Source organism: Taudactylus pleione, unplaced genomic scaffold, assembly GCF_031769625.1.
Source record: "Taudactylus pleione unplaced genomic scaffold, aTauple2 ptg000199l, whole genome shotgun sequence".
Lineage (NCBI taxonomy): Eukaryota > Metazoa > Chordata > Amphibia > Anura > Myobatrachidae > Taudactylus > Taudactylus pleione.
In genome coordinates this window covers 10469014-11045729 of record NW_028284601.1, presented here as the reverse complement: position 1 = coordinate 11045729, position 576716 = coordinate 10469014, and the positions used below count along the sequence as shown (strand labels likewise).

Genomic DNA, 576716 nt, shown 5'->3' with positions numbered 1-576716 from the left:
GTTAAAGGGTGCTGTAACCCCCAAAGTACACTCCAAACCAAATAAAAAAATTTTCTGTGTTTGTGAATTGTGTGCGCAGTAGCCGCACGTGCATCAACAAAGTAGTGCCAAGCGTGCGCCTGTGTAATAAGTAAAGGGCCGCCTGGCATGACCGTTAAAGGGTACTGTAAACCCCAAAGTACACTCCAGTCCAAACCAAATAAAAAAATATTTTCTGTATTTGTGAATTGTGTGCGCAGTAGCCGCACGTGCATCAACAAAGTAGTGCCAAGCGTGCGCCTGTGTCCCATAAGTAAAGGGCTGGCTGGCTCATTTCTTAAAGTGTGGTGTAACCCACAAAGTGCACTAGTCTCCAACAAAATAAAAAAATTTCTGTGTTTGTGTGCGCCTTAGCCGCACGTATATATCAATATAACATAAATGGAGGACCAAACTTTCTCCGATAAAAATAAAATAGGGAAAGATCAAGAACCACTTCCTCCTAGTGCTGAAGCTGCTGCCACTAGTCATGACATAGACGATAACATGCCATCAATGTCGTCTGCCAAGGCCGATGCCCAATGTCATAGTAGAGGGCACATACAATCCCAAATGACAAAGTTCAGGAAAATGACCTTGAAAAAAACATTTAAATCATCTGAAGAGAAACGTAAACTTGCCAATAAGCCATTTACGACACGGAGTGGCAAGGAACGGCTAAGGTCTTTCCCTATGTTCATGACTAGTGGTTCAGCTTCACATGATGATGGAAACCCTCCTTCCGCTAAAAAAATCAAACGAGTTAAGCTGGCAAAAGCACAGCGAAGAACTGTGTGTTCTAAGAAGATATCACAAATCCCCATGGAGAGTCCAAGTGTGGTGGCGGTTGCGATGCCTGACCTTCCCAGCACTGGACGGGAAGAGGTGGCTCTTTCCACCATTTGCACGCCCCCTGCAAGTGCTGAAAGGAGCACCCACAGTCCACTTGCTGATATGCAAATTGAAGATGTCACTGTTGAAGTACAACAGGATGAGGATACTGGTGTAGCTGGCACTGAGGAGGAAGTTGGCGAGGAGGATTCTGATGGTGATGTGGTTTGTTTAAATCAGGCTCCGGGGGAGACAGTTGTTGTCCGTGGGATGAAAAAGCCCATCACGGTCATGCCTGGGCAGAAGACCAAACATTCCACCTCTTTGGTCTGGCAATATTTCTATCCAAATCCGGACAACAACTGTCTTGCCATATGTAACATATGTAAAGGTGAAATAAGTAGGGGTAGGGACGTTAACCACCTAGGAACATCCTCCCTTATACGGCACCTGCAGCACGTTCATAAAAAGTTACTGTCAAGTTCAGAAACTTTGGCTCAGACCGTAAGCAGTCCAGGGTCACCTAAATCCCTTTTTCCTGTTTTATCCAAGGAATCGGTGGATGAGGAGGATGAGGACGACATCTTGCCTCCGTAGAACCAGTTTGTGCAGGGACACATTAATTGCCAGCTTGTTTTGTGGGGGCCCAAACGAACCAATCATTTCAGCCACAGTCATGTGGCAGACCCTGGCGCTGAAATGATTGGTTTGTTAAGTGTGCATGTCCTATTTATACAACATAAGGGTGGGTGGGACGGTGGGTGGGAGGGCCCAAGGACAATTCCATCTTGCACCTCTTTTTTTTCTTTGCAGTATGTACTGTTTGGGGCCTAGTTTTTCAAACTGCCATCCTGTCTGCCACTGCAGTGTCACTCCTAGATGGGCCACGTGTTTGTGCCGCCCACTCGTGTCGCTTAGCATAGTCATCCAGCTACCTCGGTGCAAACTTTAGGCCATAAAAACAATATTGTGAGGTGTGAGGTGTTCAGAATAGACTGGAAATGAGTGGAAATGAAGGTTATTGAGGTTAATAATAGCATAGGAGTAGAAAAACCCACAAATTCTGTGATTTTAGCTGTTTTTATGCTTTTTTAAAAAAAAATACAGATCCAAAACACAAAACCCAGAACCCAAAACACGGAAGGGTGGTTTTGGCAAAACCAATCCAGATCCAAAACACGAAGAAAGATCTAGGTCCAAAACCAAAACACAAAAAGTGGCCGGTGCACACCCCTAGTGGACATACAACTTTTTATATGGTAAATATACTGTACCTTGTTGGTTTGGTACACAAAATAAATCAGCCATGTTGGTTTGGAATTATTTACCCACAAACATTATAAATATATATACAGCCATGTCAGTTGTTTTACTAAACCCCATTGTGTTTAAATAAAAAAAAATATTTCACAAGAAACAAATGTGTAATGTTTTACTTTCTTTGAAGTAATGGAACTTCAAGACATTGACAATGGCATCACAGGTCTACAGGATGATGTGCCCCAATGCCTGGGGGGAAATTAGGGTCGAAAACTTCTGGTCTTCAAATGACTTCCCTGTAGCCATGTACCTCAGCGTTACAATCAGCCTTTCCTCAGCCAGAATGGTCCTCCTCCTTTTGGTGTCCTGCTTCTGGATATAGGGGGTCACCAGATGCAGCAACTCCTGGAATGTGGCGTCATCCATCTGCAGATAGTTGCGATAATTGTCCGGGTTGTTCTCCCTAATTTCCATCAATAGGGGCATAGTGGAATGGCTCTCCCTCCTCCACTCCTTGGTTCAGCAAGAGCACATCCTCATCCTCTCCGCAGGCCATACACCTTTCATCCTCAAATAGCCATAGGCTAGCAGAAGCTTATGGCAATAGGAATCCATCAGAAAGTAGAGAAATAATACACTTTGTAAAAAGGCAAGCCTTAACAAAGCAAAACACACTAGCAAAGTAAAGCATTCAGGAGGGTATAAAACCAAGCTTCACTAGTCACTGAGCAGAGTGTGCACAGATCTAAAATGGATGCTGCCTTTATACCCCCTAGATAAGTCCTCTCCTTTTGACATTCCAACAGATGCATGGTGTGTGTATTTGCTACATACAATTGATTGTAAACGATTTACGATCATTTAAGATACATTGGATAGTATGATCATTTGTAGAATTGTACCATTCCTCAATACAAATGTACAGAATATCAAGGGAAGAATTTTCTACGGAATTGTATGGGAGATTGGATCGGATACAAATCACCTCGTGTATGGGGGCCTTTACAGTCTTATTTCTTATTAGTTATGATGTAGTTCATTGAGTACATCCTCAACAAGGACAGCAAACATTTTAAAGGTCCGAGTTCAAGAACCATTGTTCTTGGGTTCTGGTGTGATGTCTAGGTCATTCTGGTCAATGTGAGCTTCAAAGGAAATGTTTGTAGCATAGTGGTGAAGATTAGGAATATCTCCATATGAGCCAAACCCTCCCCCACACACATGAGTTTCCCCTGGGAAATAGAAGAAAATAATATATAATCCCATACATTTTAATGAATTGCAATAAATGCATTATGTTGAAAATTTGCAAAGCATCTACATTTTGATGTATTTTCTCATGTCTTTATCAAAATTGCTTCTTCAAATGTCTTATTGTTATATTCACCCATAAGCTGATGATTATGTACAGTAATTCTGTGTAATAATGTTATTGCATGCTGTCACAACGGTATGCAGTCACAATGGAGTCACTCCAATTGTGCGTGATGTACTCGCTGGTGCGAGTTATCGCAACAATGGCAGTCTTGACAGCATCACGAATTTGCCTAAAAGTGCTCGAAGCCCCATAGGGCTCCAAGTGAAATTTAGCGAACTCAAGCTCGGAGTGAGCCGCAAAGGGTGCAAGGTGTGGTGACGTTGCCGGTGTTTTAACATCATTGCAATGATAACTTGCACCATTGCATGGAATAAGATTGACCCCTATGTCTCCAGTCAAATTGTCAACATCCGTTATGTCGAAATGGTTAAAATGTTGACACCTGCAAAATGTCAACATTGAAAGAATGTTGACTTAGAAAATTACAACATTGTCATAATGTCAACATTTTGATTAAAGGTCAGCATTAGTGTTAGGGCTAAAGATAAAACTGGACAAAAAAGACATTGCTGACATTTCTAGATGACATCACTGTCGACATACTGAATGTCTACATGGTAAATGTCTATACTATAAATGTGTCATCATGTTCTGTGTTAATTTTACAATCATGTTGACATTTTCATGTTGAGCTAAAAAATGTCGATATAATATACCACACCCGTCACAACATGGTTGCTGTCAATTCAGATATTATTCTTAATGATTTCAGTTTGTACATATCAAAGGGTCTCAACAGTGTTTTGAGTATCATTTAATTTTATTTAAAAAAATCATATAATAAATAAAATGTTCCTTTCCTTTAATAATTAAACAAATGTCAAGAAATCGCATTGATTTTTTAAGAGGGTAACAGTTAGATAGTTATGGATATGATCTTGCAAAAATGTTTTCAAATAAATAATCACTGTCACTTATTTTGTATAACAAATTTCAGGAAAGCACATGATTCCACAGCTATTGAATGGAGAAAAAAACTGCAAAAATTATGATTTTTTTAAAGATGTTGAAATGAAAAAATTACAAGAAACAAAGTTGTCATCTTACTAAAGAGCAACCAAAGAATAAATATTTTGCTTTAATAATCTCACAATTTTTTTCCTCCCCAGTTTAGGAATTAGTGTTGTTAACAGATTACATCACAATGGTATGCTATTAAAACCTTGTTTACTTAATATCAGTTACCAACAAATACTATATCTAAAGAACACTATGGGAACTTTACTTGTAAATATCATAGAACTAAAGCTTTATTATTACCGTGAGAGTAGGGTCTCTCATGAATTACGATTGTGGAACTAGCACTGTGAACACAAAATATATTAATCCTACCCACACTACATAGCAATCGGTATACAATCATAAGAAGGATTTTCCTTCTATACCTTCTTGCCTTATTTCAAAGCAAATTGCCTAGTAAATGTATCCGTTATCCCACATGCCCTTGAAAAAAATTTAGAAGTAGTTTTACCTGAGCACCTTCTATCTAAACCAGGGGTCTTCAAACTTGGCCCTCCAGCTGCTGTGGAACTACACATCCCAGCATGCACTGCCACCTTTTTGATATAACAGCATGCTAAAACTATCTGCAGTGCATGCTGGGATGTGTAGTTCCACAGCATCTGGAGGGCCAAGTTTGAAGACCCCTGATCTAAACTATGATGTATAAGCAAGAAAATGTCACTTATCTTTCACAGTCAGGTGAATAAGGAATCTTCTTTAAAGAACATCCATCAAATTGATACCAGAGGTATATTCCACACACATGTATAAAAAGAAGAGGACAATCTAGTGCAGACACTTTTAAAAAGATGACCTCAATCCAAGAAGAAAAACTTGAATCATAAATTTTCAGAAAATCATTTCAAGTTTAATACATATAATTTGGGCTAAAAGAAGATTAAAACACATACAAATATCACACCAACATTAGTGAAGTTGGCCTCATACCAGAATCAGGTCACAACAAAGCCTGTAATAAGCTGATGCAAAGATGTAAAACCTGGGATTCACCAACAGTCTTGTTCCAGGAGTGTTTTCCACACTGATATCGGGCACAGTGCCAAACAGGATCCCCCTCTATCCTCCAATGCGTTTCTACATCTCCGGAGGTCTCTGTCAAGGCAATGAGGGTCCTACTACAATGAGCCTCCTTATATCCCCCTATCAATTAGGACCTGATAGCTGGGAGGAGCCATCTCCATAAAAGTATATAATCCAAAAATTACAAATCTCAGGATGTAGAATTGTTTCACCTATCCTAACTATACATCAAGTGGCCTATCTATCTAAAAAGTATAAAAACGTAAGAATAAACCAATTGATTAAATCACTGTAAAAAATGAAAACCGGAAGTTGCCAGACGCATTTCTTCCAGTTTGCGTCCATCCCAAGATCCACACACAAAGATCCCCAAGAAGTCCTCTACCAACACCTGTCCGGCCAGGAACTCCTTCCTCCCTCTCTCCGCACATGGCAAAGGGAGTGCAGTAATTAATGCACCTCAACCGGAAGTGACATATCGGAGCAAGCGGACCGGAAATAATCTTATAAAAGTCGCAATGCATTATGGGAATGGCAGTTTCCTTCTCTCACTGCACCATCTACAGTGGATGAACAATTCTCTTATTTATTACTCCGCATCCTATGTTTGAAGGAGCACAATGGTTGATGCGCCATAACCGGAAATAACATATCTGGACAAGCGTACCGGAAGTTGTCTTGTGGAAATCGCAGGGCATTGTGGGAATCATAGTTTACTTCTTTCCATGATCCATCCACAATAGATATATGATTCTCCTATTTATTGCTCAGCAGCCATATGTCCCTTTAGTTTAATTGTGGTAATAATAGAATGTGGATCTTCCTAGACTAATCTTAGAGTGAAAGATATATAAATATAAAGGGATAAATAAAAAATTTAAGAAATAAATAAAAAATGTGCAATGAGACACAAATCACCATTTTGAGCACTGGAAGCGAGAGAATAAGTAAAAGGTCATATATAAAACATAGAGTGATATATAAAAGGTATATCTAAAACAACCATAAAACCATGTTTAATCTAAAAACCATTTTACCTCAAAATCTTTATTTAATCCTCTTGGATGTAAAGTTTTAAGTGTATATATAGAGTGCATTTCTGCCTTGGCTAATTCTTTTGCAAGATTATTATTCCTCCAACTTCCCTTAATTTGTTTTAAAATTTATGAGTTAAATTAATTATTTGACTTTATTCAGGCCATTTACATTTCAAAAGAGATAAAACAAACATAAATATTATATAAAACATATATATATATATATATATATATATAGTTCAATTGTAGACAGGCAGCACACACCTACAACTACGCGGGAAGGGGAGTGTAGTACGGCATGTGGGAGGGAGGAGAAAGGGAACACAGTATGGGATGTGGATAGGGGAAGGGGATCGCAGTATGGGATGTGGCTAGGGGAACGGGAGCGCATTATGGCATGTGGGAGGGAGAAGGGGAACGCAGTATGGGATGTTGATAGGGGAAAGGGAGCGCAGTACGGGATGTGGAAGTGAGAAGGGGAGCACAGTATGGGATGTGGATAGGGAAAGGGGAGTGCAGTATAGGATGTGGATAGGGTAAGCGCAGTATGGGATGTGGATAGGGGAAGTGGAGCGCAGTATGTGGGATGTGGATAATGGGAGGGGAACGCAGTACAGGATGTGGATATGGGAAGGGGAACGCAGTATGGGATGTGGATAGGGGAAGGGGAACGTATTATGGGCTGTGCATAGGGGAAGAGGAGCACAGTACGGGATGTGGGTGGGAGAAGGGGAGTGCAGTGCGGGATGTGGGTGGGAGAAGGGGAATGCAGTACGGGATGTGGATAGGGGAGTGCAGTGATTTCTGTTGCAGGCCCTGATCAACAGTAGATATATCAAATTCAGATACTATGGGATCAGTTTCAGACCTCTGACTACTGTATATTATGCAAAAGGAATTATTATGCTTTATGCCAAAGATATCATTTCAGAAAGTACACCCAGTGTTTTCCTATGGAACATCAAGCAGAAAACACTTTTAAATACAAAGGACAGGGGGATGCACACATATAATAAACTAGAGTAAAAGAAAAGAAAATATTTTTACAGAAAGGCCATGTTGTCATAAATGTATTCAGTATAATGCCTTAGAAAACAAAACACCACCACAGTAATTTAATTCTGTAATATATCTTAAATTTATCAAGTTAATCTGTTTTTGAAGTAATATGTGCTCATGAAATTTGAAACAGAAAATACATTTTATAATTAAATTGTTAAGAACATCATTAGAGAGGGGTAGCAAGGTAGTACAAAGTATATAAGTATTGCTATTTGGTTCTGGCGTCATGCCTATGGATGTATAACATAAGTACTTGCTCAGCGAGGGACAGCAAACATTTCATAGGCCACAGGACGAGAACCATTGGTCTTTGGTTCTGGTGCTATATTTAAGTTATTCTTGTCCACTATGGGCTTCAATGTAAACTTTTGTAGTATAGTGGTGAGGAAGAGGAAGAGCTCCATCCGAGCCAGACCCTCCCCCATACACATGCGTTTCCCTGGGGAGACAAAATGAAATATAAGGTGAACAGATTCAGATTAGGGAAATGGTGCTTACCTGTAACTATTTAAAAGTAGACTTTTAGTATTATTTTTATAAAACTTAATTAAAAATGACTGTTCTGTACAAATGTCTATATTTTTAGCATATCACTTCCTTTTCTAAGGTAAACAGTAAACAATACATAACACTAAAATAGTGTCCTACTATACACTAATCATACAATAAGTAAAGTTTATATTTTGTAACATTGAGCATTAAATCTTGAAAAGCATTTATGATACCTAAAGGGTAAGGGGTTGTGCAGACCACTCAAGCCTGCAAAGGAAAATCAGCCACACCCACAAGATGGCACAACTAAGCCACCTTCAGATATGTGGACCACTTTGCATTTGTGCAAAATATACAGATGAGTCCCTCTATTTAAATAAGGATGTGGCCACTTCCCTTCATTCTTTGGTTCACCCCATAAGTGACAACACCTGAAATGTCTACTGGTGGCTCTTTATGAGCTCTGAGGAAATGGTTACAATATAGCAACCGAGAAACGTGTTAAGGATCTGAGGACTTTCATGCATGCTGATCTGCCAGTATTGTGATCTCTCAGCGCCAAGTGTTTAAACCACGGGGACTTTTTCTTTGATATCCATCTACTACCTTTGGCTGCCGTCTAGCAGCTGCTATTTTCGTATCCACTGGCCGTTGATGTGTTGCTCCAACTGACCTGGCTCCACACTACTATCAGGTGACCGCATTTCACATCTATAAGGGGAGCGTGATTCACTGACAACCTGCACCTCTCTGCTACTGCTGTTCCGGGAATGTCACTGTTAATTAAGATCTACAGCGTAGGTGAGGTGCTTCCACGGCATTGAGGCAAAATATATTAATAGCAATTTAGCTAACAAAGTCATCCAACATCTTTGTCCCTTTTAAATAGATCTATAATTATACTGGATTTGAAGAGACTCTGGTGGACTGCTCGTTCATATAATCTATTCTCTACTAAGAAAAATATACATATATATATATTTATCTATTTATATATTTTATGTCATATTTCTCCCATTTTTTATTTATCTCAAGCACTCACTTTTTCTTGTTTGCTTGGGGTATTTTTATGATCTAAATTGTGGATTATGCTTAACTATATGCTTTAATCATTATCTTATATTAAATAATTTATTTAATCCACTTTTGTGCTCCCTATCGTCTATCTTTATGAGTTAAATGAATTATTTTACTTTATTCAGGACATTTACAAATATAATTTCAGAAATGCTTGTAAACATATACAGTATGTGTACTTGCCTATAATGCTAAGAAATGTTCTGGGTCATAATATCCAAACCTGACCTAATCATTTGTATGAGTGTAACTGAATTGCTCTAAAAAGCATACCTACATTATCGCCTGATAACTCCATGCCATACTGTATGTACACCCAGGGCTGCCATCAGAAAGTTAGAGTCGGTACTAATGTATGGAGCAGACTGACATGTGGACCTGTCACCGCTGATGATCCAAGCCACAAACTGCTTCTTATTCTCAGGAAGCACTGTGCATGTAATTTAAAAGCAGTTCACATATAGGATCAGTGATGCAGGATGCCCCCTGATAGATTATAATCAGCATTACCAGCAAATCCGGACTAATATGGGAACATGGGGTCTGCATGTCCTGGAACCTCCATCTTTCAGGGGCTTTACCTACCTCTTCTCTCTCTGTTCCCACTCCCCAGCTCTCCCATCCACTTTTGCTCCTCCCCTTGCTTCCATTTGGTTGTAACATTTACATATTAATAGAGACACTCAAAAGTACCCCAGCTGTGCTTCTATCATACCCTCCTCAGGTGTACCTAGCCTCGTTGCCAGTTGTACCTGTGCCCCCTTCCCCATCTGGTCTATTTCCCTCTTCCTTCCTCATCTGCCACTCTACCCTCTTTACAATTCTCATGCATAGTAAAAAAAATATATTTTTTTAATTAATTGTGGCATTATATGTTATAATTTTTAATAAAATATATTTGAACTGTCAAATTCAGCATTGTCATAATGCACTCACATTTTCACTAGATAACTAGTTATAACTCAAATAGTTTTAATTATAACATGATTGTACCTGCAGAAAATGGCATGAATGCATCATTCTTCTTAAAGCCACCATTCTCATCAAGAAAGTGTCCAGGAACAAAATTGTCTGGGGTCTTGAACTGTTTGGGGTCTTTCAGGACCGAGGTCAAGACTGGAAAAACCAAGGTTCCCTGAAATATTTTCTTATTTATTAATTTTTTTCACCATGATCATAGACAAAGCATATGAAAAATTTAGACATGCCAGCGCTTAGAGGGTGCAAGGGTTTGGTGGTGAAGGAGGAAAGTTTTCAAAGGAAACTATGGAAAATTTTAGAATTTCACAAAAAATAAAGTGAGGATAATAATTCATAATTATTATTATTATTATTATTATTATTATTATTATTATTATTATTATTATTATTATTATTATTATTATGCTTTTCTCCAGTACTCAAGGCACTTAACAGATAGTATGAACATAATATGGAGGTTTAGATATAAAAAAATAGAACCCATGAATATAATTCAGAGGTTTCTATTTTAAGGAATTTTAGAAACCATAAACATAATACATAGGTGTAGCTACCATTTTGGGTCATTAGATGCAAGATGATTCAGCCTACCCATGAAGAATCCAGGTTAGCCAGCCATTGTTACCTACAGTAGAATTACAGTGGGCAATATAGGCAGTGTCTGACATAGATAACACCCAATTGGGGAGACACAAATACTAGTCAAAATCCTTGAAATCCCATCAGACCAAATCATTGTTTATTTCAAACAATAGATTACCAGGTGAGGCAGCCATGTTGGGCGCACTACCTACAATGTGTGATGAGCAAAACATGGAAATAAGACATACAAGGATAAAATTAACACTGACTATCAAGACACAATACACGTTGTTCATCCTGCCCCTGAAAGTACTAGTAGAGGGTGCACTACATAGGTTACAGTGGGCAGGATTAGCAATTATTAGACATGTATCATGCAGTGGAAAATTAAAGAGAATATAAAAATAACAGTACGTTGAAGTATGTGGAGATACTGGGTAAGTGGGAAAGGGAAGAAAGGGGCAGGGGAGAGATGGGGTGGAAGACCATGATACTGCAGTAAGGAGAGACATGCAGAGCAGTCAGTATACTGCACATAGAAGTACAAGTTAGAATGGATATATGACAGAGACACCATTTAATTATCCAACCATTTCTTGACATTGTCTCTGGCAAAATTACCTTTGGAATATGATATCCCCTGAAGGTTGTGTCTTTGCTGGCCGCATGAGCTAGTCCCGCAGGGACAATATCGGCAAATCTCTGTGTCTCATGAATAACGGCATCTGTGTATGGCATCTTACTCCTGTCCTCCACTGATGGGCAGCGATCTCTGCCTATTACATTATCTATTTCCTCATGGATCTTCTCTGAAACATACATTCACATTTATGGAACAGTGATAAATAAGACTTTTATTACTATTTACTTTTTGTCATTTTTGTAAATACTTTAATCATTATTAAAGTGCAACTATTACATACTTATACTGTCAGTAGGTTACAGAGGGTCGTATTTACCCTTTTGTATTTAAATAAAATTCACAAACAAAATAAAACACACTTCCTGAAATGTCATCCCCTGGAGAGTGAAAAAATTTGGAAATTCAAAATAAGTTATAGAACGTTGAATGCTACTTTACACATAATTGTATACCATATGTAGAGAAAGAAAGAGTTACCCTGGGCATGTACATACAATTTGTATTCAAATAAAAAAAATTATAGACACTAGTAGTTCAGTTATTTAATTTGGAATATTGGAAAGATGCAGCCCAATTTGTCAAATAAAGTATGTTTCATTTAAAATAGTAGAAAACATTTTGACAAAACTAATCCATATAAACATCAACACACAGCAAAAATGCCACAAATAGTGCACAGTTGCATAAAAAATGGTTCAATTCTAAGTGTCACTGCACATTAATGCCCACAGGCTAACAGTAGTAATATAACATAAATTTAGATCTGCAAAACAGCTAATATAAAGTGTAAAAGTATTAAACATTCATGTAGACCAATTACAGCAAAGTTTAGCACAATTACCACTACAGAGATACTTTTGATGCATTAGGCTTTTAGAAAATTAGAAGATTGGAAATTCTTTCAAAGAATATTCTTCATTCCAATGGACAACTACAACATCATGTTCACTAGACTAATAGATAAAGCACTCTGATGGCACATGGAACATGAATATCTTAGGGCTTAAAATCCTAAAACACCAACATTCTTCCTACAGTATGACTCAAGGTTAACAAGAACACTACAAAACCCCCAAGAATACCAAAAGTCTCAAGGATAGGAGGCTTACTAGCACAAGTAGAACTTTCCTGGACCTACATCTACATCATCACACCCTAAGCCTACCGTCCTACCTAACAGAAACATCAGATATTATACGTAAATTTCATGATATAATATTACAGGCAAACCATCTCCTTGTTTCGCTCAATGTAGAGTTACTCTACATTGATCACAGAATGGGCATTGAGGCAACCAAATCTTTCTTAAATATGGAAGGAAGTAGTGACTTTCACAAATTCCTTATTGAGTTACTGGAATCTGTTCTAGGTTAGAACTATTTTAACTTCTGTGAACATTTTTACCTGCAAACAGGAGGTTCAGCTTGTGTGCCCACATATGCAAACCTCTTCTTAGGCTGGTGGGAATGGGGAAGAGATTTCAGTTAAAAGATTGAAAGATTCACAGAACATATAGTAGGGGATACGTTTAGTAAGCCGGCGGCTGCAATCCCGACCGCTGGCTTCCCGAATCCACTATCCCGCCTAGGTACAAATGACCGGCATCTAAAATCTAGATGCATGTCATTTTCCTGGTGCCAGGAGACAGGTGCCCGGCGTCCCAATCGAAGGGATGCCTGGCACCGTGAGAGGACAGCCACGGGGGGGTTAGGTTTAGGGCACCCGGGGGGGATTTAGGGTTAGGCACCCCCGGGAGGGTTAGGGTTAGGCTAGGGGGAGGGAGGGTTAGGGTTAGGCACCCCCAGGGGGGGACTTAGGGTTAGGCACCCCCCGGGGGACTTAGGTTTAGGCAGCGGGAAGGGGGGGTTAGGGTTAAGCACTTAGAGGGGGGAAGTCAGCGTTAGGCACTTGGGGGGAGGTTAGGGTTAGGCACCCCTAAGGAGGGTTAGGGTTAGGGAGGTTGGTTAGGTTAGTAAGTACTTACCTTAGGGATGATCAGGATTTCCAGCGCTGTCGGGCTTCTGCTGCTGGACTCTGCTGTTTTGTCGGGCTGCCGCAGCCGGGAATCGAACCGCCGGTCATGCAGCAGCCGGCTATTCATACCGAATGCATATGGTAGCATGGTTAATATATATAGATGATATAATCATCATCTGAGAAGGAGGTATGGATCTCCTCATTTCATTTATTTATGAACTGAATATCACTAAAGTTGAACTAAAGCTTATGCATATCAGTAACAACTCTATACCTTTCCTGTACTTTAACAATGATAAGAGCACTGATAGTATGTTACCACTGAATTACATAGAAAGGAGACAGTCCATTACACCAAACCAGCTCAGATTTCCACTTAACAATTAAAAATATTCCAAAAGGTTAATTTTTAGGATTGAATAGAAATTGCTTGTATGATGCATTCTATGAGCTGGCATTAAGACTTGAAGAGCAAGGTTAGGGCTGTGGTGAGAATCGAACCTGAGACCTCAGACACACATCATAATTATTATTTCCATTTGTAAAAAAATATTCTCATTGTTCTTATTTCATTGCAATCAAATGTTTTTTTAGCACATATCCCAGTGGTTTTTACAAGTTCACTAATTAATGTATCATAAAAAAATACTGCATTGTTTTGTGAGACTCACTCATTCTGCATGGTGTATTAAGGTTAAGGGGTAAAATTACTAAAGTCAGAGATTTTAGAAGTGAATTTTAGAAGTGATGTTGCCAATGCAACCAATCCGATTCTAGCTATTATCTTCTAAAAGGTGCTCGTTAAATGTTAAGTAAAATCTGATTAGTTGCTATGTGCAAACTCACATCTAAAAATTCTCACTTTAGTAACTTTACCCCTAAGTGTATGCGGACACATTACACAGGAATTAGTAAATGATTTGAAAAAGGTTATGTGGTCATGCAAATAATGTTTTCAATTAGACCCTGCAAATGGTAGGCAGAGTATATGGAGACAGCGGAATGAAATTATGGATCCTTCTTGCATCATCACAACTTTTTAGGCTGGCAGAGGCAAAGTTGTGGAGATGCAGTTCATCTTATTTGGACAAGTATTCCCCAAAAAACATACTGACAATTTGTAGAATTCATGCCCAGAAGAATTCAAGCGGTATTGAGGGCAAAAGGTGACCCAACAAACTTCTAATCTTATGGTCATAATAAATAGATTAGTGCAGTTAATTTTTCCCTTCTGCTCCACAGGAGGATTCTGTCCTCCCAGAGCTCACAATAGGACACCTGCATTACAGTTTGACAGGTGTACCACCCCTAAGTCACACTCCCCACCTGACACTCTCTCCGGAGCGGGTTTCCTAAAAACTTAACACACCCGAACTTAGGGCTTTAGAGTTGAGTCATTAGGGTTTGCTGTAAAATCAGACCTCAGATTTAGAAACTGAATCTCGTGTTTCGGATTGCATGTAAACAGGTCCAAATAACTGAATTTTAGCTGTTTTTAATGTTATAAGCTTTAAAGCAATCTAAAACCAAAAAAGAAAAGGACCAAAACACTTGAAGGTGGTATTGCCAAAACCATAACATTAGAGGGTGGTTTTGTCAAAACCAAAACTTGTGGGTCTGCGCACAGCTCTAAAAATATATTGGCCACTCAGTGTAGAATGAACATGAGAGCCTATCTGACTTCTTATGGTTTTCTGCACTGCTGTACAATGTTATCTTGCTGACAAAAACTCTCTTTCACAGTTGTCAATTTTTGCACTTCTAACTTATTACTATTTGCAAGAGAACTATTTAGTTTGATCTGTTACTGATCTATTTGTAATTTGTTTGTCTCATAGTTTACATCTAGTAATTATGGGGATTTTGACTACATTATACACTATAGTAACAACTCTAAATCAATAAACAAATACATAAATATTATTTACATGTTTTCAGGCTCTGTTTCTTTGCTCCAACCCAAAATATTGACAAAGACTACGATTAGGAGACATTCAACAATAAAAGCTAGTACAAATATTTTTTTAATATGTGGCAAGAACATTTATAGTAGATTATTACCCACATTGGCAAATGTAATTGCTTTTTTCTCCTTTTTTACCCATAACCAGTCAACATTTCCAGAGAATATTTCACTGTTTCTGGAATCAAGAAACAATGTTACCTTGTATCTCAGGGAATTTGAGCAGAATCAGGAAGCCATATCTCAATGTCAAACTTGTAGTTTCTGTCCCAGCAAAAAACAGGTCAATTACTGCAGACTCTAAGTTCTCATCATGAAATTCTGTGTTTGGGGTATTTTTTTCCTAGAATATAATTTGATTATTATTTAAACACAACATAAAGCCTTTCCTCTATTTGTGGAAGCAGTATGTTATTATACTTTATCCATTTCTATTCCGAAAACTTTCCCTAAACTCACCTCTTCCATCCTCATGAGGAAACAGTCTATGTAGTCTCGTGGGCAGTTCGTATCTATTGTGTTTCGGTGAGACCTCACAACGTCCATCACAAAATCCTTCAATTTTTGAAAAGTTGGAAAAAGTTTCTGGTGAGGGCCAGGGACATAGTTCATTAATTTTGGGAAGATATTAAAAAGCTGGAAAAAAAAACAGTGAGCAAATAAAATCTGAAATCTTAAACATTGAAAAAATAAAATGTAAAATATCAAATGTATATTTTTCTAAGGTACCCACTTTAAAGATTCCCTTACTAAAGGTTCCCAAAAGCTCACTTGTTTGCCAATTATGTATAAATGATTTTTAACTCAACATAATTTTTTCTAGTTTTTTATGACAGCATTGGATAGATTGAGCTTATTTTTTTATTAGAATTTGAATAAATTTAGGGCCTGATAGTGCATTAAAAAAAGAAAAACACATGTAAATAAATCATTTGTTTTTTGCCCATAAGCTTATAATATACACATTTTGGCTTGTGCAGCTGATAGTAGCGCAGGTGATCCAAAGCAGTGTCTACAGACACTGCACTCAGATCGCAGATACTTGCAGGAGGTGTCTATTTCATACAGACACCTCCTACTGCATTTAAATTGGACCATATTGTACAGTCACTTCCTTGCAGCTTTGTAATACCGTGCTCATCGGAATCACGACCATATGCTTCATTAGGTTTCTCAATTGTTATTAATATTTACCTGACCCGAGGCAGAGTTTATTAGCTGGACAACATCTGTAATGTATGACAGAAGGGTAAGGAATTTCTTGTTCTCATAGTCAAATCTCTCACCAAATACAATTGAGCAAATTACATTGGAAACAGCCAATCTCAGTAGATATGATGGGTCAAATGGAGTGCCTATTATTTTGTAAAGAAGAACAGTCTTTAATTTCACTATACAAATTAATAGCAAAAGTAGTAACAGCATAAAGAAATACAAACTCATAAAAATATATTCAATAAAGTGCTATATTCAGACAACCACCACTTATTAGCAACTGTAAGCCCAGTTAGTTACTTATTGTAGATTATATATATTTACTCAATTTTCACTGTATGTAATTTTTCTTTTACTTCTTTACAGACAAGAAATACATAGAATTAAAATGAAAAAACTAATTCTTGCAATAGTGTATTACCCTTAAAATTCTATAGGTATATTTATTAAAATATGTTGTGTGCCCCAGAATATTAAGAATATTTCTCCACTTGAATGTATTCATTCTAACAGCTTGGATATGGGTTCCAAAAAGTTCCATTCCAGATAATTAGGAAGCAGTTTGTGATTACTTTACATCTATCTATCGACCCCCTTATGACTTCTGCGCAAGTGCAGCTATCCAGCTGCGCAAGTGACAAAAGCTTCTACCATTGCTGAACATCCTGCAGCCCACTAGAGAGGGATTGCAGGGTAATCCATGATACTGACCAGTGCCTATAAAAAATCCCTATTACAGTATGTCACCTTAGTAATGCAGCTAGGGCGGTGATTCCTATTCATTGGAAATCCTCAACCCCAAACTCTTAATGAGTGGTACTCTCAGATTGATTATTATATGACTATGGAAGATCTAATTTTTTCAAGTGTAGACAAATTTATAGAATTTTGTGCAACATGGTTGGGATGGTTGGAGTTTAAGGAGTCAGATTGCTACAAAAACTCTTCTGCAAGTGTTGATTGTTCTTAATTGAAGGTATTTATTTGTATAAGCCTAGAGTTCCTTGCCAACCTTCCTCAACATTCCTATATACAGTATGACTCTTTTACATCTCTCATACCCTGCCATTTATTCTATTCCATGTCCTCCCCCTCCCTTCCCCCCTATCTGTTATTTCCCTGGTTTCCATTCATCCCAATGTTATAAACTTTAATTTGGAATACATTTGCTGGATATTTTTTGTCCTTCATTTAATTGGTCTTGTTCCTCTAATTCTGATGTTCTCGTGACCTGTTATTGTTGATGACGATGTACAGTATATTTCTACATTCATGTATTGCATGTACTTTTCAATAAAAACAGTTAACATAAAAATAAACAAGCCCCATATTGAAAAACACACTCTTGTGTAAGACAAAAATGAGGAATAAATTGTGAAGACCTTTCTTTCCAGAGATAAACAGTATATCCAAGAAACAGGTGCTCATATATGGATGAATACTCTTACTACAGGTTATAAAATTAGGAGCCCTTCAACATGTTTTTTCGTTCTTAATATATTTTCCCACATCATGTGTTCACTTTTTAAAGGCATTTAATACAATAGTATCGAAATGCATCTTTAGTGGGAGTGAATTTGCTGATAACACCAGGGATGGAGGAATTAACACCGTATTGTGCTTAGGGAATCCTGGGACTGAACCACCTTTTATTTTTGATTTGCCTTCTTTTTCCTTACTCTGGTAGGCAATCGAAATATGGGGATGTTTCTAATAAACAAATAATAAAAAATAATAATGTTTAACGTTTTTCAAAAAAATGTTTCAATAAAAATAATTTGCTAACACTGTATTTACCAGAAACATGTGTGCTGAACCATATCAACTAATCAGGCATTAACTTTCATCTGTCTCCTACACATTGGTCAATAAAAGCAAAATCTAATTGGTTGCTTTAGTTTAGTGCACATTCAGCCCTTAATTTCATCCTTATTAAATAAAACCTAATCACTACTGCAGTTTGATAGACTGGAATTTAAGACATTATTGCAATTACCATAAGTCACCCATACATGTTTCACCAGGTGGAACTTACTCCATCAGGGGTTTCTACTCTTACAGTATATTAATAGTGAGAACCAAATTATCATAGTCCCTTTTTTCATAATATTCACTTATATGCCTTTTACATTAAAGTCTCGGGTCTGACCCTGGATTTGGGACAACCCTTTTCACACTATGGCACCGACCTGGGTTATTCCCTAGTCTGAGTAGGTTCACACTGCACTCGTGTGCAATGGAACTCTTCAGGTGGTGCTTGGAGATGACCATCAGTGCTTGGAGATGATCATCTCCAAGCACTTATCTCCATAGCCTGATAATGGGACCCAGATCGGATAACTCAGGATACCCATTTCAACTGAGCCCTACCTGGGTCATTTCTGGGTAAAACCCTGCTAGCTACTGGGGTTGGATTCCCAGAACACTGGACCTGGTTGACCCTTTTCCAGTGACAAAAATCCTCAGGATTTTGAGGTCAGTGGAAAAGAGGTATAAGTGGTTGGGTAAATGCAATGTGTTTTTCCAAGTCTGCAAAAATGTGAATATAGCATTTCACATGCTGATACTCTTTTTTTATTATCTGTTCCAATTATGTAAGGATAAGGCTGAGGATAAGGCTTTGGACTCTTCCAACAATTACTAGATGTAGTTTCTGCCTACTTCTCCAGTTATTAAACAATTCCTACTAACCTGGTCATGTTTGCTGACTCTCTCACTATTCTCTGACTTTTCTAATTAACCCTGAATTGACTGACTATTGTCTCTAAACTGCTAAACTAAACATCAGGTACATTTTTATAGTTAAGACAATAATATATTTAATCATGCCCTTAGATAATTTGCCACATTGCCTTTCAAAGTAATTCCACTCAAGTGTTGCTTGGGGGATGTATGAGAATTTATGAAACATCTATGGATTAAATATTCTTCATGAATCATTTTGTTTTTTAATTCATTATCTATAACCACCTTTTTTCTTCATAAGTGTCTCCCCTAGACACAGAGCCTCCTCCTGGATCCTCTCCTCAATGCTTCTCTTTCCCATTCCAAAATTCCTCATAGTCATGAGAGAGAAGCGACGCATTGTCTTCCACCTTTCCCCATTGCTCATGATGACCCCTAAAAATCAACCATTATGTTCTGTTAGTTCCAATGTAAGTTTTGCCCTGATTAATTGCATAACATAAGATAATCAAAAACAGTTCAAGTCATTCCTAGATGTACAAGGAAAGCAAGGCTGGGAGTCGGTTAATCTTTATATATACTAATATCTATTTTATTGTAACAATGCTTTTTTTATAATGTCATGCCCCAATGACTAAACACATCAGATGACTACCACTTTCTGCCAGGATCACAGCAATAGTGAAAGCTCCATTTATACCATGGTAAAGGAATACTTTTATGATGGCTAGCACACCGCTGTACAGCTTTGACTATCATTGCAGGAACCATCCTTAATCAAAGACTCTTCAATACACATCAAGTGGTAACTACAGTATATTCAAGCCGGGTTATATTGTTTAGATAAACTTCAAATTAGTAGTGGATACATTTGGACTCTGGACTTTAGCCATGATAATCCAGTGTATTCACTTGTTAGAACGTATGTCCCCAGTTAGCTTGAATCCTTTGTGCTACTTATGATAATTGGAGCCTAGTGAGCCTAAACTAACTAATACCATGAGATCATGTAAGGATCATTTTTTACTTTCTGTTGATGTTTTATTAAAATGTTACACTATAAAGCTATTGTGATATCTTTTTTTTTACCTTAACATAGATATATTTAAAGACATACAGGCAACCAGTGCTGATTTTATATACATCTTTGGTACTTTATTGTTTTGGTTGAAGACTGATAACCCCTTTAGCAGCTGCAGAGTGCATACAGTATATATAGCATGCAGCTCTTTCTGTTCTATAAAGGTTTGATGAATTAATTAGTAGACTACTCATCTTACTTTGTTCATAGAGCACTCACCATTTCCTTATATTTTTCTTTCTTTTATTTGCCTTTTGTGTTTGTGTAGTCTCATATTGCCCTTATGAAATCTACGAGACATGATTTATTTCACTAGTATTATCTGATTAGTGATCTCACCTTAAAGTCTCGCAAACATACAGGGGGAGCTTAACAGGCTTTTGTATCTAACAGGATTAGTCCAGTATGAAAGCAAAGTTATTACAATGATCTAAACATGAGGAAATATGAAAACAAAAACGAGAACAACTTTAAATGTAATCTGGACCTAAAGGCTGGACTTCGACTGGGATTTGATACCCAAATCCTAGTACTAAGTTTCAATACCTTCTACTGCAGAAAAATCTTACTTCCTAACCTTCCTGAATGTCCAGGAGACTCCTGAATTGTCGCGAATATTTCCAGACATCATGGAGAGTATACCACCCTCCTGGATCTTATCCATTTGTCCATATCAAACCTTTTACATATAGGCCTAGTTCCTAGTCGGACAAAGCCACGTCCTTGTCTGCATTTTTTGCTGGTCACACATCTGTGATTTATTACAATTGCCACTGCACAGCCCTTCCCTGGTGTACATCCATGCCCCTGTGTGTGCATGGACTGAGACACCTGCATTCAGTGTCCGTATGTGGTGAGATGCAGCTTAGTGCACCATCCAAACTTGATCAACCCTATGGCAGGTGCAGATCATCCATCTGAATATGGCCTCCTATGTGAAGGATTCTACAACACTCTTATAACATGCTCATACAATGGGCCATCTCCATGTGTCTGAATAGCCATATCCCTGCCACCAGCCAGGAATGCCGAATACATTTTCAAGCCATTTCTGAGACCATGCATCTTGATCGCATCTCCACCTTTGTGTGCCCACTATTTGGATACATGTGCAGAAGAAAAAAATCACTCCATTGTATCCAAATTCATAACCGCATCAAACTCAGCTTCAGGCACTCATCAGCGGTACCTTGCTTGCTCCTACTATAGACAATTTTCTAAAGCATTAAAATTTTAACCTTTTTACTTATTTTCGTCTGCTTAGGTGGTAGCTCAGCTTTAAGTACTTTTATGATCTTTTTAAGTATCATACCATAATCTTTAAAGAACAGGTCTATGAATTCCAATTCCGCTCTGGCACTAAACACATCACTGCGGTCAACAAGCGCCTCCTTCACAGCATCGTAGCCAATTAGCATGACTGCAGGGTTATTGGCGATGTAGATGGTGTACACAGGTCCATACTTCTCACTCAGCTTTAGAGAGACATATACATTGCATTACAGCGGTTGTACTGTACGTTGCTTAGATACCGTTTTATAGCTAAACATTTGGAATTAATGTCTACACTATGCGCCATACATTTTATTCAGTGTAACTTCAATTCTAGTTTTAGTTTTACTAAATACTGTATGATGTAATCAGTTAATATATTTCTTAATGAGCAGCAATAGTGAATATCTTCAGATGAAGTATGTTTGTTTTAGATAAATAGCACACTCCAGCACAAGTCTAATTGGTAGAAATCTGCTGCATCAACCATTTCTCTCTGTTTATCATTGTCTTTAAATCACATTGCACATACTTATAGTACATACAGGGGGGAATACAACTAGCTACAGTAATTACAAAGGTTAGCCATTTCAATAAGCAGGGTTTACCCCGCGTTGTAAACCACAGAGGAAGATTTCCTTGCAGCTCCAGGAGCTGCATGCTAAAGCACTCTCTGGGTTTAAGGCACAGGAAAAACACATTGATTCTGCACCTTATGCAGAATCAGTGGGTTAGCATGCATAAACCCCTATTTTTCCATGTAGGGAAAATTATGTTTAATTGAATAACATTTTCCCCTCGCAGCATGATCAATTAGCAGTGGGGCATATCTTGTGGCTAATTGAATTCCCCCAACAGTACTAGAGTTCTGAGAGATATAACCACTTACAACATTCCAGTTATCTGTTGTATTATAATAATGTAGTTATTAATGACTCAGCTTACCTTAACCAAAGATTGTGGAAATTCTGTGGTGCTAATCTGCATGATATTCCCCAGCAGGGGCAGAGGTGTGGGACCCGGGGGCAGGTTCTTTTGAGTTATCTTATTCCACCATTTAAGAAGGTAAATCAGAAGAGTGACACCTGTAACCAGGAGAAGGGTCCCTGCTATACTTAGTGCCATTCTGAGCACAGCTCGATTACAGCAACATCCAGAGCTATGTTGTCCCTCTGTGTTTATGATAAGAAAAAACCTTGACACTGAGTTACATTCCAAACAGCAAGTGATCATTAATGACAGGTTGGGCGTGTTTGAGACTAGTGCAGAGTTACATTCATATTGCATAAGGAATTGTAAATGCTGAGCAATCATAATAAGGTTGTTAAATACCTTATGAGGTTCACAGTTTATTCTTAGTTTTACAAAATAAACAAGTACAAGAAGAAATGATCTATAGAATTTGCTTTGAAAGCAATATGGGAGAAATGACAGGAATGTTATTGTGCAAGGCTCAGGACAGTCTTCAATGTTTCCCTATGGGGCACAATAAATCCCTGCTATGACTGAGTGACAGACACAGACAGGTAACTCTAAACCATACTCAACCATTGTCTTACTCTGTTTTAGGCCAGATACTGTAGTTAACAAAGAATATTATAGTAGCTCAAAGTATTGTTATTTATTATTATATCTAAATTAGAGCAGCAGATAATACATTGTGCTCTTTGGAAACACAGATTATATGAGTGAAATTGAAAACCAGTTGAAAGATGTTGACTGCTACCTTACTCTCACTTATGATCCCACATGAAGTTACAAAGGGGAAAATGACACTATTATACAATTAGGCATTGGTAATTGATATATCAACATGGAAACAGGTGCATTACTTAAACAAGAATTACAAAAATACCCATCATGTTCACTTTGCCCAAAATACAAAAATATCTTCTACACCCAGCAGGCAGACAAATAACCCTAGCCATAGGTCCAAGTTGTAAACGCTTATACCAATATGTGGATGCGTACCTACAACTAATGGTACATACTGTATAAGTGATAGTTACATCAGAGATACCAATGATCTTCTTACTAAACTCCATTTCTTTGAGAAATTAACTGTAAATTTCAAACTGTTCAATCTTGTAAACAAGAATACCTAACACACTAGTAAGAGACGCCTGTAAGAAAGCCATTCTAGAGAATACAGCATACGGTGGTCCAACATAACAATTTCTACTGCTGGTTGATGTAATTGTACATGCAAATTAATTTACGTTTAACAGCGATTTTTATCTACAAAACAAGGGATGGTGATGGCTTCTGACATGGTCCATTAATGTACTCAATAAGAGGGGGATAAATAGGGAGAAGGGGAGAAAATTATCATGCAGGAATTCATATAGTTATGTTCCATTCCTATTTTGAGTAATAAACTGTCAATAGGGAGCATTAGGAACTGTAAATAAACAATCAATGTGAACAGAGAATGGAATATGCTTACAACAACAAAAAAGGACAGAATACTCTAGCAAATTGGCACACTCTCAGTTAATATATTTAACACATAACTTTTAATAGTTTGATTAATATAACAGTTTCAGTGGTAGGTCACTGTGTTGATCAACCAATACAAATATCTATATTATTGGACAGCATTTATCAATATATTCACTGTCTAAAATTCAATAATTGTGATTGCTACAGCCATCAAAAAACACAATAAACATGCACTAGACTCCTCTAGGTCTTGATGGTGACAATTTAATTCAATATAATGAATCAAGTACAGTATATATTCTAAATGATAGTGGAAAAACTGACGGCAGCCGTCAAAGTGGAGGAACTAGACCCTCCAAATTAAACTCAACCAGAAAACATACACAATGACAGGTGCTAAAACAGTTTGATAATCATTCTTTTGCTTATTAGATATCAGACTAAAAATAGTTAAAGGCACATGAAAACATCACAGAAAATACATACAACAGAGTGAAATCATAAAAACAAAAAAATGGCAGCATATATAAATGACTAAGGATAATAAAGCAATTAATGCCACCTATGTACCTTTCTCAGCTTAACTCTACAAGTATACAGTCATGAGATATAGACATAATATGTTCAGCATTTATCAATCTTTCTGTATAGTGGCTGTATTTTGTATGTTGTATGCCACTCTTAATTTGAGTGATCCGTATATAATGTGGTAATAGGTATCAATTTCTTTTAGTTCCAAAGCAACAATGTTGCTAGAACACGGATACTTAATTTCCTCAGTGTAGGATTAGTACAACACACTTCTGGTAAAGATTTGGTTAAAGTTCTTAACTCCGATACCGTTCAAGAAGGAACATATAATAATCCCCTCTATAACGGGGTAACTTCTCAGACATTCCCAGATGAGGTGGCTAATCTTTGGATCAACTATTCCTCATTTATTATAGACTGCAAAGCTGTTGAGTTTGTGCAGGATATTGTGCCCAAAGGCAAATAACGTGTGTGCCACTTATGCATGCATGCTCTTTTTTTTTAAATAAATAACTCATTGTCCTGCTGGGATCCACTTGGCTTACTTGGACTTTTCTTTTGGCTCTCTGCTGACGAGGTGTGTATATGCACCAATGCGCAAGATTTATCCAATATGATCACCCGTCTGTGGTCTTCAGTTTCAGATATATTTAGCCAGTCCTCAGTTAAGACTGCCAGTGGTCTGGTCACTCGGCTAACAGTAACGCACTTCTCTCTGCGCGTTTCTCCGCCTTTAGTATGTCGGCGGCTTCCTCAGGAGACATAGGTGGCATTAATTGCTTTATTATCCATATTCATTTATATATGCTGCCATTTTTTATGATTTCATTCTATTTTATGTATTTTCTGTTGTTTTCATGTGCTTTTAACTATTTTTAGTCTAATAATCATTCTTTTGCTTATTAAATATCAAACTGTTTTAGTGCCTGTCAATGTGTGTGTTTTCTGATTGCTACAGCAGTCTGAATACCAATCAATACACCGATAAATGCACGCATCCCTGAAGGTCAGCGCTCATTGGCATGTATGAGCTCTAGAACTACCACAGTTATCAAAGTAACGGGGTTGAGTGATCAAAGGAACCATACCTGATTTAATGAGCCATTTGCAGTTTCACTGTACTAGCTGTGTGTACATATACATGCATGGCTTAATGTTTGAGATATGCTACTGGCAGGATCAACCAGGTCCCCTAATATGCAAATCTCTATTTGACTGTGAATGAGGCTGAGCATATTCAAAATGACAGTAGATTTGCACCTGATATAAAATTTTACATCAGATTTATAGACAATCTTTTTCTCATTTGGCCTGGTGAAAACAGAAACTTTTGGATTTTTATCACTTATCACAACAATATTGCCAGTACTATCAGATTTAGCTTATCATGGCTGCCGACACTTGAGACTCCTGGAGGGAGGCAGGCCAACTAGGCACAATAAACAGGGGTGGTCTTAGGAATGACCTTTCCATGAAACTCAGTAGCACAGGATAAAAGTAAAATAGAATTTATTCACAAAAGAAGATTCATATATGCAATAATAAGTATAGGAGAGAATCCCCAAATATATATATCTTAACATATAAGAACTAACGTTGTAGGGAACCCAGAGTCCAGAATGAGGTTAATACCTCAGGATGGAATTGAAGACCTTGGCCAGGGTAGAACCCTGTAGTAATGGAAATCCAGAGGTGTGTGGTGAAGAATTGTAGCTTTTAGTAATGTGTGGCCAAACCATTTTGTATAGTTTAGTTGCATTCATGATCATATTAGAAACATTGTGTTCCATAGAGCCTGGTTGTGGCTCTGGTCCCCGATACACAGGGCAATTGGGGTAATATCATTGCACTTTTTAATAAGCCCTGTTCAGGGTTTTTAAGATGTATGTCACAAGAGGGTCAAGCACTTATATATGTTTACACTTCTTATTTTTTTAATGTATAATTTTTATTATTTGATGTTTTCACTTTTGCACAGATTAATGTTTTTTATACACTATTTTGTATAGGTTATTAGTCACCAGTTGTAGGTTACACATGTTATCACTTTATCAATTTTTTTTTTGGTCTCACATTAATCAGTTCCCTAGATCAGGGTCTTATATATTTTTACACATCATATCTATGGAATATAAATTAATTAGCACATAATATTTATACTAGTTGTTGATGTGCTCATGATTGCTCCGGTTTTCCTGTGCAGCAAGTGTTATGACATATACATGCATGGCTTAATCTTTGAGATATGCAAGTGTTATAACATGACCTGATCGTAATTTGAGCCATGACTTTTAAGATATTGTTAATACAGAGTTGTTTGTTAATAATATGTCACATTTTTTGTATGTTTGTTTACAGGGTGTCATGGCAACACGTGATGTGTCATTCCCTTGTTCTGTCATCCTGTGCACCTGATGCTCCCGCCACGTGGGAGATGTCTCACGTGGTGCTTGGAGGATTTCCGGGACTCGGACCGGCGCGGAAGATGTGAGAAGATGTCCGGTGGGGTAAGGTATTTAAACTTGTTTTTCCTTTCTGTATGCTTATTCGTGTCATCCTGATGAAGGGGTGAAAGGCCCCGAAACGTCAATGAAACCAGCATGTATGATTGATTAAATCTACTTTCTCCACGTATCTTTAAGACTCTGAGTGCCGCCTCATGAGTATATATATATATATATATATATATATATAGCTTAGGAGCCTTGAGAAAAACTACACTAAAGAGATTGAAACATCGGCAATTAGATGACTCGAAGGTCTATTATTTTCCTAACCATTCAAAGTCCTACGAGTGTCACCAGTACTTGATGTATTGCTTTGGGATCTCCCGGGGAAGGCACTAAGGCATGGTAATACTGTGGTTATGTGGAGTGCCGGTATCTTGGAAATTATATATATATATATAATTATATTTATATATATATATATATAATATATGAACAACAGCAAGTCAGTGCGCTATATACCATGCTTTATTAGATGTTCTTGTCGAACAACAAGTCCCAAAGTGAATAGCTAAACTGATGAACCAGTCTCCCAAGTTCAATTAAATAGCACCACTGGTCCACTTGCACAGAAACCAGAATTAGGTTGGCGTCTTCCCCATCACAATTACCCGAATCCAAAATGGAAAAAGTATTTGTTCTAAAAGCAGAGCAGGACAAGGGGTTGCCACATAGTGCATAAACTGTTTGCTTAATAATTATTCCATCAAAATAAAAACAAAAATGGCATGTGTACTAAGAGTGGCAGTCATAAAGCACTGCAAGTATATAGGTTTATACAGGTTCTTCAGGAGGATCAAGACGAAATGCAGAAGGTCGTGACTTGACATCAACTACAATTGTGCGAGAAGCCTGCTGATATTTGTATAACACCTGTACACTTGCGGGGGTTTATGACCACCATGCCATACACATGGTACACATGCCATTTTCTGTTTCTATTTTGATTACTTAATAATTATTCAGGCAGTATTTGCCCCCCCTTTTTCTGCTCTGTTTTTAAAACATATATACAGTATGTATATACAGTATATATATATATATATATATATATATATTTATATATATGTATATATATATTTATATATTTATAAGTTTGCTTGATTAATCTCAATAATCAGACTTCTCTTAACCAAATAATTTTACTAAGACAAATATATTGCATGCAACTCTTACAAAATATAAAAAGCATCACATTTTTTTTTACAAATAAATAGATTGGGCCAAATGTAATAGGGTTAGAGTTTAGAAAATGGGTGAGTTTAGCAGTAAACTCTCACATTGGTCGAGTTTTTTCTTCAAAATGGGAAAACATCTGGAGGAGAGTTTAAATCATGAGAGTTTTTTTAGTCTAAGAAACATGAGAGTTTGCTTGTTCTCGGACTCTATTACATTGGGGGGGAGTATAAAAAGTGTGAGATATTACTGCTAATCTGCCACATTTTCTAAACCCCTACCTGATTACATTTGTCCCAATGTATCTGGCCAACTGCTACTCTCAATTGTGGATTGAGCCAATAAAAATATATGTATATTTCAACAGATTTCCCTATAATCTGTTGTTGGAAAATTAAACAGTTCCACCAGATATACAATCTTTATTAGGGACAAGCAGGGATAATAAATTATAATGAACTTGAAGTAGTGATATGTCCCAGTATTGGCCTCAATGTGTTGGAAGGCCTTTATAAATTCAATTAATTCTCCGGTAATATAGACAAATAGCTCCTCCAACTCTACAGAATATTGCCGTGTGCAGCTGCAGTGGGGAGCCTTGCAGTTTAGTGGCAGTACAGCACTTGATATGTTTTGGTTCCCTCTTGTGAATGGGGGATCATATCATGGTACTTCCAGTAACTGCCCGCTTTACTTGTGGTATATATGCTGTTGGTGTGGTGTCGAGATTGTTAAAGTTCTGGGACCAAAGCAAAATGCATCAACATGGTTAATACTAGCTGCTGCTACCTTTGTATGGACTTTCCTAGTGCTCATACGGCTCCCCTTTGTCACTATCCACAGACAGGTCTCTGGTCAAATGATTGCTGTCTGTGAAAGGGGAGCCCACACCAACAGGACTTACCATGAGTAAAGTGTGTCAATATTGGAAGTACCACGCTGTGATCCCCAGTTCACAAGAGGAGACCAAAACATATCAAGTGGTGTACTGCTGATAAACCCTAAATTTAGCTAGCTGTAGACCAAAGAGGTGTTTTTTGTAAATCATTTCTGTTATGTTTTCTTATTTTGTATAATAATCAGTTTTAAATACTATATTGTAAGTATATAATACATTTTGCCATAGTCCCAGTTTGGGCTAAACTATTTCCATGTATTTTTTTATTTTTGTGTGGATTATGAGCCACTATATATAACACATTGTTAGCACTGCACTCGAGATGTAGTCAGGAAGCTGACCTGACTAAATGCCGACCGCCAGCTTCCTGACTCTCTAATCCCGGCAAAGTACTAATGACAGGTGTCGAAAACTCAACGCCTGTCATTATTCATACGTCGGGAGCCAGACGCCCGGCATACTGGAAAAAGGTAAGCCAGGCACCGGGCGCGGAGAGCCACGGGGGGGGGTTAGGTTTTTGGGCTAGGCACCCATTCCCGAGAGTGTTAGGTTTAGGCTACGAGAAGGTGGGGGTTAGGCACCCTGTGAACGGTTAGGGTTAGGCACCCCCTGCGAGAATTAGGTTTAGGCTGAGGGGAAGTGGGGGGTTAGGTTTAGGCACTTTGGGGGGGCTAGGGTTAGGCACTTGAGAGGGAGGTTACGGTTAGGCACCCCTAAGGGAGGGTTAGGGTTAGGGGGTAGAATTAGGTTAGTGAATACTTACCTTTTGACGATCGGGAATTTCATCCCTGCTTGGCTGCCACTGTCGGGATTTGAACCGCTGGCCATGCGATGCAATACCTACTAAACCCCTGCACTCCTAGCACTCTTGCATGCAAATATAGGTTATTAAATCTATAAGTAATATATTTTGTTCATAATAACATTGTATGACATATCCAAATAATTATTAAAATTGTAATGTGTATCAAAGCCATCTTGCCTTTGAAAACAATGGAGCAAAACCTCAGGGAAATTGTAACATTACTGGGTACAATGTTACTGTTGTAATATATCAAAATCCTATTGTAACTTTGTTTCACTTATTTACATGGATAGTCAAACTCTGGGAGCATTTCACTAAGCAAACATAGCTGGAAATGTAGAAACTGCATGTCTTGTGTACTCAGCCAGACAGCATGATAGATTCTGAGTTGTTATCAGCACTAATCGCTAGGTTCAGTGTTCAAAATCACAATCCAGAGGTCAAAATCACAATCCTCAGAGTGAGTCATTATATGGTGAAAACAGCTGATGATTCAGGATGGCTTTTGTTATGTTGTAGACATTTTTTGATTGTTTTCTTTATAGATTAGAAAGACACTATCAGTGCAGTAAAAATTTAGTATGAGTGTTTAGCTATAAAAGGCCTGGTGAAATTTACATTTACAAAGTAAATGTTTATTTTTTTCTCTTGAGAATATTCAAGGTAGGAAAGAGTGAAAAAGAGTATAGAGCAGATAATATAAGTAAAGAAAGGATAAGCACAAGAAGAAAGAGAGCCCTGCTCGTGAGAGCTTACATTCTAGAGGGGATGGGCAAACAGACAGGGGTGACACGGATGGGGTAGACAGTGAGCATGGGACAGAGGGTTAGGATGACAGATGGCTGGATTCCTATTTTACAGTATGTGTGGAAGTCATTTGAATTAAGATTTATGCCACTGACATTCTACTTTAAGAGGCAGTTTGTGTAGGTGTCTGTGGAAAGCTGTTATATCAGTTTACGTGAAGTCTGATGGGTAGCTGAAGCCACTTCATGAAGGACTATTTAGAGAGTTTGGTTAACGTATAAACCAGCAGTCTCAGGTAAATGTAGAAATTGGTAAAAATAGTTATTGTAAAGAGATGTTCAGATGTAAAATAATAAGTTGTGATCAAGTGTGAATTCTATAAGGCACATTTATTGATTTGGAGGGTGATGGGAGACGTGAGGTTTGCAGGATATTTATTCCATAGTAAATCCGCTGTCCGTGTGTGGGGCCTGGATTTGGTGATATGTCACCAGATAATAAAAGCAGAAGAATGGAGAAGTAGATATAGTTGTAGGTGTGTAAAAATTTTTTATAGTGACACAATGAGGCTGTAATAGTCAATTTTTGATGAAAAGAAATCTCATTAGTTTTTAGAGGAGGTGAGTGACTCAATTGGGCTGCAGTGTGCCCAGAGAGGTGAGATGCAGGGAGATTTAGGGATGTTATATCCTTAGAGAAAATATAAAGGAGGGAGTTGAAAAAAAGAAATGTGTAGTACATGGTTAGTTTTAGGTTTGTTTTTTTTAGACAAATTTTAAAGTAATCAGTATCTTAATCTGAAATTACCTTAGATGTTGGTCAATGTTTGTTCAACTGTTTGATTAACTGCTATGTAATCACACTTTGTGCATTTAACACTTGGTGCTTTTAACCCCATCTGCAAAAAGCCCCAGCTGCCCCTAGACTGAATATAAGGAGTGGTATCCCTTGATTAGGACAGGCTACAGCTGAATCAATTGGCCTGCTGATCAAAGGAGATAACTTGCTCTGAGTTGGAGCAAAAACCAGGCCAGATATATACCATAAACTATGCTTCTCTGACCAATACAGACTATACATGAAGAGAAAAAAAAAATCTATGCGAGAGATACAGTCACATACATTTGAATCCACACACGATTGCAAGCATGAGGTTCTATGCAGAATATCGGTGCAATAAGCAGGATGAGACACACATACATTTGAATCCACAAACGATTGCAAGCATGAGGTTCTATGCAGAATATCGTTGCAATAAGCAGGATGAGACAGTCACATACATTTGAATCCACACACGATTGCAAGCATGAGGTTCTATGCAGAATATCGGAGCAATAAGCAGGATGAGACAGTCACATACATTTGAATCCACACACGATTGCAAGCATGAGGTTCTATGCAGAATATCGGTGCAATAAGCAGGATGAGACAGTCACATACATTTGAATCCACACACGATTGCAAGCATGAGGTTCTATGCAGAATATCGGTGCAATAAGCAGGATGAGACAGTCACATACATTTGAATCCACACACGATTGCAAGCATGAGGTTCTATGCAGTATATCGGTGCAATAAGCAGGATGAGAAAGTCACATACATTTGAATCCACACACTATTGCAAGCATGAGGTTCTATGCAGAATATCGGTGCAATAAGCAGGATGAGACAGTCACATACATTTGAATCCACACACGATTGCAAGCATGAGGTTCTATGCAGAATATCGGTGCAATAAGCAGGATGAGACAGTCACATACATTTGAATCCACACAAGATTGCAAGCATGAGGTTCTATGCAGAATATCGGTGCAATAAGCAGGATGAGACAGTCACATACCTGAGGGATGAAATGAAATAAACAGATGATTAGTCCATATTCATGCAGGATAAATGTTTGATTAACTGTTATGTAATCACACTTTGTGCATTTAACACTTGGTGTTTTTAACCCCTGCTGCAAACAGCCCCAGCTGCCCCTAGACTTCACTTTCTACTCTGTTTAGAGCCTGTTTGTGCTGTTCTCTGAAGGGAGTAGTACACACCATTGAAATGTTCAGTTTCATGGCAATTTCTTACATGGAATAGCCTTCATTTCTAAGAACAAGAATAGACTGTTGAGTTTCACATGATAGTTCTATTTTATTGGCCATTTGGAGAATATAATCAAACTCACAAATGTGATGCTCCAGATACTCAACTAGCTCAAAGGAAGGCCAGTTTTATAGCTTCTCTAACAAGCAACCCCATTCTCAGCTGTGCTAACATAATTGCACAAGGGTTTTCAAGGGTTTTCTAATCATCCATTAGTCTTCTAATGTGCTTAACAAGCACAATGTACCATTAGAACACTGGAGTGCTGGTTGCTGGAAATGGGCCTCTATACACCTATTAGATATCCCTTTAAAAACCAGCAGTTTGGAGCTAGTATAGTCATTTACCGCATTAACAATGAATAGAGTGTATTTCTGATTAATGTTAACTTCATTGAAAAAAAAAATGCTTTTCTTTCGAAAATAAGGACATTTCTAAGTGATCCCAAACTTTTGAATGGTAGTGTAAGTTTTTAAGCTTGAAACACAGACTCATATTTTAAAAAAAAATTCCCCCTCTAACCTAGGAATCATTTATTATTGGTATTTATAATCTATGGTATACTTTTAACAACTCCTTTATACTTTGAAACATTTAAGGCTATATCTTGTTGGAAAAATGCCTCTGCATTCTCCTACCGCTTTCCCCAACCTCTCTATTATTGTAGTAAAAAAAATATCCAGAAATGTAGAGTTCGCGTATAACTGTTCAACTATACAATGGGATGTAGTGAGTATGCTGGCCATCGAAATCTAGTCATCGGAAGCCCACCCCGGGACTAAAAATAGATGTCGAAATACCGTTGCCTATCTAAATTCTGATGCCAGAATCTGGACAGATGCCTTCCCGATCAAAGGTACACCGGGATGATTTAGCTGTTAGCTGTATGAGTGGGGGCTATGTTTAGGCACCACAGTGGGTTAGGGTTAGGCTTTGGGGAGGGAGGTTAGGGTAAGACCCCACTGAGGTGGTTGGAATTAGACACCACTGGGGGAGTTAGGGTTAGGCACTAAGGGGGCCAGTTATGTTCAGGGGAGCTGAGAGGGGAAGAGCAGGTACTATTTTCCCTGGCATAGACTTGCTAGAGGGGCTTGGCGAGGGCCCGTGTCTGGCACTACCCCCCTCCCTTACAGCAGCCCAGCAGTACGAGAATGCTCACGGCTTCTAAGCAGCAGCCACAGAAGTCTGCTATGCCTGTGGGGGGGAGCAATCACACTGATTGTGCCCCCTCATGGCTTTGCACTGGTCTGAGGATCTCACAGCACATCCCTATGTGGCACTGCAAAACTGTTTGGTTTTCTTTTAGCCCTAGGGGGCATGACCACACCTACCATGATTAGGCCATGCCCTCCTTCACCCTTGCCTGACTAGGCTCTCTATGCCCCTGGTTATGTTTAGTCACCAAGGGGGTCGGTCAAGTTTTGGCTCTAATTGGAATGGTTAGTGAGTGGGTGGGAAAGGTTAGGGTGCAAGAAAGGAGGGTTAGGGTTTGGAGAAGAAGGGGGAGGGTTAGTAAACTTACCCAACCCCTGTGGAGATTCTGAGCAGGCTTCCCTACTGCCGGTATTTCATACCCAATCCCTGTAGTATATGTATACAAGTTTACAGATTTAATTTATTAAAACATAAATTGGTTGTTAAAGTTTTTTATATATTCTGTCTTGTTTACAAATCTACTGTACCAAATATTATTAATTGCTTTATTAGAAAGAGCTGCTATCACAAGATTTCATTTTAGATGTAAAGTATGTTTTAGCAATTTTTTACTGCATCTTATGTTTATATAAATGACATTACAATACTAGGATTAATTCTATTAGGTGTCACAATATTTGTTAATCTCCACCATGCCAACAACTAAATTTACATAAGAGGTAAGCACTATAAGCCAGTGTTGAGATTGTTCTGTGTAGTTTACACTCTGCAAGTAATAGTCTGATACATCCTGCATCAGCCATGAGAAGATACAAAATGCTGCCACCTCAAAGATATTTTACCATGATTTTCTGCTATGAAAAATCCTTGTGTTGCTTCAATCAGGTCCATTTGAAAAACAAAAAAACTAATAAAATAAATAAATATATATATATATATATTATAACAGCAAAGAGTCCAAGGCGCAAATCAGTTCCTTTGTGTACTGAAAAAAGTATCTCTCCCGACCAGCTCTAAATCTGTATATTTAATTGGGATATATTGCAGCTCTCCTCCTTATCTCTCCTCCAGAGCCGTATTAGATCTATGGCACAAAGAAAAGGGAGCACACCATCTTTAAATAAATTACAAACAGTTTATTGCATTCTAAATAGGAACACTCACATTTTGTCTAAAATGAGCAAGCATATCACAAAGAGTCCAGGTGAATACCGCACGGCGGATATCCTCTAATCCGTCTGACCGCTAATGGTAGATGCGGGTAACCAGCTCTTTCTCCTTCGCGCTGGTGGGACCAATACCAAGCATCACTCCAGTGCCCACTGGAGTGACGCTTGGTATTGGTCCCGCCAGCGCGAAGGAGAAAAAGATGGTTACCCGCATTTACCATTAGCGGTCAGACGGATTAGAGGATATCCGCCTTGCGGTATTCACCTGGACTCTTTGTGATATGCTTGCTCATTTTAGACAAAATGTGAGTGTTCCTATTTAGAATGCAATAACGATGGTGTGCTCCCTTTTCTTTGTGCCATATATATATATATATATATATATACAATCCAAGTAGATCAGCACATGATATTTAGAGTCTCTATACCAATATACCCCACAAACATAGGTTGATGGCTACACAAAAGTTGTTACTCAATAATCCTGAATATACTGGTCCGATCATGGCTTTTTTTCTCCAATTACTGGAACTAACCCTAACACAGAATTTCTTTTACATTATTGGGGGTTTCTATTTCAAGCTTATAGGGTGTGCGATGGGGTTGTCCGTCGCACCCTCATACGCTAATTCATACAGTATACATTGATATATTGTCACTTTGTTTCTGATATGACACATTGTAATTTTACATTAGTCCTTCTTAACTGTTATGACTCAGACATGAAGACATGCTTTCACATTCAAACACCAAGGGTATAGTCATAGATCAGATTTATAATGTTCTAAGTCCACTTAGAAATAGACTAAAATAGCAATGCCTTATCTTTTGTTGTACTTATCTAGCAATTACTGTATGTAATTTATTAGAACACACAGTTCAGTGTTTTTTATTTGGATAAAGTACTACTGCCATCTACTGCCCAAAGTTGTTACTGTATTCATTGTGAGGCTTAACACAGAACAATTAGCAATTTCAGTAGAAGTTATGTAGGATAAAAAGTGAGAAATTCATTTGGAAATTTGTTTAGAGAAAGTTGGAAATATATATTATTATTCCAGTAAGTTATTAGCAATATATTTTTCTATGTACAAACAAAAAATTATGTACACTGTCTGTATGTCTTACATTCTTATTTGTTATTAGTTATGATGTAGTTTGTTGAGTACTTCCTCAACAAGTATGTTCACCTTTTAATTACCCTGTGCAGCAGGATAATAAAGAAGACTCCTTTGCGGGGGCACTCATATGGAAATAATCAAACTTAACTTTTATTAATATATTACATATTGCAAAGCCACTTACAAAACATACACACAAAAAACATATAATATGTATATATATATATATATATATATATATATATATATATATATTATATATATTTGAGTATTTCTTACTCCTGGGGTGCACCACTAAGTTCATTTATAGTAGGGTCATTTACCCATTAATTGTGTTTATTTTTATTTTTTCTCATAAATCTAATAATTATTTTCCTGTGCGGAATTTCCTTCTTTTTCTATATGAGGTATTTCCTCAACAAGGACAGCAAACAATTTAAAGGTCCGAGTTTTAAGAACCATTGTACTTGGGTTCTGGTGTGATGTCTAGGTCATTCTTGTTCAATGTGGGCTTCAAAGGAAATATTTGTAGTATAGTGGTGTGGATTAGGAAGATCTTCATGTGAGCCAACCCTCCCCCATACACATGAGTTTCCATGGGAAATAGAAGACAATAATAAACAATCCCATACATTTGGGTGAACTGCAATAAATGCATTATGTTGGAAATTTGCAAAGCATCTACATTTTGATGTATTTTCTCATGTCTTTATCAAAATTGCTTTTTCAAATGTCATATTGTTATTTTGACCCATAAGCTGATGATCTATTAACAGTAAATCTGTGTTATAATGTTATTGCATGCTGTCACAACGGTATGCAGTCACAATGGGGTCAATTCAATTGTGCGTGATGTACTTGCACGTGCAAGTTATTGCAACAATGGCAGCCTTGATAGCATCACAGATTCACCTAAAATGGCTCTAAGCCCCATAGGGCTCCAAGTGAAATTTTAGCCAACTCAAGCTTGGAGTGGGCCGCAAAGGGTACAAGGTGTGGTGCCATTGCCGGTGTTGTAACATCCATGAAATGATAACTCGCACCCTTTGCATGGAATAAGATTGACCCCTATTTCTCCAGCCAAATTGTCAACATTCATTATGTCGAAATGGTTTAAATGTTGACACCTGCAAAATGTTAACATTGAAAGAATGTTGACATAGAAATTTACAACATTGTCATAATGTCAACATTTTGATTAAAGGTCAGCATTAGTGTTAGGGCTAGAGATAAAACTGGACAAAATATACATTGATGATATTTCAGCAATGTCTACATTACATCACTGTCGACATACTGAAATTCTACATGGTAAATGTCTATATTTTAAATATGTCAACATGTTCTGTGTTAATATTACAATCATGTTGACATTTTCATGTTGACCTAAAAATGTCAAGATAGTATACCACACCCGTCACAACTAGGTTGCTGTCAATTCAAATATTATTCTTAATGATTTCAGTTTGTACATATCAAAGGATCTCAACAGTGTTTAGAGTATCATTTAATTTTATTTAAAAAAATCATATAATAAATAAAATGTTGCTTTCCTTTAATAATTAAACAAATGCCAAGAATCGCATTGATTTTTTAAGAGGGTAACAATTAGATAGCTATGGATTTGATTTTGCAAAAATGTTATCAAAGAAATAATCAATGTCACTTATTTCAGCACGGGAATTCACAGCTATTAATTGTAGAAAAAAACTGCAAAAATTAGGATATTTTAAACATGTTGAAATGAAAATAATTACAAAAAACAAAGGTATGACTATTACTAAAGAGCAAACAAAGAATAAATATTTTGCTTTAATGATCTCACAATTTTTTTCCTCCCCAGTTTAGGAATTAGTGTTGCCAACACATTACATGAAAATTGTATGCTATTCAAAGCTTGTTAACTTATACCCCTTTTCCACCTAAATTCCGGGTCTGACCCGGAGTTGGAACAAAGTTCCTATCCGGATCAGACCTGGAATTTTGCCGGCGCTGACTCGGGATATTCCCGAGTCAGCGCCGCTCACACCGCAGTCGGGTCTGCATAGACCCGGCTTTTGCGGAGTGAAAGTGGACGCTTGGAGATGATGTCATCTCCAAGCGCCACTGAAGCCGGACCAATCGGCCGGCTAGCAGCGCACTCTAGGTCTTCGTGACCCGGAGTGCGCTGTTCCCATAGCAGGGTTTAAACCCTGCTAGTTACCTGGGTTGGATCGCCGGGTCACTCGACCCGGCGATCCAACCCCCTGCCCTTTTACACCAGGGAGAAGCCCGGGTTAACCCTTAAAAAACCCGGGTTTTAGCTCCGGTGTAAAAGGGGTATTAGCTTCAGTTACCAACATATACTATATCTAAAGAACATTGTGGGAACTTTACTTGCAAATATCATAGAATTAAAGCTTAATTTTTACAGTAATAGTAGGGTCTTTAACCCTGCGTCGGGCACAGCTGGCCTGATACGTGCCACAAAGCTGTTCACGCTCACCTCTCCGCTGCAAGGGTTGCAGGGGCCTGCTCCTCCTAGTACCTTGCTATCTCTAGGTGCTGTTTGAAACCCCCCTAGTCAGTTTTCCCACTGCCTGCATGGAGTGCAGTAGTGACCTCCCTTGCCTCTCGGGCTCATTGCGCCAGAACTCATCCGACTTTTGAAGGTACATATTTATTTTTATTTTCTCTCAATTATGTTTATTTTGCTAATTTTTTTAATGAAAATTACAAAGGTTGTGAGTATTTTGCGGAAATATGTACGCTTGTCCAGGGTGGCCTCTTATGCACACTACGCAACTTAAAATTTTGTATTTTTCATTTTCCTTGCTTTAAGGTTAATAAATGTGGTTTTGTGAATCAGATTTTCCATATATTCTCTCTGTACATCCTAATGAAGGTCACTGATCACTTTAAGAGCATTAGAATTGAGTTAATTAGGTGCTAATGACGATTTTATAACAGGCGCCTGTCAGGCGCTCTGCGCCCGAACCTGGGAGTCCAAGAGGTGCACATGATGCAGGGTTAATGAATTATGATTGTGGAACTAGCACTGTGAACACAAAATATATTAATCTTACGCCGCCACTACATAGCATGCGTATACAATCATCAGAAGGATTTTCCTTCTATGCCTTATTTCAAAGTAAATTGCCTAATAAATGTATCAGTTATCCCACATGCCCTGCTTTGAGTAGTTATGAGGACCTGCATTATGAAGTGTCAGGCCTCTTACCTATGTAAAACATTAGTCTGACTAGTCAGTTTGAGTACAGTGGGGATCATTCAGACCCGCTCGCGAGCGGCAGGACGCTTGCAAGTGGGTCGATGTTCCCCACTGCGCATGGGCAAGATGGCGGGCTCACCATCACTCCGGGTCTCGCACCAAAGGGGGCGCGCTGTCGATGTTGATTGACAGCACGCCCCCTTTGGTGGGCATGCCTGCCAGACGGAGGCGTTCCCTACTGCAGGGTCTCCATCACAAGCCCGATGGTCGCGATGGTTAAGACCATCGGGACCATCATCATGGACGCTCACTATAGCTGTGGGTGGTAACCCACAGCTATGCGAGCGTCCATGAGGACGCTCCAAAAAAAGGTAGGAGGGCCCTGATTCAGAGCGAGCAGGGTGTGCAGGGAACACGGGCCCCTGGGTCCAGGGGGGCCCTGCTCTGCACACCTTGCACCCATAATGTTACTTACCTCTACGGAGTCCCATGTCGGCGCGGGGGTCTGGCCCTGTTAAACGACTGGAAAATGTCCACGGCAGCCATTTTCACGTCATTTGCGCATGCGCAGTAAAGGGAAAATGGCTGCTGCAGCCATTCTCCTGTTGACCTGTGCATACACTATAGACTCTGGGCACACTCTAGTGCCCAGAGTCTATAACTCCGGCACTGGCCGCGCACAGCTCAGTGGGCTGCAGGCCGGCGGGAGGAGAGGAGGGGGCCCGTGTTGGAGACTGCACACAGGCCCCTCCTCTCTAGAAATGCCCCTGCTGTGGCCCTAGTTAACATTAGCACCCAGTCCCAGCTGATATCCAAGAAGTACTATCTAATCCTTGTGGAGGTAAATTAATGCAGCAAGACTTGCAGATTATTCTTGAAATAACTTTGAAATGTGGAATATTAATAGGAGTGTGACAGAATGGTTTTGCTCTGCCATCCTGCCATGCTGCCTCCAAATTTTCGCCGATTTACCTCAAGATTCCTCTCGTCATTAATAACATTTAATTTGTGAGCAATAATAACTGTGTTACTATGAGATAATTTGCAATTTGCAGGATCTTATAGGGCAAACAAAGTAAAAATGTAAAATTTGAAATAGGCTAAGTTTAAAAATATCACGGTTTTCCACCACATTTTGAATAGCAAGTCACAATTTTTATGTATTTTTGCAAAAGCATAGCTCAGCATAGAGAACGATTTATGACTAAGGTTTTGTTTTTTTAGATTGCACTTGTTTCAGCTTAAGGCATTTTAGGGTTAATATTTTTGAGAAAGTTACGTTTTTTAAGTAGATAATACTGTATATGCCCCATGTTAAACATAGGTTTTTTTCATAATGTTATTTGTTAAGTGGAAATCTGTACTGGGTGTAGTATAAATTGCTTCACTTGGGAGGAGCAATATGGCCAATGTCTCTCAACTTACTATTGTCTTTGGAGAGCTGCAGGTGAATTACTCATATGTGTATCATACAAGGGTATTCTAGAGTTCTTTTGGGGCTGAGGGGTTCTTACTATCAGTGCAGGGCCACAGGTGGTCAAGAGGGAATCACTTTAATTGCTCCCAGATCAATGACTTCACTAATGTATTCATTGATAAGTTAGCTAAGAGCAAGGAATTCAAAAGTGCTTTGTAGTTATCCTGGCCTCATGTCTACTTCTCTCATGCACCTACCAAGCTGACAACTCGCTGTCTATAAGTCTTGTGCTGGAGACTGACACTGCCAAAAATATAACACTCCTGCCCCAATCAAGACCCACCTGCAGCTGCCCTCATAATTTCTCCCAAGTGTTGCTCTGATCACCTTATTCCCTGTATCATATCTGATTATCTTTCTTCCCACAGCAGCCCTGATCAGTTTCCCCAATATCTGCCCTTATTAATTCTCCAATGTGTTTCCTGATCAACTCCCCTAGATGCTGCCCCAATCAAGTTACCACACTTCTGCCCTGTACAGCTTCCCCACACTGCTGTCCCAATCAGTTCTTCCTGCAGCTGCCGAATAATATCATACAGGTTCTTCCATGAACACCTCCCCCTGTAACTGCCTTGATCACCTCCATTTTAGCTGCCCTGATCAATCCTGCAATATGCTGCCCCTTTTGGCAGTGGAATTGCTCATGGGATCCACTAACCCATGGGATCTACATGTTGCTAGCCAAAATATTAAAAGCTGCAAAAAAAAAAACACATTCATCCTAATGGAGTTCCACTGATACACTTACCTTACACTTACATTATCTTTATTATTATTTGGGGTTTCACATTTGTTCCCTATGGACTGTTCAGAAATATGTATAATCAGTAAGGGGTAAATTTACTAAAGTGAGAGTTTTTAGATGTGAGTTTTAGAAAGATGTTGCCCATAGCAACCAATCAGATTCTATTATCTTCTAGAAGGTGCTGGTTAAATGTTAAGTAGAATCTGACTGGTCGCTAAGAGTAGGGCTGAAAAATAATTTTTTTCCTGGCTTCCACACTTATACCCCTTTTACACCAGAGCAAAAACCTGGGTTTTTGCTGGGTCTACCCGGGTCGCAGCTCAGTGTAAAAGGGTTCCTGAAAAATAACCCAGGTCAAGTGACCCAGCAATCCAACCCAGGTAGCTACCAGTGTTGGACCCAGGATGGACCTGGGTAATGGTGCAGTGTAAACGGTTCAACCCGGGTTATCTGACCTGGGTCATGTCTAAAATGAGCTGATTGGTGGTTGTGGGGCATTCACCTCCCACTTTTTATGACCTCACAGGTTTAGCAGGGCAGTCCTGAGTTCAGTGTGAACAGGGCTGACCTGGGAGTAACCCAGATCGAAGCTGCAGTGTAAATGGGTCTGACCTGGGTCTGACCAGGGTTGGAACCATGTCCAAAAACCCAGGTCGGACCTGGGTTTTTGGTGGAAAAGAGGTATTACATACCTTGTACTCTCTGGTAAAGACCTCTCTTTGATCAGCCATCCAATTAACATCCTGATATAAGAGTGAAGTGTTAATTACTGGACAGCCTCCCTTATGTTTAGTGACAATTCCTCCTCAGTGTGGTATACTATTGAATTGATATTGGACAAACTCCCTTCTGTTACATGCCACAAGCTCTGCAGTTGCTGTGTGTGTGTGTGTGGTTGCCATTTCTGTGTTTATACCTGACAATGTTTTTGTGTGTGTAACATTATTGGCTTGCTAGCTCTGTAATTGTCATTATTGTTCAGATTACTACTTTTTTTGCAGCCACTCCTGTTATTTCCTGCAAGTCTATAATAAAATACTCTTAAACAAAATCAACATTTAAAATTTCTGCAAGAGTCTGGAATTACAAATTAAGTTTTTTTTACATCTACATTTCAGAAGAGATAAAATATAAACATATACATATATATATATATATAAATATATATATATATATATATATATATATATATACACAAAATAACAGCAGCACTCTCAGGACTTGAAAAATATAAGACTCACGACTCCAAAAGGTCTGTTTTCAACGTTTCAGTCGATTGGACTTTTATCAAGAACAGCAATAATGTGATAAAAACATACCTTTATACCCCCATACATCCCATAATGTAAACATGCATCCTGCCTTGCCGCCCGCCTGGTGAATGACGTCACTCAGGAGGGACCGGCGCATACATGGTGAAGTGGCCACTAAGAACTGAGGATGCCACTGGAGGTTACTGTGGCAACCCGGTTCTGAGTAGCGGTCGCTGGCAACTGAATAATAAATCAGAAAATATCCAAACTCTATACATAGGGCACATGATACCAACATGTGGTCCATATAATCATGGTAAATGCGTCAGTGTAAAATATAGTACAATACAATGGAGTGTTACCCAACAAACAGTGTGCAAAATAAAAAATATGGATGAAAAAGATATGCAAATAGCATTGCATATAGAAAAGAAATTCCATAAGTACAAGCTACAGGGAAAGGGAGTACACATACCATAAAGTTATATATGTGAAAAGACAGAGGTCATGGGTACATAATATAAAGACCCTGTACAGGTGGCCCTTGATAAATGTTAATATAACCAACAAATGGTATATACAGGTCTGCCCAGCTATTTTGTTGCTCATGGCGTGGTGTGAGTCGCGCCATGGACTTGTGGCGTGGCGTGCAGGCCTCTGAATTATGCCATGGACTTGTGGCATACCGTGGTATTCTTCAACGAAGGATATGCTACGGCATGTAATACAGTGCTTAACCGCTGGGTGTCGAGTGCTCCACTTTTGTAATTGCATGTAATACAGTGCTTAACCGCTGGGTGGCGAGTGTTCCACTGTTGTAATTTGTACTGAATGCCTTGTACTGAATGCCATACTGTTAAACTTACAGTAAATTGGATGGGTATCACATTCACAGCATTTGCATACCAACACTGTATTTTTAATGTCACATAATGTACATACAGTACAGTACTGTACCGTACAGTAAGATCTAATAACAGGATGCAAATCACTGCACATACTTACGGTACGGTACAGTAACTGAACAGTAGAGAAGTTGCCCGAGTTGTTGTCATGGTATAACCGATACTGTAGATTAATGAGATGCACGCAATGGATCTGTAGCACCTAAGAGAGGGCACTGTATTTCAAACTGTGCACCTAAAACGCAAAACAAAAACATGCGACAATGTAGATGCGGTCTCAGCCTTACACACTATAGCGACGTCTCTTGGACTGTGTCTGAGAGTGGCTTCTGTCTGTGAGAGAGCTCTGTGTGTTCAAAGCTGACTGTGTGTTTGAAGCGCAAAATAGTGTTGCATCGCAAACTTATGACAATGGTGATGCTCTTCCAACCTTGCACACTAAGTACGGTAGTAGTGGGATCTGTATGAGAGAGAGCTCTCTCTATTACATGGTTGGCGCTATGGTGGCTGTCAGCCATCTGTGATGGATTAAAAATGGAGGGGGTACCTGTACAATGGGATCTGTGGCGCCAAGCCATACGCCATGTAGCGCTATGCCATGGCGTATGGAAAATCATCACTGAGCATGCGCAGTTGGTTGGCTGTGTTACTGCAGTCGGTATGCTGTTGAATTTCCATCTCTGGTGGGTGCATGCCCAGTAGGAGGGTTGCGATGGGATTTCTGGCGCATGCCCAGTGGGCCGAGAGTCATTCACAGTGCATCAGGTCCCTTCCCCCAAAGCAAGCAAGAGCCTCTCATTACTATAATAAAGGATGCTTTGTTAATCCATTTACTGTAAGCAGTCAGCTCTGCCCTAGTGTCCGGAAAAATGCTACGAATAGTGACCATTGCCAAGGACACCATCCCCCGTCTGCTAGGACAACTATGATGCAACTGGTGTACTCTCCCACTGTGGCAGGCTGCATGATGGCACTGGTGTCATGTGCAAGTGCTCTGATGCCACTTTTTTGTCCATATCTAGCAAGTGGAAGTATGGATCAGTCTCCAAGTTGAAATCGTCGTCGTTATCCTCAGGCTCAAATTCATCCGGTGTGACCATTTCATACTGGATTGCCTGGTCATGTCTCTTCCTGGTACTCTGGGCAGCGGCCTCTTGCCATTCTTCTTTACTTTGCCGGATTGCTTCTTTCATTGCTTCTGCAATGGTGTCCATCAGCCCTTCCTTCAGCTCTTCTTTCAAGTTGTCAATTTTCACTTCCAGATGACCAACTTTTCCCAAGAGGTCTCTCACCATCCTAGCACAGCTACATGTGCATGCATTATCTTCTTCGAATGACAGTTTTCGGCGAGTTGGTGAGCATGATACATCTTCAACAAGAGGCTCAAAGGTGTCCAATTCTTCGGGTCCATAAATCACTGGTGTTTGCTCCTGGTTCTGGATGTTCATGGGTTGCTTCACGTTGCCTGGTCCATTTTCTCTGATGTCCAATTGCAAAGAGTTGTTCTTGGGCTTTGCATTCCTCCTTGCCTTGACTAGAAGAGGTACCTGTAAAGGTTTGCTTGTAGACAGTTGAGGGACTAGTGCACTCAGCCTTTTGGTCATTGGAAGTGGGCAAGATTTGTTTCTGGTGTTGTAAAACCTTTGCTCTTCACCATTTTGACAGTTCGGTGCACTCTGAAATACACAAGTATAAAGACACTAAATAAAATGTGAAGTAAAATAGTGGAAATACATGTACTGTATACAGTAAATGTTTCACATTACAACACTGTAAACAATTACAGTACTCATACTGCACTTTCAAGAATGTGCTGCTACTGTACTCTATACAACTCCAGTAATAACCCTATCACACAGAAAAGCTAATTACAGTACTGTAGCATTTACAGTAAAGCACTTTACTGTACTTAGTGCAGTAATGTGCTGATATCATTTTTACTGTGTGAAAGGGTCACTTTGACCTTACATTTAACCTGGTCATTTTGAACTGCAATGATACAGTACTGTAGGTATATGTGCAAATAAGCGACTACGGGGACGGGGCATACCGAGGCGGGATATTAAACACAGAATATTGCAACTGAAACTAAAATGGCCATCGAGCAAAACAAGATGGCGGCGGCGACAGGACGGTCACTCACGGGAGACTATGAGGGGCAGCGGGTGGCTAGGAAATGATCGGTGTGTGGTAGTTACTCGATACACAAATAAGTGTCTACGGGGAAGGGTGAAGGACGGGGCATACCGAGGCAGCGAGACGTTAAACACAGCAATATTGCGACTGAAACTAAAATGACCACCGAGCAAAACAAGATGGCGGCGGGGACAGGACGGTCACTCATGGGAGACTATGAGGGGCAGCGGGAGGCTAGGTAACGATGTGTGTGTGATAGTTACTCGATACACAAATAAGTGTCTACGGGGATGGGTGAAGGATGGGGCATACCGAGGCAGCAGGACGTTAAACACAGCAATATTGCAACTGAAACTAAAATGGCCACCGAGCAAAACAAGATGGCGGCGGGGACAGGACGGTCACTCATGGGAGATTATGAGGGGCAGCGGGAGGCTAGGAAATGATCAGTGTGTGTGATAGTTACTCGATACACAAATAAGCATCTACGGGGATGGGTGAAGGACGGGGCATACCGAGGCAGCGAGACGTTAAACACAGCAATATTGCGACTGAAACTAAGATGGCCGCCGAGCAAAACAAAACGGTACCGTATGCATTGAATCCTCGCTACGCAAATCAGCGTCTAACACAGCAAACTGCAAAATGACCGTGAACCATAACATAGCAAGCTACCGTACTTACAGTACCAGCGGGTTGATACTGTAGGAAACAGCTGTAGAAGCTCAGGGTACAGCAACAAAGGTGACTCGGAAGTCAGGCAGAGTTGCAGAGGTAGATCACGGTAATGAGCAGCAACAACAGCGACTTAAAAGTCAGGCAGCGTTGCAGATAGTAGTAGTATCTCAAGGGTTCGTACTGTTGATACGTGCCGATGAGACAATCCGAGCAGCAACTTCATACAGTTAAGTAGCAGATTCACAGTGTGGATAGCTAAGCCTGTCTGAGACGCTCTTTTATGCTACCAGAGACAAAGAAAACCTTGCCGCCGAAACTCTGCCATGCCATTGGACCACAAGGAAGTGCATTTTTCAAATACAACAATCAGCGGCCAGATTTTCAGCGGGAAGGAATTCTTTTGTCTCTGGTAGTATAATATACCGTCTCAGCCCGGCCTCCCGATCCATACCGTGAATCTGTTACTTAACTGTACGGACTTGCTGCTCGTATCATCAGTACGAACACTTGAGATACTACTGTCTACAACGCGGCCTGACTTCGGAGTCGCTGTTGTTGCTGCTCATTACCGTGATCTACTGTAACTCTGCCTGACTACCGAGTCACCTTTGTTGCTGTACCCTGAACTTCTACAGCTGTTTCATACAGTGTATCAACCCGCTGGTACTGTAAGTACGGTAGCTTACTACTGTACGGTACTGTATGTATGGTTCACAGTCATTTTGCTGTGTTTTGTCTCCTGTGAGTGACCGTCCAGTCCCCGCCGCCATCTTGTTTTGCTCAGCGCCCATTTTAGTTTCAGTCGCAAAACTGCTGTTTAATATCCCGCTGCTTCGGCATGCTCCATCTCCGTAGTAGCTTATTTGCGTATCGAGCTTCAATTAAACACACTGTATACCATTGATCGATTCCTAGTCGCCCAATGTCCCATATAGTCTCCTGTGAGTGATCGTCCTGTCCCCGCCGCCATCTTGTTTTGCTCAGCGGCCATTTTAGTTTCAGTCGCAAAACTGCTGTGTTTATTGTCCTGTTTGTCTCCTTCATACGGTAGATGCATATTTGCGTATTAAGGGGCATACTGTATGTACTGTATGAAAGCTTGATGTGAGATTAAATGGGGAAATATATATCACTAATTAGCTCAAAACTATCATTTATTAAACACAGCCTGCAAAATGAAATTTACTAGCTGGTTATACTGTATATACCGGTGTACACGTTACGGCTGATGTACAGTAAGAATGTAATACCCCCCTGTGTTCTAAAAGACTGTACAGTACTGTGTTATACAGTATATATTTTTTAAGATACTGAACATTAAATTATGTACTGTATACTGTACTCAGTCTGTATACTCAGCAACAGTACTGTACCGTATTTCTCTTGTTCTCTCCACAGATTTTGTCATCAAACATGGCAAAAATCAGCAAAGCCATCAGCAAGATAATTGCAAGCATGAAAAAAGAACACAAAACAACATGACAGATCCAGGCCTGGCTGAAAGAGTGTGGTGTTCTTGTTAGTTTACAGACTGTGTGCTATCATGCATTTGAGAGAACGCGGACCAGATATAGATTTCCTTCTAAATACACATGGTAAGTACTTTACAGCAACCTTTTTTTTATTAAACTGTATGTTGCTAGATTGCTACTGTATTGTGTTCCAATTTCAACACTAACTGTCCAATAATTGCTACAGTATATGCTCTGTATGTGTTCTACCATAGGAGCGTCAAAAAGATTGTACACAAATTGACTTGTGAGGATGATGAGCGTACAGCTTTACAAATCCAACATATTCTAAAAAGCAGAATGTGACCTGGACATCTCCTGTTCCAGCATCAAATGGATGCATAAGGAACTGGGATGGACTTTTTGCCCTACAAGGTACTGTACATAAAATAATTATATGTATATATATATATATATATATATATATATTAATAATGCACTGATTTTATATGACAGTAAACTAAAACTTGTTTTTATACCACAGGATAAATCCCATGATAAGGGATGTTAATAAAGTAAAGAGAGTTGAACAAGCATGACGGTGGATAGAGAGTGGAGAGAATTTTAATGACGTAATTTTCACAGATGAAACTTTGGTTTCTCTCGATAGGTTCTCAAGACTGTCCTTCCGACACCATGCACATCTCTCACTTAAACCACGTCTGAAGCATTCGTTAAAGGTCCATGTATGGGGAGGTATATCTCGTTGGGGTGCAGGACCCATCTATATTTTTGAAGGTGCAGTACAGTAATGTTTGTTGTAAAAATTATTTACAGTCCTGTACAGTGTATGCTTGTTACTGACAATAATTTCTCATCTCTTTAGGCTTCATGGATAAGACATTCTTCCAAGTAAAAATAGTAGATTGCTGTATGGTGCCATTTGTGAGAAAATGCTTTCCATCAGGACATATATTATTCCAGAATAATGATCCAAAACATTCGGCTTCAGCGAAATTCATGGAAGAGAGAGGGATAAATTGGGAACGCACACCACCAGAGTGAGTATTGTCCTATAGTACTGTATTAACTGTTTATTATACAAAAAAGTACTGTATGTACAGTACCGAGCAGTAATTATTCTAGTACACTTTTTACTAAAGTACAGTTCTGTGACTGAATATTTGATTTTTTTTACTTTCCTGTAGGTCACCGGACATGAATCCAATTTAATTGGTCTGGGTCCAGTTGAAGAGGTTCATCAGGTCTGATGTGAAACCAAGAAATAAACAGGAACTTTTGGATGGGATAATGAAGTTTTGGAGAACAGTATTGACACGTGCCCAGTGTTACAATTATATTGATCATCTCCATAGAGTCTTACCAGTTGTCATCGAAAGAAATGGTCAAGCAACTGCAATGTAGCTTATACTGTACTGTATATAATTAGTAATGTGGAGGAGGGGTTTAACTTCCTCTTTTCAGTTTGTGATCCGGACTACTAAGTACTGAACACTGTCCATACTGTATGTACAGTATTGTGGTTGTGCTTTCTGTCCCTACATTATACAGTATACAGTATTCTCCTAATTTATTTTATAAGCTCTTTATTTACAATACCTTTCCCTTACTGTACCTTATGTACTGTACTTCATACTTTTCCTCTTTTCCTTTCATTCTTTAATTTCATTAATTTCTCTCTTCCCCTCCCCTGTCCTTGCATTTCTGCTGTCGCACACCTCTGTTCATACAGTATTTAACACTATTCCCCAGCCATGCCCCGTCACCACCGCACTGCTCCCCCTCCCGGCCACCTGGTCAAAGCCGCGAGACCTCTAACGGTCATTGCAACCACAATTAGTGGGGATTAATCAGCAGTTTTGCACCCCCTCCTTTCCTCATGGCCCAGTACAAATCTCACAGCATTATGTCACTGCCCCTACACTGTTTAACCCTTATGCACAGCAGGTTCAATACTGTACAGTACAGTATGTGCCTAGTCAGTGTGCAAGCCCGCAGCTAATGGTTCAACCACCCCTTCCACTGGCTCCTACAGTACACCTACTTTTACTGTACATTGCCCCCTGTTCCAAGGCACACATTGGCATCATCACAGATTGTGCTGCAGCTTCCAGTTTCTGCTACTGTGCTTGATGTTACTATTTGTAATGCAGATGTCTCAAGTTTTCAGGTTCCTTTGATTCATATACAGTACAGTAGTAGTGGCAGCTTCAACATCCACATCCATAGTTGCAGACATACAGTACTGTACAGTAGTGTGTGCACCGTGCATTGAGAGACAGGCTTCTACTGTACATCTACTGTATGTTTGGAGTGGTGGTCCCTTCGACATCAGGATCAGGTGAGAAAAGCATTTTTCCTAATGTTAGTGCTCTGTTATCGCATTCAGATGAATCTTCTGATACTTCTAGATCCCTGCCAGTTTGTTCTTTGGGAAACCCTGGGACACCTGCTGCTACAGTAGGAGGGGGGGGTGGGTGGGGGGGTTGGAGTTATTTTCACTTTTGACCTCAAAATGACAGCTGGTGTTCACCTCCATCTGGGACACCCAAATAATGTCTTGTTTCATGTATTTTTTTTTTATTGTTATATGGGCTGTGGGCCTATGGTCACAGCTTACAGTATTTCACCACCAGGCTTAATTATAATACAAATTCATTATTAATAAATTTGTTAGGCTGGTTAGTTAGGGCATACAGTATATTTATGTGGAGAAGTGGATTAGTGTGACACTGTTAGAGCAGGAAAGGGCCCTGCACAGCGGATTCTCTCTCCTACAGTACAGGGTGTGTGGGATCGAGCAGGATGAAGAACAAGAGCATCTCCGGTGAGAACCTGTGTGTCTGTCTTTTACTGTCTGTTAGTCTCTGCCTATCCTCCTTTCTTTAGGGCATACAGTGGACCTTGCACTCCGATGCAAGTTAGAGTCTGCACCTGGTATAAGTGAAACTCTGGATATGAGGCCAAAAGTGCCAGTGATGATTTTAACTTAAAAGCCTAATCTTTTTGTGTAGTCCTCGGTCCAGTAGGACGTATCGGTCAGCATTGAGGAAGGACAGTTCTCACATCATCTCCTTCCTCCTAGGTACTGTACAGTAGTCATGTCCGTGTCCAGCTTGGAATTCCAGGACATGCCAGTGGCAGAAGAAAAGTGGGGGACAGTAGAGGACTACGAGGGTGGAAAGCTAAAGAAGTTCCCCCCTCTGTAAAGCATGTTACTGTGCTTTAGGATAAATAAAAGTTGTCATTAATTTATAAAATTGGTGTTTGTACTGTATGTAATTCAGTCTTTAAGTGCGCCTGAGACCCAACACATGCATCTGTCATTAAAAAGGTACAAAAAGTCAATAACACACAGATGCAGGGGTGTATCGTCCTATTGGCCAGGATTTCACTCACCAGGGTCGCGCCGGCCGATGGGGGTTGCCGCCCACAGTCGTATACTGTACAGTATCCCTGTTGCCCATCCCAGTGATTTCACAGCTGCCTGGCACTTACAGTAGTATACAGTACAGTAGACATACAGTACTGTACACACTGAGGGCCGTTTTCAATTTAGGGGTCTATTTACTTTTTTAGCCGGTCGGCTAAAAAAAGTTTAGCCGATTACGTCATTTTGCCAGGCGTAAAATTATCGCTGTATTCAATTTGAAAGCTTTTTCCGCCTTCCGTAGGCGGGAAGTCAATGCAATGTACAGTAAGACAGAATGTGAAAAAGTTTTGCCTACTGTATGAATAGCAGGCGGAAAAAATTGGTGAACTGGGGTGCAACATTGCGGGAAGCCTTCAACGTGCAGCCTTAAGACAGTCCCCTAAAGGTACTGTAAACTGCGTAACTTTAAAAAAAAAAAAAAAAACAGTCAGAACACACCAAAAATTCCCTTTCATTTTGGGGGCGGAAGAAAAAAAATTGGGGGGAAAAAGTTAAACATGTAGGGGTAAATTTACTAAGATGGGAGTTCTATTTAAGAAGTTACTGTACTGTATGTTGCCCATAGCAACCAATCAGATTCTACTTCTCAGTTATCTACAGTAGCACCTTCTAGAAGATAATACCTGGAATCTGATTGGTTGCTATGGGCAACATCACTTCTTAATAGAACTCCCATCTTAGTAAATTTACCCCCTAATATATAAAATGTACTGAGTTTAGTAAGAGTTGGATAACAATACTGAACAAAAGTAGCGAAGACAAAAAAAAATGCACTACATGGGTATACCATAGATCTGGGCATGCGTCTGAGATACGATGACGTACAGTATTGTAGGACACACACAAGCCAGGTGCAACCTTGGTATTGCAGGCGGCTGTAGTGTAATAGTAAATAATCAAACCAATACATTACGTCGCTTGTACAACCCTTTTGCGGGTTTGAAACTTGAAAGGTTACACTTTTTATTTTTTATTATTATTACACAGTCAAGGTTACACTTTTTTGTCATAAAGTACTTTGGCATAGAAATACCAGAATTTCTGGATAATGTATTAGTGAAGATTTAAAACAAAATAAAATTACCGTATACAGTATATATTTTAAAGGTCTCGAACCAGCGGCACAAGAAAATGGTAGATGCAGTAGGGCTAGGCATTAGCCCCCTAGACTACTGCATCTACTGTACTGTAGTTCCTAGAGTCATGGAATCACTACAATGTCTACCGTAAGTCCGGGACAGGGTCGACAGTATTGTACTTACTATAATACAGACAACTGGGCATGTGCAGTGCTATGAGACTCAATACACCACAGTGTAGCGCTCAACTAGCAATGTGGTATATGGTGCACCATATGGAGCAACAAACTACAGTACTGTAGCTGGACATATCTACAGTACATACAGTATAATATATTGAGTTTTGTAAGGGTTGGATAACAATACTCAACTACAGTACTATAGTGAAAATTAAAAATTAAATACATTATCAAGGTCTCGAACATAAGGAGAGAAGTGTAAGCAAGACGGATCACCTAACCCCTTGCTCACAAGTCTCTCCTAGTAAGAATTGCTTCTGTCCTCTACAGTACTTTATGTGACATCTATTGTACCATACGATGAAGTACTCAGGCGTCTGTAGCGTAGAGGTAAGAAATCGAACTTCTACATTGCAGACGTCTGTACAACCCGGTTCCGGGTTCGAAACCTGGAAGGTTAAACTTTTTTTTAATTTTTTTTATTATTATTAGACAGTCAAGGTTACACTTTTATTTTTAATATTATAATTACACAGTCAGTGTGTAATACGGAGATCCCACTTTCACGGTGTGTGAATCATGACCCACTACTGTATGATCTTCCATACTGTACGCCATGGCATAGTGCTACAAGGGTATGGCTATGGCACAGCACCACTGGCAATGCATTGCAACTCCGCCACTGGCCACGCGCCAGAGATCCTATTTGTACCGTAACCCCTCAGAACTGGCTATAAGTCACCACAGCGCCAACTGTGCTGACATTGATGCAATTTTACGGTTTAACTGCATAGTCAGTTTGTAGCGCAGGGACCTCTCTCTCAAACAGAGTCAACTATCAGTTACTGAACACTTTAAATCACTAAAGTTTCCAAGTCTGGGACAGCATTGCCATTGACACAAGTTTGCGCTCTAGAGCACAGTTAGTTTGTAATACAGAGACTTCCCTCCAAACAAAGTCCACTACTTTCTGAAGTCATTAATTTATTATTGTGTATACTGTAAGTCTCGGACAGTGCAGAATGGCACAAGTGTGAAAATTCAACAGTACTGTAGCAATACAGGCAACTGCGCCATGGCATAGTGCTGCTTGGTTTATGGCTTGCCTCCACTGGACATGCAGCACACATTCCATTGTCATTGCAACCCGTCCACTGAGCATGCGCTGACATTGACGCAATTTTGCAGTTTAAACGCACAATCAGTTTGTTATACAGAGACCACTCTCTTTAACAAAGCCCATTACCACTTGATGGTCATAAAACATCACTATAATGTCCACGTCTGGGTCAGCGCCGGCACTGACGCAAGTTTGCGTTCTAAGGTACAGTACTGTATGTACAATAATAAAAATCCTATTTTCGCTGTTTGACTCCCGAAGCACTGGGCATGTGCTCCACATGTACTGTATTGAATACTGAATATTTTAAGTGAAGATTTTAAAAATAATTAAAAAAAACTTATTTTTAAGGTCTCGAACCCACGGAAGAAGAAGAGGGGAGAAGCAGTGAGACTAGGCATTAGACCGCTAGGCTACACGCTTCACCCATTACTAGAGTTCTGTAGTTTGTAAAGTAATGAAACCTCTACAATGTCTAAGTCTGGGACAGTGCCAACAGTATTTACATTTGCGCAAACACAGTATGATTTCAACCGCACAGCCAGTGGGTAATACAGAGCTTAATGATTTCAAACTGTATTAGACTTTCTTCTACCGCTTTATTATACCGTACATTCCTGATTCCATGTGGAAAACGCTGTAATACTGTATAGTGTACCGAATCACCGCTTCTGTCAAACAATCATCAGGCGGTGATACAGAACATACCGTACGGTACATTGGAAATCACACGCATGCGCTATGTAGTTTAGTAAAAGTGACACCTGGTGGGCAAAATGTTGTATTACATGTAATGAAATCAGACGCATGCACTATGTAGTTTAGGAACACTGGGTGCACTACCTGTGGATACTTGGAAACTGGACCAGATGTTGTACATCCACACTCTGGGAAATGCATACCCTTTAAACATGTGTTGTCTTGCACCACCAAGTATATCATCTACATGATTTGCTGCCCTTGTGGACTTGTCTACATAGGGAAAACTACCTGTACAGCCCGGATCCGAATGGCCCAACATCGGACTGCAATCAGACAGTCCCTAGAGGGGAAGGAAGTTGATCAACCCGTGGCACGTCACTTCAAGAATCTACGGCACTCCTTATCTACTTTGGTCTACAAGATAATTGATCACATCCCCCCTTCTAAATGAGGGGGTGACAGAGAGAAGAAACTTCTCCAACTCAAGACTTTTTGGATTTTTAAGATGAACACAGTTTTCCCATTTGGACTGAAAGAACAATTATCTTTTTCATGTTATTATTGAAAAAGATTTTCTTGTTATTAGAGCTAACTAACTCTCTAGCACATACTGGGTACTTCTTACCCTCTGTGGTCCAGCTAGGCATTTTACATCCCATGTACTGTGGCGACAGTATTTCTGCCATTGTTCTCCCTTGTTTTTCCCTGTTTTTGCCCTTTCCCATCTTTCCCACCTCCCCTTGGACGTGTTTGGCACAGTGGGCCTATCGGCCGTGCATATATTCTGGATTATTAATGGGATGATTAAAGCCATTCTACACTGGACACGCCTTATACTGTCTGATCTTTGAAGCTAAGCAGTGTAGGTCGGGTCAGTACTTGGATGGGAGACCACCTTGGAATACCTGGTGCTGTAACAACTTGACACTATCCTTATTTGCACTTCAGCCAACACTTCCGGTCTCCTTGTCTTCCATGTTTTCCTCATGTTTTGTGCCCCCCTTATCCACTATTTTAACCATGATATAGATGCATTTTTTCTGTGTCTATGACGTACCGCAGCATTTGAGATCAACAACAGCTCTAGGTTGCCTTAATCCTTAGTGAGTGTCCAATTGTGTTACTGTGGACATATTTATATAAACTTATATTATGGTCCCAGTTTTGTTATGGCTATATACCATTTGTTGATAATATTAACATTTATCCAGGGCCACCTGTTCAGGGTCTTTATATTATGTACCCATGACCTCTGTTTTTTCACATATATAACTTTATGGTATGTGTACTCCCTTTCCCTGTGGCTTGTACTTATGGAATTTCTTTGCTATATGCAATGCTATTTGCATATCTTTTTCATCCACATTTTTTATTTTGCACACTGTTTGTTGGGTCACACTCCATTGTATTGTACTATATTTTATTGACTTACCTGTCCGGGCATTCATGTTTACATATATTGATTACTTCAATATTTTTGACACTGACGCATTTACCATGATTACATGGACCACATGTTGATATCATGTGCCCTATGTATTGCGTTTGGATATTTTCTGCTTTATTATTCAGTTGCCAGCGACCACTACTCAGAACCGGGTTGCCACGGTAACCTCCAGTGGCGTCCTCAGTTCTTAGCGGCCGCATCACCATGTATGCACCGGTCCCTCCTGAGTGGCGTCATTCACCAGGCGGGCGGCAAGGCAGGATGCATGATCACATTATGGGATGTATGGGGGTATAAAGGTATGTTTGTTATCACGTTGTTGCTGTTCTTGATAAAAGTCCAATTGACTGAAACGTTGAACGCAGACCTTGTGGAGTCATGAGTCTTATTTTTTTCAAGTCCTGAGAGTGCCGCTGTTATTTTTTGTATATGCCTGGTTTTCTAACCAATTTGAGGGCACCCAGGCCAGTATTATATTTAGTGTGGAGTGCCAGCATTACCAGCAAAGCCAGATTAATTTGGGAGCATGGGGTCTGCATGTCCTGGAACATCCATCTCTCTGGGACTTTAAAGTCTAACACACCTCTCCTACCTCTTCTCTCTATCTGTTCCCACTCCCCAGCTTTCCTACCCACTTTTGCTCCTCCCCTTGCTTCCAATTGGCTGTAACATTTATATATTAATACAGATACTCAAAAGTAACCCAACTGTTCTTCTGTCATACCCTCCTCAGGTGTACCTTTGCCTTATTGATAGTTGTACCTCTGTCCCCTTCCCCATCTGGTCTATTTCCCACTTCCTTCCTCATCTGCCACTCTACCCTGTTTACATTTCTCATGAATGGTAAGCCAATTCATTTGTTCTTTCATTAATTGCGGCATTATATATTATAATATTTAATAAAATATATTTGAACTGTCAAATTCAGCATTGTCATAATGCACTCACATTTTCATTAGATAACTAGTTATAACTCAAATAGTTTTAATTATAACATGTTTGTACCTGCAGAAAATGGCATGAATGCATCATTCTTCTTAAAGCCACCATTCTCATCAAGAAAGTGTCCAGGAACAAAATTGTCTGGGGTCTTGAACTGTTTGGGATCTTTCAGGACAGAGATCAGGACTGGAAAAACCAAGGTTCCCTAAAATAATTTTTTATTAATTCATTTTTCACCATGATCATAGACAAAGCATGTGAAAAATGTAGACATGCCAGCGCTTAGAGGGTGCAAGGGTTTGGTGGTGAAGGAGGAAAGTTTTCAAAGGAAACTATGGAAAATGTTAGAATTTCTCAAAGAAGAATAAAGTGAGGATAATAATTTATTATTATTATTATTATTATTATTATTATTATTATTATTATTATTATGCTTTCCACTAGTACTCAAGGCACTTAACAGATAGTATGAACATAATATGGAAGTTTAGATATGAAAAAATAGAACCCATGAATATAATACAGAGGTTTATATTTTAATGAATTTCAGAAACCATAAATATAATACATAGGTGTAGCTGCCATTTTGGGTCATTAGATGCAAAATGATTCAGCCTACCCAAGAAGGATCCAGGTTAGCCAGCCATTATTACCTACAGTAGGATTACAGTGGGCAAAATAGGCAGTGTCTGAACTAGATAATACACAATTGGGGAGATACAAATACTAGGCAAGATCCTTAAAATCTCTTCAGACAGATTCATTGTTTATTCCACACAATAGATTACCAGGTGAGGCAGCCATGTTGGGTGCACTACCTTGCTTACAATGTGTGATGAGCAAAACATGGAAATAAGACATACAAGGATAAAATTAACACTGACTATCCATACACTATACACATTATTCATCCTGCTCCTGAAAGTACTGGTAGAGGGTGCACTACATAAGTTACAGTGAGCAGGATGAGCAATTTTTAGAAGTGTATCATGCAGTGGGATATTAAAGAGAATATAAAAATAACAGTAGGTTGAAGTGTGTGGAGATACTGTGTAAGTGGGAAAGGGAAGAAAGGGGCAGGGGAGGGATGGGGAAGGAGACCATATGCTGCAATAAGGAGAGACAAGCAGAGCAGTCAGTATACTGCACATAGAAGTAGAAGGTAAAATGGATATATAACAGAGATGACATTTAATTATCTAACCATTTCTTCATATTGTCTCTGGCAAAATTACCTTTGGAATATGATATCCCCTGAAGGTTGTGTCAATGCTGGCTGCGTGAGCCAGTCCCGCAGGGGCAATATCGGCAAATCTCTGTATCTCATGAATAACAGCGTCTGTGTATGGCATCTTACTCCCGTCTTCCACTGATGGGCAGCGATCACTACCTATTACATTGTCTATTTCCTCATGGATCTTCTCTGAAACATACATTATGGAACAGTGATCAGTAAGACTTTTATTACTATTTACTTTTTTTCAAACTTATACTGTCAGTAGGTTACAGAGGGCAGTGTTTACCCTTTTATATTTAAATTAAATTCACAAACAAAATAAAACACACTTCCTGAAATGTCATCTTTGGAGAGTGAAAAAATGTGGAAATTCAAAATAAGGTATAGAACGTTAAATTATATTTTACAAATAATAATTTTACACCATATGTAGAGAAAGAAATATAGTTACCCTGGGCATGTACACACAATCTATATTCAAAGAGAAAAAAATTGTATAGACACTAGTAGTTCAGTTATTTAATTTTGAATATTACAAAGAAGCAGCCCAATTTGTCAAATAAAGTATGTTTCAATTAATCAAAATAGCAGAAAAAAATTAAATAAAACTAATCCATATATAAACATAAATACACAACAAAAATATCACAAATAGTGCACAGTAGCATATAAAAAATGCTAAAATTCTAAGTGTCGCTGCTCATTAAAGACCACAGGCTAACAGTAATGTAACCTACAGTAACTTTAGAACTGAATAACTGCTAATATAGACTGTATAAAGTATTAAACATTCGTGCAGACAATTACAGCAAAGTCATGCACAATTACCGCTACAGAGATCTGTTTGATGTATTAGGCTTTTAGAAAATTAGAACATGGGAAATTCTATAAAATAATAATCTTCAATCCAATGGACAACTACAGCATCATTTTCGCCAGACTTATAGAAAAATCACTCATTGATGGCACATGGAAAATTAATATTTAGGATTTAGGATTTCAAATCCCAAAACACCAACATTCTTCGAGCGGTATGACTCAAGGTTAACAAGAACACTACAAAACCCACAAGAAAAACAATGGTCTCAAGCACAGGAGGATTACTAGCACAAGTAGAACTTTCCTGGACCTACATCTACTTCAACACATCCTAAGCCTACCGTCCTACTGTACCTAACAGAAACCTCAATTATTATACGTAAATTTCATGATATTAAATTACAGGCAAACCATTTTCTTGTTGCACTCCATGTAGAGTTACAGAACGGGCATTTAAGCAACCAAATATTTTTAAAATATGGAAGGAAGCAGTGACTTCCACAAAATTCCTTATTGAGCTAGTAGAATTCATTCTAGGTTAGAACTATTTTACCTTCTGTGACCATTTCTATCTGCAAACAAGAGGATCAGCTTGTGTGCCCACATATGCAAACCTTTTCTTTGGCTGGTGGGAATGGGGAAGAGTTTTTAGTGAGAAGATTGAAAGATTCACAGAACATATAGTAGTATTGGTAATATATATAGATGATATAATCATCATCTGGGAAGGAGGTATGGATCACCTCCTAACATTTATTTAAGCATTGAACATCAATTTATTTAAGATAAAGCTTACGCATGTCAGTAACAACTCCATACCTTTTCTGGACTTTAACATTAATAAGGCCACTGATGGGATTATACCACTGAATTACATAGCAAGGAGACAGCCACAAATAGACCATTACACTAAACGAGCTAATATTTTCCCCCTAACAATTACAAATATTCAAAAAGGTGATTTTTTAGGATTGAAGAGAAATTGCTTGGATGATGCATTCTATGAAATGTTATGAACTGGCATTAATACTTGAAGATAAAATGAGCCTAAATAAGCTACACTGCAGATAAAAAGTGAATCCCTCATCTTTTCAAACAAACCTAAAAGGAATGAACAGAATAAGATCAGATTTGTATGCAAATTTAAATTGCTATATTAAGAGAACTGTATTAAAAGAACTCAAAAATACTTTAAAAATGTTGGATAATTCTCTTACTTGATAAGGATTATCCCAAGAACCTGGACCAAAATGTATCCATCAGTTGTGGAAGAACCAAACACTTATTGTTAATTCTCACAAAGAAAAGAGAAAAATAATGGCTTTATATGGGGGAACACTTATAGGGAGATTGATAGGTTAAAACTTAACTTTTATTATATATTTAAAGATTTATGTGGATTCGGCACCAGTAAAAGTTCTCATTTTGTAAAACGTGACTGTTCCTAAAAATTGTTGGTAAATAAAAAATAATAAATGGTAAATAAAAGATGTGTTTAAGCTCAAAAATCATGCTCTTAGTGGACGTCAGCTCCGTGTAAATAGTGTGTAGTATTGGTGATATACTACCTCGCAATTTAGAAAAATGGGGGAAAATGACTTTGGGCGACTATTCCACTAGTTATATAGAGTATTAATTTATAGGGTATATTACAAATATACAGAAAGTTATATCAAACAATGTGCTAAGTGCAAAGTGCTATTGTGTAATGTGCATACTTATACAATAAGGTCTATTTGTAAATAACTTGACAAAATAAGATCCGAGCAAAGAAACAGTGTTAATACCAATAAATAAAGTAAAAAAATGTGTACAATTTATTTTCAAGAATTAAGACAATAAAAAGAAAAAATGTGTGTATATATATATATATATATATATATATATCAGGTATTTCCTTGAGCAGCGTGTGAGGCCCCCTTGGAAAGAATGAAGCGGCACTCCACTTGCTGAAAAAATGGCAAAGTGTATTAAAACATCATGTGATACACCATATAAGTTGACGTTTCAAGGCCTCCTCGGACCTTGTCTTCAGACTAGTGTAATGAAAGTGAACAAAGATAAAATCTTACCTAAATAGTGTCTGTGATGAACGAGTGTGTGTGTGCACGCTGGACTCACCCGACCAGGAGATGACGCTTCCGTCTAGGGAAACCCAGGCCCGTCACTTCTCAATGAGGTCATGTGTCTCCCATGCGTCTCCATGGTAACCCTGATCAACAGCGCCATCCGACTGGGTAGGGGAGAGCAGCTGAAATGAAAGGAAGAATAAGAAATGTAGAGATAAGTGAGCGGTGAACGTAAAATAATGTGATTTAGTGAAAAAACATATGTGACAAATAAAATGAATGTAAGATACATGTAAAAAAATAACATATAAAGGATGTGAATAAAATATGTGAGTAAAGCATATGTGTGTATTGTTATGTGTGCGGTGGCTAGAAAAAAATCACAAAATGATATACAATATATATCTAGAAAGACAAAAACTATTAATCAAAATAGATACTCAAAAATATATATAAAATTAATATCAAAAGGATGACAAAAAATTCAAAAATGGAAGAACATATCAAAAAGAACTGAAAAATAACTGAAAAAGAAACTTTAAAGCATATTAGAAAAAAACCTGCTAAAATGTGACTAATTTCGGGTGAATAAATCACTGTATAATAATCTCCTAACATTAGGATTATAAAAACACATTCCAAGCAATTTTTTTGTTAAGTCCACGAGGCGCCAATGCATCCAGTTTGAAAATCCACTTAGATTCACATTGAGAGAGAAGTTTATTTCTGTCACCTCCGCGAATGGGTGCGGGTATGTGATCAATAATTTTATATTTTAGACTTGACAAAGTATGGTTATATATATATATAGAGAGAGAGTGGAACCTCTATAATCACGAGAGTTCCTTCAATAAAACATAGCCAAAAAAGTATGTAACTAGCCTAAACAATGAAATAGATACACTTGGATAAAATATACATTTTAAAAGGAGAATAAAATAATAGCTTATCTGAGTCTAGATATAAAGGAATATGCATTTTCCTAGGACAAGAGGTACAGTTTCCAACGTGTTTCTCCATGAAGTCTGCTGACCCCAGGTAGACAGGGCTGTCAACGTCACTTACCTGCCCAGTGTTATTAACCCGAGTAGGAGAAAGAAGATCAAAGCCTGCTTGTAGCCTTTCCCTGGAGAGTGGAGAGCCGGCCGGCTTGCTGGTCACATGTGCGCACCACGTGACCACTAGGCTGTAAGCTGCACTGTTTAAAAGCACAGCGAAACGCACGTCAGTTTACAACCTAGCTGTCACGTGGTCCACACACGTGACCAGCAAGCCAGCTGGCTCTCCGCTCTCCAGAGAAATGCTACAAGCAGGCTTTGATCTTCTTTTTACTCGGGTTAGTAAATCTGGGCAGGTAAGTGGCATTGACACCCCATTTCCGCTGATATTACAGGAATACAACTTAACCCCATCCTTACTGGTATTACAAGCACTAGGCTACAATACTGGAACAGCCTGCATTCAGTTGGTACAGATTATGTTGAAATCTGTGAGCAGGATGTTATCTGCTATATGACAACTGTTCCTTAACCATTTATTCTCAATGGTGCACCCTGAACATCTTGTACCATATTTACAAACTTGGGTCATTGAAAGTTTTTGGATTGGTTTGATACTTGCTGTCTAAGGTGGATCCATAGGATGTCATGTCACATAGTGGCAGTTTCTTCTTAAATTGCCTGATAATATAATACTTGTGAAACGTAAGTGAATACCCATAAATACCTGTTTAATTTACTACAGGTACTAGGCTCCAATACTGGAATTAGCCTGCATCTCAATTGGTACATATTATGTTGAAATCTGTGAGCAGGGTGTTATCTGCTAATTAAGTGGAATCACTCCATTATTATGTAATTGATACCTTTATTGGTAGTATTGCAGCACATCATCTGGAGGTATATAACATAGAGCAATTACATCCATTTAAATTAATAATATCCATTAGAGCTCAAGGGATAATCGGTGGATGGATTACAGTATGATATTGTTTGATTAAATGACTTGTACAAACTAATATTTTGCATTTTGCAGCAGTTTTTTTCTGTTGAATTTGTACATTTTATAGATTTATTATTTAACTCCTTTAATTTTAGTTAGGTTAAAACTTAACTTTTATTATATATACTATCAATCTCCCTATAAATGTGTCCCCATATAAAGCCAATTTTTTTCTCTTTTCTTTGTATGAATAACAATAACTATGTAAGGCTTAGGGGAGCACCACTGAGTAACCAGTATTACTGCCTATGTATTTACATACTGTATGGTAGTCTGGGAGAATCTATAAGATTTGTTTTTTCAGTAACTATTATAGGTCAGTTTTGGGAGATTTGATTTACATTCATATCCAATATTGCAGTAACCCCTTATTTTCCCCGGTGCGGATTTGCCACAAAAAACTATTTTCTTGTACAAAGAACCAAAAACCCAAGAGTCCACTTAGTCAAAAGTCACTTCATGAGAACCTATATAGAACAACTAAACACCTGTTCACCTGTAAAACCTATTCTGTCATGACAGAAACTAGTACAGTAAAGAACAAATTTGGACAGGAGACTAAACTAAACAATTTCATTAACTATAATGCAGTGGGAGTAATAAACTGCATTATCTGCAGATGCATCATACAATATGTTGGGGTGACATCAAGAATCTTTAAACACAAATATTGGAATATGTTGGAACAAAATAAATGCAGTGTCTGACCAAACCAAACTGAAACAATAGTGGCACCCCATTTTTGTTATAATCATAAAAATATCTTCAATGACATGAAGGTACAGGTATTTGTTTTAGAAAAGTTAGAAGTTGCATCAGAGGAGGGAACCTTACAAAAGAACTACCAATAATTTTTGGATTGCGGAAGAAAATCCACACAAGCACAAAGAGAATATACAAACTCAGTTAGGGCCATGGTGAGAATCGTACCTAAGACCTCAGTGCTGTGACACACACATCATACATATTATTTCTATTTGTAAAAAGATATTCTCATTACTCATATTTCATTGCATTTTAATTTTTTTAGCACATATCCCAGTGGTTTTTACAACTTCACCAATTCATGTATCATGTTTAGCTTAGTTTATTCTTTCACACAGATATTCCAATATTATATTTTTTTACATATTGTGACAATTATATTGGACTAAGGGCATGATTCAGAGATGGACAAAATTGAAGAGCCACACACAAGTGGCTGTGCAATACCATGTCAAAGGAAAAGAGATGCCTTCTGTCAGCATCTTATGGTCTTATGACTTATGGTCGTGATGTTCCCCAGCATCGGCCAGCTGAGTAATTCTCAGCTTACGCAGGTGGGCTGGCTCTGGGCTGCTTGTGAGGCCTGGAAATCTGCATCCACGGACGCAGACCCTGGCCTTAGCACTCCCAGAAAACATGGGTGAAACGCCCCTATTTCTGGGAATGCAGGCTGTCCCCGTCCCTGCACTGCTCCCCAAATGCTTCTGCCTGTCAATCTGGCAGAGGCTTGGGGGAACTCTGTGTGGTTTTGAGGAACCCATTCTGCACATGTGCAGAATGGGTCCTGCTTATGTTCAGACCACATACCATCGGAGATGTGCCCTAACCATCAGGTTAGCGTACATCTCTGAATCAGGCTCTAGATTAGCACAGACTGGTCCGGACTCAGGTTATAAAGACATCTATTAGAAACATCACATGAATCAACCACCTAGAGAAATTTGCATCTACACCAGTGGTTAGGTCTGTGAACCACTGTTGCTGTGGTCGTGATAAACAGCCCTTCTCGGCACAGCAGGTCCAGTGCGACTTAGCTTGCCCTGAACATCTTTTTTGCATCTTTGCACCTGAAATTACTTCTTCATCACAATACAATGCAACAAAACATCCTCTTGAGATTGCACTGATCAATTTAATATGCAACACTTGTATGTCTGTGTGTGACTGTGTTTTGTCGTATCACATTGTGACAAAGATGCATTTTTGGGTGAAAAAGTTGTGAAAAAAAATGCTACATTGTTTGGCACGGCTCACTCGTTCTGCATGGTGTATTGAGCCTAAGTGTATGAGGAGACATTACACAAATAATTAGTCAATGATTTGAAAAAAGTAATGTGGTCTGGCATATCATGTTTTCAATTACACCATGTAGATGGTAAGGAGAGGATATGGAGACAGCGAAATGAAAGTATGGATCTTTCTTGCATCATCACAACTCTTCAAGCTGGCAGAGGCAAAGTTGTGGAGATGCAGTTCATATTATTTGGACTAGTATTCCCCACAAAACATATCGTCAATTTCATTAATTCATGCCCAGAAGAATTCAAGCTCTGTTAAGGGCAAAAGGTGACCCAACAAACTTCTAACCTTATGGTCATCATAAATAGAGAAGTGCAGTTTGTTTTCCATTCTGCTCCACAGGAGGATTCTGTCCTCCCTGAGATCGCCATAGGGCACCTGCCTTTTGGTTTCACAGGTGTACCTGCCACTCTCCGCGGAGCAGGTTTCCTGAAAACTTAACACACTCAAACTCAGAGTTCAGAGTTGAATTATTAGGGTTTGCTGTAAGTTCTGAACTCGGATTTAAAAACTGAATCTTGTGTTTTGGACTGCATGTAAACAGATCCAAATTACATGAACTGTAGCTGTTTTTACAAATTTTAAAGCAATCCAAAACCAACATAGAAAACATTTGATGGTGGTTTTGACAAAACCATAACATTAGAGGATTATAGGATTAGGAGACGTTCAACAATAAAAGCCAGTACAGATATTTTTTTTAAAATAGTAGCAAGAACATTAATAGTAGAGTATTACTCACATTGGCAAATTTAATTGATTGTTTCTCCTTTTTTGCCCATAGCCAGTCAACATTTCCAGAGAATATATCATTGTTTCATGATACAAGAAGCAATGTTACATTGTTACCTTGTATCTCAGGGTATTTGAGCAGAATCAGGAAGCCATATCTCAATGTCAAACTTGTAGTTTCTGTCCCAGCAAAAAACAGGTCAATTACTATGGAATCTAAGGGGGTCATTCAGACCAACTCGCAAGTGGCAGTACACTCACAAGTGGGTCGATGGTCCCCACTGCGCATGCAAACGACGGAGGGAGCTCCATCGTGCGCATGAGCGAGACCCGGACTGCGACAGCCAAGCTGTCGCTCCGGGTCTCGCACCAAAGGGGGCGTGCTGTTGATGGTGACTGACAGCACGCCCCCTTTGGTGGGCGTGCCGGGGGCGTGGTGGACAGACGGAGGCGTTCCCATGGGAATGCCTACCGTCTGAAGCCAGCCCCACTGACATCACTAGTGATGTCAGTGGGAGTGATTTCGGCTCCGATAGAGCCAAAATCACTCCAGGACTTGTGGCTGGGAAACCCTACTGCAGGGTTTCCATCACAAGTCCAATGGTCGTGATGGTCAAGACCATCGCGACCATCTTTTTTGGACGCTCGTATATGCTGTGGGTGGTCACCCACAGCTATACGAGCATCCAGGAGGACGCTCCATTTTAATGGAGGAGGGCCCTGATTCAGAGCGAGCGCTCCGGTCAGAGCGAGCGGCTCTGAATCATGGCCTAAGTTCTCATCATCAAATTCTGTGTTTAGAGTATTTTTTTTCCTAGAAGATAATTTCATTATTTTTTTAATGGTCAAACAAAACATAAAGCCTTTCATCTATTTGTGGAAGCAGTGTCTTATTATACTTTATCCATATCTATTTCGAAGACTTTCCCTAAACTCACCTCTTCTATCTTCATGAGGAAACAGTCTATGTAGTCTCGTGGGCAGTTCTTATCAATTGTGTTTCTGTGAAACCTGACCATGTCCGTCACAAAATCCTTCAGTTTTTGAAAAGTTGGTATTAGTTTCTGGTGAGGGCCAGGGACATAGCTCATCAATTTTGGGAAGATATTAAAAAGCTGAAAAAAAGTAACATTGATAAAATATAACCTGAAATCTGAAACATTGAGAAAATAACATTTTAAATCTGAAATGTATATTTTTCTAAGGTACCCACTTTATAAATTCCCTTACTAATGGTTCCCAAAATCTCACTAGTTTGCCAATTATTTATGAATGATTTTTAACTCAACATCACTTTTTCTAGCTTTATATGACATCATTGGACAGATTGAGCTTCTTTTTATACAATATTAGATAATTTTATTATAGGGATAATTTTAATAAATTAAATTAAATAAATTAAAAAAGAAAAACAAATGTAAAAAAAAGCATATATTTATGCCCATAAGCTTTATAAGAGGTGCTGGGGATAATAGAAGAAAAAGCTACAAGTGAGAATGATAATGAACAGGAATATTGACAGGCCCAAACAGCACCCCCTGTCCTGTGGTGCCCTGTGCCATGGCACTGGTCGCACTACCCTAGTTACGGCCTGGCATCTACAGACACTGCACTCAGATAGCAGATACATGCAGTAGGCGTCTATTTCCCACAGACACCTCATGCTGCATTTGCATTTAATTTGGATGGTATTATACAGTGACTTCCTTGCAGCCCTGAATCAGGAACGGTATGCTTCCATTAGGTTCTCAATTGTTTCTTCATATTTGCCTGACCCGAAGCAGAGTTTATTAGGTGGAAAACATCTGTAAGGTATGACAAGAGGGTCAGGAATTTCTTGTCCTCATAGTCAAATCTGTCGCCAAATACAATGGAGCAAATGACATTGGAAACAGCCAATCTCAGTAGATATGATGGGTCAAATGGAGTGCCTGTTATTTTGCAAAGAAGACCAGTCTTTAATTTGACTATACAAATTAATAGCAACATAGAAATAGCATAAAGAGATACAAACTCATAAAAATATCTTCCACAAAGTGGTATATTCAACCACCTTATTAGCTAAGCCCATTGGTTTAGTTAGTTACTTAGTGTAGATTATATATATTTACTCCATTTGCACTGTATGTAATTCTTTTACTTCTTCACAGACAAGAAATACATAAAACTAAATAGAAAAAAAAAACTTACAATACTGTATTACCCTTAAACTTCTAAAGGTATATTTTTTAAAATATGTTGTATGCCCCAGAATATTAAGATTCCTGTTCCTCTTTAATGTATTTTTTTAATAGCTCAGATAAGGGTTCCAAAATGAGCCATTCCCAACGATCAGGAAGAAGTTTGTGATCAATTTACATCTATCTATGGTCCCCCTTTCAACTTCTGCGCAAGTGCGGATTCCCAGCTGAGCAAGTGACAAAAGCTTCAAGAACTTCTGGACATCCTGCATCCCACCAGAGAGGGTGCACGGGGTAATTCAAGATACTGACCAGTGCCTATAAAACTCCCTATTACAGTATGTCACCTTAGTAATGCAGCTAGGGCGGTGATTCCTATTCATTGGCTTAAAAGGTGGTACTCCCAAATTGATTATTATATGACTATGGAAGATCTCATTCTTAAAAGTACAGACAAATTTACAGAATATTGTGCAACCTGGTTGGGATGGTTGGAGTTTAAGGAGTCAGATTGCTACAAAAACTCTTCCCCAAATACTGATTGTTCTTAATTGATGGTATTTCTTCATATGAGCCTAGAGTTCCTTGCCGATCTCCTCAAAATTCATAAATTTGACCCTTTTAGATCTCTCTCATACCCTGCCATGTATTCCACTCCCTGTCCCCCCTACCCTTCCCCCCTATCTGTTATTTCTCTGGTTTCTTTTCTACCCAATGTTATAAACTTTATTTTGCAATATGTTTGTTGAATATTTTTTGTCTTGTTCCTCTAATGTTGATGTTCTCGTGACCTATTGTTATTGAAGATGACATACAGTATATTTCTACATTTATGTATTGCATGTACTTTTCAGTAAAAACAGTTAACATAAAAATTAAATAAGCCCCATATTGAAAAAACACTCTTGTGTAAGACCTAAAAGAGCAATAAATTGTGAAGACCCCTCTTTCCAGAGATATACAGTATAGCCAAGAAACAGGTGCTCATATATGGATGAAAACCCTTACTACAGGTTATAGAATTAGGAACCCTTAAACATGTCGATTTTCTCTCTTCATATATTTTCCCACATCATATGTTTATTTTTAAAAGGCTTTTAATAAAGGTACAAGAGTATCGAAATTCGTCTGTAGTAGGATTGAATTAACAGACAGGTCTGGTAAACACTGGAACCACCCTTTATTTATGATTTGCCTTCTTTTTCCTTTCTCTAGTCGGCAATCAAACTATGGGAATGTTTTTTAGCTGTGATGTGCTGTTCTTTGTTTTTAATATGTCAGTACAATTCTGTGAATATTAATATTACTGGATATGCAGTGGTGCACCAGATATTTTTTTATTTCTCCTGCCATATACATTAAAAATCAACAAATTATGTTCAAATATAATAAGAAAGACATATTGTATGGCTCCTAATTTTATAGCTGTAATAGGGGTGTTTAAACAATATATGAGAGCATCTGTGGTATGGTTTTTCTTGGACTCTGCAAATAAGATTCTGCACAATGTTTTACCTCTTTAATGTTTTACACAAGGGTTTTGTTTTTCAATATAAGTTTAATATTAATACACTATTGCAAGTATTTTTTTTCATTTTAGTCTAACAGTAGGTATTCCTTTCTGAAAAAAGAGTACAAGAAGAATTACACAGCGCTGAAGGAGTAAATATATAAAATATGTATTTTCATTTTTAAGTGTTTGCGTGTAACCTGTTTTACTTTATACGTCTGCCTAAGTCAGGTAGTGTAAATGTTCAAATAGAGATTTGGCATAGATGGTCATCCAGGAATCTCTGCTCCTCGACACTTTCATTCACTCCTGAAATTTGTGCAGATACACAAATTTTTTTTATCTCTTACTTTTTGTAAGGGGGCGTGGTCACACCCCATGATTAGGCCACACCCCCTTTACCCAGGCTGGCTTTCTACAGCCTTCAAGATACAGACTTTGCTTTTGGTGCATCACCCATGAGGAATTATCTATGCACTTCTATTGGGAATATCCCTCTGCACAGGTATTGATATTCTGGAACATGAAGCCAGAGATAATATGCTCAAGAACGGTTATACCACTCTGTACTTTATGCATTTCCTTGCACCCTTACTTATGAGGCAATCCAGAAACCCTGGCACATTATGAACAGTTGGGGAAACTTTGTACCTTGCAAGGAATGAAGAGGGAAAAGATGTCAAACCAGGACGGTCACAGGCTGGTCCTCAGCCAGCTAAGAAACTATTCCCCAATTTTCAATTCTGAAGGAAAGAATGACTCATCCCCTCTCCCTATTTGTGTCTGTACTTCCAGAAAGCTTTAGGCATGTACTGTAAGTCACTTTTCATTATTCTCTTCCCCTTCCACATCACACCAGTTGGTCTTATTTTATATGTTTATGTTGATATGTTGCCCTATTTCAGCTATTCACCCTCCATCATGTTATTTTCTTTTCCCCCATCAAACCCATTGACCTTTATTGGAAAGTTCTAATGTTGAAGTAATGAATGAATATGCAGTACATAAGATACAGTGTAAGATGTCACATCATATACTGTGCATACCTTGTATTTTACTATAATATATGGTTGGTTTGGTTTATGATTTACAGTGTATTGTGCGACTCAGTACAGATGAATGCAATGTCCTATGTCTGTTTTATTGTATACCTTGTGAAACAAATAATAAAAAAATAATAATGCTTAATTTTATTTTTTTAATTTCAATCAAAATAATTTGCTAACACTGTATTCAACAGAAAAATGTGTGCTGAACCATATCAACTAATCAGGCATTAACTTTCAACTGTCTAATACAAGTTGGTCAATACAGGCAATAATCTAATTGGCTGCTTTTGTTTAGTGCACATTCAGCCCTTAATTTCATTCTTAGTAAATAATACCTATTGGGTACTACATTTTGATAAACTGGAATTTAAGACATTGTTGCAATGGGTGTTATAATTATTACCGCCAGCCGCATGGCCAATGGTTCAATTCCAGACAGCGGCAGCCAAGCAGGGGTGAAGATCCTGCGTAAAAAAGGTAAGTATCACTAACCTAATTTTACCCCCTAACTCTAACCCTCCTTTAGGGGTGCCTAACCCTATCCTCCCTCTAAGTGCCTAAACCCAACCACCCCTTCCCCACAGCCTAAACCTAAGTCTCCCGGGGGGGTGCCTAACCCTAACCTCCCTCCGGCAGTCCCTAACTCTAACCCGCCCTTCCACTATCCTAACCCTAGCCCTCCCAGGGGGGTGCCTAACCCTAAGCCCCCCCCGGGAGCCCATAACCTAACCCTCCTCCCCCATGGCTGTCCGTGCCCAGCACCTGACTTACCTTCGATCGGTATGCCGGGGGCATTGAGCTCCCGGTGTATGGATAATGACAGGCATCAATTTTTTGATGCCCATCATTAGTACCCTGCCAGGATTAGAGATTTGGGAAGCTGGCAGTCGGCATTTAGACCGTCGGCTCCCTGACTACATCCTGTTGCAATTACCATAAGTCTCCCATATATGTTTCACCAGACAGAGCTTACTCCATCAGGGGTTTCTACTCTTACAGTATATTAATAGTGAGGACCAAATTATCATAGTCCCTTTTTCCATAATATTCAATTATATGCCTTTACATTAATGTCTCGTGTCTGACCCTGGATTTGGAACTTGGTTCCAAACTTGGTCAGACCTGAGGCAACCCCTTTCACACTGTAGCACCAACCCGGGTCATTCCTGTGTATGCTCCATTCACACTGCAGTGGAATGTCTCAGGTGGTGCTTGGGGATGACTGGGGGCAAGTTCTTCTGCGTTAACTTATGCCACCATTTAAGAAGGTAAACCAGGAGAGTGACACCGATAATCAGGAGAAGGGTCCCTGCTATATTTAATGCCATTCTAAACACAGCCCAATTACAGCAACATCCATTAGGGAGCTATGTCCCTCTGTGTTTGTGATAAGAAAAAACTTTGACACTGGATTACATTCCAAACAGCAAGTGATCATTAATGACAGGTTGGGCAAGTTTGAGACTGGTGCAGAGTTACATTCATATTGCATAATCACAGTGCATTTTCAGTTTGATAAAATAAACAAGTACAAGAAGAAATGCTCTATAGAATTTGCTTTGAAAGTAATATGGGAGAAATTACAGGAATGTTATTGTGCAAGACTCAGGACAGTCTTCAATGTTTCCCTATGGGGCACAATAAATTCCTGCTATGACTGAGTGACAGACACAGACAGGTAACTCTAAACCATTATCAACCATTGTCTTACTCTGTTTTAGGCCAGATACTGATATATGAGTGAAATTGAAAATCAATTGAAAGATGTTGACTGCTAACTTACTCTCACTTATGATCCCATATGGAGTTACAAAGGGGAAAGTGACAGTATTATTTAATTAAGCATTGATAATCGATATATCAGCATGGAACCAGATGCATCTTTTAAACAAGAATTACAAAATTACCCATCATGTACACTTTGCCCAAAATATGAAAATATCTTCTACACCCAGCAGGCAGACCAATAACCCTAGTCATAGGCTCACCGTATCATCCCTTAACCCAATATGTGGATTTTTACATGCAACTAATGGTACAAATAAGTGATAGTTACATCAGAGATAGCAATGATCTTCTTAATAAAAAAAATGTTTCTTGGAGAATAGTACTGAAAATGTAAAATTGGTCAAGCCCGATGTGTCACATTTGTAAACAGTCATACAAAGCAGGAATGGATGCCTGTAAGAAAGCCATTGTGGAGAATGCAGCATACGGTGGTCCGCCATTAGAATTTCTACTCCTGGTTGATGTAATTGTAAATGCAAATTAAGTTATGATTAACAATGGTTTTTATTTACAAAAAAATGGGATGGTGATGGGTTCTTAAATGAACCTCTAAAATGCATAATAAGTGGGGAGAAGTAGGGGAGAAAATTCTCACATAGGAACTCATGTTCTCATTCCTATGTTGAGTAATAAACTGTGGCGTGGGGGTGCCGGTGGCCATTGCTACACCACTGCAACTCTGAATGCTGGCCTCTGAAGTGATCAGAAGCTACAGAGGCCTCTGATCACTTCAGAGGCCAGCGTTCCCAGAGATGTGTAGTTTGCGGGTGATGTCATGACTATATATATATATATATATATATATATATATATAAATATATATATATATATATATATATATATATGAAGTATAGTTTGAGAACACTTAGTTCAATATGAATAAAAATCAATTACATAGGATAATTCATCAAAGCAAGTTAATACAGTACTTCTCAGACAATAACCGTGCAAACTTGTCACACCTGCGTACACATCATGCTTTCATGACTTGCTGTCATATGATGCAAGCCTCTTTGTGCACATTACAACTCCAATTCCGCTGTTTGCTAGCAGTAATAATGAGGTGGTGATTCATGGTGCTTTTAAGCAGATTTTTAAAGAATGATCACTAAGACATATAGTAGCAGAAAGATACAATGTACTCACTTATAAACTGACCAACTCATACCAAAGTCTTTCCCTTCTAGCAAGTTTTACACTGAACTTAAATACAAATCAAATCTGAATGTTAGCATGACCATTTGTATAGTTTTTAACTGGCTTGAGTCGTATTCACACAGAGGTTTTAAAAGCAAAGCAACTATTAGACACCTAGATAATCACCCAAGTAGTATAGAGAGAGGAGTTACAATAATGGTTGAATTTATTTCATGAATGAATAATATATACAATGAAGTGCCAAAAGTCATGTGATAGATGCCAAGGGGTAAATTTACTAAGAATCGAGTCTGGTCAAGTTAGCAATCTCTGGAGAGTTTGGGCATTTTTTTCCACTCTCAAATTTACTAATGTAAATTATGGGAGAAAAATCTCCATTGGTACGGGAAAATACTGGAGAGTTAGCAAACGCTCTTCATTTCACCATTGACTAAACTCAAGAACCTTTTCACTAGTGAAAATGGGATTCAGGAATTTACCAAGATGAGAGTTTCTAAACTCTCATGAGAATGGACAACACTCCTGTAAAAATTTGAGATATCTATTCACCTGCCTGTGATCTGCGAGTTTGGTAGAAAGTAAACATACACAGATCAGTGTGATTCATGTATGTTTTTGCCTGTAAACAAAAAAAGGGGTTATTTTTATAAAAAAATTACATGAGGTCCCCCCCTAAAGCTTAACCAGCCCCGGACTTGTCAGCCTGTCCTGGTACCTAAAATTACAGGGGACAAAATGAGTAGGGTTCCACCACTATTTAGGTACCAGCTGCAGGGCCAGTCCTGGTTTTAAATATAGGGGGAAAATGCATAGGGTCCCCCTATATTTAAAACCATCAATGGACTCAAAATGAGGTGCAATGCCACAGGCTGAAGACCCTATTACCGGGTCTCCAGAGCCAAAGCATTATCACCCAAAGCTGCTCAGGGGAGGTGGGGGCCCCCCTAAAAAAGGGGTCCCACCATCTCAAAACCCCAGGCTTGGACTGAAGTCCAGGGCTCTTCCCCGCACCCCTGGGCTGTGGGTACGAGGGTAATATTGTGTAAAATCAAAGAAAACTATTGTATTTTACAGCAGAACTACAGGTGCCAGCATGTCTGCCCTGTGGCATCTTTGGAACTACAAGTGCCAGCAGGTGGCTGGCAACTGTACCTCCACTGTAAAACAAATAGTTAAATAAAGACATAACACACACACCTTACACGTTTATTACACACATACATCAATCACACATACTTACCTGTAACAGCCGGTCTGTCCTCTTCTCCAATGTAGGTATCCGTGTGGAATGACCTGCAAAAAAAGATCGTATACTCACCTCCATCCTCGCTTTGGTCTCCGTAGCATCCAGGGGGGTCTTTGCAAAAAAACAAACCGAGTACCCGATCCATATACTTACCATTAGCGGTGTATGTGTGTGACCACATACACCACTAACCGGCTCCCGACTGAACAGTGAGAACATTCAGGAGCCAGCAACCAATCAGCAGCTGCTCTACAGTTAGCAGCTGCTGATTGGCTCAGGCTCCTGAAAGTTCCCACGTGGGCTGTTCAGTGAGTCAGGAGCCGGAGCCAATCAGTGGTCGCTCTACAGTTAGCTAACTGTAGAGTGGCCGCTAATTGGCTCCGGCTCCTGTCTCACTGAACAGCCCACGTGGGAAATGTCAGGAGCCGGAGCCAATTAGCGGCCACACTACAGTTAGTGTCCGCTGATTGGCTGGCGGCTCCTGACAGTTCTCACTGAACAGTTTGGAGCTGGTTAGCGGTGTATGTGGTCACACACGTACACCGCTAATGGCAAGTATATGGATCAGGTGGCATTTTGTTATTTGCAATGACCCCTCTGGATTCTATGGAGACTTTTTTGCATGTCATTCCATATGGATTTCTACATGGGAACATTTGGCAGCAGGTAAATATGTGTGAGCAAGATATGTGTGTATTCAACTTTTACTGTATATGGGGTATGTGTCATGTCTGTATCTAACTACTTATTTTACAGTGGAGGTACAGGTGCCGGCCACTTGCTGGCACTTGTAGGTGCCAAAGGGCAGGCATGCTGGCACCTGTAGTTCCAATGTAAAATACTATAGTTTTATTTCAATTTAACACTTTATTATCCCCGTACCCACAGCCCAGGAGTGCGTGGAAGAGCCCAGGGTTTTAGACCAGGACTGGGGATTTGGGAGATGGGGGACCTTTTTTGGGGTGGTTCCCCACCTACCCTGAGATTACTGGCTTGGCCTGAGTGACTTGTGGTGATAATGCTTTGGCTCTGGAGACCCGGTAATAGTTTCTTCGGGCTGTGGCATTACACCCCAGTCATTTTGGATCCAGTGCTGGTTTTAATTATAGGGAGACCCCTATGCATTTTTCCCCTTATAATTTGCTGGTACCTAAATTATGGTGGAACCCTACTCATTTTGTTCCCCGTAATTTTAGGTACCAGGACTGACTGGCAAGTTTGGGGCTGGTTAAGCTTTTGGGGGATGACCCTAGTCATTTTTTTTTAACAATTAACCCATTTTTTACAAGTAGAAAACACAAGCAGCTTACACATATCTCACTGATATGTGCAGGTTACTTGCTCGGAAGAGTTTTGCAGAGAGACAACACTGCAACAACGGGTGAGTAATCTCCTTCTAAATTTGCTACTCGGGGGAGAAATCTTGATCTGCTTCACCATCAGCCATCTCATTCTCAGCTAAACTCACTTCTAAGTAAATTTAACTTTAATCTGCTTTTCAGTAAATAAATAATCCTTTTTTGGACACGAACCTACTATTAATTTAATTGTCAATTGTATTCACCCCCTGATTCACTAGCTGCTTTTTTACACATCTTAGTAAATTTGTGAGTTTCAGGAGCCTCAAATCACCCAAGTTTCAGCGATGCTAATCGAGTTGAAAAAAACAAAAATGACCAGACTTGATTCTTAATAAATTTACCCCCTAGTGTCATGTAGGACCCCCTCTACCCTGGGATGTGCAGCAGGTTAACATGGCATCGATTTCACAAGTGAATGGAATACCTCTGGAGAGATGTTGATCCATGCCTTATGGATAGCTTTCCACAGCTCCCTGATATTTATTTGTGCAGGATATTGGGTGCCAAAGGACATTTCCACCAGGTCCCATAAATGCTTGATTGGGTTCAAATCAGACAAACATGATAGCCACTCCGTTAATAAGAAGAATGCTCCTCAAATTCTGGACAACTTAGGGCTGATGATACAGTGCATTATCATTGTGGGGGTACATGAAGTCCATGAAGGGCTGCAAATGGTCATCAAGCAATGCAATGTAGTAGTTACTGGTCAATGACATATTCAGGCAAACCAGCAGACATAACCAATGCCTTGTGAACACACCCCACACCATTATGAAACCACCACCAGCCTGCATGGTGCCTTGTTGATCACTGAGGACTGGTGTCTGCACCGCACCTGAACTCTATCATCAGCTGGTAACAACTGGAAGCCTTGACTAATTGGACCACACATCATGTTGCCAATCCTGCAGTGTCTAATTAGCAATGTCACAAGCCCAGATGAGGCGCTATGTCCAGTGTCATAGTGTTAACAGGGGTACTCTTTTGCTCCCATTTCCCAAGGAAGCTAAAGAATGCTGCACTGGCCTGCTGGATATATGTCTGGTACCTCCAGCACTGAATGTGGATAAGATTTGAGCCAGTGATGCTTGTCTGTTACCATGGACAATTCTGACCAGATGCCACTGGTCACGATCATCAAGGGCCCATGGTCAGCCACTGCGCTGTCCATGGTCAATGGTATTGGCTTCCATGAGGTAATCCTGGTACACACATGACACCATAGATCGAGGAATGTTGAAAATCCACACAACTTTGGAAATGGAACGTCCCATCCATCGGGCACCAACTACCATGCCACATTCAAACACCATTAATTCACATCACCTTGCCATGAGCAGCCTAGACGGCATCCAAACTGATTAATGATTACAAATGATGCAGGTCTTGGAATTTCCAAGATGTCACAGTATGGTGATGCATCCTACCATTATCTTAACAATCTGCTATCCATATATTTAGTTACTTGCATTTTATTAACATAAAGAAGAAATCAATCTCTACTATATGTGATAAATGTACTTTTTTAATAAGTTTTTTACGACTTGATAATGTTTAGTATTATGTTGTAAAAGAGTAATCACCTTCTGTTCTATTTATTGTCTTCTATAACCATTTGGTATAGTTTGCTGACACCCATTTTCGAAATTTCTGCCTCCCTTATATTGTAAAACTGCAGCAAACAGATTGGCAACAATCACACTGGTTCTTATTTTGTTATTGAAGCAATGCAATGGCCAACATTAGGTTATCCATTGATGGCTCCATTCATGCTGCATCTATAGCATGAAACTATTAGAGAGAAATCATTGCACCCATCAATGGACATCCCTGATGTGGGGAATGGCAGGTGGCTGGTCTATGTGGGAATGGAGCAGGGCTTAGTGGCACCTTGGTGGTTGGGGCTTAGCTCTGTGCCCGGGAAAGTAAAAAATATTACTGCATTTCACCTAATAATGGTGGACAACCATTGGATCTCTACTATTGATGGAAAAAACATTGTCCATCAGTAGCAATTACTAGATTATATCTTGCAGTACAGCATGTCCACTGTCAACTTTACTAGTTTTATGTCACAACTGTCTCTTTCTTATATCTCTTTATATTGCTTTATATAGTGCTCCCACACATCTCCTGAATACTCAGTGCTGCTTCATAAATATATAAATATTAAATATAGGACAAGCAAGGGTTGCAGGGTGATAATAACAATGTGCTCAAACCCTAGTGAAAACGGTCCTTAAAAAATTATTAACAACTGTACTTACTGTACTTGGAAATGTTAGTGTCCAGACCCATAAAACATATTAGTGTATATACCAGACTCAAACTAAGCTTAAAGTAACTGCTTGTCTACCCAAGGCTGGTTAACCATAAGACCCTAAGGCTAGATAGCTATAGACCACAGAGGTGCTGGTGCTGCACTTTGAAAATCATTGCTTTTATGTTTTTCTTAGTATTATATGTTTACAATACTATATTGTAAACATATAATACATTTTGCTATAGTTGCAGTTTGGGCTGAACTGTTTCCATTTATTTTGTGATTTTGTCTGGCTTATGATCCACCATATATAACTCGTTGTTAGCATTGTACTCTTAGCACCCTTGCATGAGCATTTAGGTGATTAAGGGCCTGATTCAGACCCACTCGCGAGCGGCTGTCCGCTCGCAAGTGGGTCGATGTTATGGACTGAGCATGCGCACGACGGAGGGAGCTCCGTCGTGCGCATGCGCCAGACGCGACGAGCGAAGGAAAGTCCTTCGCTCGTTGTGTCCGATCAAAGGGGGCGTGCTGTCAATGTTGATTGACAGCACGCCCCCTTTGGTGGGCGTGCCGGGGGCGTGCCTCCCTGACGGGGGCGTTCCTAAGGGAACGCCTCCCGTCAGAAGCCGGCCCACTGACATCACTAGTGATGTCAGTGGGAGTGATTTTGGCTCTGATAGAGCCAAAATCACTCCGGAGCTTGCGGTTGAAAACCTCAACCGCAGGCTCCGGCTCGCAAATTCGATGGTCGCGATGGTCTCGACCATCGCGACCATCACAATGCACGCTCGTATAGCCTGTGGGTGGTGACCCACAGCTATACGAGCGTCCAGGAGGACGCTCCATGAAAATGGAGCCCGGCCCTTATTCAGAGCGTGCGCTCTGCTCAGAGCGTACGGCTCTGAATGAGGGCCTAAATCTCTAAATAATATATTCTTGTTATAATACATTGTTTGAAATATCCCAAATAATTCTGACAATTATAGTGTGTATCAAAGACAGCTTGCCTTTGAAAACAATATAGCAAAACCTCTGGGAAATATTTTCATTACTGGGTACAATATGTTACTGTTGTAAAATATCAGAATCCAATTGGAACTTTGCTTCATACTCTGGTGAGTATTTCAGTCAACAAACATAACAGTAGCTGGAAATGTAGAAACTGCATGTCCTGTGTACTCAGCCAGACAGCATGATAGATTCTTGTTATCAGCACTAATCTCTAGGTCCAGTGGTCGAAAACACAATCAGAGGTCAAACTTCCAATCCTCAGAGTGAGTCATTATATGGTGAAAACAGCTGATTATTCAGGATGGCCGCTGTTTTTTTGTAGAACTTTATTGATTTTTTTTCTTTATAGATAAGAAAGACACTAGGATGTAAATTTACTAAAGTGAGAGTTTTAGAAGCTAGTTTTAGAAGAGGTGTTGCACATAGCAACCAATCAGATTCTAGCTATAATCTTCTAGAAGGTGCTAGTTAAATGTTAAGTAGAATCTGATTGGTTGCTATGGGCAACATCTGTTCTAAAAACTCTCACTTTAGTAAATGCACCCCTAGTAGTGCAGTAACAGCTTAGTATGAGTGTTTAGCTATATAAGGCATGATAACATAACTGGGGAAAAAACATTATGTACACAAAGCTATTGTTTATATTTTTTTTCTCTTGAGAACATTCAATATAGGAAGAGTTACAGAGAATAAATATGTGTACACACAGCAGATTTGTCAATGTCATTTCTGTTGCCGAATTTGTATTTAAAAAGGCTGTGATGTTACATGGGGTCAGAAACTTAATGGGCCACTACAACTACTGGGCAATCCGCCGATTCCTTGATTGGTCAAGAAACATTGATCCACCGATAGGAAATGCTGACCAGCAGCCATCAATGGTTGCTGATCTATCGGGGAATCAGTGACATGCTACATGTTAAAAAAAAAAAAATTTGTTAACAACGATCATATTTTGATCATGATCAGCAAATCAGTGAAATTCAACATGTTGGACTTCACCGATGCCCCGACCCTGACATCTGGGGTGCCTAATCCTAACCCCCTCTCCCTGTAACCTAACCCTTACCCTCCCCGGGGAATGCCTAACCTTAATCTTTCCCCGCAGGTACCTAAACATAACCCCCCCTATCACCAGGGAATCGCGATACTTACAGGGGTCTGGACATTGGGGATTCCGGCATTCGGGATGCAGACACCGGTATCTTGATCTCCTTCGGGATATCGGTGTCAGCATTTTGCCGGGCGTCAGGACTCCGGCATTAGGATTTTGGTGGCCGGCATTCCATATTTCTATGGTAAAGTGGATAAACTTTACCAGGGGACCATCAATGCAGCATTCACACAAGTATTCAAATTCATTCATCTATTTCATTTGTGCAATTGTACGGTCTATCTGTATTTCCCCTCTTTACACTTATATAAATGTGTATGCTTTTTAAAACATGAAATGCGATAGCACTATGTAATTTGCTATATACCTTTTAAATGGTTGTTTTATATCAATAAAAAGTGCAATTTAAAAATACATGCAATATCATCCATAAATAGGTTTTTAAGCTTGAAACACAAACTCATAATTAATAAAAAAAAACTCCCCCACTAATCTAGCAATCTTTGATTATTGGTACATCTCATCTATGGAATACATCTAACAACGCCTCTATACCTGAAAACATTTAAGGCTATACCTTCTTGGAAAAGTGACCCTGTATTATCCTTCCCCTTTCCCCAGCCTCTCTATTATTGTAGTAAATAAAAAATATCCTGAAGCGCAGGGTTCACATATAACTGTTCAACTTTACTATATGTATACATGTTTACATATTTCATTTACTAAAACATAAATTAGTTGTTTAAGCTTTTATTTTCATGTTTTGTTTACAAATTTAATATACTAATTAATAGTTATTGTTTAATTAGTAAGAGCTGCTGTTAGAAGATTTAATTTGGGGGGTAAAGTATGTTTTAGCAATGTTTTACTGCTGCATATATTCATATATATAAATTACTTTACAATACTGGGATTCATTCCATTAGGTGTACTAATATTTGCTACTCTCCATCATGCTATAAACACAAAAAGAAATCTTAGGCTACACCTCCTGGATGAATTGGATAGAAACAAATACTCTAACTGCTGCCCAATGAACAAAGGTGGCAAATAAAGACTCACCGGCCAAGATTCACAAAAGAGAAGAAAATAGTACAGAAAGTGCTGTCAGATCACTGATAACAACATAAAACATAGGTAAAAATCACATATCACTTATAACCAATAATCCATCATGATTGGTATCCACATGCAATATATAGTAATAAAAAAGGAAAAACCATTGGATATTCTGTTGTTCAGTGATTGTATCTTGTTGGTGGTAAAACAGTTATTTTTCTGTATCCACTTATATAAACAGATTGTATCCACAATGTTTCTTTTAATTGTCACGTTTGAAAGTGATTCATATAGAAGAATATCCAACAGGCTGAAAAGTACTGAAAGTCTCCAGTTAATTATTTAGGCTCTGGAAGAACAGTATGTGGGAGATCATGATTGTTTGTATTATTTCCAATATATATTCTCTTGTATCAAGATGATCATATTCCTAATTTACATAACTAGTAATGCAAAAGGTTGCCAGACATAAATGCAGCCTGCCGATTTTTGCCAAAGTCCTGTATCTCCCACAATATTGCACTCAAACTACAGGGCTTGTAGGTAGTGAAAACATTGATAATCTCTGCTGCCACTTAGCGTTCACAACATACGTGGTGAGCAACCGCAGGCTGTTGGGAGGCAGTGGTAGGTATTAAAACATATGTTTTTCTCACTGCTGTTGATTTCTCTGTGGTGATCCTCAGTCACAGTCGGCACAGGATGCAGACAGAAGTGTTTATCCACCGCCACTCTCCGTCAGTGGCTCAGACTGTGAGAAGCCCTGAGGAGTGTTAGCGGTGTTGACCGGTCAGCACTTTCAAGCTAGAGAACAAACAGGAAACAAGTCTCTATGCGTTTCTCCATCTCAAATGACTTTAGCAGCTTTCTCAGGAGACAGTCATCTCCATCATGCTAACAATTAATTTTATGTAAGAGAGTTGCTTTCAAACAGGTCCATTTGCAAAAAATATATGAAAACAAAATGTTGCTGAGAGGAGGTGCACTTTGTTGTGCATGTTTATTAATGACCCAATGTCACATCCCCTCCTGTTGTTTCTCTCATAGTTGATAATGTCATCCTTTCCCCATGCTCACTGGCTAGGGGTCATAATTGACTGTACTTCCCACACCTCAAATCTGTAGAAGTCAGTCAAGAATCTACAGCTTCAACTTTGCCTAAACTAACAGACATTATATCTCTTCAGTCTACCGAATTGCAATCTGAATGCTAGAATGGATGACCTAGGGCCTGATTCCGCAAAGACCAAAATTGCAAAGCTTGTACTGTATACACAGCATTTCTAATATTGTTTCATATGGGCTTGCCGGTGATTTTAAGTGACAAGCTTAGGTTTTGCACTCTGCTAGTTAAGTCTACTCTGTTCTGTGCAGATCTGTTTGACAATGCCCAGCTGTCTTTTACCATGTGACAGGTCAAAGGGTTGAATCCTCCATATTATCTTACTGCAGTATTATGTGTATGAGATGCTGACACAAGCTGTGTAGGTCTCCTGTACTCCACAAGGCTTATAACTTCTTACCTTGCATTGTTTATTTTCTTAGTTTATTTTGTTACCACAAGTACAGTGATCAACTCTGAAGAACCACACCTGTATTATATAGACAATCACTCCAGTCTATATTAATAAAAGTTGAAAGTTCCAGAAATCTCATTGTCTGTGGATTAACAGATGGACTTGGTTTAGCTACAGTATCTGAATAGTTATACACTGCTTATGTGAAATGAGGGTTAGAATAGTAAGAAGATATCCTTTCTGTGGGTCAAGCTTTACAGACTTATAGCCAGGCTGGTGTAATCTCTCACCCATTACAGATCCATGATCCGGTGATTATGTCCATACAGCTGGAACTTCCCACAAGTTTGCTCCTGGCTCATTGTCACGTGCAGTTGATCTCAGATCTAAGATTTGTTGTTACAGTCAGTATCACCACATAGAATTCAAGTAAGTGTGTGCAGCACAGAACATATCCTGATAATCACAGTCATACACCTGCAAACACCACATCATGGAAGACTGTAATTCTAATGTAGAAGCTGCAGAAAATGCAGATGATGAAACACCATTACAGCCCCAGCAGGCCCAAGATGGCACTAGAGCTATTCATACAGTTCAGCTATCTCAAAAGGCCAGGGATAAATACATCAGTGAGAGAGATGAATACCAAGAAAGACTAGAAAAAGCATGGGATAGAACTGAAACCGATATGCTTAAAGTGTCAAATGCAAGGAGTGTTCAGGAACAACTTCAAAATACTTTGGACCTATAGATTGCAGTCAGAGAAATATTCCACCTTTTTAACCAAAACAAATGTGGAAGAAAGCTTGAAGGAACGTGACATACAGAGAGACATTGATCAGGGACGTGACAGTCTTATATGTAATGCAATCACAGACGCTGAAACTAGATTAGACCGCTTGAGGAGAATTCAGCTCCAATGCTCTAGTTCATCCAGCCAATATTCAAAGAAATCAAGATCATTGCATTCCAACATGTCCATAATGAGCGCTGCTCCATCAAAGTGCATGCAGACACTTATGCTGCAAAAGCACGAGCCTCTAATTTAATAATGGAGATCGCATTAAAATTAGAAAAAGTGCATCTGGAAGCCAGTTTAGATGCTCTATGTCAGGAGAAAGAAGCAGCTGCTGCTGTGGCACAGGCTGAGGCCCTTGAAGCAGCCATAATCTGAGATAGCAGAGAGGATCTAAGTAGCCAAATTATGTCAGAAGACCCTGATAAACGCACCAGAGAATATGTACTAAGTCATACCAGTAAGCATAGCAGCTCACCCTGCTCTGACAATGAGGAACCAGTTGTAAATGCTGTACCTTTAAATATATAATCCGACAGGCACATTGGCAGTCTCTGTAGTCATTTACAAACCTTCTCACATGCAAATTTCCTTCATCTGGGTCAAATACCAAGTGTAGATCAGCCAAAGGATACACTATTTTGCTTTCAAGAACAAAAACCTTCTTAAGGGGCTTATCCATTAGCAGATGTATTTCTGATAGATGAAAGACAAACAATATCCCTTGAAAATTTCAGTGGCTATGCTGAACGATATCTGTCATGTACATGACAAATTTTGGCAAAAGACGAAAGATGAACGATATCGCATGACATCATTCAGGGAGTGGATTTGTTTTAATGATTATTTGAATATTCATTAAAGAAGGAATTTCCATTACAATTTTTTTAAGGGATGGGTAGTGCTCTCTGCAGCCCTCTAAATACCTGATTACCTATAATGTGACCATGTAATGTGCAAACTGACACTTGTTCCCAAAAGTAAAAATTTAAGTTTTGAAAATAAGTTCTTTAATAAAAAAATTTGATTTTTACACTGCTATTTTGTCTATTTTTATGTGGATCTTTAAAATAATGTTTTATTAATGGCAGGAATGATGACAAACCAAAACATATTTATTGTGGTAAACAATGTAATCATATATTTCTATCCTGACCAACCTGTGTATTATAAACCCAAGGTTCACCCCAACCCCCTCCCATAGGGGAGAAAAAAGAAAAGTGTTCTATAATTTCCCAATCCTAAACCTACCCTCCCAAAGGGTGGTGTGTACCCATAACTAAATATACCACATGTATACTATAACCAAAAACCCAAGACAATTGCTAAAATTTAACTGAACCCCTTCCATTAGTGGCTAAAAAGCAATACCCCTTTTCGACCTAAATGCCGGGTCTGATCCGGGTGGTCAAAAACTGTTCCGGCCAGATCAGACCCGGCGCTGATCCAGCATATTCCTGAGTCGGCACCGTTTACACCAGAGCCGGGTCTCTACAGACTGCTCTTCTGACATGAAAGTGGATGCTTGGAGATGACATCATCTCAAAGCGCAACTTAAGCAAGCCAATTGTCCAGCCTGTGGCACTATGCAGGTTTATTAGACCCTCATTGCGCCATTTACACTGCATGGTGGCACGGGAACAACCCGTGGCCAACCCTGCAGTTTACCCTTGATGGATCACCGGGTCCATGGACCTGGCTGGATCCATTACACCGCCACAAATCCTGGGTTGGTGAGCATCAACCCTGGATTTTTGATACAGTGTAAAAGGGTTATAAGTACTTACCTTGTTGCTAATCATGTCCATCGTAGTTCTGCCATTGTAGTTAACATAGGGGTCCAAGTACAGACACCTATGTTAATTCAACGATGCCCTTCTCAAGTTGTGATCCAGATAGCCAAATCTTGTAGAATTGCCTCTAAAAACCAACTTGATTAGCACAACACAATTTTCCAATACTAAACATATTAACAATAACAAAAAAATTAACCAATATATAAAAAAACGCAACTACTGTTTATTTGATTTAAATGTTTTTTACTTCTGATGAAGTATGGATGGGATTCATCCCTTGTTTCCAGGCCAATGAGTGCCGGACTACTCAAACAGAAAAAAAATCAGGCACATAACAATGTTGTGAAATACAGTCAAATCCTTTGAAAAAAATACTGACGTCAACAGGGTAAAGGGAATAAAAAAACTCCAAAACAGAGTACTTTGAGCACAATAAGTAACTAGATGACACATCATTTGGGCAGCAAGTTTGATGAAGTCCATTTGCCCAAGTCATGGCAACATGAACAAACTCACGGTCGTTCTTGAAAAAACCCAAAGACAAAAGGACTGACCAATTAAAAAAACACTTTAAAAACTAATATAAAAAAAATACTAATTACAAAATTAATCGTCAGCCTGGAGGGTAGCTTGTGCACTCATCGATGATGAGTGCACACTACTCATCGATATACTGGGATAGGGAGATGGTGGCGCTGGGCTATGCGAAGCAGCATATGTGAGGGGATGTGACGGAGGAGGAATTGGATGTGTTGGATATGCCAGTCTATAAGATGGGATGGGGAGATTGCCAGAGGCCGATGGGGTAGGCAGAGGTCTAATGTATGACCCTACATCCGTATGCTATTTCAATATTTCTTGGTGCGCAAGGATAATAGTGTGATAAATTATCCTCTTGAAATGGATTTGCTGACTCGGATTCATCTTATCCATTTTGTGGCTGATATTGTTACCAAAAGATTGATTTGCACTCGGGGGATTCATCAAAACCTCCTCTGCATGTTTTATAAATTGGGCAGTCCTTGACAGTCCAGAGGATGGAGTCTTTATAGCTGGCCTTCGTCTCTACCTCCCGGGAGGATTTGCAGAGGAAGATGCTGACTCGGCCGGCCTTTCCACATCCGACTCCAAAACCTCTGTGGGCTCGCTGGAGGAAGGTTCAGGATGAACGTCGATAATTTCAACCTTGAAAAAAAAAATTATAATAATTAATATACATTTACTAAAACAATAATACTTACCATTAAGTGATCTGGAAACAAAGGAAGCCCTGGGAAAGGTAAAAATTCTGACACACAATCAATTAACAATTTTTTTAAGGTAAGCAATAGACTTTACCTAATCCAAATAGTATAACATTTAAATAGCTTACCTCATCCTAAGTCTCCAACTCTTCTTTGAGGTACTCCTCCTCCTCCTCATCGCTTGGCTCCAGTGAGCACCGCGACTGTGTCTTTGGGTCTTGATCAAGAACAAATAGGAGCAGGTCATAATACCACAGCTTGGGCTTCTGGACTTCATCAGCACCTACTCCCGAACATTGTGCTTCTTTGTACTTATTGTGCGGCTTTAAGAACACGGTTCTGAAGTTCTGAATTTTCGCCTTTACCCAGTCAATGTCAGCATCTTTTTCTCGGCCTCAGCTGTAGATTACAAGCTTATTAAATGTCTAATTCTTTTTATCTCTATTTGAGTAGTCCTTGCTGGATAACTTCCACAGGCACTCATTGGCCTGGTACAATTCGATGAATCCCATCCAAAATCGGCATGCATTGGATCTTGACATCTGCAAAATATTATATATAAAAAAAATAATAATAGACATTTGCAAATAGTAGCGCCCCCTTTGCTGTGCTCCCATTTGTGCCCCTTTTCATACCTTTATTCCTCCTTCACATCCCCTTTAGTGCCCCTTCAGTTCCCCTTGTATGCCCCTTCACATCCCCTTAAGTGCCCCTTCAGTTCCTCTTATATGCCCCTTCACATCCCCCTTTAATGCCCCTGTAGTGCCCTCCTGGTAGAGCCCCTGTAGAGACCCCATATTACCCCCTTTAAAGCCCCTGTAGTGTCCCCTTTATTTCCTCTGTAGTGCCCCTTTAGAGGCCCCATAGTGCCCCCATAGTGCCCCCTGGTATAGCCCCTATAGTGCCCCCTTTAGAGCTCTAATAGTGCCTCCTGGTAGAGCCCCTGCAGTGCCCCCTTTAGAGCCCCCATTGTGCCCGCTGGTAGAGCCCCTGTAGTGCCCCCTTTATAGACCCTGTAGTGCCCCTTTAGAGCCCCCATAGTGCCCCCATTGTGCCCCCTGGTAGAGCCCCTTTAGAGCCCCAATTGTGCTCCCTGGTAGAGCCCCTGTAATGCCCCCTTTATAGCCCCTGTAGTACCCCCTTTAGAACCCCCATAGTGCTCCATTTTTAGCCCCAGTAGTGCCCCTTTAGAGCCCCCATAGTGCCCCCATAGTATCCCCATAGTGCCCCCTGGTAGAGCTCCTTTAGAGCCCCCAAAGTGCCCCCTTTAGAGCCCCCATAGTGCCCCCTTTAGAGCCCCCATAGTGCCCCTTGGTAGAGCCCCTGTAGTGCCCCCTTTATAGCCCCTGTAGTGGCCCCTTTATAGCCCTCATAGTACCACCTTTAGAGCCCCCATAGTGCCCCCATAGTGTCCCTGGTAGAGCCACCACAGTGCCCCCTGGCAGAGCCCCATTACTCACTACATACATCTAAAAACTAAAATACATAAAAAAAACCCCACACACCTCCTTTGACTGCCGCACTAGTTACTCCACCCACCACACTACAAACAAGCCTGCTACTCCCCCTAGAAGCAAGCCTGCTGCCCCCCCCCACACTATAAACAAGCCCAATGCCCCCCCTACCCACTGTAAACAAGCCCGCTACCTCCCCCTAGAAGCAAGCCCGCTGCCCCCCCACACTATAAACAAGCCCACTGCCCCCCACCCACTATAAGAAAATCAAGTGTAATTTCCTCCATTCTCTTTTCAAAGTTCATTATTTTCAAAGTTCATTTGGAACTTAGCAAAAACAAGAAATAATCCAAGTTTTGCCGTTAACTCCCAAACTACTGCCAGTCCAGGTTATCCAAAAGTGAAAGAACTATGAAAAGGAACTACAACTCCAAAATACCTATTTGAGTAAGACAGAAGTGAAAACACTTGCGACTTTTATGACGGGTAAAAAAGTAGAGGTTCCAGATAGACAATGCCCTCTGCACAAGAAACCACACATTCTTAAGAAATGTCATACCGGTACTTTCAGATAGAACCCTTTTAAAAGAGAAAAAGAATTTACTCAAAAACTTTGGAATCTGTGTCCGATGTTGTACTTCTACAAATCACCTCCCTAGAGACTGTAAATCTGCAATTAAATGTTTGGAATGTGACAATGAGAAGCATGTAACTGCTTTACACCCAGACACCTTTAACCCAAATTCTGCCAATGGCATTGGCCTGTGTCAAAGGATGGTGGGGAGAAGGAGGGTGAAAAGATGGAAACTTTAGTAACATCTACATGTACTGAGGTCTGCAAAGAAGGTGATAGCAGTCGATCCTGTTCAAGAATATACCTGGTCAAGGTTTATCTCAAAGGACATTCAGAAACTTCCATCAGAATATATGCCATTTTGGATAATCAAAGTAATAGATATTTAGCTGAGTCAGAGTTCTTTGACCTATTTAACATAGAGGAGACCCCCACTCCATACACACTAAACATGTGTTCCAGGATGAAAGATACATTAGGAAGAAGTGCAAGTGGATACATAATAGAGACTGTGGATGGAAGCCTAAAACTTCCTCTTCCTACACTTATAGAGTTTGATCCATTGTAAAACAACAGGAGTGAGATCCCTACCACTTACATTGCACGTAACCACCCCTACTTGAGAGGTATTTCTGACTACATTCCACCATTGGATAATGCTGCAAAAATTTGTATTCTGCTTGGCAGAAATATACTGAGGGTACACAATGTTTGTGAACAATGCAAGGGCCCTCACAAAGCATGCTATGCCCAAAGACTCGACTTAGGATGGTTAATAGTGCGTGAAGTTTGCATTAACAAGATGCACAAACCAGACAATGTCAATGGCTTCAAAACAAACGTGTTGAAAAATGTTTGTGTATCCCTATTTGAACCATGTCCTAATCACTTCTTTATAAAAAAGAGTCTCACCAAAACAGTTCAACAAGGACAAGTGAATCATACTGACAGAGAACTTACTACATGTGAGAAAGGTGGTCAAGCTCTTGGTGATGCTGTATTTCAGACAACGAAGGATGACAATAATATTGCACCCCCACAAGGAATTTCTAAAAATTATGGATAAAGAATTCTTTAAAGATGAATCAAATAGTTGGGTTGGTTTTTCAATTAGCCGTATGACATTCTAGCATATTTTTTTAAGATTATATTATTATATATATTTATACTTGAAACATCAGCACAGAGGCTTAGATTATTAATTATATGTGAGCCTGATAAATAGTAATTATTTCTGCCATACGCAGGACATACTCATCGATTAACAGTATGAAGTATCTTCTCACATCATTATTATATTTTATTCTTAAATTAACTATTTTAATAATATCATATTAAAAGTGAAGTTTTAACTACAGCCATATATACTGTTTAAGCCTTCCATAAACAGAACATCAGGTGTGCTTCTCCAATGAGTAATCGATCCGAAACAGGTATTCTTAAGAATGAGTATATTTTATTAATTAATTAAATAATCTTACTGAGAGAATAAGTGCATCTCTCAGGGTCAGTGCACAAGAAACCAAGATGGACACAAGTCCCAAATCTTTTATACACTTGTCTTTCATTAGCAGAATCATTGCACATTATCACGCCCCACTTACAAAGTTCTTTCCTTCTAAGGCATACAAGCATTGGATGACTTTTGGCATAAATTGATAAGACATTCATAAAAGATTGAGACAGTAGTTTATTCTTGCTCTAATTTAATGAAATACTCCCCATCCTTGAATTACAATAGCCATGGCCTACGTGCAATTTACAACATCCTCGTCTGAGGGGCGAACTTCTATATTTGGTAAATAAGTCAGACAGTGCGCAAAAGGAAGGTCTTAATGTGTTCCTTTTACTCCCTAACTTTGCAGAAAAACAAGTTAGGTAATGTCTTTCTTAAAGTAACCATGATATTCAAGTCGTGCTTCAGCATCATGGCTGACAAATGGTTCTAGCATTAAATGATATATATGTGAGTTCTTATATGAATATGATATAAGATTATATGAATATATGTGTATATGAGTATACGAACACATATGGCGTGTACATATAAGTCAATATAAGTAATAAACCAGTATATTTTGAATTATATGATCTTTTCCTGTACTAGATGTTGTCCTACTAAATTGTACTTCTACAATACATTTTGCTAGTGATCGGAATTAATACAATGAGGAGCATCATTTGGACCTAATTATTATGATATGCAAATATGAATGGCATGTTTGTTTCCTGTTAAAGTGTGCCCACTATAAGAGTCTTTTTTTTCCCTCTTTCTTTGGATTGTTTTGCATTCCCAAAAATAAGGAGCAAGGTCTTGCAAGATTCAAGGGTCATGCAGATCAAGCTCCTCCACTTGAAAAGAGTGAAGAATGTTGGTATCTCCCAATCTTCAGAGTGTACCATCCATGAAAGCCAGGTCAGATAAGGGTGGTATTTGACTCAAATGCTACATTTCAAGGTTCTTCATTGAAAAATGTACTCCTCGCTGGATCAGATCTTACAAACAACCTCCTGGGAGTGTTAATTTGCTTTAGGAAAGAATAGGTCACTATACCAGCAGATATCAAACAGATGTTTTACTACTTTGTTCTTAGAGAAGACAATAGAAACTATTTAAGGTTCCTGTGGTATCATAACAATGATGTGCATGATGAAATCATTGTATACAGAATGAAAGTGCATGTGTTTGGTAATAGTCCTTCACCTGCAGTGGCTACCTACAGACATAGAAGAACAGCTCAAGAAGGAGAAATGGAATATGGAACTGATACAAAGCAATTCATTGAAAGTGACTGTTATGTGGATGATGGACTTAAATATCTGCCTACTGAAGATGAAGCTATACATCTACTCAAAAGAGCTCAAGCGATGTTAAATGTTGCTAATTTGAGACTTCACAAGATACTGTAGTTTTCGAACAGTACCTGAGTTATGAAGGCATTCAACTCTGAAGATTATGCAAAGGATTTAAAGAATTTAGTTCTAGGCATTGATGCTCCTCTAATTCAGTGCAGTCTAGGAATAAGTTTAGATATAAAGACAGACACCTTCACATTCAAAGTTTAAATGGAAGAAAGACCATACACCTGAAGAGGTATCCTGTCAACAGTCTCTATGACCCACCTGGCTTTGTAGCTCCAGTAATAATACAAGAGAAGTCTTTGCTAAGGGAGCTTTCAGCAAATTCACAAGACTTGGACGCACCACTACATTTAGGAAGGAAACAAGAGTGGGAGATTTTGAGAGATTCCTTATTTTCCCTAGACCAAATCCAAGTTCCACATTGCTACACCTCTATGTAACTTATTGTAGCAAAACACAAGGAGATTTGTATTTCCTCAGATGCTTTAATGAAGGCCATAGCTGCAGTCACTTATCTAACGGTGACAGATCCTAACGGAGCTTGCCAGGTTGTATTCATTCTAGGCAAAGCTAAGTTGGCACCACAACCTCAACACATTATTCCGAGACTCATACTGTGTGGGGCTGTACTAGCAGCAATGCTTATATTAGCAGAATTAGACTTCAAGCCGGGTGCAGTTAAATTCTACACTGATTGTAAGATAGTTTTAGGTTACATATATATATAGCAAGCAGAATCAGTGTCACTCTCTGGTTTTCATAAATGAAAAGGAATAGCCAGAAGCCAATCACTGGGTCAAAGTTTCAAGTTTAATGGAAAACTCGTCATCACGACATACAAAAAAGTGTAATGAAACATACCTTATATACCCTTAATGTCTCACCCGGTGTGCCTGATTGCCCGCAGCTCTGCTTCCGGCTCCCGCTCTGTCCACGTCACATGACGATGACGTCATCAGGGCCATCGCAGCATCACCCGGGCAACCATACCATGCTACTCACAACAATACAACATGAAAACTTTACACTGACAAACAACATACAAATTTAAAAACATGGTTGAGACACAATAGAGCAGAATTTCTGCATAACGGTATATCAGAGAGAGAATTTTTAGGCTGAGATGCATGTTCCCCAATTGTAACATAGTATTGAGCAATACGTACAGGCAAATGCAAATATCTACATGTGATTATTTCAATATAAAGCACTGCAGTATTACAGCAACATCATTGAAAAAGTTATCAATAAATAAACCTAAAGCGTGCTGCAAAATATATGATACCTGACATATAGAGTAGTTGAAGACCTACAACATATCGAGAACCTATAGGCTAACCGCCTCGCCACGACAGGCACACAATAAAGAAAATAATTAGAAGAAAGCTGAAAAGGACAATGTTTTTTTATCGTTAAATTAATCTCATTACTGGCTACATTATAGGTATTAACAAAAATCGTATTATTTTGTGTTTTCTGCTTAAGTGATCTTCGGAGACTCTCATCTCTAGTAATGGTCTGTTAACACATACGATAAAAAAACATTGGCCCATTATAATGACCAATCATAGTTTAAAATGTCTGAAAGAGTCCAAGGTTATGCAAAGTTACCGCAGAGGTCCTAATTTGAGAGACCGTTTGGTAAAAAATTATGTCACAGGATTTACCACCCCTATCATGGAGAATTTCCCTTCTAAAAACCTGGAAGTTATAAATGTCTAAGTTGCATAACCTGCCATTATATGGAAATCGGGAATTACATATCGCATCCCTATTCAGGACGCAAGATTCAGATTAAACATGTATTTACCTGCACTAGCTCTTTTGTAATTTACGTCATCAAGTGCCAATGTGGCTTAGACTATATTGGCGAGCCCATATGCCAATTTCATGAGAGAATTGCCCATAATCGATCTGCCATCCAATTGGCCCTTAATGGAAGAGAATCAGACCAACCTGTGGCATGCCACTTCAAAGAATTTAAACACTCTTGCCACTTTGTCCTACAAAGTGGAGGACGACATTCCAGCATCACCTAGAGGAGGCGATAGAGAGACAACACTCCTCAAATTAGAAGCAAGATGGATACATAAATTGAACAGTGTGGCCCCATATTGCCTTAATAAAAATGTATATTTGTCGTGCTTTTTGTAGCACATTTATAATATACCATATATACTCGAGTATAAGTCGATCTGAATATAAGCCGATGTACCTACTTTTACCACAAAAAATTGGGAAAACTTATTGACTCGAGTATAAGCCTAGGGTGGGAAATGGCAGCAGCTGGTAGTGCCCCCAGTAGTAATTCTCCCTGGTTGTGCCCCCAGTAGTAATCCCTCCTGGTAGTGCCCCCTGTAGTAATCCCCCCTGGTAGTTCCCCCTGTAGTAATCCCCCCTGGTAGTTCCCCCAGTGGTAATAACCCCTTTTAGTGCCCCCTGTAGTAATCCCCCCTGGTAGTACACCCAGTGGTAATCCCCCCTTTTGGTGCCCCCTGTAGTAATTCCCCCTGGTAGTTCCCCCTGTAGTAATCCCCCCCTGGTAGTGCCCCCTGTAGTAATCACCCCCTTTTAGTGCCCCCTGTAGTAATCCCCCCTGGTAGTTCCCCCAGTGGTAATCCCCCCCTTTTGGTGCCCCCTGCAGTAATCCCCCCCTGGTAGTTCTCCCAGTGGTAATAACCCGTTTTAGTACCCCCTGTAGTAATCGCCCCCTGGTAGTGCCCCCTGTAGTAATCCCCCCTGGTAGTGCTCCCTGCAGTCCCCCCCCCTTTAGAGAGAGACGTAATAAGAATAATAAAAAAAATCACTTACCTGAAACTCCCGCTCCTGGTCCCGCCGCTAACAGCTCCTCCGGCCGCTTTGTATGGGAGAGACGTCATTACTCATGACATCTCTCCCATTACCCACTGCAGGAGCCGGAAGATGGCTCCCGCAGTGGGAGCAGCAGCAGCCGCTGAGAGTCTGACAGACTCTCAGCGGCTGCTGATTACAGCAAACACGCAGCTGCCGACTCCGGTGTTTGTGCTGTGTAGCGCTGACCAAACTCCGTCCAGTCAGCGCTACACTTCACTCGAGTATAAGCCGACGGGGTACTTTTTCAGCACAAAAAATGTGCTGAAAAAGTCGGCTTATACTCGAGTATATACGGTAGTGTTTGGTTGTCCCTCTATGAGCAAGGGCACATTTTGAGTGCCAGAGTGGGTTCTTTGTTCCAGTTTACATTCAGTTATTTCCATATATTTGTACTTTTTCAGCTTCTTTATCATTATTTTAGATATTTGTACTTTTTTCAGTTTCTCATTCTCATTTATTCATTTACATTTCTATATATATTTACATTTCTATATATCTTTATTTATTCATTTAAATTTCTTTGTTCATTCATTTATAGTTCAAATATTTCTTTGTCATTTATTTTCTTTTATTTGTATTTCATGAGTCTTCTCATCTCTCCATTCTTGTATTTCATGAGTCTTCTCATCTCTCCATTCTTATTCTTACAGCTTAACTTCTCCCCTGTTCTTTCCTCAATTAGATGGGATTACAATCAGTGGAATCTGAGTTTCTTGGCTAGGAAGGATCAACCTGGTAAAGATGAACACTAATCCCAAATTACTCTATCTCCTTCAGGCTTTACCGATACTTATACCTGAAGCTAGATTTAGGTCCCTTAACCTATTTATCCATCAATTCATGTGGTCCAGGAAAAACCTAGAATCCGACGTGATTTATTATCATGCCCAAAACAGATGGGAGGTCTCCAACTTCCAGATTTTAAATCTTATTATGCTATACATCTATAAAGAATTCTCGAGTGGACTAGAAATAGAGACATTAAACAATGGGTTGTTCTTAAAGGATGCTTCAAGAATCACCCACTGAGATAGCACCATGGCTACCTTCCCTTTCAAAATTCACTCCTCCCCACCCAACAATATCTCCCATGCTATCCATTTGTTAACTTCTCCAAAAGTTTTCAAGTATTTCTTGCCTAATATTAATCTATCCCAATTCCCTGTTTGGGTTGCTTAGGACCTTTTTAGGGTCGGCTAACTGGTGAACTCTTCAGGTATTAAACAATTTGCAGAAATCTGCAAAAAGTGGGCTATCCCCCAATCTGACTTTTGGTAATTCCTACAAGTCCGTCATTTTTTAACCTAAAAAAACAGTGTGATTTTAGTCAAAAGAGACCTCACTCTATTTGAGAAGCTTTGCATCTCTCCTGTAACTACCTCTCACACAGTATCCGCCCTCTATCAAGTACTATTAACCAACCAAGAATCCCCTATACCTTCTAGGGCTCAAGCCTGAGAAAAGGACTTAGGCCCTTCCCTATCTGACTCGGAATGGCAAACTATCTTTCTAATGGCTCACTTGGGGTCTCTTTGCACCACAATTAAAGAAACGCAATATAAGATTTTAATGTGATGGTATAGACATCCTTCTTTACTCCATACTATGTTCCCATCAATTTCTAACTGTTGTTGGACATGCTCTCTGCCCCAGGGATTTTGAGATATATGCGATTACCCCAATTTATCAAATTATTGGTCAGAGATTATTACTGTCAACAAAGTTTGGGTGTCCCCATCCCTATCGATCCCGCATTTTGGTTACTCAACCACTCTCACACCCAATTTGCTGATTACAAGAAATCTCTTCTTGATCATCTCAGTAATGCAGCAAGCTCTGTTATTTCAGTTCCATGGAACTCCAATAAATCTTCCAAAGATTGGTTCCATAAGATTTATTTTTTTGTATATGGAAGAAATTTTAATCTCATAAATACAGTAGACAAACCATCTACTTTCGCTCGTTGGAGTATAAATCCTCAGGTGATTTCAAAATCTATATGTCTAGTTAGACATTTAGGATTATATGTAATCCTGCCTGATGATTCCCCCCTCTACCCAGTTTTTCTCCCCCTTTGTTTTTCCTGTTTTCTCTTTTTGGCACCCGTAGTGCCCGGTTTTATTTTATTTTTTTTATTATTCTCATATCCGATTGCTCGATTTATGTTATAGATATTATTGATTCGCTTTTTGAAAATTTTTGCACTTTGCTGTAAGGGTAATTTGTTTTTCATTGCTTGTATTTCTTCATAAACTTTAATACAAATAGAACATACAAAAAAAACAAAATTTTTGACCAACCATAACGGTGTTACTAGCAGATAATATGCAGTTGCAAGATCTTATATCATGAAAAAACAAAATGAAATAGGCTAAATTTAAAATTGCCACTGTTTTCCTCCACATTTTTTTATTATAAATATGACCATTTTATGTATTTTTGGGAAGGCATAAATCAGTGTAGAGAATTATTTAAGACTAGGGTTTTGATTTGTTGGATTTTAGGGTTAAGATTTTTGATAAAGTTACTTTATTTAATAAGGTAAAATATGCTCCATGCTAAACATAGTTTTTATTGATAATGTTATGTATGTCAAGTAGCAATCTGTACTGTACTGGGCATAGTGTAAATGGCTTCACTTGGGAGGAGCAATATGGCAAATGTCTCTCAACTTACTATATTCTTTGAAGAGCTGCAGGTGAATTACTCATATGTGTATCTTACATAGGGATTTGGGAGTTGATTTGAAGCTTAGTGGGTTACACTACCAGTGCAAGGCTACAGGTGGCCAATAAGGAATCACTTTAATTGCTCCCAGGTCAGTGACTTCACTAATTTATTCACTGAAAAGTCAGCTGGGAGCAAGAAATTAAAAAGTGCTATGAAGATATCTTTACCTGGTGTCTACTTCTCTCGTGCCAGATATGTGCACCTACCAGGCTGACAGCTCACTGTCTATGAGTCTTTTGCTGGAGACTAACTGACACTACCAAGTATCCAACACCGCTGCCCCAATCACCTCCCCCTGCAGCTGCCCTGGTCACTTCTCCCAAGTATTGCTCTGTTCACCTTCCCCCTATAGCAGCTCTGATCTTCCCTCCCACAGCAGTCCTGATTAACTCCCCATTGTAGCTGCCCTTATTACTTCCCCAAGGTTTTCCCTGATTACCACCACAGATGCTGCTCCAAGCAAGTTACCCCCACTACTGCCATGTCCAGCTTCCCCACACTACTGTCCTAATAACCTCCCAAAGGTGCTTCCATGATCACCTTCCCCATAGCTGCCATGAGCACCTTCCCTTTAGCTGCCTAGCTCACTTCTCCAGGTACTCCATGATCAACCCCCCAAGTGCTGCCCTGATCTTTGGCAGGGTTTTACCCACTAATCAATGTAATCCAATTGTTGCTAGCCAAAACAGCAGGATTTTTTTTTATCCCAATGGATTTCCACTAACAAACTTACCTTATATTAATTATTTCCTAGGTTTTCACATTTGTTTCATATGGACTGGGTAGAAATGTCTGTAATCATTGAGAGCAGACCTGAATTTTTTTTCTTTATCTGGATTCCACACTTACATACATTGTCCTCTTTGGAAAAGACCTCCCTTCGAGCAGCCATCCAATTACCATAATGGTATAATATTGAATTGTTAACTTCTGGACATCCTCCCTTTTTTAGTGACTATTTCTCCTCAGAGAGGAGTACATTATACTATTGAATTAATATTGGACAGTTTCCCTTCTGTTATGTGCCACTTCTTCTGCAGTTTCTTGGTGTGTGTGTTTGCCATCTCGCTATTCTGTGTTTATATGTAATTTGTTGTTTGTGTAACACTATTGTCTTGCTAGATCTGTGATTGTCATTATTATTCAGCTGTGATAGCACACCCATGAAACCACATGAACTCCTAGAATCGGGCTAGAGAGGTCTTCACATATAACAGCCAGCATTTCCCATAGTGATTAATATTCTCACCAATACTTGGATGCCGCAAGGTTTTATACTCTAGATAGTATGAGCTTATGTTAGAAACTGGATGGCTATGGAGAGCTAAGCTGGAGTACTGTAGGTAACAGGCAACAGGGTACCTGAGTCAGGAGGCAGGAGCAGAGACCAGGGTCGGTGAGTAGACTAAGTGAGGGTAAGTCAGGTAGAAAGCAGGCATATCGGAAGCCATATTGATAATTGTGGTAATCCTGGTAGATACTGAGGTAACTGAACAGTGCTGTCAGAATCCCAGTGGAAAGGTAGAGGTTTATGCAGATATTGCTGGCAGGCACAACACAGGCTGGAACCAGGAGATTATAAAAATCAGCAGTCAAAGAGGAGCAGGGCAGCTCAGCTCCAATGCACAGTAGGATGCTATAACCTGCAGCAAGACAAAGTCCTCACTGCCTTTTATCCAAGCAAGGACCAATCCTTCCAGGAACAAGCTTCCTAATCATGCAGACATGCTACAGCTGTCCAGTAGAGAATGGTCCCAGCATCTAGGCAATGGTCAGGACCAGCAGCCTGTGTGGCTGACATAGCCTAGCACAGCCCAGGACAAGGCAGGCATTGTTAACCACTGCAGCTAGTGCAGCAGCTCCTAACATCAGCTTACTACATTTTTGTAGTTACTTCTGTTATTACCTGCAGGTCTACAATAAATTACATAAAAAAACACTTCTGCAAGAGTGTGCAATGACTAATGTAGGTTTTTACATTCACATTTAAATAAAATAATACTTAAACAGAAAGAAATAAAACTTCTAGTGAAATTTGCTCACTCTCCTGAGTTGGTAATGTATTAATATGTTACGATAAAACACTACACATTTATGTTGTTCAAATTACTTTTGACACAATAGTCTCTTTTATTTAACATTAATCATGCACAATATTACCAGTAGATATAGACTTTACCTACTTTCCATTGTATTTTAAAACCAATGTTATCACAAGTTACAGGGCACCTTCAGGGGCTCCAGCACTGCCCTTTTCTTTGCTTAACTGTAGGGTCAGTGCCACTGTATCTTTGTAACAGTTTTAATAACAAACCTTCCTCTTTTAAACTAAAAAAAAATCCAATAAAAATTCCTCAAAATGCCACAAATATTCTAATTCACCTTACTGCAGTTTGCTGATTCTCATTGTGTGTTTTACCCCGTGTCCATTATTATACAGATATTTAATAGGTAATGTGTGTGTAAAGTGGTTAACTGATTATTATTATTATTATTATTATTATTATTATTATTATCTGATTATTTTGTAGAAAGGGTCCTGCAACCCCTTGAAACCAATAAAATCCTAATAATTTGCAATATACCTAAGCACCACTTTTCCTAAAAGTCCCAATCAAAGACTAGTGATTGGAGGACAGGTGGATGCAGGGAATAATCTGATTTCATTGTAAATTTTCTATTTTTCAAGTAACTCAGCGTTTGAAGTAATATGTGCTGGAACTTTGGAACAGGAAATAAATTTTGTCATTAAATGCTTAAAACATCATCAGAAAGGAATAGCTAGGTAGTACAAAGTATGTAAGCATTGCTCTTTTGTTGTGATGTGACGTTTATATCCTTTGTGTTAGTGGATGTAATATAAGTACTTTGTCAGCGGGGGACAACAAACATCTCATAGGGCCATGGTCGAGAACCATTGGTCTTTGGTTCTGGTGTTATGTTTAAATCATTCTTGTCCACTGTGGGCTTCAATGTAAAATGTTGCAGTATAGTGGTGAGGAAGAGGAAGAGCTCCATCCGAGCCAGGCTCTCCCCCAAACACATGCGTTTTCCTGGGGAGACAGAATGAAATATATATGTTGTAGTACAGACTTAGATTAGGTAAATTGTGAATACCTGCAACATTTTAAAAGTAGTATTATCTTTATGACACTTAATAAAAATGGTCTGTTCTGTACAAATGTCTATATTTTTTCATATAATTTGCTTTTCTATAATAGAGTAAATTAATTAAGCATTAAACCTTTATTAACCATTAAACCTTTACTAACCATTAAACCTTTTAAAAACACATGACCAAGATCACCAACAGGGAATCGGGCTGTGCAAACTACTCAAGCCTGCCAGGGATATTCAGTCAAAATCCACTAGATGACACCCACAAGCTGGTGTGACTAAGTCCCCCTCAGATACTGTATGTGCACCTCTTTGCAGCTGCTGGAATGTATAGAGGCCTCCTATATTCAAAAAAGTATGTGGCCACCCCCACATTCTTTGGCACAGTGCCAACACCTGAAATGTCTTCTGGAGGCTCTGTATGAGATATAGGAATGATTTAACTTTATTCAGGCCTTTTCAAGATAGTGTAATAAATGCTTGAAACATACAATATCTATGTACCTTTATATAATGATCGTAAATGTCCTGGGTCAAATATACCATTTGTGATCAGTTTATTTCTAACCTAACCATTTGCATGGGTGTAAACTACATTGCTCTTAAAGGAATATCTATCATCTGATACCTTCATGTCATTTGCATACTCAGGGATGCCATCAAAAGGTTACATTCAGTACTAAAGTACTGGGATCAGACTGACATTTGGACCTGTCATCACTTATGATCCCAGCCACAAACTGCTTCTTATTCTCAGGAAGCCATGTGTATGTGATTAAGAAGAAGGTTTCATATATTGGAGAATTGTTGCAGGCTGCCCACTATTAGATTATAATCATTGTCACCAACAGAGCATATTGATATGGGGGTATGTAGTTTGCATTTCCTGGACCACCCTCTCCAATGGGTTAAGTCTAGCCTCATATACTTCCTCTTCTCTCTCTAGCCCCACCCCCACCTCTCCTCATCACATTTGCTCCTCCCCTGCTTCCATTTGGCTGGACTATTCACATAGTAAAAGAGGTACTCAGAAGTTCCTCAGCTGTACTTCTACCACAGGTGTGCCTTTGCCTCCTTGTAAATTGTATCTATGACCCCTTTCCCATACGTGCTTCTCCCCCCTTTCCCTGTCTATTCCTCTACCCTCTTTACATGTGTCAACCATGTTGATCTGATTAATTTGTCTTTTTTATATTTTTTCATTCTTGATTGTGGCATAATACATAAAAACATTTACTATAATATATTTGAACTGACATGAGATATTAAAATTGGTATTGCCATAATATACTAACATTTTCAGTAGTTAGCTAGTTATGACTGAAATACTCTACTATAAGCTATAATATGTTTGTACCTGCAGAAAATGGCATGAATGCATCATTCTTCTTAAAGCCACCATTGCTATCAAGAAAGTGTCCAGGAACAAATTTGTCTGGGGTCTTGAACTGTTTAGGGTCTTTCAGGACAGAGGTCAGGACTGGAAATACCAAGGTTCCCTGAAATATTTTTTTTTTTATTTACTATTTTCAACTTGATTTTGTACAAAGCATATGAACAATATGGGCATGTCCAGGCTTAGAAGGTGCAATAGTTTGGGTGTGACCAGACAAAATATCAAAAGAGATTATAGAAAACATTAGATTTCCGCAAATAAGAATAAAGAGAGGATATTAATATATAATAGATATAGCCTTAATAACTACAATTATTATTATTATAAGTAGTAATAATAATAAGAATAATATTTTGATTTTTATGACATACAGAAAGATAGTACAAGGGCATGGCTATCATTTTGGGTCAACAGATGCAAGGATTATTTATCCTGCCCACAAAGGATCCAAGTGAGGCAGCCATTTTAGGCACACTATATAAAGTTACACTAGGCAGAATAGGCAATGCCTGGAAAAGATTACACATAGTGGGGGAGATAAAAAATACTAGGTGAAATCATTGCAAAACCATCAGAACCACGCATTGTTTATTCTACACAATAGACTACAAGGTTCGGCAGCCATGTAGAGTGCACTAAATTGCTTAGAATGTGCAATAAGCAATAGAGTGACTAACACAATACCTAATGCATAAATAGTTCAGCAGATTGTTCATCCTGCATTTGAAAGTACAAGGAGAGGTTCAAACTACATAGTTTACAGTGGCCAGGAAGAGCAATTCATACAAGTGTAGCTTGCAGTGGGAAACTATAGAGAAAAGAAAAAGAACTGTACGTTGAAGCATGTAGAGATACAGTACTGGATAAGTGGGATTTGGAAGAAGGGGGACAGGGGAAACATGGTAGAGTAGGGAGTCCATGATGTGGCAGTAAGGAGAGACATGCAGAGCAGTCAGTATACTGCACATAGAAATACAAGGTAAAATGGATATATAACAGAGTTGCCATTTAATTATCTAACCATTTCTTCACATTGTCTCTGGCAAAATTACCTTTGGAATATGATATCCTCTGAACGTTGTGTCTTTACTGGCCGCATGAACCACTCCTGCAGGGACAATATCGGAAAATCTCTGTATCTCATGAATAACAGCGTCGGTGTATGGCATCTTACTCCTGTCCTCCACTGAGGGGCAGCGATCTCTGCCTATTACATTGTCTATTTCCTCATGGATCTTCTCTGAAACATACATTCACATTTATGGAAGAGTAATAAGTAAGAATTTGATTTATGTTTACTTTTTTATAATTTTTTAATACTGCATCAAGAACTAAACAAATCATAATTAAAGTGCAAATATTCCAACGTAATCTGTAAATTGGTAACAGACGGCCACATTTACACTTTTAAATTTCAATAAAATTGCCAAAAAAAATTAAACACATTTTCCTGAAATGTATTTTACTTTGTAGAGTGAAAAAATTTATAACAATATTATTCAGAAAAAGGTAGAGTGTTGGATTCTACTTTACACATATTTGAACAGCACATGTAGATAAATAGATAGCACTTTCCTGGAACTGCATCTACACCATCACATCCTAGGATTACCATCCTACCTAAGAGACACTTTATATAATCTACTGTATGAAAGTTCATGACATTAAATTAGAGGCATGAACATTGATTATAGAATGGGCATTTAGGCAACCAAATACTTTTTTTAATTTTGAAGGAAGCAGTGACTTCCACAAATTACTTATTGATCTACTGGAATTTGTACTCAGTAAGAACTATTCTACCTTCTGTGACCATTTCTACCTGCAAACAAGAGGAGCAGCTTGTGCCCCCACATACGTGAACCTCTTCTTAGGCTGGTGAGAATGGGAATGAATTTTCAGTGGAAAAATGAAAGATTCACGGAACATATTGCAACATGATTATGATATAGTTATCATCTGGAAGGAGATATTAAGCTAAAGCTTATGCATCATATCACTAACAACTCCATATGTTTTCCAGAATTGAACATCTAAAGTATAAGGACCCTAATAGTATGTTACCATTGAATTATATAGCAAGGTAACAGCCATGAATAGTCTTTTATACCAAACCAGCTCAAATTTCCCTGTAGCACTTGAAAATATTCCAAATGGTGATTTTTTTTAAGACTGATGAGAAATTGCTTGGATGATGCATTCTATGAAATGTTACGAACTGGCATTAAGAGTTGAAGAGCAAGGTTATAAATGGTCAATTAAAAGGGTCAAACCTGCCACACTGCAGATAAAAAGGGGACCCCTTATCTTTTCCAACAAATCTAAATGAGCAGAATAACATTAGATTTGTAGTTAATTGCTACAAAATGTGATGAGAACTATAAAAATACCTTACAAAAATGTTAGATTTTCCTACTTGATGAGGATCACCCCAAGAACCTGGATCAAAATGTATGAATAAATTAGGGAAGGACCAGATACCTAAGAGACCACTTACTCAGAAGTCACTTCATGAAGAATCAACCTAGGACAACTAAACTCCCCGGCTCCTTCCCATATTTTATATACCATGCCTATTCCTTCATGACAAAGACCAATACAGTAAAGAACAGATTTGGGCAAGAGATTAAATTAAAAAAATCCAAAAACTGTAATGCAGTGGGAGTAATGTGCTGCATTACCTGCAGTTGAAACATGAAATATGTTGGGGTGACATCAAGAATCTTTAAACATGAATACTGGAACATGTCGGATCAATAAGGACCTAACCAAACCATTTTCATTATAATCATAAAAAGATCATCACTGACATGAATGTATTTGTGTTATAAAAGCTAGAATTGACATCATGGGAGTGGACCTAACAAAATAACTACTTAGGTTGGAAAGTGAATGGACCATCAATCTAGGAACCGTGAGACCATACAATTTAAAATAATTAGTCAGCTACAGTGTATTTATTTAGCCAAGCATGCCTACTTCCCCCAATATATTAACTTTCCTTCCCCTTTTCCTGGCATCTTTGCTGTAGCCTTGTTACTTCTCCTTTAAATCATAAGTATCCCATTTATTGAGATAATTACAGATTTTGCTCAACATTATATCACATTATAAATACTATTACTGTAGCTTTCAATCACACTTCCCCACATTAAGTGCTGTTTCACACATTATAATTGCTTAAAACTCACCTCTTTTCAAAAATCATTCATCTTATTCCCTTTGTATAGATGTATTCTCATTTCTCATATTTCACTGTAATTTATTTTTCAGCACAAATCCATGTGCTTTTCCCAACTTCACTAATTCATGTGTCATGTTTAGTTTAGTTTATCCTTTCACACAGATATTCTGAAATTTGTATCTATTTATTAGAGATATTGTGACATTTATTTTGTATTGGACTAAGGGTCTGATTCAGAGATGGATGGTATTGCAGAGCCGCAGGGAAGCAGCTGTGCAATACTGTCCAACTAATAAGCTGATGTAGCAGGAGGCATCAGTAGGAAAAAAATACACATCCTGTCAGCATCTGCGATCCGAGTGCTACATCCAAAAATGCAGCATCGAATCACCATCGTGATCATTGCTACCATCAGTAGAGGATCGCAAACATGGTTCTCAATGGTCCAGGTTTTAATGGTCCAAGTTTTAATGATATCCATTGTTGAGCACAGACAGTTAAATCAAAAGATTGAGGTCACCTGTGCCCAAGCAAGTTTAACCCTAAAACTTGGACCATTGGGGTGCCTTGTGATAACTCTGCACTAAGGGGCATATCTATAATGGGTGCAGGGTGTGCGGTGCCCCCAGGTTCAGGGGGGCCCACACTGCACACCCTGCACCCATATTATCTAAAACTTACCTCTCCGAGGTCCCGCGTTGGGTGTCTCAGCGCTGCTCAAAATGCCAGAAAATGGCCACCACTGCCATTTTTCTGGCATTCTCCGCATGCGCAGTGAAGGAATCACCAGGAAAATGGCGGCTGGGCAATTTCCTGGTGATCTGCATATACACAATAAAGTCTGGGCACACTCTAGTGCCCAGAGTCTACTGATACTGTGGTGGCTGGCCAGCCACGTCAGTCAGCTTCCAGCCACTGAGGAGAGTGGAGGGGGCCATGGATGGGGGAATGTATACGGGCCCCCTCCTCTCTTAAGATACCCCTGTCTACTCCACAGTAATAAACTTAAAAAATAAATTAATATTATTTAAATGTTTTTGTCTATACATCTCTGCTCCAGCCCAAGATACTGAAAAAAGCAAGGATTAGAAGGCCTCCCAGACTATGGGCTATTGCTAAGAGTATTACCCACATTGGACAAATGAATTGGTTGTTTATCCTTTTTTTTGCACATGACCTTGTCAATATTTCTAGAGAATATTTCACTATTTCTAGAAACAAAAAGCAATGTTACATTCTTACCTTGTATCTCAGGGTATTTGAGCAGAATCAGGAAGCCATATCTCAATGTCAGACTTGTAGTTTCTGTCCCAGCAAAAAAAAGGTCAATTACTGCTGACTGTAAGTTATCATAATGAAATTCAGTGTTTTGAGTATGTTTTTCCTAGAAGATAATGGAAGTATTTTGGTTAGGTGTTAAACAAAACATACAGCCTTTCCACTCTTTGAAGATGCAGTGGGTTATTATACATAATCCATTTTTATTCCAAAGACTTTCCCCAAGTTACCTCTTCCACCTTCATGAGGAAACAGTCTATGTAGTCTCGTGGACAGTTCTTATCCAGTGTGTTTTGGTGAGACTTCATCATGTCCATCACAAAGTCCTTCAGTTTTTTAAAAATTGGGAAAAGGTTCTGGTGAGGGCCAGGAACGTATTTCATCAAGGTTGGGAATATATTAAGAAGCTGAAAAAAAAAGTATAATTGAGAAAATAAAATCTAAAATGTAAATATTTCTAAGGTCCTAATATTATAAAGTTCCTTACTAAATGTTTCCAAAACCTCTTAGTTTGCTAATTATTTATGAATGATTTTAACTTTAAATCATGTTTGGCTAGTTTTATATGACACAATTGGATAGATTGAGCTTATTTTGTGACAATAATAGATATGTTTATTATAATGATAATTTTTATATATTTAGGGCCTGACACTGCATTACAAAAAGAAAAACAAATTGATTGGGGGGAAAGGGAAAGGGAATATCAGTTGGTGCTATCAGAAAGCAGCTAGTTCAAATGGAGGTGTCAACTCCTAACAGTGTATTGAAAAAGAAAAATAGATATGAACAGCGCTATAGTATCTAGTTATAGATCATAAATCAATTAAATTTATCAGTATTGTAGCAAACAAATATAGATCTATCTAAAAAGTATGCAATGTCAAATAAAGACTGATAAAAAATATGCATAATATACATAAAATCAATACATAATGCAAATAATTATAAGTATCTATACGGCTTGATTGAAAATATTAATTTATTATGGGTATAAAAATATAATAAGCATACATTTCATGAATATTGAATTTCAAGGTGTGAAAAATAAAAGATAAAAAATTGATGGTAACAATAATAATAACAGTCATAAATAAAAATAATAATAATATGATAATAATCCAAGGAAATCCAAAGAAAAATGTCCATAAAAACTTGATTAATGGAGTGATAAAAATATAAGTTAAAAGCAATTGAACATGAAAGAGGATAGCACCCCACTACCACCAACATAGCACTTGGATTCCTATGTGGACTTGCCTCCAGACCAGCATCGTTCATTTGTCTTCCAGCCTATTACTTTTAAACATCAGCACGCCAGTGCAGGTACTTCTGCATCGTTCTCAGGTCACGGACATCATAACCAAGTCTGGTAATTACTATTAGCTGGATAATATTCCAGATCCACACTTGTAGGCCAGTGACTGTTGCAACATTATTATCACCAACTGTTATTTGAATCGAGATTGTTCTGTGAGATTCCTCTATCATGTTCAATTGCTTTTAACATATATTTTTTTCACTCCATTCATCAATTTTTTATTTACATTTTTCTTTGGATTTCCTTGGATTATTATCATATTATTATTATTTTTATTTATGACTGTTATTATTATTATTACCATCAATTTTTTTATCTTTTATTTTTCACACTTTGATGTTCAATATTCATGAAATTTATGCTTATTATATTTTTATACCCATAATAAATTAATATTTTCAATCAAGCCATATAGATACTTATAATTATTTGCATATGTATTGATTTTATGTATATTATGCATATTTTTTTATCAGTCTTTATTTGACAATGCAGACTTTTTAGATATATCTATATTTCTTTACTACAATACTGATAAATTTAATTGATTTATGATCTACAAAAAGAAAAACAAATGAAAAATAGCATATTTGTCCCTGTAAACTTTTGAGCACGGCCTTCTTGCTTCTTTGTCTGTCTGTATATACCCAGTCATGTTATAGTATTCTTTTGTTCCCAATTGTAAAGTGCAATAGAATATGCTGGAGGTATATAAGTAAGTAATTATAAATAACAAATACGTACATAAATAATAACTTACAGTACTTTCAACTAATTCACATACACAAGAAAAAAATAACATTGGTTTTTAAGGAGATTAGGATTTACTAAAAAATAAAAACTCTCTTTACTATTGGCAAAATCTTCTTTCTCATGTATGATTCAAAGTAGCAAAGATATATTTTTTAAACTTTCCCACAAAAATGATGTAATGTAATCTGTATAGTGTAAGCAAAGAAGAAAGCCCTACCTGCTTTAGGTGGTGACTCTGCAGTCAGCCAACCAGAAATGCCTTATAGTCTGATAACTGAATATGTATTTGTGCTAGCCTTCTGGTACCCAATCGTGATACAGCTACCAACAGACATCATCTGGATATCTATGGAAATCTACCTCTGTCTAAACAAATATGCCCTTTCTGTATTTGGTCTCTGTTTTATCCCCTTTCTCCCCTAGTCAGATACTTAAAGCAAAAAGTGTCTCAAGTGGCAGATCTGTATATACATGTAGGTGTGCATATTTCTTATGGGCATGCATGGTACAAATTTAGATAAACTTTACACCAAACTCAGTATCAGCCCTGTGATGTTTATATATTTGATTTAGTTATATTAATTCTTAGTAAGGCATTTGTTGTGAGATGATACTAACATAAATAAAATTAATATCTGGTTCATTATCTAAATTATTTACACATTGGGACTATTTATGTTTGTGAATTAAATATATTTTATGTGAATAATTATTTGGGGTTAGTAGGTAATGTAGCTTCAAAAACTGGATGGCAGCATTACTATAAATTCTCTCTTGACTAGCATAATGGTGATGTTTTTCCATTTTAGCCTACTTTTTAAATTCATTATACCCTAAAGTTTGTTTGTTCTCTTTGCACTACAATTCAAAGTGTATTTATATTCATTTTAGCTCATGGTGGCACCTGATTAGTCAGGTCCTGCAGCTTTGGCTCCATATCGGTAACCAAAAGTTTCACTTCTCAATTCTCCAGGACATGACACCTGGCAGGAGATGTACTAAGTCTTAGAGAGTGATAAAGTGGAGAGAGAGAAAGTACCAGACAATCAGCTCCTAACTGTCACTTTACAGGATGTGTTTGAAAAATGTCAGTTAGGAGCTGATTGGCTGTACTTTATCTCCGTCCACTTTAATCTCTCTCCAAGGCTTAGTACATCTGGCCCTTGGATTTAGATTGGCTGCATATAAAAATGTTGGATTGATTTCAGGAAGTCAATAAAGAAGACAAAATATTTTATGCAATTGGAGCTTTTTGTGTTTTCTTGTGCATATGTTTTGATAGATTTTAACTTTGTTTGATGTAGAATTTGTTGACATGATCAAAAATACAGAAATGGAAATTTTGAATATTCTTGTTTCATACCTGACCTGAGGCAGAGTTTATTAACTGGACAACATCTGCAAGGTATGACAGTAGGGTTATGAATTTCTTGTCCTCATAATCAAATCTCTCACCAAATACAATGGAGCAAATTACATTGGAAACAGCCAATCTCAGTAGATATGATGGGTCAAATGGAGTGCCTGTTATTTTGTGAAGAAGACAGCCTTTAAATTCACTATACAATATGATAGCAACATTAGAAATAGCATAAAGAAATACGTTCACATAAAAATATTTTCCGCATAGTGGTATATTCAGACTACCACCAATAGGCAAATGCAGGGGGGGGGGTGTTCTGGTTGCCTGAAAATCCCCTTCCCCTCCCCACACCATGACCACAATATAAATAAATAGTATATAATACAATTTTACTAGTGCTGCAGGTTTTCCTCAGTATCACAAACGTATAACTAGCACCACCAGTGGATCTTTTAACATGTGTCAGCCAGTAATGAATACACCTGTGCACTGACTAGGAGATATGGAAAACATACTCTGTTAGGTTGTGTGCACACAGATATATCTGTCCAATCTGTCTGGTGAGAAGGAAAATCTGGTCCGATTCTATTGTTATTTGGTCCCATACTTTACCAGACTGTCCTTCTAACCAGAGGGACTGAACAGATATATCTATAGGTGTGTACTGAGCCTTAGGGTTGCTCTGCTATAGATCATTTGTAGGGTTAATTATTGATACAGTTATCCAGTGCATAATAAGACCAATATGTACATATATGTCCAGGGCAGTGCTATGTTCTTCTGCTGCCCCCCAAATTCTGGATAAGTGATAATTATGCCCTCTTCATGGACAGACCACACTCCTTCTAAAATCATGCATTTGGAAACCCCCCTCTAGAAATCCTGCATTTGCCACTGCCACCAATCACAGGCCTGCAAAATAGGGGTCATTTAAAATTGTCTGGAATTTAATGACAGATTCTTATGATTTTTGGCATGCTAATTTTAAATATAATCACCAAATTTCTCTATCATACAAGGTTTTTTACAGAGTGAATGCGAAAATATGGAGAAGTAAAATAATAATAGGTGTCCTGGTTGAAACATTTATTTGTAAAAAAAACATTAAAAATAGTTCTCACAAAATTTTTGATAGAAATATATTCCGTTGTCAAAAATAGTTTTGTGCATGTTTACAAGTTCTACAAGTACTGCCTATTTCTTTTTCCCTCAAAGCTCCTTTTAGTAGCTAAATATATATATGTAATATTTAGTGTGTGCTCAATATGATAAGTGTTTGTACTAAATATAAATTTCTTTAAATATATACATATTGAGTCATATATTATCAATGCACCCCCTTTGGTGATTATATACCTTTCCCACAGGCTGGTAAGTGCTTAAGGAATCCTAGGACTGGACCATATTTTATTTTATGTGCCTTCTCTAGTAGGCGATCAAACTATGGGAAAGTTTTTATCTGTGATATGCTCTACATTCTGTGATTATTAATTTTATTAGATGTACAGTGGTGCACCAGATATCTTTTCACTTCTTCTGCCATATACATGACAAATAAACATATAATGTTATAAAATATATAAAGAAAAAATACATGTTGTAAGGCTCCTCATTTTATAGGCTAACAGAAGTGTTTTCATATATGAGGTTCTGTGGTATGGGATTCCATAGATATATAATTCTGTTTTATCTCAAAAGTTTTATACAAGGTTGTTTTTATATGGTAAAACACTATTGTAAGTTTTTTTCTGATAAATGTTAAGCATACTTTGTCTAAAAAAAGAGTACAAGAAGAATTACACACATGCTTTCCTGAAATTTGTGCCTTTGGTGCATCACCCATGAAAAATTATCTCTACATCTCTAGTGGGACTATCCCAATGCACAGATATTGATATACTGGAACATTAAGCCAGAGATAATATGCTCGGGAATAGCCTTTTGTACCACTCTGTGCTTTTTTGCATTTCCTGGCACCCATACTTATCAGGCAATCCAGAAGCTCTGGTACATTATTAACTGTTAAGGACACTTTGTGGCTTGCCAGGAATTGTGTCATACTGAAAAAGGAGAGGTCAATCCAGGACAGTCACAGGCTGGTTCACAGCCAGCTAAGAAACTATTCCATAATTTACAATCCTGAAGGAAAGAATGACTCATCCCCTTTCCCTATTTGTGTCTGTACTTCCATAAAGCTTTAGGTATGTACTTAAGTCCCTTTCCCTTACCCTCTTCCGTCATCACACCATTATCATCATACCTAGTTAAAGCACCCACCCCATATATTTGTCTGTCTTTCAATTAAACTTTTGGCTGTGATGTGCCCTCCATCATGATCTCTTCTTTTCCTCCATCACACACACTGACCGTTGTTGGAAAGTTGGAATGTTAAGTTATGAATGAATATTCCAGTAAATAATGTATAATGTAGGATGTCACATCATATACTATGTATACCCTGTATTTTACTACAACATAAGGTTGGTTTATGTTCCACACTGTATTGTGTTTCTGTGTGACTCAGTACACTTGAATGCAATGGCGTGTGTCGTGCGTGTGTCTGTTTTTTTTTATACCTTATGGAAAAATTCTATGTTTTTATGAATAATTTTGAATCCTCATTCATTATCTCTACCCACCTTGGCTCTTCATAAATGTCTCCCCAAGGAATCGAGCCTCCTCCTGGATCCTCTCCTCAATGCTTCTCTTTCCCATTCCAAAATTCCTCATAGTCATGAGAGAGAAGCGACGCATTGTCTTCCATCTTTCCCCATTGCTTGAGATGATCCCTACAAATTGTGTTCTGTTATTTCCAATTAAATTTGCAAATATTAATTGCAGATAATCAAGAAGTCAAGTCATTCCTATAGATGTACATGCAAAGCAGTGGTGGGTGTCTGTATGTATTTACATACTAATATCTATTTTAGGATAAAGATGCCTTTTATACTGTCATACCCCAATAATGAATCGCATCAGATGACTACAACTCTCTGCCATGATCACAACTTCAAGAAAGCTGCAAGTTTTACAATCATGGCTGAGCAATAGTGAAAACTCAGATCATAACCTTATAACCTTCACACTGTCCTCCATTACATCAACCTCAATGTCAATCAAATCAACCAAGCCTCCTCAAACCCACAGAGATATTAATGCTATTAATTTTCAACAACTAGCCATCTCTCTGCAACAATTAATCTTTCTAAGTTCACTTCTCCTGAAACTGCTGTATCACACCGGAACCAGACCCTAGAACTAGCCCTTGATGAAGTAGCTCCAGCTACCTATCACACTCCACGTAGACTTAGAAGTCAATCGTGGCATCCCAAATTGACAAGACACCTACAAAAACTCTCACGTAAAGTAGAACGTCAGTGGCGTAAATCTCAAGACTTCCTCAAATATAAGACTACCAGTCTTATTTGTAATGCACTGGATACTGCCAAACAAACATATTTCCAATCTGTCATCTCTGCCCAAGCCTCTAACCTCAAGCAACTTTTTAATACATTTAAATAACTTCTTACCCCTCCGTCACCCAACCCTCCTGCTGCTATCAGTATACAAGATCTTGCTTCCTATTTCAAGGACAAGATTGATAATATCCTAAATGACATGGTAGGCTCTTCCTCAGCCAGGGACCTGCTCAATTTCCTACCAAAACCCGGTAGTACATTCTCATCATTTAACCCCACTAATGAAGATGAGGTATCTCATCCTCCTACTCTACTACCTCTCCTATTGATCATATACCCTCACAAATTAGTAAAGCTCTGTCTCCTGTGATCAACCCATATGCAACTAAAATCTGTAATCTCTCTTTCTCTACTGGTATCTTTACATCACTGTTCAAGCATGCAGTGATCATTCCCATTTTGAAAAAACAAAATCATGACCCTAACTCTCTCTCAAATTACTGTCCTATCTCCCAACTCCCTTGTCCCTCCAAGCTACTGAAGAGACTTGCCTACACTCGTGTCACACACTTTCATAACACCCACAATTTACTGGACTTACTTCAGTCAGGCTTTAGTTCCCAACATTCCACAGAGACAGCACTAACTAAGGTAGTAAATAATCTTGTCACTGCGAAGGCAAAAGGTCAATACTCACTTCTAATTCTTCTAGATCTCTCTGCTGCCTTTGACACTGTTGACCACTCTCATCTCACACAAACACTATAATCCCTAGGTCTTCAAGAAACAACCCTTTCTTGGTTCTCATCCTACCTATCTAATCGTTCTTTCACTGTTCACTTTTCTGATTCTACTTCCACTTTGCTACCTTTATCAGTTGTAGTACCGCAAGGCTCAGTCTTGGGTCCAATGCTTTTCTCAATGTATGCCACCTCTCTTAACAAACTAATCAGCTCTTTTGGTTTTCACTATCATCTGTATGCGGACGATACTCAAATCTACCTATCCTCCCCAAATTTGTCACCATCTGTGCTCGTCTGTGTCACTGAATGCCTCTCTGCCATGTAATTTTGGATGGCATCTTGCCACCTCAAACTTAACATATCCAAAACAGAATTAATTATATTTCCACCAGCCAATAGTAGTTAACAACCTGATATCTCTATTACTGTTGACAACTCGACAATCAACCCCACCCCACAAGCTTGCTGCTTAGGTGTCCTCCTTGACTCTGAACTGTCTTTGGTTCCCCACATTCATCTGTCTCTAAATCCTGTTACATACATCTAAGAAACATAGCCAAAATTCAACTATATCTTACACAAGATACTCCAAGAACTCTAATACATGCACTCATTATTTCCCGCATTGACTATTGCAATAGTCTCCTTATTGGTCTTCCCAAAAACAGACTCTTGCTGCTCCAATCCATTTTGAATGCAGCTGCAAGGCTGATCTTCCTTGCCAAATGTTCAGTGTCTGCTGATCCACTCTGTCAGTCCCTCCGTTGGCTGCTGTTCTTCTACCGTATTCAATATAAAATACTTACACTCACATATAAAGCTATTAACCAAATCACACCAAAATAAATGATTTCTGTTATCTCACAATATCTTCTGATTCGACATCTCTGCTCTGCACAAGATCTTCATATCTCATCCACACGCATTACTTGTTCCCATGCACGATTACAGGACTTTTTTCGGGCTGCACACTTCCTGTGGAATGCCTTCACACTCACAATAAGATTTTCCGCTAATCTCCAAACATTCAACCATTCTCTGAAAACTCACCTCTTCAGACAAGCTTATCAGATTCCAGAATCACATACATAAACTTTATTATCCCTATCTAAATCCCTTCTTATAGTATACACATATCACATTTTCTCTCTTCCATTTCACATCCTCCTAACCCTAGGCCAACTTTCCAGTGTGACTGGATCATACAGCTCACCAAGAACATCTGCAATTGGGTTGGACCAATTTGCAATATATAGCACCAATCCTTGTGTATCAACACTTATTTCCCTATAGATTGTAAGCTTGCGAGCAGGGCCCTCTTACCTTTATGTCTGTCTTTTACAACCCAGTCTTGTTCTATTAATGTTGAATCAAATTGTAAAGCGCAACGGACTATGCTGCGCTATATAAGAAACTGTTAATAAATAAACTCCATTTATACCATGATAAAGCAACACATGTTTGCCAGCCAGCACACCACTGGAGAGCTTGGACTATCATTGCAATAACCCTGTTTAATCAGAACTATTTAATCTGCATCATGTGGTAACTATATTCAAGTTGGCTTATATTGTTTGGATAAACTCCAATTATGTAGTGAATATACTCGTACTCTTGACTTTGACAAGACTAATCCAGTGTGTTCACCTAGTGGGTATATATCCATTTATCTTGAATCATGTATGCTATATCTGATAATTGTGACCTAATCAGCCTGAACTAACTAACTGTACTCTTAGATCTGAGTAGGGCTATTTTTACTGTCTGTTCATGTTTAATTTTAAACATGTTTTTTTATTAAAGTTTTAATGTATTCAGAGGGTACCATTTTATCTTAAAATATACAAAATTTTAGTATATTTAAAGACTTACAAGCTACCAGTGCTGATTTATATATATATATATATATATATATATATATATATATATATATTTGGTACTTTATTGTTTTATTGTTTTTTGTGGGACTGACACCCCAGTTAGCCGCTGTAGAGTGCATATATACCTTATACAGCTCTTTTTGTTCTATAAAGGTTTCCTGACTAATTTGGTACACTACTCACCTTACCTTGTTGAAATAGTGGTCACCCGTTCCTTATATTTGTCTTTACTTTATTTGCCTTTTGTGTTTTTTTAATCTCTTTTCATTTTGCCCTTAGGCAACTGTGAGACATGATTTATTTCAAGAGTAATCTCCAATGAGTGATCTCAGCTTTCGGAATAGCGACCTTTACAGGGGGACAGGCCTTTGTGGCTCACAGGAGCAATCAGACATGAAATCAAAGTTGCTATGATAAGCAAACATGAAACAACATCAACTATCATCAACTATCATTTCTACATAAAGGCTGGACTTCAACTTTCTTCTACTGCAGAAAAATCATACTTTCTTAATCCAGAATGTCCAGGAGACCCCTGAGTTTTGGGTATCCCATCTGTGATTTACCACACATTCTTTACAAAGCCCTTCCCTGGTTTAGATCCATGCGTCAGAATGTACAAGGAGTGAGATACCTGCGTTCAGTGTTGGTAAATACTGAAATACTGCTTGGTGCATCTTTAGACGCACCATCAGTTGCACCATTAAAACTTGCACCAGCCCTACAGCATGTGTAGAATATATATATCTGAATATGGCTTCCCATGTGAACGAGTGTGTGTGTCAACACCCATAAGACAGACCATCTCCATGCATCCGCATTGCCACCTATCTGTCACCGACCAGGAATGCCCCATACCTATTTATTAGAGATCTCAGAGATCCAAACCCACACGAATTTCTGGGATCTGAAGCAATCCAAGTGCAGCTCAGATCTCCCTGCGTGCCCCGGATCCCTCAACCGAGGCAAAACCTTGTGACTCTGCTGTTGGGTCGTGAGGATTTGTTTTGAGTGGGCTTAATGCTGATTGGCTGAGAGAGCCATCTCTCACGGCTCTCAGCCAATCAGCATTAAGCCCATTGAAAATGCAAAAGAAAAAGAAGCTGGCGCCCGCCATCCCCCGCCGCCTGCCTACACCACCGCTGCCAGCACCCCTGTACTGAGGACACCATCAGCAACCCCCACACTGCCAACACTGCCAACACTCCCACACTGAGGACACTACCAGCACCCCTTCACTGCCAACACTGTCAGCACACATGCACTGAGGACACCGCTGGCACCCCCGCTCTGCCGACACCACCAGCACCCTGCATTGAGAACACCCCCGCACTGCTGTCATAGTCAGGAAACCTGCACTGAGGACACCGCTGGCACCGCCGGTACCCTTCACTGAGAACATTTCCAGAACCACAGCACATCCATTTCATGTACTGAGGACACCACCAGCAACCCCCAAATTGCTGACACAGCCAGCTAACCTGCACTAAAGACACGACTGGCACCCCCGCACTGCCAACACAGCCAGCAAACCTGGACTAAAGATACCACTGGCACCCCACACTGCCAACACAGCCAGCAAACCTGCACTAAATACACCACGGGCACACCCGCACTGCTGACATCACCGGTACCCTTCATTGAGGACACTGCCAGCACCGCAGCACTGCCATTCCGTGTACTGAGGACACCGTCAGCAACCCCGCTCTGCCGACACTGCTGTCACAGTAAGTGCACTATTGGTGTATCCAAGCCACACTGTATAACACACTGTATCCATGTTGGAAGTTATAAGCTGAACTGCCACATGTTAGTGCCACCCACTGTGTCTCTTAGCTTAGTCAGCCAGCTAGCTGGATGCAACCTTTTGGCCTTAACTAGATGAAGCAAATAATATTGTGAGGTGGGCAAAATTGATTGGAAATTACTGAAAATAAATGTTATTGAGGTTAATTATACTGTAGGAACAAAAACAGGCACAAATTATGTGATTTTAGCTGTTTTTATGATTTGTTAATAAAAAAATCCAGATCCAAAAATAAAACACGAAAACAAAACACGGAGGTGAGGTTTTGGAAAAACCAATCCAGATCCAAAACCAGGGGGATCCATATCCAAAACCAAAACCAAAACACAAGGGTCGGCGCACATCTCTAATTTTTTCTGAGACTGTGCGTCCTCCGTGCACCTCAATCGCATCTCCAACTCTGTGTGCACAGTGCAAATTAGATGCATGCGCAGAAGAAAAAAATCGCTCTACTGCATCCAATATCACCACTGCATCTGACCATGCATCAGATCCTAGGTATTTTGGGGTTGCTGAGTACTCTAATAATGCAAATTTAAATGTGGTCTAGAATAAACAATAGGGAGAGTCAATGATTTAAGAGATATATATTATCAAACAAGGGACAGTTGTTATTACATGGCAGACCATATTATTACATCATGAGGATTTATATTATTAGAATTTTATTGATTTCTATATATTGATTTCAAACAGCACAGGTCATGACATGTTATTAATTTATACCTTCATATGAATAAAACATAACCTGAAAACTGTATTACTCATTTTTAATCACTTGACCTTCGCAAGAGCTCATGGTGACCCTCTGTGCAATATCCAATCAGAGCCGCAATTGTAGCTTCTGAGTGGTCCTACCATTCACACTCTTCTCTGTATCATTTTACATCTTTTTGACTTAATGCTATTCAGCTTTAAGTACTATTTTCATTTCTTTTAATATCATACCATAATCCTTAAAGAACAGGTCTGCGAATTCCAATTCCCCTCTGGCACTAAACACATCACTGCGGTCAACAAGCGCTTCCTTCACAGCATCGTAGCCAATTAGCATGACTGCAGGATTATTAGCGATGTAGATGGTGTACACAGGTCCATACTTCTCACTCAGCTTTAGAGAGACATATATATATTGCATTACAGCAGTTGTACTGTATGTTACTTAGATACCATTTGGAATTTATGTCTATAGTATGCACCATACACAGTTTTTATTTAGTATTACTACAATTCTTTTTTTTTGTGTTACAAAATATGATGTAATTAGTCAGTAAATTTTCATATGAGCAGCAATAGTGAATATCTATCTACAGGTGAAATATGTTTGTTTTAGATAAACGGCACACTCTAGCACTTGTGTAATTGGTAGAAATGTGCTGAAGCATAAATCATTTATCTCTGTCTATCATTGTCCTTAAATTACATTGCACATACCTATACAATATATAAGGTGAAATCCAATTAGCCGACCGATTCAGTTAGCATGGTTTACGTGATGTGTTAAATCATAGAGGTGGACTTTTCCATGCAGCTTCAGTAGGTGGAAGGAAAAGACCATGAAAAAATGCATCCACAGGGGGTTAACTCACATGATACACTGATCCACACTTTACGAGGAACCACTGGGTTAGTGTGCATTAAGCCTTGGTTTACTGTGCGGGGATGCTATTTCATTGAACAGCATTTCCACATGCTGCACAGTTAATTAGCTGTGGGGTATATCTCACGGCTAATTAAATTCCCCCAACAAAATTAAAATGTTAATAGAGATAACCACTAACAACACTGCAGTTTTCTGTTGTATTATAAATTTATAATCATTTGGTTATTAATGACCCAGCTTACCTTAACCAAAGATTGTGGAAATTCTGTGGTGCTGATCTGCATGATATTCCCCAGCAGGGGCAGAGGTGTGGGCCCCGGGGGCAAGTTCTTCTGCATAATCTTATTCCACCATTTAAGAAGGTAAACCAGGAGAGTGACACCGGTAACCAGGAGAAGGGTCCCTGCTATATTTACTGCCATTTTGAGCACAGCTCAATTACAGCAACGTCCAGAGCTTTGTCTCACTATGTTTATGTTAACAAAAAACTTTGACACTGAATTACATTCCAAACAGAACAGCAAGTGATCATTAACGACAGGTTGGGCGTGTTTGAGACTGGTGCAGAGTTACATTCATATTGCATAACGAATTGTAAATGCTGAGCAATCATAATAAGCTTGTTAAATGCCTTATGAGTATTCTTAGTTTTACAAAATAAACAAGTACAAGAAGAAATGCTCTATAGAATTAGCGTTGAAAGAAATATGGGAGAAATGACAGGAATGTTATTGTGCAGGGCTCAGGACAGTCATCAATATTTTCCTATGGGGCAAAATAAATTCCTGTTGTGACCCTGAGTGGCAGACTCATACACGTAACCCTAAACCATGCTCAACCATTGTCTTACTCTGTTTTAGGCCAGATAGTTTACAAAGCAGTAGGTCAAAGTGTTGTTTTGTTATTGTAAAATCTCTATTAGAGCAGCAGATAATACATTGTGCTCCATAGACACATACAGTAGATTATATGATGAAATTAAAAATCTTTTGAAAGAATTTTATTGATGCCTTACCCTTACTTATGATCCCACATGAAGTTACAATGGGGAAATTGATACTATTATACAATTAGGCATTGGTAATTGATATACTGTATCAACATGGAAATGGGTGCATTTCTTAAACACAAATTACCAAAATACCCATCATGTACACTTTGCCCAAAATAAAAAATATCTTCTACACCCAACAGGCAGACCAATACCCCTAGCAATAGGCTCACCTTGTCATCCATTATCACTATATGTGGAGGTTTAACTACAACTCATGGTGCAGATAAGTGATAGTTACATCAGAGATACCAATGATCTTCTTAATATACTAAATTTCTTGGAGAATATTGCTGAACATTTCATACTGGTCAAGCTTGATGTGTCTAGTTTGTAAACAAGCATACCTAACAAACTAAGAATGGATGCCTATAAGAAAGCCATTCTGGAGAAAACAGCATATGGTGGTCCACCATCAGAATTTCTGCTCCTGGTTGATGTAATTGTATATACAAATTAATTTATGTTTAACAATGTTTTTTACCTACAAAAACGAGAGATGGTGATGGGTTTTGACATGTTCCTCTGATATACTCAATAAGATGAAGAGAAGTAGGGGAAGGGGAGAATATTTATTGAAACTTGAATCACTATTTTCACCGACCACTGAAACTGATGTGAAAGATTTGGATAAATATAACCTCTGCAGTACCTTCACAGTGGCCATGAAGGTTATAAAAGAGACAGTTATCTGCCACTGGCATCTTATCACTATGGAATCTGCTCTTTCTAGAGTTGTAAAATACATACCCTACATTGCATATAGATGAGATCCTAATCTTAGTAATGTCATGGTCAAAACTGACTGTTCTAGTCAAGTCAAAAGCACCATGCCAAATTGGTTTACTTGTGGACTGGGTGTCTACGGTTTGTCCTGGCTATACCACATGCCCTTTCTTGTTGATGGATTCATTGTTCAGGAATCTTCTTCATAACAAGGAATACAAACCCAAATATACAGTAGACTTGACTGCAACTTAAATTTGTGTTTTATGTTATAATGTGCCCATGTAGGCTACTCTATTAAGGGAAGACCTCAAGGATGCTCAAGGAGCAACTTGCACAACTTACAGTATGTCTTCTATCAAAAAAGCATTGTCACCACTTCAAATGACCCTTATTTGGCCACACTTTACCTGTGGCCAAACACTTTGCAGAAGTGAAAAACACAATACATTTAAATTGCTTCAATATTGATCGCATCCCATGTCCTCAGGAGTGGAGTCAATAGAGATTGTATACTCCTACAGAAGGAACTTGAATCCATAGACCTAATTCACTGGCACTAGTGTATGTACAGTAGTCTGACTGAAGACTTCAAGTTGAAATGCTTCTTCTAATATTAGGCGCACATTTTTAACTAAACTATAACTTTTAATTAATATTTAAAATATTCAGTATACATAAATAGCAAAATATAAATGTAGTGATAGCAAAGTGCAGAAAATATAAATAAGTGTATATAAAAACTGTAATATCCCACTGTGTGTTTATGCCTGTTTTGAATTGAGTTAATTGGCCTGTACCATATATTTCTAATATTCCCTAAAATTATAATTGTGTTGAGGAAATAACGAGGCAATATACTGGATAGTGTTATTAATATATATATATATATATATATATATATATATATACATATATATATTTATATATATGTGTCACAATTGTTGTTCAGTTACTGATATATTGTGAATACAGAGGTTATTAATCTCAATTGTTATTACCCTGCATAAAGGTACAATATTTTCATTTAGATGCAGGTTAATAAATAGCATAGAACTTGTTAGTATTAACTTGTTTTATAGATAGCATGCTTGCAATCTGCAACAGTAGTTTCCCATAACCACAGATATAGTGTTGAAGTGTGTTGTGAGGGATTATCACTTTTACAATGTATCACATTCGTATTCTTTCGCAACTACCATGCTTGCAGACTGCCACTGCTGATTCAGTGTTACAACAGCCCGGCTTCTCTGCCCTTGTCAGCGGTACATTTTATAGCAAGGCAGTCGGCCATTAACATATTAGGCTTACTGAGTTTATCACTGTAATGTCTATGTGCACCAAGGGCTCTCTGTCCGACAATTAAAAACTGCAAACATATATCATACAACATGATCGGTAGAATAATGGTACATTTGAGGCTTAATATTTTATATAGTATAGGACTGAACAAACAGCTGTCTTCCCCGCCGACGTGCGTTTAGCTAATGGAGCTTTAACAAGGCAACTCGATCTGAGGAGATTGGCATACTTTTAAAAGAGCAGCATCCAATCACACCTGCTGCATCATAGAAATTGTGTTCATTTGGTAATCTATTCAGTAATTCCTCAATGGGGGTGTGTATACCATGTCACTGCCAATGCTGCATACCAAGACAGGAAAATAAATTAAGCATAATACAATGAGTTTGTATAAAATTCTTACTGATTATATATAGATTTGATGAATGTATTTATTATATAAATCCTCTATCAAATGGATACTGCTTTTATTATCCCTATGTAAATAAAAATATTATTTATTGAAATGAGATATAAATTCCTCTATATGTAATAATGTATTAAACAAATCCAATACATTTTATTATATACATAAATAGATTGAATATAATATTAGATTTTAAGTATAATTGGTGAATAAAAAATTATATTATTAGTGTCAAAAATTGTAATATAGAAACTAAATAAAATAAAATAAGTGTGTGATCGTGTAATCCTTAGTGTTCATTAGATTACCAATATGAACCTATTTTTCTGTGCGATAGAATCCTCTTTCTTTATTAATTCTTCTAATATTATAGGATTGTTCCGAAATATAGCTTTTTGCAGGAATTTCTTGTGCTTCCTCTTTGTTTATTTTTTGAATACTTTGTGACTGTTCCTTTTGCCTTGTTTTGATACACCTATGTGTATTGCAGCTTTAATTTATTTCTCACATTGTAGGTATACCCAGGGCCGCCATCAGGGGGGGACCTTGTGGCTTTGAGTTCCGAGTCCAGAGGGAGGTGAGAGAGGAGGCCTTGGTAGCAGCAGTGGCGCAGCAGCAGCCAGGGATGCCAGGGAAAAAGATACAAGCAATGCAGCCACAAGCCAGCCAGAGATGGTGGAATGGCAGCCAATCAGGAACAGTCATAGCGGCCGTTCCAGATTGGCTACCGGACTGCTAGCTGTGATTGGCTCGTGGCCCAGTGCAATAAGTGGCTCTATATGAAATGCCATCAGGCTCAGCAAAGTCAGCATTTTATATCAATTGTCTCCCCATCTCTCTCCATTTCAAAAGCAGCCAGAGCGGATTCTACGTGGCTGGCTGCACCAGCGCTGCCAGCTGAACACACCACTAAACAGGTACTCCCTTACCATGACATGTGCTACCCCCTTTAGTTTAGACAGCCTTCCATGTCCACCCCCCTGTTCCTTCCAGCCAGTCTTCACTGCCCTATGCCTCCCCCCCTTGTCCAGTCAGCCTTCTCTGCCCTGTCCCCCCCTGTTACAGCCTTCCCTGCCCTGTCCCTCCCCAGTCCAGCAAGCCTTCCCTGACCCTACCCTGTCTCTCCCCCCTTTCCTTGTGCAGTCAGCCTTTCCCTGCCCTCTGTCCACTTTGTATATGGATTGGTCTTTTTTCAGTGTATTTTTATGTGGGTCTGATATATATATATATATATATATATATATGAATCAATGTTGGTTTCCCTATATATATATATATATATATATATATATATATATATATATATATATATAGATAGATAGATAGATAGCTTTTGGATTTATGTGTGTGTGAATTATATGGGGGGATGCCTATTTTGCCATTACTGGACCCTACAATTTCTGATGGCAGCCCTGGGTGTACCCATCACCAAGATCACTTATTTGTAGCACTGACACTAACAGATTGATCAGTGTTATGGCCATTGTTGCAGATAGATTGATGTTTTAATATTATATTGTGGTCTATTCATGTAGCAGTGAAAAGCCATTTATCAGTGATAACAGGGCTTTTCATTGCTTCACCATATTCAGAGAAGGGGTATCAGTAGTTCCCATGACTTGTGAAGCTATTGCTGCCCCATACAGTATGTTGAGAGCAATTCATAGAAACATGCAAAGCTCTGCTTTCCATTTCACTTCGCAAAATCCATTCTCCATCTCAGGATGGTCTGAAGAGCCTTGTTAGGAGAGAAGAGCAGTAAATACTTCTATCTTACTGCTTTCTCTGTGTTCTCTCTGCCCCCTTTACCAAAAGCACTGCTCACTCTGCCCCTATTCCTGTCATAGCTATAGTAAGGTGACCTGACATATACATATGCTCGGTCACTTCCTCCTTATTGCTCACTGCCCCAGTGCCCCCTCACTCTGCTCCTACCCTTGATGCTATTTATGTGTAAGCAGGGCTAGCAACCGAAATCATGGGGCCCTGTATGCAGTTTTTTTTAGGGGTCCCCTATCTCTAGTTCCTTGGCACAGGTAAAGGGGTGGTCTAGCAGGAACAAGTTGATTTTAAGTCTTATACCAACTGTTCTTCTAGAGAAAATTGAATTACTGCCTGTAATATGTGCCAAATAAAAATGTGTGTAGTTCTCTGTGTATTATTTGGGGAGTAGCAGAGAGAGAGAGAAAAGAGGAGAGAGAGAGAAACAAAATATATATATATATATATATATATAGAGAGAGAGAGAGAGAGAACACAACTGACCTTTCACCTACTTCTGCGATGGTATCTACAGTAGGGAACTACTCCTGGCCGATGTAGCATGGCAAAGCCGGACCCTGCATCCATGGCTACATCGAGGAAGTGTGACATCAGGCCCCCGGCAACAGCACAGCAGTGTGAGAAGTAAGACAATGGGAGGGGAAAAGAGGGGAGGAGACTCAAGGGTAGGAGTGCGGTCAGACCGCCTTCTCATTCTGTGCTACGGCCCCAGCAGTGTGCTATGAGTCAGTCTGCCTCATTTTTAGAACTACTGTCAGTGGCACAGTACCGCTGCGGGCACCCTCATTACCGCCGGCCCGGCCTGCACCGCCAGACATTCCATGACTGATGCAGTGTGCGTTGCAGGCATGTTCAGGCCCCATCTGCCTGTGATGGACCATGTAGTGGCGGGGCCTGAACATGCCTGTAGTGCACTCTGAATCACTGCAGCAGTAGAGAGCATGTTTGTGTGTGGGCCCCTAGAATCTTGGGGCCCGGTATGGCTGTGCCCCTAGTCCCCCCCTGTCGCCGGGCCTGTGTGTAAGATGACTCAACATATGCATATGCTGGGTCACCTTCTCACAGGGCTGTTGTTAGGATTGCCAGGCCCCATTTTTATTTTTTGGGGTGTGGCCTAATGGCAGTTGACATGTTTCCTTAAAAATTCCATAAAAAAAATAGTTATTGGGATCAGTGCTCTTCACAGGGGGGGGAGTGTATTACCCTCTGCCAGGGGTAAATATGAAAATATGATGGGGTGGGTGCAATGGCAGGCTCAGATACACTTGATGAAAACTACATGTAAGTCTTGTGCATACGCTTGTGTTGATGGTGGAGGCAGTAGGCCCAACTATTTCTTTAGAGAGGGAACCCCTTGTTTAGTTAGCGCCCAGACGGGCTAGCATTTACTTTTATGTTTTGTTTTCCTTTTACATTGCACAATGAAGAATGGTACCGGCCAGCTAGTACGAGACCCCAGACTGGTGTACTATTTTTCCGGCTGCTGTGCGTGTGAAAAGGGAGTCCATCTACCCCTGGAGAGGGACCCCTAATCCGGTCTTGTTACAATTGGTGGAGAATGTGAGCACGCACACACTGAAAAGTGCAGTAAGGAAAAATTGTCCTTTAAAATTTAAAGGGTAGACACGTGATTACTGAAACCCTGAAGGTGGCATCAGCCAATACTCAGAGAGGCATGGTTCAGTTTCCAACCAGCACCTGGAGGTAAAATTGAGGACGTTGTAAAAGCCCTGCTCCAGGCTACGGCAGCTCAGCAGGAGCCTAATAAAATACAGCAGGAAGCTATCCGGGCTCAGCAGGAAGCTACCAATGTACAATTGATGGCCTTGGAGGCAGCTCAGAGGCAGCAACAAGTCACCCTCGAGGAAACCCGCAAGGCTATTAAGGAAGTGGTACAGCACCTGGTTGCCCGGCCTGGAGATGCTACTTCTGGTCCTCCCACAACCACCCACTCCATATGAGCCAGTCACTTCCTAGAAATGATGACTTCAGGCGATGATGTGGAGGCATATCTCACTGCATTTGAGAGAACAGCCGAAAGGGAGGGTTGGCCCAAGGAGCAATGGGCAAGTCTGGTGGCACCTTTCCTGTCTGGGGAGCCACAAAAGGCCTATTACAATTTATGCCTGGCTGATGCTAAGGACTATGTGAAATTAAAACGGGAGATCCTAGCTCGCTTGGGAGTTACCACCTTTGTTTGTGCCCAACGAATCCACTGCTGGGAGTTCCAAATGGACAGACCTCCATGCTCACAGATGCAAGACCTTTGTCCATCTATCCACCAAGTGGCTACAGCCCGAGATGTTGACAGGACCACAAATCGTTGAATGAGTCGTGATGGACCGGTATCTGCGATCCCTATCTGCATCCTTGTGCAAGTGGGTGAGCCTAAGTATGTGGCAGCTGAGGAGCTGATGAGTCTGCCCCACTGAGCCCCGAAGATGCATCGGCAAACTCCCATCAACAATGGTAAGACTGTTCCTGGGGAGAAGGATGCTGGGCAGTGGAATGTGCCTAAGACTGAGGGTGGGGAACCTGAAGACAGGACTGCCAGGCCAGGAAGGTTCATACCCCGCAAAAGACTAGACATTAATGTGACTCAATGTTTCCGATGTGGTGGCTTCGGCCATATAGCAGCTAATTGTTCACTTACCTCTGAGCCCATGCAATATGGTACTGCTTCTGTCAACCACAGGGCATAGGCAAACGCAGGGGGGGTTTCTGGTTACCTGGAAACCCCCCTCCCCAGCCCACACCATGACCACAATAAAAATAGTAATTTAATAGAATATTACTAATGATGAATGTTCTTCTAAGTATTACAAATGAAATAAATTAGCACCACCTGTGGATCTTTTAACATGTGTCAGCCAGTAATAAATACACCTGTGCATCAACTAGGAGATCTAGAAAACATGAGCTTTTAGGGGTGCACTGCTATAGACCATCCATAGGGTTAATTATTAATACCATATAATAATACACTATCCAGTGTGTTTATGTCCAGGGCAGTGCTAGGTTCTTCTGGTGCTCTCCCAGACTCCAGGACTTGCTCCCATACTCTGGAATGGTGCCCACATCTGAAACAAAAACATTCAGCTCAGACAGGATGGCCCTACTGATGCATTTAATGGCTTGGTGTGATCACTGATCCTGTATATGCTGGAATTATGACACTCAAAAGTTCAAAGCACTTTGTATGGTGCATATTAAAGCTGGATAAGTGCTGATTATGCCGTCTTCATGGACTGGCCACACTCATAAAAACATGCATTTGGAAACCCCCCTTTAAAAATCCTGCGTTTGCCACTGGCAGGGGATCTTTCTGTGCACAGCCATCCTGTACTGCTGACCGGCAGGCTGAGACAGATAAGCACATGTGTGTACTCACTGTGGAAGGCAACCGAGTAGAGGCTCTGTTAGACTCTGGTAGCCTGGTTAAACTTTTGAGAACTGAGCTGGTGAACATTTTGAAGCATAAGTGAAAAACTGTTGTTGTGACATGCATACATGGGGATACTCAGTATTATATTACTGCCAAAGTGAACATCGAGATGCCAGGTGGTTCCGCGGTAGTCTCTGTGGGTTTGGTACCGGGCTTAATGTATGATGCGATATTGGGAAGAGACTATTCTCACTTCTGGAAATTGTGGGAAAGCCAGATTTGCACAGTGGTAAATCACCCTGCCTCATCTGAAAGAGTTACTGATGTAGTGACAGAGTCAGAGATGTTCCCATTTTCTAGTATGATTGGCGAACTAGAGAATGCAGAGTGTGATGGTGGCTCACCAAGTGTTGAAGAGCCCATTGATCGTCTGCCTGATTTAGAGGTTAGAAGAGAGGTCTTTGCCTTAGAGCAGTTAAATGACCCTTCTATGGTGAAAGCCAGGGAGAATGTCAAGGTGGTTAATGGTAAACCCATAGATCCCGATAGTCCATTGATGTATCCTCACATGGTAATAAGTCAGGATCTGTTGTATCAGATGACTAAGAAAGGGGAGGAGATTGTGGAACAATTAATAGTCCCCAAAGCTTACAGGAGAACAGTGTTAGATCTGGCCCATGGTCATATAATGGCAGGCCACCTAGGGGTAAAGAAAACCACTGAGTGAATTGTGCAGAGGTTTCATAAAGAGGTGTCCATAAAGAGGTATCTGACTTTTGCGTCTCCTGCCCTGAATGCCAGTATCATGCTTCCAGACCACATTTCAAAAGTCCTCTAGTTTCACTACCAATTATAGAGGTACCATTTGAAAGAATAGCTATAGACTTGTTTGGGCCCTTGTTGAAGTCTGCCGGGGACATTAATATATTCTGGTAATTCTGGACTACGCTACCAGATACCTGGAAGTGATACCGCTGCGCAATACATCAACCAAGTCCATTGCTAGAGAGCTGGTCCATGTTTTTAGCAGGTTGGGAATACCTAAAGAGATACTAACTGACCAGGGTAACCCGTTCATGTCAAAAGTTATGAAGGAGTTGTGCCGCCTGTTTTTAGATTAACCAGTTAAGGACCTCGGTTTATCACCCCCAAACCGATGGTTTGGTTGAGAGGTTTAACAAGACCTTAAAACATATTTTAAGGAAAGTAGTCGACAAGGATGGTAAAGATTGGGATTATTTGTTGCCTTATCTGCTGTTGGCCACAAGAGAGGTTCCCCAATCCTCCACCGGGTTTTCACCTTTTGACTTGTTATATGGGAGACATTATAACAAGAAAAGAAGAAGAGGAAATGTCTTCGAATGGTGCACTGAGCTAGTGTATATCTTAAAACTTAACTTTTATTGGTAGATAATAATAAAGTTCTAATATCTTATCAAGACAAAATAGCGAAAATAAATATAAAATACAGATAGAAAATGTGAACATATGGGAGACATCCAAGAGGGTTACTAGACATTGCCAAGGAGACATTGGAAGGGCTGTCCAGTTCTTATAAAACAGTGATTGAACATGTTTCCCAGATGCAAGAGAGAATTGCCACTGTAGTGCCGATAGTTAAGGAGCACTTGGAACAGGCCCAACTAGCACAGCAGAGGGTATATAAACGCAATGCATGGTTAAGAAACTTTGCTCCCGGGGACAGAGTGTTGGTGCTGGTTCCCATGGTAGAAAGTAAACTGTTGACTAAGTGGCAAGGGCCCTTAGAGATCTTCGAAAAAGTGAGAAATGTCAACTATAAAGTTTACCAGCTGGGGAAAAGAAAACCAGAACAGATATATCATGGGAACCTGATAAAACCCTGGAAGGATAGAGCAGCACTGTCAACCGTCAAAGCCCCTCCAGTAAACCCAGGTCCCGTGGTACCCGAAGTGACAGTGGCAAAAACCCTGTCAACCAGTCAACAGCAGGAGGTCAAGGAATTTTTGATCAGAAATAGGGTACTGTTTTCTGACCTACCTGGAAAAACCACGGCCATCAAACATGACATAGTCACTGACCCGGGGGTTACAGTTAACCTAAAGCCCTATAGGTTGCCTGAAGCCCAAAGAGTCTGTGTCAAAGGAATTAAAAAAATGTTAGAATTGGGGGTAATTGAAGAATCACATAGTGAGTGGTCAAGTCACATTGTGCTGATTCCAAAGCCTGATGGGAGTGTGCGTTTTTGTAATGACTTCCGAAAGCTGAACAGTGTTTCAAAATTCGGTGCCTACCCGATGCCAAGGGTGGATGAACAAATTGAAAGGTTGGGGACAGCAAGATATTTGACCACTCTGGACCTAACCAAAGGGTATTGGCAAGTGCCATTAACCAAAAACGCCAAAGAAAAAACACCTTTTTCTACACCAGAAGGGTTGTTTCATTACAAGATGTTATCCTTTGGGCTACCTGGGGTGCCTGCTACCTTTCAAAGAATGATGGATAGGATTCTAAAACCCCATAGACGATATGCTGCAGCTTATCTGGATGATGTGCTCATACATAGTCCTGATTGGCAGTCTCACTTACCCAGAGTACAAGTGGTGTTAGACTCCATCTTTAAGGCAGGTTTGACAGCCAACCCAAAAAAGTGTTGTCTAGGGATGGAGAAAGTAAAATATCTGGGATACACCATTGGCAGAGGTTTGATAAAACCACAGCTCAAAAAGATTGAGGGAATACAGAACTGGCCACGACCCCTCAATAAAAAGCAGGTGAGAGCCTTCTTAGGGATCACTGGATACTATAGGAGGTTCATACCCAGTTTTGCCACCATTGCAGTCCCACTTACTGTCCTTACCTAGGGAAACAAAAAATCATGGTGAAATGGGGTCCTGAAGCGGAGAAAGCTTTCCAAGAATTAATAATAGCCTTATGTACCCAACCTGTACTGGTGACCCCTGATTTTGACAAAGAGTTTGTGGTACAAACCGATGTGTCTGGTGTAGGCATCGGAGTGGTCCTGTCCCAAAGTAAAGAGGGTGAGGAACACCCTATTTTTTACCTAAGCAGGAAATTGAATATACATGAGAGAAACTATGCCACAGTGGAAAAGGAAGCTTTGGCCATAAAATGGGCATTAGAAACTCTCAGGTACTATTTGGTGGGAAGAAAGTTCAAACTGATTACTGACCATGCCCCTCTGAAGTGGATGTCAGAAAACAAGGACAGTAATGCAGAATAATGAGATGGTTCTTGGAGCTACAAACCTTAAAATTTTCGGTAGAACACAGGCCAGGAAGCCAGCTGGCTAATGCAGACATGTTGTCACGCATTCATTGCTTGGGGGCTTCAGTTGTTCTGCCCCACATGTCGAAACAATGGGGGGATATGTGATAAGGACACTGGTAAAGTGGTCAGTGGTAGATACATTTGTCCTAGGTTTTTGACCTATGTGTTCTAAAAACCCTCAGGAGAAAGTCTGTAGTAAAGCAGATTTGAGTGTCGGCTTTTTGAAAAGCTGGTTTGGGACCTGGGGTTGTGGATGTGAGGAGAGGGAGGGCTCCATCCACAGGCCACTCCAGGTTTTGGTCTTTTTGGTCTGTTAGCAGGCACATTAGGGTCTGCACCTGGAACTGGCTGATATAGGCTGTGTGTGATTGTAAGCTAGTGTCTCATACCTGGGAGAGCAAGCAGACTGGCTGGCTCAGAGACACTTGATGAAAACTACATGTAAGTCTTGTGCATACATTTGTGTTGATGGTGGAGGCAGTAGGCCTCACTATTTTTTAGAGAGGGAACCCCTTGTCTAGATAGTGCCCAGATGGGCTAGCGTTTACTTTTATGTTTTGTTTTCCTTTTACATTGCACAATAAAGACTGGTATCAACCAGCTAGTACGAGCCCCCAGGCTGGCGTACTATTTTTCCAGCTGCTGTGTGTGTGAAGAGGGAGTCCATCTACCCCAGGAGATGGACCCCTAATCCGGTCCTGTTACTATATATATATATATATATATATATATATATATAAAAACATACAGTAGGATAATTAATCAAATCCAGTTAATGTCCTCATGAATTGTTGTTGATATGATCCCAAACCTCTTTTTGCACACTGCTACTCCAACTGTGCTATTTACTAGTTGTAATAAAGAGGTGGTTGTTCATGGTGCATTGACCTGTTATTTGGCAGCTTATTATGGAATGATTGCTTAGACATATATTAGCAGAATGATACAATGTACTAATTTACCAACTCATACCAAAGTCTTTCCCTTCTAGTCAGTTCTTCACTGAACTTAAGTACATATTAAATCTTAATGTTAACATGACCATTTCTATACTTTTTAGCTGGGTTGAGTCTTGCACACACATAGGTTTTAAAAGCATGTATTCCCAAAATAAAAGCAACTATTAGACATCAGGGTAATCATCTGACACAAGAAGTATAGAGAGAGTAGTTACAATAATGGTTGCATTTTGTGACTGAGTTATATAAACAAGTACCAAAAGTCATGGGATAGTTGTCTAGTATTGTGTAGGAATCTCCTCTAGCTCAGTGAAGTGCAGCAGCTAGATGTGGCATGAAATCCACAAGTGGATGGAAAACCTCTGGAGAGATGTTGATCCATGACATCTGGATAGCTTCCCACAGCTCACTGATATTTGTAGGTTCAGAATCTTGGGTATGATTGCACCTTTCCACCACATCCCATAAATGCTCAATTGGGTTCATGTCAGGCAAATGTGGTGGTAACACCATTTGTTAGAACTCTCAAGAATGTTCCTCGATTCAATTCTTGTCAACTTGAGACTGATGACATGATGTATTATCCTGCTGGAATATTCAGTCATTGTGGGGGTGCATGAAGTCCATGAAAAACTGCAAATTGTCTTCAAGCAATGAAACCTAGTATTTACTGGTCAATGACATGGTCAGGTGGACCAGTAGACCCAACCGGTGCAACGAGAACATATCCCATAAGCTTGTGTCCATGGCCTTATGGGGTCTGCGCCACAGGAGAAACCTACCATCAGCCCAAAATAACTGGAAACCTTGATTAATTGTACCACAACACATGTTGCAAGTTCTCCAGGGTACACACATAGCAATGTCATGAGCCCAGATGAGGAGCTGTGTCCAGTATCATAGTGTTAACAGGGGCACTCTGGTTGGTCTTCTGCTCTCATAACCCCTGAAATCAAAATGCTGCACTGACCTGCAGCATAATCATCTGCTACCTCCTGCATTTAATGTGAATGTGATGTGAGCCAGTGTCACTTGTATGCTACCACAGACAATTCTGGCCAGACACATCTGGTCATGATCATTAAGCACTCATGGTCGGCCACTGCACTTTCCACTGTAGGTGGCAATGCCTTCCTTGAGGTTCTCCCAGTACACACATGACACCGTAGATCGAAGAATGTTGAATGTTTGCACAACTTTGGTAATGGAATGTCCCATCCATTGGGCATCCACTATCATGTCCCATTCACATTGCTTTGTCATGAGCAGCCTAGTCGGTGTTGAAACTGACTCATGAGATATCAGATTTCAACTGATGTAAGTCTGGGAATTTCCAAGATGTCACAGTATGGTGATACCAACTACCATTAGTATTACATACTACTATCCATACATTTAGTTATATGCATTTTTTAACATTAAAAGAAAGCAATCTGTACTGTATGTGATAAATACCTTTTTATAAAGGTTTTATGCCTCGATAATGTTTAATATTATGGTAGTAAAACAACCACCTACTGTTCTTTTTATTGTTATTGATCTATAACAATTTGTCATTTTTTGCTGACACACATTTTCCCAAGGTCTGCCTCTTTTGTATTGTAAGACTACAGCAAACAGAGGACCTCATTCAGACCTGCTCGCAAGCGCTTGAGCGCTCGCAAGCTGGTCGATGATTGGCTGCACGCACTGTGGCTGCACAGCGCATATGCAAGCCCCGGAGCGAGAGAGAAATTCTCTTACTCCGAGGCTCACTACAAAAGGGGTGGCTGTCGATGCTGATCAACAGCTTGCCCCGTTATGTAGGCGTGGCAGGGGGGTGGTTTCACAAACAGAGGCGTTCCCAAGTGAACGCTTGCCATTTCTGGGCGGCCCCACTGACATCACCAGTGATGTCAGTGGGAGAGCTTCCGGCTCTATTAGAGCCAAAAGCTCTCTGGGGCTTGTGGTAGATGAGACCCTACCTCAAGGCTCTCGTCGCAAGCCCAGATGGTCGCGATGTTCAAGACCATCGCGACCATCATCCTGGTCGCTCGTTTAAGCTGTGGGTCATAACCCACAGCCTAGCAAGCGGCCAGGAGGCTGGCTCAGAAAATGGAAGTGGCCGCCCTCATTCAGAGCAAGAGCTCGCATTTTGCGCGTGGCTCTGAATGAGGTCCAGAATCTCCATTAGTGGTCCCCATAGATGGCTCCATTCATTATTAACATTGATGTCATGAAACTATTGGTAAGAAGCTATAGATGGTTTGAACCCATCATTGTGCATCCCTGCTGTGGGGAATGGCAGATGATGGGCCAAACAGGGAAGGGAGCAGGGCTTAGTGGCACCTTGAGGATTGGGGCTAAGGTCTGTACCTCTTGCATGGAGGGACAGAGAAAAAAATATTTCTGCATTTCAACAACCACTGGATCTCTGCCATTGGTGGCAAAACCATCAACCATTGGAAGGCAAAACTAGATTATATCTTGCAGTACAGCATGTCCACTGGCAACCTTACTAGTCTTACGGTATGTCACAACTGGCTGTTCCTTATATATCTTTATATTACTTTGTACAGAGGTCCCGATTCAGACCCGCAAGCTAAGTGCGTATGGTTGCATCCAGCGTATGCAAACTCAGAACACACCCAGCAAGGCAGGCGATCGCACGGCAAGGCATAAGCACGTCTACTATATCTTGATATGCGATCGCTTTGTGTATGCAGATGCCCACCAGCTGTCTTAAGATGCCCACTTGCACATGTCATCTCCAGGAACTGTATGCAACCATCGCTACATCGAGGACCAATGGAAGCGAACGCAGTGCTTGTGGTTGACTATACCCTACCGCAAGCACTGCGAGCACTTCAGTGTAAAAATCAGCCAGGTACGTGTCCTATGATGTTGCCTCTTAATTATGCACACCTCTGAAATGGCATTAAGACACTCAGGCATGCCTGCGTTCGCACCTCCACTCGCCCGTTTCTAGTGGCCTGACCCTGTTAGCACCCACAAACAGCTTGTCCTGTCACTCATTCAACTGGGCTGTTTATGCTGGGTGAGCGTATGCTTCTCGATTGCTCGTACTAGTTCATGCACATGCACTGCGATGTATGCGCACATTACCAAACATTGCCAGCTATGAGCGAGTGGGTCTGAATTGGACCCAGTGCTCCCACACATCTACTGAAACAATTAGTACTGCTTCAAATATTCAGATGAACAAATAGGCTTGATGATATGTTGTCCATGTGTTAACTATTCAGAAATATACAAATATTGAATATTGGACAAACAAGAATTGCAGAGTCATAAAAACAATGTGCTGAAACCCTAGTGAAAACTGTCGTTAAAACATGGTTAATCACTGCACTTACTTGGAAATGTTAGTGTCCAGACCCATAAAACATGTTAGTCTATACTCACTCTAAGCTTATAGTAACTGCTTGTCTACCAGTGGCTGGTGAACCTTAAGGCCCCAAAGATAGCTAGATGTAGCCAGGGCCATAGAGAGACTTGCCAGGCCCGGGTGTAAAGGAGGGGGCATGGCCTAATTGCGGGAGGCGTGGCCACACTCACTTGAAAAAAAAATAGAAAAAACAACACTTCTGCAGCGCCGCTGCGTGCCGGGGAGGGGGGCGCTGTAAGCTCCCCAGCCCGGCATTAAGCAGAGGGGGGGACACGATCAGTGTGATCGCTCCCCCCCCACAGCCATAGGAGACTGCTCTGGCTGCTGCAGCAGCCACGAGCAGTCTCACACATTAGCCCAGCACAAGTTGTGTGCTGAGCTGCTGTGAGGGAGGGGGAGGCGATGCCGGACCTGGGCCCCGCCGGGCCCCATTGGCAAGCCCAGGCCCCGATAAACTGTACCCACCCCTCTTGGCACCCATGACTGTAGCTATAGACCACAGAGGTGTTGGACCGGCACTTTGTAAAAATTGTTTTCATGTTTTTCTTATTGATTTGTATAGCAATAATCAATTTTCAATACTTTCGGACGTATTCAATTAGGTGCGAAATGTCAGTTTCTGCGGAAAAATATCGAGAATGACGTAATTTCGCCTTGTGAAAAGTTTTCTCCTTATTCAATTCGGAAAACTTTTCGGCGATGCGGAAACTCAATGCAATGGGACCTGCGAAAAAGTTTCGCCTATGAATAGGTGTTGAAACAATTGGGGTTTTGGGGTGCAAAGCTGCAGGAACCCCCTGCACCCTTGGGACAGTCACTGCATCTCTTGGGGGGTGTCAGGCTGTTTTCCCCAAATCTGACAGTACTTTTCGCATGTTAGAGTTTTGCCAGGTCCCATTTTCTCCGATTTCTAATTGAATATGGGGAAAAATGGGCACGCGCACAATACTTTTTCGCATTGAAAACCAGTGATATCGGCAAAAAGTCCTGCATGCAAAATGTACGGGACTTTTCGCATGGAATTTAATATGCCTCTTTATTGTAAACATACTCTATTATACATTTTGCCATGGGTTTAGTTTGGGCTGGACTTTTTCCATGTATTAATTATCTTTGTGTGGGTTATAATCCACCATATATAACTCATTATTAGCACTGCATTCCTAGCACCCTTGCATGAGAATATAGAGTATTACATTTATTAATAAAATGTCCTTGTTCATTTTAATTTAAAAGCATTGTTTGACAGATCCCAAATAATATTGACAATCATAATTAAAACTGGCTTTGAAAACAGTGGAGCAAAACCTGTTGGAAATTGTATCATTATTAGGTACAAAATGTCACTGCAAAATATCAACATCCAAGCAGAATATTGTTTTGCATGTTTATATGGATTATCAGACTCTGGTAAGCTATTCAGTCAACAAACATAGAAGCTGCAAGTACTGTGTACTCAGCCAGACTGCATGATAGCTTGATAGCTTCCAAACTGTTATCAGAACTAATCTGTAGGTCCAGTGGTCAAAATCACAATCCTCAGAGTGAGTCATTACATTATATTCTGAAAACAGCTGATAATTCAGGAAGGCTGCTGTTAATTTGTAGACAATTATTGATTATTTTTTCTTCATAGATATGAAAGAGACTAGTAGTGCAGTAAAAGTTTAGTACAGTACGAAGTTTTAGCTATATAAGGCATGGTAAAATGAATTGGGAAAACAACCTTATGTACACAAAGCAAATGTTTTTTTTTCTCTTGAGAACATTCGATGTAGGAAATATTTACAGAGAATAAATATGTGTACACACAGCTGATTTGTCATTTCAGTTACTGAATTTTAATTTAAAAAGTCTGTGATGTTACATGGGATCAGAAACTTAAGGGCCCAATACATCTACTGGGCAATCCGCTGATTCCCGACTCGTATTGGTACTACCAATCCATCGGTTGAAAATGATAACCTGTGGCTATCGATAGTCGATGATCCATTGGATAATTGGTGAAATTCTACATGTTGATAATACCCTGAATTTCTGATCACGATCATATTTTGATCGTGATCAGCAAATCAGTGAAATCCCACATGTTGAATTTCACCGATGCCCCAACCCCAATGTCTGGGGATCAGGGAATTGCGGTAATTTGTCATTAGTGTATGGGGACCTTTACACATCTTTAAATTTGTAAAAGCAATCATTCCTTTACTCATACGCAGATTACATTATAGTGTAATTTTGCTTCTATTGAATAGTGAGCAGTACTGTAGCAAAATGTATATCAGAGTTTTAATTTTTATTAATATACAAATTAAATGCTATTTTTAGAAGAATACTGAATATGTTATTTGATGATCCAAAAACACTCATAAACTATACAATAAATGTGAAGTTAGCACTAGCTCTCCACAATACCTAAAAATGTATTTCTATAGTAACAGTGAGTTGAAAATCTTTAACGAGGGACTATCAAGGCAGCGTTCACACAAGCATTCAAATCCATTTGTCTATTTAATTTGTGCAGGAGTACTATCTATCTATAATTCCTCTATTTATACTAAAATATATATAAAAGTGTGTATGGTCTTTCAAATATGAAATGCAATAGCACTATGTAAATTGCTTTATACCTTTAAATGGTTATTTTGTATTAATAAAAAGTATCATTTAAAAACAAATGTAATATCGTCCACAGAATGCATGAATAGCAGTCTCATATTAAAAAAAAAAAAAATTAATTAATTAAAAAGAAACTCCCTAATTTCTAGGAATTCCTTAATCAATTATTATTGGTATATCTCATTTATGGAATATATTTCAAATCTCCTCTTTACCTGGAAACATTTAAGGCTGTAATTTGTAGAAAAAAATGCCCCTGCACTCTCTTACCACTTTTCCCAGCCTCTCTATTATTGTTGTAAAAAAAAATATCCTGCAACGTAGGGTTCACACATAACTAATGAACTTTACTATATGTATATATGTTTGCATATTTTATTCATTATTGTAATATGATTAAAAAATATAAGTTGTGTTAAAGTTTTTTTTTTTCATATTCTGTCTTGTTTACAAATTTACTATACCAAATAATATTCTTCCTGATTAAATCCACTCTACAGAGTTTTAAAAACATTTGCGTGTGTTATTTTTATATTACTGTTTGACTGAATCATTCAGACCACTAAGCACTTTTTATATGTGGCCATTAATCTATCATTTTTACTCCAAAACTTAATTACATTTTGAAATTACAAGTAATGAATTGTTCGATATTATATTGCTAACTTCCTGAAACTTAACAAACAGAAAAAGTAAAAAATTTGTCCCAAGGCACCCACTAACTTATGCCACCACTTGTAAAATAAAGACCACTACAAATTCCTTTCAACACAAGAAAGTTAAAATCCTCCAGAACAGACAGAAGTTTTCTTCTTTCAAAATTGCTGTCAAGTTCTTAATTCAGTCCAGCTGTGACCATCTAGTATGTCCAATTCGGATAAAATCACTCCTCTGTGCCGGGTGCTCCATGTATGGTACTAGCAACATTTTCACACTGCAGCAGTCCATATACAGTATGTATACTGTACATTGATATATTGTCACTTTATTTCTGACATGACGCATTGTAATTTTATGTTTTTCTTTGTTAACTTTTAAGACTCTGAGATGAAGACATGCTTTTACATTCCAACACCAAGGGTCTAGTCATAGATCAGATTTAAAATGTTCTAAGACCACTTAGATATACAGATATGCCCAGCTATCACGTGGCATCACAGCATTATCTCTCACGCCACACATGGCGCGCCACACACCACACCATGAGTCGCGCCACAAAGAAAGTTTAGTAATGAAAAAAGTCTTTACGTGTAATACAACTTTTTGCCCACCAGATGTCACTTTTCCTAAACTACATAGCGCATGCGTCTGATTTCATTACGTGTAATACAACATTTTCCCCACCAGGTGTCACTTTTCCTAAACTACATAGCGTATGTGTGTTATTTCCAATGTACTGTACGGTATGTTCTGTATCACCGCCCGATGATTGGTTGACAGAAGCGGTGATTCGGTACACTATACAGTATTACAGTGTTTTCCACATGGAATCAGGAATGTACGGTATAATAAAGCGGTAGAAGAATGTCTGATAAAGTTTGAAATCATTAAGCTCTTTATTACCCACTGACTGTGCGGTTGAAATCATACTTGCGCAAATGTAAATACTGTCGGCACTGTCCCAGACTTAGACATTGTAGTGGTTTCATTACTTTACAAACTACAGAACTCTAGTAATGGGTGAAGCGTGTGGCCTAGCGGTCTAATGCCTTGTCTCACTGTTTCTCCCCTCTTCTTGTGCCGTGGGTTCGAGACCTTGAAAATATGTTTTTTTTTATTATTTTTAAAATCTTCACTTAAAATAATCAGTATTCAATACAGTACATGTGGAGCGCATGCCCAGTGCTTCGGGAGTCAAACAGTGAAATTTGGATTTTTATTACTGTACATACAGTAATGTACCTTAGAACGCAAACTTGCATCAATGCCGGCGCTGACCCTGACTTGGACATTATAGTGATTTTTTATTACCATCAACTGGTAGTGGGCTCTGTTAAAGAGAGTGGGCTCTGTATTACAAACTGACTCTGCGTTTAAACCGCAAAATTGCGTCAATGTCAGCACATGCCCAGTGGAGGGGTTACAATGACAATGGAATGTGTGCCGCATGCCCAGTGGAGCCAAGCCATAAACAAAGTAGCGCTATGCCGTGGCGCATGCCCAGTTGTCTGTATGGCTACAGTACTGTTGAATTTTCACACTTGTGCCATTCTGCACTGTCCGAGACTTACAGTATACACAATACTCATTTCATGACTTCAGAAAGTGCTACAGTAGTGGGCTTTGTTTGGGAGGGAAGTCTCTGTATTAAAAACTGACTGTGCTCTAGAGCGCAAACTTGTGTCAATGTCGATGCTGTCCCAGGCTTGGAAATTTTAATGATTTAATGAGTTCAGTAACTGATAGTTGACTCTGTTTGAGAGTGAGGTCTCTGCATTACAAACTGACTCTGCATTTAAACCGCAAAATTGCGTCAATGTCTGCACAGTTGGCACTGTGGTGACTTATAGCCAGTTCTGAGGGTCTGAGGGGTTACGGTACAAATAGGATCTCTGGCGCGTGGCCAGTGGCGGGGTTGCAATGCATTGCCAGTGGTGCTGTGCCATAGCCATACCCTTGTAGCGCTATGCCATGGCGTACAGTATGGAAGATCATACAGTAGCAGGTCATGATTCACACACAGTGAATGTGGGATCTCCGTATTACACACTGCCTGTGTAAAAATAATATTAAAAATAAAAAGTGTAACCTTGACTGTCTAATAATAATAATATTAATAAAAAAAAGGAAAAGTTTAACCTTCCAGGTTTCGAACCCGGAACTGGGTTGTACAGACATCTGCAATGTAGAAGTTCGATTTCTTACCTCTACGCTTCAGACGCCTGAGTACTTCATCGTACGGTACTGTAGATGTCACATAAAGTACTGTAGAGGATAGATGCAATTCTTAATAGAAGAGACTTGTGAGCAAGGGGTTAAGTGATCCATCCTGCTTACACTTCTCTCCTTTTGTTCGAGACCTTGATAATTTATTTATTTTTTTAAATGTTCACTATTGTACTGTAGTGCAGTATTGTTATCCAACCCTTACAAAAATCAATATATTATACTGTATGTACTGTAGATGTGCCCAGCTACAGTACTGTAGTTTGTTGCTCCATACAGTACGCCATATACCGCTTCGCTAGTTGCTCACTACACTGTGGTGTATTGAGTCTCATAGCACTGCGCATGCCCAGTTGTCTGTATTATAGTAAGTAAGTACAACACTGTCGACCCTTTCCCGGACTTACGGTAGATATTGTAGAGATTCCATGACTCTAGGAACTACCGTACAGTACAGTAGATGCAGTAGTCTAGGGGGCTAATGCCTAGCCCTACTGCATCTACCATTTTCTTGTCCCGCTGGTTCGAGACCTTTAAAATATATACTGTATACGGTAATTTTATTTTGTTTTAAATCTTCACTAATACATTATCCAGAAATTCTGGTATTTCTATGCCACAGTACTTTATGACAAAAAAGTGTAACCTTGACTGTGTAATAATAATAAAAAATAAAAAGTGTAACCTTTCAAGTTTCGAACCTGCAAAAGGGTTGTACAAGCGACGTAATGTATTGGTTTGATTATTTACCATTACACTACAGCCACCTGCAATACCAAGGTTGCACCTGGCTTGAGTGTGTCCTACAATACTGTACGTCATCGTATCTCAGGCGCATGCCCAGATCTATGGTATACCCATGTAGCGTTTTTTTTTTTTAATTCTTCACTACTTTTGTTCATTATTGTTATCCAACCCTTACTAAACTCAGTACATTTTATATATTAGGGGGTAAATTTACTAAGATGGGAGTTCTATAAAGAAGTGATGTTGCCCATAGCAACCAATCAGATTCCAGGTATTATCTTCTAGAAGGTGCTACTGTAGATAAATGAGAAGTAGAATCTGATTGGTTGCTATGGGCAACATATAGTACAGTAACTTCTACCCCTACATGTTTAACTTTTTCCCCCAAATTTTTTTCTTCCGCCCCCAAAATGAAAGTGAATTTTTGGGGTGTTCTGACTGGTTTTTTTTTTAAATTACGCAGTTTACAGTACCTTTAGGGGACTGTCTTAAGGCTGCACGTTGAGGGCTTCCCGCAACGTTGCACCACAATTCACCAATTTTTTCCGCCTGCTATTCAGACAGTAGGCGAAACTTTTTTACATACTGTCTTACTGTACATTGCATTGACTTCCCGCCCACGGTAGGCGGGAAAAGCTTCAAATTGAATACAGTGAAAATTTTATGCCTGGCAAAATGACGTAATCGACAAAACTTTTTTTAGCCGATCACGTCTTTTCGCTCTAATGGGTGAAAAAGTGCCAACCAATCTGCTCCCAACTGTCATCTCACAGGCTGTGTTTGAAAAATGACAGTTGGGAGCTGATTGACTGACACCTTATCACTTTTTTATCACTTTTCACTCTGTCTCCTAACACTGCTTAGTACAGTAAATAGACCCCTTGGAGTGAAAAGATGAGAGTGGCTAAAAAAAGTAAATAGACCCCTAAATTGAAAACGGCCCTCAGTGTGTACAGTACTGTATGTCTACTGTACTGTATACTACTGTAAGTGCTGGGCAGCTGTGAAATCACTGGGATGGGCAACAGGGATACTGTACAGTATATGACTGTGGGCGGCAACCCCCATTGGCCGGCGCGCCCCTGGTGAGTGAAATCCTGGCCAATAAGAAGATACGCCCCTGCATCTGTGTGTTATTGACTTTTTGTACCTTTTTAATGACTGATGCACGTGTTAGGTCTCAGGCGCACTTAAAGACTGAATTACATACAGTACAAACACCAATTTTATAAATTAAAGACAAGTTTTATTTAAACTACAGTAACATGCTGTACAGAGGGGGGAACTTCTTTAGCTTTCCACCCCCGTAGTCCTCTACTGTCCCCCACTTCTTTCTTCTGCCATTGGCCTGTCCTGGAGTTCCAAGCTGGACATGAACATGACTACTGTACAGTACCTAGGAGGAAGGAGATGACGTGAGAACAGTCTTTCCTCAATGCTGACCGATATGCCCTACTGGACTGAGGACTACACAAAAAGATTAGGCTTTTAAGTTAAAATCATCAGTGGCACTTTTGGCCTCAGATCCATAGTTTCACCTATACCAGGTGCAGACTCTACCTTGCATTGGAGTGCAAGGTCCACTGTACGCCCTGAAGAAAGGAGGATAGGCAGAGATGAACAGACAGTAAAAGACAGACACACAGGTACGGTACATACAGTACTCACCGGAGATACTCTTTTTCTTTGTCCCGCTCAATCCCACACAGAGGTCCCTGTAGGAGAGAGAATATGCCATGCAAGGCCCTTTCCTGCTCTAATAGTGTGTCACACTAATCTACTGTAACATTAATATCAGCCCTACTGTATCTCACCAGCTTAACAAACTACAGTATTAATGTACAGTACAGTTGGCCTCACAGAGGGCCTACCGGTACCTGTTATGGTGGAAGAGGCTTTGAGGGGGGGAACTTCTTTAGCTCTTTTGCTTTCCACCCCTGTAGTCCTCTCCTGTCCTCTGCTTCTCTCTTCACATGGGTCTTCCTCTCTTCAGACCTGTTGGTCTACTGTAGGTTGGGTTTAATGTTCCGTTGGCCTCACATAGGGCCTATCTGTTATGGTGGAAGAGGCTTTTGGGGGCAACTTCTTTAGCTCTTTTGCTTTCCACCCCTTTAGTCCTCTCCTGTCCTCAGCTTCTTTCTTCTGCTGCTGCCACATCCTGGCCAGCGGCGGCGCCGGGCCTTCCTGTCTTCTGACAAGTCCCTTCAAGTCGTGTTTGTTGATTGAAGATCTGTACTTGTATGCGTGACTGTCCTCCATGCATGTTTCCTTGGCATGCGCAGCACCCCATTCAACGTGTCCTTTATCCGGGTAAGTTCTTCTTTTCCAATCCTGAATCTTGTCCGGCATCTTGAGAGGATATCTTCTCTTAAATTGTTGGGGATTGGCACTTTCTTCCGTCTTCCATCAAAGTTCACCCGCTTGGTCCAATTGCAATACAGGTCGTAGGGCACGTGTTCTTGAAATATTGCTTGCGCATATTGATGCATCTCACAATTGACAGCTCTGTAAATTTCATTGTCCTTGTCAATGTTGATTACAGCCAGTGGAATATCCGGTAAGGGTGTTCCAAATACAGTCAGTGGTGCTGGGGTGCTCGACATGACAGGCATTCCTGGTGAAAGTACAGGCATGCTTGCATTGTTGATCTTCAACTGACAGTTCAGGCAAGCGATATGATGCCACTGGTGTACTCTCCCACTGAGACAGGCTGCATGATGGCACTGGTGTCATGTCCAAGTGCTCTGATGCCACTGTATTGTCCATATCTAGCAAGTGGAAGGATGGGTCAGTCTCCAAGTTGAAATCATCGTCGTTATCCTCAGGCTCAAATTCATCCGGTGTGACCATTTCATACTGGATTGCCTGGTCATGTCTCTTCCTGGTACTCTGGGCAGCAGCCTCTTGCCATTCTTCTTTACTTTGCCAGATTGCTTCTTTCATTGCTTCTGCATTGGTGTCCTTCAGCTCTTCCTTCAGCTCTTCTTTGAAGTTGTTAATTTTCGCTTTCAGGTGACCAACTTTTCCCACGAGGTCTCTCACCATCCTAGCGCAGCTACATGTGCATGCATTATCTTCTTGAAATGACAGTTTTCGATGAGTTGGTGAGTGGGATACATCTTCAACAAGAGGCTCAAAGGTGTCCAATTCTTCAGGTCCATAAATCACTGGTGTTTCCTCCTGGTTCTGGACGTTCATGGGTTGCTCCACGTTCCCTGGTCCATTTTCTCCAATGTCCACTTGCAAAGAGTTGTTCTTGGGCTTTGCATTCTTCCTTGCCTTGACTAGAAGAGGTACCTGTAAATTTTCTTTACCTGTCTTCTTCTTGGAAGGTTTGCTTGAAGACCGTTGTGGGACTAGTGCACTCAGCCTTTTGGTCATTGAGAGTGGGCAAGATTTGTTTCCGGTGTTGTAAAAACCTTTGCTCTTCACCATTTTGACAGTTCGGTGCACTCTGAAATACACAAGTATAAAGACACTAAATAAAATTTTAAGTAAAATAGTGGAAATACATGTACTGTATACAGTAAATGTTTCACATTTCAACACTGTAAACAATTACAGTACTCCTACTGCACTTTCAAGAATGTGCTGCTACTGTACTCTATACAACTCCAGTAATAACACTATCACACAGAAAAGCAAATTACAGTACTGTAGCATTTACAGTAAAGCACTTTACTGTACTTAGTGCAGTAATTTGCTGATCAGATTTTTACTGTGTGAAAGTGTCACTTTGACCTTACATTTAACCTGGGTCAGAGACCTGGCCATTTTGAAGTACAGTACTGTACAGTACCGGTATGTTGACCCTTTCATACAGAATAAATGCTCATGTCCATCTGCAAATCAATGGCTAAAAGTGCTACTGTACTGTATGCCCAGTAATTTGTTTGTCTATGCCAAAAAGGGTACAAAGCGGGAGCATCAAAAAAACCTGTGCTTCAAATGCCGGATAAAGACAGTACTGTACTTTAGTTTCAGTTTTAGTTTAAAAGTTGTTTTCAGTGTTTTTTTTCAACAGTAAATATACCGTATATTCAATCAAGTATAGTACATACTGTACGGTACAGTACTGTACACAGTACTTAGCAGTGTTAGGAGACAGTGAAAAGAGATACAGTACTGTAAAGGTACCGTACAGTACTGCACCAACCAATCAGTTCCCAACTGTAATTTTTCAACGTTGCATTTAAATAATTACATTTGGGAGCTGATTGGTTGGTAAAGTACCTTACAGTATCTCTTTTCACTGTCTCCTAACACTGTGCGTGTGTTATACAGTATATACAGATAAATATAGGAGATTACAATGCCAACTGTTAAAACACTAACCAATATTGTGAGATTGTATAGAGGCACAAGATAATAAATATGATAAATAATACAGGTGTCTAAAAAACACTCCCTAATTATATACTGTACAGTACTGTATTGTACGGTAGGTGTTAGCTCATCAGTAATAAAATGTGTGAATATCTGAACTGATATACAGTACAGTACTGTAAAGTAGAGCACCAAATGTGCTAATTTTATAACATAAATCAAAACTTTTTGTGTACAGTACCATTAGAACCATTAGTGTAAAAGTTAAATGTGCAAAGTGGTGCAATAATGCAATGATACAGTACTGTAGGTATAATATGTGCAAATAAGCGACTATGGGGACGGGGAATACTGAGGCAGCGGGATATTAAACACAGTAATTTTGCAACTGAAACTAAGATGGCCACTGAGCAAAACAAGATGGCGGTGGGGACAGGACAGTCGCTCATGGCAGACTATGAGGGGCAGCGGGAGGCTAGGAAATGATCAGCGGTATACGGTGTGTGATAGTTCCTCGATACACAAATAAGCGTCTACGGGGATGGGTGAAGGACGGGGCATGCTGAGGCAGTGGGATATTAAACACAGCAATTTTGCGACTGAAACTAAGATGGCCGCTGAGCAAAACAAGAAGGCGGCGGGGACAGGACGGTCACTCACGGGAGACTATGAGGGGCAGCAGGAGGCTAGGAAATGATCGGTGTGTGTGATAGTTCTCGATACACAAATAAGCGTCTACGGGGATGGGTGAAGGACGGGGCATACCGAGGCAGCTGGATATTAAACATAGCAATTTTGTTACTGAAACTAAGATGGCCGCCGAGCAAAACAAGATGGTGGTGGGGAGAGGACACAGCAATATTGCGACTGAAACTAAGATGGGCGCTAAGCAAAACAGAACGGTACCGTAAGCATTGAAACACGCTACGCAAATCAGCATCTAACATAGCAAACAGCAAAATGACCGTGAACAATAACACAGCAAGCAACCGTACTTACAGCACCAGTGGGTTGATACTGTAGGAAACTGCTGTAGAAGCTCAGAGTACAGCAACAAAGGTGACTCGGAAGTCAGGCAGAGTTGCAGAGGTAGATCACGGTAATGAGCAGCAACAACAGCGACTTAGAAGTCAGGCAGCGTTGCAGATAGTAGTAGTATCTCAAGGGTTCGTACTGTTGATATGTGCCGATGAGACAATCCGAGCAGCAATTCCGTACAGTTAAGTAAAAGATTCACAGTGTGGATAGCTAGTCCGGTCTGAGACGCTCTTTTATGCTACCAGAGACAAAGAAAACCTTGCCGCCGAAACTCTGCCATGCCATTGGACCACAAGGAAGTGCATTTTTCAAATACACCAATCAGCGGCCAGATTTTCAGCAGGATGGAATTCTTTTGTCTCTGGTAGTATAATATAGCATCTCAGACCGGCCTACCGATCCACACCGTGAATATGTTACTTAACCGTACTGACTTGCTGCTCATATCATCCGTACGAACCTTTGAGACCTATCTGCAACACGGCCTGACTTCCGAGTCACTGTTGTTGCTGCTCATTACCGTGATCTACTGTAATTCTGCCTGACTACCCAGTCACCTTTGTTGCTATACCCTGAACTTCTACAGCTGTTTCATACAGTGTATCAACCCGCTGGTACGGTAAGTAGCTTACTACAGTACGGTACTGTATGTATGGTTCACGGTCATTTTGCTGTGTTTTTGTTCTCCCGTGAGTGACCGTCCTGTCCCCGCCGCCATCTTGTTTTGCTCAGCTGCCATCTTAGTTTCAGTCGCAATATTGCTGTGTTTAATATCCCGCTGCCTCGGTATGCCCCGTCCTTCACCCATCCCCGTAGACGCTTATTTTTGTATCGAGTAACTATCACACACACCGATCGTTTCCTAGCCGCCCGTTGTCCCGTATAGTCTCCCGTGAGAGACCGTCCTGTCCCCGCCGCCATCTTGTTTTTCTCAGCGGCCGTCTTATTTTGAGTCGCAAAATTGCTGTGTTTAATATCCCGCTGCCTCGGTATCCCCCGTCCTTCACCCATCCCCGTAGATGCTTATTTGTGTATCGAGTAACTCACACACACTGATCATTTGGTAGCCACACGTTGTCCAGTATAGTCTCCTGTGAGTGACCGTCCAGTCCCCGCCGCCATCTTGTTTTGCTCAGTGGCAATTTTATTTTCAGTCGCAATATTGCTGTTTAATATCCCACTGCCTCGGCATGCCCCGTCCCCGTAGTCGTTTATTTGCATATCGAGCTTCAATCAAACACACCGTATACCATTGATCGATTCCTAGCCGCCCATTGTCCCTTATAGTCTCCCGTGAGTGGCCGTCCTGTCCCCACCGCCATCTTGTTTTGCTCAGCGGCTATCTTTGTTTCAGTTGCAATATTGCTGTGTTTATTGTCCTGTTTGTCTCCTTCAAATGGTAGATGTTTCTTTGCGTATTACGGGGCATACTGTATGTACTGTATGAAAGCTTGATGTGAGATTAAATTGGGAAATATATATCACTAATTAGCTAAAAATATCATTTATTAAACACAGCCTGCAAAATGAAATTTACTAGCTGGTTATACTGTATATACCGGTACTGTATCTCACTATTTTATCTCACATCAAGCTTTGATACCGTACATGCCCCTTAATTTCCATTGAGCAGGCCACATTTCACATATATTTATATACTGTGTGTGTGTATACTGTGTGTGTGTATATATATATATACGGTTATATATATATATATATATGTGTGTGTATTTATGTATGTGTATACGATATATCTATATTATATATGGTATACACACTGTTCACTAAGCAGTGTTCAGAGACAGTGAAGTGAGAAGGTACCGTACCGTACTGTACAAAATAATCACCTTCCAACTGTAATTTTTCAAGGTTGTGTTTGAAAAATTACAGTTGGGAGCTGATTGGTTGGCACCTTATCACTTTTCAATGTCTCCTAACACTGCTTAGTAAATAGACCCCTGAGTTTCTATCTACAGTAGCAGGCCACATTTCACATACCCTGTATACCGATGAACACTCCATACCACCCCACTGCCTCGCAACCATCTTGTGTATGGTTGGCGCCCATCTTGTGAGTCACAATATTGCTGTTTCATACTGACCCAATAACTCATTAACACAGTATGTGCTGGTACAATGTCCCCAGCCCTAGATGCATATTTGTGTATCCAGTTTACTGTACACTGTACAGTACATTGTACAGGTACGGTACTTCTCAATATACAGTACAATACTGTACAGTACTACTATATACAGTATACCATATTTGTTTAAAAAAAGTACAGTACAGTATGTTACGGCTGATGTACAGTAAGAATGTAATACCCCCCTGTGTTCTAAAAGACTTTACAGTACTGTTATACAGTATATATTTTTTAAGATACTGAACATTAAATTATATACTGTATACTGTACTTAGTCTGTATACTCAGCAACAGTACTGTACCGTATTTCTCTTGTTCTCTCCACAGATTTTGGTGCCAAACATGGCAAAAATCAGCAAAGCCATCAGCAAGATAATTGCAAACTTGAAAAAAGAACACAAAACAACATGACAGATCCAGGCCTGGCTGAAAGAGTGTGGTGTTCTTGTTAGTTTACAGTGTGGTGTTCTTGTTAGTTAGTTCTTGTTAGTTTGCATTTGAGAGAACGCGGACCAGATATAGATTTCCTTCTAAATGCACATGGTAGGTACTTTACAGCAACCTTTTTTATTATACTGTATGTTGCTAGATTGCTACTGTATTGTGTTCCAATTTCAACACTAACTGTCCAATAATTGCTATATGCTCTGTATGTGTTCTACCGTAGGAGCGTCAAAAAGATTGTGCACAAATTGTCTGGTGAGGATGAAGAGCGTACAACTTTACAAATAAAATGTATTCTAAAAGCAGAATGTGACCTGGACATCTCCTGTTCCAGCATCAAATGGATGCATAAGGAACTGGGATGGACTTTTGGCCCTACAAGGTACTGTACATAAGATACTATATATATATATATATATATATATATATACATATACATATATTAATAATGCACTGATTTTACATGACAGTAAACTAAAACTTGTTTTTATTCCCCAGGATAAATCCCATGATAAGGGATGTTAATAAAGTAAAGAGAGTTGAACAAGCACGACGGTGGATAGAGAGAGGAGAGAATTTTAATGAAGTAATTTTTACAGATTAAACTTCGGTTTCTCTCGAGAGGTTCTCAAGACTGTCCTTCCGGAAACCGTGCACATCTCTCATTTAAACCATGTCCGAAGCATCCATTAACGGTCCATGTATGGGGAGGTATATCTTGTTGGGGTGCAAGACCGATCTATATTTTTGAAGGTGCAGTACAGTAATTTTTGTTGTAAAAATTATTTACAGTCCTGTACAGTGTACGCTTGTTACTGACAATAATTTCTCATCTCTTTAGGCATCATGAATAAGACATTCTTCCAAGAAAAAATAGTAGATTGCTGTATATTGTCATTTGTGAGAAAATGCTTTCCATCAGGACATCGATTATTCCAGGATAATGATCCAAAACATTCGGCTTCAGCGAAATTCATGGAAGAGAGAGGGATAAATTGGGAACGCATACCACCAGAGTGAGTATTGTCCTATAGTACTGTATTAACTGTTTTTTGTACAATAAAGTACCGGTATGTACTGTACCGAGCAGTAATTATTCTAGTACACTTTTTATTAAAGTATAGTACAGTACTATGACTGAATATTTGATTTTTTTTACTTTCCTGTAGGTCACTGGACATGAATCCCATTGAATTAGTCTGGGCCCAGTTGAAGAGGTTCATCAGGTCTGATGTGAAACCAACAACTAAACAGTAACTTTTGGATGGGATAATGAAGTCTTGGAGAACAGTATTGACACGTGCCCAGTGTAACAATTATATTGATCATCTCCATAGAGTCTTATCAGTTGTCATCGAAAGAAACGGTCAAGCAACTGCTATGTAGCTTATACTGTACTGTATATAATTAGTAATGTGGAGGAGGGGTTTAACTTCCTCTTTTCCGTTTGTGATCTGGACTGCTAAGTACTGTACACTGTGTCCATACTGTATCATACGGTATGTACAGTATTGTGGTTGTGCTTTCTGTCCCTACATTATACAGTATACAGTATTCATCTAATTCTTTTATAAGCTATTTATTTACAATACCTTTCCCTTACTGTACCTTATTTACTGTACTTCATACTTTTCCTCTTTTCCTTTCATTCTTTAATTTCATTAATTTCTGTCTTCCCCTCCCCGTCCTTGCGTTTCTGCTGTCACACACCTATATTCATTGTCACTGCCCCTACACTGTTTAACCCTTATGCAGAGCAGGTTCAATACTGTACAGTATGTGCCTAGTCAGTGTGCAAGCCCGCAGCTAATGGTTCAACCACCCCGACCACTGGCTCCTACAGTACACCTACTTTACTGTACATTGCCCCCTGTTCCAAGGCACGCATTGGCATCATCACAGATTGTGCTGCAGCTGCCAGTTTCTGCTACTGCACTTCATGTTGCTGTTTGTATTGCAGATGTTTCAAGTTTTCAGGTTCCTTTGGTTCATATACAGTACAGTAGTAGTGGCTGCTTCAACATCCACATCCATAGTTGCAGACATACAGTACTGTATATTAGTGGTTGCACCTTGCATTGAGAGACAGGCTTCTACTGTACTTCTATGGTTGGAGCGGCGGTCCCTTCGACATCAGGATCAGGTGAGAAAAGCATTTTTGCTAATGTTAGTGCTCTGTTATCGCATTCAGATGAATCTTCTGATTCTTCTAGCTCCCTGCCAGTTTGTTCTTTGGGAAACCCAGGGCCACCCGCTGCTACAGTAGGGGTGTCTGAGTTATTTTCACTTTTGACTTCAAAATGTCAGGTGGTGTTTACCTCCATCTGGGGCACCCAAATCCCGTCTTGTTTCATGTATTTTTTTTATCGTTATATGGGCTGTGGGCTAGGGGCATTGCTTAGAGTATTTCACCACCAGGCTTAATTATAATACAAATTCATTATTAATAAATTTGTTAGGCTGGTTAGTTAGGGCATATATTAATGTGGAGAAGTGGATTAGTGTGACACTGTTAAAGCAGGAAAGGGCCCTGCACAGCGTATTCTCTCTCCTACAGTACAGGGTGTGTGGGATCGAGCAGGATGAAGAACAAGAGCATCTCCGGTGAGAATCTGTATCTGTCTTTTACTGTCTCTTCGTCTCTGCCTATCCTCGTTTCTTCAGGGCGTACAGTACACCTTTCACTCTGATGTGAGGTAGAGTCTGCACCTGGTATAGGTGAAACTGTGGATCTGAGCCCAAAAGTGCCAGTGATGATTTTAACTTAAAAGCCTAATCTTTTTGTGTAGTCCTCGGTCCAGTAGGGCGTATCAATCGACATTGAGGAAGGACTATTCTCACGTCATCTCCTTTGTCCTAGGTACTGTACAGTAGTCATGTCTGTGTCCAACTTGGAATTGCAGGGCCATATGAGCAACATATGGGCTGATGGTGAGACGCATGCTATGGAAGTACACCTGCACAGCAGCAGGCACCACACCCCTCTTAGAAATGCACTAATAATGTCATAGTGTAATACAGTTGTTGAATAAAGACTTTGTAAAAAAAAAAAGTAAAAAAGTAGCAGGGCCGAAACTAGGTTATCTGTCACCTGGTGCAAGGTACTGTATTACCCTTCCTGTACCTGGATTTTGTTCTTGCTCCTCCATAAGGCAGTGCACTAGTCAAACGTCCCTTGTATAGTGACTTTCATTATTCCACACACAATAATGTCCATTACACATTATGCCACACACTGTAATGCCTATTACCAAAGTGCCACTTACTGTACATATTTGCCTGACAACATTTTATGCCCCACAGTAAGGCTTCTAATTACTTTATAATTGAAACCCCCTGCTTGTTGCCAGGGGGTTTCATGGGAGAAGATCCAGCTTTCAGCATCTTCCCTTGGCACTTGCGCTGGCTTAACAGACACTAGAGGTCCAGTAAGGACCTCTAGCATCTGTCTCCTCCTTGGCAGTGGCCATTTTTGGATGGCTGTTTTCTGACTCTCCAGCCCCCAAGCCACTGTGAGTCATCCCTTTTTCACCCCCTGCATTCCGGAACCCGGTGCACATGCACCTCTAACCACACCCCCCCTAGTTGCAGCCCTGAGTAATGTATGCACAGTACTGCACGGATTCCCAACCGCAGTCCTCAAGGCACACCAACAGTCCTGTTATTAGTGATATCCATGCTTAAGCACAGATGATTCAATTAAAGTAAGTGAGGTACTAATTAAGTCACCTGGGCTCAAGTATGGATTTTCTTAAAACATGGACTGTTAGTGTGCCTTGAGGACTGTGGTTGGGAAACCCTGCAGTAATGTATAATTTACTGCACAGTATAAATCTTTATTAATAAATTTGCCTATGGCCTCTTTTCCTATTTTTACTGTTGTCGTGTATTTATTTAGTTAAAGCTTAAGGGGGTTATTTAATAAAGCTTAGACAGAGATAAAATTGTAGATAAATACCACCAACCAATCAGATCCTAACTGTCACTTTACAAGCTGTGTTTTAAAAATAACAGTTACTGTAGTAGCTAATTGGTTGGTGCTACTGTATTGACTTTCTCCAATTTTATCTCTCTCCAAGCTTTATGAAATCACCCCTTAAGAGTGTTGTGCAATTAATAAAAGTACTGTATGGGTGACTTACTATACTTTAATTTATTACCGTATTGTTGCTACAGTATCAAATTTAAGACAGACAACGTTGTACTGTAAAAATAATTTTAATAAAAATCATAACTAAACAAAAATAATGTAACCAAGAATGTAATAATGTAACCAAGAAATTAAAAAATAAATCTAACAGAAAGTGGTCCATCTGCCTATACAGGCCCATAAAAAATAGTATTTGTTCTGCAGGGAGAAAAAAAGGGTACAGTATTACATTACAACACTAATATAAAATATTGTACAATCTTGACACTACTGTAATTACTGTACTCTACTGTACCTCGAGTCAGGCGTGGTCCCTGGCTCCCTTCAGAGTCTCCCTGATGGAAGACAGTATTGGGAAAAAATATATATTCACATTAACAGTGCCGTATTTACCTTTATACGGTATAGTGCTACTGTACATGGTTTGGCTAGCTCCTAACAAAATACTGTACAGTACATAAATGAACAAAACAATGGCTACAGTACAGTACACTAAAATACAGTACAATGCAGGAAAAGTACTGTACAGTCTAAACATTGCTACATTACACTGACTGAAGCTTCAGGCTGGCAGACAGAGGGATACTTTAGGTGTGGAGTAGATACAGTAGAGTAACCTCCCACAATTTAATGACTTTTACTGTATGTGCAAAGCATGTTTGCAGATTATTGATGACTCTGCACTGAACAACTGTTTGTTCACAGTAGGCTCATCACATACTGACAAATGACTGCATGATTACAATGTCGTAATTGTGCAGTGGTTTTCATATCTTTAAGTGGATGGGCACCTTTACAGTGATGTCCTTTCTAAAAAATAAAAACACAAAGTGTGTAAGGAGAAGAGGTTGGAGATGCATCTTTGTAGTACAAAAGAGAAAGAGACACTGTGAAAATGAAAAAAAAATTAGAGATATACGGTACAGTACAGTAGAAAACAATGTACAGTTGTGTATGGTACAGTACTTACATGGCCTGTGAGGCCTGCTTGGCCCGGGATCAGGCTCCTGGGCGGTGGTGGGCCGTGACCGGGGCCTTCCATGTCCCCTCACTGTGGGGGGAAATAATAACAATATTCCAGTTACACAAGTACAGAAATAATTAGTGTGTAAGGAGAAAAGGTTGGAGATGGGTCTTTTGAGTACAGGAGGAAGAGAGAGACACTGTAAAAAGGAGAGCAATACAGTAGAACACAATGTACAGTACAGTAGTGCATGGTACTTACTCAGGGCGGCAAGCCACCTTTTAAAGGATTGAAAGGGCTGGGGCCCTTCAGTTGGTGATGCTGTTGAAAAAAAATTATGTTACTTACTGTTACACAAGTAAGAGAGAGAAAAAGAGAGAGACTGACAAGTGAAAAAAAGGATAGAGATACGGTACAGTGCTGTAAAAAACAATGTGGTGTACTGTACTTACGCGGCATGGAGACGCCACTGGGGCCAGGTGGCGGAGTGGGTGATGGTGGTGGTGGTGGTAGGACTGTGGAAAAAGAACAGTTTCCATCAAAACCATTTGGAAACAAGTAAATTGTATAAATCTTGAACAGAACCTCCATAACAACAAAAACAAACACAGAAAGAGGGAGAAAAAGAAAGAGAGAGGGGGAGGGGGAGGGAGAGAAAGAAAGAGGGAGAGGGAGAGAAAGATAGAGAGGGAAAGAGAAAGAGAGAGAGAAAAATAGAGAGAGAAAGAGAGAGAGAGAGAGGGGGAGAGGAAGGGAGAGAAAGAAAGAGAGAGAGGGGGAGAGAGAAAGAGATAGGGAGAGAGAAAGAGAGAGAGAGAGACTGACAAGGGAAAAAAAGGAGAGAGATACAGTGCTGTAGAAAACAATGTGGTGTACTGTACTTAGGCAGCATGAAGAAGCCTCTGGGGCCAGGTGGTGGACTGGATGATGGTGGTGGTGGTGGTAGGACTGTGGAAAAAGAACCATGTCCATCTAAACCATTTGGAAACAAATAAACTGTATAAATCTTGAACAGAGCCTCCATAACAACAAAAACAAACACAGAAAGAGGGAGAAAAAGAAAGAGAGAGAGGGGGAGAGGAAGAGAGAGAGAGGGGGAGAGGGAGGGAGAGAGAGGGGGAGAGGGAGGGAGAGAGAGAGGGGGATAGGGAGAGAGAAAGAGAGAGGGAGAGAGAAAAGAGAGAGAGTAAAAGAGAGGGAGGGAGAGAGAGGGGGAGAGGGAGAAAGAGGGGGGAGAGGGAGAAAGAGAGAGAAAGAGAGAGAGCGAGGGGGAGAGGGAGGGAGAGAAAGAAAGAGTGTGTGGGAGAGGGAGGGAGAGAAAGACAGAGAGGGAGAGAGAAAGAGAGAGGGAGAGAGAAAGAGAGAGAGAGACTGACAATGGAAAAAAAGGAGAGAGATACAGTGCTGTAGAAAACAATGTGGTGTACTGTACTTACGCAGCATGGAGAAGCCACTGGGGCCAGGTGGTGGATAGGATGATGGTGGTGGTGGTGGTGGTGGTGGTAGGACTGTGGAAAAAGAACAGTTTCCATCAAAACCATTTGGAAACAAATAAACTGTATAAATCATGAACAGAGCCTCCATAACAACAAAAACAAACACAGACAGAGGGAGAAAAAGAAAGAGAGAGAGGGGGAGAGGGAGGGAGAGAGGGAGAGGGGGAGAGGGAGGGAGGGAGAGGGAGGGATAGAAAGAAAGAGAGTGAGAGGGGGAGAGGGAGGGAGAGAAAGACAGAGAGGGAGAGAGAAAGAGAGAGAGAGAGAGAGACTGACAAGGGAAAAAAAGGAGAGATATATAGTGCTGTAGAAAACAATATGGTATACTGTACTGACGCAGCATGGAGAAGCCAATGGGGCCAGGTGGTGGAGTGGACGATGGTGGTGGTGGTGGTGGTGGTAGGACTGTGGAAAAAGAAAAGTTTCCATCAAAACCATTTGGAAACAAATAAATTGTATAAATCTTGAACGGAGCCTCCATAACAACAAAAACAAACACAGACAGAGGGAGAAAAAGAAAGATAGAGAGGGGGAGATGGAGGGAGAGAGAGAGGGGGGGAGAGAGAGAGAGAGAGAGAGGGGAGAGGGAGACAGAAAGAGAGAGGGAGATAGGGCGAGAGGGAGGGAGGGAAAGACAGAGAGGGAGAGAGAAAGAGAGAGAGAAAAAGAGAGAGAGGGGGGGAGAGGGAGGGAGAGAAAGACAGAGGCAGAAAGAAAGAGAAAGAGAGAGAGAAAAAGAGAGAGAGAGCAAGGGGAGGGGGAGGGCGAGAAAGTAAGAGAAAGAGGGGGGGAGAGGGAGGGAGAGAAAGACAGAGAGGGAGAGAGAAAGAGAGAGGGAAAGAGAAAGAGAGAGAGAGACTTACAAGGAAAAAAAGGAGAGAGATACAGTGCTGTAGAAAACTATGTGGTGTACTGTACTTACGTGGCATGGGGCTTATACCTGCAGCCTCCGCCTAATCATCAATGACGAGTCTGTCTGTGTGTACAGTATAAGTAAAAAAATATTATACAAAAAATAAAAAAGGCAGTAGCATGACACTATTGTGTCCATACTGTAACTGTTTTAATCATTACCACTCTCATTTGAGGAGGAGGCTGCAGAAGGTGGTGGTGGTGGTGATGGAGGTAGGACTGTGGAAAAAGAACACTGTACTGTCAGTTTCCCTGAAAACCATTTTGAAACAAATAAACTGTACAAATCTTGACCAGATACTCCATAACACCAAAAACAAAAACACAAATGAGAGAGAGAGAGAGAGAACAGTGAACAGTAGTGTGTACTGTACTTACTCCTACAATTCAGCCTACTGGGCCTGGCTGCTGGCGGTGGTAGTGGTGATGGCGGCGGCGTTGGTTGTGGCACTGCCGGGGCAGGGGGGGCTTCTCACCCTATGGGGAAAAAAACATGTTAACATTAAAGAGAATTTGAAAACAAGAGTTCAGACCCCTATTCCAAATTGGAGAGGGATTACGGTACAGTACTGTAGATGGCCTTAGGGAATTAGCTATACAGTATACTGTAGTACAAAAACTACTGTAGTCTGTGAAGCTGGCATTGGGCCCAACATAAAACAGTATGGTACTGTAATGTATATAAAAAAAAATACAGTACAGTAAAGTACTGTATGACCAAGTGGTGCAACGTCACACAGAGGCTCTGTGGGTGGCACTGTCAACACCCCACAAGCTGTACAAGATGGCACAAAAGAAGGCGAGAGCGATGTGGGCCCCATTGCCGGCAATGGAAAACCGGCAGTGCCTTTCTAGCTTCAACGAAGCATTCGAGGCACTTCCGCGTCTCCCTGTCATGCACATGCGCATGACACTGGAGCCCGTCGCTGGTAGCGTTAGGCTGCCAGCAACCCAGCAGAGGACCTCGCTGAGGACTTTGCAGGACCTCGCCGGAGGGGTAAGTACGGTATTACTAAATACCAGTGGAATTTTCGTTTGTATCACAGTGATACTAAACGAAAATTCCCGCTGGTATTTCCCTTCGTTTGTAAATGGGGCAAAGAGTGAGATGTGATATGATACCAGCCAATCAGCTCCCAAATTTCATTTTTCAAACACAGCCTGTGAGATGACAGTTGGGAGCTGATTGGAGACCCCTGAATCTGTCCGTGACGTACAGTAATGTCATACTTAAAGGGGGCAGGTCCAGCACAGATAAATAGTGTGTACAATACGATAGGTTAACATAGATTTGGTCGACAGGCATTAGAATGGTGGATCAATCAACTTCCCTTTTGTTAGTGTAGGTTTATTATACAAACAAGCCATGTCGACCAATAGTGTGTCACCCTTTAGTCCATGTAAAGTACAGTACTGTAGATTTAATCAGCCTATCAATCAAATGTCTGCCAGTCATGTCAGTGTGTGGTAACAACTGTCAGTCATCGTCAGATACTGTAGTATCCAACACCCTGCAGTGCAGTGTACAGTAATGTAGAGTGTGTCAGAGTCGTGCATTGTACTGTATTTGTTATTGTACAGTATACTGTAATTCATGTGATTATACAGCAATACTGTACTAACTGCACCTTATACGCATCCTGATTCGCTCTAGGCGAGGCCTGTCCCTCCTCAACAGGCCCGACCACCTGCGCTGGAGTGACTTCACATTGCGGCGCAGGCCGTAGCGCCTGTATATTTCCCTGCTTGCACTTTGATAGGCATGCTATTTGTCTTAGTTTGTGGTGAAGGCTACGTCTCGCCACTTCACCAAGACAAAGAGCTCGCCGGACGAAAATCTTCTCGCCCTATTCGCAGCCATTTTCAATAGTCAGTGACGCACATTGTACATTGCACGACGCATAACATATGGCGCATGGCGCACGACGACACTAATTCACACGGCAGGTGTCTGTGGTGCACTGTAAAGTAGTCATAACCGTAGTGGCAAAGTAGTGTGTGCATCACGGGATTGAAAAGTTTCTGGAGTCATGAAATCACTATTGTGTAATACAGAGTACTTACTGGATATGAGAAATCACTATAGTGTGCAAAGTTAAGACAGCATCACCATTGTCATAAGTTTGTGATGAAATGATATTTTTCCCTTCAAATGCACAGTCAGCTTTGAACACAGAGAGCTCTCTCCCAGACAGAAACCACTCTCAGACACAGTCCAAGAGATGTTGCTATAGTGTGTAAGGCTGAGACCGCATCTACGTTGTTGCATGTTTGCATTTTGCGCATTGGGTGCAGTTTGTAATACAGAGCCCTCTCACTCATTCTATACAGTCCATTCACTACCAGTTTCTGCAGTTATGAAATCACTTGTGTGGTGCAAATTTCAACGGCACCGTCAGTTTTTAATATACAGTACAGACTAGGGGTGTGCACCGGCCACTTTTCGTGTTTTGTGTTTTGGTTTTGGATCTGGATCTTTCTTCGTGTTTTGGATCTGGATTGGTTTTGCCAAAACCACCCTTCCGTGTTTTGGGTTCTGGGTTTTGTGTTTTGGATCTGTATTTTTTTTAAAAAAAGCATAAAAACAGCTAAAATCACAGAATTTGTTGGTTTCTCTGCTCCTATGCTATTATTAACCTCAATAACCTTAATTTCCACTCATTTCCAGTCTATTCTGAACACCTCACACCTCACAATAGTGTTTTCATGTCCAAAAGGTTGCACCGAGGTAGCTGGATGACTATGCTAAGCGACACGAGTGGGCGGCACAAACACGTGACCCATCTAGGAGTGACACTGCAGTGGCAGACAGGATGGCAGTTAGAAAAACTAGGCCCCAAACTGTACATAATGCAAAGAAAAAAAAGAAGTGCAAGATGGAATTGTCCTTGGGCCCTCCCACCCACCCTTATGTTGTATAAACAGGACATGCACACTTTAACAAATCAATCATTTCAGCGCCAGGGTCTGCCACACAACTGTGGCTGAAATGATTGGTTCGTTTGGGCCCCCACAAAACAAGCTGGCAATTAATGTGTCCCTGCACAAACTGGCTCTACGGAGGCAAGATGTCATCCTCATCCTCCTCATCCACCGATTCCTCACCCTCTTCAGTGTGTACATCCTCATCCTCACAAAGTATTAACTCGTCCCCACTTGAATCCACCACCACAGGTCCCTCTGTACCTTCTGGAGGCTGGTCTCCCTGGAAGAGCTGATAATTCATTTTGATGAACATCATCTTCTCCACATTCTGTGGAAGCAACCTCCTACGCCTTTCGCTGACAAGGTTCCCGGCTGCACTAAACACTCTTTCGGAATACACACTGGAGGGGGGGCAACTCAGGTAAAATAGAGCCAGCTTGTACAGGGGCCTCCAAATTGCCTCTTTTTCCTGCCAGTACAGGTATGGACTGTCTGACATGCCTACTTGGATGCTGTCACCGATGTAATCCTCCACCATTCTGTCAATGGTGACAGTATCATATGCAGTGACAGTAGACATGTCAGAAATTGTTGCCAGGTCCTTCAGTCTGGACCAGATGTCCAAACTTGGTCCTGCCTCCCCTGCATCACCGCCAGCGGGTTGCTTAGGATACCTAAGTTTTTTCCTGGCAGCCCCAGTTGCGGGAGAAAATGAAGAAGGAGCCGTTGACGTGTCACGTTCCGCTTCAGCTGACAGTGTGTTCACCAGCAGGTCTTTGCACCTCTGCAGGCTTGTGTCGGCCGGAAAGAGAGACACCACATAGGCTTTAAACCTAGGATCAAGCACGGTGGCCAAAATGTAGTGGTCTGATTTCAACAGATTGACCACCCTGGAATCCTGGCAAAGCGAATGAAGGGCTTCATCCACAAGTCCCACATGCCGAGCGGAATCGCTCCGTCTTAGCTCCTCCTTCACTTTCTCCAGCTGCTTCTGCAAAAGCCTGATGAGGGGAATGACCTGACTCAAGCTGGCTGTGTCTGAACTGACTTCACGTGTGGCAAGTTCGAAGGGCTGGAGAACCTTGCACAACACGGAAATCATTCTCCACTGTGCTTGAGTCAGGTGCATACCCCCTCCTTTGCCTATGTCATAGGTGGATGTATAGGCTTGTATGGCCTTTTGCTGCTCCTCCATCCTCTGAAGCATATAGAGGGTTGAGTTCCACCGCGTCACAACCTCTTGCTTCAGGTGATGGCGGGGTAGGTTCAAGAGTGTTTGCTGGCGCTCCAGTCTTCGGCACGCAGTCGCTGAATGGCGAAAGTGGCCAGAAATTTTTCGGGCCACCCAAAGCGTCTCCTGCACGCCCCTGTCGCTTTTCAGAAAATTCTGCACCACCAAGTTTATTGTGTGAGCAAAACATGGGACGTGCTGGAATTTGCCCAGATGTAATGCCCGCACAATATTGGTGGCGTTGTCAGATATCACAAATCCCCAGGAGAGTCTAAGTGGGGTAAGCCACTGGGCGATGATTTCCCTCAGTTTCTCTAAGAGGTTGTCGGCGGTGTGCCTCTTACTGAAACCGGTGATACACAGCGTAGCCTGCCTTGTAACGAGCTGGCGTTTCTGAGATGCTGCTACTGGTGACGCTGCTGCTGTTGCTGCGTAAGGTGATACATCTACCCAGTGGGCTGTCACAGTCATATAGTCCTTAGTCTGCCCTGTTCCACTTGTCCACATGTCCGTGGTTAAGTGGACATTGTGTACAACGGCATTTTTCAGGACACTGAGGACACTTTTTCTGACGTTTCTGTACAGTCTCGGTATCGCCTGCCTAGTGAAGTGGAATCTAGACGGGATTTGGAACCGGGGACACACTACCTCCATCAATTGTCTAAATCCCACTGCACTAATGGCAGATACCGGACGCACGTCTAACACCAACATAGCAGTCAAGGCCTCAGTTATACGTTTTGCTTCAGGATGACTGCTGTCGTACTTCATCCTCCTCGCTAAGGACTGTTGGAGGGTCAATTGTTTAGTAAAAGTAGTGGTGTTCCTACTTCCTCTCTGGGATGATGAACGACTCCCAGCAGCAGCAACAGCAGCAGCGGCAGCAGTAGGCGTAGCAATGCAGGATCCTCCAGAGGAATCCCGGATAGGAGAGTCAGTCATGCCAGTGACATGGCCTGCAGGACTACTTCCGATCCTGACTAAGGAGGAAATTGACGAGGAGGGAGTTGACGGTGTGGTTTGCAGGTGCTTGGATACAACAGGACAACGGGATTTAGGTGTCCCTGGACTGCTTACGGTCTTAGCCAAAGTTTCTGAACTTGACAGTAACTTTTTATGAACGCGCTGCAGGTGCCGTATAAGGGAGGATGTTCCTAGGTGGTTGACGTCCCTACCCCTACTTATTTCACCTTTACATATGGTACATATGGCAAGACAGTTGTTGTCCGGATTTGGATAGAAATATTGCCAGACCAAAGAGGTGGAATGTTTGGTCTTCTGCCCAGGCATGACCGTGATGGGCTTTTTCATCCCACGGACAACAACTGTCTCCCCCGGAGCCTGATTTAAACAAACCACATCACCATCAGAATCCTCCTCGCCAACTTCCTCCTCAGCGCCAGCTACACCAGTATCCTCATCCTGTTGTACTTCAACAGTGACATCTTCAATTTGCATATCAGCAAGTGGACTGTGGGTGCTCCTTTCAGCACTTGCAGGGGGCATGCAAATGGTGGAAAGAGCCACCTCTTCCCGTCCAGTGCTGGGAAGGTCAGGCATCGCAACCACCACCACACTTGGACTCTCCTTGGGGATTTGTGATATCTTCTTAGAAAGCACAGTTCTTCGCTGTGCTTTTGCCAGCTTAACTCTTTTGATTTTTTTAGTGGGAGGAGGGCTTCCATCGTCATGTGAAGCTGAACCACTAGTCATGAACATACTAGGGATCGACCTTAACCGTTCCTTGCCACTCCGTGTCGTAAATGGCATATTGGCAAGTTTACGTTTCTCTTCAGCTGATTTAAATGTCTTTTTCAAGGTCATTTTCCTGAACTTTGCCATTTGGGATTGTATGTGCCCTCTACTATGACATTGGGCATCGGCCTTGGCAGACGACGTTGATGGCATGTTATCGTCTATGTCATGACTAGTGGCAGCAGCTTCAGCACTAGGAGGAAGTGGTTCTTGATCTTTCTCTATTTTATTTTTATCGGAGAAAGTTTGGTCCTCCATTTATGTTATATCGATTTGATATATACGTGCGGCTAAACACAGAAAATAATTTTTTTTTTGGTTTGGACTGGAGTGTACTTTCAGGGGTTACAGCACCCTTTAACGGTCAAGCCAGCCGGCCCTTTACTTATGACACAGGCGCACGCTTGGCACTACTTTGTTGATGCACGTGCGGCTACTGCGCACACAATTCACAAACACAGAAAATAATTTTTTTTTGGGTTTGGACTGGAGTGTACTTTGGGGGTTACAGCACCCTTTAACGGTCAAGCCAGCCGGCCCTTTACTTATGACACAGGCGCACTCTTGGCACTACTTTGTTGATGCACGTGCGGCTACTGCGCACACAATTCACAAACACAGAAAATAATTTTTTTTTTGGTTTGGACTGGAGTGTACTTTCGGGGGTTACAGCACCCTTTAATGGTCAAGCCAGCCGGCCCTTTACTTATGACACAGGCGCACGCTTGGCACTACTTTGTTGATGCACGTGCGGCTACTGCGCACACAAATCACAAACACAGAAAATAATTTTTTTTTTGGTTTGGACTGGAGTGTACTTTCGGGGGTTACAGCACCCTTAACGGTCAAGCCAGCCGGCCCTTTACTTATGACACAGGCGCACGCTTGGCACTACTTTGTTGATGCACGTGCGGCTACTGCGCACACAATTCACAAACACAGAAAATATATTATTTTTTTAGCACTTGGGGGGAGCACCCCTGATGGACAGAGCACCCCCTGGACAACACTACAGCACTCCTTTAGGACTGGGACACTGCACAGGACTTTGGAGTGGACACAGCCCCTATGGAGAACTGACTGCACAACACAGTCCAGCCAGCCCCTATGGACTTTGAAGTAGTGGACACAGCCCCTATTAACAACAGCAGCACAGCACAACACAGCCAGCCCCTATGGACTTTGAAGTAGTGGACAACAGCAGCACTACACTACACTACACTACACTACACTACACAGCCCTAACTCCCACCCTCCCTCTTCACTGTCCACAGCCGAGTGAGAAAATGGCGCCGACACGGGTACCTTATATAGGATCCAAAACCCGCGAGACTCGGAAGGCGGGATGATGACGTTTTGCCTCGATTTCAGATCCGAGTCAGGCGGGAAAAGTCGAGCCTGACTCGGATCGGACTCGGATCGGGGGGGGCTCGGGGGGGTTCGGATTTCAGAAATCCGAACCCGCTCACCCCTAATTTATACAGAGGGAAATTATTCAATACCATGCCCCAGCACTTTTACATTACAATATCTCTTGTTCATGTTTATTTTTTTTGGGGGTGTCTTACTGTAGCAGCCAATCTCCATAGTACAGTATAATGTAACTGCACAAGCTTAATGGTACAATTTTAGAAAGTACAGCACTCTAAAGGTGCCCATCCACTTAAAGATATGAAAACCACTGCACGATTATGACATCATGCAGTCGTTTGTCAGTCTGTGATGAGCCTGCTCTGAACAAGCAGTTGTTCAGTGCAGGGTCATCAATCATCTGCAAACATGCTTTGCACGATGATAGATGTCTAAACGAACAGCGGGCATGCGCATCGCTGGTCATTTTAAACATGTTTGCAAATGATTTATGAATGATTACATTGTCGTTCAATCGCTCACATCAGTCGTCTAGTGGATGGGCACCTTAAGCCTACACAGGAGGCACAAAATGGCCACTGCATTTTGGAAAACAGTAGCTTAACAGTACATCAGTATTTTGGATGTACTGTACATTAATTAAAGAGTTAAATACATACAGTACTGTATACAGGTATTACACTTTACAGTAAGTGTCTCCGACTTACTGTAGCTGATCGTCTTCCCACATACTGTACAGTAATAGTCATTAAATTGTGGGAGGTTACTGTATCTACTCATCACCTAAAGAAACCCTCTGTCTGCCAGCCTGATGCTTCATTCAGTATCATGACCTTTGGTGTAGCAATGTTTAGACTGTACAGTATACAGTACAGTACTTTTCCTGCATTGTATTTTAGTGTATAGTACTATAGCCATTTTATTGTTTTGTTCATTTATGTAGTTTTTTAGGAGCTAGCCAAACCATGTAGCACCATACCGTATAAAGGTAAATGTGAATATATTTTTTTCCAATACAGTCTTCCATGGGGAACCCCGAGGTAGACAGGGTCCCCGAGGGAGGCAGGGACAGGGCACACCACCACGCCTGACAAGAGGTAGAATACAGTATTTACAGTAGTGTCAAGATTGTACAATATTGTAGATTAGTGTTGTAGTACTGTACCTTTTTTTTTTATCCCCACAGACCAGCTATGAAATTTTCTGGAGGGGTACAGGTGTTTGAAGCACATGGTGCTAAACATTTTTATTAATTACACTGCACAACAATGAAAATGTTTCCGATGTGAAAATAGTAACTTCTAATTGATTTCAGCATACAAAGAATGAATATGACATTTAAAACTCTCAGCTATTTCCGAGATATAGCCCATTTATGACGATGTAGGGGTATTCCTAGTGAAGTGGGCAGAATGGAGAGAATCTTAGCAGCACTCTGGATCCCTCACAGAGGGGACGGGGCCTAATGACCCAAATAAATGAATCAGTTATTTGTACCCTCCCCATTTCACATATATGCGATTCACGGGATTACCCACACAAGATAACTGTGGTGCACTGAGTGACAAGCATAGTGAGCTATTCCACCAAGACATTTCAGCAATGGAACAAAGATATCAGGGTAGGTGAATCACTACTGTTGGACAGTGACAAGAGATGCCCCAGAAGAGGAGTACAAGCGACAAGCAAAGAGAGAGCACCCCCATGAATAGGCCACTATATTAGATAGTACTTCCGTATGCTGTATGTTTGTTTCGTTATGTGTTCTTATTTGTGATTGATTGAATTAAAACAAATGTTATTTATTTTCAATCAAGAAAAGATCAGATTATTTTAAAATATCTTTTCACTATGACTATATTACTAATGTACATACAGTATAGTGCAAATAGTGTAGCTCAAAAAATAGAGCTAGTAAAAACATCCTGAAATCATTTTAGTTTTTCTTGACCTCACATTAGTAATGTATGACTATTTTTAGAAAGGAAACAAATTAAAAGTATTTATTTGTTGTACAGTGTTACCTCTTATCTTTAATTTAATTTTATTTGTTTTAATTAAAATTTTATTTGTATACAATGTGTCCTCCCTTTTCTTGGTACTTTGCATACAGTATAAAATAGTCATCTGTGCATAAAGTTTATTTAAATTTATTGTTACTGTAGCAACAACACGGTAAAAAAATACTGTACAGTACTTAAAGAAAACAGTTTTAATTAATATTGTAAGTCACCAATACAATACTTTTATTAATTTCACTCCACTCTTAGGGGGTGATTTTATAAAGCTTGGAGAGAGATAAAAGTGGAGATACAGTAAATAGCACCAACCAATTAGCTACTAACTGTCATTTTTCAAACACAGCCTGTAAAGTGACAGTTAGAATCTGATTGGTTGGTGCTATTTATCTCCAATTTTATCTCTGTCTAAGCTTTATTAAATCACCCCTTAAGCTTTAACTAAATAAATACATGACAACAGTAAAAATAGGAAAAAAGAGGCCACAGGCAAATTAATTTAAAAAAGTATACATTATACAGTACTGTATATACATTACTTTAGTTTTTTTTTCACTAAGTCTTTACTCAACAAATGTATTACAATATGACATTATAATGCATTTCTAAAAGGAGTGCGGTGCCTGCTGCCATGCAGTTGTACTTCTATAGCATGCTTCGCACCATCTCACCATCAGCCCATATGTTGCTCAAATGGCCTTGGAATTCCAAACTGGACACGGACATGACTACTGTACAGTACAGTACCTAGGCTGAAGGAGATGAGAACAGTCCTTCCTCAATGCCCACCGATACGCCCTACTGGACCGAGGACTACACAAAAAGATTAGGGTTTTAAGTGAGAATAATCACTGGCACTTTTGGCCTCAGATCCAGAGTTTCACCTACAGTATACTGCAGGCACTCGCACACCAGGTGCAGACACAACCTCGCACAGGAGTGCAAGTTCTACTGTACACCCTGAAGAAAAGAGTATAGCCAGAGATGAACAGACAGTAAAGTAAAAGAAAGACACACAGGTTCTCACCGGAGATGCTCTTGTTCTTCGTCCTGCTCAATCCCACATACCCTGTACTGTAGGAGAGAAAATACACCATGCAGGAACCTTTCCTGACATAAGTGTCACACTAATCCACTTTACACACATTAATATCGGCCCTAACTAACCAGCCTAACAAATTTATTAATAACAAATTTGTATTATAATTAAGCCTGGTGGTGAAAAAAGCAGTGCCCCTCGGCCCACAGCCCATATAACAATTGACAAAAAAATACATGAAACTAGACAGAATTTGGGTGACCCAGGTGGAGATGAACACCACCTGTCTTTTTGATGTCAAAAGTGAAAATAACTCCATATCCCCCTAGCAGCGGATGGCCCTTTGGTTTCCCAAAGAACAAACTAGCAGGGAGCTAGAAGAATCAGAAGATTCCTCTGAATGCAATAACGGAACGCTAACATTAGCCAAAATGCTCTTCTCACCTGATCCTAATGTCGAAGGGACTGCCGCCCAGAAGTAGAAGCCTGTCCCTCAATGCACGGTGCGCCCACTACTGTACAGTATGTCTGCGACTATGGATGTGGATGTTGAAGCAGCCGCTACTGTATGAACCAAAGGAACCTGAAAACTTGAAACATCTGCATTACAAACAGCAACATCAAGTGCATTACATTACTAATTATATCCAGTAACATACAGTACAGTGCTGTATAAGCTACATAGCAGTTGCTTGACCCTTTCTTTTAATGACAACTAGTAAGACTATATACAGATGATCAATATAATTGTTACACTGGGCACGTGACAATACTGTTTTACAAAACTTCATTATCCCATCCAAAAGTTCCTGTTTAGTTTTTGGTTTCACATGAGACCTGATGAACCTCTTCAACTGGGCCCAGACCAATTCAATGGGATTCATGTCCGGTGATCTAAAGGAAAGTAAAAAAAAAAATATTCAGTCACAGTACTTTAATAAAAAGCATACTAGAATAATAACTGCATGGTACATACTTTATTGTACAATAAACAGTTAATACAGTAGGACAATACTCACTCTGGTGGTGTGCATTGCCAATTTATACCTCTCTCTCTTCCATGAATTTTGCTGAAGCCGAATGTCTTGGATCATTATCCTGGAATAATCGATGTCCTGATGGAAATAATTTTCTCACAAATGGCACCATACAGCAATCTACTATTTGATCTTGGAAGTAGGTCTTATCCATGATGCCTAAACAGATGATAAATTATTGTCAGTAACAAGCGTACACTGTACAGGACTGTAAATAATTTTTACAACAAACATTACTGTACTGTACCTTCAAAAATATAAGATAGGTCCTGCACCCCAACAAGATATACCTCCCCATATATGGACCTTTAATGGATGCTTCAGACGTGGTTTAAGTGAGAGATGTGCACGGTTCCGGAAGGACAGTCTTGAGAACCTCTCGAGAGAAACTGAAGTTTCATCTGTGAAAATTACGTCATTAAAATTCTCTCCACTCTCTATCCACCATCGTGCTTGTTCAACTCTCTTTTCTTTATTAACATCCCTTATCATGGGATTTATCCTGTGGAATAAAATCAAGTTTTAGTTTACAGTCATGTGAAATCAGTGCATTATTAAGGACAGTTTACAGAATAAAATAGTGCACTGTATAGTGCATTTGTGCGTTTTTGTACACTATAGTATTTTACGTACCTTGTAGGGTCAAAAGTCCATCCCAGTACCTTACGCATCGGTTTGATGCTGGAACAGGAGATGTCCAGGTCACATTCTCTTTTTAGAATACGCTTTGTTTGTAAAGCTGTACACTCATCATCCTCACAAGTTAATTTGTGCACAATCTTTTTGACACTCCTACGGTAGAACACATACAGAGCATATACAAATTATTGGACAGTTAGTTTTGAAATTGAAACACAATACAGTAGCAATCTATGTAGCAACATACACCATAATAAGAAAAAGGTTGCTGTAAAGTACTTACCATGTGCATTTAGAAGGAAACGTATATCTGGTCTGCGTTCTCTCAAATGCATGATAGCGCACAGTCTGTAAACTAACAAGAACACCACTCTCTTTCAGCCAGACCTGGATCTGTCGAGTTGTTTTGTGTTCTTTTTTCATGTTTGCAATTATCTTGCTGATGGATTTGCTGATTTTTGTTGGCATGTTTGGCGACAAAAACTGTGGAGAGAACAAGAGAAATACAGTACTGTTACTGAGTATACAGACTGAGTACAGTATACATAATTTGATGTTCAGTATCTTAAAAAATATTATACTGTATAACATACTATATAGTATTTTAGAACACAGGGGGGTATTACTGTACATTCTTACATCAGCCGTAACATATGATGATAATGTATAATACAGTTAATTATTATCGTACTGTATGATAATAATGGTTATGGACAGGCACCCTCATAGCAATTCAAATGTTCAGGCCAAACAATTTTTGTTTAACAAATATACCATATAGTACTGTACTGTACAGTATGTTGAGAAGTATAATGTACTGTACAGTGTAAAACTGGATTCACAGGTATGCGCCTAGGGCCGGGGACATTGTAGCAGCACATACTGTGTTAATGAGTTAATGGGTCAGTATGAAAGAGCGATATTGTGACTCACAAGATGGGCACAAACCATACACAAGATGGTCGCGAGGCAGTGGGGGGCTATGGAGTGTTCATCGGTATAGAGGGTATGTGAATAGTGGCCTGCTAGATAGAAACTCAAGGGGTCTATTTACTAAGCAGTGTTAGGAGACATTGAAAAGTGATAACGTACCAACCAATCAGCTACCAACTGTCATTTTTCAAACACAACCTTGAAAAATTATAGTTGGAAGGTGATTGTTTGGTACATTCTCTTTTCACTGTCTCCTAACACTGCTTAGTGTACAGTATGTATTTATACTGTACAGTATATTGTATGTATACTGTATATGCTATAGATATACAGTATATAAACAAGGAATACAGTACATATATCCCTTAATATGCAAACATGCGTCTATGAAGGAGACATTATACAGGACATTAGACACAGAAATATTGCGACTAAAATTAAGATGGCCACTGAGAAAACACAAGGTGGCTGCTAGGACAAGACGGTCACTCATGGGAGACTATGAGGGGCAGCGGGAGACTAAGAAAAGATGAACGGTATAGGGTGTGTGTGATAGATAGTCTATACGCAAATAAGCATCTATGGGGATGGGCAAAGGATGGGGCATACTGTAGCAATGGGACATTAACATAGCAATATTGTGACTGAAACTAAGATGGGTACTGAGCAAACACAAGATGGTCACTCACGGGAGACTATGAGGGGCAGTGGGAGGCTAGGAAATGATCAGCGGTATACGGTGTGGTGTGTGATACAAATAAGCACCTACACGGACGGGCAAAGGACAGGACATACTGTGGCAGCAGGACATTAAACAGTGCATTATTGTGACTAAGTCTAAGATGGCTGCGAGGACAAGACGGTCACTCACGGGAGACTATGAGGGGCAGCGGGAGGCTCGGAAATGATCAGCAGTTATAGGGTGTGTGTGTGATAGAAAGTCTAAATGCAAATAAGTGCCTACGGGGACGGGGGAAGGATGGGGCATACTGTGTGTCACACTCTGCTCAAATTGTGTGACTTAACTTGCCATTTGCTGTAGGTCTGGATTTCTGCCTGACCTTGTTCGTGAACCATGCAGTGACATCACCATCATGCACTATGTCAGCTGAAAGCATTCTTCCAGTGAGAGTGCTCCCACCTTAGCTGACCTCAACAGCCTTTTAGGGATTTGCAGCAGAGTCATATCCCCTGTGAGAACTCCCACTGGTGCCTGAGCAAAGTGTTGCTTCCTAGAGTTCAGTTCTAACCTGTGGCTTCTTTGTGCAGAAAACCACCACTGCTATCAGGCTCATTTACCAGACTCCAGCGTTCCTGTGATATTCTGCTATCTGTTCCTAACCTTGGCTTCGTTTGTGACCCTGATTTCACCTAACCTCTCGTACTGCACCTGATATCTGGTTTTGACTTTGGCTATTCCCTGTGACCTGTTTACACCTGGTCCCTGGTACCATCTAAGTCCGTTTGGTTTGGACCTGGCCTGTTGACTAAGCTATATGTCTTCTCTGCTTCATCCAGAGTTTACCAGCACCTGTATAACCTATCCTGAGGGCTGCGACCTATGTGCCGGACACAGCCAAGCCCATACCTTCTTGTGAGGGTCCCTGGTGAATACCGCCGGCACATTAGACTCCGCAACTCAGGTTTAGGTCTAGCCAACTCCCTAATACGGGCTGCATCTATAACCATCTGGGAGTTGTGACACTGTGGCAGCGGGACATTAAACACAGCAATATTGTGACTGAAACTAAGATGCTGCTGAGCAAACACAAGATGGCTGCTAGGACAAGACAGTCACTCACGGGAGACTATGAGGGGCAGTGAGAGGCTAGGAAAAGATGAACAGTATAGGGTGTGTGTGATGGAAAGTCTATACGCAAATGAGCATCTACGGGGATGGGCAAAGGACGGGGCATACTGTGGAAGCAGGACATTAGACACAGCAATATTGTGACTGAAACTAAGATGGCCACTGAGGAAACACAAGATGGCCACGAGGACAAGACGGTCACTCACAGGAGACTATGAGGGGCAGCGGTAGGCTAGGTAATGATCAGTGGTATACGGTGTGTGGGATAGAAAGTCTACACACAAATAAGTGTCTACGAGGACAGGGCATACTGTGGCAGCGGGACATTAAACACAGCAATATTGTGACTGAAACTAAGATGGCCACTGAGCAAACACAAGATTGCCGCGAGGACAAGACAGTCATTCATGGGAGACTATGAGGGGCAGTGGGAGGCTAGGAAATGATGAACAATATATGGTGTGGTGTGTTATAGAAATAAGTGTCTATGGGGAAGGGCAAAGGACTGGACATACAGTGGCAGCGGGACAATAAACAGCGGATTATTGCAACTAAATCTAAGATGGCCGCGAGGACAAGACGGTCACTCATGGGAGACTATGAGGGGCAGTGGGAGGCTAGGAAACGATCAGCGGTATCCAGTGTGTGTGATAGAAAGCCAATACGCAAATAAGCATCTACAGGGACGGGCAAAGGACATGGCATACTGTGGCAGTGGGACATTAGACACAGCAATATTGCGACTGAAACTAAGATGGCCACTGAGGAAATACAAGATGGCCATGAGGAGAAGACAATCACTCACGTTAGACTATGAGGGGCAGCGGGAGGCTAGGAAATGATTAGTGGTATACGGTGTGTGGGATAGAAAGTCTATACACAAATAAGTGTCTACGAGGACAGGGCATACTGTGGCAGCGGGACATTAAACACATCAATATTGCGACTGAAACTAAGATGGCCACTGAGAAAACACAAGATGGCCACGAGGACAAGATAGTCACTCATGGGAGACTATGAGGGGCAGTGGGAGGCTAGGAAATGATCAGCAGTATATGGTGTAGTGTGTGATAGAAATAAGTGTCTATGGGGAAGGGCAAAGGACTGGACATACTGTGGCAGCGGGACAATAAACAGCGGATTATTGTGACTAAATCTAAGATGGCCACGAGGACAAGACGGTCACTCATGGGAGACTATGAGGGGCAGCGGGAGGCTAGGAAACGATCAGTGGTATCCAGTGTGTGTGATAGAAAGTCTATATTCAAATAAGCATCTACGGGGACGGGCAAAGGACAGGGCATACTGTGACAGTGGGACATTAGACACAGCAATATTGCGACTGAAACTAAGATGGCCACTGAGGAAACACAAGATGGCCATGAGGAGAAGACAATCACTCACTGGAGACTATGAGGGGCAGCGGGAGGCTAGGAAATGATTAGTGGTATACGGTGTGTGTAATAGAACTCTATAAGCAAATATGCATCTAACACAGGAAACATAGCAAAGTGACCGTGAACCATAGCAAATTACTTACAGTAATACCTGGATGATACTGTAGGAAATAGCTGTAAAAGTTCAGGGTACAGCAACAAAAGGTGACTCGGAAGTCAGGCACAGTTGCAGATAGTAGTATCGCTCAGAGCAGCAAGTCCAGACAGTTAAGTAACAGATTCACAGTGTGGATCAGTAGGCCGGTCTGAGATGCTCTATTATACTACCAGAGACAAAAGAATTCCTTCCCGCTGAAACTCTGGCCGCTGATTGGTGTATTTCAAAAATTAATTTCCTTGTCGTCCAATGGCATGGCAGAGTTTCAGCGGTAATGTTTTCTTTGTCTCTGGTAGCATAAAATAGCGTCTCAGACCGGCCTAGCTATCCACACTGTGAATCTGCTACTTTACTGTACGGACTTGCTGCTCGGATCGTCTTATCGGCAAATATCACCAGTACGAACCCTTGAGATAATACTACTATCTGCAATGCTGCCTGACTACTAAGTCGCTGTTGTTGCTGCTCATTACCGTGATCTACCTCTGCAACTCTGCCTGACTTCCAAGTCACCTTTGTTGCTGTACCCTGAGCTTCTACAGCTGTTTCCTACACTATCAACCCGCTGGTACTTTAAGTAGCTTGCTATGTATGGTTCACGGTCATTTTGCTGTGTTTGCTGTTAGACGCTTAATTGCGTATTGCGTTTCTATCACACACCGTATACTGGGCCTGATTCAGACCCAGACGCAATGCTGCACTTGCTTGCATTGAGTGATTTTTCACAAACTGCGCATGTGCATGAGTCACAGTGCGCGTGCGTGAACCGGTCTGTGCGATGGGAATGTGCTCGCCTGTAGACCGCAGGTGGGACGCTATTTTGAGTGACAGAATGTGCCGTTTGTGAGTGGTAACAGGGGAAGGTGCTTGTGAACGGGGGAATGAACGTGCGAATGCAGGCGTGTCTGGGAGTTTAAACGCTGTTTTAGAGGTGTGCATAATTAATAGGCAGCGTCACAGCACACGTCACTTGCAATTTTTTCAACTCAAGGCATCGCAGCACTTGTGGAAGCCCAGGGCTACCACAAGCACTGCGTATGCAGCTGATGGTTTCTGCTTGTGCCGATGTATGCAGTAAATTAACAAATTAGTAGGTGCTACTCGCTGTATTGTGTAATAGCAAAGTGGATGCATAAATTAGCATATTTTTCTTTTATTTTATTACAACAAACAACAACAACAACAAACAACTTGGAATTACCTAAACCTAGTAATGGCTGATGTGTGCCCAGTGTGTGTGATAATTATACCATAACAATATAAACATTTCAAACTTAACTAATAAGATAATACATTGTTTTTTTGCTTCAAACCCTTAACAACCTTGTATTGCTTACTTACTTAAACTAATAAATAACGACACAGACAACAAGAGCTTGGCTAAAAGGTAACAGCTTTTATTTATAATTAATTAATTAATTAACTTAACCAGGGTGGCAAGAGACACTGCACACTCAGGACCTCATTCAGAGTCTCTCGTAAGCGGCCGCTCGCTCGTACGCATGCGCATGGTTCATTGTGCGCATGTGCGTACGAGCCCTTGAGAGGCAAAATACTGTCACTTGTATGGTTAGCAAGCAGGAAGTGGCTCCCGAAAGCAGATTGACATGAAAGGCCGTTTGTGGGTGTGGACGGGGGTCGTGGTCTGAAAACGCAGGCGTGCCTCAGCATTCGAACGGCGTTTTAGGGGTATACATACATTACCTGCTACGATTGACATAGAAGGCCGGAAGTAGTAAAACGTCACTCTTCGAGCAGGTTCGAGGCCTGGCTGATCATACAGCTTGAGGTAGGGTATGTGCTCCCGCAAGCCCCAGAGTCCAATCGATACTAGCTAATGTAACTGATGTTATGAGTGATGTTTCTATTTGGAACCACACAATGCAAGCAGCTAATAATCATTTGATGTTGCTAATGACACTGCTAATTGGCTGGTCAATTATTCCGGTGCGTTTGCATTTGCGACTAATCCTAATACTTTCAATATATAGGGGTGCCTTAGGAAACGTCTTTTTATTATAATTAGTTACGTAACTAGCATTATTTACCCAGCACCAGTGTTTTCTTATCCAATGGTTTTTTCTTCCTTTACTAACCATGTATATTTTGCAAAGTCATTTCAGGCAAAATCTTTTTTTTTTTTTTTACATTTTTGTTTATTTTGGATTTTGCATTTCACACATGCACATTTCCAGGCATTTTCAAGCATGCCTTAAAAAAATTATATAAGTAAACATTTAATTAAAAAAAAACACACAATTAAAATCTTGAGAAAGGAGATGGAGGTATGGGTGACAAGAAATATGGGGACTGCACATCAATGGGTGAAGGTCGAGATAGCCACGGCTATTTGCGGCATCTTGTACGGCTCGGCTGAAGAGGCTTTTTCGGAGCAGTTGACTGGCGTGTAACACGCCGACTAGCCTGGCCAGAGCTTGATGGAATTGTCTCTGGCCTAGGCATAGGGCTCACCATACTTTGGGAGGTGGCTGTTGGGATGCCAGAGGTGGTGATCCTTGGTGGAATTGGAGGAAGGGAGGCTCACTCCATCATGGCAATTCTGTTTGCCTGCTCCTGGGCATCGGCCACCCAAATCTGGGCCACAGCATGTCTCCATGGCCTCCGCCATCCTCAGCAATCTGCCATCTATCCTCACCAGAGTGGTCTCCATCCTCAGGAGAACAGATGTATTCCCCTGAGTTTGGTCAACCAACTCGGTGAGGAGAGACAATACGTGGGTGGGTGGTGCCCCAGGAGTGGGCTACACAGGGTCCCCAGATGGAGAAATTGGCTCATCCCCTGCAGAGCCTCCATATGTGCTGGGCCCAGCCATCACCTCAGGAGCAGGCACTTCCTCCTCGGGTTCTGTAAAGAAAGAGAATGAATATACAATTGTTTTGTAAGCAACAAATGTGTTTGCTTTGTGCGGCCTGTTTTCAAAATAATAATTACCTTCTCTGCCATGTGGAGCGCTTCAGTCAACCATGTCAGTGTCAATATTGGACTCACCGACTACCTCCTCTTCCTCCACACACCCCTGAGCCATCTGCTCCAAAGGTGTTAATGTGATCTCCTCAGGGGTGGGAACACCACCTGTCCCCTTGGCATGGTCTGCCCTATTTCCTAGCTTCCTCTTCAGTCGATATTTGAAGTCCGTCCATCTGTCAATGTTTGGAGTTAATTTAGTTGTGTAATTAATGGTACATTTTACACTTAGATTCGTAAACCACATTCACACTAGCAGTTCTGTACCTTCTGCGTACATCCCAATTGGATCTGGGCATGTTCCCCACACTATTGACAGCCCTGGCTATCTTATCCCATATCCTGTCCTTTTGTCCAGCCCCCATATTTCTTGGTGCATGGACAATATTGTACATGCACATAGTCACCAATACCTCCATCTCCTTCCTCAAAAATGGAGGTTTCCTTGTCCTCTGCCGGCTTGTGCCAGGCTCCTCCTCGGTGTGACTGTGTTGAGGGTCTCCACCTACAACATGTAAATTAGAAATTAACTTTGTGATGAATGTGTAATTATTACTCATTTGTTTTAGTGTCAATTGCAATCATTGTTAAACAAACTTACGTAATAGTTCTTGGCTCGGATTTTCATGTACCTCTGTATCCATGTTGTCAAAGAATGAGAAAGCATGTGTACTAGTGTTGGTTTGAGTCATATTTATACATGTGAATGCATCATGGATTGGTTGTGCGTGCATCCATGCTGCGTGCATCCATGTTTGACTACGCATTATGCACAACTTTCCTCCCTATTTAAGGTTCTCCTAAATGGACCATTACTTGTGCGTTAATGTTGGTTGGCTGGTGTTTGTTGTTTGGCAGAGTTTTTGCACAATACATCGTTGGTTTGAGAGTCTGGTAAGTGTATCTGAATCCTGCAAGCAACAGTCCATTGTGGGCCTGACATGTTTTCCAGTAAGTGTATTTTTTAAATTTCATTTTTTAAAATTGTTTTTTTTTATATTAATGTAGTTTTGGTTGTTGGATATATTGGCAATTGGTATTATTCTTGCCCACTTTTTTGTGGTCCCAGGTAAGTGTATCTGAGTCCTGCAAGCATTTGTACTTTGGTTGTGGGCCTAACCGTCTTTTTTTTAATAAATTTGTTTCCCTTCTGTTTGTTTTCACCGATTTGAAATTATTTGCTATGTGTTTTGCGTTAACTTCATTTATTGTATTTATTTGATATACGGACATGTTTCTTTATTATTTTTCAAACAAACAACACATGTTGGTGGAAGCCAAGATGGCCCTACCCAACCCTGTAAGAATCTGCATCATTCTGACTAAGGTAAGTTTTTGTGCAATTTTTTTAAACTTTCATTATTAGCCAAACTAATTTTTGACACCACACATTTCAGAGAGTCGTGGGAGGACTCATCCTCTCCATGCTACAAAACCCTTACCTACCTGGTCCTCCTCCTCGGCGTAGGCATAGGAGGCGTGCAAGGCCCCAGATATATCAAACACGGGTCACCCAGGGTTTTGGCGAAAATTAAACCACACTGCAAGCTGGTGACGCGTGGCTTCTTGGTAAGTGAAACCTGGGTATGTGTTTCTAAAAAGAAGTGAATGTTTGTGTTTTAGGATGTAATTTATAACTCTGTATCCTTTCCTATCCTTGCACGCCCTGGCTGCTGACTCCTTATTTGGCCCCCACACCAGGGCCACAAACATAATATAATGCCGCATTTACTGCCACCAGGCAGGTGGTGGAGTGCTGTATTGGCCTTTTAAAGGGACAATTCAGATGTCTCCACCACTCTGGTAGCGTCCTAATGTATTCGCCAGTTATGGTTTTGAGGATCGTGGTCCTGTGTGGGATATTTCATAACATCGCCATAAGGAGTCAAGTACCAATGCAGCCAGAGGATGCCTTGCCAGAGGATGGCCCCCATTAGGTAGGTGGTGTGAGACTGTCCGGGGGGGCCATATGCAGTGATGTGGTTGCTCATTTTTTCAGGTATGTTTTTCTATTTTTTCATCAAAATTTGTATTACTTATCGTTTTCTGCATTTCTGTTTTGTTGTTTTTCAATGTTTGACTTTGAAGTTTTGCCCATGTATGTTACTAATTTTTGTTCGTTTTTTTTTCTTCTCCCTAACACAATTTTCACATAAAAAACATGACCAACACAATGACAATACCCTTGTATGTATTAATAAAACCAACAACACTTTTGCTGGATTGGACCACCATGTGAATGTCCATTTGGAACAGTTCGTGATTTTGTTTTGAGCAATGTGTATTTTGTGAATGTCCTTGTGTTTGTATATTTTGGTGACTTTTTATGTGTTTGGGCTGTTTTTGAAACAAATAAATGTTATATCACATACATTGTTAGATTTTATAATTTTATTAAAAAATAGGACCACCCCTTAAACCATGTGCTAAAAACATTTGTGTTGCCTGTAATATGTTTGTATTTGTTGGCACAAGTGGGTTTTTGTCTATAGTTGAGTTGACACAAATGTAGAAACTACAACCCAATAACAAGCCACACATTAAATCAAGGTTCTAAAACATATGTCACACTGATTTCCAGTAATACCCAGATGTATTTATGTGTACAGATTTAAAGAAATTGTTTATGCTACAGTTTTGTTTTTGGATTCCAATGATGGCAAAAATTACTAAAAACGCGTGTTAACCCAAAATTAAAAAAACATTAAAAATGCAGATCCTACTAACCATAGAATTGTTTAAGTATGTGTAAATCTGAAAAAGAGAAACTATGTGAAGTAGTGCTCCATAAACAATGATCCATTTTTAAAAAAGGATTAGACACTTAATTTGGAAATAATTTGTAGACTAAGGTAGTTTTTTAACAAAGTTTAATTGTATAACAAAACAAAAACATAACAAAACAATCAAACATCACGCTGCTCCAAGGCGACAAGGATTCTGGCAAAACATGTGTCCACATGGCTGAAATACATCCTGACCAAACGAATTTCCTCAATGAGGACAAGATTCACCATATTGGGATCTGTAAAGATTAGATTAAATATTTATTAGCTAAACATTTGATTTTAACAACTAAAACATTGTAAAGTACAGCTTTCTTATATGCCCTACAAAGTGTGGGGAACACAATGAAGTTGAGGCCTACCAAACAAAATCCAAAACATACGAACAGGCATGGGCCATTTGTTGGGCTATCAAATGAACAAAACAAGGCCAGGGGTTTATGCACATTGTAGTAATGTTTTGTGGTTTTACATTTCAACACCATAATACAAATGGAATCTAAAAGTAATTATAAACAAAAATAGATACACTGAAATATATATTTTCCCATAAAAACCATGGCCTCTACTTAAAGGGCCAGATAACAGAGGGGACACCAATATATGTTGCTTATTAACTGATACATAGTAAAGTGTTATTAATTGATAATGTTTAAAATCCTATCAGATACACAAGTCCTGTGTTGGTCTGTGGCATGGCATAGATGAGATAATGGCCCTTTTTTTAATTTAAACTTTGCAAACGAAAACTGTGATTGTTGTTACAAACAAACATTGCAAAAATCAACAAGGTATTAGACTTATGTTTGTCGAAAACCACTAAACACTATTTTTTTTAAAGGGCCAATTACAGTATACACCATAAAGTTTAGACTACTAATTTGTCAAAACAACAGGGAATAGTAGTGAACATATGATGATGCTGGGCTAAATAGTGTTTTGCTCTACAATACAAATTAACTCATGGTTACGTACAATTAAGGACAACTGTGTCGACATTTGTGACCTTGAAATGTTCCCTACTTTAACCACAAAAAAACACAACACTAAATATATGCATCAACATGCAGCTAAGCAAAGATTCCCTTTTCATTGTTTTAATTTCTTAACACATTTGTTCAAACGGTTATCATTGGTTTAAAAAAAAGTCTATTTCCAACCTTGAGCAATGTCAAATTTGAAACATTACAACATCAATACATACAAACAAGATGTTGGTTCACATGATTACTTTGCAAAATTTAAATAAGAATTAAAAAAAACAAAGGCCAGATTTCAAAATATTAGATAGTCAACCTTAGCAACAATACGATGTATACCTACACACATACATCCTATTTAAATTAAGTCACATATTTAAGTAAAAAAATAAGTTAAAGTACACATTACCTTGAATCCGTGCTGGGGAAGGTGAAGACTGTTCTTCCATAGGGGGAAGGGAGGGAGGGGAAATGGACTCGAAGTCTGCATAGGGAGGGGTGATTTGGGAGGAGGCATCAAGGTCGGGAGGGGTTATTTGGGATGAGTGGGCAGGGGAGGGAGGGTTACTTGGGGAGTATTGGGCAGGGGAGGGAAGGCTGAGTTGGTCGTGTTGGGAAGGGGAGGGGTTTGGGGGGGTGTTTGGATCCGCATTTCGGCGGATTCGGCGCCGCATTCTCCGTCTCGGCTGTTGGCCTAAGAAGTGAGATAATTTGTTAAGAGTCTTATTTTTTTAAGTATTTCAATTGAAGACACCACTAAATTTGCATACAACAACATTAAATAAGTAATTTGAATATGTGCATTCAAGGAAAATATTACATACTGACAATTATATAAAGTACAGTAGGCCCATACTGTACAATAGGTACAACATACATTACTGCTTGTTACCATATTTGCTTAAAAATCTAATACATGTATATTTTTAGAACAACAAAAAATAAAATGCAAAACCATACTTACGCATACGTATGTGCGCACGCAGATTGGCCAAAAGCAAGGGCGAACGCCGCCGTAAATCCGACCAGCGGAATTGAAGCTGGGCGATATTGCGGCGGAAGCCCGCAGAATGGAGGCGCCGACGAACCTACGCGTAGGCCTGCCATTTTACACGGTTGGATATGGGGAGGCTCCAAACTGCACAGCCGCCTGTCCAGCACACTCACCAGAATGGTAAGCTCACGACGTGTAAATGCTGCGGCTCTCATGATGGCAATGGCAGGTTTTACTAATCAGCAATTGTTATCTGAAGTCTGCTGCTGTCTTATAATATTTTATTATCTATAAATTGCCATACACGTACTATTTCCAGTCTTTAGATTGAGTGTAGGCATGATTGATCTTAAGTCCTAAATGTTTGGTAAGTGCTACATGTTTGTTTAAGCCATTTTATTGGTAGGTTTGCATTGGCTGGCCAGTGGGGTGGGGTTGTCTTTAATTAGGGTGCACACTTGGCTACATCTCTACTTAAATACTGTATCATTCACTAGGCTGTTAGCCTTGGCTGTAGTTAGCAGATTCATAAGTGCAGATTTCACAAGTGTAAAATAGATATTAGGGACATTTTAAGCGTTAATACCAGCATTAAACCAAAGGAAAACAGAAGGAGAACATTTCATCAAACAAAACTAAACTGCAGCCAATACTCCATATGGACACCTATGGCGCATCAAGTGTGAGTTCACTACCTCTTCACAACAAACATCTGCTGCCTGCATAACCAGGACATGCAACACTGAACTCCTTGTTTGATCATTGCAAAGACCTTACGTCACTTGCTACATATTTGTGCTGCCTCTTCTTTTCACTAAAAACTAAATTCTTATTTGTACCAATGGCCAAGTAACCTCTTTAATATTGCATTTACAGTCTAATTTACCAATGCTTTTGCCTGGCCTCACAACTTTGAACTTTTTTTATTACTCATTTTCAAAACCCATTAGATCACATATATTCCCCTCAATAAAAAAAACAAACAAAAAAAAAAACTTTTGTCATCGAGCATACACATTCACCAACAGTTTTCTTTCACCAGCATTTTTACAAAACCTTCAACACTGTCATTCTCATATATACACTATTCCTACTTCCAATTTTTCTCCCCCCTGCTTCCACACCATGACCATGTTTTCTTCAAATTCTCCCTTTACTCAGTGCCTACCTAATCCTTTTTTCTGCCCCCTGTTCCCACCTCTATCCTTCCCCCCTGGTCTAATCCACATCTCTCCCTTTCTCTGTCTGTATTCCTCCCCTCTGCTTCCCTCCCAATCCTCTCCTGTTACTCCACTTTCATTCTTTTTTTCCCAATGGTCCTACTATCCAACCACTAAGCTTAGCACCCACCCTCCTCTCCCTATCACTTCACCACACCTTCATCTGCATCACACTAATCTCCCTCCCTTTCCTACAAATGCATCCAACCTCTCTTGCCTACTGATTACTTCCTCCCACTCCTGCCTCCAAGAACTCACCCAAGCTGCTCCCTTCCTCTAGAACTCTCTCCCTATCAGACTATCCACCTCTCTACAAATCTTCAAATAGGCTCTCAAGACTCACTACTTCAAAGCCTTCCGGCTCTCATCCTAATCTGCTGATTACATGCTTCTTCCTCACTGTCTACCCTATCTGTGTCACCCTTGTCTGTCTATCCTTACCCCTATTAGAATGTAAGCTCTCATGAGCAGGGACCTCTTCCCTTATGTGCTTTTCCTTCCCTCACTCATAGGATCATTTACTCCAAACTCTCCACAAGGGCACTTAACACTTGGTTGCTGATGCTTTTTTGAGTGTTATGATCACTGCAGCAATGTTTATAAACTATGTTCTTATTCTGTATTGTTTTGTTTTGTACTATAAGTAACTGTTTTACGAGTTTGCTCATTTGATAATGTACTTTGTGAGGTGCTGCAGAACCCTTGTTGTGCCATATAAATAAAGAATAATAATAAAAAGATGCCCTGTTGGGTACTTTTTCTGCTAGCTGAGGATCTATGCATGGTAAAAAAGTAAATTCAACTTAGTATAATGCAGGTATAGTAAGGTATATTCCGGGTGGACAGGAAAGTTAAAAAAAATTATACATGGTCTGGCGTTTAGGATCAGTGATAAAAACAGAGCAAATATATATCAGGTACATGTGGAATCCTGAGAATCCACAAGATGGCGGTATTACATCAAAAAACTGAAAGAGCAGGAGCTTAAAAATATTTAGACAGTTTAAATCCGGGGTTTAAGTTTGTTTACAATGTCTCCCCAGAAAACAAATATGTGTAGTAAAAGTTATCTTCTAACTGTGGTTAAGGGTAGCAAGGGTCAGGGACAGTATATACAGTCCACAACCTGCAGTCAGAGAACAGTAGTATTACAGCCTGGGAGACAAAGGATGCGCCTGCCGCAGGCCCCAGCACATGGAAAAGGGCCTTAGACTGCACACCCTGAATATAAATAATGGGAGGTGCTACCTGTAGAGACTAATGTTGCAAACACAAAAGGAAAAATTACAAGTGCACAACTTCAACATACATAAATTACATTTTGCAATAAAATTTAGAAATAAATAGAGGTTTTAGCATAATCATGGCCAAGGTTATGGGCCTACCCACCACACCCAGGTAACCTCCTAGGGTAGGTCCCTAACCAACTGGGGTTAAAGTCCAGAGCACAGAACACCCCCAAACCAGCCCAGCAAAGCCACCCCAGGGCATCATTCTAGTAAGAAAAGTGAAGTGTAAAAGAGTGATAGATAGACACTATAGGAGTAGCTACTGCATATGTTAGAAGCGAGGTGAAAAATAGAAGTGTGAAAATGTTACATGCAGTATATAATAAACAATCAATAAAGGTGCTAAAAGTGCAAAAAAGGAAAAATGTATTATAATGCAATGCCCTGAAGCAGCCAAACCAAAGCAATCCAGGGGACTCACACCCCAAAAGTCATCCCATAGCTGCACTATATAAATTTATAGGACTTACCTAAATTGTGCCTTTTTCAAAAGTGCAGTCAAACATGCCATAATCCCTGCTTAAAACCAACGGGGGACAGTTGGGGAGGGGTCCTAGTTTAGGTTTGGAGGAGTCTCATGCCTTCAGGTGCTATTTAGTGTGCATATGCGCACACTAAATAGAGTATATGGAAAACAGGCCCCAGCACTTACAGGCACCTTCTTCATTGCCCACAATATATTCACCCCACTTAGGACTGTAAATATGTACTCATGGCAGACCCATATCAATTCTTCAACATTGGTCTCAAACCGATCAAGTTCATCAATTCTTCAACATCGGATTCAAATCCATCAAGTTCTTTAAATCATCAACATTGGTCTCAAACCGATCTAGATCTCAATCCAGCATCATCGGTCCCAATCCAATTCTGCACATTTATTCAGTATTGTATATCCTGTTCCATTCCAACCTGCTGCTCAATAAAGACATTCTACTGTATATCTGTTCTTGCCTTTGGGCCCATCATCCAGTGCTGTGTCTCTACCTCCTGACATCTATACATGAGGAGGTCCTGGCTCATAACACCTAAGTTCATCCATGCCTCTCAAATTTCCTCTTCAGCCTTCCATGCCTATTCCAACCCAAACCAACCATCAGGCGTGACATCCACCAACTGAAGCAAGAAGTAGTAACCAGGTGGAATTACACACTTTTATACTTCATCGACTGGAGGAACAGCAAAAAACCATCCAAACCTATAGTACACTTCAAGCCATGACATAGGGTGAGGTGGGGGAATGTACCGTTACTCCGTTATGCAAGATACTGAAACCATTTGAAACAGTAACCAATGAAGTGAGTTAAGACAATGCCAGCCTTAGTAAGGTGATTATGTTAGTTAAACTACTGGAAAAGCAGCTAGAGTAACTAAAAGAGTGTCACAGTGCCGCCGAGGCCAGGTCCCTCTTACCTGGTTCGGCGGCGCTGGGGTCCAGGCTGGCGTGGGACAGTGGGCGGGAGATCCAACGTGCCTGCTGTCAGCAGTTCTCCTCCTTCTCCAGTGGCTGTGTGCAGGCAGCCGTGGCTTCAATAGGAGCGTGCTCCGCTATGCTAAGACATTTAAAGTGACAGACACAAAATAGGAAAGTGCTTATTGGGGGCCAAATTGAACTCTGACCTATATAAGGAAGTTCCAGGGAGCACTCCAGTGCCTGAGTATAGGCTCCATTACCATATTCCTGTGCATATCCTGATTATCGGTTCTGACCTTGGCTTTGTTCATGACTCTGACTCTGCTCAACCCCTGGTTCCATGTCGATATCTGGTTCTGACCTTGGCTTCTCCCTGTGACCCATTTATGCCTGCTCCCTGATACTGTCTCGTCCGTTTGGTTCTGACCCGGCTCGTCGACTACTCTAAAGTCTTCTGCATTCCAACCAAGTTTGCCAGCACATGTATTGGGAAACCCAACCTGAGGGCCGTGACCTGTGTGTAGTACGCAGCCAAGTCCAAACCTTCTTGCGAGGGTCCCTGGTGAAAACTGCCAGCCCATTAGACTCCGCGCCTCAGGAATAGGTCTAGCCAATTCCCTGAATATGGGTAACATCCACAATCCGCCCGTGAGTTTGTGACAAAGAAGAGAGTAAATAAAGAGATTCTGCTTAGTATGTTAGACTTGTATATCAAGTTCTTTATTCCCGTCACAAGGGCTAAATTATTGCAACAACTTGCTTGATCCTAATTTTATGTTGACCAGTACATAATTTCTTTCTTTCCATATGACACAGATCTTAAGAGATGAAAAGAGTTCAAAGCAAGCAAGTTGTCAACTCATGTGGCACATGACACAACAATGTTTCCTGCGTCAGTTTCTCTTGCAAATGCTGCTGCCAGGAAAAAACTGACCTTTCCCAAGAGACTCACTGGTGATGAGGATTAGTAAACTCAGTGCACAAGAGTGAAACATCATTATGCAATCTGATCAGGCTTAAAAGAATTACCCAAAAATGTTGACACCGCTACAGGTACTCAATGTGATCATTTCAAAGCACCTGGAGTAGTGACTGTTTACAATGTCTGAACGTGATTGGCCAGCCTCTCACAGATCACCGTCAACTGCTACAGTATTGTATTTAGTACTGTAGTTTTCATCCATGGAGCATTCGCCACATCGTGGTTAAACTGTGTACTGCATGGCGTGTAGTGTTTCGATGCATACAGTACACCATGCAACAGCTATCTGCCATAACGTGTATTGACATGCCACAGCAGAAAAGCCAGAATGCCATGCTATGAGCAAAAATGTAGCAGGACACATCTCTATACCTCATTTGACACTCACCCAGGTACACCCACGCACCCAGATACACATACAACTCACTTTGCACTTGCTCAGTTACCCACACTTACCCAAGTACTTCCACATTTACCCAGGTAATTCCACATTTACTGATGTATTTCCACACTCACCAGTAACACTCACCCAGGTACACCTACAGACAACTTTGCACTCACCCAGGTACTTCCACGCTCACCCAGGTACTTCCACTCACTGTAGTACACTCTTACTCACCTAGGTACACTCACACTTACCCAGGTACACTCACATTTATCAAGGTATGCCTACAAACCACTTTGCACTCACTCAGTTACTTCAACACACACCCATGTACTTCCACACTTACCGTGGTACTTCCACACTCACTCAGGGACATCTACAACCCACTTTGCACTCACCCTGGTAGTTCCACCCTCTGGTATTGTTATGTTCTGGGTTGTTTGTGGACCCGGGGTGGTAGCAGGAGCGATCACAGGAGCAGATTTAAAGGTAAATGTGGAACTTTTAATGATTGGCTTAACAGACATGGGAATGGCAAGAAATAGTCCAGGTATAGCACTAAAGTGCACTTAATAGCACTTAATAACTGTAGTGGAGTAAATGGGAGAATGTCCAGAAAGTGACAGGCAGGAACAGTCCAGTATGCAGGTATGGTGAGCTGTAACAAAATGCAGGCAGAGGTAACAAAGTCCAGCTGGGTGTAAATGGAGGTAAGGTGCATGGAAAAACAGCAGGTTCAGGTTGTCAGGCAGGGGAAAAGGTAAATGGAGGGTGCAGGGTAAGTCTAGCTGACACAGGTGCTCACGCAATAGGAAAGGTAATTGGAGGAGGCAGGGGAATCCAGCAGGGTTGGAGCAAGTCAGGTGAAGCAGGCTTAGGCAATGAAACCAGGTGAAATCACAAGAACTCACTCTCTCAGCTCTCACTGAGAAACACGTTGCACTGGCAATGCAAGGGAGCTCTGAACTCCCTTAAATCCCCAGTGCTCAGCCGTGACTGGTCAGAGAGGAGCATGTGACACAACAGGATAGGGCAACTAGGTCACCTGACCAGAGACAAGATGACGGCGCCCATGCCAGAACAGAACAGAAGCACCACCAGGCCTAACCAGACCAGAGTGACAGTATGCCCACACGGAACCACGCACAGTCAATGCTCCCCGCCAGGCACCAGTGCCACTGCCAGACCCCCCTCGCCATAGCGACCTCACAAGTATTACCCGTCGACTACCATGCCGAGAAACCCTGGTCGTGACAGGTACACCTATTTGCATACATTTTATTAAACTATTTTTGTTTAAGGTGAGGACAGTGGAAGAAGGGTAAACAGAAGAAGAGGAATCTAGACCAGTGCAACAAAGCAGCAAGAAGGCAACCAGATCCTCAGACTTCACACATCAACAGAACATCTCATTGATGGCATCCACAAGCACAACAACAAACTCCTTAGATTCCATGCTCAGAAGACATCGTTCAAGGAGAAAAGAACACTGTGGGACAATATAGGCTGTTATTTTCTCAGACTGTTCCACTCATGTTATATCGTTTAAAGTTTGTATCCATTATGTAGCAACATTGATAAAAGAAAATCTCTCTTTCGTGTGTATTTAATAATTTTGACTTTTTCTTTAAAGCAGTCAGAATTGTTTTCACAGTAAATGTTGGGGCTGGTGTACTCCTCTATACGTGCAATGCAGTTGAGGTATTAGGTATTAGATCTCCAATCAATACATATGCCTATATATAGGCTAATAATACATAAGTGTGTGTGCCATCAGGTTAGGTATTCAAAAGGCTCCTATGCCTTGCTGTTATATCCCCCTCAGCCGTCCCGCTATCACTCTGACATGCGGCTGTGAAGCACTCTGCGCATAAGCCTCAGTGCCCGGACCTGTACGTTGTGCTGCTGCTGCATAATTATGCTCTCCCCGGAACCTTGGCTACACTCTGGTGTTGCACGATCAGAGCCCGCCCTCCACCACTCGAGTTCAGCAGAGACGCGGGTGCTGCAATTGTCATACAATGTTGCTAAACCACAATGTTTTCATTTTGATAAACTTGACATTAAAGGGCACAAATAATCTAATATTGTCCAGTATTGCAAGACAACAAGAGAAACTTCTTTGTGGGGGCAAGCTTATCTATTAACCATTATTTTTACTTATAAAATGTAACTTTTATTTAAAATGCGCCTAAAAACAGGGGGCTATTTTTAGAATGTTTTTTACACATACACGTATATGACATAAACATTACATGGATAATAGAAAATCGTGATCAGCCCTCAATAGGTGATACACCAGTTGGGGGAGCAGCTTCGTACAGGAGATGTCCTGTCTCCAAAAACATATAACTGTAAATGAGGATTGTATACTTAGCGCTTACCTAGATCGGTAGATGTTGGTTATCAATGCCAATCTGATGCTGACATGTGTCACTTAGCCTATAGTAATCAGATGTCTCATATATGTTGTGTGGATAATATATGTCCAATGTATATTGCATGAACCTAATATCACTGTTTAGAAAAAATGATGGTTGGATGGTAAGTACTGGTATTAAAGTAGTTTAATTAAAATCTGGGTACTGGTGGAATATCTCACAATCACATATTAATAAAGAGAACAAAACAAAAACAAGAGAAATATTTAAAAAATGGGAGCAAAATATAGAAACCAATGGTAGTGATCGTTGCCCAGGTACAATGAGCTACGTTCCCGGTATTTTTCAGATGAGAGTCTTGTTATGGAATGAGAATAATGTCTGAATATGTGACAAAAATGTGGCATCCCGCTATTTTGTCTGCGGTGTACAGTCAATGGAAGTTCGTACACATGCTGGTGTATCTCTTCTGTGTGGTGTTGCGGGCAGGGTATGGAGGTGGTGGGTGTCTGGTACTCTGGAACTCGCCACACTGACTGTAGGTCTGGACCCCTATGGCATACCTGTACGGGGTCTCCCTTGGAGTGGTGACTCTGGGAGCAGTGGACCTTGATCTTAGGGATGGCTACTCAGTTAGGACTCCAGGGATTCTATTACCTAGTTGACCATTCCTTACAGAGAGTGGGATCCACTTGCACTTACCATGTACCCCGTTGCGCTCCACACCAGGTCTCCGACGTCTTCGTTCTTCTGGTGCCGCTGCTCTGTTTCTGCCGTGCTGCCGGATGTGATGTGACACGTGGTTGTTGGAGTGCTGCTGATTGGGAACGTAGTCCAATACTGTCTTGGGTTTCTGATGGTGCTAGCCATTGATTCAAGTGTGTACTAGTCTCGACGCGTTTCAGCCAATGATGGCCTTCTTCAAGGTGGATGTGTGTTCCTGCAGACTTGGCTTATGTGCTGGCAACAGCCAATCATCTGCAGGGTAGGTGTGTCCATGGAGTCTGTATGATGGACAGATCACAGTAATCGGAGATATGTGATAGGGGGTTCAGGGATGAAAAAAATATTTGTGCATGGATGAAAGATATGAAAATGTAGCTGGTCATCATTCCTATTGGTAATACGCTTGTTGTAAATCCTATGCGCATACTTGTATATCTGGAACTACAGATAATTCCATATGTGGGATAAATGAATGAATTTCAAATGGCGTGTGGTGGACTTTTTCTTCATATGGTAGTATGGCTGATTGAAACACATGGATATAGTTGCAATTGCCTGTTATTGTTTGTGTAATTTGCTTGATACATTTGTGGGTGGCTCGTGTTCTATGTATATATCTTGCATATGGGTATATACACTATTAATCGGTAATAGAGAAGGGAATCATCTGTAGGTCACGGATGGGTATTGTGGGTATAGTGGAATGGGAGGGAAGAGGAGGAAAAGGGGGAAAAAGTGGGGAAAAAGAAAAAAAAAGTATGTGGGGGGGGGGGGGGGCAAGAATGGCAGAACCAGACATATATATAAGGGGTTTGGATGAGAATCTGATTCAGCGAAAGGGACTGAAAACCAAACAAAATGTCTCTAAGAACAAGGTTGGCTGAGGGGCTATTTGATAAGACTTCTATTGTTGAATTCAATGTTCATGCCTGTTGGGGCCATGGTATGGAGGGTATAGACCCATTTCATTTCTTGTTTGTCTATGACCTTTATAATAATAATAATAATAATAATAATAATAATAACAATAATTTTATTTATATAGCACTTTTCTCCTAAAGGATTCAAAGTGCTTTACATTTACAGTACAACATACAAAATAACCTTAAACAAGGGACATTAGTGAAATGCTTGGGTGAAGTGGTAAGTCTTCAGTCTATTTTTGAAGGAATCTAGAGTGGAGGCCTCTCGAACTGTGTGGGGAAGTGAGTTCCAAAAGGTTGGAGCCACAAAACTGAAAGCTCGACCCCCAGACGAATTCCATGAGATTCTAGGTACTGTTAATAGTCCTTCATCAATGGATCGCAGTAATTGAGTGGGACAGTAAGGAATCAGAAGCTGCTTCAGGTACCCTGGGCCATGGTCATGAAGGGCTTTGTAAGTTATTAATCCAATCTTGAAAGCAATTCGCCATCTGACAGGCAGCCAGTGAAGGGAGTAGAGAATGGGTGCTATGTGGCTGGAACGGGGCTGGTTGGTTAAAAGCCTGGCAGCTGCATTTTGTACCATCTGCAAGCGGTGTAATTCTTTTGCTGGGAGACCGAGGTAGAGGGCGTTGCAGTAGTCTAGGCATGATGATATAAATGCATGTATGACTTTAGGCAGATCTTCTGAGGGAATTAAGTGCTTGATTCTGGCTATGTTCCTCAGATGAAAGAATGAGGATTTGATTGTGGCTGATACCTGATGTTTAAATGTCAAGCCACTATCCAGGACAACACCAAGATTCCGCACATGTTTAGTGTTTTGTAATTCTGAACCCCCAAGCGTAAGTCCTGTCATTTGGCTATGCTGTAGCCCTCTCCTGTGACCTATCATAAGAACCTCTGTTTTATCAGGGTTCAGTCGCAGCCAACTGGCACTCATCCACTCCTGAAGCTCAGCTAGGCAGCCATTTAGGGTTGTTATTTGTCCTTTGTACCTTTAGCAAAGGACAGGTACAGTTGTGTATCATCTGCATAGCAGTGGTAGACCAGGCCATGACGTCTGATTATTTCACCCAATGGTAGCATGTATATGTGATCTTTCCCCCTCCAATTGGTGTGTGGCTATTCAATAGCCATGAAGAACAGATTAGTGGTGTCTGAATTATGTTTGTCTTTAAAATGTTTACACAAACTATGGTTGTCGTATCCTATTTTTATGTTCCTGACATGTTAATATATACGTGTTTTGAGTGGCATAATATTCCGACCTATGTATTCGAGGCCGCACTCACATCTTAAAAGATAAATGACACCTCGAGATTCACACGGCATGTTTTGTTTGATAGTAAAACTTTTATCAGTCGTAGATGAGTGAAGGTGTGTCACTTTTTTGTAGCTACGTGATTGTGTCATTTTGCAGCCAACACATTTGCCACAATAATGAAAACCCCCCTTTTGTCCTGTGAATGGTAATGTTTTCTGGATTGATGTTCGTGGTGGAATGTGATTCTTCACTAATTTACTTTTGATATCCGGGGATTTCCTGTATATGATTCTTGGTGTTTTGCCAAGGACTTTGTTTAGGTCCTCGTCTTGTAACAGGAGATCCCAATGTTTCATGAGTATGTTCCTGTCCTGACCCCCTGATTTATTGAATTGGGTGATGAAATGTACTTCATGCTGATGGAATTTGTTACTCTCAGTTTTATCTGTATGTAGAAGTGTTTTACCATCCATATCTCCTGCCTCTGTGAAAGCCTGCTCTACCAATGAAGAATATTTTTTTGTCTGTGAATTGTGCACACATCTCCAGTCCTTGTGTGTTGTAATCTTCATATTTGGAGCAATTCATCCTACTCCTCCTAAATTGCCTTTTTGGTATATTGTACAACCAGCTTTTGTAGAGGCCACTAGTAGACAGAATGCAACTGTTGACATCTACATCCTTCTTGTAGGTTTTGTGTATAATGTGTTCCTTTCTATTTATATCTTGAGATCCAGAAAGACCACTGTATCCTTACTGATATGTGTCGTAAATATGAAATTGCGGTCATTATTGTTGATGTAGTTTATGAAGTCTTCTAGTGATGGTTTGGAGCCCTTCCTTATGAATATGATGTAATCTATGTATCTCTGCCACAGGATCAGGTTCGCCCCAAAATCATGACCCCTTCATGTGCCCTGTCCAGATGTGAGTGTGTGCTGAGTATACAGTGTTAAACTCACGCCATGTTAAACTTGCAGTGGTGTGTAATCTGCTGTCTTTCACTACCTAATATTATCCTGACCCCTAATGATGTGTGCAAGATATCCTGTTCTAATTACACAGCCTGCTTAAATCAGACACTTGTATGTTGCAATAGCAATTTAGCGATTAAGCCTGGATAAAAGGCTATTTACAAGGTTTGATGTACGTGTAACAACAATAACACATGGGTATAGGCTACCTGTATCTTCTGCGTATAGAGACCAGTGATTAAAAATCTGCTAAAACGTTGGGGAGAACAGAATATAAGGATTGTTTAACGTCCCTTCACCTCATTTGATTTGGTGCTCTCTTTTAAATACTCATTAATCTATTAAGGATACTTAGAGGTATAAATTGTATCCACCCTATTATATGTAATAACAGAGTATTTATTGGTGAATTACCCAGACATTGGTTCCAGGTATTGCTTGTATAAATAATTATATCATCTTTAGACTAGGTGCTCCATAATATTAATGAAAGATTTTTTGTGACAAGCGTACCATATATCTTGCCCTTTCTTTCCCATTGAATCATTAAAGGATCAAACAGAATAGGATAACCTATACAATTTAATATGTAAATTGGTCTGATTAGGCCAAATCCTATTTATTTATCTATCTTTGACTGTGGTAAAATATTTGCTCAGGAACACCACAGTGCATGTAATGTTTATGTCATGTATGTGTATGTGTAAAAAAATTCTAAAAATAGCCCCCTGTTTTTAGTTGCATTTTCAATAAAAGTTATGTTTTATAAGTAAAAATAATGGTTAATAGATTAGTGTGCCCCCACAAAGGAGTTTCTCTTGTTGTCTTGCTATACAGGACAATATTAGATTATTCGTGTACTCTGTTATTACTCCTGGGGAGCACCACCAACCAGGCGATGGTAAAGGAGTCTCTTTTTTCCCTTTATAATAAACAATATGTTGGTTTTTCCTAAATTTGGGTTAGATTTCTTATCCTGTGCAGAGTCTCTCTTAGTTTGTCTATGTTAAAGGACATAGTAAGTTTTAAATGCCTATGCACATTTCACCCGATGTCCAGCTTATCGTCAAGTGCAAACAAACCCCTCAAGAAATAGAGACAGAGCAAACCACATTTATGGGGGGTGGGGGGGAGACGAGACAAAGGAAAGAGGAAAAGTTGTGGTAAAGGAATTCTGGAAAAAGGAGGGAGGAATAAGGAGACATGAATATGTGGAAGAACATAACTAAATGGAACAAAAAGTACCAAGTAATGTCTGGTGTGAAGGTACCAGGGCTTTATAGGAAGGAGATTACTTAAATTTGATACAGTTGAACCAAGTAGCAACAAAATCAGAATGTTTCGCTAAGGCTTTATGAAAGGCATCTTCCATGTTCATTTAAAAATCTAGTTGCTGGCACCACTCCCAAATTGAAGGAGCTACCACAGAACGCCAGTGAACTGGAACCACTACCCTGGCTGCATTAGCCAAGTGTTTAAGAAGATAATTCTTATATTTGGATATGGGAATATTCAAATATGACAGTAGCCAAAAGTCCGGTCCACTTAGGATCTGATAACCCAAAATTTCAGAGATCAGTTGAAGGATTTTCTTTCAGAAGGGGATAATCTGGGGACAATCACACCAAATGTGAATAAGAGTACCACTATCTTTGCCACAACGCCAACACAGTGGGGATACTGTAGGGAAACTTCTATGTAATGTAACTGGGCATCTGTACCACCTCATTAAGGGTTTATACTGAGCCTCTATTATCTCTAGGCTGGTAGAACAAGCAGAGGAAATTTGACAGGCTTTTTCCCAGTTTATATGTATGCCGCAGTGTGATAAATCACTGTCCCATGCTTCACAAAAGGAGGGGGTATCAGGAAGGTAGTCATGTAACAATATATGATATGGTCTGTGGGGTGGGAACACATGTGTTCAAGCGGTGTAAGAACCCTGGTAATTTGAAGAATCCTACCCTGGGAGGAAGCAAAATGACGCACCGGAAAATCAAACTAATAATCCCATTCTGGAATATAGATGTGCAGTGGTCAGCAAAGTGTTTAAATACCCCATTAGTAGCTAGATGGCCCTATCTATTGATGCCTGCCTTCTTCCAAAGCAAAGCTGTTCTACCTGAGGTCTAAGGAGGGAAGAGTGAGTTATCTATAATAGGTGTGAGTGGAGATATTTCTGAGGAGATTTCCAGCCTAGTGCACAGTTTCCTCCACAATAGTAAAGTGGGGCCATCAGTTGTGTGAGCAGAACATGCAATCTTACAGCACCAGGGCACACTGTACAAATTAAGCTTTGTAGAGACTGACTCCAGTTCTACCCACTGTTTCTCTCCCGGTCCCCTAGACCAATCTAAAATCCTGTGCAAGCCTGATAGTAAGCAGATATCATGGGCAGTAGCTGGCCACCCTGGGTTTTTCAGATGAAAAGGTGTAGGTGCTTAAATCTAGGTTTCATTCCTCCCCAGACAAAGCTACAGATTACATTGTGTGCCTCCTGTAAGAATTGATGTGGGAGTCTCAGGGGTACTGCTTGAAAGAGGTAGAGGAACATGGTAAGAATGTTCATTTTGATCATATTTATTTGCCCCATCAAGAAAACTTCTGTGTGAGCCACTGTGTCGTCTCTTGTTGTAGCTTGTTCAAAAGAGGTATATGGTTCAGGGTGACCATAGTGTGGAGAGTTTTGGGGATAAGTACATCTAAATATTTAATGTGAGAGGAGTGCCAATAAAATGGAAAAGATGAGGTCAGGGCAGAAACAGTCTCCATTGAGGCAGTAACATTCGTATAGTTAATTTTAAAATTAGACAACTGACCAAAGCGAGCGACTTCCTTCATAAGATTGGGCAGGGATTTCACCGGATTAGTAATAATTGCTAACAAATCCTCAATGGAAAGAGCCAAATAATGGTCCCTCACACCCATTCTCAACCCGTGATATTTGGGTTGCATCTACTAGCCCTTGCTAGAGCCTCCAAACACAGTATAAATACAAGTGGTGAGAGAGGTCATCCCTGGCATATCCCATTTACTATAACCTGTGCTGATGGAGCCCGATACAGGGAGATAATCTTTTGCAAGAACAACTCTCCCAGTCCCAACCACTGCAAAACCACCACCATAAAGCCCCAGTCCACCCGATTGAAGGCCTTTTCGGCGTCAGTATAGAGAAGCATCATTTGGTTTTTTGAATCCTGAGCATGGGCTATCAGATCAAATACTTTAGTAGTATTATCCTTCGACTCTCTGCCTGGAACAAAGCCAACCTGGTTGGAGTGAATGATGCTTGGAAGCAGCGGCTCAAGACAGTTCACCATTAGTTTGGCATACAATTTCACATCAACATTTAAGAGAGAAATACAGTAGGTTTATAACTATATAGAAGACACAAATCCTTGCCCTCTTTCAGTATAACAGTAATGTGTGCGCCAAGGGACTAGTCGGATAGGGGAGTCTGCTGAGATACAAACGGCATTACTGGCCTGTAAGAGAAAAGGAATGATTTTATCTTGATAGGCTTTATAATATGAGATATGGTAGGAAAGCTACCTACCTGGGCTCTTGCCTGTCGGCGATGACTTAATAGCATATAATAATTCATCTTCTGTGAAGGGCTCATCTAGGGCTTGTGTCACTGCCTCAGGGAGAGTAGGAAACTGAACTTCCTCCTAGAATTTTTGCACTATTACTGTAGATCATGTTCAGCAACTTCAGATGCCATACAAGCCGAGGTCAGATTGTACAATTCCAAGTAATATGAATGAAAGACCCAGACAATCACCCAGTCCACTTCACAAAGATCGCCAGATGGATCCTTAAGTTTGGGGATGTATGTAAGCAACCTCTGGGCCCAAAGGGCTCTCACTAACATTTTTCCAGGCTTATTGCCCCAGCAATGATATTTATGTCTGCAGCATTCAAATGCTTGCTGTATCCCATCATTAAGTAAGTTATTCAGGGACAACCTCACATTTTGGAGTTCTATGTAAGTACCAGGAGCAAGTGTACGCTTGTGAGCCAGCTCAAAAGCTTTAATTTTTGAGAGCAGGGCATTTCTGCATTCAACATTTTGTTTTTTGAGAGAAGAACACAATACACTTGCCCCTGATAACACACCTATGTGCCTCCCAAATCAAAACCGGAGACACGTCTGTAGAAGCATTCAGAGGAATATAATCATCTATAGCTTCTGCAAGTTGTGCATGACAGGTCGTGTCCCAAAGGAAATGTTCGTTAAATCACCAGTGCCAATGACTAGGGAGGGAGATCATGGAGAACTAAAGATAAGGTAAAAGGGGCATGGTCGGAGTCTGCTATCTATCTGATAGTCGCATCCAGAAGGAGGTCTAAAGTGGAGTGGCTCACACAGATGTAATCTATACAAGGATATAAATTGTGTGGGGGCGAGTAAAATATGTAATCCCTCTCCGAGGGGTGTAGTAGCTGCCAGGTATCAATTAATTGAAAATCTTGAAGTCCCAATCGTAATCATCTTGCCTCTTTAAATGAGGTCCTGGAGGCCCCAGTGGATGTGTTCAGAGTGGGTTCCTGTGCTCAATTAAAGTCTCCACCAACCACAATGGTCCCCTCTATATGTGGTTCAATCAACTCCAAAGATTCACGCAAGAAGTGGGACTGTACCTGATTAGGGAGGTACAAATGAACAAATGTAAATTTTTGATGGGCAATAGTGGCTTTGACTAATAGACCCTTGCCAATTCCCATTGGCACTTCGGTGATATCATCAAGCCTCAGGTTCTTAGAAAATAAAATAGCCACCCCTCGGGCCTTAGCACTAGTGAAGTTGTTGAAATAGCCTTGGGGAAAGTGTTGAGACCGAAGGCTCGGGGAGGCACCCCTTTTAAAATGGGTCTCTGGCAATATCACTACATCGACCCTATCAACATACAATGTGTGTAATAGGTACAATATTTTCACTGGAACATTAAGGTCCTTCACATTATTTGAAAATATAGTTAGCTTAGCCATCGGAAATTAATAAAAAAAGTAATCCAAAAGTAGTCCAACCTCCCACCAACATGCAGCAGGGTAAAGTTATATAGAGTATTTGCTACCTGTGAGGGAAATAATGGGCAAAAAGAGGAAGGGGAAAGAAGGGAGAAACGAACACACATAATTGTAATCACAAATTGGACAAAGAAAGCAAGAATAAACATAGATAACCTGCATGAAAAGCCATGGAACTCTTGTATGGGCCCATGGTCAGTGTATCGTATATACAGTAGGGAAGGTGGAGTATTAGAGGGTACTGGTGGACATGATATCAAACAATTATCAAGGACATAAAACAACATGAAAATAGCCTAGGCAATAATACCACACATATGAGCAGACCTCGCCTATAGACAAAACTACAAGAACATTGGAACAATACAGCTGACTAACGTTCAGGGTGGTGTAACCTAAAAAATTAATCCTAAAACAGACAACAATCGTAAGAAAAAACAAATAGAGTTTGCAGCCTAGATAAACATACTGATTTATCTATCGGTGTAGTATAAAGGATACAAAAAGATGGAACTTAACTTTCAAGTAATTGCAGTAAAATTAGCATCCGGACCTTGGCAAAGTCGCCTCGAAGCACAGACCACATGCCACGGTTCCTTATGAGTAGGAGTCGGTGTCTGTGGCTCAAAAGGGTCTAGTCAATTTGGAAGTGTAAGGGGTGGCAGACCCTGAGTGGAGCAGAACTTTGGGACATCTTCATATTCTTGCAGCGTGCAGAGAGTCACCTTGTGGGTTACTTGGCTACTGAGAGAAAATCCCCAGTGAAAACGTATGTCGCATTTCTTCAATTTATGAGTGAGTGGACGAAGTAAATGTTTCTGCTGAAGAGTATTCCATAAGAGATCTAGGATAATTGTATTTGGTGGCCATTAAAGTCGATATCCGAAACTTGTTTGGCTTTCTGCATAATGTTCCAAGATCTGTCCTTTGGGTCATAAGGCTCTGTGGGCTCTGTCAAATATAATCTGCAAATCTGATTCTGCACCCAGGAGTTTGAAGATTTTGGTTAATGCATCCACTATACCCTGAGGAGGCACATCTTCGGGAATCCATTTAACTCTCAAGTTGTTCCTGAGACCTCTATTGTCAATGTCGTCTAACCATCTCTTCATGTCAACCAATGAACAAGACTGACAAGAGATGATTTTGTGGTGGTCAGTCATTTGGGAGTCCCACTCCTCTCTCTGAGCCACTACCCGATCTGCAACTTGCGTGAGGTCAGTCTGTAGGGAAGAGATACATGCCTGGATGGAATCCTGAATCCTCTGCTCTAAGAGTTGCAAGTCCTGCTGTATATCTTGTCGATTTGGAAGAGAGTTAAGATGAGTCAAGATTTTGCTGACATCAGCACTGCCAGGACGGGGATGAGACAGCAGGATAGGGGATCGGGACTCGGGGGTAGAGCCTCTCTCCGGACTGACAGAGGCCATTGATGGAGAAGCTGGACCTGACAGCGTGAACCCACGGGTGAAAGCTCCAAATAGAGAATGGAAAGCTGCAGAATAGTTCGTTGGTTGGAATTAAAATCTTGTAATGCATGGGAGCAACTGACAATCAGCCATTTTGCTCCCAAACACCATAAAATGGTCAAAAGCTGTTGTTCAGACAATTTTTTTTTAAATCAAACAGATTTAACCAACTTACCTGAACAACCTGTTTTGTGTTTTCTGGTGTTTGGGAGGAAATTGCTGATTGTCATTTGCTCCCATGCATTATCGGATTTTCATTCCAACCAACCAACTAGATGGATGGTTGCAGGAAAGTTGTTCTGGTGTATGGCCATCTATAGGCATCTCAGCATTTTGTATGTGGCCACTTATTTGGCATTTCTGGGTGGCAACAATGCAAGCGCACACAAGAGAACCATTCAAGGGTGTGTCAGGGAGTGCCATTGACTTGTTGGTAGCGTCATTTGCTATTCAAAGTCACTTGTTAATTTGAGAAATGCCTATGCATTGTGAATACCATTTACAGATGGTTCTCCTGCACTTAGCATTGGGGTAGGAGTAAGTGCCAATGATAATGATGATGGCTGCTTTTCCAGATACAAAGGTGGGGCAGTGTGATTCCACAGATGCATATGACTGTGAACGTGCATATGGTGGAATTAGCATTCCATTTGCAGCAAGCACACAGACTTGTGGTTGCATTATGTACGACTCGCAATCAGGCACAATGTGTACAATAACAAATTAACTGGTTCATTTTGTATCCAATTCATGAACTCTACCATGCCAGCAGATTAAGCGACCTAAAAACAGAAATATAGAACTGTACCAATATGTGAGTTAATATATCTTAACTAAAAGGAAATGTATTGGTACTGATCACAGATTCCAAATTATTGGGAATCTAGACGTGCCCAGGACCTGTTCTGTGCATGTGCAGCACAGGTCCTGCGTAATCGCATGCAGGCCCTCGTATGCCTCTGCCTGATTTACAGGCAGAGGCATTTATGGGGCAGTGCAGGGGCAGGGTTGGTCTGCGTTCCAAGAAATGGGGGCTTGTGAATTTTCTATATGCTTCTATTAATTTAAAAGTTATATTTCCTATTTCAGATTTATATATGTTCTTATTGCCTATCAATAATCTACCACCCACCCTAATGCCCTGCTTGTTATTGGGTAATCTTTTTAATTTTGTATTTCAATGACTCCCTCTTCATAGAGAGAGTGTTTCTGGTGTAAAATGTTCCTTCCTTCTCCTATTTCCTTCTCCTGCCTTGGGCTTGGTAATAAACTGAATGCCTGTAGCCAAGGTATATCTGGAGGAGGACCCAGTGCATCCTGGGAGCTAAAGCTTGTAACTGTTTGGTGCCTGGATCACTCCAACCACATACCCCAAGGTAATTCCTGTGGACCCTATGGACCATTCAAAGATAAAGTGTTAACAAAGGTATGTTATACCGTAACTCTTATTTTCCTAGTTCAGATATATATGTTCTTTTTTGCCTATCAATATTCTACCACTTATAAACATTGCAAGATGATTTTAATTATTTAAAATTCACTTCACACATATGCTTTTACTTTAGAATGTAAGCTCTCACGAGCAGGGACCTCTTCCCTCAAGTGTTTCTCCTTACACTTTCTTCTGCTCCTTACTCCTCATAAGGGCACCTAACACGTCTCTGCTAACTCCCTGCTGCTTATTGTGAGTGTTTTAATCACTATTGCAGCAATGTATATAATGTCCTTCACTATACTGTAAGTTACTTGTTTTTTTTGTTTTTTTGTTCAGTTATTAGTTTTATGTACTATGTAAGGCACTGCAGAACACTTGTGGCGCCATATAAATAAAGCATAATAATAATAATAATAATAATTAAAGGAAAATTATATTCTCTCCTTAACAATGTGAAGAGGAGTCGCAGGGACAGAGCTTGCAATGTATTCAAGATTCACATTGTGATTCCTGCCAATTTTATTACATTTTGGGGCCGCGATGTTTATAGTTCCAACTCGCCAGGGATAATTTAATTTTCAATGAAAATATCCCGGCTGTGTACTACCGGGAACTCGCAGGGACAGCGGTTGCGGTAATAGATGTCCCCGCGAATTATATCCCCTGCATTTCGGAGAAGTCTTTCAAAGAAAGACTTCCCTGGGGGAGGCTGGCACTGCGCATGCACACAACATCAGCTTCCGGGGCCGGCTGAGGGCTGCGGGGGAGAGATCAAAAGATCTCTCTCCTGCCCCTGGAGCCTCCATAGGCTTACAGTAGTTTACGCCATCTGAAGATGGTATAAACTACTGAGACTAAACTCCGAAAAGCTTCGCATTTTGGAGTTTAGTACATACTGTAGGGGTCAGATCGTAGTCCCCATTGATAATAATGGGGACTGCGATCTGAAGTGCTACAGTAATTAGCACTTTACCAGAGATTTCTGTGAAATCTCCTGCATTGTGCTATTAGTACATAGGAACAATGCATAAAATTTATCAGGAACTATAGTTTATACATGACTTTATGCAAGAGTGAGCTTGATACAGTACAACTGAGATGCGGATTGTGGTAAATAGGACCCTATGTCATTTGGAATTTGTCTGACTTCATCATATTCTGTTTTAATTGCTATCTATAATGACATTTCACTTGTTATGGATGGAGGAGGAACTGTAAACATGCTACTTTCAAACTCAACATTCTCTTGTGCAATATACTGATGTTGTATAGAAGGGCGAGGCATGTCTAAATAATTAGCTCCCTTTCTATGCATACCAAATAATCATCTGTCATCTAGCTGTCTCTGTTTACCATGACAGTACTCTTTGTAGACAGTTTTCATGTCTACTTGCAGTAAAAAAAGACAAAAGATTTTAACATGCCAGGGGACTCCAGTGAACGAGACAATGTATCCACTTGGCAAACTTCTGCCTCTAATGTTTTAGTAATATTATCTAACCTAAGTATTTTGTGTTGAAGTTTTCTCCATAGACTTCCTAAAATACAAACTCAAAGTAAACGTGTCTGTACTTCTATTTTCTTAAATGTATTTACATCAGTATAAAGATTCTAATATGTATATATTATTTTAAAAAATTTTTCTCTGTACAAAATCATGCAGTAAACTAGCCTAGTTCTGTTACTGTTAGAAATCTCAGCTGTATTCTCTGAAACTGTCACACCTGCAAAACCTGTTACCCACATTAGGAAACAGCCTCCTCTCTGTAAACAAATTTAATTGGCATCGAGGCAATATATTTGTTTTTTTATTTTGCTTACATTTAAAGCACATATGCAATACACTGTAATCATAATATGTACAGCATATGTAATACACTGTTATCATATTATGCACAGTAATCATATATGTAATACTGGTAAAAAAACAAAACATTCAATTATGTTAAAAAAAAAGCCTTGCTGCAAATCATACCACACCCTCAAATTCCATTTCCATCCTGTATAGAGGGAAAACTACACAAAGACACATGAACACCACTCAGATTCAACAGACAACTTCAGCAAGAATGAATCTCTCAGAGGATGTCACTGTCTTCTTTACTTTGGCTGTCTCTTTGCTCATAATTTTCATGAGTTTTAAACTGCTATGGAAAAGAAGGAACCTACCACCAGGACCTACCCCTCTGCCTATATTGGGGAATGTTCTACAGCTAAGGAAAGGTGACATTGTACAATCTCTGCTGAAAGTGAGTGTCCATTAGAGTACTACAGTACAGTATATTGGGTGTATCGCTGGTTGAGTTTAACACATTCGGTAATAAAGACCAGAGGCTTGTCCCCTTAGTGCTTTTAGCTTTTTCCTGTCATTTTATTTAAAAAAAAAAAGTTTTGTATTACTTTGTGCACAAACTAAAATATACATACAGGGGCTCAAAGCATGTGCAAAGTTATAAAATTAATAGCAAATAATGCTCCTGGTTACTTTACATACAAATGTTTTTAAATAAATTTATAATGCACTGTTTGATGCAAGAAATGTGTTTAAGGGGCCTATGTATTAATAATTGCGGCACTGCGAGAGGGCGAATTTGGTGCGACTTGAGCCACAGTATAAAAGGACACATCTGTACAGTGATTTTCATCATCTTATCTATTGGAGAGTGTGAATATAAAAGAATGAAAGGACATATTATTAAAAAGTGATAGCAATAAATTGCCGATCTAATAATTAGAAAGGTGTGCGGACCCCCATATTTCTGTATTTAAAAAAAAACACGGCTAAAATCATATAATTTGGACAGGTTTACATGAAATTCAAAATCCAAGTTTGTTTTTAAAATCTGAGTTCCGAACTGACTGCAGAATCGAACCAGGACTCTGACTAGGAACCCCAAAGTTATTCCGAACTCAGACTTGGTTTGACTCGGAACCCCTAAATTTGGTGGTTGGTGTTTGTCTGCTCATCTCTAATCAGTGGCGTACAGCAACTTTAGAGGGGCCAAGGGTATGCTTGCTATTTGGCCCTGCGGCTTAGGGAACCTGGTGGCCAAGAAAGCAACACCCTGCACCTTGCAAATTTTTGTGGGGTTATTTACTTCTATAACTCCCCAGGCAAATGGCCAGGTGGCTGGGCAACTGGCTGGAGGGGAGGGGAGGGTCGGAGTGGATTGTAGTGTCACTCACTGACTCTGTCCTTCCATTCACCATTTGCAGACCTAGGGCCTGATTCAGACCCACTCGCGAGCGGCTGTACGCTCGCAAGTGGGTCGATGGTCTGCACTGAGCATGCGCACGACGGAGGGAGCTCCGTCGTTCGCATGCGCCAGACACGACGAGCGAAGGACTTTCCTTCGCTCGTTGTGTCCGATCAAAGGGGGCGTGCTGTCAATGTTGATTGACAGCACGCCCCCTTTGGTGGGCGTGCCGGGGGCGTGCCTCCCTGACGGGGGCGTTCCCACGGGAACGCCTCCCGTCAGAAGCCGGCCCACTGACATCACTAGTGATGTCAGTGGGAGTGATTTTGGCTCTGATAGAGCCAAAATCACTCCGGAGCTTGCGGTTGAAAACCTCAACCGCAGGCTCCGGCTCGCAATTTCGATGGTCGCGATGGTCACGACCATCGCGGCCATCAAAATGCACGCTCGTATAGCCTGTGGGTGGTGACCCACAGCTATACGAGCGTCCAGGAGGACGCTCCATGAAAAAGGAGCCCGGCCCTCATGCAGAGCGTGCGCTCTGCTCAGAGCGTACGGCTCTGAATGAGGGCCCTAGCTTTCTTGTGAGATGATGACATCATCATCCTGCGAGTCTCTTTCTTCTCCAGGCAGCGGACAAGGAATTAGCAAGGCAGCAACTGCTCCAGTGAGCATAGTCTGAGACACAGGCAGTGACTGTCTGTGATGTTAGTGAAAAACTGTGCTGCTGCTGCTTGCATTATGAAACCAATAGTTTAGAAATATAATATGCCCATTACTACTTATATATATCGCCCTCAATACATCTTTAAAATGGGTGCTCAGTTATCAATTGGATATATAACAACACACTCCTACTTGCTTCTCAGCAAAAAATAGAAGCAAACCAGCACACTTTCCAAGTAGCAGAAAAGTTTAAAACATTTATTCAGAGAAACATGATGCCATCATGCTGTATTGGCTGGGAGCCATCATTATGCCTCATATTTAAACTACTTGGCTTTGATAAGTATTATGTTGATACAATACAGCATGATGGCATCATGTGTTTATGAATAAATGTTTTAAACTATTTTGCTACTTGGAAGGTGTGCTGGTTTGCTTCTACTTTTTGCTGAGAAGCAAGTAGGAGTGTGCGTGTGTATGTATATATATATATTAGTATTGTAACATGGGGTGTAGCACTAGCGCACAGAGGGGGGGTTTCTAAGGACCCAGAACCCCCCCCCCTAACCAGCCAATTATTTTTTTTTTCAGAGATAAAGACAACCTTGTCTCCATCTCTGCACCATCCCCGGGCCACCTACGATCGGCCTCTGCCAGTTCAGATGTCAGCGCTTTCACATCAGGTGGCTTTCATACCACCTGACGAAGCGCTGGCCGCTAAGTCAGCAGTGAACGGGCAGTGCACACAGCCCTCCCAGAGGGAGCTAGTCAGAGGGAGGCACTGCCGGAGTCAGGCTCTACCTTCCGGCTCACGAACTGCGGCAGGCACAGGAGAAGGACTTAGGTAAGTGTTTTTTTTTTTCTTTAAATGTGTGCATTTGTCATTGTATATGGGGCACTGCTTTGGGGATGCACTATTGGGGGGCATTGGCACTGCTGGGGGCACTATATAAGGGGCATCACTGGGGGCACTGCAAGGGGGGACCACTACTGGGGGCACTGGCACTGCTGGGGGCAAGTACTGGGGCACTATATAAGGGGCACTGCATAGGAGGGACTACTACTAGGGGCACTGCATATGGGGGACCACTACTGGGGGCTCTGGCACTATTGGGGCACTATATAAGGAGCACTACTGGGGGCCTCTGTCATGCGCACCTACTTGGGGGGTTGCTCTTTTTTTTTTTACCATGCCCTGGGCTCCAAATACCCTAGTTACGCTGTATGTATGTGTGTGTGGACATATATAATGGAAACCCCTCCCTGAGAATCCTGCATTGCCAGTGTAGAAATGAGGACACATGACCGGCAGATACTCAGTAAGCAGTGTCGTTAATGGCAGCAGACACTGCACTTCAGCATACATGAGCAAAGGCCAGGACACACATGGGTATATAACACAAAATAAGCAAATAAACATAAAAGGTCCTAGCACTCCTCGTGCTTAGCAGTCACAATTGGCAGTGCTCTCCCAGGATAGCCCTTGATCCCTGGCACTACAACACTAAGGCCTACTAAACTGGCAGCTAGTCAGCATCAGTGCAAGAAGCAACAGTCAGGAGCTTTAATCCAGAGTGGGACATGGTGTTTAAGGGGCTACATCTCAAAAGCTTTTGGACATACTGAGCTGAAATTGGCATGGTTGGGTAGAACTGTGGCTTGGTGCTGCATGCCAAATTTCAGGGCAAAATGAGGATTTGAGAGTAATCTAAAGTTTAAACTGTCAGTTTTCTTTCTTTCAGTTAGGAGCACTTTTCTGCTATAGTCTGAGGGATTTTTGGCGAGGCATAACTCTGTACAGAGGGCGAAATTAGACTTGGGGTTTGTTTTATTAGGTAGCTCTTGTTCCAGTGTAGGTGCACATGGGGTTCAGTCTTTAAGCTATTACCTCACAAATGTCCCATTATATGTTGGGGAGCTTCAACTTGTTAAGCAGCCTCAGTAGGTGGCTTCCAGCAGGGGGTGTACTGTGGCTTCACCTGGGTAAACAAAAATGGCTGTCCTTTGCAGGTGTTAGCAATGGTGGGACCTAGGGGAGGTAGCGGGCGTTAGTGTTGGCTGGAACCTGGCAATCACACCTTGGGACATCATCGCAAAGTTCGGCAGCGGTGCCCATTTCAAAAATGGCGACTTGGCGCTATTTTTGAAATGCAAAGATGGCCACCGCGATCCAATCACGGCTTATGATGACATCGCTCTGCTCCCTTGGCTGGCTTATATAAGCACGAGGCATTGGCATGTAAGCGGGGAGGGAGCAGGGAAGCAGTCAAGAGCTACCAAAGAAAGGAGATGCTGGAAGTCCTAGTGGGTGGCGGGCATGCAAAAGACCTCAAAGGCTGCTGCCCATTAGGTGAAGAGGACACTAGAAGCCCTGGGAGGTGGCAGCCGCACAAAAGAGCTAATTGGTTGTTACTTCCCAGGTGAAGACACCAGAAGCCCTGGCTGGTTGGCACGCATCAGACAAAGACACCGGAAGTCCTGGAGGGTTGGCATCTACTAGGCGACGACGACTGAAGCCCTGGCGAGTCAGCGCCTGCCAGGCGAAGACTATGGAAGCCCTGGTGGTTGGCACCGGCCAGGCAAAGACACCGAAAGCCCTGGGGAGATGATGGCCACGAAAAAGATCTTAAATGCCGCCCCTCAGGTGAAGATGCCAGAAGCCCTGGCGGGTTGGTGCCCGCCAGACAAAGACTTTGGAAGCCGTGGTGGTTTGGCACCCACCATGGGAAGACGACGGAAATCCTGGGGAGGCAGTAGCCATGAAAGAGAGCATAGAGGCCGCCACCCTCCAGGTGAAAGTGCAGCAAAATAAATTATTAAAACAAACAGTATTATATATTTTTTTTATATTTCTTTTACAGCAGTACTATTGGTACCAGAGGCTTTTAATGCCCCGCTTGCTGGTACTTGTGGTAATCCATGTACCAACATGTGTGGGAGGTTTGCTGTGACCTGTAGTTCTACTGCTAAAGACAATATTTCAACTCTCTTCATTTGTACCACATTTATACCCAGGGGTGTCAGGGATAGCCCCAAGCTATCAGCCCATGCCTGAGGTGCCCTAGAGAGGGGAACTCATTTATTGGGGGGTCACCTCCTTCCCTGGTATCTCTGGCCTGGTATGACTAGTGGTCAGGGCTAATTCCCCATTCACGTCGCTCTGTCTCCAAACCATGCCTCTCTGTTTCCCCTGATCTGCCCCACTGATTTTCACCCATCTGCATCACTTTGTCCCCCCCATCAACACCACTGTTTTCAACCCATCCACATCAATTTGGCTCCCCCCCCATCTGTGCTGCTTAATCTTCCCCTTTCTTCACATCTTTGTCTTCCCCATCGACAGCTGTCTCCTGTCCCAATCCACACCATTCTCATCCTATATGCACAGCTCTATATCTTCTGCTCAGACCTCAGTTGCATATACTGCTTGTGTGTATTCCAATGAGAACACAATTATGTGAATTCGCAGCTCCACCATTTTGTGAGTTACAGTAATCTCACTCCGTGAGAGTGCTGAATCTGCAGTTAACCACAGGGTATGATGGTATACCATATCTGTTTTGCACAAGGAACACATCCATTAAGGCATCAGCCTTAATGATTGGAATTTCATTGCTTTTTTTAAGTTTGAGTGGCAAAAATTCAGTAGGTTTTGTGAAATCTCAGATCATGTCTAAGAAGCCTTAATGGGCCATGTGAAACTGTAAGGTTTTGTCTATCAGAAAATATATAATATACACCCTGATTGAGACCTGAGCTGGGAGTGGGTTCTTAAAAATGTTGCTATGGGGCCCACAAGGTTCAAGTTATGCCCCTCTCTAATAATGCTGGTTGTTGGTTAATGCACATCCATGACAGCAAAGAATGGACACAAGCTATTGGATTGCTATATTGTCTATTTACTAACCTGTCTGAGATCTAGTACCAACACTTTACCTATTTTAGCTTCATAATTCTAACTCTGATTGTCTAGTTGGTCTATTATGTCATGTTTATTTGTGAGTTTTGTATATGTTGTTGAAAAGAGGGGGGGAAAGGTGCGCTCTCCCTGTTGGTGTGGTTGTGGTGGAATGTGGGTGTGGTTGCTAATGGGCTAGGTGTGTGGTGGGGGGATGATGATGAGATGTGGAAAGGAAGAGGCAGACAAAGATGAGAGGGGGCCAAATCATTTAATTGAGTAGTCACAGTGCTGCTCCTGTAGAGTCCCGGGCAGAGGGGGATGGTGTGGTGGTGGAAGTGGGAGAGACTGGGGAGGTGGGCAGACCCTTTCAGGGGGCTCCTGGCCATGTGGTTCAATAGACCGGCACTTTACCCCTGCTGGACCTTTTGGTCGACAGTCTTATGGAGTCTCAGGTGGTGGAGGGATGAATGGGGGGCAGCAAGAGGTGTGGATGGAGGGTTGTGTGCACCCCCCGGCATCTTCCCACATGGTGATGAGAGTCTTGGAGTTACTTAGCTACCGGTAGGTTATGGGGTGTTTATGGTGCGGCCGTGGAGATAAGAATGTTGCTGCAGATGGGTGATGCTCAGAGTGTGCCGCTGCGACTGTCGAGGCATGCTGCTGCTGATGGTGGAGGTCACCGGGCCTGTGGTGGTCAGTGACCGGTGGATGGTGCGTGGGGTGCTGGGTCCCCTGTGGCTGTGGATACCGCTGCTGCTACGGGGCCACTGGAGCGGGTGGGTGTACCGCTGCAGGACCGGGGGTGGTTGTGTGGATTGTGTGTGTATGCAATTGGGTAGAAATCAGCAACACAATGTTGTAGAGTATGCCTTCTGCATATCGTTGTGCCTGATTCAGAGTTGCACCCTATTGCAGTCACTACTGCCTCTTTTGCCACAATGCAACTTTCTCTTTATGATAGTGATGCGGCCAATGGGTATCCAAATGAGACTCCCTGCAGCTGCGGCACTAATCTGCCAGTGTGCATTTTAAGGCAAACCATCGGTAACACCATTGGAGATTTCACCTAACCTATGTCAGGTGCAATTTCTATGGCTAAATATGGCCGCCTGGGTCAGTGCAACTGCGTCTTTGGACACAGGCTCTGACTGCGACATACCCGCCCTATGACCACAACTGGCTTTCTGCTCCTGTTACTTCTCAGGAACACCCCTTGAAATTACATGGAAATGCATCTTTGTGCGGTAACCACCGAGACACATTTGCAGAGAGAATCGGACACATGCACTGTCCAAAAACATGGGCTGCTTGCATCCAAGATCGCCACTTTGCCTACTTCTAACTCAGATGAGGGTTACTCAGATGTCCAATGGCCTGGTGATGTCTTAGGACGCAGCATCGGATCACAGAAGCCTGCAGTGGGCATCATTTTACACAAGATGCCTCCACTAGGAGCATGGCAGTGGCACTGGACATCTTGCTTTGTATGGTGTAAAGATTCTCAGTGTATGAAATAACATCTGTGACACAGATCTTTTGCATATTATCATATTTTCAACTGGCAATGAAAAATATATTTTTATTTAGGAACTTTCTCGCTCCTTTTCTGTTAGAAACAATTTTCAGATTTGCTTATTTTTCCAACTTATTCACAGATGTTAAATGTGTATAAGGGCCTGAATATGCAATTTACAGGTGAACCAGATTTCTATAGATCTCCATTTTAACTGCGTTGGAAGGGGGCTTTTGCACGTAGGATAAGTTTGCCATGGGTGTATTGATGTAATTATGGGCTATTCAGAAGTGAGTGTATGCAGAGATCCGTCTCACTTCTGATGAATCTCTTGATACCAATGTGTGCTGCTGCTGAGGCCTACTTTCCTCCGCAGATGGATGTGGTGGTCACATAGATGCATTTCATTACATTCAAGTCATTTCATTAAAGCCTGGTTGATATAAAGATATTTTAATAATTGCTGCACTAAGTAAAACAATCCCTGTAGAATAAACTCTGCTACAGTATATAAAGTTTGTCCCTTTTACATTAAACAAATGTATGTATTGTGGGAAATTGTACAAATTGAGCTGACAATATTCATAATTTTCAATTCAGTTAAGTGAGAAATACGGTGAGGTGTTTACCATTTACCTGGGGTCCCGTCCGGTCATTGTGGTCACTGGATACAAAGCTGTGAAAGAAGTCCTTGTGGATAGAGGGGATGATTTCTTAGCTCGAGGTGACATGCTTTCCTTCGATTATTACTACAAGGGTTATGGTGAGTACTCTGTCAAGATGCCAGCGCCAAAATCCCGCTGCCAGCATCCTGACCGCTGACATCCTGACTGTAAGCATTAAGGGTTAGGGTTAGGCACTAAGTTAAGGGTTAGGGTAGGCTGCAGGGGGGGAGGGTTAGGCGGGGGGGAAGGGTTAGGGTTAGGCTGCGGGGGGAGGGTTAGGGTTAGGCTGCTGGAGGAAGCTTAGGCTGTGGGAGTGGAAAGTTAGGTTTAGGCTGCCAGGAGGAAGGGTTAGTTTTAGGGATGGGGTTAGGGTAGGGGTACTTACTGGGAGGTGTCAGGATGCTGGCATTGGGATTCTAAGCACCAGGATCCTACGCATCGTCATCCCATACACAACCCGATATAACACCCCCTGACTCAGGGGTGTTGCTGGTGGTGTGTTATGTGGGTGCTCTTTCTTTCTCACCTTAATAAGCACAATGCCTTCACCCTAGTCTTATTCAAGGCTTATGGTGATGTGGACAGTAGATTATTTAATCAGGGTATGGTTTGTAGCTAACAAAATTAATTCATTGGGGACACTCATATACCCCTGTTTTAGGATTAAACCACCTTGATATATATTGGGAAATGAGGGGCATAGTAGAGCATTAATGAATGGATACAGCACACATGCATGGTGCATCTAAACATTACAGAATGACTGGGAGCAGCCCTGCAACTCTGGTAGCGTTGGACACTCCCCCCAATGTGATAAAAACAAATGGTGTGGCACACGGTAACACGCCCATGCTGTGAGGCTACATCCGTGTTGAGATAATGCAACAGACTGAGACTTATACTTTCACATGAGTTAAACCCGGCTCGCAGTGCATTGTGAATGGGTAACCCAGGTCAAGGCGACCTGGGTCCCGTTCACTGCTTAGGAAAAGCCAGCTCTTGGAGATGATTTCATCTCCAAGTGCTGGCTCAGCAGTGATGGCGGTGACTTCATGGACCCGGCATTATTGCCGGGTCTGGCCACCAGTCTAAAAGGGGTCTTAGCTGTGTCGTATCCGGTATCAATGTGTGTACAAATCTCAGGTGCGACCTGGCATTTGCGATGTGAAAGGGGTGTTAGGTGCTTCAGTGATTACACTGGAGGGACAGCAGGTGACGCTGTTACAAAGTGTTGTTAGGTATTATCACTCTGTATACAGTTATGTACAGGAATATCCTACCCTGAAACATGACTCCTTCCATCAGGTACACAATGCTCTGCTCCTGGACTTCCCACATAATATATGATTGCAGTCACCTATGTTAAACGAGTTTGATTAATGAGCAGGGTGTTTCAACACAGGTTGCAGCAATCGTAAATTAAGAAGGAAGTCCAGGAACAGAGCATTTTGCACCTAATGGAACGGGTCACGTTGGATGGTCTAGAATATTCTAGAACAGAGGTTCTCAAACTCTGTCCTCAGGACCCCACACAGTTCATGTTTTCCAGATCACCTAGCAGGTTCACAGGTGTATTCATTGGTCACTGACACATTTTAAAAGATCCACAGGTGAAGCTAATTATTTCACTTGCGATTCTGTGAGGAGACCTGGAAAACATGCACTTTTTGGGGTCCTGAGAACCGAGCTTGAGAATCTGTATTCTAGAAGATGTGCTCTTTTAATGTCTGTTGTTCATGTGTATACCTGCCATGTCTGTATGCTGTTAAACCAAGCCAGTTTACTTTATAAATAGTTTTACCACGAAGCATTACCCAGTGTGACTGCTTATTAAAGAGAAGAGATTTGGAGGTTTAGGTATCCTGCAGTAAAAAGCATGGAGAAGTGGAGCAGTGGAGAAGTTGCCCATAGCAACCAATCGGCTTTGGAGTAGCATTTATCAAGTACAGTCTATAAAATAATAAGTAGGAGTTGATTTGTTGCTATGGGCAACTACTCCACTGGTCCACTCATGTATTTTACTGCTTGATACATGAACCCTTAATTCTGGCACATACCAACCTCTGCTAACAGTCCCTAGTATTTCCATCCCCCGTGGACCATAACTGTGGGTATAATCATGGCAGGGGGCTAAAATGAAATAAAATAAATTCTATTTAAGGAAATTGAAAACTGGGTTCTTAAAGCCAGCAAAAAAAGTAGATAATTTCTGCTATCTGGTGACAAGGTGAGTTTTTTTATTTTTTGAAACATCACCAGTAAAATGACAGAACATGTTTGGTTGCTCTGGGCTCTATTTATGAAATTGCTTTCTCTGGCTTTTTTGATGGAAAATGGGGTTATCAGTTTAACACATCCTGCTACTGTATTTGGCAACAGGCATACTATAGAAAAATCAATGATTTTGCTGGCAGTCACTCCATCCCCATAGTCTGTGTGATGTACCGACTGGTGCACCAGGTTCAGGTGTGTTCGGAATACTTCGGTGGCCGATTTCCCCGTAGCTAAGATAGGACACACCGTGACACAGAGGCAAGCCTCTATTCCCCTTTTGCAGACACAATGACAAGTCAGGAGGGAAAGTGCAACGCAATTTTATTGTAACCAATCAAAGATTAACAATTGACACAGGAAATGTTTACCATTCACAGGTTAGACGACATGAATTATGCTTTTCAATGTCAAGGTATTTATTACCTCCCTGTCCTCTAACGGTGACCCCAGTTGGCGAGCAAGTGTGAACCACAATTCCTGCAGAACTTTACTTTACCTAAAACAAAAGAGAGGCCTAAACTTGAAACTTGCTGGTCGAGCTTGTATCAATAATGCATCGGCAGCTTATAGCTTTAAAACACAGTCTGTGTTACGCTTCCTTTTGCTGAGGATAATGTGGAAAAAACACATGTAGGTTAGCCTTGTATCAATAGTGCACCGGCAGCCTATAGCTGTGAAATACAGTCTGTGCTACGTTTCTTTTTGCTGAGAAAAATGTGGGAAAAACACATGTAGGTTAGGCTTGTATCAGTAGTGCACCAGCAACCTATAGCTTTGGAATACAGTCTGTGCTGATAGCATTAGTTCACCGGCAACTCACATTAATGTAACACAGTCTTTGAGCCTTGAGAAAATAAGGACAACACTGAGGCTATGCTGATAGCAGTAGTTCAATGGCAACTTGCATAAATGTAACACAGTCTTTGAGCCTTGAAAAAAATAGGGACAACAGTCTTCCTAAATGCCTATGCCACAAATTACTATCACCAGAATTGCCAGCCAGGGTTACACAGGGCTAAATAAACAAGTAATGTACTTTACACCACAGAAATTAACAAGGTAACAGATTCACAGTAAACATACACCTTTTGCTAATGAGATGACAGCACAAGTAATATCCATTACATCAGCATGAATGGACTTTGAAATGGATACCGGGCCAAACAGTGTATAAGAGACAATTTACATTAACACCAGAACCAGTAAATATTCAAACATTTCATGCAAGCAAAATATGAATTAGCATTGACAATAATAACACAGCAAGCAGTGAACAGCTTTACAGAGTGTTATAACAGATAAAGGGCCATGTAGGGCCACTATCAACCACTTTAGCTAACACAAGAGTCAAACAGTAAACAGAGTCAAATATATATCACATGGCATTACATTTTGTTTAAAGATGTAGGACATATTATACATCACCCATGGTGGCATCGGACATGAGCCAACACCCATAAATCACGTCCCCTCCTGGACATGAGCCAGAGGTTCACAGGAAAGAAAATGACCACCAATACAATTCTTGGGGAAAATAGGGGGTGACCTATCTTTTACTCACCCCCCCTATTTCATCACTACACACACACTTTACCTAATTTAAGACACTATGACCCCTTTCTACACCCAGTTGTTTGGGAGACTGACCCCCGGTCCCAGCTTTTACACAAAACCTAGTCTCCCAGTCTGATCATGGTTAGCCACAAGGTAAAGGATAATGCAATAGACCCAGAGGACCCAGATAGGATAGGTGTAGAGAGGGTCAGGGCCTTAATGGAGGGAAGATAGGAGCTGAGGAGGGACAGAGTATAGGGAGGTTCTGGTATGATCTCACCCCTGGCAGTGGCTATTCAGCCTCCTCTGATATCCACGGCAACTCTGGGATGCACAGCACTGCACCGGAGCTTCCAGCTGCAGACCTCCGGCAGGTATTTTACAAGGGGCAACAGGTGCAAAACCCCTTTCCACAGGGGCTCTGTCCAGCAAACAAACACAGCAGCAGGAGGGGTCCAGAAGCACTCTTCCTCTGGGGCTGTCTTTTCTTCTGTCTGTGCGGGTGCCAGCAGGGTTTTCGTCACTGGCGGGACCTTTTCCTCAGCTGGGGCTTCATCTGCGACGATGGAGCGAAGAGACCTCCTTCCCAGGCAGCTCCTCTTCTCTCCCAGCATGCGCAGACTTCCACATGCGGTGCCTCCTGATAACAGGCACTTAGGAAGGCAGTCCTTTATTCAACGGGGGCTTCTTCCAAGGTTAGGTCTAGACTATAGAGCGCTGATGGACTGTGATGTCACACCCACGTGACCCGGCCTAAAAGGGGGAGGGGCGGGGATGCTAACGGGGGACCAAAAGTGTCCCTTCGCGGGCTCGCTATGCTCGCCACACTTTGGGCACGGTGGCTCACTGCGCTCACCACAAATATTTATTCCCCCCTCTATGCCCTAGTGGATGGTAACGCAAGAGTGGTCCAGCCTCCTGCAGTGGTCACATGGTGGATATGACACAGAGGTCCTTTAGCCACATAGGAAATAGCAGCAACCCTTCTTCCAAAGCAGGGTGCTCTATGCAAATCCCCAGGCAAGCTTCCTCCAGGGACTCATATCCAGCATCAGAGCACCTCTCCTGGCAAATTGGATAGGTAGCCTTCCGGGTTAATGTGAAGTCTGGTAATTGTAATCCAGGGCAAACCTAAAAGTTATAACATCCTTATTTTTACAGCTCCAAGGGCACTCCACTGAAACTCCTTACAGACAGCACCAGGTGCAGTATTTGTAATCCAGGATAAATGAGAGGGGTTACTGCACACCTATTTGTACAGAGCCAGGGACACTCCACAGCACCTCCTTACAGACAGCACACCAGGTGCAGTATTTGTAATCCAGGGTAACATAGGGGAAAACTCTCCCCTATTGTATGACCAGACTCTGAGCACTCCACAGACAAATCCTCCCAGACTCAGCACTGACAGCCCTGGGGAGGGTATTTTATAAACTCTTCCATATTCTCCTCCGTGTCTGTCCGGCATTTATGAGTGGACAGGGGGACCCCAGGAACAGGCCGCTTACAGGGATCTCTGCCTAGACAACAGGCTACCAATCAATGGGGCAGGATTTTCCCTCCTAAATGGATTGCTGACCAAGGGGCACTTTCTACGTCCCTGTTTGCACATGCTAAGTGGGGTTCAGGGAGAGCAGGGTCAGTCAAAGTTCACTATACCTGCCTATTATAAGGAATGGGGCTGCAGTATATCTACAGTATGTGTACATACATAAAGAAAAAATATTGGGGGGACCCCTATTTGGGAACAAATTTGGGGGTACCACATCTGCACTGGGCACTGCAGTATATGCAATTTTTGAAAAGTTGTAGCTATATTAAAAGGTGGGTTGGGTATGGAATCCCAGCTGGGATGCCGCTGGTCATAATACCGACACCCATAGGAAGGAACACCCTATTAATGGGTAATATAACTCATACATGCACATCTGATACAAAGAATAATAAAAAAAAGCAAAATGATTGGTACTACAAGCCATGTTTGTGTGTTCATCAGCACTCACATCTAGATCCAACCCTGCATGACAACATGTTAACAAGCTTAACTGTCAACCTGTTCACTACATACTACAGTTATGTACTGTATCTCAACCTAAACCTTGTAATCTGGATCCTAATCCTACAACCGATGTAGCCAGCTTCATACAGTTTTACATTTCAGTAACAGGGATGGAAATATCCAGGGGCGCTGAGAGGGGGGGGAGCGGGTACAAATTACCCAGGCCTGGGCTTGGTGGACGGGCCTGGCACCACTTCCCCCCCCCTCTCTTACATCACACAGCAGCCCAGCACATGCTGCTGTGTGCTGGGCTGCCCTGGAGACTGCTCACGGCTGCTAAAAAGCAGTCTCCTACAGTATGACTGTGGGGGGAGCGATCAAGCTGATCGCCCCCCCACTGGTTATGCACTGGGCTGAGGGGGCTCACTGCACCCCACCTTGCGGAGCTGCAAAACTTTTTTTTTTTTTTAAACTAAGGGGATGTGGCCATGCCTCCCGCGATTAGGACACGCACCCTTTTTTTTTTTTCTTTTACCAGGGTCCGGCGTGGAAATCTCACAATGTTTCCTGCCATTTCCAGGTGTGGCCACAGAGCAATCACTGTGGGAACTATGGGCCTGATTCAGGATGGATTGCAACAGAGCCGGCCCCAGACAATTTGGTGCCCTAGGTGAAATTTTGACTGGTGATATATATATATATTATATATTTTATTAGCAGGGTGTATGCAGTGCAACTTATATATACATTATAATTTTCACACATGTTTAGCCCCAGTCAGTGTCTGACTTACCCCCTCCTAGGATCAGCCACTGGGCGGCCCTACGCTCTGGTCAGAGCGTTCAGATCTGAATCAGACCCAGAGTCCCTCTCTGTCTGTAGAGTGTAAAAACGCGCTATAGCGCGTATTTTGCTAACCCTGCAGGGGGGCAGCGGCAGGCGGGGAAAAGGGAAGAGTGGGCAGCGGCAGGTGGGGGGACAGTAGCAGAGCCATCTGATGCCCCTGGGCATTCCAGTTGCCCCTAGGCATTTGCTTATTATGCCTAGGGCAGGCTCTGGATCACAATACTGCTTTCGCATGCACCTGGCTGCTGCAAAAATATGCTAATGAATATATACGCACTGCCGCTGCACCATATTATGAAGATGCCCAGCACTTCATAAAGATGCCTCCTTACCTTCACTCACATCTGTAATAATGTGCAAGATTGCGAAAACATCGGTACAATCGAGAACCATCGGACCAAGATGCAGAATAGTGGTTGACGTGACCCTCCCGCAGGAATTGCTAAACTTATTGCCCGGTGTCCAGATTACTACTGTCATCTGAATGAACAGACCCCTCAATAGACCCGGCCACTTTGCATGACTGTGGTCTGTCCAATATGGCCAACGTCATGCAGTCAACTAGGAAACTCCAGTCAAATGGGCTCACCCTCACCTTTTGGTGGGCGATGAGCATGATCACATGGGTGGTTCAGTGAAGAACACTGGAATTCTCTTTTGTAGTACTTGAACCTATAGGCCCCATTTAACAATGAGTAATAAGTCTTTTATCACTCTTTTATTCATTTTAAAAGGCATTTAAGGCAGCTACCGTAACATGACTAATGGGTGTGAGCAGCACTCGACTGCTTTAACAATGAGTGGTGTCTGAGACTTACCACATGTTGGGTACCTCCAAACTCTCAAGGTAATAATGGCATCCATTAACATTGTCAAGCTGTAATGTCCCAGTGGGGCGGCAGTATTTGAGATATTACCCACAATGCACTCCTGCAGCTCCTTTTCTGCCTTCTCATTTCCTTTCTCCTCTCCTTCCCTTTCCTCCTAATCTCCACCTCCAGCTCTCCGCCCGCTAAGTTATCAAGTTTTTTTGGAGGTTACAAAAAAAAATACGTCACACCACTGGTGGTTTTCATGGGTGCCGAGAGGAGACTGGCAAGCACAAAGAGGAAGAGGCTGACATGCAGGTGTAGCCACATTTCCCTACAGTGCCAAGTCACCCCACTGGGATTTCGACGCCTGTCATTAGTGCCTTGCCGGGATTAGACAGTCGGGGAGCCGACTGTTGGGATTTTGTCCATCGGCTTCCCAACTGCTTCCCGGATACGGAGCCCAATGTCAAATATCACTTAGCTCCTGCTGGTAATCCTGGCCTGTGGGTAACAGGGAAAGGAAGTAAATAGCAGTGCCCATGTAAATCTTTTTGCTCCATATAAACTTTATTAAATACTCTATTGCCTCCTTATTTACAGTATGAGAAATCAGATAATGTTAGTAGCCCAGCTAGTTTAAAGATGGATAGCCAATCGGCAGCTTTCTCTCTTCCGTCAGAGGTCCTGGTCCCTTGAAGCAAAAGCCAAGTATGTAGCAAAGCTGGGTATTGAAGAGGCGAGAGAAAGGGAAGGGTTTCTTTTAACGGGATCAGTATGATTTACCACCGGCCGCATGGTCAAATTCTGGTAGCGGCAGCCCAACAGAAGAGGAAATCCCGATCATCTAGAGAGGCAAGTATAACTAACCTAACCCCCCCTTACCCTAGCCTGACCCTAATCTCCCGGGGGGGTGCCTAACCCTAACCCCCCCCCCCACCACCGTGGCTGTCCTTCAATCGGGATGACTGTCTCCCGGCATAGGTAAAATGACAGGCGTCAAGATTTCGACGCCTGTCATTTAACCCTTGCCAGGATTAAGCAGTCGGGATTTGGCGGTTGGCATTGTGTCCACCAGCTTCCCGACTGCTTCCCCTTTTAACACAGGCTTATAGACCATATGCTGTAGCTCAAATTGCCTGTGGCTTCAGCTATATCACCTGTCACAGTCATGGCTTTTTTTCCTGTTTGCTAAATAGCAACTTAATTTATTAAACTATTTTTGTATTCTTTACATGTAGTAAATTGTTTTGAAAACGGCGATTTGGTGTGTATTCTGCTAACCCACAGACTGATAATCATTGTGAAGTACAGTAACATTCAATATGTTATTAGTTTTTCTTTCACCTACTAAGTAACATACATCAATTAGGAGTACAATTACTCCCAATAATGACCTAATGTAATTCAAATAAACAAGTACAATGTTATTTGGTGTCATATACACTTTATTGGAGGTTATTGCATCCCAATAAATATTACTGACATACATGTTGAGCACGGATCTTCCTTGTTATATTAAGTTTGATTATCTAGGGACGGGTTATCCTAATTAGACCCTGCAGCTAAATCACACGAACTTATAGCAACCCCTATAACAAGTGTGACGCAGTTTTCTAATACGTTTTTTACCTTTGTGAAACCAATTGGAGTCATTTGTACCATCCAGCAACTTTGATATGGTAAAGCGAGTTTAGTATGTGTACATAAACTAAATAAACGAATGTACCGTATTACAAATAAAACATTAAAATGTACATATGTGAAGCTTTAGCTCATATTAATGTGTTAATATAAATTCATGGATCTTTTGTATTTCACATATCAGGAATTGCTTTTACTAGCAACATGGAGAGTTGGCGGGAACTTCATAATTTTTCCCTTGCTACAATGCGGGACTTTGGCATGGGAAAAAATAGCACGGAAGAACATATTCAGGAGGAAGCTCAGTGTCTGGTGGCAGAGTTAAAGAATACACAAGGTTGGTGTAGTAAATTATGTATGATGCATCAAATGCACATCATCCACTGTATAAAAGCATTCAAAAAAATCAAAAAAGGTCAAATATTACAAAAATTATGCAAAACAAAAAAGTCACATGGAGAAGATTACCTAAATATTTAAATTGTGTTATTTTACTGGAAACCAAAAAGTGTGTGACCTAAAAAATGAGCAGTAGCATAGCAACAGTGGTTACAGAAGCAACTTTAGGAGCACTAGGGGGACGATTCGCAATGCCCCGGTCGCAATGCAGCAGATTTTCGCAGCCGTCAAGGGCCAGGCATGCAAATCCCGCAATCGCACATGGCAGGCTTAAGGACGCCCTCTGTCTTAGCGAGAGACAGCAGAGTGATCGCACGCGGGGTAATGACGCCCACTTTTCTTCGTAGCACACATCTCCAGGAAGTGCTTGATTTTTCAGTAACATCGAGAGCCATCAGAGCTGCTCACAGCCCTTGAGGTAGACCCTACCCCGCCGCAAGCACTGCGTTCACTGCAGTGTGAAATACAATCAGGTGACGTGTACAATGACTCTTCCATGCTAATTATGCACGCCTGAAGAATGACGTTTTTACGGTCAGACACTTCCCTGTTTTCCAGGTCCTTCCCCTGTTACCACCCACAAACGGCACTGTCACTCAAAGTAGGGCTCAGTCTTTGTGCTACAAGCGCACGATTCCCGATCGCAGTGACTGGTTCACGCACGCACACTGTGACTTATACGCATGCGCAGTTTGCAACATTTGCCCGGCTGCGAGCAATCGCAGCCTAGCGAACAGGTTTCAATCAGACCCTAAGAGCTCTACTGGCCTAGGATGGCTTAGTTATTACCTTTTTTAAAAAAAAAAAAAAAACTTTATAAGCACCAGTGCTGCCTGTTTCGTAGTCTGTATATGTTTACTAAATTACTAACATCTGGACATACAGCAACATCAAAAAGCGGACAAACCAATGTAACTTTTGCCAGAGTACCCAAGACCTACTCAAGAGCAATAAGTACATTTGGGAAAACTACTAAGCCCACCACAAATAAACTGCTATCTAGTTTTACTAAATAAATACCTGCCGTTGGGTAAGTCTTGGTATATGTAGTTGGGTACTCTGGGCCTGATTCAGAGCCAGACGCTCTGACCAGAGCGCTCGCTCTGAATCAGGGCCCTCCTACCTCATTTTGGAGCGGCCTCATGGACGCTCGCATAGCTGTGGGTTACCACCCACAGCTATAGCGAGCGTCCATGATGATGGTCGCTATGGTCCCTGCCGTAGGGTCTCGCTGCCACAAGCCCAGGAGTGATTTTGGCTCTATCAGAGCCAAAATCACTCCCACTGACATCACTTCTGATGTCAGTGGGGCCGGACTCAGACGGTAGGCGTTCCCATGGGAACACCTCCGTCTGGCAGCCACGCCCCCGGCACGCCCACCAAAGTGGGCATGCTGTCACTCACCATCGACAGCCCCCTTTGTAGCGAGACCCGGAGCGACGGATTCCCCTTCGCTCCCCGGGTCTCGCGCATGCGCACGACGGAGCTCCCTCCGTCGTGCGCATGCGCACTTCGGCACCATCGACCCGCTTGCGAGCGTCCAGCGCTCGCGAGCGGGTCTTAATCAGGCCCCCTGTCAACAGTCCTTTTGATACATCTTCCTATTGATGGTGCTAGCATCTGGCAAGTAACAGGTCATAGAACCTCTCCACTTTAGGCATGTGAAAAAAAATACCATGATGTACTGCTATTCAATACCACCGGTGATTCAAACAAGTCCACATGCTCTTTAGCTGGCCACACATCTAAAGATTATCTGTCCAACCAGCCAACTAGTTGATTGGTTGGAATGAAAATCTGGTAAAGTATGAAAGCAAATGACAATCAGCAATTTGCTTCCAAACACTGGAAAATGTTTGTTTGAACAAATTGTTTAGATCAAACATTTAACAAACTTGTCTGAATGACCATTTTCATATGTTTTTTTCTGGCATTTAGGAGCAAATTGCTGATCATCAGTTACTCCAATCCGTTACCAGATTTTCATTTCAACCAATCAACTAGTTGGCTGGTTGGATGCAAGTTGGTCTAGTGTGTGGCCAGCTTTAGTTCCTGCATTTGGAAGTCCAGCTAGTTTGCATTTAAGTTTCCCCAGCACTACACCCCACAAAGAAATATTGTTTTTAGTAAAGTGCAAAATGTGTACCTTCAAGCAGGCTGTTTCTCGTAACTTACCTACAGGATCAACACTAAAAATATTTAAATTGAGACATGCCCACACCTCCCCTAATTAGGGCAGCATCTATATCACAACCGCAGTGACCACATACATTGGGACATGACACATAGCACCAGGGGCGTAAATTCATCCCAGTCGCCCGGAGGCAAGTTAGAGTTTGGCGCCCCCCATAAAAAAAGTATACCAATGAAGTCACACCTAGAAAGAATATATGAAGGAGATTCTATGGGGTCTAGAGGTGTATGATAATTTACATATCAGGTATAAATGTATGAGAGTCTGTGCCTGATTAAGTGCTACCAAGCCCCACGGTTTTGCAGTGTCAAGACCCAGGTATAGTTCTCCTAACGTTAGTGCATAGGTACATGCATAATATATATATAGATAGTCTTCACAATTTGTACATGAGGCATCTGGTACACAGCAGGACACCGACGTGCATTTTGCTGTGGCTTTTAGCCTTGGCAGCACCGAATGACGCACAGATGCTCAAATACAATTATGCCTAATATGTAAATTTTGTTCCATGACTCCAGGTACGCTGTGTGACAACGGTTGGTGAGTCAGCTAGACTCACGGAGTTTCAGCCGACTCTGCAGCAGCATATGCTTGTGAGCCACCGTTTGTTGTGATACATAATTGGCGGTATCCAGTAGGTGGCTCTCTGTAACGGTGGTCTCCTGGGATAGATGTCTCGGGTCTCAGCTCACTGTCCAGCAGCAGTGGCGGGTGCACCGTCGCTTGCTGCAGCGCAGGCTGAGGGGTATCAGACGGGAACCTTCCTGTCCCTTTTTGCAGGTCTTAACGGGGTCCCAGGACAGGGCTAATCAACGCTGCAGCAGGTGCGTCACTGCAGTGGAAGATCAGCGGTCACACTAATTTTCCTCTGTGAATCACACTTTGCTGCCGGACATGTCATAGATGGAGGAGCCCCTTCAGGGCTTGGAGCCCGGAGGCAGGCGCCTCCATTGTCTCTGGGAGTTACGCCCCTGCATAGCCCATCTGAAATACTAGGCTACTCCCAACACCCTTCCCATTAAAAAAAAAAAAAAAAAACTTTATATTACTGTACAAAAGTTCATGAGGTGAATGGAGACATTCTTTCCAATTTTTAAAGCGAAACAAAATGTGTATATCAATAAGAAAGTGTCTTCAAATTTGGAATATCCTACCAGAACCGGGACATATGGGAAGTATGTTCTTAGAGGCTGTTTTGTCTTGCCAATTAAAAATAGAATGTACAGTAAATATATTCTTTCCTCTGCATGTTTTAGAATCCTTTTTTGATCCTCGTCCGTGCCTAAACAAAGCCCAGTGCAACATTATTTTCACCTTCATGTTTGGAAGTCGCCACGATTATGATGATGAAGAGCTTCTTGGTGTGTTGTCTTATATGCGTAATGCCTTTGTTATTGTCAGCTCTATCTGGGGCCAGGTAGGAGCCAAGGAAGAATTAACCAAGATTAAATTGCAATTTTGTTAAGGAAACTAGAGATCATTGGTAATGATTCCTGTTTTGCATTTGACAACTCTTAATGCTGGTTTGCTTAATTAAAAGTGCTTTCTATTTCTATGAAAAAAAAAAGGTGCCAGTACTCTGAACAAAAATCAAATGTCGGTACTCGCCTACAGTTGATATAAGATGTATAGTAGCTTTAACACTGTGGATAAGTGGGCAAGTACTGTATTGAGATGTTTCTGAAATGGAATCACTTGTTTCTGCCACTATCTGGAACTTGGTAAAAGAATTTAAAATTAGACCAAAACCACAAAAAAAATGTGCCCCACCACAACAAAGCACTGAAAATAACTAATAAAAGATGTAAAAACTGCAGTCTTGCACTGCCTCTTTTTTGGGCGGACTAGTTCTGCTAATTTCCAGCGTATCTTATTTTAAAAATACACCTTATTTCAGGTTAATGGAACTAACCTGGAAAATAATCTGTGCATGCTTTCATTGTTTTGTATACCTGAAAATAGTGGAAAGTTTGAACATTTTTGTTTAAAAAATACTTCTTTAAGCTTTTATTTTGTTTTTTTTTTGTTTCAAAGCTGAAATACCACATGGAGGGAGCAGAGCATTGTTTTTTTGTGGTTTTTTTTATTTTTTTTATTCTGTACATTGTTATGGTCATCTTGTGTTTGGTGTTTGATTGCCTATTAAATACCTAATTCTCTATAGCTGTACGAGATGTTCCCCCAAATCATGAATTTCATCCCCGGGTGACACCAGAAGATTTTCTATTACATGAGAAAGCTTTTGCTTTATGTGGAAAAGAGGGTTGAGATGAACAAGAAGACTTTGGACCCCAATAATCCAAGGGACTATGTTGATGCTTTCCTCATTAAAATGGAGAAGGTAAACAAGGGGCATTTAGTGTGTATAAATGGTCAGTGGTCAAGTCACAAAAAAATCCTCAAACATAAAAAAATTAGCATTAATTTAATAAGGGCCATGTTAACGTATGGGCACACTGGGCAGCATCCCTGGGCCTCAGGATTCTCTGGGCCTTCAAGCAGGGGCAAAATGGGATGGGGGGCATCTACAAGGAGTGTGTGGCCACACGATTCATACATAGAGCAGCTAGCTGTGGGGCAGGCAGAGCAGCCAGACAGCATTCTCTACCTGCCTCCCAGCGTACAGCCATAGAGCCAGACTTAGGGGACGGGGGCATAGGGGGAAGGATTTCCCAGGCTCCCCTATCTAAGCAGGCCCCAATACTTTTCTCCAGCTTGCAGAGCAGTTCCTGTTCTGCACTGCAGCTGTGATTAGAGATAGGTGTAGTCCGTAATACTCGCTTTACAACACAATTTTATAAGTTTAAACATTTGAATTTGTTGAAAGTACCAATAAATCTAAAGGTTTAATTTCATTTACAGTTTTAGTCCCGTAAATGGGTGGCTCGGAGCCCCAGTGCATTGCTTTGCCCACAGCCTACAATGCTCTTAAGACAGCCACTGAGTTTAATAGAGTAATAAAAGCTCTAAATGGGATACGGTCAATATCCCATCAGTCAGGATGCTGGCGCTTAGAATGCTGGTGCTGGAATCCCAATCCCTGTCAGAATCCCGGTGCCGTCACCCTGACGGTAAGTACTGGGGTTATGGGGAGGGTTAGGGTTAGGCACTAAGGGGTAGTGTTAGTTTTTTTTTTTTTTAGTTTTAGGCACTAGGGGGAGGTTAAGATTAGGTACTGGGGATGGAGGGTTAGTGGTAAGGAGAGGGGGAGCAGGGTTGTCTTAACAGCAGTGTGGGCCCTGTGCAAAGCAATGCACTGGGGCCTCTACCCACCCATTCACGGGAAAAAAATTTAAATGGTCAATAAAATTAAACCCTCCTGCATGCCCATCAGACCTCCCTCACATGCAGAGAGACTCTGTCTGACTGCTCTGAAGCCAGCGTATGAAGTGAAACTGGGACTGAGGTGAGTACTTATCATGGGGGTGGGATGGGGTGGGGGAGGTTAGATCGGAATACCGTGCACTGACAGCCGGCTTATAAAAATATCACAAATTTACCAACTGCAGGGGGGCGGGTTGGTGGGCCCCTACAAGCTTCGGCCCCTTGGGCAACTGCCCAACAAGCCCAATGGAAGAGATGGCCCTGAGTGGGAAGGTTAGGATCGTGACCGAGAAGTATCAGTATCCTAACCTTGTCAGCATGCCTTAATCAGGATTCTGACTGCCGGGATCCAAAGTGCTGACATTCCAGACCAGATCCCCCTAAACATAGACTTCTATCTAATTTCTCAAAGGATAGCAAAACATAATTAAAGCTTAATTTATATTCCTTTACAACGCGACTGATATCTTTAAAATAGCTAGGCCCGCTTTTTAATGTCAACAGAAAATCCAACATCTGTGTTTATGCATGTTCTTTCTTAGAACTGACTTTCAGAGAACCCACGTCAGATTTAAAAGGGAGCACATTAGAAGAAATCGCTGCTTACACACTATGCAGTCTGCTTTTATACCAATTTTCTGTAAACTCAAGTGAGCAGGACTAATGCAGACACTATACATCACAGGTTCTCAAACTCGGCCCTCAGGACCCCACACAGAGCATGTTTTCCAGGTCTCCTCAGAGAATCACAAGTGAAATAATTAGCTCCACCTGTGGTTCTTTTAAAATGTGTCAGTGAGTAATGAATACACCTGTGCACCTGCTGGGTAACCTGGAAAACGTGACCTGTGTGGGGTCCTGAGGATCGAGTTTGAGAACCACTGCTATACGTCATTTCTGATAATATCAATGATGTTGGTTAATAAATCAGTTTGTCATTTTATGCTTAATTACAATAATTCCTATGTGGAATTACAATTCCCCTCTTGTAATTATTCAGGTTAGAAATACTGTAGTTCAAATACAGTGTATATGCTGCTTTTGTGAGAAAAACATGAAACAATTAATTGGCAATAACCCTGTAACTAAAACAGTGGATATGATTTTAAAATATACAAAAATGCTCTCTACAATTAATATACAGGTTGAGTATCCCATATACAAAAATTCCGAAATACGGAATATTTTTAGCATGACTGAGATAGTGAAAACTTTGATTTTTGATGGTTCAATGCACACAAACTTTGTTTAAGGCACAAAATTATTAGAAATAAAGTATAAATTGACCTATAGGCTGTGTGTATATGACACATAAATAAATTTCATGTATGTACACAAACTTTGTTTGAGGCACAACATTTTTGAAAATATTGTATAACATTACCTTCACGCTGTGTGTATAAGGTGTATATAAATCATAAATGCATTCTGTGTTTAGATTTGGGCCCTATACCTAAGGCATTTTAATATGGTATGCAATTATTCCAAAATACGGAATATTCCGATATCCAAAATACACCTGGTCCCAAGCATTTTGGATATGGGAGGCTCAACCTGTATAGCATTGCAGAGACTGTAACTCTAAGGCGAGATGTATTAAGTATCGCAATGCATTTTGCTTGCATACCAGTGTTTAACGCTGGTGTGCATGAATACTTACCCACCAGGATAGCTCTTCAAATATAGATCCCAAAGAAGTGACTTCCAGGCTTATGACCCAGGAGTCCTATTGCATATGGGCAGCCAGCATAAACCGCAGGGACTGGACCGGTGTTCTTCTGTGTAAATAAGCTCATAGGCTTCTACAGACAACACCATCTATAGATGGCATTGATTTATAAGGTACAAGCTCCAGAAAGTTACGCTTTCAAGAGCTTAATGCATTTAGGCATATCGCAGTCAGTGCCAGTTCTAGACCAAGTAGACCCCATTGCAAAAAGTCCCTACGGTTCCCCTCTTTTAAAAAAAAAATCTAATGTTTTTTTGTATGTACTAAATAAAAATACACTTTACATATATGGTGGTTTCTATGCAATGGGAAACCTCAGAAGAAATTGATCTTTCCTGGGCTGACAGTGTATTCCTTCGTGTAGGAGATCACATGGTCAAGAAGATTTATTACTTATTTATTAAGAGTTTCTTATATAGTGCAGCATATTCCGTTGTGCTTTACAATTGGAAATCTTATTAGAACAAAATTGGGTAATAACAGACAAATATATAGGTAGGAAGGCCCTGCTCACAAGTTTTCCATATATAGGGAAATAGGCATTGATACACAAGGATAGGTTCTATATATTGCAATTTTGGTCCATGCCTGTTTGTGCAGAAATATAACCAATGTCCTTATCATAAAACAGAAGTTATACCAGACTTGTGCCCCCTCCAACCTCCAGCCTCTTGCCTCCTGTGTCTCTCCAGCCTTCTGCCTGTTGTTATAACTCTATCCTCATGCCCCCTGTGTCACTACAACCACCTGCTCCATGGGTCCCCAGTAGTCCCCTTTGTCTCTCCAGGCACATGCTCCCTGTGTCACTCAAGCCTCATGCCCCCTGTGTCTCCTCCAGCTTTCTGCCCTTGTCTTTAAAGCATTCTGCTCCCTGTGTCACTCCAGCCTTGTGCCTCCAGTGTTATTCTAGCCTACTGGTCTGTGTCCTATCCTTCCCCCTGTATCTCTCTTGCCCCTGTGTCACTCCAGTTTAGTGCTTCCTGGGGCTATTCAAATGGTTTTGGTGGCGATATAATTAATGCATGCTCGATGGAACAACTCAATTGTTTTGGGTGCCCATTAATTATCATGCTTGTAGCATCCAAAAGCACCAAGCTTAGCAACACAAAGTGGTTAATCCTATCTAAAATACCATTTGGATGCCCAAAAGGCAGACTTTTTGCAAATTTCTGCTCACCACCTCAGGAGGATGCAAGGAGAAATTGTGGCAGCTGTGGCACTCACCCCTGACCAGAGCAACAATTGAAATAATCAGTCTGGCACCCATTACAAATAGCCATAATAGAAAAAATTTAATTCCCCCCCACCCTGTGTCATTACAGCCTCTTGCCCCCTGTGTCACTCATACCTCCCTGGCTCCCCTCCAGCTCCCTGTGTCTTTCCAGTATCATGGTCCCTGTGTCACCTCCATCCTTTTTGCCCCTTTTTTTCCAGCCTCCCTTCCCCAGTGTCACCTCTAGCCCCTGTGTCTTTCCAGACATATGCCCTCTGTCACTCCAGCCAAGTTCCCTCTGTATCTCTCCAGCTTCCTTCCCCATGTCACTCCAGCCTGCTGCTTTCTGTGTCCCCCTGTCACTGCAGCCTCCAGCCACCTTTGTCACCTCAACAGCCACCCGCTCCCTGGCCATCTACAATAGCTTTTATAGCTGGACTGCTCCACTTCCTTACAGGCAATTCAATGTCCACCTGCTCTTGCCAGGTGAATATGCACTGGTTGCTCTACCTCAGCTCTTCCTCTTCATCCCGAGTGCCCAGCACAGCTACACACAGAAAGCACGCATGGTGTGAGTCATCACTGGGGAATCCCGCACTATAGCAGCAGATCATTATAGGGGAAGGGGCATGTCAATCACTTTGCAGGCCCCACCCACATGCTCACTCAGCAGCAACTGACCCTTTCCAATTGTTCATTGCTACCAGTGCACGACAAGCAAAGGCTTCTCTCAGTCGTTCGCAGGGTGCAGAGTGAGACCTGGTAAAAAAGATGAATTGAGTTTGGCAAACTGTAGTGTGCTGTAACTCGATCCTGCCCCAGGCTAGTACACCATGTGCGACTCCACTTTAAGGCACAGCGCCCTGGGCAAGACCCCTGCCCACCCATCCCTTGAGCCGCCCCTGATCACAGCACCATGGCATGCCATGGGTCCACTGCAGATATCAGAGATCTTTATATTACCTAAAGTATACAGATCCATATGTATTGCAGTAATCCTTGGAAAACTGAATTTTTTTGGATTAATACACCACACCCTAAATATATAATGTTAATTTTTCTCCTGTGTTTCCAGGAAAAGATGAATCCCAAAAGTGAATATCACATCACCAACTTAGTGAACAGCACTTTACAGATCTTCTTTGCTGGGGTGGAGACTATGAGCACAACTCTGACTTATTCTCTCCTTATTCTTTTGAAATACCCGGATATCCTTGGTATGTAAGGACATTTAACCTCTCATCATTTCTTTCCTTAAGAATCTAGGAATGGTTGTTTGTGTTTTATGTGAGTTAATATTACATAACCTAATGAATATTGATATTCAAAGTCTACATTGTCATGTTACTTGCTGTGGCAAATTAAAAGACAAATATAATATCTGATTAATAGCCAAAGTCCACAAGGAGATTGACAAGGTCATTGGTCGAGACCGGAGCCCTAAGTCGGAAGACAGAAACCAGATGCCATTCACAGATGCTGTGATCCATGAAATACAAAGATTCATAGACCTGCTTCCAATGGGTTTGCCACGGAAAACCACAAGAGACATCGAGTATAGAGGGTACTGTATACCCAAGGTAGATATACTACTCAGAAATGATAACACCACAGATTGGTTTATTGTCTGTAATTACATTTCATTTATAACATTATGCTATCAAAGAAAGTCCTAAAATAGTATACTTGGCAAATTTTGAAAAATAGGAAATAATTTATCTCTAATGAAACAAATAACATAGTAAAAGGCTTTAGAGCTGCAACATTCTCTGTGTGTGTATTTGTGTCTGTGTGTACAAAGAGTCAATCTTCAGTTTTGTTTGTTTTTCAGCACACCAATGTGTTTCCAATGTTAACCACGGTACTGAAAGACCCCACCTGTTTCCCATACCCGAATGAGTTCAATCCCAAGAATTTCCTTGATGAAAATGGAAAGTGCAAAAAGAATGATGCCTTTATTCCTCTATCATCAGGTATACAGACTTGCAATTAGGAATAATTATTATAGTTCTATGCTCCAGCCATATATAATAAAGAAGATGAAAGAGGTTGCAGGGAAATACTACATTTTATCTTTGCCAAATAAAAAATACAGACTTTTATAAAACCAAAAATGGAAGCAACAGAAATCACAAGAAGCCATCAAATCTTAGATCAGGCTGATCATACAGATATGATGGAAAGCTGTATACAAACAGGAGTGATGGCTCAGTGTTACTTTGTTTGCATGTAAAAAAGACAGCTGCATTTATATAGGACCTCATTCAGAGAAGTGCGCTATGCTGATATTTTCATAGTTGAACGATTATTGCCTAAATGCGCATGTGCCTAAGTTGCACTGCGTGATTGACAGTTAAGGGCCATTTGGGGAGGTAATAGGGTGTTCCACCAAAAAATCGGAGATGTGTCACCACTGCCTGCGTCTCTGATCCCATATGCCCAAAACTTGGCTCCGGCGTCTCAGCTAAAGTGTCCATTCTGCGCGACCCATAAGGCTACTTAGGAGACAGATTTAAAGTAGGAACTTAGTATGGAGTTGCTTGGATTTGTGATGGCGTCTGTGGATGTCTCTACACAAATCATGGCATATGGATAGAGTAAATTCAAAAATGTTCATAGTTTTTATTCTATGAGGACTTAATGGGTTTTCTTGTTCCCTCCATCACAAGCAAAACATGTCCAACTATTCATTATCAATTACTAAACAATATTTTAATTTGATCAAGTAGTAAATGTGTCCTTTAGATTGTGATTACAGCTATTTAATAAGACTTTATATTTTTATTTTGCCTCAGGGAAAAGGATGTGTTTCGGAAATGCTTTGGTTCGGATGGAGCTTTTCATTTTCTTAATAACAATTTTGCAACATTATAACTTGAAGTCTCCCGTTCCACCAGAGGAATTGGACATCTTGCCAAATGTATCTGGACTGGGCAATTTTCCAAAACCTTACAACATTTCTTTCATTCCTCACTAACTATAAATATTTATTTAAATATTCTGTATATTGAAATATACCATGTTGAATTTCCAACCCATCGCCTTATCATGTTTAAAATATAATGAATGAGTTACATGTCAGTCTCTTCTTCCAATGCTTGAATAGTTTATTCTAATTTAATCCAAATATGTTCAAATTAATTTTTTGCTGTTGTAATACACTAACACATGTGAGTAATTATGGTGAAAGTAAGGCATACTTTCCTACTCTCCTGGAGCATCTGGGAGACGCCCACTTTTCCAGGCGTCCAGGAGAGCCAACCGAAATGAGGTAAAGTCTCCTGAAACCTGCTCGCTGCCTCCCACTGCTTGAGTGAAGTGGGATTTGTGGGAAGCTTGGCAAAGTTCGTATAAACTCCCAAAATGTAAACTTGCTAAATAACTCCAGGAAAAACTAAATAAAACTGCACTGGTATAAGTATCACAAACTCATATTTAATTAGATCACATTCAATGCAATATCAAAGCATATAATACAATAAAACACATATAAATGATATATCACTAAAATAAATAAAAATATAATAAATATATTATTTACAAAAAGACCACAATCTACTTCAGTAGAACAATTAATCTCATATCTAAAAGAGACTTGTATGAATATTTATGTGAGTAGATAAAGTCACTTGCAACTTGAAGCTCCGCCGGGTAATCAGTGCAAGAGCCGGTGTTTGGCTTGACGTTGATTTAAATTAGTGATGAGCGGGTTTGGATCTCAGAGATCTGAACCCACCCGAATTTTGAGATCCGAGGCGAGAACCGCACGTGCGTTGGGGATCACGCGGCGCCACCGTATCACTTCTGCTGTGGAGACTGAACAGGGATGGTGGGTAGTGTAGCGCTAGGAGAGGTAGTACTACTTACCTGTGCTGGTGTTGTGCTGTCTGCTGTGTCCTGAGCTGGTGCACTGCTGATCCATCTGGTGCTGTCACTGCTGTGCTGTCTGCTGTCCTTCTGGGCTGGTGATGTGCTGTCTGCTGCATCCATCTGGGCCCAAGTTCTGGACCCGAAAAAAAAAAAAAAAAATACTGTCTTTTTATTTTTTTTCTGTGTGGGCATGTTAGGCTTAGCCGCACAAGATACAGCAATGCAACCTAGTGCTGCCCGACTCCAGTTGTCATCAATATGTGCTCTGGGCCCAAGTTCTGGACCCCCCCAAAAAAAGTGTATTTTGTCTATTTATTTTCTGTGTCTGCCTGTTAGGCTTAGCTGCACAAGACACAGCAGCAATGCAAGTTGCAACCTAGTGCTGCCCGACTCCAGTCGTCATCAATCTGTGCTCTGGGCCCAAGTCCTGGACACCAAAAAAAAATAAAAAAAAGTGTTTTCGACTGAACGTGTGAATTTTCTAACCACACCTTGGCTACACTATTGGTGCTTGTGACACATGACAGGAGAGCAAGGCCAAGAACCACACGTTGTAGCTGCTGCCAGCAGTCATCATGATAATGCAAGGCCGTCAACTTCCTAGTCCTCTATGAAGACCCCATGCCCCAGGGCTTAAGTCACACCATGGATATGGTAAAGCTACTTTTACTGTTGAAAAGAAAAAAAAATCGAACGGCAAGTTGCCTTTAGATAAACAAAAAATTGGCAATATGCCATTCACTACACGAAGTGGCAAGGAAAGGATAAGGCCTTGCCCTTTATTCATGTTGACTGCTGGTTCTGATGGCCCTTCTGCTTGTAATAGTAGTGGTGGTGGTACCATTAAAAAACTGAAAGTTGTTAAGAAGAGTAAGACAGCTCTGGAAAAACCAACTGTGTGCCTTGAGAAATCGAAATCACAAATCCCCGAGGAATGTGCAAGTGTGTCCGCGGTTGCCAGGTGTGAGCCCGACCTAAATACTAGTGTACTGGAGGATCCTCCAAGTTCCAACATTTGTGTGCCCTCTGTAAATGTGGGGAAGGGTAGTCAACATCTTGCAGACATAATCAGTGAGGATACTTCTGTGGAGTTGCACATGGAGGAGGAGGAGGATATTTTGGTAGTTGAAGGCGCTAAGGATGATGATGTTGATGCAGAGGATGTCCTTTGTGTAAGTAAGGCAACAGCTGTTGCCCATGGATTGAAAAAGTCAAAGCCCTTTGTTGTCATGCCGGGGTAAAATACAAAAAAAATCCACTTCTCACATGTGGAATTATTTCCAGCCCAATCCGGAGAACAGTTGTCAAGCCATATGTAACCATTGCCAAGCAAGAGTGAGTAGAGGGAGGGACATAAACCACCTAGGAACCTCCTCCTTGTTACGTCACTTGGAGCGCATTCATCAAAGTGTATGTTGTCAAGTTCCAAAACTTAACAAGTCCAGTGTCACCTACCTGCTCCCTCTCTGTGGGATCCAAGCACCTTTGATCTCCACCAACATCTGCATCATCAACATCCTCATTCATCATAGGGAGTAGTCCTGTTGCGTCCAGTGTTATTATTTGAAGCATGATTGACTTCTCTCCTATCCGTGATTCCTCAGAAGGATCCTTGATGACCATGCCTGTTGCTGTGAGTGGATCTTGATCCCAGATGGGGACCAGGAGGAAGACTACTTGTAGTGTATACTCCATTAAACAATTAACTGTCAATCGTTTGCAAGGGCAAACAAGTATGACAGCAATCACCCAGTTGCTCAGTGGATTACTGATGCCATAACAGCTATGCTGGTATTAGATGTGTGTCCAGTATCCGCCATTACTGCAGTGGGTTTTCAACAGTTAATTCAGGTCCTTTGTCCTCGCTACCAAATCCCTTCTAGATTCCACTTCACTAGTACAGCAATTCCAAGTCTGTACAAGGACATTAAAAAAAACCTTATTATTGTCCTCAGAAATGCCGTTGTACTCACTGTCCACTTGACCACTGATATGTGGACAAGTAAGACAGGGCAAACTAAGGATTACATGACTGTGACAGCCCACTGGGTAGGTGTATTGCCTCCAACAGCAGCATCTACCAAAAGACAGCTGATACAGAGGCAGGCTACTCTTTGTATAACTGGTTTCACTAAGAGGCATACCGCTGAGAACCTCTTAGAAAAACTCAGGGAAATCATTGCTAAATGGCTTACCACACTTGGACTCTCCTCGGGATTTGTGAGTTTGGACAATGCCACCAATATTGTGAGAGCATTACATGTGGGTGAATTCCAACACATCCCATGTTTTGCTCACACAATTTGGTGGTGCAACATTTTTTTTAAAATTACAGGGGCGTGCAGGAGATGCTCTCGGTGGCCTGAAAAATATCCGGACATTTTAGACATTCGGAAAATGCTTGTCGAAGATTTCATGACCAGCAGGACTGTTAATTTTGCCCTGCCATCAGCTGAAGAAAGAGGAGTTCACTCTGAAGCAGAGTGAACTCTGTGAAATTCTACCCTCTATATGCTTCAGCGGATGGAGTAACAGCAAAACGCCATCCAGGGCTATACAATGGTTTATGACATAGGCCGTGGAGGGGGAATGCACCTTACTCAAGCGCAGTGGAGAATAATTTCCATGTTGTGCAAAGTTCTCAAACCCTTTGAACTTGCCACACATGAAGTTAGTTCAGACACTGCCAGCATGAGTCAGGTCATTCCCCCTCATCAGACTTTTGCAAAAACAGCTGGAGAAACTGAAGGAGGAACTGAAATGTAGCGATTACGCAATGTATGTCGGACTGGTGGATCAAACCATTGATTCACTTCACCAGGATCCAAAAGTCGTCAATCTATTGAAATCTGAAAAATATATTTTGGCGACCATTCTGGATTCTAGGTTTAAGGCCTACCTTGTGAGTTTTTTTTCCAAAAGACCAAAATTTAAAACTATTCAAAGAGCTGTTGTTAAAAAAATTGTCATCTGCAGCCACACGTGAAACGCCATCATCTCCTCCTTCAGTTTCTGCAGCTGCAAGGAAAAAAAACACAATTTTCCTTACAGAATGCCTGCTGGTCATGCAGATCGGTAAAAGCTGGGTAAGGCGCGCTCTCTATATGGTGGGGCAGTGTGTAAAGTGCTTGGGTAAGAGTGATCTGTATGACAGAGAGACGTAGACGGTGGTGTTGGGTCAAGGTAATTTTATTGGTTTAAGGTAGGTAGGCACAATGCTACTAGAGGGTAATTGACCCAGGAGCAGTGGGGGGAAGAGCAGGATGGGTGCACGGGGGGGAAGGTGGGTAGACCCTTTTAGGGGGCTCCTTTTCCGTGCAGTTCTGGACCAGCACGTTGTCCCTGCTGGACCTTTGGTCGACAGTCTTAACGCCCGGCACAGTGTAGGTGGAAGTCTGGTAAGGATAGATGATGTGGCGGCGTCCCGCAATTTGTACAACTTACCTACCGGTAGTTGCCTGTGTAGGCGTTGCGATTTGGGGGTGGTGGTCTGCAGTCTCTGATGGTATACAGCAGGTTAGATGGCCGTTCTTGTTGTGCTGCAGCTACTGGTGCGGCTGTGCCCCGTGATGGTGGCACAGTTGGTCTTGTTGGCGCTGGCAGGGTGGGTCAGCGTGGTGGATGGAGCCTGGCTGGATGCGCAGGCTGCGGCAGGTCGGCATCTCCGTGTTTGGGATGCGGGCCGGTACCTGCGTGTGTGCCACGTCGTGCAGCGGGACGGCCGTGTGAGGCTGTTCGGATGAGGGATGCCGTGTGTGTGCAGTGATCGCCGGCTCCTCGTGGTTCCTGCAAAACCTCGGTAAACTTTCTAGACCTACAGATATTCATACACAACGGACAAATACACACAAAGACCTTCCAAAAACCAGTCGACGTCAATAGCTACATCTTATCGAGTAGCGGTCACCACCCCAACTGGCTCAACAACATCCCCATAGGACAATTCAAAAGACTCAGAAGAAACTGCACCAGACTAACAGACTACATATCACAGGGAGAAACTCTTAAACAACAATTTGCAGATAAAGCTTATCACATACCCACACTACAAGACACAATGGATAAAGTAGCAGAAGAATCAAGGGCACCACTTCTCGAATACAAACCCCACACTTCAATGACATATGACCACCCTGCTTTCATCACACAATATAACACCCACGCCCACGACATCAAGAAAATAATAAACAAACATTGGCACCTTCTACAAAAAGACGAAACACTAACACATATACTACCACCCAGAGCCAGAGTAATATACAAGAAAGCACCGAACATACACAAAAAGCTAGTCACGAACCACATTCCCCCATCAATACACACACAGACCACAATAGACAAAGGTACACTGAAGGGAGGCTTTTACCACTGCGGGACATGCTCCAATTGCACCAATCTAAACTATAGGAGTACAAAACCCACCACATCCTTTACCTCCACACAGACGGGCACAACCTACAAGATACGGGAACACATCACATGTCACACTAAAAATGTGATCTACCTCATACAGTGCCCATGCAACAAGCAGTATGTAGGGAGAACCATCAGACCATTACATACCAGAATCAAGGAACACCTCAGAAATATCATTAACAAAGCAGACAGTCATAACATACCGGTACACTTCCTCGAACATCACCAGAGCAACATCACTGGTCTACAATTCATAGGGATCAGACACATACAAAGGAACTGGAGAGGAGGGGACCACACAAGAATACTCAACAAGGAAGAACTCAAATGGATAATCACACTTCGTACCCTGGCACCCAGTGGTCTGAACATCGACAACGAGATCAAGTCTGTCATTAGTAAATAATACCCCCGAACCCCCCCCCCTCCTCTTGCTATATCACACACCTCCTCTCGTTTCTGACCCACTTCCAGCACCCCTCCCCCTTCACACGCCGTTTACACCCCAAAAACCACACTTAGCCCCCTTTCGACACCCATATCACACACACACATGTCCCCACAACCATACCACCCAGTCACCAGCCCCCCTTCACTACCGCACCGACCCGCTACATCCCAAACACCCCCCCCAGCCCATCCACTCGACAGTGACACCTGCACCATCCAGAACCACCTCCGCACTATAGCAACTTACCCTCATGTCAATATACCACCCCGTATCCGCATGACTGTCCACAACCTCATTTCCCAATGAATTCCCCCAGTCCAGTTATCCTCCTCCAACACCACACAACCACACCAAGTGCAACACACACACATATACAGTACCCGTTGAGCCCATACACTAACACACAATCACACCGGAACGCAGCACACCACACACACTCATCACCACCTACCACGACCCACCCGCACTCCCCTCCACCAGCCACCCCCCGTGCGACCGGCTGAACCCCCGGCGCCATCATCCCACACATCCACCATACTTCACTACCCCTACATCCCCCACGTTACCCCTTAACCCTTGCACACCCAGATAACACCCATTTGATACACGACTTCACCCTTATCGTCACAGCAACTCCCCAGACCATGTCCGATCACCCCCTGCTATTAACCTTTACCACCACGTCATTTAACCCCGTCACCCTTACACACCCAGGCTACACCCAGTGGTCACATTACATCGCCCATATCGCCACACCAACTTTCCCTATCATGTCCGATCACCCTCTGTTATTAACCATTGAAACCACGCTACACTCCGATCCCCAGAGCGTCACCTCCCACAGACCTGCACACTCATCATTAAGCCCGCCCACACACCTGTCATTACCCTTTTCCATCCGGCAATATCCCATTGGCCTCCAACAACAGAACACCTCCAGATTGCCATCAACTCCTGACCACGCCTAAGTGCACACACACCTCCCCCCCATTGGCCAATTCCGTACACACCCACCTCCACACCAACCTTTAAAACACTGCTGCACCATGTAACAGTAACCTCCATGATTAAGGCACAGCCGAAACGCGTTGGAGACACACACACCATCACGTCCTGGAAACCTTCTTTCCTGCTGAAGAACCCCCCTGCTGTCCCAGCGACCGCTGACCACAAGGAGCTGCCACCACCTCCGGCGAGCGGCACCCCCGCCTTGTGACCCTGACACGCCCGGCTCTCAGCCTCCCCGCCCCCGCCCCACATTGGGCGCCAACAGCCGCAGGAACCACGAGGAGCCGGCGATCACTGCACACACACGGCATCCCTCATCCGAACAGCCTCACCCGGCCGTCCCGCTGCACGACGTGGCACACACGCAGGTACCGGCCCGCATCCCAAACACGGAGACGCCGACCTGCCGCAGCCTGCGCATCCAGCCAGGCTCCATCCACCACGCTGACCCACCCTGCCAGCGCAAACAAGACCAACTGTGCCACCGTCACGGGGCACAGCCGCACCAGTAGCTGCAGCACAACAAGAACGGCCATCTAACCTGCCGCTGTATACCATCAGAGACTGCTGACCACCACCCCCAAATCGCAACGCCTACACAGGCACCTACCGGTAGGTAAATTGTACAAATTGCGGGACGCCGCCACATCATCTATCCTTACCAGACTTCCACCTACACTGTGCCGGGCGTTAAGACTGTCGACCAAAGGTCCAGCAGGGACAACGTGCTGGTCCAGAACTGCACAGAAAAGGAGCCCCCTAAAAGGGTCTACCCACCTTCCCCCCCGTGCACCCATCCTGCTCTTCCCCCCACTGCTCCTGGGTCAATTACCCTCTAGTAGCATTGTGCCTACCTACCTTAAACCAATAAAATTACCTTGACCCAACACCACCGTCTACGTCTCTCTGTCATACAGATCACTCTTACCCAAGCACTTTACACACTGCCCCACCATATAGAGAGCGCGCCTTACCCAGCTTTTACCAGTCTCTAAACTAGGTAGGAACAGGTACTCCTACCACAGGCGCAGCACTCTTACACCCCCTACCCCCATACCTCCAGATACACGCACATCCCCTCCCCCCACCTCTCTCCCCCCCATTACTCTTTCCCTCTCCCTCCTGCCTCAATCCACCCCCACAGTCATATCAGTGAGCGCGGTTCACCACCCTTTATTCACGTCCTTTGCAGTACCTCGAACCGCAGCACATGCCCCTGCTTCATCACCACATTACCCGAGACTACTTATACTTGACACACACATGGGCATTTTCGACCTCAGAGAGACTAGACTAGATAGGGCCAACCACCTACTTGCAGAACTAGAACACAGAGTTAAGCTACAATCCAACAGCTCATCATTCTGCAGTACATACCTACAACTAGAGAAACTCACAACAAGAGAATCCAAAATCTGGTGGGACTCACACATTCTTCAATGGTACCTCAAACATAACATTACACCAAAAGGTCTCACTATCCACAAAGCACCAACCCATAACACAGACAACCCTGATTTTATGTCCAAATGGAACAAAATTCTCCATGACTGCTCCGCACAGCTCATACAACTCATCATAGACACACACGGACAAGAACTCCAAGCCCTGGAAACACAAATAACCGATCTCGACATTGCACTAGAACCATACAAGCGGGAGGAAGAATTCAAAAACCTAGTCACCCTCACGAGACAGAAGCTCCACAAAAGTGAGGAACTGATCATAGAAAAGAAGAAAGCAAAAATCATCAGAGACAAATGCAACAGCCCCAAATCCCACAACAAACAGAAACACCCAAACCCTCCCTTTCAGACCAACACACAGCCAGATTATAAAAGGAGCCACAACACCCACCACACCAGGCTCAACCACAGGATCACCCTGAACTCACCTATCTACAAAAAGCTGAACCTGACATACCAGCAGTACATGACCAAAATCCACAAATCCCAAATCACCGACGCAACACAAACACAGCTAGAACACATAGATCCAGACACAGACTCCGACACGGATATCTCCTTCAGTATACATGACATAGAGGACCCATCCGACACAGAGAACTACGAAAACCTGGCAAGACATTCAATAGAACAAGGATGGGTAAACACACATAGAGGGTCGACACACATCATCCCAACAGCAGACCAGCAACAGAACACCATACTTTACACAGAACACCTACACCCGTCCCAGGACACCAGCACCAAATCAAACAACCAAGAAAACGAATGGGCACTCCATTTTTTAGAACTGGAGGCAGGCAGCCGCACCTGCCAAAACACAACAAGCACCACTGCAACACGAATGAAAAGAAAACTAGACCAACGAGACGAGGCTGCAGAGGAGGTCAAACAACCAAACCCAAACCCCCCCTCGTCCCACACACCACCACTACCGACACCGAAGGAATCTTCAATTTAAGCAGCCAGACACTTACAGATAGTGGCAAGTTACTACTGAACAAAGGCCTCAAATTTGCCCCCAACAACAAACTCAACAAATTCGAAACTTATTTAGACCTAAACAGGTTTGTCCGCAAGTTGACCCTCAAAAAATTCTTCGCGAACAACCCCCCCATACAGGACACCACAACAGACCGCTTCAAACACACCACACTTAGACCACCTTCCAAATTTTTCCCTAGCCACCTCAAGGGACACTTAATACATACCTTTGAACACCTAGTGATGGAAGACATCAACAAACTGAACACCCCCACTAAACACCATAACAATAACCTCACCAAAAAAGAGCTAGCTTCACTCAACAACCTAAGAAACAACCATGATCTCATCATTAAACCCGCAGACAAGGGAGGAGGAATAGTACTACTGGACAAAGCAGACTACATAACAGAATCCCTCCGCATCCTCAGAGACTCCAATACCTACAAAGTTCTACGCACAGACCCCACACACAACTTCAACCAAGAACTCTCACGCATTCTGACAACCGGTAGCACTTCAGGCATCCTCTCCAAACAGGAACACAACTATCTACACAACCCTCACCCAGTCATCCCCGTTTTGTACTATCTCCCCAAAATCCATAAGAACACAACTCACCCACCCGGCAGACCCATCATCTCAGGCATTAACTCCATTTCCTCTAACCTTTCTGAATACATCGATCACTTCCTCCAACCATATGTCAAACAACAACAATCACATCTGAAAGACACAACAGACATCCTCAAGACACTAGAAAAGACACCCTGGGGCGATGACTACTGGCTCGTCACCAGTGACGTCACCTCACTTTACACCATCATAGACCACCAACACGGATTGGACAGCACCCGACACTACCTCCAACAAGATGACTCCATGGACCCACTACAAACAGCATTCATCCTGCAAGGCATAGACTACATCCTCACACATAATTACTTTTGGTTCAACAATAACTTCTACCTTCAGCAAACAGGGACCGCAATGGGGACCAAGTTTGCCCCCAGTTATGCTAACCTGTTCATGAGCCGGTGGGAGGATTCCCACATATGGACAGGTCATGACTGGCAGGCAAACTTGGTCCTCTGGAGGAGATACATAGACGACATAATTTGCATATGGAAAGGACCAGAATCCACACTGCTAGAATTCATCAACTACATTAACAATAACGACAAAAATCTCCGATTCACCACAGACTATAGCAAAACCTCGGTAAACTTTCTAGACCTACAGATATTCATACACAACGGACAAATACACACAAAGACCTTCCAAAAACCAGTCGACGTCAATAGCTACATCTTATCGAGTAGCGGTCACCACCCCAACTGGCTCAACAACATCCCCATAGGACAATTCAAAAGACTCAGAAGAAACTGCACCAGACTAACAGACTACATATCACAGGGAGAAACTCTTAAACAACAATTTGCAGATAAAGCTTATCACATACCCACACTACAAGACACAATGGATAAAGTAGCAGAAGAATCAAGGGCACCACTTCTCGAATACAAACCCCACACTTCAATGACACATGACCACCCTGCTTTCATCACACAATATAACACCCATGCCCACGGCATCAAGAAAATAATAAACAAACATTGACACCTTCTACAAAAAGACGAAACACTAACACATATACTACCACCCAGAGCCAGAGTAATATACAAGAAAGCACCGAACATACACAAAAAGCTAGTCACGAACCACATTCCCCCATCAATACACACACAGACCACAATAGACAAAGGTACACTGAAGGGAGGCTTTTACCACTGCGGGACATGCTCCAATTGCACCAATCTAAACTATAGGAGTACAAAACCCACCACATCCTTTACCTCCACACAGACGGGCACAACCTACAAGATACGGGAACACATCACATGTCACACTAAAAATGTGATCTACCTCATACAGTGCCCATGCAACAAGCAGTATGTAGGGAGAACCATCAGACCATTACATACCAGAATCAAGGAACACCTCAGAAATATCATTAACAAAGCAGACAGTCATAACATACCGGTACACTTCCTCGAACATCACCAGAGCAACATCACTGGTCTACAATTCATAGGGATCAGACACATACAAAGGAACTGGAGAGGAGGGGAACACACAAGAATACTCAACAAGGAAGAACTCAAATGGATAATCACACTTCGTACCCTGGCACCCAGTGGTCTGAACATCGACAACGAGATCAAGTCTGTCATTAGTAAATAATACCCCCGAACCCCCCCCTCCTCTTGCTATATCACACACCTCCTCTCGTTTCTGACCCACTTCCAGCACCCCTCCCCCTTCACACGCCGTTTACACCCCAAAAACCACACTTCGCCCCCTGCTGTCCCAGCGACCGCTGACCACAAGGAGCTGCCAGCACCTCCGGCGAGCGGCACCCCCGCCTTGTGACCCTGACACGCCCGGCTCTCAGCCTCCCCGCTCCCGCCCCACATTGGGCGCCAACAGCCGCAGGAACCACAAGGAGCCGGCGATCACTGCACACACACGGCATCCCTCATCCGAACAGCCTTACCCGGCCGTCCCGCTGCACGACGTGGCACACACGCAGGTACCGTCCTGCATCCCAAACACGGAGACGCCGACCTGCCGCAGCCTGCGCATCCAGCCAGGCTCCATCCACCACGCTGACCCACCCTACCAGCGCAAACAAGACCAACTGTGCCACCATCACGGGGCACAGCCGCACCAGTAGCTGCAGCACAACAAGAACGGCCATCTAACCTGCCGCTGTATACCATCAGAGACTGCCGACCACCACCCCCAAATCGCAACGCCTACACAGGCACCTACCGGTAGGTAAGTTGTACAAATTGCGGGACGCCGCCACATCATCTATCCTTACCAGACTTCCACCTACACTGTGCCGGGCGTTAAGACTGTCGACCAAAGGTCCAGCAGGGACAACGTGCTGGTCCAGAACTGCACGGAAAAGGAGCCCACTAAAAGGGTCTACCCACCTTCCCCCCCGTGCACCCATCCTGCTCTTCCCCCCACTGCTCCTGGGTCAATTACCCTCTAGTAGCATTGTGCCTACCTACCTTAAACCAATAAAATTACCTTGACCCAACACCACCGTCTACGTCTCTCTGTCATACAGATCACTCTTACCCAAGCACTTTACACACTGCCCCACCATATAGAGAGCGCGCCTTACCCAGCTTTTACCAGTCTCTAAACTAGGTAGGAACAGGTACTCCTACCACAGGCGCAGCACTCTTACACCCCCTACCCCCATACCTCCAGCTACACGCACATCCCCTCCCCCCACCTCTCTCCCCCCCCCATTACTCTTTCCCTCTCCCTCCTGCCTCAATCCACCCCCACAGTCATATCAGTGAGCGCGGTTCACCACCCTTTATTCATGGTCATGCAGATCGTTTACCAAAAAATGGCATCTGGTCGGGCCTGAGAGAACTGCCAACTAGTGACTTGTCTTCTACCATAACTATGAGTGATACGGTCTCTATTCACAGAATGGTGGAGGACTATTTCAGAGATAACATCCTAATAGACATGTCAGTCCCTATCAGTACTGGCAGGAAAAAGAGGCAATTTGGAGTCCCATACACAAACTGGCTTTGTATTACTGTAGTTGCCCACCCTCCAGTGTGTACTCCAAAAGACTTTTCAGTGCAGCTGGCAACCTTGTCAGTGATCAGCGTAGGAGGTTACTTCCTCAAAATGTGGAAAAGATAATGTTCATTAAAATTAAGTACAAATTCCATGAGGAAGACCTCTACCAACAATTACATCAAAAAATTACAGAGGCGCCTATGGTGGATTCCAGCGGGGACAAATTAATATTGTGTGAAGAAGAGGATATGCACACTGATGGGGATGAGGACGAGGATGACAACAACTTGTAATGTAAAGCCAGTTTATGTATGGGATCATTTTCATTTCCATGTCCAATGCACATTGGCAACTTGTTTTATGGGGGTCCAAACAAACCAATAATTTCAGCCACAATTGGCAGTCCTTGTTGCTGAAATGATTGGTTTGTTAAACTGTGAATGTCCTGTTTTGTATACAACATAAGGATGGGTGGGAGGGCCCAAGGACTATTCCATCTTGCACCTTTTTCCTTTCCATTATGCGCTGGTTGGGGCATTGCTGTTTGACATTTTAAATTAATGTTATGGTTGGTTTAGGAACCAATGATTTGTTTTTAAATTAATATATTATTAATTATTTAGCCAGGGGCTGCACCAATTAATTGTTTTTTAATTTATTTATTAATTTTATAGCCAGGGGCTGCACCAACTATCAACTATCAATTCTTCAATCCTCAAGGGTGTCCCAACCATCATCTTTGCACAGTCCTCAACTCTTATAATTATATCAATCAGTTTTGAGCCAGCAAGCTGGATGGAACCTTTTGGCCCTTTAACTAGATGAAAAAAAAATAATATTGTGAGGTGGTCAAAATTGACTGGAAAAGAGTAGAAATAAATGTTATTGAGGTTATTAATATTGTAGAAAAAAAAGGCCAATTTTATGGGATTTTAGCTTTTATTTTTTAAGAAAAAAATCCAGATCCAAAACAAAAACCCGAAAACAAAAAAACAGGTGAGGTTTTGGCAAAACCAATCCAGATCCAAAACCAGGGGAGATCCAGATCTAAAACCAAAACAAGGGGGTCGGCGCACATCTTTAATTTAAATATATAAACTTCTTTCTGCCAATCCATTATTGTGTGTGTAAATATAAGCATAAAGGCACCATTATGACAATACATGATATTCTGTCATTATTTAAAAAAAAATGTTACAGTAAATATGCTAATGTAAGATTAAAGTTTCAATTATGCCTGGTCAAAGGTTTTTTTTTGCACAAATAGTATTCATTTGGAGCTTCTAAATTAAATCATGCTGCTGTTTTTAAAAACAGTTTGTTTCATTTATACTTTGTTCAAGACAGAAAATTTAAAACCGACAAAGAACCTTTTTTAGATGAACTTTTTGTTCTCTTCACCAAGAGCTTATTTACATGAGTGTTGTGTGTCTATATGGGTCCCATTGCTTTCCACAGAGGGCCTCTATGCACATGGACACATTGTGATGCAATCAAATTCTTTTCTAATGTGAAAATTAACACCATCGTGTGACAGTGATATGCTGAAGGATATTCCTGCATGTGTCCCTTTTTAAGCTGGCAGAGCTGTAACTAGAGTTTTTGTTTTTTTGGTGCCCTGTACCAGAAAAAGAATTTGCACCCCCTCATAATTTTTTAAATCGGGACATAAGATGAGCACCCGAAAAAAGGGCTATGGCCTCATGGGGAAAGGCCAGTGAAGAGATAGCGGAGGCCAGGAGCTGCTGGGGATAAAAGAAGAAGAAGCTACAAGTGAGAATGATAATAGACAGGAAATTGACAGGCCCCTCTGCCCTGCGGTGCCCTATGCCATGGCACAGGTCGCACCACCCTAGTTTCAGCCCTGTAAGCTGGACTTACACGTCCAGATAAAATGCCTGTCAGAACGACAGACATTTTATCTGGCAGCCTGCCAGCCCGCAGATGTCGGCGGCATACCCTGTGTCTCACAGTGTATAAGCCCCGACATCTGCGCTACACCCCTCGGGGGAGGAGACCTTTCCATGTTCCTTCCATGGTAAGGAACACAGGAAATGTCTGTCTGGTGGCCGCGGCTGGGCATAAACTGCCTGATGCAGCCTACAGTTTAACTAATAAATATTGCATCGGACGGGCATGCTGGACAATCCGGCATGCCTGACCGATCGATATTTAACCCTCGGTCAAACACTACATTTATCGGGGCCATCTGTGGATATCAGGCGGATCGCCCCAATAATTGTAATGTGTATGACCAGCATTATATTACCCGCCTAATTTTTGCTTTTGTTTTTCAGCTATATGGTAGGAATGGCATGTGGTGCCCTCTTACTTTTAAAACTATAAGGGGGCAATTCAACCTGCGCGATGTGTGGACATGGCAATGTTGGTGGTCGTGTTGTATTGGTCCGGAACACACATCGAACAATTTAATTGCAGTTTAACTATTTTCCTAATCAGCTATCAACAGTTACAGACAGTGGGCCTGATTCAGACCCGGTCACTATGCTGCGCTCGTTCACTAGGGGCGATAATCGCACATCTACGCATGCATATGATTCGCAGTGCGTGTGCACAAGCCAGTCACTGCGGATGGGAATCGTGCACTTGTTGTACACAGACTGATTGCTACTTTGAGTGACATCGCCATTGTGGGTGGTAACAGGGGAAGGTGTTTGTGAATGGGGGAGTGGTGGTGCGGACTCCGGCGTGTCTGAGCTTCAAAACTGAGTTTAATGGGTGTGTATAATTAGCAAAATAGCGTCATTGAACACGTCACTTGGTTGGTTTTTTGCCTGAACTGACCGCAGTGCTTGTGGTGGGGTAGGGTCTACCTCAAGGGCTGCGAGCTGTTTCGATGACTCTCACTGTTACCGATGATTCATACACTTCCTGGAGATGACGTGGGTTAAGAATGAAAAGTGGGTGTCCTTAAACACCAGTCACTGCCGTCGCTCTCTAAGACATAAAGGACGTCCTTAAGCCAGACAATGCGATCTCGGGATTTGCATACCCGGCCCCTTTTGGCAACGAGCGTACGCATCTAGCGAGCGGGTCTCAATCAGGTCCCGTGTTCATTAATTGGATTACTAACAGCAAGTCTGTAGTGTATAAGGAAAATATTGTCCCCCACAAGCACAACCTTCATTATATATATTTACTTCTGATAAGTTCCAGAAACTTTACAACTCCTAAGAAATATGACTGCGCATTCAGTGATCTTAAAACAGTATTGTAAATATTGCTTGACTGAAAAAAATTATTCCTCAAGGCTTCTCTTAATAAAACTCCATTATTTATTCACAATAGTACAAAAGTCATAATGGTAATACACATACAGTATATACACAAAAATTCACTTTAAAAGTAATAATTATAGCTTGAATGTTTATCACTTGTAATCAATGAATCATATATGTCTTCCAGATACAAGTCCTGATAAGTTCAAGAGATTTAGTGATTAATATATCATTAGCACTGTGAGTGTATCTTATGCACTCTTACCCATCTATAATCTCAGACACTGAAAGTCCTTAGTGCCCAATAAACAGTAGCAGTTAGCACAGTCTTACACCGCACAGGTCCAGGGCTTGTAAATAATACTGCACTGCCATCCACCTATATCACATACCTGTAGGACTGGGGCTTGCTGGTGACAGTACATTACCATCCACCTGTGTTGTTAGGCAATCCTGGGAGACCTAGGTATGATTGAATGGAATCGGTATGATTTACCGCCGGACCCCTGCCCGGCAGTTGGAAACCCAACGGCGGCATCCCAGCAGAGGAGGAAATCCCGATCGTTGAACCTAAGTATTCTCTAACCTAATTCTAACCCCCTAACCCTCCCTTAGTGGTGCCTAACCCTAATCTCCTCCCCAGTGCCTAACACTAATCCTCCCTCTAAGTGCCTAAACCTAACCCCCCCTTCCCCGTCGCCTAAACCGAAGTCCCCCGAGGGGGTGCCTAACCCAAAGTCCCCCCTGGGGGTGCCTAACCCTAAATCCTAATGATACTGGATCAGAACCTCTCTATACCCCTGCCTATACCTTCTAAAATCCTTCCTATAAACCTCTAAGGATGACGCTTATTTGCTTACGCAGTCATACCGTAAATAAAGACTTAGACGTGGAATCTGTAGATCCAATGCACAAAGTATTATTCAAGTAAAAGTACAGTCAGTTACACGCTATTGATCCAGACACAATTAGACGCAAAGGAAATATACAGACCCAAGTACAGTGTACATACGCCGCGCTTCCGGACCCGGATGATAGGTATCAGCAAGAAACCCCATCGTCATTCAGCAAGAAGACTAAAAACCCAGCATTTGAGCATACATTTATACCCCCCCAGAATAGAACGGACAATAGAGGAGTTTGTTGCTGATGTCATTGGTTCCCAGGGGAGAAGCATCTGTTACAGAACATTTAACAGGCTAGTTCCAATAGACTCTCCCTGCCTCTAACTGCTGGGGGTCTTCCCTTCTCACCCCCCAGTGCTGCATAACAGTTGTTCCTAAATATACATTTTGTTGTTTGTAGTTTCTGCGGTCCATAAGTTGCGAATACATGATCTCCACACCGATAGTACCGGAATTCTGTTGAAAGAGTACGCATCAGTACGGACCCAAACACTGCTTTCTTATCATGTACAGAACCTAAGTTATCAAATATCTTTATTTCACAGCTTTTAAACTAACTGAACCAACTTAATCATATACTTTAAAGCTTACTAAACCTTATGTGTGAATGTGTAATGTGTGAGTGAGCGGGGTTTGATATAAGGACGCTAGCTAACTTGGGGCAGATGCGTGCGCATAAAGCTAATTATACAGCGGTTTCATACAAAGTCCTATGCATTCGCTAATATGCGACTAGTTAACAGCGCAATTGTGAATATTAATGTGTGTATGAGGAATGATGAAAGATGCAATTGCATGTTGCTAATAGTAATATCGCCACATGTACTAAAATGTGAGTTTATCTAAAATGGCGCTTAGGCGGCCATTCGCAAAATGGCATCTTGCGATCTCATTTCTAAAATGGAGTCTAGCGGCCAGTCGCAAGATGGCGTCGCTGCGATTGAATTTTAAACTGAATTTGTCTCAGTCAATTATTCAGCTTCGACAGTCCACCCTTTGATAGCAAACAACATGCTATCACAATCTGCTATTTGAATTTAATTTAGGCTTACATTTACATATTATTTGGTGTTATTATGGGATGGCACAAGATGGTTCTTAATCCATCAATAATGTGTCTCTGGGTGGGGACATAAAACTACTATTATTATACGCACACCACGGATCTTGGAAAATCATGTGAAAGGTGTGGGAATGCACCAGTCTTATAAAAGCAGTCTTGAAGGGGAATTGAGATTTTACATTGTCTGAGGTGTTCTATAAATAACATTTCAATAATACATTCTTTGCATGTCTAAATATAATACATTAAATGATGGTATTTCCTAGCTCAGGGTTGTGATGCTGTTCTGTATCTACCTCGGTATACATATTGTCATTTCTGACCACCATCATAGTTTCATTCTTTCGTTTCACTCTGTTTTTACATTTTCCACACTTCAACACAATAGGAACACACTGGATGCATATGCCAATTATTATGATGACAATCAGTATAAGGATCAAGACTTTGCCTATGCTGGCGATCACTTCCTGGACCCATTCCCCTAGACCTGAGAACCATTTCACTGGATTCAGCCATGTCACCCATCCTTTGATCTTTTCCCCTGCTTCAGCCACTGAAGCATTATGGTTCTTACAAAATTCCCATTTTAGCTACAGAATCTCATCCATCTTCCGGTCTATCACCTCCTAAGGGTCTCTGATATCATTGGTGACATAGATGCAACATTTCACTCCAAATTGGGTGGCCAAGGTTACGCAATGCCCTCCAGTAACAGCAGTTAAATAATTCAACACTAGCCTGTGTTGCACCAGTTCTTTCTTGTACGCTTGCAATTCTCTCCCTGTATACCTGAATGTGTCATCGTACATCTCGGCGATATTCTCTATTAATTTAGCAAGTTCCTGGATATATCTAAAATTTAATGTACCCCGAGCGATTCTGGGTCCAACGCGACCAGAACTTGAAAGCCAGTTGTCTCACTGATTAACTGAGTGGCTTTATGTATATCACCAGGTACCATATTTATTTTGCCCCTGTGTTCATATTGTGTGTGAAGATATGGTGACGGTGTGTTTTTATGTATACCCAGCATTTCAACATGTGTGAGGGTCATAACTTCTGGGACTACTATTCCCAGGTAACACAAACCCTCAGAACTCGGTGAGAGCCATTTATATGGTTTTCTTCCACAGATGAAATATACATTATCAGGGAGAACATAAGGAATGGTATGCATCATTATCATTAAGCACATTTCCCTTGCAAACAATCCTATTTCTGGTTCTTCCATCTGGTACATGCAAGTTTCTGGCTGTATTATTTTAGCACAATAACCATTTGGCACCTTACAAATTATTTCTTTGGTGGAACTCAATGTATACCGATACCTAAAATGTTTCCAACCAGACTTAATGGAGCGCAGTGGATCATAGTTTATGGACTCATTATCAGCTCTTTGTGAGAAGGTCATCATCTGATTATTCCCCGTCACTTCCCAACTCCCGGGTTTATTGGGGTTGGTTATGTTTACACACAAAAGTGATCTATCTACTTGGAATTTATAGAGTTTGAAATTAGGTGGTTTGGATGAGAGAAATGTTCCATCCAAGGTTTTCCCTTTTTGCAATTCTAAAATTTCCGTGGTATTCAGCGGAAATGGCACCAACCCTATGTTATGCTGTCCCTGTGGCACGTGTGCACACACCCAACAATCAGTTTGATTTAACACTTTGCCTACCATGCTGTGATAATCCTCTAAAGGATACCCACCCCAGTACAGATTATATTTAGGTTTGCACTGGTGGATACAGTTCTCATCACCTAGGGACCCACAAAGCTCACAAATACAGGAATCTTCAGACGATAAACCTCCACACCTTCCCCGAGTATCCGGTATGACAGCTCTCTTAACAATAACAGTACTAAGATTGGTCAGACACTCCCCTGATTGGCATTGCACTCCTCCTGTCTCCACTCCATCAGCACTGCCATCAGCTCCCGTTTCCTCAATCGGTCCCCAATCACAGACACTGGATATCCCCGAACTGACCAGGATGGTGAACACTCTAAAAGAGAATATGCAAATGAACACAGCAGGCCCATCCATTTTAACAACCAGTCCTGCAAAATTTCTCTCAGTTCAGGTATCTCACTACGACCTTTTCAATCCTCCCGGAACAAGCTTGCGAGCGACAGGTCCACACTATCAGCCTTGTCTCCGACTTGTTTCTCCACCGGTTGATTGACCTTTTTGCAGTGAGTAGAATGGACCCAGGTATCTCTCTTGGCCACCTTCAAAGATGTCGTACTCATCAGCAGCACCTGGTATGGACCTTCCCACCGATCAGTCAAACAACCTGAACGCCAGAAATTTCTGATCATAACATATTCTCCTGGTTCAACATCATGACAGTTAGTTTCAGGCATATCATTAGACAACAATTTCAGTTTCTGCTGCTGTTGCTTTAACTGCTTACTCATTGATATAAGATACTTTACAGTTACCTCGTTGTTACCCTTCAAGTCTTCCTGAGGTTGTCTACTGAACAGTATTTCAAATGGGGACAGATTTAGAGGGGGTCTAGGAGTGGTCCTTGCTATGCTATGTAGGACCAAAGGTAATGCTTCTGGCCATCCTAGTCCAGTCTCTGCCATAATTTTACTTAATTTATTTTTAATAGTTCCGTTCATCCTCTCTACCTTGGCACTGGCTTGCGGTCGGTAGGGGGTATGAAGTCGGCTATTAATACCCATCAGCTTACACATATTTTGGAAAACATCACCTGTGAAATGAGTACCCCTGTCATTCTCGATGATTTTAGGGATACCGTACCTGCATACAAATTCCTGGACTATTTTCTTGGCAGTAAATGCAGCAGTATTAGTGGCTTCTGGCTAGGCCTCAACCAAGTTAGAAAATACATCGGTGCACACTAATACATACTTAAGGTTCCTGCAGGGAGGTAATTGGATGAAATCAATTTGTATCACCTGGAAAGGTCCAGCAGTCGGTGGAATGTGGGATGGTTCGGTAGGGATCGCTTTCCCTATGTTCTTCCTTTAAGCAGGTCAGACAGGACGTTGCTATCTTTTCTGCTTGTGAAGAAAATCCTGGTGCGCACCAGTATGCCCTCACCAACTTGCACATACCCTGTTTACCCAGATGAGTTAGACCATGTGCTGCCTCAGCCAGGCTGGGGTAATATGCATTGGTGGCTACTGGCTTACCATGTCCGTCCCTCCAGAGCCCAGAGGACTCTGGCCCACATCCCTTGGACTTCCAAATGGATTTTTCCTGAATTGAACACAAATTTTGCATCTCAATTAATTTCAGCATATCAATAGTTTGGAATGACATAATTGTTTCAGTTGAAGAAAACATTTTTAACCCTGCTGCCCATTTTGCAGCTTCATCAGCTCTGTTGTTGCCCAGTGACACCGGGTCATCCTCACATGTGTGGGCTTTGCATTTAATTACTGCCACTGCTTTGGGCAGTTGGATTGCTTCTAAAAGATGCTTTATGTGTCGGGAATGTGCAACTGGTGTGCCTGCTGCTGTCATAAAATTTCTCAGACGCCATAGAGCCCCAAAATCGTGCACCACCCCAAACGCGTACCTCGAGTCAGTGTAAATGTTAGCAGATTTGCCTGCTGCCAGTTCACATGCTCTAGTCAGTGCTACTAACTCTACCACCTGGGCTGACTGAGGAGGACCGAGAGGTTTAGCTTCTATGATGTCTGTGTCATTTACAACAGCATAACCTGTACATAATTCACCTGTGTCTGTTTGTCTATGACAACTCCCATCCATATAAAAAGTTACATCCACATTCTCTAAAGGTGTGTCATGTATGTCAGGTCTAGCAGTAAAGGTCTGATTCAGATATGTCATACAATCGTGCATATCATTATGTCTGCCGAACTCACCTCCCGCCAGCAACTCCTCTCCTTCCACCCTTTGTACATCATGTTGTACATATGGTAGGTATGTTGCTGGATTCAGTGTACTGCAATGTTTGACAGTAATATTTGCAGGAGCGATTAGAGCTAGTTCCCATTTGGTGAACCTAGCCGAGGAGATGTGTCTGGTTTGAGCTGAGTTCAACAGAGCAGATACAGCATGGGGAGTGTAGACAATCATATCATGGCCCAATACTACATCCTCACTTTTACTCACCAATAGAGCGGTAGCTGCTACACTTCTCAAACAGGTAGGGAGTGTTCTTGCTACCGTGTCCAATTGGGCACTGTGGTATGCTACAGGCCTACTGGCATCACCATGTTTTTGTGTAAGAACACCTGCAGCACAACCATCGGCTTCCGTACAATACAAATCAAAAGATTTTTCATAATCGGGTATTCTCAATGCAGGAGCTTTTGTCAGACTATCCTTAAGATTAAGAAAAGCCTGCTCTGATTCCTCTGTGTGTTTGACACGATCGGGCTTTGAGGAAAAGACTAGTTCATGTACGCAAGGCCAAAATAGAAAAACCTGGGATCCACATTCGGCAATATCCACACATTCCCAAGAAGGTACGAATTTGCTGTTGATTCTGCGGCAGTGTCATGTTTTGTATGGCCCGGATTCTATCATTTGTAAGATGTCATAACCCCAGGGTTAGGCAGTGTCCCAAATATTTTACTCTGGATTGGCACGGCTGTAACTTGTCCTTAGCCACCTTGTGTCCTGTATGCGGGAGATGAAGTAACAAATGTTTAGTATCATTCAAACATGACATAAATGAGTCAGAACATAGCAATAAATCATCCACATATTGAATTAGAACCGATCCATTGGCAGGTTGAAAAGATTGTAAACAGTCATGCAATGCCTAGGAGAAGATACTGGGGCTGTCTATGAAACCTTGGGGTAATCGTGTCCATGTATATTGCACACCTCTGTATGTGAATGCGAATAGGTACTGACAGTCAGGGTGGAGAGGCACAGAGAAGAAAGCAGAACAGAGGTCAATGACAGTGAAATGGGTTGCATTTGGTGGGATCTGCATCAGGATGACAGCTGGATTTGGCACTACAGGGAATTGGCTCTCTACTACCTTATTAACACCTCTAAGGTCTTGCACCAGCCTATAACCCCTCCCACCACTCTTCTTTACTGGAAAGATGGGACTGTTGGCTACACTAGCTGTACAAACTAAAATTCCCTGTTGCAATAATCGCTCAATTATTGGAAATACCCCTAATTCTACCTCCTGTTTTAGTGGGTACTGGGGAATTTTTGGAGCTTGCCTACCGCTTTTTAAGTTTACCATTACTGGGCTTACGTTTGCCATTAATCCAGTGTCCTGTCCATCTTTAGTCCAAAGGGAATCTGGAATTAGGGACAACATTTCATCTACCTCTGATGGAGTTTCATTCAAAACTGTAGAGTGATACATTATCCTTTGAGGAGTGTCTAACATATCCCACACCTCGTATACCATTCTCTCTGGGATATCTAAATATACACCATCAAGGGTGCAATATATAACACATCCCATTTTACATAACAAGTCTCTTCCCAGTAGGTTAGTAGGAGTCGCAGCAGCCAGAAGGAAAGAATGTCTGGTATGCAACGGCCCAATAGTAACCTCTGTGGACTTTGTTAAAGGATAACGTTCCACTTTACCTGTTACACCCATTGTTGGTACTGTCTCGTTGGTCACCTGTAAATTAATGGGAGATTTCATCACTGACCTGGTCGCCCCTGTGTCTACAAGAAAAGGATATTCAGTACCTGCTACATCAACCATCAAGACCGGTTCTTCCCTAGTACTTCCCGTTAACCTGACTATCTGTAGACTACAGGTATGACCTGACCCCTAGCATTGGCTACCATTCTTCAATAAAGCATTTACGGCTACAATTGGAGCTGGTACCTGCTGAACATTTGCTGGCCTCTGTGCATATCCCTTATGGGGATATCCAGGTCTTCCCTGATGTGGGATCCATACTCTTTTTACTGTACAGTTTCTACTTAAGTGTCCTGTTTGTTTACAATTGAAACATGTCCATGACTAAGGTGAAAGCATGTGTTGTTGTGAAGTTTGAGCAGAGGGTAAAGGTGGTGGATATGGGTAAGGATAGGGAGGGTAAGGGTATTGTGGGGGATATGAGTATGGGACCTGTGGTTGTATTGGGTTAGTGGGGTAGAGCTGTGTTTGTTGTTGTGTGAGGTTAGTGAGGGCAGGTGTAAGTGTGTGTACAGGTGCAAGTGTGTCTGTTGGCTGTGATGTTACCGTCATTCCTTCCAGAGCTTGTATACTGACAGCCATTAGTTTTTTCTCTGGATCTCCCTCTTTTTTGAGATGTTTTTGTCATGTTCTATGGCAGACTCTATGAGGTTATCTATTGTAAGTCCCCTCCAGCCAGGCTGTGAGGTCTGAACCCGAGTTTTTAAATTCTCTTTCAGACTGTCCATTAGTACCATGGCTATTATTCCCCTGTGGTGAGTGCTATCTTTAATATCTTCAATCCCAGTGTACTGGGTGATAGCCTGCAGAGCCCGGTTGCAATAGTCTTCTGCAGTTTCACACTTCTTTTGTTTGATTGTGAAAATTTTGTTCCAGTTAACTACTACTGGAAAATATATACCCAATTGAGTCACAATGCGGGAAATGTTACCTTGGTTTACTAGGTCTGTTAAGGGAACGTCGCCATCCAATACACAATCGGTGATATATTTTGTCACGTCGGTATTGCGTGGCAGACAGGCCCTTAACATCACTGGCCAAGCTTTATTAGTGGGCTCATGAGAACTACCCACATTTCTCAAAAACCTTTGACATTTGGCTAGTTCCTTTTTGGGATCAGGGAAATCATTTATGAAGGAATTTAGTTCTGCTCTTGTCCATGGACAATGCATTACTACTTCCCTCAAGGGAACTACACCGTTTGCATCCGCATTTCCATTCGGAACAGTTATCGTCAGAATGGGATGCAGACCGGTAGCGTTGCTACCTCTGACCTGGTTACCTGGCTTGGGGTTTAATCTGCTGCTGCTACGTATGGTATTAACAACTTCCTCTATGGGTGCAGAGTGTGTTAACACTTCCCTTGCTGTTACCGATGGAAATGGCGGCACCACTCGTGATTGTGGTGATGCAGCATCTATCATTTGCACAGCATGGGAAATGACATTACAATAGGCTCATCATCCACATCAAAAACATTTTCTTTAAGAGGGGGTACAAATTGCTTGTTACATTTTTATGGGTATTTTTGGTAACTGTACTTGCACCTCCATCCACATAAGGTGGGGGAGGTGAGTGTGAACTGCTGGCAATACTCTCCACGACGCTACCTTGCTGCACGTGCGCGCCAATTGCGGCTCGCCCGTATTGCAATTTAGCTTCGTGGATGTATTTTCTGGCAATGCACTCACAACGCTAGTTTGCGTTGTTTGCACATTTTTAAGCCACGCATCCCCTTCATGCTGCCACAGTTTAAACATTCAAAATACTTAACCTTTTTCTCTCTGGAGCGCATCAAACTGATGTGATCCCGGACATTGTCTAACACATTTTTATCAAAACTACCAATTCTGGGAAACGGTCTAACACTCTTCCTCGTCATATTAAACCATAAATCACAATACCTTATTGCATAAGTACCGTACTTGGTATGCATGATACGACGGGCCGATCCGATCGGCGCCTCAATTAGCAGCACATCATTGCCTAACATCTCTACTGTTTGCGTGGCTCCCATTCTGAGACAACTCCTACGCTTTTCAATAAAAATTTAAACTGGTGAAAGACAATCAAGATACTTTCACTTACCTGTGGACGATTTAAGTCAGCGGCGCCCACACACCTGGATAAGATTTAGTAAGGCAACTTCCACACCTGGATAAGATTTGAAAAAGGCAACTTCCACACCCGGATAAGATTTAGTAAGGCAACTTCCACACCTATAGGAGTTTATATGTAGGCCGCTCCTACACACCTCTCTACAACAAAGACAACATGTACACCTGCTACTGTGTATAGAACGGTAAAGCTGCTTACCGAGCAGCTAGACCAGTGTTGGCTAACCTTGACACTCCAGCTGTTATGGAACTACATAACTCAGCATGCACTGCTACAGTTTTGCTATTAGGGCATGCTAAAACTGTGGCAGGGCATGCTGGGATATATAGTTCCACAACAGCTGGAGTGTCAAGGTGTCAAGGTTAGCCAACACTGAGCTAGACTAACCCTTGCACCTATCCCTTAACGATCATACGATACCCTTAACTTTGTTCAACATATTCAGTGTTACACACTTTTTTTTTTCCTGCGCAGAAAAATACACGTTAACCCAGATATTGGTAATAGAAAAAAATGTAAACCTCAATGGCTTTGTTCAAACACGTGGCAGCACAACCGGAAGTACGTATACACTATTGTGCGACCAGCCGCATACACAATAATGCGACTACCACACAACCGTATAGTGACTTTTTAACTGCGTACGCAAAAGTGCGTCTTTGTTATGCGCAAACCCGCGTACTCAGTACTGCGACACCCCTTTAAACGTAAGGTTCTATCAACAGAAAAAACAAACTTTTTCCTCTCTTGTCCCTGGATTCTAGTCAGCTTCCTTGATTCACACGGAGACAGATAGCGATCTTTCAGCACAAAGCGGTTGCAGGCAAACCCTGCATGTGGCCACTCCACCCTTTGCTGAAATATCGATAGATGTATGTGCCGTGTGAGCAGGAAAGTGACTTCACTACGAGCCCCCAACTAACGATACTGGATCAGAACCTCTCTATACCCCTGCCTATACCTTCTAAAATCCTTCCTATAAACCTCTAAGGATGACGCTTATTTGCTTACGCAGTCATACCGTAAATAAAGACTTAGACGTGGAATCTGTGGTTCCAAAGCACAAAGTATTATTCAAGTAAAAGTACAGTTAGTTACACACTATTGATCCAGACACAATTAGAAGCAATGGAAATATACAGACCCAAGTACAGAATACATACGCCGCACTTCCGGACCCGGATGATAGGTATCAGCAAGAAACCCCGTCGTCATTCAGCATTCAGCAAGAAGACTAAAAACCCAGTATTTGAGCATACATTTATACCCCCCAGAATAGAACGGACAATAGAGGAGTTTGTTGCTGATGTCATTGGTTCCCAGGGGAGAAGCATCTGTTACAGAACATTTAACAGGCTAGTTCCAATAGACTCTCCCTGCCTCTAACAGCTGGGGGTCTTCCCTTCCCACCCCCCAGTGCTGCATAACAGTTGTTCCTAAAATATACATTTCGTTGTTTGTAGTCTCTGCGGTCCATAAGTTGCGAATGCATGATGCGATCTCCACATCAATAGTACCGGAATTCTGTTGAAAGAGTACGCATCAGTATGGACCCAAACACTTTTCTTATCATGTAAAGAACCTAAGTTATCAAATATCTTTATTTCACAGCTTTTAAACTAACTGAACCAACTTAAATCATATACTTTAAAGCTTACTAAACCTTATGTGTGAATGTGTAATGTGTGAGTGAGCGGGGTTTGATATAAGGACGCTAGCTAACTTGGGGCAGATGCGTGCACATAAAGCTAATTATACAGCAGTTTCATACAAAGTCCTATGCATTCGCTAATATGCGACTAGTTAACAGCGCAATTGTGAATATTAATGTGTGTATGAGGAATGATGAAAGATGCAATTGCATGTTGCTAATAGTAATATCGCCACATGTACTAAAATGTGACTTTATCTAAAATGGCGCTTAGGCGGCCATTCGCAAAATGGCTTCTTGCGATCTCATTTCTAAAATGCAGCCAATCGCAAGATGGCGTCGCTGCGATTTAATTTTAAACTGAACTTGTCTCAGCCAATTATTCAGCTTCGACAATCCCCCCCCGGGAACCCTAGACCTACCCCCCCGGCTATCTGCGCTCGGTGCCCGGTCTCCCGATATCGGTAAAATGACAGGCGTCTAAATTTAGATGCCTGTCATTTAACCCATGCCGGGATTAAGCAGTTGGGAAGCCGGCTGTCGGGATTAGGTCTGCCGGCTTCCCGACTGCATACCGATTGAATAGAGCTGCCGCTCATTAAGCCAGGTACTTCCCTCTGGTGCAAAATACCTCAGTAGCGGTGTTGGTATCCTTCAGGCCAAATGCTGGAAAAGTGCGTATTTGCAGTAGGGCTAGTATCATGGAAGATCACAAGTAGTTAAACCTTTAAAAGTTGACCAGTTTTGCTCTTCCCGGGAGCTTTTTCAAGACCAAGCAGTGTTTGGAGACAAAGTGAAAGGAGATAAGGTGCCAGTCAATCAGCTCCCAACTGTCATTTTTCAAACACAGCCTGTGACATGGCAGTCAGGAGCTGCTTGGCTGGTACCTTATCTTATTTCACCTTGTCTCCTAATACTACTTAATAAATAGACCCCCCCAAAGATCAAGAAACTTGTAAACTTGTTCTATAAAGTGTGGTTTAAAAAGTCAACATTCAGGATGTCGACACCAGAATGTCTACACGGTCTTAATGTCAGCATATGATCAGAACATGATGCATTTCTTTTTTTTTTTTTTAGATAGGACTCTGGGAAAACTCATTTGTCAGCCCAGAGTATGAATTGGTGAGTGACAAAAGGATGGTTCTGGAAGGGACCAGCAGTGTCCAGTACTTGCTGTGAGTCTTTATTTGTACTGTGATTGGCAGTTTGGGGGAGGTAACGAACAGTGGGCCTGATTCAGACCCGCTCGCGAGCACTATGCGCTCGCAAGTGGGTCGATGGTGGCCCAGTGCGCATGCGCACGACAGAGCCAGTTCCGTCGTGCACATGCGCGAGGCCCGGATAGCGACGGGCAAGCCGTCACACCGGGTCTCGTACCAAAGGGGGCGTGCTGTCGATGTTGAGTGACAGCACGCCCCCTTTGGTGGGCGGGCCGGGGGCATGGCTGCCCAGACGGAGGCGTTCTCTTGGGAACGCCTACTGTCTGGAGCCGGCCCCACTGACATCACAAGTGATGTCAGTGGGAGTGCTTTCGGCTCTGTTAGAGCCAAAAGCGCTCTCGGGCTTGCAGCCACGAGACCCTACCACAAGGGTCTCGTCGCAAGCCCAATGGTCGCGATGGTCTTGACCATCGCGACCATCTTCCTGGCCGCTCACTATAGCTGTGGGTGGTCACCCACAGCTATGCGAGCGGCCAAGAGGCCATTCAAATAAAAAAATAGCCCGGCCCTGATTCAGAGCGAGCGCTCTGTCAGAGTGTCCGGCTCTGAATCAGGGCCAGTGTCGGCTAAAAACATAGTAGTATTTTGACAATTTTGGAAGTGTGTCACATCCTCCTTCTACAATTCCATAAGCAAGAAATAATGGCTCCGCCATCTCAGTTCCCATGGCCAATGTGACCATCCAGTTACTCAGGACTGCTGACTTCGAATGAGCTGTGACTGATCTTTGGACGCAGATGCCTGGATTTGCAAAGGTGGGTGTCTCAATACATATCCTGGTGGCTGCGACATTTGCATAATTTTGCCAAGCAGCTGCATTGGGGGAACTGAAAATGACTGTAGGGATGTTAAACAGCTCTAAATGACATACTTTACCTGTTTTTTGACCATTGTTAATGAAAAAGATAGAACCAAAACACATTAGGATGATTGTGCCAAACCAATACAAAATTACGAAGATAAGTTAAGAACCAAAACACAGGGGTCTGTAGTGTACACATGTATAGTATGCCTACTGTACATACAGTATATAGGGCCTGATTCAGTACCGATCGCAAGTGCAAATACATATGTACGCAGATCGAGCAATTGTTTGCCATTGTGCATGCATCTAAGCAGCATGGCGCACGTGTGCTGTGATCGCATTGTAATTTCACATGCACAGAGGAATCCATCGCAGAGTGAGTGCAGAACATCCATCATGACACATTCCATTAGGTACAAAATGCTCTGCTCCTGGACTTCCCTCTTAATTTATGTTTGTCGACACCTGTGCTGAAACACCTGTCTCATCAATTACCTAGTTCAATACAGGTGGCTGCAATCATACATTAGGTGGGAAGTCCAGGCGCAGTGTTTTGTACCAAATGGAACGGGTCATGTTGGAGGGTAGGTGAGTGACAGGCTGCTAGCATTTGGGGGAGTGGTTGGTAAAACGCAGGTGTGCCTGTCCATTTGAATGCCGTTGCTTGGGCGTACATAAATTAGCTGCTGTGATTGCATACGCAGCTTGAGAGCCCACTGAGGGCCTGATTCAGCAAGCAATGCCAGTGAGAGACTGCACGCACTCGGCCGATGTTTTCACACTACGTATGTATCGCACTGCACATGTGTGAGCTAGCCGGTGCCATCGGGTAAGCGTACGCAGACCCCTTCCAATAGTGATTGACAGGAAGTGCCATTTGTGGGTGGTCGGGTGAACGCAGGCGTGCCTGTGCTTTGCGACGACGTTTCAGGGGCATCCATACTTAAGCCAATGCGGCAACGGACGCAGTGATGAGACTCCGTGCACGCAGGAAGTTGCCAAGATCCTGCACAAGGTTTGGTCAACCACTATTATGCAAATGTGGGTGATGGTTCTCGATGTTACCGATGTTTAGGCTATATTGCGTACTGATCAGGATGTGAGTAGAGGGAGATGGACGAATTAATATGGGGTTGGGCATCTGATTCTTGTGCTGCAGTCTCTGTGCATATGCATTGATTAGCAGGGTGCGTGCGTCTGCTAGCGTGCGTTCCTTGCTGAATCAGGCCCTGAGTGTGAAGAGACTTGCAGTGTCTGCGGCAGGTCAGAGATGCTGTAAATGCTGTGTGAGTGCTCCATGTGCATCGATGGTACCGATGTTTACACAGAAGACTGATACTGGACGGATGTGAGAAAGCAGTAGTGGGCGTCTTTATGCCAGTTGAGCTTTGGCGAGCATTAGTATATTTTAGCAGCTGCGTTCCATGCAAATTCGCAGTTGCGATCGCAATTACGATCCATACTGAATCAGGCCCGTAGTTTGGTGCATATGAAGGGGACAGTTCTTCTCAGCTCAGTATGTGGTGAGGCATAGTGTATTAATAAAGCTGGAAATTCCACATAACTAAAAATTAACATACTTAAATGATCTATGCGATGAAACACGTCTAATGTGCACAAACATGTAGACACATGGCCTGGAATTTACAATCTTCAGAATCACAGACAACATGATGACAGATGAAATAGGAGTCCTGAACTGCTGGTCATAACCTGACATTTATATTTACCTACAGTACAAAGTTTTCCATCTGCTTTATTTATAATAAACATTTTAACTGCTCTATGGACTTAACATACAACTGACACTTATTCTACCCCTGCTTGGCACCAGGCTTGGACTTGGTCACCAGACCAGGCTGCTGCTGCAGTCGATGAGCAGTTTAATGATATGCGGCATGCCTATGTTCTGTGAGCGAGTGCGTGTGTATCAGCATGCAAAATGCTATGTCACATTGTCATCGGCTGTAACACTGTAATGTAGCGTTTCGCATGCAGATGCACAGAGAACATAGGCGTGCTGTATATCATTTTAATCAGCAGAAGCTGCCTGTACTATCTATTTGCATTGTTGTGCGAATAAGATGCATTTGAAGGTAAAAAGACGCACAAAATGAAGATCTGTGCTACTGAGTCACGCCATAGCATGACGCGACTAGAAGGGCTGATTAACGTGCAAGGAGGCTAGATGTATGTTGACCCAAATGTAGCATTGTCTCCGTCTGTGTGTATGTATGTGTGTATGTACAGTATGTATGTATTTATGCTTTGTATAAGTATGTTTGTGTGTGTATATATGTATGTATGCTGTGTGTATATATGCTGTGTGTATGTATATTTGTATGTATGCATGCTGTGTGTGTATGGAAATCAGTAGCGGAACTTCCGGAGACAATGGAGTCATTTGCTGCCAGGCGCCAGCCCTGAAGGGAGCACCTGGCTCCATTGTCACCTGGCCGTTCCGGGCACTGCTGAGCAGGAGCTGGATGGAGAAGGAGCGCCGCTGATAGGCGCTCCTTCTCTCCGCTTTCCTCCCCAGCCAGAGGATGGATCTCACTCCTGAGCTCCGGCTTCCAGGTCCCGCAGTGCACTATGGAAGTGACGTCATGATGCCACTCCCATAGTTTGGAGGAGCGGTCACCAGGGATGGACGAAAGCAGGCACTACTACTGGGGGCACTACAGGGTGCCTTACTATGGGGGGCATCCTATAGGGGCACTACAGCTGCCTTACTACTGGGGGCATCATATGGGGGCACTACAGGGGCCTTACTACTGGGGGCACTACAGGGGCCCTTACTACTGGGGCACTTCAAGGGGCATTACTACTGGGGCACTGCGGGGAGCATTACTACTGAGGGCACTACAAGGGCATTACTACTGGGGGCACTACAGGGGCCATTACTACTGGGGGCACTGCAGGGGGCATTATTACTACTTGGGGAACTGCATAGGGGGACCACTACTGGGGGCACTGCATAGGGGGACCACTACTGAGGGCACTGTATATGGGGCACTGCATAGGGGGACCACTACTGAGGGCACTGTATAAGGGGCACTACTGGAGGCACTGCATAGGGGAACCACTACTGGGGGCACTGCATAGGGGGACCACTACTGGGGGCACTGCATAGGGGGACCACTACTGGGGGCACTGCATTTGTGGACCACTACTGGAGGTACTTCATAGGGGGACCACTACTGGAGGCACTGCATAGGGGGACCATTACTGGGGGGCACTACATAGGGGGACCACTACTGGGGGCACTGTATAAAAGGAACTGCATAGGGGCGGTGGCAGCTGGGGCTGGCAAAGGTGCTGGGGGGTGGTAATTTTTAATTTGGGGGTTGGGGGGTCACCAACATTTATCTTGCCTCCGGGCACCTGGGATGAAGTTACGCCACTGCTTAAAATCCTGCATTTCCCACTGTTGAGGTTGGTTAAGAAACTTACTTGACAGGTGTGAGTATCCTAACCCTGTTGGGATCCCGTTGTCGGGATCCTGAGCGCTGGCATCCAATGCCAACCCCTCCAGATGAGAAATGAATGTTGGAGAAAAAATGCAAGTGCATACTCTAACCATGCTAAACCTAATAATAATAATATTGCTATATTACATCAAAGAGGTTCTTCGCACAATAATGGCCATAATTATAGGCCTGCCCACTGTGTCCAGGTGACCTCTATCAGGCAGGTCCTTAACACTCCTATGGAACAAATACAGGGTATGGGACCCCCCAGGCCAACCGAGCAGAAACACCCCTTGGCATTATTATTATTATTATTATTATTATTATTATTATTACATTTTATTTATAGGGCGCCACAAGAGGTCCACAGCGCCGTACATACAGTAAAGGGTACAAAGAACATTACATTACAATACAGTAACCAACTTATAAACAGAGCACAAGTAACAATTAGCCACACAATTCTCCATACACAATACAGCTGAGAAGGTGAAGGCTGTCATAGAAGTGCTAGAGAAGAAGGCTGTGAGACAGTGGGGAAGAGGACCCTGCTCCTAGGAGCTTACAATCTAGGGCATTACACTAGTGCAAGATTGCAAGTGATAGTTAAAGAATTATAGAGAAACTCCTATGTGTTAAGTCTTACATAAATTAGAGGTTGTAATTAAAAGTGTATGAAGTGCTACATATATAAAAAACAAACTAAATAAGTGAAAAAGACTTCATTATGATACCATGAAACAGTCCAGCTAACTGTTTCTGCTTGTAGCACTACTAGTCTCATCAGGTAGCACCTCACATGGGACCTCATTCAGAGGCGGTCGCAAGAAGCGATCGCTCTCTCTCTGAATGAGGGCGGCCTCTTCATATTTGAAGTGCGGCCTCCTGGTTGTTAGTTAAGCTGTGGGTTACCACCCACAGCTTAACGACCGACCAGGTTGATGGTCACCATTGCGACCATCGGGGCTTACGATGAGACCCTAAGGTTGGGTCTCGGCACTCATAAGCTCCAGGGAGCTTCCTGCTCTGTTTGAGTAGGAAACTCCCCACTGACATCACTGATGATGTCAGTGCGGCCGCCCACAAAACGGTAGGCATTCATTAAGGAACGCCTCAGTTTTGCAAACCACCCCCCCCGGCCCGCCTACCAAACGGGGCGAGATGTCGATCAACATCGACAGCCGCCCCTTTGGTAACGAGCTCCGGGGTTTGCGCACGTGCAGTGCGGCTGCTGCGCATGCGCAGGACTAACCATTGAGTCGATTACCAGCGCATTGGCGCCTGCGACCGACTCTGAATGAGGTCCATTGTGCTTAGGGTGTGCAATCTAGGGCCCCTCCCCCTATGCATTCTAGTAATGAATGTTCTCAATAGAATTCTGCAAACTTTTACTAATAGCCCAGATAAAATTACACTGAGCAATTTAGGACAAACATGTTTTCCTAAAGCTCCTTATTTATAGATTGCTTTTGTTTGGCAGTCTTGTAGCCTAATGCTCATCCACCCTGTAATGTTCTCTTATCCTTTATAGAATCTCAACCTTTGCCAATAGAATAATACATTAGAATTGAAGCACTACCCTCCCTCTTGAACATACATGCAAAGGCAAAAATCAGAAACAAATGGGACAAAATAGATGATTCCAGCAGACAGAAACTGTAAGTAATTACACTGTACAACAAATTAATACTTTTAATTTGTTTCCTTTCTAAAAATAGTCATACATTACTAATTTGAGGTCAATAAAATTATTTCAGAATGTTTTTACTAGCTCTATTTTTGAGCTACACTACTTGCACTATACTGTATGTACATTAGTAATATAGTCATAGTGAAAAGCTATTTTAAAATAATCTGATATTTTCTTGATTGAATTAAAACAACTGTTATTTATTTTCTATCAATCACAAATAAGAACACAAAACGAAATAAACATACAGCATACGAAACAAACATACAGCATACGAAACAAACATACAGCATAGGAAAGTACTATGTAATATAGTGGCCTATACATGGGGTGCTTTCTCTTTGCTTGTCGCTTGTACTCCTCTTCTGGGGCATCTCTTGTCACTGTCCAACAGTAGTGATTCACCTGCCCTGATATCTTTGTTCCATTGCTGAAATGTCTTGGTGGAATCGCTCACTATGCTTGTCACTCAGTGCACCACAGTTATCTTGTGTGGGTAATCCCGTCAATCGCATATATTTGAATAGGGGAGGTGACAAATAACTGATTCATTTAATTGGGTCATTAGGCCCCCGCCCCCTCTGTGCAGAATGCAGATTGCTGGTCAGATTCTCTCCATTATGCCCACTTCACTCTGAATTCCCCTACATCGTCATAAATGGGCTATATTTCGGAAATCAGAGCTAACTGAGAGTTTTAAATGTCATATTCATTCTTTACATGCTGAAATCAATTAGAAGTAACTATTTTCACATCAGAAACATTTACATTGTTGTGCAGTGTTATGATCCAGCACGAGTCCATGTCACACGGTAGGTCTCATTTTACTGTAGATGGGGGAGATGCTATGAATTAGCTATATTCTGTAGCACATTATGCACAAATAGATGTTGTACATACTTATAAAGTCAACATCTTACAATTGCAAATAACATATATAGACTAGGTAGCTAATCTGTAGCAGTAAATCTCTATGGTGCCTATTTACCACAATCCGCATTTAAAATGTGGATGTGGTGTTATATTTTTGCCTAATTTCGCATTAAGAAAATATCACATGAATGTATTTAAATTTGCATGCAGGCAAAAGAGCATTTTCGAGAAATCTCTGTCCCTGTGAATTTTCTCCCTGCACTTCTCAGGGTATTTCTCTCAAAAATTACTGTGAGACTGTGCTGCACATGCACCATCGGCAATCCCTACACTGACACTTACCCCAGTGATTGGTCATCCAGTGAGCTCCTTTGTGACTTAGGTCATCGGATCGCTGGGCTCCTGATCTGTGACCCTGGTCATCTGATCTGTGCAGTAAACTGGACTATCACTGCATCTCAGTTCACCAGACAGATCAGATGACCGGGGACACAGAGGAGCTCACCGATCACTGGTCACTGTGTATGTAAGTGTCATTTTTAAAGTTTTCTTATTTTCTATTATAAATATGTTTTTTCTCAGTGATCAGCCTGCGGTCTATCAGACACACATGGCTGATCACAGAAGCCTACTCCAGGCTCTACTCTCCCTGTCAGCAGGCAGGGAAGACTGAGCTGGAGTAGGGGAAATAGAGGGAAGCCTGTATAATGCCATCTCCAGTTAGCATTATTATTACAAGGCTCCCTTCAAGTATTTTTTTACAATTACTTTTAGTAAATCTGGAACATTTAAGTGATACTAAAATAATGTGAATAGGGTGTAAAAACACAGATTTTCACATTATTTTAGCAATAAAAAAAAGATAAATAAGCCCTTATGACCTAATTCAGTGGCTTTAAAGAGTTGAACGTATGGCGGGTTGTGGAGCATATCTTATATGAAATGCACTGCACATGCTCATTAATAGGTGATGCAAAGTCATACATATTTTTGTTGCATATTCACTTAAACCCAAGGATGTGGGATTGGGTGTAATGGAGGTGTTCTCAAGCATGCAATGTTTAGTGAGGATGTGTTCATTCATATGAGGGCTATGCAGAGCTGGATGTAAGTGAAAAATGACTATTTGCATATCTTTTGCACATAGTATAGTTCAGTTGCAATTACTCACTGAAGATGATGATGGATAGCTAACCAATTGCACACACAGGTCTAGTTGCATACAGGGGTCAGCATGGGCACCCTGACTGGTCTTTGGCTACGGAGCCACATACGCACCAAACTGTGATGCACTGTGTGTTCTGAAAACATTTTGTCATACAGGATTAGAGAAAGAAAGGAATCAGTTTACAGGTGGGTGTACTCATTCCCTTCCTAATAGCATGTATTTTCGTGTTTTGTGTTTTGGTTTTGGATCTGGATCTTTCTTCGTGTTTTGGATCTGGATTGGTTTTGCCAAAACCACCCTTCCGTGTTTTGGGTTCTGGGTTTTGTGTTTTGGATCTGTATTTCTTTGAAAAAAAAGCATAAAAACAGCTTAAATCACAGAATTTGTGGGTTTTTCTGCTCCTATGCAATTATTAACCTCAATAACCTTCATTTCCACTCATTTCCAGTCTATTCTGAACACCTCACACCTCACAATATTGTTTTTATTGCCAAAAGATTGCACCGAGGTAGCTGGATGACTATGCTAAGCGACACGAGTGGGCGGCACAAACACGTGGCCCATCTAGGAGTGACACTGCAGTGGCAGACAGGATGGCAGTTTGAAAAACTAGGCCCCAAACAGTACATACTGCAAAGAAAAAAAAGAGGTGAAAGATGGAATTGTCCTTGGGCCCTCCCACCCACCCTTATGTTGTATAAATAGGACATGCACACTTTAACAAACCAATCATTTCAGCGCCAGGGTCTGCCACATGACTGTGGCTGAAATGATTGGTTCATTTGGGCCCCCACAAAACAAGCTGGCAATTAATGTGTCCCTGCACAAACTGGCTCTACGGAGGCAAGATGTCGTCCTCATCCTCCTCATCCACCGATTCCTTGGATAAAACAGGAAAAAGGGATTTAGGTGTCCCTGGACTGCTTACGGTCTTAGCCAAAGTTTCTGAACTTGACAGTAACTTTTTATGAACGCGCTGCAGGTGCCGTATAAGGGAGGATGTTCCTAGGTGGTTAACGTCCCTACCCCTACTTATTTCACCTTTACATATGGTACATATGGCAAGGCAGTTGTTGTCCGGATTTGGATAGAAATATTGCCAGACCAAAGAGGTGGAATGTTTGGTCTTCTGCCCAGGCATGACCGTGATGGGCTTTTTCATCCCACGGACAAAAACTGTCTCCCCCGGAGCCTGATTTAAACAAACCACATCACCATCAGAATCCTCCTCGCCAACTTCCTCCTCAGCGCCAGCTACACCAGTATCCTCATCCTGTTGTACTTCAACAGTGACATCTTCAATTTGCATATCAGCAAGTGGACTGTGGGTGCTCCTTTCAGCACTTGCAGGGGGCGTGCAAATGGTGGAAAGAGCCACCACTTCCCGTCCAGTGCTGGGAAGGTCAGGCATCACAACCGCCACCACACTTGGACTCTCCTTGGGGATTTGTGATATCTTCTTAGTACGCACAGTTCTTTGCTGTGCTTTTGCCAGCTTAACTCGTTTGATTTTTTTAGCGGGAGGAGGGCTTCCATCGTCATGTAAAGCTGAACCACTAGTCATGAACATACTAGTCATACTAGTATGACACACACTAGTCATAGGGAAAGACCTTAGCCGTTCCTTGCCACTCCGTGTCATAAATGGCATATTGGCAAGTTTACGTTTCTCTTCAGATGATTTAAATGTTTTTTTTAAGGTCATTTTCCTGAACTTTGTCATTTGGGATTGTATGTGGCCTCTACTATGACATTGGGCATCGGCCTTGGCAGACGACGTTGATGGCATGTTATCGTCTATGTCATGACTAGTGGCAGCAGCTTCAGCACTATGAGGAAGTGGTTCTTGATCATTCCCTATTTTATTTTTATTGGAGAAAGTTTGGTCCTCCATTTATGTTATATTGATTTGATATATACGTGCGGCTAAGGCGCACACAAACACAGAAAATATTTTTTTATTTTTGCTGGAGAGTAGTGCACTTTGTGGGTTACACCACCCTTTAAGAAATGAGCCAGCCGGCTCTTTACTTATGGGACACAGGCGCACGCTTGGCGCTGCTCCTTTGTTGACACACGTGCAGCCACAGTGCACACAATTCACAAACACAGAAAATATTTTTTTATTTTGTTTGGAGTGTACTTTGGGGGTTACAGCACCCTTTAATGGTCAAGCCAGCCGGCCCTTTACCTATGACACAGGCGCACGCTTGGCACTACTTTGTTGATGCACGTGCGGCTACTGCACACACAATTCACAAACACAGAAAAAATATTTTGTTTTTTGGTTTGGACTGGAGTGTACTTTGGGGGTTACAGCACCCTTTAACGGTCAAGCCAGCCGGCCCTTTACTTATGACACAGGCGCACGCTTGGCACTACTTTGTTGATGCACGTGCGGCTACTGCGCACACAATTCACAAACACAGAAAAAATATTTTGTTATTTGGTTTGGAGTGTACTTTAGGGGTTACAGAACCCTTTAACGGTCAAGCCAGCCGGCCCTTTACTTATGACACAGGTGCACAATTGGCACTACTTTGTTGATGCACGTGCGGCTACTGCGCACACAATTCACAAACACAGAAAAAATATTTTGTTATTTGGTTTGGAGTGTACTTTGGGGGTTACAGCACCCTTTAACGGTCAAGCCAGCCGGCCCCCTTTACTTATGACACAGGCGCACGCTTGGCACTACTTTGTTGATGCACGTGCGGCTACTGCGCACACAATTCACAAACACAGAAAAAATATTTTGTTTTTTGGTTTGGACTGGAGTGTACTTTGGGTGTTACAGCACCCTTTAACAGTCAAGCCAGCTGTCCCTTTACTTATGACACAGGCGCACGCTTGGCACTACTTTGTTGATGCACGTGCGGCTACTGCGCACACAATTCACAAACACAGAAAAAATATTTTTTCTTTAGCACTTGGGGGGTGCACCCCTGATGGACAGAGCACCCCCTGGACAACACTACAGCACCCCTTTAGGACTGGGACACTGCACAGGACTTTGGAGTGGACACAGCCCCTATGGAGAACTGACTGCACAACACAGTCCAGCCAGCCCCTATGGACTTTGAAGTAGTGGACACAGCCCCTATTAACAACAGCAGCACAGCACAACACAGCCAGCCCCTATGGACTTTGAAATAGTGGACAACAGCAGCACAGCGCAGCACAGCACAGCACAGCACAACACTACTCTGCACTACACTACACTACACAGCCCAGCCAGCCCTAACTCCCACCCTCCCTCTTCACTGTCCACAGCCGAGTGAGAAAATGGCGCCGACGCGGGTACCTTATATAGGATCCAAAACCCGCGAGACCTGGAAGGCGGGATGATGACGTTTTGCCTCGATTTCAGATCCGAGCCAGGCGGGAAAAGTCGAGCCTGACTCGGATCTGACTCGGATCGGGGGGGCTCGGGGGGGTTCAGACTTCTGAAATCCGAACCCGCTCACCCCTAATAAAGAGTAATAAGGCTTTATCATGTGAAATAAAAAGTAAACTAAAAAAGAATAATATGTCAGTGGCGAGCTTCCAGCTCTATTAAGAGCCAGAAGCTCACTGGGGCTTGTGGGAACGAGACCCTACCACAAGGGTCTCGTCGCAAGCCCCGATGGTCGAGACCATCGCGACCATCACCTGGCCGCTCGGAATAGCTGCGGGTGGTCACCCACAGCTTTGCGAGCGGTCAGGAGGCCGCTCAAAAAAAAAAATGCCCTGATTCAGAGCGAGCGCTCTTTCAGAGCGTCTGGCTCTGAATCAGACCCTTTATTCGTAAATGCTGTTTGTGTTAAGCTGGGTACACTTTAGCCGATTCGCAGATGACATGTCGTCTGATCCGGTGGATCAGAGCAACACATTGTCTACACACTACTAACAACCAAGTGCGCTCTTGTTTGGTCGTCAGTCGCATCATCAGATTGGCCCTACATGCAGCCTCAATCTGGCTGATGACCCTGTGCAGCGAGATGTGACTAGTGCCAATATATCAAGTGGTCGGGCGCCGGATTGTGCAATTTGTACCGGCCACCAATGTGTACCGACAGTCGTCCGTTGCATCTCTGGGTACACACATCGGTAAGTGTGTACACAGATTAAGTCTGTGTGTATAAACTGTTCAAATTAGGATTTATTTTTTATCCATTAAGAATTTTAACAATTCTTCAGTCAGTTAAATATAACCTTACGTACTTTATAAAATTGCATCTGTAACATTAATACTTGTGGCTATAAGTGTGTCCCCCTGCTGTGGCATTACACCACCACTAGTTAGAGCTCTGTGTTGGTTGTTGATAATATAGGAGACCCCTACTTCTTTTCCCCCTGTATTTTCACACCCAGGACCAGCTCACAGAGCCCAGTGCTGGTTGTGCTTTTGGGGGGGACCCACGTAATTTTTTTTCTAATCTTTTTAACTTTACTAGTTCTGTGTGAGTTTACAACTCTCACCCTATATACAGTCAGGTCCATAAATATTGGGACATTGACAGAATTTTCATATTTTGGCCTCTATTCACCACAACAATGGCTTTGAAATGAAAGAAACAAGATGTGATTTAACTGCAGACTTTCAGATTTAATTTGAGGGTAATTACATCCAAATCAGGTGAACGGTGTAGAAATTACAACGGTTTCTATATGTGCCTCCCACTTTTTAAGGGGCCAAAAGTAATGGGACAAACTAAACAATCCTAAATCTAACTTTCACTTTTTAATACTTTGTTGCAGATCCTTTGCAGGCAATTACAGCCTGAAGTCTGGAACGCATAGACATCACCAGACGCTGGGTTTCATACCTGGTGATGCTCTGCCAGGTCTCTACTGCAAATGTCTTCAGTTCCTGCTTGTTCTTGGGGCATTTTCCCTTCAGTTTTGTCTTCATCAAGTGAAATGCATGCTCAATCGGATTAAGGTAAGGGGATTGACTTGGCCATTGCATAACATTCCACTTTTTAGCCTTATATAACTCCTTGGTTGCTTATGCAGTATGCTTCGGGTCATTGTCCATCTGCACTGTGAAGCACCGTCCAATGAGTTCTGAAGTATTTGACTGAATATGAGCATATAATATTGCCCGAAACACTTCAGAATTCATTCTGCTGCTTTTGTCAGCAGTCACATCATCAATAAATACAAGGGAACCAGTTCCATTGGCAGCCATACATGCCCACGCCATGACACTACCACCACCATGCTTCACTGATGAGGATCATGAGCAGTTCCTTTCCTTCTCTTCTCTTCCCATCACTCTGGTACAAGTTGATCTTTGTCTTATCTGTTCATAGGATGTTGTTCCAGAACTGTAATGGCTTTTTTAGATGTTGTTTGGCAAACTCTAATCTGGTCTTCCTGATTTTGTGGCTCACCAATGGTTTGCATCTTGTGGTGAACCCTCTATATTCACTCTTGTGAAGTCTTCTCTTGATTGTTGACTTTGACACATATACACCTACCTCCTGGAGAATGTTCTTGATTTGGCCAACTGTTGTGAAGGGGTTTTTCTTCACCAAGGAAATAATTATTTTGTCATCCACCACAGTTGGTTTCCGTGGTCTTCCGGGTCTTTTGGTGTTGCTGAGCTCTCCGGTGCGTTCTTTCTTTTTAAGAATGTTCCAAACAGTTGATTTGGCCACACCTAGAATCAACTCCAGACCTTTTACCTGCTTAATCGATAACGAGGGAATAGCTCACACCTGTCCATGAAATAGCTTTTGAGTTGATAGTCCCATTACTTTTGGTCCCTTAAAAAGTGGGAGGCACATATTGAAGCTGTTGTAATTCCTACACCGTTCACCCGATCTGGATGTAATTACCCTCAAATTAAATCTGAAAGTCTGCAGTTAAAGCACATCTTGTTTGTTTCATTTCAAAACCATTGTGGTGGTGAATAGAGGCCAAAATCTGAAAATTCTGTCAATGTCCCAATATTTATGGACTGGACTGTATGTTTGGAATGGAATAACATATGGATGCAACTTTGTACGAGATGAGAAGGCTTGATGCAAGTTTCATACAACTTTCCACTTGCCGCAAACTCGCATGTTTTTAAAAGTCGCAATCTATTACATTTACCCTTCATTATGTCATAACACACGCAACAGTCCCATGTACTTTCATTAATACTTTCTTTGTCCATCCAAAGAAAGACATGAGCCAAAGCCTCTGCTTAGGTGAAACTCAAACTAGGAAGCATTTTGTATGTGTACATTAATATGAAAGCAATTGCTGGTTTATTATTCCGAGTGATAGAGTTAAGCTCCATACACATGGAGCGATCAGACAGATCAGACAACGATCAGATGATCGTTGTCTGATCGTCCTGCATATTCGATATCGAACATCCAGTACATGCACCAATCCCCAAACAACTATAACGATCGCGGGTCGCTATAGTAACCAGGCTAACCTGGTCGATATCGGTTGGCCTGCATGCACGATATCAATATCAATACCGACCATCCGTGCCCGCGCATTGACCGTTGTTTGGCCGTTGAAAGGGGCCCAAAAATGCACAACTTGAATGATAATGATATGAACAATATCATTATCGTTCAAATCGTGCATTAATATCTGACTGTGTGTATGCACCTTAAGACTGACAGATGGGGAAGACTTTGGCACAGTTGATCAACATATCAGATGTTGCAACAATTGAAACTAACATTTCCTGATTGTAAAGTTTAAAGACTTATGGCTCTATTTACTACAATCCGCATATTGAATGCGGATTGTAGTGTGATATTACCGAGTGAATCCGCATTGCGAATTCAGGCAATATCACAGGGATTTACTAGAAATCCCTTGCAGGGACAGAGCTTGCGATAAAGCTCTGTCCCTGCAGATCCCATCCGCACTCTAGTCGCGGTATTTTCGGAAAAAATACCGCGACTAGGAGCCCGCACATGCGCCGACCCACCATCGCTGCTACCCCCCACCGACGCTAAGCCCCGCCCCCGGTGCTAAGCCCTGCCCCCCGCTTTTGCGGACCCCAGCGACCCCCCTTCCCCCCCACAACCCCCTCCCTTCATTACACTTACCTGCATCCTCCCGGCCTCCGGTGATCTTCTCCGGGCTTCCCGATCAGGTGATCTCCCATACTGCACTGGGGCCCGATCACCTGATGACCGGGCAGCAGTGCACTGTGGGAGACCAGCTGACCGGAAAGGAGCCATCACCAGAGGCCCGATCACCGGTCCCTGGATTCAGGTAAGTAAAAAAAAAATGTTTCATTTTTTTTTTCTTTTTTTTTACAGCAATCAGCTTGCGGTCTGCTTAGACCACATAGCTGATTACTGGTACCGGCTCCCGCCTCTGCTCTCCCCGTTAGAGCAGAGTGGGAGCCCGGTAACCGGGGGAGACCCTGGATAACGCCACCTCCAGGTGGCGTTATTATCACAGGGCTTCCCCGGTATTTCTTTACAATTTACTTTTAGTAACTATGGTCGGATCACATTTCCCATTAAAATTATGGGAAATGCAATCTGCTTTACTAAAAATAAGTGATACTAGGGGTTGGAGTAGAATTTTACTAATTCTACTCCAATTGCCCTATAGTAACTACAGGTGAAACTAAAATAATGTGAAAAGGGTGTGAAAACACCATTTTTCACTTTATTTTAGTAAAAATAATGTTAATAAATAGAGCCCTATAGCTTGGTGTGTTAATAATATATATGTTGAGTGCAGAGCATCTATGATTTTATCTCTATCATATCTATCGATCTATCAATCTATCTAGTAAACATTTTTAGGTACAAAAAACATTTTTGCGTGCATCTGTAGTATATTCTTTAAATACAGTGAATACTGCATTACTAGAAAGAATAAATATAATTGCATCACTCTAATTGAACTATTTGAATATGATGCCCCACCTACAGGTTCTATCACATATAGGTGAAGCTGACAGAATGTGCTCATTGCCTTGGCAGACTTCAGGCACACAAAGAACTCAAGCCATTAGGAACTAACTCAGAATGGATCTACAATATCTGACACTACTGCTGATTTTATGTGCCTCTTGCCTCATCTTGTATTTAAGTTTGAAGAGATTTTGGAGCCGTCAGAAACTTCCTCCTGGACCAACACCTCTTCCACTGCTGGGGAATGTCCTAGAGATAGGAATAGGAGGTATAGTGAACTCTCTGATGAAAGTAAGTTCCCTATATATTTTCTTTTTAAAAGGTTGATCAGTGGTAAATAACATACAACTAGCATAATAATGCATGCATGAGCAAAGTAGAGGGTAAGGAGACATGATCAATGCAGCATGGACAGAAATAATTGCTTATACTGTATCATTACTTTAAATGACAATGCTGGATGAAGCTTGGTCACCTGTGACATGCAGCTGCAGGGCCAATGCTAGAAATTCCCAGTATGTCATATCATTTGCCCACTTCGTGTATTTGCATCAAATTACTGTAATTAATTAATGAGATGTAATTGTCTTCACTGTTAACATGAGCAGTAGTATTACTTGTGAGATAAAGCAAAGCACTGACAATTCATACATGCATAATTGTCCAGTCTTTCATTACAAATTATAATTTATTCTGGCAGAATGTGAACTGCAGGGGACAGACAGACAGGGCGCTGAGGGGATGTAGTTAGGATAACGGTGGATACTATCCAACCCACCTATATCCCGACACTGACATCCCATACATGGACTAAAGATAGGTGTTGAAATCCAGACACCTATCTTTAGCCCCACTACAGAATCCCAACACCGGCTTACCGATCGTAGGTAAGCCGGGCGTCGAGAGCGGACAGCCGCGCGGGAGGGAGGGTTAGGTTTAGTGCTCCCGGGGGGACTTAGAGTTAGGCACCCCCCTGGGAGTCTTTGGGTTAGGCTAGGAGAAGGGGGGTTAGGGTTAGGCACCCCCGGGGGGAGGTTCGGGTTAGGCACCCCCCCTGGAGGCTTAGGTTTAGGCATCGGGAGTTAGGGTTAGGCACTTATGGGGGGAGGTTAGGGTTAGGCACCCCTAAAGGTGGGTCAGGGTAAGGGGGGGAGGGTTATGGACAGTTACAAACTCACCTGTCGGGATCTTCACTCCTGCCGGTCTTCCGGTGTCGGAATGTGAATCGTCGAACTTAGGTCTGGTGGTCATCAATCCCATTCTGTGATGTGGCTATACCCCCTCCTGCTTGTCCATGCCACCTCTCCAATACCAGGGTATACATTATATCTCTACACTATATGAACACAATATTAGTGCAGAATTAGAGCGCTGTTGATCTCAACAGCGCTCTAATTCTGCACTAATATTGTGTTCATATAGTGCTGTTTGGAGCATTGGGGTTAAATGCTTTTTTGTGCAAAGGAGCTGCAGCTGAGAAGCACATAAGAATAGAGCCTCTGTTAGATAATAATATATCTCTACAGCCCTGTGGACAATGGGAATAATCTCCCCAAAATATGACATTTGCACCCATCATGTTCTATTTGGAAGGTGGGATGTTAAAATTCTGTCAATGTGCTCATCTAAATCAGTCCGTAGAAAGAAACAGGACTGAGCTATTGTGTTGTTGCACCTGATTAGAAATCTTATTGTGGCTTAATACCCATTCCAACTCACTTTAAATATTGCCCATACTGTGAGGTCCGGAGAATAAGAGAAAGAGGAATTGTAGTACAGATGCACCCAGTTACTTTATGGCTGATCACGCCACATACGTACGCACGTAGCACGCCATGTGATTCCTCGCGCCTGTATATTCTACGGTACACTATGGTACACACTGTGATCGCACCATGCATTCCAATGGAGGCACAGGCACGTACGTAGTGCATGTAGAAGCACGCGGGCACGCATCTCTCGTTATGCATGCTGCGATTTCCCGTGCCAGCAGCAAGGATATAGCTGGGCTTATCTGTGTCTCCATATAATGCAAAATCCAGCGACAAGAACTCTGCCCTTCTACTATTTAGAGGAAGGATATTTTTTTTTTATAGATATATGAAAATGCTTTAATTTGAAAACGTTTGCTTGCTACTAAACTACATTTTGGAGCAATAGGAAACAGTGACAGCTCAAGAGGTGGGGCTGCAGCATAGTCCATAAAGGGGATCCACACCAACTGCCATTAGTTGGCGATGTTTGGCTGCATTTGGGGTGACAGTTGGTGTGGCTCCCCTATTTGAATTTTGGACTGTGCTATAGCCTCACTTCTGGAGATGCCACTGATGGGAAATTACATTGACTATATTAACTTTATATGCCACAAATAATAATTTCTCTCATTCAGCTCAGTGAGAAATATGGTGATGTGTTTACCATTTATCTGGGGTCCCGTCCGGTCGTGGTGGTCACTGGATACAACTTAGTCAAAGAAATCTATTTAGACAAAGGAGATGACTATTTAAATCGGGGTGAAATGCCAGCCTGGAAACCTTTCTTCAAGAATTATGGTCAGTAACTAATCTCTCCTTATCTCAACAGATTCTTCCATATTATAATGTGCGCAAGAAGAAAACTTTCAATTTAAATCTATTGTGACAGTTCAGTGAGTTATCTAGTTTTTTTTTTTTCTAGACTTCTATATTATAAACACATTTATTGAACCACATATATAGACTATGGGGCATGCTCAATTGGGTGCAAGTTTAAAAAAAATCTCGCACCTGCAGGGTTTTTTCCACAGGTGCACGATTTTTGGTATTCAATAGGGGAGGGGGGGGGGCACTCTTATTTTTAGGAAAAATTGCATGGACCTACTTCTGAAGCCCTTGGACACCTCTAATGACTAATTAAGCAATTGAAAGTTTATGATTAGCTTAATTCGTCCCTAATTACTTATCTTTTGGAGCACTGTCTTCCTCCTCCTCCGCTTCCCTGACTAAAGTCTTCGGCCTTTGTCTTTTCCAGCAGCTTGAGTGTACTGTAGCTCCTGTCATTGTATGTAAGTGTGTGTGAGACCCCTGCCAGTCTGTGTATGTCTCTTGTGTGTGTGAGGGATGCTGCCAGTGTCTGTCAGTGTGCGAGGAGTGCTGCCAGTGTCTGTGAGGGGTGTCAGTGTGTGTCTGTCTGTCCTGTGTGCTTCAGATCCCCTTTCAGCAGTGTGTGTGTGTGATACCCATACCCTCGGTCAGTAGTGTGTATGTGCCTCCCTCCTGTGTGTGTGTGTGATACCCTCGGTCAGTAGTGTGTATGTGCCTCCCTCCTGCGTGTGTGTGTGGGGGGGTGGTGTGGTGCGCTTGCTGCAGATGGGAGAGGAGCACAGGAACAAAGGTGTGTGTGGCTGCATTTCCCCCTGTGGGATTTTGACCACAAAAAAACCTGCTACCAATTTTACTGTTAATTGGGTACCACTGGCATTGGGAGCACGCATACGCAAGATACTTAAAAATTGGTCATGAGGTTGGAATATTTTTTTTTGCAGACAAAAAACCCTGCAGCCAATTGAAAATGCTACTATATTTATTCTGCATATACACAGACTACCTTGCAGGGGTTAAAGTGTAAGCTATAGTTACAGTACACAAAGCAGTCTAGCGCTTAACCTCCCAAGTGGATGATAAAACTATATATATATATATATATATATATATATAATTACTGTGTTGTATGACTGCAGCCTCACACATCAATGTGGGATATATACAACACCCACAAAAAGACAGTATACCAGATTAGTAAATGAAAGCTCTGTCAATTTTTACACACTTAATTATACATTTAATAATAATCGCATATACATATAATTAAAATAAACACATACTATAATGTAACAATAAATAATACAGTCACTTGACCTAGTTCTCTAAAAGCACATAGCATCTGGAGTCAGCAAAACATTTTCATTTCACAAATCAAAATACTGTATCCTAGCAGTGCAGTTTGATATTCAAAAGATATATAACTTGTAGTTAATTACTAACAATTCAAGCAGGTGCACATGTTGGATGGTTATTTTGTGTCCAAGGGTAAAAGATAATAAGGAAAGGAAAAAAGTGAGGGCGCTAATCAACAGGTAATAGATTTAATAGTATATAAACATGACACATGTAATGATCACATCATCACTAAAAGATCGGGAGACATCACACAATAAAATTATAATAAATGAAAAATAATACATGAAAATAAATATAAATATAAAAATAAAAATAAAAATACCTAAATAATGACTAAAATGGTAAATTTACAGAGTAAGGATCTGAACTACCTAATACATAGACACAACGATCAGTATGCACCACACAGAATAGATACAATGTTAAATAGCATGAATAGTGTGTAGGCTCCTATAGAGCATAATTCAATACTGCTTAGCAACATAGAAACAGGGGAAAAAATGATAAATACAGTTGTCACAATTGTGACTCCAAATCCGAGAGAAAAATAAGCTTTATATTTGTTTGGAAAAACTCCGTATTTAGTAGCTCAACTCCCAAAAAAATAGTCAGTGTACATACAATCTCCTATTCAGCTGATGAACAGCAGTTCCACTGTAAAATAGAAGAGAAAAAAACTGTGTATACGTCCGTGTTACCATTCGGTTTCTTCAGACACCGACTGAAGAAACCGCCAATGAGCTTGAGGCGGAGAAACGCGTCATGAGTGCTCACCTGCTGATAAGGCTACGGGTCTCCTGGTTTCCGTCTGCCATGACTGTGCGAATGGCAACAATACTGCTGGCTTGTGCACCTGCCATGCAACATCGCGTTTGATATAAGGGATAACACTGTGGTTGAAAATAGAGTGGGATATATATAAGAAAATACCCACCAAACATGCATGTTGTCTAAAACTACTATCGGAAACCCATTTTGAGACTCCATAGCCTCACTATAAACAGTGTTTCAACTGCACATATACACTGTTTTTTTCTCTTCTATTTTACAGTGGAACTGATTTTCATCAGCAGAACAGGAGATTGTATGTACACTGACTATTTTTTTGGGAGTTGAGATACTAAATACAGAGTTTTTCCAAACAAATGTAAAGCTTATTTTTCTTTCGGGATGGAGTCACAATTGTGACAACTGTATTTATCATTTTTTCCCCTGTTTCTATGTTGCTAAGCAGTATTGAATTATGCTCTATAGAGCCTACACACTATTCATGCTATTTAACATTGTATCTATTCTGTGTGGTGCATACTGATCGTTGTGTCTATGTATTAGGTAGTTCAGATCCTTACTCTGTAAATTTACCATTTTAGTCATTATTTAGGTATTTTTATTTTTATATTTAGATTTATTTTCATTTATTATTTTTCATTTATTATAATTTTATTGTGTGATGTCTCCCGATCTTTTAGTGATGATGTGATCATTACATGTGTCATGTTTATATACTATTAAATCTATTACCTGTTGATTAGCGCCCTCACTTTTTTCCTTTCCTGGTTTTTCTTTTTTGGGAACTATCCAGTTTTCCCAAATTGGTAGGGCTAGCTGTTTAACAGGTGGAGTGTGATATAAAGCAGGCCCCTATTGTGTCCATAGGTACTAGTGCCTTTGGATTTCTTTTTTAAAGATTATACGTAAGTCTCTACTTGTAAACTGTATTTTTTAGTCAATTAGAGAGAATATATTCCATTTGTCAGTTGAAATAATATTATTCAATCCCTATTTGAGGTGCACATACAATATAAGTGCCTGGTGAGAGTGCCTTTGGAGGTTCAGAAGCTGGGCATTTTCTATAGGATGGAAGTGGTCATGTTGGAGTGTCTGCACATTCATCATACTTGTGATCTATTGCAGGACAGATTTAAAAGATTTCACATTTGATATGTTGCCATGGGCAAATGCAAGATTGTTAAAGGGTGGTTTCTACTCCTGAGCTGACAAATACATGGATAATGCTGTCTGCACTACTTTTACACTGCAGAACAGTAACCAGCAGTCATACCTCCTGACCTTGGGCATGATTCCAATGTGGACAGTATTGCACAGCCACAAGGAAGCTGTAGAAAATAGAGACCTCCTGCATGCATCTGTGATACAAGTGCAGCATCCTGAGGTGCTGACATGGGTCACTATTGCGACCATTGGCCACGTTGCATAAGCTGAAGCATCGGAACCCTCTGCCAGGTCCAGGAAGTCTAAGTCCAACTATGCAGACCCTGGGTTTGGAACGGCAACAAAACGGGGTGACATGCATCCGTTTTGTACAACGGTCCTGGTCTCCGCCCCTCAAATGCCTGAGCATGATTGACAGGGGTGGAGGACCCATTCTGCACATGCGCAAAATGGTCCTGAGCATGCGCAGACCCACAACAATAATAAATGTACGTAAACCATCGGATGTACGTACATACAGTATATGTATCAGGACCTTTGTCTGCATTTGGGGCAAAATTCTGACTGAGTACAGTAGCCCAAATCTATACTACCTACCAAAATTAGGACAGTTGGCAGACTCCTACCTGTCCTTGCAGGTTTCACTCCTAACTGAGGCATGTGTAACAGTGTGATTATAAGAAATATAATATAAAGGAGCTACTCTTAGCACGTATCCACTTGAATCTGGTTGTGGGCCTCATTTGGAAATTTTGTACACCTAGAGTTACAGGCACACACCTTTGGCTGCTTAAAAGCAGGCAATGCACTCAAGCAAGAGAGCATGCAATGGAAAAACACTGTGATGGTGTGAACCAAACAATTGGCATGAGTCCTGACTGAGTCAGACAAAATGAGATAGTAATTAAAAATCAGGAGAAACAGGAAGGATCTTTAACGTGGTACACAAAAAAACAAGATAATGAAATTATTACAAGCATTTGATCTTTATTCTTATTTCAATAAAATTGATCAAATTAATCCAACACATGGTCCTAATTATAACCAGTTACATAAGACTTAAAAACTAAAAAAAAATGTGTTTGACATTGTACCAATGTTATTCAACTTAAAGAAGCACAATATGATGGGGGAGAGATTTCAGGTCATCTGCCCTTTGCCCACCTTTTCATTTTGTTCCATTCACACATGTAATGGTGAGAGCAGGAAATTCACCATTTATCATACAATAGGGGGTATATTTACTAAAGTGCAGGTTTTTAGAAGTGGAGTTGTTATCCATAGCAACCAGTCAGATTCTAGCTGTTATCTTCTAGAAGGTGATAGATAAATGATAAGTAGAATATGGTTGGTTCCTATGGGCAACACATCCACTTCTAAAAATCCACACTTTAGTAAATACTGTATACCCTTTAGGGGTAAATTTACTAAGATGGGAGTTCTATTAAGAAGGGATGTTGCCCATAGCAGTCAATCAGATTTCAGGTCTTAATTTCTAGTAGGTGCTAGATAAATGAGAAGTAGAATCTAATTGGTTGCTATGGGCAACATCACTTCTTAAATAGAACTCCCATCTTAGTAAATTTACCACTAAGTGTTAGTTTGGTGTACTTAGTACTTTTTTTGTGTAGGGTTACTTATCTATTAGATAATCATTGCTATTATATTTCTTGTCACCAAATTGCTCTTCTAAGATTCACTATTATGGTATCTGTTTATTAATCAAGATAACCAAATGGTGGTGCGTTAATCTTGTAGCTAATTTGAACACACTAAAATTGCATTGACAGGGCAGAATTTAAACCAAGACGCCAATATTTATACACAATGTACTTTATATCAAAAACAAATAATATCAAATAACAATGTACATATAAATATAAAACAAATAAACACACATAAAATATGCATACAAAATAGACCACTATTCGGATCCTTATATATCTATAATTGGACCCAGTATCAAGTCCATAGTGCCACAATTATGTGTTAGTTTTTAAATCACTTAGTTCTCACCAGACTTGTAAATATAGGGAAGTCCTTTTTACAGTCCCACGGACCAATTTTCTCCAGTTTTACTAATAGCAAGGGACACTCGCAATGACAGTCCTTTGATATAAAGAACTTTTAATGTAGGTATTCCCAATCAGCCCGCACATATATTTAGAAGGCTCCGGCTTTGATGGTACATAGAGGCTCCAATAATGTCAACCTGTGACCGCCTCTCTTCAGCCGCTTACACACTCCGAATGCTGGAGGTCTGTCTCTGTTGGACTTCCAAGCGACCGGCTTCAATGGTTTGCAGAGGCACTAATTTAGTCAGCCTGTGACCGTCTCTCTCTCGCTGCCCATGTGCTACTAGTCCTGGAGGTCTGTCTCTGTTTGTGTACACACGGCTAGCTGTACCTGTATAGCAAGACTTCCAATTGAAGTAAGATGATGTCTGGCAAGGAATAATGACACAGAATCAGGTATCACTGACGCGCTTCGTTACCACCTATTGAAGCTTTATCAAAGAGTATGGATCAAAGCCGGAGCCTTCTAAATATATGTGCGGGCTGATTGGGAATACCTACATTAAAAGTTCTTTATATCAAAGGACTGTCATTGCGAGTGTCCCTTGCTATTAGTAAAACTGGAGAAAATTGGCCAGTGGGACTGTAAAAAGGACTTCCCTATATTTACAAGTCTGGTGAGAACTAAGTGATTTAAAAACTAATACATAATTGTGGTAATATGGACTTGATGCTGGGTCCAATTATAGATATATAAGGATCCGAAAAGTGGTCTATTTTGAATGCATATTTTATGTGTGTTTATTTGTTTTATATTTATATGTACATTGTTTTTTTATATAAAGTACATTGTGTATAAATATTGGCATCTTGGTTTAAATTCTGCCCTGTCAATGCAATTTTAGTGTGTTCAAATTAGCTACAAGATTAGCGCACCACCATTTGGTTATCTTCAGTGGACTACAGATTTCCCTTGGAAAATTTGTTTTTAAGTAAGTATACACAACCTACTGGTGTGTGCTGCTGTGTGTGTTTATAGTAGGATTTTTTGATTAGCGCCCAGCTTTTTAGTGTGTTGCGGGTGTTTATTATTCAGCCTTAATTTTATACTGCCTATTTTTCACCATGATCAATACACAAAATGCTTATTTACTATTATTGGGCACTTATAATACTACTTATGACAAATTTCATCTCATAAAATTAACACTTAGGACTGTTTCCTACAACACATCACTTGTAGTTTAGGCCACGAATAACATATTACTTTATGGTTGTTGAAAGAGGAGTGAGCTATTGCACAGACTCTATCTTTCTGTTATTGGGCAGACACTCCACGCTTCATCTGTCCTTGTACTAAAACATGCTGAGCACTAGGACCCAGAGTCTGCAAAAAGGTACTACTTCTAACCTGATATGTTGAAGCACATGTGACTGAAGTCATCTTCCCCTTGTACTGTGTAGAAGTGACTTGGTGGGAGACAGAAGACTCCCACTTAGCTCCAATAAGAGACCCAAGTGTATACCTGCACAAAAACTATCCAGATCCCAGTACCACTAACGGTTTGCAGCATACACTCACCAGCTGGAGAGCTGTATAGAGCCCTGTTACGCTCAAGCTTCGCACCATCACCAGTGTGCATGTAACAATAAAACCACTCCACTGATTAAGTAACTGGGCTGTTCATAGTTTGATTCATCCGCTGGTGTGTGCTTAACAACTCTACAATATAAACACCTGCACAAACATCATTTCCATCACTAGTAACTATACAAAGATAAATTATAACATTATTTATCTTGCATCTAAAAGTATCTAATTTGTAGCACTTAAGTTAGCTACACACTATGCGATTGTTTGATCAAACCGACAATCGGGTGATTTTTGGCAAATTCAAGGACCCGATATCTGTAATACATACTCAACAATTTAAATGAAATACCTGGCGATTTCACAGTGAATTTGCAAAATGTATGCCAACCAGGATGATGAAGTAATTAGGAAAAATTCTAGGAAATAAGGTCAAATTACCGAGAATGTCCTCACACTGCATGATATCGGGACATTTTGGCCGATATCACCTGGCAAGGCTGACCGGTCAAATAATCAAAGGAGGACGTTTGTAGCTGTTTTTTTTTATTATTTTTTCACCACAACAATCATGTCTACACAATATACCATAAAACAGCCCGATCACCTCATTATTAGCCAATCTGGTCAATTATTGTATAGCTTTAAATATTAGTTATAAGCTGTGGACTTTAAACTATTGTTCACGTGGCAAATACCTTGTTGAGGTATGTTTCTCTCATTTGTTATTTGTTATTACTGTCATGGTGAACACGCAAGTTAATGACACACAAGCAAAAATAATCTTAGTATTTACTGTAAGTTCATTATTATTGCAAAGACATTTATTACTGGAATGAGTATTCAATAAAAGCTGAATAATAAACAGATCAAGGGCCAGATTCAATTAGCTGCGAAAAAGACGAAACACAATGTTGTTTTCCCATAATTCGTGTGTTTTGGTGCGATATTTTGGCGTCATTCGTCTATGTGCATTCCCTTTTTTGCCCTATCCTATTACAAAAGACGCGAAAACACATTTGTGCAAAATCTGTGCATGGTGAAACCAGCCAAAAGTACAGCACATTATGGGGAAATCAATCTGTACCCTATAAAAATCCTACCTGACATAGGCATCAATATAGAAGTGTATTAGTGTACATAATAAAAGTATTTGGGGTTCTTAAATTGTGTTATATGGCTGTTATATGCATATTTGTATAAGTGTGCAAAAATTATAAATAGCAATATTTTTTGGAGAAAATAATTGCTGCAGTTAAATTGGGGTACATTAAAATTGGTGCTAGTGTCACCCCCATTTACTATTGGGTATGGAGATGAGGATTATGTTGTAGGGTTAAAGGGAGAGTAGCATATGTGTATAATATAAAAGTACTGTGTTATTCCACTGTGTGTGTATTGTAGAGGTACTGGTCACACTGGTGTGATATGTACCTGGTTTAATTCCTGACAGCGGCTGCCCGACAAAGGAGGAAATCCCGATAATCCTAAAGGTAAGTGTCAACTAATCTAACCTAACCCCCTAACCCTAACCCTCCTTAGGGGTGCCTAACCCTAACCTCCCCCCCTGTGCCCAACCCTAACCCCCCTCTAAGTGCCTAAACCTAATTCCCCCTTCCCTGCTGCCTAAACCATAAGTAAAGGGCCGGCTGGCTTGACCATTAAAGGGTGCTGTAACCCCCAAAGTACACTCCAAACCAAAATAAATATATTTTTTCTGTGTTTGTGAATTGTGTGTGCAGTAGCCGCACGTGCATCAACAAAGTAGTGCCAAGCGTGCGCCTGTGTCATAAGTAAAGGGCCGGCTGGCTTGACCGTTAAAGGGTGCTGTAACCCCCAAAGTACACTCCAGTCCAAACCAAAAAAAAAAATATTTTCTGTGTTTGTGAATTGTGTGCGCAGTAGCCGCACGTGCATCAACAAAGTAGTGCCAAGCGTGCGCCTGTGTCATAAGTAAAGGGCCGGCTGGCTTGACCGTTAAAGGGGCCTGTAACCCCCAAAGTACACTCCAGTCCAAACCAAAAAAAAAATTATTTTCTGTGTTTGTGAATTGTGTGCGCAGTAGCCGCACGTGCATCAACAAAGTAGTGCCAAGCGTGCGCCTGTGTCATAAGTAAAGGGCTGGCTGGCTTGACCGTTAAAGGGTGCTGTAAACCCAAAGTACACTCCAGTCCAAACCAAAAAAAAAAATATTTTCTGTGTTTGTGAATTGTGTGCGCAGTAGCCGCACGTGCATCAACAAAGGAGCAGCGCCAAGCGTGCGCCTGTTTCCCATAAATAAAGAGCCGGCTGGCTCATTTCTTAAAGGCTGGTGTAACCCACAAAGTGCACTACTCTCCAGCAAAAATAAAAAAATATTTTCTGTGTTTAGCCGCACATCAAATCGATATAACATAAATGGAGGACCAAACTTTCTCCGATAAAAATAAAATAGAGAAAGATCAAGAACCACTTCCTCCTAGTGCTGACGCTGCTGCCACTTTTCATGAATTAGACGATAACATGCCATCAACGTCGTCTGCCAAGGCCGATGCCCAATGTCATAATAGAGGGCACATACAATCCCAAATGACAAAGTTCAGGAAAATGACCTTAAAAAAACCATTTAAATCAGCTGAAGAGAAACGTAAACTTGCCAATATGCCATTTACGACACGGAGTGGCAAGGAACGGCTAAGGTCGATCCCTAGTATGTTCATGACTAGTGGTTCAGCTTCACATGACGATGGAAGCACTCGTCCCACTAAAAAAATCAAAAGAGTTAAGCTGGCAAAAGCACAGCGAAGAATTGTGCTTTCTAAGAAAATATCACAAATCCCCAAGGAGAGTCCAAGTGTGGTGGTGGTAGCGATGCCTTACCTTCCCAGCACTGGACTGGAAGAGGTGGCTCTTTCCACCATTTGCACGCCCCCTGCAAGTGCTGAAAGGAGCACCCACAGTCCACTTGCTGATATGCAAATTGAAGATGTCACTGTTGAAGTACAACAGGATGAGAATACTGGTGTAGCTGGCGCTGAGGAGGAAGTTGGCGAGGAGGATTCTGATGGTGATGTGGTTTGTTTAAATCAGGCTCCGGGGGAGACAGTTGTTGTCCATGGGATGAAAAAGCCCATCACGGTCATGCCTGGGCAGAAGACCAAACATTCCACCTCTTTGGTCTGGCAATATTTCTATTCAAATCCGGACAACAACTGTCTTGCCATATGTACCTTATGTAAAGGTGGAATAAGTAGGAGTAGGGACGTTAACCACCTAGGAACATCCTCCCTTATACGGCACCTGCAGCGCGTTCATAATAAGTTACTGTCAAGTTCAGAAACTTTGGCTAAGACCGTAAGCAGTCCAGGGACACCTAAATCCCGTTGTCCTGTTGTATCCAAGCGCCTGCAAACCACACCGTCAACTCCCTCCTCGTCAATTTCCTCCTTAGTCAGGATCGGAAGTAGTCCTGCAGGCTATGTCACTGGCATGACTGACTCTCCAATCCCGGATTCCTCCGGAGGATCCTGCATTGCTACGCCTCCTGCTGCCGCTGCTGCTGTTGCTGCTGCTGGGAGTCGTTCATCATCCCAGAGAGGAAGTAGGAACACCACTACTTTTACTAATCAATTGACCCTCCAACAGTCCTTAGCGAGGAGGATGAAGTACGACAGCAGTCATCCAGAAGCAAAACGTATAACTGAGGCCTTGACTGCTATGTTGGTGTTAGACGTGCGTCCGCTATCCGCCATTAGTGCAGTGGGATTTAGACAATTGATGGAGGTAGTGTGTCCCCGGTTCCAAATCCCGTCTAGATTCCACTTCACTAGGTAGGCGATACTGAGACAGTACAGAAACGTCAGAAAAGGTGTCCTCAGTGTCCTGAAAAATGCCGTTGTACCCAATGTCCACTTAACCACGGACATGTGGAAAAGTAGAACAGGGCAGACTAAAGACTATATGACTGTGACAGCCCACTGGGTAGATGTATCACCTTACGCAGCAACAGCAGCAGCGTCACCAGTCGCAGCATCTCAGAAACGCCAGCTCGTTCCAAGGCAGGCTACGCTGTGTATCACCGGTTTCAGTAAGAGGCACACCGCCGACAACCTCTTAGAGAAACTGAGGGAAATCATCGCCCAGTGGCTTACCCCACTTAGACTCTCCTGGGGATTTGTGATATCTGACAACGCCACCAATATTGTGCGGGCATTACATCTGGGCAAATTCCAGCACGTCCCATGTTTTGCTCACACAATAAACTTGGTGGTGCAGAATTTTCTGAAAAGTGACAGGGGCATGCAGGAGACGCTTTGGGTGGCCCGAAAAATTTCAGGCCACTTTCGCCATTCAGCGACTGTGTGCCGAAGACTGGAGCACCAGCAAACACTCTTGAACCTGCCCCGCCATCACCTGAAGCAAGAGGTTGTGACGCGGTGGAACTCAACCCTCTATATGCTTCAGAGGATGGAGGAGCAGCAAAAGGCCATTCAAGCCTATACAGCCACCTATGACATAGGCAAAGGAGGGGGTATGCACCTGACTCAAGCACAGTGGAGAATGATTTCCGTGTTGTGCAAGGTTCTCCAGCCCTTCGAACTTGCCACACGTGAAGTCAGTTCAGACACTGCCAGCTTGAGTCAGGTCATTCCCCTCATCAGGCTTTTGCAGAAGCAGCTGGAGAAAGTGAAGGAGGAGCTAAGATGGAGCGATTCCGCTCAGCATGTGGGACTTGTGGATGAAGCCCTTCATTTGCTTTGCCAGGATTCCAGGGTGGTCAATCTGTTGAAATCAGACCACTACATTTTGGCCACCGTGCTCGATCCTAGGTTTAAAGCCTATGTGGTGTCTCTCTTTCCGGCCGACACAAGCCTGCAGAGGTGCAAAGACCTGCTGGTGAACACTGTCAGCTGAAGCGGAACATGACACGTCAACAGCTCCTTCTTCATTTTCTCCCGCAACTGGGGCTGCCAGGAAAAAACTTAGGTATCTTAAGCAACCTGCTGGCGGTGATGCAGGGCAGGCAGGACCAAGTTTGGACATCTGGTCCGGACTGAAAGACCTGGCAACAATTTCTGACATGTCTACTGTCACTGCATATGATACTGTCACCATTGACAGAATGGTGGAGGATTACATCGGTGACAGCATCCAAGTAGGCATGTCAGACAGTCCATACCTGTACTGGCAGGAAAAAGAGGCAATTTGGAGGCCCCTGTACAAACTGGCTCTATATTACCTGAGTTGCCCCCCCTCCAGTGTGTTCTCCGAAAGAGTGTTTAGTGCAGCCAGGAACCTTGTCAGCGAAAGGCGTAGGAGGTTGCTTCCACAGAATGTGGAGAAGATGATGTTCATCAAAATGAATTATCAGCTCTTCCAGGGAGACCAGCCTCCAGAACGTACAGAGGGACCTGTGGTGGTGGATTCAAGTGGGGACGAGTTAATACTTTGTGAGGATGAGGATGTACACACTGAAGAGGGTGAGGAATCGGTGGATGAGGAGGATGAGGATGACATCTTGCCTCCGTAGAGCCAGTTTGTGCAGGGACACATTAATTGCCAGCTTGTTTTGTGGGGGCCCAAACGAACCAATCATTTCAGCCACAGTTGTGTGGCAGACCCTGGCACTGAAATGATTGGTTTGTTAAAGTGTGCATGTCCTGTTTATACAACATAAGGGTGGGTGGGAGGGCCCAAGGACAATTCCATCTTGCACCTCTTTTTTTTCTTTGCATTATGTACAGTTTGGGGCCTAGTTTTTCAAACTGCCATCCTGTCTGCCACTGCCGTATCATGCCTAGATGGGTCAAGTGTTTGTGCCGCCCACTCGTGTCACTTAGCATAGTCATCCAGCTACCTCGGTGCAACCTTTTGGACATAAAAACACTATTGTGAGGTGTGAGGTGTTCAGAATAGACTGGAAATGAGTGGAAATTAAGGTTATTGAGGTTAATAATAGCATAGGAGCAGAAAAACCTACAAATTCTGTGATTTTAGCTGTTTTTATGCTTTTTTTCAAAAAAATACAGATCCAAAACACAAAACCCAGAACCCAAAACACGGAAGGGTGGTTTTGGCAAAACCAATCCAGATCCAAAACACGAAGAAAGATCCAGATCCAAAACCAAAACACAAAACACGAAAAGTGGCCGGTGCACACCCCTAATATATATATATATATATATATATATATATATATGTATATAGATAGTATATACAAGAAGTCAATCTGCCATCAAACTATTCCTCATAATAGTTTTGGTTTGATACACCAGCTCCAATAATTTTCACTATTTTTGTCATCCTGGCAGCTAACCTGAACTGTGTAAATGGACTGACAAAACTATCAAACAGATTTATATATAGAAATATATAATTGCCGTTTTGAACATAACCTTGTACTAGATATATATTCAGTACTGGGCGTTAATTAGTAGTGCTGTGTAGGAGATTAAAACAATGTTATGGTGGGCATCTTCTAAGTGTTTAAATCTAATGTAATTTGGTAGTCCTACTGAATTAAAATTAATAAGCATTCAGTAGGGGGAGTTAGAAATGTAATAGATATCTTGGTTTATAGGTGCCTGTTTTATCTTGATACATATTGTACTGAAATGTTATAAATATTGTAAGTGATATTGTCATAATATATTTATTAACTAAATGAATGGACAGCGCTGATGGGAAAAAAATAATAGTAGTGAACAAAATCCATAAAAGACCAAGAAATATGCCCATATGTATAAAACAAAATGCATTTATTAAACATCATTATATTCTTACACTTCTATTTTAAAATGTACAAATATGTGCAATTTATCTGTTGATAAGCATGATCTATATGCATATACAAATACAGTAGGTGTGAATGAATGGCTCTGTCTTTTGTGAAACAAGGGAGATGTTCAAGAAAAAATACTTATCTCCTGTTGTTTATGGATAGTATTGAATCCTTGTGTTGTGGGTATTTTTATTAGAATTTTTTCTTTTTCTCCAAATTGGATTGTTCATGCATAAAAAGTAGAAATAATACAAGAGTGTTGTTTTTCAAAATTTCTTATCCTTATATACAAAAATAGTCTGTGAAAGGTTTTAGTCTTATTGTCCCCTTAAGATGTAAAAAAATATTATGTATGTATGCGTTAATCTGTTTAAGAAAGGTAACTAATTGCATTGGGTATAAAATAACATACATAATATTTAAAAAAAAAAAAAAAAACATCGAATAAGAATACCCATAACACAAGGATTTAATACTATCCATAAACAACAGGAGATAAGTACTGTGTTTTTCCTTGAACATCTCCATTGTTTCACAAAAGACAGCAGCATTCATTCACACCTACTGTATTTGTATATGTCTTTATGTTAGACCTTGAGGGATAGGTCATCTTGATGTGAACAGGCTGAAGTCTTTCCAGCAGAGCCACTTCCTTTCTCCCATCCCAGTGTTTTGCATGATCTATATGCAAATTTATATAATATAGCAGGAATTAAAAAATAATAATAAATTAAAAAACATCCACAACGGTGTTAAAAAATTATAATTTTGTAATTATTTGGTATGTAAATACATACACAAATTACTCTGTTTAAATTGTAGCAGCCAATGTTAAAATATAATCAATTACCCACTGTAAATGGAAAAAAAATCCCTGTAGATCTGGTGTTTAACAATGGGAATTCATCTGCTCAAAATAAGGATATAGTAATAAATTGTTCCATATAAAAGTTCCAATATGGAGCCAATAAAATTACTTTGTTGCTAGAAATAGTAACAACACTCCAGCATCTGTTGAAATGCAAATCCGTTTGATATACTTGCCAATTATGCTGTTAGAAAGCCGTATTTTATTGACAGTGCCCGGCCTCTGCAGTGAATGGCACTCGTATTCACCTTAGGCGATTTTGAGTGTTCTTTAATATAGCCCCAAATATGATGAAGTACCTGGTCGGCTCGGAATCGGTATGAAATACCGGCTGACGCATGGCCGGCAGTTCGATTCCTGGCAGTGTCAGTCCGACAGATGCAGAGATCCCGGGAGCAGCAGCCAGACAGCACTGGAAATCCCGATCATCCCTAGGTAAGTACAAACTAACCTAACCCCCCTAACCCTAACCTCCCCCCGGGGGTGCCTAACCCTAACCCTCCCTCCCCCTAGCCTAACCCTAACTTCCCATGGGGGTGCCTAACCCTAAGTCCCCCCCGGGTGCCCTAAATCTAACCCTCCCTCCTGCAGCTGTTCGCAGCGGCACCCGGCATCCCTTCGATCGGGATGCCGGGCGCCGATCTCCCGGCTTTGGAAAAATGAAAGGCATCTAGATTTAGATGCCTGTCATTTAACCCTCGCCGGGATAAAGCAATCGGGAAGCCGGCTGTCGGGCTTACGTCAGCAGGTTTCCCGATTGAATACCGGTCAGCTCAACCTCTGATATTGGTGAGGGTGCCGCCGGCATGCAGTATTGTGGACCTCAGTCTCCATCCTTGTCCCTCTGTGCGGGGAGCGTGCTGCAGGTCCACTATTTCTAGCTACTTTATTGGCTTCATTTTCAACTTTTATATGGAACAAAGTATTACTAACTCCATTTTTTGAGTAGATGAATTCCCATTGTTAAACACCAGATCTAAAGCGGTGTTTTTTCAATTTACAGTGGGTGATTGATTATGTTTTAACATTGGCTGCTGCAATTTAAACAGAGTAAATTTTGTATGTATTTACATACCTAATAATTACAAAACTATCATCATTTTTAACAGTGTTGTTGTGGATGTTTTTTCATTTATTTATTTTTTTTCGTTCCTGCTATATTATATAAATTTGCATATAGATCATTCTATCAACAGATCTTTTGCACATATTTATACATTTTAAAATATAAGTGTAAGAATATACTGTAATTCGATGCTTAATAAATGTAATGTTTTATACTGTACATATGGGAATATTTATTGATCTTTAATGATTTTTGTTTATTGCAATTATATTTTTCCCATCAGCACTGTCCATTCATTTAGTTAATTAATTTCTCTTTTTGATTTGCTACCACATGAGACAGATGCAGAGGGATAAGAGATTATATTGTGATTCCATTCTGCGCCTGTGGTTATTTTGTTTAGGTTTCTTTGCCTCATATTATATACAACATTCCATAAGTAACCTTTCCTTTTAAGACTATCAGACACTAGTGTTCCAGCAGAATAAAAACAAATATTCTTTTGTTGGGATGACCTTTGTCTGTGTGTGGTGTTAATGTTTGAGACCTTAATAGGTAGTAGTCCTTTCTCTACTCTTAATCACTATTGTAGGGGTTTCCCGAGCCAACCCCTTTGTCCACTGTCATCAAACAAACATTAATGACTTGGGTGGAGGCATCGCTAAGGTGAGACAGCGACAAGACCTTTGTACCTCTGAAACCCAGAAAGATACTACAGAAGAGCAATAAGTAGGGGTTACACTACTAAGTTTTTGTGTCTATAAAGTGCACTTTTAAATTTGTTTAAAAGATGCACCTGCTGCAGCCACCTGCATTGTTTTAAACACCTGTTCCATCCATACAGCCCCCTAAAATACCTGACCCAGTACTTTAAACCCATTTTCCAACACTTTTCATATTTTGACCCCAAAATAACATGCCATTATTAAGGGGAATTAAGTTAAATAAAAAATATTTTTGCCTAATTAGTCATTAGAGGGGTGTCCAAAGGGTTCTGGACCAAGTCTCCACATTTTTAGTTAAAAATAGGGATTTTGCACATTTTTTTCACCTGCTCTGTGATGGTGAAAACAGTGTGCCAGTTTTTGTCTATGGAGTTTTTGCACCTGTGGCAATAGGACTACACAATAAACATTTTTGTGCAAAAGGTTTGCACCTGCGAATGATTTTCGCCAAAACGCAGCTTTTCGCGGCTAATTGGATCTGGTCCCAAAACTTCAAGCATATTGTTTTCAGTAGATCAGATAAAGGATTGCCTAACCAATTAAGCGATCTTGAAGTAGACTCCATGCACTCAGCAGATATGATGGATAATCTGTCTTTCTAGCGGTCCCTTAGTGAAAAATCTTTTCACCCACACAGATTATTTTGTGTCTCCTGAGTGAAATGGCAGAAAAAACGAAAGTTCTGAACAGCATGAGTACTCTGGAAGAGGAGAAGCAAACTCCACCTATGGCCCGTATTCAATTTGAGGTGAATAGTCCAGACTTTTCACCTGCTGCACTTTTCGCCTCCTTCGCCTGTTTTCCAGGTGGAAAAGTATCGCACGCGTGCCCGATATTCCCCCTATGCAATTTCAAAGTATGCGAAAACGGGAACCGGCGAAGCTTGGAGCAGCGAAAAAATAAGGGAATTTTTGGGAAATCATCCTAGGACCCCCTAAAGATGTCCAGACATGGGGGATCACTATGCCTCCCCCCATTTTTGCATGCGGAAGGGAAGTAAGGTTTTAAATAGCCGCGGCAGGTGCATAAATGCAGCTTTGAAGAAGGTGATGCAGAAGAGCATTTAGCAGTTTTTGTGGGGGAAAATTACTATGCCCACCAAATTTGAGGCACATGAAAATGGAGGCAAGCATATTTTTAAGTGCCTAAAATGATTTTTAAAAATTCTTAAAAAATGCACCTGCTGCTACTCCCGCAATGAAGAAAACACCTGCCACATATAAGGGAACCCCTCTGGAATCATTTTGGCTATTTTAGAAGAGTGTTCACAATATTTTTTTTTAACCCCAAAATTTTAAATATTTTTTGGGGTGTCCCTATTTTTTTTTAAAAAAACTTTTTTTTACATGCATTGCTTTTAGGGGGCATTCCCAGGGGTGCAGGCTATTTTTTTAAGCCTGCACCCCTAAACCCCAATTCTGCACTTTTTTTTTCGCCAGCTAAAGGCTGGAGAACAATGATCCCCATTATCCCCATTTTTTTTACATTGACTTTTCGCACCGTCGAAAAGTCAATGTAATTGAATAGGGGGATAATACAAACAGGCGAAAATGACATCAACGGCGATAAACGACTTTTTGCTTCATATTGAATACTGCCCTATGTATTAAAACTAAATAAATAAAAAAATAAAAAATTCTATTTGCACAGGGATCCCCCCAAAATATAACCAACATTAGTGTTTTTAGCCTAGTGCTAGTTACCACAACATCAGGGGAAAAACTGACATGGAGCCCAACTCATTTTAGGGTAACCAGGCTTTACCAGCCAGTGATGTTGAAACCATAGAGGGAAACCTGCAGTGTGGGTGTCCCTCCACCATGATTCCATTAAGCCCTTGGCTAGTTGGCACCACATCTGGTTCCCTGGGGTTATTATGCCCACAAGAAATGTGCAGTCCCCCCTCCTTGGTATGCCCAGCCAATAGCTGTAAGGCTCTTCCTTTACCCATATAACAGTGCTACTTATAATTTGGGGGAAATGCCCACACATTTTGATTCTTTTTAAAAAAAATCCCTACAATATACGTAGATGAACATGGGGTACGTGTTCCGTGGGGATGTCAGGAGCGTGTAGATGGAATTTCAGGCTATTCAAAGTTGAGCGTACACAAAGATATACCTGTTTTCAGATAGATCTCTTCCAACAATGACAGGCCTAGTGATAAAGATATCCCACCAGTCCCCCAGCTCTACACCTCCTCCTTTCTTGGATCACCCATAACCATCCATTTTACCAACTATGACATCATTCTCCCCTGTATCTTTTAGAGCAAGTCATGGCCCTCATCTGGTCCTCATCCCCTTCCACTTCCCCCCTTGAACCTATCCCTTCATGTCTCCTCCACTACCTCTCTCCTTGTGCCTTTTCCCATCTTGCTCGCCTCCTCAGTCTCTCCATCTCATCTGGCACTGTCCCTTCTGCATTCAAACATGCCCTTGTCTCCCACATTCTTAAAAAAACTTACCCTTGATCCTAACACTCTCTCCAACTACCGTCCCATGTCTCTCCTCCCTTTTGCCTAAAAGCTCCTAGAGCGTATTGTCTATAACCACCTTACCACCTTTCTTTCCTCCCACTCCCTCCTTGACTCTTTTCAGATTGGCTTACATTCTCTCCACTCCACTGAAATTGCCCTCACAAACATCAGCAATGACCTCCTTGCTTCCAAATCCAAGGACCACTACTCTCTACTCATTCTCCTTGACCTCTCTGCAGCCTTTGACACTGTGGACCACCCTCTCCTGCTGCAAATACTTCACTCCCTTGGTCTATGTGACACTGCCCTCTCCTGGCTGTCGTCCTACCTCTCTGACCAGTCATTCTCTGTCTCCTCTCATGACTCTTTTTCCCCGCCACAGCCTCTTACAGTAGGTGTTCCCCAAGGTCCTGTTCTTGGACCTCTATTATTCTCCCTCTATACATCCTCCCTAGGTTAACCCATCAGCTCTTTTGACCTCCATTATCATCTCTATGCTGATGATACTCAGATCTACCTTTACTCCCCTGACCTCTCCCCTTCTCTCCTCACTTGTATCTCCAACTGTCTCTCTGCTATGTCTTCCTGGATGTCCCAGCGATTTCTTAAACTTAATATGTTTAAGACTGAGCTGATCATTTTCCCACCCTCAAATATAACCTCACTTCCCACTATATCTTTAAAAATTGATGGCACAACTATCTCCTCTAGCACCAAAGTGCGCTGTCTTAGACTTATCCTGGACTCCGCCCTCTCTTCCAAACCACATATCCAGAGCCTCTGACAGTCCTGTTGATGCCAACTGATTACTTCCTCCCACTCCCGCTTCCAAGATTTTGCCCATGCTGCATCCGACCTTTGGAACACTCTTCCTCTCCCCATCAGACTCTCCACATCTTTACAATCCTTCAAATGGCTCTCAAGACCCACTACTTCATCAAAGCCTTCCGGCTCCCATTCTAACTTCCTGCAACATTCTCCTTCCTCCCATTTTATCACATCTGTGTCACACCTGTTTGTCTGCCCCTCCCCTTTAGAATGTAAGCTCTGACAAGCAGGGCCCTCTACCCTCTTGTGCTTCTCCTTACTTTACTTTCATCTACTTCTTACCCTTCACCAGGGCATCTAACACTTGGTTGCTTACGCTCTCTTGCATATCTTGGTGTTATGGTCACTAATATAGCAATGTATATTATCCATGTCCTTGTCCTATATTGTATTGTACTGTAAGTCGCTTGTCAATTGATTTGTTATGTACTTTGTAAGGCTCTGCAGAACACTTGTGGTGCAATCTGGAAAAGACAGAATTAAAAATTTAGCCTGTGGACTCCCAATTACTGTATTTCAATTATATACTACAGTATAATTTAAAAGTTGTTCATCTTAAATTAAATATTGAATATGATGTGACTTATTTTGCTGTTCACAGGCCTCATTTACACCACCAATTATGAAAGGTGGAGGGAACTCCGACGTTTTTCTCTCCTCACATTGCGGGATTTTGGCCTTTGGAAAAGGAGCACTGAAGATCGCATTCAGGAGGAGACTCATTGCCTGGTGTCAGAGCTAAAGAAGACTGAAGGTTAGTACAAAAGGCACACAATTAGAATATTTAGGACATGGGTAGATTTTATAGTATTATTAATACCTTTATTACCATATGCCTGGACATCATAGTTGGACCTCCTCTCTGAGATCTCCTGGCCATGATTATTATCCCTTTAAGCTTATAATAGCTGTTAGTATGGCAATCATGTTTAAGACTAAAACATTCCAATCTTATAATTACCTTCTAGAAAGATTCTGTGACCCTCGACACTATTTCAGCAGAGCTGTTTGCAATGTTATCTTCTCCGTTATGTTTGGAAATCGTCATGAATACGGAGACAAGGAGATAGATAATATTTTGTCTTATATGTATGAAACATTTTTGATGGTCAGCTCAGCATGGGGACAGGTAACAATGAACTTATATTCTATAGTATATGCATTCAACATAAATGGCAAAATTGGACACTTGCTCAGCTAGCTACTGTACGTACAGGTTCAGTCTCCCATATCCAAAATGCTTGGAACCAGAAGTATTTTGCATATCAGATTTTTCCGCATTTTGGAATACTTGCATACCATAATGAGATGTCTAGGGGACGGGACCCATGCCTAAACACAGAATGCATTTATGTTTCATATACACTGAAGGTAATTTCATACAATGTTTTTAATAATTTTGTGTATCAAACAAAGTTTGTGCACATACATGAAATTAATTTATGTTTAATATACACCTTATACACTCAGAACAAACCCCTTAAATAACATATAAATAAATCAAAATAAATAGAAAATATCTAAATAGAAAAGATAATAATAACAGATTAGACTAAAGCCCATACTTCATATGTCTGATGTTGTCATATCTGATGTTTTATGTGTATATGTTACTATCCAAAGATGGACTTCATTCAGATATACTTTAAAATATGATATATATTAATAAATAATGAATCTAATGAACATTTACAACTGCCGAGGAGCAGGAAGCATTAAAATGGAAAGACCCGTAGAAACAGAGAGTCATTATGGCAACACATAAACAAAGTGCAATGACTGGAAAAAGGGCGGAAGTAATACATAGTGAAAGGCAGAAAATACATGCTGCCAACCAACTAGTGCACACCATATATGGGATGAAGACACCGCCAATGGGAGAAACGACACACCCATCCGCCAATCATAAAATGAGGGGGGGTGCCAATGCTCTCTCTGGCACAGGGTACCAAAAATTCTAGTTACGGTTCTGCTGATTATGAGGGCATATTTGGATACAACTCATAATATGTACAGTTTGGCTCTGCATACTGTGTGTGTGAAATATGCAACTTTTGTGACCACTAGTGTATTGAGTAATCAGTTTTACTCATAACTGTACAAATATTGCATTAAGTTGTATGGCGCGAGTCCACCACACTATCATGCTCTAACTTGGGCTATTTCATTAAGTTAACCCTGTCCTATCTGTATACGTATTTTGTTCATGTGAGAGTTTTCCAAAAGGAACACAAAGTTAAAAAATTGCCTGTGAAACAGGATGGGCTCGAGGTCTGTCAATACAAAATTGGAAGACTAGACAGCGCTATAAAGCACACTAAAATAAATTTAGGTTTAAATCTCTGTGATTTTGCAGGAAAAAAAAAACTAAGAAAACTAAGCATTTATTAAAAAACTAAGACCCTCATTTAGACCCGCTCGCAAGCGCTATGCGCTCGCAAGTGGGTCGATGGTGAGGGCCTGCGCACACGCAGCGCTCGCAGTGAGCGTGCGCAAGCCCCAGAGCGAGTGAAAAATTCACTCGCTCCGGGGCTCGCTACAAACGGAGCGGCTGTCGATGTTGATTGACAGCTCGCCCCGTTTTGTAGGCGGGGTGGCCAGACAAACGGAGGTGTTCCTGAAGGAATGCCTGCCATTTGTAGGTGGCCCTACTGAAATCACCAGTGATGTCAGTAGGGAGCTTCCTGCTCTGTTATAGCAGGAAGCTACCTGGGGCTTGCGGTAAATGAGAATCTACCCCAAGAGTCTTGTCGCAAGCCCCGATGGACGCGATGATCTCGACCATCACGACCATCACCTGGTCACTCGTTAAAGCTGTGGGTGGTAACCCACAGCTTAGCAAGCAGGCAGAAGGCCACCTTTCAAATCAAAAGTGGCCGTCCTCATTCAGAGCGAGCGCTCGCTTTTTGCGAGGGGCTCTGAATGTGGGCCTAAGTTTAATAGCTGGAAAATATTATTCCATTAGCATATTCACAGTTCAATAAAATGACAGAAAATAGATCTTATTGATACATGCTCTAGTAACAATATCTCAAGAGACAAATTTGGTCAGGAACTCTAATCACACCCTAATCACTAGCTGACAGTCCATTTCACAGCCATTGGAATATGTATATCACCATATGAATCTGAATAATTCACTTCATGGCTGCATTAAGCTGAATCAAACAAGAAGGAGAATAACAACACTGTGAACACCCGAGACCTTAAAAATATATAATGTAAAATACTAAATAAAACGTAAGAAATGTGCAAAATGATAAATGATATTTAAATGAATAATGTAAAAATGTAAATTATGGATGATGAAACAGCTATGTCAGTCACAATTAGACCTATTTAATGATTAAAATATAAATATAGAAGTTTCAATACATAACAGACATCATTGACCAATGAAAATACATGTGTAAAATGTACAATATGATAAAAAAATGCAACAATATATAACATAAAAATATCCAACTGATGTCAATCAATATAAAAAATGTTTGAAAAAAAATATATATTTTTTTTTTATAAAGACACCACAAGTACTAAAACAGCTGCCATTTAGGATTGATTAGTTATATCACTGATGTTTCGCATCCCATGTGTGGGGAGATGATTAACGTTGTGTTGTAACATGAATAACACAAAGATGTAACATGAATATCAGTCACACTGAAACAAGTTCCACCCCTCTGAGGAAATCCCATATGGGAAGAAACACGTCTGAGACTTCTACAATTCAGTAGTCACCACTGTGAGACCATCCTATATTCAGCATTGCCTCCACCAGCCTCACTTCGGCATATCCACTCACTCAGGGCCGGCCCTAGCCCAAATTTTTTGCTAAGCGAGTATATTTTTTGGTGCCCCCCTATGCAGTGCCCCTTTTACAGTGCCACCGGTAGTGGACCCCCTGTGCAGTACCCTTGTGCCACCAGTAGTATTCCCCTTATATAGAGCCCCCAGTAGTAGTCCCCCTATGCAGTGCCTCCAGTAGTGGTACCCCCTATGCAGTGCCCCTTTTACAGAGCCCCTGGTAGTGGTCCCCTCTGTGCAGTACCCCTTGTGCCCCCAGTAGTATTCCCCTTATATAGTGCCCCAGTAGTACTCCCCCCCATGCAGTGCCCCCAGTAGTGGTACCCCCTATGCAGTGCCCCTTTTACAGTGCCCCCAGTAGTGGTACCCCCCCTTGTAGTGCCCCTAGAAGTAGTCCCCCCTCTTGTACTGCCCCCAGTAGTATTTCCCCCCCTTGTAGTGCCCCCCCTTGTCATGCCCCCAGTAGTAATCCACCTTCTCCTGCCACCCGCAGTAGAGACGTAAACATTTACCTGAAACCCGCTCCTGCTCCTGGTCCCGCCGCCACTATCAGCTCCTCCGTCCACCGCTTTGCATTGTGGGAGTGACGTCACGTCATGACGTCACTCCCATTACCCACTGCGGGAGCCGGAAGATGTCCGGCTCTGGCAGTGGGAGCCGCAGCCAATGAGAGTCTGTCTGATTCTCATCAGCTGCTAAAGCAAACACACAGATGCCGGAGCCGGCAGCTGTGTGTTTTTGCTGTTTAGCGCTGACCGAACTCCGTCCGGTCAGCGCTACACACGCGGTGCAGCTGTGTCACAGAGACACAGTCTGCCCATGACCCACATGGTATGCAGCTGAGGCGCCCTTCACTATGTGGCGCCTTACGCAGCTGCATACCATGCATAACAGGAGAACCGGCACTGCACTCACTGCATCAAGCCTCCTAGACCTGTGAGAGATGGAGTGTTGCCTCTCATTAGGTGGAACCACACTGCCGTAGGTCATCGTGGACAGTGCCTGGACTCATGTGCTTGGACCGAGCACTGCAGTAGAGATGGCTAGTGAGTGAGTGTCTCAACACACTGACTCAAATCATTCACATGAGTGAATGATTCGAGTCACTCAGTGTTAGGTGAGTCGAGACACTCACCTACCTAGCCTCTCTGTCAGTGGTAGCTAGTGAATGGTAGCTCCGCCCTCTACACTGCTGATCCGACCTGATCTCCACTGTGTCAGATCGGCAGTGTAGGGGGCGGAGCTGTCAGCGACTCACTTTGAGTCCTGCAGCAATTGCCAAGGGCTCAGGGCAGTGCACTAACTCTCCTGAGTCAGTGCAGAGGCTTCAGCTGGCCTGGGGGGGCGGAGCTGTCAGCGACACTGAGTCGCGCAGCTACAGCCAGGGCTCGGGGAGTTCACTGACTCAGGAGAGTCAGTGAGAACCCTGAGCTGTAGTGCTGGGCTGCGGGGTGGCAGAGCTGTCAGCGACTCACTCTAAGTCGCTGGCTACCCTGCTGGCTCCAGTGCTGCTCTATCTAAAGAACCGTGTCTCGAGACACTGTCTCGAGAAACTTCACCGAGTTGAGCCATGAGGCTCAACTCAGTGCAGTGAATCGATCTGCCCATCCCTACACTGCAGTGAACAGCGAGACGGGACACTGCGTGGCACAGTGTATCCCACTTTTGAGTCAGCAGTGCATGGAGTGCGTCCCACGCTACTGCCTAGTAGCACAGCCTACACCGGGCTGACCTCACATATCACTGCCCAGCAATAATGGCAACACCAGGCTGATCTTGCATAGTACGGCAAACTACGAGCCGAAATCCAGTGGAATACATCATTTGCCCCTGCAACTAAGGCTCAGTAATATTTGGAGGATGCTGGTGAGGGATTTAGGGCCTCATTCAGAGGCGGTCGCAGGATGCAAGCGGTCGTTCAGAAACAGGGCGGCCGCTTGCATCCTGAACGGCCGCCTCCATGTAGGTCGTTAGGCTGTGGGTTAACACCCACAGCTCTAACGACCGCTAAGGGAGATGATCACGATGGTCAAGACCATCGCGACCATCGGGGCTTATGACGAGACCCTAGGGTAGGGTCTCGTCAACCTTAAGCCCCAGAGAGCTTCCTGCTGTGTTTCAGCAGGAAGCTCCCCACTGACATCACTGATGATGTCAGTGGGGCCGCCCCCAAATGGCTAGCATTCCGGCAGGAATGCCTCCGTTTGTGCAGGCACGCCCCCTGCCCGCCCAGCAAACGGAGCGAGCTGTCAATCAACATCGACAGCTCGCTCCGTCTGCTTTGAGCCCGCTAATGACGGATCACCCATCGTTAGCGGTGGCTCGCGCATGCGCACGATGGCGCCAACTCCGTCGTGCGCATGCCCTGTGGACCAACATCAAGTCGGTTGCGAGTGCTCAGCGCTCACGACCGACTCTGAATAAGGTCCTTATTATCACACTAACACATACCATAACAGCGAGACATTGCCATTTTTTATATATTGTGGGAGACCATATCTACTTAGGAATTGACCTGAGGATTATTACAGATTTTATTAGCCTGTCTAACTTGCTACAAGTGCTTCTCTGTCATGGAACTTGTTTCACTCTGACTGATATTCATGTTACAACTTGGCAACACAACGTTAATCATCTCCCCATACATGGGATGCAAAACATCAGTGATATAACTAATCAATACAAAATGGCAGCTGTTATATAGTACTGTGGTGTCTTTATAAAAAAAAAAAAATCTTTTTTTTGCGCAAACAGCTTTTATATTGATTGAAATCAGTTGGATATTTTTATGTTATATATTGTTGCATTTTGTATCATATTGTACATTTTACATGTGTATTTTCACTGGCTAATGATGTCTGTTATGTATTGAAACTTCTATATTTATATTTTAATCATTAAATAGGTCTAATTGTGACTGTCATAACTGTTTCATCATCTAGAATTTACATTTTTTACTTTATTCATTTAATATCATTTCTCATTTTGCACATTTCTTCCATTTTATTTAGTATTTTACATTATATATTTTCAAGGTCTTGGGTGTTTCACAGCGCTGTTATTCTCCCCCTTGTTTGTTTCTTCTATGGTTGGCAACTCATAACAGCAGCATGAGACACCTGGTACTACATCAAGTGGTGTGTGTTTATATAGTGATTGTTCTTTGCAGTGCCGGTGGCTTTTATTTTTTCTGATTTTTCGCATTAAGCTGAATACCTCAACAGCCAAATTGTATCATCTGGAGGTAGCTGTGAAAAATTAGGAAGTAAAGTTTCCAGAACTGAAGAAACTAGAGCTCTGTGTATTGTTGGTAATGGTCGGGACCCAGTAAATTATGTACTATTTGCCTGATTCAGCAGAAATTGCAATTGCAACCGCGTACACAGACGGCAGATTGTTGTGTACTGCGCATGCGTATGCACTGCAGTGCGCGTGCACAGGTTAGCATTGCGATCGCGCTGCATTCACCCACGCAGACAGAAAGCCATCGCAGAGTGAGTGACGGGAGGTCAGTGTTTGGGGGTGGTGACAGGGGATCGGTTGGAGAAACACAGGCGTGCCAGTTCATTCGAACACATATATTAGACACTGTGACGGCATACGTACTCACTGCGTGCAACGAGACTTGCAATTTCTGAGTCAGGTCAGAGCTGTTGTAATTGTGTGTGAGGGGCCAATGTTACTCGATGTTACCGATGTGTACACAGGTCAGCGAGGTCTTACGGATGTGAGATAGCGGTGGTGGGCGTCTCTATGCTGGCTGTGCGATTGCAAACATTGGCAATTTTTTGCAGCAGACCTGCGTGAGTGATCGCAGTTGCGATCGCAATAGCGATCTGTGCTGTATCAGGCTTTATGTATGATCAGCAGGTCAGTTCAGTTGTGGTGATGGTGGTGGTTTTACCTCTTATAGCATTGTCTAGTCTTCCATGTTTGTATTATTTTCTCTGTGAAAATGATTGCTCTGATTTAGGCAGGTGACTGAGTTACATCTAATTCAGTGATTCCCAAACTGTGCGCTGTGGCACCCTGGGGTGACTCGGGACACTTGCGGGGCAGCCTCAGGTTGATGGTCCAGCACCAAATCAAATTATTTATGGTGAATGTAATGTAAATGTAATGCAATGTAAATAAGTGGACAAACAAGCACAAACCTGTCCTCGACCACATTACTGAACCTAAGGATGATAGGTCAGCACAATTTACTTAACTTTACTACTTTACTACATTTCTGAATTTCTCAATATGATACTGATACTCTAGGGTGCTTCAATAAAGTTTGGGAACCACTGATATATTTATTGCTATCACTAAATTGCAGGATAGTGGATAAGATCTTTTAAATGAAGTCCTTAATAGAACATTTATTGCACAAGTGACCAATGAGAGGTGCTTGATTTTACATAAATTAATTTGTGAGTGTGAACTAAGTAAGGTTGCCATTATTCTTACTAAACCCGTAATTTCCTCCCTCTTCATATGTTTTTATGGGACATCATTCATTTTCATCTTTAGGTGTTTGAGATGTTTCCTGGACTGATGAGATTTATTCCTGGGCGTCACCATAAAATAAATCAACTACTGAGTAAGCTCGGCCAATATGTAGATAATAGAGTACAAATGAACCTGAAGACTTTGGATACTAATAACCCGAGAGATTACGTTGATGCCTTCCTCATTAAAATGGAAAAGGTAATACATGTATATATCCTGTAGAACATTTCCAAGGTATCCTCTATGGGATTATATGGGTGAAACATAAGACAGTAATGGATCAGTTTTAGGAGTTCATTATGTGGCATTATCTGAATTGCAGGAATTTATTTCATATAGTAGTAGGACGAATTATTAAAATGAAATAATTTAAAGGAAGAATATATAGGGAAAGATTGTATGGGATCCAGTGAACAGTTATACTGTAGGAAGAGGTAATATGGAACATCTGAAGTATTGCTTAGTAGAGTAATTGTGTGGTTTCAACTTCCAATTTAGATGCTCCATCAGGTGTTTACTGATTAATTACAATTTAATAATTTATAGTATGAAGAGTGAGGGATAAATTTACTAAGAATTGTCCCTCACCGAGATTGTATTCTCGTGTGAATTTCCCCTGTTTTATACTAGATTTATAAAAAGCCAAACATGGGCATAAAAACAAGATGCGAACGGAAATAGATGGCCAAACATACAAAGAGAAGTCAATAGTCCATCAAACCAACTCACAAGTACTTTCCACAGACAGGAATACAACTCACATATTTACTAAAAATCGTGTTGCCAAACACAATAGAAAATGAAGGAAACTCGGAGCAGAATAAATTAATAGAAGTGCCTGTGAGCAGTGTGTTCTGCTGAAGTTTGCACAGATCAGTCAAATCTGTGCAGGCTTCTATGTGTACAGTGTAAGAAAATGGTTACATTTTAGAAAAAAGATTAGCGTGGACACAGAATTCATGAACACAGAAGCACTGTAAATGCATACTGTACTTTAGAGTGCTTCCCCAGAGAATTACAGGTGCCCCACGTGGGTTCTTGCACTAACCGTTCTCAGCCAATCAGCAGGCGCTGTAGTAGAAACCGGTCACTTATTGGTTTAAAGCATTCTGACTCTCAGTCAATCATGGCTATAGTGCAGGAAACCTTGTGGGTCCTGTCATTCTCCGGGGAAGCACTGTAGAGTATAATATGTGCAGTGCTTCTGTGTCCATGGGGATCACGACTTCCATTATTTTGTTTTAAGAAGACCTGGCACTCTACAGGGATAAAGAGATCAACCTCCTCCAGGGAGAAGGTTAGTATGTAGTGTGAGTGTGTGTTAATGTGTACTAAAGCCATTAATCCTTTGGTGTGTGTGTCTTGCCTTTTTAGGGGGTTATGGTGTGGGGCGTGTTGCGGTACGACTGTGGCTCTGTGATTAAGGGCTGTGGGCTGGTGTGTGTCACAATCAGTGCCACCATCATCAGTGAAGAGCTGTGTGCTGCAGTACTTTCTGTGACTGTCAGGTTCTGTCATCAGTGAAGGGCTGTGAGCTGCAATGTGACAGTGACTCTGTGATTAATGGCTGTGGACTACTGTGTGTCACACTCGGTGTCATCATCATCAGTAAAGGGCTGTGTGCTGCTGCACTGTGACCGTGTCAGTTTTAGGAAAACCATAATTATATAAAAAATATTAAATATTTGTGTTCAGGACAGTCTCAGACACTGTATTTACAAAAATTTAATTCAGTAGGTGCCACCATTATACTAATAACAATGTAAATTGCAGTGTTTCAAAAAATGTGTGTTGTTCAGGCACTGTACTTAAAAAATAACATTCAGTAGGGTCTGCCATTATACTAGCAGAGCTGTGAATCACAGAGTTTAAAAAAATAAAAATGTGTGTTGTTCAGGCACTGTACTTAAAAAAGAAATAAGGCTTAGTAGGTGCCACTGTTATACTAATAGTGCAGTGAATCGCACTGTTAAAAAAAATAAGTGTGTGTTGTTCAGACACTGTGTTGTTCAGACACATTGAGTTGGTGCCACCATTACTAATAGGGCTGTGAATTGCAGTGTAAAGTTGTCATATGTTAAAAAAAGAAAAAAACTTTTTCTAAAATGTGTGTCCCGGCACCGTGTTAAACAACACTGTTCAGTATGTGCAGTGCCACCATTACTAGAAGCACTGTGAGTTGATATGGATCAAGATCAATTGATAAAAGAACAGGAGCAGCAACCAAGTACTAGTGCTGAAGCTGCCACCCGTCATGATGATAGATCTCCAACAGCCGATGTTCAAGGACATAGAGGATTTAAGAAAGGGCAACTAAAATAAAAACAATATTTCACAATGTTATTAAAAAAATCACATCTAATAATAAATGGAACATTTTCTGCTAAAAAACATAACAATTCCAACATGCCATACACAACACACAGTGACAAGGAAAGGCTTGTGGGGTAAATTTATTAAAGTGAGAGTTTGTAGAAGTGAGTTTTAGAAGTGATGTTGCCCATAGCAACCAATCAGATTATACTTAACATTTATCTAGCACCTTCTAGAAGATAATAGCTAGAATCTGATTGGTTGCTATGGGCAGCATCACTTCTAAAACTCACTTCTAAAAACTCACTTAGTAAATTTACCCCATGGCCATTATTTGCAAGTGATGTTTCTTGTAACTGCTGTCAGTCAGACATCTACTTCTGTAACCTCACATGATGATGCACAATCTTCTCACTCTCAGTCTAGAAGGTATGTCAAATGTAAAACAGGCAAATCAGTGCAGAAAAAAAACATTAAGGCTGAAGAACAAACTGTGTTTTCAGAAACATCACAAATCCCTGAGGAGTGTCTAAGGGTGTCCATGAGTGCTGTGTGTGAGTCTTACATATCTGATACTGTACTCATAGAGAAGCCTTCTTCCACCATTTCTGCACTCTCTGCAAATGTGAGGATGAGCAGCACAAGTATAGATGGGGACATAGAAAATAGAGGATTCTACTGTGGTAGTGCAACAGGATGAGGGGGATATTTGTGCATCTGACACTTTTAATTAGGATATTGATGATGAGGCTGCTGTTTGTGTAAAAGTAAGTTAGCCACCATGACAGCAGTTCTTGCCAGTGTTTTAAAAAAAATCCAACTCTTATATGTGGAATTATATTTACCAAATTCTTGAAATTGTGTGCTTGGAAAAATCTAGTAAAATAATAACAGCAGCACAAGATCAGTTAGCTCCCTTCTCACAGCTAGATCCTAGATAATGCAAACCTCACTGCCAACACCATCATCATCCATCTCCTCATTAGTGATCGGAGGTAGTCCTTTTGCATCCAGTTTGCAAAGACTAACTGACTCTTCCTATATCCAGGATTTCTCAGAAGAATCTGAGTGCGTCAGTGCTAATGCTGCTGCTGCTTAGGGCGAATCTTCATTCCAGAAAGGCACCAAGAAGACTAGTAGTACTAGTTTCAAACAACAATTGACTGTGAAACAATCCTTTTCAAGAGGAAGCAATTATGAAAGCAGCAATCCAGTTGCACAGCGGATCACTGAAGCCATGACGACTATGCTAGTATTATATCTGCTTCCAATATCCACCATTAATGCATCTGGTTTTAGACAGTTAATTGAGGTCATGTGTCCATGCTGCCAAATTCCATCTTGATTCCATTTTACCAGAATAGCAATTCCTTACCTGTACCAGGATGTTAAAGAACGAATTATTGGCCTACAAAATGCCATTGTACCCACTATCCACTTAACCACAGATATGTAGACAAGTGGTACTAATCAAAGCAAAGATTACATTACAGTGAAAGCCCACTCAGTGACTGTATTGTCTTCAGAAGCAGTATCTGACACACAACGCCAGCTCAATCACAGGCAGTCTACACTCTGTATCACCAGCTTCACTAAGAGGCATACCAATGTCAATCTGTATCAAAAACTTGGGACCCACTAGGACTCTCCTCAGGATTTGTAATTTCCAAAAATGCAGCTAATATTGTGACAGCATTACAATTGGGTGAATTTGAACATGTCCCATGTTTTGTTCACACAATTAACTTGGTGGTACAGAACGTTATATAAAAAAAATGACAGGTGCGTTCAGGAGATGCTGTCTGTGGCCTGAATATTTCTGAACATTTTTGGCATTCAGCAACTGTACGTAAAAGTTTGTAGCAGTTGCAAGAACATTTTAAATTGCCATACCACCAACTGAAGCAAGAGGTAGTGACCAGGTTGAATTCCACTCTTTATTTGCTTCAGCAAATAGAGGAACAGCAACCAGCCATCAAAAACTACACAACAACCCATGACATAGGGAGAGAAGGGGGAATATACCTTAGTCCAACACAGTGGAAAATACTTTCTATTTTATGCAAGCTACTGAAACCATTTGACGCAGTAACCTATGAAGTGAGTTCAGACACTGCCAGCATGAGTCAGGTGATTCCTTTAATTAGACAAATGAAAAAGCAGCAACAGAAACTGAAGGAAGGGAAGAAATGAAGTGATTCCACAAAGTATGTTGGACTTGTGGATCAAGTTCTTTATTTGCTTATCCAGGATCAAAGGGTTATCAACATTTTAAAATTGGATCAGTACATTTTGGCGACCATGCTTGATCCTAGGTTTAAGTTGTATGTAATGTCTTTCTTTCAAACTGACACAGATCTTAAGAGATGCAAAGCACTCCTTGTGAGTGAGTTAGCTCAAGTGGCACATGACATAATGACATCTCCTCAGTGACACAGCAGCCCCTGGAAGTACACAGCAGCCAATGCCCCTGGATGGACACAGTAACAGCAACCCCTGGATGGATTGGACACTGCAGAGATGGACACAGCAGACCCTGGATATACACAGCAACCCTTCTGGGATGAAGCACAGCCCTGACAGCCCAGGACTCAGCAAGCAAATGGCACTGATCATCGTGGGGAGGGACTTTTATACAATCCAAAACCCACAAAAATCCGTCAGCGGGATGATAACATTTTGCCTCACTTTGAGATCCGAGTCAGGTGGGAAAACCCAAGCCGGACTCGGATCTGTAAGTTCAGGTGGGTCCGGTTCCCTGAGAACCGGACCTGCTCATCTCTAATGTGGAGTAATAGTAAGAGTTACATGGAGTGTTAATATAAAGTATTACAGAGCTGTAACTAGGCATTTTAGCATCTTGAATGATGAGAGCACAAATGCCCACCTCCCCACTCATACAGTATATTGTTGAAAGAAGAGTGCATTACTGCACAGACTCCAGTCTTCCTGTCCCTCCAGGGAGCCTTTGAGCCCTGTTTCAAGATGGTCAACGAGATCTTTACTAAGCATGTGCAGGTACCATCTTGACTTTATCTGTGTGTGAATGAAATTTTTGGGGACAGGAGTCTCCTACTTAGCTTTATTAGAGAAACTTATTAATACCTGCAATTAATGCTGTTCCAGCTTACTGCACTATGACCCATTTGCAGCATACACTCACTGACTGGTGAGCTGTATATAACCCCACTTTTCTCAAGCTCACCTCATTTTACAATGTGCATGTAACAGTGAGTATGACTGTACTTACTATCAATAAATCAACATCACTGGTTAAGTAACTCAGCTGTTCATACTTTGAGTCATCTGCTGGTGCATGCCTAGCAACTCTGAAAATGACAACATCAGTACACACATATAACTTCTAATATCTCTGGTATTAGAAAAAAATTTATAGTTTTCAATTATTTACATGAGCATCTATCTTGAAATCCTTTCCATTGTAGTGTATTCACAAATTAATGAATAGTCTGTCCACTGTGTGATGAGACAGATTGGGTGGTGTATTTATTTTTTCTTCCAAGATGAACTTCAAGATAAATACTCTTTATGTGGGGAAAACACATTCTTATATTCATGGTAATTCTCAGAATGTCACCTTTACTAGGACAGTATTACAAGACAAGGGATATTATTCAAGGTATGCTATTTATACTGAGGCAAGTGGAGGGTCTGATGGCATTTAAGAGTCATGTGGAGGGGCTGATATCATAATTAGCATTTGGAAGGCTCTTATGCTATGTAAGGTTGATGTGGTGGAGTCTGATGGCATATGAAAAGGTATGTGGAAGAGTCTGACCTAAATTGGGCATTTGGGCAGGTAAATTGTAATGGGACCCATGAACAGATCATGGTTTCCCAAATAGGTGAACTTTTACCCTATTTGTTACTAAAGAGCAACTCTCCAAAAAATATGGGTTGGCAAAAAGTAGAGATGTGAAGTTCTATTATTCAGAAATCCAAATCCACCCGAACTTCATGAAACTGAACAGATCTGAGTCGTGGTTCTGATCTCCTGAGGAGATCCAAAAAAATACAAATCACAGTTCTAATCTCCCTGTGGTTTGGAATTTGGATTTTAAATCCGAATTTTGGGTTTTGGATTGCAAAAAATGACATGATTTTAGCTGTTTCTTCTTAAAAAAAAAACAGATCCAAAACACTTGAGGGTGGATCCAGATAAAAAAAAATAAAAACAAAAACACCGGGGTCAGTGCATATCTCTAGTAAAAAGTGGATATAACTTGTAAGGCAGATAGCTAAAAAATTTATAGAATCAGCAATAAGTTACCAACCACCAATGCAACTGATAGATATCACACAAGTCAGAAAATTACCACATTCCTGTCATTCCCTTTCTGTCTTTCAAAAGAAAAAATAAAACGTCTTTCTGATTCATTGCAGACTGGTTAATCTTTTAACTGTCTGTAATACTAATCAGCACAAACAAATCAGCCTTGGAGATAAAATAAACAGATATTTGCTATAAAGCAAAGTAATGAATGAAAAGTGTTATATACTAGCATGGTTTTATATTTGGTATGTATATGTGCATCTGACACACTGGATGACACTTTTAATTGACTGGAGACGCTCAGGGTGAAATTTTACATAACTGTTTCTGTCTTCTTCTTGTCTTTGGAACTTGCTCTTCACACTACCCTCTACCAGGCATGAGATGTCATGACATCTCATTAATTGCCCACTGCAGTGTAGGAGCAGGAGGAGGGGACCTATCTTGGGGAGAGCTAGGTGCCCAACCATGCATTATTCAATGCAGTGGGCCCTTTGCTTGGCACTACATCCAAAATTGACAGGTGGGCAACACCATTATGCGTTGAGGCAGTGCCCATGCCGTATGTAGGGTATTATACCCTGGACAATGTCACCAGCCACACAACCCTTCTTATAGCCCTGGAGAATTAGTAGTTACAGGGAGAGAAATATATAGAGTATTAGTAGTTGTCTGTAGTTCAATGCAGTATTATGGAGCACATGGAGTATTTATAGGGGTTATTTGTTACACGATAATAGTTATGAATACATAATGGGATCAGTTTTATTTATCAATGCATTCTCTTTACCTCACCAGGAGAAAAATAACCCAGAGAGTGAATTTAACATGAAGAATTTACTGGCATGCACCTTGCAGATCTTCTTTGCTGGGGTGGAGACTGTCAGCACAACTCTGACCTATTCTTTCTTACTTCTCCTGAAATACCCTGATGTTCTTGGTGAGTCATTTACGAAAATCCATCTCCATCTTAGCTTTCTGTCATCACATTGATCACTAGCTGATAATCTTTTTATAAAGATGCCTAAAAGTCCAATTAAAGTATATTTAAGCATACAGTATCAGCTCAGTATACTCTGTGTGACTCGTACACACCGGTGTAAAACAACGTGTGAAAGCATACACAACACCTTGTATATTGTCCATGCTGTTAATAGAGCTTTGTAAGTGTGTTCTGTGCAAGTTGCACAGGTTGATGTTTTACTCAAATTGAGCGATTATTTTCCAATGCTCCAGAACCACACTGTGGGCCTGATTCAGAGTTGGGAATAGAGTGAGATATCTCTCTCAACTAATCATCTTGGTGAAACCATGCTGCACTGCAGGTGGGGCAGATTTAAAATGTGCAGAGAGAGTTAGATTTGGGATGGAGGTGTCCAAACTGACATCTAAATTGTAGTGTAATAATAAATCTGTGGAGTATTTGTGGGCTACATGCAAAAGCAGCCAGTATTTACCCCACATGCAAAAAAATGTATGTATTTACACCCCTTGCATTGCAACATGGTTGTCCAGGTACACAGCTAAGTGCTATGTCTCTCTCTATTCCCAACTCTGAATCAGGCCCTGTGCACATGCATCAATCACATTGTAACTTTGCTCACACAGAGGATTCACTCTCAAAGTGAGCGACAGCTAGCCAGAATTTGGGGGAGGTAATGGGGAGGTGGTTAGAGAAAGGCATGTTTAATCACTGTTTTGTAGGCATGCATAAATTAGCCACTGCGATCTTGCTCGCACCTGGAGAGCCACTTTGTCTGAAACTGATAAGACTTACTCAGAAGGCTGATGTCTACCTGAAAGGCTTTTGATATTTCCAGTTTTGTGCATAAGCGGCAGATGTGACATGCTGTCAATGGGCATCTCAATGCACTGGACTACGGCTGAGTCATTAGCATATTTTCACAATTGTGATCCATGAGAAATGGCTTCTGCTATAGCATTTGATTACAAAGGCACCGGTGAGCACGTCTGAGAAAATCTGTGTGTACATGTCCAATCAGTAATAACTTATGTTTATTAGGCATTGAGAATGCCCATTTAAAATAACGCCTGCATGTACGAGGACTCACAGTTCAATATTCATCAGAATTTGGTCCTTGTTGGGTTCCTCAAGTGTTTTAATTTGAATTTGGCCACATAAAAATGTATAAAAATCGATAAAAATATATAAAAATAGCTAAAATCATGTCATGTTAACATGCTATCCAAAACCCGAGTTCCGTTTTTAAGTACCAAGCTATCAATAGACCTGAGCCGGGATTCTGAACTGGTACTTGATTCGACTCGGAACCCCTAAGTTCGGGTGTGTGCACATCTCTAGACAAAAAAGATTACTTTTTCCATGTTTTCATAATGTCTTTTTAACTGATTATTACTGTTTGAAAAATAAAATGCAAGATTTGAAATAAATATCATGACTTTTTCTACAAACAAAAGCACCGTTATTTGTCCACTAGCCACTGAAACATTCATGTAAGACAAAGTTAGAGATTCATATGTTTAAAAGGCAGGCTGAATAAATGGATAACAACTAAACTCATTGGCAAACAGGAATTTAGGCCAATCCAATTTGGTTTGATTGGATTTAAATTGTTAATTTTGGCCTGATTGCTAGTTTAGTTAATAAATTACCTCACTAGAGCAATAAGTACTGAAGAAATATATTTTTACAGACAATGCTCCTTCTGAGTCAACTACAAAGCAACAGCAGTTCCGTACACCTCCAGCGATAATAAGTCTAATGCCATTATATTCCAGTATTCTGAGTCATACGCATCTATGTAATTGCAAGGCTCTCAGGACCTCATTCAGAGTCGGTCGTAAGCGGCCGCTCGGTCGTACCCAGTGATGTTCGCAAAACAGCACATGCGTAAGTTTCGCAATGCTCATGCGCAAACTAGCTGTTGCGATTGGAGATTTCTCTCTCCTTCAACTTGACCAGGTCGTTAGTTTGAGTGATAGGATGAGGCATTTGTGAGTGGTAACAGGGGAAGGTGCTTGTGAACGGGGGAGTGGAGATCCGAATGCAGGCATGCCTAATTATGCGAACGGCGTGTTATGGGATTGCATAATTAACTAAGTAGTGTCATGGCACATGTGGCATGGGATGTTTTTACACTGACTTGATCGTAGTGCTTAAGAGAGGGTATGGTCAACCTCAAGCTCTACGACCAGCTCCGATGGTTGCCGATGGTCTCGATTAATCCTTATATGCCCGGAGATGATGTGTATTGCGTACGAGAAGGGGGTGTGTTTTTAGTATTATGGCCGCATGCTCCCCTCGCTAGTCCAGCGACTGATCCCATCTTAACGACGCAACTTGTGATCGCTTTATTTGCATATCCGGCCCCTTTTACCTTACGACCGACTCTGAATGAGGTCCTCAGCCCCCTGTTTTTTAGAACAGCTGTCATCACTATCAACAGCCCTTAGACTTTGCTTTATATATTATTTGTTTTACTTTTCCCATTGATTAAAACCACCTTGTTTTGATATTGTTACTGCCTTTTCTTGTCCTTCATTCCTGGTCCTGACAGTCACAGCTCACTCTACTGTAGCTATAACAATAATTATACTACATCAAGTCTTGGTTTGTATGACTGGTCCTTCCTGATCATTGTTCCTTTTACATTTATGGCCCATATTGGTTGTGCTCCTGACCCTGGCCTATCTGTCTATTCTCTACTTGTGACTCATTCCCTTCCTAGAAATCATAAATCATTTCTGCATAATCTGCCAACCTAAAGATCCTATACATATACAGTATGTTGCTTTCTGAGCTGGTATTCCATTCTCTCTGTTACTAATCATTGATTATCTTCACTCCATGAGGAAACTATTCCTCCACATGCTCCAGAAACTCAGTAAGTGGACATTAACTGACAGTGCTGCCTTGTAAATGGCTTCTTTTTAGAGTTGTCCATTAACTACTCTGACATTGATGGTCAATGGTTTTATAATCATTGACTAGTAATCATTCATAGTTGAGCCATTAATGGTTTAAAGTTGTGCATGCAGACAGCATCCAGGCATTCACAAATTGTCGCTGGCACTAACCACTGTGTCACCACAACCAATGTTCACCATGGATAGCCTCCCATTGTTTGTTAAACTAGTCATCATCACCATCAGACCATCAATGGTTGATGGCCAACCCTACTCTTTTCACAAATCTCTTCTCAGTTTGGGGTATTGCTTATCTAAATATACTGCCGATTTCAGCTTTTATGGCTTTTGAAACTGATTACAAAAAACAACCTGTACTGAAAATGATAGTGTCTATTATCTCCACTATTTAACAAAATAATTTCACCATGGCAGCTAAGGCAATACTGGTCAGCCAGTTTGGGTCCTTTTGCACATGGCTGACCCAGCATTGCCTGTTTTGTGCTTCCTGTAGGAGATTAATTTAAAAGATCAAAATAAAGAAGAAAAAATCTTAAAACAAAGTTTTTTTTTATTTTACTATATATTTCAGAAGAAAATAATGTTTTACTTTTATCGCCGAGCCGCAGTGATGGCTATTAGTCATTGCTGACTGCAGTGCTTGTTAAATAGAGTGGAGCCCTATCTCTGTCGAAAACAATCATTTTTGGTGAATTTTTTACTCTTTTTTATAATAAATAAACGCTTAACTTTAATAGACCTGTGAGAATCACTTAAGTTATTATTTTGGTGACTACTGTATAATGACATTTTAATAGTTTATCAACAAAATAAAGAAAATTTTACATTAAAATCATTGCTACAAATGTTAATATTACCATTCATTTTAGTTTCTTGTTCCCCAGCCAAAGTTCAGGAGGAAATTGACCACATAATTGGTAGAAACCACAGTCTGACCGTACAAGACAGGAAAAACATGCCTTACACAGAAGCAGTGATCCATGAAATGCAAAGATTCATAGACCTAGTCCCAATGGGTGTACCACGGAGAACATTAAGAGAAGTGAAGCTTAAAGGATACACACTACCAAAGGTTTATATCCTTATCGGCTTCGCTATGTGAGCTTGACATAAAAAAATATCTGCTATGAAAAAAGGGACACTGGGTGAGATGTATCAAACCTTTGAGAGAAATAGAGTAGAGAAGTGGTCCATAGCATCCAATCAGCTTCTAACTATCTTTTATCTAGAAGATAAAATGACAGTTGGAAACTTGTTGCTGTGGGCAACTTCTCTACTTGAAGGTTTGATACATCTCTCCCACTGTGAGGTTAAAGCAGGCACAATGACATGTTAGTAATATGACTTAAAGAACATTAACAGTGTTGTAAAGAATCATGTTGGAAGTTGTAAAGCTGACACTGTTAAAATGCTTTAAATCACGTTATTAACATGTCGGCAAGGCAGGATCGACCTCACAGTGTCCACGTTCTTGTTGTCGACATTGTAAATGTCAAATTCATCTCTACATATCTCTCTAGCTCTCTCTCTCTATCTGGATGTACAGTAGCTAAAAGTCCACTTTATTCACCAAAAGGAAATTTCCAACAACTATAGAAATCCTTACAAATCGGAACACTAGTAATATTAGAAAAATTGGACTGGTTTAAAACAATAAATCAAGAGTGTATGCTTTGGTGGGTTACCATATTATTCCTACAAATTTTTGGAAGCAAGTGGTGATGCAGATGGTTCTCATGGATTTTAGCATACTGCACAAAGGAAGAAATTGGAGACTGAGCATTTGCCAAATAATCTTAAGCATGTGGACAAAGGCATGCCTTTGAAAGAGCGCTCGCTCTGATCTGGGCATTTTTTTTTTTCGTGTGGCCTCCTGGCCGCTCGCATAGCTGTGGGTACCCTCCCACAGCTATTGCAAGCGGCCAGGATGATGGTTGCGATGGTCAAGACCATCACAACCATCGGGCTTGCGTCGAGATCCTTGTGGTAGGGTCTCATGGCCACAAGCCCCAGAGACCTTCTGGCTCTAATAGAGCTGGAAGCTCTCCTACTGACATCACTTGTGATGTTAGTGGGGTCGCCCACAAACGGCAGGCATTCGCTTGGGAATGCCTCCATTTGTGAAGCCACCCACCGGCCACGCCTACCAAATGGGGCGAGCTGTCACTCACCATCGACAGCTCGCCCCCTTTGGTGTGACACCCAGAGCTACGGAGCACCCGTCGCTAACCGCGTCTTGCGCATGTGCACAAAGGAGCCAGCTACGTCGTGCGCATGCCCAGTGGGCAAACATCGACCTGGTTGCAAGTGCTCAGCGCTTGTGACCGGGTCTGAATCAGGCCCAAAGTTCACTAGTTCTTATGGAGTGTCCAGTTTTTCAATGGACCCCACTATTTGTGAAATGGACGTTTGTGGGTGGTAACTGATCCATCCCATGGGAGTGTCATGTGATTGTCATAGGTGTGTCAGCTGACGTCAGTGCTTGTTCGTAGCGCGTAGATAGAGACATGATGTCTGTTTCAGAGGGATCATTTGCAAAATGAAAGGTGTAGTGACACTAGTGCAGGTGGTGAAAACAATTCCAGTAGGATTATCTCAGCCAAATGGCAAACTGAATTTATTAATGACACAATCAAAATTACAATAAAAGATAAAAACGTGGTTACCCAATTATATAAATTCATACAAATTAGCATATAATATAATAGCAAACTTCAGAAACATGAATTGTCATGAGGAAAAGGGTTTCTTATCCAAAGTGCATATGGCGCAAATAAGTATAGCAGCAGAATATAATTTAACATGAACCTCCAGGTGTCAAGGACATAAAAACTTAAAGTGCAATGAGTATGAATAAATAAAGTAAAACACTAATTTCCATGAAACTTCTGGTATCAAGGAGGCAACAAAAGTACAATAAGTCCCAAATCTGTAACTGAGCAGTCCAAATCACTCCAAAGATTCGTATATAATAAAATAAAAGTGAAAGTTAATCATCCATACCATGTGCTGGTAGTGAGTGTCACTCCGTGTAAAAAACAAGGGTTCTGGACGCCACCCATTCTGGACACTCACAGGCTTAGGTGTAGAATGTCAGTGGTAGGTACTGAACACAACGCCATTGCGTTTAAAGCTACAGTAAATAGCTCTTTTTCAAGGATTGTTTGCACCCAACATGAAAGTGGCATAAGTCCCAGTACTAATGATAACGGCTGCAGCTGTTGATGTAAGAACAATGGGAAGGATGGGTTTCCACATGCAGTCACTTGGATTTTTAGTATACATGGGCGGGTACTTGCATTACTGTAGTGTAATCAAGCAGTCACAATCAGGTGGAAGAGCAGTCCAACTCAGAATCAACCACCTTCATCCAAACTTTTAAAATGGAGAGTTTCTGCTTTAAAGTGTACTGTAGATTTTACAGTAAAAAACTAAATGTAGAAATTGGAAATTTGCTGTATTGGAAGGGTGGATTACTACCAAAGGAAAAAACAGCAACAACAAGAACAATACAACACACACATTTGCTTTTACTACATACATTACGTTTTTGCAGATCATATAAAAAAAAACAAAAAACACTTTTTTGGCCATTTGGGTAAATTGTCTTTGCCATATGAGGTAAAATAAGCAAACTGATGCTATTCTCTGGTAAGTTCGTTTTTGGAGTTTGAGGAAGAAAAGTCCACATGCTACAGTATGGGGACAGTGGCCCAGATAGGTAATGAAGGTTAAGCCGGAGCTATTAGTGATATCTCCTGCATTACCACTGTGATGAATACATCTGATATTTAGAATTAATAAGTGGAATTGACTATTTTAACTTATATACATTAATGAGGGAATTTAATTAGCCACGATAATGTAATAATTTATTGCATGGTAAGTTTTCGCATCTATCGCTTATCGCGGCACTGCACATTTTCATTTTTTGCGCAATTGTTTTGCGAAAGATACAATGCGGCATTCACTCAATCATTTTTTGTGGTGGTACCCATAATAAGTATAGGTAAAAATGGGAAAATCTGCCTGTACCTAATAAAAATATTTAGGGTTCTTAAAATGTGTCCAATGGCTGTTATATGCATGTTTTTAAAATGGTGAAATAATGATATAAAGCAATTGTTTTTGGGGGAAACATATGTTCTTTTTAAATTGGGGGTGCATACAATTGCCTATAAGCAGGGCTGGATTAAGGTCTGTGGGGGCCCTGGGCAACAAACTGGTGGGGGCCCCTATCAATAAAATGATCAAAGTAATATATTGGCAATGTTATAAATAAAAGTATAATGTCTTTGTGTATATATATATATATATATATATATATATATATATATGTACACACAAAGACACATCTTGTTTGTTTCATTTCAAAACCATTGTGGTGGTGAATAGAGGCCAAAATCTGAAAATTCTGTCAATGGGCCTGATTCAGACCCACTCGCGAGCGGCTGTCCGCTCGCAAGTGGGTCGATGGTCTGCACTGAGCATGCGCACGACGGAGGGAGCTCCGTCGTGCGCATGCGCCAGACACGACGAGCGAAGGACTTTCCTTCGCTCGTTGTGTCCGATCAAAGGGGGCGTGCTGTCAATGTTGATTGACAGCACGCCCCATTTGGTGGGCGTGCCGGGGGCGTGCCTCCCTGACGGGGGCGTTCCCACGGGAACGCCTCCCGTCAGAAGCCGGCCCACTGACATCACTAGTGATGTCAGTGGGAGTGATTTCGGCTCTGATAGAGCCAAAATCACTCCGGAGTTTACGGTTGAAAACCTCAACCGCAGGCTCCGGCTCGCAATTTCGATGGTCGCGATGGTCACGACCATCGCGGCCATCAAAATGCACGCTCGTATAGCCTGTGGGTGGTGACCCACAGCTATACGAGCGTCCAGGAGGACGCTCCATGAAAATGGAGCCCGGCCCTCATTCAGAGCGTGCGCTCTGCTCAGAGCGTACGGCTCTGAATGAGGGCCAATGTCCCAATATTTATGGACCTGACTGTATCTGTTCCACATAAATTATTACATTTTTCTGCATTGTACACTTTTTCATTCCAAATGTGACATGTCAAATTTGGCCAAATTCAGATAATTAAAAAAATATTTTAGCCTAAATAGTTATGTAGGCGGGTGTCCCGATGGTTTTGAACCAAGTCCAGATATTTTTAGGCAACATAAGGGGTTTTGCACTATTTTTTACCTACTCAGGAAGTGCTAAAAACATTTTCGTGGCAAATGGTATGGAGAATTAGCACCTGCAGAAAGTCGCAACTAATAGGATTGTGTGAAAAGTACAAATTTACAGGATAAGTCATTTTTTTTGTGGAAAAGCAACTTATCACGGCTGATTGAATATCCTCCCTATGTGATGATGAATATGCCCCATAGAGTATTTTACAACATTCATATACGTATTATACAAGTCACAATACACTATCTCAGAATTTTTTTTAATTGCAGAAGCTTTAGGCAGGTTTCTAAGATACATTTAATTATTACTGTTTAATATATACATTTAATCCTGTTTAATATATCTATCTAATAAATATATTTTTTTAATTAAATAACATGATACATTTTGTGAATTTCTTTTTTGTACTCTCTGCAAATTCTCATGTTTCCAGGATACCGATGTTTTCCCAATGCTGACATCTGTGCTGAAAGATCCGTCTTGTTTTAAGTACCCAACAGAATTCAACCCTGAAAATTTTCTTAACGAGAATGGAGAATTTCAAAAGCATAATGCCTTTATGCCTCTATCTGCAGGTACTGTATACACTTTATTTGCAAGACTTCTCTAAAATATGTTATTTAAGATAAACCCATATAACATAGTGGTCATAGAGTCAGATTTAGATTTATGATTTACTAAAGTAATTTGAGTGGGCCCCTGCCACAAAAATTTTATTATCAAAATGATATACTGATGATACTAGGAAAGTACTCAGGACGCCGACGGACGAAATCCCAACCGCCGGCTTCCCGACTGTCTAGTCCCGGCAAGGTTCTAATGACAGGCGTCAAAATCCCTGTTGTTAGACCTACGCCGGGAGCCCGACATCCCGCATACCGAACGAAGGTAAGCCGGGTGCTGGGCGCAGCAAGCCATGGGGGGGAGGGTTAGGTTAGGAGCTCCCGGGGAGGACTTAGGGTTAGGCTAGGGGAAGGGGGGGTTAGGCACCCCCGGGGTGAGGTTAGGGTTAGGCACCCCCTTGGGAGACTTAAGGTTAGGCTGCAGGGAAGGGGAGTTAGGTTTAGGCACTTAGAGGGGGGTTAAGTTTAGGCACTTGGGGGGTAGGTTAGGGTTAGGCACCCCTAAGGGAGGGTTAGGGTTGGGGGGGGATTAGGATAGCAATACTTACCAAAAAGGACGATCGCGATTTTCGCTGCTGTCGGGAGTAAATCATACCCATTCCTGATACTATGTACAATGCTAGCCAGAATTGTAATAGTTAAAATGTGAAATTATTGAACTAAAATCATTAATTTAAAACAGACTTTTTTTTTTTAAAGTAGAAGTATAATTTTCTATTATCCAATCCAGCCCGCTGCAGCTGCTGACCAGCCACATCAGGAAACAGAAATACAGTACACAACTGTCTATGAAATGTGCATTCGCCCATAAGAGGGATATGGGGGGATGGGATGCTGGCACTCGAAATCCAGGCAGTCAAAATCCCGATGCTGGCATCCTGACAGGGTTAGAATACCAACACCTGTTGGAAAGAATCCTAACCCTCTCCCTACCCTAACCCTCCCTCCTTCCCTGGTGCCTGGACCAAACCTCCATCTCAGTGCCTAAACCTAACCTCTTCCTCGCAACCCCCTAATCTCCCCCTTAGTGCCTAACCCTAACACATCCCCTAGTGCCTAACCCAACCCCTAATTCTAACCCTCCGCCTTACCCCACTACTCACCTTCGGGATTCCAGCAGTCAGGATGCTGGCACCGGGATTCTGACAGGTGTCAGGATTCCGGTGCCAGCATTCTTAGCACTGGAATCCCGCGGTCGGGATATTGACCGCATCCCGGCTATTGGTACAGCATGGCCAGGAGAAGGGGGTGGCAATACTTTGTGGGGACCCAGGGGAGAGTGCCTCATTAGCTGCATCTATGATCTAATATAGGTCCATTTGCACTATGTATATATAAAAAAATCCAAGAAAGCAAAAATATAAAAACAGCACACATTATATATATACAAATGCTCTGATTCTGGTTAAGAATTAGGCAACATATTGCATTGACTTCAAAGTTACTTGCATCCTACATCACAGCACCACTGCCTCCCAAGAGAAATTAAATGTAGTCTAGGAGTTTGAATAAAAGGGGTACTGTTGCTGAATTGGAAGTACGTCTATTTTTGTATGTTAAGTCTACACATTTTTAATGCCCATCTTCTAAAAAGCAGCAGATTTCCCTGTATGTGACATTGCATGTACTGGCAACTGGAGAGTCCCCACAGAAAAGGTGGTTGATCCAATACAGTAAGGGCAAATTTGCGTAACTGCGGACAGATGCAGAGCATGGATGCACATATATTGCTCTCAGTAGCTATATCAGTTGCAGATGCCTGAGGCTCAGTGATGATACTACAGATTAAAGATGATGACAATAGCCAGAACTATCTAGAGGTTTCTGATTGGCTGATTGTGAATTCACTACTGAAGCTAGTAAGAGGTCTTTTTCATTGATTGTGATTTTGTGGACATACTGTGTTTTAAAATAAATTTAATTCATATGCAATGAGGAATATTAATATATATGTTATATTATAGATTTTTTTTTATTTCAATCAAATTAAACTGTTAATTTTTTTTGCGCAGTACCTTAAAAAATGTTTTTGTGCTTATGACCTGGTTGGGTGTAAGTAATGTATATGCCTAGTGTAGTATATGCCTAGTGCTTACTGATCTTGAGTTATTGATCTACAAGTACAGTACATAATATGTCCTATACTGTGACATATAATACAATTGCACTTGTCCTTGTTAACTGATAATGTGCAAAAAATGTTGTGTACTGTAACCATTACAAAATGCTTCAGGTCATTTTACAGTAGTAGTAGGGTTATATTATTACATAACACACAAGAAATGGTAAATTTATTTGCATTTAACCAGGAAGGCCTATTGTGCAGAGCTAGTGTTTTTTTATTTTGTGGTATCCTACACTCTGTTCAATGTAACAATAATCTAATTCTGCATTTTGCTCAGTCATACCACAGAATGAATTGACTGACATTCCAGCTCTATTCATAGACTATAAATTATACAAAAAGATTTGCTGGATTTTTGAAACAAAACTGGATCTCTTAGATTATGGGCTCTATTTACTACAATCCGCATTTGTAATGCAGATTGTAGTGTGATATTATCAACTGAATTCACATTGCAAATTCAGGGAATATCGCAGGGATTTACTACAAATCCCTTTCAAGAACAGAGCTTGCGAGAAAGCTCTGTCCCTGCGAATCCCCTCCGCATTTCAGTCATGATATTTTCACAAAAAAATACCGTGACTAGTGCCGGCCACCGCTGCTACCCCCCCGGCGCTGAGCCCCGCCCCTGACATGAAGCCCCGCCCCCACGATCACGGACCCCCCCGACCCACCCTCCCTTAATAGCACTTGCCTGCAGTCATCGGTGCTCCGGTGATGTCTTCCATGCCTCCAGTCAGCTGATTTTCCATACTGCACTGGGACCCAATCACCTGATGACCGGGCCGCAGTGCAGCATGGGAGACCAGCTAACCAGAGGGGAGTCATCACCGGAGCCCTGACCACCAGTCACCTGGAGTCAGGTAAATTAATTTTTTTGTTTTTACTTTTTTTTTTTTGCAGTGTTTCAGCTTTCGGTCTGTTTAGACCACACAGCTGATCACAGGGACCGGCTCCGGGCTCTGCTCTGCCTTTTAGAGCAGAGTAGGAGTCCGGTAGCTGGGGGAGACCCTGGATAACGCCACCTCCAGGTGGCGTTATTAGCACAGGACTTAGGGGTTGAAGTAGAATTTTTATGAATTCTACTCCAATTGCCCTGTAATAACTATAGGTGATACTAAAATAATGTGAAAAAGGTGTGAAAACACCCTTTTTCACTTTATTTTAGTAAAAATAATGTTAATAAATAGAGTCCTATATCATAAGTACTTTGCACCACAGTGAAATTGTTGTATCCACCCTCCAATTTACACACAGACCGACAGCAGATAAGAATTGAATGGAATTGATTCTTTGACCCTAGTAAAAGACATCTCTATATAGCATATTTGCAGGCTTTTACATTGTCAAACAGCCAATTAATTCAAATAAGTATTGTAATAAGATGCAATTTAAGAATAGATTTGCTGAAGTTACTGATATTTTATCAATTAGAAGAAAATTTGGGAGGTACTGAAACATGTATCCTTTAGGAGATGAAAACTTATATGGATGATGTACATGTACCAACATTGCATTTTGGTGCACATTCTGCACTGAATCACAGCAACAAATCAGTTAGCTTTTATCTGTCTATAATTACTATGGTTTAATGCACAATTTACACCTACAGACAACTTTTGCAAATTAGCCTAAATGAGTCTAAATAACTGGCCTGGATTACAATACATTGATGCTACTTCCACTATTTTATTACACTACCTCTGTATGGAAATTTTAAATTTGTGATGTATAATTATTTAATATATATTAGTTAGATTTTGCCTTTGTTTTTGTCCTACTGCAAATTAATGAGTGTTAGTGAAAGTTCTCACTTCCAAAATTGAGTTAAGTTATTATAGTATCATGTGTGACACTTATCACTTACTGCTATGTCCTCACACTTCTTAGGAAAGAGAATCTGCCTCGGTGAGCCCCTAGTACGAATGGAACTATTCCTCTTCATTACCACCCTACTGCAAAATTTTAACCTGAAGTCCCCTGTGCCACAGGAAGAACTGGACATTACTCCAAATGTATCTGGACTGGGGAACTTCCCGAAACCATACAAAATTGCCTTTATTCCTCGGTAACTGTTAAAATGGGAGCTTTCAGGATTCTGCCTTTACATATTTTTGGGTGCAGGAGGAAAATTTAATTTGTCATAGTATTTGTGAATTTGGAATTTCTTTAATTCGTTGCCTTTGTTTGGCCCACTTTGGTTCCATTAATGTATCACATTACTGGGACCAAATGGGCTGAACGAGCTGTGAATGAGCTCTCCCCCTCCAGGGGTGACAGCAAGGTGTAATTACATCTGACCCACAAAGGCCATGATTTATGTGTGATGTAAGATGTTTTAAGATTTTTAAATCTGATGTTTTAATAAAACTATGTACCACTGCAATAGAGACAAATTGATTGATCAATTTCATTGGGTGTACTCTGGTATGAGGGTCTCATTATAGATGAATCAAGAAGATCATTCCTTATCCATGTCTCTGCAATGCTGAAAGGGTTAATGCTCGTCACTGTGTGCCTTATACAGGGAGTGTGGATTTTATTGGGCAACCCTGGGAGGTAACGGGTGGGTGGCTAGGCAGACATGGGTATGTTCTTGACAGCAGCTGCATCTAAAGATACAGCTCGCCATGCTGAGACGGAGAAACTATGTCTGTCAAAGGGCTGGTGCAAGTTTCGACGGTGCATACAATGGTGCATCTAAAGATGCGCTGATATGGATTAGCATAGCTGCAGGTGGATGTGTCACTATGAACAAAATTGGCCGCGGCAAAGATGCAGCCGCGCCTGTATCTGCGTCGGACTCGGAATCTAACCCAGAATCTTGCTCTTTGCAATTTGGGAAAGGATGATTAATACTGTATTTACCAAATCAAGAACCTAATTTTATTTTTGATGAGCTGGTCCAGTTCTCAGAGAACCGGAACTTCCAGATCCGAGGTGAGAACCAAGCTACTGTAGGCTCGGGTTTTCCCACTTGACTCGGATCTCAAAACGAGGCAAAACGGCTGTCACAAGCCATGGCAGCAGCTTGCTTCCTTCTGGCTCTGGGCTTACACTGGCTCACAATATACAGAATCCTGGTCTGCTGGTAACTAAGCGCCGGGGATGCCAAAGGGAGTGACGTATACTCCCAGATGCTGCTGATTGGCTGCTCCACCTGTTTGTAGCTTCCAGATTCATGCTGCCTCACTGGTTATAGTGTTTCCCCTGACCGCTCGGCTTGGCTGCACTATCTACTCTCTGGTACAATTTGTACTCCAGCTGCTGTTCCAATCCACGACTCTCCGCCTCCCTCCATGCTGCCTTTGTCCAGGCTTCAGCAGGTAGCTTCGTTTATTCAGACTGTTATACCACTTTGTTCTGTCTGGCTTTAGCTAGCTGTTTTCTCACCGTCCACAAGCTGCACATAGTGAACACAGGCTTTAGCCTCAGTGTCCATGTTTCCTCTGTTTTAGCGGCAGCTACAGCTTCCTCAGCCACACTGTGTGTAACCGGACTGTACTTTTGCACCTGTACAATCTCTGCCTGCTGCTACACATCTAGCCAAGTTATCCTGCCCTCCTGGCAGGCTACACATCTAGCCAAGTTATCCTACTCTCCTGGTAGGCTACTCATCTAGCCAAGTTATCCTGCCCTCCTGGCAAGCTACTCATCTAGCCAAGTTATCCTGCCGTCCTGGCATGCTACTCATCTAGCCAAGTTATCCTGCTCTTCTGGCAGGCTACACATCTAGCCAAGTTATCCTACTCTCCTGGCAGGCTACTCATCTAGCCAAGTTATCCTGCCCTCCTGGAAGGCTACACATTGCATGTCAGGCCAAGTATCCTGCTCTTCTGGTGAGACACTTTCATAACAATGTCATCCTCCAGCTGTCAGATTCTCACGGGTTTTGGATAATATAAAGGTCCCTGCGATCTGTGCCATTTTAACTCCTGCTGTAGAAAGAGAATCTAGCAGACGTAGTCAGTCACTGTCAGTCACTCAGTGTGTGTGTCAAGTTGAAGTCTCGGCCTGAAGGATGCTGCTGTGTTGTCCATATAGGGGCTTAGGCCACAGTATATAAATGGGGGCTTCCTACAGTGAGTGCTGCAGCTGCTGTGTCACTTGTCCTATCAAATAACTGTGGCTTCTGCAGTGTTTTTGTCCTGTCCATCAGGCTAAGGCTGCAGTCCATAAAGGGGTGCTGTGTTGTCCAGGGGGGGTGCTCTGGCAATTGGGGGTGCTCTTCCCCAGTTTAAAAAAAATTGCTTTTGTTTGTGTGTGTGCGCTAGCAACTTAGTTGCACTATTATTGTATGGTGACACTGCCGCAGTTTATCGTCCATGTATTTGTGACTCTGCAGGTGGTCTGTCTGCACCTGGTAGGGGTGCTTTATTGTCCATAAAAAAGGGGTGCTGTCTGTGTTGTTCATCAAGGGGCTGTTGCCTCATTCAGGGGTGCTCTTCCTCAGTTTAAAAAAAAATATTGTTCGTGACACTGCCGGTCAGACCACAGTGTAAAGCTGCCCATCCACTAGCAGACCTCAAAACAACTGCACGATTACATTTGTAATCGTGCAGTTGTTTGTCAGCCTGTGATGTGCCTTCACTTAATGAGCAGTCGTTCAGTGTAGGCACATCAATCATCTGCAAGCATGCTGTACCTGACGTTAATGTCAGGTTGTCCAGCATGTTTGCCCGATGATAGATGTCTAAACGACCAGTGGGAGCGAGCATCGCTGGTCATTTTAGACATTTTTACAAATGATTTGCAAACGAGTTATGAACGATTGAACAATCGCGATATTGTTATCGTTCAATTCCTCAACTTAATGCCCTTAGTGGATGGGCACCTTCAGTTTGTTGATGTGGAGGATGATCAAATGAGAGGAGAGCAGGAACCACAAACCAGTCTAGCAACTGCTGCCAGCAGTCATGATGATGATGCAAGGCTGTCAACATCATCTATGAAGGCTGATGCTCAAGGGCTTAAGTCAAAATAAAAAAGCAATGTTTTACAGTGTTAAAGAATAAAATATTAAAAGCTAAGTTAGCTGCAGAGAAACAAAATATTGGCAATATGCCATTTACTACACGAAGTGGCAAGCAAGGGATAAAGCCTTGGCCTTTATTTATCACTGGTGGTTCTGCATCTTATGATGACGTAAGCCCTTCTCCCTGTAGAAGTGTCAAAAAAATTGAAATCGCTAAAGCACATGAACCAACTGTGTGCTCGGAAAAGTCACAGATCCCCAAGGAGAGTCCAAGTGTGTCAGCATTTGCCATGTGTGAGTTTGACCTTTCTAATACTATACTTATAGAGGATCCTCCTTCCACCATTTGTGTGCCCTCTGCAAATGTGGGGTTGAGCAGCACAAGTCAACATGCAGACATAGAAGTCGAAGATGCTTCTGTCTAATTGCATCAGGAGGATGAGAAGGATATTTCTGTAGTTGGCACTAACAAGGATGATGAGGATGTTGATGATGAGGATGACATTTGTGTAAATCAGGCAACAGTTGTTGCCCATGGTATGAAAACACCCATTGTTGTCATGTCGGGGCAAAATACAAAAAGATCCACTTGTCATGTGTGGAATTATTTCCACACAAATCCGGAACAACGGTTGTCAAGCCATCTGTAACATTTGCCAAGCAAGAGTGAGAAGAGGTAAAGACCTTAACCATTTACGAACCTCCTCCCTGTTACATCACTTGCAGAAAATTTATCAAATTCCAAAGTGTTTGCAAAATTCAAAAAGTTTGGCTAAAGACGTAGCAATTAGTCCAGCTTCACCTAGTTGCTCCCTTCTCTCTGTTAGATCCAAGTACCTGCATTCTCCACCACCAACACCTGCATCATCAACATCCTCAATCGTGGTTGAAAGTAGTCCTGCTGCATCCAATTTCATAAGCATGACTGACTCCTCTCCTATTAGTGATTCCTCAGAAGGATCCTTCTGTGCTACACCTGTTGCTGCTGATGCTGCTGCTGGGGGTGGATCTTCTTCCCATAAAGGGACCAAGAAGACTACTACTAGTAGTAATGTAAAAAAAAAATTGACTATTACACAATCCTTTGATAGAGGAAGTAAGTATAACAGCTGTCACCCAGTTGCACAGCGGATCACTTACGCCATGACGGCTGTGCTAGTATTAGATGGTGAAATGATAGAAAATCATGATGATAGTGTGGAGGAAGTGCAAAAGCAGGATGAGGGGAACATTTGTGTCCTATCTGATGCTAATGAGGATGTTGATGATGAGGATGTTGTTTACGCAAATCACCCACCAGTGGCAGCAGTTCTTGCTTGTGATAAAAAGAAAGCCAGAAAAGCCATGTCTTGGGTGTGGAATTATTTTAATCTAAATTCTGAAAACCATTATGAAGGCATCTGTTCCATTTGTAAAGCCAAAGTTAGCAGAGAAAGGGACGTTAACCATCTAGGCACCTCCTCCCTGTTACGTCATTTGCAGCGAGTTCATGCAATTTGCTTAACAAATTTATAATAATTTGTAAATTAATAACAAGCAGTTCAGTATCAGTTACCAGCAGTTTGGACCAGCACATGCAATCTCCTTCATCACCACCCTCATCATCAACCTCCTCCTTAATAATTGAAGTTAGTCCTTCCAAAAAATGTTTTGTGGGGGCCCAAACAAACCAAGGAGTTCAACCACAAAAGTGTCAGTCCTAGTGGCTAAAGTGCTTGGTTTGTTAAAATGTCCTTTTTAATATCCCACATAAGAGTGTATGGGAGGGACAATTCCATCTTGCACCTCTTTTCTTTACATTTTGCACAATTTGGGGCACTGCTGACTGACATTATTATAGTTTATTAAACTGCCATCCTGTCTGCCACTGCTGTGTGACAATGTTTCATAGATGTCCTATATTTTTTTAAACTGTCGTGCGTTTGTGCTGCTGCTCTGTTGCTTACTTTAGCCAGCCAGCTCGCTGCGGCCTTTGGCCTATATTGGTGAAAAATAGAGAAATCAATATTGTGAGCTGTGAGGTAGTTAAAAATGGCTGGAAATGCCTGAAAAAGATTGTTATTAAGGTTAATATTACTGTAGGAACAAAAAACGGCCCAAATTATTTGGTTTTAGCTGTTTATATAATTTTTTTGGAAAGAAAATACAGATCCAAAACCAAACCACTCAAGGGTGGTTTTGTAAAACCAACTCCAGATCCAACACCTTGAAGGAGATACAGATCCAAAACCAAAACATGGGAGTTCGCACACATCCCTAATATTTATACATATATACATATGTATACATGGCATTTAAGGGATCAATTATTATTGACCATTTATTTGAAGGGAAAAGGGGTAAGGTAGGTGAAGGTATAGTAGCTCATATGGACATCAATGAACAACTGAACCTAACTCACACATAAACATTTGCTGATACACAGCTCTCCCTAAACCCTTACAAGGATTGACCCATCCAGTTAGATGGTGTTGCCTTGCCCAGCAGGGCATACAGTATAAAAAACAAACATTTTCACAAGGAGAGCGCACCCATAACACTTTATAAACCAGCAACAGTGCCCTTCTTAATCGCCACTAAGGCAAAAGCAGCCAAACCAATAACGAAATGAAAACAGACAAAAAACGATAAAGGGGTGGGAGGAAGGGAGAAGATTCTGGAACAAAGAGGCAGGCTGGTAAGTGAAGCCTGACTTTATCACACACAAAATCCTTCACTATTGGCTAATAGGATATGGAATATCACTGAAATTCAAGACAGGAAAGCTTAAAGGGGACAAACACCATGTACAAACTGGGAATCATTCTTCGAAAGCCTTGGGGTTGAATTGTCTTCAGACTTAAAGAAAAAGCCTATATTTTCAGAGAAAAACAAATAAAAACTTTTTTAGCTTTTTTGGTTATATTTTCTTTTTGACATGTTAGAAGAAGCAAAACAATTAATGGTGTTAAAGGTATTTTTTCAAGTTGCCATGTCTTTTGAAAAGAAAAACAAAATAAGTGTTTAATTTGTTTTGGTACTGTATAAAAAATAGTGACATTAATGTCATGATTTCATGAGCACAAAAGTTGTCAAATGGACTCAGCACAGGAGTGAGAAAACTTTAAGCAGTGAAAGGGTTAATGACAGGCGTCGGGATTTTGACGCCTGTCATTAGACGCTTGCCGGGATTTGACAGTCTGGAAGCCGGCAGTCGGCATTGTGACCGTCGGCTTTCGGACTGCATCCCCTGTCTTATACCATGCAGTTCTGATTAAGGATGGGATGTATCAAACATTGCATTGTGGATCGATATATCCTGCCACTTACTGAATGCATTCCAGTGGAGAATTGATACTGGCACTAGGGTGGGCTGATTGGAGTTTGAGGGGGTGTGGAGATAAATTTGGGGCACCAGCAAGGTGGATCAGTGAACAAATGGTACAACAGCTGAACAGGCACCATGGGGGTGTGGGCAGAGAGAGGCCGCAGTGACCAGGGCAACCATAAGAGGAGGTGATCAGGAAACAGTGAAGGGGGAGCTGATCAGAGCACTGGGGGGTTTTGGGCACCAGGAGAGAGGTTACAATAGAAGTCCTGGATCGGGGGACAAGTGGGGGTGGGGGACAGCCAATTGGGGCACAGAAGGGGTAACTAATTGAGGCACTAGTGGTGGCATACTGGGGCACCAAGGGTTGGAGGTCTTCAGGACAGTGCATCGGGGCATAATGGGCAAATAGATTTATATTAAGTTTTATTTACATTTAGCAATAAACAAGAGACTGTAAGGAGCAGAGCTGCCTCTTCCTCACAGGGTCCAAGGGTCCCGTCTCATGTCATTCCTTCTAACACTGATTTAAAAAAGTTTGCATATCATGTTAATTTCATTATCTTGATCCCACCAAAGACTGATAGAGTTGGTGCTGTGTGACAGGAAACCAGTATAGTATAGAATTCACCAGCGTTTCTCCATTCCCAAGGTGTTTCTTCATGGTAGTTTTATGGTCATGGATAATTCATTAATATAGGTATGTTTTTTTTGTGGGAGAGCAGGGGACCTCAACACATTCTCCTACCCATCACTGGTGCTGGTGGCTGGCTTTGTTCAGGACTAGCAGGCCCCAATTGATCTGCCACATTGTGTCAAAAACTTTTAGAGAAGGGGAACTTGCAATAAATCATAGGCTCAAATCAGGAATATTTACCCCTATGGATGGCTGTGGTGTTAGATAGAGGTTTGTGCGAGACAGAGGCACTGTCACTGGGGTTTGATCATGGTCAGCAGTGAGAAAATGAACCATTACCAGAACAGACAGTTTTGCTAGTGGTGTGAAGGGGGCAGCCGCTGAAAAGAAAAATATAACTTAGAGGACATGTATAGGGTAAGCAAATGTCAGTGTTTGGAGTTTTGGCCACATTGTGGGCGTTATTTACTACAGTCCACATTTGACATGCAGATTGTAGTGTGATATTGAGAATTTAGGTAATATCACAAGGATCTATCAAAAATCCTCTGCAGCTTGCGATAAAGCTCTGTCCCTGAGAATCCCTTCCGCAGCCTTGTCACTGTATTTTTTGCAAAAAATACAGTGAGAAGGTGCCGTGCATGCACTCACTGGCTACACTATACCCCCCTACGACCGCGACTTTCACTTACCTCCGGTCATCGGTGCATGGTGATGTCCTCCAATGCTCCAGTTAGCTGGTCTTCCATCCTGTACTGTGAAACCCCGGTCAGCTGTTCTATGCAGCATCTGACCAGGATCACAGTGCAGGAGCCGAGAGACCAGATGACCGGAGCCCCGGGGAGGACATCACAGTAGCAGCGATCACCCTGGATGCAGGTAAGTGTTGTTATTTTTTGCAGCGATCAGTTTGTGGTTTGTTTAGACAAAATAGCTGATCACTGTGGGTGGCTCCAGGCTCAGCTCTGCCTGTTAGAGCAGAGCAGGAGTCAGGGAACCAGGAGAAACCCTGGAAAATGCCATGTCCAGGTGGCATTATTATCACAGGGCTTCCCCTCTGTATTTTTTCACAATTTATTTTTAGTAACTTTGGCCAGATCACATTTCCCATTACAATTATGGGAAATGTGATCTGCTTACTAAAAATATGTGATAATTAGGGTTTGGAGTAGAATTTTATGAATTCTACTCCAATTGCCCTTTAGTAACTGTAGGTGATACACTCTGCTAAAATAATGTGAAAAGAGTGTGAAAATACCCTTTTTCACTTTATTTTAGTAAGACTTAATAAATAGAGCCCTTTGTCTTTATTACTTCCCATCCTAAGTAAATAGATTAGTTAAGCTAGGTACACACTAGACAACTTGCAAATGATGCAATGTCGTCAAAGATTCCCCCTGAACTTCCGGGCAAACGATCTAGTGCATACACACTGTGCAATCTTACCAACGTCCAAGCGATATATAATGCATCGTTAACGACTTCCAAATCGTTAGATCATTAATGATATAATATGTGCTTTCCAAAACACCTGACAACCATCTTAAAGATTTCTACAAAGTTTAAATAATGGGCTGTACTATCTACAGGGTATATAAAGCTGGCGCCATTTTAGCTCTCTGCAGTTCTGCTCTGTGACTAGTGAGGCTTGGTGTATACCTGCTGAATGGTGTATATTGCTTGACTGCTCTGCTTTTTTTTGACTGGCTTAAAAAAGTGTATTCTCTTGTGATGGATACTTTTTGCTATAGGGTTATGGTATCATATGTTGCAGCTGTGGTGTTAGCTCATAGGGAGAGGACTCAGAATAGGAGAGGCCTGAGATCATGCTGGACAATGGGGAGTCTCTCTCTCTCTCACATGCCACTACTTATGGAGACTCGGGAGAACAATCCAGATGATTACCGCAACTTGCTGCGCATGAATGATGCTACCTTCCAGGAGTTGCTGCATCTGGTGACTCCCTACATCCAGAGGCAGAATACCAAGTTGTGGAGGGCCATTTCTGCTGAGGAGAGGCTGATTGCTACCTTGGGGAACCTGGCTACAGGAAGATCCCTTGCTGACCTGAAGTTTGGCTCCCTCATCTCCCTGCGAGCTTTGGGCATCATCATACCAGAGACCTACAAAGCCATCATTACTGTCCTGAACCAGCAGTACTTTAATGTAAGAAACACATTTATGTGTTGTGCAAGATTTTTTTTTCTTTTAAATTAGAAATGTAGAAACTATTGGCCTAATTCAGCACATATCACTAATGCGGCTGTGATTATGCACGCAGGTCTGCTGAGGAAATATGCTAAAATTGCAAACGCAAAGTCGTCGCAGGCCAACTTAAGGATGCCCACTTTCCCTATCTCACATCCTAAATACCCTACAAGTCTGCAAAAAGATCGGTAACATCGAGTAACATCGGATCCTCACACACAATAACAACAGGTCAGAACTTACTCAGAAATTGCTAACCTTTCTGCATGCAGTGAGTACACTATGAGAAACTACGCCATCACAGTGGCTAATTTATGCATGCCCATGAAACGGACAGTCACACCTGCCTGTCTATGACCACCCTGCCATCACCACCCCTAAACAATGACTACCTGTCACTCACTCTGTGATGGCTTTCCATGCTCTGCGATTATGCAGTGTGATCGCAGTTTTCAATTCGTGCATGCACACTGTGATGTATATGCAGTGTGCAATAATCGGCCATCTGCGTTCGCTGTTGCGATCCGTGCTGAATCAGGCCCTATGTACCTTAAAACAGGGCTGGATGTTTTCTTGTATTAAAATATCACTCAACATACATATACAAATTTAAACATTTGCACATTTTATTGAAAACTATATGCATAAATATTCATAAAATTTTAAATTGTATAAAAATAAATAGACCACAAAATATGGATCTAGTAAAATATATGCACATTTAACCACAAATAGTATCTGCATATATTATTATGTAAACAACATTATAACAAAATTACCAACAAGTTTTATCAGTCCCAATAACTTTGGTGCTCTATGATATATGGTGCTTGTGGCACTGATTTGAAAAGGTCAATAAACATGTGCTGTAATCGCAAATTGCAGCACATCAATCAACCCTTCATGAATTTATTGACCTAGTAAAAAAAGCAGCAGAAACATCATATATCATAGAGTAGATATTGGAAATTATAAGACTTGAAGATAATTGCGGTACAAAAATATAACACACTTCTTAAAATTATAAAACTGAGGAGGGTCATCCTCTGCCTCCATTTAGGATCTATAAATGTCAGTAGAAGATGTGGACAGATAGGTGGGAGGGGGAGTAGGATTTGATGGGGTTGGAGACATCATTCTAGTGGGAGGGGCAATTGGGTGGTACTGAGACTAACTTATAAAATTATGTGGCATTAGTTGGCCTCTTTTCCCACAAGTCAGCCTCTCAAATTGTAGCTCTTGATCCGGGACCATTTGATGCATAGCACTTCCCAAATGTGAGGCTAGGATGTCAAATTGGTCGAGTGGGCTTTTCAGCCTTTTGCAGAAATTGATATGCAGGGGTACTAGTTTGTGGCTGGTTTTTGGGGGTTGGTGGTCTTGCTTGGGTAAAGCTTTCACCCTCACTCTCCATGATGGCACTGAGGTCTTGGGTGACCTCAATGTCCAGATCAGGGGTTAAAGACTGTAACAAAAATAAAAGTTTAGCATAACCATTTTTTTTAATCCTAGTTCCCTACAACTATAAAGGAATGGAAAAGCATTGCTGATGAATTTGAATGAAGGTGGAACTTCCCTAACTGTGAGGGAGCTATAGATGGCAAACATGTGTGTATAACCCCCACCTGCCAACACTGGATCCTATTACTACATCTACAAGGGATTCTTTAGCATGGTTCTGATGGCTGTGATGAATGTGAACTACGAATTTGTGGATGTTGACAAATATCGTCGTGCTTCAGATGGTGGGTCCTTCAAACAGATGGCTTTCTGCAATAAGATCATCTCCAAGAGCCTTAACTTGCTGTGTGTTGAGAAAATGAAGCACGGCCTAAATTTTGAATTTGTGGCTGATGAGACCTTTGCACAAAGGGGGCTGATGAAGGCAAATTGTATCAACAATTACAGGCTGTCCAGGGCACGCCGTATTGTGGAGAAGGCATTTGGCATCCTCAGAAATTGCTAATGAATCTTCCACACGGCCATCAACTTGTGTGGGGACAATATAGACTGAGTTGTCTTGGCATGCTATGTCCTGCATAATTTTCTAAGGTGGAAAACCATCCAGCAAAGGACAACTGGCACAGCTATGCCAGATGACCCACAGCAGGCAGAAGACTTGGATCGATAATTGTTTGTGGCAGCAGCAGGGGTTTGTGAAACAGGCACTGTACATGCAAAACAATTCAGGGAGGAATACCTGACCTATTTTAATGGAGTAGAGACAGTGCCATGGCAGGAAGACTGTCTTAAATAAACTAGAGAGGACATATTTGAACTTTATTATGGATTCTGTGGTGACTCTTGCTGTAATCTGCTAATTCATGGTGGGCAGCATTCTATTTTTTTGCTGGAGTAGTCGCTCACCTTCACTCTCCACAGACACTCCTCCTCCCTGTAAAGGTCAATAAACCCTGTCCAGAATTCATGGTCTTTGTCCATAGCCATATCTACCATTAAAAAAAATATTAGTATATACAGGAACTCATTGCAAAGAAAAATTTGAAATCAATAAAACACAGACTACAAATCGCTGTCTGGCTACCCCCAGTAAGGGGGTGGGCAGATTTTTGGACACTTGGCCTGGCTCCCATCAACGGGGTCCTTTAAAAATAATAATAAAAAAAAAAAAAAACCTTTTTTCAAAAGCTTGTATATATTTTGACTGGTTTTAATGGTGTTTGGATATATTTTTACTGGTTTTAATGTTGTTAGAGTTGTTTAATTTTTTTTATGTTTTTTAAATAAAGTAATTTTTTTTTAAATAAAGTTTTAATATGCATATAATTAAAAGTGCCTCAAAACAAAACAATATTTATTCACGCAAAGGTCACTGCCAGGATGATGGTCGCGATGGTCAAGACCATTGCGACCATCGGGTTTGCGACGAGACCCTTGTGGTAGGGTCTCATGGCCACAAGCCCCAGAGATATTTCGGCTCTAACAGAGCCGGAATCTCTCCCACTGACATCACTTGTGATGTTAGTGGGGCCGCCCCAAACGGTAGGCGTTCTCATGGGAACGCCTCCATCTGGGCAGCCACCCCCCCGGCCTGCCCACCAAAGGGGGCGTGCTGTCACTCAACATCGACAGCACGCCCCCTTTGGTGCGAGACCTGGAGTGACGGATTGCCCGTTGCTACCTGGGTCTCGTGCATGCGCACAACGGAGCCGGCTCCATCGTGCGCATGTGCTCTGGGCCACCATCGACCCAGTTGCGAGCGCTTGCAACCGGGTCTGAATTAGGCCCAGTGTGTGAATGAATCGGTATGCAATCGGGAAGCCGACTGCCTAAATACCGGCAGCCGGCTTCCCGACTGTCATATCCCGGCAAGGGTGAAATGCTGGGCGTCTAGATGTAGACGCCCGGCATCCCGATCGTAGTGATGCCGGGTGCCGCGAGTGGACAGCCGCGGGGGGGGTTAGGTTTAGGGCTCCCGGGGGGTACTTAGAGTTAGGCACTCCCCCAGGAGGGTTAGGGTTAGGCTAGGGGGAGGGAGGGTAAGGGTTAGGCACCCACGGGGGGGGACTTAGGGTTAGGCACCCCCCCGGGGGACTTAGGTTTAGGCAGCGGGGAATTGGGTGGTTAGGGTTAGGCACTTAGAGGGGGGATTAGGGTTAGGAACTTGGGGAGGAACTTAGGGTTAGGCACCCCTAAGGAGGGTTAGGGTTAGGGGGGTTAGGGTTAGGGTAGTAGATACTCACCTATCCACAATCTGGATTTCCAGCGCTGTCGGGCTTCCACTGCTCCGAACTCTGCTCATGTCGGGCTGCCACTGACAGGAATCTTGCTGTAATCTGCTAAAGGAATGGGTATGAAATACCGCATGGCCTGCGGTATTTCATACCCATTCCAATGATCTTATTAGTCAACATTACACCAGGTTCAATAGGGTGCAATATATATGTATGCACATGTTTAAGTAACATTGTTGGTCTGGGGTGTTTTACCCAATGTAGATTAGGGGAGCATGCGTTGACATAACATACCTGACACATGAACTTTTTGATTGTGAATAAACACAATAGAAAGGCCGGAAAGCAAGAAATTAACTAGAAAATTGAAAAGAAGAATTAGTGTATTACAAAAAAAGACATCACTAGGTAACCTAGGCATTTAGCAGGGTCATTGGTAGTCTGTGGCATATAAAACACATTGGTGATCTGTGGCATATAATACACATTGGTGGTCTGTGGCATACTGTATAAAACACATTGGTGATCTGTGGCATATAATACACATTGGTGGTCAGTGAGTTATAATACACATTGGTGGTCTATGGCATATAATACACATTGGTGATCAGTGATATATAAGAAACATTGTTGGTCTGCAGTGTTTTACCCAAAGTAGATTAGGTGTGAATGCATGTTCATAACATACCTGAGACAAGGGGGTAAATTTACTAAAGTTTCATTTTGCTTTTAGTGTGATTTGACAATTGACTTTTATTTAATTTTCATTCGATTTTGCATTTGGATATTTACTAAAGGCCAAATTGAATGTAAACTCAAACTTAAAAAAGAATTTTACTCAAATCGCACTCAAAATAGAACATCAGAAAAACATCGGTACTTTTACATAGCCCAACACACAAATCCCTTATTTACTATTAATCGATTTGAAATCAAACACAAAATCGAACTTCAAATCCCCAAATGAATAGACCTGCTTTGTGCTTTCATTTTAGCATGAGCAGGTCGGATTGACACAGATACATGCAGGCATCTCACTGATGTATGCATGTATCTTACTGAAAAAAGCTTAGAAAGAGTTAAAATTAGAAATAAAATGATGTAGGGTCCCCCCCTAAAACAGGACCAGTCCCAAACTTTTCATAGTCAGTCCTGGTTTTGTAAGTATAGGGAAACAATTGCGTAGGGTTCCCCCTGTACTTAGCACAACCAGCACTATGCTCTGATCCTATCCTGGTTCTGGAATTACAGGGGAAAAAATGCGTAGGGTTCCCCTGTAATCTCCTGGACCGGCACCAGACACTTTCTAGCAGGTGACTGATGCCACAGCCAGGGGAACTTTTTCACCGGGCCCCCCAGCCACAGCATCAGCCCTGACCACTAGTCAGCCCAAGGGATTTGGGGACCCCCCCAATAAAAGGCCTAGGCTGATAGCTTGGGGCTATCCCCACAACTCTGGGCGGTGGGTTGATAGTGTAAGTGTTGTGTAAAAAAAAGAAGTGTATAAACATTGTCTTTACAGTAGAACTGCAGGTCCAAGCAAGCCTCCCCTGCATGCTGGTACTTGGAGAACCACAAGTGCCAGCATGTGGTGCATTAAGAGCCCTTGTTACTTGTAGTTCACCTGTAAAGAAATGTTTAAATAAACACAATACACACACACTGTGAAAGTATTTAATACATACATACATACACACTCACACATACTCACCCACATTACCGGGACTGGTCCGCTTTTCCCCGTAGGCATCCATGGTCTTGGTAAAACAAGAAAACGAATAAACACAAACCACAAACTAGGTAACAACCACGATGGTTGTTACCTCCCAAATGAAGAGCTCAGATGCGGCTCCTACTTTTGTAGAGCCATATCTGAGCATTCAATGGCTGAGAGAGGTCAGTCCCCACCTCTCTTAGCCAAAGAATGGCTCCCTTTCTTGTAGTCAATGGAGAGCCACAGGGTTATTAAAGTTCATTCTGCGGTTCCCACCATTGACTTCAATTGACCTCTCTCAGACAATAAATGCTCAAATACGGCACTGTAAAGGCTAGAGCCATGTCTGAGCTCTTAATTCAGGAGGTAACAACCATTGTGGTTGTTACGTAGTTCGTGGTTCATGTTTATTTATTTTGTTGTTTTACCAAGACCATGGAGAAGCGGACCAGTCCAGGTAATGTAGGTGAATATGTGTGTGTGTGTGTATGTATGTATTAAAACTTTACTTTACTTAACTTTTTATGTTTGTTTAAACACTTCTTTACATGTGAACTACAGGTACCAGTGGGCCCTTAATGCCCTGCATGCTGGTACTTGTGGTTCTCCAAGTACCAGTATGTGGGGGAGGCTTGCTGGGACCTGCAGTTCTTCTGTAAACACAGGGGAACCCTACGCAGTTTTTCCCCTGTAATTCCAGAACCAGGACAGGATCAGAGCCCAGTGCTGGTTGTACTAAGTACAGGAGGAACCCTACGCAATGTTTTCCCTGAACTTACAGAACCAGGACTGGCAATGAAAAGTCTGGGGTTTGTCCTGTTTTAGGCGGGGACCCTACATCATTTTTTTTTTACTTTAACTCTTTCTAAGCTTGTTTCAGTAAGATACATGCAGGCATCTCACTGATGTATGCATGTATCTGTGTCAAAACTAACTACTTATGCTGAAAATGAAAGCATGAAGCAGAACTATTCAGTCAGGGATTTGCAGTTCATTTTGAAGTGGGATTTTCTGTTTGATTTGTATATGAACATGCCAAATTGAACAGCAAATCACTGTTCCAAACCGAACCAAATCGAATTTGATTTAGAAAATGCTTCTAAAATCAAATTTTAGTAAATTAGTTATTTGAAGAGGAATTTGTACTTTCGATTTTGATTCGATTTGAGGTGAGCTAAAACAAACATCATCGAAAGTAAAACAAACTTTGATAAAAATACCCCAAGGTCTCTCTGATTGTGAATGACACACAAAGGAAAAGGCCGGGATGTCACAAACGAACTGAAAAATTGAAAAGAAGTATTACAAAAAAGGGCATCACGAGGTAACCTAGATATTCAGCAGGTGGTATCATTGGTGGTCTGCGGCATATAATAAACATTGGTGGTCTGTGGCATTTAATACAAATTGGTGGTCAGTGGCATATAATACGCATTGGTGGTCAGTGACATATAATACACATTTGTGATCAGTGACTTATAATAAACATTGGTGGTCAGTGACATATAATACACATTGGTGATCAGTTACAGGAGCGTTTCTACGTATTGGTTGGGATGGCACTTGCCAGGGGCGCCAGCCAAGGGGGAGGCGCCATTCAGCGTTATCACACACAGCCGTCGGCTGGTTAGTTCATTTTTCATGTCAGTGAACTGTGAAACAATGTATCTGCAGCGTAGTGACAGAACATGCTGTCCTGGAGCTGAGCAGCCTGAGCCCCTCCTCCCTCCTCTCCCTGACTGCTCTGTGTATTGTGTGTACAGCTGCGCCGCGGAGCTCACTGATTTAGAGCAGACAGGCAAGAACCTGGCAGCGTCTGCTCTCTCAGTCAGTCACAGGCAGCAGCTTCTAAATCACACAGCAAATCCTCCTCCCACAATGGATCCCAGTGGCAGGTAGCAAAGTGATAAAAACATAAATTACAGTACTGTACTTGAAGTTGTCAGGGTCTCCGTCCTCTCTGTGACCTGTCCCCCATACCCCACGCTGATTGGATGAGGTCCAGGAAGTAGGTTGGGTAGGGGGTGGGATAAAATTTAAATGACAGGCTACTGGACAAATGGTTGCCTGTATAGGGTTAGGTGACTAGTGAGTGGACTTGTGCTGCGTGTACACAAGAAGGGAAGTAGAAAGGAACTATGCGTTCCACCTGCACAAGGATTCTACTTCCCTTTGCTGAGTCTGCATCTGATCAGATAAGCACCCTGCCAGCTAGGGACACCAGCACCCTGCCAGCTAGGGAGACCAGCAGCCTGCTTACCAGTGACAGGGACCAGCAGTCTTCCTGCCCACCAGAGACCTGCCAGCAATCTGCAACCCAAGTAAGTGAAGTTGGTAGCCCCTGATTACTTTGGCCATATAGTGCAATAAGGGGGATAAGCAGGAAGGTAACGGGGTAAGAAGTTTGTGCTGTAGTTCGTTTCCTGTGTGCCTGTTCTTCACAGCAGCCCCAGATAGCTTCATAAAGAGTTTTAGATATTTAAAGAACTGATTACTTTTGTTTTTATTTGCAATTATTTAAGTTCTAATTCTAAAGTATAATTATTCCTATAAAAAGGAGGGGGGCGCCGATCCCTTACTTTGCCAGGGGCGCTCGGACCCCTAGATACACCCCTGATCAGTTACATAATAAATATTGGTGGTCAGTTGCATATAATATACATTGGTGGTCTGCAGTGTTTTACCCAAAGTAGATTAGGGGTGCATGCATGGACATAACATACCTCAGACAAGGGGGTAAATTTACTAAGAAGGGAGTTCTATTTAAGAAGTGATGTTGCCCATAGCAACCAATCAGATTCTTCTCATTTATCTAGCACCTTCTAGAAGATAATACCTGGAATCTGATTGGTTGCTATGGGCAACATCACTTCTTAAATAGAACTCCCATTTTAGTAAATTAACGCCAAGGTCTCTCTGATTGTGAATGACACACAAAGGAATTGGCCGGAAAGCCACAAATGAACTGCAAAATTGAAAATAAGTATTACAAAAAAGGGCATCACGAGGTAACCTGGGTATTCAGCAGGTGGTAACATTGGTGGTCTGTGGCATATAATACACATTGGTGGTCAGTGGTATAGAATACACATTGGTGGTCAGTGAATTATTATACACTGGTGGTTTGTGTCATATAGTACACATTGGTGGTCTGCTGCAGATAAAACACTTTGGTGGTCAGTGGCATATCATGCACATTGGTGGTCAGCAAGGTGTCACCAGCAGTATAGAGGCAGGAATATATACTTACCGATATAGATGCTGTGTGGTGGTTCCACCTGGATGCTGCTTGCTGCTGCTCTTTCCACCAATGATCCAGACACAAAATGGAGGAGGGGAGTGTCCAGAGAGTGCCAGTCAAATGATTCCCACATCGATGAGGTCGAAACGACATATTGTTCTTCGTTCGGTAGTGCGTACACACTGCATGATCTGCTGCAGAACTTTAATGAGATTGACAGATCTTCCTGCATGTACAAAAGATCTGAAGATGCGACGAACAACGGCGTGCACATAGTGCATACACATTTTATGTCGTTCCGATGCATCAGAATCGGCCAAATTGTTCAAAATATCATCTAGTGTGTAGGGCCCTTTAGGAGGAAGCAGCTACAGTACAGTCACAAGTAAAGCTGGGTACACATCTATGCAGTCGCTTGGCTGATCAGGTTAAATGCTCCCGATCAGCCAAAGTAGTGTTTAGCCAGCTTGACCACTCTGTGACCCCATAAACAATGAGCTAGAAATAGCTCACTGTGCATGTTGCTTTGTGGGTCGGGAGGCCGGCATCTAAAATACTAAATAGCACATAAGATGCAACATCCTGATTAGACAGGTGGAGGAGCATTTTAGGCCATTTATCGGCTAACACCCCTGCATCGATTCTGCATACACTTCTATGATCTATTGGTGTGTACCCAGCTTAACAAGGTGTTGCAAAGGTTACACCTGAAACCCAGAAGAAGAGTTGGCAGCAATGACTTCTCTTCTGCAACTAGTGCATAGATGGCACAACTATGCACAGATGGCCCTCACAGCTGTGCACAGATGGTACTCACAACTAGTACATAGATGGCACTCACAACTAGTGCACAGATGGCACTCACAACTAGTGCATAGATGGCACTCACAACTGTGCACAGATGGCACTCACAACTAGTGCATAGATGGCACTCACAACTGTGCACAGATGGCACTCACAACTAGTGCATAGATGGCACTCACAACTGTGCACAGATGGTACTCACAACTAGTGCACAGATGGCTCTCACAACTGTGCACAGATGGCTCTCACAACTGTGCACAGATGGCACTCACAACTGTGCACAGATGGCACTCACAACTGTGCACAGATGGCACTCACAACTAGTGCATAGATGGCACTCACAACTGTGCACTGATGGCTCTTACAACTGTGCACTAGAAAAGGTGCACTTGTTCCTGATGGCAAGAGAAACCCTGAGGTAAATCAATAAAACCACTATTAACTGTGCGGCAGCATTATAGAGCAAGACCATTCTGTCACACTCCCCTTATTAATAATCCACATTTCAAGGTTGTTTCAAGTATAATATGGACGTCTTTCTGCTTTATTTCAATTCCACATGACCTAGATAGTGCTTCTGGACTATCAGCTGGGACTGGGTGCTAAAGGTAGAAGGGGCAGCAGTTCCCTTATTTGACCACTTGTATTTAAAGACACTTTGGAAAAGATGATTAGTAAGACCAGTGTGTTACATAGGTACTGACCCTTCACAATGCAGGTCCTCATAACTACATTAAGCAGGCCATGTGAATCAATTGATTTAAATAATAGGCATTTTGCCTTGAAATGTTGCAGGCAAGTGTAGAAAGCAAAGCTTTTCTATAATTTGACACCCATGCTTCGTAGTGGGGGTAGGATTAATATATTGTGTGTTTATAATGCAAAATATTCAATCTTTGGTTACTTTTTACTCTTTAGTAAGATGACACCTTTGTTTCCTATTATTTATTTATTTCACCATCTTTAAATCAAATTTTAATTTTCAGTTTCAGTTTATTTAATAGTTGTGAAGTCATGTGTTTTGCTGAAATCTGTTACACAAAAAAATAACTGATTGTTTCTTTGATTAAATTTGTGCAAGTTGAAATCCAGAAATTGCCCTCTTAAATACTCTACTAGATTTCTTCACATTATGTCCCCAAGCAGGACATTCATTCTGTCTTGGATCTAGTCGTAAATTCTGAAAGGACCGCTACTGTACCTTAAATAAGAACATTTTTTTCTAAAAGAAACTTTTGAATATTATAGTTGGTAATTATTTGATACTATAAACTCTTGTGATACTCTTTGATATATATACATTTATACTGACCTGGGTGGGTTGATGTGGTCTACTTCCAGCATCACTTACTTAGGCATACAATTGTCTAAAACTTTTCATAATCCATATTTGCTAAATATTACCCCTATATTAACCAAGATTTTTGTGGAAATGGACAATCTTGTATAAATTATTATATTCCCTAAGTTACTATACCCGCTACAAGTCCTTCCACTTCTCCTTACACTAACAGATGAGAGGAGGGTTATGAGGGTTTCTGAAAATTAATTTGGAATATATAAAAAAACAAAATTGAACCTAAAAAAATCTTCAAAGAACTAGGGATGAAGGTGGCATTTATTTTTCCAAAATATTTCTCTATAATCATGCTGCAATTTGCAGATATATCAAGGATGATTTAGATGATTTAGTCAATTATTTTCCATTGACCCCTGAATGGACATAGGGCCTGATTCAGAGCCGCTCGTAAGCGGCCGCTCGTTCGCTCCGAGCGATGTTTGCCCAACTGCGCATGCGTACAGATCGTAATACGCATGTGCGAACCAGTCAGTGCGGTCGAAATTCATGTGCTCGCAAAATAGCGAATGCCTGATAATTTGAGTGACAGAAAGAGGCGTATGTGGGTGGTAACAGGGGAAGGTGCTTGAAAACGGGGAGTGGAGATCCGATCGCAGGCGTGCTTAAAGGTCAAAATGGGTGTTTTATGGCTGTGCATAATTAAAACAGCAGCGTCATTGAGCACGTCACTGGGTTATTTTATAGCCAGAACTGCTCGCAAAATTGTGGTAGCAAAAACCAACCACAAGAATAGCGAGCAGCTCATACCCTGGTCGATGCACTCGATTAATCTAATAAATAGCGGACATGACGTAGGATGCGAGCGGCCAGGGGGCATAGTTTCCCAAAAAACGACCGCAAGTTTTGTTCGCTCGTTCAGACCTAGAGGCGTGAACAGACCGCAAAGAGCGAACGGTTCATTTGAATAGCCACCCCTTGTTTTAGAATGAACGACCGCAAATAGCGAGCGGCTCTGAATGAGGGCCATTATTAGGACACCTTATGTTAAATTCTAGAGTCTCTGTAGGTTGTAAAAAGTTGCTGCTATTTATTTCTGCCGTAGCTGAAAAATGCATATTGCAACAATGGATTCAGGACCTGTTTCAGACCGGTCGCAGGGATGCGTTCGCTCTCTTCCAGCGATGGTTCGCAAACTGCGCATGCATATAATTCGCAGTGTGCGTGCGCGAACCAGTGCTAGCTATCGGGAATCATTTGCACATTGCGCTTAGACAGTTCAGCAGAGTGAGTGACAGGTGAAGCCATTTGAGGGTGGTGACAGGGGCTGGCCACTATATTCGGGGGAATGAAGATGCGAACGTGTCTGAGGGTTACAACGCTGTTTTAGAGGTGTGCATAATTAACAGGCAGCATCATAGTACATGTCACTTGGCTGATTTTTATTCTGAACTGATCGCAGTGCTTGTGGTAGGGTGTAGGCAACCACATGTGTTGCGGTCCCTCCCGATGCTACCCGATGTACCGATGCTTTCATAGCGTTCTGGGATATGACGTCTGTTAGTGGGCGTCTAAATACACGCTAGTGGGCATCTACATACACAAAGCGATTGCTCGCCAAGACATAGTGGGCGTGCTTATGCCTTGCCGAGCGATCGCTTCCTATGTCGTCACTTAGTCATATTTGCATACGCTCTGTGCGAGCATACTCATCTAACAACAGGGTCTGAATCAGGCCCTCAGTCTACTCCACCTTCTCTTTCTATTTTTAAAGACAAACTATTTTTTGTCTTTAAAATGGACTGGGTTGAATCATCCCTTCACAAAACTGATAAAACTGAACACTTCTCTGTGTGGGAAAGTTTTATTGATACTCTAATGCTTACCATACATGCTACAATTATCGGGGCGATGCGCCCGATATCCGCGGATTGGCCCGATAATTGTAGTGTGTGTGCAGGTGACTGAGGGTTAAATATTGCTCGGATTGTCCAGCATTCCTGTACGATGCAATATTTATTAGTTAAAATGTCGGCCGCATCGGGCAGTGTATACCCAGCCATGGCCAACAGACAGACATTTCCTGTGTTTCTTACCATGGAAGGAACAGGGAAATGTCTCCTCCTCTGGCGGAGCGCAGAGGTCGGGGCTAGTACACTTTGAGACATCTCACAGTGTATGCTGCGGACATTTGCGGGCTGGCAGGCTGCCAGATAAAATGTCTGTAGGTCTGACAGGCATTTTATCTGGACGTGTATGCCCAGCTTTACTGATGGCCTGAAAAAGCAAATACAATACTGCTTTAAGTCAAAATTATTGTATGAGACAAGATTGTTACTCCAGGATCCCCCCATTAGTTTTACTGAATGATGGGTGTAAGACTCTCTTTTCCTTTTTTCTCTCTATAATTTATTTTCACTTATTCATTTGCTTCTTTTCTTTTTCTTCTCGTTGATTTCTTTGTTACATATTTGTTTAATACTGAAACTTCAGTTGTAATTTGATAAAACCAAAAATGCCAATAGACAGCAATATAATTAACATATATGAATTGTTTGTTGATAGATATACTATATATATATATATATATATATATATATATATATATATATATATGTATATATAAAATATATTCCGAGATGTCCACACTCCAGTATAGCAGAAGTACAGATGGGGTGCTCAATTTAAAGGCGGCAGAACTGTCCATTTATATACAGAGAAAATAATCAGCACTCACCAGATATATGAAAAAAGACTTGTTTATATATGCAAAAACAGGATTTGAAATACCCATAGCAGCAAGATACAAGGGTTCAGTCCAGTCGTCGACGTTTCGATCCCAATCCAGGATCTTTATCAAGACCTCAGCAACCATGCAACAACAGATTCTAATAAACAGCCAAGTGCACTTGGCTGTTTATTAGAATCTGTTGTTGCATGGTTGCTGAGGTCTTGATAAAGATCCTGGATTGGGATCGAAACGTCGACGACTGGACTGAACCCTTGTATCTTGCTGCTATGGGTATTTCAAATCCTGTTTTTGCATATATAAACAAGTCTTTTTTCATATATCTGGTGAGTGCCGATTATTTTCTCTGTATATATATATATATATATATATATATATATATATATATATATATATATATAATAGATATAGTTATACAATGATTCGTGATACATATCGAAATTGCATTGTATTTATAGATCTGATGTTGTTATTGTGTTGATGAAGCAAATTCAAACGCCTTAATATGAATATTTTTACTTTATCCCATATACACTACCGTTCAAAAGTTTGGGGTCACCCAGACAATTTTGTGTTTTACTTGAAACCTGACTTTTATTTATCAAATGAGTTGCAAAATGTATAGAACATATAGTCAAGACATTGGTAAGGTTAGAAATAAAGATTTTTATTTGAAATAATAATTTTATCCTTCAAACTTTGCTTTCGTCAAAGAATGCTCCTTTTGCAGCAATTACAGCATTGCAGATCTTTGGCATTCTAGCTGTTAATTTGTTGAGGTAATCTGAAGAAATTTCACCCCACACTTCCTGAAGCACCTCCCACAAGTTGGATTTGCTTGATGGGCACTTCTTGTGTACCATACGGTCAAGCTGCTCCCACAACAGCTCAATGGGGTTGGGATCTGGTGACTGCGCTGGCCACTCCATTACAGACAGAATACTAGTAGCCTGCTTCTTCCCTACATAATTCTTGCATAATTTGGAGGTGTGCTTTGGGTCATGGTCCTGTTGGAGGTGGAAATTGGCTCCAATCAAGCGCTGTCCACAGGATATGGCATGGCATTGCAAAATGCAGTGATAGCCTTCCTTATTCAAAATCCCTTTTACCATGTACAAATCTCCTACTTTATCAGCACTAAAGCAGCCCCAGACCATCACAATACCTCCACCATGCTTGACAGATGGTGTCAGGCACTCTTCCAGCATCTTTTCACTTGATCTGCATCTCACAAATGTTCTTCTGTATGATCCAAACACCTCAAACTTTGATTTGTCTGTCCATAACACTTTTTTTCCAATCTTCCTTTGTCTAATGTCTGTGTTCTTTTGCCCATATTTCTTTTCCTTTTATTGACCAGTCTCAGATATGGCCTTTTCTTTGCCACTCTGCCTAGAAGGCCAGCATCCCGGAGTCATCTCTTCACTGTGACACTGGCGTTTTGCGGGTACCATTTAATGAAGCTGCCAGTTGAGGACTTGTGATGTATTGCTCCAGATACTCAACTAGCTCAAAGGAAGGCCAGTTTTATAGCTTCTCTAACGAGCAAACCGGTTTTCGGCTGTGCTAACATAATTGCACAAGGGTTTCAATGGTTTTCTAATCATCCTTTAGTCTACTAATGCGTTTAGCAAACACAATGTACCATTAGAACACTGGAGTGAAGGTTTCTGGAAATAGGCCTCTCTACAACTATGTAGATATTCCTTTAAAAAACAGACATTTGCAGCTAGTATATTCATTTACCACATTAACAATGTATAGAGTGTATTTCTGATTAATTTAATGTTATATTCATTGACATTTCTAAGTGATCCCAAACTTTTGAATGGTAGTGTATATTATAAGTTTTATACTGTTCTAGCTGCATTTTTTTGCTGTTTTATTTACATCTATATAATGAGTTTCACTCAGATATTTCAATAAACAAAAAAATTTAAAATTCTTTTCAACATGCATTGTATTTGGTTTATTGTATTTCCAATAAAAAACATTCTTGAAAAAAAAAAGAAAACAATTTCCCTTTATTGTACAGATTTTCTTGTAGGGTAATAGGTATATAGAAATTCAAGTTATCTGATATTAAGAGGGTAGGAGACTGTTACAAATGAAAGATATCAATTTAAACAAGACCTTTCCTGCTTTTTCTTTGTTTAAACAATGTGCTTGTATGGGCACATAATCAGTGAAAGTTACTGCCTGTATGATGTCAATGAAAATTCACGTCAACAGAGCTGCTGAGATAAGTTCTCAGCCACTGTGTCACTGCCTCTTGGGCCCACGCCTTTGCACTGTGGACTACACACATGCGGCAAATGAAGCTTAAACAAATGTCAGTGCTATGTTTACAGCCTAAGAACCACAGACCAAAGCAGGTTATTAACCTGTGTAGTCATGTTCCTCTGGCTATAATCCTATGGATTGAGTCAGAGACTTATCAGCCATCACCACAATCACAGTAGGTTATAATAAAGATAATGCAGTCCGTAAACTCTGCTGCCCTCAGGATGAATCATTTTTTCAAGTTCTTTATGAAGGTGACTGGCACAGCTATTTTTCACTCACCAAAGAGATCCAAATGTATTTCTAACTGCTTATCCTTATATATAACTTCTTGAACCGCTCTTATTATAATTGTTCCGTCTTAAGTCTCACAAACCAATACGAAGTTTAGACAGTAGATGGCAGTAGTAGTGTATCTAAGTATAAATCATAAACTGTATGTTCTATTACATTTCATAATTGATAGATATGTAGAACAAAAATAATTCATTGTCATTTCAGTTTATTTATATTATATTTAAATATTTTTTTACTTCAATGGTGGGAACCTCTAGGTTACTAAAGTGCACTTTAGTAACCTAGCGGCTTCCAATATTAAGTCAATGGTGGGTACTGCTCATTGGGAGAGAGAGGCAGAGGCTCCCCTCTTTCAGCCAATGAACATTCAGTCAATACATTTCTATGGGAAATGCAGCTGCTAAGCTGTACAGTAATTCGCAAAGTACTGTCTTTAGAGGATGGTACTTATATCCGTGATGTGTGTTTTTTGTTCGTTTGGAAGACCAAGTATGCCTACATGGACCAAAGAAGACCGGAACCAAGGGGTAGGCGAGTAAGGTATTTTTTTTACAGGTCCTAGTCTGGTTTCTCCTGTACAAGGGGACATACTGGTGCTAGGGACAAGGTAAGTATGTAGTGTGAGTGAGTAAGTGAATGAGTGAGTGCATGTGTAATAAAATAATGAAACCTTTGGTGTCTGTGTCCTGTGCTTTTTTAATATTTATTTTACAGATGAACTAGAGGTAGCAGTGGGCCCGTAATGCCCCACATGCTGATACTTTTGGTTCACCAAGTACAAGCATGCAGAGGAGGCTTGATGGGACCTTTAGTAGTTTTCCTGTAAAGGACAACATTATTTATTCTATTTTTCACATAATCAACATGGCACCCACTGCACAGGGGTGCTGGGGATAGTCCCTGGCTATCAGCCCAGGCCTGGGGTGCCCTGTAGAGCAGGAACACCTTTATTGGGGAGTGTCTTCTTCCCTAGGGATCCCTGGCCTGGGTTGACTAGCATGGGGTAATAATGCTTTGGCTGAGGGACCCCGTGAAGTGAGTCCCACAGCTGTGACATTATAACCCCTCTAGAAAGAGTCTGGTGCTGTTTGTGGATAATACTCATTTTGTCCCTGTATTTCTGCAACAAGGATTGGCTCATTGAGCCTGGTGCTAGTTGATATAACTATAGGAGGACTCTTACATCTTTATTCCCTCCATATTTTCACAACCAGGACTGGCTCAGAAAAGCCTGGTGCTTGTTGTGATTTTAAGGGGGACCCTATGTTTATTTTAACACTATTAAAGGTTTTTTCATATAGAAGCATGCACAAATCACACTGAACTGTGCATGTTTCTGTGTAATTGTACCTTGTACTGAAAGTTATATTACAAAGTGTGAGCTTACCCTCAGTTTAAGCAAGTGCATGCGCGTCAAACAGGGACACTTAAACTCTCAAGCTATTACATTTGAGAATTAAGGGACAAACTCGCACCTTGCAAATGTGCAAGAAGGCGCGAGTTTGTCCTGAAGTAAAAACTCAGACCCTATTATATTTAGCCCATGGTTGACTTCAGTAAGGTTTATGCAGAAGTGGAGTAGAAAGGCTAAGGATCCATCTTAGTTCCCAAATAGCAACACTTTTGACCTACATGTTTTAGAGTCATTGTGAAATGTGATTGTGAATGAATGGAAAGCATATTCTAGCTAGCTACAAGAAAAACTATATTTCTCCCCCCCTCCTCCGTATGTACCCCAAACTATGGTTATAAATTAAGAGCAGAAATTAGAGCAACAACTGAGAATGAGAAACTGTATAATTCTATTCATAATGCCCAAAAAGGAGGACTTTTGCCCGTTTTGGCTGCAATAAGTGGCTATAACCCTTTTGTAGATTCTGCCAAGGTGATGTCACCACTGGTAAAGGCAGCTGAAAGGGCGCAGATGGGGCATGCACCAAGCAGAGAGGAAGGGCGGCATTAAGATATGTTTCCTGAACACTTTATGTTTAATCAGACCTCATCTCTATTTCCACAGTCCCAAACTCCTGTCTCATTTTTAAGACTTGATTGGAAGGACCTTCTCATATACCCGAGGTTAAGACAATATATAATATTCATAAGCCTCGAGTAGCTGCCTTTCATCGTCCCCCTGGACTTAGCTCAAAATTCCCTGATAACTTTGCTTCTTGGCTCCTAATCTTCAAATGGGCTCTCAAGTCCCCTTTCTTCCTCAAAGCTTTCCAGCGCTCATCCTAACCCATTACTCCTTGTTCCTTCCTCACAATCCAGCCCATCTGTGTCACCCATTTGTCTGCCCTCTACCCTTTAGAATGTAAGCTCTCACGAGCAGGGCCCTCTTCCCTCACATGCTTCTTTTCCTTACTTATACTTTAATTTGCAATAGCACCTAACACTTGGTTGCTGACACCATGCTGCTTATTTAAGTGTTATGCAGCAATGCTTATAAATCATGTATTTTTCCTGCATTGTTTGTAATGTTATTAACTGTATTTCTTGTGTGCTCATTTGTTTATTTACTTTGTAAGGCGCTGCGGAACCCTTGTGGTGCCATATAAATAAAAGATAATAATAACAATAATAATAATAATAATAATAATAATAATAATAATAATAATTAGCCTGTTTATGTTGTTTTACTACAACTCATAACTGCTGTTTTAACAAAAGGGGATGCAGAAGCAGTGCTAAGTCAACATTTTTACCTGATTCTAAAATATTAATAATAGTAAGGAATTGAATGAAGCATGGGAAGCATTTACACTAAAATCCTAATGAGACTATTAATGAGTATTTTAAAAATGTAGTCAAATAATTTAGTGATATTCCTGACATATTTGACATGGCTGAAATGCAACCTCTCATAAGGCCGGATTCAGAGATGGAAGCTAATGAATGCTTGGCTGTGACTCCTTTTGGATTTGCGGCTGCAGTTCTATGCAAATGCTAGTTTCAGCCCTCCCTTTGTATAGTTGTGAGTGCCGCACATTGCAAGTCTTGAGACACCTACTTTTAATGTCCGTGGACAATGCAAATCTGCTGGTAGACTCAAACTCTCCACAACTGGAGCACCATCACAATCACCATCATCACTTACAACCCAATGGTTGGCTCAGTGTCTGTTTCTCAAATCATGACCTCTGTTCCTGCGACTCTGCATTTGAGAACACAGCCGCATTCACTGACACACCCATAATACTATCATAACACGCCCATTAGACAGACTTTTAATGCATTCACTTCAAGTCACCTCCCAGGAACACATATGGCTGTCCACCGCCAGATTAACTATAAGTGACTCCAATTTCAGGATCTATCTCTGCATACATTCAGTGGTGTGAATGCACCATTGGGGTCCCTTGGACTTTTCAGGCATGAGCAGTAGAAAAAATTCATTAAGTGTGCAAACGTCAATACTGCGACCACCACTGAATAAGACCCCTAATTACAGGCTTGGTGGGACTATTGAGACCACCAATTAAAAATCAGATAAAAATGTCAACCCCTGCAAGAAAGGTGTTAGATTTAAAGCACTTATAGAAATTGCAAATAATCATGACAATAATATGCAAACAAGGAAAGAAAACACTTCTACCAAACTAATACAAATGAAGTTTAGGGTGGCAGAAGCCACAAGTGGCTGTGGCACTGAGAGGGGGTGTCTCACTATCAGGGCATTGTCCATTTACAGTAGAGCTAGGAACACAATGATAGAGGTTGCTTGTTTCACCTTTCAGGGGAAGGGACATTTTGCTTGGAACTGCAGCTTACACAGATGTCCCAGAAGAGGATTTGATATGCAGGCAGCTCCCCTGTGTCCCTTCCTCCTTTGCATTGGTTCAGAGTCAATTGGGCAAATTAACATAGGGCCTGGTTCAGATGTGGACGCAAATGCCATCGCAGCTGCGATTTCTGATGGATCGCAATGCGAAAATATGCAAATGACACACTTGATGCCCAGTGCTTATAGACGCTCACTGAAAGCCGCTCACGCACAAATCAGGTGGCCATCAGCCTTCTGAGTAGATCTAAGCTGTCGCAGACATAGCAGGTCTCCAGACACGCAGAGGGCTCTCCTGCTGCAGAGCACAGACACAGTGGCTGTCTATGCATGCCCTGAAAACAGTGTTTAAATGGTCTGACATGTCTGCACTTTTCCGAGTCCCCCCCCCATTATCTCCCCCAAATGCTGACACCTGTCACTCACTTTGTGAGTGAATCCACTGTGCAATTCAATAGCTGCTCATGTGCATTGCGGCTTCCATGCATGCGTAATAACATGCAATCACTCAATCTGCCTAAAGAATGTCATTGTGTCCATATCTGAATTAAGCCCATTGACAAGAGGGGCTACCCCTTTCAAGTGCAAGATCATTGATAGCAGGACCCTCATCACTCCCCTTATCAGTAAAAACAGTAAAGGCAGTAGGGGTAGAGAATAAGGGGTTTACTTTATTTACGAAGTGTAGGGTTGTAAAATCTGACACTTCATTTTCAGTTTATGCCCAATATTTAAAAGGGCAGTGCTTTTACTAGCGAAACTTGGCTAGTAAAAGCACTGCTCTTTTAAATATTGGGCATAAACACAAACCGAAATGTTGGGTTTTACCAACCCAGACTTCGTAAATAAACCCCCTAAGCTCTTACCTTAGAAGAAACCAATCTTGCACAAGTAACATTTGGTCCACTAAAGGCTGAGCATTGCATTTTAGTGGCTGTAGATGCATCAATCAGTCTTAATATAATCAATCCTAGTTTTATAATGTAATTTATATAAACAGTGAAAAATTGCTAAAATATATTTCACCACAAAAACTAAATCTTCTAATAGCAGCTTTTACTAATAAAGCAATCACTATTTTTGGTACAGTAAATTTGTAAACAAAAAAAGTTGACATTTAATTTGTGTTTTGATAAATGAAATATGTAAACATGTATACATATAGTACAGTTGAACATTTATGTGTGAATCCTGCGCTTCTGGATATATTTTTAACTACAATATTAGAGAGGTTGTGGAATGGGGTGGGATAATACTGGGGCATTTTTCCAACAAGGTAGAGCCTTAAATGTTTCCATTGTAAAGAGGAGACGTTAAATGTGTTCCGTAGATGAGATATTAAATGTGTTCCATAGATGAGATGTACCAATAATTAATTACTAAGGAAAACCTACTGTAGGTTAAAGGGAGGGTTTTTATTTACATTTTTTAAGATATGAGACTGTGGACCTCATACAGAGTCAGTCGAAGCGGCCACACGGTCGTACGTCACCGATGTTCGCTATACTGCGCATGCGCAAAGTTCGCAATGCGCGTGCGCAAACTAGCCGCTACGATCAGAAATTTCTCTCTCCTTGAACACAGCCAGGTCGGTAGTTTGAGCGACAGATTGAGGTGTTTGTGGGTGGTAACAGGGGAAGGTGCTTGAAAACGGGGGAGTGGAGATCCGAACACAGGCGTGCCTAATTATGCGAACAGCATTTTATGGGAGTGCATATGGTTTATGGGAGTGCATAATTAACAAAGTGGCACATGTGACATGGGAGGTTTTTACACTGACATGATCGTAGAGCTTAAGAGAGGGTATGGTCAACCTTAAGCTCTACGACCAGTTCAGATGGTTCCCGATGGTCTTGATTAATCCTTATATGCCGGGAGATGATGTGCAATGCGTACGAGAAGGGGGCATATTTTTTGGAATTCCGACCGCTTCATCCCCTTGGTCGGCCAGCTACCAATCCGAAATTAGGGACGCAACTTGCGAGGGAATCATTTGCATATCCGGCCCCTTTTCCCGTACGACCGTGCGGCCGCTTCGACCGACTCTGAATGAGGTCCTGTGTTTCAAGCTGAACAAACATATATGTGGATGATATTGAATTTGTTTTTTAAAATCACATTTTTTATTGATACAAAACAGCCATTTAAAGGTATAAAATAAATTATAGTGCATAGTGCTATTGCATTTCACATTCCATTCCACACTACATAATCAATGCAGCACCCACTGCTCCAGGGGTGCTGGAGATAGCCCCGGGCTATCAGCCTAGGCCCTTTCCAGGGAACCCCTTTATTGGGGGGGTTCTCCACTTCCCCAGAGTCAGGGGTAATGCTTTGGCCGTGGGACCTGGTGGAAGGGCTACCCTGGCTGAGTCAAGGCCTCCCGTTAGAAAATGTTTGGTGCTGGTTATGGAAATTACATTAGAACCCTACTAATTTTTTCCCCCTGTATTTCCAGGACCGGCTCAGAGCCCAATGCTGGTTGCGCTGAATACAGGGGTCCCCTACATCGTTTGTCCCCTGTATTTTGGTAACCAGGACTGGTTCTGAAAAGACCAGTGCTGGTTGTGCTAAATACAGAGGACCCCTATGTCATTTGTCCCATGTATTTTCACAACAAGGACTGGCTGTGAAAATTCCAGGGCTGGTTGTACTTTAGGGAGTGGGCACACCATATATTTTTTTTAATTTCACTTGTTTTCATTTTTTTTTACACAGATGCATTGACAGATCTCATTGACCCTTCTATGAATCTGTGTCTTATTGATTTACAGTATTTTCTCAGAAGCATTCCACATGGATTGCATTGATCCATGCGTGCATCTCTGAAGCATTTTTTTACACAGATACCTGCATCACGGATCTCACTGATCCATGCATGCAGTGAGATATCTTTAAATCTTGCATGATAGTTCTTATGTCAAAATAAAATGTGCTGTTTAAGTGTCATATCATGTTCTGGAGTGCTGAGGAGAGTTCAAGGGAAATCGTTCATGATATTGCATCATGAGAACATCATTCCATGTTAATGGGGCATTAAGAAGTTCAGGGCTGGGACCATTAGCACAATTGTCCCCTGCTGAGGCCCCTGTGCACTGCTCCACACAACCACTGCTGCCACTGTGCACTGCCCCCACTGCTGCCACTGCCCCGCATGCCTGCAACCTGTCCCCTCAATCATCTCTTCCTCTGCATGCCTGAAACACCTCATTTGTGCTGTCTCCTCTACCACCAGCTTTAGTTTACCATTTTTTTGCCCTTCTCCCCTGCAGGTGGCCCGGTTTGCTGCTCCTTTCCCTGATGATAAGTAAATTATAAAAAATCAATGAAATTCCATAGACGAAAAAACTTACGGTTTTAGATGTCCCATTAAGGCTTCTTAGACATGATCTGAAATTTCATAAAACCAACTGAATTTCTGCCATTCAAATTTAAAAAAGCAATGAAATTCTGATAATTAAGGCTGATGCCTTAATAGACGAGTTCCTTGTGCAATACAGATATGGTATCACACCATGCCATCACACCCTGTGGTAAACTGCAGATTTAGCACTCTCACAGAGTGAGACTGCTGTCGCTTACAAAATAGTGGAGCTGCTAATTCACAGAATTGTGTGCTCATCGTAATACACACATGAAATAAGACAATCCAGCACAATGACTGTCTGATACATGTTTCACAATATAATTGAATGGAAACATTACAGCATAGCAGCTGTCTGAACTATAGTATATTACAGAAAAACAAAGACAAAAACAATGGGCACATGCATCGTGGCAAAGTGCAGCGTTCACCAGGACGCGACTAGGCATGGCTGGTGTTCTCCCCATTGTAGTCTATGGTGGGCATACGCGCACGCATGCCATAGATGCGGGCACGCTAGAAGCCATCCATTCAGCTTACATTGCAGCATAGATGAGCGTGACTACAGTTGTAATTATAAACACAGTAATCTAAAAAGTGTGGAACCATCCACTGTAAAGGATCAAATAAAAGAGTAAATACATCAAAGCCACAAGACTTGTAAGTAAATCCCAACTACCATTATGAAAAATAAAAAAGAAAGAAAGAAATAATGCATCAAATAAAAAATATAATAAAAACAACAATCTCTATGCAACAATGGCCATAACACTGATCAATCTTATAGTGTCAGTGCTCCATTATAATACATTGAACCATATGATGGGTCCAACTACAACAAGATTAAAAAAAATCAAAGTCACAATATAGGTAGTTGTAGCAAAACAAGGCAAAGATGAACAATCACAAAGTATTCCAAAAATAAAAAGAGCAAGTACAAGCAATTTCTATAAAAACCTATATCACTGAACAATCCTATAATATCCGAAGAAGCAATTCATTCAGACCACATGGTGCTGGTGAATTAAGTCTATGGATCCATGTACGTTCCTCTGTAGGAGTAAATGATCCCTATTGCCTCCTTTCCTTGAGGGATGTGAACAATGATGAAGCAATTTGAATGTTGCAATGTGTGTTTCACTTCTGCAGTGTTTGGCCACAGGTAAAGTTTGTAAATCCAGGGTATTTTGAAGGGAATCGGTATGATTTACTGCCAGACCAAAGCCCGGCGGTTGGAATCCTGACAGCGCCATCCCGACAGAGGAGGAAATCACGATCGTCCCCAAGTAAGTATATACTAACCTATTCATACCCTCTAACCCTCCCTTAGGGGTGCCTTACCCTAACCTTCCCCCCAGTGCCTAACCCTAATCCCCCTCTAAGTGCCTAACCCTAACCCCCCTTCCCTGCCACCTAAACCTAAGTACCCCGGAAGGGGTGCCTAACCCTAGGTCCCCCCTGGGGTTGCCTAACCCTAACCTTCCCCCTAGCCTAACCTTAACCTCCTGGGGGGGTGCCTAACCCTAGGTCCCCCCCGGGAGCCATAAACCTAACCCTCCACCCCGCAGCTGTCCGCGCTCGGTGCCCGGCATCACTTCGATTGGGATGTCAGGTGCCAGTCTCCCAGCACCAGTAAAATGACAGGCATCTTGATTTAGATGCCTATCATTTAACCCTCACCAGGATAAAGCAGTCGGGAAGCCGGCTGTCGGGATTAGATCCGCTGGCTTCCCGACTGCATACCCCATGGACTATACAGATATCTGGTGCACTGCTATCTAGGTGAAAAATATATACAGTTACTGCAGTGCCCAGCTTTCTAACTCACTGAACAGATTCAGTGAGACTTGCATGGCTTCACATCACAGGTGGCCTGTCAGAGCTCCATTTATTACAGGTATCAGCCCACTGCAGCTATTTCACTATTCCCAGGTGACAATGGTCTTTACAAAGCAACATTTGAATTAGACTTGGTCACAAAAGATTAAAATACTAACTACCCCAACTCTGCTTTCTCTGATTCTCCTCATTAAGGTGGAACACATCGATTTTGAAAATATAAATACATTGTGGATTTACATCCTTGGAATGACCCACTGTCCCAGAATCTGTTTGGGATTGTCCTATTAACTACTCCTTTATTACATCACCTTTATAAGCAAATTGCTTTTATTTACTGGCAAGTATTTGTGGCAAAGCATATTATGTCAGTACTATCTCTTTTATATTGTCCATGTTTTTGTATTTTCTAATATTTTTCATGTTTAATATTTGTTTATTTTTATGCATAATTAAATTGTCAATTTAAAACGCTATTATTCTTTGTTGTCTGTTAGCACCACAATCATCTATTTTTTGCTCAGTCTTATTTAGTGGGTTGCAGTTCCCACTTTGTTAGCAGCTCTTTAGAGAATATTTTAAATCCCAGTGCACAGACCAGTTCTTTTAATTCTAGTAGTGGAGAACTGTATCTTTTATAAACTTCTTGGCCACTGTGCAGGTACTACAGAGGTAAATTCTATCCAAATCTTTTCTTTGAAATCTCTGTTTCAGTTGTCTGTAAAAGTAGTGATTCATGTTTCAATAAACTCACTCTCTGGATTGTATGTGAGACTTCCAAAGTACTAGGCGCACTATCGAATACATTTTCATCCATCATTTCATGGGCATTTTGGATCTCACTTGTCTGAAAGGTTTTGAGAATAATGCAGTCTTCTTTTAAGAGCAAACTAGTGGAAGCTGGAGGTGTGCAGAAGAGTGTTCTTGACAGTTGCTTTTTGTGAATATCTTATTTGACAGTTTATTATCAGTTATTGAAATTGAGACATCCAAGAATTTGATGGTCTTTGAGCTAAAAGTGGAGCTAAATCTGATGATACTGAACATTATGTTGAGATAATTGATACAAATCTAACAGTTTCTGTTCTTACCAGACCAAATGAAAAAAAGATCGTCTGTATATCTGACATAACATTTTATAAAGGTGCAAATCTCTTTTTAATTGTAATATATTTAACCTCATTTACAGTCATGATCAAATTTGCATCTTAAGGGACCATACTAGAACCCATCGCCATCCCATATTTTTGTAAGTAAAAACCATTATTTATATATATATATATATATATATATATATATGAATCATGCAGCATCCGGCACTCTGAGGCTGCTGTACACCTTTGGTAAAACTGCTTGGGTGCCCTCCAAATGGGCCAGGAAATCCTCCATATAGATCAAGCAAATAGGCGGCACTCCAAGTCTTGAGATGATAAAATAAGATGTAAGGACACATAACTTATTTTATCACCTCAAGACTTGAAGGGCCAACTATTTGCATGAGATATATATATATATATATATATATATATATATATTAGGGATGAGCAGGTTCAGTTCCCTGAGAACCGAACCCACCCGAACTTCGGGGATCTGGGGCGATCCGAGCCCAAGCATTTAAAAAAAATGCCTTTGCCTTTAATGGGCAAAGTGCTGATTGGCTGACAGAGCCGTCTGTCATGGCTCTCAGCCAATCAGAATTATGGTGCTCATTTGCATGTAGCACGGACCTGGGAGATCCGTGCTACATGCATCTGTGTGATTGACAGTGACACAGAGCACAGATGGGTCAGTGAGACCCGTCTGTGCTGCTGTGTATTTCAATGACACAGATGCATGCACGGACCAGTAGATCCATGCTACTTGCATCTGTGTCATTGACACAGAGCACTGACTGGTCCATGAGACCTGTCTGTGCTGCTGTGGTAAAAAAAAAAAAAACCTGGGTAAAAAAAAAGAAAAAAATGGCATGCCCCCCCAAAAAAGAGCAACCAGCCCCGGGCATTAGTGACCCAGTGCTTATTAAAGTTTACCCTGCGGTTCCCACCATTGACTACAATGGAGGGAGCCGTTCATTGGCTGACAGATGGGAGATGACCTCTCTCAGCCAATGAACGCTTAGCAGCGGGGTTTCCATGGTGATACCCTGCCGCTAAGCTCTCATTCGGGAAGTGCCATTCTATAGAACGGTACTAAGTTCATGGATCGGGTTTCCGTTTTTTTTTTGCCAAGTCCGGAGATGCCTACTTTGGAACGAAGAGGACAGAACCTCGCATAGGAGATGGTGAGTATGTTATTTTTCACAGGTCCCCTATGGATACTTTAACGGACAAGTGGACCGATGCTACAGGGTTACATAGGTGAGTATGTGTACATGTGTGTGTGTATGTATGTTTAATAAACTTATACTGTCACGGTGTGTGTGTCCTGTGTTTTTTTTAAACATTTCTTGTGGTTCTTCAAGTACCAGCATGCGGGGCAGGCTTGCTGGGACATGCATTTCTACTTGTAAAGACAATGTTTGATATTATTTATTTACACCACACCATACTATCAACCCGCCACCCACTGCCACCAGGGGTGGCGGGGATAGCCCCGGGCTATCAGCCTGGGCCAGGGGTGCCCTGGAGAGGGTGACCCCTTTATTGGGGGGGTCCCCAGCTCTCCAGGGATCCCCGGCCTGGGCTGACTAGCGGTCAGGGCTGATGCTGCGGCTGGGGGGCCTGGTGAAAGGGCTCCCCTGGCTGTGACATCAGTCCCCCGCTAGAAAAAGTCCAGTGCTGGTTCTGGAACATACAGGGGAACCCTACTCATTTTTTTGCCCTGTATTTCCAGAACCAGGACCGGATCAGAGCCCAGAGCTGGTTGTGCAGAATACGGGGGACCCCTACGTCATTTGTCCCCCGTATTTTGGCAACCAGCACTGGTTCTGACTAGCCCGGTGCTGGTTGTACTTAATTACAGGGGACCCTACATTGTTTGTCCCCTGTATTTAAGCACACCAAGCACTGGGTCACTAATGCCCGGGCCTGGTTGCTCTTTTTTGGGAGGGGGCATGCCATTTTTTTCTTTTTTTACACTGGTTTATTTTTTTTTTACCACAGCAGCACAGACGAGTCTCACGGACCTGTCATTGCTCTGTGCCAATCACACAGATGCATGCAGTACGGATCTCCCGGGTCCGTGCTACATGCAAATGGGCACCATAATGCTGATTGGCTTCCTGTTTGCCACTGCAGTGCCACTCCTAGATGGGCCACGTGTTTGTGCTTCCCACTTGTGTCGCTTAGCATAGTCATCCAGCTACCTTGGTGCAACCTTTTGGACTAAAAACAATATTGTGAGGTGAGGTGAACAGAATAGACTGGAAATGAGTGGAAATTAATGTTATTGGGGTTATTAATAGCGTAGAAAAAAAAAGGCCCATTTTATGTGATTTTTAGCATTTTTTTTTTTTTTAAGAAAAAATCCAGATCCAAAACACAAAACCCAGAACCCGAAACACGGATGGGTGGTTTTGGCAAAACCAATCCAGATCCAAAACACGAAGAAAGATCCAGATCCAAAACCAAAACACAAAACACGAAAAGTGGCCGGTGCACACCCCTAATATATATATATATATATATGGTGCAAGGTGATGGCAGCCCTCCAATTGAACACAATAAAATAATGGGTCACAAGACCTATATATTTGACTTCAATGTTTCAGTCCCCGTGGACTTTCGTCAGGAGGAATTATGATACAAAACATGTAATTTACCTAAGTACATTCATCACTTCACACAATGCAGCGGGCATGACGCCTGACGCATAGCTCACTATGGCAACAGGATAAATAACATAATTAGTGCATACCCACCACCAAAAATCATAGCTCCTGATATAAAAAGTATTACAAAGTATAGGAATCAAGGGGACTAATAATCTACAGAACCAGCAAACAGTGGAGATTGTCTCTATACAATTGCTTGATAAATACTCAAAAAGTACTCATAAAATAAACATACTCTCTACAATATCACAATAAAAGAGAACAAAGGGAGCTAAGGGAATGGGCTAATTAAAGCATGTCAGTGATAAGGTCTCATTAACCATGAGGTTGTACTGAATTAAGGGCACAGATCCTTAATTTGAGTACTTTTTGAGTTATCTGTCTGCCTGGTGAGTGTAGATCTTTTTGTATTTTGAGCATGTTTCCATGTTGATTTATCAATTATCACTGCCTATTTGTATAATACTGTCAATTTCCTCCATGTGGGATCGTAAGTAAGGGTAAGGTAGCAATCAGCATCTTTAAATTGATTTTCAGTTTCACTCATATAATTTGTGTTTCTAAGGAGCTCAATGTATTTGCCTGCTGCTCTAATAGAGATTTTACAATGAAAACAACAACCCTTTGAGTAATCTTTGAAAACTATCTGGCCTAAAACAAAATAAGACTATGCTTGAGCACGGTCTATAGTTACCTGTTTGTGCCACTCAGTCATAGCAGGAATTTATTGTGCCCCATAAGGAAGACCCAAGCTCTGCACAATTATATTCCTATCATGTCTCCCATATGCTTTCAAAACTAATTCTACAACGCATTTCTTCTTGTATTTGTTTATTTTGTAAAATTAAGAATACACTGTGAACCTCATAAGGTATTTAACAAATCTTTTTATGATTGTTCAGCATTTACAATTCCTTATGCAATATAAATAAACTCTGCAGCAATAACAAACACGCCCAACCTGTTTTTAATGATCACTTGCAGTTTGGAATATAATTCAGTGCCAACGTTTTTTTTATCACAACCATAGAGGGACATAGCTCTGGATGTTGCTGTAATTGAGCTGTGCTCAAAATGGGAGTAAATATAGCAGGGACTCTTCTCCTGGTTACCGGTGTCACTCTCCTGGTTTCCCTTCTTAAATGGTGGAATAAGATAAAGCAGAAGAACCTGCCCCCGGGGCCCGCACCTCTGCCCTTGCTGGGGAATATCATGCAGATCAGCACCACAGAATTTCCACAATCTTTGGTTAAGGTAAGCTGGGTCATTAATAACCAAATTATTATAATACAACAGATAATTTGAGTGTTGTTTGTGGTTATCTCTATCAACATTCAAATACTGTTAGGGGAATTCAATAAGCAGCGGGTTATGCTCTGTAGCTAATTGATCATGCAGCGCTGGGAAATGCTATTCAATTAAATAAAATTCCCGCATGGTAATCCAAGGCTAAATGCACGCTAACCCATTTATTCCACTATAAGTGTGGAATTATTAGTTTTTTTCCTTGTGAATTAACAACCCTGTGTTTTAATGCAGCTGGTAACCCTGCTAATTGAATTGTTAGATTTTGCCCGGCATTTTGTATAAGTATGTGCAATGTGATTTAAGGACAAAAATAGACATAAATAGTTGATGCTTCAGCATTTTTCAATTAGACAAGTGCTGGAGTGTTCACATCTATTTAAAACAAACATACTTCATCTGTAGATAGATATATATTCACTATTTCTACTCATTAGAAAATATACTGACTTATACCCCTTTTACACTGGAGCTAAAACCCGGGTTATTGCAGGGTTAACCCGGGCAGCTCCCTGGTGTAAAAGGGGAGAGGGTTGGATTGCTTGGTCGAGTGACCCGGCAATCTAACCCATGTAAATAGCAGAGTTTAACATGGGCTTAACCCGTGAAACCCTGCTGTGAGAACAGCGCACTCCGGGTCACGATGACCTGGAGTGTGCTGCTAACCGGCCGATTGGTCCGGCTTCAGTGGCGCTTGGAGATGACGTCATCTCCAAGCATCCACTTTCATGCCGGGAAAGCCGGGTCTATGCAGACCTGACTCCGGCGTGAGCTGTGCCGACTCGGGAATATCCCGAGTCGGCGCCGGCTAAATTCCGGGTCTGATCTGGATAGGAACTCTGTTCCAACTCCGGGTCAGACCCAGAATTTTGGTGGAAAAGGGGTATTAGATATATATTCACTATTGTTGCTCATTAGAAAATATACTGACTAATGCTGGGCATACACTGCCAGATAAAATGTCTGTCAGATTGACAGACATTTTATCTGGCCGGCTGCCAGCCGCAGATGTCGGCGGCATACACTGTGAGAGAAATCTCACAGTGAATAGCCTGACATCCGCGCTCCGCCCCCTGGGGAGGAGACATTTCCCTGTTCCTTCCGTAGGAAGGAACACAGGAAATGTCTGTCTGTCAGCCGCGCTGGGCATACACTGCCCGATGCGGCCGACAGTTTACCGGGTAATATCGCATCGGATGGGCATGCTGGACAATCCAGCATGCCCGACCGAGCAATATTTAACCCTCGGTCGCCCCCCCCACGCTACAATTATCGCGGCGATCCGCCGATATCGGGCGGATCGTCCCGATAATTGTAGTGTGTATGGCCAGCATAAGATAGATATTCAGTATTGTTGCTCATTAGAATAAATATTGACTAATTGCATCATCTTTAGCAAAACAAAAAAATTTAATTCGTAGTTATACCAAATAAAAACTGCTTGGTGAATAGTGTAGATATTTATTCCAAATGTTCAGCTACTGTGTAAAACGGTATCTAAGCAACATACAATACAACCACTGTAATGCAATGTATATGTCTCTCTAAAGCTGAGTGAGAAGTATGGACCTGTATACACCATCTACATCGCTAATAAACCTGCAGTCATGCTAATTGGCTACGATGCTGTGAAGGAGGCGCTTGTTGACCACAGTGATGCGTTTAGTGCCAGAGGGGAAATGGAATTGACAGACCTGTTATTTAACGATTATGGTATGATAAAAAATAGTACTTAAAGCTGAACTACTACCTGAATAACATTAAGTAAAAAAAAATTAAACTGCTACAGAGAGGAGTGTGAATGGTTGGACTGCTCAGAGGCTGCAATATCTGCAATTGAGGCTCTGATTGGATATTGCACAGATTATCACCTAGAGCTCTTGCAAAGGTCAAGTAATTCAAAATGAGTAATACACTTTTAAGGTTATATTTATTCATATGGAATAACATTTAGTATCATGTCATGAACTGTGCAGTTTTAAGTCAATATATAGAAATACATAAAAATTGAATAATATAAATCCTCATTATGTAATAATATGGGCTGCCATGTAATAACAACTGTTCCTTGTTTGATAATATAGATCTCTTAAATTATTGACTTTCCCTGTTATTTATTCTAGGCCACATTTAAATTTGTATTATTAGAGCACTCAGCAACCCCAAAACACATTGGATATGATGCTGCGGCAGATGCAATGGCGAAATTGGGCGCAGAAGAGCAATTTTATTCTTCTGCGCATGCATCTAAGTTGCACTGTGCAAGCATCCAGATACTGTGTACACAGAGTCGGAGACGTGATTGAGGTGCACGGAAAATGCACGGTCTCAGAAATGGTATCAAAATGTCTTGGGCATTCCTGGCCAGTGACAGGTGGCTATGTGGATGCATGGAGATGGTCCGTCTTATGGGCGTATTATGGGAGTGTCGCACAATCGGTAACTTGGGAGGCCATATTCAGATGAAAAATCTGCACCTGCCATAGGGCTGGTGCAAGTTTTAGTGGTGCAACAGATGGTTCCTCTAAAGTTACACCAAACATCCTCTATGGACACTGAATGGAGGTGTCTCAGTTCTTGCACACTTGAACATTTTGACGCATGGATGGATGAGGTGAGATCACTCATTGGAGATTACTCATGAAATAAATCATGTCTCACAGTTGCAATATGTAAAGAGATTAAACAAACACAAAAGGCAAATAAAGTAAAAAAATATAAGGAACTGGTGAGCACTCTTTCAATAAGATAATGTGAGTTTTGTACCACATTATTCAGCAAACCTTTATAGAGCACAAAAAGCTGTATGCAGTCAATGGTGGTGCTAGGGTGTTTGGTGCCCCCCTGCAAACTATACATTTGCACCCTCCCTCACATATTTATTATAGAAGGTCAGCATGCGCCGAAGGCATGTGCAACAAAAAGGAGCGTGATCTCACAAGGAAGGGTTGTGGTCACACAATAGTACCCCCAATTCAAATTACACCTCATAGTAGCACAATCTTATTCACATTATACTGCATATAGTGTCCCTGATTCACATTACACCACAGAATAGTGTCCCTTATTCAAGTTATGACACACAGTAGTAGTGCAACTTATGCACATTATGCCACTCTAGTATTGCCCCTTATACATATAATGCTGCAGTGCTAGTGCCCCTTATACACATAATGTCCACAATAGTGACCCTTATACACAATACCCTTAGTAGTGCCCCTTATAAATATAATACCACACAGTAGTGCTCCTTATGCACAATACCCACAGTAGTGCCCCTTATACACAATGCCCACAATAGTGCCCCTTACAAATAATGCCCACAGTACTGCCCCTTATACACATAATGCCCACAGTATTAGTGTCCATTATACATAATGCCCACAGTAGTAGTACCCCATACACTTAATGCCCACAGTAATAGTGCCCCTTACACATAATGCCCAGAGTTGTAGTGCCCCTTATACAATGTCCACAGTAGTAGTGCTCTTACAAAATGCCCAGAGTAGTAATACCCACAGTCATAGTGCCCCTTACACAATGCCCACAATAGTAATGCCCCTTACACGGTATGTGATACACACAACACTGTACTTACCTGATGCGCCACTCCTAGCCTGCTGCTGTCCCCATGATGTCTCTCCCTACATACACCAGGGGAGGCAGAAGGTGGAGCTCAGGAGTCAGCTGCAGGGACAGAGCCACTTGGCACCCACTGGTAACAAAATCTCTGCGGGCACTAGGCAAATTGAGAAGTTGGCAGCACCTCTCCAGCCTGGTGCCTCCCTGATGCACAGAGCCAGCTTACTGCATTGCAATGACCCTGCATACAGTATGTATGCTTCTACAGCTGCTAAAGGTTTTGTCAGTCCCCTAAAAAACAATAAAATACCAAAGATGTATATAAAATTAGCACTGGTTTCCTGTATTACTTAAAATAATATACTAATACAGTATATATTTTATGATAAAAAGGTACCATGTGAGAACAATAACTTTATAGTATAACACTTTAATAAAAAAAAACACATTTTAAATTAAACACAAATAGACAGTAAAAATAGCCCTAACAGGATCTCAGATTATTAATTAGTTCAGGCTGATTAGGCCACAATTATCAGATAGCACAAATGATTGAAGATAAATGGAAATATACGCTGTAGGTGAACACACTGGATTAGTTTAGCCAAAGTCCAGAGTTCAAGTGTATTCACTACTTAATTGGAGTTTATCCAAACAATAAAAGCCAACTTGAATTTAGTTACAGGTTAAGTCTCCCACATCCAAAATGCTTGGGACCAAGGGTATTTTGGATATCGGAATATTCCGTATTTTGGAATAATTGCATACCATAATGAAATGTCTTAGGAATAGGGCCCAAATCTAAACACAGAATGCATTTAAGTGTTTTATACCCCTTATACACACAGCCTCAAGGTAATTTTATACAATACTTTCAATAATTTTGTGGCTCAAACAAAGTTTGTGTATATGCATGAAATTCATTTATGTTTCATATACAAAGAGCAGTTGGTAATTTTATACTTTATTTTTAATAATGTTGTGCCTTAAACAAAGTTTGTGTACATTGTGTCATCAAAAAGCAAAGATTTCATTATCTCAGTCATCCCAAAATAATTCCGTATTTCGGAATATTCCGTATTTCGGAATATTTGGATACGGGAGACTCAACCTTTACCACTTGATGTATATTAAAGAGTCCTTGATTAAGCAGGGTTCCTGCAATAATAGTCCAAGCTCTCTGGTGGCGTGCTGGTCAGCATAAACGTGTTCCTTTATCATGGTATAAATGGAGCTTTCACTATTGCTCAGCCATGATTGAAAAATTTGTAACTTTGATGAAGTTGTGATCCTGGTAGAAAGCGGCAGACATCTGATGCATTTCATCATTGGGGTATGACAATATAAAAGGCATTGATACCTTAAAATAGATCTTAGCATACAGTATAAAGACATACAGACTCCCATAACTTTTTTTCGTGTACATCTAAAGGAATTAATTGAAAAGTATTTGATTATCGTATGATATGCAATTAATCTTTTGCAAATGCAAAATAATTTGTAGGGATCATCATGAGCAATGGGGAAAGGTGGAAGACAATGCGTCGCTTCTCTCTCATGACTATGAGGAATTTTGGAATGGGAAAGAGAAGCATTGAGGAGAGGATCCAGGAGGAGGCTCGGTTCCTTGGGGAGACATTTATGAAGAACAAAGGTGGGTAGAGATAATCAATGATGACGCAAAATTACTCATAGAAAATACATATTCCATAGATCTTTTATGAGTTATCATACCTCCCCCAATCAACACTCAATTGGCATTCTTTTGACATATAAGAAATCCCCTAAGATCATGAATGAATATATTACTACCTAGCTTTAAAAAAAATTCCTAAGGAAATTGTTGTCTATGGATCTGTCATAAATCCTCATACCCCAGTTTACAATGTGAATGAAAAGTCAGTATTAATGAACTTATGTAAAATCCATATCAGACATTTAAAAAAAAAAATATATATATATATATATATATATATATATTTTTATTTTTTTTTGAGCAATAGGTTTGTATAGGAACAGTTACAGCACATGCTACTTTTTGCCATATATAGTACCCAGCAATTGTATTGATAGTACTGTATGTATTATGCATTGTTATTATGTTATTTAGTGATATTTGCATTTTCTTATTATTGCAGTCAATAGAACCTGCCCAGTAACTCATCCCACATGTAAAATTCAGTATGTTACACTTACAGTTGAATGACATTATATATTTATTTTTATGATCACATAGTTTATTAGACAATTCCAAACCTCAAAATAATTGTGTCCTTAGTTCTGTTGGAGGATTCCAGAGTCTTATCCCCACCTATTTGGAGCACCTAATAAAATACAGTATCAGCATGGGAAATGCTATATTCACAATTTTTTGCAGACTGGGTACGCCACATTGCATTTACCCAACCACTCAGTGAATATTATGGAAAAAGGAACTATAATAACTTGATTCTTATTATTATTTTAAGAATAAAAACCCCTGATAGAGTAAGTTCCACCTGATGAAACATATTGTAAATGGGCGACTTGTGGTCACTGCAAAAACAACTTAAATCCCATTCTATCAAAATGCAGTAGCCATTATGGCTTATTTACTAAAAATTAAATAATTGGTTAAATTTGCACTAAACTAAAGCAACCAATTAGATTCTTGCCTTTATTAAAAATATGAAAGGTTGATGATTGGCTGATATGGTTCAGTGCAACTTTTTCAGCTATATCCAGTGTCAGCAAATACATTTTTATTGAAACATATTTTTAAAAATATAAATATATTTTATACCAGTATAAACCAGCCATATGTTATCATAATATTCAGGGTATACACAGTGTGTGATATGACATCCTACAGTATATATTTTATATTGTACTATTCATTCATTACAACTTTCCAACATGTTGGAGGGTGAATCACAGCCTAAAGCTTAATTGAAAGACAGGCAAATACTGTACATTGGTTGGGTATGGGATGCCGGAGGTTGGTATCCCGGCGGTCAGAATCCCAACACCGGCATCACTACTGGTTTAAGATACTGACACCTGTTGGTAGGTATCCTAATCCTCCCCCTCTCCCTACCATAACCCTCCCTCCCCAGTGCATGAACTTAATCTCGCCCCCTAGTGCTTAATCCTAACCTCCCCTTCCCGCACTCTAAACTTAACCCTTCCACTAGTGCCTAATCCTTACCCTAATGCTAACCCTCCCCAAAACCCTGCTGCTTACCTTCGGAATTCCAGCAGTCAGGATGCTGGCAGCGGGATTCTGACAGGTGACGGGATCCCAGCGATGGCATTCTAAGCACTGGAAACCCTGTGGTCAGTATTATAACCCAAATATATGGTATGGGTGCTTAAATAGGACAACATAAACATATCAACTAAAACCAAGTGGTGTGATGGCAAAAGGGGAAGAGGGTAAGGAAGGGGGATTTACATGCCTAATGCTTTCTGGAAGTACAGACACAAATTGGTAGAAGGAGAGGGGTATAGTCAAATTCTTCCTCAGGACTGTATATAGTAGAATAGTCTCTTAGCTGGCTGTGGACCAACCTGTGACTGTCCTGGATTGACTTCTCATTTTTCAGTATGACACAATTCCTGGCAAGCCACAAAGTGTTCTTAAGTTCATAATGTGCCACAGCTTCAGGATTGCCTGATAAGTATGGGTGCCAGGAAATGCATAAAGTACAGAGTGGTACAAAAGGCTGTTCCCGAGCATATTATCTCTGGCTTCATGTTTCAGATTATCTATACCTATGCAGAGGGATAGTCCCAATAGAGATGTATAGATAATTCCTCAAAGGTGATGCACCAAAGGCAATTTCTGTATTTTCATAAATGTAGGAGTGCATGAAAATGCTGTCAAGCTGTACTCCCTGGATTGCAATTCAAGGGAAATCTTTACTTACTGTAAATGTTTATATTAGCTGAATTGAGCAGACACATAAAGCAATTAATGCAATTCACAAATAAATACATATTAGCACACCTAAAGCACTGTAGCTGCAGAGTAAAACAGGTTGCACTTAACACCCAAAAATTAAAATAAAGATTATAATGTATATATATATATACTCATTTAGCAATGTGTGTAAATCTGGTTCCTAACCCTAACTTCCCTGGGGGGTGCCTAACCCTAACCTCCCCCTGGTGGTGCCTAAACCTAACCCCCCCTTCCTACACCCTAAACCTAACCCTTCCAGGGGGGCTAACCCTAACCTCCCCCCAGTGGTGCCTAACCCCCTTCCAACAACCTGACCCTAACCCTCCGTGGGGGGTGCCTAACTCTAATTTCCCCCCGGGGTCCCGAAACCTAACCACCCTTTCCCTGGTCTAATGCGCATACTTACCCTGGATCCTTCATTTGGGATTTTGGCTGTCAGGATGCCGACTCCGGTATCCTGATCCCCTTCACGATAGCAGCGTCGGCATCCAGTCTGCTGGCATATTCACTACATCCTATGATCAAACATTGCGAATACACTTACTTGCAGAGTTACGGTATATATCCAAGAAATCCTTTACCACCGATCATCATACTGTACATGAACACACTTACTTCAGCTTATAAAATGAGGAGCTTATCATTGATAAAACATTCCCAAGGTTTGATTGCCTACCAGAGAAAGGCATGGACCAGTCCCAGCACTTACCAGCCTGGGGGTAAGAAGCATCGCTATAGGATGAAGGAAATATATGTATTTATTTAAAAGGAATTTACATTTATTACAAACAATTGCTTATGGTATTTTATCCTAATAAACTAAGAGATGAGCATATTCTTCAGCACTCTCCATATAAGCACATTTTATATATATATATATATATATATATATATATATATATATATATATATTATCTTTCCTCACTGGACATTACCCTCCTCGGAAACCAGCATTTGTAAATATGAGCTATAATTAACAATATAATCAAATGTGCCATCTACAATGGTGAATATGAGATATTAAGTATTATATTATAACTATATGTTCTATATGTATAGTTTTTATGATATTTTTATTGTGTTCCCAATACTATAAGTAAATGTTTGCAATAAATATTATTTTGTGTTTTCTTAGTCATATATCAACATGCCCCCTTTGGTGATTATTCACCTTTCCCAGGTTCCTTTAAATTTTCAACTGATAATTCAGAATTACCTATTGGGTAGCAGTGTATATATATTTTTAGTAGGGATGTCCGCTGACCCCCGTGTTTTGGTTTATGATCTGTATCTCCTTCATGTTTTAGATCTGGATTTGGTTTTGCCAATACTGCCCTGGCGTGTTTTGGTTTTAGATCTGTATTTTCTTTCAAAAATTGTTAAAGCTGCTAAAATCACATAATTTGGCCTTTTTTTGTTCCTACAGTATTATTAACCTCAATAACATTAATTCCCTCTCATTTTCAGTCAATTTTGACCACCTCACAGCTCACAATATTGTTTTCATCCAGTTTAGGCCAAAAGTTGCACCAAGCTAGTTGGCTGACTAAGCTAAGTGGCAGCAGTGGGTGGCACAAACACATGACAGTTCAACGCCTAACATGGCACATAAGGAAACATGTTTTCATTAATCAAGAGGCCTGAGGGAGATGGAGTATGAATGTAGTTGAAGGCAGTGAAAGGAAAGTTTGATTCGTAGTAAATTTAATTAATTTTTTTTATTCCGAAGCAAATTTATGAGGGAGGAGGGGAGAGCATGGATGAAAAATATGTCCCTTGTTTTGCACACAAAATCAACTTGGTGGTTAAGAATATTTTTTTTTATAATTAAAGGGGCATGCAGGAGATGCTTTCTGTGGCCATAAACATTTCTGGACATGTTCATCATTCAGCAACTGCATATAAAAAATGGAAGCAGCTGTGGTAGTTCAACTTCCAACATGGCACATCAGTAAACAAATGTTTTTATTATTCAAGAGGCCTGAGGGAGTTGGAGTATGTATGTAGTTGAAGGCAGGGAAAGGAAGGTTTGATATTAGTAAATTTAATAAAAATTTTTGATTTCAAAGCAAATTTATGAGGGAGGAGGGCAGGCATTTACAAAAATACAACTATCTGCTATGGGGCTGCACTGCAATCCCTCTCGGTGGGTTGCAGAACATCCCAAAGCACTTTTTGGCTTTTTCAACATTGCACATGCATATCTGAATAGTCATACATGTGCAGAAGCTTCAAGGGGTCCATTGAAAGAAGCAAAGTGATCACTTTATTTCTTCCTGATCATCATGGGGGCTCTTATCGAAACCCTTGCCCCAGTGATTAGAATTGATACATAAAGGGAAACAAGAGTCCTTTTTGACATGATTTGCAAATCTGAATTTTGAGAAGCATACAGCTTATTTTAATAAAAATGCCCCTATAAGTTTAAAGGTAATACACTATTGTAAGTTTTTATTTTTTTTATTTTCAGTTGTATGTACTTCTTGTCTGAAAATAAGTAAAATAAGAATTATACACAGTGCTGAAGGAGCAAATATATATATATATATATATATATATATATAATCTAGACTAAGTAATTAACAGTCAGCCATTAAGATTAGCTAATAAGGCCTACTGTACAATGAAAAAATTGTCTGAAAACAAATAGCTGATTTATACAGGCTTTGGGTGCTATTTTCAGAAAACATACTAAAAAAAAGATTTATCACAAACAATTTTTCCACAAACTCAAATTTTCATTTTCAGTTTTTCCAGACATGCTGTATTAGGATTTAAAGCAAAAATGTCTTTATAGCACTATGAGAGCATTTTTTATACTATAATTTGATAAAGTTTTGAAGAAGGAGCACAAATAGTGGTAATAAGGGATGGGTGGGGTTAGCTATTTAGTGACCATAAAAGGTGCCATGAGTCATCATAAAGATAGGGCAGCATTACAACCTAGAAGAAAAACTGTAGTATGGCATAATTTGGTTAACCTACAGAAAGTCCTCCTGCCTCCACTTTATATCAAGCTTGGATTAATGAAACAATTTGTAAAGGAAAAGAAGGAGAGTGTTTCAATACCTGTGTAACAAGTTTCTAGGACTGTCAGAAGCAAAAGTTGGTCCAGATATTCAAAAATGTTTGAAAGATAAAGTGTTTGAAAAAAAAACAGTTGAAAAAGAGGTCGTGGAAGACATGCTTTTGCAATACAAAGACTTGGGTTGCTCGATGAGTTTAAAGGTATACTTCCTTAGTTCCCATTTAGACTATTTCCCCAAAAATCTTGTTCCTGTAAGTGTAGAGCAGGGGGAAAGAATTCATCAAGATATCAAGGAGATGAAACGCAGATACCAGGGTAGGTGGAACATCAGTATGATTGTGGTTTACTGTTGGATGCTGCACAGAGAAGAGCCATGAGCTGTTTTCTAGATAAAAACTATCAAAATAAGCTTTGAAAACAAAATAAAAAGGCAGTATAAGGACTTGTAAACATCCACATAACTGTTTGTAATGTTCTTTATAATGTTTTTTATACTGTCAGAATATATTTATATCAATAGTTTTGTGCATAAAACTGTTTTTTATGTCTTTCACAAATAAATATGTTTCCACCAGAATACGTATTATTATATTATTTCCCCATATTTGTGCATTCACATGGTGAAAAAACCTTGCATGACAGAGAATTTGGTGGCCAAATTTGAAATCAAAGCGCAGACAGTTTTCAATTACCCCAATTTTGCAGGCCTGTGATTGGTGGTAGTTTGAATCTATCACTAGGCTTTGTGGAAGATATATTATGAGCTTGTTTTTCTTTATGCTATTTCTTTATGCTGTTTATGTATTTCTTTATGCTATTTCTAATGTATTGTGAATTTAAAGACTTGTTTTCTTTACAAAATAACAGGCACCCCATTTGACCCGTCATACCTACTAAGATTGGCTGTTTCCAATGTTATTTGCTCCGTTGTATTTGGTGAGAGATTTGACTATGAGGACAAGAAATTGCTGACCCTTCTCTCATACCTTACAGATGTTCTCCATTTCATAAATTCTGCCTCAGCTCAGGTAAATATTAAGAAACATGAATATTCAAGATTTATATTTCTGTATTTTTGAGCATTTCAACATTCCACATGAATCAAAGTTATAATCTATCAAAACATATACACAATAAAACACTTATGTCTAAAAGCTCCAGTTGTACAGTATACATTATTTTGTCTTCTGTACTGACTTCCTGAATTCCTTCCAAATATTTTTATTTTTTATTTTTTTTAGCCAATCTAAATCCAGGTGTCATATCCTGGAGAATTGATAAGGGAAACTATTGGTTACTAATATGGAACAGAAGCTGCAGGACCTGACTAATCGGGTGCCACCGTGAGCTAAAATGAATATAAATACATTCTAAATTGTAGTGTAAAAAGAGCAGACAAACTTTGGGGTATATTGGATTTAAAAAATAAGACTGTAAGGGTATAGCGTCATCATTACGGTAGTCAAGAGATTGGGAATGTATAATAATGCTGGCATCCAGAGTTTGAAGCTACGTTACCTACTAATCCCCAACTATTATTCCCATAGAAAATACATGTTATTCACAAACCTAATTACTCCCAATGTGTAAATAATTAAGATAATTAATCACATATTAATTGTAATTACTTTAGAATTATCTCACAACAAATACCTTACTAAGAAATCATATACGTAAATAAACTATATAAACATCACTGATACCGAGTTTGGTGTACACAGTTTATCTAAATTTGTACTGTGCATGCCCATTAGAAATATGCACACCTACAGTACATGAATGTACAGATCTGCCACTTAAGCCCCTTTACGCTTTACCTAGCGGACCAGGGGAGGGAGGGAATCAAACATCAACCACGTACAGAAAGGGTATGTATATGTAATTGTGACAGAGGCAGACTTCCATAGATACTCTATGCAGATGATGTATGTTGGTTGCTGTATTATGAGTGAGTGTCAGAAGGCTAGTATAAATACAGATTCAGTTATCAGAACTGGAAGGCTAATTGCAGATTCACCACCTGAAGCAGGCAGGACTTTCTTTTTTTGCTTATACTGTATATATTACATTACGTGATTTTTGTGGGCATTTTTAAAAATATATTTTTGCTACTTTCAATCATAGATGAGAAAGAAGATCTTACCAGGTATTAAAGAGAGTTTTTAATTTTAATAAATCCTAATCTCCTTAAAAATCCATGTTAACTTAGTTGAAAGCACTGTAAGTTATTATTTATTTATTTATTTATAAAGAATGACATATATATAGCATATTCCATTCAAGTATTATAACATGACTGGGTAATAACAGACAGACAAAGAGGCAAGAAGGCCCTGCTTAAAAAATTACAGTCTATAGGGACAAATATGTTATTTTACATTTGTTTTTCTTTTTTAAAGCAGAATCCATCCATAAATATATTAAAATGATCCCTATGATATAACATATTTATTACAAAATAAGCTCAATCTATCCAATTTCGTCATATAACCAAATATGATGTTGAGTTAAAAATCGTTCATAAATTATTAGCAAACTAGTGACCTTTTGGATACATTTAATAAGAGACTTTATAATGATAGGACCTTACACATATATATATATATATATATATATTTATTCATTTTAGATTTTATTTTCTCAATTATACTTTTTTTCAGCTTCTTAATATATTCCCAACCTTGATGAGCTATATCCCTGGTCCTCACCAGAACATTTTCAAAATTTATCAAAAACTGAAGGACTTTGTTATGGACATGGCAAGGTCTCATCAAAACACACTGGATACAAACTGTCCACGAGACTACATAGACTGTTTCCTCATGAGGATGGAAGAGGTGAATTTGGGAAAACTCTGAAATAAAAATGGATAAAGTATAAAAACATACTGCTTCTTCAAAAAATGGAAAGGCTGTATGTTTTGGTTAACAGCTAACCAAAATACTTAAAATATCTTCTAGGAAAAAAATACCCCAAACACAGAATTTCATGATGAGAACTTACAGTCGGCAGTAATTGATCTTTTTTTTGCTGGGACGGAAACTACAAGTCTGACATTGAAATATGGCTTCCTGATTCTGCTCAAATACCCTGAGATACAAGGTAACAGTGTAACATTGCTTCTGTTTCAAGAAATAGTGATATAGTCTCTAGAAATGTTGACTAGTTATGTGCAAAAAAAGGAGAAACAACCAATTAACTTGGCCAATGTGGGTAATACTCTTAGCAATAGCCCATAGTCTTGAAGGCCTCCTAACCCTTGCCTTTGTCAGTCTCTTGCCTGGAGCAGAGATTCATAGACTGAAACATTTAATTGATATTTATTTATTATTTAAGTTTATTACTGCAGTGCAGAGTTATCGCAAGGCACCTCAATGGTCCAAGTTTTAGGGTTAAACATGCTTGTGCACAGGTGACTTTATTAGTACCTCAGTATTTTGATTTATCCATCTGTGCTCAACAATGGATATAATTAAAACCTGGATCATTAGGGCGCCTTGAGAACCAAGTTTGGGATCCTCTACCGATGGTCACTATGGTGATTCAATGATGCATTTTCAGACGCAGCACTCGGATCACAGATGCTGACAGGAGGTGTATTTTTCCTATTGATGCCTCCTGCTGCATTACAATATTAGTTGAACAGTATTGCACAGCTGCTACCCTGCGGCTCTGCAATCCCATCCATCTCTGAATCAGGCCCTTAGTTCAATATAAATGTCACAATATCTAATAAATAGATAAAATAAATTCCAGAAAATCTGTGAAAGGATAGACTAAACTAAGAATGACACATGAATTAGTGAAGTTGTGAAAAGCACAGGGATTTGTGCTAAAAAATTTAAATTACAATGAAATATGAGAAATGAGAATACATTTATACAAAGGGAATAAGATAAATGATTTCTGAAAAGAGGTGAGATATAAGTAAATGTAATGTTTGAAATAGAGATATCTGGCAAGGCTATATAAAAAGTGACATTGCATGATTAATGTACTTTAATATTTAGGGGGGAATTCAATTAGCTGCTGTACTTTACTGCTGGCTAATTGATCCCCTGGGCTAATTTAATTAGCCCCAAAGCCTAAAGTTATCGTCAGTGGGCATGGCTTAATCACGGGAGCCATGGCCATGGCCCCTCAGTTAAAAAAAATACATGTGTCCACAGCACTGTGTGGGCTGAGGAGGGAGGCGCGATCAGAGTGATCGCTCTCCCACACCCCCGAACAGGGAGAGGAGGCTGCTGTTGCTCAGTGACAGCAGTCTCCCTGGTACCACTGCAGCCCAGCACACAGCAGCATGTGCTGGGTTACTGCAAGGTAAAGGGAGACATGGGGTGCAGCAGGGGGGGGTCTGCTTATCAGGTCTTTCCTTTCGGTTGCTCAGTAGGCTACAAAAAAAAGTCTGATAACTATCTGTTTTCTGGCAGGCACCGACGTTAACACATAGGATTCATGAGCTTATCACAGATCCTATATGTATTGGTGTGAAAACAGATATTTTTTCAGGGAAATAAGATGGGATTAATTGAATTGCTGGATGGCAATTCAAGCATTAAAATCCTGTTTTATTTGAACCAAGAAATATTGGGTCTTATTGAATTCCCCCAACAATGTTTAAAAGTGGCTAATGAAGGTCCTGGCAATATATTACCACCTGACGTAGGGAAATGTGAGTGGAAGGTACTGTAATAGTATTTATTGAATTAATTCATAAGAGAAGACAAAGGAAAAAACATCTGCACTCAATACTATTACAGAGAAACCCTTCAATAGTTAAGTAAATAAGGGGTGCTGATAAAAGACAAATGCATGTATACCATCCTGACCTCACAAAGGAGGGGAAAAGAAAAGAATGTCTATAGTATGGTGCACAACAAATGTAATAGAAAATAAAAATCAATCTTTATTAGATATGCACTAAAATGCCCCCCACATGGGACATGACCAGCGAAATAGAGGTTAAAAATAGAGAAAAATAATAATATGAAAATGTGAAAATAATAGAAATTGGTGATAATAAAAAGGAGAACCCTTGCTGTGTGACCGTATTTTAATTCTTAAGTCCAAATATGGGTGAAACTCTCAATCTCTGTGTCACTTGCTTAAGTAAAAAATAGCAACTCAGTTGAGTGGCTTTATTATCCTGGAAAACCACTCCCTTATGGTAATTAATATAATTGTAGGATTGTGAGATCGTATATACTGTAATTAATATACAGACATGTATTGGTCATAAGTCTTTTCACATATGACCTTATATTTGGGCAATCTGAAGAGCCTTACTGTTATAAGGGATTTATTACATACTCCCTTGATGTTTAAATGCAAGCATGTATCAATTATGAGTATATTCACACAGTTGTCTTTATATCCGGACAATCTAAAAACCTCACTATTATAGGAGATTAATTACTCACATACTACTTTGATATCCTATTATACTTAATGCTTTCTTGATATATGTGTGTGTTTAGGTCATCAAAACCCCATATAGTGCGTATCATATAAATTGAGAGTGGGCTCAATAATAAAATATCACAGTCATCTTGCTGGATATTAGTATTGAAACCAGCGCCCTGTGAAACTATTCATCACATATATTAGAGTTAGTAGGTAAATAAGCTACTGCTGTTGTGGCTGTGCGGTAGATAATATAGCACGCAAACACAATATTGAAAGGCACAGATTGGTAGTAAATTACGGAGTTTCTACACACCCATTTTAACTCATTGTAAGTCAAAATAACATAGTGTAAACTTATTAATTCATTTCATATTTGACATATAGTATTTGTTAGTTTACAACACATGTGGTGCACACAGCGGGCATACCAATGCGCGTTTCGCTGTGAGTCAGCTTTATCAAGACAAAAATGAACACACACATATATCAAGAAAGCATTAAGTATAATAGGATATCGAAGTAGTATGTGAGTAATTAATCTCCTATAATAGTGAGGTTTTTAGATTGTCCGGATATAAGGACAACTGTGTGAATATACTCATAATTGATACATGCTTGCATTTAATCATCAAGGCAGTATGTAATAAATCCCTTATAACAGTAAGGCTCTTCAGATTGCCCAGATATAAGGTCATATGTGAAAAGACTTATGACCAATACATGTCTGTATATTAATTACAGTATACGATCTCACAATCCTACAATTATAATAATTACCATAAGGGAGTGGTTTTCCAGGATAATAAAGCCACTCAACTGAGTTGCTATTTTTTACTTAAGCAAGTGACACAGAGATTGAGAGTTTCACCCATAGTTGGACTTAAGAATTAAAATACGGTCACACAGCAAGGGTTCTCCTTTTTATTATCACCAATTTCTATTATTTTCACATTTTCAAATTATTATTTTTCTCTATTTTTAACCTCTATTTCGCTGGTCATGTCCCATGTGGGGGGCATTTTAGTGCATATCTAATAAAGATTGATTTTTATTTTCTATTACATTTGTTGTATGCCATACTATAGACATTCTTTTCCCCTCCTTTGTGAGGTCAGGATTGAATTAATTCATGCCATATGGTCTCATGGCTCGAAGTTTGAAGGTCCCTTCACTTTCCAATCTAAGTAATTATTTTGTTAGGTCTAGTCCCCTGATGCCAATTCTAACTTTTCAAAAACAAATACCTTCATGTCAATAATTTTTTTTTTTATCATAATGAAAATGGGGTGCAATATTTTTGAAATAGAAAAAAATGAGCAGGTTTTTTTTGTATCACCAGATCTGTACATAGATTGTGAAGGCCCTGTAACTAGAGAACACCATCTCTACCCCTATTGTACTGTTCATTTTTTCTATTTCATATTTCTCAAAGATTGGTGCTCTTGAGCGTGAAGTGAGCGGCAGTCTCAGAGCGCAGGCTGCTTGGTCAGTTTTTTTAATTTGTATCTGATTGTAGCCACAATTTTTGAGTTTGGTTAGGACAGACACTTCATTTCTTATTGATCAGATATGTTTCAATATTTGTGTTTAAAGATTATTGATGTCACCCTGACATATTGCATGTTGCAATTGCAGGTAATGCTGTATATTACTCCCACTGCATTACAGTTGATTCAGGGAGTTGTTATTAACATGATGTGTAAGCTTTAGCTTAACTTCATTGCTGTTCAGTTCTTCAATAAATGTTAGGATGTCCATATCTCCTTCAGAGATTATATCATTATCATGTATTGATATGTTCCGTCATTCTTTATTCTCCCACTGAACACTCATTCCCATTCTCACCAGCCTAAGAAGAGCTTTCTATATGTGGGGGCACAAGCTGTTCCTATTGTTGCAGGTAGAAACAGTCACAGAAGATAAAATATTTCTAACTGAGAACAAATTCCATCAGATTAATAAGGAATTTCTGGAAGTCACTGCTTCCTTCCATATTTAGAAAATATTTGGTTGCCTTAATGCCCATTCTATAATCAATACTCATGCCTCCATTTAATCCCATGCATTTTTAAATGAATATGTGAGGTGTGTTTTACAGGTAGGGCGGTAGCCCTAGGACATGTTTGTATAAATATAGTTCCAGGAATGTGCTATCTATTTCTCTGCCTGTGCTGTACAAATTTGTGTAAAGTAGAATCCAACACTCTTAACCTTATATTGAATAATATTGTTATAAAAAATATTAATTCTCCAAAGTAACACATTTCAGGAAATGTGTTTAGTGTTGTTTGACAATTTTATTGAAAGCCAAAAGCATAACTGTGGCCTTCTGTAGTCTACTGACAGATTACGTTTGGAATAGTTGCACTTTAATTATGATTTGTTTTGTTCCTCATGTAGTATGAAACAATTTATACAAAAGTAAATAGAAATAAAAGTGTTACTTATTACTCTTCCATAAATGTGAATGTATGTTTCAGAGAAGATCCATGAGGAAATAGACAATGTAATAGGCAGAGATCGCTGCCCTTCAGTGGAGGACAGGAGTAAGATGCCATACATAGATGCTGTTATTCATGAGATACAGAGATTTGCTGATATTGTCCCTGCAGGAGTGGCTCATGCAACCAGCAAAGACACAACCTTCAGGGGATATCATATTCCAAAGGTATTTTGCAAGAGACAATGTAAAGAAATGGTTGGATAATGAAATGCTATTAATCCAATTTACTTCTATGTGCAGTATACTGACTGCCCTGCATGTTTCTCCTTACTGCCACATCATGGACTCCCTACTCTACCATGTTTGCCCTTGTCCCCTTCTTCCCAATCCCACTTACCCAGTATCTCCACACACTTCAACCTACTGTTACTTTTATTTTCTCTTTAACTTCCCACTACATTTTACACTACTATGGATTGCTCATCCTGCTCACTGTAGTCTATGTAGTGTGCCTCCTCCCTTGGTACTTCTAAGGGCGAGATGATCAACCTGCTGAACTATTTATGCAGTGGGTTTCTTGTTAGTCACTGTTTGTTTTATCCTTGTAATGTATGTCTTATTTCCATGTATTGCTTATTGCACATTCTAAGCAATGTACTGCACCCAACATGGCTGCCTCACCTTGTACTCTAATATGTAGAATAAACAATACGTGGTTCTGATGATTTTGCAAGGATTTCACTTAGTATTTTTATCTTCCCCATTATGTGTAAGCTAATCCAGGCATTGCCTATTCTGGTCAGTGTAACCCTATGTAGTGTGCCTAAAATGGCTGCCTCACTTGGATCCTTCATGGGTAGGATAACAAATCCTTGCATCTGATGTGCCAAAATGACAGCCACACCTTTGTATTTTATTCATGGTTTCTGTATGTCATGATAATCTAAACCTCAAGCTTATGCTCATACTATATATTAAGCACCCTGAGTCCTATTGGAGAAAAAAATATTAATAATAATAATAATAATAATAATAATAATAATAATATTATTATTATTAATAAATAAAAATAATAATAATAATACATGTAGAAATGTAGTTCTTATGGCTTTATCTATTATGAATTACTACCTTCTCTCCTTTCTCTTCTTTGCCCAGATCTTACCTTTTCCATAATTTCCTTTGATATTTTTTCTGATCACCACCAAGCCCTGGCTTGCCCACATTTTTTATGTGCCTTGTCTTTAATCAAGTTGAAAACCATTAATACAATTGGAAAAAAATATTTCAGGGAACCTTGGTGTTTCCAGTCCTCACCTCTGTCCTGAAAGACCCCACACAGTTCAAGACCCCAGACAAGTTTGATCCTGGACACTTTCTTGATGACAAAGGTGGTTTTAAGAAGAATGAGGCATTCATGCCATTTTCTGCAGGTACAACCATTATGGCAATACTGATTTTAATGTCTCAAGATATTTCAAGTATATTATATTAAATATTATAATATTTCATGCCAAAATTAACAATTAAAAAATATAAAAAATAAAAAGTAATTGGCTTACCATGTTTGAGACATGTAAAGGGTAGTGGGACAGATGGTGAAAGGGGGGAGAAGCATAAATGGGGAAGAGGCATAGGTACAACTGAAAAGGAGGCAAAGGCACACCTGAGGAGGGTGTGGTAGAAGCACAGCTTGGGACTTTTGAGTGCCACTTTTACTATGTGAATAGTCCAGCCAAATTGAAGCAGGGAGAGGAGCAAACGTGAGGAGGAGAGGAGAGGGTGCGGAAAGAGAGAGAGAAGAGAAAGTAGAGGGGGGCTAAACTGAAACCCCTGGGAGAGGGTGTTCCAGGGCATACAAACCCCATGTCCCCATATCAATCTCCCCTGCTGGTGACACTGATTATGATCTAATAGGGGGCAGCCTGCATCAATTCTCCTATATGTGACCTGCTTCTTAATCACATACACATGGCTTCCTGAAAATAAGAAGCAGTTTGTGGCTGGGATCATCAGTGGTGACAGGTCCAAATATCAGACTGAGCCTCGTATGTTGGTACAGAATGTAACTGATGGCAGCCCTGAGTGTGCATATGATAAGGAGGTTTTAGGTGATAGATATTCCTTTTAGAAAAATGCAGTTTAAAGCAATTCAATTTGTTAGGTCAAAAATACACTGGTCACAAATGGGATATTTGACTTAGGACATTTTTGAGCATTAGAGATACAAATATATTTTATGATTACAAGCATTTATCAAACTACAAAATCTTTGTAAATGGCCTAATTAAAGTTACATCATTACTAAATCTCATACAGAGCCACCAGGAGACATTTCAGGTGTTGGCACTGTGCCAAAGAATGTGATGGCCACATACTATTTTGAATATGGGACACCTCTATACATTCCTGCACAAGTGCAAAGAGGTGCACATACAGTATCTGAAAGGTACTTAGTCACATCATCTTGTGGGTGTCATCTAGTGGGTGTGACTGAATATTCTTGGTAGGCTTGAGTAGTTGGCATAACCCCATATCCTCTCGGTGCTCTTAGTCTCATGTTTTTTTTTAAGTTAGAATGCTTAATAAAGCTTTAATTCTTAATTAATTTACTCTACTTTAGAAAAGCAACTGATATGTAAAAAATATAGACATTTGTACAGAACAGACCATTTTTATTAAGTTTCATAAAAATAGTACTAAAGTCTACTTTTAAATTATTTCAGGTATGCTCCATTGACATCATCTGAATCTGTAAAACAACTTATATTTCATTCTGTCTCCCCAGGGAAACGCATGTGTATGGGGGAGAGTCTGGCTCGGATGGAGCTCTTCCTCTTCCTCACTACTATACTGCAAAAGTTTACATTGAAGCCCATTGTGGACAAGAATGACTTAAAAATAGCACCACAACCAAAGACCAATGGTTCTCGACCATGGCCCTATGAGATGATTGTTGTCCCTCGCTGAGGCATTACTTACTGTATATTACATCCACTGACACAAAAAATATAAACATTACACCAAAACAATGCTTGCATACTTGGCTATTCCTCTCTGATGATGTTTTTAAGCATTTAATGACAAAATGTATATCCTGTTCCTAATTCCATGAGCACATACTACTTCAAAAGCTGAGTAACATGATAAATAGAAAATATACAGCACAATTAGATTATTGAGGTGTTGCTTTATTTTGTAAATTTACACTGAATACTTATCTGACAACAATGTAAATATATCTTCTTTGCTTTCACTCTTTTTTAGCTTTTCATAAAGGTGCATCCGCCTGTCCTCCATGTTTAAAAAGCATTTTTGCTTGATGGTCAATAGGAAAACATTGAGTGCACTTTGATGGAATGATGTCTTGGCATAAAATACATTGGTCAAAGGTTTGAAACTGTTCCCATGGTATTTGCATTTGATATATCCACTGTTGCTGGGGTTCCAATCACCTGTCTTAGATTGGTACTTTTAGGAAAAGTGGTGCTTAGGTATATTGCAAATGTTTAGGATTTGATTGGTATCTATGGGCTGCAGTACCCTTTCTACACAATAATCAATTAACCACTTTAAATACAACTTATGGTGCATACACACAGTCAGACTTGCTAGATCAATGATGAACGATGAACAATTTGAACAATTTGAATGATTTTACCAATGATCTCATGAATGATGAACAAATTCTGATAGTATTTAAATGAAAAAAGTCATCCAAATCTGACTGCAAACAAAGTCAATTTCAGATAACATTATCTGAAATGCGAGCACATGCCTCATTCGTCGACGCATGTCAAACACGTCAACAATATGAACGATGTAATGTGCCATGTCCCGTCCTGTGCTAGGCTATAACAGCCACACAGGTTGCTGGTCCAAGCTGTTTCCTAGCAGCTGGGATGCTTTCTCTTGTACCATCTCTGACCTTTACAGCGGACACTCTGCAGCATGTCTGTATAATTAGGAAGCTTGTCCCTGGAAGGTACCTGATTGATCCTTTCTTGAAAAAAGAAGTTAGTGAGGGCTTTGTCTCCCTGCTGGTTGTAGCAACCCTACCCTGCATCAAAGCTGAGCTGCCCTGCTCCTGTCTAGACTGCCGATTCTCACTAACCCCTAGTTCTAGTTGTATTGTGGTTGCCGGTAACATCTTCGTAAAACTCTAACTTTCCACTGATTCTAACAGCAGTGTTCAGCTACCTCAGGATCTTCCGCATTACCACATTTCTCACTGTTGCTACCAATATTCCTGATTTGTACCTGGCTTACCCTCACTCAGTCTACTCGCTGACCCTGGTCTCTGCTCCTGCCATCTGACTCAGGTACCCTGTTGCCCGATACCCAGCATAACTCCATGCATCCATCCAGTTTCCAACAGAAGCTTATGCTTTCAATAGTATAAGTCCTGGCAGCATCAAAGTACTGGTGAGAATATTAATATCTATGGGAAATGGCAGCTGTTATAGGTGAAGGCCTCTTTAGCCTTATTCTATGAGTTGTTGTGGTATCCTGGTGTGCTGTAAGAGCTGAATAATAATGATAATCATAGAACTAGCAAGACAATAATGTTACACATACAACAAATAATGTAAGGTATCAACACAGGATAGAGAGATGACAAACACAAACACATTTCTGTTGTGAGGTGATTCCGGCACTTCCTTGGTCTAATGAAGGTCTATATCTTTTTGATAGTTTTTTCCCAAAAATATGTAAAAGACAGAAACAATATATAGTGTAAAACCATAAAAAAATCTTATTATTCTTGAGAGATCGGTGTACACTCACCCTTCAGAAGTGAGTTAAAGACATTGGACTAAATTTTCACCGTGGTCCTGTGGTGGTTGCTGAATACAATGCTGGTCTTTGAAGTGAGGTTGTCAGTTCCTCCCACATGTCATATATTGTAGATGGGGATATAAGTACAACAAGCTTCCTTGGCACAGGTCAATTTACTCAATCCAAGATGTTGCACAATATACAGTGTACTCACCTTGGGTCAGAGATGCTATATGCCTTGGACATTCATTTTATCCTCCCAATGTTCATCAGTGTGTAGAGTTGGTTTTTTGTACCCAGTCCAAAAATAAATATTTATAAAGACTTATTGTATAAAACAGTAATTTTATTTGTCAATTAGTATAAAAAGGTCAATGCGGTGTATTCTTAATTCCACTAGACCTCATGAAACATATAATAAAATCTTTTTTTTATATAAAAATATAGTCAAATATAAAAAATTTATAAAAAATAAAAATACAAAATATACAAAAATAAGAAATAGAAACTCAAAATAAAGTAAAAAAAAAGCTTAAAAAAGTAAAAGTGGGGAATTCAAGTGTTAAATACTTAGTAATGCGTTTCTCAGATCCTATGTCTGCTTCCTCAGGCTGGTAACTGAGAAATTAACAACCTGGCCTTTAAGTAGGGAGCTAAGGGCATGTTTAATGATGATAGACAGGGGTGTTAAATGATGATAGAGAGAAATAAAATGTTCGAATTTTAACTTAATCAGTTTTAGAATGTAACTGAAATAGCTTTTCAATTAAAGTACAAACAATAAAAATCCAAAAATAGATGAGTATTCTATTATGTATGTAAAAATGGGAGGAGTTAAGAAAACAAGGTTAGGTATTAGTGCAAAAATGGAGATCGCAGCAATAAATAGAATTGAAAAGCCTTTTTGCTGTGCTGCATGGGGAGATCCCTAACCAGGAATAGTCTTAGGGGCATATTCAATTGTGTGTGAGAATAGCAAAAATCCCGCTCCTGCAAGGTTTTTCCTGCAGGCACGGGATTTTTGCTATTCGATAAGGTGCATATTTTTTTTATTTTTCTGTGAGTCGGGAGGATTTTTCCTCGCACCTCCAGAGTAAGTGTGATTTTTCCTAAAATTGATAATTTTAGGAAAAATCACCGGGACTTGCTCTGGCACCCCAGCGTTACCCCCCCTTAGGACTAATTAAGCAATTGGAAGTTTCCAATTAGCTTAATTAGTCCATAATTAATTTTTGCAGCTCTGTCTTCTGCATCCAGCATCGGGAGCCGACTCTTCTGCAGCAGGATGAGTATGTCAGTGTGTGTGGTGTTTGTATGAGTGTGTGACTCCCAGAAGCCCCCTCTCCAGTAAGAAGATAGAGGGAAGGCCACTAGGAGCCGCAGAGACCACCAGAGATCCCCGGCCAGGTAAGTAAAGATTTTTATTATGCGGCACGGGGTTTTCAGAGCTGAAACAGGGGAACCTTCTGATGGCAGCCCTGAGTGTGCATATGACATGAAGGTATCAGGTGATAGATATTCCTTTTAGAACAATGTTGTTTACACCAATACAATTGGTTAGGTCAGAAAAACACTGATCACAAATGGTATATTTGACCTAGGACATTTTTGAGCATGATAGGCAGGTACATAGATATTTTATGTTTTTTATCACACTATAAAATCTTTGTAAATGGCCTAATTAAAGTTAAATCAAATCTGAAAATCTAGGTAATAATTAATATAAGTTAAGTATATTAGTGGAAGTCCATTGGGCTAAAAAATTGCTGCTGTTTTGGCTAGCAACAAGTGGATTCCATTGAGTAGTGGGTAAACCCCTGCCAATGATCAGGGCATCACTTGGGGGGTTAACTCTGGACTACCTGGAAAACTGAACAAAGCAGCTAAAAGGAAGGTGATAAGGGCAGCTATGGGGGAAGGTGATCATGGAAGCACCTTTGGGAGGTTATTGAGCAACTGCAGGGGTAGGTGATAATGACCATTGTGGGGTAGCTGGATAAGGCAGCAGTGGAGGTAACTTTATTTGAGCATCTGGGTAGAAATCAGGGAACACCTTGGGGAAGTAATAAGGGCAGATACAAGGGGGGAGTTAAACAGGGCTGCAGTGGGAGGGAAGAAGATCATAGCTGCTACAAAGGGGCAAGTGATTAGAACCACATTTGCAAGAAGTGACCAGGGCAGCTGCAGGTGGGAGGTGATTGGTGCAGGGGCGTTGGATGCATGGCAGTGTCAGTTAATCGCCAACACAAGACTCATAGACAGTGACCTGTTAGCATGGTAGGCGCACAGCTCCAGCATGAGACATCAGGCCAAGATAACTACAACACTTCTGAATTCCTTGCTCTCAGCTGACATTTAAGTGAATAAATTAGTTAAGTCACTGATCTTGGAGCAATTAAAGTGATTCCTTATTGGCCACCTGTGGCCCCACACTGACACTAAGAACCCCTCAGCCCCAAAACCCCCTGTATGATACACAAATGAGTAATTCACCTGCATTCCTTTAAAGAAAATAGTATGATGAGAGATGTTGACCATATTGCTCCTCCCAAGTGAAGCCATTTACCATACTTGACATACAGTACATAATATTATGAAAAAAAACCTATGTTTAACATGGGGTATATTTTATGTAATTAAATAAAGTAACTTTATCAAAAATCTTAATCCTAAAATGCCCTAATCTGAAACAAGAGCTATCTAAAAAAAACAGTCTTAAAATCGTACTTTACACTTTAAAGTTATGCTTTCCCAAAAATATATAAAATTGTGACATTTGCCATAAAAAAATGTGAAGGAATGGTGACATTTTTAAATTTAGCCTATTGCAATTTTTTACCCTCTAAGATCCTTCAAATCGCATATTTTCTGCTTGTAACACAGCTATGATTGCTCACAAATTGTGTTACTGATGAATCCTGAGGTAGGTAAATAAATTACATTTGGAGGCAGGGCAGCAGGATGGCAGAGCAAGACCATTCTGTCACACTCCTCTTATTAATGTTTCACATTTCAAGGTTATTTCAAGAATAATATGGAAGGCTTACTACATTATTTCACTTCCACAATGACTAGATAGTACTTCTAGACCAAAGGTTCTCAAACTTGGTCCTCAAGACCCCAAATTTCCAGGTCTCCTCACAGAATCAGAAGTGAAATAATTAGTTCCACCTGAGGATTTTTTAAAATGTGTCAGTGAGTAATGACTGCACCTTTGCACCTGCTTGGTGACCTGTAAAAGGTGAACTGTGTTGGGGTCCTGAGGACTGAGTCTGAGAACCACTGTTCTAGACTATCAGCTGGGACTCAGTGCTAATGGTAAAAGGGGCCAAAGTTTAATTTTTTGACCACTTGTACTTGAAAACAAGTGGTCAAAAAATGAAACTTTGGCCCCTTTTACCATTAGCACCGAGTCCCAGCTGATAGTCTGGAACAATGGTTCTCAAAATGACTTGTCAGACAAATGTTTTACATAGGTAAAGGACTTGACAATTCACAATACAGGTCCTTATAACTACTCTAAGTGGGCTGCGTGGGGTAATTGATACAATTAACAGGCAATTTGCCTTGAACTGTGAAAATCCTTCCTATGATTGTATATTGCATGTTATGTAGTGAGGGTAGGATTAATTTTGTGTTCATAGTGCTAGTTCCATAATCGTAGTTCATGAGAGTCCCTACTATCACTGTAAAAATTAAACCTATAAATAGCGCAAGGGGGTTTATATGTTTCTTTTTGTGCAACACCTGGTTTCTGGGTGTAATTGTATGTGCAACCACAAGCACATTAGCTCTTTGCTGCTTGATCAATAATAATTATTAGTATTCTAATTGAGATTTATTTTACTATTAGCGCCAGATCTTTTTGTATAGTTATCACTGTAAAAATGAAAGATTTAATTCTATGATATTTGCAAGTAAAGTTCCCACACTGTAGATATTGTTGGTAAACCTGAAGCTACTGTAACAAGGCTTGAGTAGCATACCATTGTCATGTAATCTGTTGGCAACACTGATTCTTAATACGGGAAGTAAATAATTTTTGAGACTATTAAAGCATGATATTTATTCTTTGGTTGATCTTTAGTAAGATGATACCTTTGTTTCTTGTCCTTTTTTCATTTCAACATCTTTAAATTAATCCTAATTTTTGCAAGTTTTTTTTCCATTTAATAACTGTGAAATCCCGTGCTTTGCTGACATTTGTTATACAAAATAAGTGACAGTGATTGTTTCTTTGATAACATTTTTGTAAAATCAAATTCATAGTTATCTAACTGTTGCCCTATGAAAAACTAATCTAGATTTCTTAACATTTGTTTAATTCACAAAGGACAGCAACATTTATGAACTCAGATTTTATTAAATAAAATTAAGTGTTACTCTAAACACTGTTGAGACACTTTGATATGTATAATCTTAAATCATTAATGATAATATTTGAACTGACAGCAACCTTGTTGTGATGGGTGTGGCATATTATATCAATATTCTTTAGGTCAACACAAAAATGTCATCATGGTTGTAATATCAATAATGAACATGTTTGACATATTTAAAATATCAACATTTACCATGTCAAGTGTTATCCCTAGCCTTAACACTAATGCTGACCTCTAATCGAAATGTTGACATTATGACAATGTTGTAATATTCTATGTCAACATTCTATCCATGTTGACATTTTGCAGGTGTCAACATTTTAACCATTTCAACATAATGAATGTTGACATTTTGATTGGAGACACTGAAACTGCATACCGTTGTGACAGCAGGCAATAACATTATGACTCAGATTTACATAGATTGTCAGTTTATGGGTCAAATTAAGAATATGATATTTAAAAAGTAATTTTGATTTGAGACAAGAAAAAAGTACATCAAAATGTAGATGTTTTGCAACCAAATTGTCATTATAATACATTTATTGTAATTCATCCACGTGGATGGGATTGTTTATTCTTTTTTACCATTTCCCAGGGAAACTCATGTGTGTGGGGGAGGGTCTGGCTCATATAGATATCTTCCTAATCCCCACCACTATACTACAAATATTTTCTTTGAAGACAACAGTGGACAAGTATGATCTAGACATCACACCAGATCCCAAGACCAATGGTTCTTGAACTTAGACCTATGAAATGTTTGTTGTCACTTGTTGAGGAAATACTCATCATACTACATCATAACTAATAGCAAATAAGAATGTAATACATACAGACACAGTGTACTGTACATATTTTGTTTTTACATGGAGAAATATATTTCTTAACATTTTCTGGAATAATAATAAATATTTCCAACTTTCTCTTCAGCCTTTAAACAAAGTTTCAAATGTATTTCTCAATTTTTATCCTTAATTAACTTCTAATAAAACAGTTAACTTTTCAGTGTTGTCACACAAATAAATGCCAACTTTGGACAGTAGTACTTTATCTAAGTATAAATCTTGAACTGTATGGTCTAATAAATTACATACAGTAATTGCTAGACAAGTACAACAAAATCTAATGCGTAACTATTTTCTTCTACAGATCTGCCCAGCTATTTTGTTGATCATGGCGTGGTGTGAGTTGTGCCATGGAATTGTGGCGTGGCGTGCAGGCCTCTGAGTTGCGCCATGGACTTGTGGCATACCGTGCTATTCTTCAACGAAGGATATGCTACGCATGTAATACAGTGCTTAACTGCTGGGTGGCGAGTGCTCCACTGTTGTAATTGCATGTAATACAGTGGTTAACCGCTGGGTGGCGAGTGCCCCACTGCTATAATTTGTACTGAATGCCTTGTGCTGAATGCCATACTGTTAAACTTACAGTAAATTGGATGGATATCACATTCACAGCATTTGCATGTTCGCACAACCAATATTTTTAATGTCACATAATGTACATACAGTACAGTACTGTACCGTACAGTAAGATCTTTTAACAGGATGCAAATCACTGCACATATAGTATTGTACATACGGTGCAGTAACTGAACTGTAGAGAAGTTGCCCGAGTTGTTATCATGGTATATCCGATACTGTAGATTAATGAGATGCATGCACAGCTTTCACTGAGATGGGATGAATTACAGTATGACAATTTTTTGTTTTAATTAAAAACAGCAGCGGGAGGAGTGCACAAGGATGAGGCCGCTCTGTGCGGTTCACTGTAGCTGTCATGTGGGCTAGTGGTTAGGTGATCACTTTGGAAGAATTATGGTCCCGGGTTCGATCCCTGGAAAAGAATATACCATACTGTATACTGTATATTTTTTTTATTGGCAGTGTCTGCTCTGGACACTATAGTGAAACTACTTTAGTAGTGTTGTACTGTAATACTGTAGTGTTGTTGTTTAAAAGGCTGCTTAAAAGTAATACATTACAAACTGATTGTGTGTTTAAATAGTGCAAAACTTTCGTCAATGTCTGCGCTGTGGTGGCTGTCTACTTTGAGGGGTTGCAATGGGATTTCATGCGCATGCCCAGTGGAGGGGTTACAATGGGATTTGTAGCACTGAGAGAGGGCTCTGTATTTCAAACTGTGCACCTAAAATGCAAAACACAAACATGCAACAACGTAGATGCGGTCTCAGCCTTACACACTATAGCGACGTCTCTTGGACTGTGTCTGAGAGTGGTTTCAGTCTGTGAGAGAGCTCTGTGTTCAAAGCTGACTGCATTTGAAGGGCAAAATAGCGTTGCATCGCAAACTTGTGACAATGCTGATGCTGTCCAAACTTTGCACACTATAGTGATTTCTCATGTCCAGTAAGTATGGTAGTAGTAGGACCTGTATGAGAGAGAGCTCTCTGTATTACACGGTTGGCGCTATGGTGGCTGTCAGCCATCTGTGATGGATTAGAAATGGAGGGCGTACAATGGGATCTGTGGCGCCAAGCCATATGCCATGTTGCGCTATGCCATGGCGCATGGAAGATCATCACTGAGCATGCGCATTTGGCTGTATTACTGCAGTTGGTATGATGTTGAATTTCCATCTCTGGTGGGCACTTGCCCAGTAGGAGGGTTGCGATGGGATTTCTGGCGCATGCCCAGTGGGCTGAGAGTCATACACAGTGCATCAGGTCCCTTCCCCCAAACCAAGCAAGAGCCTCTCATTACCATAATAAAGGATGCTTTGTTAATCCATTTAGTGTAAGCAGTTAGCTCTGCACTAGTGTCCTGAAAAATGCTACGAATAGTTACCATTGCCAAAGACACCATCCCCATCTGCAAGGACAACTAGTGTGCCGCTATGAATGTGTCTGTACTATATATTAAAAACTGATGGTGCCGTTGAATTTTGCACCACACAATAGTGATTTCATAACTGCAGAAACTGGTAGTGAATGGACTGTATAGAATGAGAGAGAGGGCTCTGTATTACAAATTGTGCCCAAAGCGCAAAATGCAAACATGCGACAACGTAAATGCAGTCTCAGCCTTACACACTATAGCGACGTCTCTTGGACTGTGTCTGAGAATGGTTTCTGTCTGTGAGAGAGCTCTCTGTGTTCAAAGCTGACTGTGCGTTTGAAGCGCAAAATAGCGTTGCATCGCAAACTTGTGACAATGGAGATGATGTTCCAACCTTGCACACTATAATGATTTCTCATGTCCAGTAAGTACGGTAGTAATGGGATCTGTATGAGAGAGAGCTCTCTGTATTACCCGGTTGGCTCTATGGTGGCTGTCAGCCATCTGCGATGGATTTGAAATGGAGGGGGTATAATGGGATCTGTGGCGCCAAGCCATACGCCATGAAGCGCTATGCCATGGCATATGAAAGATCATCACTGACCATGCACATTTGGCTGTATTCCAGCAGTTGGTATGCTGTTGAATTTCCATCTCTGGCGGGCGCATGCCCAGTAGGAGGGTTGCAATGGGATTTCTGGCGCATGCCCAATGGACTAAGAGTCATACGTAGTGCATCAGGTCCCTTCCCCCAAAGCAAGCAAGAGCCTCTCATTACCATAATAAAGGATACTTTGTTAATCCATTTAGTGTAAGCAGTCAGCTCTGCCCTAGTGTCCTGAAAAATGCTACGAATAGTGACCATTGCCAAGGAAACCCTCCCGCATCTGCAAGGACAACTAGTGTGCCGCTATGAATGTGTCTGTACTATATATTAAAAACTGATGGTGCCGTTGAATTTTGCACCACACAATAGTGATTTCATAACTGCAGAAATTGGTAGTGAATGGACTGTATAGAATGAGTGAGAGGGCTCTGTATTACAAACTGTGCCCAAAGCGCAAAATGCAAACATGCGACAACGTAAATGCAGTCTCAGCCTTACACACTATAGCGACGTCTCTTGGACTGTGTCTGATAGTGGTTTCTGTCTGTGAGAGAGCTCTCTGTGTTCAAAGCTGACTGTGCATTTGAAGCGCAAAATAGCGTTGCATCGCAAACTTGTGACAATGGTGATGCTGTTCCAACCTTGCACACTATAGTGATTTCTCATATCCTGTAAGTATGGTAGTAGTGGGATCTATATGAGAGAGAGCTCTCTGTATTACACGGTTGGCGCTTTGGTGGCTGTCAGCCATCTGCGATGGATTAGAAATGGAGGGGGTACAATGGGATCTGTGGCGCCAAGCCATACGCCATGTAGCTCTATGCCATGGTGTATGGAAGATCATCACTGAGCATGTGAATTTGGCTGTATTACTGCAGTCGGTATGCTGTTGAATTTCTGTCTCTGGCGGGCGCATGCCCAGTAGGAGGGTTGCGATGGGATTTCTGGCGCATGCCCAGTGGGCCGAGAGTCATACACAGTGCATCATGTCCCTTCCCCCAAAGCAAGCAAGAGCCTCTCATTACCATAATAAAGGATGCTTTGTTAATCCATTTAGTATAATCAGTCTGCTCTGCCCTAGAGTGCTGAAAAATTCTACGAATAGTGGCCCTCATTCAGAGCGCTCATTAGCGGCAGTACGCTCGTTCCGAGCGATGTTTGCACATCTGCGCATGCGTACGGTTTTTAGTACGCATGCGTGAACCAGTCAGTGCGGCCGAAAATCGTTGGTACGCAATATAGCGAGGGCCTGCTATTTTGAGTGACAGAATGAGGCGTATGTGGGTGGTAACAGGGGAAGGAGCTTGAAAATGGGGAGTGGAGATCCGAACGCAGGCGTGCTTAAAGGTCAAAACGGGCGTTTTATGGGTGTGTATATTTAAAACAGCAGCGTCATTGACCACGTCACTGGGTTATTTTATAGCCAGAACTGCTCGCAAATTTGTGGTAGCAAACACCAACCACAAGAATAGCGAGCAGTTCATACGCTGGTCGATGTACTCGATTAATCTAATAAATAGCGGACATGACGTATGGTGCGAGCGGCCAGGGGACGTTTTTAACAAATAAACGAGCGTATATTTTGCTCGCTCGTTCAGACTTAGAGGTGTGAACAGACTGCAATGTGCGTACGGATCATTTGAATAGCCACCCCTTGTTTTTAAACGAACGACCACAAATAGCGAACGGTTCTGAATGAGGGCCAGTGACCATTGCCAAGGACACCATCCCCATCTGCAAGGACAACTAGTGTGCCGCTATGAATGTGTCTGTACTGTATATTAAAAACTGACGGTGCCGTTGAATTTTGCACCACACAAGTGATTTCATAACTGCAGAAACTGGTAGTGAATGGACTGTGTAGAATGAGTGAGAGGGCTCTGTATTACAAACTGCACCCAAAGCGCAAAACACAAACATGCAACAACGTAGATGCGGTCTCAGCCTTACACACTATAGCGACATCTCTTGGACTGTGTCTGAGAGTCGTTTCTGTCTGTGAGAGAGCTCTGTGTTCAAAGCTGACTGTGCGTTTGAAGGGCAAAATAGCATTTCATCACAAACTTGTGACAATGGTGATGCTGTTCCAACTTTGCACACTATAGTGATTTCTCATGTCCAGTAAGTACGGTAGTAGTGGGATCTATATGAGAGAGAGCTCTCTGTATTACACGGTTGGCTCTATGGCGTCTGTCAGCCATCTGCGATGGATTAGAAATGGAGGGCGTACAATGGGATCTGTGGTGCCAAGCCATCCGCCATGTAGCGCTATGCCATGGCGTATGGAAGATCATCAATGAGCATGTGCATTTGGCTGTATTACTGCAGTCAGTATGCTGTTGAATTTCCATCTCTGGTAGGCGCATGCCCAGTAGGAGGGTTGCGATGGGATTTCTGGCGCATGCCCAGTGGGCCGAGAGTCATACACAGTGCATCAGGTCCCTTCCCCCAAAGCAAGGAAGAGCCTCTCATTACCATAATAAAGGATGCTTTGTTAATCCATTTAGTGTAAGCAGTCAGCTCTGCCCTAGTGTCCTGAAAAATGCTACGAATAGTGAACATTGCCAAGGACACCATCCCCCATCTGCAAGGACAACTAGTGTGCTGCTGTGAATGTGTCTGCACTGTATATTAAAAACTGACGGTGCCTTTGAATTTTGCACCACACAATAGTGATTTCATAACTGCAGAAACTGGTAGTGAATCGATTGTATAGAATGAGTGAGTGGGCTCTGTATTACAAACTGTGCATAAACCTCAAAATGCAAACATGCAACAACGTAGATGCGGTCTCAGCCTTACACACTATAGCGAAGTCTGTTGGACTGTGTCTGAGAGTGGTTTCTGTCTGTGAGAGAGCTCTGTGTTCAAAGCTGACTGTGAGTTTGAAAGGCAAAATAGCGTTTCATCACAAACTTGTGACAATGGTGATGCTGTCCCAACTTTGCACACTATAGTGATTTCTCATATCCTGTAAGTATGGTAGAAGTGGGATCTATATGAGAGAGAGCTCTCTGTATTACACGGTTGGCACTATGGTGGCTGTCAGCCATCTGCGATGGATTAGAAATGGAGGGGGTACAATGGGATCTGTGGTGCCAAGCCATATGCCATGTAGCGCTATGCCATGGCATATGGAAGATCATCACTGAGCATGCACATTTGGCTGTATTACTGCAGTTGGTATGCTGTTGAATTTCCATCTCTGGCAGGGGCATGCCCAGTAGGAGGGTTGCGATGGGATTTCTGGTGCATGCCCAGTGGGCCGACAGTCATACACAGTGCATCAGGTCCCTTCCCCCAAAGCAAGCAAGAGCCTCTCATTACCATAGTAAAGGATGCTTTGTTAATCCATTTAGTGTAAGCAGTCAGCTCTGCCCTAGTGTCCTGAAAAATGCTACGAATAGTGACCATTGCCAAGGACACCATCCCCATCTTCAAGTATAACAAGTGTGCAGCTATGAATGTGTCTGTACTATATATTAAAAACTGACGGTGCCGTTGAATTTTGCACCACACAATAGTGATATCATAACTGCAGATACTGGTAGCGAATGGACTGTATAGAATGAGAGAGAGGGCTCTGTAATACAAACTGCACCAAAATTGCAAAACACAAACATGCGACAATGTTGATGCGGTCTCAGCCTTACACACTATAGCGACGTCTCTTGGACTGTGTCTGAGAGTGGTTTCTGTCTGTGAGAGAGCTCTCTGTGTTCAAAGCTGACTGTGTGTTTGAAGCGCAAAATAGCGTTGCATCGCAAACTGGTGACAATGGTGATGCTGTTCCAACCTTGCATACTATAATGATTTATCATGTCCAGTAAGTACGGTAGTAATGGGATCTGTATGAGAGGTTGGCTCTATGGTGGCTGTCAGCCATCTGCGATGGATTAGAAATGGAGGGGGTACAATAGGATCTGTGGTGCCAAGCCATACGCCATGTAGCGCTATGCCATGGCGTATGGAAGATCATCACTGAGCATGCGCATTTGGCTCTATTACTGCAGTTGGTATGCTTTTGAATTTCCATCTCTGGTGGGCACATGCCCAGTAGGAGGGTTGTGATGGGATTTCTGGTGCATGCCCAGTGGGCTGAGAGTCATACACAGTGCATCAGGTCCCTTCCCCCAAAGCAAGCAAGATCCTCTCATTGCCATAATAAAGAAAGCTTTGTTAATCCATTTAGTATAAGCAGTCAGCTCTGCCCTAGTGTCCTGAAAAATGCTACGAATAGTGACCATTGCCAAGGTCCCACATCTGCAAGGACAACTAGTGTGCCGCTATGAATGTGCCTGTACTGTATATTAAAAACTGACGGTGCCGTTGAATTTTGCACCACACAAGTGATTTCATAACTGCAGAAACTCGTAGTGAATGGACTGTATAGAATGAGTGAGAGGGCTCTGTATTACAAATTGCGCCCAAAGCGCAAAACGCAAACATGCGACAATGTAGATGCATGCTCAGCCTTACACACTATAGCGACATCTCTTGGACTGTGTCTGAGATTGGGCTGTGTCTGTGAGAGAGCTTTCTGTGTTCAAAGCGGACTGTGCGTTTGAAGCGCAAAATAGCATTGCATCGCAAACTTGTGACAATGGTGATGCTGTTCGAACCTTGCACACTATAGTGATTTCTCATGTCCAGTAAGTACGGTAGTAGTGGGATCTGTATGAGAGAGAGCTCACTGTATTACATGGTTGGCGCTATGGTGGCTGTCAGCCATCTGCGATGGATTAGAAATGGAGGGGGTACAATGGGATCTGTGGTGCCAAGTCATATGCCATGTAGCGCTATGCCATGGCATATGGAAGATCATCACTGAGCATGCACATTTGGCTCTATTACTGCAGTTGGTATGCTTTTGAATTTCCATCTCTGGCGGGCGCATGCCCAGTAGGAGGGTTGTGATGGGATTTCTGGCGCATGCCCAGTGGGCCAAGAGTCATACACAGTGCATCAGGTCCCTTCCCCCAAAGCAAGCAAGAGCCTCTCATTACCATAATAATGGAAGCTTTGTTAATCTATTCAGTGTAAGCATTAAGCTCTGCCCTAGTGTCCTGAAAAATGCTACAAATACTGACCATTGCCAAGGACACCATCCCCATTTTCAAGGAAAACTAGTGTGCTGCTATGAATGTGTCTGTACTATATATTAAAAACTGATGGTGCCGTTGAATTTTGCACCACACAATAGTGATTTCATAACTGCAGATACTGGTAGCGAATGGACTGTATAGAATTAGAGAGAGGGCTCTGTATTACAAACTGCACCTAAAGCGCAAAACGCAAACATGCGACAGTGTAGGTGCGGGCTCAGCCTTACACACTATAGCGACGTCTCTTGGACTGTGTCTGAGAGTGGCTTCTGTCTGTGAGAGAGCTCTCTGTGTTCAAAGCTGACTGTGCGTTTGAAGCACAAAATAGTGTTGCATCGCAAACTTGTGACAATGGTGATGCTGTCCCAACTTTGCACACTATAGTGATTTCTCATATCCTGTAAGTATGGTAGTAGAGGGATCTGTATGAGAGAGAGCTCTCTGTATTACAGGGTTGGTGCTATGGTGGCTGTCAGCCATCTGCGATGGATTAGAAATGGATGGGGTACAATGGGATCTGTGGTGCCAAGCCATATGCCATGTAGCTCTATGCCATTGCATCTGGAAGATCATCACTGAGCATGCGAATTTGGCTGTATTACTGCAGTTGGTATGCTGTTGAATTACCATCTCTGGCGGGCGCATGCCCAGTAGGAGGGTTGCGATGGGATTTCTGGCGCATGCCCAGTGGGCTGAGAGTCATACACAGTGCATCAGGTCCCTTCCCCCAAAGCAAGCAAGAGCCTCTCATTACCATAAAAAAGGATGCTTTGTTAATCCATGTAGTATAAGCAGTCTGCTCTGCCCTAGTGTCCTGAAAAATTCTACGAATAGTGACCATTGCCAAGGACACCATCCCCCATCTGCAAGGACAACTAGTGTGCCGCTATGAATGTGTCTGTACTGTATATTAAAAACTGACGGTGCCATTGAATTTTGCACCACACAAGTGATATCATAACGGCAGAAACTGGTAGTGAATGGACTGTATAGAATGAGTGAGAGGGCTCTGTATTACAAACTGTGCCCAAAGCGCAAAATGCAAAAATACAACAACGTAGATGCGGTCTCAGCCTTACACACTATAGCGACATCTCTTGGACTATGTCTGAGAGTGGGTTCTGTCTGTGAGAGAGCTCTCTGTGTTCAAAGCTGACTATGCGTTTGAAGTGCAAAATAGCATTGCATCGCAGACTTGTGACAATGGTGATGCTGTTCCAACCTTGTACACTGTAGTGATTACTCAAGTCCAGTAAGTACGGTAGTAGTGGGATCTCTATGAGAGAGAGCTCGACAGTATTACATGGTTGGTGCTATGGTGGCTGTCAGCCATCTGCGATGGATTAGAAATGAAGGGGGTACAATGGGATCTGTGGTGCCAAGCCATACGCCATGTAGGGCTATGCCATGGCGTATGGAAGATCTTCACTGAGCATGCGCATTTGGCTCTATTACTGCAGTTGGTATGCTTTTGAATTTCCATCTCTGGCGGGCGCATGCCCAGTAGGAGGGTTGTGAAGGGATTTCTGGTGCATGCTCAGTGGGCCGAGAGTCATACACAGTGCATCAGGTCCCTTCCCCCAAAGCAAGCAAGAGCCTCTCATTACCATAATAAAGGATGCTTTGTTAATCCATTTAGTGTAAGCAGTCAGCTCTGCCCTAGTGTCCTGAAAAATGCTACGAATAGTGACCATTGCCAAGGTCCCCTATCTGCAAGGACAACTAGTGTGCCGCTATGAATGTGTCTGTACTGTATATTAAAAACTGACGGTGCCGTTGAATTTTGCACCACACAATAGTGACTTCATAACTGCAGATACTGGTAGCGAATGGACTGTATAGAATGAGAGAGAGGGCTCTGTATTGCAAACTGCACCTAAATTGCAAAAAGAAAACATGCGACAATGTAGATGCGGTCTCAGCCTAACACACTATAGCGACGTCTCTTGGACTGTGTCTGAGAGTGGTTTCTGTCTGTGAGAGAGCTCTCTGTGTTCAAAGCTGACTGTGTGTTTGAAGCGCAAAATAGCGTTGCTTCGCAAACTTGTGACAATGGTGATGCTGTTCCAACCTTGCACACTATAATGATTTCTCATGTCCAGTAAGTACGGTAGTAATGGGATCTGTATGAGAGAGAGCTCTCTGTATTACCCGGTTGGCTCTATGGTGGCTGTCAGCCATCTGCGATGGATTAGAAATGGAGGGGATACAATGGGATCTGTGGTGCCAAGCCATACGCCATGTAGTGCTATGCCTTGGCGTATGGAAGATCATCACTGAGCATGCACATTTGGCTCTATTACTGCAGTTGGTATGCTTTTGAATTTCCATCTCTGGCGGGCGCATGCCCAGTAGGAGGGTTGTTATGGGATTTCTGGCGCATGCCCAGTGGGCCGAGAGTCATACACAGTGCATCAGGTCCCTTCCCCCAAAGCAAGCAAGAGCCTCTCATTACCATAATAAAGGAAGCTTTGTTAATCCATTTACTGTAAGCAGTCAGCTCTGCCCTAGTGTCCTAAAAATTGCTACGAATAGTGACCATTGCAATGGACACCATCCCCCATCTGAAAGGACAATTAGTGTGCCGCTAAGAATGTGTCTGTACTGTATATTAAAAACTGACGGTGCCGTTGAATTTTGCACCACACAATAGTGATTTCATAACTGCAGAAACTGGTAGTGAATGGACTGTATAGAATGAGTGAGAGGGCTCTGTATTACAAACTGCGCCTAAAGCGCAAAACGCAAACATGCAACAACGTATATGCGGTCTCAGCCTTACACACTATAGCGACGTCTCTTGGACTGTGTCTGAGAGTGGCTTCTGTCTGTGAGAGAGCTCTCTGTGTTCAAAGCTGACTGTGTGTTTGAAGTGCAAAATAGTGTTGCATCACAAACTTGTGACAATGGTGATGCTGTTCCAACCTTGCACACTATAGTGATTTCTCATGTCCAGTAAGTACGGTAGTAGTGGGATCTGTATGAGAGAGAGCTCTCTGTATTACACGGTTGGCGCTATGGTGGCTGTCAGCCATCTGCGATGGATTAGAAATGGAGTGGGTACAATGGGATCTGTGGCGTCAAGCCATATGCCATGTAGCGCTATGCCATGGCATATGAAAGATCATCACTGAGCATGCGCCTTTGGCTGTATTACTGCATTCGGTATGCTGTTGAATTTCCATCTCTGTCGGGCGCATGCCCAGTAGGAGGGTTGCGATGGGATTTCTGGCGCATGCCCAGTGGGCCGAGAGTCATACACAGTGCATCAGGTCCCTTCCCCCAAAGCAAGCAAGAGCCTCTCATTACCATAATAAAGGATGCTTTGTTAATCCATGTAGTATAAGCAGTCTGCTCTGCCCTAGTGTCCTGAAAAATTCGACGAATAGTGACCATTGCCAAGGACACCATCCCCCATCTGCAAGGACAACTAGTGTGCCGCTATGAATGTGTCTGTACTGTATATTAAAAACTGACGGTGCCATTGAATTTTGCACCACACAAGTGATATCATAACTGCAGAAACTGGTAGTGAATGGACTGTATAGAATGAGTGAGAGGGCTCTGTATTACAAACTGCCCAAAGCGCAAAACGCAAAAATACAACAACGTAGATGCGGTCTCAGCCTTACACACTATAGCGACATCTCTTGGACTATGTCTGAGAGTGGGTTCTGTCTGTGAGAGAGCTCTCTGTGTTCAAAGCTGACTATGCGTTTGAAGTGCAAAATAGCATTGCATCGCAGACTTGTGACAATGGTGATGCTGTTCCAACCTTGTACACTGTAGTGATTACTCAAGTCCAGTAAGTACGGTAGTAGTGGGATCTCTATGAGAGAGAGCTCGACAGTATTACATGGTTGGTGCTATGGTGGCTGTCAGCCATCTGCGATGGATTAGAAATGAAGGGGGTACAATGGGATCTGTGGTGCCAAGCCATACGCCATGTAGGGCTATGCCATGGCGTATGGAAGATCTTCACTGAGCATGCGCATTTGGCTCTATTACTGCAGTTGGTATGCTTTTGAATTTCCATCTCTGGCGGGCGCATGCCCAGTAGGAGGGTTGTGATGGGATTTCTGGTGCATGCTCAGTGGGCCGAGAGTCATACACAGTGCATCAGGTCCCTTCCCCCAAAGCAAGCAAGAGCCTCTCATTACCATAATAAAGGATGCTTTGTTAATCCATTTAGTGTAAGCAGTCAGCTCTGCCCTAGTGTCCTGAAAAATGCTACGAATAGTGACCATTGCCAAGGTCCCCTATCTGCAAGGACAACTAGTGTGCCGCTATGAATGTGTCTGTACTGTATATTAAAAACTGACGGTGCCGTTGAATTTTGCACCACACAATAGTGACTTCATAACTGCAGATACTGGTAGCGAATGGACTGTATAGAATGAGAGAGAGGGCTCTGTATTGCAAACTGCACCTAAATTGCAAAAAGAAAACATGCGACAATGTAGATGCGGTCTCAGCCTAACACACTATAGCGACGTCTCTTGGACTGTGTCTGAGAGTGGTTTCTGTCTGTGAGAGAGCTCTCTGTGTTCAAAGCTGACTGTGTGTTTGAAGCGCAAAATAGCGTTGCATCGCAAACTTGTGACAATGGTGATGCTGTTCCAACCTTGCACACTATAATGATTTCTCATGTCCAGTAAGTACGGTAGTAATGGGATCTGTATGAGAGAGAGCTCTCTGTATTACCCGGTTGGCTCTATGGTGGCTGTCAGCCATCTGCGATGGATTAGAAATGGAGGGGATACAATGGGATCTGTGGTGCCAAGCCATACGCCATGTAGTGCTATGCCTTGGCGTATGGAAGATCATCACTGAGCATGCACATTTGGCTCTATTACTGCAGTTGGTATGCTTTTGAATTTCCATCTCTGGCGGGCGCATGCCCAGTAGGAGGGTTGTTATGGGATTTCTGGCGCATGCCCAGTGGGCCGAGAGTCATACACAGTGCATCAGGTCCCTTCCCCCAAAGCAAGCAAGAGCCTCTCATTACCATAATAAAGGAAGCTTTGTTAATCCATTTACTGTAAGCAGTCAGCTCTGCCCTAGTGTCCTGAAAAATTGCTACGAATAGTGACCATTGCAATGGACACCATCCCCCATCTGAAAGGACAATTAGTGTGCCGCTAAGAATGTGTCTGTACTGTATATTAAAAACTGACGGTGCCATTGAATTTTGCACCACACAATAGTGATTTCATAACTGCAGAAACTGGTAGTGAATGGACTGTATAGAATGAGTGAGAGGGCTCTGTATTACAAACTGCGCCTAAAGCGCAAAACGCAAACATGCAACAACGTATATGCGGTCTCAGCCTTACACACTATAGTGACGTCTCTTGGACTGTGTCTGAGAGTGGCTTCTGTCTGTGAGAGAGCTCTCTGTGTTCAAAGCTGACTGTGTGTTTGAAGCGCAAAATAGTGTTGCATCGCAAACTTGTGACAATGGTGATGCTGTTCCAACCTTGCACACTATAATGATTTCTCATGTCCAGTAAGTACGGTAGTAGTGGGATCTGTATGAGAGAGAGCTCTCTGTATTACACGGTTGGCGCTATGGTGGCTGTCAGCCATCTGCGATGGATTAGAAATGGAGTGGGTACAATGGGATCTGTGGCGTCAAGCCATATGCCATGTAGCGCTATGCCATGGCATATGAAAGATCATCACTGAGCATGCGCCTTTGGCTGTATTACTGCATTCGGTATGCTGTTGAATTTCCATCTCTGTCGGGCACATGCCCAGTAGGAGGGTTGCGATGGGATTTCTGGCGCATGCCCAGTGGGCCGAGAGTCATACACAGTGCATCAGGTCCCTTCCCCCAAAGCAAGCAAGAGCCTCTCATTACCATAATAAAGGATGCTTTGTTAATCCATGTAGTATAAGCAGTCTGCTCTGCCCTAGTGTCCTGAAAAATTCGACGAATAGTGACCATTGCCAAGGACACCATCCCCCATCTGCAAGGACAACTAGTGTGCCGCTATGAATGTGTCTGTACTGTATATTAAAAACTGACGGTGCCATTGAATTTTGCACCACACAAGTGATATCATAACTGCAGAAACTGGTAGTGAATGGACTGTATAGAATGAGTGAGAGGGCTCTGTATTACAAACTGTGCCCAAAGCGCAAAATGCAAAAATACAACAACGTAGATGCGGTCTCAGCCTTACACACTATAGCGACATCTCTTGGACTATGTCTGAGAGTGGGTTCTGTCTGTGAGAGAGCTCTCTGTGTTCAAAGCTGACTATGCGTTTGAAGTGCAAAATAGCATTGCATCGCAGACTTGTGACAATGGTGATGCTGTTCCAACCTTGTACACTGTAGTGATTACTCAAGTCCAGTAAGTACGGTAGTAGTGGGATCTCTATGAGAGAGAGCTCGACAGTATTACATGGTTGGTGCTATGGTGGCTGTCAGCCATCTGCGATGGATTAGAAATGAAGGGGGTACAATGGGATCTGTGGTGCCAAGCCATACGCCATGTAGGGCTATGCCATGGCGTATGGAAGATCTTCACTGAGCATGCGCATTTGGCTCTATTACTGCAGTTGGTATGCTTTTGAATTTCCATCTCTGGCGGGCGCATGCCCAGTAGGAGGGTTGTGATGGGATTTCTGGTGCATGCTCAGTGGGCCGAGAGTCATACACAGTGCATCAGGTCCCTTCCCCCAAAGCAAGCAAGAGCCTCTCATTACCATAATAAAGGATGCTTTGTTAATCCATTTAGTGTAAGCAGTCAGCTCTGCCCTAGTGTCCTGAAAAATGCTACGAATAGTGACCATTGCCAAGGTCCCCTATCTGCAAGGACAACTAGTGTGCCGCTATGAATGTGTCTGTACTGTATATTAAAAACTGACGGTGCCGTTGAATTTTGCACCACACAATAGTGATTTCATACCTGCAGAAACTGGTAGTGAATGGACTGTATAGAATGAGTGAGAGGGCTCTGTATTACAAACTGCGCCTAAAGTGCATAACGCAAACATGCAACAACGTATATGCGGTCTCAGCCTTACACACTATAGCGACGTCTCTTGGACTGTGTCTGAGAGTGGCTTCTGTCTGTGAGAGAGCTCTCTGTATTCAAAGCTGACTGTGTGTTTGAAGCGCAAAATAGTGTTGCATCGCAAACTTGTGACAATGGTGATGCTGTTCCAACCTTGCACACTATAGTGATTTCTCATGTCCAGTAAGTACGGTAGTAGTGGGATCTGTATGAGAGAGAGCTCTCTGTATTACACGGTTGGCGCTATGGTGGCTGTCAGCCATCTGCGATGGATTAGAAATGGAGGGGGTACAATGGGATCTGTGGCGTCAAGCTATATGCCATGTAGCGCTATGCCATGGCATATGAAAGATCATCACTGAGCATGCGCCTTTGGCTGTTTTACTGCATTCGGTATGCTGTTGAATTTCCATCTCTGTCGGGCGCATGCCCAGTAGGAGGGTTGCGATGGGATTTCTGGCGCATGCCCAGTGGGCCGAGAGTCATACACAGTGCATCAGGTCCCTTCCCCCAAAGCAAGCAAGAGCCTCTCATTACCATAATAAAGGATGCTTTGTTAATCTATTCAGTGTAAGCAGTCAGCTCTGCTCTAGTGTCCTGAAAAATGCTACGAATAGTGACCATTGCCAAGGTCCCCCATCTGCAAGGACAACTAGTGTGCCGCTATGAATGTGTCTGTACTAGGGGTGAGCGGGTTCGGATTTCTGAAATCCGAACCCCCCCGAACCCCCCCGATCCGAGTCTGATCCGAGTCAGGCTCGACTTTTCCCGCCTGACTCGGATCTGAAATCGAGGCAAAACGTCATCATCCCGCCTTCCGAGTCTCGCGGGTTTTGGATCCTATATAAGGTACCCGCGTCTGCGCCATTTTCTCACTCGGCTGTGGACAGTGAAGAGGGAGGGTGGGAGTTAGGGCTGTGTAGTGTAGTGTAGTGTAGTGCTGCTGTTGTCCACTACTTCAAAGTCCATAGGGGCTGGCTGTGTTGTGCTGTGCTGCTGTTGTTAATAGGGGCTGTGTCCACTACTTCAAAGTCCATAGGGGCTGGCTGGACTGTGTTGTGCAGTCAGTTCTCCATAGGGGCTGTGTCCACTCCAAAGTCCTGTGCAGTGTCCCTGTCCTAAAGGAGTGCTGTAGTGTTGTCCAGGGGGTGCTCTGTCCATCAGGGGTGCTCCCCCCAAGTGCTAAAAAAATAATATATTTTCTGTGTTTGTGAATTGTGTGCGCAGTAGCCGCACGTGCATCAACAAAGTAGTGACAAGCGTGCGCCTGTGTCATAAGTAAAGGGCCAGCTGGCTTGACCGTTAAAGGGTGCTGTAACCCCCGAAAGTACACTCCAGTCCAAACCAAAAAAAAATTATTTTCTGTGTTTGTGAATTGTGTGCGCAGTAGCCGCACGTGCATCAACAAAGTAGTGCCAAGCGTGCGCCTGTGTCATAAGTAAAGGGCCGGCTGGCTTGACCGTTAAGGGTGCTGTAACCCCCGAAAGTACACTCCAGTCCAAACCAAAAAAAAAATTATTTTCTGTGTTTGTGAATTGTGTGCGCAGTAGCCGCACGTGCATCAACAAAGTAGTGCCAAGCGTGCGCCTGTGTCATAAGTAAAGGGCCGGCTGGCTTGACCGTTAAGGGTGCTGTAACCCCCGAAAGTACACTCCAGTCCAAACCAAAAAAAAAATTATTTTCTGTGTTTGTGAATTGTGTGCGCAGTAGCCGCACGTGCATCAACAAAGTAGTGCCAAGCGTGCGCCTGTGTCATAAGTAAAGGGCCGGCTGGCTTGACCGTTAAGGGTGCTGTAACCCCCGAAAGTACACTCCAGTCCAAACCAAAAAAAAAATTATTTTCTGTGTTTGTGAATTGTGTGCGCAGTAGCCGCACGTGCATCAACAAAGTAGTGCCAAGCGTGCGCCTGTGTCATAAGTAAAGGGCCGGCTGGCTTGACCGTTAAAGGGTGCTGTAACCCCCAAAGTACACTCCAGTCCAAACCAAAAAAAAAATTATTTTCTGTGTTTGTGAATTGTGTGCGCAGTAGCCGCACGTGCATCAACAAAGTAGTGCCAAGCGTGCGCCTGTGTCATAAGTAAAGGGCCGGCTGGCTTGACCGTTAAGGGTGCTGTAACCCCCGAAAGTACACTCCAGTCCAAACAAAAAAAAAAATTATTTTCTGTGTTTGTGAATTGTGTGCGCAGTAGCCGCACGTGCATCAACAAAGTAGTGCCAAGCGTGCGCCTGTGTCATAAGTAAAGGGCCGGCTGGCTTGACCGTTAAGGGTGCTGTAACCCCCGAAAGTACACTCCAGTCCAAACCAAAAAAAAAATTATTTTCTGTGTTTGTGAATTGTGTGCGCAGTAGCCGCACGTGCATCAACAAAGTAGTGCCAAGCGTGCGCCTGTGTCATAAGTAAAGGGCCGGCTGGCTTGACCGTTAAGGGTGCTGTAACCCCCGAAAGTACACTCCAGTCCAAACCAAAAAAAAAATTATTTTCTGTGTTTGTGAATTGTGTGCGCAGTAGCCGCACGTGCATCAACAAAGTAGTGCCAAGCGTGCGCCTGTGTCATAAGTAAAGGGCCGGCTGGCTTGACCGTTAAGGGTGCTGTAACCCCCGAAAGTACACTCCAGTCCAAACCAAAAAAAAAATTATTTTCTGTGTTTGTGAATTGTGTGCGCAGTAGCCGCACGTGCATCAACAAAGTAGTGCCAAGCGTGCGCCTGTGTCATAAGTAAAGGGCCGGCTGGCTTGACCATTAAAGGGTGCTGTAACCCCCGAAAGTACACTCCAGTCCAAACCAAAAAAAAAATTATTTTCTGTGTTTGTGAATTGTGTGCGCAGTAGCCGCACGTGCATCAACAAAGTAGTGCCAAGCGTGCGCCTGTGTCATAAGTAAAGGGCCGGCTGGCTTGACCGTTAAGGGTGCTGTAACCCCCGAAAGTACACTCCAGTCCAAACCAAAAAAAAAATTATTTTCTGTGTTTGTGAATTGTGTGCGCAGTAGCCGCACGTGCATCAACAAAGTAGTGCCAAGCGTGCGCCTGTGTCATAAGTAAAGGGCCGGCTGGCTTGACCGTTAAGGGTGCTGTAACCCCCGAAAGTACACTCCAGTCCAAACCAAAAAAAAAATTATTTTCTGTGTTTGTGATTTGTGTGCGCAGTAGCCGCACGTGCATCAACAAAGTAGTGCCAAGCGTGCGCCTGTGTCATAAGTAAAGGGCCGGCTGGCTTGACCATTAAAGGGTGCTGTAACCCCCGAAAGTACACTCCAGTCCAAACCAAAAAAAAAATTATTTTCTGTGTTTGTGAATTGTGTGCGCAGTAGCCGCACGTGCATCAACAAAGTAGTGCCAAGCGTGCGCCTGTGTCATAAGTAAAGGGCCGGCTGGCTTGACCGTTAAAGGGTGCTGTAACCCCCGAAAGTACACTCCAGTCCAAACCAAAAAAAAAATTATTTTCTGTGTTTGTGAATTGTGTGCGCAGTAGCCGCACGTGCATCAACAAAGTAGTGCCAAGAGTGCGCCTGTGTCATAAGTAAAGGGCCGGCTGGCTTGACCGTTAAAGGGTGCTGTAACCCCCAAAGTACACTCCAGTCCAAACCCAAAAAAAATTATTTTCTGTGTTTGTGAATTGTGTGCGCAGTAGCCGCACGTGCATCAACAAAGTAGTGCCAAGCGTGCGCCTGTGTCATAAGTAAAGGGCCGGCTGGCTTGACCGTTAAAGGGTGCTGTAACCCCTGAAAGTACACTCCAGTCCAAACCAAAAAAAAAATTATTTTCTGTGTTTAGCCGCACGTATATATCAAATCGATATAACATAAATGGAGGACCAAACTTTCTCCGATAAAAATAAAATAGAGAAAGATCAAGAACCACTTCCTCCTAGTGCTGAAGCTGCTGCCACTAGTCATGACATAGACGATAACATGCCATCAACGTCGTCTGCCAAGGCCGATGCCCAATGTCATAGTAGAGGGCACATACAATCCCAAATGGCAAAGTTCAGGAAAATGACCTTGAAAAAGACATTTAAATCAGCTGAAGAGAAACGTAAACTTGCCAATATGCCATTTACGACACGGAGTGGCAAGGAACGGTTAAGGTCGATCCCTAGTATGTTCATGACTAGTGGTTCAGCTTCACATGACGATGGAAGCCCTCCTCCCACTAAAAAAATCAAAAGAGTTAAGCTGGCAAAAGCACAGCGAAGAACTGTGCTTTCTAAGAAGATATCACAAATCCCCAAGGAGAGTCCAAGTGTGGTGGTGGTTGCGATGCCTGACCTTCCCAGCACTGGACGGGAAGAGGTGGCTCTTTCCACCATTTGCACGCCCCCTGCAAGTGCTGAAAGGAGCACCCACAGTCCACTTGCTGATATGCAAATTGAAGATGTCACTGTTGAAGTACAACCGGATGAGGATACTGGTGTAGCTGGCGCTGAGGAGGAAGTTGGCGAGGAGGATTCTGATGGTGATGTGGTTTGTTTAAATCAGGCTCCGGGGGAGACAGTTGTTGTCCGTGGGATGAAAAAGCCCATCACGGTCATGCCTGGGCAGAAGACCAAACATTCCACCTCTTTGGTCTGGCAATATTTCTATCCAAATCCGGACAACAACTGTCTTGCCATATGTACCATATGTAAAGGTGAAATAAGTAGGGGTAGGGACGTCAACCACCTAGGAACATCCTCCCTTATACGGCACCTGCAGCGCGTTCATAAAAAGTTACTGTCAAGTTCAGAAACTTTGGCTAAGACCGTAAGCAGTCCAGGGACACCTAAATCCCGTTGTCCTGTTGTATCCAAGCGCCTGCAAACCACACCGTCAACTCCCTCCTCGTCAATTTCCTCCTTAGTCAGGATCGGAAGTAGTCCTGCAGGCCATGTCACTGGCATGACTGACTCTCCTATCCGGGATTCCTCTGGAGGATCCTGCATTGCTACGCCTACTGCTGCCGCTGCTGCTGTTGCTGCTGCTGGGAGTCGTTCATCATCCCAGAGAGGAAGTAGGAACACCACTACTTTTACTAAACAATTGACCCTCCAACAGTCCTTAGCGAGGAGGATGAAGTACGACAGCAGTCATCCTGAAGCAAAACGTATAACTGAAGCCTTGACTGCTATGTTGGTGTTAGACGTGCGTCCGGTATCTGCCATTAGTGCAGTGGGATTTAGACAATTGATGGAGGTAGTGTGTCCCCGGTTCCAAATCCCGTCTAGATTCCACTTCACTAGGCAGGCGATACCGAGACTGTACAGAAACGTCAGAAAAAGTGTCCTCAGTGTCCTGAAAAATGCCGTTGTACACAATGTCCACTTAACCACGGACATGTGGACAAGTGGAACAGGGCAGACTAAGGACTATATGACTGTGACAGCCCACTGGGTAGATGTATCACCTTACGCAGCAACAGCAGCAGCGTCACCAGTAGCAGCATCTCAGAAACGCCAGCTCGTTACAAGGCAGGCTACGCTGTGTATCACCGGTTTCAGTAAGAGGCACACCGCCGACAACCTCTTAGAGAAACTGAGGGAAATCATCGCCCAGTGGCTTACCCCACTTAGACTCTCCTGGGGATTTGTGATATCTGACAACGCCACCAATATTGTGCGGGCATTACATCTGGGCAAATTCCAGCACGTCCCATGTTTTGCTCACACAATAAACTTGGTGGTGCAGAATTTTCTGAAAAGCGACAGGGGCGTGCAGGAGACGCTTTGGGTGGCCCGAAAAATTTCTGGCCACTTTCGCCATTCAGCGACTGCGTGCCGAAGACTGGAGCGCCAGCAAACACTCTTGAACCTACCCCGCCATCACCTGAAGCAAGAGGTTGTGACGCGGTGGAACTCAACCCTCTATATGCTTCAGAGGATGGAGGAGCAGCAAAAGGCCAAACAAGCCTATACATCCACCTATGACATAGGCAAAGGAGGGGGTATGCACCTGACTCAAGCACAGTGGAGAATGATTTCCGTGTTGTGCAAGGTTCTCCAGCCCTTCGAACTTGCCACACGTGAAGTCAGTTCAGACACAGCCAGCTTGAGTCAGGTCATTCCCCTCATCAGGCTTTTGCAGAAGCAGCTGGAGAAAGTGAAGGAGGAGCTAAGACGGAGCGATTCCGCTCGGCATGTGGGACTTGTGGATGAAGCCCTTCATTCGCTTTGCCAGGATTCCAGGGTGGTCAATCTGTTGAAATCAGACCACTACATTTTGGCCACCGTGCTTGATCCTAGGTTTAAAGCCTATGTGGTGTCTCTCTTTCCGGCTGACACAAGCCTGCAGAGGTGCAAAGACCTGCTGGTGAACACACTGTCAGCTGAAGCGGAACGTGACACGTCAACGGCTCCTTCTTCATTTTCTCCCGCAACTGGGGCTGCCAGGAAAAAACTTAGGTATCCTAAGCAACCCGCTGGCGGTGATGCAGGGCAGGCAGGACCAAGTTTGGACATCTGGTCCAGACTGAAGGACCTGGCAACAATTTCTGACATGTCTACTGTCACTGCATATGATACTGTCACCATTGACAGAATGGTGGAGGATTACATCGGTGACAGCATCCAAGTAGGCATGTCAGACAGTCCATACCTGTACTGGCAGGAAAAAGAGGCAATTTGGAGGCCCCTGTACAAGCTGGCTCTATTTTACCTGAGTTGCCCCCCCTCCAGTGTGCATTCCGAAAGAGTGTTTAGTGCAGCCGGGAACCTTGTCAGCGAAAGGCGTAGGAGGTTGCTTCCACAGAATGTGGAGAAGATGATGTTCATCAAAATGAATTATCAGCTCTTCCAGGGAGACCAGCCTCCAGAAGGTACAGAGGGACCTGTGGTGGTGGATTCAAGTGGGGACGAGTTAATACTTTGTGAGGATGAGGATGTACACACTGAAGAGGGTGAGGAATCGGTGGATGAGGAGGATGAGGATGACATCTTGCCTCCGTAGAGCCAGTTTGTGCAGGGACACATTAATTGCCAGCTTGTTTTGTGGGGGCCCAAACGAACCAATCATTTCAGCCACAGTTGTGTGGCAGACCCTGGCGCTGAAATGATTGATTTGTTAAAGTGTGCATGTCCTGTTTATACAACATAAGGGTGGGTGGGAGGGCCCAAGGACAATTCCATCTTGCACTTCTTTTTTTTCTTTGCATTATGTACAGTTTGGGGCCTAGTTTTTCTAACTGCCATCCTGTCTGCCACTGCAGTGTCACTCCTAGATGGGTCACGTGTTTGTGCCGCCCACTCGTGTCGCTTAGCATAGTCATCCAGCTACCTCGGTGCAACCTTTTGGACATGAAAACACTATTGTGAGGTGTGAGGTGTTCAGAATAGACTGGAAATGAGTGGAAATTAAGGTTATTGAGGTTAATAATAGCATAGGAGCAGAGAAACCAACAAATTCTGTGATTTTAGCTGTTTTTATGCTTTTTTTAAAAAAAATACAGATCCAAAACACAAAACCCAGAACCCAAAACACGGAAGGGTGGTTTTGGCAAAACCAATCCAGATCCAAAACACGAAGAAAGATCCAGATCCAAAACCAAAACACAAAACACGAAAAGTGGCCGGTGCACACCCCTAGTATAAATTGAGATTAGTGGTGATTTAAAAATGTGACTATACTGTACTGTACTTGCCTATACTTCAGTACAGCCTGCATCTCGCACCTTATTCTGTTTTGCAAAAACAATTTTTGTTCCAGTAATACAGTGCATTACTGTATTTACTGTTCAGTATTTACCTTTAAGAGGCCTTGCTGCCGGGGTAGGGCTGCTGGCATCCTGTATTATTATGCAATCTGTGTGTCAAATAAATAAAAATGTTGTCAAGTCCAAAAATTACTGTAACTACAGTACTCTACTGTCTCCCTAACAGTACTAATCATTACCACTATCCTCCGACTCCTGCTCCTGGGCAAGGTGACTCGGGCAAGGTGGGGAAAGATTTTGTGGTGCTGTGGCGAAAAAAATATATAATTTTTAGGCATGTCATTTTTACCAATGATTAGCCGGTCTACTTGTGTAAAAAAAAAAGCTTTAATGTTACAGTATAGCAAGTACTGTACTTTGATTGTCTCCACATTGGGCTGCACGTACAGAAAGGAGAAAGAGACTGTGAAAAGGAAAAAAAGGAGATCGATAGAAGAATATTAAATGTATGGTACTTACTAAAATGGCAAGAGCCGCGCCTAACTGTAGGCTCCTCCTTCTCCTCATCACTAAAAAGTGCATCTGTGTGTACAGTATAAGAAAAAAAAATTATAGAAAAAATGTAAAAAGGCAGAAGTAGCAGTGCACTAGTGTGTCCATAACTGTATTAATCATTACCACTATCAATTGATGATAGAGATGATGGTGGTGTTGGTGGTATTGGTGGAGTCATAGTCAGAACTGTGGATAAAGACCACTGGAGAGGTTAGAGATGCATCTTTGGAGAGAGATACACTGTGAAAAGTAAAAAAAGGAGAGAGATACAGTACAGTAGAAGACCATGTACAGTAGTGTAGGGTACAGTACTTACATGGCCTGTGAGGGCTGCTTGGCCCAGATGCAGGTTCCTGGGTTGTGAGAGGCTGGGGCCGGGGCCCTCCATGTCCACGAAGTGTGGGGAAACAAAACATAATGTTCCTGTTACACAAGTACATTACAGAAAGAATGAATGTGTAAGGAAAAGAGGTTGGAGATGCGTCTTTGGTGTACAGGAGGGGGAGACAGAGAGAGAGTGTGAAAAGTAAAAAAAAGGAGAGAGATACAGTACAATAGAAGACAATGTACAGCAGTGTAGAGTACAGTACTTACGTGGCCTGTGAGGGCTCCTCGGCCCTGGTGCAGGCTCCTGGGTGGTGGAGGGCTGGGGCTGGGGCCTTCCATGTTCATGAACTGTGGGGAAAAAAAACATTATGTTCCTGTTACACAAGTACAGTACAGGAAGAATTAATGCATAAGGAGAAGAGGTTGGAGATGCATCTTTGGTGTACAGGAGGTGGAGAGAGAGAGAGACACTAATAAAAGTAAAAAAAAGGAGAGAGATACAGTACAGTAGTATAGGGTACAGTATTTACGCAGTCTGTGAGGGCTGTTTGGCCTGGGTGCAGGCTCCTGGGCAGTGGGGGGCTGGGGCCTTCCATGTTCACGAACTGTGGGAAAAAAAACATAATGTTCCTGTTACACAAGTACTGTACAGAAAGAATTAGTGTGTAAGGAGAAGAGGTTAGAGATGGGTCTTTGGAGTACAGGAGGGGGAGAGACACTGTGAAAAAGAAAAAAAGGAGAGCAATACAGTAGAAGACAATGCAGTGTACGGTACAGTACTTATGCAGAGTGGAAAGCTTCCTTTCCCAGGGCTGGGGCTGGGGCCCTTTGGTTTCTTGAACTGTGGGGAAAAAACATGTAATTTAGCCTCAAAACAATGTGGAAAAATGCCAATAAATTCAGCCTGACAGTACTATTGCTACTGTATTATTACATTTTCCTGACAGTATCCACTTACTGTACAGTATGGCCCATGGGCACTAGACCAGGTGTGTATGAGGTGATATTGTTGTACACAGTGCTGGCATCATCAAGTGTACTCTATGCACACTTGCTGATGCCCACGGGTGGGAGGGTTAACAATATCCCTAGATTGGGCTGCATGTACAGTTCACTGGGGTTGTCTTTGATGCCTTGGGGGAGCGCACACATGCATCTTTTATGATTTACTGCATACACACTAGACCATTTGAACAATATATCATTGAACCATATTGTTATCATTCATGAAAATCATCTGGTGTGTAAGCCCCTTAGTACAGGTCACCAAAACATACTGTACAGTACTGGAAAATAAAAAAAATACAAGGACAGAAAGAATTGGTGTGTAAGGAGAGGAGTTTGGAGATGCGTTGAGAGAGAGAAAGAGAGAGAGAGAGAGAGAGAGGGAGTAAGAGAGAGAGAGAGAGAGAGAAAGAGAGAGGTCGAGAGAGAGACTAAGGGAAAAAAAGGAGACAGATACTGTAGAAAACAATGTGGTGTACAGTACTGTACTTATGCGGCCTGGGAAGGCCACTGGGGTCAGCTGCATGGTCCTGGACAGGGGGGGTGGCCTGAGGCCCTTGAATGTCTTGTACTGTATAAAAAAAACCCACAAGAACAGAATAATTAGTGTGTAAGGCAGTGATTCCCAACCTCAGTCCTCAAGGCACACTAACAGTCCTGGTTTTAGTGATATCCATGATTGTGCACAGATGGTTAAATCAAAATAACTGAGGTACTAATTAAGTCACTTGTGCTCAAGTATGGCTATCCCTAAAACCTGGACTGTTAGTGTGCCTTGAGGACCGTGGTTGGGAACCCCTGGTGTAAGGGAAAGTTTGGAGATGCTTTGAGAAAGAGAAAGAGAGAGAGAGGGAGAGAGAGATAGAAAGAGAGGTCGAGAGAGAGACTGACAAGGGTAAACATGGAGAGAGATACTGTAGAAAACAATGTAGTGTACAGTACTGTACTTTTGTGGCCTGTGGAGGCCACTGGGGTCAGCTGCAGGGTCCTGGGCAGGGAGGGGCTGGGGCCCTTCGGTTGGTGTTACTGTTGAAAAAACAATAATGTTACTGTTACACAAGTACAGAAAAGAGAGAGACACTGTGAAAAGGAAAAAAAGTAGAGTGATAGAAGAAAATGTAGCCTGCCGCTGGTGCTTCTATCTTCCTCCCCCTCATCAATAATTAGTGCATCTGTGTGTATAAGAAAAAAAATATTATACAAAAAATAAAAACGGCAGTAGCAGTGCACTAGTGTGTCCATAACTGTATTAATCATTACCACTATCACGTGATGAGGCTGGTGACGTTTGTGGAGTGGATCGAGGTGGAGGAGTCAGTGGAACTGTGGAAAAAGAACACTGTACCACAGTTTCCCTCAAAACCATTTGGAAACAAATAAACCCCTACTGTACAAATCTTGACCAGAGCCTCCATAACACCAAAAACACTCTACTGAAAGACTCTAAATACTGTACAGTACTGTAGTGCATACATGAGAAGTGAAAAGTACAGTAATACTCTCATCCAAATGTTTTCCTACAGTATTTTGAAGATTAAACTCAGCCAATGTGAGACTTTACTGCTAAACTGTCACCAAATTACATTTGGAACGATGACTGCAAGTGAGTTACAGTACTGAACAGTACAGTAAAAGGCAAGGAAGAAAGGCAACAAAGCAATGAGAAAGAACTTGACTGTGAGATGCTTTAACGGTATCTCCTGAAGTACTGTACTGTACATGATAAATCAGAGAAGCAAGGGAGTACTTGTGACAGCATGTACAGTAGTGGGGATATTGTTGACGACCTGAGGGAGTGAGCAGACATCATTGGTCATTTACTGCATAAAGTACACACAAGACAATATGAACAATAGTGTATACTGTATAATTGAACCATATTTTTATCATTCATCAAAATCGTCAAGTGTGTAAGCCCCTTAAGACAGGTTACCAAAACATACTGTACAGTACTGAAACTTAAAAAAACACACATGGATAAAAATAATTAGTGTGTAAGGATAAGAGGTTGGAGATGTGTTTTTGGTGTACAGGAGGGGGAGAGAGAAATACTGTGAAAAGGAAAAAAGGAGAAAGATACAGTAGAAGACAATGTACTCTATGAACACAGCCCACTGGGGATATCGTTTACACCTCGGGGGAGCCCGACGGAAAATATCCTGACATCGGAAAGTAAGTAAACTACAGTATACCTGTACCTTACCCTCTCCCCACCTAACCTATTATGAGTGCCTAACCCTAACCTCCACCCTAGTGCCTAACCTACACCTGTTAGTGCCTAAACCTAACCCCCCTCCCCACACCCTAAAATGAAAAACACTCCCGGGGGTGCCTAATTCTAACCAAAAAATACAAGGTTAAGGTTTACTATCATTGCACCATATTTAGGTTTATGGTTTATCATTGAACCATATTGTTATCATTCATAAAAATCGTCTGGTGTGTAAGCCCCTTAATACAGGTCACCGAAACATACTGTACAGTACTGGAAAATAAAAATATGCAAGGACAGAAATAAAAATATGCAAGGACAGAAAGAATTAGTATGTATGGAGAACAGTTTGTAGATGCACACTTGCTGATGCCAGCAGCGAGAAAAGATGAGGGGGTGGGAGGGTTAACAATATCCCTAATGCTGCATGTACAGGCCACTGGGGATATCGTTGACACCTCGGCAGAGCGCTCGCAAGCATCCTGTAGTTGTTGATTGCCATAATATTTTATCCATAAAGCAAAAAGATAATGAAAATGCTATAGAATATTTCCATAGAGTTTTGTTACTGTACAGTATCTGACATAAAAGACAATGTGAATCACAGGGAAGTGGCTGTTTCAGTTCTTATGGATGACCTTAAGGAGAATTTGAAAATTAGAGTTCAGACCTCTATTACAAATTGGAGAGAGATTACGGTACAGTAGATGGCCTTAGAGAATCAGCTGTTGACCATAACAAAAATCTAACCAAGAGAAAGGAAATGCAAAGTTAGAAAAAAAAGACTGTGAGTACTGTACACAGGCCCTACAGGAACAGCATTAACAGCAGCAAAAGTACTGTACAGTGGACGGTATGGTATGGAAAGACAGCCACAGTCAGGTACTGTACAGTAAGTGTTAGACATGTGGACAAATACAGTAGGACATACAGTACAGTTCTGTACAGTATAGACAGGAAACATAGATTGGGACAGTACAAGAAGGAAAATAGAGACTCAGGTTATTCTCAGGCACATGGGAGAAATTACCATATACAGTACATACAACAGGAACAGGGTAAATTGGCCTAGAAGGCATCAAGGATTAGAAAGAGGCCCACCACATGGGAATTATTCAGACAATACCCAAATACCTAAAGCTACAGTACTGAACATACAGTACTGTACCTGTAAAGATAAATGTTACTAAGACAATGATGTTTGAAGTTTAAAATGTACAGAGAAAATTGGACTATTGTACTGTATACTGTACCAAAAATCCTACTGTTCGACAAGTCTCTACCGGAATAACAACACAAACCAATACAGTATACTGTAGTATAAAAACTACTGTAGTCTGTGAAGGTGGCATTGGGCCCAACATGGTATAGTATGGTATATAAAAAAATATACAGTACAGTATGACCAAGTGGTGCAACCTCACACAGAGGCTCTGTGGGCAGCACTGTCACCACCCCACGAGCTGTACTTTTGCCTTGCAGGGTGCCAGGATCAGCACCCTGCTGCCAGAATTGCTGGCCTTTGCATACTTTGGATGCTACTGTATAGGCACACCTTGGCATTTAAATTTTTTTATGGGGGTTATTTACTAAGCAGTGTTAGGAGTCAGAGTGAAAAGTGATAAGAAAGTGATAATGTGCCAGCCAATCAGCTCCCAACTGTCATTTTTTAAACAGCCTGTGAGATGGCAGTGGGGAGCTGATTGGCTGGCAAACAAGCAATGTTGACCAATAGTGTGTCACCCTTTAGTCCATGTAGATTTAATGACCATGTCAATCAAATCTCTACCAGTCATGTGAGTGTGTGGTAACAACTGTCAGTCATCGTCAGATATCCAACACCCTACAGTGCAGTGCAGTCATTGTAGTGCATTGTATTTGTTATTGTACTGTATACTGTGTTACAAATAGAGAGCGCTTGTAAATAAACATATATATATATTCTTCTTCAATATCTATTATGTACTGTATACTGTAATTTATGTAATTGTACAGCAATACTATACTTACTGTGCCGGAGATGCCTCCTTATTCGGCATAGCTGAGGCCTGTCCCTGCGCAGCAGGTCAGACCACAGTCATTGGAGGGCCTGGATGGTCCTGTGGCACCCATATTTTTGGAATAATGATCTACCCGCTCTACTGTAAACAAGCTCTTTCTCTTGGTTAGTGGAAAAACTTTGGTCTCTCCACTTGACCAAGAGAAAGAGCTCCCCAGTGGAAAATCTTCTGTTCAAAACCCACGTACAGCAAGATGCATAACGCTAATTCATTACTGCGTCACTTGTTATGGCAGGTGTCTGTGGTGTACTGTAGTGCCAAAGCAGTGTGGGCATCACAGGATCGAAGCCTGGAAGGACACTATTTCTCACTGTAATCACTTGGTGGTGTGAGAATTCTGTAATTTATACCAACACATACAGGTATAGATGCACAAACAGCATTGAATAAATATAAAGCAATTGAAGTTCAATATTATTAAGTAATTTTACTCCAGTACAGTAGACTCTCCTCAGCTTCCAACCACCTGCCATTTCAACTGTACTGTATGCTACTCTATGCCACCCAGCTGTATTTTAAATGAAACCACAATGCACTAGACATTGTATTGTTTGTATTGTACAAAATGCAGTGATGTACAGGTAAGGGCAGACCTTTGAGCTGACTGCTTACATTAAAAATGGATTAACAAAGCGTCCTTTATAATGGTAATGAGAGGCTATTGCTTGCTTTGGGGGAAGGAACCTGATGAACTGTGTGTGAATCCTGACCCACTGGACATGTGCATTACTACTGTATGAGCCTCCTTATGCTACAGCTACTGAGCGGCTCCACTGGGACAGCACTGACGTTGACGCAAGTTTGTTGTTTAAACGCACAGTCAGTTTGCAATGCAGAGAACTCTCTCTCATACAGAGCCCACTACCAGTTACTGAACTCATGAAATCACTATAGTGTCCAAGTCTAGGACAGCACCAAAATTGATGCAATTTTGCGCTTTAAATGCACAGTCAGTTTGTAATACAGAGACCTCTCTCTCAAACAGTGTCCACTCACTACCAGTTTCTGAAGTCATGAAATCACTATTGTGTCCAAGTCTGAGACAACGTAGAGAGAGGTGCAAGAGTGCAAATTCAACAGTCAAAGTCAGATTTTAATATACAGTACATTACAAACACATTCATAGTGGCACACTAGTTGTTCTAGCAGATGGGGGATGGTGTCTTGGCAATGGTCACTATTCGTAGTCTTTTCAGGACACAAGGGCAGAGCTGACTGCTTACTGTAAATGGCTAACAGACCATCCTTAATTAAGGTAATGAGAGGCTCTTGCTTGCTTTGGGAGAAGGGACCTGATGCACTGTGTGTGACTCCTGACCCACTGGGCATGCTCCAGAAATCCCATTGCAACCATCCCACTGGGCTTGCACCAGAGATGCCATTTATAACCCCTCAGAGCTGGCTGATATCAACCACAGTGCCAACCGTGCTGACTTTGATGCAAGTTTGCAGTTTAAATGCACAGTCAGTTTGTAATGCAGAGACCTCTCTCTCAAACAGAGCCCACTACCATTTACTGGTCAGGAGAACTCACTATAGTGTCCAAGGCTGGGACAGCACCGAAATTGATGCAATTTTGCACTTTAAATGCACAGTCAGTTTGTAATACAGAGACCTCTCTCTCAAACAGAGCCCACTCATTATTAGCTACTGAAGTAATGAAATCACTATTGTGTCCAAGTCTGAGACAGCGCAGAGAGTGGCGCAAGAGTGCAAATTCAACCGCACAGTCAGTTTTTAATATATAGTACAGTACAGACACATTCATAGTGGCACACTAGTTGTCCTAGCAGATGGGGGTTGGTGCCCTTGGCAATGGTCACTATGTTTAGCCTTTTCAGGACACAAGGGCAGAGCTGACTGCTTACAGTAAATTCACTAACAGAGCATCCTTTATTATGGTAAAGAGAGGCTCTTGCTTGCTTTGGGGGAAGGGACCTGATTCACTGTGTGTGACTCCTGACCCACTGGGCATGCTCCAGAAATCCCATTGCAACCCTCCCACTGGGCTTGCACCAGATATGCCATTTATAACCCCTTGGAGCTCTCTGATAGCCACCACAGTGCCAACCGTGCTGACTTTGATGCAAGTTTGTGGTTTAAATGCACAGTCAGTTTGTAGTGCAGAGACCTCTCTCTCAAACAGAGACCACTACAAGTTACTGGTCAGGAGTAATCACTATAGTGTCCAAGGCTGGGACAGTGCTGAAATTAACACAATTTTGCACTTTAAATGCATAGTCAGTTGGTAATGCAGAGACCTCTCTCTCAAACAGAGCCCACTACCAGTTACTGAACTCATGAAATCACTATTGTGTACAAGTCTTGGACAGCATTGACATTGATGCAAGTTTGCACTTTAAACTCACAGTCAATTTGTAATACAGAGACTCTCTCAAACAGAGCTCACTAGCAGTTTCTGAAGTAATGAAATTACTATACAGTAGTGTCCGAGTCTGGGACAGCACAGATAGTGGCGCAAGTGTGAAAATTCAACCTCATACTGTACATTAGTAATATAGACAACTGGGCATGCACAGTGCAATGATCTTCCATGCGCCATGGCATAGCGCTACATGCCATGGTGCATGGAAGATCATAGCGCTACAACCCCTCCACTGGGCATGCACCAGAATCCCATTGTAACCCCTCAAGAGCTGACAGCCACCACAGCACAGACATTGACACAAGTTTGCACTTTTTAAATGCACAATCAGTTTGTAATTCCTTACTTTTAAACAGCCTTTTAAACAACAACTCTACTACAGTAGTTTTACTATAGTATCCAGAGCTGACAGTGCCAAAAAAAATATTATTTTCCAGAGCTCAAACCCGGGACCAGCATTGTTGCAAAGTGATCACCTAACCACTAGCCCACAAGCCAGCTATATTAAGAAATGCACATAGTGGGCTCATCCTTGTGCACTCCACCCACCCGCTGCTTTTTTAATAATTAAAAAAAATAGTCTACCTTTCCAAATATTATACAGTACTGGTACACATGTACACAGTACCCCACCATTAGAGTAAAAGCTGTGCGTGCATCTCTTTAATCTACAGTATTGGTTATACTGTGATAACAACTTGGGTAACTTCACTACTGTACAGTATGTACTGATTTGCATCCAATTCTAAGAGCTTACTGTATGTATGTGATATTAAAAATATTGGTTGTGCGAACATGCAAATACTGTACAGTGTGTGAATGTGATATCCATCCAATTTAACAGTATGGTATTTAGTTCAAATTACAACAGTGGAGCACTAGCCACCCAGTTTGTTTGTTTTTATTTTATTTGTAGTTTCACCTTTCTATGCAGCCACAGCTGCTCTTACCTTTCTTACTTCTTATTTCACACTTCACTTTTCTCATTATAGCGATGCCCTGGGGTGACTCAGCTGCGCTGATTTAGGGGTGTCCTGCACTCTGGATTTGAACCCTAGTATGTTAGGAACCTACCCTACAGAGGTTACCTGGATATGGTGGGTAGGCCCATAAACTTGGCCATGATTATGCTAAAAACCTCTATTGATTGCAAAATGTTATTGCATTTATATAATATCAGTAATTTGGAGTTGTGCACCTGAGATTTGTCTGTTTCTGTGCCTGCAATTAGTCTCATCAGGAAGCACCTCCCATTGTATATATATTCAGGTTGTGCAGTCCAGGAACCTTTCCTATATACCCTATTACATTTGGCACCCAGGTATATGTTGGTAGTCTGCCTCTATTCCACTAGAGGTATATATCAGATTAGTGACTGCAAACCTGAACATGTAGATATGGTGGTGTGGAGGTAATGAGATGCCAATCCTTAGTGTTATGTGGCAGTGATGCTGACCATTACACCTAACATGCTGCCAAACACAATCTGTGCTGATTATTTAAATTTGTAATACTACAAATAATATTATGTAGGATAGGAAAACACCATAATTGGGACTGGACAGAAATTGCAAGATAATACCTAAGTGTTTGAACTTGCAGAGAAAAGCATCACAAAAATGACCATATATTGTATGATTATCTCTCAAGAGAACAGCCAGCCATGTCTCTTCTCCTCTGCAATCTGGCACAGGTCAGAATTGGAAAGGATTTGGGCATCATGGACACATCCAGGCCAGCTAATAGACATCTGTGAAACTGAAAATACTAGGTATTACTATACTATACACATCATGTGCACTGATGCTTACCAATAATTGCGATCAACGACAGCCTAGAGAGTTTTTGAATGCTAGCCTTTGCGGTTGTAGTAGTCCACTGGTTTGTCCATGGTGGCAAAAATGGAGATGTTGCCCATAGCAACAAATCAGATTCTACTTAACATCTATCTAGCACCTTCTAGAAGATTATAGCTAGAATCAGATTGTTTGCTATGGGCAACATCTCCATTTCTAAAAACCCACACTTTAGTAAATATAGCCCTATGTCTCTACTCAGAAAGGCACAGCAGCACCTCTTTTTTCTAAAGTGTCTGAGGGTGGCCAGCGTGAGTAAAGACCTTCTCCTACAAGGTGCACTGGAACACCTGGTTAGGACTGCTGGAAAAATGATTGGGATGCGGTAGTCTAGCATTCATGAGTTTTATGGTACAAGGGTCTAAAAGAGAGCTAGGAACATCTCCTTCAATTTGAGCCATTCCTTTTATAGGTTATTTAAATTACCATCAAATAAGAGGTTTAGAACTTTGATGGCATGTTCATGGCATGTGCATGACAGTTTTTTCCCGTCTGCTGTACGTATGTTCATTTATAATGATACACTGACCTAGGTTATGTATGGCAGGTTATTCCACAGTCTTTCTGTTATCTGCAGTTTATTGTGCTCATATGTTTTACACAGTAATTTCATATGACAATTTGTTCTGTTATGTTGATGACAATAAAAAAAATTGTATTATATGTCTGAAAAAGGGTATTATAGATATTTTTTTCATCCATGTCATATCAGATAGTGACATTGGCCCTCTTTCAGAGGCAGTCGCTAGAAGCGATCACTCTCTATGAATGAGGGTGGCCGCTTCTTTTTTTTAGTGCGGCCTCCTGGTCGCTAGCTAAGCTGTGGGATACCAGGGTGATGGTCGCGATGGTCAAGACCATCGCAACCATTGGGGCTTGCGACAAGACCCTAAGGTTGGGTCTCGGCAACCGCAAGCCCCAGGGAAGTTCATTTTCTGATCAAGCAGGAAACTCCCCACTGACATCACTGCTGATGTCAGTGCGGTCGCCCACAAAATGGCAAGCGTTCCATCAGGAATGCCTATGTTTGTGTAGCCACCCGCCTGCCCCGCCTACAAAATGGGCCAACATCGACAGCCAGCCCTTTTGTAGTGAGCTCCAGAGCGAGAGAGTTTCTCTCTCTAACTCCAGGGCTTGCACATGCGCAGTGCGGCCGCTGCGCATGCGCAGGACCAAAACATTGACCTGGTTGCGAAAGCGCTCAGCGCTTGTGACCGGGTCTGAATTAGGTCCTTTATGAGAAGAATAAACAACTATTATATCTTTTTAGGCTTTCAAATTCATATATCCTTCACTTTGTTACCCAAAAGAAAATAAATATTTGCATCTTATTCCTCCCTATCACAAATCACCCATCTTATTTACCCCACATTTCTAAAAGTAGAAACTTTGCTTGATCTTTTAACTACATAACATATTTTAGGTAGAGTCATTTGTAGTAAGTTTGATTTGTCCATGCAAACACTCTAAATCAATAATAACCATCCATAGTTAGTTAATCCAGATTAAGCCATGTGTGATCTATTGTTGAGCAGTAAAGCCAAACAAATATTTGTGAAGGGGTCCAGGAAATGGTGAGACTTGAGAAGGCTCATTGGTAACAGAAGTCACGCCTCCCTGTGTCAAGAGATGTATATAAAGTCAGCTTTATGATATTAAGAGTCACACATAGGACAAACAGAAAAAACAAGATGATGATCTTACTGCTGTTGAGTCTGGGGATTTGCCAGGTTCAATTTGTGACTTTGGTAAGTATAAGATTTGGCAGGACTGACATAGAGAAGGCATAGCAGGATAGGAAAGAAATTAGGGATATTAATTTTTGGATAAGCAAAAGTGATAGAAATCACAACATAAGGATATGAAATTAAGAGGTCAGTTTATGTTACATCAGGATAATTAGAAGTGGGAATTCTCAGCATAAACATAATTTATTGCTCTTTAGCTGTTGTTGACCTACAGTAGACGTTCATAATGCCTAACAATCTTCTAGTCCAGGGTTTCCCAAACTCATCCTCATGGCACCCTAACAGTCCAGGTTTTAAGGGAATCCATGCTGCTTGTGCACAGATGATATAATCAAATTTAGGTTCCAATTTAGTCACCTGTGAAACATAGATCGATTTAAAACTTGAACTGCCAGGGTGCCTTGAGGACTGTTTGGGAAACCCTTTTCTAGTCCACAACAGCTAGAGATTCCTAGGTTGGGAGGCTGGCTCTACAAACACACAAGACTAGTGACTATTATTAATATAGTATATTTCATATAGGTAGCTTGCTGATTGTATAATAGTACATTTTAAACCAAACAGGGATATGTTTAATTATAAATCTCCATGACACTTTTGTCTCTCTAGAATCCAAGCAAATCCTTTTCAAGCCTTTTAAAGCTTGCTTTGGGGCAAGGGACCTGATGCACTGTGTGTGACTCCCGACCCACTGGGCATGCGCCAGAAATCCCATTGCAACCCTCCCACTAGGCATGCAACAGAGATGCCATTTATAACCCCTCAGAGCTGGCTGACAGCCACCACAGCACCAACCGTGCTGACATTGAGGCAAGTTTGCGGTTTAAACACACAGTCAGTTTGTAATGCAGAGACCTCTCTTTCAAACAGAGTCCACTACCAGTTACTGGTCAGGAGAAAGCACTATAGTGTCCAAGGCTGGGACAGCACCAAAATTAATGCAATTTTGTGCTTTAAACAAACAGTCAATTTGTAATACAGAGGCCCCTCTTTCAAACAGAGCCCACTCACTATCAGTTTCTGAAGTCTTGAAATCACTATTGTGTCCAAGTCTGAGACAGCGCAGAGTGGCACAAGAGTGCAAATTCAACCGCACAGTCAGTTTTAATATACAGTACAGTACAGACACATTCATAGTGTCATACTAGTTGTCCTAGGAGATGGAGGATGGTGTCCGTGGCAATGGTCACTTTTCGTAGCCTTTTCAGGACACAAGGGCAGAGCTGACTGCTTACAGTAAATGGCTAAAAGAGCGTCCTTTATTATGGTAAAGAGAGGCTCTTGCTTGCTTTGGGGGAAGGGACCTGATGCACTGTGTGTGACTACAGACCAACTGGACATGCGCCAGAAATCCCATTGCAACCCTCCCACTGGGCATGCGCCAGAGATGCCATTTATAACCCCTCGGATCTGGCAGACAGCCACCACTTCACCAACTGTGCTGATATTGATGCAAGTTTGCGGTTTAAATGCACAGTCAGTTTGTAATGCAGAGACCTCTCTTTCAAACAGAGCCCACTACCAATTACTGAACTCATGAAATCACTATTGTGTACAAGTCTGGGACAGCATTGACATTGATGCAAGTTTGCGCTTTAAACTCACAGTCAATTTGTAATACAGAGACTCTCACTAGCAGTTTCTGAAGTCATGAAATGACTATACAGTAGTGTCCAAGTCTGGGACAGCGCAGAGAGTGGCGCAAGTGTGAAAATTCAACAGCATAGTGTACATTAGTAATATAGACAACTGGGCATGCACAGTGCAATGACCTTCCATGCGCCATAGTATAGCACTGCATGGCATACTGCTTGGCTCCACTGGGCATGCACCACAGATCCCATTGTAACCCCTCCACTGGGCATGCACCAGAAATCCCATTGTAATCCCTCAAGAGCTGACAGCCACCGCGGCACAACATTGACACAAATGTGCACTTTTTAAATGCACAATCAGTTTGTAATGCCTTACTTTTAAACAGCCTGTTAAACAACAACTCTACTACAGTAGTTTCACTATAGTATCCAGAGCCGACAGTGCCCCCAAAAAATATTCTTTTCTAGGGCTCGAACCCAAGACTAGCATTTTTGCAAAGCGATCACCTAACCACTAGCCCACAAGCCAGCTATATTCAGAAATGCATATAGCGGGCTCATCCTTGTGCACTCCACCCACCCGCTGCTGTTTTTAATAATAATAAAAAAATGTCTTCCTTTCCAAATATTATAAAGTACTAGTACATATATACATAGTACCCCACCATTAGAGAATAATTCATCCCATCTCAGTGGAAGCTGTGCATGCATCTCATTAATCTACAGTATCAGTTATACCATGATAAAAACTTGGGTAACTTCACTACTGTACAGTATGTACTGATTTGCATCCCATTCTAAGAGCTTACAGTATGTATGTGATATTAAAAATATTGGTTGTGCAAACATGCAAATACTGTACAGTGTGTGAATGTGATATCCATCCAATTTAACAGTATGGTATTTAATACAAATTACAACAGTGGAGCACTAGCCACCCAGTTTGTTTGTTTTTATTATATTTGTAGTTTCACCTTTCTATGCAGCCACAGCTGGTCTTACCTTTCTTACTTCTTATTTCACACTTCACTTTTCTCATTATAGCGATGCCCTGGGGTGACTCGGCTGCGCTGATTTAGGGGTGTCCTGCACTCTGGATTTGAACCCTAGTATGTTAGGAACCCACCCTACAGATGTTACCTGGATATGGTGGGTAGGAGCTTACTGTATGTATGTGATATTAAAAATATTGGTTGTGTGAACATGCAAATTCTGTACAGTGCGTAAATGTGATATCCATCCAATTCAACAGAATGGTATTCAGTACAAATTACAACAGTGGAGCACTAGCCACCCAGCGGTTAAGCACTGTATTACATGCTGTAGTGTATCCTTTGTTGAAGAATACCACACTACGCCACAAGTCCAGCCATCACGTAACATTCCATGGTGTGACTCAGAGCCCTGAATGGTGCGCCATGAACAACGAACTAGCTGGGTACATCTGTACATATTGTCACAATTCTAACACTCTACTGTTTGTTTTTATTATATTTGTAGTTTCACCTTTCTATGCAGCCACAGCTGCTCTTACCTTTGTTACTTCTTATTTCACACTTCACTTTTCTCATTATAGCGATGCCCTGGGGTGACTAAGCTGTGCCGATTTAGGGGTGTACTGCAATCTGGATTTGTACCCTAGTATCTTAGGAACCTAAGTAGAAAAAGGAGGGGTGTTTAACCACCTATTTTTCCTCTGCAACAATAAATGAAGACTATATGGTCATAGAAATTCAGAGATATTGGTTGCATGCATTTGCAAATACATGGGAAGCTGCTAGGTCACGTCACGGCTTCTCTGTTACTTGCAGTCCCTAACACTAAGGGCTTCACATCCAGGGCGCAGTGCACACCAAAAAACGTCCAGCCCAGGACCCCCCCTGGGCATCACACGAAAAATGGAAAAAGAGTGACAGTGCAGTGTAAAGTATAAATGTGTAAGACTAATTAATAAGTGTTGAAAAAAGGGGTTAAAATATATGTGAAATATTACATGAATAAAATACAAACATAACAGCAACTATGTGTATTAAGTGGTGATGCCCTGAGGAGGCCCAGCCAGACCAGCCACTGGGGCCCTATGCCCAAACGCTCACCCCAAATGTAAAATATACCAATTATAAGGCCTCATGATAAAGCACATATAAATTTTGTCAATGTAAGGCCTCATGATAAAGGCACATACATAAATGCATCCAAATTGAGAGCCAGCTTACCTGGGAGTCACCCCTGGGAACTCTAACTAGCACTACTAGAGCCAGCATGCCCTACTAATGCTGGCTCTTTCATGCAACTCATAACAAACAAACAAAAATGGCAGCTGCTCAATCAATCTAGCAGTACTAATCAGGTGCATGAAAGGGAAGGGTCATACTAAGTAGAAAAAAGAGGGGGGGGTTAACCCCTTATTGTTCCTCAGCACACTGAATAATACTTGCAACAATATATGAAGACTATATGGTCATAGAAATTCAGAGATATTGGTTGCATGCATTTGCAAATACATGGGAAGCTGCTAGGCCACGTCACAGCTTCTCAGTCAGTAGCAGTCCCTAACACTAAGGGTTCACATCCGGGGCCCTGTGCACCCCGAAAAATGTCCAGCCCAGGACCCCCCCGGGGCATCACATGAAAAATGGAAAAGAGTGACAGTGCAGTGTAAAGTATAGATGTGTAAGACTAATTAATAAGTGTTGAAAAAAGGGGTTAAAATATATGTGAAATATTACATGAATAAAATACAAACATAACAGGTGATGTGAAAAGCAACTATGTGTATTAAGTGGTGATGCCCTGAGGAGGCCCAGCAAACCAGCCCCGGGGGCCCTATGCCCAAACGCTCACCCCATATGTATAATATACTAATTATAATGTATCATTATAAAGGCACATATAAATTTTGTCAAATGTAAGGCCTCATGATAAAGGCACATACATAAATGCATCCAAATTGAGAGCCAGCTTACCTGGGAGTCACCCCTGGGAACTCCAACTAGCACTACTAGAAGTAGCATGCCCTACTAATGTTTGTTTGTATGTTAGGAACCTAACCTACAGAGGTTACCTGGATATGGTGGGTAGGCCTGTAACCTTGGCCATGATTATGCTAAAAACCTCTATTGATTGCAAAATTTTATTGCATTTATATATTATCAGTAATTTGGAGTTGTGCACTTGAGATTTGTCTGTTTCTGTGCCTGCAATTAGTCTCATCAGTTAGCACCTCCCATTATATATATTTAGGGTGTGCAGTCCAGGAACCTTTCCTATATTCCCTATTACATTTGGCACCCAGGTATATGTTGGTAGTCTGCCCCTATTCCACTAGAGGTATATTTCAGATTTGTGACTGCAAACCTGAACATGTAGATATGGTGGTGTGGAGGTAATGGGATGCCAATCCTTAGTGTTATGTGGCAGTGATGCTGACCATTGCACCTAAAATGCTGCCAAACACCATCTGTGCTAATTATTTAAATTTGTAATACAGGTTGAGTCTCCCATATCCAAATATTCCGAAATACGGAATATTCTGAAATACGGAATTATTTTGGCATGACTAAGATAATGAAACCTTTGATTTTTGATGTTTCAATGTACACAAACTTTGTCTAAGGCACAAATGATTACAAATATTGTATAAAATTACCTTCAGGCTGTGTGTATAAGGTGTATATGAAACATAAATGAATATAATTTCTGTACACAAACTTTGCTTGAGCCACAAAATTATTGAAAATATTGTATAAAATTACCTGCAGGCTGTGTGTATAAGGTGTATATAACACATAAATGCAGTCTGTGCGTATATTTGCATCCCATTCCTCAAGATATTTAATTATGGAATGCAAATATTCCAAAATACGGAATATTCCGTTATCCAAAATACCCCTGGTCCTAAGCATTTTGGATATGGGAGACTCAACCTGTAATACAAATAATGCTATGTAGGCAGTGCCAGATTAAGGTCCACATGGGCCTGGAGCAGAAATTTATGAAGGGCCTTTTGTGTGCTGCTGCAGGGAGTGTGATCAGCACAATGGGCTGTGACTACAGTTGTGGGGGGTTGGTCTGCACAGGGCATATGACTAGTACCATGTAGGACATAGCTACCACCTACCGTCTACCACCTCAAACTCTCTTTCCCTTCCCCTCCGCTTCATTGAAGTATACACCACCTGCTATATTAGTGAGCATTGAATAAAATGTTTATTTATTATATATCTATCTATAGATACATACAGCAATCACATTTTGAACATTATTTAGGGCCGCTCGCAATGCACTGTTGATGTAATTAAGCAAATTCTTGCAATTATGCATGCCCTGTAATTCCTAAAAACCACTATGGCGCATGCGTTACACAGAGACACAATGGCGCTTTTGTGAAAGAGACGCATGGTATCAGAAATGTTGTGGAAAAGCGATGGGTGCTCCTCGGATGAGACTGGGTGGTGGCTAGAAGTACACACAGACATGGGGCCATATTCAATTAGGCTGTGAAAAGTCAGAATCGGCGATAATTTATCGCTGATGATGTCATTTTTGCATGTTTGAATTATCCCTGTTTTCAATTTCAAAGACTTTTTGCTGATGCGAAAAGTCTTTGAAAAAAACAGGGATAAGTTTTCACCATGTTTTACATGGCGAAAAAAAGTGCAGAATTGGGGTTTAGGGGTGCAGGCTTGAAAAAATTAGCCTGCACCCCTGGGAGTATTATTTAAAGAAAAGCTGTGTCAAAAAAAAGTAAAAAAAAAAATCGGGACACCCCAAAAAATATACTTTAATTTTGGGGGTGAAAAAAATAATAGGGGAACAAAATGCTAAACTAACAAAATTAATTCTGGTGGGGTCCCCACGTATGCGGCAGGTGTTTTCTTCATTGCGCAGAGTAGCAGCAGGTGCATTTTTGCCGAATTTTTAAAAATAACTAAGTGCTATTCTTCATCACTTCTTCACAGCCGCAAAAAAACACCTTCCACCGCTATTTAAAAACCCTAATTACCTTCAGCATGGAAAAACGGGGGTACCCACAGTGATCCCCCATGTCAGGACATCATTAGGGGATCCCAGGATGAATTCCCGAAAATTCCCCTATTTTTCCCGATACTTATCTTTCTGCAGGCTCCTGTTTTCGCCGGCTCCAAAATGAATACGGGGATAAAGCGGGCACGCGCCTGATACTTTGGACCTCATTCAGAGTTGGTCGTAGCGGCCGCACGTTCGTACGGGCTACGACCGCAAAATCCGATCGTACGGCAGGTCGATCGTAAACAAAGTGATGCCCATTCGTTAGCACTGCACCCCCTCTAGCTACCGACTGATCTGATCGAACGACCGTGACAATCGTAGTCAGGCGCTGTCAGTCGCTGTATGCTAATTATGTTCTGATGTTTGCGGCCGTATGTGTTGTATTGATGGTCACATGTCATGTTTACCTGGACTATCGATCAGCTTGTTATTAGCTTGTTGTTAATTATCTAATTACGATTGTTTATCTCTTGCTGTTCTTTTTAACCATTTTTTTTTTCATGTGTCAATAAACTTTATTGTTTTTTTCGTGGGTGTTTTCTCCGTTCTCCTTTTTTCTAAATTTCCAAAGCAAAGTAATGTTTATTATCTGTGAATGTACTGTTGCTAATTGTGTTAACTTTAAAAATGCATGTGCATTTTGCGTTAGGATCATTTGCACTCTTATGTTTGCAATTGCTCACTGCGTGTTTTATCCAATCAAATTGACCTTATTTTTTGGGTCACATGATTAAAGGATTGGCCAATAGTGTTTTTTTTAGGAAACTGAGTAAATATTTTAGCCAATCATCTTTATTTTACCCCATGTATATTTCATGTTTTCTGTAAAATCGGCCATTGCCATCATGAGAGCCGCGGCCTTTACCCGTCGGGAATTGATGATCCTCGTTCAGATCATGGACAGGCGGATTACGACCGCCCAGCCTCCAATTTCAAACCACATAAAGCGGGCGGCCTATGCGGAGGTGAGGCGAGCCCTTCGCAGTGAGGGATACAGGTGCAATATAGCGCAACTAGAGAGGCGGTGGTCGGATCTGCGCCGCTGGTCACCAGTCCTTTTGCGAAATTTGCGGGCGCGACTACGCAGATGTAAGTATGCGTTTGTATAAATGTTATAATTAGTGGACTGTTAAAAATGTATGTTCCTTTTCCAATTCTTTTAGTAAATGTAAAAAAAACCCTCCTGTATGTTGTCCCTATTGTCCTGAATGTGTAAAGTGTACTTGTATTGTGTAGCCAAAAGTGAAAACTAAACTTTTTTTTTTTTTTAATATCTTTAAATTTTAGAAACACAGCAGAGACAGAGAAGGGCCCGCAGATTTGGAGGCAATACAGGTCCCAACCTGCAGCCCTCCTCCTCACCTTCCCCATCTGCTCAACCCAGCCCTCCCTCCCCACCACTATACTCCCCCAGTAACCCTCCCTCCCTCTTCCAAACCTCCCCTAGTATTCCTCCCTCGACCTGCCCACTCATCCCAAATCTCCCCTCCCGTGCCCGAGTCCTCATCCCAAATATCCCCTCCCTTTGATGTTTTCCACTCCATTTCCCCTCCCACCATTCCCCCAACTCCAACTTACTCCCCATCTCCAGCACCATCTCCTGCACCATCTCCATCGGGTGCTTTGTTAGAATGCTCTGATGGTATTAGTTTTGGATTATCAAGAATATTCTAGAAGTGAATACGCACAGTGTGTTTTAAGGATATGGTCATCATGACTTAAGAATACACCTCCCTGTTTTTTTTTAACATCCTTGGGTTTTTTTGCTTATGCCACATAGTTAAGGTTTCCAATTGTTTTTACACCATAAAAGTTTCAACATATTAATAATGTTGTGTGGATGAAACTTTCGAACACACCCTAACATCATTGTGTTTTCACACTTTTTGGGACATTGACTAATGTTTAATGTTCAAATGTTGGACATTTTTTAGATGTTTTTAACCTACAAATAAAATTTTCTGTCCACAGATCTAACCAACATGGTGGACATTCGGGAGGAGCAGAGACGAACAAGTGGCCATTTGCTGCAAGCCTACTGCTGCCTACAGCGTATTTTGGGGAGTCTGGAGAGATTTTAATTTTTTTTTGTCGTCTTTGTCCATTTAAAAATTGTCTTTATTACAGTAAAACAGGAAAAACATTTGTCCTCTTTTATTTTAAAAATTAAAAGGGTGTAATTCAGCATTTCAAATACTTTGTGAACAAAGCTGGGTGCCTTTCCATAGTGTAACAATTTCAAAAATGTTTTTGTAAACCTAAAGAACATTTGCAGTAATGTTTTTTAATAGTTTTGTTTGGGGTTGCCCTACATTATCCACCTCAAAATGGCTTTCCCAAAAAATTTACAATAAACATTTTTATTTAGGAAAATCATTTATTAACTAACAAACATGTTGCCAACATGCTTTTAATTGTAAAAAGCATTTCATCACAGAATCCCACATAAAAAATGTCCTCAAAATAAAATAAAATATCTGGCTTAGTCAGACATAAAAAACAATATTATAAAACAAACATAAATTTTTTTTGGAAACAGACAAATTAATAAAACAAAAGGCAAATTAACTAAACATGTTGTGGTATATCTGTGCAAAATTTGTTAGTTGTCCATAAACAGTACAGGGTATTGGCAATGGGTTCCATTAGTTTAGCAGTTTTGGAAAGTGTTGTGATTTTGGTGGAAGAAAAAAACAAACAAAAATTAGGTACACCTTAAAATACATTTGCTCTAAGTGTAAAAAACAAAATAAATATAAAAATTACCTAAAAAATCGAGAAACAACAGATTCGCATCTGGCCCCCCCCCAACAGCATCACAACACCCTCCGGGGGGCCATCCTTTGGCAAGGCATCCTCTGGCTGCATGGGTACTCGACTCCTTATTGCAATGTTGTGTAAAATCCCACACAGGACCATAATGCAAGAAACCATATCTGGCGAGTACATGAGTGCACCACCAGAGTGATGGAGACACCGGAACCGGCCCTTTAAAAGGCAGATACAGTGCTCCACCACCTGCCTGGTGGCAGTAAACGTGGCATTATATTGAGTTTGTGGCCCTGGTGTGGGAGTCAAATAAGGAGTCAGCAGCCAGGGCGTGCAAGGATATCCACTGTCACCTGATGGAAATGGCACACCAAAAGATACATAAATTTACCATGAAAACATATTTACACTATTACTATAGCTACATACTGGATTTATACTTACCAAGAAGCCACGCGTCACCAGCTTGCAGTGTGCTTAATTTTGGCCAAATCCCTGAATGCTGGATCACGTACGCATCATGGCTGCAGCCTGGAAATTTGGCATTCAGGGAGAGGATCTGGAGGGAGGCATCACATAGCACCATTACATTTAGCGAATGGAAATGTTTATGGTTCCTATATATTTGTTCCCTGCATGCAGGGGGCTGAAGTGCTTTGTGAGTGCCATCCACTACCCATATGACATGTGGAAAGCCTGCAATCTCAAAAAACTTCTGCTTTACTACATCAAAGGCTTCCATATCCAAAGGCATACTAATAAAATGTGCTATATGATTGAAGAATGCATCTAGCACATGCCTCAGGATTCCTGAAAATGAGGGCTGGGAGAGACCACCCACCAGCTCCACAGTGGTTTGGAAGGACCCTGAGATGCAGAAATGTAACACCGCCAACAACTGTGTAAGTTGTGAGATTGCTGTTGGAATGTGAATCTGACTTTGTAGATCATTCTTTATTATTGAAAGAGTGTCTAGGATAATATTTGGAGGCAGGCGATAAGTGGTTACAACCACATCATCAGGCATTCCAAAAAGGGTGACATGTGTTCTATATATCTTGGCCCTTGCATGCATCCTATGCCTATGCCCAGGAGGAGGCTGAGGAATGTTGGGGGGGCAACATGGCCACTATTAGCTGGCCAACATCACTATGTAAATTTTAAAAAACAAAAAAAAGTGTTTTTGAGAATGATTTTTGAATATTTGGCCCAAAATAATTAGCTTAGTAATAATGGTGCATATTCTTACAGGGTCAGGCAGTGCCATCTTTGGGAACCCCTACAGGTGTATTTGGTGTAAAAAAAAATTGGGGGGGGAAGAAAAAGAAAATAATATTATATTTTTCAAAAACCACTATTACTACTATTATTGTTAAAACAAACCTTAACTTTTAAATTGGCCAATATTACATTTTGTAAACTTTATTATTGTTTTTTTCCAAAAAAATAAAAACTGCATTATTAAATGTTAAAAAAACTCTTAAAATAAACAAACTTTTAGGTTTGTAAAAATAGACACTTATTCAAGTACAAACTGGACTGTTAAACACCTTAAAAAAAAAATGATAAAATTTTTTCGAATAATGTAATTTTTCTGGGTTTATATAACAAAAAAAACTGGCAGTAGGCTGGCAGACTTACTGGAGTCTTCAAATAACGTTGGATTTTTGATCCTCCAAAAGCACGGCCACCCAAACACACCAAGTAACCAGGTTTGGGAAATGTATGCACCAAACAAAATTAGAAAAAAAAAACAACCACCCAAAAAAATTCAAAACAAAAACCACCACCCAAAATAAAATAAAAAATAAAAAACCAACACCCAAACAAAAAAAATAAATAAAAAAATACCCAAAAAATAAGAAAGAAAAAACAACCACCCCAAAAAATTAAAAACAAAATCCACCACCCAAAATAAAATTAAAAATAAAAAACCACGGCCACCCAAACAAAAAAATTAAAAAAACACCCCAAAAATAAGAAAGAAAAAACAACCACCCAAAAAAATTAAAAACAAAAACCACCACCCAAAATAAAATTGAAAATAAAAAACCACCACCCAAACAAAAAAAATAAATAAAAAAACACTCAAAAAATAAGAAAGAAAAAACAACCACCCAAAAAAATTAAAAACAAAAACCACCACCAAAAATAAAATAAAAAATAAAAAACCAACACCCAAACAAAAAAAACAAGAAAAAAAACACACCCCCAAAAATAAAAAAAAACACCACTCAAACAACACACAAAAGCACCACTCAAAAAACACACACAAGCACCACTCAAACAACACCAAACAATGTAACCACTAGCAATCCCTTCCTGCACCACAAATCACTCCAACTACAACCCACAAGTAAGAGAACATTTGGCTTTGCCTTAAATAAGGAAAAAAAACACAATTATTGAATCATGCAGGCAAGGTGTGCATTGTACTTAGGCAAATAGGGATGCACGGGTAACAGATCCAGGGATGCGCTCACATCTAGCCCAACCCACGCAGTGATTATGGAATGCAGGCAAGGTGTGCAGTGTACTTAGGCAATTAGGGATGCACGGTTAACCAATCCAGGGATGTGCTCACATCTAGCCCAACCCACGCAGTGATTACAGAATGAAGGCAAGGTGTGCATTGTACTTAGGCAAATAGGGATGCATGGGTAACCTATCCAGGGATGCGCTCACATCTAGCCCAACCCACGCAGTGATTACGGAATGCAGGCAAGGTGTGCATTGTACTTAGGCAAATAGGGATGCACGGGTAACCAATCCAGGGATGCGCTCACATCTAGCCCAACCCACGCAGTGATTACGGAATGCAGGCAAGGTGTGCATTGTACTTAGGCAAATAGGGATGCACATGTAACCAATCTAGGGATGCGCTCACATGTAGCCCAACCCATGCAGTGATTACAGAATGCAGGCAAGGTGTGCATTGTACTTAGGCAAATAGGGATGCACAGGTAACCAATCCAGGGATGCACTCACATCTATAAAAAAAATGCCTGCACAAGCAGTATTCTTCATGCTCTCTCACATGTTTGTAAAATGTCAAGCGAGGAGCATGGTGAGCAGAGGCCAACTGAGGCAGGTAAGTGCGAATCACATTTTGAAAAAAACACAAGAACAGTTCATATTTCCAAAATTATACTTTTTTTATTTTATCTAATTTTAAAATTGTTGTAGGTGCTGGGAATCCAATTCCACCACTAGAGGAGGAGGAGGCGGGCCCAAGCAGGCCAAGGCCAAGAAACCCTCCATTTTCACGGATCGACCTTGAGACATTGGTGACCATGACAATGGATAACCTTGTCCATGCCCCAAGAAATATGGGGGCTGGAGCCAAAGACAGGATTTGGGAGGAGATATCCAGGGCTGTTAATGCTGTGGGGACAACCCACAGAACCATTAAGTCGTTACAATATCATTTTCTTACCGTTTTTTAAGTGTACTGAAGACAAAAGCAAGATTTTATTTTAAAAAACTAACCCTTAAAAAATGCCAAATCACATTGACAGCTGGACAGATTTCAAATACCAGTTGAAGAGGAAGCTACGGAGTAGGGTGGACCATGCTGCGGGGACAGGTGGTGGTCCCATCCCTGAGGAGCTGGCCTTGACGAGGTTGGAGACGTTGGCTCAGGGATGTGTGACGGAAGAGGAGATAGTCGGCGTGTCCACTATGGACACTGACATGGCCGACTTCAACGCTCCACATGTGCAAGAATGTAAATATTTTTAAGACTCAAAAAAGTATTTAAAACGTGTATGCGTTTTTTTTAAAGAAAAAAATACAAATGTTTTTTTTTCGTTGTTTTCCAGACTCAGAGGAGGTAGTGCCTGCTCCTGAGGTCAGGTCTGGGTCCAGCACAGATGGAGACTCTGCATGGGAGGATCCAAGTACTCCATCTGGGGACCCTGTGGAGTCTACTCCAGGGCAACCATCAGACCGAGCAGTGCCTCTCCTCACCAGGTTGGTCTCCCAAACTCAGGAGAACAGATGTGTTCTCCTGAGGATGGAGACCACTCTGGTGAGGATGGCGGTGGCCCTGGAGACCATTGCTGGGGCCTTTGATCGTTGGGCCAATACCCAGGAGCAGGCAAACCCACCAGCCATGATGGAGCAAGACTCCCTTCCTCACAGGACCACCACCTCTGGCAGCCCAACAGCCACCTCCGCAAGTATGGAGAGCCCTATGCCTAGGCCTGAGGAAATCCCATCTACCTCTGGCCAGGCCAGTTGGCGTGTTACATGCCAGTCGGCTGTCCGTAGCTTACCTCTTCCTCCGAGCCAGCCCAAACGACGAAAGTAGCCCTGGATATCCCCTCCCTCACCTGTTGTCTAGTCCCCATATTTCTTGTCACCAATGTCTCAAGCTCTTTTTTTTTATTTATTTATTTATTCAGAATTGTGTTTTTTTTTTTTAATTATATGCAATTGTTGCCCTAACAATTGTTAGTTAAATTGTGCTGAAAGGCGAATTTAAAAAAAAAAAAAAAAAATTAATCCAAAATGTCTATATTTAACTATATCCATGTATACTAGGTTTAAAAAGTATGGTATCTGAAAAGGCTGCTACGCAAAACACAATGCTAGATGTTATAAAACTGTTTAAAAAAAATAAGTTTAAAAAGCACAAATAAACATTTGTGATATGAATTCCCTAATGCACACGCAAGTGAAATCAGTTACAAGGTAATTAGCAGTGTTAATAGTTACAATGCACCAATCTTAGCTGCTTGGTTTGTGTGGTTCCAATTAGAAACATCGCAAGTAACATCGGATTTACGATTGTACTGTTGTGGCTTACGGACGCTTCTTGCCTACCTTAGCCTGGATGATCATCCTGTTCGTAGAGTGACGCTGCCATGCATCTGCAATTCTTGGTCCTACGAAGCAGATAATTTATGCACTCTCCTAAAACGCTTGGAAACGCTGAAGAACGCCTCCGTTTGCAGACCACCACCCCAGTATACTACCACAAACGGACTTTCTTGTCAATCAACTTTAGCAATCCACTTCCTTGTCGAAAGCCCTACGACCGACAGTATTTTTCATCGGAAGAGCTCGTACGCACATGCGCACAGCTAGCCGTGCGCAGGCACAGAAAGAAAAACATCGGATGCGTACGACCGTGCGGCCGCTACGACCGACTCTGAATGAGGTCCTTTATCCCCAGAAAAGCTCAGATGTGGAGTGAAAAGTCCAGCACGGATTTTTTGCTCCCTAATTGAATATGGCCCATGGTCCATTGAGTGGGCATTATGGGAGTGTTGTGGGCATGTCAGGCATAGGAGGCCATTGTCAGACAGAGACACTGCAGATGCCATACGGCTGGAGCAAGTTTGGATGGTGTGAACAATGGTGGCATATAAGGACGCACCAATCGTTATTACTGCATGTCTGGGCACTAAAAGTGAACGTCTCAGTCCTTGCATGTTCGTCTGCACAGATGTACACAAGGGATGGAGTTTATAGTGGTATTTGCATATATTCGCAGATGGGTGACTGCCAATAGATGCTGCTGCCTGCACTTATGCATTCGACTCATGAAATCAGGCCCTATGCCACATTTTAGTGCCCCAGGTACACATTATGCCACATGGTAGTGCACCCCAAGATGCATTATGCCACTTTATAGTGGCCCCGTTACACATAATGCTACTTTGTAGTGCCCACGGTACACTATATACCACTGTGTCCCAGTACATCTATGCAGCATCGCAGTGTCCCCTGATATATATAATGCCACATCGTTATGCATCCGAAATACTTTATTTTACATTCCAGTGCACCAGATACACATTATGCCACGTTGCAGTTGCAGTTCCATGTTGTATAATCTACTCCAAAAAAATAGACAATGGGTTCATCTCATTTAGCCCCAATATGGATCTATAGTGTTAGATGATCGGCACTTTAAAAGCGTCATTCATTAGTGGCAACCTATGTAATTGTTTGTGACTTAGATTCTTGTATAGAGGTTTAAAGGCAATCTGGTATGCTTTGATATACTATCTGTATATCGTTGACTTATTTTAAATACATGTTTTATGTTTGTATTGTGTAGTTTGTCTGTAGATGTTGTATTGTGGTACTGTATATTATGGTATAGTTGGATGCTAACACCAGACATCTGGCCACCTCTTCTATATATGGCACTGAATACACATTTTTATTAATGCTTAAATCGCGATGATTTGGGGGCGTGGATCACCCTTGGGTGCTGCGTTCTCATGATTTAGGGTGTTAGTACTGTGACCCACATTGTAGTGGATTATAACATCAGGTGTGAGATATACAGCTGGACATGTGATCTATAAAGATGTGTTAATTTCTGGGTTAGATGGAATGCATGCTCACTATGTGTAGCTATGACCTGTGTTCCACTGGTGCTTTACTACTGAAGCTGCACGTGGTGCGGCACTTCCGGTTTGCTAACTATGTTCCGCATGTGATGTGGTGACTGATTTCCGGGCTCTGTGAAATGCAAGCCTGTCATGTGTTGACATGGCGTGGGTCTCAGTAATATCCATACCACTGGATGCTGCACGCGGCACGGTACTTCCGGTGGGTTGTAGTGAAGCTGCCTATATGATAGACAGGTTTCTGTGATGGTCATACAGTGATGATATGAGGTAATGAGCCTCAATACATTAAGTGTTAAGTGGGTTATTGGTAAATGCTGGTGATAATTGGTTAATTAATGTGATTTCAGGCAGGGGCGGATTGGGCCACCGGGACAGCGGGAAAGTCCCCGCTGGGCCGGTCCCCAGTCCCCTCTGCTGGGCCGCTGTACACTGACTGGCCGGCGGCTCTGACGGCCGCTACCCTGTGCTCCTATCGGGTAGCGATAAGGAATGAGCTTCTGCTCATGCACAGAAGCTCATTCAGGAGTAAAGTGTAATGGCCGACGGAGGGCTGCTGCGCATGCCCAGCCGCAGCAGCTCCTCCCATGGGTCATTGCGGAGCATGTGTGGGACATGGCTCTGCCTCCAGCAGCCACCAGCGACAGAAACGAAAAGGAGAGAAGGGGCAGGGCAGCCGCAGGACTCAGGAGCGTGCAGCCGTGACTGGCACTGGCAGTGGCACAGTGAGTGGCACATGTGTATGCACTGTGTATTTTTCAATAAGGACTGAGGAGCGTGCAGCCGCGACTGGCACAGTGAGTCACGTGTATGTACTAAGGGTGTGCACCGGCCACTTTTCGTGTTTTGTGTTTTGGTTTTGGATCTGGATCTTTCTTCGTGTTTTGGATCTGGATTGGTTTTGCCAAAACCACCCTTCCGTGTTTTGGGTTCTGGCATTTTGTGTTTTGGATCTGTATTTTTTTGAAAAAAAGCATAAAAACAGCTAAAATCACAGAATATATATGTGAGGCTAAGGCGCACACAAACACAGAAAATATTTTTTTATTTTTGCTGGAGACTAGTGCACTTTGTGGGTTACACCACACTTTAAGAAATGAGCCAGCCAGCCCTTTACTTATGGGACACAGGCGTTTGGAGTGTACTTTGGGGGCTGCAGCACCCTTTAATGGACAAGCCTGCCGGCCTTTTACTTATGGGACACAGGCGCACGCTTGGCGCTGCTCCTTTGTTGATGCACTTGCAGCCACAGTGCACACAATTCACAAACACAGAAAATATTTTTTTATTTTGTTAGTAGTGCCCTTTGGGGGTTACAGCACCCTTTAACTGTCAAGCCAGCTGGCCCTTTACTTATGACACAGGCGGACGCTTGGCACTACTTTGTTGATGCACGTGCGGCTACTGCGCACACAATTCACAAACACAGAAAATATATATTTTTTTTGTTTGGAGTGTACTTTGGGGGTTACAGCACCCTTTAATGGACAAGCCAGCCGGCTTTTTACTTATGGGACACAGGCGCACGCTTGGCGTTGCTCCTTTGTTGATGTACATGCAGCCACAGTGCACTCAATTCATAAACACCGAAAATATATTTTTTTTTGTTTGGAGTGTACTTTGGGGGTTACAGCACCTTTTAACGGATAAGTCAGCCAGCCCTTTACTTATGGGACACAGGTGCACGCTTGGCGCTGCTCCTTTGTTGATGCATGTGCAGCCACAGTGCACACAATTCACAAACACAGAAAATATTTTTTTATTTTGTTTGGAGTGTACTTTGGGGGTTACAGCACCCTTTAATGGACAAGCCAGCCGACCTTTTACTTATGGGACACAGGCGCATGCTTGGCGCTGCTCCTTTGTTGATGCAAGTGCAGCCACAGTGCACACAATTCACAAACACAGAAAATATTTTTTTATTTTGTTTGGAGTGCACTTTGGGGGTTACAGCACCCTTTAACGGTCAAGCCAGCGCACGCTTGGCGCTACTTTGTTGATGCACGTGTGGCTGCTGCGCACACAATTCACAAACACCGAAAAAATATTTATTTTTTTTGCACTCTGGGGGAGCACCCCTGATGGACAGATCACCCACTGGACAATACTACAGCACCCCTTTAGGACTTTGACACTGCACAGGACTTTGGAGTGGACACAGCCCCTATGGACAACTGACTGCACAACACAGTACAGCCAGCCCCTATGGACTTTGGAGGAGTAGACACAGCCCCTATGGACAACAGCAGCACAGCACAGCACAGCCAGCCCCTATGGACTTTGGAGGAGTGGACACAGCCCTTATGGACAACAGCAGCACAGCGCAGCACAGCACAGCACAACACTACACTGCACTACACTACACTACACAGCATAGGCAAACGCAGGGGGGTTTACGGTTGCCTGGAAACCTCCCTCCCCATCCCACACCATGATCACAATAAAAATAGAAATATAATAGAATAACATGCAGCACTAGTAAAATTATCAGTATCACAAATAAATAATTTATGCCACCTGTGAATCTTTTAACATATGTCAGCCAGTAATCAATACACCTGTGCACCAACTAGGAGATCTGGAAAACATGCACTGTCAGGAGTGCAATGCTAGCGACCAATATGTACATATATGTTCAGGGCATTGCTAGGTTCTTCTGCTGCTCCCCCAGACTTGCTCCAGTGCTCTAGAATGGTACCCACATCTGAAATAAAAACATTCAGCTCAGGCAGGATGGCCCTACTGTCACCTTTAATGGCTTACTGTGATCGTTGGTCCTGTATATGCTGGAATTAAGAGACACAATATACTTTGTATGATGCATATTAAAGTTAATTAAGTGCTAATTATGCCCTCTTCATGGACTGTCCACACTCACTCGAAAATCAAGCATCTAGAAATCCTGCATTTGCCACTGCACAGCCCAGCCAGCCCTAACTCCCACCCTCCCTCTTCACCGTCCACAGCCGAGTGAGAAAATGGCACCGACGCGGTACCTTATATAGAATCCAAAACCCGCAAGACCCGGAAGGCGGGATGATGACGTTTTGCCTCGATTTCAGATCCGAGTCAGGCGGGAAAAGTCGAGCCTGACTCGGATCGGCCTCGGATCGGGGGGGCTCGTGGGGGTTAGGATTTCAGAAATCCTAACCCGCTCACCCCTAGTATGTACTGTGTGTATTTTTCAATAAGCCAGGGTTAAAAGGTGTTAAACTATGCTGTATATATACAGTATGAGTAACAATGTACTATGGGGCCTATTCATCAACACTAAAATAACGTTTTTAAGGACATTTTCCTCAAATAACATTATTTTGGTATTCATGAACAGACTTAGCACAGGAGATATCACAGATATCTCCTTGCTAAGTTCCCCTGCATTCATTTCCACCCTCCATACATTAGTATGGGGATGTGGAAATTGTGGTATTCATCAAATTCCGAAAATTATGAATTTTCGGAATTTGATGCAGTTACTATTCGCCACTGTGAGGTGGCGAATAGCTGAATCGACTTACCTGTATCCGCATGTGCAGGTCCGCCGACGAGTCCCTCCGGCGCTCTGCTCCATCCTCAGGCTCCGGAGGCTGGTCGGACATGTGTGCTCCCCTGTTGAGCACAAGAAAGTTTAGAAAAAAAAATTTTTTTTTTTCTAATCTATTATGTGGTCTGCTGGGAAACGACATGACAGACCAGCAGGACGGAGCCAGAGGTTGCTGCGCGGACAGGTAGTTCTGGGGGGGGAGGTGAGCGGAGGGGGGAGGGGGGTTGGGGGGGTACACAAACAACGCATCTGTAGGCAGTGCTGCGCATGCGCTGGTTTTACAGATGTAACAGCGCATGCGCAGCACTGTTTCCAGATGCGATAAGGTAGTGTAGGCAGGGAAAAGTATCTATTTCCCAAAAAGCTGTCATCGCAAAAATGACAACTTTTCGGAATAGATACTTATGGAGAGGTGGAATGATGAATTCCACCTATAATTAGGTAGAACTCCATGCGAGTTCTAAACCTAATTATCTCTAGAGAATTTTTAGGTTTAATGAATAGGCCCCTATGTACTGAATCATGGAAAACTTACTTTCTATTCCCATATTCAAGTAGTTTTGTCTTATCAAGCTCATTCCAGCAGCCCACAGATGTCTACATTCAGTATTATTTATACAGCTCCTTTATCACTCATCAGTATTACTTTAACATCAGCAATGCAACATATATTTTATATATATATATATATATATATATATATATATGTATATATATATATATTTATTTTTTTTAAGGTGTCCTTGTGTGTGTTACTTATATGGTTGCACATGTTAATTATTCAGAGATGATTATGCCATTTCTAGATATGGTTTGTGTATACGTGTATAGAGAGAGAATATATATATATATTATATATATATATATATATATATATATTATATATATTATATACATGTATTTGCATGTTATGGGGCACTCAGTGCTTATATAAATATTGCCAGGGTGCCTTCCCACAATTTTAATAGCAGATGGTGTCCTGTATATAAATAAACAGAGGGCACTCCGCAGGCTTCTTATATGAAAAAATAAAGTGCTGCTTATTCCAACGTATCAAGAACTGGACGGTCTTTGAAGTGACCGTCCACTTTATTTTCCGACGGTAAGTTTGGGGTAAGGTTTAGGTTATAGTTAGGCACTAGGGGGAGGATTAGGGTAAAGCTGCTGGGGGTGGGGGGAGAGTTAGGTTTAGGCCTTTATGGGAGGGGGGAATTAGGATTAGGCAGTGGGGAGGGAGGTGTAGGGGGAGGGTTAGGATACTCAACGACCGGTGTCTGTATCCTTATCCCTGATGGGATGCCGGTGCCCAGGATTATGACTGTCGTGATCCCAAGCACCGGCATCCCGTACCCAACCCAACTTGTCAATGCCAGGCAGAATGTTTACTAATTTATTTATTGGTAATTGATATTTTCTATCTTCTGAACATTTTTATAATGAGTGACATCAGCAGATAGAAGGTGAGTGACATTATGTAAATATGCAGGTCCCTTCATAGTGTTTTTATATAGCAAGCACCACTATGGCATAGTAGTATACAGCATTGTGGGCCTGCTTCAGTTAGTCACAGTGGCAATGTTGGATGCAGTGGAGCGATGTTTTTCATCTGAGTTGCACCACACATAACATGCTGATGGTGTTCGACAGAGGGTCTCATTCAGACCCGCTCGTGAGTGCTGTACGCTCACAAGCGGGTCGATGGTGCCCAAGTGCGCATGTGGGAGGCCCGTCGAGCGACTGGTAAGCCGTCGCTCGGGTCTCACACCAAAGGGGGCATGCTGTCGATGGTGAGTGACAGCACACCCCCTTTGGTGGGCGTGCCGGGGGCCTGGCTGCCCAGACGGAGGTGTTCCCATGGGAACGCCTACTGTCTGGGTCCGGCCCCACTGACATCACTAGTGATGTCAGTGGGAGTGATTTTGGCTCTGATAGAGCCAAAATCACTCCAGGGCTTGCGGCAACGAGACCCTACCGCAGGGTCTCGTCTCAAGCCCGATGGTCTTGACCATCGTGACCATCATCATGGACGCTCACATAAGCTGTGGGTGGTAACCCACAGCTATGCGAGCATCCAAGAGGCCACTCCAAGTTTAGATAGGAGGGCCCTGATTCAGAGCGAGCGCTCTGGTCAGAGCGTCCGGCTCTGAATCAGACCCAGAGTTGCAGTACATACTCAGATGCACACATGATACAGTGAAATGTGATGGGCGTTTCTGGGCAGTTACAGGAGGTTGGCTAATCAGATGCAGATGTATGGCAGAATGGCCGTGTTATTGTAGTGTCGCAGGTGTGTCGCTGAAAGTGGTTGTGTACAGAGATGCTGAATTGCTCACATTGGAGGCCATACACAGACGGATGATCTGCACCTAGCACAGGGCTGGTGAAAGTTTCAATGGTGTGACTGATGGCAGCATCTAAAGACGCACAAAGCATGATTGCAGCATCTATAGACACTGACAGTGGGCGTCTCAGTCCTTGCACATGTGGACGCATGAATGTACACCAGGGAAGGGCATTATAGCAGCATTAGCATAAAGTCACAGCCGAAACTGCAGCAAAAAACACAAGGAATGCCACAACTGCGTCCAACTCAGAATCAAGCCATATGAGGAGGGACCCCGTCCCCTCATCAGACCACGCCCCAATTAGGGCTGCTTCCATATATTTCCCAGGCTGGTTTTCCATCCCAATCCGCCCCTGATTTTAGGCCATTTCCTGGTTGTGTGTTATATAGAGGTGTACTGGTACCTGGTGTTGGTTATGTTCACATGGTGCTGACTTTATGCTGAAGTGGTGGTCTTGAGAAACGTCCTTGCAGGGACCGAAATGTCGACCTATGGCTACCTTGGGTATTCCTATGAATAAATAAAGTGTTGGAATTTTTTCTACGATTTATAAACTAGTCTGGTGAGTGCGCTTCTTTAAATCTAACTATTGTGGACTGGGTCTTATGGACAAAGCCTGAAGAGCACCCCAGCTGTTGCAAACTTCTAAAAGTGAGTGCTACTCCAAGATATATACACACACACATACATAAATTAGTATATATATATATATATATATATACATATATAGATACAAACACATTATATATATATATATATATATATATACACATATATAGATACAAACACATTATATATATATATATATATATATATATATATATATATACTGTATATGAAAATTGATCAATAAAATATAGTCAGTGTTTGCAGCATACTTTTTTAATGTGTGAGGCTCAGATCAGCAGCAGCCATTTGGACATAACATCCAATCAGCAGTCAGCTGAGTCCGGATCAGTCACCCTGAGTCAGAGAGTCCGGATCAGTCACCCTGTTACGTGGGCTGCCTTCACGGAGATAAGTTCCTCCTACTGCTCGGCTGCTTAAGGTTGCAGTAGTGGGGGTGGCAGCTGTGATGGCATGCAGCACGGAGCTGAGACACTCTGTGCTGGGACGGCTATTGAACCCGAACCCTTCCACTGCACATACAATTCCATGAATCAGTCCAGCGTCTGGACTGCGGGCGGCGGCCGAGAGAGGGGGTGGGGGTGGTCGGTTGCTGCTGGGCTCTCAGGGGGCGGAGCTTCAGACAGCCGCAGACAGGGCAGGGAGGGGGTGGTCGGGTGCCGGGGGCGGAGCTTCAGACGGCCGCAGGGAGGGGTGGTCGGGTGCCGGGGGTGGAGCTTCAGATGGCCGCAGGGAGGAGGTGGTCGGGTGCCGGGGGCGGAGCTTCAGACAGCCGCAGACAGGGGAGGCTGGCTGTAGCAGCCTAGCAGGAACATTTTTTTTTGTCTGCTGCAGCACAACGGATGCTGTGGGCCTATTTTGATGGGAGGCGTGGAGCTAAAGCTCCACCCGCCCCATTGGTAATCCGGCCCTGTATGTAGGACAGGAAGACACCATAACTGGGACTGGACAGAAATTGCAAGATAATACCTAAATGTTTGAACTTGCAGAGAAAAGCATCACAAAAATGACCATATATTGTATGATTATCTCTCAAGAGAACAGCCAGCCATGTTGCTTCTCCTCTGCAATCTGGCACAGGTCAGATTTGGAAAGGATTTGGGCATCATGGACACATCCAGGCCAGCTAATAGACATCTTTGAAACTGAAAATAATAGGTATTACTATTACTATACACATCTTGTGCACTGATGCTTACCAATAATTGTGATCAACGACAGCCTAGAGAGCTATTGAATGCTAGCCTTTGCGGTTGTAGTAGTCCACTGGTTTGTTCAGAAAAAGTGGTTTGGTGGCAGAAATGGAGATGTTTCCCATAGCAACGAATCAGATTCTAATTAACATTTATCTAGCACCTTCTAGAAGATTATAGCTAGAATCTGATTGTTTGTTATGGGCAACATCTCCATTTCTAAAAACCCACACTTTAGTAAATATAGCCCTATGTCTCTACTCAAAAAGGCACAGCAGCACCTCTTTTTTCTAAAGCGTCTGAGGGTGGCCAGCGTGAGTAAACGCCTTCTCCTGAATTTCTATAGGTGCACAATTGAAGGTGTTTTGACTTTTGGTATTATTATTTGGTTTGGCAACTGCACTGCAATCGTGCGAGGTGCACTGGAACACCTGGTTAGGACTGCAGGAAAAATTATTGGGATGCGGTAGCCTAGCAATAATTAATAAAGGGTCTAAAAGAGAGCTAGGAACATCTCCTTCGATTTGAGCCATTCCTTTTATAGGTTATTTAAATTACCATCAAATAAGAGGTTTAGAACTTTGATGGCACGTTCATGGCATGTGCATGACAGTTTTTTCCCGTCTGCTATAAGTTTGTTCAAAACGCTGACCTAGGTTATGTATGTCAGGGTTATTCCACAGTCTTTCTGTTATCTGCAGCTTATTGTGCTCAAGTTTTACACAGTAATTTCATATGACAATTTGTTGTTATGTTGATTACAATAAAAAAAATTGTATTATATGTCTGAAAAGGGGTATTATAGATATTTTTTTCATCCATGTCATATCAGATAGGGACATTATGAGAAGAATAAACAACTATTATATCTCTTTAGGCTTTCAAATTCATATATCCTTCACTTTGTTACACAAAAGAAAATAAATATTTGCATCTTATTCCTCCCTATCACAAATCACCCATCTTATTTACCCCACATTTCTAAAAGTAGAAACCTTGCTAGATCTTTTAACGACATAACATATTTGAGGTAGAGTCATTTGTAGTTAGTTTGATTTGTCCATGGAAACACTCTAAATCAATAATAACCATCCATAGTTAGTTAATCCAGATTAAGCCGTGTGTGGTCTATTGTTGAGCAGTAAAGCCAAACAAATATTTGTGAAGGGGTCCAGGAAATGGTGAGACTTGAGAAGGCTCATTGGTAACAGAAGTCACGCCTCCCTGTGTCAAGATATGTATATAAAGTCAGCTTTATGATATTAAGAGTCACACATAGGACAAACAGAAAAAACAAGATGATGATCTTACTGCTGTTGAGTCTGGGGATTTGCCAGGTTCAATTTGTGACTTTGGTAAGTATAAGATTTGGCAGGACTGACATAGAGAAGGCATAGCAGGATAGGAAAGAAATTAGGGATATTAATTTTTGGATAAGCAAAAGTGATAGAAATCACAACATAAGGATATGAAATTAAGAGGTCAGTTTATGTTACATCATGATAATTAGAAGTGGGAATTCTCAGCATAAACATAATTTATTGCTCTCTAGCTGTTGTTGACCTACAGTAGACGTTGATCATGCCCAACAATCTTTTAGTCCAGGATTTCCCAAACTCATCCTCATGGCACCCTAACAGTCCAGGTTTTAAGGGAATCCATGTTACTTGTGCACAGATGGTATAATGAAATTGAGGTTCCAATTTAGTCACCTGTGAAGCATAGATCGATTTAAGACTTGAACTGCCAGGGTGCCTTGAGGACTATGTTTGGGAAACCCTTTTCTAGTCGACAACAGCTAGAGATTCCTAGGTTGGGAGGCTGGCTCTACAAACACACAAGACTAGTGACTATGATTAATATAGTATAATTCATATAGGTAGCTTGCTGATAGTATAATAGTACATTTTAAACCAAACAGGTGTGTGTTTCATTATGACTCTCCATGATACTTTTGTCTCTCTAGAATCCAAGCAAATCCTTTTCAAACCAGAGGATAGAGAATGGGTTTCTGAATGACCATGGAGTTTGTCAATGCTCTGTTATGCTGTCCGATCCCACCTTCCCTGCACACCGTATGGAGTTTCTGGAGACATCTAACTATAACCTGAGTCTCAGCATTCAGCTGGAGCTCACTAAAGTAAGCACTGTCATTTGAGAGAACTGAGAGGGTGCATGGATTCTCTAGAGGAAATATAAAAATTAGGGTTATATTTAAAGTGACAGTTTTAAGAAATGGAGAGGTTGCCCATAGCAACCAATCAGATTCTACTTAACATTGAACTAGCACCTTCCAGAAGATAATAGATAGAATCTCATTGGTTGCATGTACAACATCTCCACTTCTAAAAAATCTCACTTTAGAAAATATACCCCTTAGAGCGGGATAAAAAATGAAGAATCAAAGAAATGTAGAGAAAATCAAGAGAAGTCAGGTGAAAGACTAAGAGAAAATGAGGAAACAAATTGTAGAGTTACAGAGAACTATTAGAGTGATGCACAAAAATAGCCATTGAAAAACAGAGAGAGAATAGAGTAAGGCTAGATCATTTAAGTATTTCTTTCTCAACAAGAACACAATTAGCAAGGAGAGAGAGAGAGAGAGAGAGAGAGAGAGAGAGAGAGAGAGAGAGAGAAGATCACATAGAACAAGAGTAAGAGTGGTGTGATTGGTTTGAGAGCACTTAACATAAGGGGACAGTTGTAAAATACTACTAATTTTGAATTTGCCAGATACAAAACTACCAAAGCAAACTGGATGTTTATATGCAAACTGTAAAGAACTTGACAAGGAGGGTGGAGCTCATGGAGAAGGGAAGTGTTTCCTACACTGAACTAGACTTTGAGCTGTTGAAGTTGGAGATCATTAAAATGGAGTCCTTAGCAGCGGAGCTCAAGTCATCCTTTAAAGGCTCTAATAAGAAAGTGGAAGCCCTATACATGGAGGTAAGTGTTATCCACTCTCTGTCACTATTCATGGCTTGCAGAGGCCAGATGGGGAGCAAATGCCTATGATGAATATTTTCTTAGTCAAGTTTTTTCAAGAGATGCTTTATCTGCAAAGCCAAGTGGTCCATCAAATTGCCTGAAGATAATTGGTGCTTTCCTCAATTTTTTATATAGGTGGTACTAACATATGACTAATAAGCACAGTACTCATAATGAAACTTCTTATTGATGTTTTGTTGTCTTAATACCCATGGTATGGTAGATTTGACACATACTGGAAAGAAAATACATCTAACTGCTGCATATTTATATTTTATTAAGGATAAGGATTCTGTTTTATCAGAAGTTTAGTTACTTGAAATCAGTGTAACTGTATAAATTTGTCCATATTTCATTATCTTGACAGATTCATAACATTTCCACCATGGTGACTCAGCTAGAAAAGTATGATAAGAACAATGTTCTGGAATTCCGAAGGGAAATTGCCTCTTTACAAAACCGCCTGCATGAGTGTAGACGCAACCAGATGTTGATCACACCCTCACAAGTGGACTACGGTAAGATCAGGATTTAAGCAGTCAGCTACTGTATATGTTGGATAACTTAACCCCATAGAGTCTGTTTTTTTTATTGTATTTGATTGTGCAGACTATAATAGCATAGACAGCAAAATACAAAGGTAAATTAAATAAAAATAAAAAATTCAATATTTTTTTTGTAGAAAAGATCTTTTTAAATTGAATATAGCTTTTGTCTTTTCCCCTCAGAATCATTATTTTATTTTATTGTGGGAGGGACCCAGTAGATATAATAAAATATATTATATTTACCTCTACATTTTGGTAGATCTTATTCATCAAACTTGAAGCTCATGCTGTCTAGACTGCATACTGTATGCAAGATTTGTTGACTTGGCTCTATAAAAGGGTCTGCATGTGCCCAAGCCTGTCACTGTTCACATCAGCTATGCACCTACCAACTGGTAGGCATCTGCCATAAAAAAACAACTACTATCTTAAAATTAGAGATGTGCAGGACCGGTTTCCAGAAAACCAACAACAACTGAATTTAGGGGTTCTAAATCAAACCGAGTCCGAGTTCGGAATCACTTTGGAGTTCAAAGTTGACACGGATCCCGACTTAGTTTTGCAGTTATTTTAGCTATTTTTTTATCATTTAAAAAATAAAAACAGATCCAAAAGCAAAACACTTGAGGGTGGTATTTCAAAACCAAAACTAAAACCAAGACACAAAGATAAATCCACATCCACAGCAAAAACACAGGGGTCAGTGCACATCTCTTCTTAAAATGTCCACAGACAGCTGTAAAAAGCTTCAAAAGTAATGTAGGTACTGTACAATTCTAATCTCCACCCATCAGAAGAATGCCTTTTTGAAAAATGTACAGATTCTGTGACGTATTTTGTATCATTGCAAACTTATTTTGGGCTGGTAAAAATAATCAGCTATGCAAAGAAATATGTATGCATATTGTGAAAAAAGATTGCTACCTGTAAAAACACATCAAAAGAAGTCCCACTGTACTTCTTATTACCAAATAGAAAAAATTGGGGTTGGTTTATGTCACACTGGCGCAAACACTATTTGCATGTAATCCACATATTCTCTGAATGGACTAAAATAACATACTGTATTTACTGTACAATGCAACATTAACAAAAGAACAGTAGTACAATTCACCCAGGTGAGTACATTCATAGGTGTCAAAAGTCCAGAATATATCATAATATTCAACCTTAATAATCTTTCCTTGTGTTGAGTGAATAATATTGAAACAATCCTTCTTTGTCACAATTTCATATAATTCAAAATTCTTACAGATGGACAGAGCACCAGTGCATATCACTGTTCCTCCTCCACCTTTATTATATCTCTTTAATTACTAACCAGAAGATGCATCTGCCTGTTTCTCTGTCTAATTAATAATGAGATTGGGAGATACACAAACAGACCAGTAGTGCAGAGGCCTTTTGGCAATAAAAATCAATTTAATATATATTACACTCACATAATAAAACAGTGTACAGTATGTAAACAAATCACCTGCTCATTCCTCTGTCATAAGAGTCCTACCAGATGCCAAAGGTGATAACAGCAAGGCCAGGCAAGGTCCCAGAAACAGAGCCCTCTCCCAGTAGAACAAGAAGATGGAAAGTCCACAGATATAGCCCATAGGTCTCTACAAATAGCCATGCTTAACATGTTTTGAACCATAGTGGTTCTTCCTTAGAAGTTGCATGACAATATCCCTAGAACCCCTTAAATGTCCCCACAAATTGGCAATCACCTCCCTTAGTTCTATTGGCCAGATACTGCAGCATGCTCATGTGCGGAAGTGACCTTCATGAATCCCGGAAGTAAGATGGCACTTCTTTATTTGCGTTCCACAACAAAGCTGGACTTCTGAGCCCGGGCTGGTAGAGAAAAACTGTGGAAAAAAACAATATGGGGTTCCCCCTATTTTCCTTTAACCAGCACTGGACTGAACCAGCTGTGGTGGTAATGGCACAGCTGGTAGACACACAGCATGGAGACCCCCTGCCAAACCATTAGCCAGCCTCAAACTCGTCAGCACAGGGCAGGGTATTCTCAGAAAGTAGAGATCCCTACAAAAAATGGGGTCACCCTCCCAAGCATTTACCAACCCTGGGCTCTTCCCTGCACTGCTGACCAGTGGGTGCATAGGTAATGGTGTAAATAAATGGTTAATATTGTTTGTCACAGTGGAAATAGAGGTACCAGCAAGCCTATCCCATGGCACTTGCAGAACTGCAAGTGCCAGCAGGACATTTGCAATGCACCCCCACTGTGGAAAAAAATATTACAAAATATGACAAAACACAAACACTGAGGGGTCTATTTACTAAGCAGTATTAGGAGACAGAGTGAAAAGTGATAAGGTGCCATCCAATCTGCTCCTAACTGCCATCTCACAGGCTGTGTTTCAAAAATGACAGTTGGGAGCTGATTGGCTGGCACCTTATCACTTTTCACTCTGTCTCCTAACACTGCTTAGTAACTAGACCCCTTAATATTTTATTACACATGCACTCATTTACTCACTCCTCACTCACACTACATACTTGCCTACTCCCTCCTCTTGTCCTCCCTCCTCTTGTCCAGTAGGTATCCTGGTCTTCACAAAATAAAAAAATGAGTTTCCTGGTAATGGTGTAAATAAATGGTTAATATTGTTTGTCACAGTGGAAATAGAGGTACCAGCAAGCCTATCCCATGGCAATTGTAGAAATACAAGTGCCAGCAGGCCATTTGCAATGCACCCCCACTGTGGAAAAAAATTATTATCAAATATGACAAAACACAAGCACTGAATGTTTTAATATTTTATTACACATGCACTCATTTACTCACTCCTCACTCACACTACATACTTGCCTATTCCCTCCTCTTGTCCTCCCTCCTCTTGTCCAGTAGGTATCCTGGTCTTCGCAAAATAAAAAAATGAGTTTCCTAGTCCACAAAAAATATTATACAGTAGAGAACTAGTTGACCGACAGGGATTCCACTGGGTTTCCTGCACTTCAGCAGCTCATAGCCAATCAGCAGCGTTTTATTATGATCCTACTGGATCCCTCATGGGGAATGCTCCAAAAAGAAGCTCATAGGCTTCAATTAAGCAACGCCATCTATAGATGGTGCATCCTATTGGGTACAAGCTCCAGAAAGTTTCACTTTCCTGAGATTGATACATATGGCAAATGTGGTCAATCCTCGAAAAACATGAGTACATCCCGACAACTTGAAAAAAAATATTTTCAAGCTGCTATTAATAAGTTTTGAGTCTTCCCTGTAAAATTTTTTAATACATAGCGTACTCACAAAATTGTGTTACTAGAAATAATAGCACATTACAGTATAGTGTAGGTAATTAAATATAAATTAAATATAAAATGTCTCCACTACTAATGTTTTATAACACTTTTTCTCAGGTACGTGTGAACATGGTACGATTGTGAATATTAGTAAACCCCTGGTGGTCCAACTCAACTGGAGAGGATTTAGCTACACCGCTGGCGGATGGGGAAAGGACTCATTTCTGGGGTCTGCTGAAGAACTATATTGGGTGGCCCCTCTTGAGTACAATACATTTTACTTCAGTAATGTACGGATGTACCCTACCTATAATGATCTTCTGTTGTACAAGAATGCCAAAGATAGATCAGTTTCTGGATATGGTAACGGTGGTGGGATGATACTTTATAACAATTCTTTATACTATAACTGCTACCAAGGTGGGGATATCTGTAAGCTCAACATAGCCACTAACAAGATAGATCGCAAGAGACTCACTAATGCAGTTTACAACAACAGATTCTCCTATTCATCCTCCCAGTACCAAGATATAGATATGGCGGGGGATGAATATGGACTGTGGGTCCTTTATTCAACAGAAGGGGCTGACGGAAACATAATAATTGGAAAACTCAATGCAACCTCTCTTGATCTGATGCAAACATGGACAACATCAATATACAAGCTTAGCCTTACTAATGCATTTATGGTTTGTGGGGTTATGTACACCACGCGACTCATCAGTGCTAAGCAAGAAGAGATATTTTATATATATGATACCAGCACTAGTAAGGAAAGTTATGTGAACATCCTGTTTGACAAGATGATGCAGAAAATTCAGAGCATATCCTACAATTCCAATGACCATAAGCTCTACATATACAATGATGGCTATCTGGTCACCTATGATCTCTCTTTTAAATCCCTCTCTTAGGGGTAAATTTACTAAAGTGAGAGTTTTTAGAAGTGAGTTTTAAAAGTGATGTTGGCCATAGCAACCAATCAGATTCTACTTAACCTTAGCATCTTCTAGAAGATAATAGCTAGAATCTGATTGGTTGCTATGGGCAACATCACTTTTAAAACTCACTTCTAAAAACTCTCTCTTTAGTAAATTTACCCCTTAGCATCACTCTTTGTATTATTTCACTGCTTTTATAATTGGTACTCATCTAATTCTCTTTAAAAGAGTCCTATAGTATCAGAGTAAACATTATCTGTTTCATAGCTTAAATGTTCTGAAATAAAAAAATATAAGAATAGCACTTGCAGAAGCCAAGCCACTCTATTTCATTTACTTTATTAAACACACTGTTAAAGGATACAGACACAAAAAAAACAAGCTTGAATAAAATGATTCTTACAATCGAGTGTGTTTTGCTATTATTGGTGGGTAAACAGTTATTTTTGGATTGGTTTCCAGTTGATTTCTTTGACAATTTGGATGGGCAGGCCTGGCCAAAATGTCAATCGCAATCTACTGGTAGCTCTTGGAGCTACCGCCGGTAGATCGTGACCAGATAACATCAACTGGGAAAGCTGGCCTCTGAAGTGATCATAGGCTAAAGAAGCCTTGATCACTACAGAGGCCAGCGTTCCCAGTGATGCAGTGCATGGATGACATCATGATATCACCTGTGATATGAGGAGCCTGCTGGATCTAGTTAGATCCAGTCAGTGGCAGCGGGAGTGACAGCAGGAGCCCTGAAGGTGTGGAGCAGTGGCAACGGGAAGTTAGGTAATTACTGCACAAAGGTGTGGGGGCTGTTCTGTACTGGGGCACTACTTTAGGGGACTCTGACTAAGGGGCACTACTACAGGGGGCACTGCATAAGGGGCACTACTACAATGGGCACTGCATAAGGGACAGTACTTGGGGCATTGCAAAGCGGGCACTACTACAGGGAGCATTGCATAAGGGGAACCACTACTGGGGGCATTGCAAAAGGGGCACTACTACAGTGGACATTACATAAGGGCCACTCTCTGCTATAATATGTTTAAAACAAACCAGCAGTGGCTAACAAAAAATGGCTGCCCCTACAGCAGGCTTCAAATACATGGCTACCGCTGACCAATAGAAGGCCAGGTTTTCCCCAGGAACCCCAGTTTGTCAGACTACTGCTGCCCATGCCTACCCCAGATTAACTGCTGCTGCTGCCTGTAAAGGGAGAGGAAGATTTAATTCTGGTGGGTCCACACTGACAGCATGTAAGATTCAGCACTGGACAAACTATAATACTCGGCACACCATAGTACCGTGCGGCACTGGGCACACCATAATAATGATGATAGTAATGGCAGTACTGGGCACACCATAGTAATGTTTAGTACTAGGCACACCACCATAGTACTATGCAACACCGGGCACACCAAATTACTGGTGGTGATCACTGCACTGCAATTTTTTCCACCCACGGGACATTATGTTTCATAGGTGGGAGTGGCACCCGGCATGTTGTTGTAGTGGGGTACCGCCAAAAGGGCAGGGAGCATTCTGCCCTTTTGAAATCGGGCAGGGTTTGGCACCCCATTAAAACAGCCTAGCGGGAATGCTAGTACTGTGCAGGACTGTCGCACTGGGCACACCAAAATACTGTGCAGTCCTAGGCAGACCATAGTACTGTGCAGCCCTGGGCACACCAAAGTACTGTGCAGCACTGGGCACACCAAAGCACCGGGCACACCATAGTACTGTGCAGCACTGGGCATGCCATAGTACTGTACAGTACTGGGCACACCACCATACCCCGCTTTGGTTACCAGTGACTGGTGGGCTGTGACTCCTTGCAGTAGTACACTAAATTACAAACATATTCGCCTCTGAGGCATGCCCTATAGACCATTATCTAGGCTACCTTCCCAAATACCACAATCAAAGTAACTTACGCCGGGTATACACTATGCCAACGCAGGGCCGGATTAACCACCAGGCAACCTAGGCACCTGCCTGCAGTAGGGCCTGGTGGGTCCCAAGGGGGCCTCCTGATATCTGGCCCAGTCTATTACAAAGGCAGACATCAGTCTTGTTGCTGTCATTTTGTTTTACAGAAGCTCCGCACAGTGCTCAGGCCAGTAATAGTGCTAATACTGTCGCTGGCCGGGCTCCATACTGAGCCACTGCAAATCATCTCCAAGCAGAGCACTGCGCGATGTCATGACGTCACGTGGCCTCACCATATCATGACATCATGCAGCCCTGTCCTTTGTAATACTGCAGTCAAGCCTGGCTTAGTCCCAGCACTAGCTCACAGAGTGAAAACTGTCTCTTAGCGGAAGGACTGAAGACTGCTTGTGGAGAGTGTGAGAGAGAGTACAGGTTAGGGATGAAGTTTTACTCATATAAGAGGCTTTGATGATAAATATTAAGTTATGTATATACACACATATTTAAGAAAGCAGTATATATATATATATATATATATATATATATATATATATATATATATTAGGGGTGAGCGTGTTCGGATTTCTGAAATCCAAACCCCCCGAGCCCCCCCGATCCGAGGTCAATCCAAGTCAGGCGTGACTTTTCCCGCCTGACTCGGATCTGAAATCGAGGCAAAACGTCATCTCGACGGGTTTTGCGGGTTTTGGATTCTATATAAGGTACCTGCATCGGCGCCATTTTCTCACTCGGCTTTGGACAGTGAAGAGGGAGGATGGGAGTTAGGGTTGGCTGGGCTCTGGAGTGTAGTGTAGTGCAGTGTAGTGTTGTGCTGTGCTATGCTGCTGTTGTCCATAGGGGCTGTGGGCCTGATTCAGAACCGAACGCTCTGACCAGAGCGCTTGCTCTGAATCAGGGCCCTCCTCCCTAAAAATGGGGCGGCCTCTTGGACACTCACATAGCTGTGGGTTACAACCCACTGCTATACGAGCGCTCAAGACTATGGTCGCGATGGTCAAGACCATCGCGACCATCGGGCTTGCGACGAGAACCTGCAGTAGGGTCTCGGTGACCGCAAGCCCTGGAGTGATTTTGGCCCCACTGACATCACTAGTGATGTCTGTGGGGCCGGACTCAGACAGTAGGCGTTCCCATGGGAACACATCCGTCTGGCAGCCACGCCCCCGGCACGCCCACCAAAGGGGGCGTGCTGTCACTCACCATCGACAGCACACCCCCTTTGGTGTGAGACCCTGAGTGACGAATTCTCGCGCATTCGGGCACCATCGACCCGCTTGTGAGCATCCTTCGCTCGCGAGCGGGTCTGAATCAGGCCCTGTGTCCACTTCTCCAAAGTCCATAGGGGCTGGCTGTGTTGTGCTGTGCTGCTTTTGTCCATAGGGGCTGTGCCCACTCCTCCAAAGTCCATAGGGGCTGGCTGTGTTGTGCTGTGCTGCTGTTGTCCACAAGGGCTGTGGGCCTGATTCAGACCCGCTCGCAAGCGAGGGACGCTCGCAAGCGGGTCGATGGTGCCCGAATGTGCAAGCCCACGACTGAGGGAGCTCCGTCGTGCGCATGCACGAGACCCGGCGAGCGACGAGGAATTCGTCGCTTTGGGTCTCGCACCAAAGGGGGCGTGCTGTTGATGGTTAGTGACAGCACGCCCCCTTTGGTGGGCGTGCGGGGGGCATGGCTGCCAGATGGAGGTGTTCCAATGGGAACGCCTACCATCTGAGTCCGGCCCCAATGACATCACTAGTGATCTCAGTGGGAGTGATTTTGGCTCAAGACCCTACCGCAGGGTCTTGTCGCAAGCCTGATGGTCGCGATGGTCTTGACCATCGCGACCATCATCAAGGACGCTCGCTTAGCTGTGGGTGGTAACCCACAGCTATGCGAGCATCCAAGAGACCTCTCCATTTTTAGGGAGGAGGGCCCTAATTCAGAGCGAGCGCTCTGGTCAGAGCGTTCGGCTCTGAATCAGGCCCTGTGTCCACTCCTCCAAAGTCCATAGGGGCTGGCTGTGTTGTGCTGTGCTGCTTTTGTCAATAGGGGCTGTGTCCACACCTCCAAAGTCCATAGGGGCTGGCTGGGCTGTGTTGTGCAGTCAGTTGTCCATAGGGGCTGTGTCCACTCCAAAGTCCTGTGCAGTATCCCAGTCCTAAAGGGGTGCTGTAGTGTTGTCCAGGGGGTGTTCTGTCCATCAGGGGTGCTCCCCCCAAGTGCAAAAAATATTTTTTTTTTCTGTGTTTGTGAATTGTGTGCACAGTAGCCGCACGTGCATCACCAAAGTAGCGTCAAGCATGCGCCTGTGTCATAAATAAAGGGCCGGCTGGCTTGACCGTTAATGGGTGTTGGAACTCCCAAAGTGCAATCCAAACAAAATAAAAAAATATTTTCTGTGTTTGTGATTTGTGTGCACTGTGGCCGCACGGTTATCAACAAAGTAGCACCAAGCGTGTGCGTGTGTCATACGTAAAGGGCCGGCTGGCTTGACCGTTAGAGGGTGCTGTAACCCCCAAAGTGCACTACAAGCAAAATAAAAAATTATTTTCTGTTTGTGAATTGTGTGCACTGTGGCTGCATGGTTATCAACAAAGTAGCGCCAAGCGTGCGTCTGTGTCATAAGTAAAGGGCCGGCTGGATCCTCTGTTAAAGGGTGGTGTAACCCCCAAAGTGCACTGCAAAAAAAATGTAAAAAAATATTTTTTTGTGTTTGTGACATGTGTGCACAGTAGCCGCACGTGCATCAACAAAGTAGTGCCAAGCGTGCGCCTGTGTCATAAGTAAATGGCCAGCTGGCTTGACCGTTAACGGGTGCTGTAACCCCAAAAGTGCACTACAAGCAAAATAAAAAAATATTTTCTTTGTTTGTGAATTGTGTGCACTGTGACCGCACGTGCATCAACAAAATAGCGCCAAGCGTGCGCCTGTGTCATAAGTAAAGGTCCGGCTGGCTCGTCTGTTAAAGGGTGGTGTAACCCCCAAAGTGCACTCCAAAAAAAATAAAAATATATATTTTTTTGTGTTTATGAATTGTGTGCACAGTAGCCGCATGTGCATCAACAAAGTAGCGCCAAGTGTGCGCCTGTGTCATAAGTAAAGGGCCGGCTGGCACGTCTGTTAAAGGGTGGTGTAACCCCCAGAGTGCACTCCAAACAAAGTAAAAAAATAATTTCTCTTTTTGAGAATTGTGTGCACTGTGGCTGCACGTGCATCAACAAAGGAGCAGCGCCAAGCGTGTGCCTGTGCCATAAGTCTTTTAAAGGGTGGTGTAACCCCCAAAGTGCGCTCCACATAAAATAAAATTATTTTTTTTCCATCTTTGTGAATTGTGTGCACTGTAGCTGCACGTGCATCAACAATGGAGCAGTGCCAAGCATGCGCCTGTGTCCCATAAGTCTGTTAAATGGTGGTGTAACCCCCAAAGTGCTCCAAAAAATAAAAAACAATTTTTTGTCTGTTTTTGTGACTTGTGAGCGATGTAGCCGCACGTGCATCAACACATTAGCAACACCAAGCGTGCGCCTGTGTCTTAAGTCAAGGGCCGGTTTGGACATCTGGTCCGGACTGAAGAACATGCCAACAATTTCTGACATGTCTACTGTCACTGCACATGATACTGTCCTCAAAGCAGAAGTGACAAGCGTGCATCTGTCTGTTAAAGGGTGGTGTAACCCTCAAAGTGCGCTCCACAAAAAATTAAAAATTCTTCTTTTTTTTCTGTCTTTGTGAATTGTGTGGGCTGTAGCCGCACCTGCATCCTAAAAGCAGCAGTGACAAGCGTGCATCTGTCTGTTAAAGGGTGGTGTAACCCTCAAAGTGCGCTACACAAAAAATAAAAAATTATTTTTTTCTGTCTTTGTGAATTGAGTGCACTGTAGCTGCACGTGCATCAACAAAGGAGCAGCGCCAAGCATGCGTCTTTGTCCCATAAGTCTGTTAAAGGGTGGTGCAACCCCCAAAGTGCTCCAAAAAATAAAAAACTATTTTTTCTCTGTGTTTGTGATGTAGCCGCATGTGCATCAACACATTAGCAGCGTCAAGCGTGCGCCTGTATCATAAGTCAAGGGCCGGTTTGGACATCTGGTCCGGACTGAAGGACGTGCCAACAATTTCTGATATGTCTACTATCACTGCATATGATACTGTCCTGTTTATACAACATAAGGGTGGGTGGGAGGGCCCAAGGACAATTCCATCTTGCGCCTCTCTTTTTTCTTTGCATTATGTACTGTTTGGGGCCTAGTTTTTTAAACTGCCATCCTTTCTGCCACTGCAGTGTCACTCCTAGATTGGCCACGTGTTTGTGCCGCCCACTCGTATCGCTTAGCATAGTCATCCAGCTACCTCGGTGCAACCTTTTGGACATAAAAACACTATTGTGAGGTGTGAGGTGTTCAGAATAGGCTGGAAATGAGTGGAAAAAAGGTTATTGAAGTTAATAATAGCATAGGAGCAGAAAAACCCACAAATTCTGTGATTTTAACTGTTTTTATGCTTTTTAAAAAAAAATACAGATCCAAAACACAAAGTCCAGAACCGAAAACACGAAAGGGTGGTTTTGGCAAAACATATCCAAAACACGAAGAAAGATCCAGATCCAAAACCAAAACACAAAACAAGAAAAGTGGCCGGTGCACACCCCTAAAATATATATATATATATATATATATATATATATATATATATATATATATATATATATATATATATATATATATATGGTGAAATCAGTGCACCAATAATTTTGTGTGGTACAGATTCAACCACTATTGGGTGAGTACCTCTTCGGTCACTTGACCATTATATTTGGAGTCATGTTTATGATGAAAAAATACAAAGAAAAAAAGACAGGGCCTGATTCAGGTTGGTTCGCAAGGCTGCGCTCACATGCAGCAGCCGATGTTTGCATTCTGTGCATACGTATGCATCACAGTGCATATGCGTGACCCGACTGCTGCGATCGGGAATCGAATGCAATAAGCATGCAGTCCCATTACACAGTGGTTGACAGGAAGTGACAAATTGGGGGTGGAGAAGGGGGGTGGTCGGGCGAACACAGACGTGCCTGTGCATTTGAACGCCGATACAGGGGCATGCATAATTAAGCCCCTGTGATTGTATACATAGCCAGAGATCTAGTTGGTGACAGGAAGTTTTGCAGTTTGTGCAGCAGGTCATGGTCAACCACAACTGTGCATTTTGGTTCGATGTTACCGATTTTTTCACAGACTTGCAAATGCATGTCATGGGAAGTGTGTGGCTTTATACAGTGGTGGGCGTCTTGGTATACTGCTGCGGTTGCCGTGCGATTGCATTAATTAGCATATTTTTGCAGCGAGTGGGTGCACGCGAACTCAGCCTTGCGAACCTACCTGAATCAGGCCGTGTGTACCGTTTTTCAACTGCACATTCGGTTTAAACAAAGAATGCAAAATATAAGAGCTTATCTGTCCATAAAGGAACATCAGGATACAGCAAACGTCCAAACGTATTTCCAGTACCAGATTTACTAGGCCAGATAACGATCACCTGAGGCCAGGTGTGATGACATTATATCCTGTCTACCAACTAAATAGGCAAGAATCATATCTATATACAAAGGGAAAAGCCACCCAAAATTATAGTGGCTATACATAGGTGAGTCAGACACTAAAATGTATACAAAGCTAAAAAATTCTTTGAAGTTTGGCGGTAACACATACTGTATCACTATTGCCCAACAGACCGGTGGTCCGCAACGTAACTTCCACCTAAAACACCCGGCGGTCCGCGACGTCACTTCCACCTAGTACCCTATGGCCGTATGGAGGTCCCTTACATCACTTACGCCCCAGACTAGGCGACGGACCACACCATCACTTCCACCCATAGAGTTATGTCATTATCTGGGAGCCCTAAAGCTATAAATACATTTAAAATCCTATGTAAAGGAGACCAATAGGAATCAATAAAGTAATTAGTCCATTCTTTAACTATATCTTAACAAAGTATATGGCTGCCATGTTTTTCTTTTTGCGATGGACCTTGAAAGTAGTAATTTTCTCCGGCGGCCATATTTTCGTAGTCCATAGGTAGAAACACATCCATCTTGTAGATCAACCATTACTGTTGTAGGCATCTATTATCAGTGATGATGGTGGTAGCTTTCAAAGATGCTATATATAAAAATACAGAAATCTGTTTCATGATGGAAATCCTCAGAACACCTATAAAAAACATATCATACTGTAAGTGACCAATCAAATATAAAAAAGAGGAAGATAAAAGGGGTGAAAGCTATTAATATCCATTTAAAATAGGGGTGTGCACTGGCCACTTTTCGTGTTTTGTGCTTTGGTTTTGGATCTGGATCTTTATTCGTGTTTTGGATCTGGATTGGTTTTGCCAAAACCACCCTTCCATGTTTTGGGTTCTGGGTTTTGTGTTTTGGATCTGTATTTTTTTTTTAAAAAAGCATAAAAACAGCTAAAATCACAGAATTTGTGTGTTTTTCTGCTCCTATGCTATTATTAACCTCAATAGCATTAATTTCCACTAATATCCAGTCTATTCTGAACACCTCACGCCTCACAATATTGTTTTTAGTCCAAAAAGTTGCACCGAGGTAGCTGGATAACTATGCTAAGCGACACAAGTGGGCAGCACAAACATGTGGCCCATCTAGGAGTGACACTGCAGTGGCAGACAGGATATCAGTTTAAAAAACTAGGCCCCAAACATTACATAATGCAAAGAAAAAAAAGAGGCGCAAGATGGAATTGTCCTTCGGCCCTCCGACCCACCCTTATGTTGTATAAACAGGACATGCACACTTAAGCAAACCAATCATTTCAGCGCCAGGGTTTGCCACACGACTGTGGCTGAAATGATTGGTTCGTTTGGGCCCCCACAAAACAAGCTGGTAATTAGTCTGTCCCTGCATAAACTGGCTCTACGGAGGAAAGATGTTGTCCTCATCCTCCTCATCCACCGATTCCTCACCCTCTTTAGTGTTGTGTACATCCTCATCTTCAGAGTATTAATTCATCCCCGATGGAATCCACCACCACAGGTCCCTCTGTATGTTCTGGAGCCTGGTCTCCCTGGAAGAATTAATTTTGATGAACATCATCTTCTCCACATATGCCTACGCCTTTCACTGACAAGGTTCCCAACTGCACTAAACACTCTTTCGGAATACACACTGGAGAGGGGGCAACTTAGGTAAAATAGAGCCAGTTTGTATAGGGGCCTCCAAATTGCCTCTTTTTCCTGCCAGTACAGGTACGGACTGTCAGACATGCCCACTTGGATGCTGTCACCGATGTAATCCTACACCATTCTGTCAATGGTGACAGAATCATATGCAGTGACAGTAGACATGTCAGAAATTGTTGCCAGGTCCTTCAGTCTGGACAAGATGACCAAACTTGGTGCTGCCTGCCCTGCATCACTGCCAGCGGGTTGCTTAGGATACCTTAGTTGTTTCCTGGCTGCCCCAGTTGCAGGAGAAAATGAAGAAGGAGCTGTTGACGTGTCATGTTCCGCTTCAGCTGACAGTGTTTTCACCAGCAGTTCTTTGCACCTCTGCAGGCTTGTGTCAGCCGGAAAGAGAGACACCACATAGACTTTAAACCTAGGATCGAGCACGGTGGCCAAAATGTAGTGGTCTGATTTCAACAGATTGACCACCCTCGAATCCTGACAAAGCGAATGAAGGGCTTCATCCACAAGTCCCACATGCTGAGCGGAATCGCTCCGTCTTAGCTCCTTCTTCACTTTCTCCAGCTGCTTCTTCAAAAGCCTGATCTGGGGAATGACCTTACTCAAGCTGGCAGTGTCTGAACTGACTTCACGTGTGGCAAGTTCGAGGGGCTGGAGAACCTTGCACAACATGGAAATCAATTTCCACTGTGCTTGAGTCAGGTGCATACCCCCTCCTTTGCCTATGTTATAGGTGGACGTATAGGCTTGAATGGCCTTTTTCTGCTCCTCCATCCTCTGAAGCATATAGAGGGTTGAGTTCCACCGTGTCACAACCTCTTGCATCAGGTGATGGTAGGGAAGGTTCAAGATTCTATGCTGGTGCTCCAGTCTTTGGCACGTAGTCGCTGAATGGTGAAAGTGGCCCAAAATTTTCCGGGACACCCAAAGTGTCTCCTGCACGTCCTTGTTGTGTGTCAGAAAATTCTGCACCACCAAATTTATTGTGTGAGCAAAACATGGGACATGCTGGAATTTGCCCAGATCTAATGCTCACACAATATTGGTGGCATTGTCAGATATCACAAATCCCCAGGATAGTCTAAGTGTTCTAAGCCATTGGGCGATGATTTCCCTCAGTTTCTCTAAGAGGTTATTGGAGGTGTGCCTCTTACTGAAATAGGTGATACACAGTATAGCCTGCCTAGGAACGAGCTGGCGTTTCTGAGCTGCTGCTACTGGTAATGCTGCTGTTGTTGCTTTGTATGGCGATACATCTACCAGTGGGCTGTCACAGTCATATAGTCCTTAGTCTGCCCTGTTCCACTTGTCCACATGTCCATGGTTAAGTGGACATTGGGTACAACTGCATTTTTTAGGACACTGAGGACACTTTTTCTGACATCTCTGTACATTCTCTGTATCGCCTGTCTAGTGAAGAGGAATCTAGACGGGATTTGGAACCGGGGACATACTACCTCCATTAATTGTCTAAATCCCACTGCACTAATGGCGGATACCGGATGCATGTCTAACACCAACATAGCAGTCAAGGCCTTAGTTATCCGCTTTGATTCAGGATGACTGCTGTCGTACTTCATCCTCCTCGCTAAGGACTGTTGGAGGGTCAATTGCTTAGTAAAAGAATTAGTGGTGTTCCTACTTCCTCTCAGGGATGATGAACGACTCCCAGCAGCAACAGCAGCAGTTGCAGCAGTAGGCGTAGCAATGCAGGATCCTCCGGAGGAGGATAGGAGAGGAGTCAGTCATGCCAGTAACATGGCCTGCAAGACTACTTCCGATCCTGACTAAGGAGGAAATTGACGAGGAGGGAGTTGATGGTGTGGTTTTCAGGCACTTGGATACAACAAGACAAAGGGATTTAGGTGTCCCTGGACTGCTTAGAGTCTTAGCCAAAGTTTCTGAACTTGACAGTAACTTTTTATGAATGCGCTGCAGGTGACGTATAAGGGAGGATGTTCCTAGGTGGATAACGTACTTACCCATTCTTATTCCACCTTTACATATGGTACATATGGCAAGACAGTTGTTGTCTGGATTTGGATAGAAATATTTCCAGACCAAAGAGGTGGAATGTTTGGTGTTCTGCCCAGTCATGACCGTGATGGGCTTTTCATCACACAGAAAACAACTGTCTCCCCTGGTGCCTGATTTAAACAAACCACATCACCATCAGAATCCTCCTCGTCAACTTCCTCCTCAGCGCCAGCTACATCAATATCCTCATCCTGTTGTACTTCAACAGTGACATCTTCAATTTGATGATCAGCAACTGGACTGTGGGTGCTCCTTCCAGCTTTTTCAGAGGGCATGCAAATTGTGGAAAGATCCACCTCTTCCCGTCCAGTGTTGGTAAGGTCAGGCATCGCAACCGCTGCAACACTTGGACTCTCCTTGGGGATTTGTGATATCTTCTTAGAACGCACAGTTCTTTGCTGTGCTTTTGCCAGCTTAACTCTTTTGATTTTTGTAATGGGAGGAGGGCTTCCATCGTCATGTGAAGCTGAACCACTAGTCATGAACATAGGGAAAGACCTTAGCCGCTCCTTGCCACTCCATGTTGTAAATGGCATTTTGGCAAGTTTATGTTTCTCCTCAGACTATTTAAATGTAATTTTCCTGAACGTTGTCATTTGGGATTTTATATGCCCTCTACAATGACATTGTGCATCAGCCTTGGCAGACGATTCTATCCCTAGAATCATAGAAAGTGATAGGGGTACTCATTTCACTGGTGACATTTCCCAGAACATGTGTAAGTTAATGGGTATTAATAGTAGACTTCAAGCCCTCTATTGACCACAGGTCAGTGCGAAGGTGAAGAGAGTGAACGGTACTATTAAGAATAAACTGAGTAAGATCATGGCGGAGTGTGGACTAGGATGGCCAGAAGCCTTACCGCTAGTCCTTCGTAGCATCAGGACAACTCCTAGACCCCCTCTTAATTTGTCCCCATTTGAGATACTATTTGGGAGACAACCCCAACTGATTGTTAGTCCACAGGAAGATTTGAAGCGTAACAATGAGGTTACTGTGAAGTGTCTTATAACAATGAGTAAAAAACAGTTGAAACAGCAGCAGCAGAAACTGAAATTGTTGTCACCTGATATGCCAGAAACAAACTGTCATGATGTTGAACCTGGAGAATTTGTTATGATCAGAAATTTCTTACGTTCAGGTTGTCTGACAGACCGGTGGGAAGGTCCATATCAAGTGTTGCTCACAAGTACGACATCCTTGAAAGTGGCAGAGAGAGATACCTGGGTCCATTCCACTCACTGCAGAAAGGTCAACCAACTGGTGGAGATACAAGGCAGGGTCGAGGCAGATAACGCAGACCTGTCAATTGAGAGCTTGTTCCGGGAGAGTTAAAGACTGCAGTGAGATACCTGAGCTAGGGAAATTTGCAGCCCACTATTCCAGCAATGGAGTAGCGGGCTGGGGTTGCGTTCCTATTTTCTTCCAGAGTTCTCATCATCCTTGTTTGGTTTGGTATATCTTGTTTCTGTAACAGTGGACAGATGATGGAGGAAGAGGTCGATGGTGATACCGATGGAGTGGAGTCAGGAGAAGGATCAATACATTCACCAGGGCGGTGTCATGACCAGGGTTTCTCAGCATGGTGGTTGATGGGTAATACCTGTGAGGTCGCTATGGCAGGAGGCGTCTGGCAGTTGCGCTGGTGTTTGGCAAGGGGCATTGGCTGTGCTTGATTCTCAGCGGGCACATTGTCACTCTGGGCTGGTGAGGCCTGCTGGTGTTTCCGTTCCACCCGGCATGGGCCCCGCCATCTTGCCTCCAGCCAGGTGATTCAGTTGTCCAATTCTGGTGGGTCACGTGCTCTCTCCAGCCAGTCATGGTGCAGCACTTGGTATTTAGGAAGGTCCAGAGCCTTCCTTCATTGTCAGTGCAATGTGTTTCTCAGCGACAGCTGAGAGAGAGTTCCTGAGCTCATTACCTGCCTCCTTGGAAATGCTACCTAGCCTATTACCTTACCTGCTCCAACCACTGGACTTCCCTGCATCCTCCATTTACCTTCCTCCTGCCTGAGAACGTGAGTCTGCTGTCACTCTGCACCTTGCCTCCACTTACACTCTTCTGGATCACATCCCCTCTGTCTGCATATCATATCAGCTCACCATACCTGCATACTGGACTGTTTCCTGACTGTCACTATCTGGACATTCTCCCATTTGCCACACTACAGATCCCAAGTGCACTTCAATGCTTTGCCTGGACTTTTACTTTTTCCATATTCATGTCTACTAAACCACTCATTAAAATTTCCACATTTTCATTTAAACCTGCTTCTGTGTCTGCTCCTATCACCACCCCAGGTCCACAACAAACCAGAACCACACAAGCGGTATCTGACCAAACTCAGTACAGTAATTGCTAAAAGATCTGTTATCCCAGAAACTCGGAGTCAGTGTGAAGGTCTATTGTATGAGGAATACTGTATGTGTGCAAACTGTGGAACCCTAATTGATAAAAAGTGCATCCAGCAGTGCCAGTCCAAGAGTAATCTGTATTTGAGTGAGCATCCTTTAGAGGATTACCATTCCTTAGTGGGTAAGGTCTTAAACCAGACTGAGTGTTGGGTTTGCACTCATGTTCCTCAGGGACAACATAATGAAGGTTTAGTACCACTCCTGTTAAATGTCTGAGGTTCTTGGATTACTTAAGGGGAAAATGCTGGATGGGAAATTTGTTAAGTCCAAGCCTCCAAATTTTAAGCTCCATCAGTACCAGGTGGATAGATCCCTGTTATGTTTAAACATCACCAATTCCAATAAACCAGGAAATTGGGAGGTGTCCAGGAACAATCAGACAATGACCTTTTCACACAGAGCTGATAATGAACCAGTAGATGGTGGACTTATACGCAACATTACCAGTGGAAGATACTTCTGGTATAAGTATACACTTAGTTCTACCAATTTAGTGGTTGGCAGAGTACCAGAAGGGTAGTGTGCAGTTATTGTACAACCTAAAACATGTATCAGCCAAATGGGAAAATCTGGGGTAGGATTATTTGTTAGAGAATTGTGCCCCGATGATAATGATGCATTCTATCCCTTATGTACTCCCATACGATGTGTATTTTCTATGTGGAAGGAAAGTGTACAAGTGGCTCGCTCTGAGTTCTGAAGGTATATGTTATCTTGGAAGGGTACTCCCAGAGGTTATGACCCTTACACATGGTGAAATGCTTGGTAGTCATAAAAACACACCATCACCATATCTTCACACACTGTATGAACACAGAGACAAAATAAATATGATACCTGGTGATGTACATACAGCCACACAATTGATTAGCGAAACAACTGGCTTCCAAATTTTGGTATCATTAGATCCCACCAGGATCGCTCGGGGTACTTTATAATTTAGATATATCCAAGACCTTGCTAAATTAATAGATAATATTATCGAGATGTATGATGACACGTTCAGGTACACTGGTAAGGAGCTATGCATGAAAAGTATTATTAAATGTTATTTTAAATATCCTAAATAATGTAAGTCGATATCCCCTTCAAGACTTCCTTTATAGGTTAGGTGCATCCCCACATCTTTCCCATGATCTTTCGAGATCTGCGGTGTGCGTATAAGGGTAGTTTTATGTCCCTCCCAGGGGAGCATTATTGATGGTTTGATGACCACATTGTGCCATCCCATAATATAACATTAAATAATATTTCAAAGTGTATGACTGTATAGATTAAGACCAGAGTGTGATAGCATTTTGATTGTTATCAAAGGGTGGACTGTTGAAGCTGGATGATTGGCTGAGACCAAATCTTTAATTAATATCGGGCGCCGCCATCTTGCATCGCCCCTGATGATGCCATCTTGCATCATCAGTATGAAACCATTGTGTGTGATGCTATATGGTATTATTAGCGTCGTGCATCTGCATCGCTACCGCATATTGTTGAAAGTCCTACCATAACCCGTATGCACATTAAATAAAACATATTAAATATACAAGATGCACAGCGCACAGTTGCACTGTTTATCAATGCACAAAACACATAAACGTACCCCGCATAATAGCAACTTTACGCAATATTCTCACACATACACATACAAAAATGTATAAAAAAATTCCTCCGCCTTAAAAGCTTAATATTAGAGGTTTTATTAGCGAATATTTATGTTGTGAAATGTAGTGTATATGATATTTAAGGTACATAAGCTAGTAGACATATCATGTTTGGTACCATTCTAAATCACTGTTTATTTGCAGATTTCCGGTTCAATCCGCAAGGAAATTGCGTCATGCGTTCACAAGATATGAACTATATGAAATTAGTGGTTAGAATGAAAAACTGTACATAGTGTCTATTGAGTAGTTTAAACCAGTTATTCGGCGGGAAAACCACACAAAGCAACATCTGAGGAACTGGGACATACCCCGAGTGATGCTATATGAACTGTCCAATGACCTGCATCATACCAGAATGTCCAGGAGCAAGACCCAATGGAAACCTGTTAACTAGTATCTTTGTTCCGTAAGGTATATAGCCTGCTTACTGGTTATAGTATACAGCCATTCTTCTTGGATGACCACAGGCTTCTGGAGAGACGACTGTTTACTGGGACCAGTGCGCACACGTATGTATCGGCTTGTACCTTTTGTATTCAATTGTCTTTTGCGCTAATTGTGCTAGATCAAAGCATGTAACTTTCTGTTATTGCAACAAGAACTTTTGTGCTTTGGAACCACAATATAAGCCTGGAAAGCAATTATTTCTTATGCAACTTGTATCGCTAAACAGCGACATTTAGGGTATGTAGATTAAGGGTTATCAATACTTCTGATAAAGAGAGGGACAGTAGAAGGTCCAATGCAATATAATTAATTTTATTGAGATAGTAATTAATATTGCTAGAAATGGGGTTACAGATTTACCACATGATTCAAGGTCCCAGTTTATGAAATTCGCTAATAAACACGCCGAGGGATCAGGTGTGAGAGAAATAGAGAGACATGTGTAATCCTACTCAGTGGGGTGTAAAGCTCTCCAAATATCGATCAACTGTAATTTTTTTGCCATTAGAGGGTTTCCTAATTTAGGGAGGTGGATGTGTCAAGTAGATCGAGGAGAATGGTCTAAAACCTGTGATGAGATTAAGTTGCAGTCAACGCAAATAATAAGAGATTCATTTGAAAGTGGGGAAAATATTGATAAGAGTTTTGGGAAGAATGGTTTGGAATATGTGTTTGGAGCATAAATGCTGCAGTGGCACCTGAGACCTGAGAGTTGGATTGTAGTGAGGACATATCGGCCCTCTGTATCCGACACTGAGGATAATACTTGCACTTGGAGCTGTCTTTTTGATAAAATAAGGACTCCGCGGGCCTTGGAGGTAAATGGAGCCGAGGCGAGAATGGACCAACCCAGCATGTTGAGCTTCAAAACCTCGGCCGGGACAAGATGGGATACCTGGAGGAGGGCTATGTAAATTTTGTGCTTATTAAGATAGAGTAAAATGTTCCTCCTTTTTATTGGAGAATTGAAGCCCCCAAGATTCCAGGATCCTATTTTTATGTCAGGCATTTATAAGCATTGGTCTCAAAGATCCAACATGATAGTAGCCAGAGTTACATTGTATCTGCCAGAGTGGTGGATTAGTTATAGAGGTGGGGCTGAGGAATGAGGGGATGGGAGAGAATGGGGGAAATAAAACATAAGAAACAAGTGAAAACAGACCAAGGAATGTTCTCCAAAGTATGTTACAGTTATCATTACAGCTTGTATATTTTTTTAAGAGCATTAAACTTCAAGGGAATACAAGAAAAAAATTGTATGAAACATATGTTCTAATACTTTCAAACAACTGGGAAGGAATCAAAATTCCAACACTTCACCCCAGTTTCTATTCAAAGAACTACTTAAAATAAGTGTGGATTAACACCCCGTTGCGATATAAACAATCAATAATTAGAGAAAAAATATTGATTTAAGAGAGAGACAGTAGGTTCTTAAAAAAAAAAGAAAAACCTGCAACATGTTTCTGAATAGGAATATGATATAATGCATTATGGTAATCATAGCAATCTCCTAATGCAAAATTAAACTTTACAGGAACATCTAAGTGTTAACTAAATAACAACTAGTGAAATTAGGTTACTAAATGACATATATTCAGTCAACATATCACGTATAATGTTCATGGAAGGATACTAGGAATTTAATAATTCGGAGTGTGATTATTCCTTGTGCAACACCCCAGGTTAGCTGATGGACAGTCAATTCTGAGGCATCCTCTGGTGTACAGAAATCTTAATATTCTTTGTCCTCGTAAATGCATAGCCTGGCGGGGTAACGTAACCCAAGCTTGCGACCTTCTGAGATCAAGCGGGAGCAGAGTGGGGAAAGGCTTTGCGAGTCCTTGTAAATTCTGTGGAATAGTCTTGATAGATATAGAGATTATTGTTTTCCCATTTCAGCCCTTTTATTTTTCTAGATGTGGACCAAATGATCACCTTGTGTAGGTAGTTAAGGTATTTAAAGTGGACCATCTGTGGATGAGGTTTGGACTGCATAGGGGTGGGGACCAGTCTGTGTACCCGTTCAATAACCATATCTCTGCATTCAGCTTCAATTCCCAGGAGAGATGGCAAGGTGTTGAGAACAAAATGATCAAGTGCTGTTCCTTTAACGGCTTCAGGGATGCCTACTAGTCTGATAGTGTTTCTTCTAGACCTGTTTTTTAGGTTGTCCACCTTATTCCATAACTGATAGTTTTCTTTGTGAAGGGTTGAGATTGAGTTCTGAAGATTAACAATCTCATGTTGTGCTGCTGCTAGCTGCTGCTCAGTATCTGAGACTCGTTGTGTAAGTCTGCTGAGCTGGCCTGTGATGTCTGCCACTGCCTTCATGAGTAGTTGGGTCATTGTGCTCTTAATGGCCAAAAGTATGTCTCCATAGGTGGCTGGAGCATTCGGTGCACAGCATACCTTACAAGGAGAGAAGAAAGAAACAGTTGCAAAGATTGGAAGGTTACACTAAATACACTTAAGCCAACAAATCAAATTATATAACATTTATTATTGCTAAAAAATTATTAGAATATAAAAGACCACTCATGTAATCTATACAATTGAAATAATTAAAATAAGGGTTAATTAACCAATACAAATGTACACATGTCTACATTGAACCATAAGAAAGGTCATAATCAAGGAATGAGGCTCAAAATTGTAAATTCTCTCCAGGGGAGTAAGTCATAAATATGTATACAGACTGTCTCTTAGGTGGATGTTAAATGGAGTGGACAAAGTGAGAAGACGATCCTTATGGAAACATAGTTACCTTTGGACTCCAGTCCTTTGCAGCAGTGAATATAATGGAGATGAAGTACCTTAGTACCCATGTGGTGCTGCGCTCAACCCAACCAGCGGGGAGCGACTTGTTGGAACTGTGATTGATAGAACCAGAGGGAAGCTGCCATCAGGGTAATTGCCTCTTCAAAGCATCTATTATCTGGCAAATCAAGGATCCACAGACTCCAGGGAACAAGTCCCAATAGCACAGCTCTTGTAATCCAAAAGCCGCCGGGTGTCTGGACACTAACAGGGTCCAGATATCTCACCGACACGGCGCTGGGTTTTCTCTGTGTGTGCGGGAGTCACATCAATCGGCACCTGGATGTCTTTGCTGCAAGATGACTGGAGAGGAAAAGAAACAGTGTCGGGGTCCTTTGTGCTCGGAGAAGAGTAAGTAAAATGAGCCGTGTTCTTGCGATCATGGACCAGGGAATCACCTACTCATTTCGACATCACAGGGCATCTTTGTCAAGGTGTATGGATAGTAATCAGGTCCCAGTTTAAGTAGCAATCTTAATTGGACTTATGTGATACAGGTTATTTCTATTAAAGCAGTTGGCTTGAGTGTTACACTTTAGAATACTAAGAGAGACATCAAAGGGAGAAATTATACGATCTATTTATATACATGAATTACATTTCAAATTATTTAATGTCGCACAGTTATAAAAATGACATTTCCCAATATTTTGTCATAATCATTTTAATAAATATTTATTTTGACCTCATGTTTTTGAATAAAACTAATGATTCAAAGTCTTTAACAAGCTAAAGGAATGGAGTGGATTTCTCAACACAACCTGCCAAAGGTCACATCAATATACTCATGGCACAACACAACAGCTTCTCCTCAGCATACCAGGAGGGGTATATATATACATATATATTCTTAAAATGGAAAATAGGGAAAACAAACTATCCCAGTTCTCAAAACCACAGATAGTATATATGAAGATAATCATAATAATATGTGATCACAGAATGCAATATGTGATGACAAAATATATAGGTCAGAACGAAGGGATGAATAGATGAATAAACAAATAACAGGTACATAAATCTATTGATTCATTGATTAATTTCTTCCAAAAGATATCCTACACACTGTTTGGAAACTGCAAAATACAACCAATATTGATAATGGCAATTATATATAGACATTTAGACAGACTAAGCTCTCGGGGTCTTCAGAAGGCAGTATTAAGTTCTATCTGTTCATTTAAACTGTCTGGGAACAGACTGTTCATATTAAAGATCCAAAAGATCTCCTGTTTACATAGAATGCTATAATGGTCCCCTTTTCTTGCTGTAGATGGAATAGCTTCTAGTCCCGCTACTTTGAGGGAAGTGACCTCACCCCCATGTTTGTCTGCAAAATGTCTAGATACACTGTGTAGGAGATTTTTCTTCAAAATGTTTCTCCTATGTGCAAGAAATCTTTCTCGTAGGCTCCTTATTGTTCTGCCTACATATCTAGTGTTTTCACAACTACAAGTAAGCAAATAGACTACATATTTAGTATTACAGTTAATAAACTGTTTAATAGTAAAATTTCTATTTTGTCCCTCAATATTGGTTGTTTTTTTATTTGCATGTTGACAGGTTATACATTTTGGCATCCCACATTTGTGGAATCCTACCGGTTTTACTGGTTACCAATTAGTACCTACATCTAAGGAATTTTTGGGGGAGCCTTAAGAATACTCAGTGCCAGTATATTTTTCAGCAACCTATGGGCCTAATTCAGTCCCGCTCGCGAGCGCAGGATGCTCGCAAGCGGGTCGATGGTGCCCTAATGCGCATGCGCGCGACGAAGGGAGCTCCATCGTGCGCATATGTGAGACCCACATAGCGACAGCCAAGCTGTCGCTATGGGTCTCGCACCAAAGGGGGTGTGCTGTCGACCATTTTCTTGACCATCATCATGGACGCTCGCATAAGCTCTGGGTGGTAGCCCACAGCTATGCGAGCATCCAAGAGGCCGCTCCATTTTTAGGTAGGAGGGCCCTGATTCAGAGCGAGCGCTCTGGTCAGAGAGTCCGGCTCTGAATCAGGCCGTATATTTTCTATGTACTACCACGGGTTTTTCTGGGAGGATTTGTCTTAATACTGATTCATATTTCAACATATGATAAATCTTCCTTATAATTTGATCTATTTTTCCCGAAGATTCACTATAATTAAGACAAAAACAAAATAATTTTTTCCATCTATAGTGTGGGTTTCTTTATTTTTTGGTTGCAAAAGATGTGTCCTATTCATGCTAGCTAGTTTCTTACATGTTTTTTCTAGTAATGAGGGAGGGTAACCTCTCTCCTCAAAGCTCTTGCACATTGCCCTTGCCTGTTCTATATAGTCTGAAAGATTAGAACAGTTCCGCCTAATCTGCATGAATTATCCCTTAGGTATATTTCTTTTTCCAGGGAAGATAATGGCAACTCTGAAAGTGCAAATAATTGTTGGAGTTTACATCCTTACAGTAGTTTGTAGTAATGATTTTGTTATCAATTATTTGCAGAGTAAAGTCCAAACAATTAACATGGTCCCTACTGTAAGTGTAAGTGAAGGAAGATTGAAGTGATTAGAATTAAGAGAGGATATAAAATATTGTGCACTAGAAAGATCCCCATCCCAAATAATAAAAAGATCATCTATGTAACGGCCATAGAAAACCAGGCTCCCCCCGAAGTCGCTCCCCCAAACATGTTGGGATTCGAACTCCCCCATGTAAAAGTTAGCGAAAATCGGGGCAAACCTGGTCCCCATGGCTGTTCCAAGCACCTGTAAGTAAAAAGTGTCAGTAAAAATAAAATTATTGTGAGTTAAAATGAAATGAATAGCTTTAAGAATAAATTCCTGATGTTTGACCTCTAGGGTCCCATCTTCCAAAAGACATTTAGATACCTCATCCATCCCGAACCCATGGGGGATTTGTGTGTATAGCACTTTCACATCAAATGTGAGAAAGGCATACTTTTCAAACCAAATAATTATTTCTATTAAATTTAGAAAGTGTGTTGTGTCTTTGAGATGGGACTTTAGATGTGTAACATGGGGTTGGAGAAAAGAATCAACATAATATGAAAGATTGGAGGTGAGTGAGTTAATACCAGAAATAATAGGATGCCCAAATATTGGTGACTGGGTGTGGAACCAGTAGGAACCGATGTGTCTCCTTGGAAATAACTTTTTTCTGCAAAGCATCATTTAACATCACTTTAAAGTCCTCCAAGTACTGAAATGAGGGATCTTGAGCCAAATTCTATAAAACATGGTATAATTAAATTGGCACTGGGCCTCGAGGGTATAGTCATTTTTATAACTGTGCGACATGAAATAATTTGAAATGGATTTCATGTATATTAATGGATCGTATACTTTCTCCCTTTGATGTCTCTCTCAGTATTCTAAAGTGTAACACTCAAGCCAACTGTTTTAATTGAAACAGTTCCACCTAATCCACATGAATTGTCCCTTAGGTATGTTCGTTCTCCAGGAAAGATAATGGCAACTCTGAAAGTGCAAATAATTGTTGGAGTTTACTTCCTTACAGTAATTTGTAGTAATGATTTTGTTATCAATTATTTGCAGAGTAAGGTCCAAAAAATGTTTTGGTGGCTTGAGTTTATTTAGTGTAACCTTCCAATCTTTGCAACTGTTTCTTTTTTCTCATTTCTTATTTCTATGAGGCTGACTACCTCATTCAGTTGCTTTTAGATTGTAAGGATTTTTAAACTCACAAGCACCTGGGTTCCCTATTCTATTTGTTTGCACATTACTTAGTCCTACTTATGGCAGCTACCATGAGTTGTTTTACTGTTTTCGATTAGAGAATCAAAAGGAGACAAGCTTTATTTTGTGACATAGTTCCTGAAGAACCGAATTATGTTTCATCTGAAAGTAATACTAATTGGTTAAGAGAAACACTGGTTAGATGCTACCAATTTGATAAAATATAAAGAGGAAAAAATAGTACCTCGGGGGTTATGTTTAAATAAACCATTGCATATTTGAAAGTGATAAGGATTTGTTTGAAGAGTGGAATAATACACTCGATACCTGTTCTCTTGAACTCATGTCTCTAATAATACTCTATAGGATGAAGAAGGTGGAGGAGATTAAGGGAGAGATAGAGACACAGAGAAAAAAAGTAGAAAGTTTTATAACAAATCCACGTTTTAAAGATAAGGATGAAACGATTGGTAAAAAATTGATGGAGTTTGAAAGAATAACTATACAAAATAAGAAGAGAAAATATGTGAGATACAGTGTTTATTACCAAAAGGGAGAGACGAGATCATATAAGGGAAAGAATCAGGTTTGGAACCCAGCAGAATTCCAGACCATATAACGAGAGAAAAAGATACAATGAGAGATATAAATTTGATAAGCGCATTAATCAATATACCGATACACATAATAGGAAATACACCACAATTAAATCGGAGGGATAGAGATGAGATAAAGCAATTAAATGGACACCAAGTTAAATCTAGAACCAATTGGAATGACGATAATTTTAAGGGGCATGGTTCGGGTGCCATTCCCAAAGGAATGCAAATAAATAATTCACAAAATTCCAATACAACCAACCATGGTGTTTTTTTAGGTACTCACCCATATCCCCCACAACTAGAAATACACAACCGGTACAGTGTACTAACCACTCCAAAAAGGAGATGAATCTCAGATCCAATAGAGGAAAGAGAGGAGGGAGGAAAGAGAAATCAAAGAAAATAGGGAAAAATAGCCAAACATCATTAAATACTAAATCTATTTTCAACTTATCGAAGAAAATATTAAATGAAAATCAGAAATCGGTCCTTCTTAGAGGACTGAAGTTATCACCCTCTATAGGTCCAAATATTTTTGAATTATATGTAGATTTAACTCGGTTCATTAGAAATTTATGTAGGCAAAGATATTTTGCAACTAAAAAAATTAACAAAAACAGATTCTGATTACCAACCTATACTTCTAGATGATGGCGATACCTTTGTCCTAAATATTCTAGAAGAACTATTTAAAGGAAAATGGTGATGAAAATCATATAATAAAAACATTTGACATACAAAAAGGACAAGAACAATGGTTCAAATTAAAATCCGAATTTTTCCCAATAAGAAATAAAAGTGCAAGCATTGAATGTTTTTATAAATCCACCCTTAATGACTTTAAAGAATTGTGTTCCAATTTCAGATCCAAAAATTCTAATCTGAATAGATGGGAAAAGTCAGCCCTACGAGAATTGAGCTCTGATAGCTCAATAGTTATTAAAGAGGCAGACAAAGGTGGGGGTATAGTCATCCTTGATAGGGATGAATATACCATCGAGGCCCAATGCCAATTGAATGATACCATGTTTTATCGAATTTTAGCTCAAGATCCCTCATTTCAGTACTTGGAGGACTTTAAAGTGATGTTAAATGATGCTTTGCAGGAGACACATTGATTCCTACTGGTTCCATACCCAGTCACCAATATTTTTTATTATTTGCCCAAAATACACAAATCGCTCACTGCACCACCTGGGCATCCTATTATTTCTGGTATTAACTCACTCACCTCCAATCTTTCGTATTACATTGATTCTTTTCTCCAACCCCATGTTACATGTCTAAAGTCCCATCTCAAAGACACAACACACTTTCTAAATTTAATAGAAATAATTATTTGGAATGAAAAGTATGCCTTTCTCACACTTGATGTGAAAGCGCTATACACACATATCCCCCATGGGTTGGGGATAGATGTGGTATGTAAATGTCTTTTGGAAGATGGGACCCTAGAGGTCGAACATCAGGAATTTATTCTTAAAGCTATTCATTTCATTTTAATCACAATAATTTTATTTTTACTGACAATTTTTACTTACAGGTGCTAGGAACGGCCATGGGGACCAGGTTCACCACCGAGTTTCGCTAACCTTTACAAGGGGGAGTTCGAATCTCAACATGTTTGGGGGAGCGACTTCAGGGGGAGCCTAGTTTTCTATGGCTGTTACATAGATGATCTTTTTATTATTTGGGATGGGGATCTTTCTAGTGCACAATCTTTTGTATCCTCTCTTAATTCTAATCACTTCAATCTTTCCTTCACTTACACTTACAGTAGGGACCATGTTAATTTTTTGGACCTTACTCTGCAAATAATTGATAACAAAATCATTACTACAAATTACTGTAAGGAAGTAAACTCCAACAATTATTTGCACTTTAAGAGTTGCCAATATCTTCCCTGGAAAACGAATATACCAAAGTGACAATTCATGCGGATTAGGCGGAACTGTTCTAATCTTTCAGACTATATAGAACAGGCAAGGGCAATGTGCAAGAGCTTTGAGGAGAGAGGTTACCCTCTCATATGTTTAATTATGATTCAGTATTAAGAAAAATCCTCCCAGAAAAACCTGTGGTAGTACATAGAAAAAATAGGTCGCTGAAAAATATACTGGCACCGAGTGTTCTTAAGGCCCCACCAATAAAAACCCTAGATGTAGGTACTAATTGGTTACCATTAAAACCGGTATGATTCCACAAATGTGGGATGCCTAAATGTATAACCTGTCAACATGCAAATAAAAAAACAACCAATATTGAGGGACAAGATAGAAATTTTACTATTAAACTGTTTACTAACTTTAATACTAAATATGTAGTCTATTTGCTTACTTGTAGTTGTGAAAACACTAGATATGTAGGCAGAACAAAAAAGAGCCTACGAGAAAGATTTCTTGAACATAGGAGAAACATTTTGAAGAAAAATCTCCTACACAGTGTATCTAGACATTTTGCAGACAAACATGGGGGTGTGGTCACTTCCCTCAAAGTAACGGGACTAGAAGCTATTCCATCTACAGCAAGAAAAGGGGACCATTATAGCATTCTGTGTAAACAGGAGATCTTTTGGATCTTAATATGAACAGTCTGTTCCCAGACAGTTTAAATGAACAGATAGAAATTAATACTGCCTTCTGAAGACCCCGAGAGCTTAGTCTGTCTAAATGCCTATATATAATTATATATATATATATATATATATATATATATATACCCATCCTGGTATGCTGAGGAGAGGTGGGTGTCGTGCACACGCTGTTGAGTGTTGTGCCATGAGTATATTGATGCGACCTTTGGCAGGTTGTGTTGATTAATCCACTCCATTCCTTTAGCTTGTTAAAGACTTTGAATCATTAGTTTTATTCAAAAACATGAGGTCAAAATAAATATTTATTAAAATGATTATGACAAAATATTGGGAAATGTCATTTTTATAACTGTGCGACATTAAATAATTTGAAATGTAAATCATGTATATAAATGGATTGTATACTTTCTCCCTTTGATGTCTCTCTCAGCATACTAAATTGTAACACGCACGCCAACTGCTTTAATTGAATCAACCTGTATCACATAAGTCCAATTAAGATTGCTACTTAAACTGGGACCTGATTACTATCCATACACCTTGACAAAGATGCCCTGTGATGTTGAAATGCGTAGGTGATTGCCTGGTCCATGATCGCAAGAACACGGCTCATTTTGCTTACTCTTCTCCGAGCACAAAGGACCCCGATGCCAGCTCTTTTCCTCTCCAGTCATCTTGCCACAAAGACATCCGGGTGCCGATCGCTGTGACTTCCGCGCACACGGAGATACACGGCACCGTGTCGGTGAGATATCTGGACCCTGTTAGTGTCCAGACACCCGGCGGCTTTTGGAATACAAGACCGGTGCTATTGGGACTTGTTCCCTGGAGTCTGTGGATACTTGACTTGTCGGATAATAGTCGCTTTTGAAGAGGCAATTACCCTGATGGCAGCTTCCCTCTGGTTCTATCAATCACAGTTCCATCAAGTCGCTCCCCGCTGGTCGGGTTGAGCGCAGCACCACACGGGTGCTAAGGTACTTCATCTCCATTATATTCACTGCTGCAAAGGACTGGAGTCCAAAGGTAACTATGTTTCCATAAGGATCATTTGCTCACTTTGTCCACTCCATTTAACATCCACCTAAGAGACAGTGTGTATACATATTTATGACTTACTCCCTTGGAGAGTATTTACAATTTTGAGCCTCTTTCCTTGATTATAACCTTTCTTATGGTTCAATGTAGACATGTGTACATTTGTATTGGTTAATTAACCCTTAGTTTAATAATTCAATTGTATAGATCATATGCGTTGTCTTTTATATTATAATAATTTTTTATCAATAATAAATGTATATATATTTATTTGTTGGCTTGAGTGTATTTAGTGTAACCTTCCAATCTTTGCCACTGTTTCTTTTTTCTAATTTCTAATTTCTATGATGCTGACTAACTCATTCAGTCGCTTTTAGATTGTAAGGATTTTTAAACTCACAAGCGCCTGGGTTCTCTATTCTATTTACATTACAAGGAGAAGAGTCTTCTCCCTCTGCAGCTGCTTTCTTGGATGCCGGGGACAGCACTTCTGACTTGGCATCCAGCGACATATTGGCTGCAGCATGGCACTTCTCCTGCCATGTTGTCTGCGCGGGCAGGTGCTGCAAGGTATAGACAAATTTGTCCATGCGGGTAACAGGTAACGCTCGGGGCTGGACTGGGGGGTGCTATCGAGGCTTGAAGGGCCTTGTAAAGGGTGTCACTGGGATGCGGTGCGTAAGCCCTGAGATTGAGCTGCCTCACTCCATTAACCCGGAACCAATCAGACTTTACTTATCATTTATCTAGCACCTTCTAGAAGATAATATCTAGATTCTTATTGGTTGCTATTGGCAACATTTCCATTTCTAAAAAACCCACACTTTAGTAAATATACCCCTAATACCCCTTTCAGATAGAAAATAAAATTACTGGGTAAATCACTTTTACCCAGTAATTTGCAGATCAACACAGGTTTTTTTCTCTGTGTGAAAGGGTCAACCCCGGATGAAATTCCCGGGACTTCGACCCAGGAATTTACCATGGTCGGAGACCTGTGAATTTCTACCTGGGTTGATCCTGTCACACAGAAGAAATACCCATGTTAATCAGCAAATTACCAGGTTGAAACATTTGACCCAGTAATTTGCTCTTCTGTCTGATGGGGGGTTTAGGCTGGGACTGAAAAAATGACCCAGGACACAAATAAAGGGTAAAAGCCGGGATTTCTGTCTGAAAGTGGTATAAGAGTGTAAGCAGGAATATTGAGTAACAGTATAAGCAAAATTATGTATTACAGTAGCAAATAATATAATATAAAATGGTGAATTGACATGTACTGTATATAAGTTAAATAAAGAGGGGACAATGGGAAAGTGTAACACAGTCTGATTTGAAATTCAAATTTACCACATTCGCCAGCGATTCTGTCATCAACAGCACTGGATTTAACATCTAGTGGTTTGGAGGTTTAAAAATCCAAACTCACCGGTAATTTGCTTGAAGAGAAAATCCATTATGCACCCCCCTGGGAGGGTAATGTTTAGGGTGTAGTAAGGGGGGGGGTTAGGGTTAGGCATTCCCAGGGAGAGGTTAGGGTTAGGCACTAGGGGGGAGGTTAGGATTAGGCACCTCTAAGGGAGGGTTAGGGTTAGGGGGGGACAGGGTAGGGAAAGGGTTTTTACCTGCTCTGTCGGGATCTTCTCCCTTCGGGCTGCCGGTGTCGGGATATGAACCGGGACTTCTTACCCATTTCTAACATAAGGTTGGTTTACTGCATGGTACGTACAAAGTAATCAGAGTCTACAGCCATGGCCAAAAGTTTTGAGAATTACACAATTATTGGTTTTCACAAAGTTTGCTGTTTCAGTGTTTTTAGACCTTTTTGTCAGATGTTACTGTGGTATACTGAAGTAAACTTACAAGCATTTCATAACCATCAAACACTTTTGTGGACAATTACATTAAGTTTATGTAAAGAGTCAATATTTTCAGGCTTTATTGACCATGGAGGCTCTAAGTGTTCCTCATCAGCCACGGTCTACCAAGAGTTTAAATAAATTGTATGTGGAGCATGGAGACTCTAAATAGAGTGCTTGTCAGTCTCTACACGATGATAAATGTTCCAGGTAATAATTAGCTAGATGCTAGCATGGATGTGTATAGTTACCGTCAGGGAACTTGGTGATGTAACTGGAGTAGAGGGTGTCCTGCAGCGTTTAGCTTACTGGGACCAATGACACAGACGTCTGCTTTCAACCCCCGTTAACACCTCCAGGTAACTCTATTATTCTGATGCGCAACTGTCTACAGCTATCAGCAATAATGAATATATCCAAGAGTTGATTGTGTAATCTGTAGATGATTAACTGATTCGGTCAGAATCAGTTAAAGCTGCAATCACATATGGTGTCTGGTAAGCAGCGGGGATCCGTATAACTTAAATACGTTTCTCTGCACACGGCAGCTTTTTCAAGAAGCGGAGACAGTCTTGCCACAATATTTACCCTATTTGACCCATCAGGACAGATCTTGTGAAATACACCTGTCCAGACAAAGAATTACAGTTCCATGTGATGGACTCCATAAGTAATCTTTCGTAACTATGACAGACATTAACATATATTTCTATACAAGTGCACTTACCATGTGCATCTGCAGAATAAAACTAAAAATAAAAGTAACTATAATAAAATAAGAAAATTAAATAAAAATAAATAAATAAATGACTAGAAAAGAAAGGATAAATAAAAGAAGAAAGTTATGGCACAATAGGATAGATCTTTACGATGATCTGAGAAGAATGCCAGAGTGCTGTCTATATCTACAATACTCATCCAGAGGCTGCCCAGATGACTGAACAGGGGAGGAGCCAAGTGGCCAATGCATGGTGGGAGAAGGCAGCAAGAGATCAGTCTTTTCTCTGCTTTTCTCCAGTTCGGGAGACATGTAGATAGACAAAATGCCATTCATAGATGAACAAATATGTTAAAAGAGAAGCAATTATCTTAAATTGCAAAAATACTCAGCTTCCATTGCGATCTATGGGTGTGAAAAAAACTGCAAAGCAAAACAAAAAGCAGAGAAATGCCCTGTATTTATGGCGGTAATATGAGAAAGAAAAACTGTTGACTTCTCTAGCTAAGAAACTAGAGAAAAACATTCATAAATAGATCCCTAGATATATGCAAAGGGCCTGATTTTAGATAGGAGCAAAACAAAAAAGCAAGTACATTTTTGTTTTTTTTGCAGGGTAGAAGTCAGCCATCTACAGAACCTGTGGAATTTAATGTGTTGGTTATTAAAGAGACAATCTGGGAAACTTGGCATTTGCCTATTCAAGTACTTTGGCAGCTGGCTTAGTTATCATACATAAAAAAACATTTATTTTACATATTCTTGTTAATTTACATAAATAAAATGTTATAATGATTTACATTAAATGTCACATTCTCAGAAAATATCCTGGAAAACAATCCACTTCTGTATAAAACATCTGGACAAAACCAATATTAAATATTTAGTGATCAAATAATGTTACCATAATATTTAGCTACATGCTTTTAGGGTTTTCATGTACGGGAGGCAGCTCTCTACGTGACTGGCCTTGCTTTCAATAATCATTTCTTCAACAATTATGATCCCCATCAGCACATTCTGAGCTACCTGTGGTGGTATGTGGCAATCACCATTGGCCTCCGCTAGCAAAGTAATCTGGGCAGCTGGATGTGAAAACTCTATAGCACGCTCCATATCGCAGTAGCTGGTATGGAATTTATTTTACCTGTGGGTCACCTCCATAGGCTGGGTGACTGCTTCTTCAGCAAGTGAAAAATGCTAAAGTGGTCCTTCTCTGCAAATATCTGGTTTTAGCAGATTGGGGCCTGGTGCTGTCCCAATTCCACATCTCACTTTGAGATATTTTAAGACACTCTAGATATCCCAATAGTCCATAAGAATCCACTAGCAATACCATTGAAATTGGTGGTTGGGTTGTCCTCAGCTGCAGTGAGTTCCTTGATGATTTACCTGCAGGAATTGTTGTGGCAGGGGATAGCTCTGACTTTATTTTTTAATTATCTCTGTCATATTCATCATAATGAGAGTATAACTTGAACCTGGGACAATGTCGTAATTTCTATCCTGTAGTGCTATGCTGGTGCCCGACTTGGGTACAGAGCAACTTTGTTCCATTGCCTCAAATTCCACTAAAAATGATCTAGCACTTTTTTAGTTTGATTACTTCCATTAAGATCTCACTGCGCACTGTGATTAATTACTACGATGTTCCTTTGCCACTAGTAAGCAGTAGCCATTTTAGCAGTTAATTTTGCCAAATAAAAAATATTAAAAGGAAAAAAGTACTGTAGCTCCAGTCTTTAAGTGCAATCGTTAATTGCTTAACATCAGGGCTGTAACTAGCTTTGGGTGAGCACTTAGGGGACTATTTACTAAGCAGTGTAAGGAGAAAAATTTAAAGGATATAAGGTAACAGCCAATCAGCTCCCAACTGTCATTTTTCAAACACAGCCTGCGACATGGCAGTTAGGAGCTGATTGGCTGGTACCTTATCTCATTTCACTTTGTCTCCTAACACTGCTTAGAAAATAGACCCTTGTATGCTCTAAGAAATTAATCTCTCCCGTCGCTGCTACTTGATGTTGGAGAAATATCCTCTGAGAGATTTTAAAAATTCTATATTTCCTTCCTATTTCCTGTCTATTTCACACAACTAAACACCACAATGTTTTGATATTAGGTCTACGGTATTAAATATTTGTCAATGTTGATAATAAATTGCAGGGACATGCCTTGCCACATCTAAAGTGGTACATTACTGCAAATCACAGCCTTGTATTCTTAAAGAATATAGAGCACCTAGGGTTATAACTTCTGACGGCTGGAGGGACAGCGAGAAATAGGTATACTCTCAATTTAATGGATATCCAAAGATATGACCATTTCTCAAACTGCTACTTGCCCATTTAAAGACTGTGGGGAAATGTATCAAACCTTTTAAAGAGTGGAGAACTAGACAAGTAGAGGTTACCCATAGCAAGTATTCAATCAGCTACTAGCTAGCATTTATCATATGCATTCTTTAAAATAGCTAAATGCTCATTGGTTGCCATGGATAACTTCTGCATTGTCCACTTCTACACTCTTTAGAAGGTTTGATACATTTTACCCAAAATTGGCACTTCTCTAGATGACATTGCTTCTTGTCTTTGGGTTCCAAATGAGAAGGGTTTCCTAACCCAAAGTCAAATTATATAATATTAAGCAGATGACCTGCCCTCAGTGATCTTACATTTTCAGAAACCAAAAATAAATCTACATTTCTCATTTGGAAATAGTCAAAGTTACAGATGTGCGTTGACCCCCGTGTTTTGGTTTTGGATCTGGATACACGTTCGTGTTTTAGATTTGGATTCAAAAAAAAAATTGAAAACAATTTATAAAAATAGCTACAATGTCCGAATCCAAAACCCGAGTTCTGAACCAGCAACAAATACAAACTGGGACTTGGTTCAAACTGGGACACAAAATTGAATCTGAACCTATAGGCAGTTGTACTTGGAACCCCTAAATTCAGGTGTGTTCAGATTTCAGAAATCCGGAACCGCATGTCTCTATTCAAAATATTATTAAATCAACGTAAAATGCCCTGGAAAGTGCCAATTTAGGTATATGCCTAGTATGGTTTTATAGTTACGGGATAAATTTACCCTTGGGTAGAGTTTTCTGATGATTTTTATACTCTTCAAACCCCATGAAGAACTGATGAAGCGCTTGGTCCCACTGATATTTCTTAGCAGAGTCATAAACCACTGATCCTTGTACTCATAATGCTTCCCAAACAAAATAGTGTAGATAATGTTGGATACAGCACAACCAAAAATAAATGTGGGGTCAAACAGCTTTCCTATTAACAGACATAACACCAAATATTCATATAAGTGACAGCATGTAATAGCAGGTTGACATAGTGACACATACAGAAGGGAGCTGTAAGATATTGAACCTGTCCATGTCACTGCAGGATGAAAAAGGAGGATCCTTTGAGACATGCATACTGATGGAAGCTATGAGGCATGAAGTCTGTCCCTCCTTCTACGGGTGACCCAGACAGAAGAGGACTATGAGGCATGAAGTCCTCCTTCTACAGGATGACACAGATGGAAGAGAATTACAGTATGACATATGGAGCCTGTCCATCTCACCGCAGGATGACACAGACCGAAGGGAGCCTTGAGACATGGAGTCTGCCCCTCCTACTTCCAGGTGACTGACTGAAGGGAGCTATGAGACATGGGGCCTGCCCCTCCTACTGTCGGATGACACAAACAGAAGGGAGCTACGAGACATGGGGTCTGCGTTAACTATAGCATGAGCCAAGAAGCCTTTCTTCACCTTCAGTTTTGCCAAATTCCTCTACAAGACACTTTGCCTCCTCCTGGATTCTCTCCTCTATGTTTCTCTTACCCATCCCAAAATTCCTTAGGATGGAAAGATATCTGCGATTTTATGTGATGTAACTACTTTATTTGTTGCTTTTAAAGTTTTTATAGTCTCATTTAAATATGCAGAACTATTTTAGACATGTCATCACCATGGTTATATGATTGTTTATATATGTATAGCCATGGTTTAGGTGTTATTTCCATTTTTAGGTCTTGGTATATGATTATCTTTCAATATCTCCCCCCCCACCCCTCTATGGAATATCATCACTCCTAATATATTTATGATGTTATAAAATGCTATGTTTTTAAAATGCTATGTTTAAAATGCTATGGTATATACTGTATTCATCATGGTGAATCACTATAATTATTAGTGTATTATATGGCCATGATTACATAATAACCTTCCTTGCACACTAATACCATAGGTCACCTTTTCTAACCTCAAAAATGGCTGCCACATAGCTATTTTTAGCCTTTATTAATTCCTAAAAATGGCCTCCACCTAGTGGGTATAGATTCCTATCCCACCAATAAAATGGCTGCCATTATGTTCATAATAAACAGCATTTTTTCTAACCCAAAAAATGGCCACCGCACAGCTAATGAGAGTTTCTAACAAATAAAATGGCCGCCGTCTAGTGGAGACAGGTTTCTGTCCCACCAATAAAATGGCCGCCGCTATATGGTATTAGACTTCTGAGGCCCATTTTTTTCAAATATATGCCCTACCCTGACACAGCCAGACTGGCGCTTTAGCTACCTATACATGCGGAGGTATGCCTGCAATGAAACTTTGCTGTTTATTGCAGGGGGGGCGCGATCATCATTGATGACATCATACAAGATGGCCGCCGTGCACTGCGCATGCGCAGAGGCCGTTTTGTTGAAGTGTGGTCAGGAAAAGCTGTTCTTGCTCCATCTGGCAGCTCATGGTTAATGGATGGGCACAATGCTTTGGGTTAGGTGGGTCATTCCATCACAACTAAATTCAGTAATTTTTCGCATTTATATTTAGCTTTCCATATATTTTCCTTCTGAAAGTGGGGAGTCTACTGGCAGATCACCCACCTATATGTGTTATTAATCAGATGACCGAAAACAGCCACATCTGTGCACAATCATGGATATCAATAAAACCAGGACTGTTAGTGTGCCTTGAGGACCAAGGTTGGGAATCACTGCTGTACCTACTACTGTGAAACAAATAACATTATTTTGCACCTTACTCACTTTCTGAACTCATTCACCTGGCAAAACCATGTTGCACTGCAGGTGGGGGCAGATTTAAAAGGTGCAGAGAGATCTAGATTTGATGGGGCATTTCCAAAATTAAATCTAAATTGCAGTGTAAATATAAAGCTGTCCAGTATTTAGGGGCTACATGCAAAAGCAGCCAGTATTCACCTTGCATGCTAAAAAAAATAAATGTGTTTGAACCCCAAGCATTGCAACATGGTTTGTCCCAGATACTAAGTTATTTGCTTTTATTTTTTTGCTCTCAACTCAGATCAACAAATCAGGAAATATGTCAGCAGTATACCTATGTATTAGTACTATATCCTAACTGTCGACATTGTAATAGTTGATGAAACATCTACTTCCCCTTATGAAGGAATGCAGAGCTGCTATGAGGACATGTATTACTGTCCTCGTAGCAGCCACATAACCACCTTCACATGAACAAAGTTAGATTTCTTTTGGACATGTTTAAATATTCATGACAATTTATTAGAGTTTACTGCCATTGGGAGAGATGCATCCACTCTTCTAAAGAGAACAAGTGAAAAAGTTGACCATAGCAACCAATCAGTTTCAAGTTATCATTTATCAAGTACATGCTATTAAATGATCACTAGGAGCTGATTGGTTTCTATAGGGAACTTCTCTACCTGTCCTCTTTAGAAGATTTGATAAATCTCATGTGGATCCTGAATAAATTCCATGGCATCATCAAGCTGCTTTTATATCTATACAAAATACACTTGATTTATTTTCTTCAAATGCACTTAAATAATACTTACTGTATATTGAAACAGGGTAGAATACAGCAAAATATTGAACATATACTGTATTTATTAAGATACATTATCCTGAAAATGTGTATTATAGGCACCAAACTATCTTATATATATATACAAATAACTTTCTACTTTAAACTATTTTTTCCATTGCACACAGTGACTATTAATCAGAAATCTTACACCAAGCAGAAATGATTAAATAAGTATACAGCCATGTCTACTGTGTTTCATTTATAGAGATACACAGATTCAAAACAATGTAATATAACTGATGGAATTAAATTTTTTTATACAATTGCCCATGTTTTGTACATGCTTACACTCAATTTCCCAAGACATCTTGAATTACTAACAATGGTTTAACCAAAATCACTTTCTTACCTTTCGAAGTGAGATCAGAAACTTTCCTGGTTTCATTTGGAGAATGTTTCCTATCAGTGGGAGTGGAGGAGGACCATGTGGCAGAAGGGATTGCACCTTGGTGGTCTTTTTCAGCCATGCTATGCAGAGCATACCAAGCAAGACAATAATAGTAATAGCAGTAGGCAGCAACATGTTCTCTCTCAGGCTGAGGATCTGTAACCAGTAATAAAGGTAAATATTATTTTCCCAGTCTGTGGTAAAGCAAATATGATTTATTTAAAGATACATCTCCACTTCTCTGTGCAGAATGATGTGGAGTATTTACAATGAGTAATCAAGAAGATTTCTGAATTTGTTGCAGAATTACATTATCTTACACATATAGTTACAAAATAGTTTATAGATGGGTGCTCACATGTACAATACAATACAGATATTTCATTGGATGATGTAGAGAAAAGGGAGTAACAATGTAGAGTCCTGGGAGTGAAAAATAGAACATGTGAGCAAGATCAGATGATGTTCAGGTGATGTTTGTGACATTAACATGTCCTGGTCAGTGTGACATCCAGCAGATAATATGATGTCAGTTCTTTACTTAGGTACAACAAATAAGAACAAGGCTGATGTTTGTCATGTCCCAGAATGTGTGGCTCCATCAAAGACATAGTTAAAGAAATTTCTCTTTATATTCAAATTCCCAATTTTCAGCAGATATTTACTGTGGTTAACTCATCATCAATCTGTGTCACTGTCACAATTTAGCTGCAGACAATTATACTGAAAAAAAAATTAATTCAGGCAATACAAACACAATTTTGATTTTAACTCTATCAGTCCACCGCTTGTTAATGCTAATTAACACCTAAAATTCATAATAAAAATGTTTCTAATTACAAACCTAAATTCCTTCACCACATTGTAGGTAAAAAGTGTGACAGAATAAGGAAATTAGGTTATAGGATTATAGTACATGCTCTGGTTGCATCTCGACAGCCCTAGACCTTTGGTAATGGTGTGGAGCGCACCATCCCACCAGTCAGTGAAAACCTGGATAGTAGGGACAGGAAAGAATTTTCAGTCCTTTTTTTGGATTGAGGAACAAGCCTTGATACGATACATATTTCAGCAACAGTGTTGTGTGTGTGCAAGTATTTAAAAAGAAAATAACTGGGAAAAAGTATTAGGTATATACCACCCTATATGGTTTATTCATTTTTGTCTTACTGGAACATATAGAACTGGATTTACATTCATTAGCTATGTTGCAGGTCTTGATGCTGGGGTACAGGTTTTCTTGAACTGGTGTGCCACAACAGGTAGGCAGACACCACTTGACTCCAGATCTCCAGCCATTCAGGCTATTGCACTTTATAAGTTAAAATTCCTACCATCAATATACTAAAACCAAGCTTATCATAAATATACTAAGTTCTTATCTCCTTTCTTCTTTGTGGGGTTCAAGTTCAGCAGGACAGCCTCACCTGCCCCACTCTTCTCTATCACCCCCTTACCATACAAAGCCATTTCCTTATTCACTGTTTGAACAGTTCCTCCAAAGATGAGATCAGTTTAGCCTCCTCATTTGCACCTCTTGCTTGAGAGCTGAAAGGTACCGTGTTGGCTACTCTGTGGCAATGTTAAGCATGGATCCAGGTAGGCTTCTCAGCAACCTTTACTGCAGTGGAGGTGGTTTAGGAGCACCTGGTACGGCCCTTTCCAGTGATCTGCAAGGGAACTTGAACATAAAAATTGACATTGGGAAGAGACTATGCTCTGCTGTATCAGTCAAGACTGTCTGTTTGAGGGACTGTAAGGACATATTTGGTGGTTAAGTCATTTAGTGTATAATGGTTCTCTTCAGGGCCTAACATAATTTTTGTGCATTTTCCAAACAATATCTCATATGGACACAAATTTAATGGCGACCTAGAAATATCCCGGATGCTATGCAAGATTATGGGTTGGGCATCCGCTCAATTCATCCCTGTTTCCTCTATGCCTTTTGACAGTTTATTTTTGCTGGTTGCATTGGTACTCTTCACCTTTCCTTGCAGCCTGGGGCTTGTAGTAGTAGTGCACCCTGAACTGCTTGCCCTGTAAAATGTATACCATGATCAAATTAGGGATGTAGTCAGGAAGCTGTTGGTCTAAATGATGACCGCCGGCTTCCCGACTTTATAATTCCGGCTTGGTATTCATGACTGGCATCAAAAACTCGACACCTGCCATTAGACCTTAGCCCGAAGACCAACGCCCGGAATACCAAACAAAGTTAAGATGTGCGCCGGGCGTGGACAGCCACAAGGGGAGGGTTAGGTTTTAGGGTTCCCGGGGGAACTTAGTGTAGGCACCCCCCTGGAGGGTTAGGTTTAGGCTAGGGGAAGGGGGGTTAGGGTTAGGCACCCCTGAAGAGAGGTTAGGGTTAGGCACCCCCCCAGCAGACTTAGGTTTAGGCTGTGGGGGGGTTAAGGGTTAGGCACTTGGAGGGGAGGTTAGGGATAGTCACTGCAAAGGGAGGGTTAGGGGGTAGAATTAGGTTTAGGCACTTAGGGGGGGTTAAGGGTTAGGCACTTGGAGTGGAGGTTAGGGTTAGGCACCCCTAACCTTTTGACGATCAGGATTTTCACCCTTGCTGGGCAGCCACTGTCAGGATTTTAACCTACTACACCCTCAAATTATACTATACTAAAACTACAATAACTGGAAAACCTTCTTCTGTACATTTAAAACTATACACCACAATATCTAATACAAATGTTACATCTCTACTGGGTGGAAGCTGTAAAAAATTCAATCTGTATTGCCCGGAAAAGTCCTTGTGAAAGCAGGAATGACAAATGGGTGTAGGAATAATTTTTCCTGGGTTCTTTCCTAAATAGGTAAGGTACACCTGCTCTATTTCCTGCATAGGAGGAGAAGCCTGGATCACACCAGTATAACTCACCATACCTTCCCTTATAGTGTGAAGAAGCATATGGGCTGCCTCTGCCAGGCCAGATAATAGTACATTCGGTGGCACTGGTCATCCCCTCTCATTTTCCCACAAAGAGATGTTTTTGCCAAGACTGGTATATATGGATTCATATTTTTAAAAATTTACATTTGTAAGACTTTCCAGTGACCAAACATTTTCAATTTCAGGAATCAAATCTTCCCCTCATTGCGGCTTGCTTTGCCATTTCATCAGAACGGATCATTGCAGCATGTGTGGTAGTGTGTGTTTGGCCTTTCTTTAAGCAGCTTGAAATTTTCCTTTAGCATTGGATTATGTTTGTGGAGTACAGTAGTACCAATGCTGTTGATAATTCAATATCCTTTGGGTAAATTGACTAAAGTAAAAGTTTTTAGAAGTGGAAATGTTGCCTATAGCAACCAATCAGATTCTAGCTATTATCTTTTAGAATGTGCTAGTTAAATGTTAAGTAGAATCTGATTGGTTGCTATGGGCAACATTTCCACTTCTAAAAACTCTCACTTTAGTAAATGTACCCCTTGACTCTAAACTGTCCTATTTTAACCACATTCAATCACATTCACATTACATACATCTAAAAACATATCCAGAATATGCCTTTATAAATAAATTCTCAAAAATCCACAAAATCAGACTTTCCTATCCCTGTCTGCAACTCTTCAAGTGCACCTGAAAAGCAAACTTGTCACTTTCCAAAATCCAATCATCTTCACTCTATACTATACATTCTTCTACATACTTTGACTTTCTTCACTTTCATATCCTTTCTTTTCATCTTTGCATGTCTTTTTTATTTTTATTTTTTAAATTAGGAATAATCTTTTATATATTACTGCTTATTCTCCCCTACCCCTTGTGATAATCCTGTCACTGTAATAAATCCTGGGTAATATTCACCTCTGAAGAAGGCAATAGTGCTGAGAATATATTAGCAATGGGAGCAATTGAGAAATAGTCCTGTCGGATGTGGAAGTGTGAAGCCCTAGCCTTAGGCAATAGTTCTGAGGATTATTTGAGCAATGGGGTCAACTGAAAGATTGTCCAGCCTGAAAAGCTGATCAGTGTTCCTTGGTGATGATTTGGCCAATAGTCCAGTTGCAGCCTTGAGGGCTGGAATTGCTTGGCAAGGATGAGACCTTATGGCCAAGTTGCAGCCTTGCGGGCTGAAGATGCTTGGCAAGGATGTGGCAATGTGGCCAAGTTGCAGCCTTGCGGGCTGAAGATGCTTGGCAAGGATGTGGTCTTGCAGCCAGGTCGCAGCCTTGAGGGCTGAAGATGCTTGGCAAGGATGTGGCCTTGTGACCAAGTTGCAGCCTTGAGGGCTGGAGATGCTTTGCAAGGATGTGACCTTATGGCCAAGTTGCAGCTTTAAGATGCAGAGAATTGGAGATAGCCTTGGTGTAGACTGAGCCCACTCTGATGCTGCAGTGCGGTAAATGCCACAAGGATGTGGTGCATCAACAGTGATGACAGGAGAGGCAAAGCAGTGGAGAAAGCCATGGTGTTAGGCTGAGTCCACTCAGATGCTGCAGTGTGGTAAATGCCGCTGAGATGTGGTGTGGCAACTTGAGATGTCTGGAGACACAGTGCAGTGGAGATAGCCATGGTGTAAGGCTGAGTTCACTCAAGCACCGCAGTGTGGTCAGTGCCGCCGGGATATGTACGGCACTGAGTTAGCTGGAGAAAGTGCAGCAGAGATAGCCATGGAGTAAGGCTGAGTCCACTCAGATGCTGCAGTGCAGCTGATGCCACCTGGATGAGGTACGGCAGCTGAAGGAACTGGAACAACAATACAACAGGACAGGAGACGCTGGAGTAACACAAGGAGAGATACCAACAACACTATGGAACCGGAAACACGTGTAAGACACTATCACCAGCATCTGAGCAATGCACCTGCAGGAAAGAAAAAGGAGGAGGAACAAATCCATTCCAGGCAGAGATGATGTAGAAGCAACCAGCAACAGGCCTGCGAGAAACAACTGGAGCATCGTTATCCAACAAGCGACTTGTGACAGTCACACCCAAAACATTCAGTAAAACTGTCCTACTTTTAGTCTTTCGTTCTAAACAATCCCCATAATAAGTTATATCCTAAATGTTTTTTTAATCTACAGGATGCAATATAAAACATAGAAGATACTTTAATTGAGGCATTGAAGACACTTTTTACACAACATACTATGATTAATTATGGATCACTTTTGCGATCGCAGCTGCGATTATTCATACAGTTCTACAGCCAAATAGGGTAATTAGGGATGTGCGCCGCCCCCGTGTTTTGGTTTTGATTTTGGATCTGTATCTCCTCATGTTTTAAATCTAGATTTGGTTTTGCCAAAACTGTCCCTTGTGAGTTTTGGATTTGATATTGGTTTTGGATCTGTATTTTTTTTTAAATATATAAAAACTGCTAAAATCACATCATTTGTTTGTTTTTGTTCCTACAGTATGATTAACCTCAATAACATTAATTTCCACTTGTTTCCAGTAAATTTTGACCACCTCACAGCTCACAGTATTGATTTAATCCAGTTTAGGCCCAAAATTGTCACCAAGCTAGCTGGCTGAGTAAGCTAAGCAGCAGCAGTGGGTGGCACAAACATGTGGCAGTTCAACTTCTAACATGGCACATAAGGAAACATATGTTTTCAATAATCAAGAGACCTGAGGGAGTTGGAGTATGTATGTAGTTGAAGGCAGGGACAGGAAGGTTTGAATGGTAGTAAATTTAATTTCATTTTTTGATTCAGGAAGCAAATTTATGAGGGAGGAGGGGAGAGAATGGGTAAAAATATGTCCCATGTTTTGCCCACAAAATCAACTTGGTGGTTTAGAATATTTTGTTTTAATTAAAGGGGCATACAGGAGATACTGTTTGTGGCAATAAACATTTCTGGACATTTTTGACATTCAGCAACTGCATGTCAAAGATTGCAGCAGCAGTGGCAGTTCAACTTCCAATATGACACATCAGGAAATAAATGTTTTTTTATTCAAAAGGCCTGAGGAACTTGGAATATGTATGTAGTTTAAGGCAGGGAAAGGAAGATTTGATTAGTAGTAAATTTAATTTAATTTTTTGGTTCCGAAGAAAATTTATGGGGGAGGAGGGGAGGTGAGGAGGGAAGACATTTACAAAAAATATTTAAATCATTCACATCATCCTTGAGCATTATGCTCAGAAGAAGAATCCTTGAGTGTTATGCCTGCTGCTGCTGGGAGGGAATTTTCATCCCAGAAAGGGACCAAGAAGACTACTAGTTGTACTTTAAAAAACAATTGACTTTTAAACAATCCTTTTCAAGAGGAAGCAAGTATGGCAGCAGTCAACCAGTTGCATAGCCGATCACTGAGGCCATAACTTCTAAGCTGGTATTAGATGTGCATCCAATATCCACCAATAATGCAGTGGGTTTTAGACAATTAGTTGAGGTCCTGTGTCCTCGTTATCAAATCCCATCAAGATTCCACTACACTAGAAAAGCAATTCCCAACCTGTACAGGGACATTAAAAAAACATAATTAGTGGCCTCCAAAATGCTATTGTACCCACTGTCCCCTTATCCACAGATATGTGGACAAGCTGAACAGAGCAAACACAAGATTTAAGATATAAGGTTTAAGTCATATGTTGTGTCTTTTTTCCCAATGGACACAGATCTGAAGAGATGCAAAGAGCTGTTAGTAAGCAAATTGTCCGCTCAAGTGGCATATAATGCAGTTATGGCTTCTCCTTCAGTTTCTCCAGCAAGTACATCTGCCGAGAAAAAGCGAAACTTTCCCAAATGACCCACTGGTGATGCAAATGAGTCAACACAAAACACAAAAACTTATTGGATGGATGCACTGCAGATCACATAACAGGGAGGAGATTCCTAAATGGTTAAGGTCCCTACCTCTACTTACTCTGGATTTACAAAGGGTACAGATGACTTGACAATTGTTGTCTGGATTTGGTTAGAAATAATTCCACACAAAAGAAGTGGATGTTTTTGTCTTGTGCCCAGATGACTTGACAATTGTTGTCCGGATTTGGGTAGAATTAATTCTACACAAAAGAAGTGGATTTTTTTGTCTTGTGCCCAGGCATGACAATGGGCTTTTCTTTATCATGGCCAATAAATGATTATTTCACTGTTGCATGATTTACACAAACAACATCCTCATCAACAACATTCTTATTAGCTTCAGCTACACAAATATCCGGCTCATCCTGGTACACTTCCACAGAATCATCCTTGATTTCTATGTCAGCATGTCACTTTTGCTTGCATCATCATAAGAGGCAGAAGCACCAGTCATAAATATAGGCCAAGGCCTCAGCCTTTCCTTGCCACTTCATGTGGTGAAAATCATATCGCCAAATTTATGTCTTTCTGCAGCTAACTTTCCCTTTGATGTTTTTCTTTACCACTGTAAAAGAATGGTTCCTGATTTTAGATGTCCTGACTTAAGTCCTGCATGCCCTTGGGCATCGTCTTTAGGAGATGATGTAGATGGACTAGTATCATCTTGACTGGTGGCACTAGCAGCAGCTCCAGCACTAGTATGTGGTTCCTGCTCTCCTCTCAACTGATCATTCTCCATATCAACAAGCACAAATGAAGTGGGGTACAGCACACACATCAATGTGTACCATTTTTAAATATTACACTGTGGTTTCAATGATCTACAGTGTCACAAGATTTTTATTATGAATACGAAAAAATAACACACTGCTCTGCCACTTAGCGTTACAATAATTTTTTTATGAATAAGAAAAGAAAAACTCACTGCGATACTACTTACAGTGTTACAAGATTATTTATGAATACGAAAAGAATAACAAACTGCGCTGCCACTTACAGTGTCACTTGATTTTTTTTATGAATAAGAAAATAATAACGCACAGCACTGCCATTTAGTGTCACAAGATTATTTATGAATAAAAATAACACACTGTGATACCTCTTACAGTGTCACAAGATTATTTATGAATTCGAAAAGAATAACACACTGTGCTGCGACTTACAGTGTCACAAGATTATTTATGAATTCGAAAAGAATAACACACTGCGCTGCCACTTACAGTGATATAATTATGTTTTATATATAATGCATGTTATTTAGCACTTTGTTGTGGTTTTATAGTCAGTGTGTAGACTAATCATTTATTCACATTTGAGGAAAGAAGTGAAAAGTTGAACATTAGACTGTGCTACCACTTACAGTGTCACAAGATTTTTTATGAATAAAACACGGCGCTACCACTTACAGTGTCACAATATTTAAAAGAGAATGAGAATAACACACTGCTCTACGACTTATAGTGTCACAATATGGAAAATAAACTGTGGTCTGTCAGGCAGTGTCACCAAACAATAATACCGCAGCTGAGTTGCTAACACATACGCAAGCAAAAAAAGCACTTTTATTTATTTTTTTACACTGTGGAAGAGCACTTCTGACTGAGGCAGCAGCCCCTTGATGAACAATACAGACAGCCCACCATTTTTATGGACAAAAAAGCACTACTGCCGAGTGCAGACAGACCACCAGCAGAGTCACAAAAATCTGGACAATAAACTGCAGTAGTGTTACTAACGCACACACACAAAAATATTTAAAAAAAAAAAAATTTTGTGGATTGATATTAATTTAATTTCACTTTCATTTATTTTACTCTGGGGATGAGCACCCTTGAATGAGGCAGCAGCCCCTTGATGAACAACACAAACAGCACCCCTTTTTTATGGACAACAAAGCACCACTGCCAAGTGCAGACAGACCACTGACAGAGTCACAAATATCTGGACAATAAATGGCGGCAGTGTCACCGTACAATAATAGTGCAGCTAAGTTGCTAATGCATATACACAAATTAAAAAAATTAAATAAAAAAGCACCCCAAATTGACAGAGCACCACCCCTGGTCAACACAGCACCCCTTTATGAACTGTAGCCCTAGCCTGATGGACAACAACATAACAGCAGCCACAATTAATTGACAGGACAAGTGACACAGCAGCTGCAGCACCCACTGAAGGAAGCCCCCCTTTATATACTGCAGCCTAAGTCCACTATGGACAACACAGTGGCAGCCTTCAGCCCAAGACCCCAACTGGACACACACACTGAATGACTGACAGTGATTGACTACACGTCTGCTAGCTTCTCTCTCTACAGCTGGAGTGAAAATGGCACCAGTCATGGGGACCAGAGATGGTTCTAGAGGTGGGCAAACAGGGCTGTTGCTCAGAGCGCCGGTCCATAAAGGGCACTGCTGAGTCCCCATAAGAAAAAAAAAATATTTTAATTCTTTTAGTGGACACCGCCACACTCCTGCCTTCACCCACCCTCCTGCCGCCACAGGATGGCTCCATTTGCCAGGTGCCCACTGACATTTTGTTACCAGTGGGCACACGGCTCTCTCTCCGAGGTGGCAGACGAAAGCTGGAGCTCAGTACAGGGCAAGCCAGAGCACACGCCTGAGCTCTGGCTTCTGGCTCCCCCAGTGAGCACTATGGGAGAGACGTCATGACATCATGACGTCTTGCCCATAGATTCGAAGAGTGGTCAGATCACATGGCAGCGGACACAGGAGCAGAGCTTAAGATAAGTATTGTGTTTGTATTTTAAACTGTATTTTTTTTAGAGGCACTATCACTGGGGCACTACTATAGGGGGCACTATCACTGTGGGCACTACTATAGGGGGCACTGCCACTGGGGGCATTACCAATGGGGGCATTACCACTGCAGACACTACTACTGGGGGCACTACTATAGGGGGCATTACTATTGGGGGCACTACTATAGGGGGCATTACCATTGGGGACACTACTAATGAGGGCATTACAACTAGGGGCACAACTATAGGGGGCATTACCAATGGGGGCATTACTACTGGGGGAAATACTATAGAGGGTATTACCACTGGGGGCACTACTAATGGGGGCATTACTAATTGGGGTATTTACTACTGGGGGCATTACAATAGGGGGCTTTACTGCTGGTGGAACTACTAATGGGGGAATTGCATAGGGGGCACTGCATAAGGGTCACTAGTGTGGGCACTGCATAGAGGGCACCACTACATGGGGCACTGCATAGAGGCACCACTACCAGGGGCTTTGTGTAAGGGGCACCACTGCTATGGGCATTGTATAAGGGGTACTACTACTGTGGGGATTGTATAAGGGATACTACTACTGTGGGCATTGTGTATAAGGGGCACTCATTTGGGCATTGTGTAAAAGGGGCACTACTGTGTGTCATAACATGAATAAGGGACTACTGTGTGGCATAATTTGAATTGAAGATAATGTATTATACAGGGCATTACTGTATGTGGCATACCGTGTAAGGCGCATTACTGCGTATGGAAAGGACATGCCCCCTTTCTGGAAGGAACACCAACTATAAAGTAGGGGGCCGCAACTGGGAACTTTCACCCTGAGCTCCACAATATCTAGAACCGGCCCTTGCGGAGACCTGATAAAATCCAAAACCCATGAGAATCTGACAGTGGGAGGAAGACGTTTTGCCTCATTTTGAGATCCATGTCACACGGGAAACCTTGAGCCTCCTTCGGATCTCGGTCAGGATCTCAAAGTCCGGGTGGTTCCTGTTCTCGGAGAACCGGATCCACTCATCTCTAATGGTAATGTTTGCAAATGCAAAGAGATGCCCGCTACCACTATCTCACATCCATAAGACCTCGCAGACCTGTATATGTATTGGACCATCGAGTAACATCAGCCCTTAATGCACAATTACAGGGACCCTGACCTGTCTCACAAATTACTACTCTCTTCGCACACAGGGCCTAATTCAGACCCGCTCATGAGCGCTGAGCGCTCGCAAGCGGGTCGATGTTGGCCCAGTGCGCATGCGCACGACAGAGGCGGCTCCATCGTGCGCATGTGCAAGACCCGGATAGCGATGGGCAAGCCGTCGCTATGGGTCTCGCTACAAAGGGGGTGTGCTGTCAATGGTGAGTGACAGCACGTCCCCTTCGGTGCGCATGCCGGGGGCATGGCTGGCCAGATGGAGGCATTCCCATGGGAACGCCTACCGTCTGGTGCCGGCCCCACTGAAATCACAAAATAGATAGAGCCAAAAGCACTCCAGGGCTTGCGGCAATGAGACCCTACCATAAGGGTCTCGTCACAAGCCCGATGGTCGTGATGGTCTTGACTATCGCGACCATCTTCCTGGCCACTCGCTATAGCTGTGGGTGGTCACCCACAGCTATACGAGCGGCCAGGAGGCCGCTCTAAAAATTCTGAAGGATGGCCCTGATTCAGAGCGAGCGCTCTATCAGAGCGTCTGGCTCTTAATCAGGGCCACAGTGAGTACTCAAGCTGCATATGCCGTTGCAGTTGATAATTTATACGCAGCCATGTAACGACATTCAAACAGTCTGGCATGCCTGCATTTCTCAGACCACTCCCACATCACCACCCCCAACCACTGATTTACTGGGATACTGTGATGGCTTTCTTTCTACGTGCGTGATCGCAATGCTATTTCATGCATACGCACTGCGATGCATATGCATGCACAGTACGCACCATCGGCCGATCTGCGTATGTGGCTGCAATTGTGATAAATGTTCAATTAGGGCCTTAGGGCCTATTTCTTATAAGATTAGGGCTAAAATGAGTACTGGACAGTATGTAGGTGTATTCTTTGCTCAAATCTGAAATATGACTAGGGCCTATTGATTGTACTAAACTTGTAAAAAACTATTATAGAAAAATTAAAAAAAAGTTGATCATGATTACTAAATGCTGAAGGAAAAAAAGAGAAGCGCTTTGGTTTATAATACTCCATGCATTCTTTTAAATAGTTCTCAACTGTAAAACACAAAAGACAGAAGAGTTAAAATGCCAAATGGGGCTCCTAAGTACCTTAACCCTCTTTTCTCCCTATCCTAACCATAAACCTCCCTTAGTGGTGCCTAACCCTAAGACCCCCAGGGTGGTGCCTAACCCTAAGACTCCCAGGGTGGTGCCTAACCCTAAGACTCCCGGGGTGGTGCCTAACTCTAAGACTCCCAGGGTGGTGCCTAACTCTAAGACTCCTGGGGTGGTGCCCAACCCTAAGACTCCGAGGGTGTTGACTAACCCTAAAACTTCCTTTGTGGTGTCTAAGCCTAAGGCAGGGTACACACTTGAACGATTTGTAATCGTTCCGATTTCCTATCGAATTTCCCTTGAAGGCAGAACTTCCTAAATTGAGCGTACACACTGTCCAATTTTGCATAAGATTTGACGATTTGTTGAATCGTCAAATCAAATGCGCTGTACAGTGTACAGTGGGCTGATCGTCCGGTTGTCCGTACACACTGTGCGATTGGCACCTTATCGTATGCGTTATCTTATGATTGTCTGTGCTGCACAGACAATCATAAGACGTCGCATACGACCAGCGGGAGCGTGCAATTGTGCATACACACTATGCGATTTACATGATTCATCGTTCCAATTACCTTAATCGTGCCGATATCGTCCTGGTGTGTATGCACCCTAAGACCCCCGGGTGGTGCCTAACCATAAGACCCCCCTGTGGTGCCTAAACCTAACACCCCCATCCGCAGCTAAGTGCTAGCATTCTCCGCTAAACTACGATCGGGATAATGGCTAGTTGGACTTTCGGCATCTGCATTCTGTTAGGTATTGGGATTTAGACGTCAGTGTCTAGATGCCTTTTGGTCTTTAGCCATCGGTATTATGTCCGTTGGTATATCATCCCATATTAATAATACTGGTAACAAAAATTTTAGAGACAAATGATCAGATAGGGGTATATATCTAACATCTGGTCATATTTGTGTAACCTCCTTTTCTTAATGGGTCAATAAAGTGTGATGTATTCCAATCTGATCAGAGCCTCCACCCAAGTACTTGTGGTCTGTGTGGGTAAACTTGGGAAAACCCAATGGTTAATATAGTTTATTAACACAATATACAAATAATTTTTTTCCAATAATATTAATAACTCACGTTCTTCTTATCTTTTCTTTCCAGGGTCCACTTCGAGTACGGTTATACTTTAGGGATAACAGGTAAGTAACACCATGCACATAATGTAACTTTTCCTTTTTTATGTTTGTTTCTTTATGTGCTTAAGATTGACAATGTACACAATTCATACAATAATATGTGAGGGTAAGGTTGTCACAAAGAGCACAGTAATAACATTAACAGTTATCTATAGCTCTATCATATGATAAAATGAAACCTATTTTTCCCTTCTTTCTAACTACACCATATAACCATGTACTCCCTTTCGTTGAGTATCCTGTTTGATATCAAGATATGATAAGTTCTAAACAGTTTCTCAGAGTATAAAAGAAAAGTTTTTATAGATAAATTGATGAAATTAGAAGCTACTCAATTAGCAGGGGTATTGTAGATTTAAATCCTTTTTTTAGCTGATTTAGGTTCCTAGACTGTAGATGGTATTAAAGAGTCTCGCGTGTTCCTTTAGTAGCTACTGCTACTAAATTTGGCAACTCTCACGATGCTTGCTAGGTGGTTAGAATTTCTATTCCTGATGTATTTATTGTTCGTGGGATTATATGAAGGTCAGTTGCAATTGACAGGATAACGGATAGACCTTCCCTCCTCTATTGTGACTACACACTTTTCACACACTTAAACACGTTTATTTTTAACCCAGAATCTCTCCTAGGATCATAGTCAACAGTATTAATTTAAATGAAGACAATCCTCCCATACATTGTCTGCTCTGTGATATATTCACTCAGGCTACCAGTCTTAGTTTCCTTGCACAGTGGCCCTCAAATTGGACATGCGATACGTGTACAGTACCATATAGTTGCACAAAAGTATGTGTTCTCCCACTAACTGACCTCGTAGATAGGGATTATTATAGACGCCTGCTGCCTGAAGGTTATAAAAACTTCAGTGATGTCAATTTAGTATTTCACTGTAGAGTATACTATTATGGGCTGAGTTTCTTGTTATTGGTCTCCTTTAATGCTGCTGTTGTACAGTACCTACTGCAGCTAGTTTGATCTTAGCAATAAGGAGATAACAAATCCCCTTGTAAATGGCTGATTAACCCCTCCACTTGAGTGCTATACTTAATGAGGGGTGTGATTGTGCTAGCAGTTGTTAATGGGGAGCGGACATATCACTACAACAAGCTCACCACCTCTTGCAAGCCTGCCACTCCTCCGTTTGCTGTGGAGCGAATCCTGTCACAAAGCCCGCCTCCTTCCCCAGCTGATTCACTCAGTCTCTGGGGTGTGGTGTGTCACTGCAGCCCACCCTCTCCAGCCGATGGAGGGCCTCCACTGCTCACCAGGTGCAGCCACTCCCGTCACCAGACAGCCACCCAAGCCTCTGATGGGACCGTTCGCTGACACCTTCATCCTGACACAGGTACCCTTCTCAACTGGATCTCCCTGTTTGCACAGCCCTCACTGGCACCTCTGAACCCTCCTCATTGCCACCGTTCCCGCTCCGGTTTTTCCTATCAGTGCGGCGCTGCAGATCTGGGTCTGAGGACTCATGAGGGGGAATTCCTGTCTGCCCGCTGACGCTAGCTCTCTCCCTCTTATAACCTTCCCATCAGCCTGCCACAAGCTCCTCTCCTCTCCTGCCTCTGCACTAGCGCGTGCAGCCTCTGGAACCTTCTGTGGAGCTCCATAGCTCTGAGTGCTGTCCCTCCATATTCGCCTAAGTGTCCATGTGGTGGTCTGAGCACCTGTATAAAAGAATTGTCTCCACTTAGAATTTCACAAATCCCACATACATATTCTGGGTATAGGAGTGACTAAAATAATCACTCCTCATCTGCTATACAAGTATATTACTCTCATGAACTGAGTATGAACAACCTTTGTTATAATCACAAACACAATAACACATTTCTATAAGCAATAGCTATTATCAACTCAACATTACTATATATATTAGTACATTTATTGTGTGGTGTAAAGGTATGGGTGCTCCTTAACACAAGGTGTTACATTTGTAACATCAATATCATGTGCTAATGTGCTAATGGTTGGTGAGCGCCATGGGGGACTGGACTACATGTTTCATCTTAGTGACCACTTTCTGACAAAAGCTACAAATTCATTTCAAAGGTAAATGTTTAATAATTGTATACCAATTAGTCCCATACCAAAATACAGAATTAAAAATGAGTTGTGTTATTATCTGGGGAGCCTCTGGAGGTGTAATATGAATATCTATTGTTGCTTTATTAATTAAATCAAGTAACTCTAACCCCTTGAGGGAATTCAAATCCTCCCTAGAGAGTCCATGTGCATGACCTATTATTTCAATAAATGCATAACAGGGAGGTAAACATAGGTCTGTAGTAATCATGTAGTAATGAGTGCAAATCTGACATGACTACCAATTGTTCATGTACGCAGTGTGCAGAATTTTCTGGGCTATCAAGAATAGTCTCAGAGTTGATATGTTTTCCTGCTTGTACCTACTATTGCAGCCAAGGGTTTGACTGAGTTATGGACACCTGTTGATATTTCTTGATTATTTTTCTTATATTTATGTTTAATAGGTAGGGGCACACTGCTGATCAGATGCAAAGTCAGGGCTGGAGTAGGCTCTGACACTACTATGTCATCGTGGTCACTTTTATTTATTCTTTGATCAGGTAATGAATTTGGCTTTACATTGATGCCCATGAGACTAAAAGGTCTTAGCAGGAAATTCCATTCTGAAAAAGTTTCCATGTGTTTTGTTTCTACCCTGCAATAGTAGAGCATAGGAGCCCACGCAGTCCCTTATATTGGAACCTCCCTTTAGGAGCTATGCCACAATATCTAGATATATGTTTCTGTTTACCACATTTAAAGCAATGCATAGGTTTTCTGACCGTGGGCAGTTCATGTTTGAGGACACCAAAGAGAGTGTAGCACTGGTGTGTTTGTAACTTCATTGTTTCTAATAGTTGAAAAAGTTCTTGCTCCCTTTGTTTGTGCATGCTAACTACATATTGTGTAGCTCTTACAATAATGTCTAGAACAGTGCTGAGTATATACTGGCAATTGTGCGATGTGGCGTGAGATAGATGAGGTCTTTGAGGTTAGTGGGGTGTGGAATTATGGATCTGCAAGTTCAGTGCATGTTTGAACAGCACCTGAATAAGTAACACTTGAATAGGGTGCCAAGACACAAGTTTGGGAAGCTTTTAAAGTTGGTATAGATGACCCTTTGGATACTAAGGTAACATCAATCACTGCTGATCCTCCAGTACTGGCTCTTGATTCTAAGCTTGCATGTCACTTTTAGGTGAAATAGAGGATAATAGGGTATATGGTGCAGAGGAGGATTTGGGAATACTTGTATGATGAGTCGGTGGATTTTTACTGGATATTTCATCACTTGAAGCAACATCCGGTCAAATTTTATATAATTCCCCTTCCCAAAAATTTACAATCTGTAAATGCTTTATCTTATTTTTAGTACTTCAATCTCGGAGTTTCTAGTCACTTGATGACTAGTGGATCAAAAGACGCCGCTCCAGGAAATGGATATTCAGTGTCTCTGATAATGTCAATAAACTCACACAGGTATTTCACACTCTTATCTCCATACTGTACTTATCCATCATACAAGACACAGCTGACCCTTTTGGGCACTTTAAACCAGTAGAAATCATACTTTCACCAACCAAAAAATATACACAATTTATAGTGCCTCTACCTCCTACTCTGCCTGTACAACATGTCTACCAATAACCACATGGCAATCCTGCTAGCAGCCTAATGTCAGCATCTGCTAGACCCTGTGAAAATAAAAAATACACGGTTTGCTGCCTCTCATTAGCATTCTACCAAGCATCTGCGCGTTCACAGGAAATACACACTTCGTTCTTATTAGAGATGTGCGCCGACCCTTGTGATTTGGTTTTGGTTTTGGATCTGGATTGGTTTTGCCAAAACCTCACCTCCATGTTTTGTTTTCGTGTTTTGTTTTTGGCTTTGGATCTGGATTTTTTCTTAAAAAATAAAAAAACAGCTAAAATCACATAAAATGGGCCTTTTTTTGTTCCTACAGTATTAATAACCTCAATAACATTTATTTCCACTCGTTTCCAGTCAATTTTGACCACCTCACAGCTCACAAAGGGAGCAGGATGTGTGCTTTCCAATAATAAATAAACAAATGACTTAAATAATGCTTTGCAAATCTCCTATAAACTAGAATTTCTGAACCTGTAGAGGGACATAAGAAAAACATAGTTCAAATTGCCGTTGTTCCCACTGTCCACTTAACCATATGAGATATATTATGAACAAGTGGAACTGAGCAGCAAATGCAACATTTCAGACCTGAGGTTTAAGCATTACGTTGTGCGGCTGCACCATGCCTGCTTGCTGGGAGTTAATTTTTTTACTTCAAGAAGGGGACCAGGAAGCGTGCGATCCAAAATTAAATAGACATTTGACTTAAATAACATTTGCAAACCTTCTGTTCTGTAATGGAATTTTCCAATCTGTAACAGGGACATTAATAAAAAAGTGGGCCTGATTCAGACCCGGTCGCAAGCGCTGAGCGCTCGCAACCAGGTCGATGGTGGCCCACAGCACATGCGCGAGACCCGGCTAGCGATGGGCAATCCGTCGCTCCTGCTCTCGCACCAAAGGGGACGAGCTGTTGATGTTGAGTGACATCTCGCCTCCTTTGGTGGGCGGGCTGGGGGGGGGGTAGATGCCCAAATGGAGGGGTTCCGATGCGAACGCCTGCCTTTTGGGGGCGGCCCCACTGACATCAAAAGTGATGTCAGTGGAGAGCTTTCAGCTCTGTTAGAGCCGAAAGCTCTTTGGGGCTTGCGGCCACTAGACCCTACCACAAGGGTCTTGCCACAAGCCAAATGGTCACGATGGTCTTGTCCATCGTGACCATCATCATGGCTGCTCGTTATAGCTGTGGGTGGTCACCCACAGCTATTCGAGTGGCCAAGAGGCCGTTCTTAAAAAAAAAAAGCCCGTCCCTTATTCAGAGCAAGCGCTCTATCAGAGTTAATTAGTGGCCTTCAAATTGCCATTGTTCCCATTGTCCACTTCTTCTTAGATATGTGAATGTGATGTGGAAGGCCAAAAATTGGGTGGACCACACATGGCTGATTGATCAACCATGGTGCCTGAATTAGTGTTATAAGGAAGAGGAGGCTTTTTAACTGGGTGGCATGTTATGAGTTGGCCAAATGGGGTATGTTGCTGTTAAGGGATCAGGCTGGTTATCAGTGGACACAGTTGTTGTTATTCTGGGTTGCCATCTCCTGAAGGGTGTTTATTTTACCAACAGACAGAGACTACCTACCTATCAGCTCAGGCATAGACACTTCCTGAGGAACAGAGTTCTTTTCTCTGGAGGTAAGCCAAATAGGTGGGAGCCCCTGTACTTCCAACATCTGAAGCTCTTATCTCTCCTATCATCTATGATAGAAGAAAAAAAATGTAATTGGGGACATCTACCTCTCTTTCTGTACCCTGCTTACCCTTTTTGGACAGGAAGTCCAGGATGGATGGTTTGGAAGAAGACGGCCTAAAAACAGATGGGGATGGTCATTATCAAGACCTGGTCCCCCCAGTGGGTGTAGTCTGGGAGGTATTGGTTGGTATGCAGGCAGCGGAATAACAAAGGCCTCCATTTTGTCTGTGCTTACTATTCCGTATTTCAGTTTGCGATTCAGGTAGAAAAAAAGTGGGCTACAGAACTCGGTGACAGAATCACTGGATGTCTTAGTGCATTAAGGCCAAATATGATCCATGAATTCCCAGACAGATTCCAGACAGAGGAATCCTTTGCTTTTAATAATCTTTGGTAATTCCTGGCAAAGGTGGGTGTTATAGCCAGACACTTTGAAGGCTGTAACTTTGAACTGCTTTATAGAAAACATGTGAATGAATCCTTTCCACACTGCAGAACATGATGAGAAATCCCTTGAAGTTCAGCACCTAGAGCATCTTTTTTTTCATGTTCTCTGAGGCCTCTCCTGACTGTGAAGAAAGATTCTCCACACTGTAGTCTTCCATTGTGACTTTTTAATAGTGATTTCAATGTTGTCCACTGGCTGAGATCCATCTCATATGAGGGTTGTGTTTTCCCCATGCAAATGAGACAATTCACATCCAGAAAGTGACTCTTATGTTTAGCCATGGTGTCAGTCTCTCTTTTGGCTGAATTAGTCTTTAGTTTTTTTTACAAGTATAGGCTTTAGTTTTTTAGAGCATATAACTTTATAAGCTGTTAGGATAACATTTCTGCTATGTTTAAGATTAAAAAAAAAACTTTTTGTAATAACCCAATAACTTAAAAAAAAGTTTTCATTGCAATATTCATGCAGCCCCTTGACAGACAGCAGTACAGCACCCCTGCACAGATATGCCGATGACAGGTGTGGCTGATACGCACACAAAAAAATTGTTTATTTATTATTTTGGGCAACAGCCCCTCGAAAGACAGGAGCACAGCACCCCTGCACAGCTATGTCGATGACAGTGACAGCCAGGTGTAAAAATGATCATAAATGAATTTAAAAACAATTCATTGGGTGCAGCCCTTTGCTGTTAAATTGATCATAAATTAATTTAAAAACAATGTAAAATTGATCATAAATTAATTTAAAAACAATTCATTGGGTGCAGCCCTTTGCTGTTAAATTGATCATAAATGAATTTAAAAATAAATAATTGGTTCCTAAACCAACCATAACATTAATTTAAAATGTCAGGCAGCAATGCCCCAACCAGCACATAATGGAAAGGAAAAAGGTGCAAGATAGAATAGTCCTTGGGCCCTCCAACCCTTATGTTGTATACGAAATAGGACAGTTTAACAAACCAATCATTTCAGTGACAAGGACTGCCAATTGTGGCTGAAATGATTGTTTTGTTTGGACCCCCATAAAACAAGCTGCCAATATGATTTTGACATGGAAAAGAAAATAATCCCATACACAAACTGGCTTTACATTACAATCATCCTGTTCCTCGTCATCCCCATCCCCATCAGTGTGTACATCCTCTCCTTCACACAATATTAATTTGTCTCCGCTGGAATCCACCAAAGGCGCCTCTGTAATTTTTTGATGTAATTGTTGGTCGAGGTCTTCCTCGTGGAATTTGTAATTCATTTTAATGAACATCATCTTTTCCACATTTTGAGGAAGTAACCTCCTACGCCAAGCACTGACAAGGTTGCCAGCTGCACTGAAAACTCTTTCAGAGTACACACTGGAGGATGGGCAACTTAAGTAATGCAAAGCCAGTTTGTGTATGGGACTCCAAATTGCCTCTTTTTCCTGCCAGTACTGAAAGGGACTGTCTGACATGTCTATTAGGATGTTATCTCTGAAATAGTCCTTCACCATTCTGTAAATGGAGACCATATCACACATAGTCACGGTAGAAGACATGTCACTAGTAGGCAGTTCTCTCAGGCCCAACCAGATGTAATTTTTTGGTGACTAATCTGCATGACCAGCAAGCATTCTGTAAGGAAAATTGAGTTTTTTCCTGGCAGCTGTTGAAACTGAAGGAGGAGATGAAGGCGTTTCACATGCAGCTGCAGCTGACAATTTTTTGACCAACAGTTCTTAGCATAGTTTTAGATTTTGGTCTTTTGGAAAAAAACTCATTAGGTAGGACTTAAACCTAGGATCCAGAATGGTGGCCAAAATATATTTTTCAGATAGATTGACGACTCTTGGATCCTGGTGAAGTGAATCAAGGGCTTAATCCACCAGTCCGACATACTTTGTGCAATCGCTACGTTTCAGTGCCTCCTTCAGTTTCTCTAGCTGTTTTTGCAAAAGTCTGATGAGGGGAATGACCTGACTCAAGCTGGCAGTGTCTGAAATAACTTCATGTGTGGCAAGTTCAAAGGGTTTGAGAACCTTGCACAACACAGAAATTATTCTCCACTGCACTTGAGTAAGGTGCATTCCCCCTCCATGGCCTATGTCATAGTCCACTGTATAGGCCTGGATGGCCTTTTGCTGTTCCTCCATTAGCTGAAGCATATAGAGAGTAGAATTCCACCAAATTACTACCTCTTGCTTCAGCTGATGGAATGGCAAATTTAACTGTACCTGCTGGTCATGAAATCTTCAACAAGCAGTCGCCGAATGTCTAAAATGTCTGGATATTTTGCGTGCCACTGAGAGCATCTCCTGCATGCCCCTGTCACTTTTTAAAAAATGTTGCACCACCAAATTAATTGTGTGAGCAAAACAGACGTGTTGGAATTTGCCCAGATGTGATGCTCTCACAATATTGGTGGCATTGTCCGAAATCACAAATACAGAGGAGAGTCCAAGTGGGGTAGGCCATTTAGCAATGATTTCCCTGTTTTTCTAAAGGTTCTCAGCGGTATCCCTCTTAGTGAAACCAGTTATACAAAGAGTAGCCTTCCTCTGTATCAGCTGTCTTTTGGGAGATGTTGCTGCTGCTGTTGCTGTTGTAGGCAATACACCTACCCAGTGGGCTGTCACAGTCATGTAATCCTTAGTTTGCCCTGTCCCCCTTGTCCACATATCAGTGGTCAAGTGGATAGTGGGTACAACGGCATTTCTGAGGACATTAGTAAGGTTTTTTTTAATGTCCTTGTACAGATTTGGAATTGCTCTTCTAGCGAAGTGGAATCTAGAAGGGATCTGGTAGCGAGGACAAAGGACCTGAATTAACTGTTGAAAACCCACTGCAGTAATGGTGGATACTTGACGCACATCTGATACCAGCAAAGCTGTTATGGCGTCAGTAATCCGCTGTGCAACTCTGTGATTGCTGTCATACTTGTTTGCCCTTGCAAACGATTGTTTAACAGTTAATTGCTTTTTGGAGGATACACTACAAGTAGTCTTCCTCCTGGTCCCCTTCTGGGTTGAAGATCCACTGACAGCAACAGCAGCAGCAACAGGCATAGTCATCAAGGATCCTTCTGAGGAAGCACGGATAGGAGAGGAGTCAATCATGCTTTGAATACCAACATTGGATGCAGCAGGACTACTCCCGATGACGAATGAGGATGTTGATGATGCAGGTGTTGGTGTTGGAGATCGAATGCGCTTGGATCTCACAGAGAGGGAGCAGGTAGGTGACACTGGACTTGTTATGTTTTGAGTTTTGGAACTTGGCAACGTACACTTTGATATTTGATGAATGCGCTCTAAGTGACGTAACAAGGAGGAGGTTTCTAGACAGTTTAGGTCCCTCCCTCTACTCACTCTTGCATGGCAACAGGCACATATGGCTTGACAACTGCTGTCCGGATCAGGATGGAAATAATTCCACACATGAGAAGTAGATTTTTTTGTCTTTTGTCCCGGAATGACAACAATGGGCTTTGGCTTTTTCAAACCATGGGCAACAGCTGTTGCCTTACTTACACAAAGGACATCCTCGGCATCAACATCCTCATCACCAACACCAACATCTTCATCATCAACATCCTCATCATCCTTAGCGCCTTCATCCACCAAAATATCCTCCTCCTCCATGTGTAATTCCACAGAAGCATCCTCAATGACTACGTGTGCAAGATGTTGACTGCCTTTCCCCACATTTAAAGAGGGCACACAAATATTGGAACTTGGAGGATCCTCCAGTACACTAGTATTTAGGTCAGGCTCACACATGGCAACCGCGGGCACACTTGCACTCTCCTTGGGGATTTGTGATTTTGATTTCTCAGGGCACACAGTTGGTTTTTCAAGAGCTGTCTTAACAACTTTCACATTTTTAATTGGACCACCACCACCACTACTACTACAAACAGAAGGGCTATCAGAAGAATCAGCAGTCTTCTTCATAAAGAAAGAATGCCAAAGCCTTAGCCTTTCCTTGCCACTTCGTGTAGTGAATGTCATATTGCCAATTTTTTGTTTATCTATAGTCAAATCTCCTTTCAATTTTTTTTTATTAATTTCAGTAAAACCTGCTTTACTACTAGCACCATATCGATAGCGTGACTTAAACCCTGGGGCATGGGCCTTCCTAGAGGTCAAGGAAGTTGACGGCCTTGCACTGCTGGCAGCAGCTACAACATGTGGTTCTTGGCCTTGCTCTCCTGTCATGTGACAACTCTCCATATATAATCTGCAGTCTAGAAACAGTGTCACAATCACCAATAATGTAGCCAAGCTGCGGTTACAAAATTAACACATGTGCAGTCGTATGCACACACAAAAATATTAGAAAAAAATGACAAATGATGATTTATACTTTTTGTCAGCTCCAGAAGAACTTGGCCCCAGAGTAATGATTGATCACGACTGGAGTCTGGCAGCAGAAGGTAGCAAGTTCGCGTTACTTTCTGGATCTTGTCCACTACTGCGGTTAAGCCAAAAACCCACCCACACAAACAAGAAAAAAATATGACACTTTAATTGTTTTTTTTTAACAACGACTGGAGTCAGGCAGCACAAGGTTGCAACTTGTGTTACTTTCTGGATATTGTGCACTACTGCGATTAAGCCAAAAATCCACCCACACAAACAAGGAAAAAATATGACAATTTAATTGTTTGTTTTTATTAAGAACGACTGGAGTCAGGCAGCACAAGGTTGCAAGTTCACGTTACTTTCTGGATCTTGTGCACTACTGCGATTAAGCTGAAAACCCACCCACACAAGAAAACAATATGAAACTTTAATTGTTTTTTTTTTTGATTGAACACGACTGTAGTTGCTGGATCTTGTGCGCTGACGTGGTTAAGCCTAACACCCATGCACACACAGAAGAAAAAAATACATAAGATAGTGACACTTGTATTGTTTTTTTTATTGAACACGACTGTAGTCGCTGGATCTTGTGCGCTACTTGCGGTAACACCCACGCACACACAGAAGAAAAAAATATATAAGACAGTGATACTTGTATTGTTTTTTTTTTATTGAACATGCCTGAAGAATCTGGATCTTGTACGCTAATGTGGTTAAGCCTAACACCCACGCACACACAGAAGAAAAAAATATATAAGACAGTGACACATATTGTTTTTTTTTATTGAAGACGACTGTAGTCGTTGGATTTTGTGCGCTACTGTGGTAACACCCATGCACACACACAAAAAAAAATATATAAGACAGTGACACTTGTTTTTTTTTTATTGAACACGACTGTAGTCGCTGGATCTTGTGTTCTAATGTGGTTAAGCCTAACACCTACGCACACACAGAAGAAAAAAATATATAAGACAGTGACACTTGTATTGTTTTTTTTTTATTGAACACGACTGTAGTCGCTGGATCTTGTGTTCTAATGTGGTTAAGCCTAACACCTACGCACACACAGAAAAACAATATATATAAGACAGTGACACTGGTTTTCTTTTTATTGAACATGACTGTAGTCGCTGAATATTGTGTGTTAATATGGTTAAGCCTAACACCCACGCACACACAGAAGAAACAAATATATAAGACAGTGACACTTGTATTGTTTGTTTTTTATTGAACACGACTGTAGTTGCTTGATCTTGATCTACTGGTAACACCCACGCACTCACAGAAGAAAAAAATATATAAGACATTGACACTTTTATTGTTTTTTTTTTTAAGAATGACTGGAGTTGGGCAGCACAAGGTTGCAAGTGCAATGTGCGTTGCTGGCTGGCTTTTGTGCGCTACTGTGGTTAAGCCTAACACGCATGCACACACAGAAAAATCTAAAAAGACACTTTGATTTTTTTTTTTCACTTTTTTTTTTGGAGTCCAGAACTTGGGCCCAGAGATGGACACAGCATAAGCCCAAGACACAGCAGACAGCCCAGATGGAACACCAGACAGCACAGTGACTGTGACAGCACCATGACCAGAGACCAGAATGGATCAGCAGAGACAGCACAGTGATAGTTACAGCACTGTGACCAGAGACCAGCATGGATCAGCAGACAGCACAGTGACAGTGACAGCACCGTGACCAGAGACCAGAATGGATCAGCACAGACAGCACAGTGATAGTTACAGCACTGTGACCAGAGACCAGCATGGATCAGCAGACAGCACAGTGACAGTGACAGCACCATGACCAGAGACCAGAATCGATCAGCAGTAACCAGAACAGGACACAGCAGATAGCACCAGCACCTCTCCAAGCCCTACACTACCCACCCTCCCTGTTCACTTTACACAGCTGGAGTGGAAATGGCATCCGTCGCGTGGTCCCTTATATACTACATTGATCATAGAGATGAAAGCTCGTGAACCACGAGATTTCCATCTCTATGGTTTTGCCTCGGTTTCAAGAACCGAGTAAGGCGGAAACCTCCGAGCCTGCTTGGATCCAACTCGGATATGCCAAATTCGGGTGGGTTCAGTTCTCTGGGAACCGAACCCGCTCATCTCTAGTCCTTATACAATAAAGAAAAATCCTTTGTACTTTCTCAAAACCTAATTTGAAAGCCACTGCTATTACACTGCCCTGCCAGTGCTCATCTTTTCTCAGAGAGACTACTATTAAACTTAAACGTTAATACAATATACCCAGGCCCGCTGAGAGCCGGGTAATAGGGGGCGTGGCCTAATAATGGGAGGCATGGCCACGCCCCCTTCCCGGGAAAAAGATATGCAGCACGGCTTTGCAGCGCTGCGCGCTGGGGAGGGGAGCGCTCTGTGTCCCCTCAGCCCTGCTCAAAGCCAGGGGGGGCATGATCAGTGTGATTGCTCCCCCCCACAGGTATAGGAGACTGCTGTGGCTGCTGCTCAGAAGCCACGAGCAGTCTCCACTGCAGCTCAGCACACGCTGTGTGCTGGGCTGCTGTGAGGGGGGAGCGGTGCCGGACCCGGGCCCCCGCCGGGCCCCTCAGGAAGCCCTGGCCTGGGTAATCTGTACCCGCTCCCCCCCCTCTCGGCACCCCTGAATATACCATGTAGTTATTAACAACAATATCAGTATCTGGCACATCACACATGCAGTACAAACATCACAGAGAGAGTGAAGTTATACAGAGATGATTCCAGTTATCTATGATTGGACACTATTCAATTAGCCGCAGGCTTTACCACATGACTAATTGCTGGCCAAAATCCCCACGCCGAAAAATTGTGACTCACTGATTCTGTGTAGACTGTGGAATCAATGTTTTTTACCCCTGCGTTCGAGCCCAATTTGGTGCTACAGACTTTACCTCGCACCTCCATGAGCTGCGAGGTTCAGTCCAACTGCGGGGACCTGTGCACGAAGACTCCCCGCTAATTGAATAGGTCCGGCGTGCAGAGGTGGATTTACCACTAGGCAATGCAGGCACGCGTTTAGGGCCCAGGGGGCCTGGCTGCAGCTGCCGACTGGGATGTGTAATGAAGCAGAGTGCATTTTGCTTGCTGCCACTGCCGGGAACTAGCTACAGTAGCACCAGCACCTACTCTGCCTAGACAGTGTCTGTCTCCTCCTCCCCTGCACTGTGTACACGTGACACGTACAGAGAGGGGGAGAGAGGGTTATGACTAGAATAGAGGGCTGCAGGGGACCTGTGACATCACACCCACGTGACGCAACATGAAAGGGGGAGGGACCAAAAATGTCCCCTCACGGGTTTGCTACGCTCGTCACGCTTCGGGCACAGTGGCTCGCTGCGCTCGCCACAAATATTTGTTCCCCTTCTATGCCCTCATGGATGGTAACGCAAGAGCGGTCCAGCCCTCCTGCAGCAGTCACGTGGTTGATATGTAACAGAGGTCCTTTAGCCACATAGGATCTAGCATCAACCGGGGAGAGAGGAGAGGAGCTGGCAACACATGAAGAAGACAGTGAGGTCACGCAGCTGCTTAATAAAAGGTGAGGTGGCTACTGTCAGTGCCTTTAGTTTTTACGATCTGAAGCAAGAGAGCTTACCGCAGGGGTGTAATTCTTATTATTAATAGTCCTTCTGTTTAACAAATTCCCGGGGGAGGGGGAGAGCTGCCTTCAGACCCAACTAGAGCAGGGGCATGGCGTGCTTCCTATTAATTTGCAATAGTGCATTCCAGGGGCGTAACTAGTACTTTTTGGGCCCCATAGCAACATTTTTAAGGGCCCCCCCTAACTTAGGTCTTACACAATAACCACAGTAGTTCCCCTAAAACATTAAATGCCCACTGTAATGGTGCCCCTTATGCAATGCCCACTGTAATGGTGCCCCTTACGCAGTGCCCCCAGTAGTGAGCCCCCTGTAGTTGCCCCCAGTAATGAGCCCCCTGTAATGCCCCCAGTAGTGAGCCCCCTGTAATGCCCCCAGTAGTGAGCCCCCTGTAGTGACCTCCTGTAGCTGCCCCCAGTAGTGACCTCCTGTAGCTGCCCCCAGTAGTGACCCCCTGTAGCTGCCCCCAGTAGTGACCCCCTGTAGCGAGACCCCAGTAACTGCCCCAGTAGTGAGCCCCCTGTAGTGACCCCAGTAATGAGCCACCAGTAGTGACCCCCTGTAGCTTCCCCCAGTAGTGAGCCCCTGTAGCTGCCCCCAGTAGTGAGACCCCAGTAGCTGCCCCAGTAGTGAAGCCCTGTAGCTGCCCCCAGTAGTGACCCCCTGTAGCTTCCCCCAATAGTGAGCCCCCTGTAATGCCCCCAGTAGCTGCCCCCTGTAGTGAGCCCTCTGTAATGCCCCCAGTAGTGAGATCCCAGTAACTTCCCCCCACGCGCGCGGGCGCGTGCGCACACAGAAAACAAACAAATAAAAACTTACCTTATCCCCGCTCCTGTGAAGCCGCCGACCGCCCCGTCGCCCGCTCCTCGGCACTATGAGAGTGACGTCATGACGTCACTCCCATAGTGCACTGCGGGACCCGGAAGACGGAGCTCATTCCTGAACTCCGTCCCCGGCGTCCGCTCCTCGGCACTATGGGAGTGACGTCATGATGTCACTCCCATAGTGCATTGCGGGACCCGGAAGACGGAGTGAGCTCCGTCCTCCGGCTGCCGCCGGGGGTTTGAGTAGGAGTCGGGCGTCCGCTGGTAACACAATCTCAGCGGGCGCCCGGCATATGGAAAGTGCAGGGGGTGCGATCGCTGGGCCGGCGGGCCCCTTAAGCCGCCGGGCCCCATAACAACCGCACCCCCTGCACCCTCCATAGTTACGCCACTGGTGCATTCATAAGCCCTACTTTTTCCCGCACAATGTGAGCCAGACAGTGTATCTAACTCCCTTTCCTCTCCACAGCAAGCACGTCTCTCTCCTTCCTCCACAGCCACGCTGCATTACTGCCCTGGGTTACTGCCCTGTGTGACTGTGTGTATATATGAGGGTTACTGACCTCAGACCTCTCCCTGATCTCATCCCCATCACACCCCTTCTACTTTCCATCCTCTTCCCCTGCTTTTATTGATTGATGACTGCCACCATTATACTAACAAAAGGGATTCACCTTTTAGTGTGGAGCCTAGACAGGTAATAAGGGCTCAATTTAACAACAATCCATATTACCAGTGGCTTATTTTGTTTAGTATCGCAGTGATACTAGCAAATATGCTATTGGTATTTAACATTACTTACCCCTCCAGCGAGGTCCAGGGACGTCCTCCACGCTGTTGCTGGCAGCCTAAAGCTGCCAGCGATAGGTTGTCGTGTTTTGCACATGCCAGGTGGCCAGTCTGTGCATGGGCATTACACTTTCACTTGGCAGTGATTTGGGTAACAAACATCGGTAAATGCTGTTTATTAAATACTGAAAGGATGACATAACCCCTTTAACCGCAAATATTAAGTTTCCCCCAGATGTATCACAGAGGGACCACAGCAGATATCTCCGATACCTGCTGCTATACCTCCATTCCCGATGGCAGCCACATCCCCCATAGGTTTCTATGGGGATATGGTTAGCGCACATCTCCAATTGTTGAAGGACTGCACATGCACAGTTTTCCATCTGCGAGTCCAATGGTCATGATGGTTGCGATGGTGATGCCAGGCTGCAACCTCGGTCGCAACGCTGGGATCACAGATACAGCAAGGAGGTGAATGTTTCCCACAGACCCCATGTGCTGCATTTGCATCTGAGATGGACAGAATTGCACAGCTGCTTATATTATGATGGTATCTATAAATAAATTGCAGGTTGTTTTGTAGTAGTATTTTAGTCCTTTGTCACTTTACACATATTCGGAATTATTAATGGAGTATTTCTTTATTATACGTAGATGGGCGTCAAATAGGCTGTTGGTAATTTACAGCATACTCCGGCCACTGATTAAGTTGCTTGTATTTAACAGCATGACCTAACTAACTCTTTATTAAACTCCCAATATTATATCTTTAGTTATTTGCATTGATAGAGGAGCGTATCTATCATATAGCGGTTACAAAATAAGCTGTGTTTGTTTTTCCAGTGTAACCTTACATTTTTGCTCACTGAACAAGCTGCATACATATTACAGCATGACCTTTTAATTGTTGCTCGCTGTGGGGTATGTTTCCATATTGTGCTCCTACAATAATTTATTATCATAACATTATCCTTGGTGAGTTAACAAAGCTTATAGTTTATTATACAAAAAAAACCTGCCTTTAGATAGTAATGTTAATCACTAGACTTAGTGGTTTTATGCTTAATGAGATTTTTTATTTAAAACTAGAACATAGGGGGGAATTCAATTCAATGCGTTATTGAATAGCGACGGGAGGGACTCCTGAAGCTATTCAATACACCGCGCTGTTTGGGCGCGCTAAGGATTTCTTCTCGCACCCTCCTGGGGATGCGAAGAGAAATCTGACCAAAGTGCCGGGTTCGCAGCTGTTTTTTTGCATAGAACAGCGCTAACAGCTGCGCCCCGGCACTTTGGTCAGAGAATGCCGATTACCGTGCCTTGACACCCTTGTTAAGGTGCGATGATCGTGATAACCGGCATTCTCCAACCACACAGCGCACTGAATTGAATAGCTTCGGGAGCTCGCTCCTGGTGCTATTCAATTCGCATTGAATTAAATCGCTCCCATAGTGTCATAATTTTCTCCTATAAGACAGTGTTCTTATATTTGCCAGTTGAAGATTAGTAAATATCACTAACTGCTCATAATCGTAATTCCACAGTTGGTATTTAGGAACATTCATGTATCTTCCATATTAATTATAATATTCCGGCTAAAACACTTGTACAATAATTAATCAGCTGCTAATACATTGCACAGTTCAGAAATTATTGTATACATACAATGCAGAATTATTGTACGGTTATTATATTCAGCAGTACAGCAGTTGTTTTGTATAGTGCTGCCGATTAGAACACTTGTTCTTTGTACCTGTTCTGAAAGGTTAGCTACACAATAAAGAACGGCTAATAGTTATTTCATTAAGGGATTTAATTCTACCCACTGCTCTTTACAGCAATTAAAGTGCATAGTTCAGTGATTGCGTTATGTGTGTACAATGTAGGATTTCATCAGCAACTATTGCATTGAGCAGTCCAGCAATTGCTTTGTGTACTGTTACCGATTAGAACACTTATCATTAGCTGTTCTAAAGAGATTACTTTCACAATAAAAAAAATGCCCAGTAGTTATTCCATTGAAGGATTGAATTGCTCCCACTGCTAATGGCAGGCTTGCAAAATTACCCACAGCTGTTTGATTGCAGTATCCCAGCTGCTATAGAATGTTTATCTAGTATTTTAATGCTTTCTTAAATAAGAATTCTATCAGCAGCCATTCTAATAGGGGGATGGTATTTATATCCTCAGTGCTTTTCCCTAATGAAATTAATTTTCTGCCCCTTTGCACTGCAGAGTTAGAAATGGTATGTAATTTAAATCCCGGCATGTGGGACGTCGGTGCTTGGAATCCCAATACCTTTCAGAATCCTGGTGCCAGCATCCCAACCACTGGCAACCCGATGGTAAGTAGCGGGGTTAGGAGGATGGGGCTGCAGCACTCTACTTAATTCAAATAGGGGAGCCACACCAACTGCCAGTGAGTCCTGTCTGGCGATTTTTGGCAGTTTTTGGGGTGGCAGTTGGTGTGGCTTACCTTTTTAAATTTTGGACTGCCCTGCAGCCCCACCTTTTGAGCCACCATTGGCCATAATTAAGTAACCTGAATCCCTGCAATATAGACACAGCCTGTTCTTCAGCCTCCTCTCTCTATCCTCAGCTGGAAGACATGATCTCCTAAGTTGCATGGGTTCTTCCAGAGTTGTGACAGGAGCTGTGAATTGAGGAGCTAGCTGCAAAAGAAAGCATCTTGGCTGCTCTCTTTCTTGAAATCTCTCTATGCGCTGGATTCAATTAGAGGTGAAAAGTCACGGCCGGTGAATAGCATTTGCCGCTACAATCTTTTTGCCTCATTCGCCTGTTTGTACACAAAGTTTTCGCACGCTCCCGCTTTTCGTCCTATTCAAAAATGAGCGAAAACGCATTTGTGCGAATGCAGTGAATGGCGAAAACTAATGAAAAGGACAGCATATTTTGGGGAAATCAGTCTGTACCCCATAAAAAGCCTAACTGGCCCTGGAAATCAATATAGAAGTGTATTAATAGCACTAGAAAAAATATTTAGGGTTCTGAAATGGAGTCAAAGGGCTGTTATATGCATATTTGCATCAGTGTGGAAAAATGATCTAAGGCAATTTCTTTTGTTAAAAATAATTGTTGTAGTTAAATTGGGGTTAGTATATTTTTGTGTCTATAAAGTGCAGTTTAAAAATAGTTGCAATTACACCTGCTGCAGCTGCCTGCAATCCTAAAAACACCTGTCCCATCCATACAGCTCCCCCCCAAAATACCTAACCCAGTACTGTAGACCAATTTAACAACACTTTTTAAATTTTCACCCCAAAAATTGACATGTCATTTTTAAGGGGTATTAAGCAATTTCATTAGGGATGGGGTCCAAAGGGTTTTCGGGCAAAATAGGAATTTTGCACATCTTTTCACCTGCCTCTGAGGTGGTAGAAACTATTCTCCTTTTTCTGTCTATGGAATTGAATAGCGCAATACGCTGGTAAGTAGCGAAATCCTTGCATTGGCAAATGCCTTACACCGAGCTCAACTTTTTGCCTTTAATTGAATCCAGGCCTATGGTGGAGATCCACCTTGATGCATATAGAAATTAACTCATCCTACAAAGCTACCTTGGTTCTTTCAGAAGAGAAATTGACAGCCCATACCTCAAACTGAATTGAGCACTGATTTAGGAACCCTTGACAACTTTTGGGGTCCCCATCAAATTTTGAAGGGTTAGGGTGTCATAGTGGGGACAATATCACTGCAGCTTGAATATGTGCTGCAGCAAGCGGTGCATGTTGTACTTGAGGAGGCTGTAATGATGCATTATCTGGGACTGGTCTTGTTACTGTTTTTCCACCCTGGTGAGGAGATGGTTCAGAAGCTCCTTTGCTGAAGGTTTACCAGCTGCATTCATGTTGTTATGGCCAGAGTATACTTTTGCAAACTCAAGGATTATAATGTAGATGCTGACTCATACTTGAGGGATTGATTAATAGCCAAAATAGAGGCATTGAAGTATATTTACTAAAGTGAGAGCTTGTAGAATTGGAGATGTTGCCCATAGCAACCAATCATTTTCTAATTAACATTTAACTAGCACTTTCTAGAAGATTACAACTAGAATCTGATTGGTTGCTATGGACAACATCTCCACTTCTAATAGCTGTCACTTTAATAAATATACTCCATTGAGTCATAATGTGCCAGGGGTTTTCACCTGGGACCCCACAAAGAATTTGAGCTTTGCTGCACCCAACACGCAAGTCACGGCTTTCTGTCTGGTTTCCCTGTACGGAGCTAATAAGCACTGGGTAGAAGGCCGAATGAAACTGGAGACATTCAGGAGTGAAGAAGTAATAGCACAATATCAGCAAATAGATGCAGAAATGTTAAAGTCAGGAACAGGTTAATCAGATCAGCAAACAGCTTAGGAAGCAGGATGATGGAGCTAGGAAGGAGACCTAATAATCTGACACTTATTTGTGCTCAGAGTCTCCCTTATATAGGGAGGATATTTGAATTTGGCATCAAACCTGACGAAACGTTCAATGCGCACTTCCCCTTTAAAATTGAAACAAGTCGATGCAAGCACCCCTATGAAGCCATGGCCACCTGTACACACAGCAGGTGGCCAAAAAAACCAGCTGCCTGCATGTCACCATGGCTGGTGCTGCTGGAAACCCAGCCATAGTGGAGACATGGCAGCTTGGGGAGACCAGCACCACCAGACTGGCTAAGTAAGACCGGGCTCCAGCGTGGTGCAACATCCAGTAACAAAATACTTCTAAAAGGAAAAATTAAATCAGCAGAAGTAGTATCAACACATCTAAACCAGTGATTGGAGCACAATGTGGATTTAATATAAAATACAAAAATATTTGTTTGCATGCATTAAACAAGCACAATAAAGCAACCATTAATACAGTTTATAAACATATATGTCAATAAAATATGAATATGACAATTTTATTTGCATTTATGTGAATACATGTAGAATGTTCATCCAGAACACACCATGTATGTGACCAGTGAAGGTGTGGAGAGGAGGTGCACGAGCTGCTAGGTGTCAGTGGTGAGGAGGAAATCCGAAAACTAGTAAGAGGCACTGTGAACGATGCCACAGTATACAGCAGCATAGCAAAAATCCTGACTTCCAGCGGGATAAAACGCATGCAGCAGTAAGTGGTGAACAAACTGAAAGCAGTACTGCAAAGTGCATGACCACAACTGGAACAAGAGTGAGCAGTGTAGTGTGGTGCTTGGTAACTCAGCGCTTTTAAGTCTGAAATGCCGCAGTTTCCAGGAAAGCCGGCCATCCCCGCCCCCACACTTCCCTTTTAATGCCTCTGCCTGTCAATCATGCAGAGGCATAGAAGCGGCTGCATGCGATCATTGAAGTCTATGGGGGGAAATTTGACAGACAGCCTGCCCACTCACAGCCAATCATTGGACAGCTCCTATGGAGGTGTCCGCTGATTGGCTGATGGCTCCTCTAATGACTGGAGTCACCTGGGTCCCGCTCATTCACGCGGAGGAAGTGTATGTGTTAATACATACACTTCCTCATGTCCACCTTGGTTTGGGTGTCCGTTTTTTATTTTAACCCCTTGGATGCCTACTTGGACTGAAGAGGATGTGATTTACACCAGGAATATGTGAGTATGGTTTTTTTTTACAGGTTATGTGGACAGTACATGGACAAGAGGATGTGAATGGCTATAGGTATAATAGTTGAGTATGTTTTAGTGTTAGTGAGTAAATGAGTGAGTGGTGAGTACATGTGAAATAAAATAATAAAACCTTCAGTGTCCATGTCCTGTGTTTATTTTAATATTTCTTTTGCAGGTGAACTAGAGGTACCAGCAGGCCCTTATTGCTTGTGGTTCTCCAAGTACCAGCATGCCAGGGAGGCTTGCTGGGACCACTAGTTCTACTGTAAAAGACAATAGTATCATCTATTTTTTTACAACCAACCCAGCACCCAAGGGTGAGGGGGATAGCTCTGGGCTATCAACCCAGACCTTGTGTGCCATGGAGAGGGGGAACCCATTTATTGGGGGGTCCTCACCTCCCCTGGGACATCTGGCCTGGGCTGACTAGCGGTCAGGTGCTGAATGCTTTGACCAGGGGACCCAGAGAAAGGGTCCCCTGGCTGTGGCATTACACCCCTGCTAGAAAGAGTCCAGTGCTGGTTGTGGAAAATATAATCATTTTGTCCCCTGTATTTCTACAACCAGGACTGGCTCCCTGAGCTCGGTGCTGGTTGAAAATACAGGGGAACTCTACGTTTTTTCCCCCCTGTATTTTCACAACCAGGCCCGACTCAGAAAAGCCCAGTGCTAATTGTTCTCTTAGGAGGGACCCCACATTGTTTTTGTTTTTTGATTTGTAACATTTTACAATTTATTTTTTTACACAGAAGCCTTCATAGTTCTCACTGTTCTGTGAAGACTTCTGTATAGCTCAAACCTTGTAATGAAATTTGCATTACAAGGTCCGAGTTTTCATACAAGTAAACTCACATGGATGGGCACATCCAGGCCCGCTAATAGACATCTGTGAAACTGAAAAGAATAGTCATTAGCTTTGTTTTACTATGCACATCATGTGCACTGATGCTTACCAATAATTGTGATCAACGACAGCCTAGAGTTATTGAATGCCAGCCTTTGCGGTTGTAGTAGTCCACTTGTTTGTCCATGGTGGCAATGATTGGGATGTGTATCCCATCTATGGCGCCATCACACTGCAGTTATCCATGTCACATAAACCCTTTAATAATGTAATCCAGTCACAAACCTTGAGGCAAGGAGATGAACTGCTGGTTCAGGGTTTCCAGCAATGCCAGCATCACTTCATACACTTGCATAGAGTGCAAACCATGGATATCCCGACTCCGAACAAGCAGGAGATTGTGTGGTATTCTCCAGGTGTTACATATCACAACAACACATTGGCTTGTCTCTTACTTGGTGCAATGGGTTTTCCCCAGCTGGCCATCTGTTAGAAAGTGCTAGGATGAAAAGTTTCAGCACGTAGTCAAAGGTGGCACACAACATACGAAAGTGTGCCAGCCACTGCTCATCCTCAAGGGTTCTTAATTTAATATGGTCTGCAAACACAATGGGGTATATTTACTAAAATGCGTTTTTAAAAAAAAAATGGAGATGTTGCCCATAGCAATGAATCAGATTCTACATTTATCTAGCACCTTCTAGAAGATTATAGCTAGAATCCGATTGGTTGCTATGGGCAACAACTCCATTTCTAAAAACCCGCACTTTAGTAAATATACCCCTATGTCTCTAATCAAAAAGACATAGCAGCAACTCTCTTTTCTAAAGCGTCTGAGGGCCGCCAGTGTGCGTAGAGGCATACTCCTGAATTTCTATAGCTGCACAATTGAAGGTGTTTTTATTTTTTGGTATTATTATTTGGTTTGGCAACTGCACTGCAATCGTGCGAGGTGCGCTGGAACACCTGGTTAGGATTGCAGGATAAATTATTGGGATGCGGTAGCCTAGCACACATGAGCTCTATGGTACAAGGGTCTAAAGGAGCGCTAGGAACATCTCCTTCGATTTGAGCCATTCCTTTTGTAGGTTATTTAAATTACCATCAAATAAGAGGCACGTTCATGACAGTATTTTCCCGTCTGCTGTACGTTTGTTCATTTAAAACAAAACACTGTCCTAGGTTAGGTATGGCAGGGTTATGCCACAGTCTTTCTGTTATCTGCAGTTTATTGTGCTCGTATGGTTTACACAATAATTTCATATGACAATTTGTTTTGTTATGTTGATAACAATAAAAAAAAATGGTATTACAGGTTGAGTCTCCCATATCCAAAATGCTTGGGACCAGGGGTATTTTTGATAACCGAATATTCCGTATTTTGGAATATTTGTATACCATAATGAAATATCTTGGGAATAGGACCCAAATATACACCTTATACACACAGCCTGCAGGTCATTTTATACAATATATTTAATTATTTTGTGACTCAAACAAAGTTTGTGTACAGAAATTAAATTCATTTATGTTTCATATACACCTTATACACACAGCCTGAAGGTAATTTTCTACAATATTTTTTTAATAATTTGTGCCTTAGACAAAGTTTGTGTACATTGAACCATCAAAAAATCAAAAATCAAAAGGTTTCATTATCTTAGTCATGCCAAAAAAATTCTGTATTTCAGAATATTCCATATTTCGGAATATTTGGATATGGGAGATTCAACCTGTATATATCTGAAAAGGGTATTATAGATATTTTTTTCATCCATGTCATATCAGATAGGGACATTATGAGAAGAATAAACAACTATTATATCTCTTTAGGCTTTCAAATTCATATATCCTTCACTTTGTTACACAATAAAAATTTGCATCTTATTCCTCCCTATCACAAATCACCCATCTTATTTACCCCACATTTCTAAAAGTAGAAACCTTGCTAGATCTTTTAACTATATAACATATTTGAGGTAGAGGCATTTGTAGTAATTTTGATTTGTCCATGGAAACACTCTAAATCAATAATAACTGTCCATAGTTAGTTAATCCAAATTAAGCCATGTGTGATCTATTGTTGAGCACTAAAGCCAAATAAATATTTGTGAAGCGGTCCAGGAAAAGGTGAGACTTGAGAAGGCTCATTGTTATTAACTGAATGTCACGCCTCCCTGTATCGAGAGATGTATATAAAGTCAGCTTATGATATTAAGAATCACACATAAGACAAACGGGAAAAAACAAGATGATCTTACTGCTGTTGAGTCTGGGGATTTGCCAAGTTCAATTTGTGACTTTGGTAAGTATAAGATTTGGCAGGACTGACGTAGAGAAGGCATAGCAGGATAGGAAACATATGAGGGATATTAATTTGTGGATAATCAAAAGTGATAGAAGTCACACCATAAGGATATGAAATTAAGAGGTAAGTTTATGTTACATCAGGATAATTAGAAGTGGGAATTCTCAGCATAAACATAATTTATTGCTCACTAGCTGTTGTTGACCTACAGTAGACGTTCATCATGCCCAACAATCTTCTAGTCCAGGGTCTCTCAAACTCATCCTTATGGCACCATAACAGTCCAGGTTTTAAGGTAATCCATGCTGCTTGTGCACAGATGGTATAATGAAATTGAGGTTCCAATTTAGTCAACTGTGAAGCATAGATGGCTTTAAGACTTGAACTGCCAGGGTGCCCTGAGGACTATGTTTGGGAAACCCTTTTCTAGTCCACAACAGCAAAATATTCCCAGTTTAGGAGGCTGGCTCTATAAAACTACAAGATTAGTGACTATGATTAATATAGTATAATTCATATAGGTAGCTTGCTGATTGTATAATAGTACATTTTAAACCAAACAGGGGTATGTTTCATTATGAATCTCCATGATACTTTTGTCTCTCTAGAATCCAAGCAAATCCTTTAAAAGCCAGAGGATAGTGAATGGGTTTCTGAATGACCACGGAGTTTGTCAATGCTCTGTTATGCTGTCTGATTCCACCTTTCCTGCAGACCGTATGGAGTTTCTGGAGGCATCTAACTATAACCTGAGTCTCAGCATTCAGCTAGAGCTCACTAATGTAAGCACTGTCATTTGAGAGAACTGAGAGGGTGCATGGATTCTCTAGAGGAAATATAAAAATATAGGGTATATTTAAATTGATAGTTTTCAGAAATGGAGAGGTTGCCCATAGCAACTAATCAGATTCTACTTAACATTTAGCTAGCACCTTCCAGAAGATAATAGCTAGAGTCTCATTGGTTGTTATGTACAACATCTCCACTTCTAAAAATCTCACTTTAGTAAATATACCCCTTAGAATGGGATAAAAAAATGAAGAATCAAAGAAATGTAGAGAAAATCAATAGAAGTCAGGGGAAAGACTAAGAGAATATGAGGGAACAAATTGTAGTGTTACAGAGAACCATTAGAGTGATGGTTTGAGAGCACTTAACATAAGGGGACAGTTGTAAAATACTACTAATTTTGAATTTGCCAGATACAAAACTACCAAAGCAAACTGGATGTTTATATGCAAACTGTAAAGAACTTGACAAGGAGGGTGGAGCTCATGGAGAAGGGAAGTGTTTCCTACACTGAACTAGACTTTGAGCTGTTGAAGTTGGAGATCATTAAAATGGAGTCCTTAGCAGCAGAACTCAATTCATTCTTTAAAGGCTCGAATAAGAAAGTGGAAGCCCTATACATGGAGGTAAGTGTTATCCACTCTCTGTCACTATTCATGGCTTGCAGAGGCCAGATGGGGAGCAAATGCCTATGATGAATATTTTCTTAGTCAAGTTTTTTCAAGAGATGCTTTATCTGCAAAGCCAAGTGGTCCATCAAATTGCCTGAAGATAATTGGTGCTTTCCTCAATTTTTTATATATGTGGTACTAACATATGACTAATAAGCACAGTACTCATAATGGAAACTTCTTATTGATGTTTTAGAAAATACATCTAACTGCTGCATATTTATATTTTATTAAGGATAAGGATTCTGTTCTATAGGAAGTTTAGTTACTTGAAATCAGTGTAACTGTATAAATTTGTCCCTATATAATTATCTTGACAGATTCATAACATTTCCACCATGGTGACTCAGCTAGAAAAGTATGATAAGAACAATGTTCTGGCATTCCGAAGGGAAATTGCCTCTTTACAAAAACGCCTGCACGAGTGTAGACGCAACCAGATGTTGAACACACCCTCACAAGTGGACTACGGTAAGATCAGGATTTAAGCAGTTAGCTACAGCATATGTTAGGTAACAACTCCATAGAGTCTGTTTTTTATTGTATCTGATTTTGCAGACTATGATAGCATAGACAGCAAAATACAAAGGCTAATTAAATAAATTTGATTTTTTATTAAATAATTTATTTTTCTAGAAATGGTCTTTTTAAATTAAATACAGCTTTAGTATTTTCCCCTCAGAATTATTTTTTAATTTTATTGTGGGAGGGACCCAGTAGATATAAAAAAATAAATATAATATATTTACCTCTACAGTTTGGTAGGTTTTTTTTATAGCGTTACTTTTATTTATTTATTTTCATACCTAATGGATCTTGTAGCTGAAACTGAGCTTCCCATTCCATCCGTGTGCCTGGCCTCAAAAAATGCCCAGTAGAGCAAAACAGAAGCATCCAAAACTGTTGACATGTAGTTAAATGTTTAAATGCTACAAGCTGTCTCTTTATTGTGTATTATTGTGAATGACTAATCAGTCTGAATAAACATCATTTGTCAGAGTGAATGTTACTCATCAAACTTGAAGCTCATGCTGTTTAGACTGCATACTGTATGCAAGAATTGTTGACTTAGCTCTATAAAAGGGTCTGCATGTGCCCAATCCTGTTGCTGTTTACATCAGCTATGCTCCTATTAACTTGTAGGCATCTGCCAAAAAAAAACAACTACTACCTTAAAATTAGAGATGTGCGGGTCCAGTTTCCAGAAAACTGACAACTGAATTTAGGGGTTCTGAGTCAAACCAAGTCCGATTTCAGAATCACTTTGGATTTCCAAGTTGACCCGGGTCCCAACTCGGTTTTGCAGTTATTTTAGCTGTTTTTTTATAATTTAAAAAATAAAAATAGATTCAAAAGCAAAACACTAACCAAGACACAAAGATAAATCCACATCCAAAGCTAAAATACGGGGGTCAGCGCACATCTCAGCTTCAAAAGTAATGTACAATTCTAATCTCCACCCATCAGAAGAATGCCTTTCTGAAAAATGTACAGATTCTGTGACATATTTTGTAGCATTGCAAACTTATATTGGACTAGTAAAAATAATCAATTATACAAAGAAATATGTCTGCAAATTGTGAAAAAAGATTGCTGCCTATAAAAACACACCAAAAGAAGTCCCACTGTACTACTTATTATCAAATAGACAAAAAAGGGGGTTAGTTTATGTCACAATGGTGAAAATCCTATTTGCATGTTATCCACATATTCTCTGAATGGACTAAAACAACATACTGTATGTACTGTACAATGCAACATTAACAAAAGAACAGTAGTACAATTCACCCAGGTGAGTACATTTCATAGGAGACAAAAGTCCAGAATATATCATAATATTCAACCTTAATAATCTTTCCTTGTGTTGAATAATCTTGAAACAATCCTTCTTTGTCACAAATTTATATAATTCAAAATTATTAGAGATGGACACAGCACCAGTACATATCACTGTTCCTCCTCCTCCATTATTATATCTCTTTAATTACTAACCAGAAGATGCATCTGCCTGTTTCCCTCCTCTCATTAATAATGCGATTGGGAGAAACACAAACAAACAGACCAGTAGTGCAGAGACCTTTGGCAATAATCATCAATTTAATATATAATACACTCATATAATAAAAACTGTGTAAAGTATGTAAACAAATCACCCTCTTGTTCCTCTGTCATAAGAGTTCTTCTACCAGATGCCAAAGATGATAACAGCAAGGCCAGGCAAGGTCCCAGGAACAGAGCCCTCTCCCAGTAGAACAAGAAGATGGAAGGTCCACAGATATAGCCCACAGGTGTCTACAAATAGCCATGCTTAACACATTTTGAACCATAATGGTTCTTCCTCGGAAGTTGCATGACAATATCCCTAGAACCGCTTAAATGTCCCCACTAATTGGCAAACACCTCCCCTAGTTCTATTGGCCAGATACTGCAGAATGCTCATGTGCGGAAGTGACCTTCTTGAATCCCAGAAGTAAGATGGCACTTCTTTATTTGCATTCCACTTGTAAAATGGCTGGACATCTGAGCCCAGGCTGGTAGAGAAAAACTGAGGGAAATATCAATGTGGGGTTCCCCCTATTTTCATTTAACCAGCACTGGACTGAACCAGCTGAGGTGGTAATGGCACAGCTGGTAGACACACAGCATGGAGATCCCCTGCCAAACCATAACCCAGCCCCAAACTGGTCAGCCCAGGGCAGGGTATTCTCAGAAAGTGGTGACCCCCTAAAAAAATGGGGTCCTCCTCCCAAGCATTAACCAGCCCTGGGCTCTTCCCTGCACTGCTGACCAGTGGGTGCATAGGTAATGGTGTAAATAAATGGTTAGTATTGTTTGTCACAGTGGAAATAGAGGTACCAGCAAGCCTATCCCATGGCAATTGTAGAAATACAAGTGCCAGCAGGCCATTTGCAATGCACCCCCACTGTGGAAAAAAATTATTATCAAATATGACAAAACACAAACACTGAATGTTTTAATATTTTATTACACATGCACTCATTTACTCACTCCTCACTCACACTACATACTTGCCTATTCCCTCCTCTTGTCGTCCCTCCTCTTGTCCAGTAGATATCCTGGTCTTCGCAAAATAAAAAAATGAGTTTCCTGGTCCACAAAAAATATTATACTGTATCTACAGTATAGAACTAGTTGATCGACAGTGACTCCACGAGGTTTCCAGCACTTCAGCAGCTCATAGGCAATCAGCGGTGGTTTACTGTGATTCTATTGGTTCCCTCATGGGGAATGCTCCAAAAAGAAGCTCATAGACTTCAATTAAGCAACGCCATCTTTAGATGGTGCATCCTATTGGGTACAAGCTCCAGAACATTTCACTTTCCTGAGCTTGATACATATGGCAAATGCGGTCAATCCTCAAAAAACGCTAGTACATTTTGAACAAAACTTTCTCAAGCTGCTATTATTAAGGGTTTTTTCTAGTTTCGCCTGAAATTTTTTTTTAATACAAAGCGTACTCACAAAGGGCTCTATTAATTAACATTATTTTGACTAAAATAAAGTGAAAAAGGATGTTTTGACACCCTTTTCACATTATTTTAGTTTCACCTATTGTTACTATAGGGCAATTGGAGTAGAAGTGGTAAATTTCTACTCTAATACTTAAGTATCACTTATTTTTAGTAATAAGATTGCATTTCCCATAATTGTAATGGGAAATGTGATCCAAGCAAAGTTACTAAAAATAAATTGTAAAAAAATACTGGGGAAAGCCCTGTGATAATAACGCCACATGGAGGTGGCATTATCCAGGGTCCACCCCGGTTACCGGGCTCCTACTCTGCTCTGTAAGGCAGAGCAGAGCTGGGAGCCGGCCCCAATGATTAGCTGTGTGGTCTCAATAGACCACACGCTGATACACTGCAAAAAAAATAGTAAAAAAAAAATTCACTTACCTGATTCATGGACTGGTGGTCGGGGCTCTGGTGATGACTCCCCTCCGGTTAGCTGGTCTCCCATGCTGCACTGCGGCCCGGTCATCATGTGACCAGGTCATCGTGCAGGATGGGAGATCAGCTGACCGGAGGACATGGAAGACATCACCGGAGGCCGGATCATGCAGGTAATTGTAATTAAGGGAGAGCGGGGGTTACATGGGGGACGGAGGGGGTCACGGGGGTCTGAGATCATGGGGGGCAGGGCATAATGATAGGGGCAAGCTTTAGCACCAGGGGGGGAGGGTAGCAGCGGCGGGCGGTCGGCGCATGCACGGGGCACTGGTCATGGTATTTTTTGTGAAAATACCGTGACTAGTGTGCTGAGGGGATTCGCAGGGACAGAGCTTTCTCGCAAGCTCTGTCCCTGCAGGGGATTTGTAGTAAATCCCTGTGATATTGCCTGAATTTGCAATGCAAATTCAGTTGGTAATATCACACTACAATCTGCATTACTAATGCAGATTGTAGTAAATAGAGCTCATAATCATGTTACTAGGAATAATAGGAGTGTACATTATAGTGTAGGTAATTAAATATAAATTAAATCTAAAATGTTTCCATTACTAATGTTTTATAACACTTCTCCTCAGGTACGTGTGAACATGGTACGATTGTGAATATAAGCAAACCCCTGGTGGTCCAACTCAACTGGAGAGGATTTAGCTACATCGCTGGCGGATGGGGAAAGGACTCATTTTTGGGCTCCTCTGAAGAACTATATTGGGTGGCCCCCCTTGAAGGCAATACATATTACTTCAAAAATGTACAGATGTATCCTACCTATAATGATCTTGTATTGTACAAGAATGCCAAAGATAGATCAGTTTCTGTATATGGTAACGGTGGTGGGATGATACTTTATAACAATTCTTTATACTATAACTGCTACCAAAGTGGGGATATCTGTAAGCTAGACATGGCCACTAACAAGATAGATCGCAAGAGACTCACTAATGCAGTTTACAACAACAGATTCTCCTATTCATCCTCCCAGTACCAAGATATAGATATGGCGGGGGATGAATATGGACTGTGGGTCCTTTATTCAACAGAAGAGTCTGACGGGAACATAATAATTGGAAAACTGAATGCAACCTCTCTTGATCTGATGCAAACATGGAAAACATCAATGTACAAGCTTAGCCTTACTAATGCATTTATGGTTTGTGGGGTTATGTACACCACGCGAGCCATCAGTGCTAAGCAAGAAGAGATATTTTATATATATGACACCAGCACTAGTAAGGAAAGTTATGTGAACATCCTGTTTGACAAGATGATGCAGAAAATTCAGAGCATGTCCTACAATTCCAATGACCATAAGCTCTACATATACAATGATGGCTATCTGGTCACCTATGATCTCTCTTTTAAATCCCTCTCTTATTGGTAAATTTAATAAAGTGAGAGTTTTTAGAAGTGAGTTTTAAAAGTGATGTTGCACATAGTAACCAATCAGATTCTACTTAACATTTTACTAGCACCTTCTAGAAGATAATAGCTAGAATCTGATTGGTTGCTATGTGCAACATCACTTTTAAAACTCACTTCTAAAAACTCACTCTTTAGTAAATTTACCCCTTAGCGTCACTCTTTGTATTATTTCACTGCTTTTATAATTGGTACTCATCTAATTCTCTTTTAAAGAGTCCTATAGTATCACAGTAAACATTATCTATTTCATAGCTTAAATGTTCTGAAATCAAAAAATATAAGAATAGCACTTGCAGAAGCCAAGCCACTCTATTTCAGTTACTTTATTAAACACACTGTTAAAGGATACAGACACAATAAAAAACAAGCTTGAATAAAATGATTCTTACAATCGAATGTGTTTTGCTATTATTGACGGTTAACAGTTATTTTTGGATTGGTTTCCAGTTGTGATTTGACAATTTGGATGGGCAGGCCTGGCCAAAATGTCAATCGCAATCTACTTGTAGCTTATGGAGCTACCGCTGGTAGATCACGACCAACTTACAGCAACTGGGAATGCTGGCCTCTCAAATGATCATAGGCTAAAGAAGCCTCTGATCACTTCAGAGGCCAGCGTTCCGAGTGATGCAATGCGCGTGTGACATCATGATATCACCTGTGATATGAGGAGCCTGCTGGATCTAGTTAGATACAGTCAGTGGCAGCAGGAGTGAAAGCAGGAGCCCTGAAGTCGTGGAGCAGGGGCAGCGTGAAGCCAGGTAAATACTGCACAAAGGTGTGGGGGCTGTTCTGTACTGGGGTACTACTTTAGGGGACACTGACTAAGGGGCACTGCATAAGGGGCACTACTACAATGGGCACCGCATAAGGGGCAGTACTTGGGGCATTGCAAAACGGGCACTACTACAGGGGACATTGCATAAGGGGAACCACCACTGGGGGCATTGCAAAAGGGGCACTACTACAGTGGACATTACATAAGGGGCACTACCAGGGATGGGCTGAGCCAGTGGGCAGAGTCCCATCTGCCTCCCCAGGCCTGAACAATTTTAGTGATTCAGGGCCACTCTCTGCTATAATATGTTTAAAATAAACCAGCAGTGGCTAACAGAAAATGGCTGTCCATACAGCAGGCTTCAAAAACATGGCTGCCGCCGACCAATAGAGAGCCAGGTTTTCCCCAGGAACCCAAGGGGCTGGAGAGTTGAAAAAATGGGCGGGGCTTGATGATACAGTTTGTCAGACTACTGCTGTCCATGCCTTCCCCAGATTAACTGGTGCTGCTGCCTGGAAAGGGAGAGGGATGTTTCATTCTGGTGGGTTCACACTGGCAGCAGGTAAGATTCAGCACTGGGCACACTATAGTACTTGGCACACCATAGTACCATGCAGCACTGGGCACACCATAATAAAGATGATAGTAATGTGCAGTATTGGGCACACCAAAGTACTGGTGGTGATCGCTGCACTGCAATTTTTCCCACCCGCGGGACATTATGTTCCGTAGGTGGGAATGGCACCCGGCATGTTGTTTTAGTGGGGTGCCGCCAAAAGGGCAGGGAGCATTCTGCCCTTTTGAAATTGTGCAGGGTTTGGCACCACGTTAAAACAGCCTAGCGGGAATGCTAGTACTGTGCAGGACTGTCGCACTGGGCACACCATAGTACTGTGCAGTCCTAGGCAGACCATGGTACTGTGCAGCCCTGAGCACACCAAAGTACTGTGCAGCACTGGGCACACCATAGTACTGTGCAGCACTGGGCACACCATAGTACTGCGCAGCACTGGGCACACCACCATACCCCGCTTTGGTGACCAGTGACTGGTGGGCTGTGACTCCTATTAGCAGTGTACTAAATTACAAACATATTCGCCTTTGAGGCATGCCCTATAGACCATTATCTAGGCTACCTTCCCAAATACCACAATCACAGTAACTTATGCCGGGTATACACTATGCCAATGCAGGGCCAGATTTACCACCAGGCAACCTAGGCACCTGCCTACAGTAGGACCTGTTGGGTCCCAGGGTGTCCCTCTGAAGTCTGGCCCAGACTACTACAAAGGCAGTCACCAGTCTTGTTTCTGTCATTTTGTTTTACAGAAGCTCCACACAGTGCTCAGGCCAGTAATAGTGCTAATACTGTCGCTGGCCGGGCTCCGTACTGAGCCACTGCAAATCATCTCCAAGCAGTGCACTGCGTGACATCATGATGTCACGTGGTCCCACCACATCATGACATCATGCAGCCCTGCGCTTTGTAATACTGCAGTCAAGCCTGGCTCAGTCCCGGCACCAGCTCACAGAGTGAAAACTGTCTCTTAGGGGAAGGACTGAAGACTGCTTGAGCAGTGTGTGTGAGAGAGAGGACAGGTTAGGGATGAAGTTTTACTCGTATAAGAGGCTTTGATGATAAATATTAAGTTATGTATATACACACATATTTAAGAAAGTGTGTATATATATATATATATATATATATATATTAGGGGTGAGCGGGTTCGGATTTCTGAAATCCGAACCCCCCTGAGCCCCCCCGATCCGAGTCAGGCTCGACTTTTCCCGCCTGACTCGGATCTGAAATCGAGGCAAAACGTCATCATCCCGCCTTCCGGGTCTCGCGGGTTTTGGATCCTATATAAGGTACCCGCGTCGGCGCCATTTTCTCACTCGGCTGTGGACAGTGAAGAGGGAGGGAGGGAGTTAGGGCTGGCTGGGCTGTGTAGTGTAGTGCAGAGTAGTGTTGTGCTGTGCTGTGCTGCGCTGTGCTGCTGTTGTCCACTACTTCAAAGTCCATAGGGGCTGGCTGTGTTGTGCTGTGCTGCTGTTGTTAATAGGCGCTGTGTCCACTACTTCAAAGTCCATAGGGGCTGGCTGGACGGTGTTGTGCAGTCAGTTCTCCATAGGGGCAGTGTCCACTCCAAAGTCCTGTGCAGTGTCCCAGTCCTAAAGGGGTGCTGTAGTGTTGTCCAGGGGGTGCTCTGTCCATCAGGGGTGCTCCCCCCAAGTGCTAAAAAAAGAATATTTTTTCTGTGTTTGTGAATTGTGTGCGCAGTAGCCGCACGTGCATCAACAAAGTAGTGCCAAGCGTGCGCCTGTGTCATAAGTAAAGGGCCGGCTGGCTTGACCGTTAAAGGGTGCTGTAACCCCCAAAGTACACTCCAAACCACATAACAAAATATTTTTTCTGTGTTTGTGAATTCTGTGCGCAGTAGCCGCACGTGCATCAACAAAGTAGTGCCAAGCGTGCGCCTGTGTTCTAAGTAAAGGGCCATCTGGCTTGACCGTTAAAGGGTGCTGTAACCCCCAAAGTACTATCCAGTCCAAACCAAATTAAAAAATATTTTCTGTGTTTGTGACTTGTGTGCACTGTGGCTGCAAGTGAATCAACAAAGGAGAAGCGCCAAGCGTGCGCCTGTGTCCCATAACTAAAGAGCCGGCTGGCTCATTTCTTAAAGGGTGGTGTAACCCACAAAGTGCACTACTCTCCAGCAAAAATAAAAAAATATTTTCTGTGTTTGTGTGCGCTTTAGCCGCACGTATATATCATTATAACATAAATGGAGGACCAAACTTTCTTCGATAAAAATAAAATAGGGAAAGATCAAGAACCCCTTCCTCCTAGTGCTGTTGCTGCTGCTGCTGGGAGTTGTTCATCATCCCAGAGAGGAAGTAGGAACATCACTACTTTTACTAAACAATTGACCCTCCAACAGTCCCTAGCGATGAGGATGAAGTACGACAGCATTCATCCTGAAGCAAAATGTATAACTGAGGCCTTGACTGCTATGTTGGTGTTAGACGTGCGTCCGGTATCCGCCATTAGTGCAGTGGGATTTAGACAATTGATGGAGGTAGTGTGTCCCCGGTTCCAAATCCCATCTAGATTCCACCTGCATCCTCAAAGCAGCAGCAACAAGCGTGCGTCTGTCTGTTAAAGGATGGTGACACCCTCAAAGTGTGCTACACAAACAATAAAAATATTCTTCTTTTTTCTGTCTTTGTGAATTGTGAGGGCTGTAGCCGCACTTGCATCCTCAAAGCAGCAGCGACAAGCGTGCGTCTGTCTATTAAAGGGTGGTGACACCCTCAAAGTGTGCTACACAAACAATAAAAATATTCTTCTTTTTTCTGTCTTTGTGAATTGTGTGGGCTGTAGCCGCACTTGCATCCTCAAAGCAGCAGCGACAAGCATGCGTCTGTCTGTTAAAGGGTGGTGTAACCCTCAAAGTGCGCTCCACAAACAATAAAAATATTCTTCTTTTTTTTTCTGTCTTTGTGAATTGTGTGGGCTGTAGTCGCACTTGCATCCTCAAAGCAGCAGCGACAAGCGTGCGTCTGTCTGTTAAAGGATTACATCGGTGACAGCATCCAAGTAGGCATGTCAGACAGTCCGTACCTGTACTGGCAGGAAAAAGAAGCAATTTGGAGGTCCCTGTACAAACTGGCTCTATTTTTCCTGAGTTGCCCCCCCTCCAGTGTGTACTCCGAAAGAGTGTTTAGTGCAGCCGGGAACCTTGTCAGCGAAAGGCGTAGGAGGTTGCTTCCACAAAATGTGGAGAAGATGATGTTCATAAAATGAATTATCAACTCTTCCAGGGAGACCAGCCTCCAGAATGTACAGAGGGACCTGTGGTTGTGGATTCCAGCGGGGACGAACTAATACTCTGTGAGGATGAGGATGTACACAACACTGAAGAGCGTGAGGAATCGGTGGATGAGGAGGATGAGGACGACATCTTGCCTCCGTAGAGCCAGTTTGTGCAGGGACAGATTAATTGCCAGCTTGTTTTGTGGGGGCCCAAACGATCCAATCATTTCAGCCACAGTCGTGTGGCAGACCCTGGCGCTGAAATGTTTGGTTTGTTAAAGTGTGCATGTCCTGTTTATACAACATAAGGGTGGGTGGGAGGGCCTAAGGACAATTCCATCTTGCACCTCTTTATTTTCTTTGCATTATGTACAGTTTGGGGCCTAGTTTTTCAAACTGCCATCCTGTCTGCCACTGCAGTGCCACTCCTAGATGGACCACGTGTTTGTGCCGCCCACTCGTATCTCTTAGCATAGTCATCCAGCTACCTCGGTGCAACCTTTTGGACATAAAAACACTATTGTGAGGTGTGAGGTGTTCAGAAATGAGTGGAAATTAAGGTTATTGAGGTTAATAATAGCATAGGAGCAGAAAAACCTACAAATTCTGTGATTTTAGCTGTTTTTATGCTTTTTTAAAAAAAAATACAGATCCAAAACACAAAACCCAGAACCCAAAACACGGAAGGGTGGTTTTGGCAAAACCAATCCAGATCCAAAACACGAAGAAAGATCCAGATCCAAAACACGAAAAGTGGCCGGTGCACACCCCTAATATATATATATATATAGTGTAACATGACCGGATTAGGGGTCCCTCTCCTGGGGGAAATGGACTGTCTCTTCACACACACAGCAGCCGGAAAAATTGTACACCAGTCTGGGGTTTCGTACTAGTTGGTCAGTACCAGTCTTTATTGTGCAACTTAAAAGGAAAACAAAGCATAAAAGTAAACGCTAGCCCATCTGGGCGCTAACTAGACAAGAGTTTCCCTCTCTAAAGAAATAGTGGGGCCTACTGCCTCCACCATCAACACAAGCGTATGCACAAGACTTACAGGTAATTTTCAGCAAGTGTCTCTGAGCCAGCCAGTCTGCTTGCTCTCCCCGGTATGAGACACTAGCTTACAATCACACACAGCCTATATCAGCCAGTTCCAGGTGCATACCCTAATGAGCCTGCTAACAGGTCAAAAAGGCCAAAACCTGGAGTTGCCTGTGGATGCTGCCCTCCCTCTCCTCAGATCCACACCCCCAAGACCCAAACCGGCTTTTCAAAAAGCTGACACTCAAATCTGCTTCACTGCAGACTTTTCTCCTGGGGTTTTTTAGAACACATAGGTCAAAACCTAGGACAAATGTATCTGCCACTGACCACTTTATCAGTGTTCCTATCACTATATATATATATATATATTTATATATATATATATATATATAGTGAAATCAATACAGCACCAACTACTGTAAAATAAAATAATAAGTGAGGTATAGATTCAACCACTATTTGGTGAGTATATCTTCAGTCACTTGACCATTATTTTTGGAGTAATATTTATGTGGAAAAAGACAATGAAAAAAGACAGGACCTGATTCAGGTTGGTTGGCAAGGCTGCTGTCAGGGCTCAGCCGGGGATCGGCTCCCGCTTACTGCGCCGCCGGTTTCCCTTGTCATCCTGGGTGGTCGGGCAGCTTGCGCGACGGCGGGGGAGAAGCTGAGTATTCTCCCCGCATGCAGTGGCTTCCAGGTGGGCTGGTGTCCGGCATCGCAAGTCCGGACATGGGCGCTGCCATGACAGTCGGCCCATGTGACTGTATCCTTCTCCCTGATAGGTCCGTGATCAGCTGATGCTGTGCACCTGTCTAAGGGTTCCCCTGGGTATAAAACTGTTCCACAGGTTATAGGAAATTGCCTGAACAACGGTTGTCTCCTAGCGTGCTTTAGTGAGTTCCCGGTCCAGGTTCCTATTTTCCTTACAGCAGCAGTGTTACCATCTTTACCTGTGTGCCTTAAACGTCTCTGGTGAATACCCGTGCAGCAGCGTTACCATCTTTACCTGTGTGCCTTAAACGTCTCTGGTGAATACCCGTGCAGCAGCGTTACCATCTTTACCTGTGTGCCTTAAAACGTCTCTGGTGAATACCCGTGCAGCAGTGTTACCATCTTTACCTGTGTGCCTTTACGTCTCTGGTGAATACCCGTGCAGCAGTGTTACCATCTCTACCTGTGTGCCTTTATGTCCCTGGTGAATACCCGTGCAGCAGTATTATCATCTCCACCTGTGTGCCTTTACGTCTCCAGTGAACATCCGTGCTACAGCGTATACCACCTCTACCTGTGTGCCTTCTATCTCTGGTGAATTCTCAAGTAACCGTGAGTCACTCCCCACTTGTAATCCTTATTATTGATCCTCGTGTCAAGGTGTATTACTGTACAGTGTTTTAAAGGAATTGCTTTGTGCCTAAGCAGGCATAACCTCTCTGGGCCACGGGTGTAGTGTCTCTATCCCTGCAGGGCTTGGGTACCTGGTCAAAGGACCGCGACCTGCTCACGGGGTGCAGCTAAGCCCAAATCCCAATTGGGGGGGTCACTGGCGAACACCATCCTGTGGGTTAGACTCCGCACCTTTGCCCAGGTCTCGCCAACACTCAAGACCTGTGGATGAGGAGAACATATATCCAGGCCCCTCATCTCCGCTTCCTTCCCCAACTTAGGCCCATCACGTCCTCTCCTCCAGTCTCAGACGTGACAGTTTGTTCAGGCCCAATGGAGGCTGCAGGATCCCAAGGTACTGGGTCACTACAAGAGTTGACCTCTCGGATGGACAACCAAGAGGCGCAACAACAACAAGTGGCTCAGTATTTACAGGAGCTCTTGAAGCAACTGGTTTCTATTCAAACCACGTTGGCTTCTATTCTCCCGGCTCCCCCGGCTGCAGTCCCTGTACCTTCTCCATCAGTTCCTTCACTGGTGGTTCCTACCCCCAAACCCCAACTACAGTTAGCCACTCTGGAAAGGTTTGACGGTGATCCCAGGCGGTACCGCGGATTCATCAACCAATATGAAATCCAATTTGAATGTCTTCCCCAGAACTTTCCCACGTCTTGGGCAAAAGTGGCATATGTGATTTCACTTTTAACAGGAGCAGCATTAGACTGGGTCTCCCATTTATGGGAACGGGCCGACCCCATCGTAGCTACCTACGAGGAATTTGTTTCAGCATTTAAGAGAATTTTTGATGAGCCAGGCCGTTCTGCATCTGCATCTTCTGACCTTCTCTGAGTGCGTCAGGGCACACGATCCGTGGGGCAGTATGTAGTCCAGTTTCAGACCCTGGCATCAGAATTAAAATGGAATGAGGAAGCTCTTAAAGCGTCCTTCCTTCATGGACTCTCTGAGAGGATGAAGGATGAACTTGCCTCCAGAGATTTGCCAGAATCTTTCGCTGACGTTATCTCTCTTTGCATCAAAATTGATCTTCGCCACCAGGAAAAATGGGCTAGTAGGGGAAGAGGTGAATGCCTACCAGCCCGTTCTTCTACTGTTTATCCGCCTATACCCACCTTAGCTAGTGAAGAGGAACCAATGCAGGTCAACAGAACCAAACTCACCCCGGAAGAGAGCAATAGACGCTTCCAAAATAAATTGTGTATTTATTGCGCTGCACCTAACCACATTCTGAAAAATTGTCCTTTACTTGCGGAAAATGAGAAACCCTGACTGAAGTAGGGAGCATTCAGTTGGGGGTTATTCTCAAGCCATCCCAATTATCAGAGAGTCTTCTAGTAGTGTCGCTTTCCCATAAGTCCAGGACAAGAAAGGTCCAAGCTTTAATTGATTCTGGAGCCGCTGGTAATTTTATTGCAGAAAAATTGATTCACACCTTGGGTGTTACAGTCGTTCCCCTACCTAATAAATTGTTACTGTCTGGCCTAGATGGTAAAACTCTGGTAGGGCTACCCATTTCTTTGCTCTCTCATCCTGTGACTGTTCAAGTTGGATGCCTACATCAAGAAATGTTGGAATTTTTTGTTTTACCCGAATCTTCCAATGAGCTGGTATTGGGGCTGCCCTGGTTGAGAAAACACAATCCTGTCTTCGACTGGGATACTATGCAAATCCTATCCTGGGGTTCACATTGATTCCAAAATTGTTTGACCAAGGTCGTTCCAGTATGTAACCAGGCGACGGTTTCCAACCCAGCTAAGAAGTTCCTCCGTCCTGAGTCTCCTAAACATTCCCCCAGCCGGGGTTGCCCGAGGCTTATCAAGACTTTGCTGATGTATTTTGTGAACAAGCCACAGATAAACTTCCTCCGCATCGACCAGGGGATTGTGCTATCGATTTGCTTCCCGGGAAAAGCCCTCCATGTGGCCGTGTTTACCCTTTGTCCGTGCCAGAGACCGTGGCCATGGAAGAATACATTAAGGAAAACCTTGCTAAAGAATTCATTCGGCCTTCTTCTTCTCCTGCAGGGGCAGGTTTCTTTTTTGTAGGGAAAAAGGATGGTGGACTTCGCCCTTGCATAGACTATCGAGGCTTAAATCAAATCACCATAAAAAATCGGTACCCTTTACCTTTAATTTCGGAACTTTTTGACAAGGTTCAAGGGGCTCAGGTTTTCACAAAGCTGGATCTACGTGGTGCGTATAATTTGATTCAAATTAAAACTGGGGACGAGTGGAAGACCGCGTTCAATACCAGAGACGGACACTTTGAGTACCTCGTAATGCCCTTCGGTCTTTGTAACGTACCAGCTATTTTTCAAGGTTACGTCAACGAGGTCTTCTGGGATATTCTTCATAAATTTGTTGTGATTTATCTCGATGACATCTTAATCTTTTCCAGAGATTTACAGAGCCATTGTCTTCATGTACGGGAGGTATTGTTCCGACTTCGCACTCGTCACCTCTTTGGGAAACTTTCCAAATGTATGTTTAACCAAACTTCAGTACCTTTTTTAGGCCATATTATCTCCGGGAGGAGTCTCCAGATGGATCCTGATAAACTAAAAGCAATCTCTGAGTGGCCCCTGCCTACTTCTTTAAAAGGTACTCAGCGCTTCTTAGGATTCGCAAACTATTATAGGAGGTTTATTCTACACTTTTCTACGTTGGTAGCACCCATTACCTCCCTCACAAGGAAAGGAGCCAATCCTTCTAAATTGTCTGTTCCAGCAGTACAAGCCTTTCAAAACCTAAAAGATGCCTTTTCTAGAGCTCCAATTCTCTGTCAGCCTCAAATAGACAAACCATTCATTGTGGAGGTGGACGCATCCTCTGTTGGAGTAGGGGCAGTATTATCTCAGTCTGCTGAAGATGGGAAGATGCATCCCTGTGGATTTTTCTCCCGTAAATTTTCCCCTGCAGAAAGGAATTATATTATAGACGACCAAGAACTTCTAGCTATGCGTTTAGCCTTGGAGGAATGGCGGTATCTTCTTGAAGGGGCTAAATTTCCTGTCACGATTATTACAGACCATAAGAATCTGATCTATCTGCAAACTGCACACCGGTTGAATGCCAGGCAGGCACGATGGTCACTTTTTTTTTCTAGGTTTAATTTAAAACTCCAGTTTCGTCCTGGTGTGTTGAACAAGAAAGCCGATGCATTATCTCGCTCCTTTATGACTAACGAGGAGGAGTGTTCTCAAGTTCGTTCCATTTTGGACCCAATTGTATTTGCTCCTACTCAAGTAGTGTCTCTGCCGCCTGGGAAAAATTTTGTACCTCCTAATTTACGTAAAAAATTGCTGGTTTGGGCTCATGCATCCTTGTTCGCAGGTCACACTGGAATCACCAAAACCTACCAGTTCTTACTTCGATCTTACTGGTGGCCGACCATGAAGAAGGATGTCACGGAGTTTGTCCGCTCCTGTATCAAATGCGCCCAACATAAAACTCCGCATAGACAGAGGGTTGGTCCTCTTCGTCCCTTGTCTATCCCAGCTGCTCCATGGACCCACATCTCAATGGATTTTATTTCTGAATTACTTCGGTGCAAGGGGCATAACACGGTATGGGTGGTTGTGGATCGCTTTTCTAAAATGGCACACTTTATCCCGCTCGTTGGCCTTCCTTCTGCTCCTCAATTAGCAAAAATTTTTATTTGAGACATCTTCAGATTACACGGTCTCCCCAAGGAAATAGTCTCTGATCGAGGGGTTTAATTTACAGCCAAATTCTGGAGAGCCCTGTGTAATACCTGTGGAATCAAACTGAACTTTTCCTCAGCCTACCACCCACAGTCGAATGGTCAAACGGAAAGGGTCAATCAAGAGCTGGAGACCTTCATTAGGCTCTTTGTGTCATCTTCCAAGGATGATTGGGTGGACCTCCTACCATGGGCAGAGTTTTCTCATAATTTTAAATTCCATTCTTCCTCTAAATCCACTTCTTTTTTTATGGTTTTTGGTAGACACCCACGAGTTCCAGATTTCCTGAAGCTTCCATCTATAGATGTTCCGGCTGTGAATCAAGAGATCCAATCCTTTTCAGTTTTATGGAATAAAATTCACCTATCCCTAAAGCAATCTTCAAGGAATTACAAGAAATTTGCAGACAGAAGACGTTTGGCTGTTCCACTGTTGAGAGTTGGGGACAGGGTTTGGTTATCTTCCAAGAATATTTGCTTAAGAGTCCCATCCATGAAACTCACTCCACGTTTTGTTGGGCCATATCGTATCCTTAAGATAATCAGTCCTGTAACTTATAAATTGGAACTTCCTCCTCAAATGAAGATTTTAAATACTTTTCACGTTTCTCTCTTACGACCCCTGGTGCTCAATCATTTTCAGAATGGATCTCCTAAATTGCCTCAAGTCAAGACATTACAAGGCACTGAATTTGAGGTGGAGAAGATCCTGGATTCCCGGCACAGATTCAACACCCTTCAATATCTCATCGATTGGTAGGGCTACGGCCCCGAGGAAAGGGCCTGGATCAGAGCCTCTGATGTACACACTCCACGACTAATCCAGAGTTTTCATAGGAGATTTCCAGATAAGCCTGATGGGTGTTCAGTGCCCACCCTTAAAGGAGGGCTCAGCCGGGGATCAGCTCCTGCTTACCGCGCCGCCGGCTTCGCCTGTCATCCTGGGTGGTCGGGCAGCTTGCGCGACGGCGGGGGAGAAGCTGAGTATTCTCCCCGCATGCAGTGGCTTCCTGGTGGGCTGGTGTCCGGCATCACAAGTCCAGACATGGGCGCCGCCATGACAGTCGGCCCATGTGACTGTATCCTTCTCCCTGATAGGTCCGTGATCAGCTGATGCTGTGCACCTGTCTAAGGGTTCCCCTGGGTATAAAACTGTTCCACAGGTTACAGGAAATTGCCTGAACAATGGTTGTCTCCTAGCGTGCTTTAGTGAGTTCCCGGTCCTGGTTCCTATTTTCCTAACAGCAGCAGTGTTACCATCTTTACCTGTGTGCCTTAAACGTCTCTGGTGAAAACTCGTGCAGCAGCGTTACCATCTTTACCTGTGTGCCTTAAACGTCTCTGGTGAATACCCGTGCAGCAGCGTTACCATCTTTTACCTGTGTGCCTTAAAACGTCTCTGGTGAATACCCGTGCAGCAGCATTGCCATCTTTACCTGTGTGCCTTTACGTCTCTGGTGAATACCCGTGCAGCAGTGTTACCATCTCTACCTGTGTGCCTTTATGTCCCTGGTGAATACCCGTGCAGCAGTATTATCATCTCCACCTGTGTGCCTTTACGTCTCCAGTGAACATCCGTGCTACAGCGTATACCACCTCTACCTGTGTGCCTTCTATCTCTGGTGAATTCTCAAGTAACCGTGAGTCGCTCCCCACTTGTAATCCTTATTATTGATCCTTGTGTCAAGGTGTATTACTGTACAGTGTTTTAAAGGAATTGCTTTGTGCCTAAGCAGGCATAACCTCTCTGGGCCACGGGTGTAGTGTCTCTATCCCTGCAGGGCTTGGGTACCTGGTCAAAGGACCGCGACCTGCTCACGGGGTGCAGCTAAGCCGAAATCCCAATTGGGGGGGTCACCGGCGAACACCATCCTGTGGGTTAGACTCCGCACCTTTGCCCAGGTCTCGCCAACACTCAAGACCTGTGGATGAGGAGAACATATATCCAGGCCCCTCGTCTCCGCTTCCTTCCCCAACTTAGGCCCATCACATCCTCTCCTCCAGTCTCAGACGTGACAGCTGCATTCACATGCAGCAGCCGATGTTTGCATTCTGTGCATGCGTATGCATCACAGTGCACATGCGTGAACTGACCGATGCGATCAGGAATCGATTGCAATAAGCACGCAGTCCCATTACACAGTGGTTGACAGGAAGTGACAAATTGGGGGTGGAGAAGGAGGGTGGTCGGGCGAACACAGACGTGCCTGTGCATTTGAATGCCGTTACAGGGGCATGCATAATTAAACCCCTATGATTATATACGTAGCCAGAGATCTAGTTGGCAACAGGACATTTTTCAGTTTGCGCGGCAGGTCATGGTCAACCACAACTGTGCATTTGGGTTCGATGTTACCAATTTTTTCACTGACTTGCAGGTGCATGTCATGGGAAGTGGGTGGCTTTATACAGTGGAGGGTGTCTCGGTATAGTGCTGCGGTTGCTGTGCGATTGCATTAATTAGCATATTTTCACAGCGAGCGGGTGTGTGCGAACTCAGGCCCATAGTGTATACCATTTTTCAACTGCACATTCGGTTTAAACAAAGAATGTAAAATATAAGAGCTTATCTGTCCATAGAGGAACATCAGGATACAGCAAACATCCAAACATATTTCCAGTACCAGATTTACTAGGCCAGATAATGATCACCTGAGGCCAGGTGTGATGATATTATATCCTGTCTACCAACTAAATAGGTGAGAATCATATCTATATACAAAGGGAAAAGCCACCCAAAATTATAGTGGCTATACATAGGTGAGTCAGATACTAAAATGTATACAAAGCTAAAAAAATCTTTGAAGTTCGGCGGTGACACATACTGCGTCACTACCGCCCAACAGACCGGTGGTCCACAACGTCACTTCCACCCAAAACACCCGGTGGTCCACGACATCACCTCCACCTAGTATCCTGTGGCTGTCTGGAGGTCCCTTACGTCACTTACACCCGGACTGGGAGACGGTCCACACTATCGCTTCCACCTATAGAGTTATGTCACTATGTGGGAGCCCTAAAGCTATAAATACATTTAAAATCCTATGTAAAGGAGGCCAATAAGAATCAATAAAGTAATTAGTCTATTCTTTAACTATATCTTAACAAAGTATATGGCGGCCATGTTTTTCTTTCTGGCGAAGGACCTTGACAGTAGTCATTTTCTCTGGTGGCCATATTTTCGGAGTCCATAGGTAGAAACACATCCATCTTGAAGATCAACCATTACTGTTGTAGGCATTTATTATCAGTGATGAAGGTGGTAGTTTTCAAAGATGCTATATATAAAAATACATAAATCAGTTTCATGATGGAAATCCTCAGAACACCTAAAAAAAACCATATCATTCTATAAGTGATCAATCAAATATAAAAAAGAGGAAGATAAAAAGGGTGAAAGCTGTTAATATCCATCTAAAAAAGAGGTGTGCACCAGCCACTTTTCGTGTTTTGTGTTTTGGTTTTGGATCTGGATTGGTTTTGCCAAAACCACCCTTCTGTGTTTTGGATTCTGGGTTTTGTGTTTTGGATCTGTATTTTTTTTTTAAAAAGCATAAAAACAGATAAAATCACAGAATTTGTGGGTTTTTCTGCTCCTATGCTATTAATAACCTCAATAACATTAATTTCCACTAATTTACAGTCTATTCTGAACACCTCACACCTCAAAATATTGTTTTTAATCCAAAAGGTAGCACCGAGGTAGCTGGATAACTATGCTAAGTGACACAAGTGGGCGGCACAAACACATGGCCCATCTAGGAGTGACACTGCAGTGGCAGACAGGATGGCAGTTTGAAAAACTAGGCCCCAAACTGTACATAATGCAAAGAAAAAAAAGAGGTGCAAGATGGAATTGTCCTTGGGCCCTCCCACCCACCCTTATGTTGTATAAACAGGACATTCACACTTTAACAAACCAATTATTTCAGCGACAGGGTCTGCCACACTACTGTGGCTGAAATGATTTGTTCATTTGGGCCCCCACAAAACAAGCTGGCAATTAGTCTGTACCTGAGCAAAGTGGCTCTACGTAGTCAAGATGTAGTCCTCATCCTCCTCATTCACCGATTCCTCACCCTCTTCAGTGTTGTTTACATCCTCATCTTCACAGAGTATTAATTCGTCCCCGCTGGAATCCACCACCACAGGTCCCTCTGTATATTCTGGAGCCTGGTCTCCCTGGAAGAGTTGATAATTTATTTTGATGAACATCATCTTCTCCACATTTTGTGGAAGCAACCTCCTACGCCTTTCGCTGACAAGGTTCCCAGCTGCACTAAACACTCTTTTGGAGTACACTCTGGAGGGGGGGCAACTCAGGTAAAATAGAGCCAGTTTGTAAAGGGGCCTCCAAATTGCCTCTTTTTCCTGCCAGTACAGGTATGGTCTGTCTGACATGCCTACTTGGATGCTGTTACCGATGTAATCCTCCACCATTCTGTCAATGGTAACAGAATCATATGCAGTGACAGTAGACATGTCAGAAATTGTTGTCAGGTCCTTCAGTCCGGACCAGATGTCCAAATTTGGTCCTGCCTGCCCTGCATCACCGTCAGTGGGTTGCTTAGGACACCTAAATTGTTTCCTTACAGCCCCAGTTGCGGGAGAAAATGAAGGCTTTAAACCTAGGATCAAGCACGGTGGCCAAAATGTAGTGGTCTGATTTCAACAGATTGACCACCCTCGAATCCTGGCAAAGCAAATGAAGGGCTTCATCCACAAGTCCCATGGGCAGAGCAGAATTGCTCCATCTTAGCTCCTCATTCACTTTATCCTGTTGCTTCTTCAAAAGCCTGATAAGGAGAATGGCCTGACTCAAGCTGGCAGTGTCTGAACTGACTTCACGTGTGGCAAGTTTGAAGGGCTGGAGAACCTTGCACAACATAGAAATCAATCTCCACTGTGCTTGAGTCAGGTGCATACCCCCTCCTTTGCCTATGTCATAAGTGGACATATAGGCTTGAATGGCCTTTTCTTCTCCTCCATCCTCTGAAACATATAGAGGGTTGAGTTCCACCATGTCACAACCTCTTGCTTCAGGTGATGGCGGGTCAGGTTCAGGATTGTTTGCAGGTGCTCCAGTCTTCGGCATGCAGTCGCTGAATGGCAAAAGTGACCCAAAATTTTTCGGGGCACCCAAAGCATCTCCTGCACATCCTTGTTGTGTTTCAGAAAATTCTGCACCACCAAATATATTGTGTGAGCAAAACATGGGACGTGCTGGAATTTGCCCAGATGTAATGCCCGCTCAATATTGGTGGCGTTGTCAGATATCACAAATCCCCAGGAGAGTCTAAGTGGATTAAGCCATTGGGCGATGATTTCCCTCAGTTTCTCTAAGAGGTTATTGGAGGTGTGCCTCTTACTGAAATTGGTGATACACAGCGTAGCCTGCCTTGGAACGAGCTTTTCTGGCATTTCTGAGCTGCTGCTACTGGTGACGCTGCTGTTTTTGCTGCATAAGGCAATACATCTACCCAGTGGGCTGTTACATTCATATAGTCCTCAGTCTGCCCTGTTCCACTTGTCCACATGTCCGTGGTTAAGTAGACATTGGGTACAACTGCATTTTTTAGGACACTGAGGACACTTTTTCTGACGTCTCTGTACATTCTCGGTATCGCCTGCCTAGTGAAGTGGAATCTAGATGGGATTTGGTACCGGGGACACACTACCTCCATCAATTGTCTAAATCCCACTGCACTAATGGCAGATACCGGACACATGTCTTACACCAACATAGCAGTCAAGGCCTCAGTTATCCACTTTGCTTCAGGATGACTGCTGTTGTACTTCATCCTCCTCGCTAAGGACTGTTGGAGGGTCAATTGCTTAGTAACAGAAGTAGTGGTGTTCCTACTTCCTCTCTGGGATGATGAATGACTCCCAGCAGCAACAGCAGCAGTGGCAGCAATAGGCGAAGCAATGCAGGATCCTCTGGAGAAGGATAGGTGAGAAGTCAGTCATGCCAGTGACAACGCCTGCAGGACTTCTTCCGATCCTGACTAAGGAGGAAATTGACGAGAAGGGAGTTCACGGTGTGATTTGCAGGCACTTGGATACAACAGGACAAAGGGATTTAGGTGTCCCTGGACTGCTTACAGTCTTAGCCAAAGTGTCTGAACTAGTCAGTAATTTTTTATGAACATGCTGCAGGTGATGTATAAGGTAGGATGTTCCTAGGTGGTTAACGTCCCTACCCCTACTTATTCCACCTTTATATATGGTACATATGGCAAGACAGTTGTTGTCCGGATTTGGATAGAACTATTGCCAGACCAAAGAGGTGGAATGCTTGGTCTTCTGCCCAGGCATGACCGTGATGGGCTTTTTTCATCCCACGGACAACAACTGTCTCCCCCGGTGCCTGATTTTCACAAACGACATCACCATCAGAATCCTCCTCGTCTACTTCCTCCTCAGCGCCAGCTACACCAATATCCTCATCCTGTTGTACTTCAACAGTGACATCTTCAATTTGAATATCAGCAAGTGGATTGTGGGTGCTCCTTCCAGCACTCTCAGAGGGTGTACAAATGGTGGAAAGAGCCACCTCTTCCCGTCCAGTGTTGGGAAGGTCAGGCATCACAACCGCCGCCACACTTGGACTCTCCTTGGAGATTTGTGATATCTTCTTAGAACGCACAGTACTTTGCTGTGCTTTTGCCAGCTTAATTCCTTTGATTTTTGCAGTGGGAGGAGGGCTTTTGTCGTCATGTGAAGCTGAACCACTAGTCATGAACATAGGGAAAGACCTTAGCCGCTCCTTGCCACTCTGTGTCGTAAATGGCATATTGGAAAGTTTACGTTTCTCCTCAGGCAATTTAAATGTATTTTTAAGGTCATTTTCCTGAACTTTGTCATCTGGGATTTAATATGCCCTCTACTATGACATTGGGCATCAGCCTTGGCAGACGACGTTGATGGCATTTTATCGTCTATGTCATGACTAGTGGCAGCAGCTTCAGCACTAGGAGGAAGTGGTTTTTGATCTTTCCCTATTTTATTTTTATCAGACAAATTTTTGTCCTCCATTTATGTGATATTGATATATACGTGCGGCTAAGGCGCACACAAACACAGAAAAAGATTTAAAATTTTTTTGGATGCAGCGCACTTTGGGGGTTACACCACCCTTCAACAGACGAGCCAGCTGGCCCTTGATTTATGACACAGGCACTCGCTTGGCACTGCTAATTTGTTGATGCACGTGTGGCTACTGCGCGCACACAATTCACAAACACAGAAAAAAATATTATTTTTTTTGGAGCGCACTCTGGGGGTTATACCAACCTTTAACAGATGAGCCAGCTGGCCCTTGATTTATGATACAGGCGCACGCTTGGCGCTGCAACTTTGTTGATGCACGTGTTTCACACACAAACACAGAAAAAAAAGAATTGTTTATTATTTGTGGAGCGCACTTTGGGGGTTACACCACCCTTTAACAGACTTATGACACAGGTGCACGCTTGGTGCTGCTCCTTTGTTGATGCACGTGTGGCTACTGTGCACACAATTAACAAACACTGAAAAAAATATTTTTTTATTTTTTTTGGAGCGCACTTTGGGGGTAACACAATGCTTCAACAGACGAGCCTGCCGGACCTTTACTTATGACACAGGAGCACCCTTGGCGCTGCTACTTTGTTGATGCATGTGTGGCTACTGCGCACACAATTCACAAACACTAAAAAAAAAAGAATTGTTTATTTTGCACTTGAGTGGACCACCCCTGATGGACAGATCACCCCCTGGACCACACTACTGCACCCCTTTATTACTACAGCCTTTATGGGACACTGCACAACACAGCCCAGCCAGTCCCTATGGACAACAGCAACACAACACAGCCCAGCCAGCCCCTATGGACTTTGGACTGGACACAGCCCCTACAGACAACAGCAGCACAACACAGCCCAGTCAGCCCTAACTCCCACCCTCCGTCTTCACTGTCCACAGCCTGAGTGAAAAATGGCGCCAACTCGGGGACCATTTATAGAATCCAAAATCGATGAGATCCAACAGCGAGATGATGACATTTTGCCTCGATTTCAGATCCAAGTAAGGTGTGAAAACCCGAGCCGGACTCAGTTCCCGGCTCGGATCAGGGGTGGCTCGGGGGGGGTCAGATTTCATAAATCCGAACCCCCCCCGAATCATAATTTTCAAAAATCATAAATTTCATAAATCCGAACCCACTCATCCCTAATTTAAAAGAAAAAAAGATATTAAAATTTTTCTGATGAGCATAAAACCATAACAAACGTATTAATAAATACACAAGTAGAGATAAATAACACAAAGAATTATAAAAAATGGTGTGATCTCAAAACTCTCATTAAAACCAAGGAGGGATAAGGTCTGCAGTTCAAATATCCAGAACATCTCCCTTCTGGATAGATTATTTAATATACACACCACCCCTATCGCCCATCCTCACTAATTCAATTGCTTTAAAAAAGATGTCATCTGGATTAGAATTATGTTTTTCCGTAAAGTGTTTACAAACAGCATGGTTCAAGACTTTATTCTGTATGTCGCGAATGTGCTCTTGTATACGTAGCTTCAATACTCATATATATATTTATATATATATATATATATATATATTATATATATATATATATACAGATTTATGAAGATTTTATATATATATATATATATATATATATAAAATCTTTCATAAGCATGTGTGTTCTTATTACAGGATGATATATATATATATATATATATATATATATATATATATATATATAGGAGAATATGGTAAATCCGGCACTCACTACAATGCAAGTCAGCTTACCCCGTTGCCTTCTGCTAACCGTGCAGTATCACTGCACAGACCAACAGCACTCCAAGAAACGGTGGCACTCAGGGATTTGAAATAACAACACACACACGAAGCAGCAGTCTTTTCTACATCGACGTTTCAATGCATAAGCATTTTCATCAGGACACAGAATGAAGAACAATACATACCTTAAATAAGTGCTCCCCTTCACCAAAGTTCCATGTGCAAACACCCAGCTTCCGGCTGGGATCGCGCTGTTGCGCACATAATGATGACGTCACCCATGTGCACCCATCACCATGGTAACAACTAGTAAACGGAAGCATACACAAATACATGATAAAGAAAGTCACAGTACAAAACATAGATATCAAAATACTCTAAAAGACTACTAACACTGACATAAAAAGCAAATTAGCAGCACACACTTATAGAGCAGCAGAGAAACAAAGATCATAAAAAATGACCATATAACCAATCACGTTGTATTAGCATGCACATAGTCATATTAGCACCATAACGAACAAAAAGAAGACAATAACACTATACCTTCATCCAAATCTGAAGAAGGTAATTAAGATGTAATGCAATACCAAATCAAATACAGTAAAAAAGAGCAAATTAAAGAAAACAATGAAGTCCCATTGTCTCATTAAGTCCCTTGGGGCTCAGTGAGTCAAGGAGAAAAATCCATCTAGACTCCTTTTGCAAAAGGAACCTAGAACGATTCCCGCCCCTCAATAAAGGAGGTACATGGTCAATAATCATGTGTCGCATTGCAGTAAGTGAATGCCCTGCAGTGGCGAAGTGTTTAGCCACAGGTTGTTCACTTGTACCAGAGAGAATGGCAGCACGGATCGAAGATCTGTGCATCGCCATTCTCTCTTTAAATTGCCGATTGGTCTTACCGATATAATATTTGCCACAAGGACATATAAGGGCATAAACCACAAACTTACTGGAACAACTTACATGATGGAAAATTTTAAACCGTTTAGCTGAGTATGGATGTTTGATTGTGTCACCGGTTAACATGTAACCACAGGTGACACACCCCGCACACTTGAAACAGCCTTTCTTAAGGGGACCTAAAAAGTTTTTAGATGTATTTTTACCAAAACCTGACACATCGGTGTGTATTAAGTAATCACGAAGATTTCTTCCTCGAGAATAACAAGTGTGTGCTGCTACAGTAATTTGCTTTTTATGTCAGTGTTAGTAGTCTTTTAGAGTATTTTGATATCTATGTTTTGTACTGTGACTTTCTTTGTCATGTATTTGTGTATGCTTCAGTTTACTAGTTGTTACCATGGTGATGGGTGCACATGGGTGACGTCATCATTATGTGTGCAACGGTGCAATCCCAGCCAGAAGCTGGGTGTTTGCACATGGAACTTTGGTGAAGGGGAGCACTTATTTAAGGTATGTATTGTTCTTCATTCTGTGTCCTGATGAAAATGCTTATGCATTGAAACGTCGATGTAGAAAAGACTGCTGCTTCGTGTGTGTGTGTTGTTATTTCAAATCCCTGAGTGCCGCCGTTTCTTGGAGTGCTATATATATATATGTGTGTGTGCGATTTAAAAAGGTGGTTGAACTGCGCTCAAGCGTAATGGTGGGAGGCGTGTTCCAGTGTGCTGTGGTGGTGGTGAGTGTCTGGGGGTAGATAAATGGGTGTATGGTACGTGGGATGGTGTTGGTTTCTAGAATGTGTATGTGGGTGTGTCATGGTTAGGTGGAGTGCTGCACCTTTGTGCGGGAGTACCGGGTCCTGCACTGGTTAGATTAGTGATAGGGGGGTTAATGTGCGCTCTGCCTTGGTGTTATGGTATGGTAGATGGGTGTGGTGAAGTGAAAGGGGAGGAGATGAGAAAAGCGTGTATGGATGGATGAAATGAAAAAAGCCAGGCAGAAAGGGTTAGGGCTAAATCTTTTATTGGAGAAGTCACAGTGCTGCTCCTAATGGGTCCCGGGCAGTGTGGGGGTCTGGGAGGGGTGAGACTCAGGGTGGGGAAGTTGGTGGAGCCTTTCAGGGGGCTCGTATTGACGTGCGGTTCTACAGTCTGTGGATTCTCACTGAGTGGGTAATGGAGATGGGCGAGTGGGGCACCGAGGCAGCATCCCACATGGTGAGGGGATAGTCTCAGAGTACTTACCTACCAGTAGGATTTGTGGTAGCTGGTATGTCGACGTTGCGGCCATGTTGTAGGATGATGCTTGGAATGGTGGTAACTGGCGAAAGTCAATTGGAGTGCAGGTCGTGCTGCGGGCTGTGAGACTGCTTGTTGCTGGAGGTCACCGGACCTGTGGTGGCAGGCAACCACTGTGCGGTGTTCATGGTGGTTTGTCCCCCCTTGCTGGTGTGTGAGCAGCTGGGCCGGCTGAGCCAGAAGGGGGAACTGCTGAGAGTGCGGCTCCTGTGCTGCAATGCCAGAGGGGTGGACCAACTGGCAGAGGGTGGTCTGCCTGGGACATTTGAGGTAGAGGTGCACTCATGGGGAGGCTGGCGTGGTCAGTCACTGGAGATGTGAACGGTGGCCAGCCGGAGTGCATCCTGGTGCTTGGTGGGGGCAGCCACGATCACTGGCAGTCCCTGGTGGAGATGGGGATCATCGGAGGATCGGTCTGGGTAACATGGGGTGAGTAGGTGGTGTCTCCAACGTGTATCGGCAGCGTTCTACCTTTTTCAAGGAGGTTGTAAGTGTACAATGCTAGTGGAGGTGTTATATCCTCTACTTCCGGGAGTGGGTGTGTGGTCAGGTGACCTGTGGGGCCAATCATGAGGGCTATGGTGAGTGGTAATAATGTGCTGCAGGTGTGTGTGGATGAGGAGAAGCTGCTGTAATTATGTGCTGCAGGTGTGTAGGGACAGGAATTGGCTGCTGTAATCATGTGCTATAGGTGTGTAGGGATGAGGAGATGCTGCTGTAATAATATGCTGCAGGTGTGTAGGGATGGGGGGTGGCTGCGGTGTTGTGTGGGATAAAGTACGGACAATGGGGGGTTTGGTGGGTGTGTACTCAGGGGTGGTGGGGGTGTGTGGTAGGCAGGGGGACTGTTTGCATGTGGAGGGTGGACAGGGTCAGTTGGTTGGAGGGGGGTGGGGTTATTAGGTGATATTATGTATGTGTGGTAAGTGTAGGTAATGCTATTTGGTGATGACAGATTTGACTTCATTATAAATGTTGAGTCCTGTGGGTGTCAGGGTTTTAAGAGTGAAAATCCACCTTAGTTCCTCTTTGTGTAGGATTTTAGTGTGATCTCCGCCTCTCCAGTTCTTCTTCACATATTTGATTCCTATGAAACTGGTGCATTGTGGGTTGCTGTTGTGGTGTTCTTTGTAGTGTATGGGTACACTGTGGTTGTCTGTTTGTTATATGATGTTTCTGAGGTGTTCTGCAATTCTGGTATTTAGTGGTCTGATGGTCCTTCCTACGTATTTTCGGTTGCAGGGGCATTTTATGAGGTAAATCACATTGTTAGTGTTGCAGGTGATGTGTTCCTTTATTTTGTGTGTGTGTCCTGTTTGTGTGGATGAGAAAGATGTGATGGGGGTGGTGCTTCTGTATTTCAGGGTCCTGCAGTTTGTACATGTGCCTCAGTGAAATAATCCTCCTGTGGGTTTGGAGTTGTCCAGGGTGCTTTGTGTCAGGTTTGTCGGTGGGATGTGGTTGAAAACAAGTTTGTTGTGGATGTTGGGGGCTTTGAAATAGATGACTTTGAGTTTGGAGGGTAGGATGTCTGTGAGTTGTGCATCTTCCCGTAGTAGGTGCCAATTGTTGGTGATAAATATTTTTATGTGTGTCGCGTGGGTGTTGAATTATGTGATGAAGGGGTATGTGGTTCTGTGTGGGTTGTGTTCGTTGTTTGTATTCTAAGAGGGGTTTCCTGTCTTCTTTTCCTATCTATGTGAGTGTGACTTCGAGGGTGTCTGGTTTGTAGGCCTTATTTATAAATTCATTACCTTTTGAAAAAACTCCTGACATAGGAGTGAAACGCATCAAGGAAGGATTTTAGTGGGCTGCTTTTTATTTGTGCATCACTTTTCTCCAACCATTTGGCACAAAAAGCAATTTATATTTATATGTTCTCCAGCGGTGCCTCCGGTATATTGGATACCAAGCTATACTTTGCAAGCTCCAATTATTTACCTCACAACACTCCGCTCAACAGCACGGTGAGCTGTGATACCAGCCGGATCCCACCTTCATTTTCTACACGCCGGAGCTTACAGCCGCTGGAGTGGCACAGCTCTGAGACACACTTCAGTGTGGGACACCAACATAGCAGCCGGACTCTGCTCTTCTCCACACGTTGGAGCTATCAGCTGTTGGAGCGGCCAATTGGGACATACAGTAGAGTGGTACACTGCACCGGGTATCATACTTTGTTCCTACTCATACGCCGTAGCTGGTGAGTGCCGCAGCGGTGCTGCATTTGGATACCAGAGTCCTCTCTGTATGGGTGGGCACACCGCTGGCACGGTAACCCACAGGACATTAACCTCGATATTGGGGTCCGCACTGGTGACTATAACAGCTACTTTACTTTATTCAAATCATTTTTACCCGCAACAAGAGGGGATCTATCACCATTCGATCACTGTATTTGCTAATGTTTATAACCATTGGTTTGGGATGTTTCTTTCATTGTACCTCTAACTAATAATTATATACCTATGAGTACACTCTAAATGAAGTTTATGTGATGCATTTTATGTGATGTTATATTATGTTTTTTTATTGAACTGCAGCTCTAATTACATGTTTAAATAAATTAATATAATTAATTACACCTGTACATTTGTGTATAGACGACTGCACAGACATCTTTTTCCCTTTTATGTTTTCAGATGCAGATGCATGTGCAGTTGGCTTGAAGTTGGGAACTGTGCGGGTCATTCAGACCCACTCGTGAGCGGCAGTATGCTCGCAAGCGGGTCGATGTTCCCCCACTGCGCATGCGCACGATGGAGGGAGCTCCATCGTGCGCATGCGCGAGACCTGGCGAGCGACGGGCTCTCCATCGCTCCGGGTCTCGCACCAAAGGGGGCGTGCTGTCGATGTTGATTGACAGCACGCCCCCTTTGGTGGGCGTGCCAGGGGCGTGCCTGCCAGACGGAGGCGTTCCCATGGGAACACCTACCGTCTGAAGCCGGCCTCACCTCTGATAGAGCCAAAATCACTCCAGGGCTTGCGGTAGCGAGACCCTACCACAGGGTCTCGTGGCAAGCCCGATGGTCGCGATGGTCAAGACCATTGCGACCATCATCATGGTCACTCACAGCTATACGAGCGTCCAGGAGGACGCTCCATTTTCATGGAGGAGGGCCCTGATTCAGAGCGAGCGCTCTGGTCAGAGCATTCAGCTCTGAATCAGGCCCAGTGTCTATTTCTTAAGATGTGTCCAACTCAGACTCAGACTCATTTCAAATTAGGGATGTGCAGGCTCAGATAGGTTCGAGTTTGCACGTGGAGTTCGGATTTTTCCCTCCAAAAAAACGGAACTCAGAACGAGGCAAAACGTCATCTTACATGGACGAACATCATCATTCCTGGTCTTTTGTCCAGGAATGATGATGTTCGTCCATGTAAGATGACGTTTTGCCTCGTTCTGAGTTTCGTTTTTTTGGAGGGAAAAATCCGAACTCCACGTGCAAACTCGAACCTATCCGAGCCTGCACATCCCTATTTCAAATGTGCCAAACCTTATGACCCGAGAGGGTTGGAGCTGGTGTGTGAAGGGGCATTCCCACCTAATCAATGTTCATGCAAATGCACCTGGAGAAATATATATTGCACCTGCTATGTGGCAAACACATGTGCAGACTAATGAGGATGATGCCACAAACTAAGCAAATATGCTGTACAGATGAGGATGAATCTGGTGGTGTCTATGGGCTCTATTTATTAACATTAGTTTTACTAAAATAAAGTGAAAAAGGGTCTTTTCACACCCTTTTCACATTATTTTAGTTTCACCTACAGTTACTATAGGGCAATTGGAATAGAATTCGTAAACTTCTACTCCAAATCCTAAGTATCACTTATTTTTAGTAAGCAGATCGCATTTCCCATAATTGTAATGGGAAATGTGATCCGACCAGTTACTAAAAATAAATTGTAAAACAATACCGGGGAAAGTCCTGTGATAATAACACCACCTGGAGGTGGCGTTATCCAGGGTATCCCCCGGTTACTGGGCTCCTACTATGCTCTAAAAGGCAGAGCAGAGCCCAGAGTTGGCCCCAGTAATCAGCTGTGTGGTCTAAACAGACCGCAAGCTGATACACTGCAAAAAAAAAAGTCAAAAAAAAAATTAACTTACCTGACTCCAGGGACTGGTGGTCAGGGCTCCAGTGATGACTCTCCTCTGGTCATCTGGTCTCCCATGTTGCACTATGGCCCGGTCATAAGGTGATCGGGGTCCCAGTGCAGTATGGGATATAAGCTGACCAGAGGCATGGAAGATATCACCGGAGCACTGATGACTGCAGGTAAGTGATATTAAGGGAGGGGGGTCTGCGATCGTGGGGGCAGGGCTTAGTGTCAAGGTGGGGCTTAGCGCCAGGGTGGTAGCAGCGGTGGCCGGTTGGCGCATGCGCAGGGCACTAGTCACGGTATTTATTTGCAAAATATCGTGACTAGAGTGCAGAGGGGATTCGCAGGGACAGAGCTTTATCGCAAGCTCTGTCCCTACAAGGGATTTGTAGTAAATCCCTGTGATATTGCCTGAATTCGCATCGGTAATATTACACTACAATCTGCATTCAATATGTGGATTCTAGTAAATAGAGCCCTAAAGCTCTTAATATGTGCAGATTTATGCTATTTTTGTGAAAATTTATATTTTGAGTAATTTATACCCATTTTGCTACACACTCTGCATCAACTACTTTGGGTCTGAGTCACATATGGACTCAATATCGATTCTGCTGCACACTAGTGGCCAATGTTTTCAGTCTGCGCATGCGTCTGAGTCACACTGTGCATGCTGTCAGACTTGTATTTGTTTGTGGACCTGATGTCTGAGTAAAGTCTGTATGAGTATCTGGAGGTGTGTAGAAAAATCTGGCAGACCCGAGGAGACCTCCTGGCATGAGGTAGAGAACACTTCCCTGACCGGAATTCAAAGCCGGGCCACGGCGGAGAGATGCCGGATCGTACCCACTAGACCACAAGGGACTTCGGTGTTTTAGACAGGTTGGTATGTATAGCAGAGAAGAGTGTAGCAGTAGATTTACCATGCTGATACTGGAGATAACATATAATAATACTCTTCTTACTTGTTACTGTAAACCAGAATGCTGGGGTGGTAGATCTTGGCAATGTATTTACCAGGCTTGAACTGGGTTGTCGCTGTAGTCCTGGATCCAGGAGCACTCAGACAGTAGCAGGACCAGATACAGACTGAACACCGGAATAGGGAAGGGATAGTGATACCAGGAACGGCACCAATGGAGCAGGAACCAGCATAAACACACTGTGCAGCATGGATGGTAAATACACAGGTGTGGTACTGGTTCAGGTAACTGAAACAGGCTGAGATTACCTGTGCAGCCAGTGGAATAGCTGCCACTGGTGTAGAACACTTGCAGGAATTTGTGCAGCAAATAGGAACAAAACTGCCCCAATGGAAATCCAGGACTGCAATAGGAGCACAGCATAGCTTACTCAGCTGAAACTGAGGTTAGACATTGTACTGGCAATTAGGTAGAGTCAGCAGCTGGAATATATACCCCTGGGTTACCTGGGATAGGCTGAGCAGAGACAGGTGGTACGGTGAGGTTCAGGCTATCACTTGATTGGCTGTTGCAAACAGGTGATCAGAACTTGTCACTGCAGTACTCTGTAGCAAGCTTAGATCTTTCTTGAGACATAGCAGGCCAAGAAACACTGAAGCCTGTGCATCTGGGATGTGATAGAAAACTCTGGCAGAATCGGTAAGTGACCTTGTAGCAGGGAAACAGACCCGGGTTGTGACACATGCATCCCGATGGTTACCGCAGAATAAATTTGGATGCAGAGAGAGGTTATTTCAGTGGATGTTTCTGGGTGGCAACGGGGTTACACTGCTTATCACTTATTTAGTTGATTATACTTCATTTCTTTTTATATCTATAGTATATCTGCCTACTGTCCCCAATTTACATACACTGTTGTATTATATGCATAAACATAAATCCAAGAGGTTTTTCTAAATTGATTGCTATGCCTGGGAGGTCATAATAATAGTGTATTATTTCAACATTTGTGAGACCCAGATTACAACATCAGGACGTGATACCTCTGATTTATGCTACTATTCATGTGTGTGTTTTGTCCTTATTGTTTTTTTATGTTAGGTACCTTCTCTAATTTATTAAGTAATTTATTAAAAGTTAAGTGTTAGTCATAGTTGATAGCAATTTTACTCTAATAATGGATTAGTGCCCCAAAAAGGAGAGCACTGTTTCTCTCTCTCTCTGCCTTCTACATACTCAATCTACTCTCATGGGAGCACCTCCGTGAATTATCCATGGTTATTTTTTCCACATTATTAATGATTATTGTAGGATATCCATCATCTATATATATATATATATATATATATTTATTTTTCTTATTTTGTTTTATTATTATTACATTTTTTCTTATTATTATATTCTTCTCTATGAGGTTTTCCCACCAGACGTGGGAATGTTGCAGGTGTGTCACAGACAGCGACTGTGATAATGGTTTAGGGGATGCAGTCAGGATACCAGTGGGCGCTATTCTGCCCGCTGATATCCCGACACTGCCAGTCCGACATAGGACTAAAGATAGGCATCGAAATCCCGATGCCTATCATATGCCCCACTTAAAAATCCGGACACCCGGCTTACTAAATGAAGATAAGCCGGGTGTCTTAGCAGGTAGCTGCGGGGGGGAGGGTTAGTTTTAGAGAACCCCAGTTGGACTTAGGGTTAGAAACCCCCCCCCCCCAGGAAGGTTAGGGTAGGGAAAGGGGGGGTTATGGTCAGGCACCTCCAGGGAGGGTTAGGTTTAGGGTGCAGGGAGGGGGTTTAGGTTTAGGCACTAACAGGGGGAGGTTAGGGTTAGGCACCACTAAGGGATGATTAGGGTTAAGGGGGGAATTAGGTCCGTCGGGCATCCGCTGTCGGTATTTCATCCGGCGGCTACTCAGCCGTACCTTTTCCTGGATTAGTATGCATTTGTAAAAGGTTTTTTTTTCATACTTATATTTCTTCAGAACTAAATTTAACACAGATTATGGAGACCAATTAATGTTTGCCAATTAAATGTTGTTTTTCTATTTAAATTTTACTTATTAATGGATATATTAATAATTTTAAATATGTATGTGCTTGTAGAAAGGTTTGACTAAAGTCAAATTGAAACTAAATTTGAAAAAATATTTTAATATTTTGTACTGAATGGCAAACTTTATTTTCTTTCCTGTCCTTAAATATTTTATAGAGCTATGATTAATAGTAGTCATATATTGTTTATTTATTTTTTTATAGACAGTGCCTACTTATATTCAAGGTTGCGTTATTTTACAAGATTTCATTTTAAGATCAGTTTGTTTACCTTTTACCATTCTAAAATTATTTCTTTCTGTAATTATTAACCCTTAATACTAACCAACTTTTAGGACAATTGTTACAGTATTAAAACATCAAAATATATGTTTTAACATGTAACTTAGATGTCACTGTGATCAAATTTAAAATATCCTGAGTAGGAGCTGAATTTGGTACAGTACATTTCAATGTAATAAACATTTGAATAAATATTAACAGTTAATGAGGAATTAAAGAGATTCTGTAAGGTTTAGGAAAATTCCCCAGTCCAGATACATTCGGCATGATTTTCAATTCCTCAAGTGCAATGGGAGACTTCAAGTTAAAAGTTTGTAGAATAGTAATTAAGAAAAGGAATACTGTAGTTATATTTGAAGCAGGGGTTTTCCTAAGCACATCCTTTTCCCTGGGACAAAATAAAAATTTACAGGATTACTAAAAAGCATCTTTTACACCTTAAAGAACAACTGAACCCATACGTAATCATTAGGAGTTACTTAAAGTTCTATAATAAATAATTATTTATTTTTAGTCTGTGTACCTGAAGATAATGGAATAAAGGCATCATTCATTTTAAATTCACCATTTTCATTGAGGAAATTTTTTGGATTGAACTAATTTGGGTATGGGAAACAGGTAGGAAAAACAACATCGGAAACACATTGGTGTTCTGAAAAACATATGAGACTGAAGGTTAACTCTTTATGGGGTCTATGTACTAAGCCCTGGAGAGAGATAAAGGTTACGGAGATAAAGTGCCAACCAACCAGCTCACAACTGTCACTTTTCAAGCACAGCTTGTAAAGTGACAGTTAGGAGCTGATTGGCTGCTACTTTATCTTCATCCATGTTATCTCTGTCCAAGGATTAGCACATAGACCTCTATAAATCCATAGGTTGCTTACATCTCAGTAACCCACATGCTGTTTCATCAGGATTATTTTTTTTATTTCCTATTTTACCAAATGTACTATAATGTGACTGGTCTGTGCTCACTGGTGAGTTGAGGTTTTACTGTCTTGGAAGAAAGCTAAAGTTCCCAGATGTCCAATCTCAAGGTTTTAACATTATTATCATTTATTTATATGGCGCCACAAGTGTTCCGCAGTGCCTTACAAAGTACATAACAAATTGTTGACTGGTGACTTACAGAACAATACAATACAGGACCAGGACATGAATAATATATATTGCTACATTAGCGACCATAACACCCAGATAAGTAACACAGCATAAGCAACCAAGTGTTAGGTGCCCTAGTGGTGAGTAAAAAATAGATGAAACTAAAGTATGGAGAAGCACAAGATGACAGAGGGCCCTGCTCGTAAGAGCTTACATTCTAAAAGGGAAGGGGCAGAAAAACAGGTTTGACACAGATGGGGTAGACAGGGAGGAAGGAGCATGTAGCAGCAAGTTACTATGATAGCTGGAAGGCTTTGATGCAGTAGTGGGTCTTGAGAGCCTGTTTGAAGGAATGCAAAGAGGTGGAGAGTCTGATGGGGAGAGGGAGATAGTTCCAAAGGTGGGGAGCAGAGCGGGCAAAATCTTGGAGGCGGGAGTGGGAGGAAGTAATCAGTTGGCATGAAAGGCAACGCGCATTAGTTGAACGAAGCGAGCGGACAGGAGAGAGAATGGAGATGAGATCAGAGATGTAAATGGGAGAAGATTGGGAGAAGGCTTTGTAAGTGAGCTTGAGAACCTTAAATAGGGTTCCGAAAGGGAAGGGGAGCCAGTGGAGGGCTTATAGGAGAGAGGAGGCAGATGTAGAGCATTTGGAGAGGAAGATAAGCTGTGCAGCAGCATTAAGGACAGACTGGAGAGGAGAGAGATGGGATTTGGGGAGGCCAGATAGGAGGATGTTACAGTAGTCCAATCTGGAGATGACCAGGGAGTGTATGAGGGTTTTAGTAGCATCCTGGGTGAGTATTAAAACATTAAAACAATAATACTAAACTTGAACTATATATACTGAAGAAGAAATTGATCCATCCTCACAAGGTAATGGATAATTGTGCAGGTGTGTCCCAGCTCATGTTAAAGGATAACTGAATATTCTTTAAAATGGGATCCTTATGAAGTCAGATTCATATTGTTTCAATTTCAGTACAAAAGCTGGTGTCACCATTTGTATTGCAGTATGCAAATATAATTTGATTACGGAATGTATGGAATCAAATTTCAAATTATAGTTCCCCCAGTTGCTAATGATTTATCCACTGTTCATTTCTTACAGCACATACAATGGAGCTACAGATAATATGATATGGGTGTTAGCACAAAAAATGTTGTATAAATAAGTTATCCAAAAGCAGATTAATGGAATCTTAAAGATAGAGGTTACTCACTTATAGACTTATTACTGTTTACAAAGTGGCGGCTTTGTAGGCCAACACTTATCGGCGTGTTGGAGCCAAAATTTAAAGTGGCATTCACATTCAGTGTAACACACGGCGTGCTTTACACTAAATGTGAGTGCCGCTTTAAATTTTGGCAATTTCATAAATATAGCACTTAATGCTTGGTTTCTATGTTGATCCACTACTATCCTGGATTGTGCACGAGAGATTATGTGCAATGTTAAGACAGAATTTACTGTATCTATGGTGAATTTGGGGTCTAAAAATTATTTTACTGATATAATGGATACATAAAAAAAATACTTTAAAATAGTCATAGAAGCTTTCTTGTCCCTCATCTCTTCAATTCAAGAGCAGGCTAATATTTCTTGAATGTTATTTTTCTGATTGAGTAGGAGGTTTCTATCTTCATCTCACATGATTTGAATTCTAAGTGAAATGCCTTAAACCTTTGATTTCAAAATGTTGGCTCAATTGTTGAACAACATAGTTGCCCTTGCTCATAACATATTATTATTGTTATTATTACCAGTTATTTATATAGCGCACACATATTCCACAGCGCTTTACAGAGAATATTTGTCAATTCACCTCAGTCCCTGCCATAGTGGAGCTTACAATCTATGTTCCCTATCACATGCTCACACACATACACACTAGGGTTAATTTTGTTGGGAGCCAATTAACCTACCAGTGTATTTTTGGAGTGTGGGAGGAAACCGGAGTACCTGGAGGAAACCCACGCAAGCACAGGGAGAATATACATTTAACATTTCCCCTAATAGAAAGTGGGGAGTGGTCACTCTGCTGTGCAGGGGGAACATGTCACCTTTTCTGGCTGAATTTGCACTCCAGAAGCAAGAAAAAAAGATCCCCAGATCCTCATCATGTTAGCTCTTTGTAGTAACAGAAAAAAATAGCTGACTGTGCTAGCCAGTTCTCCCTGCATCTCCTCATACTTCTGTGCTATAGGCAGGGCCGGATTAACGGGGGAGGGGTGACAGGGGCGGTCGTAAATGGGTCCCCACACCTGAAGGGTCCCCACACCCATCGGGGTTAAAGTGAACCGGAGCAGATGGAACCAGTTCTGCCTCCTCCGGCCAACCTAACCCCAGCACCGGGAGGCTCCATTTTTCAGGCGCCCATAGAGATTGTAACCAGCGGCCGCCCAGCTCCCTCCCCGCAGAGGCAGCTGGAGACTGGAGCTCATTCCTGAGCTCCAGCTTCTGGCTCATGCAGGTCACTATGGGAGAGACGTCATGACATCTCTCCCATGGTGCAGAGGAGCGCCAAATGGACTGGATGTGTACGGCAGTGGACGCAGGAGCGGAGCTTAAGGTAAGTATTAGCTTTTTTTTCTTTTTAGCGCAAGCTGCTTTTCTACTGGGGTCAGTGCTCGGGGGGGCATTACTACTGTTGGCATTACTCAGGGGGCATTTACTACTGGGGACATTACTCAGGGGGCATTACTACAGGGGGCATTGCTACTGGGGGCATTACTCAGGGCACATTACTATTGGGGGCACCACTGCTGGGGGCATTACTATTGGGGGCTCTAATCTTGGGGGCTCTACTACTTGAAGGCAGGACATTACTATTGGGGCACTATTACAGAGAGAGCATTACTAGGCACTAATACTGGGGAATTATTCCTGGGGGCATTTATACAGCGAGTACTACTAAAGGGGGCATTACTACTGGGGCCACTACCACAGGGCGAATGACTACTGGGGTCAAAACTACAGGGGTATTACTACTGGGGGAATTTATACAGAGGGTACTACTACAGGGGGCATTATTACTGGGACCGCTACCACAAGGGGCATGACTACTGGGGGCACAACTACAGTGGCATTACTACTGAGGGTATTTATACAGGGGGCATTACTACTAGGGCATTACTATTGAAGACACAGGGGACATGACTACTGGAGGGCATTACTATTGGGGGCACAACTACAGAGGTATTTCTACTGGGGTTATTTATACAGGGGGCATTACTATTGGGGGTACTACTACTGGGGGCATAACTACAGGGGGCATGACTACTGTGGGCTCTGCATATGGGGCACTACCACTGTGGACACTGGCACTACTGGAGTCCCCATTGCGCATACCCCCAGTTCATCACATTTAATAGGGGACCCCACATGTTTGTTGCCAGGGGCCCCCACAGACCTTAATCCAGCCCTGGCTATAAGAGCCTGCTTGGGATGACATTCTAGTTCCTTGGAAGGATGTTTGGGGAAACCAGCAGCCCACAGAGGGCACCAGATCTCCCTAGACAATCACGGAAGAGGTAAGTGCATATTTATTTTAAATATTAATTTATTTAAAGCTTCAAAAAACATTCTGTGCAGACCTTTTAAAATATACTCTGTGTCTGGTTACATACCAAGGCACTGCACCACAGCGCCTTGTATATTAATTTAAATATAGGTGTGATAGAAATTAGAATAGCCTTTTCAAGTACCCAAAGGAGAGACTGACATGTAACATCTGATAAAATGTAGAATCTCATAAATTAAAGGTGGATTTTAAGTCAATACATTCAATACAGTATATTTTAATGTACAGAACATTGAAATAAATATTGTTAATGAGAAGTGAAAGAGATCTTATAAGGTTCTGGAAATTTCCCCAGTCCAGACATATCCGTCATGACATCCAATTCCTCTGGAGGAACAGGATACTTCAAGTTAAAATTTAGCAAAATAGTAATTAAAAAATTTAAAAGTTCCTTTCGAAACCAGGGCCTCTCTCAAGCAGATTCTTTTTCCTGGGTCAAAATAAAATAAACTGTATTAATAAAGAGTATCAGTCACAATGTAAAAGACAATGAACCAATTTATTACTAAATTAAAATGCTTTAAGACTATCTCAGCTGCTAATTAGGCTCTTAACAATGGGATGTGCTTTTTACTTGTGATAAAGGGGAGAAGAGATACCAAATAGTCCTCGCATTTTATCTTGGGGCTCATATATAAAATATTATACTGTTTAGCTCAATTGCTCTTTAATACAGGGTGAAGTTGGTACTACCGCCGGCCGCAATCCCGACAGCGGAAGCCCGGCAGAGGTGAAGATCCCGAACGCTAAATAAGGTAAGTACTGCTAACCCTACTCCATATCCTAACCCTCCCTTAGGGGTGCCTAACCCTAACCCCCCTCTAAGTGCTTAAACCTATAAACCTAACCCCCCCTTCCCCGCAACCTAAACCTAAGACTCCCAGGTGGGTGCCTAACCCTAACCTCCCCCTGGGGTGCCTAACCCTAACCCCCCCTTCCCCTAGCCTAAACCTATCCCTCCCGGGGGGCGCCTAACCCTAATTCCTCCCGGGAGCCCTAAAACCTAACACTCCCCCCATGGCTGTCCGGGCCCGGCTTACCTTTGTTCGGTATGCCAGGCGTTGGCCTTCCGGCATAGGTCTAATGTCAGGCATCGAGTTTTCAAAGCCTGTCTCTAGTACCTTGCCGGGATATTACAGTCGGAAAGACGGCGGTCAGGATTTAGACCTTCGGCTTCCTGACTACATCCCTTAATATATTATAAGAAACAAATTCTGAAAGTGTACCTTGAATACAGAAAAAAAATTACATTTACTAATGTGCAAATTTACTCTAATCACATACTTCATTTTTGTTACAATACCTCTATCCTTAACTTGATGCTGCTGACATCCTAAAGCATTGGATTAATATTTGACATGGTATATTCTTCTCACCATATTATAGGTTACCTCTAAGGCTTACTGCAAGTCTTTAGAAGAGAGGTACTGTATTTAACTATTATTTTGGGTGGGTCTCTCTGAAAAGATAGATGGGTCAGACATTCGAGTTTCACTACAAAAAAGAAAGTACTAAAAAAAGATTAAATATATTTTAAACATTTAAACTGAATGAAATAGAATAAAAAAGGAAAAATAGAGGAGGCGTGGCTTGGCTGCCATCTGACACAGACCTCTGATTTCCTGGCTGTGGTCCCTTCGGAGGTCCCCACCGTGACCCACACACCTGCGGAGAGGAGTCAGTGCTTCCTGGGGAGGCCCCCCTCCCTTTCTAAGGTCTGAGGCCTGCGGGCACTGCCCAGGTCGGGGACTGGATTTTGCAGCGGTGGCGCATGCGGGTGAGCGCCGCCGCACGTGACCGGGCTGATTGTTGCAGTGGAGATGTCTTTCCCTCCTCCTGTTGCCGGGTGGTGTGCGGCTGCTGGAGCTCCATACACCCTCCGTTCGGGGCTCTCTCCCCGTAGCCTGCTGCTCCACATCTCGCCTAGCGGCTGACCTCTGCAGTCTTCAATCCATATACCCCCTAAAGGTACTGGCAGGGGAGTGGGAATCGGCCCAAAGGGTGCTCCTGTAAATCAAGAGGGGTCCTTGCAGTTAAACCCTCTGTTATCCAGTTGGGTGGGTTTGTGTCTTCTGAGCCCTCTTCATTGGGCCCCCTTACACCGAATGCAGTAAATAAAAGATATACTGCCTGTACCTCCTATACCAGCTAGAGGGCTGAATTGGTACTTGCCCTGATACATCCTTAGATACCACAAACAGGGACTATTTTGACTATCACATTACTATCTTAATTAAAAGTCACATTTCTGCAGAAAATCTGTGTTTGAGCTCTATGTGAATTCATAAGTGAGTGAGTGTATCCATCTTGTGGCCAGATGCTGTTAATGCAAGTATTCAGAGTTAACTGTTCTATATATTGCCAAGAATGTGATTTTTTTCTGATGGCTGCCTGATATCTCCATGGGGACTGGCGGGTGGAGATAGCTGCTACTCCTACTCCTCAATGTTAAAGCAATTTATCTGATGAATCAAATTTTACATATCAATGGTCGCGGAGGGCAAAGTCGCCTATTCTCCTCTAAACACTCCCATGTCTTCAGAATTGATTATCCTCTGCCCCAAATGCAATTAACCTGCTATGCTGACTTCCTTCTAGACCTCCTTCGCTAAGGACCAAGCTGTTATTATTACTCTACACACCCATCTTTTGACTCTCAAGAAGTCTTTACATGAGTCGACAAATGGATCGGGGGTCGAAAAGTACACCCAAGACTTCCAAGGACTCCTCTAGAGCTGATCTCCGTCACTTTCTCCACTCTCAAAAATACTCCACTATGTGTGCCTCCCCGTGTCCCTCCTCACCAGCCAACTCTGCGACTTCAGATACCCCATCTGGGACTGAGGATATCCTTAAGTATGTCTAGCCAAGGCGAACATCAGGAC

General features: G+C 41.8%; 7 protein-coding genes and 1 pseudogene across 15 annotated transcripts; 5 read left to right on the top strand and 3 right to left on the bottom strand.

The window, feature by feature from the left end:
• Nucleotides 1-5381: 5381 nt before the first annotated feature.
• LOC148518787 (cytochrome P450 2B19-like) lies at nucleotides 5382-31532 on the bottom strand. 2 transcript variants are annotated; one of them, XM_088477118.1, is made up of 10 exons: nucleotides 31511-31532; nucleotides 22543-22769; nucleotides 21638-21800; nucleotides 19530-19679; nucleotides 16539-16699; nucleotides 15804-15980; nucleotides 15546-15687; nucleotides 11383-11570; nucleotides 10192-10333; nucleotides 5382-8068 (listed from the first exon to the last, which is right to left on the bottom strand). In XM_088477118.1, exons 2-10 carry the CDS (start codon nucleotides 22720-22722, stop codon nucleotides 7887-7889), a joined length of 1485 nt encoding a protein of 494 aa, XP_088333244.1. In that variant the 5' UTR covers nucleotides 22723-22769; nucleotides 31511-31532; the 3' UTR covers nucleotides 5382-7886. The 2 variants fall into 2 exon arrangements, with proteins under 2 accessions (XP_088333244.1, XP_088333245.1); XM_088477119.1 differs by lacking the exons at nucleotides 21638-21800; nucleotides 31511-31532 and having other exon boundaries at nucleotides 22543-22622.
• Nucleotides 31533-36693: 5161 nt separating this feature from the next.
• On the bottom strand, nucleotides 36694-83218 carry LOC148518786 (cytochrome P450 2H2-like). Its single transcript, XM_088477143.1, has 9 exons — nucleotides 83212-83218; nucleotides 67714-67910; nucleotides 66881-67058; nucleotides 66714-66755; nucleotides 66061-66159; nucleotides 58257-58444; nucleotides 57075-57226; nucleotides 37652-37665; nucleotides 36694-36815 (listed from the first exon to the last, which is right to left on the bottom strand). The coding sequence occupies exons 1-9, from the start codon at nucleotides 83216-83218 to the stop codon at nucleotides 36694-36696; spliced, it is 999 nt and encodes a 332-aa protein (XP_088333269.1).
• A 16953-nt stretch (nucleotides 83219-100171) lies between these two features.
• On the bottom strand, nucleotides 100172-496152 carry LOC148518781 (cytochrome P450 2C23-like). 4 transcript variants are annotated; one of them, XM_088477124.1, is made up of 11 exons: nucleotides 119624-119803; nucleotides 118744-118889; nucleotides 115617-115624; nucleotides 113471-113482; nucleotides 112569-112718; nucleotides 109930-110090; nucleotides 106723-106899; nucleotides 106457-106598; nucleotides 103083-103270; nucleotides 101992-102133; nucleotides 100172-100570 (listed from the first exon to the last, which is right to left on the bottom strand). In XM_088477124.1, exons 1-11 carry the CDS (start codon nucleotides 119801-119803, stop codon nucleotides 100389-100391), a joined length of 1488 nt encoding a protein of 495 aa, XP_088333250.1. In that variant the 3' UTR covers nucleotides 100172-100388. The 4 variants fall into 4 exon arrangements, with proteins under 4 accessions (XP_088333250.1, XP_088333249.1, XP_088333248.1 ...); XM_088477123.1 differs by lacking the exon at nucleotides 115617-115624 and having other exon boundaries at nucleotides 118727-118889; XM_088477122.1 differs by lacking the exons at nucleotides 113471-113482; nucleotides 115617-115624; nucleotides 119624-119803 and adding an exon at nucleotides 495979-496152 and having other exon boundaries at nucleotides 118727-118889.
• Nucleotides 202999-231853, top strand: LOC148518785 (cytochrome P450 2A5-like; annotated as a pseudogene). Its single transcript, XR_015878976.1, has 9 exons — nucleotides 202999-203178; nucleotides 210807-210969; nucleotides 220182-220334; nucleotides 223850-224010; nucleotides 224758-224934; nucleotides 229935-230076; nucleotides 230252-230439; nucleotides 230691-230832; nucleotides 231655-231853. The product of XR_015878976.1 is annotated as a cytochrome P450 2A5-like (transcript).
• Nucleotides 276502-327435, top strand: LOC148518784 (cytochrome P450 2G1-like). Its single transcript, XM_088477121.1, has 9 exons — nucleotides 276502-276678; nucleotides 278777-278939; nucleotides 299212-299364; nucleotides 299579-299739; nucleotides 306933-307109; nucleotides 314317-314458; nucleotides 318312-318499; nucleotides 323049-323190; nucleotides 327254-327435. Exons 1-9 carry the CDS (start codon nucleotides 276502-276504, stop codon nucleotides 327433-327435), a joined length of 1485 nt encoding a protein of 494 aa, XP_088333247.1.
• On the top strand, nucleotides 344026-390167 carry LOC148518783 (cytochrome P450 2C23-like). Its single transcript, XM_088477114.1, has 10 exons — nucleotides 344026-344220; nucleotides 366357-366580; nucleotides 368182-368344; nucleotides 371718-371867; nucleotides 378052-378212; nucleotides 379845-380021; nucleotides 380145-380286; nucleotides 385071-385258; nucleotides 386325-386466; nucleotides 387822-390167. The coding sequence occupies exons 2-10, from the start codon at nucleotides 366401-366403 to the stop codon at nucleotides 388001-388003; spliced, it is 1485 nt and encodes a 494-aa protein (XP_088333240.1). The 5' UTR covers nucleotides 344026-344220; nucleotides 366357-366400; the 3' UTR covers nucleotides 388004-390167.
• Nucleotides 454281-460699, top strand: LOC148518782 (olfactomedin-4-like). Of its 4 annotated transcripts, XM_088477190.1 has the most exons (6): nucleotides 454281-454341; nucleotides 454660-454662; nucleotides 454983-455122; nucleotides 455716-455928; nucleotides 456338-456488; nucleotides 459903-460699. In XM_088477190.1, the coding sequence occupies exons 1-6, from the start codon at nucleotides 454281-454283 to the stop codon at nucleotides 460697-460699; spliced, it is 1365 nt and encodes a 454-aa protein (XP_088333316.1). The 4 variants fall into 4 exon arrangements, with proteins under 4 accessions (XP_088333316.1, XP_088333314.1, XP_088333317.1 ...); XM_088477188.1 differs by lacking the exon at nucleotides 454660-454662 and having other exon boundaries at nucleotides 454281-454337; nucleotides 454949-455122; XM_088477191.1 differs by lacking the exon at nucleotides 454660-454662.
• A 36953-nt stretch (nucleotides 496153-533105) lies between the features above and the next one.
• LOC148518780 (olfactomedin-4-like) lies at nucleotides 533106-539974 on the top strand. The gene is made up of 5 exons (XM_088477142.1): nucleotides 533106-533159; nucleotides 533771-533944; nucleotides 534365-534577; nucleotides 534943-535093; nucleotides 539172-539974. Exons 1-5 carry the CDS (start codon nucleotides 533106-533108, stop codon nucleotides 539972-539974), a joined length of 1395 nt encoding a protein of 464 aa, XP_088333268.1.
• Nucleotides 539975-576716: the final 36742 nt, after the last annotated feature.

Bases quoted from the DNA above. Each gene is read 5' to 3' on its own strand.
- LOC148518784 (XM_088477121.1), top strand. From the start codon at position 276,502: ATGGATCTACAATATCTGACACTACTGCTGATTTTATGTGCCTCTTGC. The intron at 299,740-306,932 runs GTAACAATGAAC...TTTCATCTTTAG, and splicing joins TCAGCTCAGCATGGGGACAG to GTGTTTGAGATGTTTCCTGG. The intron at 323,191-327,253 runs GTACTGTATACA...CACACTTCTTAG, and splicing joins CTTTATGCCTCTATCTGCAG to GAAAGAGAATCTGCCTCGGT.
- LOC148518787 (XM_088477118.1), bottom strand. From the start codon at position 22,722: ATGGCACTAAGTATAGCAGGGACCCTTCTCCTGGTTACAGGTGTCACT. The intron at 15,688-15,803 runs GTGAGTTTAGGG...ATTATATTCTAG, and splicing joins TCCTCATGAGGATGGAAGAG to GAAAAAAATACCCCAAACAC. The intron at 10,334-11,382 runs GTAATTTTGCCA...AAAATATTTCAG, and splicing joins GGGGATATCATATTCCAAAG to GGAACCTTGGTTTTTCCAGT.
- LOC148518786 (XM_088477143.1), bottom strand. The intron at 67,059-67,713 runs GCAAATATGAAG...ACTTTTTTTCAG, and splicing joins TAAACTCTGCTTCGGGTCAG to CTTTTTAATATCTTCCCAAA. The intron at 66,160-66,713 runs GCCATGATTCAG...TGACCCCCTTAG, and splicing joins ATTTGATGATGAGAACTTAG to ATTCCATAGTAATTGACCTG.
- LOC148518783 (XM_088477114.1), top strand. From the start codon at position 366,401: ATGGGAGTAAATATAGCAGGGACTCTTCTCCTGGTTACCGGTGTCACT. The intron at 366,581-368,181 runs GTAAGCTGGGTC...GTCTCTCTAAAG, and splicing joins TTCCACAATCTTTGGTTAAG to CTGAGTGAGAAGTATGGACC. The intron at 371,868-378,051 runs GTGGGTAGAGAT...ACAAAATAACAG, and splicing joins GACATTTATGAAGAACAAAG to GCACCCCATTTGACCCGTCA.
- LOC148518782 (XM_088477188.1), top strand. From the start codon at position 454,281: ATGATGATCTTACTGCTGTTGAGTCTGGGGATTTGCCAGGTTCAATTT. The intron at 455,123-455,715 runs GTAAGCACTGTC...TGAATTTGCCAG, and splicing joins TTCAGCTGGAGCTCACTAAA to ATACAAAACTACCAAAGCAA. The intron at 456,489-459,902 runs GTAAGATCAGGA...ACTTTTTCTCAG, and splicing joins ACCCTCACAAGTGGACTACG to GTACGTGTGAACATGGTACG.
- LOC148518781 (XM_088477123.1), bottom strand. From the start codon at position 119,803: ATGGCAGTAAATATAGCAGGGACCCTTCTCCTGGTTACCGGTGTCACT. The intron at 110,091-112,568 runs GTGGGTAGAGAT...ACAAAATAACAG, and splicing joins GACATTTATGAAGAGCCAAG to GCACTCCATTTGACCCATCA. The intron at 100,571-101,991 runs GTACAAACATAT...CTGTCTCCCCAG, and splicing joins ATTCATGCCATTTTCTGCAG to GAAAACGCATGTGTTTGGGG.
- LOC148518780 (XM_088477142.1), top strand. From the start codon at position 533,106: ATGATCTTACTGCTGTTGAGTCTGGGGATTTGCCAAGTTCAATTTGTG. The intron at 533,160-533,770 runs GTAAGTATAAGA...TTGTCTCTCTAG, and splicing joins AAGTTCAATTTGTGACTTTG to AATCCAAGCAAATCCTTTAA. The intron at 533,945-534,364 runs GTAAGCACTGTC...TGAATTTGCCAG, and splicing joins TTCAGCTAGAGCTCACTAAT to ATACAAAACTACCAAAGCAA.